This window comes from Balaenoptera musculus, chromosome 13, assembly GCF_009873245.2.
Source record: "Balaenoptera musculus isolate JJ_BM4_2016_0621 chromosome 13, mBalMus1.pri.v3, whole genome shotgun sequence".
Classification (NCBI taxonomy): Eukaryota; Metazoa; Chordata; class Mammalia; order Artiodactyla; family Balaenopteridae; genus Balaenoptera; species Balaenoptera musculus.
In genome coordinates this window covers 57353855-57930570 of record NC_045797.1, presented here as the reverse complement: position 1 = coordinate 57930570, position 576716 = coordinate 57353855, and the positions used below count along the sequence as shown (strand labels likewise).

General features: G+C 39.5%; 2 protein-coding genes across 10 annotated transcripts; one reads left to right on the top strand and one right to left on the bottom strand.

The window, feature by feature from the left end:
• The first annotated feature begins 127312 nt into the window (after window positions 1-127312).
• On the top strand, window positions 127313-127969 carry LOC118906266 (receptor-binding cancer antigen expressed on SiSo cells-like). Its single transcript, XM_036873730.1, is given in 2 exon segments — window positions 127313-127650; window positions 127652-127969. Coding segments are annotated over 2 exon segments (636 nt in total). The 5' UTR covers window positions 127313-127332.
• Window positions 127970-164327: 36358 nt separating this feature from the next.
• Window positions 164328-571345, bottom strand: SLC8A1 (solute carrier family 8 member A1). 9 transcript variants are annotated; one of them, XM_036873087.1, is made up of 11 exons: window positions 571254-571343; window positions 493109-494940; window positions 253757-253863; window positions 250499-250519; window positions 250038-250055; window positions 249923-249937; window positions 245973-246041; window positions 240675-240805; window positions 236552-236651; window positions 213963-214238; window positions 164328-167777 (listed from the first exon to the last, which is right to left on the bottom strand). In XM_036873087.1, the coding sequence occupies exons 1-11, from the start codon at window positions 571281-571283 to the stop codon at window positions 167401-167403; spliced, it is 2976 nt and encodes a 991-aa protein (XP_036728982.1). In that variant the 5' UTR covers window positions 571284-571343; the 3' UTR covers window positions 164328-167400. The 9 variants fall into 9 exon arrangements, with proteins under 9 accessions (XP_036728982.1, XP_036728984.1, XP_036728985.1 ...); XM_036873089.1 differs by having other exon boundaries at window positions 493109-494943; window positions 571254-571329; XM_036873090.1 differs by lacking the exon at window positions 571254-571343 and adding an exon at window positions 514091-514268 and having other exon boundaries at window positions 493109-494943.
• Window positions 571346-576716: the final 5371 nt, after the last annotated feature.

Genomic DNA, 576716 nt, shown 5'->3' with positions numbered 1-576716 from the left:
ACTGTATAACAAAGTGAATCAGCTATATGTATACATATATCCCCATATCACCTCCCTCTTGCGTCTCCCTCCCACCCTCCCTATCCCACCCCTCTAGGTGGTCACAAAGCACCGAGCTGATCTCCCTGTGCTATGTAGCTGATTCCCACGAGCAATCTATTTTACGTTTGGTAGTGTATATATGTCAATGCTACTCTCTCACTTCATCCCAGCTTACCCTTCCCCCTCCCTGTGTCCTCAAGTCCATTCTCTATGTCTGCATCTTTTTTTTTTTTAACATCGTTATTGGAGTATAATTGCTTTACAATGGTGTGTTGGTTTCTGCTTTATAATAAAGTGAATCAGCTATACATATACATATATCCCCATATCTCCTCCCTCTTGCATCTCCCTCCCACCCTCCCTATCCCACCCCTCTAGGTGGTCACAAAGCACTGAGCTGATCTCCCTGTGCTATGCGGCTGCTTCCCACTAGCTATCTATTTTACATTTGGTAGTGTATATATGTCCATTGCCACTCTCTCACTTCATCCCAGCTTACCCTTCCCCCTCCCCATGTCCTCAAGTCCATTCTCTATGTCTGCATCTTTATTCCTGTCCTGACCCTAGGTTCTTTAGAACCATTTTTTATTTTTTTAGATTCCATATTTATGTGTTAGCATATGGTATTTGTTTTTCTCTTTCTGACTTACTTCACTCTGTATGACAGTCTCTAGGTCCATCCACCTCACTACAAATAACTCAATTTCGTTTCTTTTTATGGCTGAGTAATATTCCATTGTATATATGTGCCACATCTTCTTTATCCATTCATCTGTCGATGGACACCTAGGTTGCTTCCATGTCCTTGCTATTGTAAATAGTGCTGCAATGAACATTGTGGTACATGACTCTTTTTGAATTATGGTTTTCTCAGGGTATATGCCCAGTAGTGGGATTGCTGGGTCGTATGGTAGTTCTATTTTTAGTTTTTTAAGGAACCTCCATATTGTTCTCCATAGTGGCTGTATCAATTTACATTCCCACCACCAGTGCAAGAGGGTTCCCTTTTCTCGACACCCTCACCAGCATTTACTGTTTGTAGATTTTTTGATGATGGCCATTCTGACTGGTGTGAGGTGATACCTCATTGTAGTTTTGATTTGCATTTCTCTAATGATTCGTGATGTTGAGCATCCTTTCATGTGTTTGTTGGCAATCGGTATATCTTCTTTGGAGAAGTATCTTTAGGTCTTCTGCCCATTTTTGGATTGGATTGTTTGTTTTTTTGATATTGAGCTGGATGAGCTGCTTGTATATTTTGGGGATCAGTCCTTTGTCAGTTGCTTTGTTTGCAAATATTTTATCCATTCTGATGGTTGCCTTTCGTCTTGTTTATGGTTTTCTTTGCTGTGCAAAAGCTTTGAAGTTTCATTAGGTCCCATTTGCTTATTTTTGTTTTTATTTCCATTTCTCTAGGAGATGGGTCAAAAAGGATTTTGCTGTGATTTACATCACAGAGTGTTCTACCTATGTTATCCTCTAAGAGTTTTATAGTGTCTGGCCTTACATTTAGGTCTTTAATCCATTTTGAGTTTATTTTTGTGTATGGTGTTAGGGAGTGTTCTAATTTCATTCTTTTTCATGTAGCTGTCCAGTTTTCCCAGCACCACTTATTGAAAAGGCTGTCTTTTCTCCACTGTATATTCTTGCCTCCTTTATCAAAGATAAGGTGACCATATGTGCATGGGTTTATCTCTGGGCTTTCTATCCTGTTCCATTGATCTATATTTCTATTTTTGTGCCAGTACCATACTGTCTTGATTACTGTAGCTTTGTAGTATAGTCTGAAGTCCGAGAGCCTGATTCCTCCAGCTCCGTTTTCCTTTCTCAAGATTGCTTTGGCTATTCAGGGTCTTTTGTGTTTCCATACAAATTGTGAAATTTTTTTTTTTTTTTTGGAAGTCAGACTATTACCTTTTAGCTCTTACATTTAGGTCTTTGATCCATTTGAGTTAATTTTTGTATATGGTGTAAGGTAGGGGTCCAACTTCATTCTTTTTTTTTTTTTTTTCTTTTTTTAGAAAGCTGCGTTTTATAGCTACTTTATTTATTTATTTATTTATTTTTGGCTGTGTTGGGTCTTCAGTTCGTGCGAGGGCTTTCTCCAGTTGCGGCAAGCGGGGGCCACTCTTCATCGCGGTGCGGGGACCGCTCTTCATCGCGGTGCGCGGGCCTTTCACTATTGCGGCCCCTCCTGTTGCGGGGCACAGGCTCCAGACGCGCAGGCTCAGCAGTTGTGGCTCACGGGCCCAGCCACTCCGCGGCATGTGGGATCTTCCCAGACCAGGGCTCGAACCCGTGTCCCCTGCATTAGCAGGCAGATTCTCAACCACTGCGCCACCAGGGAAGCCCCCACAAATTGTGAAATTTTTTGTTCTGGTTCTGTGAAAAATGCCATTGGTAGCTTGATAGGGATTGCATTGAATCTGTAGATTGCTTTGGGTGATATAGTCATTTTCATAGTGTTGATTCTTCCAATTCAAGAACATGGTATATCTCTCCATCTGTTGGTATCATCTTTAATTTTTTTCGTCAGTGTCTTATAGTTTTCTGCATACAGTTCTTTTGTCTCCTTAGGTAGGTTTATTCCTAGGTATTTGATTCGTTTTGTTGCAATGGTGATTGGAAGTGTTTCCTTAATTTTTCTTTCAGATTTTTCATCATTAATGTATAGGAATACAAGAGATTTCTGTGCATTAATTCTGTATCCTGCTACTTTACCAAATTCATTGATTAGCTCTAGTAGTTTTCTGGTAGCATCTTTAGGATTCTCTGTGTATAGTATCATGCCATCTGCACACAGTGACAGCTTTACTTCTTCTTTTCCGATTTGGATTCCTTTTATTTCTTTTTCTTCTCTGATTGCTGTGGCTAAAACTTCCAAAACTATGTTGAGTAATAATGGTGAGACTGGACAACCCTGTCTTGTTCCTGATCTTAGAGGAAATGCTTTCAGTTCTTCACCACTGAGAATGATGTTGGCTGTGGATTTGTCATATATGGCCTTTACTATGTTGAGGTAAGTTCCCTCTATGCCTACTTTCTGGAGAGTTTTTATCATAAATGGGTGTTAAATTTTGTCAAAAGCTTTTTCTGCATCTATTGAGATTATCGTACGGTTTTTATCCTTCAGTTTGTTAATATGGCGTATCATATTGATTGATTTGCGTATATTGAAGAATCCTTGCATTCCTGGGATAAACCCCATTGATCATGATGTATGATCTTTTTAATATGCTGTTGGATTCTGTTTGCTAGTATTTTGTTGAGGATTTTTGCATCTATGTTCATCAGCATTTTTGGTCTGTAGTTTTCTTTTTTTGTGACATTTTTTCTGGTTTTGGTATCAGGGTGATGGTGGTATCGTAGAATGAGTTTGGGAGTGTTCCTCCATCTGCTATATTTTGGAAGAGTTTGAGAAGGATAGGTGTTATCTCTTCTCTAAATGTTTGATAGAATTCACCTGTGAAGCCATTTGATCCTGGGCTTTTGTTTGTTGGAAGGATTTTAATCACAATTTCAATTTCAGTGGTTGTGATTGGTCTGTTTATATTTTCTATTTCATCCTTGTTCAGTCTCGGAAGGTTGTGCTTTTCTAAGAATTTGTCCATTTCTTCCAGGTTGTCCATTTTATTGGCATATAGTTGCTTGTAGCAATCCCTCATGATTCTTTGTATTTCTGAGGGTCAGTTCTTACCTCTCTGTTTTCATTTCTAATTCTGTTGATTTGAGTCTTCTCCTTTTTCTTCTTGCTGAGTCTGGCTAATGGTTTATCAATTTTGTTTATCATCTCAAAGAAGTAGCTTTTAGTTTTATTGGTCTTTGCTATTGTTTCCTTCATTTCTTTTTCATTTATTTCTGATCTTATCTTTATGATTTCTTTCCTTCTGCTAACTTTGGGGTTTTTTTTTCTCTAATTGCTTTAGGTGTAAGGCTAGGTTGTTTATTTGAGATGTTTCTTGAGGTAGGATTGTATTGCTATAGACATCCCTCTTACAACTGCTTTTGCTGCATCCCATAGGTTTTGGGTCATCGTGTTTTCATTGTCATTTGTTTCTAGGTATTTTTTGATTTCCTCTTTGATTTCTTCAGTGATCTCTTGGTTATTTAGAAGCGTATTGTTTAGCCTCCATGTGTTTGTATTTTTTACAGATTTTTTCCTGTAATTGATATCTACTCTCATAGCGTTGTGGTCGGTAAAGATACTTGATACAATTTCAATTTTCTTAAATTTACCAAGGCTTGATTTGTGACTCAAGATATGATCTATCCTGGAGAATGTTCCATGAGCAGTTGAGAAGAAAGTGTGTTCTGTTGTTTTTGGATGGAATGTCCTATAAATACCAGTTAAGTCCACCTTGTTTAATGTGTCATTTAAAGCTTGTGTTTCCTTATTTATTTTCATCTTGGATGATCTGTCCATTGGTGAAAGTGAGGTGTTAAAGTCCCCTGCTATGACTGTGTTACTGTCGATTTCCCCTTTTATGGCTGTTAACATTTGCCTTATGTATTGAGGTGCTCCTATGTTGAGTGCATAAATATTTACAGTTGTTATATAGTCTTCTTGGATTGATCCCTTGATCATTATGGAGTGTCCTTCTTTGTCTCTTGTAATCGTCTTTATTTTAAAGTCTATTTTTTCTGATATGAGAATTGCTACGCCACCTTTCTTTTGATTTCCTTTTGCATGGAATATCTTTTTCCATCCCCTCACTTTCAGTCTGTATGTGTCCCTAGGTCTGAAGTGGGTCTCTTGTAGACAGCAATATACGGGTCTTGTTTTTGTATCCATTCAGCCAGTCTATGTCTTTTTGTTGGGGAATTTAATCCATTTACATTTAAGGTAATTATTGATATGTATGTTCTTATTACCATTTTCTTAATTGTTTTGGGTTTGTTTTTGTAGGTCTTTCCCTTCTCCTTTTTCTAGGCCATGGTCTGCTCTTACTTCCTTAAAATTACCTCTCACTATCTATTTTCCTTTTCTGGAACTCCTTCTAGACGTAAATTAGAACTACTCATTTCTCTTTCATGCCTCCTAACTTTCTTTTTATATTTTCTAACTTTTTATTTCTCTGTGTTTTATTTTAGATTTCCTCAGATCTGTCTTCCAAGTCATTAAGTCTCTTAAAGTATGATTAACTTGATTTTTTTTTGAGGTATAGTTGGTTTACAATATTATTATAAGTTTCAGGTATACAATATAGTGATTCAAAATTTTTTAAGGTTATACCCTACAGTTATTATAAAATACTAGCTATATTCCCTGTGCTGTACAATATATCCTTGTAGCTTATTTATTTTGTATATAGTGGTTTGTACACTTACCCCTATCCTGCCCCTCCCCCATTCCTTCTCCTCACTGGTAACCACTAGTTTGTCCTCTATATCTGTGAGTCTGTTTCTTTTTCTTATATTCACTGGTTTGTTTTATTTTTCAGATTCCACCTATAGGTGATATCATACATTATTTGTCTTTCTGTGTCTAATGTACTTCACTTAGCATAATACCCTCCAAGTGAATCCATGTTGTTGCAAATGGCAAAATTCATACTTTTTTATGACTGATTAGTATTCCATTGTGTATGTATACCACGTCTTCTTCATCCATTCATCTGTTGATGGACACTTAGGTTGCTTCCATATCTTGGCAACTGTAAATAATGCTGCTATGAACATTGGAGTTCATATATTTTTTTGAATTAGTGTTTGCATTTTCTTCACCTATTTATCCAGGAGTGGAATTGCTGGATCATATGGTAGTTCTGTTTTTACTATTTTGAAAAAACTTTATACTGTTTCCGTAGTGGTTGCACCAGTTTACATTCCCACCAACAGTGTACTTGGGTTCCCTTTTCTCCACATCCTTGTCAACATTTATTTGTGGTCTTTTTGATGATAGCCATTCTGACGTGTGTGAGGTGATATTTCAGTGTGGTTTTGATTTGCATTTCTCTGGTGATTAACGATTTTGAGCATTTTTTCATGTGTCTTTTGGCCATCTGTATGTCTTCTTTGGAAAAATGTCTATTCAGGTTTTCTTCCTGTCTTTTAACTATGCTGTGTTTTTGTTTGTTTGTTTGTTTGTTTTGATGTTAGTTGTATGAGCTGTTTATATATTTTGGATATTAACCCCTTATAGGTCATATTATTTGCAAATATTTTCTTCCATTCAGTAGGTTGTCTTTGCATCTTGTCAATGGTTTCCTTTGCTGTGCAAAAGCTTTTAAGTTTAATTAGGTCCTATTTGTTTGTTTTTGCTTTTGTTTCCTTTGCCATAGGAGATAGGTCCAAACAAATATTGCTATGATTTTTATCAGAGATTTCTGCCTATGTTTTTGTTTAGCAGTTTCATGGTTTCTGATCTTATATTTGGGCCTTTAATCCATTTTGAGTTTATTTTTGTATATGGTGTTAGAAAATGTTCAAATTTCACTCTTCTACATGTAGCTGTCCAGTTTTCCTAGCATCACTCATTGAAGAGACTGTCTTTTCTCCATTGTATATTCTTGCCTCCTTTGTCATAGGATAATTGATCATAAGTTCATGGGTTTATTTCTGGGATCTCCATTCTGTTCCATTAATCTATAAGTATGTTTTTGTGCCAGTGCCACACTGTTTTAACTACTGTAGCTTTGTAGTATAGTCTAAAGCCAGGGAGCATGATACCACCAGCTCTGTTCTTATTCTGAAGATTGTTCCTGACTATTTGGGGTCTTTTGTGTTCCCATAAAAAATTTTAAATTGTTTGTTCTAGTTCTGTAAAAAGTACCATAGGTATTTTGATAGGGGTAATCTATTTAAAATTTCAATGCCTACATATTTGTTATGAGACATTATATTGGTGATTTGTTTAAGTTTTCCCTCATTTTTTACATAATGTCTCAGTCTCTTCTTAAGCTTCTTTCCTGTTTATTTCTTTGATAACAATTATATTTTCTTTAAGATTGTGTAATATTTGTTGAAGTTCTACTACTGAATTTAATTGTAGCCCGACTCTTGAATTTTACTACCCATTATTTTTTATGGTGTCTTATTCTTTCCTTAGGACTTTGATTCTTCCATTAGTGTATTTAATACTTTTAAGTATACTTTAAAAATATTTTCTTTCAGGTTGACATTCTAGCACAATGTTTTTTGAATACTTATGCTGTTTCTAGCTCACAGTGGATTGTTATGTACTTTGTTGTATTAGATCACAGTGTGCATATGTAGATGAAAAGCTATAACTCAGGTTGAGACCAGAACCCTCCAGAACAGTTTTTGTGTGTATGTTTTTGCATGTATTCTTGACAAGAATTGCAGGAAAATCTTGAGTCTGAACTTAATTTCTGGTAGTTTGTTCATTTGGAAATTCCAGGCCAATGCATATTTGAATTAGAAACCCAAAGGAAGTGAAGGCCTGGGTTTTAAACTTTTATAGAGAATTTTTATTTGTTTTATCTAGAGTCTTGAGAGAGAGAGAGAAATTTTCCTGTCATCTCCTAGAGTGTTGGTGGGAATTTCTTTTCTGGTCAAACCTTTCAGTAAAATTTGTAACACTTCAAGGATCCAAACTCAATTCCCCCTCCTCCCTTCACACTGGCCCAAGGCCTCAATTTCCTATTTCTGCATGAACACTGGAACCCCATCTCCTACTTTACCAAGATTGCTACCCTCCACCTCTCACCAAACTCTCCTAGGGAAGCTATAGCGTTAGCAGAACATACTTGTCTGGTTTTCAGGGCTGCCTTCATTTCTAACATTTGGGAATTTCCCTTCTTCATCGTCAGCTTAGCTGTGCATCTGAAATAATGTTTCCTATGTTTCGTCTAGCATTTGTATGTATTTGTAGTAGGAGTATTTTCAAGTTATCTTATTCTACTCTCATTCCAAAATCAGAAGCCCTTCCATATCATGCATTTGTTGAACTCTAGGTAATACCAGGCACTGAGCTTAGTACTGGGGATACAAAGACAAATAAGACATAGTCCCTGCTCACAAGATAGTACTCTAGTGGGGTAAATAGCTGTGTAATTTTTGGACAATATAGTGTAATTGGTACAAAAGGGATACATATATAATCCTTTCGAAACAAAACAGGACCACCAAAGCTATGGATGAGCTCAGGTCAGAGAAGTTTTACTAGAAGAAGAGATACATAATTTGATCCTGAAGTGCAAACAGGAGCAAACCAGGTAAAGGTAGGGGAAGAGGGAGAAAAGTTCATGGTGAATTTGAGAGAACTGCAATCATGTCAGAACTATTGGAAGATAGAGTTCAAGGAAACAGTCACGTTTCATTGCTAGACTCAACAGATTTCTGATTACTGCCTGTTCTTCTGGTACCTTGATAACAAGGGCAATGTCATGTAGATACAACATTCTAGTTACAGGAAAGAGTTGGTTACTCTGGACAGTCAAGTCCTCCGGGAAGTGGATGCCAGGAAAGAGAAGTAAAAGAGATTTATTGGGAGTGATGTCTGTAAGAGACAAAGGGAAGAGAAACGGGAAGGCAGGCGTAGACTTCAGTCTGCTATGTGGGTCTCAGGCGGAAAGAAGGAAGATTGGGTATGAAGAGCCTTAGACTATGGTGCAAAGCTGAGAAAATATTTGTCAAATGAAGCGAAGCTCTAGTGCATTGCCCATTAAAGAGTCTGCACTGGGCAGTAATAGCCAAGCCATTGTGTCCCTGCTCAGTACTGGGCTCAGTATTTGGCAGGGGCTGCCAGGTAAGAGCTATGCTTATCTCTTTTAGCCTTGGCTCAAATGTTGAGGCAGACCCCAAAGGTCTAACCATTCCTTGTCACAGGTTCTCTCTTGAACCTCTATGACTACCACACCCCCACTGGGAATTTCATAAACTAGCTTTCTGGTTTATATATGAGTCTCAGTGTGAATTTCATTATCGTGACCCTATCAGTAAGAGTATGTTCATGTCTGAGTCTCTGGTGCGTAGGCCTGTAAAGTTGATGGTAAGAATCACATCATGACAGATTTATCTAGGTGTTATGTCTAGGGAGCCCTAGGCCTCTAGATGTCTTTCAACCTGTTTGTTTTTGGCAAAAAACCTCTGTCTCACTGTGTATCATGTGCCTGACTGTTTTGTCCTAAATTCAGTCCTTTCCACTACATTGTGCCTCTTTCCCTGGTGAGTCAGGCATCATTTTCACTCTAGGTACACTTACTGGACTTCCTTTGGCTAGACTAGAGAAGGCTAAAAATCATACTATTTGAAAACTTTGAGAATAATTATCCATAAAGAGATTTGAGCTATTTTAGAAAATGGTACATCAGTATCAAAAAGATACTAGCAGATTACTATCCTAATGTTCCTCCCAGGAAATTTTTAATTGCTGAGGGATTTCTTAACACATGTCGTGGAAAAATTGGTCACATAATTTGAACCTTTGAAATTACATGCTGTTTTAAAATTTTTTTTAAGGAGGGAATGAGAGTGAATCATTGAGAATGAGTCATTTATGTTCCCTTTGTGCACTAACCACCTCATCAAGACTTAAGTTCACACACACACCTGTCCTTGAAATTCTTGAGGTATAAAAGCAAGGGATGTGCTCTGCCTTTAAGGTTTTCATTTCCTTATTTTAGAGCACATAGAGTGAATGGATTAACAATGAACCTGCGTGGATGACACACATCTTGGTTTCTGATGTCTCTGTACAGAATATCATGTTCTGACACATTCTGTCCCTGAGGCTATTTATCTAGTCCCTTTCATTGTAGAATGACAGTCTGTAGTGGCCAGAATTTTTTCCTTTCTCCCATAGAGAATTTGGTTCTACCAAGCTTCATGAAATATTCCTTGCCTTCACTTGGACTCAAGTGGTATATTCTTGAGAAACGTGATATTTTAAAGCAAGTGATTTAGGCACAGATGAATCAAAACCACATCTTCCTTGAGAGCTGAGTCAAGCTGTCAAGTACCTAAGCAAGTGGGTTCGAGAAAGAGATATTTATAGTTGCTGTGTGAGGGGATGGTGAGGAGGAAAAGGAAGGATGCAAAAGGCTACTGAGAAAATAAGTGCAGAGAAATTGCTCCTTCTTAAAGGTTTCCCTTCAGGCTAATGAAATGGACCCAGAGCTGCAAAAAGGTCTTCTAAAATTACATGACATTTTCATTTACAGTTAAATGCTAGGGGTTTTCCTGATGAGCTTATGTGCATGTTGAAGGCCCACTTAGGAATTTAATTGTAGACCTTGTGCCTACCATGGGCACCAAAGGTCTAACTCCAGCCAAACTCCCCTGTTTATTTCTTCCCTGTTGATGTTCCAGTGTCCTGTAATTATACTCCACCTATGTTTCCAAGGTTCCTGGGCATCTCTGAGTTGGAATTTGTGTATATGCATATATGACCATTGACACCTAAGTGAGGAAAACATTCTATACAATCTAATTAAAGAAAATTAATAAACAAACATGCAGAAACCAAAGAACAACATAATGAAACAGATAGTAAAGGCCACGGGTGCCTGCTCCTCAGGATATATGCATATGCAGATTAGCTCTCTAACCTGGCTGAATGCTAACGCTCTTGCTTTATAACTGTTCTGCTCCAAGTGTTTATATAATTACTCCATTCTTTTTCTTGGGATGTTTTGGTTAGATGATTCAACTAAATGTTAAAACATCAAATGAATAAATAGAACTGCAATTGACTGGGAATGATGCCAGCACTGAACATCATTATTAAGGTTATACGTTTTAGCAGAGATTGAATTAATTGGTGGTTATATCTAAATGTTCCAGTGGGAATGTTATTAAAAGTTCTTTGGAAAGACTTTTTTTTTGATGTGTGGTATGTTTTTGTTACTTTTAATGACAATATTTCCAAATGGGTCACTCAATGTGAAAGAGACATTACTATGGACTTAAGATTTTTTTTTCCTAGCAGAGGAGGGTAGGAAGGAGAGACAGAGTTGTTATTTTGCCACTAATTTAGTTTAAGGAAAAGAAAATAGTAACAGCATAGTTTGTTTGTTTTTTTAAAATTTATTTATTTATTTTTGGGTGTGTTGGGTCTTTGTTGCTGTGCACGGGCTTTCTCTAGTTGTGGTGAGCGGGGGCTACTCTTCCTTGTGGCGTGCGGGCTTCTTATTGCGGTGTCTTTTCTTGCTGTGGAGCACGGGCTTTAGGCGCGCAGGCTTCAGTAGGTGCAGCATGTGGGCTCAGTAGTTGTGGTACATGGGCTTAGTTGCTCCACGACATGTGGGATCTTCGGGACCAGGGCTCGAACCCATGTCCCCTGCATTGGCAGGTGGATTCTTAACCACTATGCCACCAGGGAAGTCCCAACAGCATAGTTTTAGAATAACATTTATATAGCAAAATAAGTTGAAGATGTGTTTATTATTGGATTAATTTTGTCAGTTATAGAGGATAAAATTTATCCCCCCCAAGAAATGACAGAGAGAATTTCAACCAAAGGATTCTGCTGAAAATCCTAAACCTCAGGTGAAATTTTTCAGTATGTAAATGACAGATATAAGAATAAAAATAGGTGGGGATGAGGGTAGAAGTCTAAAGTACAAATGTTGTGACAAAATAGAAATAATGTGACTGAAAAGTGAGAGGGAAAGGGAAAGGGAAGAAGAAAATAGAATAAGCTTATTGATAGTTGTATAAGCAGGAGATGGGCGGTAAAGTATGGTAACAAAAACTGATAAACCAGATCACAAAAGGTAAAATCCAACCAACCTAGCAAACAACCAACCAACCCCAGGAGATTAGAAGCATTACAAACGTATAAGCACAACTGTAATCACCAGTACAAAAATACAAATATTTCCAAATACCAAAAATTGTTTTAAATTAAAGAGCAAAGAATACATATCATAGGAAAAGAAACATAGCAAATATAACAAAATACATATGAAAAATTTTGCCACGGTTGAGACTAATCATATCAGTTATATCAATAAATGTGAATAAGTTTAACTCATGTACTAAAAGAAAAAGGTATTTAATTTGGCTCACAAAACATGAACTAACTGTATATATACTGTATATAGAAGCTATACCCGAAACTAAGTAGTTTTGAAAGGCTAAAAATAAATGGATAAACTAAGGCATAGCAGGCAAATGGAAAAATAAGGAAGGTAGGTGTAGTAATCTTGATATTAGACAAAATAGAATTCAAGCCAAAAAGCATAAACATGTCAAAGAGGGGCATTTTTTTTTTTTTAGAATTTTTTCTTTTAATTAATTAATTAATTTATTTTTATTTTTATTTTGGCTGTGTTGGGTCTTCATTTCTGTGCGAGGGCTTTCTCTAGTTGCAGCAAGTGGGGACCACTCTTCATCGCGGTGCGCGGGCCTCTCAGTGTCGTGACCTCTCTTGTTGCGGAGCACAAGCTCCAGACGCGCAGGCTCAGTAGTTGTGGCTCACGGTCCTATTTGCTCCGCGGCATGTGGGATCTTCCCAGACCAGGGCTCGAACCCATGTCCCCTGCATTGGCAGGCAGACTCTCAACCACTGCGCCACCAGAGAAGCCCCCCATTTTTTTTTTAACTGCAGTAAAATACATAAAATTTACCATCTTAACCATATTTAAGTGTACAGATCAGTGGTACCTTGATTTTGTTGTGCAACCATCACTACCTCCTATCTCGGGAAGTTTTTCATTTAGCAAAACAAACTCTATACTCATTAACTCTATACTCCCCATCCCCCTGCCCTTCCCAGCCCCTGGCAACCATTACCCTGCTTTCTGTCTCTATGAGTTTCACTACTCTACATACCTCATATAAGTTGAACCATACAATATTTGTTTTTTTTGTGTTAGGCTTATTTCACTTAGCATAAAAACCTCAACTCATGTTACGAAATATGTCAGAATTTCCTTTTATTTATTTATTTATTTTTGAATTTAATTTTATTTATTTTTTTATACAGCAGGTCCTTATTAGTCATCAGTTTTATACACATCAGTGTATACACGTCAATCCCAATTGCCCAATTCATCACACCACCATCCCCACCCCCATCCCCCGCCACTTTCCCCCCTTGGTGTCCATATGTTTGTTCTCTACATCTGTGTCTCAATTTCTGTCCTGCAAACCAGTTCACCTGTACCATTTTTCTAGGTTCCACATATATGTGTTAATATACGATATTTGTTTTTCTCTTTCTGACTTACTTCACTCTGTATGATAGTCTCTAGATCCATCCATGTCTCTACAAATGACCCAATTTCGTTCCTTTTTATGGCTGAGTAATATTCCATTGTATATATGTACGACAACTTCTTTATCCATTCGTCTGTTGATGGGCATTTAGGTTGCTTCCATGACCTGGCTATTGTAAACAGTGCTACAGTGAACATTGGGGTGCATGTGTCTTTTTGAATTATGGTTTTCACTGGGTATATGCCCAGTAGTGGGATTGCTGGGTCATATGGTAACTCTATTTTTAGTTTTTGAAGGAACGTCCAAACTGTTCTCCATAGTGGCTGTATCAACTTACATTCCCAGCAACAGTGCAAGAGGGTTCCCTTTTCTCCACACCCTCTCCAGCATTTGTTGTCTGTAGATTTTCTGATGATGCCCATTCTACCTGGTGTGAGGTGATACCTCATTGTAGTTTTGATTTGCATTTCTCTAATAATTAGTGATGTTGAGCATCTTTTCATGTGTTTATTGGCCATCTGTATGTCTTCTTTGGAGAAATGTCTAGTTAGGTCTTCTGCCCATTTTTGGATTGGGTTGTTTGTTTCTTTAATATTGAGCTGCATGAGCTGTTTATATGTTTTGGAGATTAATCCTTTGTCCATTGAGTCGTTTGCAAATATTTTCTCCCATTTTGAGGGTTGTCTTTTCATCTTGTTTATGGTTTCCTTTGCTGTGCAAAAGCTTTGAAGTTTCATTAGGTCCCATTTGTTTATTTTAGTTTTTATTTCCATTACTCTAGGAGGTGGATCAAAAGAGATCTTGCTGTGATTTATGTCAAAGAGTGTTCTTCCTATGTTTTTCTCTAAGAGTTTAACAGTGTCTGGTCTTACTTTTAGGTCTCTAATCCATTTTGAGTTTATTTTTGTGTATGGTGTTAGGGAGTGTTCTAATTTCATTCTTTTACATGCAGCTGTCCAGTTTTGCCAGCACCACTTATTGAAGAGACACCCTTTTCTCCATTGTATATCCTTGCCTCCTTTGTCATAGATTAGTTGACCATAGGTGCGTGGGTTTATCTCTGGGCTTTCTATCCTGTTCCATTGATCTTTGTTTCTGTTTTTGTGCCAGTACCGTAATTTCTTGATTACAGTAGCTTTGTAGTATAGTCTGAAGTCAGGGAGTCTGATTCTTCCAGCTCCGTTTTTTTCCCTCAAGAGTGCTTTGGCTATTCGGGGTCTTTTGTGTCTCCATACAAAGTTTAAGACATTTTGTTCTAGTTCTGTAAAAAAATTCCATTGGTAATTTGATAGGGATTGCAATGAATCTGTAGATTGCTTTGGGTAGTATAGTCATTTTCACAATGTTGATTCTTCCAATCCAAGAACATGGTATATCTCTCCATCTGTTGGTATCCTCCTTAATTTCTTTCATCAGTGTCTTATAGTTTTCTGCATACAGGACTTTTGTCTCCCTAGGTAGGTTTATTCCTAGGTATTCTATTCTTTTTGTTGCAGTGGTAAATGAGAGTGTTTCCTTAATTTCTCTTTCAGATTTTTCATCATTAGTATATAGGAATGCAAGAGATTTCTGTGCATTAATTTTGTATCCTGCAACTTTACCAAATTCATTGATTAGCTCTAGTAGTTTTCTGGTGGCATCTTTAGGATTCTCTACGTATAGTATCATGTCATCTGCAAACAGTGACAGTTTTACTTCTTTTTTTCCAATTTGGATTCCTTGTATTTCTTTTTCTTCTCTGATTGCCATGGCTAGGACTTCCAAAACTATGTTGAATAATAGTGGTGAGAGTGGACATCCTTGTCTTGTTCCTGATCTTAGAGGAAATGCTTTCAGTTTTTCACCATTGAGAATGATGTTTGCTGTGGGTTTGTCGTATATGACCTTTATTATGTTGAGGTAGGTTCCCTCTATGCCCACTTTCTGGAGAGTTTTTATCATAAATGGGTGTTGAATTTCTCAAAAGCTTTTTCTGCATCTATTGAGATGATCATATGGTTTTTATTCTTCAATTTGTTAATATGGTGTATCACATTGATTGATTTGCATATATTGAAGAATCCTTGCATCCCTGGGATAAATCCCACTTGATTGTGGTGTATGATCCTTTTAATGTGTTGTTGGATTCTGTTTGCTAGTATTTTGTTGAGGATTTTTGCATCTATATTCATCAGTGATATTGGTCTGTAATTTTCTTTTTTTGTAGTATCTTTTTCTGGTTTTGGTGTCAGGGTGATGGTGGCCTCATAGAATGAGTTTGGGAGTGTTCCTTCCTCCGCAATTTTTTGGAAGAGTCTGAGAAGGAAGGGTGTTAGCTCTTCTGTAAATGTTTGATAGAATTCACCTGTGAAGCCATCTGGTCCTGGACTTTTGTTTGTTGGAAGATTTTTAACCACAGTCTCAATTTCATGACTTGTGATTGGTCTGTTCATATTTTCTATTTCTTCCTGGTTCAGTCTTGGGAAGTTATACCTTTCTAAGAATTTGTCCATTTCTTCCAGGTTGTCCATTTTATTGGCATAGAGTTGCTTGTAGTAGGCTCTTAGGATGCTTTGTATTTCTGTGGTGTCAGTTGTAACTTCTCCTTTTTCATTTCTAATTATATTGATTTGAGTCCTCTCCCTCTTTTTCTTGATGAGTCTGGCTAATGGTTTATTAATTTTGTTTATCTTCTCAAAGAACCAGCTTTTAGTTTTATTGATCTTTGCTATTGTTTTCTTTGTTTCCATTTCACTTATTTCTGCTCTGATATTTATGATTTCTTTCCTTCTGCTAACTGTGGGTTTTGTTTGTTCTTCTTTCTCTAGTTCCTTTAGGTGTAAGGTTAGATTGTTTATTTGAGATTTTTCTTGTTTCTTGAGGTAGGCTTGTATAGCTATAAACTTCCCTCTTAGAACTGCTTTTGCTGCATCCCATAGGTTTGGGATCGTTGTGTTTTCATTATCATTTGTCTCTAGGTATTTTTTGATTTCCTCTTTGATTTCTTCAGTGATCTCTTGGTTATTTAGTAACGTATTGTTTAGCCTCCATGTGTTTGTGTTTTTTACGTTTTTTTCCCTGTAATTGATTTCTAATCTCATAATGTTGTGGTCAGAAAAGATGCTTGATATGATTTCAATTTTCTAAAATTTACTGAGGCTTGATTTGTGACCCAAGATGTGATCTATCCTGGAGAATGTTCCATGTGCACTTGAGAAGAAAGTGTAATCTGCTGTTTTTGATGGAATGTCCTATAAATATCAATTAAATCTATCTGGTCTATTGTGTCATTTAAAGCTTCTGTTTCCTTATTTATTTTCATTTTGGATGATCTGTCCGTTGGTGTAAGTGAGGTGTTACAATCCCCCAGTATTATTGTGTTACTGTTGATTTCCTCTTTTATAGCTGTTAGCAGTTGCCTTATGTATTGAGGTGCTCCTATGTTGGGTGCATATATATTTATAATTGTTATATCTTCTTCTTGGATTGATCCCGTGATCGTTAGGTAGTGTCCTTCCTTGTCTCTTGTAACTTTCTTTATTTTAAAGTCTATTTTATCTGATATGAGTATTGCTACTCCAGCTTTCTTTTGATTTCCATTTGCATGGAATATCTTTTTCCATCCCGTCACTTTCAGTCAGTATGTGTCCCTAGGTCTGAAGTGGGTCTCTTGTAGACAGTATATAAATGGGTCTTGTTTTTGTATCCATTCAGCAAGCCTGTGTCTTTTGTTTGGTGCATTTAATCCATTCATGTTTAAGGTAATTATTGATATGTATCTTCTTATGACCATTTTCTTAATTGTTTTGGGTTTGTTTTTGTAGGTCATTTTCTTCTCTTGTGCTTCCCACTTAGAGAAGCTCCTTTAGCATTTGTTGTAGAACTGGTTTGGTGGTGCTGAATTCTCTTAGCTTTTGTTTGTCTGTAAAGCTTTTGATTTCTCCATTGAATCTGAACAAGATCCTTGCCGGGTGGAGTAATCATGGTTGTAGCTTCTTCCCTTTCATCACTTTAAGTATATTATGCCACTCCCTTCTGGCTTGTAGAGTTTCTGATGAGAAATCAGCTTTTAACCTTATGGGAGTTCCCTTGTATGTTATTTGTCATTTTTGCCTTGCTGCTTTCAATAATTTTTCTCTGTCTTTAATTTTTGCCAGTTTGATTACTATGTGTCTCGGCATGTTTCTCCTTGGGTTTATCCTGTTTGGGACTCTCTGCATTTCCTGGACTTGGATGGCTATTTCCTTTCCCATGTTAGGGAAGTTTTCGACTATAATCTCTTCAAATATTTTCTCTGGTCCTTTCTCTCTCTCTTCTCCTTCTGGGACCCCTATAATGCGAATGTTGTTGCCTTTAATGTTGTCCCAGAGGTCTCTTAGGCTGTCTTCTTTTATTTTCATTCTTTTTTCTTTATTCTGTTCTGCAGCAGTGAATTCCACCATTCTATCTTCCAGGTTACTTATCCGTTCTTCTGCCTCAGTTATTCTGCTATTGATTCCTTCTGGTGTATTTTTCATTTCAGTTATTGTGTTGTTCTTCTCTGTTTGTTTGTTCTTTAATTCTTCTAGGTCTTTGTTCAACATTTCTTGCATCTTCTCGGTCTTTGCCTCCATTCTTTTTCCAAGGTCTTGGATCATCTTCACTATCATTATTCTGAATTCTTTTTCTGCGAGGTTGCCTATGTCCACTTCATTTAGTTGTTTTTCTGGGGTTTTATTTTGTTCCTTCATCTGGTACATAGCCCTCTGCCTTTTCATCTTTTCTATCTTTCTGTGAATGTGGTTTTTGTTCCCCAGGCTGCAGGACTGTAGTTCTTCTTGCTTCTGCTCTCTGCCCTCTGGTGGATGAGGCTATCTAAGAGTCTTGTGCAAGTTTCCTGATGGGGGGGACTGGTGGTGGGTAGAGCTGGTGCTTGCTCTGGTGGGCAGAGCTCAGTCCCTTTCTTTTTAAGGCTGAATAGTATTCTGTTATATGTACATGTCACATTTTGTGTATCCTTTCATCCTTTGGTGGACAATTGGTTGCTTCTACCTTTTATCTATTGTGAATAATGCTGTTATAAACATCAGTGTACGAATTATCTCTTTGAGACCTAAGAAGGGTACTTTCTGATGGGAAAGTCACAATTCAAAATGTAGATGTATCCTTATGAATATTTATGCATCAAATAACATAGCAACCACCTTTATAAAAATAAACTATAGGAGATGCAAGGAGACAGAGGTAACTACAGTAATAGTAGGAGACATTCATACAGCTCTGTTAATACAGGAAAGACGAAGTAGACAAAAAACATAGGAGATGAAAGACCTAAAAACATAATAGATGTGGAAGATCTTGTGAATATGTATCACTCTATACCCTGACAATGGAGAAGACATTTTTTTTCTCGAGTTCATGCACCAGTCACACAATTTGATTATATTTTACTACACATACACACACACAGTAAATTCAGTGGTATGATGATAAATATTTAACAAGTATGTCTCTATGAGAAAAAAGCTCTGTTGCAGCATTTGCTAATTTCTCTGATGTAAATCCTCATACAGCCAATTTGAAGTTACCAATGTAATGTCATTGAACAAGGAACTGGGGAGAGATAAAGGCAATTGGTTTTCATAAGCCAGTACAAGTCAGCTCTAACACATTACTAGGTTTCATAAAGTAGAAATATTACAAGTGGAACTCCATGATCACAAAGCAATAAAACTAGAGATTACTAACAAAAAAAGAAATGCTCTTCTTTGAAATTTAAAAATTCTTTATTAAATAACTCAGTGAAAGAGGAAATACAAAATGAAATTATAGAATGAAAAATTAAGACAAAACTCTCCCTGTATTACAATCTGTGGGACACGTTTTAAGCAGTTGTCAAAGCAAAATTCATAGGAGTAAACACTCTTACCAGTAAAAATGAAATTCTGAAAATAATGTTTTAGCTCCAAAAACTAGTAAAAGAACAACAAAGTAAATACAACACAAGGAAGGCAATCATAAGGGTAAAGCAGAAATCAGTGTGGTAAAGAATTGCAAATCAGTAGACCTAATCAATAAATCCAAAATTGTATTTTTTAAAAGTCAGCAAAACTAGCTAACTTGCTCATGAACAAAGGGAGAAAGCACATAAGTACAAAAATAAGAACTGACAAAGGGGAAAAAACCATTGAAACAGAGGAAAATTTAAAAGTACTAATAGACTGTAGACCTCGATGCAAATCTGAAAATTTAGATGAACTGGATAAATTTTTAGGAAAATAAAGATTACCAAAATTGACCCAATTGGAGTTAGAAAGTATAAACAGATCAATTTTCATAGTAGAAATAATGAGAGGTAAGGAATTATCCCACAAATAAAAGAGCAGGCTCAGATGATTTCACAGAGGAATTCTAGTAAGCCTTCAAAAAGCAATAGTCTTAATGCTCCATAAATTGTTCCAGAGCATTGAAAACAAAAATGAAAAATGTCCTAACTTCTTTTATGAAGCAAATATAATATTGATACTTAATCCTGCTAAATATACTGTAAAATTATAATAACCATATTAGTTATGAATATTGATGCAAAAATAATAGCAAAGAGAGTTCAACAGCACATTAAGAAAAAAATACACTATGACCAAGTGAGATTTATTTCATGGTTGGTTTGCTATTAGTAAATTCATTAATATCACATACCATATTAATAGCTCTAAGGGGAAAAATCATGTGATTATCTCCATAGATACTGATAAAGCCATTGATGAAATTCAAAATTAACTGTTGATAAAAGCATTCAAGAAAAAATGAATTGAGGGCTACTTTCTTAACATGATTAAATATATATTAATCTCAAAGCCAGTGTCTTAATGGGGAAACACTAGAGGAATTTCTAAGGTCAGGAATGGATGGCATAGATGCCAATATATTCACTAAATTTCAGTGTTTTGTTAGAGAGATTAGCCGATGCATTAGATGCAAGAAATCAAAGTATAAGAATAGATAAAGAAGTAAAACTATATCCATCTGCACATGATACATTACATTTGACAAACTGAACAGAATCAAAGATACAAATAATTCAAACACATCATTACAAATATGTCAGTTCTTCCTGTTAATTTCTAAATTTACCACAGTAATAAAGTATAAATAAGCTTTTTATGGAATTTTACAAATTAATGCTGAAATTTTTATAGAAAACCAAATGTAGAAGAATAACCAGAGAAACACTGAAAAAGGAAAATTATGAGTGTAAACTAAACCTATCAGTTATTAACAGACTCTACAGCCTCTGTAATTAGAACAAGGAGGTATTGAAGCATAAATAGACAAATACACCAGTGGAATAGAAGAGAAAACACAGTAATAGACCAATGGTCATATGGAAATTTAGTATAAGATAAAAGGCAAAGATAGACTTTTTAATAAAGGAAGCTTGGACAACCCTGTTACTGCTTGGAAAAAGAAAAAAATTAGATTCGTACTTTATACTATACAGCAAATGCATTATTAACTTAAAATGCATCAAAGATCTAACTGTAAAACCAAAACCGTTTAGTACTATAAGAAAACATGAGCGAATTCCTCTTTACTTGGTGTAGAAAAATTCTAATTATGCTTCAAAATCTATAGGCAGTAAAGTGCTGATAACTCTTGACTACATAAAATAAAACGTTTTTGCATGTTAGAAGAAAACACCGTAACTGAAAAACTGGGAGAAAATATTTGAAGCATATTCTACAGACTAAAACTGAATATCCCTTAATATACAAAAAGAAACCTTGAACATCAAGGAGCCAAGGGCCAAAATCCAACAGAAAAGTGGGAAAGAGACATGATCAGATAATTCACAGATTAACATGTAAAATGGCCCTTAGACCTATGAAAAAGTTTCCATTCATAATCAAATAAATGCAAATTAATAAAACCACTGAGATACCATTTTTCACCTATAAGGTGGGTGAAAATTAAAAAGTATCGACAACATACTCCATTGGCAAGGCTGTGGGGAACAGTTACTCTCATACCTGCAACTTGAAATGCAAGCGGATACAACCCTTCTTAAGGGTTATTTGGCAATGCCTACAAAACTGTGCTCACCTTTTGACCCTGCAATCTCACTTCTCGGAATCTGCCCTGAAGATACATCCCCCCAAATATGAAAATTATAAATGCACCAGGTTTATCATTGGTAATTGGAAAATACACATGGGGAAAATCTAAGAGTCCATCCATAGCAGAGTGACTGAGTCAGCTACAGTACCTCCGTCCAGTGGAGTCCTCTGCAGTTGTCAAAAGAATGAGGAAGGTCTCTGTGAACTAATACGAAGTGATTTTTCCAGTATACATTGGTTAAGTGAAAAAGTGCAGAAAGTGTCCATAATATAGTGCTCTTCAATATAGGTAAGAAGGAAATAGGAAAAGATATCTGTATCTCCTCATTTGTGTAAATAAATACAGAAAAGTTAAATCAGAAGCTTATGACAGGCTCAGTGTAAAATTGGTGTCCTGAACCCTGGCTGAGATTTTTTTTTTTGAGAAGTATAGTTGACTACAGTATTAGTTTCAGGTGTGCAACATAGTGATTTGACATCTAAATAACTTTACCAGATGGCCACCATGATAAGTCTAGCAACCATCTGTTACCATATGAAATTATTATAGTATTGTTGACCATATTCCTTATGTTGTATATTACATACCCATGACTTATTTATTTTATAACTGGAAGTTTGTACCTCTTAATCCCCTTCACCTATTTCACCTCCCACCACCCCACCTCCCTTTGCTCTGGTAACCACCAGTGAAATTTCTTTTTTTTTTTCTCCCTATCCCCCTCCACAATATAAGTCCTCTCTCCCTACCCTTCCCTCCCTAGCAGTAAGAACACCTAACATGAGATCTACCCTCTTAACAAAGTTTATTTATTTATTTATTTATTTATTTATTTATTTATTTATTTATTTATTTATTTATTTATTTATTTATTTATTTATTTATTTATTTATGGCTGTGTTGAGTCTTCGTTTTTTTTTGTGTGCGAGGGCTTTCTCTAGTTGCGGCAAGTGGGGACCACTCTTCATCGCGGTGCGCGGGCCTCTCACCATCGCGGCTTCTCTTGTTGCGGAGCACAGGCTCCAGACGCGCAGGCTCAGTAATTGTGGCTCACGGACCCAGTTGCTCCGTGGCATGTGGGATCTTCCCAGACCAGGGCTCGAACCCGTGTCCCCTGCATTGGCAGGCAGATTCTCAACCACTGCGCCACCAGGGAAGCCCTTAACAAAGTTTTAAGTTCACAGTATAGTATTATTATCTGCAGCTACTCTGTTGTAGAGCAGATCTCTAGAACTTATACTTTATACCTGTTGAATAACAACTCCTCATTTTTCCTTCCCCCCAACCCCTGGAAACCACCATTCTATTCTCTGTTTCTATGACTTTATTGTTGTATTTGGCCAAGGTTAGGTTTAGCTTTTAATCAGACACTAAGGTCTCAAGGGCAGGGGTTAGAATAATTCATTCAAATGCCTTTTAAGGGGCTGGTTCTACTTGTTACTCTGTTAAACATTTGATAGACAGATCTTCCAACTCTTAAAATCAGTGCACATGAGGAAAACGTGATTCTAGATTGATGCAAAACGCTGATGACTTCCCCCTGGAACTGATGGAGTGTGTAACTTGAGTTGCCTGTGAACAAGGTTTCCTGTTCTTTCTGGGGCCCTCAGTCCTGCCGTTCCCACATTAGAGCCTCAAGATGCTTCTTCTGAGACGCCTATGGTTAAAGGTTAGCAGCTCTGCCTGTTCCTTGATAGAAAGGAGTATCTTCAGTGTCCAGTGGATTATGATCAAACATCTGTGGAAAAGCAAATAAAGCCAGTCCCATTATTACAATCTGGGGCATATGTTACCTGGGACAAAGGCAGAACTAATAAGACCTAAGAGGTGGGAATTCTAATGCCTTATAGCTGTCTCTATGTTTATATATCCTATCAACTGGAATAGGAAAAAAGTAACGTTTTAGACAGGCAGTCACATGTGGGGAAAAGAGGGGGCTTTGCATCAGACAGACCCAAATTTAAATCCTGATTCAGATACTTATTAGATGTAACCTTTGCAAACTGCTTAACTTCTCTGAGCCTCAGTTTCCTTATCTGTAGGACAGAAGATCACCCTTTTGTTGAGGTGTCATGAGAACTGGATAAGGCACTGTGTATACTTAGGGGATGTACTAAATTTACAGTCGATGTTGGGTCGTTCCTTCCAATTATTATCTCATAATTTTATATCTTTTCATTCATTTCTGTATTTTGTTCTGTTTTATTTCAGTTCCCATTCACCTTCTCAGCTGCTTAATAACAGGGATTCCCCACGGTTGACTCTGCCTTTCCTCCTTCCTTTGTGGTCCATAGAGGTCTTCCCTCTATCTTTGGTTTTAATTATGATTTTCTTTCCCTGAGAGGAAACAGTATCAGTGTAAGAACTGTTTATATTGATTAGTACCAGGGAAGAATATTGCAAAACTACATTGATATCTAACTTATAGATCATTCAATCTCACTATCTATTGAAGACCTCCTTCGCATAAGGTATGGAGATCAAGTCATAAATAAGACCTAGACTTTTGAAGGAGTCTGGTTATAAACCTATAAAAAATGTAAGCAAAATAATAATAAAGAATATAAAATTTTTATTATGAGATTTAAGTAATTTTTAAACAAAAAAATAATTTTAAATAATAAAAGCAGAATGATACAGTTGAAATAGAGATGCAGAGACTGTGCTATGGGGCATTAGAAGTCATTAATTATGACCAGAGAAATCTTTGCAAAGAAGATGCATTTAGAGTGGGTCTTGAAGGAGGAGAATTTCAAGAGGAAAACCATTTGAAAAATTGATTATTTGGTGATTTAGCTTAATTTTATTCAAAGCATATGAAAGAGGGAGAGGTGGGATCAAAGAGATCTAAGCAAACAAATAATATAATGTTCCTCTTTTTAACTTTTCCATTGGGTAGAAAATTGTTATAGGGCAAAGAGCTGTGAGATAAAGCATTCCCCCCCCCCCACTGAGTCATTTATAAGAAGTCATAAAAAGAGCCGGTATCAGGAAATTACCTCCTCTCTATTGAGACTAGCTAGGGACTTGGTTTAATAGAAACCACTCATTAGAGAAATAAGGGTAATAATCTCAATTATGATCCTCTCTCATCTTGTTATGTGGAAACAACAGAGCACTGAAACCTAGCTGCAGACGGGGGCAGATGCCTAGAACCTTGATGTGACACTGATGGAAATAGTCCCTCAACCTGGGGACACTCTTGGAGGGAGACCCAAGTCCACGTTGCACTGTGTTTTGGGTGAAGCTTGTATTGAGCAGTAGCAGGAACTGACTTGTAAGAATATTTTGTCTGTAGTTTATCAATTTGTTTGGTGCTTTGAACAAAACAGTTATGCAAGTTTACTTGTGAAGAGCGCGACCTCCCAAATAAGGAAATCTGGACTCACTCACAGCTGTGTGACTTGGGAACCACAGTTTCTTCACAAATCAAATGAACCAATGTGACTTCTTACCAGGCATGGTGATGGATCAAGGCCCAAATCCAGATGAACACAGTTTAAAACTTTTAAAAGCTTTTATTCATGTCAGTTATTGTTCAAGGGCACATTAAATCAACCAATAAATTACCAGACACATGGCATTACCTTGTCTCGGGAAACCAGGGATTGTTCTCATTTTGTGGAGAAAGCTGGAAGGTCATTATTGAATTCTTCTTGTGGATGGTTTAGATAATAGCTATAAATTATGACTCTATTTCCTCCAAAATAGTGTCTTTCAAACTGTAGGTTGTCGGCATTACTGGGCCCTGGAATCAATTTAGAGTTGTCACCGGCATTTTTTTTTCCTTACTGAAACAGAGAGAGTAGAATAGACCAGAATGCAATGGAAAATACACAACTGTATCATGGTATAAGGGCACAAACTTTTAAATGAAGAATTTGTTACATGCCTGTACACATGTGCACATGCACAAACGCATATACACTTTGTAACTACTAGTTATAAAGGTCAAATGTATTTCTTAAAATGGCTTGCAGTCAACATTTGAAAAACTTCCCTCTAGAGTGTTAACGATGCATGACACTCTTAAATTTTTTTTTTTCTTTCCCCCAAGCTGCTGCCTTTCTCTCTGCAACCTGCCTCTGCTGATGGGATCTTCGCTCATGTTGCATTTCCCTTATTAGCACTCACTGGCCTTTTTTTTTTTTAACATCTTTATTGGAGTATAATTGCTTTACAATGGTGTGTTAGTTTCTGCTTTATAACAAAGTGAATCAGTTATACATATACATATATCCCCATATCTCCTCCCTCTTGCGTCTCCCTCCCACCCTCCCTATCCCACCCCTCTAGGTGGACACAAAGCACCGAGCTGATCTCCCTGTGCTATGCGGCTGCTTCCCACTAGCTATCTATTTTACATTTGGTAGTGTATATATGTCCATGCCACTCTCTCACTTCATCCCAGCTTACACTTCCCCCTCCCTGTGTCCTCAAGTCCATTCTCTACATCTGCGTCTTTATTCCTGTCCTGCCCCTAGGTTCTTCAGAACCTTTTTTTTTTTTTTTTTTTAGATTCCATATATATGTGTTAGCATACGGTATTTGTTTTTCTCTTTCTGACTTACTTCACTCTGTATGACAGTCTCTAGGTCCATCCACCTCACTACAAATAACTCAATTTCATTTCTTTTTATGGCTGAGTAATATTCCACTGTATATATGTGCCACATCTTCTTTATCCATTCATCTGTCGATGGACACTTAGGTTGCTTCCATGTCCTGTCCTACATGTACATTGTGGTACATGTGTCTTTTTGAATTATGGTTTTCTCAGGGTATATGACCAGTAGTGGGATTGCTGGGTCGTATGGTAGTTCTATTTTTAGTGTTTTGAGGAACCTCCATACTGTTCTCCATAGTGGCTGTATCAATTTACATTCCCACCAACAGTGCAAGAGGGTTCCCTTTTCTTGACACCCTTTCCAGCATTTATTGTTTGTAGATTTTTTGATGATGGCCATTCTGACCAGTGTGAGGTGATACCTCATTGTAGTTTTGATTTGCATTTCTCTAATGATTAGTGATGTTGAGCATTCTTTCATGTGTCTGTTGGCCATCTGTATATCTTCTTTGGAGAAATGTCTATTTAGGTCTTCTGCCCATTTTTGGATTGGGTTGTTTGTTTTTTGATATTGAGCTGCATGAGCTGCTTGTAAATTTTGGAGATTAATCCTTTGTCAGTTGCTTCATTTGCAAATATTTTCTCCCATTCTGAGGGTTGTCTTTTTGTCTTGTTTATGTTTTCCTTTGCTGTGTCAAAGCTTTTAAGTTTCATTAGGTCCCATTTGTTTATTTTTGTTTTTATTTCCATTTCTCTAGGAGATGGGTCAAAAAGGATTTTGCTGTGATTTATGTCATAGAGTATTCTGCCTATGTTATCCTCTAAGGGTTTTATAGTGTCTGGCCTTACGTTTAGGTCTTTAATCCATTTTGGACACTTAAATTTTTTATCTCCTCTTACATTTCTCATAAGTCTTACTTTCTACATTCTCAACTGCCTACTGGACATTTTTTCTAGGTTGTTTAGCTTTCATCTCAAACTGATATTTCTAGAACTAAACTCTCTCTACCTTCAAATCGTTTTATTTTACTAAATTTCCTTGTCTATTTTATTCACTATACTGCTGGTTATTCTTGGTTAAGCCCTTTGTAATTTTCAACTCTTGTCTGTCTCTTTCCCTCTCTTCCTCATCTTGAATCATGGGGGTAAAGAGGGTGTGGAACTAACATTAACTAAGTACTTGAAATTATCAGCACCTTGCCACTGTTTTGTATGTTACTTCATGTAATTCTCATGATACCTTTATAGGCAATGAGCCTCAGAGAGGTTGAGGGGCCGGCCCCAAGTCAGGCAAATTATATTTATGTAGAGCAGCTCTTTTCCTTCTGTCAGCTTAGGTATCTGACTCCAAAATACACATGCTTTCTGTTACATTCTGCCATCTTCCCAAATGTACTCTCTTTACATTTATTTCTACAGAAGCTTAGTGCAGTTACAATCCAGAATAATAATTGCGACAAGATCTTGGGTTACCATCAGGGCTCATATTGCTGGAAAGGACTTCAGAGCTCTGAACTGTTATTTTACAAAAGACATAATTAAGACACAGAAAGGTTAAGTGATTTGACTTCAGCCATAGGCTACCTGTGGCAGATCCTTGGTCAGAATTCAGGTCTGATTTTCGTATAATGTTCGTTTCATCTCTCTTACTAGCCTGAGGAAGTAGGTGAAAAGACAAAAGAAACCCAGGATATCTACAGGGCAAAGCGCTTTGGAACCCCCTAAGGTGTCAGAGTCTTTAGATGAAATGGGCTCCTTATCAAATCCTTAGGATCAGAAATCCTTTGAGATTTTTTGTCTGAATCATCATGGCTCAATATACTTCTAAAAGCCCTTTATTGGCCAATCCTGTGTGCACAGTTGGAAGTCCTGTTAATGGGCCCTCTGATGAGTTAAGGATTCTAAATATTAGAGAAATAACTCACTGAGCCTTTTGCCTTCCCTTTGGGGCTCCAGCTGACCAAGCAAGGGTGGGGTTTTAAGTCAAGCTCAAGATTGTTGAAGCACAGTAAGTGGGGTATATATGCATGCTCCGCATCCTTCCATTCATCTCTTGATATACTCAGTTACCCCAACCTTGGTTCCCTGACTCATTTATTCATTTCAACTTTTGGTGGATCCGTTATGATTTTTATTATGTTTTGAATTTGCCTCGGTTCAACTTAAGGTTTCCTTCATCTCCATTTCTCTCCCCCTCCAAAAAAAACCACTTCTATATTTCTAAAAAAAAGTACTTTTCATTTACTTTCTTCACTGGGGTTAGGAGGGTTCTTAGTTCAGGTTTCTGGCAGCTTTGCAGGCAATACTTGGTAAGGATGGCACAGTGGTTACAAAATCTTTAATATTAGGCTTCCAGCCTTCCTGAAATAGGCAGAAGGGGTGTATCAAAGTAGAACCTTTATTTGAACACATTCTCTTTATGATAGGAATCACTTTTAAAATGCAGAAGAGTTCTGGATTATTGATTGCACTCACCTGAGTGTTTAAAGGCACACATTGAAGAGAGATTATTTTAGTAAACTGTCCTACATGCAGATAGGCCTAAGGTAAAAGTATAGGTCTTTCGTTCATTGTGGTTTAAAATCATTGATGACTTCAGAAGATGAGACCCCTAGTTGTGAGACCGTGAATACTTTTATTTACTAAGTGAGAGGACCCATTAATATCCTGAATTCAGCATTTATTTGTTTTTGTTTAGAAGGAAAACAACATTCCAGAATAAATGGAGAAACTAAATATTGCTCCATATCTTGTATGCGTAGTCTTTTCTACCTTTGTACTTTATTCTTATGCTAATACCTTCCACCTCCCATCTGGAATTCCATCCAGCCCTCTCCTCTGCTCTAAGTTTCTACTCAGTTAAACAACTAGTGTCTTAAGCTGCCAGAGTCTTTGTCAAATCCTTAGGACCAGAAGTCCTAGGAGGTGGTTTTTCTAAATCATCCTGGATTGGTATGCCTCTAAAAACCCCTTCTTTATTGGTTCAAATGCTGTGTGAGTTTGTTTGAATGTAATTCCACCAAGAAAAGGGAATAAAATTCCCAGCTGCACCATGAAAATTAATTTACTGCGCTAGCCCACACATATAGCTCAGCATTCTCGGAACGGTTACCCTTAAGCCCACACAGTTAGTATTTTAAATTTTCTTTAATTGTTTTGAAGTATTTTTTTGTATCACTCTAGGTACAAATCTCTATACATTTATTAAGTGTCCACTATGAAAGGTGCTGCTTGGCACTGGGGAAGATTTTTTTTTTTTTTTTTAAATAGTATATTAGTTTGTGACCTATATTATTTTATTTATTTATTTATTTTTGGCTGTGTTGGGTCTTCGTTTCTGTGTGAGGGTTTTCTCAAGTTGCGGCAAGTGGGGGCCACTCTTCATCGCGGTGCGCGGGCCTCTCACTATCGTGGCCTCTCCTGTTGCAGAGCACAGGCTCCAGGCGCGCAGGCTCAGTGGTTGTGGCTCACGGGCCTAGTTGCTCTGCGGCATGTGGGATCCTCCCAGACCAGGGCTCGAATCCGTGGCCCCTGCATTAGCAGGCAGATTCCCAACCACTGCACCACCAGGGAAGCCCGAAGATTTTTTTTAATGGAGATATTGCCAGTGACCTCAAATTATTGACCCATCCATTCCTTGGACACCCATTTATTGAGCATTTTCTGTAGGATAGGTCCTGTGTTAGATATTGGGGATATGACCTTCATCAAAAAGTCACTTGGCTGTATGTACTCAATAGGAACAGTGACCAACAGGTGCTGAAATCAGGGGTCAACAAACTTTCTGTAAAGGGCCAGATAGTAAATATTTAAGGCTTTTCCATGTGGTCTTTATTGCACCTACTCAATTCAGCCATTGTAAGAGCAGCCATGGACAATACGAAAGTAAATGGGCATGGTTATATTCCGATAAACCTTTATTTACAAAAACAGGAGGTGGGCCAGGTTTGGCCCTGGGCCACAGTTTGCTGGTTTAAAAAGATAGGTCTTTATTATTCGCAGGTAATAAGATGCCCATAGGTAGCTACTGCTGGCTTTAGAATCTCAGTCATAGTAGTGCCACTGTCTCTGAAATTTTCTTGGTTTTTTTTCCTTATGGTGACAGGACGACCACTGTCCTCCAGCTATTATGATGCCACTCAAGGTAGGAATAACAGGGAAAGGAAAAGGGCTAGGACACTGAAGAATATTGCTTTTTTTTTTTTTTTTTTTAATAAAAATCCTCACAGCAGACTTTCTCTCATGTCTCATGGACCTTAACTCCTTGCTATCAGGAAGGCTGGCAACACAAGCATTTGACTTTTTAATCTTCATTGTGAGATGTGGCAAGGGAGAGGGGATTGCAGATGGCTTTGGAGGAAGCCAGTGTCTACTACAAACACAGTGGTCAAGACAATTCCTGTTTTCAGGGGACTAATAAATGGGTGGGGTTTATTGTTCAGACGAACAATCGACAGATAATTCTAATATGATGTGCGAAACAGGAGTCAGCATAGAGTCGCATAGGAGCCGACTGAAAGGACAGCATAGATTGGGTGGGTTAGGTATGGGGGGACGCCAGGGAAGCCACATCTAATCTGAGTTGTTGAGGAGAAGAAGAGGAATGGCATGTAGATAAAAGGATTAAGTACCATAATTATGGTGGAAGGAAACAAGGAGCTAGAAGCATTCAGAGGGAAAGAGCTCAGCTGGGGTCTCGGATAATTTTGTCAGTCTGCTCAGTTTTCAAGTAAAATATCAGTGGGTGAGGATGTTGGGGGAAGAGTGTTTTCAGGTGGTGAGGACAGAGTGAGCTGAGGTATAGAAGGGGAGAGAAATGTGGACCGATAGGCCCAGTTCTTTCTGGTACACCAAGGGTCAGTCCTCCATTTGGAGAGCATGACCAGTAATTACTAACGGGGAGGAGCAATGCTCGGCTATTATTTGACATGTCATTCTAGCCCACCATAGCGCTGGCTTCAGCTCCATCTGAGCTCCCAGCTGGCCCCAATTTAGCAGCCATAGACGCGGACCTTCTTGCTCCACGTATTCTGGCTGCTGCTGCATGGGTCAGAGATGAGCCTTCCTTGCAGAGCCCTGCCACATTCATACATTTGTGAGCTAAATATGGGTTGCTGTTTTTAAGCAACTAAATTTTGGAAGATCTGTTACACAGTGATAAATAACCAGAAAAATTTCTGATCGTCTTCTTGGAATAGATTCCTAGAAAAGGAAAGGCTGTGTAAGAGTATAAATATTTTAAAGGTTCTTCATACATAGTGCCTTACAGACTTCTAGAAGCGTTGTCAATTGCACCCCTCTCATCAGTGTATGGGAGTGTCTGTTTCACTGTACACTTGCCAGCATTGAAGATTATGTTAAAAATAACTTGTTTTAAATTCTTGAATGTTAACTTTTTAGTTATTTAATGAATTTCTGTTAGTTTACTTTTGTGCAACTGCCTATTTTTCTTTTTGATTTGTCCTTTAATAAAAGGACTATCCTCTTATACTTCTGGCACATATTTCCCCAGCTTATTTGCTTTTAAAACTTTTGTCCTTTTAATTTTGCTTTCAATTTTTATGTAAATGAATTTAATATTATATAATCTAGTTTCTTACTTCTTTCCATGAAAAAGACAAGCAAAGAGTGATAACGCATACAGAATGACCAGAAATAATACCTGAGGCTCCAATAGAGACAGCCAGATGCACAAAGCAAAGCAATCTGTAGATGTCACATGTACAGCACAGGCAGCTATAAACTCCTTTCCAGAGGTGACTGCTTGTGGCTCTGATTGCATCACCAGGGAAGGGCAGTTTCTTTGGGGATTATCAACAAATAAAACTCTTCTGGAAACACAGATGAAAGAGTACAACATTGCCCAAGTCTATGGATTGATTATACCTATAATAGCAAATGATCCCTTCTATAACACACTTCCGATATAACAGGGTATCTCTAGGAAGCAAACACTATCCTCATACTTAGGAATCTACATGTTAATGGACTTCTGTGATAATACAGAGAATGAGACTTAAACTCAAGGATTTAAGTTTTTATGTTTCTTAAACTCAAGGATTTAAGTTTTATATATTTCTTAAAAATTATAAACTTAGAGTATAAGTTTAAATTCTTCAAAGAAAATTATGCATTTCTATCACCCAGACACACTGCTATTAACATTTTAGTAAATGTCTTTTTTTATAAGCAGTTTTAACATTTGAATTCTTTTTGTGTGAACAACTGTGTATCCTGCACTTCTCACTTACTAGTAAATGAGGGCACTTGGCTTTGTTATTCAAAACTATTCCTAAACATTTTAATAGCTATGTCATGTAATGTATACTCAGTTATTCTTTTTGTAACATATTTAGTTTTTTTCCATTTGTGTCACTGTTATGGGTAATTCTATGATGAACATCTTTGTGCTTTTTCCACATTTATTATTATTTTTTAGGTTACTTCCAAGAGGTGAATTATGGAGTCAAAGAATATGAACTTCGTTAATTTTCACAATGTATATGGACAAATACAAATACTTACTTTTTCATAAAGAAAACTTTGCTGTTTTCCATATGTTTAATTTTGTCTGGCTGGTTTAGCCTTAAAGCCTTTAGGCTGATGTCATTGCTAGCCCCAGACCTTATTGGAAGGAAGGCAGGAAGAGGGGTAAACGTGGCAGCGCCCAGAGGATGGGTTTCGGATGAACAGTGTAAGTATAGAAAAGTGGAGGTTTTGAGACAGAGATTAAATTGCGCTCCAAATATTTTGCTGCTCAGGGTGTGTGGAGTTGGGAGTTTATTTAATGACCTCCCAAAGCTTCCTTATACAAGGTAGTGATTTAGCTGGGTTGTACTATTAACATATGGACTCTTCAGAAACGACAAGGATTCTCTGGAAGATAGACACAAATGAGCCCGTAGACTGTCGGCACAATGAATCAGCGTTTGTAGCACCAGGCCTGCCAGGCTCGAGATGATGTATTGGAAGCCCTGTGTCCCTCTTGGGAATCTGTGGGCAGACATACAGGATGGATGGCCGGCCACAGAAAACACATCCATGCCCCCAGAGGAAAATCCTCTTACAGGAGCCACCTAGGGGGCTGGAGGAAATTTATTTTAGGCAAGAATTTACTTTGTCAGTTACATTGAACATGGTGGGATGAGTAGCAGAATTTAGGAATTCTCTTTGTCAAGTTCCTACTTGTTTGGCAACAACCTTTTTTGTTTTGTTTTTAATTCTCTTACATATAGCTATTCTCAGTCTTCACTGTGAACCAGATTCACTTGTGGAGCTCATTAAAATGCACACTCTCAGGCCTTACCCCTAGAGACTCTGATTCAGTAGGTTGGAGTTGGGGCCCAGGAATCTGCCCCTTTTTAGGCGAAGCTGATGCAGGTGCTTCTTTGACTACAGGTAGAGAAACACTGACCTGGGGGCTGTGAGGACCAGCCAGGTGCTTCTCCCAAATCCCCCTTCTAGGAGGGATTGTCGCCCCCGCTGCTGGCGGTGCTGTCAGCCCCCTCAGGGATTGCTTCAGCCACAGAAAGCCTCTTCGCCCCCATCCCCAAAACAGTGACTGATCCAGGCAGGAGTACAGGCGCACTTGGCTCATCATAGATCAATCTCATGGCCATGGTAGCTCCAAAGCCCCTCATGGTGTCGGCTGAGGCCCCAGGTCTTGCTTCACAGTACAGCTTCTCCCCTCTCCCAGTCCTGCTTCCTTTTCCCACCTTCTGCCAGGCTTGATCCTGAGGACACTTTCTAGTGAATTTTCTGCACAGTAAATTCCATTTCAGACCGGGCTTCCCCCAGAACTTGACTATAAATTGGGGCTCACACAGATTCTGCCATCATGTAAATCAAAAGAGGACAGAAAAGTAGAGGGCTAAATGGGATGCCCTCCACTCCACTCGTAACCCCACCTCCCCACTGGCCCCCCCTCCAGCCACCATCAGCTTGCCCTCTGGCAAGTTCCACATCTTCTCCATTACCTTCTGCCTTTTCATTACCCAAGGTTTATCCTTGGTTCATTCAGTTGTTCAGTAAACCTTTGTTAAATAGATTTTAATCAGATTTTCCCTGATTGAAAATATTATGGTCTGGAAGAAATAGAGTATAGAGTGAGATTTGTTCCAAGATGCTCTCCTGTCTAGAGTAGATCATGGTTTATAAGTGTCTCTCTTGTGATATGTAAGTTTGTGATATGAGTCACAAAGTGAGCTCTTACAAGGTTTATTGGAGTCTCTTTGTTAATGCTTTCCTTTGCTCTATCTTCCATCCATCCACCTTCCTCACACACCCCACCTGCAGAAGGCAGAATAGAACAATGATTAGGGTCAGAGACTTCAGTGTCAAACTAAGTTGAGATACATAGTAAGAACTCAATAATAATTGAGCTAATATTTATAGAGCCCTTATTCTGTACCATGCACTGTTGATTTAATCCTTGCCCAGTTCTATGAGGTAGATACTATTAACCTCATACTCCAGGTGAGTAAACTGAGGTAAAGAGAGATTAAACAACTTATTGGTCACATAGCTATAAGTAAGTGATGGAGTTGAGATTCAAACCCAATTATTTATAATTATAAGCTATCAAATAAAGTACCAATAATGATATTTGTTATTAATATCATGGAATCACCATCATTATTATTAATATGTAGAAAGCAATTACCTTTTTCTCTTGTCAAACATTCCCCAGTGCTCTCAGAAACATTCTTAATTTGTAAAGCCGATGACTGAGGTCCAATATTGCGATATTCATTTGTCATTGAGCGGTGTGCTTAGCTTATTGCCAGGGTTATTGACCATGGGGTGATGCTTCAACAGTCTTAATTCACATTACCCAAATTATTAAGGTCATCATTCTGAGAAACATACACAATTATTTTTTTATGGAACTGTGTCTCCAAAACTCCATCCTTTTAGACACAGGTTGCTTTCTGCTTTTCTGTAATTGGTCTCCCATCTAACATCTAAACATTCCTGGGAAATTGGTGATGGATTGGAGTCCCAGCGTTGCTTAGAGGAAAACAGACTTTCAAATCCTTAGATGGTTGGTCTCAGTTTATGCTTTTATTCTCCGCTTATGTCCTTATTTACACCAGGCCTGGGAAAAAAAGGGGGAAAGCCAAGTTCTGAAGCAAAACTTTGGAAATAAGATAAATTCCAGCTGCTTCAACAAAAGGAAGCAGCTGTATTCAGCAAAGCAAATGATAAAAACTGGATTACCCTCTCCTGCTGGAGACCAAAAGAGTTTCAAGAAGTTGGGACAAAAATGGAATTATTTCTTTGAGTTTAATTTCAGTTTAGTGTAAGGCATCCTCTGAAATGTGGACATTTTCACTTAAATTATTCTCCCACAGAGCCAGGACAAAATGGTCTTTTTAGAGAGTGACCTTTAAAAGTACGTGGAGAGAAAAGAAGATGAAGGAAGGTGCTGGACAATTGTCACCTTTTCATCAGAAATGAAAAAACGTTTTTATGTACCCTCATCCCTAAATGCTGGGCATTCATCATCGTCATCATCATTACAATTACCAGTTACTGAGGTTGACTATGGGGCAGTCACTGGGGTACACAGATGATCTCTTTCTACAATACGTCCTTGACTATGTATAGATCAACACCTCTAACATCCCACCCCACATTCCTCGGTATGACTCTTTGCTCTCCATCTGTTGAATCTGTCATAATCACCTGTTAACTTTCAATTAGTCAGTTCATTCATGCATCAATTTCTTCATTTATTAAAGAGTTGTTGAACATCGAATACAAAGTAGGCACTGTGCAAGGTGCTTACAGCTCATTGGGGGAGATAAACTTATTCACAAAAAAAATTACAGTGAAGTGAGATACATGTTTAATGTGGGTGCTCTCGGAAAGGAGGAAGTGGTCATTGCTGCTTAGGAAAAGATTTCGTGGGAGTCAGGGATGCCTCATGGGAGAGGAGGAGGAGGAAGTGAAGGAGATGCTGAGTGGGTCTTGAAAGAAGCAGAAGTTTTCTAGCTTTTGCTCAGAGCTGGATTCTCCTACTGTGCTCCATGGACCTTAAACACTGTTCAGACATGTTTTGGAGTATCTGTCCAGCCCATTCCCATAATGGTAAATCATATTTTATGGCATGGATCTACCTCCTTCCCATATTTAATTGAACTAAGGATAAATCTCGAAACTTAGCTGCACCAGTAAGATCCTCTTTTTTTTTTTTTCGTTCTTAATTAATAGACATAGAGGCTGTGACTGGGGAGTCGAGGACACTGGAGCCAAAAGATCAGGATTAAAAATTTCAGACTAACTTTCCTCTCTGCTTGCATAACTTGTTATTGTTAAGATGGGCCCTGAGATATTGCAGCTGGACCCAAATAAATCAACAAATGAATTGATCACACGGTGCTAAGATAATAAATATGGGATTTGGCACGGCAAATGGAAGAAATTGGGAGCCACTTTCGATGGTGTGGTTGGGCAAGTCTCTCTGAGGAAGCAATATTTCAGCTGGGATCTGAAAGGTGAGAAAAAACAGGCCATCAGAGAATGAGGGTAAATGCCGCCCAGGCAGGAGCAGCGGCTGGGGCATATCCTAACGGCAGAGCAGTGTGGCTAGAGAAGTGAGTAAGGCGGAGAGGAAATCTGGACCAGTTGGGACCAGGACCTATAGGCATTTGGTATTTTACTCTTGATATAGAATAAAACCAGTAGCCATTAATGAGTTTTAAGCAGAGCATTGACAGTATCTGATTTAAGTATAGTCGTCCCTCCCTATCCGAGGGAGATGCTTCCAGGACCCCACAGATACCAAAATCCATGGATGCTCAAGTTCCTTATATAAAGTGGCCTAGTACAGTCGACCCTTCATATCTGTGGATGTGGAACCTGAGGATATGGAAGGCCAACTGTGGTATCAATTCATTTCAAGCTCTCAGTGAGTGACCTAGCAGTAGGGATTTTTTTTTTTTTTTAGTTTTATTGAAATATAGTTGATTTACAATGTTGTATTAGTTTCAGGTGTATAGCAACATGATTCAGTTATACATACATATAAAATACATCCTTTTTTTTACATTCTCTTCCATTATAGGTTATTACAAGATATTGAATATAGTTCCCTATGTTATACAGTAGGTCCTTGTTGGTTATCTATTTTATATATAGTAGTGTATGTATTTTAATCCCAACCTCCTGATTTATCTTCCCTCTCCCTGCTATCAACTTTGGTAACCATAAGTTTGTTTTCTATATGTGGAAGCAGTAGGCATTTCTAACACGTGGTGTAGGCTAGCACGATCAAACTATTCTACGTGTGTCTGTGGACTTCATATGGCCCAATCTGGCCCTTTTTGGGGGCGCAATCTGTTACCTAGATACCCAGAACTCAGTGGCATAGGAAACTAATGATCATCAAAATAGCAACATTTATAGATCCAGACTGTAAATATTTTTAATATAACTAACTGTATTTAAGCCTCATGTATTAGGTCAACTACCTATTCATGGATAATTGGGGATGATTATTATTATCCCAAAGTCAAGAGAAGTTCCATAATTGATCCAAGCATGCAGGCAGTGAGTGGTGGAGCTGGGATTCATGTTTAGGTTGTTCTGACTCTAAAGCCAGAATATTTAACTACTCTTTTGTCTCTTGTTATGTTAAAGCTGACTGAGATTTCTGAGCAGAATCAATTCCTACCCTCTCATTTTAGAAAGTGAGGCAGTCATGGCCGAATGTTAAGTGGTCTGGGTGAGGTCACACAGCAGCTAGTTGGTGGCCTAGCCTTGTTCAAGATTGTACTTACTAGTTCTCACAGACAGTTTTGAACTATGTGTGCCCTAGTATTGCATGTACTGGTGCTAGTTACCTACATCTTGTCTTAAGAATCTTTGGTTTTGTGACTCTTACAAGCAAGACGACAACACACTTTTGTATTAATGACAAAGTGAGATTACTTCATTAAAGAATTAAGAAGGAAAACTATCTATCTGTGGGAGGAAGGTCAGATAACATGCTATGCAAATGTAGCTCAAAATCATGTGGTCCGTCACATGTCCAGAGCAACAGCCAAAAAATGAAAGGCTTCCTATGGTGATAAACATCTCAATGCTTTTTGGTTAATCTGCGTCTTATTCCACCTGGTGAACTTAAACCCGCCTCCCCCAACTTGCCTTTCATCTGTGAACACCAATCTGGGTTATTTTATTTTTAAGGCTCTATAGCTCCTAGGCTTCATCTTCCTATGACAGAGGAGAGGTTAATTATGAATCCGAACAATGTTGTGTCAGTCATTCCCAATGTGTGTTTCTGGAATACTAGCTCTAGTAGGCATTATGTGAAAAAAGGGTTCTGTAGCCAAATGGGTTTGGGCAAGGCTGAGCTTACTGAGTTAGATAATTTTTTTTCCTACAAGAAACTTATGGTCTTTAATATGTATTGTGACTATCAAAGACAGGGGTATAGAACATGGCATTTCCCAAATAGATTTGACAGTGGAAAACTTCTCTCAGGGTTTCCACTAAAACTCTCAAAACTGTAAGTGCTGGCCAATTCTCTGACCTAATTCTCAGGCACTTAATCGGCTACAGCCAGGCTTGCTCTATATAAATAAAGTCTGCTCCAAGTATAACAGTGAGATTCTCCATCCCTAGGACTCTTAATTGGTTTTTTACCCTTTCTTTATCTCCCAGCCTTTCTCTCCTTTTTTTTTTTTTTTCCATTTTCGTATCGGTACATGGCAAAACATTCTTAAAATTGAAAAATGCAACTTGATGTACACGTGGAGAAATATGTAGTCTGTGTAGTATAATCTCAGAGGCACAGAAAAGGTACCTTTGCTCAAAACTATCTGTATTTCTCTTTAGCCCCATTTCGTGATATGAATGATATACTTAACAACTCGTTTATATAGCTTTATTCGTATTGCCTTAGAAAGAGTATCTTCTAGCTATTGATAACATCTTATGAATTAGATGCTCTAATTCTCTAATTATTTTCCCTTGAAAGGTTATAGGGAGAGGGCTTTGCAAGGGTAGGAATTTTGATGAGGACTGTTACAGGCTGTTGTGCTTTGGGGCCAGAATCATCTACCTGTTTCCTACTTGCCAGCACTACCCTTCCTTGACTGGGACACTCCTGATTCCCCAATCCACATTACTTTGATTCTGGAAACTCCCATAGGGAGTTTCAGAGTTCCATAGTAGAGGTCTGTACACTCTGGGACTTGATGAGTGTTGAACAAGGCAGATAAATCTGCATGTAAATTCACACAGCATTTTGGTCTTTTAGGTCAAACAGTAACAGTAAATCTTAAAACAGTAATACCAGTTACTAAACAGTAAAAACAGTTTATTTTGATACCACTTGATTTTACATGATACTTAAAAGTGGCTGGAATCATGGTTAAAAAGATGCATTTGAACATTGTGCCTCCTTCTGACTGTTTCTGGAATGCTGTTGGGTAGCTAACAGCTACCTAGGCAGTAGATGGACAGCTGACTCAGCGTGGACTTCCTGGCTTCTGGCTCACTATGCCCAGATCAAGAAGGAGAAGGGAAGGGGAGGAGGTAAAGAAGGGAGCAACTAAGTGTGCAGTGGGGTAGGAGATTGAGGAATTAAGTCTCCTGTCTCATGGAGACATTGAATCTTGTCACTAGAAGGGACATTTACACTGAGTTTAATTGCTGTCTTTTAGAGGTGAATCAAGCTGACCAGAGAGGGTAAATGACCTGCCTACAGACATTCAGTAGAGCTTGAATCAGAGCTCAAGCCTAGTGTTCTGCTTTGTTAGACCACGCTGCCAAAGACCTGCAGGCTGGGTGACATCAAAAGGATGATGGGGGCTTCCTTGGTGGTGCAGTGGTTGAGAATCCGCCTGCCAATGCAGGGGACACGGGTTCGAGCCCTGGTCTGGGAAGATCCCACATGCCATGGAGCAACTGGGCCCGTGAGCCACAACTACTGAGCCTGCGCTTCTGCAGCCTGTGCTCCGCAGCAAGAGAGGCCGCGATAGTGAGAGGCCTGCGCACCGCGATGAAGAGTGGTCCCCACTTGCCGCAACTAGAGAAAGCCCTCGCACAGAAACAAAGACCTAACACAGCCAAAAATAAAAATAAATAAATTAAAAAAAAAAGGATGATGGAGCCAGGAGAAAATGTGGGCAGAGCGACCTCTCTTCTCTGTCACCTCCATCTTCCCACTGCCCACTTCAGTGCTCCCTTCTTTCACATTTTTCCTTCCTTTTCTTGCCATTTGTCCTAAAACCAGCCCCCTCTTCTTCTTTTGCTACTCCTTTTGTTTCTCATTCTTTCTCACCTTATTTCGTCACTCTTTTTTTTACATTCTTTTCTCTTCCCACAATTTTAGTTGCTAACTCATTTCTTTCCTATGTCTCAGATGTTTCTCTCCAAGGTGTCAATTCCTACAACTTCAACTGATTTTCTACTTGGTTCTGTTCAAGGTGACTGCAAATGGCTATGCATCTGAGTGCACAACTCTAAGGGGTACACAAACTTCAGTATGACCATCCCCTGTCCTCTGGTCCAATCCCCAACCAAGAACTTGATTTATATGCAACAAAATGGGAAAAAAAATTGACAAGCTTCCATTAGCTATGACAACTGCTCTCTAAGAAGGGCAGAGCTTGTATGGTCCTGCTGAGGAGCTTGCTGGGTTTGGTGAATGAAGGTAAGCTAAGACAGACTTTTGCTATCTTGTCTTGGGAGAGGTGAATGGCTTTCCATAGCCAAAAGAGAGGAATTTGGAGTTGCATGAAGAAGAGAGATGAAACAGTTTGGATAAGAAGAAAGAAGCCAGAAAGATGGGGTGAAGCTGGTCTCAGGAGCAGCCAGTGGAAATTCCCCATGATGAAGTGACCTAAAGACATCTTAAGAACAGGGATGCATAAAAGTTGTGATGGCAGCAGCCTCTTCTGTCTCCCTCCAGATCCTAAGTTCATTGAATTGCAGTCGTACATGCTTTGGGGTTATGTCTGATTGATGGATTTGGAAATTGCTTACAAGGCTAAGTTTGACATTTGGGGACATTCAGTGCTGAGTGGAGAAAACAAGCCTATGAGAAATAGGAGCCTGGAGCAGAGGTGGCCATGAGCGTGAGGTTGCCCAGGAATCTGAAAGAAAGTTTGGAGGGAGGGCAGCTGTTTTGGACTTGCACTGAGCATGGAACAAGGGTTGGAGCTGATTTTCTCTACATTTCAAGGGGCCAGGATTCCTTGGCCGACATCTGGTTTACACGTATATGATTAGAACACGGATGGGTTTCCCCAGGCCCAAATTATAACCACATAGCATCAGCTTCTCATAAACTGCTAAGAGAGAAGGTCACAGAGGCTCTTATCCAAGGGCAATGGCATGTTTACTTTTCATTTAGAAAGAAGGTCTTGGAAAAGATCAAATGGGTAAACTTGTTAATACAGCCAATGTGCAAAACCTGAGAAGAGTCTCTTCATTGCTTATTGCCAGCTGGCACATGGCAGTTGCCTAAAGACTTAGAGCGAGGGGGCCTGGAAGGATGATTAGAAACCATTTCCACTCATAACTGAGCAGGGATGCCAGGTAGGAGACGTGTTGGCTTCCATAATGGGAAGACACTTTTCCTAATGAAATAGGATTTTTTTCTTTTGGAATTGACCGAAACACCATAGACCATAAACCATCATCACCCCTCTCTGGTTAAAACAAAACAAGTATTGGAAAGCTGACTTGGGCTAGGGTGCTGGTAAGCAGGACTCAGTGGTCCTCAGTTTCTTCCATTTCAGAGCAATGAGAGAATTTCCAGCAAAGAGGATGTCTTTAAATAAAAATGCTTACCAGTAGGAAGCATTGATGTAACAGGCACTGTGCTAAGTAAATGCATCACTTGCATCACTTAATTAAATTTAATTCTCACCACAGATATTATCTGTGGCCAATGGAAGTCCTGTGGTTGCCCCACTTGAGCAAATACTGACTTTTTAGGTCTTTAGAAATGTCTGAAAGCAATCTGTCATTATCACTGTTGATTGATTAAATATCAATTAATTTTTACTACCATGCCCCAGCTCAAAGAACAAATCAAATACAGCAGCTTTTATAGCTGGTGAGCAGCAAGGGTTTGTTTTTTAAAAAAATATGGACTACTTTGTTGATTACTCCTGAGGTCTTTGAGACAGATCTGCTGAAGTAGGAAAAAAGAAAACCCATTACAGGGGCAAAGCCAGGCACCTTGGGCTATAATCTTGGATAAACTGATAGTATTTCTTAGTCTCAGATTTCTTATCGGTAAATGAAGGGATTTGAAATGAAAATTCTTTTCTGGCCCCTCCAGCTAAAAAATCTGCTTCTATGTTTTTAAGCTCTGGAGCTATTACTGTCTCTTCTATCCTGATTTGCCTGTTTTCCTGACACTGTCATTTATAAATAAGAGATCATGTGTGGATTGAATCATTCAACTGAGGACCAGGACACCTAATGTCCCTGAAACCAGCCCAGCAGTTTTGTCTTTCTGTTCCTCTCTCCTCTCAATTGGAAATAGAAACTGTCCTCACTTTTTCTAAGTAGTAATATAATAAGATACACTCAATCCCATCAAGTTCCATAGAATAGAGTCTATGTAAACAGGACATCAGTTAACATGGATAGAAGTCCAGACATACTGTTGCAGAAAAGCAAGTTACAGAATTTGTACAGTGTAACACCATTTATGTAACACATATAACAATTTTATGTATGTGTATGTGTGTGTGTGTCTATGCCAATAAATGCATAAAAATAATTAGGGGTACTGGGTAAAGAGAATTTAAGTCTTATATATATATTTTTAACAAGAGCAAGGCATTATTTTTATTTGAATAATTCAAAGCAATAAAACTATACTGTAATTTTTGTTGGCTATACAATGATTTGCCATCTTTAGATGGAAACTACATTATTAAGTCTCCAAGAATGGATCGAAAGAAAACAGTCACCCACTTGAAGAGATCTGGTTGGCGTTTGCGTGATAGGAAGGGAAGTGGGTGTTGGAAGCATGATGCAATATGGGCGGTGTGATATAGGGAAATGGAATGTATGTATATGTATTGCTGTATTCTGGAGAAGCCTCTTTTTTGGTCTGTTTCTTGTTTTGATATTGCTTTGAGGAAAGAGTCCAAGAATATGGTTTTCTTAAAAAAAAAAAAAAAAAGGGAAGATGATACGGTGCCTGTGAAATTGAGGACAGGCGTGTGTGTGTGTGTGTGTGCGTGTGTGTGTGTGTGTTGGATGCTGGAGGAATCCTATACCCCTTGTTACTGTTTATTTAGGTTTTATAGGAATTAGTAGCTGAACACTTTCCAAGAACTTTCTATATTCATTACTTTGTTTTATCATTAATGAGGATAAAGGAGAGGAATCTGGAGCTCAGATAAATGAAATGATTTGCCCAAAGGGTATACCACAACTGGACTCCATCCCAACTCACACCAACACCAGCCTGCTAATACCCAGCCCTGCTGTGGGCAGAAGGTTCAGAGGGCATGGCCTGATGACACAGAAGCCTGCATTGGGTTGTGATGGTTAAAGAAGTAGGATACAAATAGCAGTTTCCTGCTGGCCATATGATTAGTCCACAAGAAATGTCAGATATTATGTGTTGTTCCAATTATTCGAATTTCCAGAAACAATGAAGGACAAGCCTCCAGACTTTGAGATTCTCTGACATGATTCTGCAAAGATTCCCCCTCCTTTGCACTACCTCCACACCTCCTTCCCTTTGCTTTTAGGTACTTTTTTTTTTTTTAATGTATTCATTTATTTATTTTTGGCTGCGTTGGGTCTTCGTTGCTGCGCGCAGGCTTTCTCTAGTTGTGGTGAGCGGGGGCTACTCTTCATTGCGGTGCACGGGCTTCTCATTGCGGTGGCTTCTCTTGTTGCAGAGCACGGGCTCTAGGCGCGTGGGCTTCAGTCGTTGCAGCATGTGGGCTCAGTAGTTGTGGCGCACGGGCTTATTTGCTCCGCGGCATGTGGGATCTTCCCTGACCAGGGCGTGAACCCGTGTTCCCTGCATTGACAGGCGGATTCTTAACCACTGCGCCACCAAGGAAGCCCCCGCTTTTAGGTACCTTGATGAGCACGATTTACATTTTAAGCGCTGGTTGCTACCACCAGAGACCCGTTGTTGAGTTGCCCAAGTAGTTTGCAGTCCCTGACAAAGATCGAAGGCTTTGGCTTTAGCTGTTTCAGGAGGCAGTGTTGTGCATCTGAATAAACTTAGCTTGATCATGGTTGGTGCAGTTTATCAGGGACATAACATCAAATAAATAACTGACTCCTGGAAAACAGCTCATTCTAAAGCCAGCCACTTTTATTGCCGAGCTCTGATTTCACTATGATTAATGAGGATGTGCTTCCTCATCTTTGGAGATCAGAAGAACAGCTTCTCAAAGCCCTTCCCCTCCCAGCACTGTCTTGCCGTTTAATCTGTAAGACTCAAGATGGTTCCATTTCGTGAATACTCCGTGGCTGAGAAACAATTGTCCTGCACAAATAAATAGGACGGTTATGATCACTGCGCCGTCCTAAGACTCTTGTCTCCTTCTGTTCAGAGAGTGTAGCTGCAGGATAACAGTGGTAGTGATTTCCACCCCCGTAGTGCCTCGTATGCTTTAGCACTTCTGAGGCGCTCATAAAGGAATTCACTGGTACTGAAGAGGGGGAGACATTTCCCTCAAGAAAGTTTCTCGCTTTTCTACATAGCGAGAAACTATGTTCTTTGGGGTTTGCCTCTGAGTGTTGCTCTGGGCTTAATTCTTTGTGTTTTGTGTTTATTATGACTCAAGTAGAACATTCTCAAAGATTCAAACAACACAGAGGCATACAGAGCAAAACATGGAAGTTCTCTCTGCTTCCTTCCCCTTTTCATTTCTTATTCCAGAGGTAACCACAGTCAGCAGTCTGTCTGCATCTTCCTTCATGAATGCATTGACATACATGTATAAAGCCATTTCCTTCCTGCTTATTTTATTTATTTTAAAGGAATGTGATTCTGAATGCAATATTCAACAATATACTCAATGATACACAGATTTTTTTTAAAATTATGAAATATTTCAGGCACGTAGAAAGTTTTGACAATAATAAAATATCCACTTACCTATTACCTAAGCTTTGTGAATGGTTACATTTTGCTTAATTTGCTTCATATATTTTAGTGAAGTTGCACAGTAGAAATACTTGTTGATGCTTCCTCAATATCTTTCCTTTATCCCTTCCCTCCAAATGTAATCTCTATTCTAAATTTGGTGCTTATTCATCCCTAATATGTTTTTATACTTTTATTAAATGTTTTAAGGTAGAATTGATATATAAAATGTTAGTCTCAGGTGCATAGTATAATGATTTGGTATTTGCATATATTGCAAAATGATCACCACAATAAGCCTAATTAACATCCATCACCACACATAGTTAAAATTTTTTTTTTCTTGTGATGAGAACTTTTAAGAGTTACCCTTAGCAATGTTCAAATATGCAGTACTACATTATTATTAACTATAGTCACCATGCTGTCTATTACATCCCCATGATTTGTTTATTTCACAGCTAGAAGTTTGTACCTTTTGACCTCCTTCATCCATTTTGCCCACCTTCCCCCCTCCAATCTGTTCTTTGTCTCTATGAGTTTGGTTTGTGTTGGGGTTTTGTTGTTGTTGTTCTATTGTTGTTGGTTTTTTTTTAGATTCCACATATAAGTGAGATCATATGGTGTTTGCCTTTCTCTGCCTGACTTATTTCACTTAGCATAATGCCCTTAAGGTCCATCCATGTTGTCCGAAATGGCAAGATTTCATTCTTTTTATGCCTGAATAATACTCCACTGCTCCACTTTGTGTGTGTGTGTGTGTGTGTGTGTGTGTGTGTGTGTGTGTGTGTGTGATAGCTTCTTTATCCATTTGTCCATCGATGGACACTTAGGTTGTTTTCATATCTTGACTATTATAAATATGCTGCAATAAACATGAGGGTGCGTATGTCTTTTTGAGTTAATCTTTTTGTTTTCTTTAGATAAATATCCAGAAGTGGAATTGCTGGATCATGTGATAGGAATATTTTTAATTTTTGAGGAAACCCCATACTGTTTTTTATAGTGGCTGCACTGATGTACATTCTCATCAACAACACACAAGGATTCCCTGTTCTCCACATCCTCGTGGACACTTGTTAATTATCTTTTTCATGATAGCCATTCTAACAGGTGCGTGGTGATATCTCATTGTGAATTTGATTTTTATTTCCCTGATCAGTGATATTGAGCAATTTTTTATGTACCTGAAGGCTATCTGTATGTCTTCTTTGGAAAAATGTCTATTTAGTTCTGCCCATTTAAAAAATGGGATCTTTGGAGTTTTTTGTTATTGAGTTGTATGAATTTTTAATATATTTTGGATATTAACCTTTTATCAGATATATAATTTACAAAGGTTTTCTCACATTCAGTAGGTTGCCTTTTCCTTTTGTCGGTGGATTCCTTTGCTGTATGGAAGCTTTTTAGTTTGATGTACCCCTACTTATTTATTTTTGTTTTTGTTGCCTTGGGTTTTGGTGTCAGATTCAAAAAGTCATTGCCAAGAGTGATGTCAGGAGCTTACCACATACGTTTGCTTCTAGGAGTTTTATGCTTTCAAATCTTACATTCAAGGCTTTAATCAAGTTTCTGTCCAGTTTTCCCAACATCATTTATTGAAGAGACTGTCCTTTCCCCATTGCATATTCTTGGATCCTTTGTTGTAAATCAATTGACCATATATCTGTGGATTTATTTCTGGGCTCTCTATTTTGTTCCATTGACCTATGTGTTGGTTCTTATGCCAAAACTATACTGTTTTGATTACCTTAGCTTTGTATTATAGTTTGAAATCAAGGAGCATGATGCTTCTAGTTTTGTTCCTCTTTGCCAAGATTGTTTTGGCTATTTGGGGTCTTTTGTGGTTCCATACAAATTTTAGGGTTGTTTTATTTCTGTGAAAAATGTCATTGGAATTTTGATAGGGATTGCTTTGGTAGTATGAGCATTTTAACAATATTCTTCCAATCCATGAGCATAGAATATCTTTCCAGTTATTTGTGTCTTCTTCAGTTTCTTTCATTAATGTCTTGTAGTTTTCAGTGTACAGATCTTTCACCTCCTTGGTTAAATTTATCCCTGCGTATTTATTCTTTTTGATGCAATTTAAATAGGATTGTCTTCTTAATTTCTCTTTCTGCTAGTTTGTTTAGAAAGGCAACGGATTTCTGTATATTGATTTTGTATCTTGCCACTTTACTGAATTTATTAATTCTAACAGTTCTTAGGTAGAGTCTTTAGAGTTTTCTATATATAATATCATGTCACCTGTAAATAGTGACAGTTTTACTTCTTCCTTTCCAATAGACATGGCTTCTATTTCTTTTTCTTATCTAATTGTTCTGACTTGGACTTCCAATACTATGTTGAATAAAATGGTGAGAGTAGGCATTCTTTTCTTGGATCTGATCTTAGAAGAAAAGCTTTTAGCTTTTCACCATTGAGTAAGATGTTAGCTGTGGCCTTTATTATGTTGAGGTACATTCCCTCTGTACTCACTTTGTTGAGGATTTTTATCATAAGTGGATGTTAAATTTTTTCAAATGCTTTTTCTGCATCTATTGAGATAATCATATGATTTTTATCCTTCCTTTTGTTAATATGGTGAATCCCATAAATTGATTTGTGAATATTGAACCATCTTTGCATCCCTGGAATAAATCCCAATTGATCATGGTGTATGATTCTTTTAAATATTTTGTTGGTTTGGATTTGCTAATATTTTATTGAGGGTTTTTTCAGCTATATCTATCAAAGATATTGGCCTATAATTTTCTTTTTTTGCATTGTCTTTGTATGGTTTTGATCAGGGTAATGGTGGCCTTGTAGAATGAATTTGGAGTGTTCCATCCTCTTCAACCTTTTATTAAAAACTGAAGTATAGTTGATTTACAATATTGTGTTAGTTTCAGGTGTACAGCATAGTGATTCAGTATTTTTTGCAAATTATACTCCATTATAGGGTATTACAAGACAATGGGTATAATGCCCTGTGCTATAAAGTATATCCTTGTTGCTTATTGATTTTACATATATTATTGTATCTGTTAATCCCATACCCCTAATTTGTCCCTCCCCACTTACCTCTCTCCTTTGGCAACCACAAGTTTGTTTTCTGTATCTGTGAGTCTGTTTCTGTTTGCATATGCATTCAGTTGTATTATTATTTAGATTCCACATATAAGTGATATCATACAGTATTTGTTTTTCTCTGTCTTATTTCACTAAGCATAATATTCTCTAGGTCCATCCACGTTGATAAAAATGGCAGTATTTCATTCTTTTTTTTTAATGACTGAGCAATATTCCATGGTGTATACATGTGTATAAACACACACAGCACATCTTATTGATTAATACAATCATCTGTTGATGGGCACTTGAGTTGCTTCCATGTCTTGGCTATTGTAAATAGTGCTTCTGTGAACATTGAGGTGCATGTATCTTTTCAAATTAGCATTTTCAATTTTTTTGAATATATACCCAGCAGTGAAATTGCTGGATCATATGGTAGTTCTATTTCTGGTTTATTAAGGACCCTCTATATTGTTTTCTATAGTGGCTGCACCAATTCACATTCCCACCAACAATGAACAAGGGTTCCCTTTTCTTAACATCCTAGTCAACGTTTGTTATTTGAGTTCTTTTTGATGATAGCCATTCTGATTTGTATGAGCTGATACCTCATGTGGTTTTGATTTGAAATTCTCTGATAATTAGTAATGTTGACCATCTTTTCATGTGCCTGTTAACCATCTGTTTGCTTTATTTGATTTTGAGTTGTATGAGTTGTCTATATATTTTAGATATTAACCCTTTGTCTGTCATATCACTTGCAAATATTTTCTTCATTTCTGTAGGTTGTCTTTTGATTTTATTGATGGTTTCCTTTGCTGTGAAAAAACTTTTAAGTTTAATTAGGTCCCATTTGTTTAATTTTGCTTTTATTTCTTTTGCCTTAGAAGAGTGATCCAAGAAAATATGGCTATGGTTTGTGTCAAAAAGTGTTCTGCCTATGTTCTCTTCTAGGATTTTTATGGTTTCAGGTCTTACACTTAGGTCTTTAAACGATTTTGAGTTTACTTTTGTATATGGTATGGGAAAATGTTCTAATTTCATGGTTTCACAGGCAACTATCCAGATTTCCCAACACCACTTGTTGAAGAGACTTTCTATTCTCTATTGCATATTCTTGCCTCCTTTGTCATAGATTAATTGACTGTAGGTGCATACTTTTATTTCTGGGCTCTCCATTCTGGTCCATTGATCTATATTTCTCTTTTTGTGCCAATACCATGCTGTTTGGATTACTGTAGCTTTCTAGTATAGTCTGAAGTCTGGAAGGGTTATAACTCTGGCTTTGTTCTTTATTCTCAGGATTGCTTTGGCAATTCATGGTCTTTTGTTGTTCCATGTAAATTTTAGGATTCTTTGCTCTAGTTCTGTGAAAAATGTCATGGATATTTTGTTAGGGATTGCATTAAATCTGTAGATTGCTTTGGGTAGTATGGCCATTTTAATAATATTGGTTCTTCCAATTCAAGAGCATGAGTTATTTTTCCATTTCTTTGAATCATCTTCAGTTTCTTTCATCAATGTTTTATAGTTTTCAGAGTATAAGTCTTTCACTTCCTTGGTTAAGTTTATCCCTAGGATTTTTTTTTTTTTTTGATGCAACTTTAAACAGGATTTTTTTTTTTTTTGCTTTCTCTTTCTAATATTTCATTATTAAGGTATAGAAAAGCAACAGATCTCTGTATATTCATCTTGTATCCTGTAACCTTACTGAATTCATTTATTCTAATAGCTTTTGGGTGGAGACTTTAGGGTTCTCTACATAGAATATCATGTCATCTGCAAATAGTGACAAGTTTTACTTCTTACCTTAAAATTTGGATACATTTTTTTTTCTTGTTTGATTGTTGTGGCTAGGACTTTCAATGCTATGTTAAATAGAAGCAGTGTGAGTGGGCATCCTTGTCTTATTCCTAAATCTAGCAGGAAGGCTTTCAGCTTTTCACTGTTGAGTATGATGTTGACTGTAGGTTTGTCATAAATGGCCTTTATTAAGTTGAGGTATGTTCCCTCTATAGCCACTTTGATGAGAGTTTTTATCATGATTGGATGTTGAATTTTGTCAAATGCTTTTTCTGCATCTATTGAGTTGATGATATGGGTTTTGTCTTTCCTTTTGTTAATGGGGTGTATCACATTGATTTTGTGCATGTTGAACCACCCTTGTGACCCTGGAATAAACCCCTCTTGATCATGGTGTATGATTCTTTTTATGTGTTGTTGGATTTGGTTTGCTAATATTTTATTGAGGATTTTTGCATCTATATTCATCAAAGATATTGGCTTGTAAATTTCTTTTTTGTAGTGTTTTTCTCTGGTTTTGATATAAGGTAATGGTGGTCTCACTGAATGCATTTGGGAGTGTTCTGTCCTCTTCAATTTTTTGCAGTAGAAAAGAATAGGTATTAGTTCTTCTTTATATATTTGGTAAAATTCCCCTGTGAAGCCATCCAGTTCTGTACTTTTGTTTGCTGGGAATTTGTCTATTACAAATTCAATTTCACTTCTAGTGATCAATCTCTTCAAATTGTCTGTTTCTTCCTGATTCAGTCTTGTATGTTTCTAGAAATTTGTCCATTTCTTCTAGGTTGTCTGTTTTGTTGGCATATAACTCTTTGTAGTAATCATTTATGATTTTTTTTTGTATCTCTGAGGTATTATTATTTCTCCTCTTTCATTTCTTATTTTGTTTATTTGGGTCCATTCTCTTTTATTCTTGGTGAACCTGGCTAAAAGTTTATCAATTTTGTTTATCTTTTCCAAAAAACCCAGCTCTTTGTTTCATTGATATTTTCTTTTTTTTTTGGTCTTTATTTTATATATTTCCTCTCTGATCTTTATTTTCTTCCTTCTGCTAACGTTGGGCTTTGTTTATTTTTTTTCTAATTCCTTAAGGTGGTAGGTAAAGTTGTTAGAGATTTTTCTTGCTTCTTGAGGAAGACCTGTAACACTATAAACTTCTTTCTTAGAACTGCTTTTCCTCCATTCCATAAACTTTGGAGTGTTGTTTGTGCTTCCATTTGTCTCTAGGTATTTTCTAATTTCTCCATTGACCCACTGGTTTTTTAATTTATTTTTTTTAATTTGAATTTTATTTTTTTTTATACAGCAGGTTCTTATTTGTTACCTATTTTATACATATTAGTGTATATATGTCAATCCCAATCTCCCAGTTCATCCCCCCCCCCCCCCCCACCTCCCAGTCTTTTTAATAGCATGTTGTTTAGTCTCCACATAGTTGTTCTTCTTCCAATTTTTTAAATTGTTGATTTCTAGTTTTATAGTGTTGGGGTTGAAAAAAATGCTTAATATAATTTCTATTCTCTTAAATTTGTTGAGACTTGTTTTATGGCCTGGCATGTGATCTGTCCTGTAGAACGTTCCATGTATACCTGAAAAGAATGTGTATTCTGCTGTTTGGGGATGGAAGTCCCGCTGGTCTATTGTGTCATTTAAGACCACTGTTGCTTTATTGATTTTTCTGTCTGGATGATCTGTTCATTGATGTAAGTGGGGTGTTAAGGTCCCCTACTCTTATTGTATTATTGTCAGTTTTTCCCATTATGTCTGTTAATATTTGCTTTATATATTTAGGTGCTCCTCTATTGGGTGCATATATGTTAATGTGTGTAATATCCCCTTCTTGTCTTGATCCCTTTATCATTATATAATGCCCTTATTTGTCTTTTGCTATAGGCTTTGTTTTAAAGTCTATTTTGTCTGATAGGAATATTGCTGCCTCCACTTTCTTGTCATTTCTGTTTGCATGAAATATCTTTTTCCATCCTCTCATTTTCAGTCCGTATGTGTCTTTAGTTCTGAAGTGAGTCTCTTACAGGCAGCATATAGATGAGTATCTTTTTCTTTTAAATCCAATCAGCTAGCCTATGTCTTTTGATTGGAGCATTTAGTCCATTGACTTTTAGAGTAATTACTGATAGGTATGTGGTCATTGCCATTTTATTACCTGTTTTCTGTTTTTTTGTGTAGTCCTTCTCTGTTTGTTTCTTCCCTCATGGTTTGCTAATTTTCTTTACAAGTGCTTGGGTTCTTTTCTGTTTAGTTTTTGTGTATCTACTCTAGGTTTTTTATTTATGGTTACCATGGGGTTCATATATGTTGACCTCTAACTATATTTACTTGTTTTAAATTGGTAGCCATTTAAGTTCAAACACATTCTAAAAGAGTTACATTTTTTACTCTCCTCTCCCACATTTTGTGTTTTTGATGTCATATTTTATATCTTGTTTATCTGTTAGCTATTTATTAAATACCATATTTTTGCCTTTCCTAGTGGGATTTTCCTTTTCCTATAGACTCTTACTTCTTTTCTACTTAGAGAAGACCTTTTAACATTTCTTTTAGGGTAGGTTTAGTATTGATGAACTTTTTAGTTTTTGCTTGTCTGAGAAGTTCTTTATCTCTCCTATTCTAAATGATAATCTTGCTGAATAGAGTATCCTGGGTTACAGGTTTTTCTTTTTCAGCCCTTTGAATATATCATGGCACTTCCTTCTGGCCTGCAAAGTTTCTGCAGAAAAATCAGCTGATAGTCTTATGGGGGTTCTTGTGTATAGGACTCTGTTTTTCTTTTGCTGCCTTTAGAATTCTATCTTTATCTTTTGCCATTTTAATTATGATATGTCTTGGTGTGGGTCTACTTGGGTTCATCTTGTTTGGGACTCTCTGTGCTTCCTGTACCTGAATATCTATTTCATTCTTCAGGTTTGTGAAGTTTTCAGCCATAATTTCATCACATACATTTTCTTTTAAAAAAAATGTATATCTAGGTAAAACTTTATTTTTATTTTTATTTTTTTAAATTTTATTGAAGTATAGTTGATTTACAGTCTTGCGTTAATTTCTGCTGTACAGAAAAGTGACTCAGTTGTAGCTATATATTCTTTTCCATACTCTTTTCCATTATAGTTTATCACAGCATATTGAATATTGTTCTCTGGGCTGTAGAGTAGGACCTGGCTGTTTATCCATCCTATATATACTAGCTTGCACCTGCAAATCCCAAACTCCCAATCCTTCCTTCCCCCACACTTCCTCCTCCTTGGCAACCACAAGTCTGTTTTCTTTGTCTGTGAGTCTGTTTCTGTTTCATAGATATCTTCATCTGTCTCATATTTTAGATTCCATATATAAGTGATATCATATGGTATTTGTCTTTCTCTTTCTGACTTACTTCACTTAGTATGATAATCTCTAGGTCCATCCATGTTGCAGCAAATGGCCTTATTTCATTCTTTTTTATGGCTTAGTAATATTCCATTGTATATATGTACTACATCTTCTTTATCCATTCATCTGTCAATGGACATTTAGGTTGTTTTTGTGTCTTGGCTATTGAAAATAGTGCTGCTATGAACATAGGGGTGCATGTATCTTTTCGAATTATAGTTTTGTCTACGTATACGCCCAGGAGTGGGATTGCTGGATCATATGGCAACTCTATTTTTAGTTTTTTGAGGAACCTCCATACTGTTTTCCATAATGGCTGCACCAGTTTACATTCCCACCAACAGTGTAAGAGGGAATGTTTTCTCCATACCCTCTCCAACATTTATTGTAGACTTTTTAATGATGGCCATTCTGACTAGCATGAGATGGTACCTCACTGTAGTTTTGATTTGCATTTCTCTAATAATTAGTGATGATGAACATCACTAATTATTAGAGAAATGTAAATCTTTTTAGGTGCCTATTGGTCATCTCTATGTCTTCTTTGGAGAAATGTCTATTTAGGTCTTCTTTTTGTTACTGAGTTGTATGAGCTGTTTGTATATTTTGGAAATTAAGTCCTTGTCTGTCTCATCATATGCAAATATTTTCTCCCAGTCCATAGGTTTCCTTTGCTGTACAGAAGCTTCTAAGTTTGATTAGGTCCCATTTGTTTATTTTTGCTTTTATTTCCATTGCTTGGGAGACTGACCTAAGAAAACATTGGTATGATTTATGTCAGAGAAAGTTTTGCCTATGTTCTCTTCTAGGAGTTTTATGGTGTCATGTCTTATATTTAAGTCTTTAAGCCATTTTCAGTTTATTTTTGTGTATGGTGTGAGGGTGTGTTCTAACACCCGTTATTTACATGTGGCTGTCCAACTTTTCCAACACCACTTGCTGAACAGACTGTCTTTTCCCTAATGTAGAGTCTTGCCTCCTTTGTCGAAGATTAATTGTCCATAGGTGTGTGGGTTCATTGAATACATTTTCAATCCTCCTCTCTCTCTTCTCCTTCTGGGACCCCTATAATATGAATGTTGGTACGCTTGGTATCATCCCAAAGATTTCTTAAGCTATTTTCATTTTTTTCCAATTTGTTTTTATTTTTCTCTTCTAATTGGGTGATTTCCATTATTATATTTTACAGATTACTTATGCATTATTCTGTATCATTTACTATGCTATTCATCCTTTCCAGTGTGTTTTTTATTTTCCTTATGAAATTCTTCATTTATGATTGTTTTTTTCATATTTTCTAGTTCCTTGTTAAATTTTTCACTGGGTTCATCTACTTTTTTTCCCTAATTCAGTGAGTATTCATATTACTAATGTTTTGAATTCTTTATCTGGTAAATTGTTTATTTCTATTTCATTATTTCTTCAGGGGTTTTCTCTTGTTCTTTCAACTGAGAGCAGTTCCTCTGCCTTTTCATTTTGTTTAATTATCTCTATCTCTATGAATTTAGGTCCAACAATTATCAGTTGAGGTCTTGAAGTGGTGCCCTTATGTAGGAGTGTGGGTTATAGACTGCTTATGCCCAGTGCCTTTGATTGGAGAGCTAGATTTGACGTGAACACAAGTCATGTCTTTCTTCAGGATATGCTGGCAGCTATCACCTTGGTAGGAGGTGAGGCTGGAGATGGAGGAGCTAGATCTAGAGCCAGGTGTGAGGCAGAGCTCTGAGATTCAGGTCTGAGCTGGCTCTGTTTTCTTTATGTGTATGTTTTCCTCTCTCCCAGCACTGGGACCCTTGCCCCAGAGGGGAGCAGTCCTAAAATAAGGGAGGGCCTGTGTAGGTTCTTAGATATGATGGGGCATGGGCTGCAGCAGATCAGCTGCAGACAAAGGTCTGAGCTGCCTCTGATGCACTGTTTGTGCAGATACCAGCAATTTTTGCCCTTGCCCTGCTCAGCACTGGTCTTGGGTCCAAGTCCTCTTTGTCCCTCATAGCCAGTAACTCCCCCCACCCTGTTGTGGAGCTGTACTGCAGGGTAGATGGGACCCATGTTGCCTCTTTGCATGTACTGGGGCATGGGCTGTGGTGGACTGGCCACCATCAGAGTTCCAGGCTGCTTCTGATGTGCTTCTGAGTACACACCAACAATGACTGCCCCCACCCCACCCAGATGCCACCCTGTGTCTGAATTGCCTCTGTGCCCCATGGCCAACCTGTCTTCTCAGTCGTGGCAGCTCTTGATCCAATGCAGAGCTGTAACATGGAGTAAGTGGGGCTGGAGTGTTTGCTCAGCTCAGGCTGGGGCATGTGCTGGCTCTGTCATAGGAAACTGGACAGAGAAGTCTTAAATCTGCCTTCTCCATTCTGCCTTTGGGGGCAAGGAAGCATGCACACACTCCTTATGAGTGGAGCCCAGGCTTTCCACAGCCCTCCTGTTAGTTCCAGCAGCCCTCCAACCAGCCAAGGGTCTTGTCTTCCCTATATAAGAGTCAGAGATGGAGTGCCCAATAAGTGGCTTGAACTGCTCACTCCCAGGGTGAATTTCTGCCCATGTAATCTCACTTTTCCTCTGAGTCTCCTCCCAGGGCCATAGGTCCTGACCTGATTGCCTCTCTTCCTTTCCTACCCAATTCCATGTATATCCTTCTTATAGCTTTGATTGTACAGGAGTCTTTCTGCCAGTTTCTAGTGAGGATTTTTCCATATGCAGATGTATTTTTGATGTGTTTGTGGGAGGACAGTGAGTTCCATGTCCTCCTACTCCAACATCTTGATCTATTTGTGTCAAAACTGTAATGATTGATACTCTGCAAGTCATGTTCTACAAGACTTCAGAGAGTTTTCTAGAGTACTCACCATGAGTAAAATTGTTGGATTGTAGTTTATGTGTTATTCAGCTTTAATAAATATTGCCAGATTGTTTATTGAAGATGTTGTAGTTTAAAAAAATTATTTTTTTCTTCACAACTTCCTTAATACTTGGTATTGTCAGACATTTAAATTTTTTCTGATTTTTTTTTTTTTTGCTCTAACTTGCATTTCCCTAGGTGTTAGTGAGGTTGACACAATTTTCCATGTTTATTGGATATTAAAGTTTCTACTTTAGTGAATTGTCTAGTTATGTCTTTTGCTAATTTAGTATTTCCATAGTAATATCTAACACTTACAAAACACTTATTACATGTCAGGCAAATTGGAAGGGTTTTATGTATGAAGTCATTTTATCTAAACAAGAATCATGTGAAAAAACTCAACCAAGCTCACATAGGCAGTAAATTGCAGAACAGAGATTCAAATTCATGAATTCCGGCTCCAGAGTTTGTGCGATTAACCACTGTGCTGAAAGTACCCCCTCACCCACCCCCACTCCTGTTATCTGCAGTTTCACTTTCTACAGTTTTAGCTACCCACAGTCAATCATGGTCTGAAAATATTAAATGGAAAATTCTAGAAATAAACAATTCATAGGTCATGGCTTGATGATCCTCCTTCTGACTCGTCAGAAAGTCAGTAGTAGCCTAAGGTTATGTCACAATGCCTACTTCATTCACCTCACTTTATCTTATCATCTAGGCATTGTGTCATCTTACATCATCACAAGAAACGTGAGTACAGTACAACGAGATATTTTGAGAGAGAGAGAGAGACCACATTCACATAATTTTATCACCGTATATTATAATTCTATTTTATTATTGTTGTTGTTAAGCTGTTACTGTGCCTAATTTATAAATTAAACTTTATCATAGGTAGGCATGGGACAAAAACATCGTATATTTAGGGTTGGGTACTATCCATGGTTTCAGGCATCCACTAGGGGTCTTGGAATGAATCCCCTGCAGATAAGGAGGGGGGGGGGGTGCTGTAGTATCTGGCCAGACAACAATCCTACCTTGTTCTTGTTAATATTCTTCTTCTTTATAATTCGTGCCTATTCTGGGCCCTTGGCTCTTCCATATGCATTTCAGGATTACATGCTTTTCAGATTCCTCCAAATCCTGTTGGAATTTTTAATTACATGGAAATTATAGTTTAATTTGGAAATACTTAACGCTTTCACACTGTTGGGTTTTTCTCCCATGAGTGAATATGTTATATCTTTCCACATATTTATCTCCTTTATTTGTCTCCTTAATGACCTTTAATGATTTTTAAAATGATTTTGTCCATGAAGGGTGGCATATCTCTCATTCTCTCTCTTTAAATTTATTCCGAGAAATGTATTGTTTTTGCTGCTGCTTTAAATGACATCTTTTTACCAATTTATTTTTACTTAAAAAATTTCTATATAAAAGCATAATTATTGTATACTTAGTTTTCATCTGGGAAATTTCCTATGTTTCTCATTAGTTTTAATATTTTGAATAGAAATCTTTTAAATTTTCTAAAATCGACAATTTTAATTTCAGTGAAGGGAGGTTTTCTTTTCTAAATCTTATACCTTTATTTAATTTTCTTATCTTATAATTTCTTATGGTTTTCTTATGGTCCTTGTCTGTTATTGGAATCCAGGATTTACTTGCCTTCTAAAAAGAGTTAGAGAGAATTTCCTTTTTATCCACCCATTTTTATCTTGAATACTTGCATAATATTGGGATTATCTCTTCCTTGAATATTAGGTAAAACTTGTTTGTAAAATCATCTGGGCCCACCCCCCCCCCCAGGTAGATATTAAATTACTACTTCATTTCTTAAACAGTCTTCAGTCTATTTTTTTAAATTATCACATTTTGAAAAATGACTTGTTCTTTAGAAAATTATTCATTTGTTCTGTGTTCATGTTAACCAACATAAATTTTCTCATGATATTATATAACTTTTACTCTAAAATTTGGAACATTTAAAAGCTGTTGAAAAATATTTACATAGAAAATGATGTAACAGAATCATATAAAATCTCAAGTTAAGTTTTAACTATTTGTCATATTTGCTTCAGATCTCTCTCTCCATCTCTCTCCCTTCCTTTCTCTCTCTCTCTTTCTCTTTCTCTTTCTCTCTCTCTCTCCCTCCCTTTCTCTCTCCATCTATCTCACTTTCTCTCTCTCTCTCTCAAAGAGAAAGGAAGGAAGGTGAAGGGAGAGAAGGAGGAAGGAAGGAAGAATATAATTAAGGAAGGAAAGAAGAAAATATTAAAGATACAGTTAATGATACCCCTTCACATTTCATCTCGGTCTTCTCTCTTGAGATAACTGTTAACCTGAAGCAGTTGTACATCACATTTCTGTTTATTTTCTTACCTTCACTATATATTTATATATGTATATTTAAATGATATAGTCCACTGTTTTGTGTGGTAAGCCAGATTTACATATGTGACAGCTACAGGCAAGTACTGTTCAGGGATTTCCTTTAACTATCCCTTAAAAAAATTATATATATATATATATATATATATATATATATATATATGTATGTATATATATATATATATATATATATGGTTTTTATCACCTATGAATGTATTCCTAACAATATACTGTTTTGTTTTTCTTATAATTGGGCTTTGGTATTATGCTGTGTATTATAGTTTTCTGCAACTTACTATTCACTCAAATTATATTTCTAGGAACCATGTATCAATATGTTTTTCACATAGTTACCTTCATTTTTCACTACTAAATAGTATTTTTTGTGTGTCATACAGCAATTTATTTATCCACTTATCTGTTGACAGTTATTTTTTCCAGCTTTTTGCTACTATGGACAGTACTACCTTCAAAAGACTTCCTTCTTTCCTTTTCTTTATCAAAACAGTTTTTAAAAAATATCTTTATTGGAGTATAGTTGCTTTACAATGTTGTGTTAGTTTCTGTTGTACAACAAAGTGAATCAGCTATACATATACATATATCCCCATATCTCCTCCCTCTTGCGTCTCCCTCCCACCCTCCCTATCCCACCCCTCTAGGTGGACACAAAAAACGGAGCTGATCTCCCTGTGCTATGCGGCTGCTTTAATGAGTACTAATATGCTAGGCACAACTCTAAAAACTCGGGTCATAGCAGTGGACAAACCAATCAAAATCTGTGTATTGGCAACTTAGATTCTAGAGGGCAAAACAGCTAAGCAACAAGACAAATAAGTAAAATCTATAATCTGTTATATGGTAATAAATACTAAAGTAAAAATTAATATAGCAGAGAAGGGAGAAAGGAGGTCTTGGGAACAGAGGAGTGATCATTTTGGAAAGGACGCCAAGGACGCACGTACTGAGAAGGTGCTCTTTGAGCAGAGACCCACAGGAGTGAGGCAATAAGCCACGCACGTGTCCAGGGAAGGAGAATTTCAGGCAAAGGGAGCAGCAGGTTCAAAGGTCCTAAGGCAGGAGCGTGCCTGGTGCACTCCAGAGCCTACAGGGAGGCCAGTGTGGCCGCCACACTGTTCAAGACAGAGGGTGACCAGAGATAAGGACAGAGAACTAAGGGGTGAGGGGGCGGGGGGAGGGTGCAGATCCTGGAGGGCCTTATGACACAGAAAAGTATTTGGCTTTTACTGTGAGTGAGATAGCAAGTTCTTTCACTTCTGTTTTTATCCAAATCCCTTTAGCGGCTGAGCTGAGAAAAGTCTATGCGGGCTGGGATAAAAGCAGAGAGACCGGTTAGGAGGCTGTTTCCAGAATCCAAGAATGATATTAGCCAAGGTCTCACTTCATATTGCCCCACAACAACCCTTTAAGGTAGATATTATTATGCCCATTTGCCAGTAAGGAGTTGAGGCTCAGAGGAGGTGAGTCAGCTCTCTACCTAACCCTCTGTCACACGGCCTGTTCATGGCAGAACAGGACTTGCACCTGAGTGTGACGTCAACTACTTTGCTACATTCCCAGAAATAGTTCCCAGTTACAACAAAACCATTTTGCCTAATTTAAAATCCCAAATACCAACAGGGGATCTTACAATGGACTGAATTATTCGAACCTGGAATTTTGCAAAGAACTTCAGCTACAGTGCTTCAGCTCTCAAGATATTCATATCTACATATGGAAGAGGTATTACTGGAAGGCAAACTTAGCCCAAAGCACATGAAAGACACTGTTGGAACTGTGGCAGCTACAGTTGCCTGCAGGCCCAGCCCTCAAAGATCACCCCATAATAATTACATGACTATAGTTAGATTCACTGAGGGGCATACATTTGTTTGTTTGTTTTCTGTTGACCACAATCAAACTTTTAGGAAGGACCATGACCATTTGTTGCCCTCCATGTTCAGTTTTGGAAACTGCCTATTGAAGGTAACTGCTCGCAGAGTGTTTAACCTATAGATTATAAACAAGATTTTGTGCTTTAGAATTTCAAAGGCTTCTACAAATCCTAGGGAAATGTCACTGCGTTGTGTGTTGGGCAGTATGGTCTTTAATTGTGGAATTCACATGGTGTCGTAAGATTTAAAGCAACAAGGAAACTCAGAATTACTTAGTGTACTACCTTTATTTTATAGAGGAAAAAAACTGAGGCAAAGAGAGGCTGATTGTTTAAAGTTAGTCATTGATCCTGAACTGAGCAAGGGTGTTCTGAGAAGCGCTCCAGTGCATTTCAAGGAGAAGTCTTGAGACATCAGATGGACTTGTCTCTCCGGCTGTCTGGCTGTGTGACCTTGGGAATGTTATTTAACATTCTTATCTCTCAGGTTGTCCATTAGTAAAAGCTGGAATAATAACTATCTTGCAAAGTCATTGGGGAGAATTAGAAACATGTCAAAAGCTCCCAGGTAGTGTCTGGCACAAGGCAAGTGCCAGCTATAATTTATACTCTTTTTTGAGTTCAGCAGTCTTTTCAAGACTACCCTGTAAATTACTGACCTCAACGCCTAAGGCCAAGCCAAATTTTAAGCCTCATCTACACCAACAAATAATGCAGCTTTGACCCATCTAGACACTCATTGAGAGATGTATTTTAGGTACATCGTTGGGAAATGATGTATTTCATGAAGGGCCTAGGGCTCTCAGGGAAAGAGGAAAAGGTAGCTAGTCTTCAGAGCATTCCAGTGAAGTAAATAAAGAGATAATGACTTTTTTTTTTTTTTTTGTAGAGAAATTATGTGATTTCCCATTTCCAGGGGGCTGCAATCTCCCATGTGCACCCAACCCTGGTGCTGCAAGTGTTTGGATTAGCTTGTTCTTTCTAAATGGGTTTTCAGTGTGCTGGAGGGCAGTTGATCGCAATGAGCTAGACTAGACACATTTCCTTTGGGTGCTAGAATGAGAGGTTATTGCATTCACAAGTTTGAATTACACATCAAGTCTTCACAATAAAAATGACTCCCGGTTGTTCTGACATCTGCATTAACTACTGTTCTCCAGAACAAAATACCATCGTGATGGTGGGGGGTACATTTGAATGATCTGTTGAGAGCACACAGTGCTATTGGAGGAGGACTGAACAGTCCCCAGGCAGGGGAAACACTGTGTCTTTTCTGCTTTAAAAAAAAAAAAAAAAAAAAAGATGCTGCCGAACGAAGCTGGCGATCGCTCAATTAAAGCCTCACTAGATATTCCTTGGTGGAGATTCTGCGGTTTAATGACAAAGAGACAGCTTTCTGGATTCAATTTTCCCAGAGTTCCTGAGGCTCTTAGGTGTTGACACACAGTAAACCCCTAAGAAATACATGATAAACCAGGAAGTTGATATAGTGATTTACAGTGGAGTGAATATTTTTCCAGGAATTGGAGTACTGTATTCAGTATCTGGGGCATCTTCTTCTTGCGGTCACGCTATTTGGCACACCAAATAAATGATCACAAAATTGCTTTGAAATCATGGAGTCAGAACCAAGGCAAGCACATTGTCCTTAAAAATATTATATCCAACTTTAGAGCAATAGATAAGGCATTGCTATTGACTGAAAACTGTCTCCCAAAGGGATACATTGAAAAACTCTCTGTGCAGATCACTTGACTTCTTTAACACTATCTTTCTTCAGATGGGTTACTGGACCAAGGATTCCTTTAAAACTTTCTTTCATTACTGGCAGGCTATGCCGACCTTGACTGTTGCCCAGTTCTTCATCAGCAGTGTGTTTGCAAACCACTTCTGAATCATGTGTTGAATCTTAGTAGTTTCCTTCTCCAGGGATGACTTCACCTCTAAATTTTTGGAACCAGTATTTACTGTAGACTGCCACCCTGTCTGCTTGACCATAAATATGCAAGTCCTACATGTGGATATCATCACGATGTCATTGGGGCTCTCAGGTTACACTCTTGGAGATCTCAACACCCATAGTAGTAGAAAGGACACAGCGAGGACACACGGGCTTTAAGTGAAATAAACGGAAGGAATTATTATTTTATTGACTAACCGGCCATGTTTAAAAACAACAAATATTCGGCATGTCTTCTCTTTGGGGACTACGGTCCCATGCGAGCTTCAAAAGTTGGTGGAGGGAAGTCAAAAGAGACTTACAAAAAGCAAAGCAAACTATATCTCTGAATCTTTTTAGCTTATAAACCCCACTTGTGAAGGGTATTTGCCCCCCTTTCATCTAAAGTAAGGTTATGACCATATTAGAAAAGCAAAACCATTTTGAGGGTTCGATGTGCCATGTTTTATTTTACAACACAATAATAATTTGTATTTTGTTTAAAATATCTTGCAAAGAATCAGACATCAGGAATATTTGCGCAATAGCTGATTTACTGGCACTACCTGGACCTCATTCCAGGATGGTCTGACAGTCATAAATTGCCTGTATCACCTAGTATCGCATGTTGTGACCCATCTTTCCACAGTGAAAAGTAGAACAGCCAATAAGATGCAGCGGAGGAGGCTTTCTGGTCCACATGTGGGAACTTTTCCCTTTCCCCTCCAGTTGATTATACAGTAATTCTGTTGGCTAATGTCGGTGATACCTGGCAATGGGTAGAGTATTTAGGTGTTTAAATAGATCTTTTTCTACCACTGGATGAACCTCATCTTTCTCTCCTTTCCTGGGATTAACCTTTCTGTTATTCTATTCCTTCCCTCTTCTCATTTGCCTTTATCTTGGGCTGTGAATTAAGGGGAGGAGGAGAAAGAGACAAATCCCTGAACACTGTGGCATCTATTTCCCCTCAGTCCTAGTACTTAAGAGTCTTGCTACTGGTTTATCAGAATTGGTAACAGACAAGTTGGGTACTTTTAGGCTTGTCTGGACACAGGGGCAGCCATGGTGCTAGGGGAATATGACCACTTAATCCCCCTTTTTTCTGAGCTCAAATGCTAAATTATATAGCGTTATTAACATCTGTTGCATTTAATTTTTTTAAGCCGAATGTATTTTCTTAGATATGGGTAAATCTGCCTGAAGAATTGTGTTTTATTAAAGAATGATAATTCAATAAAAGATCTCGGCTGCTCAATTCTGCAAAAGGGCCAGTAATGAGTATTTAAACTGTTAGTAATCAAGCAACTTGAAGACACAATAAGAGGACTTCTGAGTTCACTTCCTTCTTTTTGTTCTTGTGAGCATTTTCCTTTCACAGGGCTTGAAAGGGATTTGTCCTTTGATGTAAATTTAATATGTTGAGACCTATTGGAAATGAGAAAGTGAACATTGTTTTCTTACTGAGCTCTGTCCTGTGTATGCTTTGGGGGGAATATGTATTGACGAAGACAGTTTGAAAGCTGATGCGCCGGAATAAATCCTACATCTTTTACCCTTTGTTTGAAAGAAGCCACTCAAATCCTAGGAATAAATTTTCTCACCCTGCACCAGTGTTTTTGCCTCAGAATTCGTGGTTTCATGTAAAATGTGGTGAAGCAGCGGCTCTCTGTACACTGTCAAATAAACAACAAACAGCTTTGTTGTGGCTCCTCCCTGAAGCAGCCATGAAGAAGGTATCAGCTGGGATTGCAAAAAAAGAACGTTTGTTTTAGAGTCTCTCTTGCACCCGCTGTGTTCTCTGCTGCCAGTTTCATGCCTGTTCTGTGTGGGCCCTTCCACCCTTAGCCTGCTCCTATCCTGAGCTCCTTGGATGGGTACCACATTGCCATCCCCTGTATATCACCCGATCTGTCCTCCAGATGGCCATTGGCCTATTTCTCATTGCCCTTCTCTCCACGTTCCTTCACTCACTGTTTCTGTCCATGTTCAACCTGGGTCTCTCTGCATTGCTCACCTAGCTGGGGGTTTGTTCTGTTCATCTTGGTCTGGGCTGACATGTCTTTGCTAGAAAGGCACAACCTATACTAGTACAGCTGAGTAGATTTCCCAGTGTTTCAAGAAATCCTTCGATTTTTTTCCCCCTTAACAGAGAGGCCAGGAGAAGCAGGAAGCCCCCCTTTTTTTTCTTTCAATATTGAGTGTCCATTTTGTTTTCTTAAAATTAATTATTTATTTTATTTTTGACTGCGTTGGGTCTTCGTTGGTGTGCGTGGGCTTTCTCTAGTTGCGGCGAGCGGGGGCTACTCTTCGTTGCGGTGCGCGGGCTTCTCACTGCGGTGGCTTCTCTTGTTGCGGAGCACAGGCTCTAGGCGCGTGGGCTTCAGTAGTTGTGGCACGTGGGCTCAGTAGTTGTGGCTCGCAGGCTCTAGAGCGCAGGCTCAGTAGTTGTGGCGCACGGGCTTAGTTGCTCCGCAGCATGTGAGATCTTCCGGACCAGGGCTCGAACCTGTGTCCCCTGCATTGGCAGGAGGATTCTTAACCATTGTGCCACCAGGGAAGTCCCAGGAAGCCCTTTTAATATCAGGTATTCTGAGTCCTCAGAAGCTGAGGTCACCAAGTTTCCCTCCATTCTGTGGTGAGCAAGCTTCAGCTTCCTGGTTGATGGAGACTTTCTGTAACTGGGCAGCTGTGCACCTTGGAGGTGAGGTGAAGAATCTGCATTATTGAAGACAGGGTAGGGCCTCGCGTGAGGCACCTTCAGCCGTTCCTTCATGAGATGGAACTGGGAAGGCCTCTCCCCTGTGTGCTGGAAATCAGGGATCCTAGTGTGATATTTACAAAGAACGTCCTTGATTTCTTTGAGTAACCTGATTGGTTAGTTGTGGTTAGGCAAGGGTGATTTGTGTAGCAGTAAATTCCCTCTCAGAAATTTCCCCTGAAACACATATGGTGTCCTCTGGTTGGAGATGGGCTATTATTTTGGTACTTAAAGTCCTGAAGGCCAGTGGTAACTTCATGTCCCCTCTCCACAGGGCTTCTGCTATTCAGTTATGCACTGGAATTGACAGGCTCTTTTCCTTGTTACCCTCTTTCCCTTAAACTAGGAGGCAGTAGGGGAGTGAACACCTGATAGAATTTGTATATGTTTGTTATATTCTCTCAGTGTAATGAAAGCAGTTCTCTTTGGATTCCGACATAGCAGCCTTCACACCTTTCAACTGGCTGTCGTGATGGCATGTTTTTTCCAAGGAATCTCTCTAATCATACTGATCACAGGGCCCACCTGTGGTCCCATGTCCCAGGGCAGCTTTTTATTCTCACGTATCTATTTGAAGTTTTCGTTAGAACTGCCCCCACCCCCGCCATCCCCATGAGTTCTGTTTTTCCTCCCCTCAGCCTACTTTCACGTGGTTATTGGCTTTCTCCCAGGAGTGACTTCCCACCCTGGCTTTTTAAAGATTTCTATTTTTCTTAACCTATTTCTTCTCCCCACATGCCACTAGTCCCTTTCTTTCTGTCCAGGCAGCGCTGCTTCTGTCTCCCTTCTTTCTTCACCTTGTTTTTCAGTCGATCCCACAGCCTTTCCAGATCAATCAACCAACACAGTGATCATAGTAAAAATAACAACAGCAGCAACACCACTACTATGACCACCCTTACTGACTACCTACAAGTGCCGGTCCCTGCCCTTGCAAAACTCACTGTGAAGACGTCTCTTATAAAGCAAGGTGGAGGTATCATTATCCCCATTTTACGGATGGGGAAAATAAAGCCTCGAGATGTTAGCTACTGTTCCTAAGTAACATGGCACTAGTTAGCAGACTTGAGATTCAAACCCGTAACTCTCCAACTCTGAGCCTGTGCTCACCGTACTGTGCTATCTGACAAGAAAGGCCGTGTACAGTTTCATGAAGTGTTGATAGCTTATCTTTATCTCATCTTTTCTTCAGATCTTGGCCATAGTTCTGTCAAGAAGAAACTGGCTCAGAGAGGTTCATGAACTGGTTCATAACCAGAAGGCTTGTAAGTGGCAGAAAATCCAGGATTGACCTGGAGCTGTGTTCTGTATCCTGCCGCACATGGTATAGGGAAAGCTTTGGTGCTCTTTAGGTATAGCTGCTAACAGCTGGGTGGGGACAACTCAGTTGCTGGCTTATAATTAGATGCTACCTAAGTAAAAATTATTAGAAGTATTACTAAAAGTTTATTCCATATATTGTAATATGTGGTATTTTTCCTGCTGGCTTGATGCAATGGACATCAATTTCGCTGTTCTACCTCCTCTTTTTTTTTTTTAAACATCTTTATTGGAGTATAATTGCTTTACCATGTTGTGTTAGTTTCTGCTGTATAACAAAGTGAATCAGCTATATGTATACATATATCCCCACATCCCCTCCTTCTTGCATCTCCCTCCCACCCTCCATATTCCACGCCTCTAGGTGGTCACAAAACACTGAGCTGATCTCCCTGTGCTACGTGGCTGCTTCCCACTAGCTATCTATTTTACATTTGGTAGTGTATATAGGTTTGTCATATATGGCCTTTATCATGTTGAGGTAAGTTCCCTCTATGCCTACTTTCTGGAGGGTTTTTGTCATAAAAGGGTGTTGAATTTTGTCGAAAGCTTTTTCTGCATCTACTGAGATGATCATATGGTTTTTCTCCTTCAATTTGTTAATATGGTGTATCACATTGATTGATTTGCATATATTGAAGAATCCCTGCATTCCTGGGATAAACCCCACTTGATCATGGTGTATGATCCTTTTAATGCGCAGTTGGATTCTGTTTGCTAGTATTTTGTTGAGGATTTTTGCATCTATGTTCATCAGTGCTATTGGCCTGTAGTTTTCTTTCTTTGTGACATCTTTGTCTGGTTTTGGTATCAGGGTGATGGTGGCCTTGTAGAGTGAGTTTTTGGGAGTGTTCCTCCCTCTGCTATATTTTGGAAGAGTTTGAGAAGGATAGGTGTTAGCTCTTCTCTAAATGTGATAGAATTCGCCTGTGAAGCCATCTGGTCCTGGGCTTTTGTTTGTTGGAAGATTTTTAATCACAGTTTCAATTTCAGTGCTTGTGATTGGTCTGTTTATATTTTCTATTTCTTCCTGGTTCAGTCTCGGAAGATTGTGCTTTTCTTAGAATTTGTCCGTTTCTCGCAGGTTGTCCATTTTATTGGCGTATAGTTTCTTGTAGTAATCTATCATGATTCTTTGTATTTCTGAGGGTCAGTTCTTACCTCTCTGTTTTCATTTCTAATTCTGTTGATTTGAGTCTTCTCCCTTTTTTTCTTGCTGAGTCTGGCTAGTGGTTTATCAATTTTGTTTATCTTCTCAAAGAACCAGCTTTTAGTTTTATTGATCTTTGCTATTGTTTCCTTCATTTCTTTTTCATTTATTTCTGATCTGATCTTTATGATTTCTTTCCTTCTGCTAACTTCGGGGTTTTTTTGTTGTTGTTCTTCTTTCTCTAATTGCTTTAGGTGTAAGGATAAGTTGTTTATTTGAGATTTTTCTTGTTTCTTGAGGTAGGATTGTATTGCTATAAACTTCCCTCTTAGAACTGTTTTTGCTGCATCCCATAGGTTTTGGGTCATCGTGTTTTCATTGTCATTTGTTTCTAGGTATTTTTTGATTTCCTCTTTGATTTCTGCAGTGATCTCTTGGTTATTTAGTAGTGTATTGTTTAGGCTCCATGTGTTTGTATTTTTTACATTTTTTTCCCTGTAATTGATATCTAGTCTCATAGTGTTGTGAGGAAAAGATACTTGATATGATTTCAATTTTCTTAAACTTACCAAGGCTTGATTTCTGACCCAAGATATGATCTATCCTGGAGAATTTTCCATGAGCAGTTGAGAAGAAAGTGTATTCTGTTGTTTTCTGATGTAATGTCCTATAAATATCATTTAAGTCCATCTTGTTTAATGTATCATTTAAAGCTGTATTTCCTTGTTTATTTTCATTTTGGATGATCTGTCCATTGGTGAAAGTGGGGTGTTAAAGTCCCCTACTATGATTGTGTTACTGTCGATTTCCCCTTTTATGGCTGTTAGCATTTGCCTTATGTATTGAGGTGCTCCTATGTTGGGTGCGTAAATATTTACAATTGTTATATATTCTTCTTGGATTGACCCCTTGATCATTATGGAGTGTCCTTCTTTGTCTCTTGTAATAGTCTTTAATTTAAAATCTCTTTTGTCTGATATGAGAATTGCTACTCCAGCTTTCTTTTGATTTCCATTTGCATGGAATATCTTTTTCCATCCCCTCACTTTCAGTCTGTATATGTCCCTAGGTCTGAAGTGGGTCTCTTGTAGACAGCATATATGTGGGTCTTGTTTTTGTATCCATTCAGCCAGTCTATGTCTTTTGGTTGGAACATTTAATCCATTTACATTTAAGGTAATTATCGATATGTATGTTCCTGTTACCATTTTCTTAATTGTTTTGGGTTCGTTTTTGTAGGTCTTTTCCTTCTCTTGTGTTTCCTGCCTAGCGAAGTTCCTTTAGCATTTGCTGTAAAGCTGGTTTGGTGGTACTGAATTCTCTTAACTTTTGCTTGTTTGTAAAGGTTTTAATTCCTCCACTGAATCTGAATGAGATAGCTGCTGGGTAGAGTAATCTTGGTTGTAGGGTTTTCCCTTTTATCACTTTAAATATGTCCTGCCACTCCCTTCTGGCTTGCAGAGTTTCTGCTGAAAGATCAGCTGTTAAGCTTATGGGGATTCCCTTGTATGTAAATTGTTGCTTTTCCCTTGCTGCTTTTAATATTTTTCTTTGTATGTAATTTTTTTTTTAACTTTGGGTTTGTTTGTTTATTTATTTATTTATTTATTTATTTATGGCTGTGTTGGGTCTTTGTTTCTGTGCGAGGGCTTTCTCTAGTTGCAGCAAGTGGGGACCGCTCTTTATCGCAGTGCGCAGGCCTCTCACTATCGCGGCCTCTCTTGTTGCGGAGCACAAGCTCCAGATGTGCAGGCTCAGTAATTGTGGCTCACGGGCCTAGTTGCTCCGCGGCATGTGGGAACTTCCCAGACCAGGGCTCGAACCCATGTCCCCTGCATTGGCAGGCAGATTCTCAACCACTGCGCCACCAGGGAAGCCCTGTATGTAATTTTTGATAGTTTGATTAATATGTGTCTTGACGTGTTTCTCCCTGGATTTTTCCTGTATGGGACTCTCTGTGCTTCCTGGACTTGACTGACTATTTCCTTCCCCATATTAGGGAAGTTTTCAACTATAATCTCTTCAAATATTTTCTCAGTCCCTTTTTTTTTCTCTTCTTCTTCTGGGACCCCTATCATTCGAATGTTAGTGGGTTTAGTGTTGTCCCAGAGGTCTCTGAGATTGTCCTCAATTCTTTTCATTCTTTTTTCTTTATTCTGCTCTGTGGTAGTCATTTCCACTGTTTTATCTTCCAGGTCACTTATCCGTTCTTCTGCCTCAGTTATTCTGCTATTGATTCCTTCTAGAGTGTTTTTAATTTCATTTATTGTGCTGTTCATCATTGTTTGTTTGCTCTATATTTCTTCTAGGTTCTTGTTAAACGTTTCTTATATTTTCTCCATTCTATTTCCAAGATTTTGGATCATCTTTACTATCATTACTCTGAATTCTTTTTCAGGTAGACTGCCTATTTCCTCTTCATTTGTTTGGTCTGGTGGGTTTTTACCTTTCTCCTTCATCTGCTCTGTATTTCTCTGTCTTCTCATTTTGCTTCACTTACTGTGTTTGGGGTCTCCTTTTCGCAGGCTGCAGGTTCGTAGTTCCCGTTGTTTTTGGTATCTACTTCCAGTGGCTAAGGTTGGTTCAGTGGGTTGTGTAGGCTTCCTGTTGGAGGGGACTGGTGCCTGTGTTCTGGTGGATGAGGCTGGACCTTGTCTTTCCAGTGGGCAGGGCCACATCTGGTGGTGTGTTTTGGCGTGTCTGTGAACTTAGTATGATTTTAGGCAGCCTCTCTGCTAATGGGTGGGGTTGTGTTCCTGTCTTGCTAGTTGTTTGGCATGGGGCGTCCAGCACTGGAGCTTGCTGGCTGTTGGGTGGAGCTGGGTCTTAGCATTGAGAAGGAGATCTCTGGGAGAGCTCTTGCTGATTGATATTATGTGTGGCCGGGAGGTCTCTGGTGGTCCAATGTCCTGAACTCGGCTCTCCCACCTCAGAGGCACAGGCCTGACACCAGGCTGGAGCACCAAGACCCTGTCAGCCACATGGCTCAGAAGAAAAGGGAGAAAAAAAGAAAGAAGAAAAAAATTTTTTTACTTATTAAAATAAACAATAATAATAATAATTTAAAATAAGGAAGAGAGCAACCAAACCAATAAATCCACCAACGATAATAAGCACTAAGCTAAGGTAAACATAAAAATCAGAAACTAGTCATTCGCAGACAGGAAACCCCCCAAGTCTACAGTTGCTCCCAAAGTCCACCACCTCATTTTTGGGATGATTCATTGTCTATTCAGGTATTCCACAGATGCAGGGTACATCAAGTTGATTGTGGGGATTTAATCCGCTGCTCCTGAGGCTGCTGGGAGAGATTTCCCTTTCTCTTCTTTGCTTGCACAGCTCCTGGGGTTCAGCTTTGGACTTGGCCCCGCCTTTCGTGTAGGTCGCCCTCAGGCATCTGTTCCCAGACAGGACGGGGTTAAAGGAGCAGCTGCTTCGGGGGCTCTGGCTCGCTCAGGCCGGGGGGAGGGAGGGTACAGATGCGGGTTGAGCCTGCGGCGGCAGAGGCTGGCGTGACATTGCAGCAGCCTGAGGCGCGCTGTTCGTTCTCCCGGGGAAGTTGTCCCTGGATCACGGGATGCTGGCGGTGGCGGGCTGCACAGGCTCCCGGGAGGGGCGGTGTGGAGAGTGACCTGTGCTCGCACACAGGCTCCTTGCTGGCGGCAGCAGCAGACTTAGCGTCTCATGCCCGTCTCTGGGGTCCGCGCTGATAACCGTGGCTCGCGCCCGTCTCTGGGGTCCGCGCTGACAGCCGCGGCTCGCGCCCATCTCTGGAGCTCATTTAGGCGGTGCTCTGAATCCCCTCTCCTCGCGCACCAGGAAACAAAGAGGGAAGAAAAAGTCTCTTGCCTCTTCGGCAGCTCCAGACTTTTTCCCGGACTCCCTCCCGGCTAGCTGTGGCGCACTAACCCCTTCAGGCTGTGTTCACGCAGCCAACCCCAGTCCTCTCCCTGCGATCCGACCTCCGAAGCCCGAGCCTCAACTCCAGCCCCCGCCCGCCCCGGCGAGGGGAGCAGACAAGCCTCTCGGGCTGGTGAGTGCTGGTCGCCCCGATCCTCTGTGCGGGAATCTCTCCGCTTTGCCCTCCGCACCCCTGTGGCTGCGCTCTCCTCCGTGGCTCCGAAGCTTCCCCCCTCTGCCACCCACAGTCTCCGCCTGCAAAGGGGCTTCTAGTGTGTGGAAACCTTTCCTCCTTCACAGCTCCCTCCCACTGGTGCAGGTCCCATCCCTATTCTTTGTCTCTGTTTTTTCTTTTGCCCTACCCAGGTACGTGGGGAGTTTCTTGCCTTTTGGGAGGTCTGAGGTCTTCTGCCAGCGTTCAGTAGGTGTTCTGTAGGAGTTGCTCCACATGTAGATGTATTTCTGATGTATTTGTGGGAGGAAGGTGATCTCCACGTCTTACTCCTCCGCCGTCTTCTCTACCTCCTCTTTTACAAGCACTGCACAAGGCACGGGCAATCTTTGAAGCTACTTTGGTCTTCACCTCCCCACCTCCCGACACTTGTAGTGGCCTGGCTCTCAGCATCTGGCATGAGGACAGCCACCGGACCCCTGTCATCTAAGGCCAATGCATGAGCTCACATTCTGGCCTTGAAGTTAGAAGGGAGAGCTCCTCCAGTGATGAAATGATGCATTTTTCCTCAAGCACAAATCCATCGTAAACCTTTGGATTTTTGTGTCAAAGAATTTTGGTTTACATTTGCTCAGGTTTTATTCAGTTCAGGAGGGAATTATTGCAAGATTGATCTTTCACATCAGCCAAAACTTATAATTGCTCTAACTTCCTTGCTAAGAATTTCTTTGGCATTTCTCAAAGTATTGAGATGGCTTTAAAATCAATAGATGATGGGCCTACTAAAAATGATCCAAGTGGATCCCAGTTCTCTTTTATGGGTTTTGAGATTAAATAAAATCCATAAATAGTTAATGACTAGGAATTATGGGAAAGCTGTTATACTGGTTTTCATGGGGAGGGGCTAGGTAAAGCTGGAGTATACTTGGCATTCATATGATAGCTTCAGTGTTTTTGCTATTAATAGAAATTTTGACCATATCAATGGTTAGTTTCTAAATAATTGCTTGATTCAGACATTCTAATGTCCTGGTAAAATGTTCAGTGATAGTTTGGTTATTTTGACTAAAGTCAATTTAAGCACCATTGTGAGACTTGTGCTAAAAAAACATTATTTAATTTTCTTCAGCTCACACATTCTGATATTATAAACTGTTAGCAAAAATGTCATAGAGGACTAAAGTCATTTGAGTTCTCTTTTTCTCAGTGTGTATATTGTTTATTTCCTTGTCTATATCTTCATCAATTCAGATTATGAGTTAATATACAAATTTTAGAATTGAGAGCCTTGCTGGTGAACTACTGTATAACAGCTTTCTTGAAGACATGCACCTCTTTCATGAGATAGTAATATTTTAATTAACCTTTAAATGCATGTAGGTACAGATAGGATTCAGTAGATCTGGTTTGGACTATTTGCATATAGAAAGAACCCCCTTGGATTTTATGGCACTAAGCTCAACTCTTACATGCACATTGCTCAGTGCCCTTATGAGGTTTGCTTTGGGGACCAGGGCTTAATCAGATCAGTTTTTTAAGAATAAGAAAGACTAATAGACAAGCAAGGACTAAAAGGGGACCGAGAGCAGAGATTCACACTTCTACTTAGAAGCCCACTGAGTGTAAGATAGACCTCTGAGAAAGCTAAGCTTGGTTAAGGTCAAGCAGGACATGCCCTCTGGCTGAGAATGACGGGGACCCTTGTGACTCTGCAAAGAGGCACACATGCGGGTGACCTTCTGGAAAACAAATGTCATCAACAAGCCTCCAGAACTGTGTGAGAAAGAGGAAGCCCAGGCTTGACAACTGGCATATTCTGTTCTCCCTGACAGCTTTATTTCTTGTTGTGAAGTAATATACTGGCTTTCTGACGTATAAGTTCATTTTTCCTACCATGGCCTGGATGAAGCAGGATTTGGTGGTTCCTTGAAGAAGATCTTGATTTGTAGCCATGATAGAATACCCCCTGGGAACCAGCTGGCCCTCCTGTCAGCACGGTGGTACAGGGCTCTAGCTGATAAGGTTAAAGCTCATTGATGATACATTTAGCCTCAGGTATGAAAATGTCAAGATAATTAGTATTCAAAGGTGGCAAGGTTTCCTTTTTTACTAATGAGACTGAAAGAACACGAAAAAAAAGGATGCTTATAATGGAAACATTAGAAAGGATTAGGAGAGCTTACATAAAAAGACAACAGGTCAGCAATCTTGATCATTTAAAGCCTGACATTGTGTTAATGTTGCACTTCTTTTGGTCCCAGTCATCTTCACCACCGTTGTCAGATTTTTCAAGAAATATTCATTGTGAACTTGTTTTATGCAGAGCATATGCTGAACCCTGGGATATAGAGAAGTAGAAACATACCCCCTGCCTTCATGGGGCTTTCACTTCAGGGGGACAGTGACCTATGAACTGGACTATAGCATACTGGGAATGCTTTTTGAGTGGCTTGGGGACTCAGTCTCTTTTATACCCATCCTATCATACCTCTTCAAAGATGACTCCCATTTTTCTAGGATCAAGCATGATGAATTCATCTTATCTATTGCTTCCTACCATAAGGTATTTTGGTGTCTACATATTTCTCTGTCTTAGAGGGATGGTGGCATTAGAAAGAATAGAAGGGTGTGGGATGGTGGGGTGGTATTTACGAAAGGAGAAATGATGTCTGAAATATATAAAGAGAAATAATCTTTTTTTTTTCACTTGTTTGAAGAATGTTGATACTAGCTCATTATAGGTGGACCCAGTAACAACGTTGGTGGGGTCTTGGAATGATTTGCCATCATCACTTGGTATCCATGGGGGCACTGTTTCTAGGACTGCCCCCCACTTCGCCCCGTGGATACCAAAATCTGTGGATGCTCAAAGCCCTATTGTAAAATGGTGTAGAATTTTCATGAAACCTATGCACATGCTCCCATATACTTTAAATTATGTCTAGGTTACTAATAATACCGAATACAATGTCAGTGCTATGTAAACAGTTGCCAGTGTGTGGCAAATTCAAGTTTTGCTTTTTGGAACTTTATGGAATTTGTTTTTTTTTCACATACTTTCAATCCATGGTTGGTTGAATCTGGGGATGTGGAAACTGTGGGTATAAAGGGCCGACTGTATTTCAGTTATTATTTATCTACCTGATTTGTCTCAAGACTATGATGGTCTAAGTCAAAACAAGAGGAAAAATCTTATCATTCCTCTGCTCAGAAATCTTAAATCTGGAAAACATAATGTCGAGAGAGGAAAAAAAATACAAGGTGCAGAAGTGGTATTTACAGTAGGGTGCTACTTACATAACTTTAAAACCATTAAAATACTGTATATTGGGCTTCCCTGGTGGCGCAGTGGTTGAGAATCTGCCTGCCAATGCAGGGGACATGGGTTCGAGCCCTGATCTGGGAAGATCCCACATGCCGCGGAGCAACTAGGCCCATGAGCCACAATTACTGAGCCTGCGCGTCTGGAGCCTGTGCTCCGCAACAAGAGAGGCCGCGATAGTGAGAGGCCCGCGCACCGCGATGAAGAGTGGCCCCCGCTTGCCACAACTAGAGAAAGCCCTCGCACAGAAACGAAGACCCAACACAGCCATAAATAAATAAATAAACCCAAAGTTAAAAAAAAAAAATACTGTATATTGTTTATGGATTACAGATATATGGTAGAAAGTTTCATGCATGAGAATGATAAACAGAAAATCCAGGAGAGTATTTTCGCTGTGGGTGAGAGGAAGGGAGGGTCATGCGAAGGAGAAAGTCTTCAAATGTGTTTATAATATTTCATTTCTCAAGTTAGTTGGGGAGTGCACAGATGGCCCGTTATATTATTCTCCTAATTTGGGGTGTAAAGTTTTCATTTTAAAAGTGTCATTTCAAAAGAAGAGTGGGAATTAAAGAATGTGCTATTCGAATGCATATATTAAATCTTAGCTTACGTCGGTGTTATTTCCTTCCTTCATCTCTACTAGAGGTTCATGTGAGAAAATACCAAATGTATCTGGTGTGACTCTGAGAGCTCTTAGTTCTGCTAGCTTCCAGTCAGCCTCAGACCGAGGATGGTTGGCCACGCAAATATTATTTCTGAACATTTTCTGGCCAGCAGTTCCCTGTGTGCATGTCAGCTGCTCCCTTCGGTATCGATTTTGCACCTGCCCTCCCAGGGGGATTTACTTTGGCTGGGAAGCTGCAGTGGGGCTCAGAAGTACTTTTCCTCATTAGAACTTCGAGCTGCTAAACACATCCCTGGGCTCAGCGACTCTTTCCTTTGGTGAATCGAATGTGAGGAGGGCCCGAGCTGGTGCTTCATAAATTGAAGAGTGCAGCTGACATCTTTTCAACTGAGCCTTTTCATTTTGAGCAGTTTCTGAGTATTACTATTCATGGAGATGAGACCAAGGTATTTAAAACTGATGGGTTTAATTTGATTTTTCCCCCATTTGCCCTGAAGCACAATTCAAGTCATTTCTATTCTCTCTAGGCTTTGGCTAGTGATGAGAAGCAGGTACAATGCTGAGATACAAGTAAAATCTTGAAGGAACTGTTTCTACATTACAATAAATAATTAATAAGCGGATAAATTGTTATCTGTGGATGGTATAGTTGGATGTACAAAGGGAAAATCCGTGAAAAATGAGCTAGGAAAGGAAAGGAGTGATGAAGCAAGCAAACTTCATAGGTCATCACTCGTCATGTGCACAGATAATCTGACTCCATCAGAGTTTTCTTTAATAAAAATGTTAGTCTCCAGTAAGTAAATTTTTGTTTTAACTGAGAAAAGTTTGGTTTCCTTATCACACAATAACATACATATATATGTACATGTATATGTGTGTATGTAGCCCTGTCTATCTATCATGTCTTTTTAAAAATCTAAACCAACTTGTTTTACATGTTACAAAGATTGGAATACAAACCAGGTGAAAAAGAAGTGCTCCTCTGTTGAACAAAGCTTCTGCCCCTGTTGCAGTGCAGGAGCTGTCCCCCTTTCCTCCAGTTTTCATAGAGAGGAAGAAACTAGTACCCTACTGCCCCAACATGGAAAAAAAATGGAAGGAATACATGTGGCCTCTCATAAACTCTCATTGTATTTCTCAGGGGAGATGGGATTAGGGAGTGTGGAAAATGAAGGGATTGAGCATGGAAGGCTCAGCCTTGCCCAGGTGTCTCTTGGAAAGACCTGTTCTCAGCAGTACTTCTTTGCTCATAACTGTGATGCACTTTCTAGGTAGATCCTGTCCCTACAGGGGGAGGGGGAAGGCTTCAACTGTGGGGCAACATACAACTTGAGAGAGAGAGATTAGGAAGCTCAACTCTGGCCATAGGTCAAGCCCAACTCTTTAGTTTGGCCTTATCAGGAATGATGCTGTCATTTTTATCGTGATTTGTCCAATTTCTGCATCTCATCAAATGGGGCCGAAATCACTAAGAGGAGAAGGATGTGACTAATGATTATCTCCCACCCCCGGTGACTTCCGTGTGGTTCCTGCATGTGTGAATATGTGTAGAGTAAGGTAGGCAAGGGATGTGGCAATGTCCTTAGTTCTCTTCCTGGACCAAACATGGGAAAACGTCTACATTCTCTATATCTAAAAATCTTCTCTCTATATTTGTATTGCAGGTTTCTCAACCTCAGCACTATTGATGTTTTGGGCCCTTTATTCTTTGTTATGAGGACTGTGCTGTGCATTCTAGGAAATCAGCAGCATTTCTAGTCTCTGTCTACTACACGCCAGGAGCACCTACCCAGTTACAATGACCAGATGTCTCCAGGCATTGACAAATGTCCTCTGGGTCGAGGGCGGCAAACTCACTTTCTGCTGAGAGCCACACTTCCCTATGACACTCAATGCCTGTTTCTTATTTTTGCAAGGCAGTCAAATGGAGAATAGTTTTTCTTAATATCTAAGAAACTTGTAGTAACGTAAATTGGCTTTCCACAGACATCTCACTATGCAATATACCAGAATAGGATTTAAGAGGCCTTGTTTCTAGTCCTGGCTCTGCCACAAAAAAGCTGTGTGACCTTAGGTAATTTACCCTCAAACCCCCTAGGTTAAATTTTTGTTATACATAAATTAGCATAAATGTTATGCAATAGATTCCTCCTGGTTCTTATATTCTATTATTCCACATTTGGAATACACTTACACTTTCAAAAAGGGCTGCTTTTATGATCCTTGAGTCATTAATTCCACTTCATGTAATTTGTTCTAAAGAAATACATGTGTATGCAAAGATTTCCGTACAAGTATCCTCATTGCATTGTTGTTTGTAATGGCAAATAATTGGAAATAACCCCAAGGTTCATCTTTACATAGTTAGATAAATAAATTGTAGAACATCCATGCAATATAATACCACTTAGCCATTGTAAAGAATAGGGTTGGGAGTTATCTATATGTATATATAAAATATGGAAATAAATATATATTTATAAATATGAAAAGATGCACTATATACATTGATATGCAGGAATTGAACAAATAGAACATACTTTACAATCCTATTTATATTTACAAAATTATCTCTGTATATGTAAACACGTGAATAGAAAATATCAAGGCTTATACACTACATTGTTAATTGTTAATATTTGAGGGGGGTGGATTATGAATGAGTTTCTCTTTTACATTACATGTTTCTGTACCACTCAAAATGTTAATTTTTTTTTAAATGAAAGCTTATTTATTTATTTATTTATTTATTTATTTATTTTTGGCTGTGTTGGGTCTTCGTTTCTGTGCGAGGGCTTTCTCTAGTTGTGGCGAGCGGGGGCCACTCTTCATCGCGGTGCGCGGGCCTCTCACTATCGCGGCCTCTCTTGTTGCGGGGCACAAGCTCCAGATGCGCAGGCTCAGTAGTTGTGGCTCACGGGCCTAGTTGCTCCGCGGCATTTGGGATCTTCCCAGACCAGGGCTCGAACCCGTGTCCCCTGCATTGGCAGGCAGATTCTCAACCACTGCGCCACCAGGAAAGCCCAAAATGTTAATTTTTTAAAGAAGAAAATAAGCAAGGTGTATTTTTAAAAGGAATGCATATTTGCCTTCATATTGGACTGAGGTGGTTAAAAAAGTTATTTTATCGAGGTCATTGTTATCAACTTGAGGCAGTCCCTCACCCCCCTCCAGGGATACTTATCAATGTCTGGAGGCATTTTTAGCTGCCACAACCAAGGGTTAGGGGGCACTACTTGGCATCTAGCAGGTAGGAGCCAGGGATGCTGATAAGCACTCTTCAGAGGCCAGGCCTCCCACAGCAAAGAATGATCAGGTCCACATGTCAATAGGGTCGAGGTTGGGAAACCTTGATCTTGGACATCTGATCGAGAACAGCTGATAGAAATGTACTGATTGTGATGAAGTACTCATTTGAAGAAATTGCCTTTAAAACCTTCAGGGAGTGTTACAGTGGAGCCTGATAGATATATCCGTCAGACAGCATGTCCCTCATCCTACCACCTTTTCCTTGGAATATTAAAGGACATTATAAAAAACACTCTACCCAGTTTACCAAAAAGTGTTTTTCTCTCATATTTTTTTTTAACTCTTATTCTTTATATTCTCTCCTTCTTGAAAATCATGTCTACAATGAATTACTTACACGTTCAGCCCCCCTGGCTTAACGATGTTATCTAAGTGCCACGTTCTTGCCCTCTCTAGTCTGCCATTCTCCATGTTGGCTTCATCCTCAGCCTTGGTGCAAGAGGGCGAGCACAGCTCTAGGTGCCATTATTAATCACAGAGACAGCTGGAGGGAGAAGAGAGCGTGCCTCTTTCTGTGGCTTTGTCCTAGGAGTGGCTTGACTTGCTCTCACATCTCAAGAACCAGCACTGGGTCATGTACCTACCACTGCCCTAATTACTGGCTGTGGAAGAGGATTAATCTAGATCAACCACACCCACCTCTGGAGATGCTGGGGAGGGAAGGGTGGTCAGCTTCCCCTTTCCTGACTATGGGTGGGGAGGATAAGTACGAGAACAATACTGGGGTTCTGTTAAGAAGAAGAGGGGGAGCACTGGTTGTTGGGCAGGTAACTCACAGTGTCCACATCACAGGAACATCCCTGTGTGCTCTGGTGTTGCTTAATGACCTTCCATGAAAGGGCAAACCCATCCTAATTAACTCCACGGTAAGCTGAGTTAGTTCTGGATCATAAACTCCTTGAGAGCAGGGATAGAGATTTGTTCATAGACTTATTAATTATTTATGCGTTGACTGCTTTCAAAATGGACTTGAAATGACTTACAATAAAGATGGATACAATAAAACTCTTAAAACCATAGTTACATAATGAGTCGTTTTATGAAAGGATGGGATTGAGATTCATCTTTTTTACCTTTCATATCACCTACCTTAGTGCTTTGTGCCTTTAAAAAAACGGTTCAGAATAAATAAATGGCCATGCCCACCATTGGCTGGGAGCATAAACTTTATGAAATACCAAGAGAATCATTTCACAAGTAGCAGCCCATGCTTCCCTGAGGGGAGGCATCAGAGTTGCTTATCAGGCTAAGGTTGAGCAGATTTTTCGTGCTAAGGGCAAACAGTACAAGTGATGATTGACCTTGCCATTGGCAGGCACAGATGGATGGATTGTTGTCCTTACACTGATCTTTTCAGTGTGGCACTTGAGTGGCAAAGAACCATCTAAACAGCACCTATAAAACTCCGGGATCAAAAATATGTGTGTGTAGATTAATGTGTCTATCAGTTTATTCCTGTTATCTGTATATCCAAGACTTTCTGGAAATCCTTCCCACCAGCTAAACTATAACTTAAGGCACCCAACATTTCCTTCTGTGTTTTTTATCCCCAATCCCATCACCTAGGAAATAATAAATGTATTTATTTCCTTGAAAATGTAAATGAGTGAAGAGACTTGATGTGCTCTTATTTGACATTTAGATTTTAAGTAGAAGCAAAACCTTCAGCCAAAGACAACTCTCCAATGGTTAGATTCTAGGCCCTGGGAGTTCTACTTCTGGTAATGGTGAACTTAGATGGTTCAGGTTAATCTTCCAGCTGGGAATAATGGAAAAGCTGGATCAAATATAAAAAACATCTATTCTAAGGCTTAAGAAAGTAGCAATACAGTGACAAACTTTTATGTATCAAAGTTCTGGGGGAAGAAATCCAAAGAGATGAGGCTGGCCTTTGGAGCTGCTTTCCTGTAGAAGGAGATTCAAAGGCTAAGATTAAACAGAGCTTTAACAGCCTTACAGGGCTGGTGAGACAAACACCAGAGTTAAGGGTTCATCAAGGAGGGAGCTCTGCTAAACCCCTCAGGTTTTTGTGTTGGAATCCCAAAGGCAAACCCTAGGAGTAAGAGTAAATTGGAAACAGTTATTTTTCTTTTTAATTTTTATTGGAGTATAGTTGATTTACAATGTTCTGTTTCAGGTATACAGCAATGTGAATCAGATATATATATATTATATAATATATGTATATATATATAAATATCCATTCTTTTTCAGATTCTTTTCCCACATAGGTTATTACAGAATATTGAGTAGAGTTCCCTGTGCTATACAGTAGGTCCTTGTTAGTTATCTATTTTATATATAGTAGTGTGTACATGTTAATCCCAAACTCCTAATTTATCACTCCCCCCCACCACATTTCCCCTTTGGTAGCCATAAGTTTGATTTCTGTGTCTGTGAGTCTGTTTCTGTTTTGTAAATAAGTTCATTTGTATCATTTTAAAATTAATTTCCACATATAAGTGATATCATATGATATTTGTCTTTCTCTGTCTGACTTACTTCACTTAGTATGATAATCTCTAGGTCCATCGATGTTGCTGCAAATGGCATTATCTCCTTTTTTATGGCTGAGTAATATTCCATTGCATATATATACTACATCTTCTTTATCCATTCCTCTGTTGATGGACATTTAGGATGCTTCCATGTCTTGGCTATTGTAAATAGTGCTGCAATGAACATTGGGGTGCACATAAATTTTCAAATTATGGTTTTCTTCAAATATATGCCCAGGAATGGGATTTCTGGATCATATGGTAGTTCTATACTTAGTTTTTTAAGGAACCTCCATACTGTTCTCAATAGTGGTTGTACCAATTTACATTTTCACCAACAGCGTAGGAAGGTTCCCTTTTCTCCACACCCTCTCCTGGAAATAGGTTTTGAATCATGTCAAACCCTGACTAAATTGTGGTGATCTGGGATTGTGAGTGTCCCTTGTCTAGATCTAGAAGCATATTTAAAACTCCTTAGAAGGAAGATACCATATTGTAGAGCCTTAAATTTTATCTATGTTTTTCGTATGAGGAAACACAAATTTGTCACCACAGACCAAAAGAAACAAGAGACAAAGGAACCAGATCCATAGGGGATCCAGATAATGGAATTAATTAGACCTGAACTTTAAAATAACTAAGCTTAATATTTTCAAGAAAATAAAAGGTGAGACTGAGAGAGACTAGAACAGAAACAATATTTGAAGAGAAACAGGACAGAATTTTCCAGCAGTGACGAAAAAACCTTCAAACCAGAGATACATGCCATAAGCAGGACTAGTACCAAGAAAACAAGATAATCACGAGGAAAATAGGTTAAAAAATAATAAATTCAATAAATCTGAATAAAGCCAAGGTAGAGGGAGAAACGAGAGAGAGAGAAAAACACAGAACAGATGGGACCAACAGAAAGCAAATGGTAATGTGGTAGTTTAAACTCAAATACATGAGTCATTACATTTGAAATAAACATGCTAAAATATTCCAATTTAAAGATTGTCAGACTGGATTTAAAAAAAAAAAAAAGACAACTCAAAGCCCAACTATATGCTGCTTATGAGATATACACCTTAAATATAGGGGTACAGAATTTTCCAGACACTAGAGAACTAAGTAGGACAGGGTTTAGCATGGGACACATTCTTCCACGTGCCTAAAGTAACTGCAGTGCAGAGCTGTCTTGTTGGGCTGGGTCTGCAGCTAGAAGGTGACTTATTAGGACACTGAGTAACTGCTGACTGACTTATCAGGCACGTTTACCCAAGACTGTAATGTATTATGGGGTCTAGCAGAAAGTATAGATTAAGGATTCCTAATCTTTTCACGATGAGGTATAATGTTTTGGTTTCTCCGAAGCCTTATGTCATTGGATGATATGCACGAATGGAGGTGGTGGAGGGAAGGTGACAGGTGAATTTTTCTCTTTCCTTCTTGAAATCTCTTAAATCAGTGGGGTGAGACTTGAGCAGTTAGGCAGATGTGGAATTAGCCAGGGGAGTTGGCTATGCTTTTTCAGATTGTAAGAAACAGTGACCTGCTTGGGCACATTTTGGTGATGAGTGTTTACGGGAAGGGTAGACGGGGAAGTGAGAAAACACAGGAAATCATCTCAATAGCCTGGTATTGGGGAGAAAGTGGATCCATAATCAGTACCACTGGGGTACAAAAGGGGTTGCCTTATCTTCTCCTCAGAAGTCTTACTCCAGACTTCTAAATATGTGTCCTCTTAATCCCTGCCATTGAGAGAATGTCTAATTGTCAGAGGACGGGGGAAGCAATCTCAATTGTATTATGATCACTGTTCATAATTAAAACTAGTCTTTAAGATTTACTTCGGTAGTCATTACTGTGGTATCATCAGCACTACAGTTCGATATAATGAATGCTTTAGAATCTTATAATAATTGTTCAGGGTGTTGGTACTAGCACGATTATTTTTACCCTAATAGGGCACTGATATCCCCTCTGTACTCTGCTGCTCATTCTGTGTGCCTGGGGATAGAGGGCACGAGAGGAAAGACAGCTTTGGTTTTAATGGCACTTCCTCTCTCTTCAGTTCCAGCTCATCTACGCTTCAGTTTTAATTAAGTTTTGCTTTCATGTCAGTGAATGCTCCATGTAGTTTATTAAAAAATAAGGTTAATTCATCTGGGGCTTCTATTAAATTGCGGTTGCTGGCCTGAGGATCCAAGACCATTTGGAACAGAGGGAAATTATGTATTTTTGTGTCCCTGGGAGGTGAGGCGACACACGGGTCCTGCACCATCTTCCCACGCCTCCAATATTTACCAGAGCTGAACGCTCCTTGTAAATTTGTTGAATTGAATCCAAAGGTCGAGTCTCTGAAGGAAGGAGCCTTGGGACACTATATTAATTTCATCCGTGTCATAAATTCCTAACCCATATTTTCAATGCATTAATGCACCATTTAAAGTAAGCCTCCTGAGAATCTTGTGAAATAGAACGGATTATTGTAGTAATTTAAATAAACCCTCCATTCCTTCCTTCGATCCATAATTTATATACAGATTTTGGGTTGAAATCTTAGAATTTCATAAATGGGATTTCCCTAAATTGAGGAGTACTTAATTTGAAACGTTGCCCAAGAGATGATTCTATCCTTCGGGTCATTAACTTATTACATTTATCAATATTTTGGCAAAGGACCAAACATTTGGAAGTTGGATGGAAAATGGAAGGTGTATAGCTAGTTTGGTTTTTTTTTTTAGCACGCCAGATACTGTGATCCAGTAAAGCGAAGAGAACATTTTTCTTGATAATCAGTGAGTGTAAACTAGTCAACATATGCTATTTGCATTGAACCCAGCATGATTTTCTAATTTTTCTGATCTAATCACCCATAGGGGACCTGAAGTTTCATGTATATGTGGGTCACTGAGAAACATCATCCATTTTCCCCAAAACAACTGTAAATGAGAGGAAAGAAAAACCACACTATATTTAATTCTAGTCTCTCCTAGCCTGCTCTGATGGTCTTCCAGGTCTTGGCATTGTAGGTCACTGTCCACTAAGGTGCCATGTCATGGACTAGGTAGAACCATATACTTTTGTATAATTCCACTCATTTCCACTATTTACTTGCCATCAAGTCTGATTAGGCCTATTCCTGAAGTCTTCATTGTCATCTTCAAACTGGATCTTCCTTTCTCCCTAGAATAGATGATCTGTTAAAAAGCCAGTTAGATTCACTAAACATTTATGAGATTTCTATTATGCAAATAATTATGCCTAGAGATGGGAAAGTACAGCATAAATATGATTGACTTGGCACTTTCCTTTATTGAACCATTAAGAAAAAAACAAATTATGAGTTTTAAAGGATACTTTAACCAAAGGACCCCTTCTTTCATACTCTATGGCTTTCTGGTGAGAAAAGAGTGATATTCTCAAGCTGGCTCTAGCCTGCAAGTTAAAAAATGGATGATTTCAGCCCTCTACCATAGGGTATTCTTCCCAGGACTGTCTCATTTACTCTTTGGCTAGAGCAGCCAGAGCTGTCAGAACAGGACTCTGTAGGAAACTAATACATCACAGAAAGAAACATCTTCTTTGCAAAAAACAAGCCGTATCTAATGGCCACCAGTAGGGTCAAACCAAGTCAGATGGAGAGGCAAAACTGTGTGCTGAGAAATCTAAGATGGTGAATTTGGGGAGGACATCTGCTAGGTAAAAAAAAAAAAAAAAAATTGTGGTCCTGAGCCAGTCTTGGGGGAGGAAGTGCAGTATACTTGGATCAGGGTTGAGTTTGATTTCTGGCTCTACTGCTTTACTCAGGAAGCCTTAGTCTCGTCAGCTGTAAAATGGAGGTAATCACACCTAAGCAGGTTATTGGTGATTAGGAATAATATATGTAACATGCCTAGCACAGAAATAGCTGCAAATAATAATGATGATGATGATGACAGTGACTATTGACAACATCAGCATGAAAACAGCTGAAGAAGCTGGCATCAGCACATCTGATTCCCATGGATTTGTGGCTGTGCTTTCCTGGAAGTTTGAATTGGACTTTCCCACAGGCACAATTCACTGCTTATCACAAATAATCTCATTCTGCTTCCCTTTCCCCAGTTCCTCGTAACTTATTCACACCAGCTTTGTCCATCATAACATTGTGTTTGGAATATAACCAAGTCCACAATCCTAAATGTTGAAAGTTCATTCAATTAGCAGATATTTATGGAGGTCCTACTATGTGCTAGGTGCCGGTGATTCAGTAATTAATAAAAATATGACTTGGTCTCTGCTCTCATGGCCACTTATAACTTGGGGGAGGGAAAAGAGGCCAATCAAATAATTATCCAAGTCAATATAAAAATATAATCTAAAAATAATAATTGCTGTAAAGGGATTATTGCTTTCATTGTTATGAAAGTTAATACAGTCTGGGGATAGGAGCTGGGAGCTAGAGAAGCTAGCTGGGAGCTAGAGGGGAGTTATAAATTATTGGATATTTTCAAATTATTTGGTTACAGTAGAATTTCTGACATCAGTTACTATTTTGTGTAGTAATAAATAGGAAGAAAGGTGACTCATATTCATTAAATACCATGCTCTTGACAACTGCTTATAAGGTCATTTGATCTTTCAATTCCTAAGTAGTCTTTTCTGCATGAAGCTTCTGGATGTTAAGAATTAGTCCAGATAGGGCCCTGAACCAAGATGGCAGAGTAGGACATGCTCTCACTCCCTCTTGGAGAACACCAGAATCACAACTAACTGCTGAACAATCATCAACAGGAAGACACTGGAACTCAACAAAAAAGATACCCCACATCCAAAGACAAAGGAGAAGCCACATTGAGATGGTAGGAGGGGCGCAATCGCAATAAAATCAAATCCCATAACTCCTGGGTGGGTGACTCACAAACTGGAGAACACTTATACCACCGAAGTCCACTCACTGGAGTGAAGGTTCTGAGACCCACGTCAGGCTTCCAAACCTGGCGGTCCGGCAATGGGAGGAGGAATTCCTAGAGAATCAGACTTTGAAGGCTAGCAGGATTTGATTGCAGAACTTCGACAGGACTGAGGGAAACAGAGACTCCACTCTTGGAGGGCACACACAAAGTAGTGTGTGCATCGGGACCCAGGGGAAGGAGCAGTGACCCCAGGGAAGACTGAACCAGACCTACCTACTAGTGTTGGAGGGTTTCCTTCAGAGGTGGGGGATGGCTGTGGCTCACCATGAGGACAAGGACACTGGCAGCAGAAGTTCTGGGAAGTACACCTTGGCGTGAGCCCTCCCAGAGTCCACCATTAGCCCCACCAAAGAGCCCAGGTAGGCTTCACTGTTGGGTTGCCTCAGGCCAAACAACCAACAGGGAGGGAACCCAGCCCCACCCATCAGCAGTCAACCAGATTAAAGTTTTACTGAGTTCTGCCCACCAGAGCAACAGCCAGCTCTACCCACCACCAGTCCCTCCCATCAGGAAACTGGCACAAGCCTCTTAGATAGCCTCATCCACCAGAGGGCAGACAGCAGAAGCAAGAAGAATGACAATCCTGCAGCCTGTGGAATGAAAACCACATTCACAGAAAGATAGAAAAGATGAAAAGGCAGAGGGCTATGTACCAGATGAAGGAACAAGATAAAACTCCAGAAAAACAACTAAATGAAGAGGAGATAGGCAACCTTCCAGAAAAAGAATTCAGAATAATGATAGTGAAGATGATCCAGAACCTCGGAAAAACAATGGAGGCAAAGATCGAGAAGATGCAAGAAATTTTTAACAAAGATCTAGAAGAATTAAAGAACAAACAAACAGAGATGAACAGCACAATAACTGAAATGAAAACTACACTAGAAGGAATCAATAGCAGAATAACTGAGGCAGAAGAATGGATAAGTGACCTGGAAGACAGAATGGTGGAATTCACTGCTGCAGAACAGAATAAAGAAAAAAGAATGAAAAGAAATGAAGACAGCCTAAGAGACCTCTGGGACAACATTAAACGCAACAACATTCGCATTATAGGGGTCCCAGAAGGAGAAGAGAGAGAGAAAGGACCTGAGAAAATATTTGAAGAGATTATAGTCGAAAACTTCCCTAACATGGGAAAGGAAATAGCCACCTAAGTCCAGGAAGCGCAGAGAGTCCCATACAAGATAAACCCAAGGAGAAACACGCCGAGACACATAGTAATCAAAGTGGCAAAAATTAAAGACAAAGAAAAATTACTGAAAGCAGCAAGGGAAAAATGACAAATAACATACAAGGGAACTCCCATAAGGTTAAAAGTTGATTTCTCATCAGAAACTCTACAAGCCAGAAGGGAGTGGCATGATATACTTAAAGTGATGAAAGGGAAGAAGCTACAACCAAGATTACTCCACCCGGCAAGGATGTCATTCAGATTCAATGGCGAAATCAAAAGCTTTACAGACAAACAAAAGCTAAGAGAATTCAGCACCACCAAACCAGTTCTACAACAAATGCTAAAGGAACTTCTGTAAGTGGGAAGCACAAGAGAAGAAAAGGACCTACAAAAACAAACCCAAAACAATTAAGAAAATGGTCATAAGAAGATACATATCGATACTTACCTTAAATGTGAATGGATTAAATGCACCAACCAAAAGACAAAGGCTTGCTGAATGGATACAAAAAGAAGACCCATCTATATGCTGTCTACAAGAGACCCACTTCAGAAATAGGGACACATACAGACTGAAAGTGAGGGGTTGGAAAAAGATATTCCATGCAAATGGAAATCAAAAGAAAGCTGGAGTAGCAATACTCATATCAGATAAAATAGACTTTAAAATAAAGAATGTTCCAAGAGACAAAAAAGGACACTATGTAATGATCAAGGGATCAATCCAAGAAGAAGATATAACAATTATAAATATATATGCACCCAACATAGGAGCACCTCAATACATAAGGCAGCTGCTAACAGCTATAAAAGAGGAAATTGACAGTAACACAATAATAGTGGGGGACTTTAACACCTCACTTACACCAATGGACAGATCATCCAAAATGAAAATAAATAAGGAAACAGAAGCTTTAAATGACACAATAGACCAGATAGATTTAATTGATATTTATAGGACATTCCATCCAAAAACAGCAGATTACACTTTCTTCTCAAGTGCGCATGGAACATTCTCCAGGATAGATCACATCTTGGGTCACAAATCAAGCCTCAGTAAATTTAAGAAAATTGAAATCATATCAAGCATCTTTTCTGACCACAACGCTATGAGATTAGAAATGAATTACAGGGAAAAAAACGTAAAAAACACAAACACATGGAGGCTAAACAATACGTTACTAAATAACCAAGAGATAACTGAAGAAATCAAAGAGGAAATCAAAAAATACCTAGATACAGATGACAATGAAAACACGACGACCCAAAACCTATGGGATGCAGCAAAAGCAGTTCTAAGAGGGAAGTTTATAGCTATACAAGCCTACCTAAAGAAACAAGAAAAATCTCAAGTAAACAATCTAACCTTACACCTAAAGAAACTAGAGAAAGAAGAACAAACAAAACCCAAAGTTAGCAGAAGGAAAGAAATCATAAAGATTAGAGCAGAAATAAATGAAATAGAAACAAAGAGAAAAATAGCAAAGATCAATAAAACTAAAAGCTGGTTCTTTGAGAAGATAAACAAAATTGGTAAACCATTAGCCAGACTCAGGAAGAAAAAGGGGGAGAGGACTCAAATCAATAAAATTAGAAATGAAAAGGGAGAAGTTACAACAGACACCACAGAAATACAAAGCATCCTAAGAGACTACTACAAGCAACCCTATGCCAATAAAATGGACCACCTGGAAGAAATGGACAAATTCTTAGAAAGGTATAACCTTCCAAGACTGAACCAGGAAGAAATAGAAAATATGAACAGACCAATCACAAGTAATGAAATTGAAACTGTGATTAAAAATCTTCCAACAAACAAAAGTCCAGGACCAGACGGTTTCACAGGTGAATTCTATCAAACATTTAGAGAAGAGCTAACACCCATCCTTCTCAAACTCTTCCAAAAAATTGCAGAGGAAGGAACACTCCAAAACTCATTCTACGAGGCCACCATCACCCTGATACCAAAACCAGACAAAGATACTACACAAAAAGAAAATTACAGACCAATATCACTGCTGAATATAGATGCAAAAATCCTCAACAAAATACTGGCAAACAGAATCCAACAACACATTAAAAGGATCATACACCACGATCAAGTGGGATTTATCCCAGGGATGCAAGGATTCTTCAATATATGCAAATCAATCAATGTGATACACCATATTAACAAATTGAAGAATAAAAACCATATGATCATCTCAATAGATGCAGAAAGAGCTTTTGACAAAATTCAACACCCATTTATGATAAAAATTCTCCAGAAAGTGGGCATAGAGGGAACCTACCTCAACATAACAAAGGCCATCTACTACAAACCCACAACAAACATCATTCTCAATGGTGAGAAATTGAAAACATTTCCTCTAAGATCAAGAACAAGACAAGGATGTCCACTCTCGCCACTCTTATTCAACATAGTTTTGGAAGTCCTAGCCATGGCAATCAGAGAAGAAAAAGAAATAAAAGGAATCAAAATTGGAAGAGAAGAAGTAAAACTGTCACTGTTTGGAGATGACATGATACTATACATAGAGAATCCTAAAGATGCCACCAGAAACCTACTAGAGCTAATCAATGAATTTGATAAAATAGTAGGGTACAAAAGTAATGCGCAGAAATCTCTTGCATCCCTATACACTAATGATGCAAAATCTGAAAGAGAAATTAAGGAAACACTCCCATTTACCATTGCAACAAAAAGAATCTAATACCTAGGAATAAACCTACCTAGGGACACAAAAGACCTGTATACAGAAAACTATAAGACACTGATGAAAGAAATTAAAGAGGATACCAACAGATGGAGAGATATACCATGTTCTTGGATTGGAAAAATCAATATTGTGAAAATGACTATACTACCCAAAGCAATCTACAGATTCAATACAATCCCTATCAAACTACCAATGGCATTTTTCACAGAACTAGAACAAAAAATCTTAAAATTTGTATGGAGACACAAAGACCCCGAATAGCCAAAGCAGTCTTGAGGGAAAAAACGGAGCTGGAGCAATCAGACTCCCTGACTTCAGACTATACTACAAAGTTACAGTAATCAAGACACTATGGTACTGGCACAAAAACAGAAAAATAGATCAATGGAACAAGATAGAAAGCCCAGAGATATACCCATGCACATATGGTCACCTTATCTTTGATAAAGGAGACAAGAATATACAGTGGAGAAAAGACAGTCTCTTCAATAAGTGGTGCTGGGAAAACTGGACAGCTACATGTAAAAGAATGAAATTAGAACACTCCCTAACACCATACACAAAAATAAACTCAAAGTGGATTAGAGACCTAAATGTAAGACCGGACACTGTAAAACTCTTAGAGGAAAACATAGGAAGAACACTCTATGACATAAATCACAGCAAAATCCTTTTACACCCACCTCCTAGAGAAATGTAAATAAAAACGAAAATAAACAACTGGGACCTAATGAAACTTCAAAGCTTTTGCACAGCAAAGGGAACCATAAACAAGATGAAAAGACAACCCTCAGAATGGGAAAAAAATATTTGCAAACGAATGAACAGACAAAGGATTAATCTCCGAAGTGTATAAACAGCTCATGCAGCTCAATATTAAAAAAACAAACAACCTAATCCAAAAATGGGTAGAAGACCTAACTAGACATTTCTCCAAAGAAGACATACAGATGGCCAAGAAGCACATGAAAAGCTGCTCAACATCACTAATTATTAGAGAAATGCAAATCAAAACTACAACTCTCCACCTCACACCAGTTAGAATGGGCATCATCAGAAAATCTACAAACAACAAATGCTGGAGAGGGTGTGGAGAAAAGGGAACCCTCTTGCACTGTTGGTGGGAATGTAAATTGATACAGCCACTATGGAGAAGAGTATGGAGGTTCCTTTAAAAACTAAAAATAGAATTACCATATGATCCAGCAATCCCACTACTGGGCATATACCCAGAGAAAACCATAATTCAAAAAGACACATGCACCCCAGTGTTCATTGCAGCACTATTTACAATAGCCAGGTCATTGAAGCAACCTAAATGCCCATCAACAGACGAATGGATAAAGAAGATGTGGTACATATATACAATGGAATATTACTCAGCCATAAAAGGAATGAAATTGGGTCATTTGTTGAGATGTGGTTGGATCTAGAGACTGTCATACAGAGTGAAGTAAGTCAGAAAGAGAAAAACAAATATCGTATATTAAAGCATATATGCGGAACCTAGAAAAATGGTACAGATGAACCAGTTTGCAGGGCAGAAATTGAGACACAGATGTAGAGCACAAACGTATGGACACCAAGGGGGGGGAAAGCAGCGGGGGGTGGTGCTGGTGGTGTGATGAATTGGGCGATTGAGTTTGACATGTATACACTGATGTGTATAAAATTGATGACTAATAAGAACCTTCTGTATAAAAAAATAAAATTAAAAAATTAAAAAAAAAAAGAATTAGTCCACTGTCAGACCTCCCTGGTGGCGCAGTGGTTAAGAATCCACCTGCCAATGCAGGGGACATGGGTTTGATCCCTGGTCTGGGAAGATTCCACATGCCACAGAGCAACTAAGCCTGCACACCACAACTACTGAGTCCACGCACCGCAACTGCTGAAGCCCGTGTCCTCTAGGGCCTGAGTGCTGCAACTACTGAAGCCTGCATACCTAGAGCCTGTGCTCTGCAACAAGAGAAGCCACTGCAGTGAGAAGCCCACGCACCACAACAAAGAGTAGCCCCTGCTCACCATGACTAGAGAAAACCCTTGGGCAGCAATGAAGACCGAACACAGCCAAAATAAATAAATTAATTTAAAAAAAAGAATTAGTCCACTGTCGACATGTAACTTTCTCCTCAATTCAGTGGAGAATCAGAGGACAGACTTGTATTACTCTTGTTTCTACGTTCTAATATAAAGTTTCTGACCTGTGGACCAAGGGCTGCTGCTTTCATTAAGGGAAATTCTAACAGTTGTGCCACATTGACACCAGGAGGCTTACTGGCTTTTAACTGAGTTAGCTTAGGAAAAGTGCTAAATTAACCTTAGGTTCTTCAGCTTTAGTAACCCCAACACTGATGTTTAACATTGGAAATGGTTTCCAAGGGCTTAGCTCTCTGATTCCTTCACTTAATATCATCAATACATGTTCTGGTTTTGATGGGCTTGCATTCGTGGGCCTTCTAGGTTTTTTTAAGTCCTTTTTCTCACCTCTCTACATGTTTCCTTCTCTAGCTCTTCTAACTTCTTTTTCTCACAACTGTGGCTCCTTCAAGAGCCTCTTGCTAAAAAAAAAAAAAAATCAACAAAGGAGAAGTGAAAGTCCTTTGACTTCTTTTAAACCCATGACATTCTCAGACCCACAGGACTGGAAGAGAAAAGCGAGGTTGGTCAAATGCTAGCAAGCAGCCCACTTCACATCTCTGCTGGTATAGATTTTTGGGTTCTGTTCAGCCTTATATCACAGCATCTCAAAGAGAGCCTGTTACGTAGTTGGTACTTCAATAAATATTCAAATGGATGATGAACAAACTCCAAATTTGACTTCGTCATATGCTCATTGGCAAGTTTCACTTCTTTCCTTTGGGATTGTGAAGATAGTTCTAAAAGTACAGCCCAACACAGAAAATTGCTCTCCTTCTCTGTCTTGGCTACGTTCTGTTTCTTCTACTCACCTTCTTCATTGATCTTTATGGGTGAATCATGTCAGACTTTCCATCGTCCTTGGTTGTTTTACCAACTCACTCCTTATTTCATTACCCTCTAATTTCTCAAATTGAGCTGGAGCTGGGCAGCATTTCAGGCTGGCTTAGCTGAGCAGGGAAGCTAGAGGGTATTGGCTCATAACCACCATATTGAGCAAGTGAGGCAGGAAGGTGTATAATCAATATGCCACTGACTGGAGAAAACTAGTCAGTCAGTGCCTTTGAAGACAGCTCTAGTTAAATTTCAAGAGTGGCCACTGACATTAGTGTAATTACTATCAATGAAAGTGGCAACTCCCATGGTGAATTAGACCATGTTTCCCAGAATAGCTGAGATTCTAATTGATGACACACAGAGAACACAAGCAAATCAGGAAGGAAAGAAGGCTATTAATTCTAAATAGAAACTACACTAAGTGAAAATTGAGAAGGGAAAATGAGCTTTAAAGAAAGGAAATAACTCTGTGCTCAGAATAAACTTCTTTTATGGGTAGTTTATTATGTCTTAGAATTGTGCTAAGTGTTTTACATGTATTATCTCATGTAATCTTTTACCAGTGCTGAGGCTTAGAATTATTGTGTAATTGGTAAGAAAATGGAGACTTAGAAAGTTTAAGTAGTGGACAATGGAACCAGGTAACCTAACTAAAACCCCCCAAATTTTAGCCATTCTCTCATTCTGGGTAACTTATCTGGGTACCAATCACAACTATAATCGTACAATTGTCTCTCTGTATTCATGAGGTATTGGTTCTAGAACCCGCTGTGGATACCAAAATCTGTGGATGCTTAAGTCCCATAGTCAGCCCTGTGGTTCTGTGTTTCTGCATCTGTGGTTCTGCATCTGTGGCTTAAACCAACCTCAGATCGTGTAGTTCCGTACGTATTTATTGAAAAACATTTGTGTGTAAGTTCAAACCTGCATTGTTCAAGGGTCAACTGTTCTTTTCTCTCAACCATTTCTTGTTGCTCATTGAAGATGATGTACTGTATACATTTTGGACTCACTTGAATTCATAGTCGCCTTTGGGTTTTACCTAAAACTGGGTACTTGGGCAAAAGAAGTACAAGGGCATTTTTACTAGTTTACTTTGACTACCTTTCTCTGAATAATTTTGGGTAGAGAAAATAACACAACATTTAGAGGAAAGAGAACTGGGTTTGAATGTAAACAGAGGCACTAAGGTATTATATAAGAAAATGTCGTAAATGGCACATGGCACATAATAAATAGGTTCATCCTTAAATGTAAATACAAAACAGAAAATACCTCACATCTCCTTTCTTCCACATTTATCTTTTGGAAGGAGTAGAGATAGAGAAAGTAAGACTAGGAGAATGTGGAGGTAATGTTAGGAGCAGGAAGGAAGAGAAGAGAGACCAGGAGAACATATGTCCAAAGATGCATGACTCCATCAGGTGAGAGCCCACCAACCTTCTTTGTCACTCCTTCACCTACTACCCCACCCCCCAATCTTGTCTCCAGTCCAAACATAAACACGAATGAAACATGAATCTCTGTCTTCATCTAAAAAAGACTCACAGCAAGATTCAATTTTGAAATACACTGCAGATGAGGGAGAGGTCTGTGGTTCCAAGTCCCACGTTTGTACTTTGCCGTTTGATGGGGTCCTGCACACTCAAGAGGAAGAATGAAAAGAGGGCTGAGTGGGGGAACTGAGGGCACCAGACGACAAGAGAAACTTTGCTGACTTTTCCTTTGGCAAGATCAGTCCTAAATTAATCCTAGGCTTCAAATGCAGTGAGGGATGAGGAGCATCTTCTGGAAGTTTTAAATGCCACCAAGTACTTGAGACTCTTTTCTGGGTATTTTAAAAGGTCATGAACATCATGCTCACCTTTATTTGTCAGATATCTATGAGGTCATCATGAGTTAGGTTAAAAGTGGAAACAAAGATTACAGGCTTGTATCTGATTCCAAAGTCCAAGTTATTATGGACTCCTCTCTCCTCTGCTCAGCCTCTGTCCTTGCTTTCAGGATGCCAAGGTAAAAGACTTGAGCTACATGCTTGTCAAGGGACAGAGGGACAGGACTATCAACAGCACCAGATGTAGCAGTCGATGCCTTTGGTGATGTAGGTGATGAATTCCTGTGGGCCTCACCTACTGCCCCCTGCCCCCCAATCTTGTCTCCAGTACAAACATAAACACAAATGAAACATGAATCTCTGTCTTCATCTAAGAAAGACTCACAGCAAGATTCAATTTTGAACTACACTCCAGATGAGGGAGAAGTCTGTGATTCCAAGTCCCATGTTTGTCCTTTGTCGTTTGATGGGGTCCTGCACACTCCTGAATTCCTGTGGGCTCAGCACATGTGGAACCTTGCTATTAATAAACTGTTCTGGTTAACTGAGAGGTACTAGTTGCCTACAGATGGACTGCCCATTTTTGAAGAATAATAAAATTAAACTTAATTCAATTTTTCTGTGATGATAGCCTTTGAGGATCATGCAATTAGTGCTTCTGTCTCATTATCATGAATAGAAATTCTCATCGTGCCAGCAAATTGTGGACACAATGGCTTGTGGAGAGCTCAAATAGAGAGAATGTCAGCAAGCCAGTATTTACTCTCTGAGGGAAACTAACCATTGTGGAGATACTGCTGGCGGCAAAGGATGTGACTATTCTAGAAGGGACGGGTAGGGGAAGTGACATTCCTTTTGATGTACACTATTGACCATCATTGAAATAGCGCCCACTTGAACCGATTTGCAAGCTCACATCATTGACTTCAGACATTTGTGCTCCTGGGCACTGTGACAAGTTATAAAGAAGACCTGTTAACAGCACACAGTGCCCTTTAAGGAGCACCCTTTGGTTGTGCTGCAAATAGAGATTCAGAACTCTGGTTTTGAATCCATGCTGGTGTTGGCTCATTGAAAGGAGCATTCAGGTTTCCATCAGAGCTGTGGTAAATGAAAATCTATTGAATTCCACAAGCATTTAATAGAGTGTTTAATGTAGGCAAAGCTCTATGTTAGGTGATGTAGAGGTACAGGGATAAAGATGAAGGCTGGTGCCTGGTAATCCTTGGGTTCCTGGTTGTAGGAATCCTCTTCACCTGGTTCAGCAAAGCTCTCAGTAGAGACCACTGCATTATAGACAGATGTGAACAAGCGTGACACTGTGAAATACTGACTTTTCCTCTGTCTTAGTTCACATTCCTCCCTAAAGAAGACTATGTCAGGAGTAGTTTACTTGGGAAGTGATCCCAGGAAGCACAGCTGAGGAACTGGGGAAGGTGAAACAGGGAAGGGAGAAAAGCCAGTGTAAAGTGTGTTGACAAGCACATCCCACTCTGGGTCACTGGGACTCTCTGAGGTACTTTGTAGGACATGTGCCAGATGTCCTACTGGAGGATGGGGAGTTGAGACATTTATTGACTCCCAGCCCCCATCAGTTGGGGATTGGCCTTGCTGTCATAAATTCCTCAGAAGTTCCTGGTGCAGACAAGGCTAAGCAGGCTTGAGAGGCTGAGAGGAAATCAGGAGCTCCAGGTGGGAACTGTCAACAGGTTGGAAACAATTTGTCCTAGAAGTCACCTCAGACTAGGGGATTTCTGTTGATTTATTATAACAGTTGCATGTATTCACCACAGAAAGTTTGGAAAATAGAGAAAATAAAATTCTATAATCTCACTTTTCAGAGATAACCACTGTCAGCATTCTGGTGTATTTCCTACCCAAAATTGGTTTTTCATTGTGTGTGTATGTGTGTGTATTCTATGCATGTATATTGGTGGGGTTTTGCTTTGTTTTGTTTGAAATTTGACTTTTTCTTGCTTTTTCTCCACCATTCAAAGCAGCTCTATCCTTAGTATTTACTTGTCTCAGGGAGTTTTGAAGAACTGAAAGTAGACAGTACATGAAGTTAGTGCATCCTCCTGTCTTTTGTAAGAATGCTGCAGAGATTATTCTGGGTGTTCTGGAGGAAGAGGGGAAATGAGGGAACACTGGTGGCTTAGTCAGTCTGGGCTGCTATAATGAAATACCATAGACTGGGTAGCTTATAAGCAACAGAAAATTATTTATCACAGTTCTGGAGGCTGGAAGTCCCAGATCAGGGTGCTAGCATGGTTGGGTTCTGGTGAGGTCCCTTTTCTGGGTTGCAGACTACCAACTTGTTGTATGCTTACATGGCAGAGAGCAGAGAGTTCTCTTGCTTAGGGCCTTTTATAAGGGCACTAACCCCATTCATGAGGGCTCCCTCCCCATGACCTAATTGCCTCCCAAAGGCCCCTCCTCCTAATACCATCCCATTAGGGGTTAGGATTTAACATATGAATTCTGAGTGGGCACAAACATTCAGTCTATAGCATCTTGACAGTAGCAAGAGAGAAGAGATTCAATCCAAGATTGGAGGGTTGCTAGAAAAGCAACTCCTTGGTATCCCAGAAAGACTGGACCTTAGGCACAGGGTTTCTAAGGCTTGCCAATGCTTCCAGAGCTCCACATGAGGCACAGAAGAAAACAGATTTGCCCTGCAGAAAGCCTCGAGCCTGCTGGGCAGTGGCATCTGGGGATGGAGTGACTGACCAGTGCAGACTGACAATGATTACCGATGACCTAAGGGAGCTCCCTGCTGCTTGGCTCTGCATAATATTCTGGGACTTTTCCAAAATTCTAAGGAGGGGGAGACCTGCAGAAATGACTGTGAATTATTCCATCACCACTGTGGATGTGGGCGCATAATTAGCAGAAGGAAGGAAGGAAGGAAGATGAGGATTTAAATTCCAGATTTCTGTTGATTCCCAGGGGATTACTTTCCCATGGCCTCCTTGACTTTGGGTTCCTGAGTCAAATCTACTGCCTCTGATGCAGCTCACATCAACTCAGATATGCTCTTTTGCTCTTTCATCATTTTCCACAAAAAGTAAAAATCACTTATTATAAATATTTCATCTGTTCAATTTTACTAAAGACTGGGGTCCCAGGGAGAGATCACATTACCCTTCAGCCTCATGCCATCTCGCTGACTATCTTTCCTTTTCCTGTGTCTCCCTTTTCCACCTGCAGCAAAAATGGGCTCCACTGGCTGCTCTGTCTCTTTAGGCTGGGGTTTACTCTGATTCCTTGTTAAATATATTCTCTGTTCTTGATCATTCTTCTAAGAAGAAAAACAACTTTCTCTCCTTTTCATTTCATTACAAGTTGCTAATGACCTTTCTGAACTGGATCATGACCTTGGGAGTCTTACGTTCTCCCAAAATTTCCGTAAGGAAATTGTCCTTCTAGATACAGACAGTGTCCTTCCTAAAAGGCATTCTGTTGAATAAAGTTACATATGGTATATAAAACAGCCTCTTCAAGAATTTTCAAGCTGTGGGTCGAGAGCATTATGGCAGAGACACCAAATCCCATTTCATTTTTCTCTTCTCAGGAACTCTGGAAGATGTTCTCTAGCCTCCCTTGTAGTTAGGACATGACTATGTGATGAGTATGAGCTATGAGCCGTGGGCAAAAATGACAGATGTCACTTCCAGGCTGAAGGATGTCCAAGCCGGCAGGCAGCTCTCCAGCTCTCTGTCTGTCACAGCAGCTGCAGAAGTGATGTGGTCAGATGGCAGAGCTGCAAAGTGTAAGCAACCTGAACCACAGGGTCACCTCCTGGAGCAACTGCCCTGAAGAGTTGCTCAACTGCTTGGACTTTGTGGTCTACTTGAGAAAGAAAGAAACTATTGTTATTTTAGGCCACTAAGATTTGTAGGTTATTTTGTAACTATAGCATATCCTAAATTAATGGTTAAGCAGTGATCTAAGTAACGTGACTAACTCTGGTATCAGACTTACTAGGTTCCATTCCATGCCCTACCACTTTCTTGCTGTTTGACCTTAAAATTAAAAAAAAAAAAAACTTAATCTTATTAAGCTTCAGTTTCTTCATATCTATAACAGTACCTTACTTGTACAAGGAGACAACCAATATGAGGTACTTAGAATACTGTCTGGCACAAAAGAAGTGTTCAAAAAGCAATAGCTTTTTTTTTTTTTTTTAAACATCTTTATTGGAGTATAATTGCTTTACAATGGTGTGTTAGTTTCTGCTTTATAACAAAGTGAATCAGTTATACATATACATATATTCCCATATCTCTTCCCTCTTGCATCTCCCTCCCTCCCACCCTCCCTATCCCACCCCTCTAGGTGGTCACAAAGCACCGAGCTGATCTCCCTGTGCTATGCGGCTGCTTCCCACTAGCTATCTATTTTACATTTGGTAGTGTATATATGTCTATGCCACTCTCTCACTTTGTTCCAGCTTACACTTCCCCCTCCCCGTATCCCCAAGCCCATTCTCTAGTAGGTCTGTGTCTTTATTCCCGTCTTGCCACTAGGTTCTTCATGACCTTTATTTTCCCTTAGATTCCATATATTTGTGTTAGCATACTGTATTTGTTTTTCTCTTTCTGACTTACTTCACTCTGTATGACAGACTCTAACTCCATCCACCTCACTACAAATACCAGAAGACCTAAATAGACATTTCTCCAAAGAAGATATACAGATTGCCAACAGACACATGAAAGAATGCTCAACATCATTAATCGTTAGAGAAATGCAAATCAAAACTACAATGAGGTATCACCTCACACCAGTCAGAATGGCCATCATCAAAAAATCTAGAAACAATAAATGCTGGAGAGGGTGTGGAGAAAAGGGAACACTCTTGCACTGTTGGTGGGAATGTAAATTGATACAGCCACTATGGAGAACAGTATGGAGGTTCCTTAAAAAACTAAAAATAGAACTACCATATGACCCAGCAATCCCACTACTGGGCATATACCCTGAGAAAACCATAATTGAAAAAGAGTCATGTACCAAAATGTTCATTGCAGCTCTATTTACAATAGCCGGGACATGGAAGCAACCTAAGTGTCCATCATCGGATGAATGGATAAAGAAGATGTGGCACATATATACAATGGAAAAGCAATAGCTTTTTGATGACAAGTATGATGCCTGATGATGTTTAAAAGCTAAAACAGGGCTTCCCTGGTGGCACAGTGGTTGAGAATCTGCCTGCCAATGCAGGGGACACGGGTTCGTGCCCTGGTCTGGGAAGATCCCACATGCCGCAGAGCAACTGGGCCCGTGAGCCACAATTACTGAGCCTGCGCGTCTGGAGCCTGTGCTCCGCAACAAGAGAGGCCGCGATAGTGAGAGGCCCACGCACCGCAATGAAGAGTGGCCCCAGCTCGCCGCAACTAGAGAAAGCCCTCACACAGAAACGAAGACCCAACACAGCTAAAAATAAATACATAAATAAATAAATTTAAAAGCTAAAACAAAATTATTAATTGAAGCATATAAGTACTCCCAAGCAATTTCAATGTCTGTGTTCTTTGTTTATATTCAGAATCAATTATTCATCTAAAATAATAGCATTGGGAAAGCTATTTGTTGAGTCAATATATGTTTATTTACTAAGGGCAGTAATCAAATGCATGAGCCTTTGTTGCCACAAAGTTGCATGTAGCACTGTTTTATAAATATTTTAATCTTTTGTAACCATGATTATGTCTACTATTTCTAAGCTAGCCTATTTTTGCTCCTTTTGTCCTCCCTAAATTTGTTTTTCCACCAACTTGTCTTTCTATTATAAACAGAGGCCTGCCTTACCTCTTTCAGGTGAGTACACATGGCAGTACGTTCTTGATTCTGTCCCTCTCCCTTTGTGCTGGTTGTCAGGGTGATGGGGAGGGGAGGCTAGAGATTGGTGAGGGATGAGACAAAATGCTTTCGCAGTTTAATGCCTGGGTAGCTGGCAGTTTGGCGGGGACCTTAGTAAAGTGAAGGACACAATGAGCTAGTTTGCTCTCTGTAGTATGTGAGTACACTGTGGAGAGTGGGATTTCAGGCCGGTCAGCACAGAGCAGTTTTGTCCTGTAAGTTTGTGGTACCAGCAGACTGTTAAGGTGGAAACATCCTGTAGCTTTTGAGAAATACAGAATTCCAATTTTGGAAAGAGTTTGCTCCTATATTTAGGAATCACTTACTTGAGAACTTAAAATTGAAGAGATTGAGAGTAGAACAAAAAAAGATTCCTCAAGTTAAGCAGAAGGGATAGGGACCAATTAAGAGAACAGAGAGGAGGACCATCCTAAGAGGACATTGCTCTGAAAGCTAAAGAGGAGAGTTCCATGGAGTGTCTGGTACATAGACACTAAATAATTAATTATTAGAATGAGTGGATGGAAGGGCATTCAGCCATGCTAAATGGTCCAGGCTCTTTAAGGAGAATGCAATCGAATCAGCCTCACTCCTGGCTCTAGGTTACAACCTTTGTATTCATTTTTAATTTTACTTGTTTTGTTCGTTTGGTGTTTTTCCAGCACTTAGTTCTCATTTATTTTACCTTGCTGCCTTAACTCATTTCAGAGCAAAGGAAGATACTTAGAAATTAAAGCATTTTTTCCCTAAGCAATTCTAAATTAGCAGGATTTGAAACAAATCAAGAAAATATTTACTATTCAACCTCACCAGGCGATTTCTACCCAATAGAACATTATTATAAAACTTGGAATAAGCACACTGTCATGAGGACTGAACCCCAGATGCATCTGGATAGCAGTCATCATTATAAAAATAAGAGATTGCATTCATAAAATATTTCCACGTAATTTCTGTTCCAATGAATGATATAATTACATAAGGGTCCGTATATAAAGCCATGTTGAGATGAGTCTGGCTAACCAGTGATAATATTGGTGACTTCTATAAATCTGTAGTTATCAATCTCCATACAGAGCATTTCTGGGGGAATCAAGATGTGACTGCTTATTAAGAGCTTGGCAATTTTCCTTCCTACATATTGAAGAAACCGGGATTTTGGTTTTGGCGGCTGCCAGTCTCAAATCTTTCCTAACTCTTCACCCAACAAGCTGCCTCTCCTGTCTTTCCTTTGACTTAAAATCAAGGACCTACCTTGCCTCCAGCCAAGGCTGCGGGCTCAACCATTTCCATCAGCTGGGGCACACAGGTGGCAGCTCCAGCGGGGAGGCGGCTGAAAGCTACATCACATGCTGCCCCATCCACCGCGTCTACCTGCAGCTTGGTGCGCCGTGCCTTTTTCTGCCAGAGGCCAGTTTCTCCTTCTGAAGGCTTTCTGCTCCTTTGGCAGCAGGAGCCCCAGAAGCAGAGTGAATTGGTAGTGGCCATGGGATTGGGGAGGAGGGAATGGGACTCTTTGGTGAGTCTCAGCGACATCCACAGGAGGCTATTCTCATGAATGTGGCTATTCCCATTTATCTCTGACATAAACAGCAGAAGGATGGGCTGCAGAGATCAGACAAGGCAGCGCGTTTTCCTTTGACAGAAGATACTGCATCTCTATTCCATTTTATGTTTCTAGAGTATTGTGACAGACAGCAGCTTAAATAGATTAATGCTTCTAATTCAAAATATAAGTCAATTCTACTGCACACAGATATGGCTGAGTAGGTGCAGGAGGTAGGGTGAAATTAAGAGTCTTTTACTGGTTCTCAAGATATGTATGCTTTCATTTTCCCCCCATTTGGGGGAGGAGAGGTAAAGACAGATAACATATAGGAAAAACACTCAAAATGAAAAACTTGCTTGAATTACTGCTAGTGCTAACCTGTTCCAATGTCATAAACTTGGATTCCTTAGGGCTTGCTTTTTATGATCTTCCTGTGTTTTAGAATTCTTTTATAGCAGACACTTGATGCACCACTCATACAATTTCATTCACATTTGACACTGGATAAGAATTTTCTTTTTAAAACCAAAAATACAAGTGAATGTTGTACAAGTAAATGATTCAAGCTCTATGTTCCCAGAATTCTGTGGGAATGGGGCTTTGAATAGGATAACTGAGCAGTCCCTGTTGCTATTTAATTTACAAAAATTCCTTAGCGTTGGCAGTCATTTACATGTTCATTTCATCTTTTTGCACTTAGTAAAGAGCTGTTTAGCTTTCATGTCGTACTTTTAGAACTAATAAATCAATGTCATTACCTTGATGGATGTGCCATTTCACTTTTAATCTGTGTGGCGGTTGCTTGCGGTGGCTTAATTGAAAAACTATAATTGCCATGTTATTTAATTTGGCAAATGGCTTATTTATTTATTTATTTATTTATGGCTGCCTTGGGTCTTTGTTGCTGCACGCGCGCTTTCTCTAGTTGCAGCGAACGGGGGCTACTCTTCATTGCGGTGCGCGGGCTTCTCATTGCAGTGGCTTCTCCTGTTGCGGAGCATGGGCTCTAGGTGCACGGGCTTCAGTAGTTGTGGCACACAGGCTCAGTAGTTGTGGCTCATGGGCTCTAGAGCGCAGGCTCAGTAGTTGTGGCATACAGGCTTAGTTGTTCCGCAGCATGTGGGATCTTCCAGGACCAGGGATCGAACCCGTGTCCCCTGCATTGGCAGGCAGATTCTTAACCACTGCACCACCAGGGAAGTCCCCAGCAAATAGCTCTTCTATTACCACTTCTAGGAAGTGTGTCTTCTCTAGAATATTTCAGCTGAATTTGTTTCCTGACCTCTTCTCTGTGGACCTTTTGTTAGCTGATATCATACCTGTCACTTTAAGTTGGGTATACATTTTTTTTTTAAGCTTTTAGAGTACTTTTCTTTAAATAAAAGGTATCAACTAAATGTTACATTTTATGAGTAAATAGAGCCCTACTTATCAGTGTGAAAGAAGAGGAGACAGATTGACTGGACTCTCTCTGTGGTGCCTAGGATGGCCTTAGAGTCCCAAAGAATTTGAGTGTAAATATCTGTTCCTTTAGGTTGTCTCTTCCAGGTTTTTTGGGTTTTTTTTTTCCATTTCACTTTTCAAGTATTCTGTACCACTGTTAATCCCTAGGAATTCTGATACCAAATGGCTGATTGTGTATGATTATCTGAGATAATCCAAGTGGTTAGTATGATAGAAAGAATATATTTCGCATTGGAATGTAATTCTGTGATTAAGTTTAGGGATTTCTGTGTGTGGAGTTCTGGGAATTCTCAGTATTTCCTCATACATAATGATGTCACTGACATAGAAGAATGCTAGGAAGCAGCCTCGTTCTCCTATCTCATCATTCCTCCGCAGTACAGCCATTCGTTCTCATCCGTGCTCAGAGTAGATTGTACTATTCACAGAAACAATGCATAGAACCAGTCCAAATTCTAAGTGATCTGTACTCATCTTCCTTCTGTCCCCATCCCCATCCCAACTCAACTTTTTACTGGCATAAGGGGGAATATTAAATGTTGTTTCTTAACTATCTTGACTGATGGGCTCAAAGCTCTATAAAAAATACAATAGTCGGGTTCCTGATTGCAAGCAAACTGTCTTAACAAAAAGGACACTGGCCAGCAGGATACTGGGAGGGATCCCCGCAGTTATAGGAGACTCGAGATCCAAGAGTGGCAATTTGACAGGAAACCAAGGGAGGCTTGGGGCAGAGCAGCCAGATGCCCAGCCGGGGTCATGCTGTAAAGCCACTTTGGTCCAAATGCCACTGCTCTTCCACAACTTCTAATCAATTTGAACCTTCAGTTTCCTCCTGCCTTGGTTACAGTCGCTCAAGATTCTGAGTCCCAGGAGCAAGCATCCAATGGACTGGCCACAGGTCCTATGAGCTTCCAAAGGAGGATCCTACTGGGGAAGGTGGTGTTAGAAATCACCCATCCACAGGGCTCCACGGAATGGGGTGATTCTCCCCAAGGAAAGATGGAATGCTAATTGGAAGGGATAGAGATAGGATGCTAGACAGCCACGAACAAGTCAATAAGTATCTTTAAATGACTGCTGAATCAGCTAAGAATAATGACAGAGTTATCTTCAGGAACAAAAGTCTGGAATACAGTACTTGAGGGAAGAAATCTGAACTGTGCGCTGAGTCTTGCAGCCAGCAGCCCAGCAAAGAGATTCCATCTGCAGTGCTGACCTCAGGGCTGAGCCTGAACTGCATGCAGTCAAGGAAAGCAGAGAGGAATCTTACCACACACACATGCAGGGTATCAAGGTTTCTGCTTGTGCCTTTGAACCGCCCACCCGCCGCTTCTTTATTGAACCAAGAAGCAAAGGAGTTTCTTGCTCCATTTCAAAGCCCTGGGTCCTCCGCAGCGAGCCCTGGGTGGATTCAGTGAGGTCTGGTTCCCACCCTCCTAGCCGCCTCGCTTCATGTCACTGCTTATCTCAGGCATCCTCCAGAAGACTGTCCTTTCTGGACTTCTGTGCTTTCCACGTGTCAGAAGCGGCAGGTCAGAATTCTTAGAAATGTTGGAAATGTGGGGCTAGTTAACTCGGATTTCCTTACTGGAAATGTAAACTTGCCCCGCTTTAGCCAGGGCCCCCAGTGTCTTCAGTGAAGACATTAAAATATATATATATATATTTTTTCATTTCTACCAATCTCATCTCTGTGTCTACACCTTATATCTATCTACCTTAGGATCAGCCAGCTGGCACGTTGTGTCTCATTTGACTAGAAAAACTGAACAATGCTGGGCATTGTTCCATGTACTGAAAATGAGTGATTCATTATTTAAAATCTAAATAATTTAGTATGCTCTCCAAGAAATTATCTGGTTTAGAAAGTCGAAAGGGAAAACTGACGAAGGAGGAGGAAGGGGTTGGGGGAGAAGGAAACCATGGACAAAAATGGAAACTTTTCTGAAATGAAGGAAGGAAGATAAAAGTCGTACTTATTTTGAGCAAGTCTCTCCAGTGATGCAGAAAATCAGAGAAGGCCCTTGATCTCACTGTTCAAGGCACCATGGCATCTGGTGGTTCTCTGGCCCCGTACATTCCCATGCGGAAGGGAGATCTTTGCTCGGTCTGGGAACCCTGGTGCTGAGGTCCTGCCTCCAAGGGCATACCTGACCACCGCTTGTTCCATATTCACAGGTGGGGGAAAGATTCCCAGCTGACTCCATGACCTTCCTTTCCCCTCTCCAAGCTCCCCAAACCTCCTGTTAATTTGGAGGGAATCCCTCTATCTTCATGTTTCCCTTCAAGTTCACTTTAAATTTCCAAGCCAGCTAGCAAAATCTCTACAATGGCTATAGGCTTTTGGAAACAAAATCTGGGAAGGCTTGGGTAGCGCAGCTAAGACTACTTCCTGCTCTGCCCCATCTCTCTCAAAGTAGGAAGCACTGAGCCTGCAAATGGCGTATCAGGCAGCCTGTAACCTGTGGCCTCTGAAGATGTCCACGTTCTCATCCCCAGACCCTGGGAACTACAGAACTGTCAAATGATAAACTGATAGTGTTTTAAGTCACCAAGTTTGTGGTAATTTGTTATAATAGCAATAGGAAAATAAGACGCAACCTATGTATGTTCATCCTGAGTTTGGAGTCACCTGAGAAATGAGACACAAGAGACAGAAGGATGGAGATTTAGAATGTTAGCTTTACTACTGTGGAAGGGGATTTGAGAAAGTGGCTTTTTCTTTGCGTGTTTTGTGGGCTTGTTAATCCTTTACCCCTGAGTGAGAAAAGCTTATGTATTCAGACCCTGGCAGAGCTCTGCTAACTCTTTCTCCAGGGAGCGCTCACCTTGGCGGAGAGCAGAGAATGTGCACATCCTGAGGGCAGGACGAAGCAGGGGGAGGAGACTTGGAAACCGCTAAGTCAAGCACACGCTGAGCTCACCAATTAGACACGTCACTGTCCCTTGGGCAGGAGAGGGTAAAGGAGCCAGAAAGGCAGTAAATGTTCTAGCAGGAGTTCGTCAATCAGGATTATAAGGTCAGGGGGATAGAGGTCCCTCCTTTAATGTCTGCTGCCTGCCTTAATTGGCGAGGAGAAGAAGAAAACAGAAACTTCATATCTTGGAAATTGTCCTTCCATGTGCTTAATGCAAGTAATACTTCCCATATTTTGAACTTAAAACACAGATACTTTTTAATCCCAAACTCCTCATTTATAAACATATACACACTACTATATATAAAATAGGACAACAACAGGACCTACTGTATAGTGCAGGGGACTATACTCAATATTTTGTAATAACCTATAATGGAAAAGAATCTGAAAAAATATATGTATAACCGAATCACTTTGCTGTATACTTGAAACTAACACAACATTGCAAAATCACTATACTTCATTTTTAAAAAGCCGAAAAAAATCCAGATTTTTTTATCAATAGAAAATCAGATTCCCCCCTAATCTCTTTAAGTAAACATTAAACAGATACTTAGAGAAATAGGATTGAAAGGGCATCACATCATTACTCTTGCTCCATCCCGTGTGTCTCTGTGTGTCCCTGCCTTTGTAGCTTCCCTTTCCTGTAGTTTTTTGGGGGCTTCCTCTCCCCTGATGTCACCCTCCACTCTAGTTTCTCTCCTTGCCCCCTTCCATTCGCCACTCAGAATTCCTGTTCACTGCCGAACAAACTCCCTTCTATCTTTGTGCTATTTATTTGATTCTCCCTGCACCTCCTGGTTGTAGCAGAAACCAGGGTCCCACCTGAGCATACTCCTTCCCCTGGGGCTCATTCTGCTCCATCCCGCCGCTGATCCTAGGCTCCGAGATGGCCTGGTGTGATTTTCATTCCCTAAGGCTACCAGATCATGATCCTGCCATCTTGCTTCTTGGAGGCTCATGAGTTTCGGTCCATCATCCTCTCATGTCCCCTTTTTGCTATTATCTGCTGACCACCCAGTGACTCCTTCTCACTGAGTATTCATCCTGATGGTGGTTTGCCTCTTCTTCCAAGGTCCAGTCACCATCCAGGGGGATTTTCATGCTCTATAAACAACCCATCCTATACCTTGGCCTCTCACTTTCTTTCCCTTCAAGGGCCTCTTCCTCCATTCAGTTTCACCCTCACACAGCCATAGTCTGGAGCCTGTCATCAGCCAAAACCGTTCCAGAATCATAATTCAGACTCATTGCTTGGAGACTGCTGACTTGATTATCCTCGTGACCCCTCTTATTCCACACATCGGGACTTCTCGTTCATTGATTCCTCTACCTCCTGCCTTTCTCACTTTTATCTAGCCTATATGCAGTATTCTATCATTTCAAACTTCTCTTCTAATAACCTAACTTCCCACACTAATTACACCCACCTGGAAAAACCCCACATCCTGGATGAATCCAACTACCCACTTTCTCCTGTGCCTGTGTCTGATTTATTGGGTGGTTTTTGACACTGTCTTAAATTCGTGGTCATCATCTCAATCTGAGTGCATGATACTACCCAGCAATCTCTCAGTCCACTCTCCCATTTCAAACTGTCCCACTATCCTCAAACTTCCAAACCAAATATATTCTCCTTCAATTAAGCTGATAGATCTGGCTCCTCTTTTGTACAGAAAATAGACATGATCAGACAGGAACTTGCTCAAATTAGTGCTACCAAATTCACAAATCCAGCTATTTCAATCATATTTTCCTCCTTATCTGCTGCTGTAATTTAAGCTACTCATAAAATTCTGATTCCTACACTCTGTTTTAAATTGCACACCTTCCTTATTTTCCAGGAGCTTATCTTTTTCTTAAATCCCTTCTAATTCCAGGAGCTTTAATTTCTCCAAGTCTATTGACTCATTCCAGTCAGCTTTTAAATATTCTTAGATTTCCCCCATTTGAAAAAACAAAAAGCACGTAGATGGGGTAGAGATGAGAGTGAGAAGCCAGTACAGTTTACCAAATCTTTGGGGTGTCGGGGCATGATGAGCTCTGGAAGGGTGCCTGAGCACACCCCTCACTGGGCATCTTTCATATTGCAGTTTTTGGCTGGGCCTTCCTTTCTGGGAGAAGAGTCCCCAATTTTTTTTTACCTGGACCAAATCACATTTTGATTGCCTGCTTTACTTTTTGTCCTTTTCCAGCTACTTCATAAGGGAGTTGTTCTCACTGACCATCTCTATCTTCCAATCTCACACTCACTCCTCTACCCATTATAACGTGGTTCTACCTCCTCCAGTGCTCTGTAACTGCTTTCATCAAGGTTGCCAATGACCTTCATATTGTTAAATATAATGGACAATTTGAAGTCCTTATTTAACCTCATGGAAACATTTGTCACCGTTGACCACTCTTCCTCCTCAAAACTCCACTTGCCATGGTTTCTCTGGTTATTCCTTTTCAGATTCCTTTATTAGCTCTTCTTCTAAGTAACCTGTAAATGTCAGAATTCTACAGGGCTCTATTTTTCACTTGCTATACTCTTCCCAGCCCATCTCATCTACTGCCATGGTTTCACTGACTACCCAGATCCATCTCTGACCCTAGACAAGCCTCACCTACTTGTAGAAAGCTTCTTATTTGATTTCTCCACTTGGATGTTCCAACACACCTTAAGATCTTTTGGAAACGTGTCCAAGACTGAATTTATCGACACCTTCCGCAAACTTGCGTGTCCCTCAGGGTTTTTTTCCTATTGCATTTTATAAATAGTGCAAGACAAAGACTTGGCACTCCGTGACTCCTCTTTCTCACTTCTGGTCCTGCATTATCACTAAATCATACGGAAGGTCTCTCATAAATCTTTCAGATCGTCTTACAGTCAGCGTCCTAGCCCATGCACCCTCACTTCCCATCTGGACTACCTTATTAATCTCCTTTTTTGATGTTCCTATGTTTATCTTTTTTTTCATTTGCTGCCATATCCTTAGCACCTAGGCAAATATTGTCATCAGTAGTTGTACAACATGTATTTAGTGAATGAATTAAGTTATTCATTCTTGTCTTTCTCAAGTCTAGCCTCTAGTCTACATACAACATACTCTTTGAAAACTGTAAGTCTAATTATATTACCCTTCCTGTTGTTATAGCTTAAATGCCTTCAATGGCATGTATTTGCTCCTAAAATTAAATTCAAACCTTGTTTAAGTAACACTTTGGCTCTGCTCACCTTTCCAAACCCATTGCACCCTGCTTCCCAAACCCATTGCCCCTTGGCTGCCTGATGGGCATCTTTCATTTCCTCTCTCTCCAGACGTGTAAACATGCTCTTTCCTACAGCATTCTTCACCACGCTCTTCTACTTTGCTAACTCTTGTTCATTCTTCATATTCAGTACTAGTTGTCCCTTCCTCACACAAGCCTAATCTGACCTCCAGATTATTTTACCCATTATGTGCTTCTGCAGCTTCCTCTGCTGCACTTTTCATAGTACTTTTCACACCTTTAAAAACATCTGCCGTGCCTGTATTCCACACTAGCATTAAAGTTGAGACCCTCATTCATCATGGTTTCCCCAGCACATGTAGCAGAAATCTTTGCTGAGTGAAAAGATGAATTTAACAAGTATTCATCAGTATGAATAATTCACACCCTCCACCCAATTAATATATGTCCTAAGGACTGTGTATCCCTTTTGTTGTTTCTCCCTCTCTATATTTGATTTCTGAATTCATTTTGCTAGTTTGCAGAGTACGAGATAAGCTGAGATGGACACAGGGGTTGGAGATGTGATATCTGTTTGTGTTAGTAACAAAGATTGTTTGATTCCTTGTAAGTCCTCTGCTGGTACTGACTATTCTGACCTTGGACACAATCAGATCTGGAAGAACCTTGAGTTTGTCCAGTAATTCCTAACGTAAAGTACCTTCCATCCCTTTGTATGTGGCTGGAAAACTGTTAGTTTTTTAAAAAGCATACTTGATAAGTCTATCCATTTTGAATGTGGTTTAGATTAAAGCATTTCCCGAGGGTTTCATTTTTACTGCTGGTTTCATTGGCAGTTGGCAAATTTGTCCTTTTGTTAAACTATGTGAAAACAGCTCTAAAGAAATTGGCTCCAAAGGCCATTTTAATATTTTTCTTATGGGAGGAAATTAGTGGCCACATTTAACAAATCAACATCTCTACTTAATGTCCATCTCCACTGTTACCTTTGGAGCATTTTAACGAATAGAAACCAGAAAAATCTCCTGAGTACGATATATAGAGCTTCTTTTAGCCTCTTGGAAATGATAGGGTTTGGGAGTGGGGAGGGAGGGAGATTGGAAAGAGAGAAATAGGGAAAAAAAAAAGTGAGGGATGATAGGATTATTTTTCTTTATATTTTTATTAGTTTGCCAAATATCTTAACCTGACATTCTAAATCCTTTTTTAAAATATCATGGAACTTTACCAGCAGATGAGTTTTCAGAAAAATTTCAGTATGAGAGCATGGGAGGGATTGAGTCTTTTCTTGAGGCTTCAGGCTAAACATAGGGGCTGTTGCCAGGGCTAGGGATCAATGATGAGATGTGACTTCAGGGAAATCATCTATGAGCAGATTTCCCCCCCTCCTCCCCAAAAGCTCCATCATGAACCTATCATGGTGCCAGGAATTTTGCTGTTAATTATTCATTCCTCTAGGCTTAAGGGATTGTATACTTAGGAGTCTTCTATGAAAATGCAGTTTTCCCCTCTGAGGTCTCCGGCACACACATAGATATACCACTTACCAGTTATGAACACTAATTAATTAAATGTCTTTCCTTAAGGTAAAAAAAAAAACACAGGGAAGGACATTCTGATGGGTGAGACCAGCATATGATGGTTCTTTGGATGCAAGCAAAATAAAGTTATCTTTACTAATAATAACTTATTGGCAGGACACTGTTGGTGCCCAGCATCAGAGGAGGAGGCAGCCAATCAGGCCTTAAGACAGACAGTAACCAGGGCAGGACTGTGAACTTAGACAAGATGATTACCTTCTCATGCCTCTGTTTCCTCATTTGGAGACTTGGAGATAAATACAGTGCCGACTTCATGAAGTTGTTATGAGGATCAAATGAATTCCTATTCTTGAAATGCTTCGAGCAGTGGCTAGCACTTAATAGAAGCTCAATAAAAGTTATCTCTTAGCCTGAATGCAGGTAACTCTCAGAGGGTGCCAACAGAAAGACTCTGGTTCTTGGAGAGATGATGGTGGCTTGAGCCAGGGAGACAGAGGGGGAGGTGATGAGAAATCATTATACTCTGGACTTCTATAGAAGGTAGAATGCCAACTGTATTTGCTAATTGATTAAATGTGAAGTGTGAGAGAAAGAGGAATAAAGAATGATGTCATGGTTTTGGATCAGAGCAAATGGAAAGTTAGAAGCTGCCATTTATTGAGATGGAGGAATTGGGGCAGATAAAGAGTCTGTTTTTAGACACCTTAAGTTGAAGATGCCCATAAGACTTCTAAGGGCAGATGTAAAGGTCAGCTGAATAAAAGAGTCTAGTGTTAAGTGCAGGGGCCCAGGCTTGAGTGGTGAATGGAAAACAGCAAGAAGAATACACAGAGGAGCTAAAATAATTATTTCCTAACTACTTGCAAGGGTGTAGCTGATATTAATGAATTTCCTCTGATATTACCCATTCTATATTCTCTTTCCTTCTTGCCCAAGCTTCAACTGATTCAGTTTGTTTGTCTAATGAAGTGATCTAAATTTTTATTCCAGAGGTTTCCGGGCTTTTGGTGGAACTGTCTGTCATACATTTGCTGCAGTCCTCCATTAACACTTCCTGTTGGACGTGGTAGATCAAGGTGGTACCCAGAGATCCCCCTGGTTGGACAGGCCTCGTGCAATTCTCCAGTGGGGAGCTTGGTAAAACAGGGCTACATGAAAATATTTTGAGGGAAGAAGTGCCAGGAGTGAGGAAAGGGTGAAGAAAATGAGAAGGGAATGTTCTAAGACAAGTTTATTTGCTCTACTGATGATTACTCAGTGTCTTTCTCCAGGGAATTGAAAAAGGCTCAGCTCACACCTGGCCTCCTTTCCTCACCCCACCCCTTTCACCCAGCGGGAGATACGGCGGAGGGAATCTCAGGTAGACGCCCCTCAGCCCTCCTCCATTTTAGCACACAAGGTCAAAGCAGGCTGTGCTTGGATTCTTCTGCTATTAATTTTCATTACCCAAACAGTCATTAAATGAAACTCAGCCCAGGTTTGTTTTCTTTTCTTTTTTTTTCAGTCCAGTTTTTATTACCACCACCTGACTAGTTATTAAAAAGCAAGCAAGCATCAATTAGCTGCAGACACATACATGACAATTACATTGGGGAGACACGACACATCCCCTGGAGTGCGGAATAATCTGGCAGAGACCAGAGCTCCATGGATAAGCAAAAAATGTGTCTAATTGACTTCCTGGGAAATGAGGTCCTCATGTCAAAACATCTGGGCTCAATTTTCTGGGCATTTAAACAACTCTCTGGCTCTGCAGAGGCATAGAGTAGGCCCCGGGCTGCATCTTGACTGGATTTAAACAGTCCCTTTGTACTTTATCCTTACCCCCTTCCACTCCTTGCCACATATGCCCTTGTCTTTAGCTCTTGGACAGACCCACCTGTTATGGTTTGAAGAGATGGGCTTTTCTCCCTACATGTCATCACCCTGTCCTCTGCCACACTGAACTTCTGGCCATTCCATGGACAGGCCTGAAGGGTCAGATTAGGTATTTTTTGCGTTTTCTTTGCCCCCAGTGTTACTGAAAATGTGTACTTATCCTTCAACTGCTAGCCTAAATGTCACTGATTCAATGCAGCTTTTACGGAGTGCCCTCTAGCCGTTAGCTGTTTTGTACGCCATTCTCCCACCTCCTACCTCAGGAATAGTACTTATCAGATTTACACTGTCATTTAACTGCTCACACATCTGTCTTTTTGACTAGCACATAAGCTGCTTGAGTTTAGGAAATGTGTGGTTCTGCTTTTGTAGTCTAAGATCCCAGCTCATGAGCCATTTGGTGAAATTCTGTAGCATTTATAAATTGATTTTTGCTTGGCCAACTAAAATAATGAGGTTCGAAAATATGACTGAACTAAATTTCTATTCAACAGTTGGTATTATTTTCCTGTAGCTATTGCCCACTGATAAGAAGTATGGGCAGGTTTTATATCCTCCCCAGGCTTGTGGATGAGCCCTGGACAGCACCTGTGATATATGAAAGAGCCACGGTTCTCTGTGTGGTCAGAGGACCATTAGAATCACATGAAGAGCTTGATGGGCTGTGGATTTCTGAGCCCTTCTTCAGATCACAGAATCAGACCTTTAGGAGGTGGGGACTGCGAGTCTGGATGTTCAAAAAGTTCCCTGAGTGAGTCTTAGAGACTCGTAAATTTGAAAGCCACCACGGTAGAGAGAAGGGAGATAAAATGTTCCTTCATAAATGCAACCAGGATGCACTACACTATAAAATAAAACTAGAGACCAGAAAATACTGTGAGAGGCAAAACTGTAATCCATCCTATTATGCAACAGGGATACCCTTTTATTTCTAACGTCTATTACCTGCATTCTTATCCTCCCTTCAACCATTATGTGATGCATATATCCTCATGCCTATGTGTGTCACAAAATTTTCACAAGTGCCCCTAATAGAAGAAAGTGAAGTTATACTTCTGGGATTCTGAGAGAATAACCCAGTGCAGCCTCCTGGAGAAAAACAACATTCCTCTAAAGTCTTTAAATCTTAACTATTCACGTTGACTATGAATTCTACTCCATATATAGGTTACACACACACACGTATATATATTTGTTACATATAAATACATATCAATATAATATATATTTGTTTTAAAATAAAAGTGATGTTTTAAAACACTTACTATTAAATAAAATTTAAGCTCCAGGAAATTTAACCTGTTAGTCCTTTGAGATAACTGTAGGGTTGTGGTTGTCTCCATTTAAGAAGGTATCATCTTAAAATATCAGCGGATAAGGATTCTGGAAGGAGGAAAAATAGAAATGATAAAGCCAGTGTAGCTGTATAAATAAAAAAGGAATGATCTACCAATTGCTTCAAATATTCTTTGGAATCAGAACTCATTTATTGGCTATACAATCTTGGGTAAATGACAGTACCTCTTAGAACCTCTGATCTTTTGTCCATAAAATGAAAATAAACTACCAACCTTTCAGCAACGGTTGTAAAGAATAGAGATAATGTATGTAAAACCCATGGTCCATAATAGAATCTCAAAAATTGCAGCTTTTTTTTCTTTTAATCAACTTTTGACCTTCTGGCCATGACAGGATAACTGGTACCTGAATAGTCTTCTCACTATAAAATAAATCTGAAAACAACTGTTCCCATAGACATAGACAGCAGAGGACTGTGGAGGTGGAGAAAAGAAAAACAAGGTGAACAATATGATCATCCCAGCTTCCTACCTACAGGCAACTTCTAGACTCTGCACAGGAAGAAAAAAGCCAGATAGAGAAAAGTGGTCTTGCTGAGCTGAGTAGTTTCAGAGATCAGAGTTTGAGGGACTAAGGTGGCTATAATTTGTGGCACAGAATACTAGAGAAAGAAGATATCCAGAGAAAAGCATAGAAATCTGCATAGGGATTTCTTCAGTTCCTTGGATAGTTACTAATCTGCGCACGTTTCAGTGAAAACTCCACAAGCCCAGGCAAAGAAGAGCTGCTGGGAAAATGATGAATTACTAGGGAGCTAGAAGCTGAATAATTCCCAGAGTCTACTTAAAAACCCATTCTTACTAAGTTTTATAAGAAGCCTCAAAATAATTTGATGATCCACAGGTAAACTAAGACTAGCAATTTTTAAAGAAAGGAACAAAATCCAAGCACTAACAATTCACTATGTCCAGCATCCAGTCATAAATTATTAGGTGAAGAAATAGGAAAATGTGACCCATAAACAAGAGAGAAATCAGTCAAGACAAAAAGGTAAAGAGGTGATAAAATTACCAAAAAAGGATTTTAAAGAGCTGTTGTAAATGTGAACAGTGTCAGTGACCTGTGGAATAATTCCCAGCGGTCAAACACACATAAAATTGTAATCTTAGAAGAAGGAGGCAGCAAACTAATTGCAGCAATTGGCTGAAAAAATTCAAGTATGATGAAAAATATCAACGCAGATCATGTCAAAGTGAGGAGAGCAATTACATTAAAAAGAGCAAAAAAGGAGTGCTAGGCAGATAATGTTTGGGGTGACCACTAAAATAATTATGTCTTAGTTGCTGTTAATAGTCATGTCATCAGTGGATGACCACTTTTTGTGTAGAAGCAGAATTTTGTCTGGAATGCTTTAACTTACATCAAACAAATGAAGGTAATTTTAGATTCATTTTTGGAATATTTCATTCAACTCACAGAATAGGAAAGCAGAAATTTCAGAGACAAAACCTGTCTAGTTCCAAAATGCGTGCAAGCTTGTTTGGACTTTCTCTGGTGGAAAAAAAAAGGGGGGGGGGGGGAAAGCAGGGGAACAAAGTAAGAAATCCAAGAGTATTTTAATGAAAATTGGAGATGATCTTTCTAATTCTTACTGCTGCTTTAGTTCAGGAGTAGGCAGTTTTGTAATAGAAGACAATAGCTACTAAGCTCAATTGAATCATTGTACCATGATGTCATTGTTATGGGTTCAAAACTCAGCTGGGCTAATTAGGTCTTCATATTTTATGATGAGCTGCTCCTTACATCTTTACCCTGGCCTATTGGTCATAAAGGGGTTTTACTGGTTACAAGAAGAACAGGAAATGTGTGTGGATAGAATAGTGAAATTCATGAAATATAAATGACAAGGCATACTGATCTTTGCTTAAAAACAAAAATATCAAGAAAACAAAGAAAGCCAATACTTAAAGAATCAGGGTTGTTCAAATACAGTTGACCCTTGAACATGCAGGAGTTGGGGGCGCTGACCCTCTGCACAGTTGAAAATCTATGTGTAATTTATAGTCAGCCATCTTTATCTGTGGTTTCATGTCTGCAGATTCAATCAACCACAGATTGTGTAGTACTGTAGTATTAACTATTGAAAAAAATCTGTGTGTAAGTGGACCCTCCCAGTTCAAACCTGTGTTGTTCAAGGGTTAACTGTATACTATTCACTTAGCACTATTCACAATAGCCAAGAGATAGAAACAAACCAAATATCCATCAGTGGATGAATGGATAACCAAATGTGTTTTATACATACAATAGAATATTATTCAACCCTAAAAAGGAAGGAAATCCTGTCACATGCTACAATACAGATGACCTTGAGAACATTACGCTAAGTGAAATAAGTCTATTACAAGATGTTATATACTGTATGATTCCACTTACATGAGGAAACTAGTCAAATCCATAGAAACAAAGCAGAATATTAGTTCCCAGGGACTGGGGGTGGGGAATTGTTTAATGGATATAGTTTCAGTTTTGCCAGATAAAGTTCTGGAGATCTGTTTCACAACAACGTGAATAATACTTAACACTACTGAACTGTACACTTAAAATGGTTAAGATGGTAAATTTTATTTTACCACAATAAAAAAAGTGTGTGTGTGTATAAAATTTACGTAAAACTTACAGCAACCCTGTGAGGATAGACATTATGGAACCACTTTAAAGGTGTGGAAATTAGGTTCAGAGAAATAAAGTGATTTGTCCGCAGTCATGCAGCTCTGTTCATAGCGTAATGAGTTAAACTCAGCCATCTGACTTTGAAGCCAATGCTCCTCCTACTCATCTTGTTCCGTGAAAGTGGACAAGCTCATTACTCCTGGGTGTTAAGGCCGCTTGGAAGTCCATACACCATGAGGAATTGCCCCTTCCGTGAGTTCCTTTGTATTTATCCGGTTTTCTGCCTCTCCTTTGAAGACATCTTTGTTCACCTCATCTGGGAGTGATTTTCCAGGCTTATAGATTTTTAGACTTGATATTACCTTCAAGCATCTAGTCCAGAGGTTTCCACCTCTGTTTTGTCTGATTTGGATGACATGGTAAGAGGGGGCTCTACCCAGGGTCTCCTGGAAAAGCTCTGCTTTGACTTATTTAATATACTGGAATTCTGTGTTAAGATTTCATTTACAAAAAATGAAAAGGGTGCTAATGCTAGGAAATTAATCTATTCCAACCCCCCCCATAGGTGGGGAGACTGAGGCCCAGAGTGACTTGCCAGGCAGAAACAGCTAGTGAGTGGTAAGGCCAAGCTGCGAATTCAGATCTCTTTCATAGTTTCTACTTAAATTTGCTGCTCTCTGGACTCTGCTTGCTAAACTCCTGTAATCTCTTTTTTTGGCTACAAATTGATACTATCTTTCTTTTCATCTGGGGGTGTGTGTGTGTGTGTGTGAGTTTTACTTCCCTTTCTAAAGTATAATGTCTTTGAGGGATGTCACTCATCCTGGTGTCTGACTGTCTGAGTTAGGACACAATACTTGCATATTCATTCATTCATTTATTCCACATTGCAGTTGCCTGTTATATACCTGCCAATTACATGAATAAATACATCAATAGTGGATTTCAAACCCATATAGTCATTCACCTTGATCTGTTTCTGTGCTTTTCAGTGGCAAAAATTATAAGACTTGAAGGCCAGTTTCAAAAGCAGAGAATTTTTAGAGCAGTTTCATTGTTAAAAGAATAGGAATAATTGGAATATGTTCTCATGATGAAAATGAAAGTTTACTGCTTGTCTGTATGGCTCTTGGTGAAAGCAGAGTGAGATGAATGGCAGGTGGGGACTCTGGGAGACCAGTGACAGAGGGCTTGGGGTCTGGAGAGCTGCAGCTGCATTTTGGGGGTTGTTTCACCTGGCAAATACCTTTTCAAGTGTTTCAGGTTCAGTGAACTCAGAATGGGATTTTTGCTAATTGCCTTTTCCATTTGCTTCTCAACCCTCTGTGTACTTAAGTGGCAATTTAATCCATCTGCTTCATTTTCATTTACACTTAACTCACCTAAATATTATTTGGAGGGAAAGAAATCTGAGAACTTTCTGATTTAGTTAATGTGGATTGATCGTCAATTCCAGAAAGGAAAAGCATAAACAAATAAATACCAGGATTGTTTAGTCAATTCATAAATAAGAGGAGTTCTCTCTTCCAGCTATAGGCATATTGTGCAACATTGTGACATCAGAGTCTAACATTTAGCATGTCTCCTGCATCAGCCCCCATCATTTACCTTCCTCTGGTGTCCTCCTCCTGTGTGCTCCTTGAATGCTCTGCTCTCTTAAAGTAGTACTCTAACCTCACGATGCCGTAAGACAATGCTCCGTATTTTTGTAACTCTTGCTTTACTCATTGGCAGATGATTTATCTGATAAAGGATAAATAAATAAGTTGCAGAGTGGAAACTGAAGCTCAGGATGTCTGACTCCAAGGCCTGCACCCTTAACCTCCATGCTCACTGCCTCTTATAGGCTTACTACCTACTCAACATGTTTGCATTTAAGTGGCACTTCCTAGGGTACCAGACTCTTATTAAAGAATGATGCTAGATGGAAGAGAAACAGGCATTAGGAGCAAAACAATCCCTCAGGACTCCGGAACTATAAAAGTTGTGAGTGTGTGAGAGAATTACTCCACTTTCATGTGAGGTTGACTCAGAAGATGCGAAATAGTTCCCTTTGTGAGGGTACAGGTGTAAACCTACTTGTTTCAAGAATCTGTCCTGGTACTTATTTATTTATTTATTTTTGGCTGTGTTGGGTCTTCGTTTCTGTGCGAGGGCTTTCTCTAGTTGCGGCGAGCAGGGGCCACTCTTCATCACGGTGCATGGGCCTCTCACTGTCGCAGCCTCTCTTGATGTGGAGCACAGGCTCCAGATGCGCAGGCTCAGCAGTTGTGGCTCACGGGCCTAGTCGCTCCGCGGCATGTGGGATCTTCCCAGACCAGGGCTCGAACCCGTGTCCCCTGCATTGGCAGGCAGATTCTCAACCACTGCACCACCAGGGAAGCCCCTGTCCTGGTACTTTTAATGTAGACAACAAACACACATTAATTTACAATGTGCAGAGAGCCTCCCATCAAGCCTCTTAGATAGCCTCAACCACCAGAGGGCAGAGAGCAGAAGCAAGAAAAACTACAATCCTGCAGCCTGTGGAATAAAAACCACATTCACAGAAAGACAGACAAGATGAAAAGGCAGAGGGCTACATACCAGATGAAGGAACAAGATAAAACCCCAGAAAAACAACTAAATGAAGTGGAGATAGGCAACCTTCTAGAAAAAGAATTCAGAATAATAATGATAGTGAAGATGATCCAGGACCTCAGAATAAGAATGGAGGCAAAGATCAAGAAGATGCAAGAAATGTTTAACAAAGACCTAGAAGAATTAAAGAACAAACAAACAGAGATGAACAGCACAATAACTGAAATGAAAAACACACTAGAAGGAATCAATAGCAGAATAACTGAGGCAGAAGAACGGATAAGTGACCTGGAAGACAGAATGGTGGAATTCACTGCTGCGGAACAGACTAAAGAAAAAAGAATGAAAAGAAATGAAGACAGCCTAAGAGACCTCTGGGACAACATTAAATGCAACAACATTCGCATTATAGGGGTCCCAGAAGGAGAAGAGAGAGAGAAAGCACCAGAGAAAATATTTGAAGAGATTATAATTGAAAACTTCCCTAACATGGGAAAGGAAATAGCCACCCAAGTCCAGGAAGCACAGCGAGTCCCATACAGGATAAACCCAAGGAGAAACACGCCGAGACACATAGTAATCAAATTGGCAAAAATTAAAGACAAAGAAAAATTATTGAAAGCAGCAAGGGAAAAACGACAAATAACATACAAGGGAACTCCCATAAGGTTAACAGCTGATTTCTCAGCAGAAACTCTACAAGCCAGAAGGGAGTGGCATGATATACTTAAAGTGATGAAAGGGAAGAACCTACAACCAAGGTTACTCTACCCAGCAAGGATCTCATTCAGATTTGATGGAGAAATCAAAAGCTTTACAGACAAGCAAAAGCTAAGAGAATTCAGCACCACCAAACCAGTTCTACAACAAATGCTAAAGGAACTTCTCTAAGTGGGAAACACAAGAGAAGAAAAGGACCTACAAAAACAAACCCAAAACAATTCAGAAAATGGTCATACGAACATACATATCGATAATTACCTTAAACATGAATGGATTAAATGCTCCAACCAAAAGACACAGGCTTGCTGAATGGATGCAAAGACAAGACCCATATATATGCTGTCTACAAGAGACCACTTCAGACCTAGGGACACATACAGACTGAAAGTAAGGGGATGGGAAAAGATATTCCATGCAAATGGAAATCAAAAGAAAGCTGGAGTAGCTATACTCATATCAGATAAAATAGACTTTAAAATAAAGACTGTTACAAGAGACAAGGAAGGGCACTACATAATGATCAAGCGCTCAATCCAAGAAGAAGATATAACAATTATAAATATATATGCACCCAACATAGGAGCACCTCAATACATAAGGCAACTGCTAACAGCTATAAAGGAGGAAATCGACAGTAACACAATAATAGTGGGGGACTTTAACACCTCACTTACACCAATGGACAGATCATCCAAAATGAAAATAAATAAGGAAACAGAAGCTTTAAATGACACAATAGACCAGATAGATTTAATTGATATTTATAGGACATTCCATCCAAAAACAGCAGATTACACTTTCTTCTCAAGTGCGCACGGAACATTCTCCAGGATAGATCACATCTTGGGTCACAAATCAAGCCTCAGTAAATTTAAGAAAATCGAAATCATATCAAGCATCTTTTCTGACCACAATGCTATGAGATTAGAAATCAATTACAGGGGAAAAAACGTAAAAATCACAAACACATGGAGGCTAAACAATACATTACTAAATAACCAAGAGATCACTGAAGAAATCAAAGAGGAAATCAAAAAATACCTAGAGACAAATGACAATGAACACACGATGATCCAAAACCTATGGGATGCAGCAAAAGCAGTTCTAAGAAGGAAGTTTATAGCTATACAAGCCTACCTAAAGAAACGAGAAAAATCTCAAGTAAACAATCTAACCTTACACCTAAAGGAACTAGAGAAAGTAGAACAAACAAAACCCAAAGTTAGCAGAAGGAAAGAAATCATAAAGATCAGAGCAGAAATAAATGAAACAGAAACAAAGAAAACAATAGCAAAGATCAATAAAACTAAAAGCTGGTTCTTTGAGAAGATAAACAAAATTGATAAGCCATTAGCCAGACTCATCAAGAAAAAGAGGGAGAGGACTCAAATCAATAAAATCAGAAATGAAAAAGGAGAAGTTACAACAGACACCGCAGAAATACAAAGCATCCTAAGAGACTACTACAAGCAACTCTATGCCAATACAATGGACAACCTGGAAGAAATGGACAAATTCTTAGAAAGGTACAACCTTCCAAGAGTGAACCAGGAAGAAACAGAAAATATGAACAGACCACTCACAAGTAATGAAATTGAAACTGTGATTAAAAATCTTCCAACAAACAAAAGTCCAGGACCAGATGGCTTCACAGGTGAATTCTATCAAACATTTAGAGAAGAGCTAACACCCATCCTTCTCAAACTCTTCCAAAAAATTGCAGAGGAAGGAACACTCCCAAACTCATTCTATGAGGCCACCATCACCCTGATACAAAAACAAGACAAAGATACTACAAAAAAAAGAGAATTACAGACCAATATCACTGATGAATATAGATGCAAAAATCCTCAACAAAATACTGGCAAACAGAACCCAACAACACATTAAAAGGATCATACACCACGATCAAGTGGGATTTATCCCAGGGATGCAAGGATTCTTCAATATACGCAAATCAATCAATGTGATACACCATATTAACAAATTGAAGAATAAAAACCATATGATCATCTCAATAGATGCAGAAAAAGCTTTTGACAAAATTCAACACGCATTTATGATAAAAACTCTCCACAAAGTGGGCATAGAGGGAACTTTCCTCAACATAATAAAGGCCATATATGACAAACCCACAGCAAACATCATTCTCAATGGTGAAAAACTGGAAGCATTCCCTCTAAGATCAGGAAAGAGACAAGGATGTCCACTCTCACCACTATTATTCAACATAGTTTTGGAAGTTTTAGCCACGGCAGTCAGAGAAGAAAAAGAAATAAAAGGAATCCAAATTGGAAAAGAAGAAGTAAAACTGTCACTGTGTGCAGATGACATGATACTATACATAGAGAATCCTAAAACTGCCACTAGAAAACTACTAGAGCTAATCAATGAATTTGGTAAAGTTGCAGTATACAAAATTAATGCACAGAAATCTCTTGCATTCCTATACACCAATGATGAAAAATCTGAAAGAGAAATTATGGAAACGCTCCCATTTACCATTGCAAGGAAAAGAATAACATATCTAGGAATAAACCTACAAAAAAAAAAAATTTACAATATGCATTGGATTTCCCCAACAGTTTGAGGCTCTGCAGCCTGAATTTTTGCCTTCCCTCCAGCCTCTCCAGGACATCACTAACCCCTCTGTCTCCCCCCACGACCCCAGCATGATTATCTGAGTGTTATGGTTCTCAAAGTGTGGTCTCCAGACCAGCAACACCAGGAACTTGTTAAAAGGGAAAATTCTTGGGCCCTGCTCCAGACCTGCTGAATCAGGAACTGTAGGGTTAGCGCCAACAATCTATGCTTTAATGAGTCAGTCCTTCAAGTGATTCTGACCTACACTCAAGTTTGCACACCATTGTCTCTATGAAAGGAGTCAATAAAATGCAATATGGATCCTTAACACACTATACTAAGAAGTGTGGATCAACCAGAATAAGGCCAGGTCTGGCTCAAGTTACGGATACTGACTACAGACCCTTGGGGTCCTGCATGGCAAGGGTGAGGGTATAGCTGGTTTTTAACGGGAGACACAGCAGGGGGAGTAGCATTGACGTTGGAGTCCTGAGTTTGAATCCTAACTCTGCTATCTGATAGCTGTGTGACTTTAAGGAAGTTACTCAACCTCTCTGATCTGAAATTCCTAATCCATAAAATAAATAGTATCTACTCCATGGAGTTATTGTGATGGTTAAGAGAGAGAATGTAAAGGTAAAATGTACACGTAAAACCACTCACATGGTGTCCCATACTAAGTGGGTGATATCTATTTGAAGACAGCTTTGGCCACATCTGGTGCAATCATCTCAGCTGTTAAAGTCTGGTCCTTCCCTTGTTATTTACAACAGGCCTTATCATTATTCCATAGCTAAGACCTCAGATGCTGGAAAGGCTCTTATCTGTGGCCCTGGCCAACCAAAGCAAAGGCTCAGACTGCTGTTTTACTTGAGAGAAGTCACTAACCCTTCCAACTCTAACCTGTCTCTTTCTTTGTGAGGGTCTTCAAACAACCCCCGGGCTGTGTGGTCACTGGCCAGTTCTAGTCATTGACTCCTTGTTTACAACCCCGCTCTAGGAGGGCCCTGATCCCCAGGACGAGGACAAGAGGCCAACGCAGGGTGAGCATCTGCATTCCCTCAGGGCTGATTTCTAGCCATGAGGTGGTCGGAGGCTGCATGAAGCTAGCCAGGATGCAGGAACAGGACTTATTACTACCATGACCTCTACCAAAGCAGCAGAAACAACAGGTCTCTGGTACTGACGGTCTGCCTCTCTTCCGGAGAGCAAGTTAACCCCTTGATATAACCTTGGTTTTCATTGCAAACTTCTCCAAGGACTGCTTTCCCAGAACAGTCTCCAAGATGCAGCATGTGCCACTTTGCTCCTTCATGCCTGTTTCTTTTATTCACATGTAATTTTTCTCATTGAAATCCGATCAGAATAGGTGAATGTGTGATGGCCAGTGCAGCCTTAACTGGGCCTTACCCCTCCACGGTCTGATTCACTCAGCGTCCTTGGTTATCCTCACTCTTGTGGTTAAACTGCTTTATAATTCTGCCTTTTTCTCTTCTTTGTTTCTTCTCAAGATCTGCTGTGCGGTTTCTTCCACCTTTATATAGCTAACTCAGTTTGCACCAGCTAAATTTGATCTCTTCTTCCTCCTCTGTATCATAGATTACCCTTCAGGTCAATCTTCCCCCTGATATTGGTGTGTAACGCACTTTCTTCATTCACCTCCAGCAAGTGAGAAGAAGAGCAGTACGCTTTGCTTCAGGCAGCCGGGACCGCCTGGGCTCAGCCACTGCCATCACAGCCTCGCTGAGTATCACCAGGGGACTGGGAGAGGGTAGGGAATTAAGATTACCTGTGCCAACCGAGGACTTGCAAGGCAGGGAAACGTTATTATCTTGTGCTAGAAAACCTCCCCATTACCTCTTGAAGGCTAAAAACCAGGCCCTTTTCCTAGTTCTGGAGGGATATGTATTACTACCCAGGGCAGGGTTGATATGGCATCCTGAGAATTCCAAAGGCAAGATATCAAGCTTCTGTGTTTGTGTGTGTATGGGTGTGTGCACACGTATGTAGTAGGGGCTGGGGAGTCAGGGGATGATGATAAGAATTCAAAACCAAATTTTTGCTTTACTTCAGTCATAAAGAATGGCTTTCACGGGGCCACACTGCCGACTGGTATCTTAATGTACCTCCCCACCTCACAGCTAATAGAGCCAAGCCTACACTGGGCTGTGAATAGCCAGCCATCTCCAGAGGATGCCATCGCTACTATCTTCCTCTTTTTCCTCTTGGCCATCCATTTGGCATTTTGACAAAATTCCTGCTGTCCCTCCTCTGCCTAGAGCTGCTCAGCTCAGACAAGTAGCTTTGTCTTTAAGTCTCCCAGGAGAAGAACTTGAAGAGTGGCCCCCAGGATAGTGTGTCATAGGTCAGAAGGATCCACCAGCACCTAGAAGCTCAAATGAGGCTCCCCAATTCCCTGCTCCTCTTCCACCTCCATCTCGACTTATCCCATCTCTCGCAACAGACCTTGAGCAAAAGATTGTCAACACGTACTTGAGAACGAACTGTGAATCATCAGCTGTGACAGATCTAATCTGTGAGAAAAAAAAAACCACAGTTCTTTTTTCTCTGTTCTCCTGTTTCCTCTAGGGATTGCTCTGAAAGGTTCTGGTCTCATCTGGGAAGAGTCAGAGCTGAGGGCTTTAATTGTAGCTCTTTCATGTCCCACATGACATGGTGATGTGCAAGAGGAAAGTGACTTCTCTGAGATTTGGTTTATTTGTAAAAAAAAGTGATAATATTTACAGACTCTATGGTTATAATGATGAAGTAAGATAGTGAACATAAATGCCAAGCAGAGTGCCTGGGCCCTTAGAGGGCGCTCACAATACGGGTTCTCTTCTTACCTTCCCTAAGTGGGAGCCACTGAGTGTTGAAGAGCACGGGACATCTGGGTGTCGACCTGCAGACCAGCACTAAGAAATCATGTTTAGAAGCCGCTAGTCTAAGGATGATGATGGGATGTCATTGAAGAGACTGGAACATTAGAGGTTAACCCAAATGCAACCACTTTTGTTAGGAAACGTGGCCTGTGACAAAGTAAAACCACGCCACACAGATAGGGAAGAGACCGTGGCAGAGGGACACGGGGACTCATTTGTTTATGGACTCCAGTTCTCTGTCAGAATTGCTCTTCTCGGATTGTATATTGTACATGATGGCATCCACCGATTCCAGGAAAGGCTGTTAGAAATCACATCCCTAAAGGAATTTACCGTAAGAAGGCGCAAATGCCACACGCCAGATAAAGGGGTTTAGTCATCTCCCCACAGGGAGATCTTTTATCCTGAAGAGTCCCTTCTTGGGAGAATCCCTTCTTGGGTTTCTAAGATTCCCAAGGGTGAAAAAGGCCCATAACCTTCTTTGCCCTTTACTCTGGGATTGCTCTGTGGCTGAAACGAAGAGGAATCAAATTTAGAAACATCTGAAAGGAAATCCAGATCCAGGATATTATTAGATGCGAGGCAAGCCAAGGGTGTATCAGCTGGTGAGGTACCGCCAACGGGATTTAGGAGGAGCATCTTCAATAAGAGCCCTAAGTCCACGGAAGCAGGAGGAGTCATGGATTTTCATATCTCCCACTCTTCAGAAGCCGAGGCTACAACTTCTTATATGTGGCTTGTATATAACAAGGCTCATTTCATATAATAAGAAAAACAAATGTATTATTTTCAGGAAATGACAGGAAGATAGGAAGAAAATAAAGTTGTGTTTGGGGGACTATCTTAAAATTTCAAACTGTGCTATAAGAACTAAAAATAAAAATTAAAAAAAAGGATATAAAATAATGGAGTTGAACTACCGAGAGCCGCCTTCGAGGGCGAAGGAGGGGAGGCAGGAGGTGGGACTGGGGGAGGGGAGGGTTTCCCGACGAGGGGGCGGCTATGGCAGCTGCGTGGCAGCAGCGGCGACTGAGACGGAGCGCGCGCCCAGCTTTGAACGAGCGGGGCTGGGACTGACGCGGCGGAGCGCAGGCTCGAGGAAGCGACCAGCAGCGCGCGTGCGCGTGCCTTGTGTGCGCGCGCAGCCAGCATCAGCTGGGAGCCTCCGCCGGGCGGGCGGGGAGGGGGAGGGGCAGGTTTTGATTCCCACCATGGGTATCACACAGTTTCAGTTATTTAAAGTTTGTACCTGCCTAGCAACAGTATTCTCATTCCTAAAGAGATTAATACGCAGACCTGGCAGAGGACGGAAATTAAGTGGAGACCAAAGAACTTTGCCAACTACAGTTGATTATTCATCAGTTCCTAAGCAGATAGATGTTGAAGAGTGGACTTCCTGGGATGAAGATGCACCCACAAGTGTAAAGATTGAAGGAGGGAATGGCAATGTGGCAACAGAGCAAAATGCTTTAGAACAACTGGAACCTGACTATTTTAAGGACATAACACCAACTATAAAGAAAACCCAGAAAAATCATTATTAAGAAGAGAGAACCATTAAATTTTGGCATCCCAGATGGTAGCACGGGTGTCTCTAGTAGACTAGCAGTTACACAAGATATGCCTTTTATTCATCAGTCTCCTGAATTAGGTGACTTGGATACCTGGCAGGAAAATACCAATGCATGGGAAGAAGACGAAGATGCGGCCTGGCAAGCCAAAGAAGTTCTGAGGCAGCAGAAGAGAGAGAAAAGAGAGCCAGCAGAACAACAAAGGAAGAAAATGGAAAAGGAAGCACAGGGGCTAATGAAGAAAGAACAAAACAAAATTGGTGTGAAACTTTCATGACAAAATGTTCTTCAGTTGTCGTAGTGCCAGTACGAGAAACGTGAGCTCCACAACCCAAATAACATTTGTATGGAGCTAAGAGTAGTTTCAGAATACAAATACACTGCTTGATTTTAATGCATTCATCAGGCCATGCAGGACACCAGGATTCTCTCAAAGTCCCTTGAACTCTTGGTGATTGAGACTCAAAGAACAAAAAAAGACTTGTGAGATAATATTTTCTTCAACATGTTCCAACTATAAGACGATTGTTTGCTGTAGAGAAATTATTACAAATGGAACAGATCAGTACCTCTTCAAGCTAGTGTTTCTAGCTAATTAAATGGCTGTAAATTTTATGGTGGGAAAGAACTCTGCTGTCTATAATGCTTTCCTTCAATGTGCATAATGATAAAATAAATAATTTTAAATATTAAAAAAAAAATAATGGAGTTGCGAAGGTCTGTGGCTTAGGAGCCCGCCGTAGTTCACTGCTGCCCAAACTGCTCTACCTGGTATTTAAAATATTTCATCCAACGGTCTCACTTACCTATCCAACCTTGCTGGATTTTAGCAGTCTACTTCCAGATTCTTCCCTTGACAGGTGCAAAAACTGATAACCAGAGATTTTAAGAGATGGCTCATTCTTACGCAGCTGGTTAGTATTAGAGTTGACAAAAACAGTGAAGTCTCCTATGAAAATATATTTGCAATATATTGTTAGTAAAAAAAAAATCTTTTATTAAACAGTGTATTTCTACATGTGAGTGTGTGTGTGAGTTTTCATTCTGGGTAATGACTGTGGTTGATTTCTATTTTCTTCTTCCTCTCTTTTAAAAAATGTTATTGAAGTATAGTTGATTTACAATGTTGTGTTAATTTCTGCTATATAGCACTGGATCAGTTATACATATATGTATTCTATTTCATATTCTTTCCCATTATGGTTTATCACAGGATATTGAATATCGTTCCCTGTGCTGTACAGTAGGACCTTGTCGTTTATCCATCCTATATATAATAGTTTGCATCTGCTCATCCCAGACTCCCACTACCTCCCACCCCCACACCCCTTGGCAACCACAAGTCTGTTCTCTGTGTCTGTGAGTCTGCTTCTGTTTCATAGATATGTTCATTTGTATCATATTTCAGATTCCACATGTAAGTGATATCATATATATAGTATTTGCTTTTCTCTTTCTGACTTACTTCATTTAATATGATAATCTCTAAGTCCATCCATGTTGCTGCAAATGGCAGTATTTCAATCTCTTTAATGGCTGGGTAATATTCCATTGTGTGTGTATATATATATATATATATATACATACACACACACACCACATTTTCTTTATCCATTCATCTGTCGATGGACACTTAGGTTGTTTCCATGTCTTGGCTATTGTAAATAGTGCTTCTATGAACATAGGGGTGCATATATCTTTTCGAATTGTAGTTTTGTCTGGGTATATGCCCAGGAGTGGGACTGCTGGATCATATGGCGACTCTATTTTTAGTTTTTTAAAGAACCTCCATACTGTTTTCCATAGTGGCTGAACCAATTTACATTCCCACCAATAGTGTAAAGAGGGTTCTCTTTCTCCACACCCTCTCCAGCATTTATTATTTGTAGACTTTTTAATGATGGCCATTCTGGCCGGTGTGAAGTGGTACCTCATTGCAGTTTGGATTTGGATTTCTCTAATAATTAGCTATGATGAGCATCTTTTCATGTGCCTATTGACTATCTGTATGTCTTCTTTGGAGAAATGTCTATTTAGGTCTTCTGCCCATTTTTCGATTGGGTTGTTTGTTTTTTTGTTACTGAGTTGTATGAGCTGTTTTTATATTTTGGAAATTAAGCCCTTGTCAGTCACATCATTTGCAAATATTTTCTCCCAGTTCGTTTGTTGTCTTTTTGTTTTGTTGATGGTTTCCTTTGCTGTGCAAAAGCTTATAAGCTTGGGGCTTCCCTGGTGGTGCAGTGGTTGAGAGTCTGCCTGCCAATGCAGGGGACACGGGTTCGAGCCCTGGTCTGGGAAGATCCCACATGCCGCGGAGCAAATGGGCCCGTGAGCCACAGTTGCTGAGCCTGCATGTCTGGAGCCTGTGCTCCATAGCAAGAGAGGCCAGCGCACCGTGATGAAGAGTGGCCCCCGCTTGCCACAGCTAGAGAAAGCCCTCGTACAGAAACGAGGACCCAACACAGCCATAAATAAATAAATTTTAAAAGTATTTATAAAAAAAAAAAAAAAAGCTTATACGCTTGACTAGGTCCCATTTGTTTATTTTTGCTTTTATTTCTATTGTCTTGGGAGACTGACCTAAGAAAACATTAGTACGATTTATGTCAGAGAATGTTTTGCCTATGTTCTCTTCTAGAAGTTTTATGTTGTCTTATGTTTAAGTCTTTAAGCCATTTTGAGTTTATTTTTGTGCATGGTGTGAGGGTGTGTTCTAACTTCATTGATTTGCATGCGGCTGTCCAGCTTTCCCAACACCACTTGCTAAAGAGACTGTCTTTTCCCCATTGTATATTTTTGCCTCCTTTGTCAAAGACAAAGACAATTATGTCCATGGGTGTGTGGGTCTATTTTCTTCTTTTGATTGTCTGTTTTTTCCTTGATATACTTGTAAGACTGTTGGTTGATTTGGAATAAAAAGGGAAATTTAGTGGCTTATATGACTGGGAAGTCTAGGGACACTATTTCCACAACAACCAGAACATGTGAATCAAAGCAGGATGTTGTCCTTCATTAGATTTCTTGACCCTGTTTCGCTCTGAGTTTGGCCTCCTTCCCACCCACTGAAGATGATCTTCTTCCATGTGGCCAGGAGACGTGGCCAATGGCAACACTACTCTTTGTTATTTCCACTCCATAACTCCAGGAGAAAGAGTTTCTCCAGATGATTCTGACTGGCCCTGTTACCAAGTCCAAGCTTGTACTGCTTGCCACATGACAGGCAAATAAATCGAGAGCTGAGTTGTTGGGGCAAAGAATAGCGACGTTATTTGGAAAGCCAGCAGACCGAGAAGATGGTGGAGTAGTATCCCAGAAAACTATCTTGCCGGGATTTGGAGGCTAGTTTCTTTTACAGAACAAAGAGAGAGAGGTGAAGAGTGAAAAAAGGCAATAAGTTGCTGCAAATATTTCCTGGTTCCAGCCAGACTCCAGAAGGGATGTGTTAACTTCTTCTTTCCTGCCGCCATTCACAGGTGGGCCTGGTCAGGATGTTTTCTGTGATCTAAACAAAGGTATTTTAGCTTAACACTCACACATGGGAGGCAGGGTTCCCAGAGATGGGCCATTATTTATACTTTAAGCTATAGGCAACATCCCTTTAGTTATTAACTTGTAGCGAAAGTGATAGAATACAAAGGTTGAAGTAAAAGAAACAGATCCAATATGGAGTCAGACTTGTTCTTCCCTGTTATAGCCCCCCTGGTCACATGACTCAGGTAGATTTGTAACTACGTTCAGGAGAGGAGGAGTCTCTCATGGATCCAACCAAGTCAGGTGCCTCTCCTGTCACAGGGCACAATTCCATGGTAGAGATCCCTGACAATACTTCATGGAGTGGGAAGAATTAGTCCTCAGAAGAAAGGCAACCAAACCACATGTTTACCATAATATGCATTACTCTTTCAGTTAAAAAAAAAAAAAGAATATAGTTATTTTAGGGAAAAAGAAAGTCTTGTAACTTTTCTAGTCTCTTCCTGTCATCCTATAGAGCTTCTCCATTTACCGCCCTCACTACTTTCCACTCCCAGCATACTTGGTCCTACCTCTGTGATGTTGCTGGGCTTTCCCTCTCTGACTGAAATGAGCATGGGACCTACGTAGAAACCTGGGGTCTAGCCCAACATGTGCCATTAACCACTCTTTGTGAGTCTTGAATGTAACACCATCTCCTGGAGCCTCAGTTTTCTTAACCCTGTGAATACATGAGTGGGGAGGGATCCAAATGACTAATAAACAAGCACAAGTATGAGGAGACTCCACATAGGGGTCTCCCATTTTCCCAGTGGGAAGTATGGCAGGCACACAAAACAAGTTCAATTATAATAAGTAAACTTTTCAGAATGCAAATGAATATCAAATTGTATTTATTTTTAATTTCTTTATACAGACTTATGAAGATAGCATACTTTATAAAGCATTAATTAGTCACACAGTGTTTTCTACCCTCATGTTCTGTAAGTAATTTTATTTAGAACACATAAAATATTTAACCTGAGTATCATCCTCAATAGAACCACTTTTGAATCACCTAACAGTTTTCCAGAGTATGCCATCTTTATTTCTATTTAAGTTTTTTGAAACTTAGTCCCTTTTGAATCTGTGTAGGATGTTTTCACTGGCATTCATTATCCCTTGTCACAAATACTCATTCAAAAGACAGTACCCTTGATCTTCATTTCTTTTGCGTGTGTCTGTGATACCTACAACATGTCATTATGTTGATTTTTCAAATGATCTTTAAGAGGCTTGTTTACAATGGCATCCAGCACTCGCAATTATGAGCTCATACCCCAGGAATAATCCCTACATCTTTATTCGATTTATTGTTTCCTTATTGTCTCCAACCTAATCCATCATATGACTTCTATACACATCAAACTAACATTAATAGTGGGTATTTCAGGTGAACATATTTCATTTTCTTCATTATTCCAAGTAGAGTTAATAGATGTGCGCAGTTTGTTAAGAATGTGGATAATATGACCCCCTCTTTACTGAGGGATAATTTGGAGAGAAACCCTCACCATAATATTTGTGATGGCAAGGGGAGGCAAGAAGAACAGTTGATGAAAGTTGGCTTTTAAAACTGTACACACCGTAGAGGAGAGACTGGGATGACGCTGTATGAGAACTCAGTCATGTAGGGAATTAACCTGGGGTGACCTGCCTGTGGCACTAGGACAAAGGCAGGTATGGGCTGTGTTGAGCCAGCAGAAGCCGAGGAGGGACCACTGGCACCTGGAAAGATAGTTCTTGGTGTGAGTTAAAGGAAAAGGAAGAGAGGGTAAGTTTTAGAAGGATCTCTCTGCCTGGAGTGAGAGCAGGAAGATAAACAGGTCATTTCTTGCACCTCCATTTACTTCAATATTAACATGTCACAAGTCCTTTCTCCAGGGCACTTGCTAGTCACAAATGTCACATTTCAAATCTGAAACAGCCTGAAAACTGTTGATAACTGTCGCTGGGAAAAACTGAGAGGTAGATGAAGAGTGAATACAAGGAATAGGATGAATCATCTGCCTCATTTTCTGAGAGGCTGTATGAAATTTCTCACTGGGTGTGAGGGGGGAGACACGATCATCCTCAAAGACCTACCCCATCTGAAAGTTAAGAATGTTACGACTCAGGTTGGATTTAACAGAAGATGGGAGGATAATAAGCTGTACTTGTCTTGGTTTATTTGCACTAGCAAGGAAAGCGCTTCTGTGACACTTCTGTCAGATAACATGTCAGTTGTACAAGTAAGCTCATGTTTTTGAAAACTATTTCAGACACTTAAATGAATAAAATACATGATAATATTTGTTAATGAAGCATTTTCATGAACATGATTTCATCTGATCATGCACACCTGTGAAGTAGGCCTGTTACTGAACGCAAGTTTGTGTGCCTGACGCAGAGTGAGGCCAAAAAACAGAAACATTTGAGTTTGGAGCAGAGAAAGGTTTATTGCAGGGTCATGCAGGGAGATGGGTGGCTCATGCCCCCAAACCCCCGAACTCCTCGAAGGGTTTCAGCAAGGCACTTTTAAAGGCAAGGTGGGGCTTCTCTGGTGGCGCAGTGGTTGAGAATCTGCCTGCCAATGCAGGGAACACGGGTTCGAGCCCTGGTCTGGGAAGATCCCACATGCCGCGGAGCAGCTGGGCCCGTGAGCCACAACTACTGAGCCTGCGCGTCTGGAGCCTGTGCTCCGCAACGAGAGAGGCCGCGATAGTGAGAGGCCCACGCGCCGCGATGAAGGGTGGCCCCCGCTTGCCGCAACTAGAGAAAGCCCTCGCACAGAAACGAAGACCCAACACAGCCATAAAAATAAAATAAATAACTATTTTTAAAAAATAAATAAATAAAGGCAAGGTGAGGGAGGCGGGTGGTTAGTTGTTGCAAACTTCTTGATGTTGGATCCTTTGTTCTCGTAGCTGTCCACGTAGGTCAGGTCACTATGTTCCTGTAAATCTCCAAAAAGACAAATGTTATTCTCTGTTTTACTTTTTATCTCTATATGAATGGACTCTTAAAGGTCAGAGCCCTAAGAATAGGCTATCCTGTATATTTCAGGCTATAGGCAACATTCTTTTACAAAAGGTGCAAAGCCAGCATGACAAAGCACAGGCAACAGAGCACAAAGGTTAAAGTAAAACAGATCTAATATGGAGTCAGATTTGTTCTTCCCTATTATAGGCAGGCATTATCAAAATTCCTAATTTGCAGATGAACACAAAACAGAAGTATGGAGTGGTTAATTGCTCAAATCTACTTCAGTGAGGTGAGCTCAAAGACTATTGGACTTGCCTAGTAATGTCCCCTCTCATGCTGAGAGTTCTGAAACCATTTTACAGCATGGCACCCAGCACAAGGCTACAATGATGTTTACCCTCATCTTCTTCTTTGAGAAAAGTCAGGCATTCCAGGTGCTAGGAGGAATCCCTCTTCTGCAGGAGGGAAAAATGCTCTGATGTAAGACTCACAAAGACAAGAGAGTTATTTTGTTTCAGGGTGTCTTTGTTTTGCTGCCATTGGTTTAGAGTTGGTTTAGTAAGACATGGATGTGGCAACTTTCAAACAGTACAAAAGTTTACATTGAAACATATGTTTTGGTCTTATGTGCTCATGACCCTTAATATTCCAGTCCTGATCCTAAAAGGTAACTCTCAAACCACTGTCTTGTGAACGCTTCCAGAGAAATTCTCGGTATATCTAAGCACATTATTGTTTATCCCCTGTCAGTATTTTTTTTTTTAACACAAATAGTAGTGTTGAGTGCTGTACCTTCTAATGTATCTTGGAGGCTATTCGTGATCATTATACAAAAATCAAGCTTATTCTTTGTAGGAGCTACTTAGGATTCCATTAAGTAGATATGACATGATTTATTTATCAATATTTAGGTTCCACAAACAATGCTGAGCCAAATATATTTTATAAGTTTGTGTATATACAAATATATCCTTGCAGAAAAAAAATAGCTACAAATGTAAATTCTGCATCAAAATGTCTATGCATTTAAAATTTGGAAGACATTGCCAAATTGTCATTCAAAGTAAACTAAGTTGCATTCCTATCAGTTATGAATGAGAGTAACTGTTTCCCTCATCAATGTTGTATGTTACCAAACTTTTGATCATGACCAATTTACTGGTGAAAACTTAGTTTTAATTTGTATTTCATATATGGAGTCAGTATTTCTGAAGATTTGTTTCACAAATATGTGAATGTATTTTAAACTAGTTAACTGTACACTTAAAATGGTTAATATGGTAAAAAACATAAATTCATATATTCATGAATTATATATTTATGAATTCATACATATATTTTAATTTTTATTGAAATATAGTTGATATATAATGTTATGTTAGTTCCGGTATACAGCTAAGTGATTCAGTTATACATACATATATGTACCTAGATTATTTTCCATTATAGGTTATTACAAGTTATTGAGTTTATTTCCTTGTGCTATAGGAAGGAAGAGTAGGTCATTGTTTATTTTATATGTAGTAGTGTGTATCTGTTAAACTCCTAATTTGTCCCTCCTCCCCCCCTTTCCCTTTGGTAACCAAAATGTTGTTTTCTATGTCTATGAGTCTAGTTCTGTTTTGTAAATAAATTCATTTATATACTTATTTTAGATTCCACATTAAGTGATATCATATGATATTTGCCTTTCTCTGTCTGGCTTACTTCACTTAGTATGATAATCTCTAGGTCCATCCATGTTGCTGCAAATGGCAGTATTTCATTCTTTTTTATGGCTGAGTAATATTCCATTGTGTGTGTGTATATGTGTGTGTGTGTGTGTATATATATGTATATATATATTTCTCACATCTTCTGTATCCATTCATCTGTCAATGAACACAGGTTGCTTCCCTGCCTTGACTATTGCAAATAGTGCTGCTATGAACACTGGGATGCATGTACCTTTTTGAATTATGGTTTTCTCCAAATATATGCTCAAGAGTGGGATTGCTGGATCATATGGTAGCTCTATTCTTAGTTTTTTCAGGAACCTCCATACTGTTCTCCATAGTGGCTGCACCAATTTACATTCCCACCAGCAATGTAGGAGGGTTCCTTTTTCTCCACACCCTCTCCAGCATATATTATTTGTAGACTTTTTTGATGATGGCCATTCTGGCCACTGTGAAGTGGTAACTTATTGTAGTTTTGATGTGCATTTCTCTAATAATTAGCCATGTTGAGCATCTTTTCATGTGCCTTTTGGCCATCTGCATGTCTTCTTTGGAGAAATGTCTATTTAGATCTTCTGCCCATTTTTGCTTTTCTGATATTGAGCTGCATTAGCACTTTGTAATTTTGGAGATTAATCTCTTGTCGGTCGCATCGTTTGCCAATATTTTCTCCCATTCTGTAGGTTGTCTTTTCATTTTGTTTATAGTTTCCTTTGCTGTGCAAAACTTTGAAGTTTAATTAGGTTTCATTTGTTTATTTTTGTTTTTATTTCCATTACTCTAGGAGACAGATCCAAAAAGATATTTCTGCAATTTATGTCAAAGTGTGTTCTGCATATGTTTTCCTCTAGGAGTTTTATAGTATCCAGTCTTACATTTACATCTTTAATCCATTTTGAGTTTTTTTTTTGTATATGGTGTTAGAGGATGTTCTAATTTCATTCTTTTACATGTAGCTGTCCAGTTTTCTAAACACCACTTATTGAAGAGTCTGTCTTTTCTCCATTGTATAGTCTTGCCTCCTTTGTCATAAATTAATTGACCATAGGTGTGTGGGTTTATTTCTGGTCTTTCTATCCTGTTCCTTTGATCTATATGTCTGTTTTTGTGCCAGTACCGTACAAATCAATATAGTTTTATAGCCCTATATGCATTGTTTGTTCTTGTCTCTGTCCATTTTTTTCTACTGGCTTGACGCTCTTTTCCTTATTGGTTTTTTTTTTTTTTTGGAAGTAAATCATCCATTTATTGTCAAATTGCACTATGGTATGTAATCTTTTTTTTAAAAAATTATGGAATTAGAGAACTAAGATTTCCTTTCAAACAATAATATAACAGGAGACAAATACTTCAAACAGGAAATGAATATGGAATGATTTAATACACTCAACTATGTAAAATGTATTTATCTGAAATAAGAATTAATATCTAGCTTTTAGTTGTATTTCCTGTATTTGTTGGTTAACTTGTCTAAGGTAACAAGATAGTGTCTTTTTTTTTTTTTTAACATCTTAATTGGAGTATAATTGCTTTACAATGGTGTGTTAGTTTCTGCTTTATAACAAAGTGAATCAGTTATACATACACATATGTTCCCATATCTCTTCCCTCTTGCATCTCTCTCCCTCCCACCCTCCCTATCCCACCCCTCTAGGTGGTCACAAAGCACAGAGCTGATCTCCCTGTGCTATGCGGTTGCTTCCCACTAGCTATCTATTTTACGTTTGGTAGTGTATATATGTCCATGCCATTCTCTCACTTTATCACATCTTACCCTTCCCCCTCCCCATATCCTCAAGTCCATTCTCTAGTAGGCCTGTGTCTTTATTCCTGTCTTGCCACTAGGTTCTTCATGACCTTTTTTTTTTTTTTTTTCCCTTAGATTCCATATATATGTGTTAGCATACTGTATTTGTTTTTCTCTTTCTGACTTACTTCACTCTGTATAACAGACTCTAGGTCCATCCACCTCACTACAAAAAACTCCATTTCGTTTCTTTTTATGGCTGAGTAATATTCCATTGTATATATGTGCCACATCTTCTTTATCCATTCATCCAATGATGGACATTTAGGTAGCTTCCATGTCCTGGCTATTGTAAATAGAGCTGCAATGAACATTTTGGTACATGACTCTTTTTGAATTATGGTTTTCTCAGGGTATATGCCCAGTAGTGGGATTGCTGGGTCGTATGGTAGTTCTATTTTTAGTTTTTTAAGGAACCCCCATACTGTTCTCCATAGTGGCTGTATCAATTTACATTCCCACCAACAGTGCAAGAGTGTTCCCTTTTCTCCACACCCTCTCCAGCATTTATTGTTTCTAGATTTTTTGATGATGGCCATTCTGACCGGTGTGAGATGATATCTCATTGTAGTTTTGATTTGCATTTCTCTAATGACTAATGATGTTGAGCATTCTTTCATGTGTTTGTTGGCAATCTGTATATCTTCTTTGGAGAAATGTCTATTTAAGTCTTCTGCCCATTTTTGGATTGGGTTGTTTGTTTTTTTGTTATTGAGCTGCATGAGCTGCTTGTAAATTTTGGAGATTAATCCTTTGTCAGTTGCTTCATTTGCAAATATTTTCTCCCATTCTGAGGGTTGTCTTTTGGTCTTGTTTATGGTTTCCTTTGCTGTGCAAAAGCTTTGAAGTTTCATTAGGTCCCATTTGTTTATTTTTGTTTTTATTTCCATTTCTCTAGGAGCTGGGTCAAAAAGGATCTTGCTGTGATTTATGTCATAGAGTGTTCTGCCTATGTTTCCCTCTAAGAGTTTGATAGTGTCTGGCCTTACATTTAGGTCTTTAATCCATTTTGAGTTTATTTTTGTGTATGGTGTTAGGGAGTGTTCTAATTTCATACTTTTACATGTAGCTGTCCAGTTTTCCCAGCACCACTTATTGAAGAGGCTGTCTTTTCTCCACTGTATATGCTTGCCTCCTTTATCAAAGATAAGGTGACCATATGTGCGTGGGTTTATCTCTGGGCTTTCTATCCTGTTCCATTGATCTATATTTCTGTTTTTGTGCCAGTACCAAACTGTCTTGATTACTGTAGCTTTGTAGTATAATCTGAAGTCAGGGAGCCTGATTCCTCCAGCTCCATTTTTCGTTCTCAAGATTGCTTTGGCTATTCAGGGTCTTTTGTGTTTCCATGCAAATTGTGAAATTTTTTGTTCTAGTTCTGTGAAAAATGCCAGTGGTAGTTTGATAGGGATTGCATTGAATCTGTAGATTGCTTTGGGTAGTATAGTCATTTTCACAATGTTGATTCTTCCAATCCAAGAACATGGTATATCTCTCCATCTATTTCCTTACTGGTTTTTAAGAGCTCTTTTTATTTTAAGGAATATAGTCCTTTGCCATCTGCTGCAAATATTCTTCCCAGTTTTTAATTTTTATGAAGTTTATGGTATTTTTCCACACAAATTAAAAAATGTTCATGTGTAATTCAAAATACCAATTTATTACTCAAATTTGATGTTTCTTAGAAAATATTTCTTTTGTGATTTTTTTATAGGTTTTCTTTAAGGCTTTAATATTATTTTCATTTAAATTCTTAATGTATCTGAAATATATTTTGTTGCAGGGAGCGAGGCAAGAATCTTATATTTTTCTGAAATGAATGTACAGTTGTTCTAATATGTTCTATTAAATAATCTAGTTTTTCCTCCACTGAGTTAGAATGCTACCAAATTTCCACATGTAGTTGAGTCTACTTCTGGACTCTCAATTCTGTTCAATTTATTAATCTCTATATTCATTTACAAGTCCCAAACTGTTTATATTACTGTGATTTTATAATGCATCTAATATACTTAGAAATTTAATATTTATTTTTATATTTTACTATTAAGTTGTCAAATGTTTTACTACTGATTAAAAACAAAACAAACAAAACAAAACAAAAACAACAGAGGCTACAATTTGAGAACACCCCTAAGCCAACCACCCATAGCCTTCTAACCAAAAATGAAACTGTCCTGATTTCACTAAAATGATGACTCTGACCTTAAAACTTAAGCATTCTTCACGTCAGCATGACCTTGCAACTTCCTAGCCAGTCGTCTACAAGCAAGTAACATCGTGCAGTGCTACTACTCTAAAAGGAATATAAGTTTCTAGTGACCAGTCACAACAGAAAACAATGTCCTTCTTCATTCATGCTTTATAAACTGAGCTGTAACTGCTGAGAGCCTAGCTTCTTACCACTTTGGGTTTTAAAGTCTCCCTGTTCACCAGTTTGTTTCTCAGTCAATAAAGTAGTCATATCAAGTGAGGCTTTCTGCATTTTCTTTTGACACTATTACCTGCGAAGAGCTATCATCTCATCACTATTCTTAACTTTTAAAATATCTTGAACTACTCTGTTCTCTACCTTTCATGTGAATTTAAATATCATCTACTGACCCTCCCCTTACCCTAAAAAGCTGTTGGTATTTTATTGGGATTATATTATAGTTAGGGATTATTTGAGAAGAATTGACATTGTTTTTGTGTTTTCCTACATAGAAATAGGGCATTTATATTTATGCAAATCTTTTAGATCCCTTCATAAGTCTTTAATTTTTAAAACCTTTATTAAAATATAGCAAACATAGAGAAAAGTAAAATGACCAGAAAATTATCACAAAGTTAATATTCCCACATAACTACCACCAGGTCAATAAATAGAACAGTACCAGCATCTCAAATGTTTCTGTCATGTAACCGAGCAGGACCCTATACGGACTTCCTGGAGACAGACCACTCCCCCCTATACTCTGCTGTAGCTCCTCTCTGAAGTACCCAGATGAGAGTATTTCGTGCATATTTCCTGAGTTTTTCAGATGCTAAACACCACCACCAAATGGAAGAAATTAACTACTTGATGATCGTGAGCACGTAGCCCCCAGACCTTTTGGTGCCTAAGGATTGATCATCATCAACCAATCATAGAATTGTTCTATGTGTTTGTTCTACTCTTGTCCATTTTTCTGTTAATGTCTCTTTTTTTCATATTTATACATAGAAGTTATTGGAGTTTTTAAAGATATTATACATATTTCTTGTTACAATTATGTCTATACAGATGACCCTTGAACAACATGGGGGTTGGGGCACTGATACTCACACAGTCGAAAATCTGCGTGTAACTTATAGTCAGCCCTTCGTTTCCATACATAGTTCCTCTGCATCCACAGATTCATCCAACCATGGATCGCGTAGTACTGTGGTATTTACTATTGAAAAAAATCCTCATATAAGTGGACCCGTTCAGTCCAAACCTGTGTTGTTCAAGGGTCAACTGTATTTTAAAATTGGTATTCCAAATGAGATATATTCTACTGTTACATTTTCTTTTCTTTTTCTTTTTTTTTTCTTTTTTTTTTTTTTGAATTTTTTTTAAAAGTTCCCCAGGTGATTTTAACATGCAACCAGGGCTGAGAACTTCTATTTTTTTTTTTTTAGAAGTTTTATTTATTTATTTATTTATTTATTTATTTATTTATATTTGGCTGTGTTGGGTCTTCATTTCTGTGCGAGGGCTTTCTCTAGTTGCGGCAAGTGGGGGCCACTCTTCATCGCGGTGCGCGGGCCTCTCACTGTCGTGGCCTCTCTTGTTGCGGAGCACAGGCTCCAGACGCGCAGGCTCAGTAGTTGTGGCTCACGGGCCTAGTTGCTCCGTGGCATGTGGGATCCTCCCAGACCAGGGCTCGAACCTGTGTCCCCTGCACTGGCAGGCAGACTCCCAACCACTGCGCCACCAGGGAAGCCCTCTTTTCTTTTTCTTTTTCTTTTTTTTTCCAGAGTATCTTTGGATTTTTCTAAGGCGGAGCAAGACTCCTTAAACCTTTTTTCTTGGGTAGTCCCATTAATGTCAAAATCTACTTTCATTTTGCCATCTTCAGCTCACAAAAAGGAAACTCTTATAGGTAGTGACTGACATTTATCTTTCTCAAGGCTTATCTTCTTAACACTGTTCTCGTCTGGCCTTTGCTTTCACATGAATACTGGTCAATAGAGACACATTTAAGAGTTGTTGATGTGAGTGCTGGCTTATTTGCTGATTCTGCTGTAATGAAATGTCCAGCCCTCAACCCAAAAGGCCTCCAGTCACATTAATAAGGTCACTTCAGAACTCTCTTAAACTTACACGCTCTAGGCTCTGAGATGAATTCATTCTTTAGCAGAGAAAACACCAGGTGTCCTGGACCCACAATTTGGTGCTGCTGTGAAGGATCTTGCTTTTTGTAAATTCTCTTCTCATTTTCTCTGTTTCCACAACAGTGTTCTCACCATGAAAACGCCATAGTATATCATACTAAATAGCTGGGTCCTTGTCTTGTTCATTTAAACTTACTTAAGTTTCTGCCTAGGCTTCTTACCTGATACCCCAGTTTCTCTGAAACTGAGGATTTACTTTGACTTCCATTAGTCTTTCCAGAATAGAGCACTGCTTCTGGGTCTGTGTCCCTGCTGTTGGCTGCCAAATGCTGGGTGTTCTGGACAGCCTAGTTTGCTGTTATTGTATTTACTTGATGTCACACTACCTACTTCACTTAATGGAACTCAGTGGTTCTCAAAACGGTACATTAGAATACCTTGAGGGATAAGATTGCCAGATTTAATAAGGACTCCTAGTTAAATCTGAATTTCTGAAAAACAATAAATAATTTTTTAGTATAAGTATATCCCAACTGTTGCCTGGGACATACTTATACTAAAAAATTACTTGTTTTTTAATCTGAAATTCAGCTTGAACTGAGCATCCTGTCTTTTTATTTGTAGAACCTGATAACTCTACTTGGTAAATTTTTGAAAAATACCTATACTATACTCTACCACTTACCCCCACATGTAAAGATTTTGATTTCATTGGCCTATGGGGGTTCCTGAGCCAAGTGTTTATCTGAAGTGTTCCTCTGGTGCTTGTCAATGTCTGGCCAGGGTGAAAACCACTGCTTTAATTGCCTGGAACTGAAATCTTCCCCAGGAACCTGATTTACCACAGTGGTCCCATCCAGTCTTTAGACTCTATTCCTGGCCTTTCCATTTATTCATCCATCCATCCATCCATCCATCCATATAATATGTGAGTGCCAAGTCCAAGCCGAGCATATGGCTATTGAGGCTTTGCGTTAATTTCCCAAACCTCTCCTGCATGAATAAATATGGCAATTTAGTAAAATTAACCCCCAGAAGAAGTCAAGAAAGATTTCTATATTCCGGCATATGAGGGGAAAAAAGTAAATTATGTCTTCTATGGGTTCTAAAACCTTCTCACTCATTTTTAATTCCATTTAATCACTGACATAAAGACAATAGTTTATTAACTGTTTCTAATTATAAGTAGATCAAAAGGAAGTACCCTTTCCCAGTCATAGTGGATTTAGTCCTAAATTCTTATAGGCAGTCTTTGAAGCAAAGTAATTACCGTTAAAGCACTTTGCCAATTAAACACATGTTATTCCCAAGAGATTCTCATATGCAGTGTGTAAGTTCTCATTTGTCATCTTGCCAGTGGGAGGAAATTAATCTCAACTTTGAACAGTGTATTGCTGTCTCATGCCTCCCATGGTTACAGTGCTACAGTGTCATTACAATGGAATGAAGAGGACAACGTACAGGTTTCCTTGGATGATTAGTGACTCTGCATCTTTCTCAGGGGTTCGTCAAAGATTTCTGTAAAATTTTCCCCAAAAACATACCGCGTAAAGTTTTTGATCACAACAAACAGGTTCTTTCACTTTCTGACTTGTTGCTCTAAAAATATTAAAGGAACTATGAAAGAATTCAGAAGAAAATTTTCAAGGATGCTAGGACGCAGTGTCAACTTCAGCATGATTTTCTGCAATTAAATAGTTGGTTTCCCTGTGAAAAAGATTTGTATGCATTTTAGAAAACTTTATGCATCTCAGCTTAGAAAACTTGATGCAGTTCAGTCTTCTGGAATGCAGTAGTTTATCAAGCATAAGCGTTTGTGGTTATGAAACCAGTCACACCGTTTTTCACATTTTTCCCCACGTGGGAATCTTAGGCTCGATTTTTAATATTTTGATGTGTGGGACTTAAAAAAAAAAAAAAAAAGACCCATCATGTAAGAATTACTTTTATTTTGCCCATAGCAGAAGCCTAGTTCTGCAATATGCATATGTACAATGACAACAATAATAGATCCATAGATTCACGAAGACTATGAAGGAGTAAGAGGTTATTTTGCTACTGGAGGAATTACACAGCATAAAACTATCAAGATCATAAAAAATCGTCAAGGAGTACCGAAGAGAAAATTTCACAAGTAGGTTTCTTTATAGCTGTTACCATTTTCATCCAGTTCTACATATGGCTTTTTCCAGAATTGAGCCCCGTGTCCTGTCACTTACGTGGGAGTGAGTGCAGCTCCGTGGATGAGTGTACAAACTCTGCAGTCAGGCCCGTCCTCAGGCTGCTTTTGCATTGACTAGCCACGTAAGCCTCACACATTAGGGACCCCTTTAATTCTCAAGTTTTTGTTAGAAATATGGTGATAATAATACCTGACTGATTTTTATTTTTATTTTTGGGTGAGGGTTACTAAGTGCCTAACAGCGGCTGGTACTTAATAAAGGTGAACTATTGATATTATTTCTTTTTTTTATAAAACAGTAATAAAGCAGAAGTTCTAGAGTACAGTTGACCTTTGAACAACACACGTTTGAACTGCACGGGGCCACATATACATGGATTTTTTTTCAGTGGTAAGCACTATAGTACTACACGATCCATGGTTGGTTGAATCGGTGGATGTGGAGAAACTGCTGAAATGGAGGGCCGACTCTACATTATACTCGGATTTTTGATTGCATGGAGGGTGGGCGCCCCTGCCCCCTGCCTCTTTAGCAGGCATCACTCAGTGTATCAGTACTTGAACCCATCAATCTTCCTTCCTTATTCCACCCTCCTTTTCTTATTGTACATTAAAATGCTTCCTTTCAGTGTCCATTTTCCCGTCACCACTTTCTTTTCCTTTTGTATTTTTCCTTTTGTCTCCTCCCCATTGTGTCTCAGTTGCTTCTGTTCTTTTTTGTTTCTCTCCCTTTTTTTAAACATACAGTAGAACTAAGTCATACTTCACTATGGGTAGATAGCAAGCAACCAATCACAGCTCTCTATCTACCAGCTACACTGATAGTATATAACATTTACCTGGCACCCCTTCTGTGGCAGGCACTCTCTAGGACTTTGTGTGTATTAACTCATTTCATCTTTACAATAACTCCACGAGACAGGTGCTATTATTCTCCCTATTTTACTTCTGAGGAAACTGAGGCATAAAGTAAATAATTGGCCCATGATCACCTAGCTTGGCAGAGTCAGGATTTGAACTCAAGCAGTTCAGGTCCAGAATTTACGCTCTTTACTCTCCAGTGCCCCTCTGGAGGAATATTGGGAGTTAGGCAATTGAAATACAGTGACACTTAGACTCATAAGATTCACCCTGCATAGTGAGAACAGAGGCAGAGCAATTTTTCAAAAGTCATAGCAGGTCAAGCTCTAGTGCCTCCCATGACTAAAAAACATGATGTTCTATCTCAAGTTTCCTCTGACTCAAGTAAAAATGAAGTGCTCTTGCTGACTGAGCTGAAAGGGTCTGGCATTTGCCTAGGATTTTTTCTATTTCATTCTTCAATTCTAAAAGGCTCTAATAATTGTCTTTGCTCTTCTTGTAGCCATTGTGAGTGTGTGCGTGAATCCTTTTTTGACAACTGGATGTTTTTGGACATCTGGGCCATGCTTCACATTATCTTCAGAAAGACATAGGCACTCTGATCATTTGTTTCTATTGAATTGAAAAGCCTTTGGGGAAGGATGTTTAAAAAAAATCTCTATGTTTGATTTCTCAACAGAAGGAGATTAGATAGGAATTTTGAGTTAATCTTTCCCTTGGAATTTATGGAACTGTGTCGTAGTAGAAACCCTCACAAATATGTGAAGGATGAGGCATCATGGCACCTTCATTCAAGAAAATACAGATTTTCTGTAATCAATAATAGAACCATAATTTTTGCCTCATTTCTTATTGCACTATGGCCAAACATGAGTTGCCCTCAGATTAATCAAGGACAAAATTTTATCATTTGCAGCTTTAGGTCCTGGCTTCTTTAGGGCTGGGACTTACACACACTTGGAATTTGCTGGCTAGAATTTTGAAACAGATGGCCACTCCCTTTAGGAAATTTGCTTGGTTGTTTGTGCTCTAGTTCTCATGGTAACCAAAGAAGGTTGTTAACATTTTTTTTTTCTCACAAAGTAAAACCAGCAGAGCTGTCAGAACAGGTACAGCTGTTTGATGAGGGCTTGACTTTTGTCGAATTTCCTAGTTTGTGTTACTAGATTATTATTACACTTGTACCTTGTTTTTAGTGATATAGTAGGAACAAGAACCCAGAATGAATCCTTTGTTGCATACAGCCTATTTAATAATTTTCCATTGTTATAAAAACTAAAAAATTTCCTTGCAATATCAGATCTTTGGTAATAAAGGCCAGCGTTATCGCTCACATGAAATGAATTCCTTTCAATAAATGGGATATGCCTGGGACCATTGTAGATTACCTTCATATGTTACAGATTTATCATCTCAGAATTTCTGAAAATATTTCATGGCATTCCACTTTCAACCAGTGGATGAGATATGGAAGCAGAGGCACTTAAAAAGGATCTGGCTAAGGTGCCAACAAAGGATTGAATGTGACTTTTTGCTAATTGTATATTTGTGTCCATTGTTATTCCTTGAAATGTGGTGAAGTTTCACCTGCCACTGAATGGGTGAGCACAGATCCTAGGAAGAGCTACTAATAGTTCTGCCTATGTAAGCATGTAAATGGTAGGATCCTGGGAATCTGCACTTAAACATGTTTAATGATTGGGTTCTAAATGAAAAGAAAAATCAAGAGTTTACCGGCCTATCTCTGGATCTGTTTATATTGTCTTTCCCTGTATGTGACTACATGGTATGCAGCCAATAAGCACAGAGACTAGGTACAATTGGAGAATCACAGCTGTTCACAGATGATGAAAATAGTGTTGCAACATAGCTAGTGCTATGGACAGTCTTAGAACAAAACGGTCATTTGGAATAAGAGAATTCCTGGTATAATCAAGCCCATTTTTGGACTGGTAGTTGTTCCCATTCGTGGATTATCTACCACAGACGTGTCATTTTTGTTGTTGTTCTGGATTATCTTGTAACTTGCTTTGTTGAAAGAGCTGCGTTGTAAGTTTGTGAGTGAAATCAGGTTTATTTTTGTTCCCAAATCAGATGTGTACAGATAAGGCAGACCAAAACAGCAAGAAAGAAATATGTCTGTTTTCCATGGTTGTCTAAAATATTGAAGGCGGTGTTGGATGAGATGTTTCCAATGTGACTTTGATGAGGCATGAAAAACTTAGTGTGCTTTTCTTGCATCTGGGGGACATTAGCTAAAGTCTCTTTAGTGATAAGACATTCTATATAATCTCATATCACAAATTATAAGATCTGTGATAGTAATGCTATAGGATTGTTACCATGGAGTTGTATATCAAGTTTTGATGAAATTTTTGGACTCACCTAGTGATCATGGTGATTGCATGGGTAGTTTATATTGATAGACATTGTTATCATTTTATGTCATCTTGGGAGCTTGCTCAGTCCAAGTAGATACTTTCAAGATTGTGTTATTCTGCCTCTCTCTATCAACGATCATAAGCTTAAGCTTTGGAGTCGGGCAGACTGGATTTCAATTTCTGATTCTGCCACTTAGGTGTGTGATTTGGGGCAAGTATTTCTCTAAGATTCAAGTTCTCATGTGTAAAAAGTGAAAGAAATTATGCTCCTTTCAGAAGGTTTTTGTGAGGATTTGGGATATAATCCAAGTCAAGTGTTTAGTACATTACCTGGTTGATAGCAAGCACTTGATATATCTTGGCTAAAGCTGCTATGGTGAAGAGAGTTAGCTCATTTGGTCTTTTCATCCTTCATCACGGAAGATGTTGCTGGCGTTAAAGAGAAACTTGTTCAGACACTTGTTAAAGATGGTAAGGAAGACTTTATTCAAAAAAGGGGACTACTGCAAGTAGGGGAGAGAGACTGAGCTCAACTCTGTATAGAATGAAGACAAATGGGGATTTAAAGCCAAGGAGCAGAGTCAGCGGTTAATGGATGGAAAATTACTAAAAGCAAACATCAAAGCTAGGTGGATTTTTGCTAGTCTGACTCAACAGGAATCTTGTTGAAGGCAGGACAGGGTGATAAGGGTGGGGGATGGGAAACGCGATCAAGTATCAGAGGTTGGGGGGATTTTCACTCAACTGACCCAGCAGGATTTTTTGCCAAAACTGAACTAAATGGGCCAAGGACAGAGCCCAAGGTCAGGGTCTAGTCAAGACGAGGTCTCCAAGGAGCCTTACTCAAGTTTGGTCAAGGAGAACGCTTTGTCACTGGTATAAGGGACGTAAGTAATATTTAGGACATCAATACCAACAACAATTTATTCACGGCCTTATGAGCATCAGGCACTCCACAAATGGTGATTGTTTCATTTAACCTTTATGACAACCCTGAAGAACAGATACAATTAGTCTCATTTTACACAGAAAGAAATTGAGGTTCAGAATGATGAACGGATTTCAACAAGGTTACCCAGGTCAACTGACAAAGCTAGACTCTAAATCCAGAGTTTTCTGACTCTACCAGCCAGTACTGGGGGACACTGTTCCATCTCAGGCATGTGTGGCTGTATGGAAAGATCTAGTCTCATCTCCAGCGCTTAGCAAATATTCACAGCGAATGAATGAATGAATCTCTGTGCAAATGGCAAGTTGCAGTTGTTTCCAGCAGCTTCAGAGGAATGACAAGTGCTGCAAAAATTAGTGATAGTAAAGTCAAGACATAAAACACTCATCAACCTCATTACCCTAAGTGCTGTGATGGCAGGAACCACAAGGTTTTATTGGGGCATCTCCTTGAATAAGAACAATGAGAATGTGGTGGGAGAGATGAATCTGGCTGTGAGTGTGTACAAGCACTTTTGAAAAGTGGTAAATGGATATGGTACATGTAAGGAAATCTGTCATTGAGAAAACATCTGGGTGTATTCCCTTCTGTGCTATTCTGTAGATAAATATTTATCCTTTCACAGACATTTTCTTCCTCTTTTACAGAATTTGTTGATACCCCACAGGGGTACGGTTTTAGGAAATGTGATCTGATGCTACATTTTATGTGTAGCAAAGAACCTTAAGGATAATGCTTTAAAACAGACCTAGTATATAAATTTCAAGAGAAGACCTTTTAAGTGTTTCTTTTGGAGTTAGGGTCAAATCTCTTAAATTGAGTTTTAGTTTAATTCATTTTTAAATTTGACCTTAAGACAATACTTCTGTGAGTGATAGTTGCATTTTCCTGGGCCAAAGGTACTGCATTTTAATCCAAGACTCTTCAGTGGATAATTTCTATCTTTGATATAACACAGAAACAAAGTAGTTTCTTAATTCCGTGAAAGTCACTGAAGAATGGTTTAGGGAAAGTTCAGAAGTCCTCACGGGGTGTGATGTAGGTTTGTGATTACTTTAGTCCTCAAAAATTCTCCCAATATTTGGTATAGAGCCTGATTCACAGCAGATACTCAATAAATATTTGTCAGACGAATGAATGAACTTTTGCCATCGCTAAAATGTCCTTGAGCCTGGACTTAACTATGACAGGGGAACATTTTGTTTCTCCTTTGTTTGGGTTAGTTAATGGAGTCACACTGAAGATACACAAAAAGTCAATTAAAAAATGAATGACTAATTTACAAACATTTATATTTAAGTGTTAGGAAATATGGTAAGATTCGGAAAACAGTTAAGACAATGATTTGTACAGAATTGACTAGTTCAGGCAATGAACACTTCACTGATTACAGTTTAACAAGTTAAATGTCACATGTAACATACATGTATGACAGTGCTTCTGATTTTGACATTAACATACCATTAGTTATAAACATGAGAAATATTGCCAGTTCAATTTTGGGTTATGAAATATATAATTTGTTGGATAAGACATTTCAAATTACAGTATATCTCAGGCAGCATGCAGGAAAAGTCATTTATTGTACATTTGTTAGGACACATCTTGCAACAAGCTTCCAGTTTTGGGTAGTTAGATCAACCATACAGGAACCATTGAAATGATGGTATGGTTGGAATCAGCAGTTGTATTTACTGACTGACAGAGAGAGCATTTCTGGTAAAAATAAAACTCTCTGAATTCATTCATCAGGAAAATGCACAGTGATGATAAACTCAATTCTTTAAAAATTGTTTTCACAATTAATTCTCATTTATTGGTGATACAGCAGCTGCAGGAAATCTGAATTCTGAGAGCTGGTTGTACATTAACAGCAGGAATTTATTCTTCTGTGGATTCACATGATTACAACAAAGATGCTTACCATTTGAAAGCACATATTATAACAATGGTGCTATGCAAACATCACAAATATTTGGTGTTTCAGAGTCTAAACAAATATTATGCTGTGGTTATTTCACAAAGAGACTAGATTAACAGGCAGTGTAAATCACATATATCTTAAGATTTTAAAAATACATTTTATACAATAGGTTTCTAATTTCTTCACTAGCATTTAATTTTGGTGGTTTTTTTCTTTGTTTGTTTTTTGTTTTTCATCTCATATTTAGAGTCCTTAAATAATCTACGAAGATTTGGCTTATGCCAAGAAAGTAAGATTGATGTTTCCCCACAGGAATATGGCTGAGTGTACATTGAATCACAGAGTCAATAAAGCAACATCTAACTTATAATAGATTATTTTTAAAATTCAAATAATATCTAATTATTTTAAAAGATAGTAGTTTGAACAAAACTATAGGAATCAAAAATTTTATTTACAAAACATTTGAATATATTTTTAAATGGCTAGTTCTTACTAACTGCACAAATTAAATATCCTCAGTGTACATAGTCTGTTAACCTTCTATGCAACATTGTTAGACCTCTGAGTTAACGTACGTGAGATGGTAGGTGGGAAAATTAGGGGGTAATTTCCATCCGTTCAAGGTGCTTGAAAGGGAGTACTTTAATGCCTTCCATGTTGATGAGATCCACCATTAATGTTGGTGCCTTTAATTTGAAGAGATTAGCTGAATTTCCCAAATGTAATTTAGTGCAGTATAAGAATTATAGGAAAGACTGATAAATTTACCATCGGATGTCAGACTTCTAATCTAACATTACATGGTTGATCTGAGTCATTGTATCAATACCTCTCATTTCCAAGGGGTCTGTGTATTACATTGGCTTAAAAAATATTTTCCTTGGTCCTTAGAAATACAAAATATTAATTTTCAAACGACAGAGGATGAGAGGGTGAGCATTTCTTACAATCACATTCATGATGAAAGAAGTTAATCTACGTTTTACAGATCATTAAATGGTCTTTGGCAGAACACTTTATAAATAACTTCCTCTACTTTTAACGTCTTGTGTAGGCCATTTTCCTTTGTGATATCAGTTGTAAGCTCACTTGTTTACAACTATAGGTTAATAGGAAAACACCACAGATATAAAAATATTTAAGTTTAGCACATATTCTTTTTGAAAGTTAAATTTAAAGTGTATTGACTCACTGATAGTAGAGAAGCTATTTCACACAGGCATTTCTAACAGCGCTGCTTAAGTTCGTAATTTTGACCATATGGTCAGGAAAGAGAGGGTCTGAATACCTTTATTTCATACAAAATATTATCACTGAAACACACTGAAAGAATCCACTGGAATCTTTTTGATTATAGTACATTGTGTTTCCCACAAAATGAGTAATATATAATGCATTTACCTTTGTGTGTGTGTACTTAAAAATGGCAAGTCTTAGAGATTACATTCATTGGCATGGAAGAATAAAACCTGAAAAGTTCAGTTAAGTAGCCAAATGTATTACTGACATACCACTACTCAGGAATTTCAAAGTGCGGTGAAATTATTTAAAAATCAGCTTTAGACAGGTGACTATCTTCAGGATCAACTAGAGGAACATTAGGATTGCTCACTTCATTTTTCGAGACACGAACTCCTTCTCTCCACTTTGGCCTCTCTTCTTTCCACTCCGCCCCCCCCCCCACCCACCGCAGCCTGTGTTTGGAGGCTATTTTTGGTGGGTCCTTTAAACTGTGCATACAGGATGTGAATCGGCTGGTCTTTCCTTTTCTGTCCTGTGTGGGGAATTCATGATCGCCTCTTTGGAAGAGAGGGTTTCTGGCACAGTGATCTTGCCTCCCTTTTCTTTATGGATTGCCTATGAGTTCAGTTTACTATCAAAAGTATCTACCAAGCTTCTTCGGTAGGAATGAATTGCCATCCTAACCATCAAAGGTGAGAGAGACATTCTAAATTTGTTTCCTACCTGAATTCTTCCATCTCGCCTGCCCCGCGGGGAACACTCCCAGTGGGACCGAGCAGTGTTTTGTGCAGATAAATAGTGTGTACAAGATGCTAGTTCCTTCTCTTGCCCTCCTCTAGGAAGCTCAGAATGTCTCCTCAGTGTGACCTTCCTACTGTCTACAAAAATTAACAGGTGAAATCCAGGAAAGCCCCTGTTGGAATAACAGTTGTGCCAACAGTTATTTTTATGGCTTATTAGAATAATATCAAATTGCACCCCTGGCCTACGAAAATCACCAAGAATGGCACTGAAAGGCAGAAACTGTTGGGAGATTAAAGCAACTATCTGTTACCTTGTAATGTCAAGGCCTTTTTAACGTGTCGCATAAGTTAATGGGCTTTAGAACATGTAACTTTTTCTCTTAAACTTTCCAAGGGAAATGTTTAATCCAGGTTTGTTTCAAGATTTCAAGACTTGAGTCCATAACATAAACCATGGATTGCCGACAAAGCCAAGCCAGCACTGTAATTTTGCCTTGTGGACTACAAAGGTCCGAAGGGAGGTCAAGGCTCTGGATCTGAGTGAGTCCCAGTCTGATCCAGCCCCTCCCCTGCAAAGGTGCATGTTCCATCGCCAAGCACCTTGACATTTGGTGATTATTCTAAGAAGTATCTTCTTAGTGAGGCTTTAACTTTGAGTAAAAGACAGAATATGCAGATGGAGATGGACACAATGGTGGAGACAGAGGAAGGGGGGGCGGTGCTTTAGCTGGAGTTGTGTGGTGATCAGGTCACAGCTGGGGAAAGAGCCAATGAGAAAATGCTGTCAGAGACAGAAAACGGGACACCCAAATGCAACACAGATTTTAGAGAAGAAGGTAGAACATTATGATACATCAGTTATTCTTTTTCAGTAATTCCTGAAAAAGAGCAGTCATTCCAAGATATCTGACAAGTTTGGCTCCTTCAAAGGAAGGCCTGGGGGGATAGTTTAGCATTTTCCTTCAGAATATCATTGTTGAGGTTCCATTTTAGGCCTCCTTTCGCCTACTCTGAATTTACTTTTCTGCATCAAAAAGAGGGGTCAACCCCTAGAGGGGTGGGATAGGGAGGGTGGGAGGGAGACGCAAGAGGGAGGAGATATGTATACATATAGCTGATTCACTCTGTTATAAAGCAGAAACTAACACACCATTGTAAAGCAATTATACTCCAATAAAGATGTTTAAAAAAAAAAAAAGAGGGGTCAAAATACATATGGATGTTTTAAGTAGCTGTAAATGTGTTATTTTCAGGTTAGATTTAAGGAAGCATACACACATGCACGCACACACATAGCCCACAATCTTAAATTCCCTTTCCTAAGCCATTTTTATAAGCCAAGTTACTTGCTGGTCTTCCACTCTGGTTCTGCACCAATTCAAATGAGCCTAGAAAAAAGCTCCCAGGGGTCTTGGGATTGATGTCTACATTGTCTGTGGTTTCCAGGTTTTATGAGCTATGTGAGCCTTTGACACTATCTTCGAAAACCCAAACACACTTAGAACCACTAGTCATTTTAGCTCAGTCCACACCCATTCTTCAAACCAATAGACCATGTCATTAAATATAACTCAGTTCTGTTACATGGCGGCTTAGCATTAAGGTAAATGGGCCAGAGCTGATCAATTAAGAGAAAGGTGTCCAAGGTCATTCTCTAGGCCCTGGGCAGTCAGGCAAAGCGGATTAGCTGTTGGCTTTTTAAAAGAACTAGAAGAGCTGATGAGAAATCTTTCTGATTGGAGATCCTGCCTGAAGCTCAGTTATACCAGTGAAGAATGTTTGTAAGGATTAATTTTCCTTCAGATTATATTTTATGTCTGAATGGTGGACATTTCTGTCCATATATCAGAATGTATTGGGCCTAGATGGAATCTATCACTTAAGCTTTTAAGCTTTTTCCTGTGAGGAAGCAGAGTTAAACAGTGGGTGACATGAACTTTTCTTGACCACTCAGAGCACTGTTTGTAGTTCTCAAACTTGAACGTACATCAGAATCATCCCAAGGGCTTGTTAAAACCCACATTGCTGGGCCCGCTCCCAGAATTTCTGATTCATAGGTCTGGGCTGGGGTCTCAGGTGGGAACAGGGAATTTATATACCCAACAGACTGCAAAGTTGCTTCTGATGCTGGCTTGTTGCGGACCAAATGTTACGAACCACTATAGTAGCTTATCCTCAAACACACTAATTATTCAGTCACCTTAACTGCACTCCCAGGACAAAGCTTTTCCATTTGGAATGTGAAGGTCAGTGTTGGATTTTTTTTCCGAGGCATTCTTATAATGTAGGCAAGGGACAGATTCAATTGGTGCTAGTTTAATTCTTGAGAAACTAGAGGTGCAGAAGTTTAAGTCCTATATTAGCATATACAGCAAACCCAAAAGTAAAATATGACTCAAACTCGTGCTCTAACCTATGACCTCCCTCTGAAGAGAATATGCTTTTTATACATCATTAAATTTGAGTCCCCAAAGGCTATTTGCGGAAGACTCTACGGCCTTTCTTCAGGGAGTATTATTTTAGGAATAGCATTAAGAGTCTCTCTCGCCACACAGGTGATATTCTCCCTGAGACCTCAGGAGGATTAACATGATAACAGCTAAATTTGTTCGTAGTTTCTTCACTGAACACGAAGGTCTGTTGACTTTTTCTAGTAAAATCCTTTGTACAGCCTACCAAATGTAAGGACCTACGTAAAAGAGTAAAGAGTAAGCAGGAACAGCAAGGGCCACTCCATGAAATCCCGTTGATGAGGAAGTCGGTTCGACAAGCTGTCAGCACGTGTAATTAGAGTTGGCGGTTCTTTTGACTGACAGGTGGACCTGGGTCAATCAAGAGGCTGGACTGGCACAGAAGTTGAGGACAAACAGACGTGAGTTTGTGTGAAGGGGCCACTCCCGGTGCAGAAGGAAAGCTCCATTTATTTACGGGTTCTCTGCCTTAAACCAAGCACCTACTGAAGATTGACAGAGCTACCAGGATGGCTTAAGGCAGTCACCTCTAGAAAATGCTTATGGCACAGATTTGTTTTAAAAAAGGCAGAAAAATCTACCTTTCCAATTTAGGATTTCCTAATCAAGTGTGAAATGAGGGTCACATTCAACATGAGGGACTTAACGGGAATATAAAAATATGATGCCTGCCGTAACTGAATAGCAGCTCTACATAAAGACATATAATGAGAGAAGGAAAAGTAATTTTTTCCCTAGATGGAAGTTAGACAGTACTATAGTTAGAACAAAAATACTATCTTTTAATTTTTCTCTCTCAACAACTAGGCTCGCAAGATCTCTTCATCTGTTGCAATGCCAGGAATTTTTGTTTACCTTTCCCCCCCTGACAGATTTGGCTTTTTGCCTCAGTGCTAAAAAAACTGGAATATCTTACTGCTGTGATGTTGCCATGGTTTTGCCATTTCTGATGACATTCTAACTGGGATTCCTTCAAGAGAAAGCTTACATTTATTCCACTAAAACATTCCTTGTTTACATAAGCAGAGTTTGTCATGGTTGCTTTTTCTTTTTTTCTTTCTTTTCCCCACGGCAATGTCTACATCCTCTTGCTATATTTTCTCCAACCATGTGCAATTTCAGATTGCTAATGAGACATTTGGGCTGTGGCAAACCAGATGATTGCTAGGGATGGGATTTATGTCTTTCTGTAAAATCTTTTTGAGGAGTCATTTTCTCCATAACAAGGGAGGCGTTTGAAAAGACAGTTGAATCTGCAGCAAATGCAATCCTTTTTTCATCTTCTTTTAGAATACTTATATCTTTTAATATCTTTCTCCTGGTCAGTGTGCATCCTGCCTGTATTCACACACTTTAGTAGAAAATCACTGCTGGCTGTCTCTTTCTCCTAAAAGGCTGTCACTAAGTATAAAAATTAAAAAATAAAAGTGGAATTGTTGTAGGAAACGGTGTGAACTCAAAATTTACATTTAGAAGAATAGCAGATTCAACCTTAGGAAGTCACTGAGGTGGAATGCATTCCTATCTCATTAAATTTTCTATTGTTGGGCATCCCACAAAGGGAGAAACTTTTCACTCCAGTTAGGGAAGGGAAATTTTTTCACCAGTGCATAAAGAATTGTTTCAAAATAAATCTTTAAATTCCTGTCAGACTTAATGTGGTTTTATTGGCTTGAGGCTTACATTGGTAATCAAGTATTATGAGGAGTGTTATGAGGACCAACTGGTTCCCAACATAAAACACCTTCAACCCATACCCACTGGGTTGATACCAGGATCATGCCGGGGCTTCATGTGTTCTGGAAGACCAAGTTAAAAGTGAAGCCCCTCCATTTAATGATGAGGGAATTCAAGTCCAGAGAGAGCTCAAGATTCACAATCCTCTGAAACAATTAAATTCTAATTTTCAAAAGAAGAAAGCCTCTGAGGTCTCCTCTTTGGTGACTTTTTGATGTTGAAATGAAGAGAACATTGTGTACTCAGCCATGGGGATTGAGGTCTTCTCTATTTGGCTGTTAAAATGTGACAGCTGGAGTTGTAACTCACTGAAATACAGCCAGATGCCTCAAAGTCGAAAGAACAATAGGCAGAGTTAAGAAAATTCAGTGATGAACTAATATCCACACCCAATAGAAAAAAATTCAGTAATGGAAAGGCAAATTATTTTTGGAACAAGTTTATCCCAACTTGAAACGCTGAAACAAAACACTGTATGTCAGTCTCACACAGGCTTTGTTGCATTGTAGACTCTGGAGATGTTGGTTGAGTTTGTATCCATTTATCTCGTTGGTGAAAGATAGAATGTGAAGTTAAGAAAATTAGCAGTTCTATTTCTATTAAAGGAAGCTTCCTGGATAGGTTTCAGAATGGCTTCATTTAGCAGTCTCAAATTGATAAGATGTCTCCAGACCAAAATGGAAGGTTAGTTTAATTAGAGTGCCATAGCTGGACTCTTCCTGACTAAATTCAGGGCTAGTGCTAATTTTCTTGAAATTAACTTGTCTTGAATTCTTCATACTTTCTTAGGGTGCCTAGTATAATACTCTGCACAAAAGAAATGCTTGAGGTTTATGGAATTGTATGATTGAAAAAATGAAATAGACTCTGATATTTGATTTAAAAATTGTTCCACTGCCTTGGCTCTATAGATGACTTTTTAAAAGTTTTAACTGAGTATAAAGTAAGTCGATGATCTTGGAGGACAGACTTGCTAAATTTTGGCCCTCTATGGTTTCTTTCTGATTCTCTTTCTTGGGTAATTTTTCAGTTGATACTTATCAAGCTCCAGTTTCCAGATCTGAATTTGAACTTGTGAGTACTGTCCAAACACTTTCTGCATTTTTCAATCCTTACTGATGTGCGAGGACTAGGCAGGAAGATAAAGTGACATTTGATATTCTGTCATCAAAGTGATTTCTGACTTTTGATTAAGGGTTGGAAATATTTCCTCAACCTTTTCTTTTTGGTGTGGTTGCAGTCACTGAAAACAAAGCCACTTACTAAGTACAGTGTTAGTTAGTATGGAGACAATCAGAATGGTCTGTGTTTTTGTACAAAACTTCTGGATCAGCCAATGAGGCACCTGTCATTTTTTTTTCTTTTATATCACAAGCTCTGGAATGGCTGTTTCTCCAGGGAGAATTAGGAAATAAAAGGCAGAGTCTGGAGCTGTGTCAGTATCTTCCCACTGAATAAGTGTGGGGAAATATTCCACTGGGAACCATGACGGCTAAAACCTTAGGTGGAAAAGCAGTACATTAAGAGAGGCTGTCAGAAGCCCAGCCTTCCTCTAACCCAGCAGCCTGTGCTGAATCTTCGTCATTGTGTTCAAATGTTATTAAATATCTTGTCTGTTGCTTTAAAGGGACCCAAATCAATTCTGGTCTCTTCACAAAACAAACCTAGTCTTTGGGTAGAGTCAAAATAATACTACCCATGGATCTCATTTTGGTTAGTGGAAGCTTCAAGCTCTGAAGAGGTATCAATTAATTGTGAACAATGACAAAGCAACTATTATTTTCATTTTACTAATGAAATGATTTTTGGAGTTGGAGTGTCAGTGCATTGGCTGGAAAGAAAAAATGCAAGTTTAGACTCCTCACCACTACGTCCAATACTTAGTGTTTGTTGCTTTCTCAGTGTTTTAAAGAATTCGTTCCATGGCAACCAGTTTGGAAAGAGGGATTCACTCTCCAAGCAGGCAACAAGTACGTGATGGAGCTGCATGACTCTGTTTGGAAAGGTTTGAGTCAAACACAACAACATGCTGGCTCAGAGCAGAAAGGAATCTCTGCAGGTAATATTCACATCAAGTGAAAAAAATCCTTCTTGCATTGTTCTAATGTTCACAGACCATATCCATCACGGGGGTGAGCAAGGTGGTGATCTGGCTAGGATTGGTCCCATCTATTTTGCCTGCTTCCTGATGCCATCTAGTAACTAAATGGTGGTGTGATTATGATATTAATAGTGATCCGTCTCCCCTGCCTGCCTGCTTGTTTGCCTCTAGATACTGTATGAATGGGATGGGGGAGGGCAGTGGTTGGGTACTGATGTTAGTAAATCCCATGTCTCAATGATCAACATCAATTCTCCTGATAGCTTTGCAAAAATGCAATCTTTGCTTCAGAGCTGGGGTTTAAAAGCATCTCTCTCGGTTTTGTGTTTAATATTAAACATTTGAAACAGTCACAGTTTTAAAGAGAAGAGGCAGGTTTAGTTCCTTTTGAAAGGGAGGACAACTCTTTTTTTTTTTTTTGGCTTTCTCTCACTGTCCGCAGTTGTTTCTGAAAGATGTGCACAGGGATTAAGGGTCAGAAGTAGGAAAAGGGGGCACTGAAGTAGAGCCACTGATGTAACCTAATGCTCACAGGTTCTTTGGGTGCTTATTGGGAAAATTTCCGATCCATTTTGATGAGGAAGAGACTCATTTGTTTTAGAAAAGTAAATCTATGTAGAGTCTGTGAGAACAACCTGAGAATATCAAGAATATTTTAAGCCTCACATATACATTTACCACAGCATTCTCTGTCTCAAAGAAGATTCAGTGTCAAATTTCCTATCAGATTACTGATGGCAGCAAAAACCTGTGCTTAGAGTTTTAGACGGAAATATCAGACATTATTTTCTTGCAAATTGTAACAATAACGTAGCTAACAAAAATAACTTTACGTTTTGGCATGATGCCATCCTTTGCTTAGATCCAATACCACAAAAGTTTAGTTGAGGAAATATCAATAAAATAAAGTCCTTGCAATATTTCCGATAGTAAGTGTCCCAAACAGAGTCCAATATGTAATGAAGCATTTGACCAAATAGGCTCCAGTGACTTGGCATGAACATCACACCCCACTCTGTACCCATGCCGCATCCTTCCCCTTGGAGAAATCTCATGTACCAACTGGTTGAAAGGGCTAGTTTGCCTGTTAGTAAGATCTTGGCAGCAAAACGCTAAGGGTAAGACAACCAGTGTATATGAGAGTTGAGGGTGGGTTTAGTTGAGAATATCTAAGCTAAACTACAGCTAGTGGAGAATCTACATGTCAGTAGATGATTAGGTATTTGTGGCAAAATTAGGTGGGAGTCCCATTCCTTTTGTCCCAACACGCCAAAACGCATTTCTAGAAAATATCTACTAATGTATGGGGGCTGATCTGCTCAGTGATATGTTTCCAGGAAAATATAGCACTCAAATCCCCCAGGATTTGACCTAGATGAGGATTTTTTTTCACGAGCTGTATTCAAAACCCCCCAAAAGACAGAGGGTAATTGGAAAAGTCAGAAAGGAGCCCTAATTGATCCAAAAAACTTTCTATCAGAAATGCTTGCCAAATGAGGAAAGAAAAAAATGAATTTCTTTCTTTTAAAAATCTACGTATGTTTTTAGAAGGATAGATATAATTAACAGTATTCTAAGCAGTTTTCAAACAACTTTGAATTTACATCTTTAACTAAAAAGGAAAAAAAAATTCAGGAATATGTTTCCTTCCACATCTCTCCCCCCCTTCTCCCATTTATAAGAGATCTGATAAAAAGGAACACCACCCTGACATGGGCTTTTAGGGCAATCCTAGACATCTGAAAATGCCATTTGAGTTCTTTGACATACATCATCTATTTTTGTATTTATGTATCTCTATGCTCTAGGAAGAGATGGGATAGAGATTTACTTCTGAAACCGTATCTGATTCTCACAGAAATAATCTTCAAATTAGCATTTCAAATCTTTTTGCTTGTTTGTTTTTACACTGGTTGAAATGGCAACTTTCCATAAAAAGAAGGTTGAAAACAGCATTTCTATTTGCTGTTCATGAAAAGGTCAGTGTTTCACAAGCCTTTTAACTATTGATAGGTCTGTCTGAGCTTTATCGTTTATTTGGGCTAGATTCAAGCTCAGTATCCCATCTGATGTGTTATTATTTTAAATATTCAAATTATTTCTGAAATGTAAATAACATCAAAATAGAATCAGCCTTTTATAAATGAAATTATCAAGTTATTATGTTGTGAAATTTAGAAACTTCATGGCTTAAAAAAAGAGGATGGAAATTATTGGAGGCATTTTTATGACACACCTGTATAAGTCCAGTGCATTACACAAAGTAACTCAGCAGTATAGAAAAGTGTGCCAAAAGCATACGTTTTTTTTTTTTGGTTGCCAGAGCCAAAGGTTATGCATGCTCAGCTTTGATTTTCATATAAAAACTGAGAATGAGAGTGTTAATTGTACTGTTGTTTCTAAAAACTGGGAATCTATCTTCTGTAAGGATAATGGCTTTCAAATATCTTAGACAAGGGTAGCCTGGGATGAGATCTTAACAATTTTCTTTTGGCTAATTCTCTCATTTTTAAATATGTTCTTGTCAAGCACATAGATAATTCTCACCCACATCATTATTTTAGCCATGTTCTTTAATTATATGAGTATCATGAGAATGGAAAATCTTTTAAGATGTCTTCCTTGGGAAGAAATTACAAATTTTAACGTTGAGTATAAGAAGGTAGAGAATTATTTTTCTCACAACTAGACACATGGGCCATATCAGCTTTATCTTAAATATTTATATAATTTAGTCTTTTTAGGTGAAATATTTTGAAAAGTGGTTATACATTTGGTATATATTTAAGAGAAACTGTTCCTTCCACTTGGAAAGAACGGAAGCTTCACACTGGAGGATGGGTCACTGCAAACCTAGGATCATGTTTTTAGGAAAGATCTCCCTGGAGAATTTATCTATTGCTCTACCATGTGGCTTTAAGAGGTCTAAATAACAAATGCTGTAAATTAAATGTGGGTTATTTCAACTTGGGAATGTAGGGGAAATGTCTTTGAAAATCTCTAGGCCATATCCTTCCAGGCAAATAAACAATTTCCAGTACAGAGGGCTGTATAACCATTCTAGTAAATTAATTCCCTTCTACACTCCTGGATTTGGGTAGGTAGATCTCTTTGCAGTCAACAAATTAGGAGGGCTGGGCTCTGCATTAACTGTCAAAATTGACTCAGTAACATTGAAGTTAGCTAATTTCTCTCTTGGTGTGTTTGGTTACTAATGTGAATTTCCCTACCATTTGCATATCATGAATGTAATAACTACAGAGAAGCGTTTGATCCACTCATATTTCTTGGAGGCATGGAAGCTATATATGATGTGTTTCGATGGTTACACACTTCACGTTTGGAGATGTACGTGGGGGTCTTTATCCTCGACCCATACCTACATATATTTATAGAATAAAAGGCTAGGTAGGTGGGCACTAAAACATGAAGCATGTGATCCAGAGAGGAACAAAATGAACAGTGCTGCTGCAGGGTGTAGCTGTAGGGTCTAGTCCTGTCCTAAACATTTATAGAGATACCACTGTCTGATGACTGTTTTCCAGGTGGAACGTCATTATAGTTGACTTTCCAATAACAAATTCACTTTCAATAAAACATGACCAGAGTATTTTTAGTATGAACCTTTTGCGCATTGCTGAGAGGTAATAGTAAACACTACTAAGGGTAATGAATATGATGGGAATAGCCATGGAAGAACTACAAAAGTTGGAAATCGGGGGAAAAAAAGGCTAAGATTGCATATTCCCAAGGGGACACCTCTCTGGATCTCTGAGAAAAGGTTAGACTGCATGATTCTAAAGAATGTGAGCAGGTTAAGCATCTGTAAAACACTGCATTGATTACCAGGCAATTCTGGGCAAGCAATTCTTCCTGTAAAGACACGGGTCATCATTCTAACTACAAAGTTATGTTGCTTTTTTGAAGTTATAATGTTCTGTTCTACAAATCAATCAGTCAATGAAAATAATTTATACAATGACCACTGATTTAAAAGTCCCATAGGAGATTCAATCAGAGGACCTTTGACAAAATGGAAATTGGGAGAGCCTCTGAATGCATCTTTTTGGATATCTTGGCAGGGAAAAAGTCACAGCTAGATACTCACCCATTTCTCATTGGCTGGAATGCTGAAGCACTCTCTCCCTTGGGAGTCCCACCACTTAGTGGTTGCTCCTTCTATAGGTAAGACATTCTCTGCTTTGGGAGATGATTAACCATGGCCGGATTAAGCTCTAAAAATTAAATGTCTCTTACAATTGTTTCCCCTTCCTATGCTATCTTTACAGGTGAAATACCATCAGGACCGACCAACACTTGACATATGTTGGGTGGAAGACAATGAATGTGGCTAGAGGTGATAAGAACACAATGGTTGGAAAGAAGAGCAGAAATGCAATCCATTACCAGAATCTGTAAGTAGAGCTGAATGAAAGTTAATGAATCCACTCATCACAGCACCTTTCTTTCTTTGTAAGACAAATATGATTTTTGTATGTCTCTTCTATGAGATATGCTTGTTTATCAATTGAAAGGCTCAATTTTACCAACAGCTGGGATGTCTTGGCCAAGTGCAGTGATTACTACAACAAGAGCCAAGTGCCATTTTTAGGTCACTGTAAGATCCAGTGTCGTACATGGTTGATCATGAAATGGCCAAATACTCTTGAAGTTATGAAACTATACTCATGACTTGCTCTGGATATAACTGCCCACAATCAGACACAGACAGAAAACCATAATCAAAAGAGAAACTACACATCTTGAGCCAGGAAACACTGAAAGAAGTCTTAAAGGAGTTGATTTACATTCTTGAGAAAGTGAAGTTTTGTCACCATTAGAGAATGTAGGGCTTCATCATCTACCAGAGGAAATTTGTTATTTTTCTGATTGCTCCCACAGTGTTCTCAGATGTAAGCAGCCAAACTGGTGAATCTCACTTTGACAGATTAGGAGCAGGGGCCCTGGGCTGTGGAATCAACAATGAATCTAGCCCCCTGTGGACAAGACCATGTGTACAATGATCTTTTATTAATCGTGAGACCACTGTGTGGGGGGGAAGGTATTGCATTAGGAAGTCTCATTGTGGATGAGAGCCACCTATCAGAATAGCTGCAGAGTTGAAGACAGCATGCTTTATAAGAAAAAATTATAAGAAGAAAAAACTTAGTGTGTTTATGCTATAAGCCACCAGAGCAAAGCTCTATAAAACCTTCACTGGTGGAAGGCTTGAATCGGAATCTTTGAAAGAATAAAATTAGCTTATAAGAGGTTAGAATCATTGGGCCACGGCATTTTGCTGAAGAGTTGCTAAACAGTCAAGGCTACTCTGGTCACTGAATTATTCCTTTTGCCGTAAAGAAGTAGATGTTGGCTGCTCATTCTGTGTTAAACCAAAGATTGGGTCCCAAGAGATACATTAATTGTTGATCCAAGAAAATTACCTTCCCCTAGGAAAGTGTTCTGTGTATGACCATATATGGATATAATATGGGAATTCTAAAGAATAATATGAGGAATTCTAAAGAAAAATTTAAAGACAATGAGATGCATAAAGTATCATTTATCTCAATATTCTGACCCTGTGCTCCTTTGGGACATTAAAAGGAAACAATGCACGACCAAAGGGTTGACATTTGCCAAGTCGAATACTCGGCATCTGTTTTCTTTCTTTTGGATGAGGATACCAATTGCACAATAATACCTTTTTGGTCTTTATTTCTTCAAAACATGAAAACAAAAGATGAAGCAGATGACAATGAGAAGAGAGAAAACATTCCATACAGAATATGCTGTATCACTAGTGATTAAATCAGAAACAATTAGAAACTTTATTTGTCTGTGTCAATAGTGTGTACCATTTATAAGGAACAGCACAATTAGTGCACTTCCCCCCCCCCAAGCTGTGCATAATACACACAAAATAATCAAACAAAATAATTTTACACGACTATAATTACTAATACAACCCTGAACAACCAGAATCATATTTTCTCTAAAACATGAAAATTTAAAAAGCAAACAAACCAAAAAGCTTTGAAATTGAAGTTGACCAACGCCAAGGATTTCTTAAAGTCCTTTGTGAAAATTTGCTATGGGATTATTAACATTCCAAATATGGCTAGAAAGGAGGGCAAAGTCATTCTAATGTTTCAACAACTCATATCCCTTGACAATTTACTTGGTGTTTCTAGGCTAGCTTTCTATTTAATAAATCTTCAAAAAAAAAAAAAGGGGGTTAGAGTTTGCCCTCAAAGGAGTTAGGCCACCAGTGTGTTGGGCCATGACAGGTAGGGGTGAGGCTCCAAGAGAGAGGAGAAATTGTAGATCTGTGGGGGGCATAGAAAAGTACTGCTGTCCAACAAAGATAAAAATTGGGGTTAATTGGGCCTTCTCAGTGATCTGGATCACCAACACAATTGCTTTACTTGGTTTAAAATGGGAAGATGTGCAGATCTGCAAGATTGGCTAAGGATACATAGAATGCTTTTCGTACCCTATGCCTTATACTGTCTCAGTTAAAGAAAATCTTAGATATTTAGACAAGAGGGTTTCAGAATTGTGTTTTTCTCCTAAGATCAAACTGTTTCCATGTGGCTGTGTTAACCCCCTCTGGTCAGGGATCTGGGCTGTCTTGTCCATGGTTTCGTCCCCAAGAGGTAGCACAGTACCTGGCATATTGAGTGGGTAACCAGCATTTAATTATTCATTCGGTCACCCAATGTTTATTAAATGATGAATGAGCGTGATTATTAAGTGGAAGAAGATACAAATTAAAATTGTTGAGAGTTAAGTACCTTTGAATCAATACAGAGGGCTTAGGGGTGTCTCCGGCCTGGGATTCTTTATGGATAGAGAAGTGTCTGAGAGGGGACCTAAGTCATTCCATTTATACCTCATTCATGGACTCATGGCTTTGGAATGTTGCGTTTATCCACACTCTCTGATACTGTGAAACAGAAAGAGCCATTCCTTTTCCAGGGTTAAAAATCTCCCAGGGCAATGCTCCTGGGAGGCACTAATCATCCCATTTAATTGCTTCCTCCTTAGTCCTAAGTAGAGAAGATACACTTTTAAAGGCCTGTTGCTCACCATGGCTTCTTTCCTCCTCAGGAACTGCAGATACAATCAGAGGGGTCTGGACGGTGAAAGAAACAGGGCTCCAAATTGCCTTTTACATACAAAAATAAAATGAACAAACCAGCACTATCTACCATCTGTGCCAGACAGAGCAGATGTGAAATAAATACTTTGGGGGCAGGGGTGTTGTGGGAACGGAGGCTTTCAAAGCTCAGGCACATCTAACACATCCCCTTCTCTACATGCCGTTCTCCTTGGCCTTCCTGAACCAACAGGTGAGTTTTTGAGGCTCTGATGTGTACCAAGTGGCTAATTTTCCATGAAGATACTTTGTAGTTTGCCTACTGTCCTCTCAATAGCTTTAACTTCCCATGTAACATTTATTGCTTCTTAGAAATGAACATGCAGATCCACGAATAAGCCATTTCCTCCTTTTATCCCTAATCAAACTCAATAATAACACAAAAGTTACAACTCAGGTGAAAAGAAAACTCACTTATGTCTTCAATGTCCAATCAATCAACGTTGCCCAATGGGAGAACAGTATATGCTATACTCTACTATATACAGATACGCTTTGTTTTGTTGTATTTGTGTTTCATCCATGCACTGTGTAACAGGTATCACAACAACATTCCCAAACAGGCACATGAAGGAGGAGCAAATGTTCGGTCATGGCTGGAACAGGAGTATGCAGGCCATGGATGCTTTTGAAAACAAAACTGATGGATGACCCCAGGCAAGAGCAGCATGGGACTGGGACACGTACTGATGCAAATGGAAAAGGATGATGTGCTTTTGGAATGGGGTTATTCTTCCTGTTTGTATGAGGGGTGGTGAGCAGGAGGGGAGGCGGGTTGGGATGGGGGGGCCTGGGGGGTTAGCAGGGCTGGAACACCAGAATATAAGGGCCTTGCTAATCACAGTCTGGCGCTAAAGAGATAAGAAAGGATTTTGCCTGTTCCTGGGAATCCAGGCACGATGTTCCTGTACCTGGTGAACAAGAGTGCCCGGCCTCCTATCTTTCACTATCAGACTCTATCTATCTAGGACCATGACTTTTCTGGGCTCCATTCCAGCTGCCAGGTTTCTTCTTGGAGGCAGCTTCACACCTCTGCTCCCATCCCAGAGATGAGCATGAAATTTAGTTATATGGTGAAGACATGCTTCTTTCTTCTTCCATGCCCATTTCCTCTCTTAATCCAAAATAATTTTTTAAATGTTTGGGGGAAGGGAGAGTAATCTTAATGATTTCCACTTTTACCCAAAACCCATTTGCATTTAGATGGGTCATCACCTCCCACAAGAGAAGCCAAAACCCTGAACCTCCCCAAAAAAACAAAACAAAAGCCTAACATCAACTACCTCCCCAAACCCCTGCCCAAAACAAGCAAAAACAAACAGAAAACAAATCAAAGACTTAACGATTTATGAAGCCGGGGAGAACACATAGCCCTCAGAGGCTGAGCTGCAAAGATGGCCCTGCCTCCACGCCTGGTTCAACGTGACGAGGCCCCTGGGAACAGGAGGTGATGCCTTCTCACTCCGGCCCTAGTACAGAGTCTGCTCGTGAAGCTGGATTCCATCAGCAGGTAAGTGGACATGACAAATGTCAGTTTCTTCTGTTCGTTATACATAATTTTTTATGTATATATATGTATATATATATAAATTTACTACATCTGATTGTTCCTTTAGAAGCCTTTTATGTGGCAGTAGGCCTCCAGGGAGGAGAAGAAAATGTACAAGAGCCACAGGAGCACAAAGAGGCAGGATGTGAGGAGCTTGGCAGTCCGGGGCCCACCCAGCTCACCTCCGATTTCTGGCCTCCGCCGATACAGCAGCACCCCGACATTGATGAAAGCAAAGATGGTGAAGAGAGTGACGGAGAAAGCTAGCGTGCCAGGGGACACTTTGAACTGTTCCCCGTTGGCCGCGTGGTAGATGGCAGCGATGGACCAGGCCACGCCAATTCCCAGGAAGACATTCACTGCGTTGCTGCCTGTGACGTTACCTATGGATGCATCTGCGTACTGGTCCTGGGTGGCGGCCACTTTGCTTGCAAATGTGTCTGTGGAGGAAGAAGAAAAAGCCGATGACACTTAGCCACTTAAAGAGGTCTGTGGAGTGCTGGCAGCTTCAGCTGTGTCCTCTGGACTGAAACCCCGTGACCAGGACCGAGCTTCGATGTTCCCTCGAGTCCCAGTCGTGGGGGCAGAACGACAGGATCCAGGTATCAGGACTTGCTGACTTACAGGTGACCTTGGTCAAGTTCTTTACCCACAGATACCACGGTTCTTGGTAACACTGAGTTTGCAGGGAGGCATTTTTCAGAGCGTTATCACGGCCTATCTACATCAGAATCAGATGGGGTCCTTTTTTTTTTTTTTTAAATTTTATTTATTTATTTATTTATGGCTGTGTTGGGTCTTCGTTTCTGTGCGAGGGCTTTCTCTAGTTGCGGCAAGTGGGGGCTACTCTTCATCGCGGTGCACGGGCCTCTCACTATCGCGGCCTCTCTTGTGGCGGAGCACAGGCTCAGCAATTGTGGCTCACGGGCCTAGTCGCTCTGCGGCATGTGGGATCTTCCCAGACCAGGGCTCGAACCCGTGTCCCCTGCATTGGCAGGCAGATTCTCAACCACTGCGCCACCAGGGAAGCCCAGAGATGGGGTCCTTCTTAAGAATGAATATTACCAGGCTCCGGCCAGCCGTGCTAGATCATAGCTGCCAGGACTCAGGAACATGTTTTTACAACATGCCAAAAGATTCTAGGTCAGTGAAGTTTGAGAATGGCTGCTGAAGGGTATTACTGAAGGCTGCCATAGCATCAGCTCTAGTTTATAGATGAGAAGGTCAGGAACTATTTCCAAAGATTCAAGAGCAAGTCAGTGGTGGAAGTGAAAGTAACTGACCCATGATAACAATGGACATTTGCCTAGAGCCTTACAGATAGGAAAGCAGATTCACCTATGTTATTGTGTTGATGGTGACAACAATTCTATGAGGAGAGGAAACGTTATAGGTGAGGATACTGGGCTCAGAGAGGTGCAACATCACACAGCAAGGAAGAAGCCATGTTAAGCCTTGAGCTCAGGCCTCCTGCCTTCATGCAAATGCTGTTCATCGTTCCATCTCACCCTTCCCTGGCCTGGCATGTTAATGGCCATCCTCACAGCTCTCTGTTCACCAAGAATCCTGTATGCATCTTTTCTCTGAAGCTGGGAAAATCATCCATTTCCTTTCTCTACAGGGAGTAGGACAAGATTGACTTACACTGGGTGAGTAGAGCACAGGGGCTTAGTGCAAACTTGAATCAGAGGGTGTCGAATTCTGCCTGCACAACTGCATGTGTGACCCCAGGCAGATTACTTAATTTTTCTGAGACTCAATTTCCTAATCTGTGAAATGAGGATAGTAATGCCCACTTCAGAGTGCTTTTGTTAAACTGAGCTATTATATGTAAAATGCCAACGTTTCTTTGTACAAAGCAAGAGTAGCTCTTTTTGTTGCTTTGGGAAGACAATGTGAATGGAGCTGCCTAGACCCATTTATTAAAAGTTGACGCTGGATCTGAAATAGCTCCCTTTATTAAGAATGTGAACAGGACTTGTAAGATATTCAACTTCCTTTCTATATGCTCACCTAGTTACTGGTATCAAAGTCCTTTCAGTTACCTCTGCAAAATACGTTGCACAGTCGGTTTAGAGTAGATATTAGTAACTGTCAAATTGCACTCAAGTTTGCAAAGCCAGCAATGGCAGGTATGCTGTTACTACAAGGCATTATGCTCTGAGCGTGCGTGTAGTTGTGTGATATCTGGATTACTCTCTCCCCTCTGTTGCTATTCGTGGCCACTTCCAATGAGGATGCTACATAAAGCACGTACGTTTCTATCAGCCTGTAGATTCTTGTGCTTTTACCATGGGTGCTGAGAGGCTACTGGCTCTGTGGTGTCACATTCTTTCTGAAAGGGAAGTGGTTAACCTTGAGTGCCCACCTCACTGATTCTGACCTGTCTGTGACGGAAAGCAGATTTTAGTTACTGTTTTATAAAGAGGCGGACTGCTTACTCTGTGCTACACATGTTACACGGATATTTTCATTCAACCCTCTTATCAACCTTAGAGAGTAGATGCTATTATTCCGCTTTTACAATGTGGGAAACAGTGATGTTGTGATAGTATGCCTCTTGGACAGGGTGTCTGTCAACAAAGCAAGGATTTTTGAAACCAAATCTGTTTGATTTCAGAGCCCCTTCTCACCCTAGACCTCACCGCCCCTCCTAGGAAGGCTAAAGGTTTCCTTCCCTCTCAGTCCATTTCAGGTTGCCCTGTTCCTTCCACTCAGAAACCTTGAAGCAGCTCCTTCCTGTATCAGTGAGAGCAAAGACTGAAGGAGGTATAGGCAGCTTGCTAACCTGCCCTGCTGGATGGGGTGCTGCCTTTTTGCATTCGTGATCGATCACACACTGCAGCCCTCTCAGGACTATCACAACAGAGGCCGGTGAGTAAAAGCCCAGTGAGACGATCTTCACGGTCTCTTGCTGTTCATTATTAAGAGTTGTTAGGACCTGACACAGCAGCAGCCTCAAAAACAATGAAGTCATTTTGCTTTGACTTTTCGAGCAAAGTCAGGTCGGCGAGGAAAGTAAAGGAACAGAGTGTAAAGCACGAGAAAGCCACTTACAGCTCAGCTGCTGCTGAGGACCCCCTGAGATGTTATTCTGTGCTGACATGGCCACTGGCGGCGCCTAGTGACTGGGGGGTGCCTTCCCCCCCCCCCCATGCTGCAGGGGCGGGGACCTGGCATGTTCCACAGCACACGCATGCATACCTCCCCCGGCATGCTGTATGTGGCACACCAGACTTCCTGGGTGCCCCATCCCCACTCAGAAACCCTGGACTTTCTGGATGGCATCTCTGCTGCCGCCCCAGAAGGGAATGAGGCACAAATTCAAAGATTCACTGGGCCCTCCTGGGTCTGCAGGGACTTCTCCCTTAAGCCATTTTTCAAGAGCCTATTAATGTGAATAGCACATGAGAATTCTTGTAATAATAGGTTCCTGTTTACAAATGCCTTTCTTTGGATGCTCTGAAAATTAGTTGCCAAAGTGATTAGCTTCTCACATAAATGAAACATGTTTGGGCCTCTGAATCAGGGAGGTTTTTTTTTTTACCTGGGTTACACAGCAGACCTTTGCTTTTCAATTCAAAAGCTGCGTAAGAAAAATTGTAGAAACACAAGTACATCCAAACCATCAGCCTTAACCGCAACAGAGACAACTCTGTTTTCCAAATGAATTGTGATGGAATCTCCCCAAACTACCTTCTCTCACCGCTGCTTAGTGCACAGACCAGCAGACCACAGACTGCAGGCGAGGCCCTGCCAAGCCCGACCCTGAACGCCAAGCCCGACCCTGAATGCCAAGCCCGCAACCTGCTTATGGCTGAACAATGCAAAAGCCACTCAAATGCCATTCCCCAGAGTGAAGTCCAAACACGGACTATTGAACATGGCGTAAGCATATTCAGAACTTGGCCCATTACATACAAACATACATGAATCAGATTTCCACTGTGATTGGTACAAACTAAGTTATGTTGATAATCATGTACATATGTGTGTATATCTATACCTACATATATACTTCAGGTTAGTATTCTAATAGTAATTTTTGCTTCTGACTCCCACCTTGAATTCTAATGAATTTTATTTTTATATTTTTCCTTTCTTATAAACATCTTTATTCTCAAACTTCAGTTCTAGTCATTGCTCAGCCATATTATAATTTGTTTGCAATGTCTTTTATTATCTAATAAGATTCACAATAGGAATACTCTAGGCACATGAACTAGTCACTATTCTGAGCCCTTTGATCAGCCCCTGTAAACTTCTTGACGGAAATGCAAGCGCTAAAATTATACTCCTTTTTTTTTTTTTTTTTTTTTGGCCGCACTGCAAGGCATGCAGGACCTTAGTTCCCTGGCCGGGGATCAAACCCGCGCCCCCTGAATTCTAATAAATTAGTCGTAGAGTTTTAGACTTTTGGTCCTGCCTCCTTGGTTCCCACTAACAGGGAAGATTTGTTTGGGAGGCAGTGTGGCTGGAATTAAGCCACATGTTACAGAGTCAGGACATAATTGTTCTCTGCGTCTAACCTTGGCGGCTAAGTCAGCTAGTCAATATGCAGGAATATTGACTAGATATCAGCACACTCCCCTTTCCTCCAGAAATGATTTTTTAACTGAACTTCTCAAACTTTATCGCTACATACAGACTAAGCCTCAAACATCTCTTCTGTAAAAAGGAGAGTTCTTACAGCCCTGCAGGTCACAGGAAGGGTTTACGTATTACCTAGAGTACCAGCCCACGTGGTTTATCTTCGTCTAGACTCTTAGCACGTGCTGGGGGCCAGCTGTGCAACTCTCAAGCGCTTCGCGCTCAGGAGCAGATTTTGACTGGAGCCCAGCCTGCTACGGAGGCATGGTAGCTGCCTCCCATCACCTGTGAATTACTGATGACGCAGGGGACAGGCCAGGTGGTTCAGAGCTTCCTGCTGCGCTAGTGGGAGAAGTCTCATCAAGGGGACCCTCTGTGCTCTTCTGTCAGTCAGTGTGTTCTTGGGCAAGACACTCACTCTCTGGGGGGGGTTCTGGTTTCCTAACTTTACTGTTTGGGTGGTACACAGAATACATCAAGAGACTAAATTCATATATATGGTTTTGGTGGGATTTTTCTTTTTTGCAGGCGTTTGTACATGACCACCCACCTTCCTTCAAATTGACGAATGATGACGATATCTCATTTTAAAGAATAAATGACCTAGATGAAATAGTCAAAGTGATCTCTAGACCTGAAGATCTTGCCAGTGATGAAACTGTGGCAATATTTATGGAGTTGAACCACACAGCACAGGGTCATTTGACCTCTTAAAAATAGGTAAGAAATGTTGGCAATGTTACTTACTTCAAATCACATGACCCTTTATATGAGTGTAGCCATGCAATAACTGGTGGCAGTGATGACTGCTTCAGATACTGTGTATCATGTCAATCAAGTGTGCATATCACTGGCATTGGAAATACTGGGAGAGCCTAGTTAAAAAAAAAATGAAGATTTGGGGCTCCACCCTTCACCCACTTAATCAGACTCTCTGAGAAAAAGACACAGGAATACGCATTTTAGTAAGTGCCTGAGGTGGCTAGCTTTTACACCAAGGTTCAAGAACCACAGCTCTCAGGCATGGAAATGGAAGCTACCACTCCCAGTGCCCACAGTTTGGGGGGGCCTTGCTGGCAGGAAGAGATGTTTGAGTTTCAGGGAAGCAGCTAATTGAGGAGAGACAGTGATGCCCTCTGATAGAGTGGTCATTTGCTCATAAAACAGCTTGGTGGAGGGGCTGGGACTGCTTGACCATGAAGTCTTCCACTCTCAAGTTGTGCTATACTCTCAATTAATTTTTTTTGAAAAAAAAAAAAAAAAACCCATTCCAGCATGGCAACTATAAAAGGCCAAGGAAAGAGTGAAATTTACTTAAATTAGTTGAATTCTGGCTCTTTCACTTGCCAGGTAAGAAGCTTACCTACTTTAATATGGTTTTGAGGGAAATGAGTTAACATGAACAGCGCTCAGAATAGGGCCTGGCACTGAATGAGTGCTCAATATTAGTAATTATTTTTATAAGACAACAGAGCCAGATCCCAAGGGAATCCATAAGTGGTCTGGAACTGTGAATTCCTGTAATGATTCTAAACTTCTGGGGAGTTATAACACCCTTTAAAGACATATTAACTTTATGGTCCCAGGTATTTAAAAATGTGGTAGAAAATACAATTATTCTTAAAATCAAAGAGATTTTTAGTTTGAAAATTCCATATAACCTAAGTCATAAAAAAGACATTAGAGATCTGGTTTATGGCCCGAATTTTACTAGTGACTGAAAGGCAGACCTCTTTGCTTAAACAACGTATGTATTCCTCTCTATTCTTTCCTCTCTTCTATGCACTTTTTGTTTCCCTCTTTGAGGATTCAAATGGAAATTTTATTTATGTACTAATTCCTCTGTCACTAAGAACCTTAAACAAGTTTTTGCTTTTGGTTGTGATATTTATTTACCCTAGTAAATATGAAACCCACACTTTCTTACTTACATACACATATTCCCTTCACTGGTTCAAACGAAAAGAAACCTTGTTTGGCATCCAAGTGAAGTTTAAGAGGTCAGGGAATTACTGATGTTTGACTGAATAATGACCAGTTAGGAGAGAAGTTGTAAAAACTGAAAAAGGGAAAAACACTTAAAATTTCTGCCCATAAAAACTGTCCCTGAAAAAGAAATGGAGACAATGACACCTATTTTTAGAAGAGAAGAAAAGAGGTAAATGAAAAGCTCAAGAGGACTCATGTTGGCAGGTCAGAACACCTGTTTCTACTCATTTTTATCACCAGGGTAACTTTTAAAAAATACCAAATTGTGAGGTCCACTCTGAGTTTCTGCTTCCTTGGTCTGGAATGCGGTCTGAGCACTGGCATCTTTTAAAGCTCCCCAAGCGGACTGAGGTCCACTAACCAACTACTCAGAGCCCTTGCTTCACCCTCTGTGTAAGGACAACGGCACCTTCCCTGGATTAGCTGAGATAATGCATGGAATAGCTCTGACATGTAGGTCAACAAAATCAGTATTTTGGGAACAACAGGGTGGACACAAGATAGCAGAGTAGAAGGACGTGAGCTCACCTCTTCTTATGAAAACACCAAAATCACAACTAACTGCTGAAAAACCATCAACAAAAAAAACACTGGAACTTACCAAAAAAGTTATCCTAAATCCAAAGCCAAAGAAGCCACAATGAGCTGGTAGGAGGGGCTCAATTGTGATAAAATCAAATCCCATACCCACTGGGTGGGCAACCCACAAACTGGAAAATAATTATGTCACAGAAGTCCTCACAAGAGTGAAAGCTCTGAGCCCCATGTCAGGCTCCCAGCCTGGGGGGTCTGGTAACAGGAGGTGGAACCCCCAGAGAATCTGGCTTTGAAGGCCAGCAGGGTTTCATCACAGGAATTCCACAGGACTGGGGGAAACAGAAACTCCACTCTCTTGGAGGGAACACACACACAAGGTCTTGTGCACACCAGGACCCAGTGAAAAAAGCAGTGGCCTCATAAGGGCCTGGGCCAGACCTACCTGCTGGTGGTGGAGGGTCTCCTGCGGAGGCAGGGGTGGCTGTGGCTCACTGTGGGGACAAGGACACTGGCAGGGGTAGTTCTGGGGAGTACTCATTGGTGTGAGTCCTTGGGGAGGCCACCATTTTCTCACCAAGACCTGGCCCCACCCAACAGGCTGTAGGCTCCAGTGCTGGGACTCCTCAGTCCAGACACCCAACAAGGCAGGAACACAGCCCCACCCATCAGCAGCCAGGCTGCTTAAAGTCTTCCTGAGCATATAGCTGCCCACTAAACTCACCCCTTGACATGGCCCTGGCCACCAGAGGGACATACCCAGTTCCACCCACCAGTGGGCAGGAACCAGTCTCTCCCACCAGGAAACTTGCATAAGCCTCTGAGACAACCTCATCCACCAGGGGCCAGACAGCAGGAACAAGAACTACAATCCTGCAGCCTGTGGAACAGAAACTGCAATCACAGAAAGTGAGACAAAATGAGACAGGAGAGGAAATGTCCCAGATGAAGGAACGAGACAGAACCCCAGAAGAACAACTAAGTGAAGGGGCAATAGGCAATCTACCCAAAAAAGAATTCAGAGTAATGATAGTGATCCAAGATCTTGGAAAAAGAATGGAGGGACGGAGCAAGAAGATACAAGAAATGTTTAACAAAGGCCTAGAAGAACTAACAAACAGAGAGGAACAATACAATAACTGAAATGAAAAATAAACTAGAAGGAATCAAGAGCAGAATAAGTGAGGCAGAACAACAGATAAGTGACCTGGAAAACAGAATGGTAAAAATTACTGCCATGGAACAGAATAAAGAATGAAAAGAAATGAGGACAGTCTAGGGGACAACATTGCACACACCAACATACACATTAAAGGGGTCCCAGAAGGAGAAGAGAGAGAGAAACAACCTGAGAAAATACTTGAAGAGATAACAGCTGAAAAATTCCCTAACCTGGGAAAGGAACCAATCACCCAAGTCCAGGAAGCACAGAAAGAGAGTCCCATACAGGATAAACCCAAGGAGGAACACACCGAGACACAGAGTACTCAAATTGACAAAAATTAAAGACAAAGAAAAAATATTAAAGGCAACAAGGGGAAAACAACAAATAACATACAAGGGAACTCCCATAAGGTTATCAACTGATTTCTCAGCAGAAACTCTGTAGGCCAGAAGGGAGTGGCACAATATATTTAAAATTATGAAAGGGAAGAACCTGCAACCAAGAAGACTCTATCCAACACGGCTCTCATTCAGATTCAACGGAGAAATCAAAAGCTTTACAGACAAGCAAAAGCTAAGAGAATTCAGCACCACCAAACCAGCTCTATAACAAATGCTAAAGGAATTTCTCTAGGTGGAAAAGAAAAGGTCACAACTAGAAACAAGAAAATTATGAATGGAAAAGCTCACCTGTAAAGGCAAACATATAGTAAAGGTAGGAAATTACCCATACACAAATATGATATCAAAACCAGCAATCATGAGAAGAGGAGAGCAAAACTGCAGGATATTGGAAATGCATTGGAAATTAAAAGACCAGCAACTTAAAACAATCTTGTTTATATACAGATTGCTATATCAAAACCTCATGGTAACCAAACTGAAAATCTACAATAGATATACACACAAAAAAGTAAAAGGAATCGAAACACAACACTAAAGTTAGTCATCAAATCACAAGAGAAGAGAACAAAAGAGGAGGGAAGAAAAAAGGCCTACAAAAACGAACCAAAAACAATTAAGAAAATGGCAATAAGAGATACATATTGATAATTACCTTAAACGGATTAAATGCTCCAACCAAAAGACACAGACTGGCTTGAATGGATACAAAAACAAGACCCATATACAGGCTGTCTACAAGAGACCCACTTCAGATCTAGAGACACATACAGACTGAAAACAAGGGGATGGAAAAAGCTATTCCACGCAAATGGAAACCAAAAGAAAGCTGGAGTAGCAATACTCATATCAGACAAAATAGACTTTAAAATAAAGAATGTTACAAGAGACAAGGAAGGACACTCCATAATGATCAAGGGATCAATCCAAGAAGAAGATATAACAATTGTAAATATACATGCACCCAACATAGGAGCACCTCAGTACATAAGGCAAATCCTAACAGCCGTAAAAGGGGAAATCAACAGTAACACAATAATAGTAGGGGACTTTAACACCCCACTTTCACCAACAGACAGATCATCCAAAATGAAAATAAATAAGGAAACACAGGACTTAAACAACACATTAGACCATATGGATTTAACTAATATTTATAGAGCATTCCATCTAAAAGCACCAGAATGCACATTCTTCTCAACTGCACATGGAACATTCTCCAGGACTGATCACATGTTGGGCCAAAAAGCAAGCTTCAGTAAATTTAAGAAAATTGAAATCATATCAAGCATCTTTTCTGACCACAACACTTTGAGGTTAGAAATCAACTACAAGAAAAAAAAAAAGCTGTAAAAAACACAAACCCATGGAGACTAAACAATATGCTAGTAAACAACCAATGGATCACTAACAAAAAAATCAAAGAGGAAATAAAAAAATACCTAGAGACAAATGAAAAGGAAAGCACAACAATCTCAAGCCTATGGGATGCAGCAAAAGCACTTCTAAGAGGGAAGTTTATAGCAATACAATCTTACCTCAGGAAACAAGAAAAACCTCAAACAACCTAACCTTATACCTAAAGAAACTAGAGAAAGAACAAACAAAACCCAAAGTTTTGTTTGTAGAAGGAAAGAAAGTTAGTAGAAGGAAAGAAATCATAAAGATCAGAAATAAATGAAATATAGATGAAGGAAACAATAGAAAAGATAAATGAAGCTAAAAGCTGGTTCTTTGAGATTAACAAAATTGCTAAACCTTTAGACAGACCCATCAAAAAAAAAGAGGGAGAGGGCTCAAATCAATCAAATTAGATATGAAAAAGAAGAAGTTACAATGGAAGCCACAGAAATACAAAGGATCATAAGAGACTACTACAAGCAACTATACGCCAATAAAATGGACAACCTAGAAGAAATGGACAAATTCTTAGAAAGGTACAGTCTCCCAAGACTGAACCAGGAAGAAATAGTAAACATGAACAGATCAATCACATGTACTGAAATTGAAACTGTGATTTAAAAACTCCCAACAAACAAAAGTCCAGGACCAGATGGCTTCACAGGCAAATTTTATCAAACATTTAGAGAAGAGTTAACACATATCCTTCTGAAACTCTTCCAAAAAATTGCAGAGGAAGGAACTCTCCTAAACTCGTTCTATGAGGCCACCATCACCCTGATACCAAAACCAAACAAAGATACCATAAAAAAAAGAAAATTACAGGCCAGTATCACTGATGAACATAGATGCAAAAATCCTAAACAAAATACTAGCAAACTGAATCCAAAAATACATTAAAAGGATCATATACCATAATCATGTGGGATTTATCCTGGGGATGCAAGGATTTTTCAATATCCACAAGTTAATCAGTGTGATACACCACATCAACAAGTTGAAGAATAAAAACCATATGGTTATCTCAATAGATGCAGAAAAAGCTTTTGACAAAATTCAACACTGATTTATTATAAAAACACTCCAGAAAGTGGGCATAGGGGGAACCTACCTCAACATAATAAAGGCCATATATGACAAACCTACAGCTAACATCATTCTCAATGGTGAAAAGCTGAGAGCATTTCCTCTAAGATCAGGAACAAGACAAGGATGTCCACTCTCACCTCTTTTTTCAACTTAGTTTTGGATGTCTTAGCCATGGCAATCAGAGAAGAAAAATAAAAGTAATCCAAATTGGAAAAGAAGAAGTAAAACTGTCACTGTTGGCAGATGACACGATACTATACATAGAAAATCTTAAAGATGCCACCAGAAAACTACTAGAGCTCATCAATGAATTGGTAAAGTTGCAGGATACAAAATTAATACACAGAATCTGTTGCATTTCTATACACTGACAACAAAAGATCAGAAGGGGAAGTTAAACAATCCCATTTACCATCACATCAAAAAGAATAAAATACCTAGGAATTAACCTACCTAAGGATGCAAAAGACCAGTACTCTGAAAACTGTAAGATGCTGATGAAGGAAATCAAAGATGACACAAACACATGGAAAGAGCTAGTGTGTTCTTGGATTGGAGGAATCAATATTGTGAAAATGACTGTATTACCCAAGGCAATCTGCAGATTCAATGCAATCCCTATTAAATTACCAATGGCATTTTTCACAGAACTAGAGCAAAAAATCCTAAAATTTGTATTGAGACACAAAAAATCCCGAATAAGCAAAGCAAACTTGAGAAAGAAAAATGAAGCTGGAGGAATCAGGCTCCCTGATTTCAGGCTATACTACAAAGCTACAGTCATCAAAAGAGTATGGTACTGGCACAAAAAAAGAAATATATATCAATGGAACAGGATAGAAAGCCCAGAAATAAACCCACGCACCTATGGTCAATTAATCTATGTCAAAGGAGGTAAGACTATACAATGGAGAAAGATAGTCTCATCAATAAATGGTGCTTGGAAAACTGGACAGCTACATGTAACAGAATGAAATTAGAACATTCTTTAACACCATATACAAAAATAAACTCAAAATGGATTAAAGACCTAAATGTAAGACCTGATACTATAAAACTCCTAGAGGAAAACATAGGCAGAACACTCTGACATAAATCACAGCAATATCTTTTTCGACTGTCTCCTAGGGTAATAGAAATAAAAATAAACAAATGGGACCTAATTAAACTCAGAAGCTTTTGCACAGCAATGGAAATCATAAACAAAATGAAAAGACAACCCACAGAATGGGAAAAAATATTTGCAAATGATGCAACCGACTAATTAATAAGGAATTAATCTCCAAAATTTACAAACAGCTCATGCATCTCAGTATCAAAAAAACAAACAACCCAATCAAAAAATAGGCAGAAGACCTAAATAGACATTTCTCCAAGGAAGACATACAGATAGCCAAGAGGCACATGTAAAGATGCTCAACATCACTAATTATTAGAGAAATGCAAATCAAAACTACAATGAGATATCACCTCACACCAGTCAGAATGGTCATCATCAAAAAGTCTACAAATAATAAATGCTGGAGAGGGTGTGGAGAAAAGGGAACCCTCCTACACTGTTGGTGGGAATGTAAATTGGTACAACCACTATGGAGAACAGTATGGGGGGGTTCCTTAAAAAACTAAAAATAGAACTACCCTATGATCCAGCAATCCCACTCCTGGGCATATATCCAGAGAAAACCATGGTTTGAAAGGATACATGCATCCCAATGTTCATTGCAGCATGGTTTACAATAGCCAAGACATGGAGGCAAACTAAGTGTTCATCAACAGAGGAATGGATAAAGAAGATGTGGTATATATATACAATGGGATATTACTCAGCCATAAAAATAATGAAATAATGCCATTTGCAGCAACATGAATGGACCTAGAGATTATCATACTAAGTGAAGTAAGTCAGACAGAGAAAGACAAATATCATATGATATCACTTCTATTTGGAATCTAAAAAAATGATACAATCGAACTTATTTGCAAAACAGAAACAGATGGACAGAAAACAAACTTATGGTCACCAAAGAGGAAAGGTGGTGGGGGGGAGGGATAAACTGGAAGTACGGGATTGACACATACACACTGCTAGATAACCAACAAGGACCTACTGTATAGCACAGGGAACTCTGCTCAATATTCTGTAATAATCTAAATGGGAAAATAATTTGAAAAAGAATAGATACATGTATATGTAAAACTGAATCACTTTGCTGTACTCCTGAAACTAACACAACATTGTTAATCAACTATATTCCAATATAAAATAAAAAGTTAAAAAAAAAATCAACATTTTGTTATCAAATAATTTTTCATTTTGATATGTTAACTTGAATGTTTGCACTTTGCAGGGTTACCGCTGGGACTTAATTTCCCTATGATGTATCTGAAATCCTGGTATATTTCAAGTTCAAAGAAAGATTAATTCCAATTAAAATAGAAAAATAATAGGGGTTTATTTATCAGGGAACACAAGGCAGAGAAGAGAATGAGTGATAACCAGCAGTGCTATTTGACCTGCCTTCCAAACTAATTTGATACATGTTCTCAAAAACAGTAAACACTCCACTCCTAAACATACCCATAACATATAGTCCCATAACAGGATTGTTTTTCAGAACAACGTTCATGAATGTCCAAGAGTGGATCCAAGGTTCCCCTTCCTTGTTCAAGCTCTTAGCTTCATGGCGTTTGCTAAAATTTTCTAAAGTCCGTGATTCTAAGTCTTTGATGTTAGTATAAACACTCTGAGCCTTCCAAAGAACTCTGATGGTTTATCTGAGATGGGGCTCTTCAATTTCTCAGTCATCTGTTCCCCCCTCTCACTCTCGATCCTGAAAAGAACCTTAAATCAACTAGCTGGGTGTAGAGGAAAGAAGCTGTGTTCTGACCTGCTGTCTCTTGAGACCTGGATTAACACGGTTCTGGAGTGGATCAGATTATGTATGCGTGGTACCCTGGGAGTCCTGCTTGTTTACTTCCCCAAATAAAAATGTTGATGCAGATTATAGTGGTGGACATTCCAATGTGTGCCTGATCAAGTAAGGGGTACAAGGCTGACTGACTTTAAAGAAGTCTCCTTGCTCTGGTAAACCAGCAGCTGGATGACGACCATGGTGTCCGACAGTTCCCAGTTGGTCCATGTGAGGTAATGGTTCTGCTTAGCATGGAGATATTGGGTTGGCCAAACAGTTCATTCCATTAGTGAATACACTGTTCAATAATATTCTTGGTGAAAATGAAAAATGTCTTTTATTTTTACTTAAAACCGAATGAACTGTTTGGCCAACCCAATATTTAGTAAGCTGAGGCCAACTGTGAGTGGCCAGTTTGGTCACCTGAGTCTATGTTGCTCTGGATAACGATTACTGTTACTGAAGAATGCCAGTCCTAATAACTCTGGCCAGCATAATATATCTTGTTATGGTAGTAAGGAGCCTAAGCTTAAGTAAGACCTGGTTCTACTCACATTTGTCATGCACTGGCCGTGTGACCTCAGTATAACCTCCCTAAGCCTCTGAAACCTCATCTGTAAAAGAGGTGAAATACAAGTCCTCATGTGTATGGCTGTTAAGATAATTAAAAGAAGTGATGCAAAAAGGCTTAGTGTGGTGTCTGGAAATTAGTAGGTGCACAACAAATGCTACCTATTATATTTCAGAAATCTTTGTTCTGGTGATAACAAAGGAAATGATGATATTAAGATCTTTTATTATGGTTTCCTTCAGCCAGGTGATTTAGGGTTAATAGGCCTTATGCAGGATTATGGGAAAATGTGGTTCTGTGTTTGATGTCCAGAAATGATAGAGGAGATAAGGACAACAATAGTTAACATTTATACGGCTTCCTATGTGAAGCACTATACGTACATAGATTCTCATTTAATCCACAAACAGTCCTTTAATGTGGCTACTATTATCATCCCTATTTAACAGATGAGACAACTGAAGCCCAGAGTATAAGAAATTTGACCAAAGTTACATAGTCAATAAGAGGTGAAGCTAGGATTCAGACCAAAGGAGTGTGACCCTAGCTGGAGTGCACGTTCTTAACCACAAGTCCATGGGGTGTTGGTAAGGACTAGATAACTGACATACTTTAAACTTGAAAATGGACAAAGGGTTCAAAGAAAATGTACAGAAACTACATCACATTCAACTATGATTTTAAGTACATGGTGTTAAAACTGCTGATCATTTTGAGAGATCAATGACTGATAAAGTAATTGTTTTGACTCCTTATGTTTCTGGCTCCTCCCAGAATTACATTTACCCTGTCTTTAACCCATAAAAATGGGTTTGAATGCATCTACATTAAAAAAATAAAGTCTTTGATATTTTGAATTTTTAGCCATTAATTCTCTTACTCTTATAATGAAGCTTTAATAATACCAAATCCATGAGGGTAAAAAAATCAGTAAGATGTAGTCAAGCAACATTTTCAGAAGGAAAAAAGGAAGGGCAGAATTGGGACCAAAACAAAGAGCTGAATTAATTGTCACTTTCCTAAGCCATGTTGGTTTGTTATTAGAAAGATACAACTGAAACTCCCTTCTTGCCTCAAAAACAGTCCAGAGCTGCCCTGCACAAAAAATTGTCCCCCATTTTGCTTCTCCCTCCTTCTCTCTCTTAACCTTCCTTGCATTTGAAGCCTGGTTCTTTCTTCTATGCTTTGTTCTATTTTTGGGAACATCCATCTCTCATCTGAATCTTCTCAAGTCCTCTCCCTCCTCTTTTGTAGTCCTACTTTAGACATGGTAAAGCGAAAGGTCCCCCAAGTCTCACTGGAGCTAAATATAGCTGAGAAGGATCTGAAAGAAAAATCTGGAGAAAAATGAAAACAGAAACCCTTGCTCTCACCTCCAGGTAGCCTTAATGAGTCACAATGGAAACTCCCCGTCTGGTGGCTATATGGTGTGATTCTAAGTCTATGGATCTAGACAATACACTGAAGACACTCAACCTTTGCTTTTACCCTGTGGGTGTCTATGCAGCTTTTTATTCTACACAGAGATTCTCTTTTTGAAGAGGTTGCTTTGTGTATTATAAGCTCAGGAGAACATAAAAATTATTAAAAGTAGGCAAATGGAGGCAACTCAATAAACATAAAAGGCCAGTGCATACGACTTCAACCCAGCACTGGAGGCAGCAGGTGAGACTTGAGGGGGTTCTGGAAAGTTCTGACAATTCTCCCATTTCTGGTTCCTCCTTTCCTTGACTTGGTGTAACATTTCTCCCATTAATTCATTCCTATGAATTATATGGTGCAAAAAGATATATGTCCATCAGAAGTCTTAAAAACCCACAAAATCTTTGGTCAAGCAATTCTACTTCTGGGAATTTAGAAGTAATTTTACAAGTGCGAAAGTTTTATGTATGGGGATGGTCAGAGCACAGTTTTTATGTCAGAGAAAAATTAGCAACAACTGAATTGTCCATAATTTTGGTAAAATAAATTGCAATTTCATATAACATAATATTGTGTAATTGTTAAAATAATGACATAATGGTACACTAACTAGCAAAGAAAAATGTTCATGATGCATTGCTAAGAGAAAAAGCAGGTTATATAACTATGTCTAGTATGAGTCCATTAAAAAGTGGGGGTAAATATTTGACATGTCTCTGTATACACATTTTTGTGCAATTTATTTATGTATCCCAGGATTTTAAAATCTGAAAGATGGGAAATCAAGATGGAGTAAGAGGACATGGAACTCCCATCCCCCCATAAATAATTCTCACTTAAAACTAACTGGAAACTGGTAGAAGGACTCCTATAAAACCAAGGCTGTAAGAAAGATACACACATAGGTAGGAAGGAAGAAAAGTGATTAGTTCAGGACCTGGGCCCCTAGAAGGGGACTCAAGAGGAAAAGGGAGATTACGAGAGTGGACCTGTGGAGTGAGCAGGTCAAGCTACAGACTGGGCATCCCAGTTCTGGGGTCCTACTCAGAGGAGAGAGGCCCCCTTGCCTGGCGGGAGGAACACTGGGTCAGATGGAAAGGCTGGAGAAGCCTGGATACTGCTCATGAGGAGCGTGCATGTGTTGACCAGCTCCCAAGGCAGGGCAGAGAGAGGTCTACCCTAGTGGCTGCCAGGTTGCCAGTGACTGCCTCGGTCCACTTCCCAGCCTGACCTGAACAAACGCTCTGGCCCTGCTTACTCCACACCACAGTGCAGTACTGGATCTGGGGCAGCCAGGACCAGGGAAAAGACTAGACCATGGGACACAAAGGTGGCCCATCCTGGGGAGGAGCCCAGGTGGGCAGCGGTAGCCAGTGTTGTCGCTTACTCAGGCAGCACACCAGGAGCCACCCAGATCACTGAGAGAGGCCCCTCTACCGTGACTAATCTGCCAGTACCTGCTGAGAGTCCATGCAGGTCCTTGCCAGACTTGCAGAGTAGTTCTACAATAGCGTGAGAGTGGCGGAGGCAGGGCTCAGTGATTGGCTTTGAGAGACAAAGGGGATTCACACCCAAGGCTGCATCTGAGTGGAGTAGCAGATGCCTATACAGGCCGTGCATCGAACCTCTGTCTACATACAGGCCCCACATGCTTCAGCACACCCCTCTGGGGCAAAGGCCCTGGTGCAGGGAGAGGGAAAAACAGACTCTTTAAGGGAAGAGAGTCAGCTTGAGCCTGGCCCTCAGGGTTTCTGCTTCAGCAACTTGGGATCAGACCACGACCCTGACAAGGCAGTGATGGCCACTAAGCAGAGAGGAAGTCCCACTTCACACCTGGCATCAGCTCTAGCCCTCCATCTCCAGCCCTACCCCCTCCCAAGGTGATAGCTGCCAACACACCCTGAGGAAAGACGTGACGAGCATCTACATCAAATCCAGCCCTCCCACCAAAGGCACTGGGCACATTTAGTCTGTATAGGGACACTCCCACATAAGAATGCCACTTCAAGGCCGGAATAACTGTTTCACCTAAATTCAGAGAGGCAGAGAAAGTTAAGCAAAATGAAAAGGCAGAGGAACTACTCAAAATTGAAAGAGCAAGAGAAAAACCTCTGAAAAAATAATAAAACAGAAATAATTCTTCAGATAAAGAGTTCAAAACATTGGCAATAAAAATGTTAACTGAGCTACAACACCTTTGAAAAAGAAGGATAAGATAGGAGGAATCATTTTATCCAGTGTTAAGACCTACTAGATAGCTACAGTAATGAAAACAGTGTGGTATCGACAGAGAGATAGAGATATATAGATCAATGGAACAGGTTAGAGAAACCAGAATTAGACGCACACGAGTATGCCCAACTGATTTTTGACAAAGGTTAAAAAATTCAATGGAGGAGAGATTGCTTTTTCAATAAATGGTGCTGGAGCAAGTGGACAGGCATAGGGAAAAAAAGAACCTCAACCTAATTTTGTACTTTATACAAAAATTAACTCAAAATGGATTACAGACTTAGATAGAAAACTAAAACTTCTAGGAAAAAAATTAGGATAAAATCTTAGAGGTCTATGGCTAGTCAGTGTTCTTAGACTTTACACAAAAAGCATGATGCATAAAAGGAAAATGTGATAAATTGGATCTCATTAAATTAAAAACGTTTGCAAATTTTGTAATAACTACAAATGGAGTATAACCTTTAAAAATTGTGAATCACTGTATTGCACACCTATAACTTATATAATATTGTACATCAACTATACTTCAATAAAAAAAGAAAAAAATTGAAACTTTTGCTCTGTGAAAGACCCTGTATGAAGATGAAAAGACAAGCAATCAACTGGGAAAAAATATTTGCAAACCACATATCTGACAAAGGACTTACATCTAGAATATATAAAGAATTTTCAAAACTCAACAGTAAGAAAACAAACAATCCAATCAGAAAACAGGCAAAATACATGAACAGACATTTCACCAAAGAGGATGTACAGATGGCAAATCAGTGCATGAAAAGATGTTCAACATCATTAGCCGTTAGAGAAATGGAAATTAAAATCACAATGAAAGCTCAATACATACCCACCAGGACAGCTAAAATAAAAAAATAATGGTAACACCAAATGATGATGAGAATGTGGAGAAACTCAAACATTTCTGGTGGGAATGTAAAATGGTGTAGCCCCCTGAAACAGTTTGTCAGTTTTTTACATAACTAACCAAGTCATACCACATGGCACTCTTGGCCATTTATTCCAGAGAAATGAAGACTTATGTTCATGCAGAAACCTGTACACAACTGTTCAGAGCACCTTGATTCATAATAGCCAAAAACTAGAATCAACCAAAATTTCCTTCAGGAGTGGTTAAACAAACCATGGCCCATGCACACAATGGGATACTGCTCAGTAATAAAAAGGAAGGAACTATTGGTATACACAACAACCTGGATGAATCACCAAAGAGTTATGCGGAGTGGAAAAAAAGCCCGTCTCAAAGATTCCTAGCTTAAATTATACAAAATTATAGATAAGGGGAATAGATTAGCAATTGTCAGGGATGGGGGAGGGAATGAAGTGGCTAAGGCTCTAAAAGGGTAGCTCAGGGCATCCTTGTGATGGAAATGGTCTCTATCTGGACTGTGGTGGTGGTCACATAATCTGCACATGTGATAACATTTCATAGTGAGTGCATGTAAAAATGGTGAAATCTGAATAAGGTGGATGGATTGTATCACCGTCAGTTTCCTGGTTGTGCTATTATACTACAGTTGTGCAAGATGTTATATTGAGGGAAATTGGGTAAAGGGTATGTGGGATCTCTATGTGTTAACTGCTTTCAACTGAATGTGAATCTACAATTATTTCAAAATGAAAATTTAAAAGAAGATCTAGAGAAAGATGAAAGAAAAAAATGATAACTGAATTAAGGAAAATAATTGATCTAATCATTGACCATTTTAGCAAGGAACTAGAAAATATGAAAGAGACCCAATCAGAAATGAATAATAGCTGAAACAAATACACCAGAAGGTATGCCTAGCAGACTAAGTGATACAGAAGAACACATAAGTGATCTGGAAGATAGAATTATGGAAATCACACAACCAGGACAGCAGAAAGAAAAACAAATTTTTAAAAATAAAAGCAATTTGAGATATCTGGCATAATGTGTTCTAACATTTGCATTATAGGGGTTCATGAGGGAGAAGAGAGAAGGTGATCAAAAATGTATTTGAGGAAAATATGGCTGAAAACCTCCCAAACCTAAAGAAGGAAACAGATACAGGAAGCAAAGAGGGTCCCAAACAGGATGAACCCAAACAGCTCCACACTAAGACATATCATAATTAAAATGGCAAAAGTTAAAGAGAGAATTTTAAAGACAGCAAGAGAAAAACAAAGAGTCATATACAAAGGAATTCCCCGTAAGGCCATCAGCTGATTTTTCTGCAGAAACTTTACAGGCCAGAAGAGAGTGGCATGATATATTCAAAGTGCTGAAAGGGAAAAACCTGCAACCTAGGATACTCTATCCAGCAAGATTTTCATTTAGAATAGAAGGAGAGATAAAGAACTTCTCAGACAAGCAAGAACTAGAATAATTCATCAATACTAAACCTACCATAAAAGAAATGCTGAAGGGTCTTCTCTAAATAGAAAAGAAGTAAGACTCTATAGGAAAGGGAAAATCCCACTAGGAAAGGGAAATATATAATAAGGGCTGAGGATCAACCATTTAAATAAACCAGTACCTAGATTAAAAGACAAAAAATTGTAAAAGCAACTATAACTAAAATAAACAGTTAAGCGATAAGCATGAAGATGTAAAATATGACATCAAAAACACAAAATATGGGAGGAGGGGAGTGTAGATCTCTTAGAATGTTTTTGGGTTTAAATGACTACAAGCTTAAAACAAGTAGATATAATTACAGGTCAACATATATGAATCACATGGTAACCACAAGTCAAAAACCTACAATAGATATAACAAAAACCAAAAAGAAAGGAATACAAACATAATAAAAAAAAATCAACCACAAGAAAACAAAAAGAAATGAACAGCTAAGAACTACAAAAGCAACCAGAAAACAAGTAATAAAAGGGTAATAAGTACATACCTATAAATAATTACTTTGAAAGTCAATGAACTAAATTCTCCAATCAAAAGACATAGGGTGGCTGACTGGATATAAAAAAGAGACTCACTTTAGCGCTAAAGACACACAGACTGAAAGTGAGGGGATGGAAAAAGATATTTCATGCAAACAGAAACAACAACAAAGTGGGGGTAGCAATACTCTTATCAGACAAAATAGACTTTAAAAGAAAGGCTATAACAAAGCAAAGAAAGGCATTATATAATGATAAAAGGATCAACACAAAAATAGAATGTTATACTTGTTAACATATATGCACCAGATACAGGAACACCTAAATATATAAAGCAAATACTAAAAAACATAAAGGGAGACATTGATAACAATACAATAATAGCAGGGGATTTTAACACCCCACTTAATGGAGAGATCACCCAGACAAAAAAAATCAATAAGGCAGAAGTAGTCATAAGTGACGCAACAGACCAGTTGGACTTAGCAGATATATACAGTACACAACATCCAAAAAAGTAGAATACACATTCTTTTCAAGTGCACGTGGATTTTTCTCCAGGATAGATCACATGCTAGGCCACAAAACAAGTCTCAAGAAGTTTAAGAGAATAGAAATTATCTCAAGCTTTTTTTTTCCTTGCCTCAATGGAATGAAACTAGAAATCAACTACAGAAAGAAAAAAATGGGAAAATAGCAAACACATGGAGACTAAACAACATGCTACTAAAAACCAATGGATCAATGAAGAAATCAAAGAGGAAACTGGAATTATAATATTCCATAATCTATGGGAATGCAGCAAAAGCAGTTCCAAGAAGGTAGTTTATAGCAATACAGGCCTTACTTAAGAAATAAGAAAAATCTCAACCTAACTGACCACCTTAAGGAATTAGAAAAAGAAGAACAATAAAAGCCCAAAGTCAGCAGGGGAAGGAAACAATAAATATCAGAGAAAAAATAAAATAGAGATAAAAAAATAGAAAATATCAATAAAACCAAGAGCTGGTTTTTTGAAATGATAAAATTGATAAACCTTTAGACAGGCTCACCAGGAAGAAAAGAGAGAGGAGCCAAATAAACAAAACAAGAAAGGAAAGAGGAGAAATAACAACTGATACCACATAAGGGGGGGAGGGATAAATTGGGAGATTGGGATTGACATATACACACTACTATATACAAAATAGATAATAAAGACCTATTGTACAGCACAGGGAACTCTACTCAATACTCTGTAATGGCCTATATGGGAAAATAATCTAAAAAAGAGTGGATATATGTATAACTGATTCACTTTGCTGTACACCTGAAACTAACACAACATTGTAAATCAACTATACTCCAATAAAAATTGTAAAAAACTGATACCACAGAGATACAAAAAAATCATAAGAGAATACTATGAAAAATTATATGCCAACAAACTGAACAACCTAGAAGAAATGGACAAATTTCTAGACATATACAACTTGCCAAGACTGAATCAAGAAGAAACACACAATTTGAACAGACTGATTACTACTAGTGAAATTGAATTTTTAATAAAGAAAACTCCCAGGAAACAAAAGTCCAGGACCAGATGGCTTCACTGGGGAATTCTACCAAACATATAAAAAAGCACTAATACTTCTCAAATTATTCCCAAAAATTGAAGAGGAAAAACACTCCCAAATCCATTCTATGAGCCCACCATTACCCTGATATCAAAACCAGACAAAGACACTACAAAAAAGAAAATTACAGGACAATATCTTTGATGAATATAGATGAAAAAATCAACAAAATATTAGCAAGCTGAATCCAACAGTACATAAAAAGAATCATACATCATGATCAAGTTGGATTTATTCCAGTAAAACAAGGATGGTTCACCATTTGCAGATATACATTAACAAAAGGAAGGATAAATATCACATGATCATCTCAATAGATGCCAAAAGCCCATTTGACAAAATGTAACATCCATTTATGATAAAAACTCTCATCAAAGTTGGTCTACACTCATCTCTCAACATAATAAGGGCCATTTATGACAAACCCACATCAAACATCATACTCACAGTGAAAACCTGAAAGCCTTCCCTCTAAATTAAGGAATAAGACAAGGATGCCCACTCTCATCACTTCTGTTTAACACAGTATTTAAAGTCCTAGCCACAGCAATCAGACAAAAAGGAATAAAAGGCACCCAAATTGGAAGAAAAGAAGTAAAACTGTCACTATTTGCAGATGACATGATTCTTTATATAGAAAACCCTGAAGTCTCCACCCCAAACCTATTAGATTTAGTAAATGAATTCAGCAAAGTTGCAGAATTCAAAATTAATATATAGAAATTTGTTGCTTTTCTATACACTAATAATGAACTATCAGAAAGAGAAAGTAAAAAAAAATCCTGTTTAAAATTACATCAAAAAGAATAAAATACCTAGGATAAACTTCACCAAAGAGGTGAAAGACCTATGCTCTGAAAACTATAAAACACTGATGAAGGAAACTGAAGATGATACAAAGAAATGGAAAGATCTCCCGTGTTCTTGGATTGGAAGAATTAACATTGTTAAAATGCCATAATTACCCAAAGCAATCTACAGATTTAATGTAATCCCCATCAAAATACCCATGACATTTTTCACAGAACTAGAACATATAATCCTAAAATTCACATGGATCCACTAAGACCCTGAATTGTCAAAGCAATCTTGAGAAAAGAGAACAAAGCTGGAGCTATCATGCTCACAGACCCCAGACTATATTACAAAGCTAGAGTAATCAAAACAGCATGGTACTGGCACCAAAACATACACATAGATCAATGGAACAGAGAGCCCAGAAATAAACCCATGCACCTATGGTCAATTAATCTATGAAAAAGGAGGCAAGAATGTACAATGGAAAAAAGATAGTCTCTTCAACAAGTGGTGCTGGGATAACTGGACAGCTACATGTAAAAGAATGAGATTAGCACATTTCCTTACACCATGCACAAAAATAAACTCAAATGGATTAAAGACCTAAATGTAAGACCTGAAAACATAAAACTCCTAGAATAAAACATAGGCAGAACACTATTTTGATGTTAATCGTAGCAACGTTTTTTTGGATCTGTCTCCCAAGGCAAAGGAAATAAAGGCAAAAGTACACAAATGGGACCTAATTAAACTTAAAACCTTTTGCACAGCAAAGGAAACAATCAACAACATGAAAAGACAACCTATGGAATTAGCTGGAGAAAATATTTGCCAATGATATGACCAACAAGGGGTCAATATCCAAAATATAGATAGCACATACACTCAATATAAAAAAAACAATCAAAAAATGGGCAGAAGAACTGAACAGACATTTTTTCCAAAGAAGACACACAGGTGGCTAACAGACACATGAAAAGATGCTCAACATCACTAATTAATAGAGAAAGGCAAATCAAAACAACAATGAGCTATCACCTCAAACCTAGCAGAATGGCTACCATTAAAAAGTCTACAAATTACAAAAAGTTGGAGAGGATATGGAGAAAAGGGAACCCTCATACACTGTTGGTGGGAATGTAAATGGATGCAGCTGCTATGGGAAACAGTATGGAGGTTCCTTAAAAAACTAAAAATAGAACTATCACATGATCCATCAATTCTACTCCTGGGTATATATCCAAAGAAAACAAAAGAATTAATTCAAAAACATACATGTACCCCAATGTTCATAGCAGCACTATTTACAGTAGCCAAGACATAGAAGCAACCCAAGTGCCCATCAACAGATGATTGGATTAAGAAAATGGTATATATATATATATATATATAATATATATACATGTATATTATATGTGTATATATATATATTATATGTATGTATGTATATATATATACACACACACACACAATGGGATATTAGCCATAGAAAACAATGAGTTTTTTCTTGAACCAAGATGGCGGAGTAGAAGGACGTGCTCTCACTCCCTCTTGCGAGAACACCAAAGTCACAACTAGCTGCTGGACAATCATCGACAGGAAGACACTGGAACTCACCAAAAAAGATACCCCACATCCAAAGACAAAGATAAGCCACAATGAGACAGTAGGAGGGGCACAATCAGAGTAAAATCAAATCCCATAACTGGTGGGTGGGTGACTCACAGACTGGTGAACACTTATACCACAGAAGTCCACCCACAGGAGTGAAGGTTCTGAGCCCCATGTCAGGCTTCCCAACCTGGGGGTCTGGCAATGGGAGGAGTAATTCACAGAGAATCAGACTTTGAAGCCTAGTGGGAATTGATTGCAGGACTTCGACAGGACTGGGGGAAACAGAGACCACACTCTTGGAAGGTGCACACAAAATAGTGTGCACATCGGGACCCAGGGGAAGAAGCAGTTACCCTGGGGGAGACTGAACCAGACCTACCTGCTGTGTTGGAAGGTCTCCTGCAGAGGCGGGGGGTGGCTCTGTTTCACCGTGGGGACAAGGACATTGGCAGCAGAAGTCCTGGGAAGTACTCCTTGGCATGAGCCCTCCCAGAGTCTGCCATTAGCCCCACCAAAGAGCCCAGGTAGGCTCCAGTGTTGGGTTGCCTCAGGCAAAACAACCAACAGGGAGGGAACCCAGCCCCACCCATCAACAGTCAAGTGGATTAAAGTTTTATGGAGCTCTGACCGCCACAGCAACAATCAGCTCTACCCACCACCAGAGCCTCCCATCAAGCCTCTTAGATAGCCTCAACCACCAGAGGGCAGACAGCAGAAGCAAGAAAAACTACAATCCTGCAGCCTGTGGAACAAAAACCACATTTACAGAAAGATAGACAACATGAAAAGGCAGAGGGCTATATACCAGATGAAGGAACAAGAAAAACCCCCAGAAAAACAACTAAATGAAGTGGACATAGGCAACGTTCCAGAAAAAGAATTCAGAATAATGATAGTGAAGATGATCCAGGACCTCGGAATAAGACTGGAGGCAAAGATTGAGAAGATGCAAGAAATGATTAACAAAGACCTAGAAGAATTAAAGAACAAACAAACAGGGATGACCAATACAATAACTGAAATGAAAACTACACTAGAGGGAATCAATAGCAGAATAACTGAGGCAGAAGAACGGATAAGTGACCTGGAAGACAGAATGGTGGAATTCACTGCTGCAGAACAGACTAAAGAAAAAAGAATGAAAAGAAATGAAGACAGCCTAAGAGACCTCTGGGACAACATTAAACGCAACAACATTCGCATTATAGGGGTCCCAGAAGGAGAAGAGAGAGAGAAAGGGCCAGAGAAAATATTTGAAGAGATTATAGTCGAAAACTTCCCTAACATGGGAAAGGAAATAGCCACCCAAGTCCAGGAAGCGCAGAGAGTCCCATACAGGATAAACCCAAGGAGAAACACGCCAAGACACATAGTAATCAAAGTGGCAAAAATTAAAGACAAAGACAAATTATTGAAAGCAGCAAGGGAAAAACGACAAATAACATACAAGGGAACTCCCATAAGGTTAACAGCTGATTTCTCAGCAGAAACTCTACAAGCCAGAAGGGAGTGGCATGATATACTTAAAGTGATGAAAGGGAAGAACCTACAACCAAGATTACTCCACCCGGCAAGGATGTCACTCAGATTCAATGGAGAAATCAAAAGCTTTACAGACAAACAAAAGCTAAGAGAATTCAGCACCACCAAACCAGTTCTACAACAAATGCTAAAGGAACTTCTCTAAGTGGGAAGCACAAGAGAAGAAAAGCACCTACAAAAACAAACCCAAAACTATTAAGAAAATGGTCATAAGAAGATACATATCAGTAATTACCTTAAACGTGAAAGAATTAAATGCACCAAACAAAAGACACAGGCTTGCTGAATGGATACAAAAAGAAGACCCATCTATATGCTGTCTACAAGAGACCCACTTCAGACATAGGGACACATACAGACTGAAAGTGAGGGGATGGAAAAAGATATTCCATGCAAATGGAAATCAAAAGGAAGCTGGAGAAGCAATACTCATATCAGATAAGATAGACTTTAAAATAAAGAATGTTACAAGAGACAAGGAAGGACACTATGTAATGATCAAGGGATCAATCCAAGAAGAGGATATAACAATTATAAACATATATGCACCCAACATTGGAGCACCTCAATACATAAGGCAACTGCTAACAGCTATAAAAGAGGAAATTGACAGTAACACAATAATAGTGGGGGACTTTAACATCTCACTTACACCAATGCACAGATCATCCAAAATGAAAATAAATAAGGAAACAGAAGCTTTAAATGACACAATAGACCAGATAGATTTAATTGATATTTATAGGACATTCCATGCAAAAACAGCAGATTACACTTTCTTCTCAAGTGTGCACAGAACATTCTCCAGGATAGATCACATCTTGGGTCACAAATCAAGCCTTGGTAAATTTAAGAAAATTGAAATCATATCAAGCATCTTTTCTGACCACAACACTATGAGATTAGAAATCAAGTACAGAGAAAAAAACGTAAAAAACACAAACACATGGAGGCTAAACAATACGTTACTAAATAACCAAGCAATCACTGAAGAAATCAAAGAGGAAATCAAAAAATACCTAGAGACAAATGACAATGAAAACACGACGATCCAAAACCTATAGGATGCAGCAAAAGCAGTTCTAAGAGGGAAGTTTATAGCTATACAAGCCACCTAAAGAAACAAGAAAAATCTCAAGTAAACAATCTAACCTTACACCTAAAAGAACTAGAGAAAGAAGAACAAACAAACCCAAAGTTAGCAGAAGGAAAGAAAACACAAAGATCAGAGTGAAAATAAATGAAATAGAAACAAAGAAAACAATAGCAAAGATCAAGAAAACTAAAAGCTGGTTCTTTGAGAAGATAAACAAAATTGATAAGCCATTAGCCAGACTCATCAAGAAAAAGAGGGAGAGGACTCAAATCAGTAAAATTAGAAATGAAAAAGGAGAAGTTACAACAGACACCACAGAAATACAAAGCATCCTAAGAGACTACTACAAGCAACTCTATGACAATAAAATGGACAACCTGGAAGAAATGGACAAATTCTTAGAAAGGTATAACCTTCCAAGACTGAACCAGGAAGAAACAGAAAGTATGAACAGACCAATCACAAGTAATGAAATTGAAACTGTGATTAAAAATCTTCCAACAAACAAAAGTCCAGGACCAGATGGCTTCACAGGTGAATTCTATCAAACATTTAGAGAAGAGCTAACACCCATCCTTCTCAAACTCTTCCAAAAAATTGCAGAGGAAGTAACACTCCCAGACTCATTCTATGAGGCCACCATCACCCTGATACCAAAACCAGACAAAGATACTACAAAAAAAGAAAATTACAGACCAATATCACTGATGAATATAGATGCAAAAATCCTCAATAAAATACTAGCAAACAGAATCCAACAACACATTAAAAGGATCATACACCACGATCAAGTGGGATTTATCCCAGGGATGCAAGGATTCTTCAATATACGCAAATCAATCAATGTGATACACCGTATTAACAAATTGAAGAATAAAAACCATATGATCATCTCAATAGATGCAGAAAAAGCTTTTGACAAAATTCAACACGCATTTATGATAAATACTCTCCAGAAAGTGGGCATAGAGGGAACCTACCTCAACATAATAAAGGCCATCTACAACAAACCCACAGCAAACATCATTCTCAATGGTGAAAAACTGAAAGCATTTCCTCTAACATCAGGAAAGAGACAAGCATGTCCACTCTCACCACTATAATTCAACATAGTTTTGGAAGTCCTAGCCACAGCAATCAGAGAAGAAAAAGAAATAAAAGGAATCCAAATTGGAAAAGAAGAAGTAAAACTGTCACTGTTTGCAGATGACATGATACTATACATAAAGAATCCTAAAAATGCCACCAGAAAACTACTAGAGCTAATCAATGAATTTGGTAAAGTTGCAGGATACAAAATTAATGCACAGAAATCTCTTGCATTCCTATACACTAATGATGAAAAATCTGAAACAGAAATTAAGGAAACACTCCCATTTACCACTGCAACAAAAAGAATAAAATACCTAGGAATAAACCTACCTAGGGAGACAAAAGACCTATATGCAGAAAACTATAAGACACTGATGAAAGAAATTAAAGATGATACCAACAGATGGAGAGATATACCATGTTCTTGGATTGGAAGAGTCAATACTGTGAAAATGACTATACTACCCAAAGCAATCTACAGATTCAATGCAATCCCTATCAAATTACCAATGGCATTTTTTACAGAGCTAGAACAAATCATCTTAAAATTTGTATGGAGACACAAAAGACCCCGAATAGCCAAAGCAGCCTTGAGGGAAAAAAACGGAGCTGGAGGAATCAGACTCCCTGACTTCAGACTATACTACAAAGTTACAGTAATCAAGACACTATGGTACTGGCACAAAAACAGAAACATAGATCAATGGAACAAGATAGAAAGCCCAGAGATATACCCATGCACATATGGTCACCTTATCTTTGATAAAGGAGACAAGAATATACAGTGGAGAAAAGACAGTCTCTTCAATAAGTGGTGCTGGGAAAACTGGACAGCTACATGTAAAAGAATGAAATTAGAACACTCCCTAACACCATACACAAAAATAAACTCAAAATGGATTAGAGACCTAAATGTAAGACCGGACACTGTAAAACTCTTAGAGGAAAACATAGGAAGAACACTCTATGACATAAATCACAGCAAAATCCTTTTACACCCACCTCCTAGAGAAATGTAAATAAAAACGAAAATAAACAACTGGGACCTAATGAAACTTCAAAGCTTTTGCACAGCAAAGGAAACCACAAAGAAGACGAAAAGACAACCCTTAGAATGGGAGAAAGTATTTGCAAACGAATCAACAGACAAAGGATTAATCTCCAAAGTATATAAACAGCTCTTTCAGCTCAATATTAAAGAAACAAACACCCCAATCCAAAAATGGGCAGAAGACCTAAATAGACATTTCTCCAAAGAACACATACAGATGGCCAGGACGCACATGAAAAGATGCTCAACATCACTAATTATTAGAGAAATGCAAATCAAAACTACAATGAGGTATCACCCCACACCAGTTAGAATGGGCATCATCAGAAAATCTACAAACAACAAATGCTGGAGAGGGTGTGGAGAAAAGGGAACCCTCTTGCACTGTTGGTGGGAATGTAAATTGATACAGCCACTATGGAGAACAGTATGGAGGTTCCTTAAAAAACTAACAATAGAATTACCATATGATCCAGCAATCCCACTACTGGGCATATACCCAGAGAAAACCGTAATTCAAAAAGACACATGCACCCCAATGTTCATTGCAGCACTATTTACAATAGCCAGGTCATGGAAGCAACCTAAATGCCCATCGACAGACGAATGGATAAAGAAGATGTGGTACATATATACAATGGAATATTACTCAGCCATAAAAAGGAATGAAATCGAGTCATTTGTTGAGACGTGGATGGATCTAGAGAGTGTCATACAGAGTGAAGTAAGTCAGAAAGAGAAAAACAAATATCGTATATTAACGCATGTATGTGGAACCTAGAAAAATGGTACAGATGAACTGGTTTGCAGGGCAGAAGTTGAGACACAGATGTAGAGAACAAACGTATGGACATCAAGGGGGGAAAACCGCGGTGGGTGGTGATGGTGGTGTGCTGAATTGGGCGATTGGGATTGACATGTATACAATGATGTGTATAAAATTGATGACTGATTTAAGACAAAAAAAAAGAAAAAAAAGAAAGAAAAGAATGAAATTCTGCCAAGTGCAGTAATGTGGATGAACCTAGAGGATATTATGCTTAGTGAAGTAAGTTAGAGAAAGACAAATACTGTATGACATTATTTCTATGTGGACTCTAAAAAATAATACAAATAAATGTATATGCAAAACAGAAACAGACTCACAGATATAGAAAACAAACCAGTGGTCACCAATCGGGAGAGGAAAAGAGGAAGGGGCAAATTAGGGATATGGTATTAAGAGACACAAACTACTATGTATAAAATAAACAAAAAAATAGATCATATAGCACAGGGAATTATAGCCATTATCTTGTAATAACTTTTAACAGAATATAATCTGTAAAAATACTGAATAACTATGCTGTATACCTGAAATTAATATAATATTGTAAATAAGTTATACATCAATGAAGAATAAAACAATTGGATAAGATTAAAAGAAACTGAAATAAGATTACCAAAAAATGATGGAAACAAACTTATACACATTTGTGTTCTTAATCTTCCATGAACTCTCTGTCTAAACACACCAAACCATTTAGTGCTCCCTTTCACCCCATACTCTCTGCTTCAATAATTTACATTTCATTCACTTTCTCATACCCAATCCCACATGTCCAAGTTCTACTCATCCTTCAGGGCCTAAGTCAAAGTCCAGCTCTCCACAGACCTTCCCAGACACCCAATGGAAACAAGAGCTACCTTTTCTGAGCTACCGCAGCATATATCCTATGCTATGGCATTTCCTACTTTGTGGTACACCTTTATTTACCTCACCGAAGTGCAAGTTCATTAGAGCAGAGGCTGCTTTTATTCTCCATATGTTCAGTACTTGGTATAATATCTGGCACATGGTTGATTTTTAACAAATGACTGGGTAAAAAGGCCTTAAGCGTGAAATCATTTAATCAATAGATATTATAACCCATAACACAATATGGCATCCTGTCAAATATTTGTGAGGAGATGTTTATCCTAATCATTGGCCATATGGAGACCTAGAGACGAAGGTCCAAACTGGCTTTAGAGACTTTCTCTCATGCCTAACATATAATATTTCAATTAAATATATCAGTTATGCTTATAACAGCTTATAAGAGGTATTCAATAAAAAAATTAAATGACATAAAATAATCTATTGTCATGAGAAAAAACATAAAACAATGTAAAGTTCAGTGCATACAGTTGATATGTATAAATACTCATTACAATGTTAACAGTGTTTATCTCTAGGGGGCAAGGTTATGAATGGTTTACATTTTCTTCCGTTTGGTCACTATCCTTACCAAATTTGGCAAACATGCACCCCGTTTTGTGATATAAAGAAAAAAACTGACATGGCCTTGAAAGGAAGCTTCTGACAACTGAGAGATCAACTTCATTCAATACAGTTATTTAACTGAGAAAGGAATAGAGAAACCTCAGTCAAGATGGTCTTTGGTCCCACTCTTACCACATACACCCCTGGCGCCTTCAAGAGGGGAACAGTATGTAAGGTAAAATAATTTCCCTGTGTGCAGAAATCTAATTTCAGATTCTCTGGTTGTTTGGATACTCTAAAATGACAAATGAAAAATAAATGTAATATACTATATAAAATAAAGAATGCAAATGAATGTTGGGATTGTATTTCTTTTGTATTCTTTGCTTATTCATATTTCCTATTATACTTACAAAGAATGTATTTAGTCTCATCTAAATAATGGGGTCTGTCTGGGAAGGGATGGAGGGTTGATTTTTAGCCTTTTCTCGTTCTTTCAGTAGTCATGGATACGGCAGTCAAATCTTTAGATGGAAGGAAGGCATCATACATACTATACACAAAGCAGGTACATTTCACAGGGTGAGGAGGGGGAGTGGAAGAGATGAAGAGGATATTTCCTGGCCATTAGGTGCTGGCCTAGAGCCCAGAGACATGAAGGTACCCAGGACAGGCCATAAAGTGGAACAAAAATTCTAAAAAACAAATTTCACCCACTATAAAATATTCCCAGGGCCGGCTGTGAAGGGAAGAGATATGTCTCTCTTGGTTTCCTTCCAACCCCTCCTGTCAAGCACTGAAGGACCGTAGAGCGAGGCCAAAGTCCTCTTTTAATTTTGTATTTTGTGTTACAGCAACATATTTTATTTACTAACAAACAGTTGATTTTATTGAGTTCAACTCACAAAATTGCTTTGCATATTCACTGGACCTGACAAATACTTTTTACAAGCTTGATAAGGGACTTGTGCCCTTGACATGTCTGGGAAGGGATGTCACGCCCAAGTCTTTTATCATTTGTACTTGGGCTCTTACTAGAGATGTCATTTGTTATGCAAAGACCAGAGAATAAGGAGTAGGGCTCTTTCTAAGCTGCTGCAAATATGTGATGAGGCTGAGCTCTCCTGTCATGTTTTGTCCTTGTCTCTCTCCCAGGTACCAACACAGCTTAGTATTTCGTAAATGTCTTTTGATAAATAGCTCTTAGTTTTACAACATCTTACAGTTTTTAAAGCACTTCCACAGATGTTATACTATTTGTTCTTCCTGACAGTTCTGAGGTGGGGGGTGGCTGGGAACAGTACTATCAGCCCCATTTTTTCAGGGGGGGGAAATTGAAGCTCCCTAGGGTGGATGGGCTGTGAGTGCAGAAGGTGAGCTTAGAACCCACATTCAGTGATGCCTGTTGCCCAGGTCTTCACGCTGCAGTCTCGTTTCTAGGATCCTTCATCATATCCTGTTCTCACCACATATTACCCCATGCTCTGAACCTAACACATCTAGACTGCCTAACTCCCAAGGCTGCTGCGGATATCAAAGAGATAATTACACAAATGTACTTTTTGAACAATGAGGCTATGCAAGTGTAGTTACTGTTCTGTGTTCAATGCAAACGCTCTGCCCTCATGAAATCATTAATACCTTGGTGTGGATCATTTGTTGCATATTCTGAAGCTATAATGAGGCAGGCTGGGACACTTTACTGGAGTGCTTGCACCTGGACAAACGTCTCCTCAAGCAACAAAATACAAAGAAACTAGAAGGGATTAAAAAAAACTGCATGCATGTGCAGTTGATGCAAATTATGGACAAAAAGATACAAAAAGACCAAGAAAACTCAACTGCCACTTCTGAAGAGCCCGGAGCAAAAGCAGGGTTTTTCTGCCCCCTGCACACAGAACCCCCAAAGGGGTGGGCACAACACCTAAGCCACCCCTCCGGCCCGACCCCTGGACCCGCCCCTACCCTCACCCCGTATGAGGAGCAAACTTGCCCTCCCTTGGCGAGTGAGCAAGCAAGGGAACCTGTTGCTTGCTTTTGCTCCCCACTGCTGCAGCAGGGGCCCGAACAAAGCCTTGCCTGAATTTCTTTTCTGGTCTCTGATCGATTTCTATTGATTAAGGGGGCCAAGAATCCTGGTTGGTAACAATAACCCAGAATATTTAGATGGGAGGAGAAAGGGTGTTGGGAAGAAACACTCAAGGCACTGAGGTCCTATCTGGTCAGAACAGGTGGCGTGAGAGTGACAAGAAGAGTACTAGGTACCAGAGAGAGAAGGAAAACACCAGGTAACTCAAAGGCATTATTTGAAGTGGGGGTCCAAGGAATGCAATACTTTTTCATAGTTTCTAAGACTAGAGCTGTCTGGGTAAGTCTGCAAAGGGAACACCAAAGGCTTCAGTGATTAGGTGACTTGCCAACCATCAGTGGTATAAGGAGTCATACCACCCTATTAAAATACCATCCCCACACACACTCGATTCCACGATCCTGTTTTGTTTTCTTAACAATATTCATCCTCATTGCTATCTGAATTTTATCATATTTTTGTTAAGTATCTGGCTTCATGGGATTAAACATCTGTCTTCTATTTCCCTCTAACTCCACCGTGTAGAACAGGGCTTAGCACTTAGTGTGCTCTCACTAAATATTTGTAAAATAAATAAATGAAAACGAAGGCAGAATGGCTCGGAAGCCTGTGCTTTGCCACTGTATCATATTGCTCCCTTTGTTTTAATTTTTAAAAAATTTTCACGCCTAGTGACTGGTGAAGAGGGAAGACTGCTTGAGTATTTGAGGATCAAAGATGCCACGTTGCCTCAGGGAGTCAGTTTGGGGGTTCCTCATTAGCTGTCGGTATCACCTGCCAGAATAGTTTTTTAATTTTGAATATTACTAGTCATTAATATCCCCCCATAGACTCAGCTCAGGTGTAGAAGTTGTAGAAGATCAGGTTTAATTCTTACTCTCAGGACAAGAACACTTGGTATGGCAGAAGTTACTGACGTCAGGTTCTTGTATGTGGTTTGCCCCCTTTCTCCCGAAATGTGAAACTCCAGAAGCTCAGAAGAAAGGTCAGGCAGTGCCTGGAACCACTTCTAATGCAGCCTCACACTGAGAGCCGACGCCCTCTGAATAGCCATGGGTTAGTTTAGGGACTTTGGTTTGCCATATTTCAACCATCTGAGGCATCACCATACCTAGAATCCTTCAGAGCAGGACATTTTCACAATCCTGGTGCACATTTATGATTATTTTTCTTTTGCACCTGTAACTCAGGAATGAAAAGGTGTAATTAGTCCTCTGCTGGGCCCATTTGTGGACCCCAGTGGGGATCATTTTAGTTTGGAACTACAGCAAGCCCTGCTTGTTATCTCAACACGTGTTTTTTTTTTGTTTTTTTGTTTCTTTTTACAGGGGTAACCTAATAATAGCTTGAAATTTATGGAGGACCATGTCAAAAAGCCCCCTGGGCTCCAGAGGGCAGGGGAGGGGAGAGGGGAGAGAAAACACCACACAATTTCCTGATTGTAAATATAAGCTCTTTTCTCCTGGTACACAAAATACTGGATTTATAGGTGCTGAGCTAAACAAAGGTTATCAAAAATGGTCACGAATAGAATTGGCATTTCTGGATCATGTGCCAGAAAATGTGGCTGAACCATATAAAGCATTTTATAGATTTAAATCCTTTTCTGGAATAAAGCAGGGTATAAACAGTCATACATAGCTCATGTTTCCTTCCTGGGGAGAGGCAGGATGCGAAGTCTGTGTGCTAAGGAACAACAATGGCGTTCCAGCTGGCATCGTGCATAAATGCCAAGCACCATGACTTCATAGCCAGAATACACACTATCCCCAACAGATATTACCATTCTTCTATAGTCACATGTAAGATTCGCCTTGTAAATAGAGTCAGCATGTCATTTGCCTTTTCTAAAAATACCAATGGGCCTTACATTTGTTTTGTTGCTCATGCGGTACCCATGACATGGAAATTAAATTATACTTTTTTATAGCCCACAGTTTTTTTTAAGTTTAGAAACAATGTGTCGTTCTTTGGGAGGAGGTCCTGGCACATGCCTCTGTTCTATAGGCCTTGGTCTCTGTTCCTAATGGTTTCCATGGATTTGTACTGATCCAAGGGCCGACACGGTGATACACAGGGGCCATGGATGAGAATAAGCATCTGAAGCTTGCCTCCTTAGTACTGTGTTATGATAAACTAACTAAAGGACTGTTAAAGTTTTTATTTTTTATTATTAAACGAGGTGTTACCCCAAGATTCATAGTGCTAATTATAAGTACCACTGTGTGATATTTTCTCCCAGCAGTCCCTAATATATGAGCCAAGGTTACTGCTGGCGGGAGGGTAACGGGACTGTTTTAAAAGGTGAGCAAATCCATATATGCACAAAGCAGTGAAGATGAAAAACATCTCACACACGTAGACTGTAAACGTCTGTAGAGATTTTGTGATGAAATAAAAATTTTTAAATCTTACAGAATCCATGGTAAATCCCTAACATCATGTATAACAAGTAATAATTACTATCACATAGAGAATCCATGACATTTTTGCATTAAAATTGGTCCTGTTAAATATTGAGAAAAGACGAATCTGTCAAGTCAAAAAGTATATTAGCGGTTATCTGGGGCTGGAGATAGAAACGGCGATTACCTATGTATGGCCATGAGGGGTCTTCCTGGGGTTATGAAACATTCTAAACCTGGATCAGGTTGTAATGGTTGCACAACACAGTAAATTTACTAAAAAAAAAATCACTGAATTGTATACTTCAAATGGGTAAATTTTATGGTATGTAAATTATGCCTCAATAAAGTTGCTTAAAAATGCAGGCTGGGGCTTGAATTTAAAAGAAAAAATAAAAAAACAGTGGCCCTTGAAAACTGTCATTTTCATTATCTTATTTTCAAATGTGCAAAGGGAGAAATGAAAGTCATCACCTGTGCATTGTTTACTGGTCACTCAGTAAAGGCCCACACTTGCTAATCCCCAGGAAGGAAAACACCTAACATGCTCTCCCTACACTTGACGCTTGCTCCCTTTGGAATACACCTTGAGATAGAAAAGAGGAAGCTTACATTTGTTTACAACCCACGTCCATAATACCAAGTCTCTAAACACAACACACACACACACACACACGCACACACGCCCCTGAACAGCATGATGTTTCTGCCAGGTTGTCCTTGCTTTGGCTGACCTAGAGTTTATAAAAAGGCCCAGTTAAGAGTAGGAGGACATATTTTTAACTCCCCTTCCCTTACGCTGTGACTGTTACGGGACTGAGTGAAGGGGGCCGGCGTGCGGTTGGGACACTAATCCTAAACCTGCAAAGCTTCAGATGATGCGTGACACACGCCGAGCACCCCTGCTCCCCGGACCACCTCCCGCTAGATGACATCCTCGTTATCACCCTGCTTCCTCCCCAGTCTTGTGCTGAAGGCCAGGTGCCCGTGCAGTGCTGCCCTTTGAGAAAAATAGAGGGGTTGTAATTGACAATGAAAAACCTTAAAAGGATTGAATACAAACTCTTCTTTTGTAGAGTTTAAGTTTTGCAGAAGGAATAAAGGATGCAAATAAAATTTTGAAATGGGTCTTTTCCAGGCTGGCTTTTACTAAATGCTTTTGGGCTTGCTGCATACAGTCTATTTTTAGTTTAGGATAATAGGCATTTCTGGTGCCATTTATGGAGCACATCTTGTGAAATCTGGTGTCTGGCTTTCCTTCATTTCGCTCTGTCCTTGTAAAGTTTTGCTTACGTAGGGTCCCTTCAATTTTAATGACATCACCCATTCGTGGGAAAGTGCGCTGGAAAGTACAGAGCGTTTTACCCCCCACGGTGCCTCACTGGTGTGAGGTTAAGTTTCCACGGAAAGACATTTGAGGGATTGGGGCTGCCCAGGGCTGCTCCTCTGGCTGTGTCCCTGGGTGGCTTTGCCTCCTGGCCTGACTACAGATCAGAGGGCCCATCTGCAGCAGTTCTGACCTTTCCTGGTGGCAAAGAAACTGTGTATTACAGCATTTGAAAACAAAATATACCTGCGCTTTAGGGTCCTCTTGGGAGAACCGACACCATAGCCAGTGGGAAATCTTGGCTCAGAGTAAAGTAACTCTGTTTTCATTCCCATTTAAGATGATGTGAAATGTTAATCATCCAATTTAACACGTATACACACTGGAGGAGCGGCACTTCCTCTTCAACTTGCGCTGAGTTGAAATGCCAGCGCTCAGGGGTTAAAGCTCACAGAGAGTCAGTGGCACGGCAGGAGAGAGGAACACATTTGGGGATGTTCACCTCATCAGAATTCTTAACATAGGAAAATAATAAAAATAGCCTGAGAATTTTCTTGACTTTCTGTTTCTTCAATGGCTGCAATATAGCAGAGCTAAAAATACCGTGGGAAGCCTAAACCCATTTATCAGTACGTTCAAGGAGAAGGGGAAAGAGATCTAACATTTTTTATCAGGTCCACTGTATGTAGGGCCTTGCACTGGATACTTTATAAAGGCATTCTCATATAGTCCTCAACTCTGAGGTGGATTTTCATGTGCCCATTATTCAGGTGAAGAAACTAAGGCTGAGAGAAATTAAGCAATTTGCCTCTAGTAAGTGGGGGAGGGTGGGTTTGAACTCAGGTCTATCCGAATCTAGAATTCATGTTCTTTTATACTCTGTTGGTGCATGTTCACTAACATGGCACTAAGAGAAGATTTTGCATAATTTTCCTGAGATTGAGACTGTTAACCAGGTAACCTGTGAGCTCAGCAATGAGAACACCACATCTGTTTGAAGCAGAATGGAGAGGAAGTGATTCAATCAGTCTGATTCCTGCTGTCTCCAAGGTAGCTCAGACGGCTGGGGGAATTCAGAATGACTGGGTACAATATCCCCTGAGAAGAGTTTTGTTTTGGGTGGGGTGCTGCTGTGTTGCCTTCTGACCCCATCTCTTTGGTTAGGTCAGGGGCAGACTGAGTGTGTATGTGGCTAGATGCTTTGGACGGTAACCTCTAGTGATCCTGCCCCCTGGGCTTCTACTTCTGCTAGAACACTGGAACTTGATTTCCTAAGTTGCCCTTAAGTCTCTGCAGAACGTGACTGCTGAGAGAGCATCCCCAATATACCCTTCCTGGGCCCCGCTGACCCCAGTGCCTGGGCAGCCACATATCACAGGCAGCTTTGGTCTAGACCCGGAATGACCTAACCTCCCTTGTGGTTTCGCTTAGCAGCCCATGGCTGTGCTGATGAAGATTATCTTGGCATGCTATTTTTCACCAGCTAGGTCAGAGTTGAACATGTTGAAGAGTTTCCAGTCATCTTAGTATTTCCTACATGTAAAAATTGAAACACTAAGAATCTATGGGTAGATATTAGGTCTTTATTCATTTCTGAAGTTTTCTGAAGCATAGACTCTATGAGGTGTTTGATGCCAAAGGGAATAAAGATAGTGTCGGACCTCAAGGAGCTTGAGTATAATCCACTGTTGCATGCTTTAAAAATGGAAAATACTAAAATTAAGGCAAAAAGGGAAATGAGGAACTTCCTCCAAATTGTAAGCTATATGGGAAAGAGTATATGCAATGCTTACTTTGAAACTAAATCCCAGGTGGAATGATAGAGTGGTTAAATACCAGATTATAAGGAAGAGATAATATGGATTGCACCATTTACCACTGATATAAACTTGGACTAAATATGGTCAAATCATTTCTCTATAAGCCTTAGTTTTCTCATGTAACAGTATACTGGTGCTTACTCTCCTATATGCTGTTAAGTAGCCTTTCCACAGGGCCACCACTATATACATCCATGGATGTGGTACCCCGTACACCTCCAGGGCATCATTTAGATGATGCTGAGCTCTTGAGATTGCAGCCTACAACCTGTGCAACCATGCGAATCACTTCAGGATCCACTTAGAGGTGAAGCAGCAGGACATAAGTTGTAAGTAAATGTTACTTAAGCATACTCTAGAAATGCATACTCTAGAAAACGAAGAAATATCTTCGTTTTCAGAGGTGTTAGAAGTCAGGAAATTGAAAACTAAAAAAAGAAATCAATTGCTAATTTTTTGTTACAAAAACAAATATACTTTCTAGCACAGTGCCAAACAGATAGAAAAATCTCATTTTCAGGAGATGGGTCTAAGGGACCAAAAAACCTTGGGAGGAGGGAAAGTCACTTCAAATAACTTAATGATATAACCTGAACAAGATAACAGATAATGTATAATGTATAAACGGTATTTATGCCTAGCACACAGTTGGAGCTACGTAATAAATTTAAAAAATTTCCTTCTCTGGTCATAAAACTTTTCATTCTCATTTTCTGATGGTTTCTATTCCTTCTGGCACTTTGAGAGTTGATCTCAGTGTAAATAATGATAATTATTTCTTGCATTTTATACCAACTTACAGTTTACAAAGTGCTCTGAAACCTGTATTACTTAATCTCATCAACTCTTTAAATTGCCATGGGTTATTATGGCTATTTTGCAGGCAAGAAAAGCAAGGCTGAGTCAAGAAGTTAATTCCAGCAACACAGTGAATAATGGCTAGAAGTTCTCTTTCCTGAATTCAGTTCTAAAGTTCGTTTCTATACCCTCTTGGTGCATATTCACCAACACTGCAATCAGAGAGCAAAGTGAACAGCTCGTATGGCTGTTTTATATCATGCATTTCTTATGGTATTTAGAAGTCTGGATGTGGTAACTTAAAAATGACATACAATTTCTCTAAAGTAAGATTTTTAAGAAAGATTCCATATACAAAATAGGGAAAAACCCCTAAAATTGTCTATTTCCTTCTCTTCCATGCCTTAAAATCTCTAGGGCGAAATAATTCCTACTTGACAGAACTCAAAGCATATTCAAAACACTGGAAGCAAACAGAAGTCTGACAATGCCAATGGTTAAGGGACAGCCTAGAATACCCAATTTTTAAACTGTTCTGGTCCCAAGAGTAAACAACCAGTAAAGGGAAGATAAAGTGGGCAGTAGGCAAGCTTCAGGCACAAGCCCAACCAAGATGTACGGAGAAAGACCAAGGCAGGACTTAGGTCAAACTATTCCCAACTCATCAACATCTCAGAGTTTTCTCTGTAATTCAAGAGGAATGCTTACTTCTATTTGACTTGATTGAAAAGGAGCAAGAGATGAAAGGAAAAAAATCCATATTTGGAGTATGACGTAGAAGCTTGACTTAATACACGCAAGTTTTGCTCGAGTAAATGACTATATGCTAAAACAATGTCAATTACAGGTGGTCCCTACTACAGAAAAGGCTGGGCTACAAATGTTCCTTCTTACACTTTTTTTTCTCTTGAATTTTGAGCCTGTTTTTCCAGAGAAGCGATGTGATATAACATGGTTATGACCCTATGCCGGGCTACTGCAAAATACTATCTTGCTTCTCACAGTTCCCACCACAGACACAATTACGAATGAGAAAAAAATGTTTCTGCTCTGAGACTCTTAGTGCTCTGAAGTTTAGTTTTGACCCTTCTTACTACAGTAACCTACTCAGGTATACTCTACTCGTCAAAAATAAGCTACACTATAGAAATAGCTGTTCATCTCCCTTGATTCTAACTTTAATTCTTAGCTGAATCTACAAGGTGTTAGGAAGAAAGCAATCTGACAAACCAATTCATACTCATGTGTAATGATTGTCCATTAACTTATATATACAACATACACATACACAAACACATGCACAAACATAATTGCATTACTTATGTGTTAGCTAGGCATCACTCTGGGGGCCAGGGATATAACAGTGGAAAAGGGCAAGGTTTCTGCTCCCAGGAAGCTTACATTTCAGTGAGGAGGGTTGGCCAATAATAACGCTCCAAAACAAATAAACCAAAAAATCCACAAAGTTATAAATACATAAAATAGGGTGAGATAATACAGGAAAACTGGGTGACCACTTTTTTGCATTGTGTGGTTAGGGAAGGTCTCTTTAAAGAGGTGACATTTAAGATGAGATATAATTGAAGACACAGAGCCAGTCTTGTGCAAATGAAGGGGAAGAGCACTTTGGGCAGCTAGCACAACCCTGAGGAAGGAATGAACTTGGTGCATGAAGGACAATAAAAAGGCCAGTGGGGCTGAAGAGCAGTGGGCAAGGAGGTATACAGAACAGACAGACGGGAAGGGGCCAAATCACATCAGTCTTTGTAAGCCAGAGTTATGCTTTTGAAGTTTATCCTAAGTGAAAGAGGAAGCCTTGGAAAATTGTAAGGAGAAACGTGGTCTCAGTTACATCTTAAAACTATCTCTAGCAGAAGCATAGAGACAGATGGGAGGCTACTGCAGGGGTCAGAGTGAGAGAGAACGGCTGCCTAGACCAGCATGGCTGTGGTAGAGACAGCTAAGTGGGTCTGATCAAGATATACTGTAGAGGAGAGATCTGCAGGAGTTATGAATGGATTCACTGGGGATGAGGAAAAAGGAATCAGGAACACCTGGGTAGATAATACTGTTTTCCTGAGAAAGGCAAGGTATGGGAAGAATAGGTTTGGTTGAAGGATAAGGCAGCTGGGCAGTAGAAGTCAACAGTTCTATTTGGATATGGTAATTTTGAGCTGTGAATTACACATCCAGCACTGATATAGGAAGGCGGTTGGTATATGAATCTAGAACGCAGGGAAAAGTTGAGGCTGGGGATCTACATTCGGTACTCACTGGCATATCGATGGCGTTTAAGCCTTGGAGACTGGGACGATGGCCCAGGGAGTGGGCACGGATCAAGAAGAGGGCTGGGGACCAGGCTCTGGCTATCTCCAACATTGAGCGGTGGGAAGAGACTGTCCCCCTCTTCTCCAGACAGGCGGCTCTGTAGAAGGGCCATTCAGGCAGAGAGGCTGTTCCTCTATTAACAGGTGTGGGTCTTTAAGCTCTTATAGGCACACCTGAGGGTGGTCAGGATTCCTTTTCTGCCAGTAGATTATAATGAACATTTCACTACCAGTTGGTATGAAGAAGCTCTGTCTCACCTGCAAAGTCATAAGCTCTTTTTTTCCAAGATTTTGAATATGGTAAAAAAAAAATACTATTAATGAGATACATAGATATTTAATCCAGACTTGAGGCAGGAGGACTAATAGGGAAGGTTTTCAATGCCCATAAGGCCATCACAATCTAAGAATCTAAGTCTCACCTCGGAGGAGGCAGCAGTTTACCAAACACTAGCCAGGAGCCCTTCTGCCTTAGGAAAACTGTCAAGACGTCAGCCTAAACAAAGAGCTGGGCCCCAGGACCAATACAGATGAATGGTAGGGGTAAGTGAAGAGAATTAGTTCTCTTTTTTCTTCTGCCTATAGCAACTGGGCTTTGTCACTTGGGAACAATAGCATCTTTTTTTCCCCCTGATAAGTCAGGAGATATAATAAAGCAATGCTCTGAAGCATCAGGGTTGAAGGATAAAGTCAGAAATATTGAACAAGATGCTGAATGAACAATTTGCCGTTTTTTTGTGGGGGGAGGTCTGCTTATATAGATATGATCATCTGAGATTACCTGTGAATATATTGTTTCGGGAGTATGCTACACAGTTAATACTGCAGCAAATTATAGGAATTCTCCCACTAACAGAGCAAAGCAATCTGTTTCCCAATGGGAAGAATTTACGGCAGTGTAGGGAAACCATTTTGACAACTAACGACTCGCTGTATTAGCCCTCAGGCTTTCTTACCTCTTGATACCCCTACCTGGGTTCTGAGCCGCTTTTTAAATGGCAGAACAAATGACTCCAAGCACTAGGGTCACTATAATCCACATTTCATGTTACAGAAAAAATTTTAATCATACGGCTTCCATACTGTTCAAAAGAGTTCATTAATACACGAGATACAGAGCCATTTTGGCAGATTGGTATACAGAGAAAGGAGCCAGTTTTGAGATATTGGCATGACGAGTTGAGAAAAAAAGAAAAACACCCCAAGACATTTTCAGGCCCAAGGATTTCATGTAGGGAAAACATTTTTAAAATCCCTTTTAAAGCAAGAGATGCATTCGGTAGGATCAACTGCTGACTTTTCAGAAAGGCAGGCTAATTTTGGATAACTGTCATGAGACCTAAGTTTGCCTTCATTACCATAATTTGCACATATTCTCCTCAAGGGTTAAACCCATGGCCGAGAGTGTGTACTAACTTGGGCACCGCTTGATAGTGATTTAAGCCTTAAGGAAAGAAGGACTCCCCCAGACATTTTCCTATAGTAACCTCTGACAGAGCCATGGCTATCGATGATGCTTAGCTCCTGTGGTTGTATATATGTTCCCTAAACAAAGCAACTTAATATGGATATTTTAAGGTTTTCCTCTTGCTTGCTACATTTCTGGTCATGTTTGGAAAAAATTAAAACTAAAGACCAGGGCTTCCCCGGTGGCACAGTGGTTGAGAATCTGCCTGCCGATGCAGGGGACGCGGGTTCGAGCCCTGGCCTGGGAAGATCCCACATGCCGCGGAGCAACTAGGCCCGTGAGGCACAACTACTGAGCCTGCGCGTCTGGAGCCTGTGCCCCGCAATAGGAGAGACCGCGGCAGTGAGAGGCCCGCGCACCGCGATGAAGAGTGGCCCCCGCTTGCCGTCACTAGAGAAAGCCCTCGCATAGAAGCGAAGACCCAACACAGCCAAAAAAATAAAATAAATAAGTCAGGAGCTCTTAAAAAAAAAATTAAAAAAAAAAAAAAAAAAAAATAAAGACTGAATATAGACCTGTTGGAACACAGCTGGGGTTGAGGGGGAAGAATCTGCTCTCCTTGGAGGATGAGCAGTGAACCAGAAGACTTCGCACAGCCCTGCTCACTAAGGCGGGGAGGAAGAACACTCTCGAAATCCCTCGACTCCTCCATTAACTCAGCTGGACCCCAAAACCACGCTGGGCCCAGCATGACCAGGACTCCTAAACAGTCGATCAGTTGTAATACACCATGCGCCATGGCTGACCAGTACAAATCTGGACCTTTCATCCATCCTTCGTTTCTCAAGGGTGAGGCGTCCAAGTTCATACTTGTCAGATCCTCCCCAGCCATTCAACACCATAATCACAAAAGCTGCACTTTTCCTGAATTCCACGTCCCAGATGCTTTACTAGCTGTATCATTTATAGGCGTTTTCTCCACTCCTTACCCTGATTCTGCAAGTTCATATGGTTGTCCCTATTTCATAAATGAAGAAACCGAGGCTCAGAGAAGTAATCTATCCATAGTCACTGAGATAATGAACATCTGAGAAGAACAGCCAGTGATTTCAGGCAAGAGACACATGGTTTAAACGGTGCTTGTTTTCAGACTCAAAAGCCAGGTTGCCAACTATGGTAAGTGTTAGTAGAAGTTAGAGCATTTTCATTAAGGCTGTGGCAAAGTCGGAAAGTGGGAAAGGAACGGCACCATCCGCAGGGCTGTATTTCCCCTCAATTCCTGCCTTTTCCCAAGCCCACTGCAACCCTTGTCATTGACCTTCTGCTGGTAGAGATGCAAGTCTTGTTGCTCTAAGTTGAGAGTACACATCTGTCAGGATGTCAACTAGTGATGGGAAGTAGGTCCAGAAATTTAGTTACAATAAGCTCTGATGTGTATCAGAATCACCTGTGAGCTTAACACACATTTCTGGGCCCTTCTTTAGACCTTCTGATTCCGTAGGTTGGTCATGGGTCTCAGGCATTTGCATTTTTAAAATCAAACTCCCAGGTAATTTTGATGCCCATCAAAGTTTGAAAATTATTGCTCTCAATGTTATGTTCAGGAGGAGATCTTACTCAGAAGAGCGAGTACACATAATGAGCTACAGTTGCAGGCTGGAAGAAAAATTCAGCTTAGCGGGAATGCATGAAGGGATGTCCACCTGGTCTGCTCATTTTGCTCAGGATAACTTTTTCCTGTTCTGATCCATGTCTATTTTTTATTTACTCCCATTAATATTTGGGTCAAGAGAATCATCAGGTCTTAAGTATTTATCTTAGTTACCCAACAAATACAGCACTTCATCCAAACTTGACTAAATACATAGAAGACAGAAATTTTGTTCTTGAAGATAATTCTGTACTTGTGTTTTTGAAAGTTCTAACTGTAATGGGAAGCTGACCTATCAATCTATCCATCAAATCAATCTGCTCTCTCCGTGCAGGCAGGCCCTCTGGGAACGCTATCCTCTCATGATGATACCGACCAGCTTTCTAACCTTGAGAAATGCCATGACAATGTTCTGGCAGCGACATTATGCACAGCTCTGGGCTTTTGTCTTTCATAGGCCTGGTTTGTTAGCACAGCACTTGAAATTGTAGGAACAAAAGGGTCAAGAAGGCAAATGGGCTTCCACTCCTGGGGGAATCACACAGGGATGTATTCATTACCTGGCACTGAGGTTCCAAGCGCGACGAACACTACTGCGGTCACGGAATCCTTCAGGCCGATGGTGCAGCCAAAGTGGGAAGCCAGGTCTCCGATGAAAGCCGTCAGTACGCCAATCATGAGGATGGAGACGATGAAACACGCCCAGCCATTCCAGTATTCTGTAGGGGGGACGAAGGCGAAGAGAACCTTCCAGAACACAGTCAGAAAGTGCATCACATAATCGAAGCAGGAGGGCAGCTTCTCCTCCCCACATTCATCGTCGTCGTCATCTTCCCCTAGAGAGAAAGGAATGAAGAACATTTCATCTAAACCTGTGCTATCAGGGTTTTCCTCTCTCCCACTTTCTCCTTCCTAGGCCTGTTGGCCCTCCCTTGAGAGGTGGGTGAAGCTTTGGGTTTTCCAAGAGTCAATCATAATCAACCAAATCATTATTAAGGTACTGACATGCCCCCTCGCTGTGGTTCACGGAACAATAGCAAAACCTTAAGCCCCAACCAGTTTCGGTTATATGCAATCAACACATACTTTCTACTCCCACGTCACCTTCCGTGAGCATTGTCATTTCATAGAAATGAAAAGGATTTCTCCCCAAAGGCAGGAAAGTTGTGTACCAGGCTTGGAAAGAAGCCTCTTTTAATGAAAGATGACTGACAGTTCTTCTACCAGGATTCTTTCCTTCCAGCTTGGAGTCTAGCTCTGGGGATTCATGGCCATATGATCCTGTATAGGACCATGTTCTAACAGGGGCCTCTGGGCCCTGCACACTCCTCCAGCTTCACCTCCTGCAACTGCTTCAAACTCAAACTTCAGCCCAGCCAAATGGAATTATTTGCATTTTTTAAAAAACTCTATGTAATGTACTTTCTCCTACTTTTGTCCTTTATAACTAAACGTGCTTGGCATATCCTGATCCCTCCCTCTTTATCCTTTAAAAAAAAAACACGGGAATTTTTTAGAAATGCAAATTCCTGGCCCCGCTGCATCAGAAACTAGGGGAGTGGGGGTGGGGTGGGAGGTGTTTGAACAAGGCTTCCAGGTGATTCTCATGCACGCTCAATTTGAGAACCAGTCTCTAGATTGTGCCTGTGCACTTTCCTTCTCCATTTGACTATGAGCCTGTCAAGGGCAGGAATTTGTTCATTTTTGTGTCCTCAGTGTTTGGTCTAATAGCCGGCATGTGCATGCATGCATGAATTTCCACTGACTTTATGTAACTACTTAATTACATAATACACACATGTAACTACTTAATTATATAACAACACACACATATAACAATGTTGCCAAGTAAATTCACAAAGCTTACTACTTAAAGGAGCCAGGAAATTAATAGTATTCTTAAAACGGAAACTTCATTTACAATGATATAATCCCCATTCACATATTTTAAAATTGAGCCACTGAATGTCACCTCTTCTTGAAGTGGTGGCTAGTATATATTTACGTGTTTTGTAGCCATTTTGGAAAGAACTTCTCCTTGAGACTTTGTTTCACCACTACCACCTCCCCGAACCTTGTCACCAGGGATCCACTTCCTCCAACCAATGCAGCTGGCAGCAGGTGAGGCTGTCACACTTCCCAGCTGTCTGCGCAATGTTAGATTGCCAGCATGGGGCAAACGTGCATACTCTTCATGAGACACTCCTTGGTGAGGCCATCTGGAGCAGCACATAACTGGGAAAACCCTCTTAAACCCGAGGAGCTTTGAGGGAAAAGTGCCTCTTACAAAACACGAGTGTCTGGATTTGTAACCTGTCATCTTACAGGACGAAGGAAGAGGCAATGGTTCGCTCTTCAGTGAGTGCACAGTCAGAATTATTATGCACATAAACTTTGGGGATCTGCAGAGAAAGTAGCCTCGTCTTTGACGCTCTGGAAGGTCTCCAATAAGCTCTCGGGAAGCAGCCCTCAGCAGATGGATGGAATCACTTTTGGAAACGAACTAGGTAGAGGACTTGACTCAGGTCAGCCGATGGAAAAGTGTGTCTCACTAGAGTGAAAGAGCCTGGTTGACCATGTTAAAGTAATTGACCAAGGAGGCCATTAGACTGGAGTGGCTCTAACACCTTAGTAACCAATGTAAGCAAGCCGAAACCTCAGCCAGAGTCAATTCCTATAAATACATTTGTATCTGAGAAAATGAAACCGAGGAACCATCATTCACAAACAGCCCACCTAGGCTCTCCTAAGTAAGGCAACTGCTTAAGCTACAGCCACTCAGTTTCCTTGCTTCACTTCTGAGTCTGCTCTATAAGAGACTGTTCCCAGCTCCTATCGGCAGAGTGCCCCTAACCACTTTCGGTTTGGTTCTGCCTGATGTGAATCCATGTTTGCTCAAATAAACTCTTAAAAACTTTTAGTGTGCCTCAGTTTATCATCAACCATTTCCTACAGTGCTCACGCTGTATGGTTATTACATATTTCTAATATCATCCGTGCCTGAAAGTAAAAGATGCTTTTAAGTAAAAGCCCATGTTATGGACTGAATTGTATCTCCTCCAAATTCACATGTTGAAGCCTGACCCCCAGTCAAAGAATGTGACTGTATTTGGAGATAGGGCCTTCAGAGAGATGCTTAAATGAAAACGGGGCTGTTAGGGTGGCCCCTTATCCAATCTGACTGGTGTCCTTATAAGGGGGAATTGGGACACAGAGAGATAGCAGGGACACATGCACGTGGAGGAAAGACCACGTGAGGACACAGCAAGAAGGTGCCCCTTCCTTCCCCCAAGTCAAGGGAAGAGGCCTCGGGAGAAGCCGAACCTGCCAAAACCATGATCTTGGACTTTTATCCTCCAGAACTGAGAAAACGCATTTCTATTGTTTAAGCTACCCAGTCTGGGGTATTTTGTTATGGCAACCCTAGCAAATTAGTACAGCCCCTTGGGAAGCATCCTATGTCATAGCACGAACACATAGGAGCAGCCACTCAGTGTCTCTATTACTTACTCCTTTCTTGTTTCCTTATCCATTTCTTCTTTTTTCCTTCTGTTACTGAACCAGGTTCGTTTTGCCCCAAGCACAGCAAGCCAAAACGCTGAGGGTTTTTCCCCAAGGCAGCCAAGCGAGGAGACAGGAGAACAAATCTCAAAGCTCCCTCTATGAAAGCAGAGGGTTCAGGGTATTTATGGGATGACGAATAAAGAAGCAGGGTGGTCTGGGGTGGGGGGAGCATGGGGAAAGGTGATTGGAAGAAGGTGCGGTAATCTTGGTTCTGCGCAGGCGTAACTAAGCACGTTCAAAATGTCACTGAGCGGGCACCCACGCATGCCCAGTTGGAGGGCCAGCGGTCCCACCCAAACTTAACCAGCTCAGTTCCAACTAGACACAGCTGACTCCAAGTTCCTAAAACAACTTGGGCCAACCTCTTATTGTTTAAGCTACTTGGAGGACCTGCAAGTCTCAAAATGGCCTTGATTAGTGAAGGCAGGTGAAATGGATTTGACTCTCAGTTTCACTTCTTTCAGCTTTCTTCCCATTTCCCTTTTACCCTCCACTTGAGCTCCAGGTGGAACTCACTGTGAGAGCTGCAATTGTCAGTCCTTATTTGAGGGGGGTAGGAAGAAGCGGACCATGCTAATTATTTCTCTACCTCCTTTTCTCCCTATTTCCCAATCCAAAGGGGGGACTGCATGTACCCCAGGAAAGCTCAGAAAAAGCACTAGACTTTCTAGTTATATTTATTTTGTATCTGATCCTTCAAAATATCTATATTTGTAAATATTTTACAATTTTATAGGGGGTATGATTAAAACAGTTTGGAAAACACTAGATTTTAATCAATCATTCATAGAAACACAGATTATTCTGCCTCTAACTCTAGAAAATTACTTAATTTGGGGTGGCTAAGTCTCATACTGTGGAGACGAACAAGAAAACAAATAATGAAGCTTCTGAGAAGAAATGACACTTATAAATTGAGAGTAGATGTTGTATTTGTCTTCAAGATGGAAATAATAACACCTTTCCCATGAGGGATGTGCAGGGGAATAAATAGATCATCTCTGCAAAGTGTCTGAGGATATTTCAAGGTAATGATTATCATGGTAGTTATCATTATTTTCCTCCACTTAGGATTGTTACTGTGTTTCCCCATCATTATTTAATTACTTAGTCAAGATGCTGGGTCCTAAGGTGACATTCTAGGCTTTTAAAAACAAAATCTAATATTGCCCTCTGGAATTAACTTTATGACTTGTAAGTGTACAATGCAAAATGTGTGTGTGTGTGTGTGTGTGTGTGCATGCAAGAGAGAGAGAGAGAGGGAGAATTTCCTTCTGTAGGCTTCCAACATTATAAGGAATATTAAACATCTTAATGCTTAAGTCTGGACCGGGAGGCCCATCTGTTTTATTGCATTTGAAAGTAGAAGTGGCTTCCCATCTTTTTCCTGGGATCTCACTGCTCTTTATAAATTTTAATCTCCCACTCAGATGTTATTTAAATATTAAAAATGACCCCTGACTGCCATGTATGATGCACAATTACCTTGTCTTGGAGACGGACAAAGAAATATTATGTTCATTCATCACCATCTGGACTATACTTAAAAGTGTGCTCCTTGCAAAGAGCAGTGGAGCATTAAAACACACACACACACACACACACACACACACCTGGAGCATCTTTTATGTGATGGTAGAGATGACAGTAATTTGCTAGTATGTTTGCCAGCTCGGGGTTACTGGACGCTATGTAATTCTTTCAAGTCTCTCTTCTGTATTAGCAAAGAAACAGGCAGGTTGGTGGGTTTCCTTTTATAGGATCCCAAACAAAGGATCCTCTTATCCCAGAATCCTTCCTTTCAGCTTTATGGATTTCACTAATGGGAAGATAACAAACAAGCTGTATTTGATTAATCCCTCCCATGGCTTTCAAAATGGTTTCCTTGATTCATACTGGACTTCCTAAATATAACTACAGAAGTAGTCTAATCATTAAAACCACAGAGAGTGGACAGAGCCTCCCTTCAACTACTGATATAATAGTACTTGCCCTGGCTCTGCTCTGGAGCATGAGAACAAGGGCATCGTCAGCACAATTAATTGATCAAGAAAGGCAATCCCTGGGCTTGGCACCTGCAGGGTACACAGCAGCTAAAGTAAACCAGGTGTTAATTTGTATTCTTCCATGAGATGCTCAGGGTTTGGCCTCAGGGAGAACTTTAAGAACTAGAAATAGAGGCTGCTGGGGTGTAATGGACATTTGGGTCTGAGGACTTAAGTCAATTTCTGGTTCTGATAGCTTGTTTGGGGGCAAGACACTTGACCTTCCTGGGCCTCAATTCCTCAACAGAAGAGTTTCCTAAATCCCACATCACAGAGCTATTGTGAGGACCAGGAGAGGAAATGTCCAAGTCCTTTGTCAAACTGCAAACCCCTTTACAGACAGATGTGCCATATTGCATCATTGTTATTTGTCGGAAGAAAGGCAGTAAATCAATATGATCTGAGTATCTTGATTGCACAGAATCTATATTCTGTTTGAATGAGCCGTTATCACTACAGCTTCCCTGAGCTGCTTGGTTTTAAGAAGAAAAAAGGAAGAAAGGAACAGAGGGAGAGAACATGATGGCGTGTCTACTAAATGTCAGACACTGAGCTAACTTTTTTCACATACCTGATCTTATTTAGTCCCTACAATAACCGCATCATTAATCCCATCGTACAGATGAAGTTCAGAGATGTTAAGTGACTTTCTAAAATAATGACACAGTCAGTAAGTGGCTGAGTTGGGATTTGATCTAACAGCCCAGCGAACATTTTACTTCCCATGATGTCTTGCTGAAGCAAGTGGAGGACTACAGCATCGATCGTCACACACTGATTCAAAGTTTGAACCTGAGAATTCTTCTGATGCCCCATGCTATAGAAATGCAATGTTGCCTTTTTGTAGGACTGTAAAAATGATGTTGCATCATCAGTAATGTTTGTATTCTAATTTATTTTCTAGATATGATATGTTTTTGGCAGTCACCCATATGCTCTTTCTCGAGCTCCTGGGGACCACCTAAACCCAGGAGACAAGACAATACAGTAAGGGAGAGCATCATGGTTAAGGCTAATTTTGAATCTCTAGAGTGTGGCAAGTTATTTTCATTTCCAATTGTCAAAGGCCAACCATTTGAATCAAACATCCTGGTTTGCATCTAGCTCTTCACTCTAGAATTTGGGAAACTGGCCTAAATTATCACAACTCTGTAATGGAAAGCAGTTTAGAGAATCTTGTTAATCTGAGAAACTGACTATCAATTCCTTCTAGATATTCATTTATTTATAATTAGTCCATTTTTATTTTGCAAGACTATCCTACAACTATGAGAATAATGAGAATGATTAGAATGCTTTCCAGGAGTATGACACGATGGATTTAGGATGATATTTGTGGGCAACCACACTGCCTTCCATGTGATCTTCTAAGCCCAGTAAGCGTTACTCAGCAGCCTCATGTAATATACAAATCAATAACCATGAAGGTAGATCACTATAGTGGTTTTCCTCATTCTGTAGACATTGTGTTGGGCATAATTTCTTTCTGAAATTTTATTCCTTTTTTCCCGTGTGGTTGATTTGATTTTGTGTCTCTTTGGTTTCTGAGCACAAAGATTTGTTCTCTTCAAACAGATTAACAAGCTAATTTATTACTGAATGGGCTTTCTCTTCCATAGCTATCACTTTTTTTTTTTTTGCAACCCGATATACAATAATTATAAATCAAGTTCTACTCTTCTGTTGTATATTTCCATTTCTCTTATTCAAAGGTTCTTACAAAGTTACTAAATATTTTAAGTGAAAGAAACTTTAGCAATCAGCTAATTTACCCCTTCTAATTTTAAGAGAACAAACTGAGAACTGATACAACTGATGAATTTTTGTTCACCTTACAGAAAAACCCGAGCAAACTTTTTGGCCAAATACTTATTCTCTGATGCAAAGTAGATGTCAGCAACTTTTCTTCCAAGTATATTGCAAGATAATTCCTTATCAACAGAGATCTCAAAACACAATTCACTCAAATTTCTAGATCTATGAGTTGCCAAAGCACAGGGAAAGAATACAGACATTTGCTTCTATCAAATGAAACGTGTGGGGATTAGAAAAATACCTTAACTTAAAGCACTGGAAGGGTTTTGGAGCTTGCCAATGTCAGCTCCCTGTTTAATGTGAATTTCTTTAAAATCTCTTTGCCAAATAGTCACCCATGCCACACTTGAGAGTCTCAGCTACTAGGGAGTTCATAGTCTCACAATGCACATTTTAACAGCTCTGTCTGTCAGCTTGGGCTGGTAGGTCCATTCATTTGTCCGGGTCCCATTCCTTAAGCCACATGGAGTAAGTTTAATCGTGTTCCACATGACATTCCTTCAGGTACTTGAAGCTGGCTCCTATCATTTCACCCTCAGTCCTCGCTCCAAGTTCAGTCTGGCCATGCTCCTCTGAGCAGTCTTCTTCTTCTTCTTTTTTTACTTTTTATTTTCTATTGGAGTATAGTTGATTAACAATGTTGTGTGAGTTCCAGGTGTACAGCAAAGTGATTCAGTTATACACATACATGTATCTATTCTTTTTCAAATTCTTTTCCCTTTTAGCTTGTTACAGAATACTGAGCAGTGTTCCCTGTGTTATGCAGTAGGTCCTTGTTGGTTACCTATTTTAAATAGAGCAGCGTGTACATGGAAGGGTAGGGGGAAGGGATAGATTGGGAGTTTGGGACTGACATGTACACAGCCTTCTTTTTTAGAATGCAGTGCGTGGAGCTGAATGCAACTCCAAGAGGCGCTTATTTGCCTGCATTGGGGAAGGTCTTTCGCCATCCTCATTCTGGGCACTTTTGTTAATGAACACGTTGGACTGACATCACACATTGTCATACAAGTAAACCAACACCAACAATCCACTGTTCCAAAGCCATTTCTAGGTCATGTCTTCCATTTTCCACACTAGCGTAATTGATTTTGGGGGACGCAATTGTACAATCTTTCACCTACCCTTATAGGAAGTGATTAAAAGAAGTGATTACTTAACTGTCTTTTCAGTCCATGTAAAACTTTGTCATGAGAACACTCGAACCTTGATAGCATACCAGCTCTTTCTAAGAAGTGTCATTCTTGAAGCCTTCTTTAAAATGTATTTGGATTATGACAAAGTCTCTTGGTGTGGCTAGTTGTCCTTGGGGGTGGCGGGCTGTGGGCCCTTCTGATGGTCTCTAGTCTCACTGCCCTCATCCCCTGCAGCCAAAGGCCTGAGAGCAAGCCTGGTCATATATCAAGAGGCCCGTCTTTACTAAGTCGTGGGGATCAGAATTAGTGTGGAGACCCCACGCCTAAAATCCACTGTGCCTAGACACCCACAGCTAGGAGTATGTCCTTTATTCTAGAGACTTGACTGATCTCTAGTTTTCATTCTATTTCCTTGGAGAGATGCATTGGATATCAACATCATGTTGTAAGAAATATGAGTTCAAGACTGCTGCAGCTTTGTGACTTGAACTTCTGGCCTGTTCTTAGATGGAGAGAACACCTATATAGGCCCTGTTAATCATCCCCACCATCTACTTCCAAGCCAGAGATAGCTATGGGCCATTCTGCCCCACAGGACCTCCGCTAGTTTCAGCCCATACTTGGGCGGCTAGGGACAGGTGATGTGTGACAATCCTGAAAGGGACACTTGAAGGCAGCTCACTCTCTGCGCATAACTTTCAACCCTGTTGGAAACAAACGAACCCCTGGGTGAAATTTTCCACAAAGAACAGAATGCTTAATAGTTTAGGTCATTATGGACCTTGTTAGGATGGTTAACACAGCACAAGAAATATCTAACGTGACAGAAATATTTCTCAGCAAATGTGGCCACTGTCAAAATGAAAAACGGATCCACTAAGGAGTTCTAGCTCCATGCAAGTTTGATTATTAGCCAAATGAATCAGTTTAAAGCTGAAACTCGATTGCTTAGCCTCTTTCTTTTTAAAGAATTCCTCTATGTGAGCTGAGGGCTCCTAAATGACTGTGGGCTGACATAATTAGTCACATGTGGTTTTTGCCCCAAGCTTTATTTTTGCAAAATCACTCCAAGTCAGGTTGAGTCTTGAAATTCAGAGTGTCCTCTTACCCTTTACTGATTGTAGGATTAACAGAACTTCAGGCTCTTGCAATAGAGGAGCATCTTGCCTGCAGACTGGAGCACCTAAGAAATAAAACTTCCAAAAAGTAGAAGTGATACTCAGCAAGTGTAGATGCCTCCTGCTAGTTTAGATAAAGTGGGTAGTATGTGGGCACACTAGATTCCAAGACTGGACCGAGGGCTCTGATAACTCTTTGTAAATACCAGCAGCTGTGTCTGAATTAGCCTCCTGGAGTGTGGGAAGCTGAGCGTTGGAGGAACTGTTTGGGCAGCAATAACCCTGTAATTGTCAACAACAACAACAAAAATCAACATTATGTCCTAGGAAAATGTTGACATTTATATAAAGGGTAGATGTGTATCAAAGGTTGCCCCACATGCAGAGGAGCACAAAGACGATCTAGATTCTCTTAAGATGCTGCTGTGATTCAACTATAAATTCAGATTCACTTACTAAGTGCCTACCTTCACGCATATGGGTCAATACACACATTCCACTCAATCTCCCAGCAACCTGGTAATGCAGGTATTATTTTCTCCATTTTAAAGATGAAGAAACGAAGGCTCACAGTTTAAGTGACTTGCTGATGAGATTTATACTCTTTCCATCACTTTACTGCAATTACTTGACCCATTTTTCCCAGAGAAAAAAAATCTCTGTGGTTTGTCCAGCAACAATCCAATCTGATAAAAATCTAAGCTCATCTGGCATTACTTTATGAAAAGTGTAATTAGGAAATAACCTACCTCCTTAAAATAAACCCCTGCATATGCTACCATGTATAAAATATTGAATGCTCTTTCAGGGAATGAATGGATGGTCCTACTTCCTTTCTTCTTCCTAAAGAGTCTGGTTTTCTTTTACTCTTTGGGAAAATCCTCTACTAGTGGTTTATATCAGCCCTGGGGGGAAGTAGGATTTTCTTCATACTGTGGCAAACATCAATCTCTCTGCATAGAGAATGGAATGGACTCTAGATAGCTCTTGGGCAAAGACAACTCCCCTGCTTTGTGATTGCTTTCCTGGTCTCAGGACCACTTGAAGGGACTTTCTTCTGATCCTGGGGTTTGTGAGTTGATCTGCCGGCAAAGTGGTGATGAAAGTGGGGTATCTAGAAATCTCATCATGGCCTCGGTTTGCACAATACAAAGTGACTGCAATCATTCAGGGTGCCCCTCATCTGCTCGTCCCTGCTCCCTTCTCTCTGTTGTGATTTTCATTGAGATGCCAGTAAACAGGGCTCTGCACTGACAGCAAAGAGGCTTTGATGATTTCCATGTTCTTGGGCAACTCACAGATTCATCTCCTGGAAACAAAGTCTAGCCTCAGCTAAATTTCTCTTTGGTGCTGTCGAAAAGATAAATGAGACTTTTTTAAAAAGAAGTGAGAATCTTATATGTAGTGAAATCGGTTTTGGACAAGAGGATTAGCTCCTTAGTGGAATTCAGATGGAGCGTCCTGTTCCCTGACTGCACATGAACACTTCCTTTAAAGGGTAGGCTGCCTAAGGTGGGTGTTGACAATCAGATTTGTCTGTTCGTCAGTGGATTTTTTCATCTCTCATAAAAAAAAAATCCTGTAATGGAGCTGTTTGATGCTTTTCTTTAATATAAAGCATCTTTAAAATATCCCTTCCCCTCTCATTATCAATGTCTGTGGCCTAGTTTCCTTATTTGGTTAAGGCATGGAGAAAATGCTGTTACGTCTATAGGTCTGATCTCTAAAAGTATTTCAGGTCACTGTTTTGTTCCATAAGCCTAGGCTGAACCTCTAACCTGAACCAATATCCCTAGTAAAATAACCAATAAACCTCTTCTTCAAAGGGAATGCAGTGGTTAAAAGAGTAACTTTATTTGTACCATTCGTATCTGCAGTGAATATTTAGTCATCATTTACGTGTCAGGTACAGTTCTAGGCATTGAAAATGCAGACAAATAAGACCCCATAAAATGTCCATTCTGGTAAGGAGAGATTGATAGTAATCAAGTAAAACGAATGAACAAACATCATTTTTCATCAGATCTGGGCTCTGAAGACACTGAAGTCAGATAGTTTAATAAAGAGTAACTGGGTTGTACAGAAACTCCTCTGCGGTGGTGACCCGTGAGCGGAGACCTTAATGCTGAGAACATCCAGACATGGAGGGAAAGCCTTCCATGCAGCGGAAAAAACTAACGCACAAGCCCTGATGCAAGAGCAAAGTACGAGGAATAAAAGTAATAAGCTTGTGGCCTACGGGCATTAGATTCTGGGATGCACAAGTGTGACAAGATGGAAAGAGTACCAACCTTGGAACCAGAACCTATGGGTCCAAGTGTGAATCCCAACTTCTGTTTCCCCGTCTTGTAAACAGGTTCATGAATACCTACTGCACAGGGTTGCCGTGTGAGGCTGGTGTGAACACAAAACAACTATTCATCAAGAGCAGGGCCATTCACTTCTTTGTTTTTGTTTTTTTTTAACATCTTTATTGGAGTATAATTGCTTTACAATGGTGTGTTAGTTTCTGCTTTATAACAAAGTGAATCAGTTATACATACACAAATGTTCCCATATCTCTTCCCTCTTGCATCTCCCTCCCTCCCACCCTCCCTCTCCCACCCCTCTAGGTGGTCACAAAGCACCGAGCTGATCTCCCTGTGCTATGCGGCTGCTTCCCACTAGCTATCTATTTTACGTTTGGTAGTGTATATATGTCCATGCCACTCTCTCACTTTGTCCCAGCTTACCCTTCCCCCTCCCCATATCCTCAAGTCCATTCTCTAGTAGGTCTGTGTCTTTATTCCCGTCTTACCACTAGGTTCTTCATGACTTTTTTTTTTTTCCTTAGATTCCGTATATATGTGTTAGCATACTGTATTTGTTTTTCTCTTTCTGACTTACTTCACTCTGTATGACAGACTCTAACTCCATCCACCTCACTACAAATAACTCCATTTCGTTTCTTTTTATGGCTGAGTAATATTCCATTGTATATATGTGCCACATCTTCTTTATCCATTCATCCGATGATGGACACTTAGGTTGCTTCCATGTCCTGGCTATTGTAAATAGAGCTGCAATGAACATTGTGGTACATGACTCTTTTTGAATTATGGTTTTCTCAGGGTATATGCCCAGTAGTGGGATTGCTGGGTCGTATGGTAGTTCTATTTTTAGTTTTTTAAGGAACCTCCATACTGTTCTCCATAGTGGCTGTATCAATTTACATTCCCACCAATAGTGCAGGAGTGTTCCCTTTTCTCCACACCCTCTCCAGCATTTATTGTTTCTAGATTTTTTGATGATGGCCATTCTGACCGGTGTGAGATGATATCTCATTGTAGTTTTGATTTGCATTTCTCTAATGATTAATGATGTTGAGCATTCTCTCATGTGTTTGCTGGCAACCTGTATATCTTCTTTGGAGAAATGTCTATTTAGGTCTTCTGCTCATTTTTGGATTGGGTTGTTTGTTTTTTTGTTATTGAGCTGCATGAGCTGCTTGTAAATCTTGGAGATGAATCCTTTGTCAGTTGCTTCATTTGCAAATATTTTCTCCCATTCTGAGGGTTGTCTTTTGGTCTTGTTTATGGTTTCCTTTGTTGTGCAAAAGCTTTGAAGTTTCATTAGGTCCCATTTGTTTATTTTTGTTTTTATTTCCATTTCTCTAGGAGCTGGGTCAAAAAGGATCTTGCTGTGATTTATGTCATAGAGTGTTCTGCCTATGTTTTCCTCTAAGAGTTTGATAGTGTTTGGCCTTACATTTAGGTCTTTAATCCAGTTTGAGTTTATTTTTGTGTATGGTGTTAGGGAGTGTTCTAATTTCATACTTCTTTGAATGCTGCTAAACTGTTGGCCCAAGAAAGTTGTGGTCTTTGCTTCACTTAATCCTGAAGCATCACGTCATCAAGAAACCCAGAGGTCCTTAGGTGACATCAGGGGACAGGCATGGAATAAGGGCAAAGGTGCTGGTTCCATAAATGCCAACTTGGAAAGAAGAATGAGAGCGGTGCTGTGTAGTGTAGCAAGTACCCTGGATTCTGAAACAGCCTCTGTGTGACCTTGGAGGGAATTCTTTCCCTCTCTGGTCTCAGCTTCTTATTTATTAAAAAAAGCAAGGTTGGACTAGCTAATCAGTAAGCTCCTTTTCAGGTCTGCACCAGGATTCTGGTCTAAGATGCTTTCTCAGGACAGAAGAGACAACACCCAGCCAGATGTGAACAGGCACAGGCAAGGCAGGAGAGAGGCAAGGGCTGTTGGGTGGTGTCAAAGCCTGTTGGTTCATGCAAGTGGCTTTTCACTGCAGGAGTCAGAATGACAAGGTTTTTATCAAGACAGCAGGCTGTTAACAGCAAGAATTAATGCTGCAAGGCACTTTCACAAGGCTCCTCCGCCTGTGTGTGTGTGTGTGTGTGTGTGTGTGTGTGTGTGTTTTGGGGGGGGGATTGGTTATGTTTTCTCCTCCTTCTACCTCGCTGGATTATGCTGAAATGTTTCCCCCACTGGAAACAGTGTACAATGGCTCCCGCCTTGGGATGAAACCCCCCCTCAATACCTCGTGCATTGATTTGGAAGCAACAACTAAAACTGTATTCACATCGCAGCAGCCGAAGCCAACAAAAGAGCTACTGGATCCAGTGATGGCGCATTGTTTGCAGAGCTGAGCTGCTGCCTCTCCTCTAAACCACATTAGAGACGTGACTCCAGGCTTACAAATAAGAACGCTGAATCATTCCCAAGCCTTTGGTACAGTGTTTTCCTCAAGATTTTGTAGTAAGCAATTTAAGAGAAAAACAGCCCAACAAGCCAGTATTCTTTTCAGAAATATTAGCTAAAGCATATCCAGGGGCCAGAAAATAATTGCTTGCTTCTCCCGCCTTCTTGTTCTCTCACCGCCGTGTGGCTGGCCTGCCTCTTTCTGAAACTAAGAGTTGAAGCTACCTTATTCAACATTTTATTTTGCTACCACTGACATTTTAAAGTTGATAGATATCCTAGATTTGCTTTATCTACCTACCAATATGGCCCTAGAATATCTGCCATAAATAGTTTCTTTATGGAACTTACCGTCATCCTCTTTGTTACTCATGCCCTCTGCTTTTCCTCTTTCTCATTTTGGATCATAATAACCAGCCAAAAAACACTAAAATTCCACTAAGGAAATTGACAGAAAATGCAATTTTCAATATGGATTTGCATATCCAATTTGCATATGCAAAAATAAATGTATTATATGGGTACAATTACATGCATTTGTATATCTGTACGTTCTGTGTATATTATATATGAATTAAATGTGTCTGAAACGCTTTGAAACATGGCATATGTGTGGATGAGGGTATGTATGTGTTTATATAGATTTTTTCTAGATCAGACATGGCAGTACGATATAGGGAAAACAGGCTTTTAATCCAGTTACATGTAGATTGGAAAACATTGATTCCCACCTAAATTCATTCACTCTTTATTCAACAAATTCTTATCACTGTCAAACATTGTCCTGGGTACTAGCGAAATAGTGGTAAATAGGACAGATTTGCTGTTGTTAAAAAAAGTATTTTAGGGCTTCCCTGGTGGAGCAGTGGTTGAGAATCTGCCTGCCAATGCAGGGGACACGGGTTCGAGCCCTGGTCTGGGAGGATCCCGCATGCCGCAGAACAGCTGGGCCCGTGAGCCACGATTACTGAGCCTGTGCGTCTGGAGCCTGTGCTCCGCAACAAGAGAGGCCGCGATAATGAGAGGCCCATGCACCGCGATGAAGAGTGGCCCCCACTTGCCGCAACTAGAGAAAGCCCTCGCACAGAAACGAAGACCCAACACAGCCATAAATAAATAAATAAATAAATAAATAAATAAATAAATAAATAAACCCAAAGTTAAAAAAAAAAGTATTTTAATTTAGACTCTTTCTACTTCCAAGAGGACTTGAGCAGATCTGTACCTATTAATAAAGTTAAACTATTTTAAGATAAAACAGGACCAAAAAATATCTGAAGAAGGCAGAAATAAAGGACACTTTCAGACATGTAAGTTGAGTGAATATTGAATACTTGGACAAAAAAAATTGACTAAGCTTTCTGATGGTCAAAGCAAATAAGAAAACACTGAAAAAAAATTAATTTGCTGAAAAAAAACAAAACCTAAAGTAGGAATTTATCATGTTTTCTTTAAATATACTAAGTGACATCTTGAATAATAACTCTAACTCTAAGGAAAGATAAAAATACTTTTCAAATATTATACTTTAAAGGTAAAAATTAAAATTATGATTAATTTATAATCCAGTGAAAGCAGTTTTGATAGGGGCTCTGATAAAAAGTTAAAGAAGCTTTACTTTCCTGATATCTAATTCAAAGCAAGGAAGAGCAGCTACTGAATTTAACGTGACCATTAGACAGTGTGTCTTAAGCATTAGATCTCTTAAATGAGCTTTGGCCAAGTTGGTGTAATTACCCAGTTTATCTAACATGTACTCTAAGGCAGATATTTCATTTGATTAAAGCCAGAGCTCTAAATTTCAAATAGCAGTGCCACTGAGAATAAGTTGACATTTATTGCTGAAAATGAAAGGTCCTTCAGAGGACCCTTTAGTAGTTCCATGTTCCCAAAACAGAGGTCATCCATTCCAATGGCCTAACCTGTTTGTGGCCCATCAAACACACATTGTATATCTGATTTAATTATTAAAGAAAAGGGCACATTGGACCAGAAGGAGCAGAAGTAAAGAATGTCCATGTTAAAAATAAAACTTAAATGCCTCCCTTCCTGGAACTCCAATGCTGGTCCTCCTTGCATGATAAGACTCTCTTCCCTGGTGCCAAGGCCATATGGACTTGCTGTGTACATGCTGGTCTGTTTTGTTTTGTTTTTTTTCTTGAAACCTTGAAGAAATGTATCCCTGACTTGTATAATGTTCTTTGTTCTGACGAGATATAAAGCTGTGCTGAAAAACATGCTTCTCAGGAGGAGTTTCTCAGAGTAATCTGGGAAGCTGTCTTGCAGGCTATAGTCTTCAGTTTGGCTCAGATAAAACTCTTTTCTCTTCTTATTATAGATTGTTTATTGATTATTTTCATTGACATAGTAGACAAGCAATAAATGGTAATATTATTTAAGCAGAAAGTGGGCCGAAATTTTTTTTTTTAATGTTTTGCTTTTTTTTTTTAAACAGATTATTTTAAAAATTTATTTATTTATTTATTTTTGGCTGTGTTGGGTCTTCGTTTCTGTGCGAGGGCTTTCTCCAGTTGTGGCGAGCAGGGGCCACTCTTCATCGCGGTGCGCAGGCCTCTCACTATCGCCTCTCTTGTTGCGGAGCACAGGCTCCAGATGCGCAGGCTCAGTAATCGTGGCTCACGGGCCCAGCTGTTCCGCGGCATGTGGGATCATTCCCAGACCAGGGCTCGAACCCGTGTCCCCTGCATTGGCAGGCAGATTCTCAACCACTGCGCCACCAGGGAAGCCCCGGGCCGAAATTTTATACGTAGGTTTTTGACCAACTTCCTTAAAGGTAACTGTACTTGCCATTTCTCATGAAACCTCATCTTTCTTCATGAACCTCAGTCAATTTCTATTTTTACATAAAGGATACTTAAGAATCTTTATAGTCACACAAGAAACAGGACAAAATCAAAACTCCCAATCCCTAGCACCCTCTTCCCTCTTTGTTTTTCTGATTTTCTCAAAGTCACACGAAGGCTGTGTCAATCCTGACCTAGCAGGATTATTTTTTTTCAACTGTTTAAATGGGATTTTCATATGACCCAGGGGTTTACACATTAAGTAATGAGAGTGTCTCCATAGTAATGATGTTCGATAATAGATCCTAGAAAGATTCCTGCTTAGACCAGATGGCACGGCAACCCCTTGAAACTCATTTGAGGTACCATTTTTATGATTTATTATTTAGGACTTAGGCAGTGGATCAGCCTTCGGGTTGACAGGATTGTCAAGTGAATTATTGTTCAGGGGCACCACTGAGGTGACAGTTTTTGCTATTAAATAATTCAGTTTATCTGAGAGCACTTATTACTCTACATAACATGCATGGGTGAAAGACCGATGACAGAAGCATCCCCCAAACTGAGCTAGTCTCCGTACTGGAATGGTAGACTCAGGAGACCACACCCACTCCACCTGTTTATTTAGCTGGTGTCGGTGTCTCTGATTTTAATCTATTGTGAAGTGTAGTGAGGGTGGACAGGCCAGTCACGTCTAAGATCCTGGCCTCCTGTTGAATGTCTGCCCTTCTTCTGTCAAGGATTCCACAGGGATTTCTGGGCTCCAATTACCAAGCGGGAAGAAAATTAGAAATATTCGAATCATCCTCTCACTCCGTTTCTTTTTTTTACAATGGAAGACTATCTTCTCATCCCTTTCCTTCTAGGAGAATAGATGTGAATTGCATGCTGCCATTGTGCTGAATATTTAATATAAGCGAGCCAGGAAGGTGGGCAGAGTGTATTTTTTTTTTTCCATTGCTCAGAATCAGGTGGTCCATGAAACATGATGCCATCGGGGCTGCTGTACAACTACAGCAGACATCCACAGAGCTCCCAAAGTTCTATACTGGCTGGTTTCTTAGAACTCGCCTAGTCCAACCCTCTCATTTTACTGATGGTGACACTCAAATTCGAAAAGATTAAATACTTTGTCAAGTTATGCAGTTGACAAGAGACAGAATCAAGACTACAAAAAGGTTTTTTTTTTTGGCCCCTTTTGAGTGTTCCTTCATTATGAGAAGTCCAACAGATACTATATCAGATATGCAAAATTGATGTCAAAAGTAAAAGAATTTGAGAAAAAGCCTTAATGCGGGAGACTTAAAATGATCAGGTAAAAGAGAGGGCAGTGTGATGGTGTTCTTGAAAGAATGTCACCAATTACTAGGCAGGAGAAGCCTATAGATGCACCTAGGGAAACAAACACTTCCCTCTGTTCTTTAGAGAATTGACTGGCACCTTCCCTGAAGGAAACATGAGCTGGGCTTAAGGAGATTTAACAAATATTAAGGGAAAAAAAAACCCTTCATATTTCAATCTGCAGCTCAGTTATGCAAACGAATAAAGATACAGGCCATATAAGGCGCCTGTCTCTGTGCCTGTGTTTTGTGTATCTGCATGTATGCACACATATGTTTACGTATGTGTGTCTCTGTGTGTTCATGTGTTTGCACACACGCATACATGTTTGTGTGCATCTGCGTATGTATGTATACAGGTGTTCCATGTGTGTGTGTACTCAGGACTCAGGCACAGCGAGCGAGTGCACTTTTCACACAGAAGAGAATCCCAGGCTGATATGTACCCCAGCGTTGACATTTACCAGCTTTGGCATCTTGAGCAAGTCACATTGTTCTTCTGAATCTCAGTTTCCTTATCTATCAAATGGCATGTGTAATACTACAAAACAAACAGGTCAACCAGTGTTTTTAGTCACTTAGCCTTTTTAGTAATTAAACTGAATTGACTGCCTTTCCACAAAATTTGGTTAGATTTTATCGTAGAATATTCAAGAAGTTTGCCTCTCAAATAACCAACTGTGCTATCCCAATGCACAGACAGTCCTTGTGAAAATACGTGTTGCCTTGATCAATCCTTATAGCAACTCCGTGAGTGAGGAACAGTTTTCTCCACTTTACACACGAGGGGACTGAGATTTAGAGGGGAAGTAATCTGCCTAGAGTCACCCAGGGAGTTTTTGGAGGTCTGGGACACAAATCCACATCTTACTCCAAAGCCAGGCTTGCCATCGCTCTGTCCTTCACCTCACCACCGCCCAAGGCTGCTGGGAAGAACAACAATGCGCTGGCTGTGGAACTGGCACTGGCATCCTGGTTCTCTTTACCCAGCTAACCTTTGCCCTCTTCCCTGAAACATCTGTTTCTTCCTCGTAGCCCAGCTGGTCCACAATTTCTTAAAGCCAACCCTCCATTCTGCCCTAGCCGAGACACTACAAAGATGGCGGCACTGGGGGAAATTCAAACCAGACACACAGTGAGTGCTGGCTTCCCTTGGAAATACAGTGGCTGGCACATCTTAAAGCACCTGATGGTACTAGACTTGCCTTGTAAATTTCTGACAGGCATTTCACTGTTGCAGGCTACCGCTCCTGGTATTCTACCCAGGGAAAGATAGAAGGAGAACTGCCAGGACACGACTATATAATCCCTTCCTAATCCCTTGAGTCTCATAAATCCTTTAACTCTTCAAATATTGAACTATAAGAACTTGGTTTACAGAAACATTATGGTCATAGGAGGCCCAGGGACTGAGCTATGAAATTCAGAGAAGACAGGAGAACCAAAAGACAGCCAGGGGGTTACCCTGAAATTAGCTTAAATATAATCAGTGGGAAAGAGAAGCAAAATCCTATTTATAAAAGTATTACTTTTGTTTAGCAAGATAGATCGTCTCAATTTTGCACAGAAAATTGCACAGGAAAAAGCCTCTCAGTAGAGCCATTTAAAAGCAATTTAACATTTTTAATAAGGCAACTCTTTCTGATTCTCAACTATTTAGCCATGAAATCTTAAAATCTAATGAAAGTCTGTTTTCAAGAAATACTGCTTTACAAACTGTATTGTCTATTTAACAACCCAAGAATACTAACATTCTTTAGAGACTTAAATTTAATCGTAATGACAACAACTGAGCTTCCTAACTGCCCTTCATGTAATTTAATGGCTATAAGCTATGGGTTAGCTTTTCTGATATTTTGTCTCAAAATTGTAAAGAAGATCAGTTTTACCCAGCAGCCTGTAAATTTCTGAGGAATTTTGTCTTGTTCCCAAGCAGTCACTTAGAAACATAAAACAGAATATATTGCACGATAAATAAGAACCTTTGAGAGGTTTGGCATTTCGTTCATTAACAGTTCTTCAAAGGATCTGAGTGGGAGTTATTCCCATCATGTAAGTGCTGAAACCATGGCATCAGGAGAGGTGACAAGGCCAGCGTCACTCCATGAGCCAGACGGGAGGATCAATTTTCCTCACTTGGAAATTTCTCTCTCTTAAGGGCAGTGGACAGCACATCGGGCTAGTATTTGGTAGATCAGGGCTCTGGGCTACCTTCCAAAGGCAAGTTGCCTTGCTGAGGCTCAGATTCTTCCTCCAGAAGGTCGGGATGATCATAATACTGACCTCATGAGATTTCGAGAGGATTTGATTCAACATAAGAAAGTGCTGGCCAACCAAAATCTTCCCCTTTAAAGTAAGAAAGTCTTAGCATCTTTAGAGTTGTTTCTCTGTATACCTATTCTAACCAGGAGCAAATACACAACTTTGTTTGCAGCATAATCACTCTTGCCGTTTAAAACCACCCTTTTCCATTGCCATAGACTGGCCATAAAATGTTTACCTGGGTCCCTGAAAGTTACAAAAATGTGTGAATGAACCAGCACAAACCACTCCATGGCTAGAAAAGCAAATTCAGCATCGACGTGTCTATGGATGGCGTCTTTTTGGCTACCATCCAATGCAGCCTCTATGCACACTTCCTGTCTCCCTCCATGGCTTTGTTGTTCCCCATGACTAGCTCACCATCGTACAGACACCTTATTTGACTTCTTGCTTATTTTACTTATTTGCTGTCTCCTGCAATTAGATGGTAAGCTTCATGCAGGCTTATTTGTCTTTTTCATTCACTGTCATATCCTTCTCAGCAAGAACAATGAATGATTGACATACAGAAAAATGAATGAATGAGGTCCAGCTCGTGACCATCATACAAATACTCATATATCTGCAGCCAAAGGAAACCTGGAAACTATTAGAAATGGTCTGTTAAGGCTTATGCTGCTTTTAACGTTTCAATTCTAGTATGTCAAGGCCCATAAAATAATTTGGTTATTTTTTAATATTTTCTACCACTGGCCTTGTCAACAGTTTCTTATTCAAGTTATCTTTGTCCCTTTAGTTTTTATTCTCTCTATGAAGAAGGAATATAGCTCACGCCTCAGGTATTAATCTTAGATTTATAGAAAAAATACAAGCCATAATGAGGGAATAATAGACTGAATATTTGTGTCCCTCCCAAATTCATATGTTGAAACCTAATTCTCAATATGATGGTATATAGAGGTGGGGCCTTTGGAAGATGATTAGATCATGAGGGCCAAGTCCTCATCAGTGGGATTAATGCCCTTATAAAAGAGACCCTGGAGAGCTCCCTCATCCCTTCCCCTATGTGGGGACAGAGTGAGATTATGAACCAGGAAGCAGGCTCTCACCAGGCGCCAAATCTACCAGGGCCTTCATCTTGGACTTCCAGCCTCTAGAACTGCCAGAAATAAGTTTCTGTAGTTTACAAGTCACCCAGTCTATGGTATTTTGTCATAGCAGTCTAAAAGGGCTAAGACAGGGAGTCCCCACCTCCATTAGAACTTATGTGTAAATTTCAAATCTACTCCCCTAAGCAATTACTCATCATTTACTGTTCATGAATTTCCACTGTATACTCTATTGCAAGAAACCAAAGTGTGATTATTAACAGCACTAATAATAAACAGGCACAAATGTTTTTTATCACCCTCTGTTCCCACAGTACTTGGGAGATCTGTCAAATTATTCTGTGGCAGATTGGAAAGAGGGGGTTGTGTTAGAAGTCATGACCCAACCGCTAGTGACGCTGTTTCCATATTTTACAGTCTGGGAATCACTAGTTAGAAAATTCTAGTTTTATTCACTAGCTGCAAGAGTAGAAAATGAGCCTGCGGGGATCTTTAAAGAGAAAGAACCAGTGGAAATGAAACAGAAGAACTGAAAACCAGAAAAATCCCACGAGAGTGTTGCTTTCCTGAATCGTTGAAAGGGGCTTTTCTCCGCCTTTTTACAATCACACAGAGAGTGGACAAGGTTTGGTGACACAGAAAAGGGATACTTCTTTCTGAATTTAATTTCCTCAGGTGTCTGGCTCCTTGAGTTTGCAGCACTCTTCATTTTATAGGATCTTCCTACATAAAACTCCGCACTTTGCTTGTATAGGAAGAAGCAGAATGTGATTCTATTTTCACTTCCAGAGCCAGTGCAAACACTTATTTGTTAGATGTTGTTGAAGAGAGTGAAAAATGATGCAGATGATGGTGGTGAAGTGTCTTAACGTCACCCTGTCCCACCTACGATTTTGATGGTTCCATTCTGACCTGCACTTGGTCACTTCTCCTGCTCTCAGGGAATTTTCCAGATAAAACCCTGTGATTGGCTATCCATAAGTAAGAGACACAGTAGGGTTTAAATTTATCTTGTCTATTTCCAGAGAGAAAGATGCAATGTAGACAGAGAAGGATGTCCTGTTTGAAGACATTTGCTTCATCTTAGAATGTCTAAATTCGTCCCCAAAATGTGCATATACATTACAAATACATTTATTTCTCTTTTAATTTTATCATGGGGAGTCTTTGGTGCTTTGACCTAGACCAAGTGGTGACGGCAGGAAAAGTAAGCTTGGGACATTATCATTTATAATATGCAGAGAAAAGTACTCACCAGCACTGACAGTGATCGCTTCGATAAACTGCTCTCTCCAGCTGTTTGTCCCAACCACGAGGGCTAGGTTTGTCTTCTTAATAAGTTTGTCCACGGTACTCTAGAGAGGTTGAAAAGAATCAGAAAATAATTGCCGGGTTGGTTAAGGCCTCGGGAAATCTCAGACCTTGATGATTTTGAAACCCCAGAGTTATCTAAAGGGTAGCAGATGTTAGGCTCAGAGCAACAGTATTGACATCAAACACTGTTACGAGTATGCAAACAAGCATAGTCCTTTCTTGGAAACATCCTGAAATGGAAACTTCTTCATAGCAAATACAAGCCTCCTTCACTGCCTAATAACCAAGGAAGAATAGCCTCACCGGTTACAACTGAGGATGATGCAAAAGCCCATCCCTTCCCCTCGGATGCTTCATGAACTTGCTTCTCTCCTGGCTTCATCTAGAGTGTGTGTCTGCAACTGAATTAACCCCCTGCTCAGCACTACCTATCGGTGGATAACTGGAAATGGCAGAGAGATTACGAAACTAAAACCTGTTCTTATTATACTTTTGTTGATCAATGAAATGCAGCCAGACAGCAAAGCCTCAAGACTGCTGCTGTATGATCATTAATAAATGGATTTTTCTTTGGCTACTGGTTTTGTCAGCCTGGTGGCTGATAGAGAATTCATCTCACCTGACTCCTGCTGCAAACAAGAAAAGACAAGAAAAGGTCAATTTGTATGGTGCAGGGCAAACTGCAATGACCTTGCACTGAATTTCCCCCTGCTTTACGAGCTCTGAGCCTCTTATTTTTCTGTTTCTTTAAGACCTGTTTTAGGCACTTGCTTCTGTACGATCAGCACGCTTAGCTTTCTAAATGAATGTCAGTTCATGAAACAGCAGGAGCAGCCAAGGGTTCACAAGAAAACTAAGTAAGCAGATGTGCCCAAAGCGCTACCACAAATCGCAGCAACTACAGGGAGAAGGGTCACTTCCGGGACGTGAAGCTGCTCTTCCCAGAGAGACTACCACACCGAGTAGCCCACGACACGCCCCGCCCTTACTGTCACAGCATCCTCGAATTCCCACTTATTGCAAAGAGTCAGAAAACACGTATTATTTGTCTTGGGTCAAAATCTGTACATGTTTAGTGCGGTGTCCCTGAATTGACTAAGGTTTGAGAGAGAGAGCGTGTTATTAGCTAACCGGGAGGAAGGAAAATGTGATCCCGGGGGCCCGTGCAGAAGGCCAAAGCTACATCAGAATGTCAAGTGTGTTAGTTCAACCGTCATTGCAACTGACTTGAAACATTGAGACGATAATAAACATGAAAGGGCCCATCTCCAACTGGCCCACTCTGTATTTTCAACATCGTCCTTTGCTAGATTGTTTGTCCTTATGGTGGTGACCTTTCGGCCTCTAGCTTTGTGTCTAGAACTGCTAGTGCCACTGATAATAGCTGTAACCGTCAGGGCTCTTGGCCACCATAGCCAGAGGCACATGACAAGCATCTGACTTTTCTCTGGACTTGGCCAATCTCATCAAGCACTCTGAGTGTCTCGGTTGATGCCAATTCAAAGTTCTGTGTAGAATGTAACAAGAAATAACCTTGACTTTTCCTAAATGTGATGGAAACTTGGGGCAGGTCTCTCCAAAGAAGCCCTCTTTACTCTAAAGCCAAGGCAGAGAATCCCATTAACTGGGGGATAAATAATTGAAGAGAGAAACTGCTCTAACAGTTAAACACAGACTCGCCTCAAAAAATATCTCTGAAGAACAAAGTTTTAAGATAAACTAAACTTAAAATGTATATGCATAAAATGTATATATGTATATATAATGTATATATATAAAACCTCGGGTAGATTGTAAACTTTAGTTCATGTTAACCCTGGCGGACTATGAGATAGCCTGGGCTCTTCCCTGGACTTAATTTACATATGTGTCCTCTCTTGACCTATAGGAGGAGAGGAGTGAATAGGAGAGGACCAATAGGAGGAGAGGAGGAATTTGAAATTTGATTCCTGAACATGGCCATGGACACTGACCTGGAGGTTTCCTATATGTCAGTCATTAGCTCTTCACGGTGCTAGTCTGCAGCAATAGTTTTAACCTCACTCTCAGCCATGGGTGTTAGAAAAGTCCAGCCCTTGGTCACAATATAGTAAACAAGAAGCCAGTGGGCAAAGCAGACTCGGACATTGTGAGGTATCAGCCAGATTTGGGTCTTTAATGCAGTTCTGAGGGCTTTGAACAATTTCTTTAAAACAGCTATGGTCTAGAAAAAATTTCTTAAACAAATAATGATATCAACATTGATGCTCGAGGGCACTTCAGAAACATGCCCCAAGGTACCCTTCAGTGTTAACAGTAACTGTCCTGATGAACTTTGAGGAGGTGGGAGGAAACAGTCTATGGCAGATATTCTAGGAAGATAAGTACCCCAAACAACTGGACTTATGGAGAGAGACTTGGTTGACTTTCAAATGCTCGGATCATTGGAGTGGTTACCAGAGAGAGCTTTGGACACAAGAAAACTTTTATGCCTAGAAGACTGTGCCCTGCCATACCCTTCCTACAGGAAGTGACCGTGATTGCTCTTCCTGGTCACGGGTGCATGGAAGGGGAGTGCTCGGGGTGGTCCCGTAAGGAAGAGGGCATACGATCATTCCCCATGAGAGTCCTGGGAGGGGTGGGGGACAAGCGTTTATAGAAATGCCAAGCTGTAGAATCTCTGTTGTCGCAAGTGGCACCACGCCCTCTGGTTCCAGGTGAAAAGGGGGTGCGTGACGAAGAGTGAAGATGGAGACGGGAACAGATTGGTCCACAGAAATGGACAGTCTCAGATATCCGTGCCTCAGGAATCTCAGGGAACTTGTGCATATACCAGTCAAGTGTGTGCAGCGAGCCAGGTTCTGGATGAAACGCCAGGTGGGCTCTGATGGTCGGGGTCTGCCTAGAAAGCACTAGTCCCAGCGTTTGCCCTGCTCTTTCTTTCTATGGGAGTGAGTGAGAGGAGTTAACACATCCATCCACAGTGGCCTGAAGGGGAAAGTTTAATTGCGATTTTATCTTTTAAATGCCACTTTAATTTGCAAAGACATTTTTCTTTCCACCTGTCGCCTCTCAGGCACCTTCATTTGTGAACTAAATTAGAAAAATACTGAACGGGCCCAGCAAAAGGCAAAGAAGCCACTACTGTGAAAACTCCAGGTATGATCTGAGGCTTTTAGGTTGGTGACTTGATTCTCCCTTTTGGAATTTTTATTCTGGTTTTCCAAACAGGAGCAGAATCTGCTTAAAAAAAAAATAAGTGGGGAAAATGCTGCTGTGCTCTGGCTTGTAGTTCTGGAAAACCAGAGAGAGGCTGCTCCTTTTCATGTCCCACTACAGAACGCAGGTGCGGCTCTCCCGGGGGCTTCTAGGTGTGAGGACCACGTGAGTGAAAAGGGATGGGAACTGGGGCAGGGGCCGAGGGAGCAGCTAAGAATGGTCGAAAAGGTTCATTTCAAAGTCCTAAACTCACCCTAAGGCGCATCTGCTTAACTTCTGAAAAATGACTTTCCTCGTCTAGAGAACTGGAAATCCAATTTCATCAGCCCAGTTCTAAGCTCTCCAGTTGCAGGCACTCTGCCTTCAGTTTGATTGTGTTCAAGTGTCCTAGGATCTTAAGAAGGTGACTGCATAATATACGAGAGCTTGTCAATGGCATGTTCCACAGGGAAAGCTTACCATCCTTCCTCCAAAACAAAAGCCTCATTTTCAGCAGTGTCAAGGCTTTGCTTCTACTAGATTGATTAGCTTTTTCAAACAAAGCATGGTTTCTTCCACACATAGCAGTCTCTTGGAATCCATCCTTGCCTCTTCCTTGCTATCCAAAGCCCTCCCTTTAGGGCACCTCTGACCTTGCACAGTGATGAGTGCCACCCACCAGACCCTGGTTCTGACACTGTTTAGTTTACAGGATCTCTTGGTTCCCTACCAATTCGCGAATCCCATTTCTGCTCTACAGGCCTCTCCATCAACGAGCCAGTTCCTGAAATTACATCTGCCTCTCGTACAGCATAGACCGACGCTATGAACCGTCTTGGTGCAGAGATGGGCCTGGCCTCCCTGGTGGGCAATGCCGGTGAGCGTACCTTGAACTCATAGGATTCTTCAATGATCACTTCCAGCCTGGTGTGCTCTCCCAGAATGGGCCGCCCCATCTCTGCAATGCGCCTCTCCTCCTCCTCTTTGCTGGTCAGCGGTTGCTTGTCATCACATTCCTCTGCGAAAGGGAAGGGCGAGAGAGTGAGAATGGATTCAAATTTATTTGGAAATCCCTGGATCCTGCTACAAGAAAACCAAGAAGGAAGGAAGCCCTCATGACCTACTGAAAGTCCCTGGGGTGGTGCCGTAAGGCTGGAGGGGAGAATTGGACAGACCCTTGCTGTGTGGGGCAGTGATCACTGTGACAGCAAGTGATCATAACATCCCACAACCTAAGCACCTGCCAAAGGGCAGATCAGGAAAAGCAACTTATAGGGCCATATCACTGGTAAAGACTCTGCCCACACGTTGTCTGCGTTGAGGGAATCACCCAGCTTTCCCCTGGGACACTGGCTCACCTGGCTGTCTGTACACATCCTTTTAGCACATGACCAAGAGGAAACACAATTAAAGTTCCAGAGCGACTCAAGGAATGTAAGACTCTGGCCTCCTCCTCTCCACTTTCTAGAGGCAAAGAAAATGCCCCAGGGCCAAAGAGATGATAGATGGGAAATTCTGATCTTAGCCTCTCACTTGCCAAGAGCCCCTGCTGCAAGTTAAGAAGCAGAACATCCACGAATTCCACGGTTCAGTAAGATGCCTGCGCTCCAGAGCTGCCTCTCTCTGGTGCAAATCTGAGATGGGTTGGGAGGTCCTTGACCATGTTAACGTTAAAGAAAACAGGGAGAGCGAGGGTGAGGCCTTTGGGAAGTTAATACTTACTCACCATGGGGGCGTGATTGGTTCCGGAACCACCATGTAGCTTACAATCCAGGAGAGGCTAGTGGGTGCTCAGAAAATGCTAATGGACTTGAGAGTCCATTAATGAGGGGAAGCTCACAGATGGCTCCTCTCTGCGTGAAGGTCATTAGGATAAATCCCAGACTGAAAAGGCCACGCACATGTGAAGGACAAACAGTACTCCTGTCACCACTCAGCCTCCTGTCCTTCAGGCTCAGGATGCTGGAACAGGACAGGCCACTTCCCCTCACAGTCAAGCTGAACGGACCTCACCTCCAAGGAAGTAGTCTTGGTGGTATAGAAAGACCGCAGCCCTGACGCCCTTGCTTCTAGAACCTTCCAGGCAAACTGCCTGCAACAGGAGTCTGTTGACTGAGGAGAGATGAGGAAGGGAGGGACTTCTAGCCCAGACTCTTTGCCTTTTGCATTTAGGCATCAGCTATTGCAGGAGTCCACATCTCCCATCCCATCCCACCCATACATGGCTTCCCTCTGCTGAGGGACCCTGCCTTGGTGGCTTCATTTGATGCTCTAGCAAATGATGCAGAAGACTAGCTCCTAGGCCAGTTGTTGACTACTGGGCCACGGAGCAGTTGGGCCAGAGGCACTGCTAGCATTTTATATACCAAGTGTCAAAACCAAGCAACAGGCAAAAGCAGAAGGTAGCGTATCAAAGAATTCTTTATTATGTATTCAATAGTGTCTTCCTAAAAGTATATTTCAGAATCTGCTTGCCTATCCCCAGTAATTACAGGGCCCCAAAGAAATTAGAAGAAGACTAAAAATAAGCGATTTTGGACTAGCCAAAATCTGCTAAGTGTTAGCAGATGCAAAAGAGAGGTGCAAGTAGATTAATTTTAATGGCAAAAGTTATAACATTTCTTATAGTAGGCTTGGGAAGTTATGACCCAAGGGAAGGCAAAGGTTTTTGAGTGGTGTCCCCATGATTTGCCCTTGAATTTAAGTGAGTAGAGTCAAGGGGGTGAGCTGAGGTACGTGAAGTCCCATTTATCCAATGCTCAAATCAATCATATTTTGATTCCCACTGCTTTCCGACCTTGAGCCCAGGAAAATGTTATTAGAGTTTTCATAGGAGCAGGTTATATTAGTGTCTTTGTTCATAACCTTGGCTGAACATGGATATTTTGGAGCCTTACGTCAAATAACAATTATTTTTCCAGAAGAAAAACTATTACAACTTAGATTTTAATTTGAATTACAAAGCCATTTGGGGGAGAATATTTATTATGTCCCCCTTTTAATAGTTTACTTATAAATGGGAAGTTGCTTTTAATGGGATTCAAGTCAATTCAGGTAAAAAAAAATAGAGAAATTATGAAAGAAAGGTGATGCGGTGACATTGTTGAAAACCGCATTTCACAAAATGAAATGATTTGGAACATGGTATTAAATGAATGGACATGGTAGTAAATGAAATCAAATCACATAGCGAGTGAAAAGGTTATTCCCTTTTTAATCACCCTTTAGTCCTTCTGATGAAGAAGTTTGGTGCTGTCAGGTCTGTAACTAGTTCTTGACATTAGGGTTTCTACCATTTAGGAAAGAGAAAATAGTTCTCAGGCATACAGCATTTGACTGCACTGAGCTAGAAGTTAATAACTTTTTTCATTCTAAAAATTTTAACCTTACTTTCTATATATGACAAATACCAGCTTTCTATTACTGTTAGTGACTTAAAGTTTTTTTAAAAAAAACAAATATAGTGAAGTAAAAACATGAGGCAAAAAATTGCATGACGTAAATAATAGCATAGTTGGTATGCAGCCAAAGGAAATATTGTAAAAGAGGTATGAGAAAGAGCAAAATTTTAGGAATTCATGTCTTAACAGATTTCATACTAACCTAAAGAAAAACAGGACACCTTGTTTCTATCACTTTCTACATTCTTGCTCCAAACTAGACTTGAATTTAATGCCACACTTTATTCCATTGTCTACCCATCTGGAAAACCTTCCCCATTTTCATCTAGCTAAATCCTACTTACCTTTCAAACCCCTACCTCTTCTCGCATGAAATATCCCTCAGTTGACCTATTTAGGAATGACCACTCTAACTTTAAATTAATTCTGAATATTTGTTGTGTGTACATATTAAACATGGACACTTCTAATATACTACTTTTTAATAAACTACCTTTACATACAAATATCCAGCATGTAAACTTACCAAGATAGAACAATATGTCTCATTGCTCTTCGAATTGTCCTCATATCCCTCAGAGCCTATTACTATGTATGGAAAGTAGTAGGTGCCCAATAAGTATTTGTCATGTGACTGTCCAACTCACTGTTAGACAAGCCTCTTCTTTGCTCTATGCATATAGTAAAGACCATTTGTTCATTTCACACATGTCATTGCACTCCTACACTATGTCAGCACACTGAGGCCCCTCCCACCCTGCCTCTTTTTCCAGGAACTCATGGTCTAGTGGGAAGTGAGGCATATAGATGGGACAACTTCTAGTACAGCAAGGTAGGGGCTGAAGGTCCAGGGTTGGGGAGCAGCTCCCTCTGACCAAAGGAGTGAGGGAAGGCTTCAGGAAAGAAGAGATATTTGAAATTGGCCTTGAAGCATGTATAGGAGCTTGCCAGGTGAAGGTGGTGGGAAGGCTGGCTAGGAGGTAATAGAGGAAGGAGGGGCATTCCAGGTAGAAAGAAGTCAAAGCACAAAGGCATAGTGTCATGGTAGGGTCAGGGCTATTTTCACTTAATAAACATCGTGAACATTTAAGAGATAATTATACTTATATGTAACTGAGAGAAGACAGCTGGATAAATCCTTTTATTGCTCTATAATGATACAGATAAATTAGCATTTGTGATCCAGATTTTTAAAACTGGCAAAGAAGAGAGCTAAGCTTATTTTTTTAAAGCGTCTTCTCTTTAGGTATCTTTTATTGAATAGGGAAATCGTTTAACAGCATATTTTTTGATCACCTATTTTTTTTTCACTTTGAGTGCTGGATCAAATGCAGTTCATTTTACTGTGGCCAAGTCAGTTTCATTTCCTTATTTATGCATATGCTGTGCTTTTAGTTCTGCTTCTCAGGTAGAGGAAATTCTCTATGTAATCCTGTTTATCTGTATATGTACATATATATGTACATATTTTTAAACTCATCATATTTTATTGAGGAGCTGATAATAAATTATATAACATCATGGTCTTAATCAACCAACCCAACTTAAAGATCAAATGCATAATTAACGGCCATGGTTAAAATCAGTATTGACAGGACAGAAAACAACCCTGTGATGAAATCATCGGTAGGGGTCCTCCCCTCTCCTGAGTAATTGATTTTGCAAATGACACATCACAATAGCTAATAGGTACCTGGGATCTGGGAAAAGCAGAATTATGAAAAAGCTGCTGTTAATGCTTTCTGGATCAGGCTGCATTTTGAAGCCGCATCACTGTAAGAGGTGAAGGGCTGAGAACACGAATTTCTCTTAGAAAACAATACAACCCACGTGGAGATCTGCACCCGAGGAGCTACTGTGGATATTCTTGAATGCACTTGCAATTTTTTGTCTCGACAAACAATGTAAAATTTGGAAAGGGGTACAAGGCCAGCGGTGGGACAACTTGCTTGTGGTTATTTTAATCCTTCACTCAGATCTGTGCTGACAAGTCTGAGAGCGGAGATCTCTTGACGTTTTTCAGCACCTGGCTGGCCTCTTTGATTAGAACCTAAAGAGACTGGTACTTTATTTCCATGAGGAATATTCTGGAACAACTCTGCAGTCAGGGCTGCATGATTATTGAATGGGGGTGTGGGATGCGAGAATGAGCAAAGTCTTACTGAGGCAGGCAGAAGTGTTTCTGCAGCCACGACCAGTGATGGGCGATGGTGACAGCTGAAGAGTGAGTATCCGTGTCCTTATCCAGACACTTGGTAACTTAGGGCAAGGGGCTCACACCCAGGCTCTAATCCTACAGTCGATCTGGGATAGCTTTGTCATCCTTTAGTCACCCTGTCAATGTTCCCCTCTGGAGAAACCCCACAGATGTACTGTCATCTGTGCATATTTGGCTAACATCATGTTGCCTGGAGGAAGGAAAGGCAGACTCTGGGAAGAAAGACAGCTTGCTTTTAAAGACATTTCATGACATTTGCAATGAAAGGCCCATGTTTAAGAAGCGAGATTTGCAAGAAATCTGGAGTATACTGAAACTTGAGAGGCTATTGGACTCAATCTTCTCTGTAGGTCCATGCTTCCCCCTCCACCATGCGTCCCGTCCTGGGCCGATGTGGTGTCTTGTTGCTGACTCCTCATACCCACAACTGCAGAGAAGCCACGGCATTGTGTAGCAATGCTTTAGAGGCAATGGGGGTGAACTGTGTCACTTTAATGTCCAAAGACCGAAAGAACCCTTGAAGGCAATTAAACTGTGGTTTTCAAGGACCGTGATGAAATGAGTACCTGCGATGGTGATTATAGTAGAGGGGATCGGATGTTCTCTAGCATGAACTTTCCTGAAGACAGGTTGGCCTAGCAAAAGGACAGGCAGAAAATCAGCAGACTGGATTGCACTGGTTTGCCAGAAGAGCTCTGTGGAATTAGTAAGCTGAATGTCATGCCCAGATGCACACAGCGCAAGCAATGTTAGTTTGGGGACTGAGTGGTCAGAGGTCACCGTTACGTAGGTTGAAGAAGTGAGCGAGTAAATAAACGGGGCAGGTGTTCTAGGAGTCCAATCAGATTGTGTGAATAAAGCACACACCCCACAGTAGGAGTGCAGCCAGATTCCTGCAGGTGTCTGAGATGGAGTACCCATCCCCGTCAAGTTCCTGCTTCCAGAGGCATCACGAAACAATGCAAAGCACTCGGTGTGATGATAGGTAGCCTCCATTTACAGCCTTTTGGTGCCAACAACACGGCCTTAAGTAGGGCCATTTCTCCAGTTACCCCGTGTGTGAAATGGAGATAATAGTGCCTGCTCTGTCCATATCACAGGTCTGTGCGAGGGTCAAGCAACGTAACATCAGGGAACATGCGTATTTGTTTCCTGGGCAGTCTGAATGGGAGAAGGTTGTATACACCGGCAGGTTTCACAAGGGTTTACCATTGTCACAGTGACTGGCTGGATTACCTAGTTTAGGGTTTGCATGAAACTCCTGGTTCAACTGACTGCCTGCTTTTCGCTTCTACCGAGAGATCCCAGAACTGACCTGGAATCATGAGATTGGGACTCTGCAAATTCTGCCATGTGCTTTCCGTCTAAACTTGGGCAAGGTGTTTCTTTTCTCTGGGATTCAGTTTTCTCAATTGTACAATGAAGGCAAACTTGAAGGGGATTTGTTTCTCTAACCTATGTACTGGAGTGACTAAAGTGTGTTTAACTGTCGGAATTTTCATAGCTTGGCTTCCTGAAAAAGCCATGTGCGTTATGAAGACTATCACATGATAAGCGTAATATGATTGGAAGAGTAACTTTTAAAAAGGTATACTGACCGTTACATACTTTTAATTTATTAGGGAACTTTTTAGCTGCCTGTTTGGGGACAGAAACATGCCTCTATCTTTCCAAATTGAGCCAGAATACTTAATTTTATTAAAAATATCCAAATTAATGTACTCTAGTTGCCCCCTTTTGGGGTCCTCCTCATTTTTCATTTGACTGGAATTCATACTGATGGTATTTCAGAGACATAGCGAGGCTTTGGATGGAAAAGGGATTAAGATGCAGGTAGGAATGTACAAGTTGGGAGAAAGGAACTAAAAGTGCTGGGTTAAAATAGTCATCACATGGCCTTGGACTTAAAGTTAGAGGGCCAGGCTCTGAGCCCTGGATGGGTGACTGGAGTAGATTGATTAATATCTTTGAACCTTCATTTCTTCTCCTATAAGTGAGAACAAAAGATCTTATTCCATAAGGTTGAGGATTAAATGATATAATGAATAAGAAATGCTTTCCAAATTCTAATGAGCTATAATGTATAGGGGGTTATCATGTTATGTGCCTGGAGGGTCAAGGGGGAATTACATCACAGGTCCCAACAAGGGCCTTTCAATGAGGCAAAGTCTGAGAGCAACAGGTGAAGATTTGCAAATTCCAAAAGCACCTCCAGCATTTAATGTCCATCACTAATGACATCTCTGAAATAGAGGTACTGGGTTGTGGACCAAACGACTTTTTCAATTTCCATATATCCTGCTTCAAATTTAGATTTTCACACTTAGCTGCACAAGACTGCATAAAAGCTGCAGGCAAAGTCCAAGAGTTAGATTAATTTTCCTTTACTGCCCCTGCATCTCAAAGCCTTGACTTCAAAGCCTCAAACTGACTTCAAAGAAAAGCTCTCCAGGGCTTACAGCTGGTTTTCACTGTGTAGACCTAAATTTTAGAACTTTCCCCAGAGGCATCTATAGAGAGTGGATCCCAGCCATTCTGGCCTGGTTCCGGAGAGGAAGGATCATGTAAAGTGAGAGGAACAGGCCAATGTGGAAATTCCCAGAGGGTTCTGCAACTTTCTCTCATTTTAACTGCATCAATTTTGGGTTTTGGGAAGAGGTGGTAAAACAGAAAAATTGCTATTGAAGATTAAAGTTCAACCTATAAGAAAGAGCTTAACGAAGTACATGAAATAATAGAAAACCTTTGAAAGAAGTGATTCTGTCCTCTTGGATGCATGATGTGTCCGAGACAGAAAATGTTGGACGTTACTGGTGGGGTATTCTAGAACTTGATATGAACAATTTCTGAGAAAAGAAAATTAGGGTCCCATTACCTAGTTACTAAAAAGGAAGATGTTTCAACGGAAGGAAGGCCCTAAAAGCAAAATCCTGACATATTCAATGATAAAACAGGAAGCTATCCAAACACATAAGTGCGTTTTAACAAGGCATTCTACCACTAAAGGTTTTTAGTTAAGGTCTCATTATCAGGCTGCACAGGGCCGAGGGAGCTGTAGATACTATACTATTCCTCAAATGGTTGACTTTTTTTTTTTTTAATTACTTCAAGGAAGCCATGAAGACTGGCTTGCCAAATTTCTACCTTCCTCAAAGCTCACGAGGATCATTAACTTACTGGGTGATAGAATCAGAATATCTCCAAAAAGATTTCAGTAAGTTAAAATGATGGGATGAAAAAAGGAAGATTAAAGTTTTAAAAGTAAATGTAAATTCCTGCACTCGGATTCAAAAATAGCATATTCGGCAGTGCAGAATTTGAAAGACTTGACCTAGGAGAGTGTCAGGTGAATCAGGTTTAAGAAATCCTCTCTGAGCACTTGTTCTATTTAACATTTTTATCCTTTTCAATTTCTATGTCTCCGAGAGTCTATGAATCATTTTGTCATTAAATGCTGTGTCTGGAGAGAAGAAGTGGAGGGCAATAGACCATGTGAAATTGGACGCGTTCAGAAAGTTCCACTTTGGACAGAATCATGTTTAAACTTCTTGATCATGAGTTTACACTGATGGTGGTTTAAGTTAACGCCACCCCGCACCATAACATTTTCAAACTTAGAATGTTTGAAAATATTTCCTTTCTAAATATTTTGTTTAGCTATCTGGTTTCAGAAAAAAATAATTAGAATATTGATATCTGCATAATTATATTGGAAAATGCCACGGCCATTAGGATGGCCTTTAGAGACATCTTCAACCTGCAGCTTCAGACAAATCAGGCCTACCATTTGATATGTATCTCCCTCTCTAAATCTACATAGATGATTCTGAAAGGGTAAGAAAATATTTAGGGTCAAAAGAGAGGATGCTGTAAGGAAATATCTTTCTTCTCTATGTAAGGAAATAGCTTTAGAGTTGTGCTGGCTAAAAAATGCAATCAACAGCGGCTGGGTACCATTATGATATTAAGGGTTTTAAACTTTTTGACCGACGTTTTGAGTTTCTACAGAGCACTCTGTAATCCACTGCAAGTGGCAGACATAGTACTCATTACCATGTTAAGAATGCTAAAACTTCTCAGATTGGTGTGGTGGGATGAGGGGAAGGCATACTTTACCTTCTCCCAATAGGGCATTATCTATGATTAGGACCCTGAGCTTGGGCCATGGAGTGGGCTTGCATGTCAACTCCTATGTTTCCTTGAGACTAGCAATCGTTTTATTTATTCTGGTACTCTCTGGAGCATCTAGCAAGGTACACTCACATCACCAGTGCTATGTGAACATCTGTAAATTGATCAGTGTCAAAATATGACCAATTACAGGTTCTCCACACAAATTTGCTTATAAGTAAACACAGCACACACCTTGTTAATGTGTAAAATGTTAAATGTGTAAAATCAGCAAAAGCATACCATGTGCCATAGCTAAATGTTAATGCAGGGTACATAAGATGTGGTTTTTGTTTGATATTTAAGGGTATTTGGGGGAAAATGAAGAACATTAAAAAACTCTTACCATACAGGTATTTTCCTTCATTAAAAGGAAATAAAAATGAGAAATAACTTTTTAAAATGTAAACAACTCACGGTACAAAATAAAATTTGGTTCATTAGACTTAAAAAATTCATACCTGTTATTGTGAAGCCACCTAAAAAAGAAAAAAAGAAAGGAAATGTTACAATTTATTTAATTTACACTCTAAATAACAAATACCAGTGACATCAGACTGCCTGACAACCCATCCAAAGTACAAAAACTTGCCAAATTGTACATACAATTAAGAAAAATATGAAAACATCCATTCATGACTTAATCGCTAATCATTCTTTTAAGATTATGAGCTTTAGTGCACAAATTTAATTCTTGTGCATACCTAAGAAAGCACTGATTTTTTAAAAGGTTATACTGAAACCAAAGTGGAATGTAAACTATCCAACCTTCACAAAATTATGAGGCCAATGGCTCTAAACAACAATCTTGCTAATGAATCAATAGAAATAAAAGATAAGTCAGAAAGCTACTGTAGCACCTGATAGAAATGGAAAATAACCTAGAAAAATGGAAAGGAAATGCAAGAAATGAAATGCTTACCAAGCTCATTCAATAACAGGGCTGTGAAGGAAACAGACAAAGACAAACACAGAATAAGAGACCAGATGAATAATGAAAGTAAGAGGAATATCAGCAGAAAGAAATCCAGGCAGATCTGATTACAGTGGTAGGGAGCTGCTACTAAAAAATTGGTGCACGCCAAGTAAATGTGGCATTGGGAGTATTTCCAAATGATCCCAGCACTAATTTCTGCAAACGTGTGTGACTGATTCTATATATATAAACAATTCACTTCATATATTATTTCTTGACATTTAAGAAAACATTTCTACCATATGTTTACACACAATACATATATCTAGTTTGCCAAATATAGTAGAAATATTTTATGAAGTTAATCCTAAACCTTATTTGAGTGAGCCTTCCTCATGAAATAATTGCCTGGCAGTTAGTGAATTCAACATATGGAAGTCTTAAAGCATCCAGGATCTCAGGGATTGTACCTTTCAATGAAAACAGAGAAAACATCTTAGGAAATTCCATTTTGGCCGCCCCGCCCATAAGGAGACTTTGGCCCAAGGTGAAGTTCTCTCGCTGGAGGTTCTATTTGCCTGATATTTTGGTCATCAGGGAATGCTAATGTTTTTTAAGTCCTCAAAATCTGCGTCCCAGGAATCAGTGCTTATTTGTGTGTCCTTATCTATGACTTCTGCACGGTATAATCGGACAACCAGATAGCTTCTCATGGACACATAATTCCACAGAAACTGACAAGACAGGGAGGGAAGGTCTGGGGCAGCAGAGTGGGGTGTAGGGCGACATACATAATTTGTCTTTCAGGTTTTGTGCTTTAAACCCAGCCTATAGCTGTAGCACTCTATTCTGGTGAAAGCTACCAGCCTAAATGTATCAAATAAATTACTTCCAGAGTTGTAGATGGGAAAGTTACAATTACCTTTTCAGGACCAGTTTTCTCTCTACGGGTAGTGGCATTAGAGAATACTTTATAAAACAAGTTAGTAATTTTATTTATGGTGACACAGATCCACTTGGTGGGTGTCAAAAGCAAATAGTGCTATCAAGGAATTTTAATTTGCTTTTATATGAAGGCATACTTTACCAAAATGACAATTGAAAGAGCTGTATCCAAGATGCTCTTCCTTGAGATAAAAGGCAGTCCTTTGGAGGAATGCATTCAGAAGTAAGTGCTTTTTCCTGTATGTTAATGAGGCATTTTTGATCCCATCTTTGTAAGAAATCTGCACAGTTTTCTATAGTGTCTTTTTCTTCCGCCTGCTGTCTGTGGAGCATATTAAATAGGCTGCATTAAAATGGGTCCCCAGTGCTCCTTTCTCCATTATTCCAAAGGCTCCTGTTACCTTTTTGAACATGATTAAGTCAGGACAGCTTTGTTTTTGTTTGTTTTCTGATGGACTCTGAGGCCAGTGAGTTCTTACAAAAGTGGGATTAGTTAAATTCCCCCAAATGTTGGGTCTGTATAGGAATTAGTCCTTTGTATTTGATTTTTTTCTTTACATGTAAAAGTTTACATTTCTTGCAAAGTGGTCACCTAATCATCTATACTGCTCTCATCAATGGTTTAAATGCAATTAATCAGAGCTATTAATAGGTACTATGCTCATTTTGTATATCTATAATTAAATGTATACCATTGCTTTTAAAATGACCACTATTAGAGGGTAATTATGGGACGCCCTTGGAATAATTCAGAATAAAAAACCTATTTTTAAAGCTGATATAAAATTCCTGTCCTTCCTTCTCAAATATAGGCCATATAAAATAGATATAAAATCAAAGACAGCAAAAAAACTGGCTTCTTTCTTCAAATAGTTTCTAAAAATATGAACACAAATCAACACAAAAATCTAATTATAAGGATACTGCTGTTTATTTTTTATTTTTAGAAAAAAATTCTATATGTTAGAAATGTGTCAATTCTACAAGAATCAAAAGATTTTGAAGCATAAGGCAGGATCGGCCTTAAGTAAGGGCTAAGTTCTTACTGAACTACCATATCCTTCCTACTAAAGAAAATTGATATGACCATGGTTTCATACATATGGTCTCTTTTAAATATCATATCTGATGATATGAAAAATATTTTGCCAAAATGAATACTAGGATATTGATACCACTACTCTTTAAGGATCTTTGTTCTAAGTTGTTTTTTTTTTTTGAAAACTGGCTTCTCTAAAGAAGACTAATTATTGAATTCTTCTGAAATTTCCTATTAGTTGCCATTAGACCCATCTACCATGACTAATAGGTATTAAGTAGTTTCCGTCACTAACATTTTAGGGGATATTTAATAGCTGGAACCAAATTTTAGAATGATTCCTAAATAGTGAAAAACTAAACCCAGAAATCATTCTTTTATGTCATCCCTTCTGAATTACAGAAATCTCTTCCAGTATTTCTGAAATCTGGTATCAATCAAGGTGAGCTGGCATCTGCTGAAGAAAAGGGGCATTGTTTGGTGCATTTGTGAATATGGGCAGGGAAATGAAATTGCTAAAGCTTCAAAGGAGAGGAAGTATAGTACTTGGAAGCCGAGGAAGAGGAGAGAGTTAAGTGTGAGAGTAGGAGACACGGAGAGAAGAGTATAATTTCTCGCTGGTATGTCTTTGTATACTCTCACACCTTTCATTCCTCTTCTTATCCATTTTGGTTCCTCAAGCACAAGGGAGAAACTGCACTCTTTCTCATATTCCTCACGGTCAAATATTCTAATGGTAATGATCTTCCTGTGGGAACACAAGACAAAGGCAAAACAAATGGTTGGAGTCACACGCTCATGCTAGGTGTTCACCAAGCAGCATGTTACTGTGATGTTATGGAAGGAGAACTGGCCACACATGGACCTCCAGGAGTATGTAAAAGGGCATCCAGGTACTCTCAGCTGGCCCCGTTAAGTTTCCTCTGCCCATCCATCATTTTCACAAATTCTTCCTGCTTCAATTAGCAGTCAGGAGGTATCCCAAATTAGGAAGAGAAATCAGAAAGTCGGCTTTATGTGGGTGCAGCAAGCATCAGCACCAACCTTCCCAGGCTCGACTGCACTGACAATGAGTAGCTCAGACTGCAATGTGCAGAGTGGCCCAAACTGGCTGATGGAGCTCCAGGCTGGGCTCCCTGTGGCCCCAGAGGAGATCTATGCCCCGTTACATAGGTGGAGGGATGTGTGCATTGTAAGTCACGTTCTGAAGAGTGCAGGCATCCAGGGGTGGCACAGGCCAGCAGAAGCTGTTGGGCTCAGCCCTGGAGCAGTTCCCCCACCTTTCTTCTCACTCATCTCCACCAGGCGGGGCTCGCCAATCTCAAGGAGGAAGGTCTTGTTTTTCTCATACTCCTCATCATCAATTACCTTGACTGATATTGTTTTGCTGAAACAGAGAAGAATAGAAATTGACGAACAAGGGGAATAGGAAATAGGAGAGAAGGAACATAGAGAAGAGGAAAGCAAGGTTAAGGAGTGGCACTTCCAGACAAATGGCAACTGAGAAACTTCTGGACCATGAGACTGTCCTTCCAGAATGGGTGTGGGATGGGTCTGAGAGAGTGGAAAGGTCACCCAGTGCAGAGCTCCTCTGCCCAGGACCACAGAATTGTTTCAGCCAAAATACAGCACTCATACTACTAGGTTTATCATCATCATGGGAAGCAGAAAAACATAGATCACAATAATAAGAAAAGAAAAATATATTTATTTAGTAAATGCCTTAGCCACGGGATTGTCTGAGCTGTGCTCTGGAATTCAACCCTTTGAAACAAATCAGTAAACCACATCAAAATATGAACAGAGGTTATATCTGAGTAACAGGCATAAGGGTCATTTTTGGGGGCCTTCATTCTGCTTTACTGTATTTCCAAACATAACATTTTTACCATAAAATTTTATTAAAATAATAAATGCATAAGAGCATCACAAAATAAAAGTCTTTTATCTTACCCCACCCAATGTCCTAGACTCAAACTCTTTTTCAGATGAGTCAGATTTTCCACCTAGATCACAAGGGGAAGTTGTTCATGTTTTGTTTGTCTTTCTAAAGATGGAAGCCTCCTAAGGTGGGGGTGGGGAGTCATGATATTCTAGTTATTTTCTTCCCTCCCAAAGCTGACCTTCAACTTTGACAAAATACACTCTACCCTACTTTCAAACTCCACCGATACACCAAGGCATTTCATTAAGAATTCTTCCTGTAATCCATCCTTTAGCGCTTCTTGCCTTATCGTCCTGTGGTTGTGATTGACAGGCAGGTAGGACAAATGCAAATATTATGCAAATCTCAACTCCCCATAAGCCTTGATGACTCTGAAAAGAAATTTAATGTTACCTTCTAATTAATAAGGGCTTAATCACTTCATGGATTACAACTTATTCAGAGCCCCCAAACACTTGTTTGTCCTTGAAAATATTTTCTTTTCTTCAGTACCATTGGCCAAGAACATTTCTGACTAAAGGTTGTAAAACAATGAGTTTATAAAGACACACAGTTTTAATGTCATGGACATTACTTAGTTTTGGTGGAATTTTCTAGGTCTTCTGGAAGGAAATTAGTCTATAACTTTTTTTTTTTTCAATATTGATCAAAGCCCTCAAGTTTCATTTAGACCTATGCAAGCCAAAGAGCACCAGTCTTCTTTTCTCGTATGAAGGAGAATAAAGGTAGAAGTTGCTTTGAATTCTCTGAATTTCCCAGCCCCTAATGCTAAGTGAGATCAAATGATTGCTTCCGATTCTTGGGAGCCTCATAACCTCCTCACTGCTCCTCAGCTAAAGAACACCCCCCAGAGCGCTCACATCCCCATTTCTCACTACTAAGGAGTTGGAGCACATGACGGCGCCTTTCTATCTCAGCTCTGTCCTCAAAGGCTAGATGAGCAGCTGTCAGTGACTAAAGCAATAATCATTTTTTAAGAGCAATTAGATATTTACAAAACTACCAACAGTCTGACAAAAGTCCAACCACATGTGTATAGTGAACAGTTCCTGTCTAACTTCTAGAACTATTTTTCTGGAATTCACCCATTTACTTTATATATATATATATATATTATATATATATATATATATATATATATATATATATATATAATATATATATATATATATACACACACACACACACACACACACATATATGCAGCCTGCTCTGACTACATCAGGGTATCTGATCATTCCTCAATATCCAAAAAACACAAAATGTTAGAGAAAGCACAAGAAGATGTAAGAAATGATGATACGTGTGTTTTCAACTTCAGAACTGAATTTGATGTTATAAGTGAGATCAAATTTACTCTTCAAAAACCTGCCAAATGTCTACCCTCTTTGTCATCCAACTTATGTGTTTTAGGCATTAATTTCCATCTTACTGCCTTATAATCATAAATTATACTTGTACATCTCTGCTAAAGTCACCAGCATAGTATGACCATGGGTGGGAAAATATTGGTGGGCATTAGAAGGGCCCTGCTATCATCTTCTGGCCCCAGTGGCCCCAAATCCATTATCAAGGCACTTCATGGTAGGGTACATGTTGCAATGCTCTTGCATATATTACTTAAAAACATTTGACTTATCTTTTTCCATCTTGTACTTCCAATCTATCTCACATCTCGTATTTTATTAGATTGTAGAAATGAAGAAAGCACAGTGGAGATGGTTGTAGTAGTCTTGCTAATAGGGCGAGCATTTGTTTAGGAAAGGCTTCCAGTTTCATTCCCAAAGGGCAACATGACCACTTATTCACAGATAAATAGAAAAACCCAAATAACATAGTGTTTCTTATCCTTGGTGAATTTAATCTGCTATTGCTATGATAGGTTTATTTTCTACACTCTGAGTAGCTGATGAATGTGAGAAATACAGGGTCCCACCCAATTTGTTTGTATAATAAAATAAGCACATAAAATTTATCAGTAGAGTATCACTATTCACTGGGATCATAATCCTTAGAAAACGTTTCAGTACTGGATAACTATGACACTGGAAATTCAACTTATGAAGAGAAAGAAAACAGTACCTCCGTAGGTACTTGGCAAAGATGCCTAAAATGAATGGGATTTGCATAATGGCATATTATTTCAAAATCATTAGTAATACAATCAGTAGTGCCCTTGACAAGAGGAGCCATTAAATTATATATTGATTTTGCTTCTCTTGCACAGTAAAGCTACTAATAGGAAACATGATTATTAAAGGACAATTCAGTCAATTTAAAGAGGCAAGATAAAGTCAATCATTATGAATTAGCCCTCTGAATCAAGAGGCAAAAATCAGAAGGGACTGGTAATGTTCACTTTTTGCTTCAGAACAGAACTATTTCTCCCCTTAGCAAAGGTAGAGAAGGTGAAATTAACCCATATAAATTTTAAAGAATCATATCCTTGAGATGTCTTTTGCTCACTTTCCAGAGCCTAACTAATACAGGAAAGGGACTGCCATTGCTTCTTCCATCACTGGGGATGTTACAGGAGATGGGCGTTTATCTGGTGAAGAACCCAGTTCCACTAGCTTGCTAATCAGCAGAAGTATACCTCTCTGTTCCCCACAGTTCTGCAGTGGAAATTATATCTCAAGGACTGAAGGGATCTTAAAGGTCCTCCAGTTTGCCCCCATTGCCACACCGATTCCCACATTCACAGGGCTTTTGCACTGTCACAAAGACTCCCTCTCTCTGAGAACACAGATTCATGTTGTGTTGTACTTTGGTTCCATTTACCGATGGGAAGCAGTCAGATAGCTGTTGTTCTTTCTTTTTTTTTTAATTGAAGTATAGTTAATTTACAGTGTTGTATTAGTTTCAAGTGTACAGTAAAGTGATTCAGTTATACATATATACATATATATATTCTTTTTCAGATCCTTATATATATGTGTGTGTATATATACATATATATAAACATGTTCTTTTTCAGATTCTTTTCCATTATAGGTTATTACAAGATATTGAGTATAGTTCCCTGTGCAATACAGTAGTGTTGTTATTTCTTTAAATTAACAGGTTAACTAAAACAAGATTGGAATAGTCAGGTAGACCCAGCCCTTCATCTAACAACAACCCCTGCACTATTATTACACTGATAAGGAACAGATAGAAAACTGTGTCATGCAATTTTCAGCTACCATAATTATGATGAAGAAGGTAAGGAGAATTTCTCACTTGATCTGTTTTACATCACTTTAAAGTTGAAGAGTGTACTATAACAATTATGTTTTCTAGAAACTAGCAACGAATTACAAATCTCATGATAACATTAAAACATTAAATAATTTCTCAGGATGGCCAAAATTTTTATGGATATACATTTTGGATCCATTTCTAGGAAAAAAAAAAAAAGCATTTGGTTAAGAAAGATCAATTTATTTCGTGGAAAAATACAGGTTTTTCCTTTTGATTTTTGCAGTGCCTTTCCTTTGATGATACTAAGCCCACATCTATACTTTATTTCCAAGTCTTTCTCTTATCTGATGGGTCTCAAAGGACCAAACATCTTCAAACATTCTAGTAAGGAGTTCTTATATCAGGTGGTGACTCAGGTAAACTGTGAGAAAGAAGAGAAAGAGATGGTGTTACCAGTGGGAGCTAAAAAAGAAAATCTCTTTGAAATACATTCTAATCTCTCATTATTAAGCCAAAGTCGTATCAGTCTCTTCAAATTTCAGCCTCAATTAGTCCTTCTGTGGTTTCTTTTCCCTAAGGCTGCTCTTGATATTGGGAGACGTGAGGAAAAGAGTTGGAGGATGAAAAAGAAGAGACTCTTTCTAAATCCTCATAAAATAAAAAAGATTTTAGTGAGGATTTCACACATGTAGATGCTACAATGTCTCTTTTAAAATTTATTTTATTTTTAAGATTTAGCCTCTTTTTAGGCGTACTCAGGGGTCAATGGACTGATGGGCATTTTGCATCTTAGTTCACCGATTCACCGATCGATCTTCATAGCAGCCCTGGAAGTGACTTCTACAACTTGTACAATTCGGAGGAAACAATGACTCAGAGAAGTTAAGTAACTTCCAAGGTCACAGAGTGAGACTCCTGTAACTGGCTCCAAAGACCAACATCTTTCAATCATGTGACCCACGCCGTCCTTATTCATTCAGCTGTGCAGCAGTTTTATGACCACTTTAAAAGATCTGAATCATTATTTTGAAGTAATATACAGGTTTATTGTCTAATCTTTATGTTAACAAAGACTACCTGGATGAGCAACGATAGATTTTCAATTCTATTTTTAAAAGGAGTGCAGCACATATTATATATTCGATGATGGCTGTCTTAAAAAGGTAAATCCTTGAGGCGATAAAGGTCCTGTTAGGATTAACGGAAAAGCACCACGAACACACGAGGGCTCCCCAACTCTGAGGAATATGAGCAGCCGACCAGCAGCCTTGGCTTCACCTGGAGGCTTGTCAGAAATGTGGAATCTCAGGGCCCACCCCAGACCCACCAAATTGGATCTGCATTTTATCAAGATCCCCAGATGATGCTGATGCAAGCAAAAGTTTGAGAAGCGCTGATCTAGACAGGATAAAGGGTTCTTGTATTACAGATAATAAATGAAGAGGCTGGTGGTAATTGGGCTTATGTTTTGGAACTGTCTGCCTATTTGATTCATGTGTGGAGCTTTGAAAACTCTAAATGCCTGGGCTCAGCCCACTCCAGATCAGTGAGCTGAAGCTCTCTGGTTTGGGGCCTCGGCACGAATACAGTTCTAAAAAGCTTTTCAAGGGATCCTAGTAATGTGGCCGGGAGCTGGCTAATGGAGAATCAGCACGTCTGGCCTGATGTTTAAAAGAAATGTATTAAATAAGGAATAGGTAGCATTGTGAGGAAGTCAGGGTCACAACTAAATTTTAGATCTAATTAGCAATCTAGGCTGAAGCATGGGAGAGACATTTAACTTTGTCCTTCACTGGTATTCTTTTTTTTTTTTTTTAATAAATTTATTTATTTTATTTTTGGCTGCATTGGGTCTTCGTTGCTGCACACGGGCTTTCTCTAGTTGCGGCGAGCGGGGGCTACTCTTCATTGTGGTACACAGGTTTCTCATTGCAGTGGTTTCTCTTGTTGTGGAGCACGGGCTCTAGGCGCGCGGGCTTCAGTAGTTGTGGCACTCGGGCTCAGTAGTTGTGGCTCACAGGCTCCAGAGCGCAGGCTCAGTAGTTGTGGCACACGGGCTTAGTTGCTCCGTGGCATGTGGGATCTTCCCGGACCAGGGCCTGAACCCATGTCCCCTGCATTGGCAGGTGGATTCTTAACCACTGCGCCACCAGGGAAGCCCCCTTCACTGGTATTCTTTTCTGGATTATAGAGAGCACATAAAGTTGTCGTTTTCTCCTCTCAGGAAATGCTGGTCTCCAGAAGCAAACTTAATAGTTATAGATGAGAAAACACCTTTAGCCTCTGGGCAGCAGAGTGATTTCCTTCTCAGAGAGATAAGAATTCTGGTGCTAGGTTTTTAGACAACAGAGGTTCTATTTGGAGAATAGAATAACTAAGGGTTTCATTTGCCACGGAAGACAGTAATTAATGTCTTCTGTTCTTTCTCTCAGAGAGCCTCTGAGCCATGTCAGTCAAAGGCCATGTCTGTGGAACTGGAGACTTTCCACCTGGAAGCCACCACATTCAGACTCAAGAAAGAAGCGACCCAGGACCGATCTCATCTCAAGGGAAAAGATCTGGCAATTTCTCTGATCATAGAGTGATGTCATCAGGTAAGGCAAGTTTGAAATTGAATCCCCAGTACACCTGATGTTAAAAGCTTCAGGATAAACTCCTCTTCCTCAAAAAGACAAATATACCAACTTAAAATGGGCAAAGGATCTGAACAGACTTTTCTCCAAAGAAAGTAAATCAACGGCCAATAAGTACATGAGAAGATGCTCAGCATCTTGTGTCATCAGGGAAACGCAAATCAAAACCACAATGAGATGCCACTTCACCCCCACCAAGATGGCTATAATCAGAAAAACGGATAATAATATGTGTTGCATGGAGAATGTAGAGGAACTGGAACTCTCTTACGCTGCTGGTGGAAATGTTAAATGGTATAGAGGCTTTGGAAAAGTCTGGCAGTTCCTCGGAAGTTTAAAAATCAAGTTACCACATGACCCAGGAACTCGAGATTTAAAAACATACGTCTACACAAAAACTTATACATGAATGTTTATAGCAGCATTATTAATAATAGCCAAAAGTTGGAAACAACCTGAATGTCTGTCAGCTGATGAATGGATAATCAAAATGTGATATATCCACATAATGGAATATTATTCAGCAATAAAAAGGAATGAAATTCTGATACAGGCTACTAAAAAGTAGCGTAATATGCCACCCCAAAACATACTGCTTTGGTACATTGATTATTTTGAGCTGAGGGTACGTAAAAATAGCAAATGCAGGGAGACGCTGTCTCTGAACCTCTCCCATCTGCCTAAAGACAGATGTTCCAAAAGGAACTCAAATGTCATAAATTCCCTCCCTGAGAATTTCATCAACCAGGGAAAGTGACTCTTATCACAGGAGAGGAGACTAGAAGTGGACACCAGGCAAACGTTGTCACAAACTGTCATATCTCCCATCTTTTCTTCTAAGGGTCCATTCATCTTTCCTAAAAATCATGTACTCTCCCCTAAGAAGCCAATATCCCCTCTCCCCGAGCCCTATTAAGACAGTATTCAAGCTTACATTTAAGCCACCTCAGAGAATGACTCATTTTTCCCTGGGTATCTCCCATGTACACATGTTAATAAACTTGTTTGTTTTTCTCTTGTTAATCTGTCTTTTATTACATGGTCTCAGCCAAGAACTCTAAAGAGTAGAGGGAAAATTATTTTTCCTCCCCTGCACTTTGACATGGATGAACCTTGAAAACATTATGCTAAAGTGAAAGAAGCCAGACACCAATGTTCAGACATTGTATGATTCTATTTATATGACAAGTCCAGAATAGGCAAATCCGTAGAGACAGTAAGTAAATTAGTGGTTGCCTAGGGCTGGGGATTGGGGAATAAATGGGAGTGACTGCTAATGGGCATGGGATTTCATTTGGGGGTGATGAAAATATTCTAAAATCGATTATAGCAATGGTTGCACAATTCTGAGAACATAATAAAACCCACTGAATTGCATATTTTAAATGGGTGAATTCTCTGGTATGTGAATTATATCTCAATAAAGCTGTTATTACAAAACACAACAGCAATGACAAGCAAACTTCAGGATAAAATCGTAGTCTAGAAAAAGCTGTTTCCTTGGGTAAGAAAAGGTTGTGAGAATGTTTGGGGTGAATTTTCAGTTAGAAGTTTCAAATTTTGTTAGTACTGCCAAACAGAAAACTTGGGGTGCTGCATGGCCCTGAGACAGTGAAAACCATTTGCATCAAAGCTAAGTGCCCTTGCTGTGATGGGAAGCTCCGCCACCCCTCAATCCGTCCCTCTCCCCAGGCAGAACACTCACTGCCTCCTTCAGGGTCAAGGGCTATGGATGTCGTGCTTTGACAGGCTAAGCATTCCTGGTGGATGTTACCTCAGGCCTGGCTTCCTTGGCAGGTTTCTTTTTCCCAGAGTATAAAGTCTTATGAAAAAATCAGAAGCAGCATTTCCTTCACGGCATTCATTTAAAAGGAAAGGAAAGAACTCTAATGGTGGGTTATGCCTGCTGCCCTTGCAAAGCAAACAGCTCTCTTCACATCACCTAGGGCATTATCCAGTGCTCTTTTCGGCATTGATTTCTCTCTACCAACAAGGAAAGATATGCTTGCTACGTGTTGCCTTTGTATCACTTGGCTTAAATTCCTGGCCCATTTTAAGCTTTTTTTTTTTCCCTTCAAAAATTGACTTTGTGAGTTGCTTGGTGATTAGGGAAAGAAAGGGGCAGTCAGAGAAGACCGACACATATATTCTCAACATTTTCCATTAAGTGACCCAAATCAATTCCCCCCCAGTTAACATTTCAAATAGCATAAGAACAGACTGCTTTTCATATTATTTCTAATAATACTTTTACATCCTTTTCAGATTGTTGGTGAGGAACTCTTGGCATGACTTCACTTGGGAGTTTGTTCAAGGTTCCATTCTAAGATGGTCATAGAAGAGGGACTAGATCATGACTTAAATCTACTGTTTCCTCCATTGAACTGTCCAGGGTACCAAACTAGGACTCAAATTACCCTGGATTTGTATCTTGACTCTGCCACTTTCTAGCTGAGATATGTGGGCCAGTTCTGGCATCTTTCTAGACCTTAGTGTTATCATCTATCAAATGCGGATAAAGGGGCTTCCCTGGTGGCGCAGTGGTTGAGAATCTGCCTGCCAATGCGGGGGACACGGGTTCGAGCCCTGGTCTGGGAAGATCCCACATGCCGCGGAGCAACTAGGCCTGTGAGCCACAATTACTGAGCCTGCGCATCTGGAGCCTGTGCTCTGCAACAAGAGAGGCCACGATGGTGAGAGGCCCACGCACCGCGATGAAGAGTGGCCCCCACTTGCCGCAACTAGAGAAAGCCCTCGCACAGAAACGAAGACCCAACACAGCCATAAATAAATAAAAAATAATAATAATTTAAAAAAAATGCAGATAAGGAAACTCACTTCGCAGTGACTATAATATTCACAGTGTCATGATGATCAGATAATGGGTGTCATCATTCATCAACTGTGGATAATAAAACTTCACACGTGATTGCAAAGATCAAATAATATAATGCATGCAAAATCATTCTGCAAAGGACTGTAAGATGTTAGGAAGAGTTGTTATTAGTTGAAAAGGAGTGGTTTACTTTATAGTGTTTACTCGCTCTTTCACCCAGTCACCCAAAGGGGCAGTGGGCAGGTGAGAGGTGGAGGTCAGAAAATACTCAATGGAGTGATGGGCAATACCCTCCAATTCACTCTCAGATGTAGCTTGGGACCACGTCTCACATAATGGGCTTTCCAGGTGCAGAACTCTAAACTTAAAGATGCAAAACACGTAAGAAGTACTGGCATATATCCGGAGAAAATTCTATCTTGAAAAGATACATGCACCCCAATATTTATAGCAGCACTATTTACAATAGCCAAGACATGGTAGCAACCTAAATGTCCATTGACAGATGAATGGATAAGGAAGATGTATATACAGTGGAATATTACTCAGCCATAAAAAAGAATGAAACGTTGCCATTGGCAACAACATGGGTGGACCTGGAGAACATCATACTAAGTGAAGTAAGTCAGACAGAGACAAACATCATGTGATATCACTTATATGTGGAATGTAAGATATGATACAAATGAACTTATTTATAAAACAGAAACAGACTCACAGATATAGAAAACAAAAGTTTATGGTTACCAAAGGGGAAAAGGGGGGAGGTATAAATTAGGAGTTCGGGATTAGAAGATTCAAACTACTATATATAAAATAAACAACAAGGTTCTACTGTGTAGCACATGGAACTATATTCAATATCTTGTAATACACTATAACAGAAAAGAATCTGGAAAAGAATACATATATATATATATATAACTGAATCACTTTGCTATATACCAGAAATGAACACAACTTTCTAAATCAACTACAATTAAATAAAGAGAAATACTGGTTAGCTTCCCAGTCCCAGCCCTGACAGGTGTCCACTCACCACGTTAGCTGGATACACAAAGGGGACACAAGTTGTACTTTTCCTGGAGCTCCTGGTATGAAGCAGAGCCTGACAAATCCGGAGGGTACTATTCTTTAATTTAAATAGACTCCGAAGATGAGAGTTGCTAAAGTAGCTGAACCAAAGTAATTCTCCAGGAGGACTTGTCATCCGTGCACTGATCTCTTTGCATTATCAAGTGGTCATTGAAATCATAGCTTCAAGCAGAGCAAGGAGCAGGGGCAGCTAAAATTCTGCTGTTCTCTGGGGGATACCAGAGGGCAGTTTCACAGAGCACTGGAGCAGGGGTTTTCCAGCAGAACCTTGCTCTATTTTATTTTCCTCTGCTTGCTTTTGAATCTGAATGGCAACCAGTTTATTTGTTCAAATGCAAAATAGGAACAAGTGTAATTCTTTTTTGATCTCTTTTTAGCAATCAATTGTCAGCTTTAGAGCTACCTTCCCATCCCTAGAAGACATGCTGGTTGACCACCTGAAAGAGATTCTAGAGTTACTGTTCCAATAAGTAATATGCTGGGAACTCTGGAAGCCAACACCCTCCCCAAAAGGTTCTATCCTATGATGGTATGCTAATATGGAAATCACAAGAGTAAAGTTTGCTAAGAGAAAATGATATGGATGTATTTTAAAATGTCCATAATTTTGTGATGTATAAAATTTATACCTTACCATTGCTTTATTTCCCTGCAGCTAATACACTTCAGTCTTAAGAAGGCTAAATTAATAAGGATCCTGGGTTTGTTACCTACACGTGCACGCTGAGACGATTTGTCAATTTAGTGAAAAACAAAGTGGACCAAGCATTGGGCACCATGTTGAAATACATCAAAATGGATCTTAGTCTTATTGTTTAATAATACTGACATTGTGCAAGTTCCATGAGAGAGGCACTTTTAACAAAATGATGGAGGATTCTCACCAACTTTTAAACTGATTCCTTAATTTGTTAGGACTGTTTGTAATCTGAGATCGTCACCGTGTTCCTTAAAGGGAACAAAAAAGGTCAAATTCTCTAGAAAAAGTTGTTTTAACAAATTCCTCAAAGTTGAGGATAATGTTAGGAGTACATTGGGGCATTGAGTATCTTTTCTACAAACTGAACACATAAACATTTTAGTTCAGTTTTAGAAACTTCTGTTAAGTCCTCAATTTGCCACTGCCCTTTATAAGAATTTGAAATTAGATGAAATTGCTGCTGTTGAATTTCAAAGAAACAGTTGGTTTTCCATTCTTTTCAAAAGCTCTCTTCATCTTGAACATTTTCAACATTCCTGGGTTGTCATTAGACTCTCTCCAGAGATTACTTATACCTTTGGTCCTTCCTCCTTTGTCAAGATTCTTTGTTCAAAGTAAAGAGTTTCCCTGGAAAGCAATGGAAAGATTTCACTCTTAGAACATTATAGGACAGCAGCTAGAATATGCTGAAAGCATCTCTATCCAAAAGAGGCCAGCTTTAAAAATAGAACACCAAGAAATAAAGCTGGGCTTTCTTAAGGTTTTTAATTCATATCCTCTTTCTCTTTTCCTTCCTTCCCTCCCTTTCTCCAAAGCCACAAAATATTCAATGGCAAATCAATCTCTCTCTGCATGCATTTGTATAAAATATTCTGAAAGACAGGATGCCAGGAATTTTCTTGAACATAGCTAAAATAAATCGATAATTAATGAATTGATGCTGATTTTTATATCTCACATTTCTATTCCATGTCTAATATTTTATTGGTATTTTACATTTGATTAAGCAATCAATTCTTATGTCTTCATACTATTATAGGGGTTCAGAATGAGCCTCCCCACTGTTGCATGAGGATTATTTTGAGCTAAAGGCAATCAAGACCCTGTGGATTCAAGAGAAACTACTGTCCCTCCATTAACCACCTAGAAGAAATTAAATTGGCTATTTTTCCCAGAAAAAGAGTTATTACCAGAGATAAATTTTATCTAAGTGGCGTTATGTGTATGGCAGGGCAAACATCTAATTACCAAACATCTGTTCTTCTCCTAACAGTCCTACGAACGACCCTCCTGACCTTGGAAGCCCCAGGTCCCGCTCCCATTCCTTAGTTCAGGATGGCACTTATCTCATTTAACCTTTCTGCTTCTGAACCTCTCATGTATACGGGATCTCTGACCCTCTCATGCATGTTGGGTTCCTGTATGTATGAAATTAAATTTGATTTTCTCCTGTTAATGTCTCATGTCAATTTAATTCTTAGATGAGCCAGAAGAACCTAGAAGGGTAGAGGAAAAGTTTCATTCCCCCTGACACTATCTATTCTATAAATATGTTTGGATTTTAGTTTTGTATTTCACAGTGGAGGCCTATGGTTTACAGAAAAAAAAAAAAAATTTACTTACCCAGTGGGTATAAGGTTGGAAAGACAGATTGGGTTCAGGTTTCTTTATCCTGAAGGTGTTATGAAGGAAGCTCTCCAGGAAGTCTATTAAGCTATTCCAATGTTAACTTATTTCCATAAATAACAGAATTATTAAGACTAATCAGGTCCCTGTAACCATGACCATGGCTCTGAGTGGTTCCACAATACTGGTGGGGAAAAACGACCTCCTAAAATGCTGTCTTAGGAAAGGGACTCAGGTTGCAAAATTCTTATTCTGTCATTTACTATATGAACCTGTGTGAGTTACTTCCTCTTCCTAAGGCTCCTGCTCTGTAAACGGGTTATAAAAATGGTATTTATCTCTGACTGCTGCAAATAAATCGTGATAACACTTTTAAGGTGCTTAACACAGAGCCTGGCATATATTAAGTGCTAAATGAATATTAACTAGGTCTACTATGACCACGAGCAATATTGTGTTAAGAACTGAGACTCTTGGGATTGAACTGCCTGTAACTCGTGCAAGTGAATTAATCTATGCCTTAAGTTTCCTCATCAGTAAAAATAAAATAATCACATCTATCTCATGAGGTTGTTCAGGGGATTATATGGGAAAACAGCACAGGACATGGCACATAGGAAGCACTCAATCAGTAGTGGTTATCATAATTACTGTCACAGAACGCAAGGAAGAAAGGGACTAGGAACTAAAGCATTTCAGTAAAGCTAATATCAAGGGGTAGGTTAGTAGAAATCAATACCACAGATTTTTTTAAAATCAAATTTTCAGTGTATATCTTTGGCATTTGCTTTCCCTGATAACCTAGGCAAAACTCGATTCTGACCCTATTCATGTGAAACATCATAAATTGGCAGAATGAACAAGTTAGTATTAGTCAGTCTGTACTTCAGGGGCTCTTTTTCACTAAACACAATTCAAATAATATAAATTGCTTTCAGATCATTTTTGCGTTATTTTTCTAAAAGTGTTCTTCCTGCTTGTTAACATCATACTTATTCACTGTTGAGAATCTGACAAATGCAGAAACGAAGGAAAAGAAATAATAATCACCCATAAGCCTGCCACTAGAGATTACCATTTAACATTTAAAAATGTTTGCTTTTAGCTTTAAAAATACACAATTGCATAATTTGGACCACATTATGTGTGTACGTATGTGTGGGTGTGTATAAATGAAATCTGGTGTCATGATTTTTCACTTCATGTTATATTTTGGACATTTCCCATGACATAAAAAAATATAAAAACTCTCCTTTAAAATGGCACAAGATGTTCTATGAAATGTCTTCACAATAATGTAATTAACTATATTTTTTACAGTTATATGTGATAATGAATTATAATAATAATGGACTGTGGGCCATTCATTTTTTTTCTCTCTACTGTCCCTATCTAAACAGACTGATCTATATTTGAGTAAGGGGGGGTGGGGAATAACTAAAACACGCCAAAAATATTATGAACTTTTGGTGCTTTCTTATGGATGAGCTACCTGGGATTAGGTCTCTTAGAGCTGAATGTTTATTTTCCCTACAATCCTCTTTACATGCTTGGGCCCTATCCTGGACTCCTAACCTAGATGGTAACCGCCTTCTTCTAGTTCTTCTATTGGTCTTTATAGAAGTTCTTATCTGAATTCTGCCCTATGGAAAATGTATATATCCATTTTTAAAAGGAGAAATTCTCTCCTTGGTCATTCCTAACCTTTTAGCCAGTTTTGTTGAAAAAATTTTCAAGTATCATCTGCCAATGTTGTTTCCCTAGAAGGCCATTCTGGCTACCTTGCTAAGCTTCCATTGATTATGTAACACATAGTTCCTCATGCTTAAATCACTCACAAAAACCAATGATTAGTGTCCTTCTACTAATCACCCATTCCCAAGTTTGTCATCAAAATAGCATCAGTCATTTTCCATTCAAATTCAGCCCCTGCCTTCCCAAACGCTCTACTCTCCAGTCTAGAAGAGTCTCTCAACCCCTGGTCATAGAAATCTGCTGGTTCATATCTCATTATACAGATGAGCAAACCGAAACTCACTGAAATTAGTCCACACCTCAAAGCTGGTGGATGCCAGAATCAGGATGAAAACTCATCTTCAGACTCTAAATCCACGTCTGGTATTTGTTTCCTCTGCAATTACCCTAGTGTTTTTCTTCTTGGGTGTTGCTGAAATCCAATTCACCACTCTTCGTAGAAAACCTTTCCTTTCCCATCTCTTTTTAATGAAGTAAAAACTGATGCTGATAACAGAAGGAGATGCATGATTTTCTTTGTTAACTCACTGCCTTTTCATCCTTGTCCATCTTGCTGACGGATGCTTTATAAATTAAACAGCCCATACGATGGAAACACAGACTTCCTTTAGTGAGGATGGCCAAACAGAGCCATGACCTGGTGAGTCTTTGACATGAAAACAATCTACAACATCCACAGAAACACTAAATAAAGAATAAATAAAAACTAACCCATAGTCTTATTTGTATCCCAAGTCTTCTGGGCACCATGTTTAGCAGTTATCCATCTTTGCATTTTTCTCTCTTTCCTTCCTTCTTCAACCAGAGCCATGGTGTGTCCCTATCAACCACTAGATAAGGAACCTGACGATCTATTTGTCCTGAGATGAGAATGGTCGATAATTGTGTGTATTTTTTTCATTTAAAATATACTTCTAATTTTAAAGAGACCCCGTTTGCTTAATTCAAAGCGAGTAATTATGGAAGGAAATAGCTTTGCAGCCATGTGGCAAGCCTATAATTGCTCTGACTAGTGTGCCTCTATGTGGTGAAATATTTCCTGAGTGTCTAATCACAAACAGGTAAAAATTAAAACTGATGTAAACTATGAATCAAAAGTTATTATGAGCAAAATATCAAGGGCCTCAATAGGCCCCCTGCTTTCTGCTTATGCTTTTCACTGTCTGCAGGACACAATGATTCCCTGACTGTGGACTCACACTGAACTTTTCAGGGCAGCACTTATTTGGATGTTTAAATCTTTTCCAGGTATTCTATTTAGTTTAAAACCGCGCAGACAGTTATATTTGGAGCTCATATTCTCAACAGAAGGGACCCAAGGCATTTTATAGGTAATCATCACAGAGAAAATCAGCAAGAAGACAATTAAGCTTCTTATGGATACAAGCAATTTAAAACTTAAAATCAAAATTAACCAAAAACAGAATGGAGTTTATTGGTGTTGAACTGAAAATGTGTTTTGCCTTTTTTTTTCCCTTTTATGTTTCCTGTTTGTAACGGAAGTTTTCCCCGGTTAGACTTTATAGAACCAGAGCAGGTTTACAGAATGCATATAATGACATTGTTTAACAAAATTGAACCACTAGACCAAACACAGTGAGAAAGTACTTGGTGGGCAATTCTGGGATTGACTACAGGGATCCCAGTGAGCTGCATTTAAAGCGCACATTGATTTTAGGGGAAAATCTGCAAGTCGGATTGACAATATTTTTTGATTTTTGATTTTGTTATGGATTGTATGTAGTTCACAGTTAGTGCTCAAAAAGCAAATCCTTGCCATTATATCAGCTTTTGACGCAGACATAATCTTCTTATAGGGAAAGGTTATTGTTTTTAGGATTTGTGCTATTTCATAAATTCTCTAGAAAGTCTGTACTTTCGTTCAGAGAATCTTGTAGGTGGCGGGGACATAAGAGATCTAGGTTTGCATTTGCAACACAGATTTATAGCTTCTGGCTGTTAATATAGTTATAAATATATAAGGATATAAGTATATTCATAGAAGCATATAAATATGTTTATATTTATATAACATATACATATTTATATATGTTTTAGCAGCATGACCTTGGTCATGTCACTTTCTCTCTCCAAATTTCAATCTCATCGAATGTAAAATGAGAACTGACATGAAAAACAAATGAAATAATGTATATGAAAAAAGTTTGTACACTTTGAGCATTTTCAAGTGCAAGGTGCTAACTTAATCTCCTCATTTGGCAACTGAGGGAACTTAGGTCACTTGATTATAACAATCTTTCTATTTTAGCTTCCTCAGTTCCACTCTGAAATATGTATAGAATATGTATAGTATACTAATAATAATATTCCAATATTCATTTTTGGAAAATAGGAGTTTATTGTGTGAACAGAACAGCAATAATATCTGACACCTTTCCATGGATCTCCTTTCAGAGTTACATTTTATGTTTTTATAACTGAAACTTAGAATTTATAGCCACTATACTGTTGACTGCCAGAACATGAAATAATACTTTAGTAAATATTTATTAAGATATGTCCTATTGGATTTTAACACTTCTATTAACTTTAATCATGGAGAATTGGATTTGACTTATATTAATCATAATATATGGTTCATTTAATAATATGAAGAAATAGAGAGAAATAAGAGTGCATCTCAAGGATAGGTCTATGTATCCCGAATAAATCCTACTAATTCAGTAGAAATGAGAATTTTCTATCTATCTATCTATCTATCTATCTATCTATCTATCTATCTATCTATCTGTCTACCTATCTATCTATCTATCTATTTTTACTATTTAGACCAGAAAACCCTTAAAAGGTTATTTATGGATTCTTCCCTCTGTATTCACTTACTGTCTTGGTGTAATATTCGTTAAGTCCTGAATACTTTTTCTACTGAGTTATCTTTGAGTTTCTGGCATAATCAAAATTCACTTTATAGTTCTAACGACATGTCTTTCATGACGTAAGACTTCCTGATACAGATATTCAAAGATTCGTGAAACTGATGGTGGAAATGAAAAGAACCCATAAAAACACAGTTCTGGGTCTTCAGAGCCCCAATAATGTAAAGTCTTTTGTCAAAGCCATCTACACTCAACAGCACCCATGTCACCAAGGGCCAGGACACCCATGTCACCAAGGGCCAGGACACCCATGTCACCAAGGGCCAGGACACCCATGTCACCAAGGGCCAGGGCACCCATGTCACCAAGGGCCAGGACACCCATGTCACCAAGGGCCAGGACACCCATGTCACCAAGGGCCAGGACACCCCTGGCTACTCTGTGCGCATTCCCCATGGCAATGAGCACTGTGCCAGGACATGGTGTTTGCTTAATAGACGTTTGTAATCAACACAGATATTCTCACTGTACATATTTGTACTTGAGTTTGTGCCAATCCATCAAGGTCTTTAGATTTCTCGGTAAAAAACAGCCCACATATTTTTTAGATGAAAAGATAGGCTTCTTAGCACAGATTTGGCCATGAGAGTGCACAAAATGAGTGTCGCGTACATGATTCAAGCACATGACTTGCACTTTCCTAGGAAGGGCCAAGTGAACTTATCAGGCACACGTCAGATCCCTACGGCATGTTGTTCTGCCCAGCCATTCCACGAACCTTTATCTGGTATCAAACCGTGTGTCAGGCCCACGTTAGGTGACAGGGATAAAAAGAGGAATATGAATTCACAGCTTAGAGGACTGACAGGCATGTAAGCCAAAGATTGCCTACCTCTCTATGTGCTAAATATAAGCATGGGCTCTGTGCTGTGGGAGCTCAGAGGTGGGGGGCAACTTCACAAATGGCAGGAATAATTGGACTGGGTCTTGAAGAAAGGATAGAGTTTTGCCAGGCAGAAATGCAATGAAGGCTCAAAGACAAAAAGAGAAAAACAAATGATGCAAATCACAGAGAAATGAAAAAGCACATCAAGAAGGGTGAGGTGCTGTCTCGTTCCTGTTTCCCATGTACATGTACCTGAAGGAGGGCTGATGGAAGGTGTATCAAGGAAGGGAGATTGGGGTCAGGAGAAATACTGTCATGTGGGCACCATTTGCTAATAAAGGGCCAATGGGCCTTCTTGATTATGGGCTGCCATGATCAATTTTGACCTTTAGGGTAATCAATCTAACTCTGGGATAAAGCTTGTGTTGTAGAAGAATAGAAAAAAGTGAAGGAGAAGGCCGGGGAAGCGGCCATGGAGAAAATGCTCTCCCCTGGATTGGCAGAGCCTAAAGTCCCTGCCGGAATATCCAGCCAGGGACCGTCCCCCCGCCCCCCGCCCCCAGCAGCATGTTTTGAGAAAGTGTTTGGCTCCCAGCCTCCAGTCTAGCTCTGTCAAAGCTGAAGAAATAGAGAGAAATTGCTTTAATTTCTCTTCTGCAACTACATCTTCCTGAAAACTTGTCTGGGGGGTTAGAGAAAACAAACTGAAATTCCATGAAAGGGTCACCCTGAGCTCCTCCTTTTGCCTGCAATGATCAATTTCTTATAACAAGATGGAGCTTGTAAAATACAAGTTCTGCTGGAGAAAACATCATCAGATTATGAAACTGACCTAGTTTTCATGAACAGAAAATCTAATTATCTACCATCAATTCAGGTTTGAGCACATATTTCATTTTATTTTTATCAACTGTGAGTGGTTTTGGCAAGCTTTACGACAAAACGATAACTAGATGTATACATTAAGTTTTTAAAAGAAAGTATCAAAAACTGAAGCCCAGGTTAATGAATTACATGGAAAATTGCTATCACATTACATTATCATATACAGTATTGGCAGGAGGTTTGGGGAGAGAACACAACCAAAATGATGTAATGAAATGGAAATTTACAGGCTGGGGTGTGGGAAAGGGTAAAAAGAATATCATTCTCCTGATACAGTGAGAGGTCACTGAGAAAAAGTGATTCTTAGGCTACTTAGCAGGCAGTGTGCGTGTCTGTGTGTGTGTGTGTGTGTAGAGTGAAAGAGAGAGAGAAAATAGAAAGAACAAAGTGTCTTGAGATCTATGGTGAGAAATAATAATTTACTATGGGAGGCAAATGAGATGTAAAAAGATTGCAGACATGAATACAATGACATCTGTTCCCGGCACTTCTTTGTGTTAGGCAGATAGGAACCGTGAGGGGTTGAAAGCAAAAGAGATAACAAGGGTTCAGCTGCAACATTTCGTGTTAGGTCCCAGGGCCAGGCCTGATTCATCACAGTGGGATGAAACAGACTGGGAAGAGGATGAGACTGGAACACGATCTGCCCACCGGACTAGAGCAGGGGTTTGGGAATGAGGGAGGCTGAACAAAAAGCCACCAAAGGTGGAGGAGGTCCGTTCCAAAGCAGCAAAAAGCAGCACCTGGAAAGTATAGAAATATAGGATAGATGGAAGTCAGGTAAACCACTGAATCAGATGGGCAAGAAAACATGAAGCTGAGTATTGTGGACTTGAGGATACAGCAACATCAAGAGTTCCAAGGACAAAGGGCTGCATACAGCATCGTGTATCAGAACTCTGTCCTCACCTGGGAGAGGCATCAGTCCTACAAGGGAACTGATTATAGGAAGGATGTGCCTTCATTTAGGATAAACTGAAGTCATGAAATCAAGACAGGAAGGCAGAAACCAGATAGGAAATCAAACCTGACTTTCGGATCGATTTCAGAAACCTAGCAGTTTACTGCTTTTATCCTGAGTGCCCGGAAGAATACATAGGGTGCATAGCAATTCCACAGTGTTTGGTAAATGACAGCCTGGACCATTGGAACTGGAGGACAGGTCAGAATCTGATGGTCAACGAGCTTATTGTGACGCTGAGGCTCAGAAGCCTAAGCCAGTGCTTCTGAAATCCCTCCTACTTAAGATCAGGGTGGAGTGGGGATGAGAAAGCTGGCCGGGATCAGTCTTGGCTTGTGGAGAGTAGGAGGAAAGGGATAAGGCTGAAAAAGTATTTGGAGAAAAACTTGCAGGCACCATCATGCCTTTTCCTTGGACTCTTTCTACCTGTTTCTTCCCAAATATCTTCTGTATGGTTATATATATATATTTTTTTTTTGGTTATATATTTCTTTATGATGATCTATAACTATTAGATATTTAAGTAAATGGTGTTTCCAAGGGTCTAAGCATGGGAGATGGTTGACATCATGATGGGGAAGGTTAAGAAATTTTGTGGGGAGAAGATAAGAAACTTTGGTCTAGATATATTTAATCTAAGCTGTGATGCGAAATGTCTGAAAGAATGTATGGAATATGGGTCTTCAGTGAAGATTAAGTGTCTAGATGAGGAGTCTCTATATATCTGTCATGCATATTGACATGGAAATTGAGGCCATTCATATGAGCTGCTAGACTTTCTCCAAAGGAGGGACTTTAGAAAAAAAAAAGGCAAGGAATGTAGAACCCTATAATGCAGTATCTCTGGTAATAGTGTAAAGAAGGGGAGAGAGATGAGAGGGGAGAGAAAGAGAGAGAGAGAGAGAGAGAGAGAGAGAGAGCCACAGCCAGAGCCAGAGACAGCAAGGCACCAGTGACCACAGGAAGGCTGAGAAATTGCAGGGTCCTTGAAGCTTAGGGTAGGATATCCTTTAACTTAAAGAAGGAGGCTTTAACATGCAAAATCAGAAGACCTGCAATTATAGGAAAAAAAAAAAAAAGAGTTCACGGTTTGGGTCAAGAGGATACTCTTGGAAATGAGGGCAAAGGGCCAATTTATGTAGTAATCTGAAGGGAGATAAGGCAAGAGTTTGAGGTAGCAATGTTGTTGGTGCACTCAAAGAGAAAGCGAATGAGATGGCATATGGCAGGAGCAGTCGTGATGAATGGTGGCTTTCCTAGGAAGTGGCCTGAGAAAAATTAAGCGTGGATTAAAACTTAAGAAATGGGTTCTGAGTGAAAACAAGACTCATGGCATTATTTGAAATCAGATTCTGAACTCGTGAGTCCTGAGGTTTATGGAAGGAACATAATATGAGACTGGCGGTTCCTCCGATCCAGCGGACCACCAAACTTTCCTGCCGAGCTTTAAAAATAAACATACAGATTCCTTGTTCTCACCATAGACTCAGAACCTAGGATGTATCATAGGGTGAAGGCTCACTGGGGGAATTTATAGTGAGGAAAAGCTCCCTTAATAATTCTAAGACCATGATCCATCAATTGGCCTTAGGAAAATATTTTACTAGTCTCAACAGCAAATATCATTAAGAACAGCGCCTTAAAAAAATCTGTCTTCCATATATGTCTCACTTCCCACACTGAAACAGTTTATGAAATGTATCTTTTTCCAAAACACTTTCCCAGATTGATCAGATATCATATTGCCTATTATTCAGGGTAAAAGCAAAAGGTGGTTCTTTGGGGCCCTTGCAGATTCTGCCCACTGTAATGTAGCAGGTACATTTTCCATCAAGTCTATTCTCAGTACATTGATTAGTGGTAAAAATTCATAAATTAGCTCTTAGAATGACTAAGTCTATGACATTCTGCAGAGGGGGTATTCTTTATGGTAGACTGATTTGTTCTGCAGCCTGTATAATTGTCCGTTAGAATATCTCATGGAAATGTTCTTGTATATATCACATACATCAGGGGCTGCAAAGAAAATGGAGCTTGGCATTTATTACTGTGGAATTGGACCAAGTTCGTCTGGCACTACTCCAGGCAAAGGCATTTGCCCCAGTTCCTATTTGGGGGTCAAATAAAGTAATTGTCAGGGTGTTTCAAAAGTGACATCCTTCCTGATAAATTTAGCATTTACTGAGGGATCCACTTTCCATGCATGTGGGTAACTGTGCTATTTTCTCTGAGCCCGGAGATTATTGGCAGAAGTGACAGCTGGTGCCTCAGGATGGAGCTGTAATTTTATGGTGCAGAGTCTAAGGCTGGAAATGGAACTAGTAAACCACAAATGCCAAAGACATCATAAAGAAAAATGTTCCTTAGGAAGTACTTGCCAATTTCTGAGCAATCAATTATTCCCTTACCTACACGCTGACTTTTATGAATAAAACAGCCCAGGAAATGCATTTTTTAATTAAGCAGACAGCTATGATAAAATGAGGTACTTTCCATCTTTAGCAAGAGACCTCTCTTTCATACCCTCCTCTGGAGTGCTTTCTGATGGATGTATTCTTGGGTTCACTTCCGTTTTCCAAACTCTTTTATAGATAAGGTCTGTCAAGCAAAATTGAGTGTTCTTAGGATGGCAGAGAACTGACTAGTCAGAGTGAAACTGACTGTCTCCAAGACTCTTTCCTGTTTGGAAATTTTCTCATCTTGCTACATCTTTTGTCCCCCAACTCCGTGGAACCGAGAGAGTGGTTTTATCTCTGAGATTCAAGGCCAGATCTATGACCAAAGTTCCAGGAGAGAAGGACTGCCCAAGAATGCTCCTTGGGGATGGCTTCTGGGGAGAAAAAGCAGTGCCCCTCTCCTGCATTTTAGTTCTCTCAGTTGCCTTTAGTGCCAAACTGACCACAGGTCATAAGGACCCCCATGAATGCCCGTCAGAATTGGCCAGATGGGGAGAAGCTGAGGACCACACAATTTAGGTCAGCTCCAGACTTCTAGAAAGACTTGTCAACTCTAGTCAGGTCATTGGGCAGAAGCAAATATAGGGGATCTCTGAGTCTATTTCTCTGTGAAAATATAAGATGAAATTATATCACTAAAATTTATTCTACCTTAATTTTAAAAGTTGGGTATATATTAACTTCTCAAATGAATTTGTGATAGTTTAAATGAAAGATACAAGTACAAAGGAATTACGTAAACATGGGTAAAACACAGGAGTTAGAAATAAAGGAGGAGTTAGTGGTAGGGAAGACAATGGTAGCAAAAAATCCTCTTCACTTGGGAAACAACTGTTTTTGAAATGGAGCATTAGTCCCGTGCATGCCAGGTTAATTGGCTGGACGATCTTTCAGGGAATGCTACTAACCAGAGTTCTTATTTGCATTTCCTTAGCCTAGAAAGATGATATATAAATATCAACATGAGATATTTATGAGCTGTCTGAAATGCCCCAACACTTGGTATCATATCTCACTAACTCATCTAAGTTCTATAAAATAATTCAAATATTATTAATTTCATTTGCTATGAGAAAATTATTTATTGATTTTTTAAAAAGACTGTATTGTAAATCCTACCCAGAGTGTAAATACAGAATGTAACCCACAGTAAAAAACAAAACAAAACAAAACAAAAACATCCACAGTGGTATGAAAAATAAGGAGAATAAAACCCAAAGTCAGAGACCTTGGTATTTGATCTACTCTGCAGTTGTACCCAAAGCATGTTTGGAAGCATGTTAATGAGGACACTGGCTGGATACTGTGGAGGTTTCCTCTTTAAGGCACTAACTACCCCCAAGACTGACTCTGAATTGTAGTTCCCAGGCCTTTATTATGGACAAAATTCACATCAACTCAACCGTCACTCCTTTTTACTATGGAGATGAAGTTGAAGGGATTTTTCTGTGCTCAAAGATTTGAGCTTCCGTAGGAATTGCAGTTTTATAGGGAGTCAATTGAAGGAAAAAAAAAATCACAGGAGTTGAACTAGGATCTGTTCTAGGGCCCATAACATGATTCTGAATTGTAAGTTTCCAGATGGAAAGCATTATATTTGAAAATTCTTTGGTAGTGCACTTAATAAGTACAGACATTGGCTGCTAACATAATGGAAAGTTGTTCAATTTTAAAACCCCCCCAAATTAACGTGATCCCATTTGAAAGTGGAGCTAAAAATATTTCCCTATATTTAGTCATCAGATTTAGGGTATTTGATGGGGCTTACTCGGAATCCTAGAAAACAGAGGAATTAAATAATATAATTTGCATTATACAGCTCCACTGCAGTGATGGAACTTTGGGAACCTTGACTGAGTTACCAGTGGTTCCCTGGCTTGCTTAGGAGAGAGCGTGGAGTGCAGGGGTTGTGTGTTCTCCTGAAGCAGCATGCCTCTAGGCTAATACATGATATTCTTAATCCATCATGGTCAGCCTACAGAGAATAGACCTCCGTAAGTATAGTCTCTTATACTGTATCACAGGTGATCAAAACGCAGGCAGCCAGTAGGACTTATTTTCTAAGGGATGGATACTACTCTAGAATAATGATTAGACAACAAAGGAAGGCTGTAATAATTATGCAAAATTGTTCGAGGTGCATATCCTTCTTTGTATATCACAGGCCCTCAGAATTAGGATTCTGGAAGGAAGCAGAGCAAATTCTCCTATACCTCTCTTGCCAGGAAATTACATTCTCAAAATTCCTCTCCTCATTTAGAAAAACACAGCTATAAAAATTCAGCCCCAGAGTTCCTGCATGTTGACACACATTGCTGATTCTACAGGGTAACTGATCACCTGGAAATTGACAGGACTTAGCATGAGGCTCTTGTTCTTAGTTCCAGTCTTCACAGGGGAAGTAGGAGAGGAATAAAGCATTACTCATCAGTGACCGTATTTGGCAAAGGCAAGTCTCTCTCCCCCACTATTATCATTCATCCTGATAGAGCTGTGGCACAGACCAGATGTCATTCCAGTGTTAAAATTACATGGTTTTCATAACAAAGTCAGCTTACATCACTCTTAAATAGATCACACAAATGTTCCTCTGTATACTGTCATGGAGAGGATGAGCTAGATTTTTCCAGAGCACTTGCCAAGCACACACTATAGGAGGAGTTAAGATTTTCTCAGAACATTCCATAGCTGGCTCCCAACCTACAAATCTCCACATCCCTCTGCAGCATAAGTCATTGCAATATAAAACACCCTTTCTAGTGATTTCTTTGATTCCTAGAGGAAAGTACAGGTACTTGTTCTTGTGGTAGGTAGAAGGCCAAAGATTTCACTGGCTGGAGCTCTTTTCTTGCCTGTTTTCTTTGCCTTTCCTTCTTGGGCCCTGATGAACTTGAGTTCATTTATGGTCCAGTGCTTAAGAATAACATGTGCACTGTCTGTCCCATTGAACCTTTGAAACTTGGAAGACAACAATTCCAAATTCAGGAGCAGAATTCATATGGACTTAGCACATGGACACCATAATTCTGGAAGCTTAGTTCCTCCTTCCTCCCTTATGTCTCCTGCACTCCCACTTGCTTTATAACCTCTGTGGCCTTGAGGATAGGATTGGGACCAAGAACTGAAGGCACTAACAAAAGTCATCCTCAGGTAAATCGACCTCATGGTCAAATGCCAAATAAGGACATCCCTTGTTGATCGCGTCACTAAAACTCTCCAAACTATTGCAATGAGCCTAAAGAAAGACAGGTTTGGAGATTTTTGCCCTTAATTGACCTCAGGATTCTAACTGTCCATAATATAATTCTTTAATGAAACATTCATATTGGAAAAATCAACCCACTTAGATATTTACCTATGATTAAACCAATGATTATGAACAGGATTAGTAAAGCCAGCTAATATATTTAGTATTATAAGGAATGCTAGCATTTCTTTTCTCACAACACTCCCTCTCATTTCATTCTCTCTTTTTTGCCTTTTAAGCAAATAAAAGAAAAGACTCAAGGTAGGGTATATTTCTAAAACCAAAATATCAGACCTATTATTCTATTCTTGAATGGAGACCACATTCCCTTAAAAAAAGCAAAAAATTATCCATAAATAATACGTTTCTCCTTCAAGATTACTATGACATGTAAGACAAATGCTGCCATTGTTCCTCATGGGTCTGATTTTTGGTTTCTTGTGACTTAGTCAAGGTCTGATAAGTCGGGGTATAATCAGTGTTTCCTACTCATTCAATGCTCTTTGGCTCTATAACCAAAAAAAAAATGAATTTATAGATATTTTGTGTGGTAAATTTGAGATGATCTATTCCTCCAAACCAGAGATTTTAAGGCAGGTATCAATATTTTATTTTGGGAAGAAATGGAAATAAAGCTTGATCCATTATCAACCTCAGCAAAATTATCTCCAGTGGAGAACCACGGATCCAGATTGAAAGTACAGGCATGTTTCCACTTTCCCTGAATGACTGCATGATATTTTACTGAGCTTTGGCTCTGGAAATGTAAACTTAGAGGTTCCAGAATATTCTGGTTTGAAGAAGCTTATGCTTATATGGATCATGTAAAGCAAAGGGTTATACAGTCTGGAACATGGAAAGCTGTTTGGTCGTAGGAAGTGATGAACATTTTATATATAAGTGCATATGTGTGTGTGTGTGTGTGTGTGTGTGTGTGTGTGTGTGTATGCTCCAGACCTTCTGCTGCTGTATTATCCTTCAGAGGATGAGTTTTTAGAGGTTATATCAGCACCATGCAACGAGCAAGGGATGGACATGAATCCAATACTGTCAACTCAGTGTAGTCAGGCGAACAGGTGTTTAAAGTTCTCATTGGGATCTGACTGTATTCACTTTTTGATGCAATTTTCCCCACCTCAAATGTCATTCCTCACATCTTTGCATGCCCAAAGCCCACTCAATCCTTTAAGGCCACCTCCTCCACAAAACCATCTATGATTTATCATTCAGAATTACTTCTTTCTTTTCTGAATTTACTATCACACTTTTCTTGTAAATTCACATGGCATATACCACTTTCTGATTTGCATGGTGATTTTGTTCCTGTCTGATCACCAGTACTGGGCTATAAATGCTTTGAGAACAAAATCTCTATCTGCTTCAACTTTGCATTTCTAAAGAGAAGGGAAAGCAATCAAGAAGTAATTATTGAATCAGAATATATAATGATGGCTATATATATATACACACACAGACATACACACACATATATGTATATATTGAATACATATATGTATATATACACACATATTCTTTTCTTCTGGGCCAACACCATTCCCCCTACTCTAAAAAAGCATTTGCAGAAAGCACTGAGACTGACAACATTCCCTAGGTTTAGAAGTACACCGGAGCTAAACTGGACACCCACGCAAGCAGGGAGAGGTTTATCTCCAGGAGTCAAAGGAATCGTGGCTCTGGACAGTCAACATGTCACTTCATTAAAAAGTCACTGTTCATGAATTGCAATTACCCTTTGGTTTGAAAGCATGTATTCATGACTAAGGAACTGTCATGAATAACATGCCCAGGTAGAGTCCCCTGCTGGTCCTGGAGGAAGCCGATGCCAACCAGAATGGCATCTATGTAAGCAACTTGAGGCGTGCTTTAAGAAGTGCTCCCGTGATGAGCCAGGAGAGCTGGCATGCTATATTAAGGAACGCAGTGACTCCACAGCCGTGCTCCGCTTGGAGCCACTCAGACAATCACACAGGATAGTTGTGTTTCTGCCAAGTGCTCACATTCTGTAAAGCAAAGGGGTCACTTCTGGTCACCTTCTCTCATTCTCACCAATTGCCTTATGTTAGTGCCGCTTTGCTCAGGACCCCTTAAGCATGTTTACTTGCAATTCCTTCCAAATGTCACTTATTAGAAACTCTGCATTCCTGACCCTGGAGGTAATAAACCTGGAGACACAACTTTCATTAGCAAATGGAAAGAGGCTCAAAGTATATCCAGAGACAAACAAATTAAAGGGCATAAAAGATTGGGGTGGTTCACAGCTAAAGAACTTCATTGTCATGTACTTAGAAATGAGGCATTCTGTTCTCCCCATAACACTGCACTGCCATTGGCTCTTTCCATTCACTCGGTTTGACGGCTAGCAAAACCTAAACAGAAAATGGTCTACATTATGAGCTATTCCCAAATCACTGGACTGAAAAAATGCCGTCCGTAGTATGCCTACTACTAAAACTTCCATTAGTTGCCCTAGAGAGCTGTAAGAATAGCTCAGAGGAGTCTTAGCCAAAAATACATAATTACAACACATGGAGAAAACCAACAGAATAATAAATGGAAAAAGATGAACAAACTCAGTGCTGCTAATGGGGGAGTTTCCTTTCATCTAAGTTCCTACATTCTAACAAGGTGAGGGTTAAAAACAATTTTACAAACCAAGTTTAAGAGAGGAAGGACAAATAATGCAGAAAGAGCCGTGTGTTCTTTAGATGACATTTGAAACACGCTTGCATCCTTTTAAAAGCCATTTGTTGCTGTCTCTATTCAGGCAGTATGCTTGAAGGTCTGTTCAGAAAACATCTTAAACTTGGGATACATTGTTCTCTTTTACAATTGGTTTAGACCACTTACTTAATAAGAACTGTGGTATTATTCCAGGTGCGACATTTATAGAAAATTCCAAGATCTGGAAATTCCTAAAAGCCTATAAGGGCAGTTAAAATTGATCATTTCCCCCCCATGATCCCTTAAGAAAATCAACTACAGGTTTTCAGATTATTTTTCCATCCCAATTAAGGGTAACCACAATAACAACTACATACCTCAGTTTTCAGCACAAGTGACTACACATTTTTGCCCTTAACTGAAGGGAAAACAACCATATGGACCTTGGTCTTAGCCAGCACTCCATTAGCTAATTAAATTTGCAAAGCCCAACCAGTGACAGACCATGGATTAGCCCCGTTTTAATGACTCCATCCGTTTGGCAGAGCTAATGGTGTCTTGTTTCAGAGCAGACTAGATAAGTTGCCTCATTCTGAATAGGTTAGACAGATTTGTGCAATGGAAATAGACTGTAAGCCACATATATGCATTTTTTAAAAGGTAAAAAGAAAAAGCAAAATGAATTTTAATAATATATTTTATATATCCAATATATCCAAAATATTATCTTAACATATAATCAATATACAATTTATTAATGAGATATTTTATATTCTTTTTTCATACTAAACCTTTGAAAGCTGGGATGTCTTTTACAGTTATGACATCTCTTAATGTAGATTAGCCACATTTCAATGACTTAATAGCCACAGACAGCTTGTGGCTAGCGTATTGGCCAGTGCAGGATTGCATGGTGGCGTTTGCTACTCCATTTCTTTCCATTGTTCACACTCATGATCTTTTTCAAGAGTTTAGTACTTCACTTTTCACACCTGGACATTAGCTGAACATACAATCCTTTGTAATGGTGAATGAACCTAAAGATAAAAGAGTAACAGCCAGCCTACTCCCTATGAAAGAAAACAATTTGTATCAAAAAACACATAAATTTTTTAGGTCTAAAAAGTGCTAGAGGCAGAAGAAGGCCCAAATGTTTAGCCTGTTGGCCCATTTTGAGGTAAGTGATTACAGAATGTATCAAGCACCTTAAGGCATGATGTGAAAGTCTTGAGTTTGACTAAATCTCCAAAATTTTGTTAACTTTCTGCTTCATTTGTGTTGTGTACAACTGCCTCACAGGTACAGTGATCATTTTCTCCTCCCTAGAGATAGGGAAACATGATTTGGCAAAGGAATGGATTGTATTTGTATGATTTGTTGACATAAACATTCTCATTGAGACATGGAAATTAAGTAGGTTTAATGAAAAGGTTTCAATGGAGAAAATAAAATTATGGAAAATCAGGTTGTTTTCAGAGAGTTCACTAAATGTATGGGGGATAAATAACTAAGGTTACGCTTTACAACGATAACGGGACCAACAAAAGGATTGAGGCTATGAAGAACCAACAAGAGCCAATTAGACTGTGTTCTCCCCTGATTTCTGCAACGTGAGTGTAAATAAGCCTGTGTTATTACAAATACCAGAGTTGTGGAAAATGATTGAATTTTAGTCATAAAATTAGGGTATCTGCCACTTTGCTCAACATCTATCTACTTCTAGAATCAAAAGATGTCACTTCATCACCTTGAGACATTTATTTTAATCTGTCCTAGATGTAATTATTCGATCAAGCTATTGTCACAAAATCCTATTAACTCAAAGAGTGATTGCATTATTCACTTCTTACTCATGCCTTGATTTCAATGCTTATTAAATGCAAGTTTTAGTCAGCCAAAATGAAGGCTAAGCCTTAAGGGTTCTTACATCTTTTTAATTTTAGGAATTGTTTCCTATCTGATCTCATGAATATCAGTCTCAAAGTGAGAATAAGCTAATGGTAGAGGTCATCTTAATGTTATATCTAGGCATCAGAAATTCAGAGAAGGCCTAAAGGTTGTAATAAAAATTAAGAATAAAACTCATCAAATACTTCCTTTGATTATCCTGAAAGGCAATCATCGAACGCATGAGCATTAGAACCAGTGGAATAAGTATTAGGGCTTGAAATAAAATGTCAGAAGCAAAAGTTGTAGAACATCCTTTTCACCCGTAGAAACCAAATGGTTGAGGCAGATTTGAAGGAAGTGGAGAATCAAGTATGTTCCTGAAACAGAACTCACAAGGAGGTGAGCACTATGTCTGACTAACTACAGTCTTCTGAAGAGCCCAGCATCAATGGTTTTTTGTTTTTTCATAGATTCCTTTAAGAGGCACTACATCACTGATGCTCTTGATGGCACAAAACGTGAATTCATGTGGAAAAACATGAGCCTGAATGATTCTGAATTGCCAAGTGGTGCAGAAGAGCTGAACTCTGAAGGGAAGACGTTTTAACATAGCCATTTTTTTCAAATGTATTTTTCTTATTATGTATGAAAAAGAATAAGAAAAAAATCTAATTAAGACTAAAAGAGTCTCTTTCTCTAAGCATAAAATAAAAATTTTAGGTGATAAGAAAGCACTGTGTTTTAGTTACTTGTGGGCATTGTTCATTTGTTGCTGGTACATAAAATGTTGATAATAAGACGTACAATCAATGACGTTTGAAATTCGTGTAAAAATGATATTGACTCCTACACCCCCTTAATTTCCTAGGGCTTTTATTCCCCCAAGTGACATGTTCCATCCAATGGGAGCCATCTTCAGATGGCCGGCCACTTTCCAATCACCCCTCAGAAGTGTGTGATTTCATCCTTTTATGGGAAGAATGGCCTTGGAGAGAGAGGGGGGGATGTTGGTTCCCTGTATGATAAGACCCTGGATGATTTGGTCTGCAACTGTCTCATTTTTCCTACAAATGACAGTATTCTCCTTTAATAAGCTCTGCAGAAACCACGATTACAGCTTCTTAAACTAAAAAAGTGATCCAAGGTAAGACAAAAGATCTCTTTTTCTTGGTTTTCTAATTTCGTTACTTGGAATGACTTTCCATGCTAAACAAACTAAATTATACACTTAACAAATCCACTTTACTGAAAAGATGAACATAACATGAGATGATTGCTTGAGAAAAGATGAAGCATGAAGTCCCCATATCATAGATGCCGATCCAAGTTTCTAAATCAGAATATGGGACTCATGCCAGCTGGAATGTTTGGTTTAATCATCTGTAAGGCCAGCTCCAGAGAACGTGTTAAGTTGATAAAACATAACCTCTCCCCGCATCTTTTGTTCAGCATCGTTAGGGCGCTGCTCTTTGGAGTTCCCACTAGTTGCCACTTATTTTATTTAGAGGGTTTCTTGGGACGTGGCCTTGGAATACGTGCTAGGTCTCTTTTCAAAGTACGCTGCAGCTCTTTGAGATTGGCCAGATGGAAGTAACCTTGAAGCTTATGAACCAGACCTCCTTCATAGTCACATTCCTGGAGGGACTGCCTCTCTCCCTGTAATCCAAGCTATCCAAGAGAACTGTTATAAATATGTGTATCCACCTCCAGCCAAGGAAAGAGATGGGAGCATGAAGGAAGAAGGGAGGATCAGGAACAACAAAGGAGAGTGGTTGTAGAAAGAACCCATTTAGGCCCCAAGACAGTGAGTATTAAAGCAAATTCATCAAGTTTTTCCTCCGTGTCTCTCACTTTCTCATTATATATGTCTTTCCCTAGTCAAGGTTCCAAAGGCTCACCTCTTCTCCCCTTTATAAAATCTTTTTGGCAAGAATAGATCTAAATCTCATGTACAGTCTCTCCTAGAAATCACTAGGCACTCATATGTCAATGGGAGTGCACTTGAAGTCAAGTGAATATTCCTGGAATGTTAATCTTTCAGGTACCACTGGGCAAGAAAGGGAGGGAACAGAGAGAGATCCTTGGCCCTTTGTGTCTGAGACTGGCAGCTTGTCTGGGAATGCAACAGAACACCCTTTTTTCTGGGCATCATTCTGGGGTTTTGGTTACTATACTTGGAAGTGAAATTATACAGAGGGCAACAGTTTTCCCTTTGGTACATCAATCAGTCAACTCTGTCTGGAAGGTCGTATAAACAGGAAAGAGTGGACTAATTTGGGCACCAGAGGAATCCTTGGGGCCTTCAGCCTCCTCTTCCCCAGTGGAAAGCAAAGAATGGTTGAAATGAGAAACCAGAGGGCAACGAGGGCCCCTTCTCCTCTCCTATATCCACTGAGACTTAAATGTTTCTTAAAGAATTCAGAGCTCTGAGCACTTAATGCATGCTTATTTTTGAGGGGAAACGAATCAGAGAATGTCAAATTTGGGAGCCCTTTGATGTTGTTCATTCCGGAGATGAATGCTTCCATGTTTCCCTCCCACACCCAAGCCACATACCATTCATTTATTCATTCATTTACCAATTCTTTACAAATACCAATTATGTGCCAGAGACTGTTCTTGAGGCTGGATTTTGATGAATGAAACAAAAGAGGAAAAAAAATCTTTGCCCTCTCCTTGAGGTGAGACAAATGTATAAAATACATATAATAAATAATTAAAATATATAACGCTAGAAATGCTATGGAACAAATAAAGGAGAGCTCGGGAGATAAGGAGTACTGCGGAAGGGGTGGCAGTTGTCATTTTAAATCAGATGGTGGAGGTAGGCCTTATTGAGAATGTGGCATTTAAGAAAAGGCTTCAAGAACAGGGAACTATACTCAATAGTTTGTAATAACCTATAAGGGAAAAGAATCTGAAAAAGAATATATATATATATAAACTGAATCACCATGCTGTACACCTGATATTAACACGAGATTGTAAATCGACTATAAGGTGGCAAAAAAAGAAAAGGTTAGCATTTAAGGGTTTAAAACATGTATCACGATATACAATATTTGCTAAATGCCTCTGATAAAAAAGGCATCCAATAAGCTATAGAAATAATGTTTGTCACTGCTGACTAGTTGTATGACTTTGAGAAACAAGAAACAAAGTTATATTTTCTGTTTCAATTTTCCTAACTATTCAATAAAAGTTGAAACATCAACAAAAAAAGAAAGGAAAAGAAAAGGCTTCAAGAGGTGAGGGAGTTCGGCATCCATATTTTGGGGGGAGGCAGAGGTGACAGTCGGTCCGGCCAGTACACAGGAGCATACCAGTCTTGTTTATGGTTTAAGGAAGTTACTGTGGATGAAGAAAAAATGATCCAGGAGGAAAGGTGAGGGGTGAAAGCAGGGTGGAGGGGAGAAGGGTCATGCATGTGGGCCACAGAGACTCTCAAAAGGACTTTGCTTCGAGCAAAATGGGGAGAAACGTTTTAATTTTGTTTGTTTGTTCTCTGGCCTCACGGCTCAGCATGTGGGATCCTAGTTCCCTGACCAGGGATCGAACCCCCGCCCCCTGCAGTGGAAGCCCAGAGTCTTAACCACTGGACCACCAGGTAAGTCCTGGGGAGAAATGTTTTGAACAGAGAAGGGATATAATTTGACTTAAGCTTTAGAGGATCACTCTGGCTACTCTGCTGAGAATAGGTTGTAGAGATAAGGGTGGTAGCCAGGAGGCTACTGTAGCTCCACGCAAAAGATGAGGGTGCTTCAGAACAGAATAGTAACATTTAGGAAGGCAGAGCGTATACTATAGATGCTGGCAGATGGGTGGATGTGGTGGTGGGAATCTCTGGAAAGTCTATTCTGATTGCTTCTCTTTTCTCAGGGAGCTGGGAAGCAAGATCACCAGCTGAGAGTGGGGGCAGAAGAAGGGAGGTACTGGACGTTTGAGTGGAGAAAAGGCTTGACTGAAATAGCTTAGGATGGTGGGAGTTGGAATGACTAGGGAGATACAGATTGACTGATGGCGTCATCAAGCGCTTACTACTCAATATTGTCTTCTTTCCCACAGGTATCAAGATCTTTCTCTACCCAGAGCTCCAGGCAGCCCTATTGATGGATCTGAGTTGGCAGATGCGAGAACGTGTTTTTGCTAGCTCTGATCTAATCTCACCTACTCCTTTGGTAAACTGAGGTCAAGAACATTTCTTTTAAACTTCCATCTTTGAGGACAGTTTACCAATTACAGATTAGCTAGCACTCTAGTAAGGAAAACAATTTAGGATGCCTATCTAAATATCATGCACCGAGAGGATGTGATGACTAAGGCTCTTGGGAATTCATGCTATAGGATAAGGGTATCAAACTGCAGCTGAGTGTCTGAAACATGAGCTCTGTTAATGCAGCAGGAAGAAGACACCTTCTCACTCGATTTCCACTTAACTTTTACTTCTTTGCATTCCGACTCAAGGCTATATCTTTTTCACCTACTGGCTTCACTTTTCAAAAGGTTCCAGGGAGATGCGCAGGGTTTTTCTTTTGAATAAACTGGCATAACTTTTCAACTGTACCCAAAAGAATCACAACTAATTTCAAGAAGCTGAGGAGATAATGAAGAATCTTGGTCACTACTGAATGTGGTGTGTATGCCTGCTTTTGCAATTTAAAGGGAAAAAAAGAAAAATGTCCATGAAGTCGTCTTAAAAGGGTTCTTGCCATAAAATGAAAGTTGGAGAAGGGGTAAATCTGAAATGCAAATGCCTTTTCTGTTTCACCAGCAATTTAGTACTACTTAATGAATGCTGAGTAATCAAAGCATTTATTGCCATTTCTGCACCCACATTGGGAATCGGTTTCTAACTTTTAGAACACCCTACTCTTCTGAATTGCTTCTCATGAGTTCTCTCTCCACTCTCCTTCCCACTCAGTTTATTTCTTGGAAGGCTTGTTGACCTTTATCATCCTTCCTCTCTCTTACCTGATCTTAGTCTTCTCATCATTCTGTCCTTTATTCAATTACAGTTTCTGAGCATGCATAAGTTTAGAAGGACCATTAACACTGTGAAGTCACACACGATTATAAACAGATGACCAGGGTTAGCTCACATATGACAGAGCTCTTGTTAGATTTTATCAAGACTTTCGTTTTTCAAGTGGTCTATCACCTTTGGAAAAATCAGGCCACTCTTAAGTAGATCTTTCCTTTGTCTTTCCAGTCTAGAAATAATTACTATGTCAAGTGCAATGATAAAATGAATGGCTGCCACTGACTGAGGACTTACTCTGAATCATGGCACCAGTGGGAGTCTCTCTAATCATCTCACAACAACCATCCCAGCCTTGGCCCTTTTCATTTGTTTATTGTGTATACTCATTAGATCTTCAATTCATGTAGATTGGCGCCTCTAAAATAACTACAGGTTCTTCCTATAAAAAGTTGTAATGACTTTGGGACTTTTAAACTCAGTTTTTGATATTTGTTTGTCATTGTGAAGAGCCAGTGGGACTTATAGTTGGGCTTTTCCATAAGACAGCTAATCATGTGTACCTAAAGTTTACAACAAAGATCGGGGCCAAAGAGATAGATGGGAAAATGATCAATGCTGAGATGAAAGTTGTAGGTTTTGCAGAAGAAAAAAGAAAAAAAAAAAGAAAAAAGAGATCCTTGGAGGCACAAGCAGTGGCTGATAGCAGCAAGCAGCACCTTGGGAGATTTTCGTATTTAGGTAGTGGGAAGAGAAAGGGAGGTCATAAAAAGATCCATTAGGGGGAATGGAAAGAGATAAGCAGCAGACTTCTGAAAGTGGTATGGAAGTCAAAGGACTAGATCTTCAAGGGACTTCAAATGGTCAGGGCTATAGGGATCAAAAAAGAACTGCAGATATGGAACTTGGAAAAAAAATCAGTCATCCTCAAAGGGTGGATTCAGCAAAGCTGTGGGTGAAAAAACCAGGTTCCAAGGGACGAAAACCCTGTTATTTCAATGGGAGTAGAGAGAATCCTGGAGATGAGGAGGAGCATTAGTCTTAGAAAGAAGGAGAGATGATTTTTCTGAAAGAGTGAAGGATGGAGCAATATATGACTAAAACATGAAAAACATAAAAAAGTGACACATGAATAAAATATGGAACAGTATATAGTACCATGATTCTATACTTAGTCAAAATTTGAGGAACAGAGTATAAAGCAGAAATAAAAGGAATTCTGAATGAATTCTTAATATATTCTTCAGTATATGCATTTGTCTTATTTTTAAAAATCTATAAGTATTTTATATAATTTAAATAAGCAATGAAGAGGAGGAGGAGGAGGAGGAAAGATCATTTCAATATGGTCCAGAGAGAGGATAGAAGAGAGGACATAATTACTAGGCAACCTAAGGGAAGACACCAAGAGATAGTTAGTTCATTTTTCTGGTGACTATCTTATACTTCTCACCAAGTGCTAGTCAGAAGAGATGTAGTATCTTGAACACATCATGAGTACCTCAAAGAAGCAAGGAGGGCGTACTAAAGAGTGAAGACTTTCTGGCTTTTTCTTTCCTCCAGGAAACATTATTTTCAAATTCTTGGGCAGAGTGGCTTGGACTCAGAGCTCCTCTTTATGCAACAGTGCTGTCTTCTTCCAGCAGCTACATGGAGAACTTAGTTGGAAAGTCCTCTGGATGGACCCATACATTGGGGACCACAAAGCGTATGTATGGAGGTGGGACTGGGAGTGGGCAAGAGGGGTAAAGCTAAGTCAGGACCAAGCAGCTGACTACAGGCTACCAAATAGAACACTCAGGTCTGATTTGGGGAAGTGACATCAATGGCTGCAGATCCCTACAGGCCAGAATTTAAGACCTCAACTGCGGTGTGCCAACTTTAAATCTCTATAATCTCAAGTAGATGACCAAGTTCACTCTTCCCTGTAGGCCACCCCCTTGAACTTCAGAAAGGATGGGACATTTTTATTTCAGATATTCAGCCTCAAATTCCAGTTCTTGGTGATATCAGCAACCATAGATAATTTGCTGGGAAGATCACCATGTGACTCAGGAATAAAATCTACCATTAAAGGTCAAAGATAGATACTTAGAACTGCATTCCTGGCTTCCAAGCCCATCCCCTTACACACAGAGTCCACAGCCCAGGAAAATAGCCTTTCCCGGGCAGAATGGTTTTCATCAGCAGATGGAGTAAGCGTTTCCCAGAACTTTGTACCCGCTAGTTAGTGCTGCGGTCTTCCAAAAAGGGACAAAGCCATCCCCAACAACTCAATATTGAGCTTCATGTGCAATTTCAGCTGGTGAATGTCATGAGTGACATGGATGGCTCTTACCTGAAGTGCTTTGTAAGAGACAAGGCAGTTGTTCACGGATAAATGAATAACTGAGTAGGGAATAGTAGCAGTAGGGAAGCAGAGGGACACAGAGGAAACGGGGTGCTCGAAGTCCCCTCATTTCTTCACAGTTTTGCTTAACACCAGCCCAGCCTCTGGGAAACAATCCCCACCGCAATTTTCCCCCCTCCATCTTAAATGCTTTTCAAAAGTGATCCTTTTATTCTGTGGTTTGGGAGGAGCGCAGGATGGGGGAAAGTCCACTTTGCAGCTTTGTGAGAAGAGAAGAGAAAAGAGAAGAGAAGAGAGCTGTGTCAACGCTCACAGGCCACCAAGCCTTTTTTTTTTGGCAGAAGTGCTGGGGATATTTCACCTGGGATAATTTATCATGCTTGCTTTGGGTGTTCCAAATCTGCAAGCTGTGGTTAATTTCCAGAGACGGCAGGGCAATAAACTCCACTCTCTTAAAAGAAAAACAATAACCGCATCACCTTTCAATTAAATGGGCCATGAAAAAACGAACAGGCACAGATGATCATAGATATTCAGAAATCCTCAGAAAGCCTGAGCGTGGCCACCAGCGGCGGGAATAACGACGGTGTGGCTCGAGAAGCCTGGATCGAGGGTCTTAGGAATGGGCCCATGCATCTGCTTCTACATCTGCCTCTCTGTACTTTTTCATGTATGAATAGGCACACACATGCACATGTGAACCCTCACATGTTCAAGACCAAAACACACAACTGTTGGATGGTGACAGAGGAATTATGGCCTCTTTCACTATGAATCCAGGGAAGTCTTTCTCGCAGTCCCTGAAGTCTGCTTTTCCCAACTCCTTCCTCACTCTCCAGGTGCCCTCACAGTGCCTCCTCGATCATCCAAGGCCCAGTGGAGCAGGAACCAAGCGGCACCTCCCTCCAGATCAGTGAGCCGTGTTAGGAATATGTCCTCACCCCCTCAGCTCTCCCTAAATATAACTGCTCTCCTTTATACTTTCCAGGCGAGGAGGGGTCCAGAAGTCACTTAGCAGATCATCTATTTGTATATTATGTTAACTCATATCACAGATCAGTATTTTACAGGGAATTTCCAGGCCAACATTCAAAGGAATAACAGATGGTGGGCATTTTGAGCGGGCAGTTAGTGCATAAAAGGAGGGGCGTGTGGGGCTGAAAATCTCATCCCAAGTAGGACGCCACCTTCAGAAGCTCCTACTACTTTGGTGGTCCAGGATCACACCATCTGCTTCTATGGACATCCCAAGTACCTGCTCATTACAGAACCTAGCCCAGGACCACACAATGTGCCTCTAACGTTAGGGTAAGAGCCCCAGCGATGTGAGTTTTGCAGGACGGGAGAACTCAGAGGTCAGCGAGGCATGCATTGTTTCTCTTTCCTCTCCAATTAACACAGCGCAGGCTGCTAGCTTAGTTTTGACCTTCTGACTTTTGTTTGTATGCATTTGTTCATGATTTGACAGGCTCAATACCTGTGGAGCACAGAACCAGCTTGGGCCAGTCTCCACTTTCAAATTCAGGAACGCTGTAAAGTAAGACAGGGTCTAATGAGTTTTGTAATGCACTAGACATATCTTCCTAATTTTGGGGGGGGATGGTAATCCATATGATTATGTCAATAGCTGCCCTCTCTTGCCCGGCTAAAGTGTTTATAAGGGTATAGCACACAGAACTCAGTATATGTTAGCTTTTATCCTCAAGACCTATTCCAATCATATTTCACAGCTCCCAGTTCCAAACCCAAACTGAGCTCCCCTCCTATTTTTCATAATCCTACCAAACTCCTCTGTTCTGGTCTGACACCTGACAAAGTAACCTGCATTTAGGTGGTAATGGGTGACTGTGGGTTGACAGATAAGCCTTCCTAGTGTATGTTACTTGTTGACCTGAACCTCTCCTTTGGGCTTCAGTTTCTATCAGGCTTTGCCTCTGTCCTGTATGATTTTTCAGATGCTTCTCTTCCCTGCCCTCAAGTTCCTTCTGTTTAGGTAATGAGAGGTCATCTTTCGGGAAGCCATCTAACGCTGCTCTTGGTGTTCTTCTGAGCTCAGGCTTCTTCCTACTTTAGAGTGAACTGGGATCCCGACCTCTATCCCAGACTACGTGCAGAAGCCAATGAAACAGAATTACAAGGTAAGGTTTTGCTAAAATGATTCCACCTGTCGGTCCATGAAATGACAAGTTTGAAGATTTTAATCACAACATTGACACACACGGTGCTAAGTTCTTACAGTTTTGTAACGTAACAAATAAGCCCATCTAAGTTTTACCTGCATGGCAACAGAACTGGGGTTAAAAAGTGAAAAATATTAAGTAACCATATACTTAATTTGTATTTTACCTCATAGCGACCAATGCTGTATTCTGAAATACATCAACATGTGGTAGATAGGTTGCATGAAGGCATGCTTCACATCCAGGCCTACAGGCCCAATATTAAGAGGAAGGGAACAACTAATTTGTCTCAGTGGTGTAGCAAAGGGATGCAGTCTTCAGAATGTCATGGGAGATTCTATTTCAACTACTTACAGTTAACTTGAAAATCTATTTAACTCTGACATTGTTGTTAATGAAAATTGCAATTCATAACCACTCTGGTTCTAAATTTCACTTTATCAGTATTTCTCCCTTCTGCTACCTATTAGTATGCCTGGACTACTAGGCTTACATTTAAAAAATGCCCTTTTTCCCACTGCTAGCTGTGTTTTGTTTTGGTAAACTCATTGCAAATTGTGTGTAATTACTGCATTGTGAAAAAGGGAATGGCAATAAATTAGGCAGAACATTTTTGAATAAAATATCAGCAGCTAGAAAGACTGTTTCTGAATCTCAACAAATTTGGTATGACCAAGTAGGTTAAAATTACCATGATACATTTGTATTGACTGAATTTTATGTATACCGAGCAAAAGGGGGAAAAGAAGAAGCATACTGTAGGCCTTAGCCTATGTATTTTTCTGATTTTACGGATGATCACATTTATCTAGGGCCACTAATGCTTTATAAAAGATGAACACATTCTTCCGGGAGGAAAAGCCGATTAATTTCCTTGTGTGCAGAGATTGGTAACCCTGTTTCTTCTATCTTAGGTTTCAGCGGAACACCCCTCATCTTTGGATGAAAAATGCTGACCGGTGAGTTCCGGGAATCTTGGCTCACCCCGAGGCTAAGAGCGCAGTGTGTTGGCCACATGCCCAGCTTTTGTAGCAGGGAGTTACCCCTGAGTGCTTTTTTTAACTTACACTAAAGTTGTGACTTAGAAAGCAAGATCTGCCAGTGCATCAGAGGAAACTGGGCTTTCCCTTTATAACTATCAAAATCAAGTCTTATTTCTACTTGCAATCCTCAACTGGTCTCCATGGTCTGATATAATCACCGTATTCATAAAAATCTTGGTGGGAGAAGTTAAGGAGAGAAGAGGGCATGTAGGCCTCCCTAGTTTTGGGGGACTCAATCTATGTGCCCCTGTCAATGGGGATGCAGGAGAGGGGCTGGGTAGTGAAGGTAAACCCTGATGTGTGTGTATCCACAGAGGAGCAATGGCAGAGAACAAGGAGAAAGGGAAAGTGAAGGGCAGCTGTCATTGACCTTGTAGGCTTGCTGCGTGGGATTAAAATTTAGAAACTGGCTGAGGCCTCCAAGGACTGATCATGGCAATTGCCTCATCCCTTACTGTCAGCACATGGCAAAGTTTGCTGGGGAGAGGATAGCAGGCAATTCTTGCCAAACAATGCAGAATATTGGTAATGTTTTCTTCAATTTCTCATCAACCCATAAGAGATCATGAGAGACATTAGAAATTCTCTGTCCAATTCAATGTTGGTAAAGTATTCCAAAGCAGAAGAAATAGAAACGGAATTGAAATAATACGCCCTTGGAGGCTCCTTCAGTGATGCTTTCAGATATATAACAAAACTTGTCAACATTTTTAAATAGGCCTCAAACGCCACAATTACAAGGTATTTTCCCCCCTTCAACCTTACATTCTAATAAGCCGTTAGCCTACCTAACAAGTAAAGGTCTTCTAAAATCACTTCAGCTTATAGCAGTGATGCTTTCATTTTAAGTTTTAGAAATAGCCATAAAGGAGTCAAATCAGTGTCTTAATTGGCATTATAACGTCCATAAGAGAGATGTGATTATGATTCAGTTTCCCATCCATGAGATGGTTTGCAAATTGTGATTTAGCCCTCGTAGAGCTTCCTTACAATAGGATGATTTTTAACAAATCAATGTCTTTCTGTCAGAGTTTGGTTAGGCAGAATTTGACTGAAATTGCACCTAGTAAATAAGATTATTTTTATCTTGTTTGAGAGACATAGATCACCATTTCTTATGTTTCATTTTTTTCATCTCAGGCAAATGAGGCCAACCTTTCTTGGCTCTTCTTGTATCTCTGAGTCTCCAGCCTTACAGCTGGCTGGCAACGATATTGAGAAAGAATGATTGTGGCTATGACTTAATAGGTTTTCCTCTGAAGAAAAAGGAGAAATAGAGACAAAGGAAGAGGAAAAAGACAAGGGAGGAGGAGGAAGGAGGGAAACAGTGGAGGGAAGAAGAAGATGGAAGGGAAAGGGAGGTAAGAGAGAAGGGGGTTGGGAAGAAGGAGAAAAGAATTTAAGTTGTCAGAGCTTCCATGGGAGTGCCAACTCAGACAGCTGAGACACCTCTAACTTGGCTTCTTCACCTCCTTGCGAGGGAAGAACAGCACTATTTCCGAAGGAGGTCATGAGGGAGTCTGACTTAAGCTTGATGCTTTGCCATCACCGCTTGGGTGCTTGTTGGAAGGTCCCAAGCCAGGCAGCCCTTTGGACGCAGGTCTTCATGCATTTGGTTTGCCATAGGCTGGCCAGCTAGCCAGCTAGTCTGGGGACTGGTTTAGCCTCACAGCTCTTCTATTTTCTTTTCCTGACAAAGCAGTACTTCCATTAAGAAAAAGGCACTCAGGTATTAATTTCTGCTAACTCTGAACCTGGCCAATGAAACAGAAGCACGTGCAATTTCGTGTCTATTTTAGGGCATGGATATGGGGGTGATGAAAACTCTCTGCTTGGCTTAGAGCTCTGTGCATTCATCTCACTCTTCCCAGCTCTGTCTTCTTCGTTCATCCTTTTCCTGACAGGTTGCCTGATGGTTACAAGAACTGTGCAGGATTGTAACGGGCTCAGACTGGATGGAGGAGGGAAAGACCACGGGAATGGCTCCCTTTCTTCTTAATAGTTTTAAAAAATAACATTTTCTTAAGAGAATGCCTTAGTGATCTTACGTACGAGTCATTGCTATAATGCTTTATTTTCTGAGGGGGGGGAATTAAAACCCTATATACTATATACTTGTACCCCTATATTCTTTCTGTCTCTCCCGAGGTTTTGGAAATTACTGGAGAAAAAAAAAAAAAAGACCCATTTAGACCTAGTCTCTGGTGCTTCACTGATAACTACATCACAATATTTAATGGACTAAATGTTGGCCCAGAGAGCAAGCAGCAAACAATGGGTTATAGATACAAATGATTAAATACCTGTTTGATTCATTTCAATGAAGTAAATATTTTTATCACAAGAACAGCTTTTTTCCCTAATCTGTTGGATTGTCAGTGTATTAGAAGTGAGTATATTCTAATTTATAATAGGAGAAGTGGGGAAGGATGAGTAAGAGGTTTGCCCCGTCTCCATAATCATCAGAGACAAAACAGGAACGAGCCTTCACGAATCAGAATGGGTCTTGCCCAGAAATTACGCAGGTAACCACCTAAGCGGTATGGGCCCAGCATAGTTTGGCCACAAATACATCCACCACAAAGATATTAAAGTGCCTAGAATTTCCACTATGTAGGGACTCAGACATGATATGATTTGGTAGGTAAATGATAGCTAATTGTCTAGTGAGATGGAGTCACTTTAAATGATCATGTTGCTCCTTACTCTTTTTTTTCTTAAATGTTTATTGCATCTCTGAGTTTGTGTACTGAGAATCATACCCTGCCCATTTGTATTCTTTTTTTTTTGGCTGCATTTGGTCTTCGTTGCTGCGCGCAGGCTTGCTCTAGTTGCGGCGCACGGGCTTCTCATTGTGGTGGCTTCTCTTGCTGCAGAGCACGGGCTCTAGGCGCACAGGCTTCAGTAGTTGTGGCACGCAGGCTCAGCAGTTGTGGCTGGCGGGCACTAGAGCACAGGCTCAGTAGTTGTGGCACATGGGCTTAGTTGCTCCGCGGCATGTGGGATCTTCCCAGACCAGGGCTCGAACCCGTGTCCCCTGCATTGGCAGGCAGATTCTTAACCACTGCGCCACTAGGGAAGTCCGCTCCATACTCTTTTTAACTGAACAACAAAGGTATAGGCTTAGCGGAAGACGAGGCTGTCTCTCAGAGGCTGATCGGGGTCCTTGGGGGAGGTTTGAAAGGATTGAGACTCTATTAATGAAAAAGCTTTAAGAAACAGTTAGAGAAGCCAAAGGGTTACCTTGCCTCTCCCAGATTTGCTGGGATTCAGGTCTTCCTAAAAGCCCCTGATTAACTTTACTGTTTAGAACAGGAAGATACCGAGAGCTACAACTCAATTACTTTATGAGAAAAGAAGCAGTATCCCATGAAGGTGACGAAGAAGTCATAGCTGGAGAATAAGACTATTTTAGTATGTGTTTGGCACTGTGCTAGGTGGTAGGAGGTTCACATACCTCGTCCAATCCAATGACTACCAGCCATGGCCATGCATCTCAATCACCCGTGCAAGTGAAAAATACATAGTCTGCCTACATGTTCCAGCCCACCACCCACGAGAGAATCCACTTGCTTAGGCTTTGGGTTAGTGCTAGGCAAGTGTAGTTTTTTAAAAACTACACAGTGATTCTGAGTCACTGCAGGGTTAAGAACTATTTATTGAATTCTCACAATTCTGTAAGGCAGGGATATTATCCCATCTTCTCCAGAAGATGAAAGTGAAGTTCATATTTGACCAATTTCAGGGGACTAGAACTCGGGTCTATAATTTCCAGTTCCTTAGTTTTCCCATTTAATACAACAGCTTCCCTGGGATGCTGAAGTCTTAGGTTTTGAGTAGATAACCATGGGACTTCCAACTGTACTCCACTATGGTTTTGAGTAGATAACCATGGGACTTCCAACTGTTTTCCACTATGTCCTCAGTGATTGTTCCAAGAGACACCAAGGAATACATTTGCTGACAGCAGGGTATACAGAAAAGAGACCAGAAACTGGCATTGCAGTAGTTTTAACCGTGGTTAGTTGTGTGACTATGGGCATGCCACCATGCTAAGCCTCAGTTTCCTCATTTGTCTAACAGGGCTGATAAACAATATCTCAAATTGCATTTTAACATTAAATGAGAAAAACATATAAGGGAGTTAAAATAGTGTCTGGCACTTAATAGGCACTCCACAAGTAGTAGTTCTTTTTGGCTCCTAATAATCTTCCCTTGGCCAGATACTGGCATTTGTCCCACTCTTCTCTGCTTTCCCTTTTTCTTTAAACAAAAGAATGTGGTGATGGGGTAGAAGGCACTAGACATGGCATACATTCAAAGATTAAAATGAATCGTGAAGAATCTCTCTTATACCCAGTGGAACATACATAATTTCTATATAAGGCGCTCGATATAAGAGTCAGGTTGGTACAGGGGACTTATCTCCAAGCCGTGTTCGCCTTTGGCTATCAAATCCTTTATTTTTTTCTTAGGAGGTGTTCTGGTGGGGGGGTGGCTGACGGAGACAGGGGTGGGGAGGTGAAAGCCCCTCCCGAAGACGCCTCTTGGTGATACCACTCCTCAAGCATCATACTTTACCTTGGCTTGGTTTGGATAAACAGATTCTTCTGGTGTAATCTTATGACCTGCCAGACGTAGACAAGTACGGTTACCACTTGAATGGTGAGCCTCAGTGTTAGAATTGCTCTGCTTATACTCTTCTCTGCAGGCAATCCTGATGCTTTTACATAATCGGTGAGCTCCAGTCGCTCAGCAAACAAATAAATAAGACAACAAACAATGCTCTCTTGACACAGTTTTATGATGAATTCACAAGCCAGCTTCACTTCCAATTATTCTGGCTAACTTAACCCATTTTAAATTACCTGAGATGACAGCTGGTTTTATAGTTTTCCCTCGAAAAGTCAGCCCTTGATATGACAGTTACTTTACAAGCACAGGGAGCCTGCTGGGTGATAGGCAGGGCAAGGGATGGCAAATTGGGCTGGTTCAACACAATTACTCAAATTTAGCCTTGCTGGGTCTCTGCAGCTCTTCTGTAGTTACACAACGTTCGCAGGATCCAGAGAGGATGGAAGTTTGGAGGCATTATATACCAACTGGATTCTCTGTACTACAAATTTCTGTGATTTCAAGCGTCAGTTTTGTGGTCCATAAGAAATTGAAATGGAGGTTTGGGGAAATCACAGACTATAGGTGGGAACCACACACCTGCTCAGGCACAGGGAAGGCCTAGAACGCCAAGGCACTTGAGAATAATGTGGTTTCTGTACACAGGCCTTGCCTCTGGATCCTTCCTCCATAGAGGAGTCAGTTATAGACACTTAGCGTTCTAGAAAGGGCCTGGCTTCTCCCACCTTACCCCCCTCCACTCTGAGGACAGAGAAGAACCAACACTGTAGGCATTAGACTGACTTGCCTTTTGTTTCCTTCTGAGATGAAGTGGAAGTATCATTGGCTAATGTGTCTACACTTGAATGTCCGTAAGAGTAGCAAATGCAGGTGTCCAACTGTTCACGAATGATCTAAAAGATTAGCTTGTAGCTTTTAGCATAATCCTGAAATTAGTTAACGGAACTACCACTAATGAGCATTTATTAATAGAGGCAACTGAAGTAATCCTGCTAACGTAATGGCCAGGAGGGATAATAAAACAAGTGGACAAAACAAACCTAATTCTGTTCGGTATCACAGTAGCTCTCTTGAAAAATTTAGAGCTGGAAAACACACTAGCTGTTAGTGTGATTAGAACACAACTAAAACAGTTTAGCAACAGGGGCACTGCTTGGTGGGGCTCACCATCAAGTTTTAAATGGGGTGGTGGATAGTTGTGCTTCAAGACCCTCTTTTTCCATAGGACCTGTCTTGATTATTTTTACTGGGTGTCAAAGCTTTGATTGTTTCTCTGAACTCTTCCTACATAACAAGGTGCCCATGCTTTTTAAGTCAACATTTAATGTTGCATGGCTTTTTGTTTTATGGGTGTCAGTACAGTCTCCACAGCGAAATTATTAGCAACAGAAAACAGGGACCCTATTTATAATAGGATGCCTTCCCTAACTCTCTTCCTTCTCTCCAACTGTACCTCGGGGTTGAATGACTCCCATATTCCGTGATCTCATCTAGTGTCTTGTTACCTATTTTACACCCTAATCATACCATATTCAAATAACAACTAACTCCTTGATGAGGCTTTTAAAAGATTTTTTTTTTAATTTCTAATTAATTAATTAATTTATTTATTTATTTATTTATGGCTGTGTTGGGTCTTCGTTTCTGTGCGAGCGCTTTCTCTAGCTGCGGCAAGTGGGGGCCACTCTTCATCGCGGTGCGCGGGCCTCTCACTATCGCGGCCTCTCTTGTTGCGGAGCACAGGCTCCAGACGCGCAGGCTCAGTAGTTGTGGCTCACGGGCCTAGTTGCTCCGTGGCATGTGGGATCTTCCCAGACCAGGGCTTGAACCCGTGGTCCCCTGCATTGGCAGGCAGACTCTCAACCACTGCACCACCAGGGAAGCCCCTCAGTGACTGTCTTTCATCTCTCATTTCCTATACCTAGCATCAGGCTCTGCACAATGCCTGGGCAGTGCTGAGTATCTGTGACCAATGAAATAGTCGTGTTGTGTACACTCCGTTTGTTCTTCTGTCTTAGCGTCTAGAAATGGTTATTATTCACATTTTACATATACAGAATTCAAGTCTTGCTGGTGAATAAATACCCCCAAGAGGAAATGCAATCAGCATATGTGTTTAAAATTACTTTTCTCTTTCCACATGCAATCATTTATCTAATTTATAAAACCAATTTGCTGGCTGGAGAGAGAGGATTCAAGATGGTGGCACAGGAAGATCCTGAACTCACCTCCTTCCACAGACACAAGTTTACAACTACATATGGAACAATTCTCTTGGAGACAGACCTGAAAACTAGATGAACTGAGCCTCCACAGCAAAGGGTTAAAGGACAGCACGGAGACACGTAGGAGAAGCAGAGAGATAGTCTCCCCAAGGGAAAAACCACCACCTAGTTGCAGCGATCCACAATTGGGAGGGATCACAAAGGTATGCATCTTTTCCCTGAGGAGTGAGAGAGTCAAGCTCCACGTTAGGCACGCCAACCCCTAGATCCTGGACAAGAGAGATGAGTCCCTAAAACACTTGGCTTTAAAAACCAGCAGGGAATACATCTAAGCAAACCTTAGAATCGCAGGAAATAGAAAACCCACTTAGAGGGCCCTTATGGAGATTCACTTGACCTGCAAATCAGCACAAAAACAACAGGTTGAAAAACACATGGACCATAGGTGAAGGGGACCCACTTATTCTTCTAGCCTGTTAGCACCAGTGGACATGCCCCACTGAGCACCCTGCCCAATCCTGAGCATGGGCTGGGCCTCAAAGCCAGCAGAGCAAGAGCCCTTCCCACCAGCACCCCGCAGCAGCCCTGCCCACGAGCGTGTTGCAGTAGCAGCCACGGCCCCGCGGCAAAAAGACTGTGCACGCATCCCTCATAGGAGATACTCCTTGAGCACTTGGGCTGTGCTACCAGGAAGGATTGTGCCCCTGAGCCTCACAGGACATCTCTCTCTCTCAATGAAGGCCTCTCTTTAAGACTGGAAGAGATAGCTGACTTACCTAATACAGAAAGCAAACAAAAGAGAATTAGTCAAAATGAGGAGATAGAAGAATATGTTCCAATCAAAAGAACAAGATAAAACCTAAGAAAAAGGACTAAACAAAATGGACATAAACAATCTACCCAATAGAGTGTTAAAAGTAATAGTAATAAAAGATGCTTGCTGAACTCAGAAGAATGGATGAACATAGTGACAACTTCAACAAAGAAAGGGAAAATATAAGAAAGTACCAAACAGAAGTTATAACTGAACTGAAAAACTCAAAAAATTAAGAATATGGTTCCCATATGACCTACCTATTCTTCTTATGAGTCTTTATCCAAAGAACATAAAAACACTTGTTTTAAAAGGTATATGCACCCCTATGTTCACTGCAGCATTATTTACAATAGCCAAGATATGGAAACAACCTAAGCATCCATCAATAGATGAATGGATAAGAAGATGTAGTATATATACATAATAGAATACTACTCAGCCATAAAAAACAATGAAATCCTGCCATTTGTGACATGGATGGACCTTAAAGGTATTATGCTAAAGTGAAATAGTCAGATAAAGAAAGACAAATACTGTATCATTTCACTCATATGTGGAATCTAAAAAAACAGAACAAACAAAAGAAAACAAAAACAAACTCATAGATACAAAGATTAGATTAGCTGTTACCAGAGGGGAGGGGGGGTGCCAGGTGAGCAAAATGGGTAAAAGGGGCCAACTATATGGTGATGGGTGGAAACTAGACTTACATTGGTGATCACTTTGCAGTGTCTACAGATGTTGAATTATAATACTATATACCTGAAATTTATATAATTTAAGAAAATAAAAAGAAAACAACAAGAAAAACCCCAATTTGCCTTGATGACTGCCCTTAGCAAACAAAGTTGTTGACAAAGCCCTGTTCCCTGCTGTGAAATACAGAACTTCACATAATTGTTATTCTTCACATAATTTCTCAGTGTAAAGGATACCCAAGCACTGGCATTATATATGTAATATCTTTCTTCCTTCCTGCAGTTGCTATTAGCTTTAACTTTGCTGATGCACAGACCATGTATACACCAAACAAGAACCAAATATGCCTACATGAGAATTCACAGACCTAAAGCAGCAAGCTGGAGTTCACTTTAACTTTTAGGCGTACATGACGATGTGGAAAAGGCTGCGGAAAATGCTGCCATCTACATTGGAACGACACTGGAATGACAGCCAATTGGAGGCAGCTGCAGCTGTCTGAGAAACAAAGTTGAGGAATCTGATACCAGAAGCAAAGGCTGCAGCCCAAATCCCAGGCTGTCAAAAGCCCTGCTGTGAGGCCTGGCACAGGCAGTAGTGGGCTGGCATCACTGAGCTTCACTTAATGAAAAGACCCCTAGGTCTTCCTTGTGGGCCCACTCCATTACTGCCATATTCTAGTCCTTGTTAAAGGTTTGTGCAGCAGGAGCTTCTCACATACAGATATCTGCTGCCATCTGTATGGAAAGCACAGAGGGTGGTTAGAAGTGGTTTAAAACAAACCTGTTTTGAGGCACAAATAGTCAAGTACCTAGATTTTATCTGCAAACCATTGGGGGAGGAGTGTGTGGAATCAAGCTACACCTACGGTTATGGACATTATATGCTAAATATTTTGGTTATGTGACAGGTGCTCAGTTTTCAGTTCTTGCAAATAATGTATTTTGCTAAATTGTTTCCCTTTTTATTAAGCATAAGGAAGGGAAATCATTTGTTCTTTTCATGTATTCAAGCCATCATTTATTGAAAGGCTACTATGTGCCAGTCATGGTTAATTTCATAATGGTTATGCGTTAAAATGTTCAGGTGCTAAAAAATTGTGTTTATTTTTATACATAACCTAATAACCATAACCATAAAGCTGAACTTTATTATTACCTTTCATTTAGACTCTGTCCCCAAAAGCTATTCACTTGGCTGTTGTTCACAAATACATTGGATTTGTTCCATGTGCAATTAACAGGGATAAAACTTGAGTAGAAAAGGTGCCAGAGATAGCAAATGACCTCTGACCCCACCACGTTGCATGAATACTATTTTAATAATTATAAAAAATAGAAAAATAAAAATGCCACTTCAATAGGAATTTATTTTCTCGTACATGAAGAAATTTGTATTTAAGAACACAAATCACACAACTTAGGAATTAATAAAACAGAAACCACGTCAAAAAATCAATTGTCAAAGAAACCCCTTAATTCGTTTCAAAGCTGAATGAATGTGTCCTCGCATTAATCTCTCTTGTTTTTTCTATGCAGCTCGCAAAACTTCATTCGTTTAATCAATCAAGAGTTGAGATTATTTGCAAGACTCTCTATTGACAAATGTCCCCCCAAAATACTTAGAGCTCTCCCTATTTCCACAGCACTGCCCACTGTTGTTAATGTGCTTCATCTCCGTGTCCTTTCCTGGAAAGGTTCACTCTGATCCTCTGATGACTGTACTTCTCTAAAAATGCTCTGGAAACAGCCTGGCAAGATCTGTGTTGTATGTCATACACATTATCTTTTGCTCCATTGAATTCTGTGTTTGGTTTGTGTGTGTGTGTGTGTGTGCGCGCATTTGCTTATTGAAGGAGCAGTTATTCATGTGCAAAAGAAAGAGTATTAGGAAAAAGTGTGTTGGTTGAAGCTATAAATAATGTACATCTTAGAGAGCTTAGTTACTAATGACCATGACATCAGTCCCGAAAGCTAGATAAGTTCCTGTCTTATTTGATGGACTTGTTGTTGTTGATCTGGGAAAGATCCTAGAATCAACTAAACCAAAACTCTTATCATTTAGATTTGGAACTGAGGTCTAGAAGGATGAATTGATTCCTTACAAGTTCCAGAGCTGGCACCTGAGCTGCGGCTACAATATTTCTATAGATCCCCAGTTTGGAACTTTTCCCTGGACTCCCGGCTCAAAGGCAAGCCTTTTCGTCATATTATGAGAAGGGTACTGGCTTCTCGTGAGCTCCAGCCAGTTCAGAAACATTGTGGGTTCCTTTAAAGCCTCAGCTTTTGCTAGGTTGGCTTTGTCTGCCCCTGTTCTTCTATATATAAATCTTCAGCTCCAAACAAATCCCGGACACGTCTGCCTTTTTGCTGTTCTGACTTTGTACCTTTCCCACTTCTTAGAACGCTCTGACCCTCATCACTTCATTCTAGTTCCATTAGTACACATTCCAGAGGCTGGCTTCTATCCTAAGAGCTCACACATTACATCTTCGGTCAACTGAGAAGCACTGTTTAGATCCACAAGGTAAAACAAAATAAACACTTGCCTTCACCTGTTTTATAATCTTAGTTCAACAAGGGAGACATTTATAACTTTATGTCTCAACTTTTACTTGATCACTCAAAGGATGTACATGATAGACAGAAACATGATAGATGGAATGGCTCAGTGAATGGAAAATGTTTATGTGCTGTTCAATTTTCCATTAAAATTATAATTGAATTCTGCTTAGAATGAATGATCATATATAGATACTTAATATAAAACTGACTGCAAATTTTGTATGTAAACCACGTCCAGCTCTTTATCATATTTACTGTACTTTCATAAACAAATTAAAAGGATGGCTCTGCTTGCTCTCCATTTAGAAGAGCCCCTCTGTCTTATTTTTCAAACCTTAATTCACATGGGAGGGAGTTCTCCACAGGCACATACCTGCTGCCATTTATGTGGGAAGCAGAAATAGGGAGTGTGCCTAGGAGCAGTTTGAAACAAATCTGTTTTGATGCATAAGTTGTCAAATGCTCACACTATATCACCAAACCAAGGGGGTGTGTGGAAATCAAGCTTGACCACCTCTCTCAAGCCTTGCTTGATTTTCTCAACCGGACCCACTGCTTCTCCGAACTGGACTCACTGCTGCTTGCTAAAATCTTCCTGGCCTGCTTCGTCTTAGGATACAATATAAGGAATACTCAGTGTTTCTAGAAGAGTGATAAATGCCCCTTATGCAAGAGAAGTTGGGGTTCTTGGCACAATTTTTTCCTGAACTGAAAAAAGGTGGCATGAAAGATATAAAGCAAAACTGGAGTTACATTTTGATGAGTCTAATAAATGTACACATATAAGAAATGGAAAATATACATTACCCTTTTGTCATTAACATCTAACTTGGGAGCATGTACCTAATATACATCTGTAGATCTTTATAGTTGCTCAGGATTCCAAATTTTCCCATTTTATCTCCGTAGGTGATACTTTGCAAGGATGGCTATCTATTTCTTTCAAAATGGCTGTATCAGCCCTGTATTTTCACCTCCTCTTTTTTTTTTTCCCTCCTCAATTCAAGGTCAAACTACTTATTCATTTCTTCCAGGACTCTCTTCGAGTTTTCCCATCCATATCATGAATCTGGCGTTCTCACTGTTCTCTTAAAAGTAATTCTTCTCCAGGGCTCCTTCCACTGATCTCCTCCCCTGAGTTTTGGGCAATTATTCACGTAAATCTCACTTGAAAGACAAGCTCCTCCGGTTAAGCTGCTGTGAGGTGTGTGCATTTCTCATCAAGAGACAGCAACACCTACATCAATAGCAGCCACCTTCACTACCACCTGTGAAAGCAACTTACTTTGGGAAACAATCTTCTTTTTTCAGCATTCCTGTTTGAATGTGAATCCAGCCCAGGACAGGGACACCAGAGCCAGGTCTGGCTGTCCCTGGGCTCTGGCCTGGGATGCTTATAATGTGGGGGGCACTGGACTAGGGACTGGAGGGGTGGAAAACAGGAGTAAGATAAAGTTCCTGAGATGAAGAAACTTACCATCTAATAGAATAAAGCTGTGCCCTAAGATAGAGCAGGCCAGGAAGGGGTTAGCAAGAAATGGGTCCAGTTCAAAGAGTAAAGCAAAGTTTAAGAGATGTGGTAGATCATTAAAGGTCAAGGTAGACAAAGGGTCAGAATCTAATTAGGGGTTTGTGGAAGCAGAAACCAACCCTGAGGAGACCTTGGCCATGACCAAATGACTATTTTCACCTGTCTTCTTCTGAGCCCTCAATTCTGTTTAGGCTCCCATGTTGTAGGAATATAACAGAAGGAAATCAGGGGCATCTAGGTAGGTGTGTCCTCTTTTGGTTGGCACATAGATGCTCTGATTACAGAGTGTGCTATTTTCAGAGAGATGGAGCATGTAAATACAGCATAGGTTACTATTTTGGGAGCTTCCAACTTTTTTTTAAGGAATGACAAGGGTTACACATTCAGGGTGATGTGCTATTTAGACGGCATCTATCTATGCAAAGAGATTGGAGATTAGGAGGTTCCGATTAAGAGAAGGAGATTTAATCCATATCCTCAAATAGAATGGACTTGTAGAAGCAATCCTAATAACTTTCTGTTACTGTCCAACATTTTTTCTTACGTGGCAATATCTTCCAAGTAAGAGCTATGGAGTAAGTCTTCGAAATTCCTTAAGTCTGTACATTCTATGAAGTTAAGTATGAGATTCTATTATATAAAATAACTCAAGTATTGTTCAAAGGTTTGCTTTTATGAATAATTCTTTTATGAAAATTTTTTCCTTCTGGAGGAAATTAACATATGTCATTATGTATAGAAGCCATTCTCTCCTAAGAGTAACAATGTAGGTGCTTAGATGTTATTTGCAATTAATTTACCTTTACAGTGATAATTGCAGTAACCTTTTAAATGAACATACACACACACACCAGAACTCGCATCTGTCACTGCTGCCATGGAAACGGTTCCAAAACATAAGATACGATTCTGTTATTGAGGCCGTATAGTTTCCCAAATGAATTTTAATGAAACTGTGGCAGGTAAAAAAAATAATAATAATAATTTTCTGGAGGTTTCTAAATTATTTAGTGAAATTTGCAACTAAAATCTGACTAAAACCACATGGTGGTAACATTCATCTGAAAGGAAAACTACAGTCAGTAAATGTCAAGCATCCAAAAAGGAACATAAATGAGCTTTATTTAAAGATAAGTGAGGCACCCAAATGCTAGCTCTTTAAGGTTTATCTTTTTTTTTTAATTAATTTCTATTGGAGTATAGTTTTTTTTTTAACATCTTTATTGGAGTATAATTGCTTCACAATGGTGTGTTAGTTTCTGCTGTATAACAAAGTGAATCAGCTATATGTATACCTATATCCCCATATCCCCTCCCTCTTGCGTCTCCCTCCCACCCTCCCTATCCCACCCCTCTAGGTGGACACAAAGCACCGAGCTGATCTCCCTGTGCTATGCGGCTGCTTCCCACTAGCTATCTATTTTACATTTGGTAGTGTATATATGTCCATGCCACTCTCTCACTTCGTCCCAGCTTACCTTTCCCCCTAAGGTTTATCTTTAACACTGCCCATTTTCAATCAATATTCTTATCGTTGGTTGAAACATATTTGAGTATTAGCTGCTTGGGTGGTGCCTACTGAAATCAGTGAGTTATTGGAAGACTTTTCCTAGTTTCAGTCATCTTTGGGCTTTCTACTGTTATGAGATAAACAGATTTAGAGCAACAATGTTTTCAGAGCTTGTCTCTCTGGACATCTGTCTCTAAAGGACATCTATTCCAGCCACTTACTTTATAGATGAGGGAACTGAGGCCTAAAAAAGGTGAGTGACTTATCCAAGGTAATAAAAGTTCACGTGGCTGGTCTACAACTCAGGTCCCTGTCTTTCCTCCCCACACGTAATCACTATGCTGCCTTGTGAATTGCAGCCCTCCTTAGTACCGGTTAAAACTTCCACGCAGGCAGGACGTCAAGTTCTGAATTTCAATATCTGAATATTTGAGTATTTTTATTGCCCATTTTTACCTTCAAATGAGTTACTCCGATTTGCTAAATGAAATAAATTTTTCACTTCTCCCTTAAAGTATGTATGTCCTCAATGATTCTATCGATTGCATGGGAATTACTACTTTGTACCTTGAAAACCGAACTAATACCTTCATGTACTAAAAGAAGGGAAAGTTTTCTTGATTTGTAATCATTGCTGCACCTCTTCTGTACTCTGAAGTCGTGCTCATCAAATGTCCCAGGCTCATAATAAAGCCAACTGTGAAAACACTGCTCACCTCCAAGTCAAGAGCCTGGGAAACACATCCATGAGGCTTAACTTAAAGCTATCTAATGATGGCTGGGGCTCCAGTATATTATTTGGAGCACAAAGTTATGGTAGTATACTTGGGGAAAGAAAGCCCTCATGGTCATAAATTATGACTGGGAAATGGGTACTCCCCAAGACAGAGAAGTACTTATTATGTAACTGTCGTTAAGGGTTGCCGGTGTGCCAGGCTCTGAGCCGAGTCTCCAGCAGGGCCAAGGGCTCTCCAGGCTCTAGGAGGCCCCTGAGACAGTGTGTCATACAGTGATGATGGGTGGAAAATACTCTCACTGTTCAAGATGTGATTGTTTTGGCCTCCTCTGCGTTAAGCTTTTGGCACTTGAATGGGACCCAGTGTAACACCACAGCTGGGAAATGACATTATTTGGATTGGGTAAGAGGAGTTTTTGAATTGAACTCCACTGTAGTATTAGAGAAGGGAAAAATTCCTGCCATATTCAACAAATCCCAGAGGAGCTATGTCTCTGTCGTTCATATGTTTGCACATGAATGTGCAATATAAACACTTTTTTGTATAAATATACAGATACGTTAGATAGGTGAAGTTGTATAAATCTCTATTACTAGAATAATTCATTCCATAAATATTTACTGAGCACTTACTAAGTACCAGGCATGCTGTTCCAGTATGTATATGTGTATACACACATGTCACTTCTAAAACAGAGATAATGAATTCCTTCCTCACAGGTATTAAAGAACACAGCATGAGAAAAACAAACGGGGTGTAGGAGTCTGTCATAAATATTAGTTCCCCTTACATCTCTTCTCACTATCCCCCAGCTTTGAGATACGAACAACTTCTCGGTCCTTCCAAATTCTGCAAAACACCCTCAACATGGTAGAGGAGGAAGGGTGTGAATGTGGTCCACTGAGGCCCAATTCAGAGCCTGTGACACCCGTGCTAAAACCTCTACTTCTAAAGATGGACCCCCCCAGATTCTGAGAGTGACTTGTCACCTTTCAGATCCAGTAAGGACTGAGAGCTTTTCCATCATAAACATCTGCAAATCTGTTCAAATCTTGTGAGACTAGACAGATAGACTTAGGTACTTTTATTCTGATTATAAAATTAAGATATTTATGTTGTTGAATATTTGAGATAAAACATATAAAAAAATAAAGTGGAAAAGAATAATAATGTAAAATTCTACAATTCAAGCAATGGTTATATATGGCAGCAATGTCTTATGACTCCCCTAAGCAGTGAAGAAGATGTTTTGTGTAGTGTGTGTGTGTGTGTGTGTGTGTGTGTGTGTGTGTGAGAGAGAGAGAGAGAGAGAGAGAGAGCAAGAGAGAGAGAGAGAGAGGAAGAATGCATATGAGATTGTTTAGGAGAAATGAATCCACTGGAATTTCACTGCGATCCAGAAATGAAAACGTCAAATATGTTTAAGTAGGCCTGCCTAGTTCTTTGTAAATATCATTTTAGAAAATAAACTAAAACATAAGGGTAAAAAGCCTACATTTCGCTTTGCATTTGCAAATAAAGCTTATTTCATCAATGGTGAAATTGCTTTGCGTAATTCGTAATCTCATTATCATCCTGGACCCCCCCTGACATGCTGCCTCTGTTTATGTAGCTTCCCCCTGTGGCATGTGCTCTAAGCAGAAAAGGGTATAATTACAAATCTCCATCCACTAACAAGAACAATGGTTGCACCCGGCAATTCGACTCTCCCTTTGTGAAGCTCTACATAGGAAGCAGAATGGTGCAGATACCATTTTGAATGTGGAAGGCCTAAAACTATTAGGGAAACAGCTGCCACTGGGCACCTCTTTCAACATTTACTCATGGTATCATTTTATCCATCCTGTCAGGAGCCAACCAAGGACCAGAGTTTTGAAGATACTGTGCCTACAATTACTCGATAATTCCAGGGAACAGAGCGATACAACCAAAACTTGTGTTTGAAGACTTTCCAGGCTTGCTTAGAAAAGAGAGACTAAATTTGTGCCTCTGAGCAAAGTTAGCCAGACTGAAAAGAGAAATTTGAAATGCAGAGTGTACTTTGTGCTATCCCCATTTTTATAAAAGCAAAGCTAATGAGGCTCTGCTCTTCTTTTAACCATTTTTTAAATTGAAGTAGAGTTAATTTACAATGTTGTGTTAGTTTCAGGTGTACAGCAAAGTGATTCAGTTATACATATATATAGGTATACACATATGTATATTTATATTTTTTCAGGTTCTGTTCCATTATATGTTATTACAAGGTATTGAATAGAATTCCCTGTCTTTGTTGTTTATCTAGAGGCTCTGCTCTTTATTCCATGATTATTAAGAATATTTTTCTAAATCTGGGATCTTGGAGGAGATAAATAATGTAATTATGACAAATCACTCATTCTTTTCTTCACCAAACATGTATACAAGTGCCTACTGAATGTCAGTAAGAGCCAGACTAGTGACATCAAAGGCTCATTTCAAAGCCCTTAACTTCTACATAAAGTAGCTGGGATGCTTTGGATATTAAAGAAGCCCCTAAATCTTTAGACTAAGTCAATTCACTACTTACTGGAGTTAAGAAGGTAGAAAAATTTCTCAAGTCTAAATTCAACATTGAAAAAAGTAGTGACATCATGGCTTTAGGGTCGGTTTAGCTGTTTTAGGCTAAGAAATCCATTCAAAAGGGGCCTGTAGCTCATAACCTCACACTAGGAAAATGAATAAAGGAAGGCAATGTTACATCAGCACCATATATTTTTTGAAAGGTATTGCATTTTTCCTTTGTGATGGATTGACCCATGTACCTGAAAATACATTCACAGTGGAAGGCACAAATTCTGCTGCACATTTATAGTAGAATCTATTTTTTTTCCTTACAGATAAAAAACATTCAAGTGGGGGAAGAATTCCACGTGAATGCTGTAGTGCCTCCCTCTGATGCGTCTAAGTGCTGAATAAACAAACTTCATTTCTAAAACCTCAAGAGGAACACCTGAATCAGGAGAAGTAGAAGAAGAAAGCAGGTAGAACGGGGACAGCTTTCAGGCAGATTATGACATTTCTGAGTATTGACTGAGTGCAGAGGGTTCTAGAGTTGGAGGGCCAACTCTCCATCAGCAGCCCCCCTTCTCTGATATGAAAAATGAACATTTGAGTAATTTAATGGAAAGTTGTGAAAATGTAGCTGCCAGCGTTACATTCCAAGTAGATTGCTTCCTCTAAGCTTTCCTATGTAGAAATGTTGAAGCCTTCCAGACCTCCTCACCAGGGGGTTAGAAAGTAAGCAGAAGGTCTGGGCTCTTGGATTTAGTGATGGGAGGTGGACCAGAAAAGAGTCAATGGAAATGAAAGGGGCCACAGGCGAACTGCTGTCATTTACTGAACACCTACTATGGGAGAGTCTTATTCTGAGCGTTTCACGTCTATCACCTCCTTAAATTTCCCAACAACGGCTAAGGTAATGACAGCCTTTCCTGCCAACCTATGAAGCCCAGGCTGGGAGTTGCCCAGTGATTTTTTCCTGTATAATCTCGCCCTAAGGGAAGACGTTACTCTGATTTTTCCACCTCATGTTTTTCTCTGGCAATTGCTGTGAGAGAATGTTGTTTTTGGAGCTGAGTAGGCAAGTGTTGTGCATGATATGAAAAACCAAAAAAAAAAAAAAAAAACCCCACCCAAAAAACTGACACAAAGTACTAGTCAATTTCAGTCTTCCTATGAATGACTGAGGTCTTTTCCTACTGCTGGGTATTTTTAAATGAACAGATTCTACCTCAATTTTCAGCTGGGCTTTTGCTTTTTGGGCAGTGCCACCCCAGGCAGCCAGTCACAAATCAGTAAAGGATCGGTTACACTGTACAGCTGTCGCAGGGGGTCACTCCTGAATCCAGAGGTTTCTAGCCACCAAGGAAAGAGTTGCTGGAGTCCCAGCAAAGCCTGTGGGTTTGCTTAACAAAGGGAAGGAATGTCTGGAGGATAAGACTCCCTGTAATCATCCTCTGGAAAACGTCTGCTGTATATATTTGCCAAGCGATAAGGGATCTAGTAAATCCAAGACCATTTGACAATGTACTTCAAAGGTAGCTTCCTGGCTCTTGAAAGAGTTCCATAAATGGCCATGTTAAAAATAGGCAACCAGGGACTTCCCTGGTGGCGCAGTGGTTGAGAATCTGCCTGCCAATGCTGAGGACACGGGTTCGAGCCCTGGTCTGGGAGGATCCCACATGCCGCGGAGCAACTGGGCCCGTGAGCCACAACTACTGAGCCTGCGCGTCTGGAGCCTGTGCTCCGTAACAAGAGAGGCCGCGATAGTGAGAGGTCCGCGCACCGCGATGAAGAGTGGCCCCCGCTTGCCGCAACTAGAGAAAGTCCTCGCATAGAAACGAAGACCCAACACAGCCAAAAATAAATAAAAAAAAAAAAAAAAAAAAAGGCAACCAATATAATCGAGCGAGCTGAAATGGACTATGATACATACCATATGTTACGGGGCTGTGACAAAATCAAAAGAGGAATTCGGTATAAATTGAGAATCATTCCCACTCAGACTGACACAGTCTTATGGAAATGACACATAGAAGGGGGTCAGAATTCTACCCTTTGTGCTGTTCTGTGTACATATCTCTCTCCCTGATAGGACACCCTTCTCTCTATTTGGCGGGTCTATACCTGATCCTTCTGATACTCCTTTCCAACTCCCAACACATATTAGGTAGTTACATTAAGTGTCTGTAAAGTAAGAAATACGTTCGAAACATTTTCTCCTTGTTACAATGTTTACAATAAAAGGCCCAATGTCCACCTGGAAGAACAATGTGCAAATCTAGAGTAGATTAATAGAATTTTCTGAGGACAGAGTGTGGGAGGACAATTCAGCAAGCATGGAAGCTGACAAGGTAAGAATTTTGCACACTCTGATTTTATGCTCTATGTACCTGTTTGCTTCTGCCTGAAAAAGAACCATTCATGTACAGAACCTACTTGAACCACCTAATTTAACAGAAGAAACCAAACCAAACCAGTCCTGTAACTGCATTAATGTTTTTATTTGGTTTCATCTTACTTATAAAGCTGACTCTTTAAAAAAAAAAAAAATCACTCCTTCCCTGCACTATTTGCTGCTATCTTGAGATGTATACTGTGATAAATGCAAACAAAAGGTTTTAAAATCATGCCAAATATCCCCAATTAGACATTATGTCCAGTTTCTAAGCTACAGTGATATATATTATTATATAATATGTAATATAATTATATATATATAATTATATATTATGAATGCTTTATATATATTACCTTATTTTATTCCACAAAATCTATTTTATGGATGAGGAAATTGATGTTTACAGAGGTCAAGTAACTTGTCCAAGGTTACACAATTAGTAAGTTGCTCAGCTGGGATCTCTAGGTCTGTCTCAGCAGCCTATAATTTTAATCATTATGGTATATGACCTATCTTAGACTAGTTTATAAAATAACTATTCAATCAACCTCTTTTAAGAGTTTTTGCAGATTTTAAGTGCTTCTTTTCTTGGTTTGGCAATGACTTACTTTTTAAGTCACACACAAGTTCAAATGAAAACAAAACAAAACAAAACAAACAAACAAAAAAAAAACACATTCTCCAGATAGAGACTTTATAGTTGCACTCATTGGTTATGGGTGGTCACACCCACGCTACAAGCACATGACATCCATCCATCCAGACCTAGCTTTAGAAACATATTCTGAAGAGGGGAAACTTGAAATATGCAGACTGTGGTCCTGACTCCACCTAAGAATGCCTGCTTGTATTGGGTTTACCCTGTAATCATGCAAATTTTGGCCAGAGTCAAATAGGGCAACAGTTTTTCCGCTTGGACTTTACTCAGTATGGTTCGTTATAAATGCTTCCAGCCAGTCCCCAAGACAGACTTGTTCACTGCAGTTGTTCCTTGAGTTTCACTCAGCAGAACCTCATATAACAGCAGCATGGCCCAGACATTGGACTGGTCAATTGGCTCAAGAGTCCATCCCTCTGCACATCCCACCTTTAAGATCTGCCAGTTGAGTCTGTTATGTTTCAATACTGTCCTCCAAATAGACCTTTTATAAAAAAAAAAAAAAAGTTGCTGCTTCTAGGGCTGTGCAAACACAGTCTAGTTCCCAGTGCCTGGCAAAGCTTCTACCTAACAGTTTTGCTGTTTAAAACAAACAAACAAACAAAATGAGCATTTTTCCATATTGCCTCAGATTCTTCCATTTTTCCTACATTTCCTGAAATGTAATACCTGAATGGTGGAAAATAGTCATTTTAGTGTGAAAACATGCTGGAGTGGAAAGGCCAAACATACTTTCTATAGACTAGTGCTAGAGAAGAAGTTGGCCGTCTTCCTGGGCAGACGTGGGAGTTGGTAGCTTAGAATCAACTATTAACTACATTAAAGCTTTGAGCCTTGGTCAATTTCCAGACATGGGGCATTGGCGTTCTGCAGCCTGGAATGGAGAGGCCCACTGTCCCCAGAAAGCATGGCAGGTACAGGAAGGGAACACTGCTGAGCTGAGGCCCACTGTGGTCCTAACCAGTCAGACTCCAGATTAGAACAAATCCAGAGAAGCCTAGTTTCACTTCACTTGCCCAGTGATTGAAAATGCTTAATCTCAGACTATGGAAGGAGCCTGACCAAAGCAACTTTAAAACACATTGAAGGTGTGTATGTGTGTATGTGTATATATGTATTTTTTGCTCTGTGTGTGTGTGTGTGTAGAGATGGGTCTGAGGCATGGATTTTACTAATGTGATCATTTAAATAAACTCTCCCATAAGCTAGAGCACCAGATGGTGCTACAAAAATGAGGGGAAAAAGGCTCAGAGCATATATGTCACATTAGCTGTACTGGCCTGCATTCAAATGGTAAACATTTTGATCACTCCAGTTTATAGCTCTGCTTAAAAATTTTGTTAATATGTTAGTAGAAAATGTAAATTTACACATAGGATTCTAATAAAAATGCATAAATAATTGGATTTTCTAAGAGAAATGGACTTTAGGGATAACCTCCTCCAGCCCTCATTTAAAGGTGAGGTCAAGAATTAAACCAAAATGCAGAAAAGTTGAGTGACTTGCTCAAGGTCTTATAGCAAATTAACGGTAGAACTGTGATTAGAATATGGGTTCTCTGACTCCATGTCAGTGCTATTTCCACTATCACCTGTAATAGATTTAGAAGCAAAAATAAACTTATGTCAGCTATGCTCAATTCTCAATACAATTTTGCAACAATATTTTAATAAGTATGTGTTCTCTGACCTCAAACTTGATGGAAGGTAGTGATTCTGAGTCCGTTAAAACAGACTGCTTGATTTTTAAAAAATCTTAGCTATTATACCAGAAACATTTATAGATTTTTTTTAGAAAAATCACATTCCAGGGGATAAATAAACAAAAATTTCAGTTTTGGGGGACATTAAGGCATATTAAGAGAACTGAATGTTCCAGATTGTAGATTAAAAATAAAGTACCAACTATAGGGTGCATTTGTCCATGGTCATTTGAAATTTATTTTAGGGTTTCCCTACTGAGGTCTTATTGGGGATAATAATAAAATATGTCAGTTTTTTTCTAGGTTTAATAAATCTCCTTTGATGTTTAGTCTGGGCATAAATGGATTGGTGTTTGTAACCAAATTAAGCTGATGGCAGCCAGGAAGAAGATGGAACATGGGACTACTGGCTATCTAGAGAGAACTAGTTCTAATCTTTAGAACCTTAGGCCATTTCTGCTTTGGAAGGGGTTGTGTTACTAGTCTATTCATTGTAAAGTAACGTTTTGGTCATAAGCAGCTTCAAAACAAACAAAAAATCTACACCCAATGATATCTTTTACTTTGATTCCACATCACCAGGGGGAAAAGGGATTTTGTTTTTAGGACCTTTCAGGGAGAACAGGTTGACTAGCAGAGCTGAAGATGTGATCATCCTGTCAACTGCTGCAGGATTGTGTCCTTGGGTTCTGTGTCCTGCTGGGACACCTTCTAGGAAGTGAACAAAGATGAATAACAGCTTCCACAAAACTCCATTGCTCTGGAGATGGAATTAGGGCTCCTTCAAGTTTTCTTCATGATGTTATAAGCAGATGAATTTTTAAAAATGACTGTTGAAGGAGACGAAGCTAGAGCTGCTCTCCCATGCTAAAAACATAAGCAGGGCAATTAATTTGCTATTGAACCTCTCAGAGCTGCCATTAGCTCATTAGAAATGCCTCTATTATGATATCTATCAAGTGGAAAATAAGCTTATTGATCTAATAAATGTCCATTCATTTTGAGAGTAGATTCTCAAAACCTTTTGAAATAAGTAGAACACTGGTTGTAAAAATTCGGGGTAGCTTTACTTGGGATAAATGCTAAAAAATAAAGCAATATGTCCCATTACATCAGTGGTTTTCAAAATTCAGTCTACTAATTTGCATAATTCACCATGTTCCGTAATATTTTCATAACCCTTTGTGTTTCTCAAATGGGTGGAGGCCTGGGCCTTACCCCGCCATAGTCTCCAACAAGGCGATGAGAGAGTGAGTAAGTGTTTCTCTTCCCTCTATTCCTACCCTATTGAGAAGCACTATTCTAGATGATTCCTCCAAAAATATTCAAGCTTTTTAAAACCTGGCTTAAAAATTTTTTTTTACTTAAAGTCACTGTGAATATTACCATTGTTCTGAATACTGGCAATGTGTTCCTCACGTTGTAGGTAATAACAATTGCCAAAGGACTATTTAAATAGTAAGAGTATTGACAAACTATAATGTATTACGTGGCTCAAAATGCTTCCTGGTCTGATTACCTACCCAGACCTGCTGAAGACAAGGAAGGGTGGAGACTTCACTGGCAATGACTCACTGATGTTCAATTAGTAGATTCTGGTTGAAAAAAATGTATTTTGATAAGTAGCAATAGTTGTTTCAAAGAAAGGTATGGAGGCTATATTAAGAAATAAACATCCAAATCTACTGATCTAGTTATCTATTCTCAAAATCTTTGTGTGTGTGTATGTGTGTGTGTGTGAGATATGTTTTAAGTAATTCATACTAAGCCATTGTTCTACACCCTGACTTAACAACCTACAAAACAATTACTTAACTAAACTTGTTAAAGGCATATTGTGATAGACATTAAAAATGTCAACAGAATAAAAATTGCCTGGAAATACAGTGAACTGTTTCTTAAGTATTACTTTATTATTTAAGGGGAAGAAATTTAAAAATGTGTAAGGAGACTGGGATTTTGGAATTAGGCTGAGTTAAAATTTTTGCTTTATCACTATGTGACATTAGACAATTCTTTGAGGTTCAGTTTCTTAATCAAGAAAATGGGAATAGTATATGCATTACAAAGAGATTATAAATACTAACCAGAGAAAACAATCCAAGGCTTTGGCAAATAATAGGTGCTCAACATTGCCAGTGCCATCAAAATCAATGATTATTAATTGGCACTTGGCAACAAAAATGACCTAGACAAATTTTCAATATACACATGCCCTGGTCCCATGACAGGAGAATCTAAGTCCAGAGTGGGGCTTGTGTGTTTGGAGAAAGCCCTCCAGATAATTCTGATGCACACCTCTGGTTAAGAACGAATGGTCTAATTAATTTTAATCTTTTCATTGGATGTACTTATGGGGTATGATTGGTTCATCACTGCAGTGGTCTGCTACTAAAGAAACTTTCTCCTAGCCAAGAGTACCAATATGGTTTAAGTCTCTTCAAGCCTCACATTTAACTTGGGGTTTGGGGAAAGACAAATGGGATGTTTTCCCAGAGTACTTCAGCACAATATAGTATAACTTAAGTATACTTAAGTGTATCTGTATGCAAAAAAAGTGCCTATCCCTGTTTAGTAAGTAGTTCCACTACTTGGATCACAGAAGTAAGGGATTAAAAGTTTGATGCTCACTCAGGCTTTTTAGTTTTCTCTGCTTCATGGTCCCTGGCCCCTTAAGCCATCATCACAAGAAGGCATCGGGCAGGAGAGTGTGTACAGATCTACAGAACCTACTGAAATTACTAGGAAGAGTTAAATATTAGCAAGAAATGGTTTTATTCAGTATTCAATTTGAAGGTTTTTTAAAAAGAACCTCTTAAAATATTGGATATCTGAATGGGATATTCCTAAGATACTAGGGTGTGAAAATGATTCCCTTTTTAAAATTAAAAAAAAAAAAAAACCTCAGTAGAAAAAAAACTCAGTGTGTTAGGTGGATAAGCTTCAGACAAAGGGAAAACCAAACCTGCTAGTCAGAGATACAAAAAATGTCCACAGCTACCTCATGTTGCCAAGGAGACTGTGTAAACAGACTAAAACAAAGAGAAGTGGCTGGCAATAAGGCTAATGTGGAAAACCTCTTCATTGTTCTGTGGCACGCTTCTTTTCAGAAGAGCAGGAAGAGGCGGCAGGCAGAGAGGGAGAAAAACAAGAATCGAAGAGTCTTTCTTCCAAAGAGGGCCATCAGAGTCCCTGAGGGATGAACCTAGCTGACCCAGGTCAAACTGTAGTAAATCACTTGGAAATAAAGCTTGGAAGCCCTGTGCATTGTGTCAGGATTCCCTTAATACTTTACCCCTTGAACTCTGATAAGCTGTGTGAGGAGGTAGACTTGGGATCTTTTCATTCAGACATTCAACCTCTTTATTTCGTGCTTCCCAGGCAGGAGGGAATGCCTGGAAGTTCACCAAGAGAGTAAGCAACCGAGTCTGCATGACAGGGGTCACATGAAATACCCACACAGGAGGCCTCATATGACTTACATCTCTTTACCCTTTTAGAAGAATATCTAATCCAACCGTATGTCCAAATGCAATTATTTCCCCTTCATTAGCTTCATTCAATCAGCACATACAGGGTATTATAGATAAATGCAGTATAGTTACACGTAATCCATCCCTCAAAATGTTTATAGTGCATGGTATAGAAAAATGCTCTCATTATAAGTTTTAGTGAGGAAAATTTTGTGTTTTTGCACCACTAAATAAATATACAGTATGATTACAGATCTGTAAAACTCTTTAGCAAACAATAAATAAGTAAATAGTTAATGGCCAATAATAATGGATGTGAAAATTATGGACTTATTTTTTTCCGTCTTTTTTCATGTCCAAATTTTCTATCATGTGTCTATATGACTTTATTCATACAAAGAGAATTTATAGTTTATGAATGTGAATCTGGTTTCAGTTGTTGAACTTTGCAATTTATTCTTTTACAGAGTCTGAGACGAGCATGGGTAAGTTTGACAAAACCAAGATATAAAAACAGTTCTTTCTACAGCTATAAGTTTGTTGGCAAGATTTTTTTAAAAAGCAAATGTCTTTTTCACTGTGTCTCTTCAAACCTGTCATCATAGAAGTTGCTTGTTTTGAAGCGAGATAAAGTAAGACTGCAAACCAGCCCTTATTACATTGGAAAGTTTCCGCTCAATCAGAAGGCAAATGTTAGCATTGGTAGTTACACATTAAAAGAAAAAAATTTTTCCAACTGCTAAGTCATCAACAGATTAAAAATAGAAACAAGATTGGGGTCTTAAGTCATTTCTTTACACTGTAAGGGTTAAAGCGAACACCACTTTGTAAGAAGGCAGCCCAGCGTCAGTGTTCAGAGTTGGCATATTGATTTAATAACTTTTTTTTTCTATCAAACTGCTCCTAACTTGAGTTGTTAAACATGCGTTTTTTGTTTGGTTTTTTTTTTGCAGGCTGTTGTTATGCTGCATCAAGCAGCCTCTTCAGAAAGGTCGCCAGAAAACATGAAACTAAATGCAGCCTAGAGTTACTGTCTTGAACTCTCAAAAACATCATTTTCTTTATAGAAATGGGTTAAAAATTTGTTTTTTTTTTTTAAATTTCACCCCCAGAAAATTGTGAGTTTTAACCTACAGGAGACATGCTTCAAGGTAATGCCATCCTAATACGGTCTAGTTGGTCCCTAGAGTAGGTAAATTTATCAGATCCCCCAAATTCTCAGGAGACTGTGAACGTCTGTCAGCATATTTGTTTCTGTTCATTTTCACAAGATTGACAGGCTCATTATGGTAATATTGACATCTCCACTTGAGAGCTCATATTGTGCGATTGTAAATTTGCATATGTTAATGAGGAGACAATTATATCAAAGAGTGAACATTTGGACTGATGTGCAAGGCACCATTTAATTATAAGAACAGTAGGCGATTGAGCCCTGTCATTGATTCTTCCATTTTGTCTCCTTCCAACTTGTATTTCTTCCTAGATTTCCCTCCTCCTTTGCTTTTTTTCTCCTCTTTCCTTCCTTCCCTCCCTCTCGATAAATGACAGATCTTTTTTTTTTTTTTTTTATGCCATCTCTCTATGGCTGCACTTGAAACAAGAATTCTTTCCTCCTAGTTGTTGGCTGACATCCGCAAATGTGAGAGAATTTGAACACGACAAACAACATGGAATTTGAAATAAACTGTAATGGAACAGGGTCTCTTCTCTCCCCCCCTTCCATGGTGGAAACGATGATATCCTCACCATCTGCACCCTCGCAGGCTGTGAGTGGGCAGAAAACCAGCTGGAGATGCAGCCCATGGCAGGGACCCAGATCCTCAGCTTCTGGGAGGTCCTAGAAGCTCATGATACCTCCCTGCTATTGGCCTATCTCTTGCCATGTGCATTCAAAGGTAAAATGTAAAATATTTCTCTAAGCTATTTTGTATAGAGAGGATTTTCCACTACAAAAGGAGGCTGACGTGGTGTAGGGGATAGTGTTCTGGTCTGAGTGTCAGAGAACCTCAGCCCTTAGGGTCCTCCTTTTCCAAGTAGGAAATACTGGGTCTATTGCTTTACCTCTCTGGGGTTTGGTTTTCTCATTTCTAAAGTGAGAGCTTTCAGCTTTAAAGTTCCATGATTCTGTTGGAAAATATGTGCAGAAATAAAAGAAGAATGAAAATAGTTTGAGGATGTATGTCTCCTATAATTTGGTTGACAGTATATGTTAGTAGGGAAATATCTCTGCACTACCAAAACATGTCTATACCATACTCTTCCCTTCAATTAGCAGAGGAAACATGATCACTCTGAGTCTGAGAGCCTGCTGCTAAAAAAACAGAGGCAATAATTCTATTGACATTTGGTGCCCTCACTGGCACCACCCTTGTGTCCATGTATCAGAACTGAAATTAGGGCCATGGTACAGTCATCCCGGTTTGCAATCTGGAAAAGCAGGGCTGACTGGCCTTGGGAACTATTCCTGGCGCTACACTGCAACTTTGAAATCCAACAGAAGCCACAGGATGGGGAATCTACATGGCAATATCTGTATGAAAAGCTACCTTGTGGCCTTGTGAGAGACTTCTAAAACCACAAGATACACAACATTTTTGATTCCTAACATGAACATCCAAGTATATTGATTCCTCCTCCTCCTAGTAAGTGTCTTGTCATAACAGTCTTAAGGACACTTCAAAATTCTATGGAAGAAGACAGGAGAGATAAAGGAATATAAAATCACTTTTGGGGATGGCTGCTTGGACTCTAATGGGGTTACCCTAATACATTTGAAAACCAAGGCTCATTGGCCAAGATACACTTTCATGAATCTGAGAATGTATATTAGTTATGACATAGCCCTAAATATGTGTATATATTTATATTCTAAAAATGCCAAAATGAATGTAAAAGACAATCCTGTTTTTCAAATGCTTCATAATGGAAGTGATTGCCTTTACCATCTAAAGTGTTCTGTTGGATATATTTAGTATTCTTCAATCCTCTCTATTAAATTATATGTTCCCTCTGGAGCACATGTTTGCTTTATAAATGGGCTTGGTAGCTTTTTGTTTGTTTGTTTTGTTTTTGACATTACTCAACACTTTTGGATGCTGAGGCCAGGCACTCAGGGAAAAGCAAAACATCTGTAGAGAAGCCCAAAGGCCTATCCTCAGTTCTGAGCTGGGCTTTCCCAGGATGTTTCCCCAGAGCACCCCCTAGGCCTACTGGAGACAGGAGGTCAAAGGCACTTCCTACATCCACAGGGTTTGGCATGCTGGGTCTATCCCTCCAACCTGCCGCCTGCTTGTTACACCACCCTCTGGCACCTTTCCCTCTCTGCAGCTGGCACAGGCGGGGGGGGGGGGGGGGCGGGTAATGGTGTTAGGGAGGTGGGGAGGGAATGCTTCTGCAACTGAGGACAGAGATGAGCCCATCCCAAGTCCAGAACCTCTGCAGCTCCACCTGCCAAAATATGGAGTTGAGTTCAGAAAAAAAATTATATATATATAATATACATACACTATATATGTGGATATATTAGACAGGTATATATACAAATACATGTATATACTCATAATTCACAGCCTGAATCTTACAGTTTGCTATATATATAAACTATACATGTGTATATATATTACGTATGTATGTATATAAATACATGTATATATTCATAATTCTCAGCCTACATCTTATAGTTTGCTATAATCTTTTTAGCTATGTTTTAGCCAAAAGCACGGGGAAAATTATTTGCAGATGTCATTAGCTCATTTTAAACGAACTCCAGTGTACTTTGGAGGCTTCTTAACACACCAGCGAGCTTCCACGTATTTCAGAAAACCTTTTTAGATATACCATCGGGGAGTATCTCTTAAACAAGTTCTCAACACACAGCTCCTAAACAGATGATGACATTTGACTCACTGTATTCACTTGCTATCAGCTACTGATGGAGAATCAGATTGGCCCAAATCAGGGGAAACCTAAGAAAGATAATGAAACTCCTGTAAAAAAGCAATGACAGGGCTTCCCTGGTGGCACAGTGGTTGGGAATCTGACTGCTAATGCAGGGGACACGGGTTCAAGCCCTGGTCTGGGAAGATCCCACATGCCGTGGAGCGACTAGGCCCGTGAGCCACAACTACTGAGCCTGCGCGTCTGGAGCCTGTGCTCCGCAACAAGAGAGGCCGCGATAGTGAGAGGCCCGCGCATCGCGATGAAGAGTGGCACCCGCTTGCCACAACTAGAGAAAGCCCTCGCACAGAAACGAAGACCCAACACAGTCAAAAATTAATTAATTAATTAATTAATTAAAATATATATATATATTAAAAAAAAAAGCAATGACAATTGTGAAAACGAGCTTTTTACTACCCTTTCTGTGACCTTTTCACTACCCTTTCTGTGACCTTTTCTTCTTGTTTTTGACCCTCCTCACAGGCAGCCTAATTATGGCAGGAACATCACCAGTGAGGTCTCAGAGAAAGGAAACTGATTATAGAGATAGCCACTATTTTCAAGAGCATATCAGATCGCGGCAAAGCACATTATGCCAACACTCCCCCTGTAACAATCTAGTCTTCACTGTAGTTAATTAAAGCAATTAATTACCTTGCCTTTCAAAGTAGAATGATTACACAAATAGATAATTTTCCAATCCATGCCCATAAGGCAAGTGATCTCTCGGCACTTCTCTCAGTATGCCAAAGAACCTAACTGAACTAAATTATCCTTGCTCTTTATATGACCTTTCAGAAATTCTCCATCAACTTTGTCTGCTTTGTTGTCCTATCTGGTCAGAGAGCAGAGCCACATCTCTGCGTGGACACAAGACTCCAAGCTTAACTAAGCCTTTGGCACAGCAAAGATGGGCGATGCCCCACCTGTGACCACAGTGACAGGAGTCCAGAGGATGGCAGAAGAATGGCAGGTGCACATTCTGACAGTCACTGCCGAGCTTTCTTCAACAACAATTTCCCCATGTGGGTGATGCTGACAATAATTAGACAAACAGAATGCCAGACAATTGTAAGAAAAGCTGTCAAACATTTTGTGTTATTATCCCCTGCAGAGGCCTGTGATTTATCACCACAGAAAAAGCACATTTAAAAAAAATCTCGAAACAGTGACATTTTGTTCAAATTACAACCCCAGCTTCCCTGACTGCCTGCAGACTGACATCTCCAGCGTCAGAGGTAATGTTCGGCAATTTGTTCCCATCAATTGAGCAGTTCTTTGGGGTGGGCTCTAGCCACCGTTAGAAAGAGCTGACGTACAAATAGCAGGAGCAAAGGACCTCTCAATGCATGGGATGCCAATTGCCTTCAGACCTCAGAATAAATAAAATAACCAACATCCGTATTTCCTTCTTAGATTCTTAGGGTCACACTGGTTCTAAAACTTGAAAAATGGTCTTCTGCACCAAATACGGTCTTCCTACACATCATCTCTTTGTCCCTCTTCACCCAAGACCCTGTTTGGGCTCCTGGACTTGGTCAAACTATGTTTTGAGGGGTTTGATCTTTTCAATAGAAAATCAAATTTCCTAATGATGTCTCCAATGTCTATAATGGAACCAGAAAGAAAAAGAAATGGAAACAGTTTTAATCCTTTTATAATCCAGTTTCTTTAGAGTTTGGCGTAGTTCTATGGACAAATTCTTATACATTGAGAGAAATACTGCAAGGAGCCGTCCTTTCAGAGGTGTGGAGCCAATGAAACAGATGTAAGGTGCTAATATTACTTTGTAAAAAGTCTACAGGCAGTCTCTAAATTAGGTATCTGGGTTGCTAAGCATTGAAATGGACCCTAGAGGTCATTTAATCTACCTTTTCAGCTAATGAGGGAAACCTCGTCTATGAGATTTCTTGCGGATATTCTAAACTGGAATGCTTCCAAGGATGGGGATGAGGAGCCCTCCCATTACAAACATGTGGCTGTTAAAAGACCTAAGGCTTAGATCTCCACTGTCTTCAACAGCTCATCCCACTCCTTCCTCAACATTGAGATCCACTTAACAGGGAGAGCCCCTATCTTCTAAATATTGCCTTACCCTTTAAATCAGCAGTCCCCTACCTTTTTGGCACCAGGGACTGGTTTCGTGGAAGACAATTTTTCCATGGACTGGGGTGGGTGGTTCTGGGATAATTCAAGCACATTACATTTATTGTGCACTTTATTTCAACTATTATATTGTAATATATAATGAAATAATTATACAACTCATCATAATGCAGAATCAGTGGGAGCCCTGACTTGTTTTCACTTGCCACTCACTGACAGGGTTTTGATATGAGTCTGCAAGCAGTTGATTTATTATGGTCTCTGTGTAGTCAAACCTCTCTGCTAATGATAATCTGTATTTGCAGCCGCTCCCCAGCGCTAGCATCACGGCCTCGGCTCCACCTCAGGTCATCAGGCATTAGATTCTCATAAGGAGCACCCAACCTAGATCCCTTGCATGCACAGTTCACAGCAGGGTGTTTGCACTCCTATGAGAATCTAATGCCGCCGCTGATCTGACAGGAGGCGGAGCTCAGGCTGTAAGGCAAGTGATGGGGAGCGGCTATAAATACAGATGAAGCTTCCCTCCCTGGCCCTGCTGCTCACCTCCTCCTGTGCAGCCCGGTTCCTAACAGGCCATGGACCGCTACTGGTCCGTGGCCTGGGGGTTGGGAACCCCTACTCTAAATAATGCCTTGCTTGAATAGCCATTTCTTTCCATTGTATTGGAAGAATTCCTTCCCACTTCTTTTTTCACCTTTTTTTTTTTTTTCAATCTTTACACCCACAAGAGTACCTTTTCTTCTCGTGATCCTCTTTTGTTAGAGTTTGGACAGTCACTGAGTATCATCGTATCTTCATTTTATTTAGGTAGATTTCAATTTTTAGAAACGGCCAATAGTCATTTTACTCGAAATATGGCAAATCATGTAGGTTAGCACACAGAGTAAATGAGCTCTAATTTCCTCTTGCCCATGTATCTTCTTTTATTAATTTTTTCACAAGGCATTCAATACCTCCATGATGATTGGTGGCTGCCAAGGGACCCTCTTACACTAGATTAATCCCAATTGGATGGCACTTAGGACCTTTTCCAACCATATTTCCCACCAAAATGTGTCATGTCTCATACCTAAGAAAGCTGATAGAGAACTCAATGGACTAATTTAAACCAGGGTATTCACAGCTTATATTTGAATACTTTACTGAAATCCAAGGAACCATTTATATGTCAACAATGACTCATTTCCTTAGCTCAAGAAAGTGAACAAAGGTTTGATTCTCTCTCTTTCTCTCTCTCACTCTTCTTTGTATACAAATGTGAATTATCCCCACCACCTGCTCATCTAACTCTGAAAGTTATTTCTCAAAGGCAAACCATAAAGTTGGATCAGGTAAGAGATGTACAGAGCTCACTGAAAACCCACCTCAGCTACAGAATGAACAACTCAAAGGTCTACAGCCTGCGGAAGGCAAGTCCATGGTGTCAACTTTGAAGATAAAGAACAGCTTCTTAACCAACCTCACCAAATCAATTTTTAACACTTCTGTCCCATGAGCTTCCAACCTACTTTGATAGACCTAGGCTGATCAAAAACAAGAGCATTAGCCGTAAAGACCAAAATAAATGAACTTCCTTTTAGAATTCTTCTCTCTTGCCAAAGTTGATGGCTGAATAAATTCAGGGACAGTCAAATTTATATCAATTATACCAATAGTCACGAGAGGTAAGGTAATATGAATTCACACTTCCAGTAAAGCAGATGTTGAAATGATAACTTTGGGATCCTTTTAACCCCAATTGTAACATGGTCTACCATGATATTTTTCATTTCTGAGATAAGAAGTTTTGTGTTTTTTTTTTTTAATTTATATTTCCCACATGTAAGCACAATCTCTGAAACACAGTGGCTCATTTTACACATCTGGATCTGTTCAGGCAAGAAAGAGAGTCATACCGTTTTCTCTCCCTCATAGTCAGACCTGAGAGTGTGTGGCAAACATTTCAGAAATCAAAGTTTTTTCAAGAACTTTTCATCTTGTTTCCATCCACAAAATAAAAGGGGGGGGGGGTGGATATCTTAACGTAGCCACAGCTGGGAATACAGTTTGTTGAAGAGACAGGAAGGAAGAGAGATGAAGGACTCCTATAAACTTTTCTTTACCGTCTAAATGTGTAGAGTATATAAAGATTACAACAGAAACAGGTCAAAATGGCTCTTGCTGTACTTTGGGAAATCTTGACTGTGAGGACCTTCTGCCGTAGAACGGCAGGCTGTTCTATCACACTAACTGGAAGGCCAGTCTGGGATGTGCTCCCTGCATGTATCAAGATCAATTACCCAAAAATCTCTGTGGAGCCTCTCTTCTTTAGGAAACAGGGGAAGCCCAAGCCATCAGTATTCTGCACGTGCACTAACAGCTTGTGCTTGCAGAGGCAATAATTTTTCAGCTCCCTTCAGATTCTATTTATTGGTTATTTTCCCCTTTGGCTGAAAAGGTTTCTCCTTGGTACTAAGCAGGGGCACCAATCTAACAGAATGTATTAGAAACTGATCTGTTGGTATTTCACTGGGGTTCTACTGGGGTTGAAGTGCTCAAACAAAATGTGATAAAAGTTTTAGAGTGTTTTGGGTGACTTGAATCCCAAGGTCCCACTTGGTTGACTTGATTTCCTGCTCTCAGAGATGTAGGCAATGCTAGTTTGGGATGGGAGGTCTGGTAGACCCTGAATATGAGGCAGTTTTTACATCAGCCATTTGAGGAAGATCCCATGCTATCCTGGATGACAAGATACTATGCCTTCATTTGTGTGCATGAATAAATTCATGTGAATGAATTATTTAAAGAGGAAAATGTGGGAGTGAGCATTGCATAGTAATTCAGCTCAGTCTTTGCACTGGGTTTTTCAATAAGTACGAACATTTTCCTCTCATGTCTTCCTGCCTAAGACGAAGAGAAAATGACGATGGGGAAGGGATACCATTGATACCAAGGGAAGTTTTGAGATAGATAAGAGAACAGTCCTTTATGACTCTTATCAAAGTTTACAGTTTCAAATTCCTTTGTGTAGTGTCTGTTTAGTGCTTTCTCCACAAATAAATCGTAAGCTCCATGAATACAGGGAATGCGGCTGCTCTGTTCCTTACTATATTGCCAATACCTACTACAGTTCTTGGCACACAGCAAGAAAGGACAAATAAATACTTTGTCTCCTTTAAACCAATGGTTCGCATTCTTCTCCAAGTGAGAAGTTGGTTAGGATTTTCTTGAGGCTTGATAATGACCAAAGCCAGTGGTGGAATGGAGATTACCTGGTAAAGGTGGTCTTTTGATCTATTGGGAATTCCAGTAATATCTGACTTTGATATCCAATGAGTATAATTCTATTATGTCCTAGACCATTTTGGTGTAACTGATTTATAAACCATTTTAAGCTGTAAATAGAAGAACTGTCTTATTTTAAAGAAAAATATAATAGCATCCATTTGTTCATTCAAGAAATATTTTCGGAGCCCCTACACTGTGCCGGGAACGGTTCTGGATTCATGGTGAATATGGCAGATGGGTTGCTCATGGAGCTTTCACTGTAGTGATGCAGCTGTGAATGGAACTGGTGGGCATAGAGGCCAAAATAGCAGTTTTAGGCCAAACTGCTCTAAACAAATGATATGAGACCAGAGAGGCCAGCTAAAATTTTGTTCATATTTAGTTTTCCTGTCACCTCGCTCACCAACTAAGGTGGGGATGAGGTGAATCTAGAAGCACAGAATGAAGTGGGGAAAGAGGTACCCAGGGATCATGCAGTAACCTTGTTCTTAGCAAATGGCCCTCCTATAATTCCCAAGAAGGTAAGATATTTAAGCATTGAAATGGCTTCATGATATGGTAATGCCAAATCCAAAGCGGTTCTACCATGTGAATATCCCTTCAACGAATGATCTGGAGTTTGAACAACCTACAGAACAGGCTCAAAGCATAGGCTGGGGAGTTGGATGACAAGGATAATTTAAGTCACGGCTTTACTATTTGCTGGTTGATTCATGAGAAAGTTCCTTAACCTTTCTAAGCATCAGTTTCATCTGTAGGGTGGCGATAACAATGTCTAGGTTATAAGGTTGTTGTGAATACAAAATAAAATAATACAGTGCATCGTTAGCATGGTAAGTGACACATATAAGCAGCTGAATTAGTGTTAGTTGTTATTACCTAACAGAGATAGAACACACATTTCATTAATGATCATTAATCACAACACTCAGAGAAGAGCCATATATATAATTCGTAGCTAAGAAAACTGAGGCTTAAAGGGGTAGAACATTAATACTTTCAGTGCTTCTAGGCTTCGGGGAGAATTACACTTCACCTTCTCCTTGAAGTTTGATGTGGCCGCGTGACTTGCTTTGGCTAATGAAATGTACGTGAGAGAAGCATGTGTTGCTTTTGGGTGGAAGTCTTTAAAAGCCACCTTCCCTTCCATGTGCCACCACAAACAGTGATTTCCAGAAGGAGGATCGTCCAGTATCTTGTGTCCTGAAGTAAGGACAAGGGAGAGCAGAGCCCTCTGCTAATGATGCTGGGTGTACAACATGTACAACAAAGAAATCTTTGTTGTTTTAAGCCCCTGACATTTTTGGAGTTGTCTGTTTTTGCAGCAAAATCTGGTTTATCCTATCTTGCCCAAGATTAAAAACTATTCAGAGGTCCAGGATTCAAACTCAGGTCTTCTGATATTAAGGCCAATCCTTATTGTACTACCTTATAGATATCCTCACTGCTTCTTAGAAATAAAACACCCAGTGGATGTAAGGTCTTCAGGAGAAAACTGACTTTCCCGGTGCTCTTATCCTTGATTTGGAAGAAAATTAATTTTTTTCTATGGACATAGAAAGAAAATTCTCTGAGCGAAGGTTAATGGAAGATAACTAAAAAGTTGGAGAGAGGTGGGCAGGTAATAAAACTGGTTGAAAAGTTCTACTATTTTTGCAGAACACTTTATTTCCCGTAGGTTCATGACCTGAAGATTACATGGGATGAAGGGAGGCCCTTATCAAAAGCCTGCAACTTGGTAGCTATAAAATCAATTTTTAAATGATTTATGTGATGTTCTTTAGGACCAAAGGCAGTAACTCATTCTCCCTGTGGCACTCAGCTGCCACTTAGATGTTGAAAAAGGATTAATTTTTATTTACAGTGTGCTTCCCCTCATATATCACTGGAAACAAGATTTGAGAGCATGGCATTTCTATAGCATTAAATTATTAACTGAGGGAAGTCCCAGGCAAAGAGAAAAAAATCTACTAAAAACCCAAGATCTCAGCATGCACTGAAATAATCATTCTGAAAATTTTTCAAGGCCAAATCTTCCCATCTATTTGGTTTAACCCATTTAACATAAACAGCCCAAATTAGCTTCCCAAGAAGAGTCATTCTTGTATCAAATCATATCATCACTAAACTTTAACAATGAGAGGATAAAGAATTTAGAATTCCTATGGTTTTTGCTCCTCCAGAAGACTGAATTCAAAAAGTTTCTAGAATTTGGTGCATGAAGCTTATTCCAACTTCATTTGAAATAAGTGTGCATTTGAAAAAATTGCTATAAGGATGCCTCTTCTGGGCCACCACACGCAGGTATTTCTTTCTTTCAAAACTGCAGAAGAGCTGTATTTCCAGGCTACCTACTCTTCAGCTTGCCAGACTGAACCCAATATTACTATTACTCAGTCTATTAGTACCTGAGGACCAACTCTACCGAGAACAAGGTTCACATTTTTCTCATCAACCATATCACCCTAAAACTCCTAGCCCAGGGCTCACAATAATCTGATAATAAGGGGCTACTTAGTATGTCCTTTGCACCTTGTGATCTTTAGGTTTGGGGTAAAGACCCTGAATAGCATGGAGGGAGATTAGGAACTACTCTGAGACCAGTGGAAAGAAGTCTGCCCATTGCTTCTCGACACTAGAAAGTTAGAAGGCTGTGGAGAATGGAACCTGCCATTTTATCTTCTACCATTTTCTAGGACAAAATTTCCCAAGGGAAGAGTTAGGAGAACTCAGCTTGGTCAATTACCAGCTCCATATCGCAGACCATTCATAGATTTGTGTACATTTTGTACCACATCCGTCTCCTCAGTTCATTGCACACTTTCTCCTCGTTGGGCTAATGATATTGGTTAAGCTGCAGGTCGGTGCCTATGGATTACCATTTCCTGCGTCATTAAGTATGGCCATATCCCCCCAGTGCGTTGTGAATGAAATTAGTACTCTGTTTCTCTCTCACTAACTTGGATGGTTTAAAAGCATGCTAGCTCATCAGTCAACGGCTTGAACTGGTATGACTAAGGATAAAACATCCTGTCAGTACAAGTTATTTATTAAGCCCTCTAGAAGTAAAAGATGTACAACCAAAGGGCAGAGGCTGAGGGCTTTCCTTCCTGTTTTTAGTTTGTTTTGTGTATCGGATTCATCATTCATTAGCAAACTTTGGGAAGCCCAGTTCATTAGGTTTGCAGGGTAAAAAAGTGGGCAAAACTATCTAAAATTGAGTAAAAAAAAAAAAAAAGAGGATTCTTCTACCACCATCAAATGTTGAAACAGTTACACTTATTAACTGGAATATAAGACAAGAAAACAAAAGAGTAAGGGCTTTGCTGATGTATTAACAAGATCCTGGATCCTTCCCTTGCAAGGAGGAGACTCGTGAATGAAAGCTCACCTTTCCCACTGAGCGCTTATCTCTTGGTCAATGGGATGGGAGGGAGAAGGAAAACGAAATTAGGGAATTGTTGTGGGTGTTTCACATATTTTATCACATTGAATCCTGCAAAAGAACTCATCATGCTGACATTACCAGTTTTACAATCAAACGAGTAATCAAAAGTTAGGAGATATATAATATCACTTGTATGTGGATCTAAAATATGATACAAATGACCTTATTTACAAAACAGAAACAGACTCACAGACATAGAAAACAAACTTATGGTTACCGAAGGGGGAAGGGGGTGGGGAGGGATAAGTTAGGAGTTTGGAGTTAGCAGATACAAACTACTATATATTAAATAGATAAACAACAAGGTCCTAGGTATAGCACAGGGAACTATATTCAATATCTTGTAATAATCTATAATGGAAAAGAATATGAAAAAGAATTTATATATATATGTGTATAACTGAATCACTTTGCTGTACACCAGAAACTAACGTAACATTGTAAATTAACTATACTTCAACTAAAAAAATTTAGGAGAGAGAAATGACTTTCTCCAAACTCCAGGCCATGGTGCATATGGTGTAGGTACAAAAGATGAAGTTTCCTGGGCCCTGCCCCAGACTCACTAAGGTGGCATTCCTGTAAAATGGGCCCAGGAATCTGGAATCTCCATTTTTGTAATTCAATAAATAGTCCTTAATACAAACTAAACTTTGAGAAGTGCTGTACTATGTCCATCTGCCTCTAAATGCACATTCTTGGGGCAAGAAATTTTTCATGCATTTGCACAATACTAGCAGCCAGATGGTCTATAAATAGAACCGCCCCTTTAGCAAACATTAGGGTTGCATTTGCAGTTCAGAATACAGGGAATGCCTTGGTAGCCCCCATTAATGTTAATGGGAATCATGTGGCTAATTCTCTATACTCCATGCTGAAAAGCGTTCCCTTTAGATCCAGGAGAGGCTATATTTAATCAAACCATCTGGATTCCTATGCACATGTATAAGGGCAAAAAATAGGTCACAGTTGGTAAGCTACTTTCTGGAAACTATTCCATTGTATCAACAAGCTCCAAAGTCCTGAGAGGGTTCCTGCTCTCCTGCCTGCCTCAGTGGGTGACATGCCCCAGAGCCAAGAAAGGTCAGAGAGAGTGCAAACTTTAAGAAAGAAGAGTTTCAATAGCAAGAAAACAAAAGCAAATCATCCCCTAAAGATAAAAGTATGGAATAAACTTGTTACAAACTATTAACCTCTCCAAATAACACATTTCTACTCCAAAATAACCTCACTTGCTGCTTAAGGAGAAGCATGAGATTAAGAAACACAATTTAGAGAGCATATGAACTCCAAATATGAAACTCAGGTTGTCCACGAAGCTTACAGACACTCAAGTTCCTGGGAAAACCACGATGATGATGGGTCTATGACCGGGAAGAGAGTCAGGGAGCCTTCACAAGCCTTTGAGAACTCAATTCTATTATTGACTATTTCTATTATAGGAGAGATGTTATAGAACTGTGTGAAGAAGTTTAAAGGAAGAAGAGGATTTATTGAGCTCAGTCTGGATATGAACTTGAGCTCTGTCAAGTCTTGGAGCAGGAAGCTATTGATTACAAGGGCCAGGAGGGCCAGTGGGTCCTGGGCTCTTATAGTTCAGTAGATCAGAAGTCCTATACTGCTCTCTCACCAAAATCATGTCCGCAGGGCTGTGTTCCTTTCCGAAGCAGCCGAGAAGGGAGAATCTGTTCTGTTGCCTTCTCCACCTTCTAGTGTCCACCCACATTCCTTGGCTCACAGCCCCTTCCTCTATCTTCAAACCCAGCAATGTTGTATCTCTCTGACTATATTCTTCCATAGTTACATCTGCCTCTGACTCCAGATAGCAAAGGTTCTCTGCTTCTAAGGAGCCACGTGATTAGACTGGACCCACTGGGAAATCTAGGATTATTTTCCCATCTCAAGGTCCTTAACTTAATCACATCTTCCAAATCCACTTTGCCAAGTAAGGTAACATATTCAGAGGTTCTGAGAATTGGGACATGGATATCTTTGTGTGTGTGGGGGTGTGTGTGTGTGTGTGGTGGGCATTATTCTGCCGACCACACAGGGTAAGAGGTGGTAAAGAGGGAGATTCCCAGAGGGTCAAAGGAGCCCAGATAGGAAGCTGGGAGGAGGCTATCTTTATGGGCCTTCAGGTTGGTGCTATCTTTCCAGGACCTTTTAAGTAGTTCAGGCTGGTTTTCTTTTCTTCTTGTTTTATTTATTTATTTATTTTTTGGCTGCACAGGATCTTAGTTCCCCGACCAGGGACTGAACCCGCACCCTCGGCAGGGAAAGCACAGAGTCCTAACCACTGGACCGCCAGGCTGGTTTTCTAAAGATCCCCTTTTCTTTATCACCCTCACTGCTACCACCATCGTTCTGGCCCATCCCCTCTCACCTGGATTATATACTCATCGTTCCTCACTGGTCCCCCTGAGCCCTACGTCCAAACCTGCCCTGCCCCAGGCTAATTCTCCATATAGCAGTCAGAGTAATTTTTAAAAACACAGTCATATTATGCCACTCCCATGTTCAAAACCCTTTAATGTCTTTCTCTTACACTTAGGACAAGACTCCCAAGCCCCTCACCATGGCTGACAGAACCCTACCTGGCCTGGCCCAGGACTCTTCTTTGACCTGCTCTCACCCTCCTTCCCGTGGTCACTGGGCTCCAGCAACACTGCCTCTCTGCTGTTCCTCAATCTCCCCAGGCCAGCTGTCTCCTTGGCCTCTGCTGCACCTGGAATGTTGACTCCAGATCTTTGCATGATGTGTTCCCTCCCCTCTTTCCGGAACCAGATGAGATGTCATCTCTTCAAAGAACTTCTCTGACCAACCTCATTAAAATACCAAGCCCTTCCTTCACTCTCTATCTCCCTAACTGATGTATATATTTATTTTTCAAGTTCCTTATCACTACTTGACGTTGTATTTGTTTTGTTGTTTTCTTTGTTGATTATTTGTTTCTGCCACCAGAATGCAGAAGTTACCTGAGGGCAGGGGATTCCCAATGAGCCAAGAACAGTGCCTTACACATTAAATATCTGTGTATTACATAAAGATTTAATTCAACACATATTTGTTGAGCACCAATATGTAAAAGACACTGTGATACAGCAGTGAAAAAGACAGATACAGTCTGCCCTTTTCCCTCAAGTGTCCCACTGATTGATTGGTTTTCCTATCCAGAGTCAACTTTTACTGATGCCCGAAGTTTACTTTTTAATTCACATTTCCTTCTCATGGCTCTCCCCCGTTCTCATTCAATCAACATATATTTATTGAGCACCTAACCTAGATCCATAATAGGTCCCTCTCCCTGAAATAAGAACATCATGTTTGGGAGGTTTCTTTTGCTGGTGGCCATGATGAGAAGCAGATAAGGCGTAGGAAGTTTCTATGAAGAATCCCGCCTCTAACCCTACACACCTCTTCTTTTTCTCATCTGAATTCATTTGCAAAGATGAAAGCATCTGCACATAATAACAGAAGCTCCCTAAAGTAATCAAAGGATTTCAGTAATGGGGAAGTCAGGAGACATGGTCCCAGCACCAACAATGCAGAGATTGTGCCATATGGACCGGGTGAGGCCCCTGCAGACCTTGCCACATGGGTCTAGAGGTCACACTAGCTGACCCCCCAGCCAAATTAGAATCGGCATGCAATCCGAATTCCCAGCCCAGCCTAGGTGGTAGTATACCAGGCAATGCCATTTTAACATTTTCCACTTCTTGTTCACCATTGTGCTTGCAATTCCATGTTTTACTTAGAGAACATATGCTAAACAAATGTTTCTAAATTAGCCTGAGCTAATTTCACCTTTGAGTTCACCCTGCTACCACAGCCTATAGCAAATCAGATAGAGCACTGACACATGCCCTGCATGTACTACAAGATGCGTGGTACAGAGTTAGCTTGGGCTCTCTGTGGGAAGATGCACACGCTCTAAATACTCTTAGTAATTAGGAAGTATAAAGAGATACTTCCTGTGAATGGATAAGCCAAGAAGAAGCTCCATAAGGTGTACAAATCCTGGTCCTGCTCACCGATTTGTGGGGAAAAAGCTTGATGTCAGAAATTTTATTTAAAGTATAAGCCATATGGAAAGCCCCAAAGTACTCTATAGGGTGTCCAAAATTAGATGTTATTTATTCACTCTAATAAGGGCTAATAAGGTCTAAGCATAACTCTATACTTTGAAAGCGAGGCCCAGTAACCAGTAATTCACTAAATAAGGTTGTTAAATGATACCACAGCATTTATAGGTCAGTCTGAACTTTTCCTCTCTCTGGTTTAATGCCTCAGGATGGGGTGAAATTCCTGACAAGTGATTCACTAAAGGGCACTTGCCCAGCAAAGAGGAGAAGGAAGAAGAAATAGTTAATATGCCATGTTCCTCTCTCCATTTTAGCTCGGTTGGGCTGTCAGTCACCTGGCCAGAGCACGATGAGGTGGTCCTACTTCTCCGGGGGCCTCTGGGACTCCCAGGACCGCTGGGTGTTGGTATGCAGGCAGGGGGCTGTACACTTCTCTGACGGCCCTGCCCTTTAGCTCTCTGCCCCCATAGAAAGAAAGTATCACATGGCTCCTTTTAGGTCATTTAGTCCCAGTTGCTCATTTCCTTCACTGACTAGTTGGGGGTCAGGCGGCCACAGGGAGATGTGGATCAGTCCTTCTGAATGAAATGCACAGGGTGCTGAAGCTTTCCCAGCTGTTTGCCTCCTGGGGTGACAGTCACATAATTGTCTTCAACTAAGGAAACCTGGGGCACCACATCTCACCATGTTGTTAGCTCTGCCTCTGTGTATTGATTTATCCACATTTGCTCATTGTGGAAATAAACACATAATTTCTAGGATTAAAAATAAACTACTAACAGCAAAGCTTGGCTGTCCAGCATAATCCAAAGGGCAAAGGAAATTGTGTCCCAAGACTTTTCAACCACAGCCAGGTCAAAAGTCATGGAGTGGGGAAGTCCTGAAAATGAGACTGGCGGAGAGACCATTCGACTCTATGTGGGGGGATACGAACAAGAGATGTGAAACTCTCTTGATCATTTGACATCAATGCTCAGGAACAGAAACTTTGCAAAAGATTAGGTAATGATATGTGCATACCAACAGCTTCTATTTGTGCCGTAGGAAATCCAGATATAGAAATTCTTGCTTTTTTCACTGGAAAACTAATTTCATTGCTGACAGTAAATCAAAATGCTCTATGGCCACCTAAATCATTATAAATGACTAAAAGTTATATATCCCCAGAGAAAAGAACAAATGCTTATAAAACTCAAAGTGCTTCTACTTAGAATCTGGTTGTTACAAATGGAGACTGGCTCCCAGAAGATTCTGTAAATGGACAAGGGTTGAAGCTGTGTTGTGCGTCACTCACTTGGTTCTTCCCTTATATTAAATTGAGGCCATGTAGAAATATGAAATTATAATGGCACAAAATGCCTATTTTCCACAAGCAGTAGGTAGACTACAAATACATGAATTAATTCCTTTCTCTAATGCAAAAGTGCATCAGAGTTGAAGCATTTTTATTTAATATAAGATTTTAAGATTAATCGAATTAGAATCAAAATATTTGACAAATGGTTAAATTTTCCAATTCTCCCTTATTTTAAATGAATGGAATAAGGAGTACATACTTGTGTTTTATAATTAAAACCCTTTGAAATTGAACTGAAACTATTGTATTATAGTTCTTGTTATCCTGGAACAAGCAGTAGTGGTACAGAGAGAAGACTGAAGAATCTGTATACAGCATCGCAGTTAAGTCACTAATTCTCACCACGAGGCACCTACAGGACAGCGGGCCCATGAGACTCAAATCAATTCTATCTGAACGAAGGAGGAAATTGTCTTAAGTGAAGGATCCACAGAGTTAGCTTGGATACAAATGTCACTCGAACCTTGAACAAGTGTACTATTTTTTGCAAATGAACCACTCTACCTATGGAGAAAATTAAGGTTAATCTGCAAAAGCAACGTATTCTCTGTGGCTTGGGGTAGAACCCGCTTTCATCCACAGTAGCAGGTTGCCTGGAAGGAGAATTGGACTTAAAGCCAGAAGGCCCACGTTTGAGGCCTTTCTCTTTTACTTGGCCCTTATGTAAGCTTGAGTAAGCCATGGTCCTCTGTCACCTGGTTTCCCCTGGCTTGAAAATGAAGATAAGGATCCTAGCCCTGTCTACCTCAAAGGTGGGAGGTCACATGGGATAATTATGTGCAAGGTGCTTGTAAACTCAGAAATACTCTAATAAGGCAGGGCCTTGGGCCTGTCCATTGATTTGCAAGGCTCTGCTGGGAGGTCAGCCTGGCAGGTGCTGTGGGTAGGGTGGTGCAGGGAGGGACTCAGTAACTTCTCTCTGCAGGATGGTGACCTCATTCAAGGGATGGGGGCCGAGACCGCCCAGGGGGATCTCTACACACACCGCAGTACAAGTGGACTCTTTGAAAGTTTCATTGCCCCAGCTCTTTCTTTTTTTTTAACATCTTTATTGGAGTATAATTGCTTTATAATGGTTAGTTTCTGCTGTATAACAAAGTGAATCAGCTATACATACACATATATCCCCATACCTCCTCCCTCTTGCGTCTCCCTCCCACCCTCCCTATCCCACCCCTCTAGGTGGTCACAAAGCACCGAGCTGATCTCCCTGTGCTATGCGGCTGCTTCCCACTAGCTATTTTACATTTGGTAGTGTATATATGTCCGTGCCACTCTCTCACTTCGTCCCAGCTTACCCTTGCCCCTCCCCATGTCCTCAAGTCCTTTCTCTAGTAGGTCTGCGTCTTTATTCCCGTCTTGCCACTAGGTTCTTCATGACTTTTTTTTAGATTCCATACATATGTGTTAGCACACGGTATTTTTTTTCCTCTTTCTGACTTACTTCACTCTGTGTGACAGACTCTAGGTCCATCCACCTCACTACAAATAACTGCCACAGCTCTTGTAATCCGTCCTGAGAGCTGACTGAGCCCAAGACGTTTACACTCTAACTTGTGAACAGATCTATACGGCGAGCTGTAAAAATCCAACACAGGAAATCTTCTGGTCTGAGTATTGCCAGTTTGATGCCTTTATGTTGGCAAATTAGGGAACTGTTTGGAAAGTTTGAGTTTTGGAGCTAATGAAGAGCTGCTTTCCCTTCCCTTTCTGTCCCCCACCTGTTAGAGAAAGCAGAGGTCATCAGACTCCCTGCCTCTCTTTGTAACTGTATGTTCCTTAAATGGATGCCTTTATAAAAAAAAGTTGGTTAAATTGTTTCAGTGTGTGGCAAAGACTGAGGAAAGAAGCCCTGAGATTATGTTTCCATTTGAATCTCTCAGGCTTAATGAGAACAATGGCTGAAAACAAAAGAGCCTTGAACAGATTTGATGTGTTTTCCTCATTTCAGAGAATGTCTATTTGTACGCATTATTCTCTAGCCAGCAAAAGCAAGGTGCCCAGCTCATTCTTTCTTCATGGACTATGGTTTTAAAGGACAGACACTCTCAGCTATCAAAGCAATCTAGTGATTTCTAATCATATCAAGGCCAGCAAAGTGGATAATATAAAATATTCAGGAAGGGGGTGCAGTGAAGGACAGTACTTTTCTTCCTTTGTCTTATTCAGCGTGTTGATGTTTCCAGGAAACTACTACTTCTTTAATCTTTCCAAATGCACTTGAAACAGGCCATCGTTTTTATTGGACATCTTTATTCCATATCGGAAGAATTTTTTATTCCTCTGCTTTGTTGACACCTATACTAGGCTTTCTCAGGGTTGAAACGATTCACATCAGAGGATTTATTCTGGACATTGGCAATGTCCAATTTACACTGGGAATTATGGGGAAAACAATTTTTTGTGGTGGTTCAGCTTAGAAAGGTTACTTGCAGTTAAATGATGTAGGTTAGAAAAGTCTGAATAGGACAATGAGATTCTACCTAGCAGAATTATTCAACTAAAAATAATGTCACAGGTAAATTAAAAACCAATGACCAAATCCTGCTACATGAACATCACAGTATGATGGGCAAGGATAAAGGAAGAGGAAGTTAACATAACAAAAATATATATGGTTTATGCTGATAGTAACAATAACACATATTGACATATTCTGGTTCTACCGCTGGCTAGCTTTATTACTCTGACAAGTTACTTACACTGTTTGTGCCTCAGTTTTCTCATCTTTAAAATAGGGGTAGTAATAGTAGCCTCCTCATAAGGTTGTCATAAAAATTAAATGAAATAATCATTGCAAAGTGTTTAGCACAGTGTCTGAAATATTGTAAACACCCAACAAACATTAGCTGTTACAAAATCAACAATATTTATTATTTGACTGAAAAAAACAAAGAATAAGAACAACAATAAATAGGTATATAGTTGCTTGCTATGTGCTGGGCATTGCCCTAAATACATATCATCATTATATTTATTAACATATTTAATTCTAATACCAATTTCATAAGGTAGCTATGCTATTATCCCCATTGTACAGACAGGGAAATCAAGGCACAGAAAAGCAAAGTAACTTACCTGTCTACATGATGAAGCTAGAATTTGGCCAGGCAATCTGCAGGTATCTCAGTGTTTTCTGAGGTAATTTAACAAATTCTTGGTTTTTATAACTTGTTTATAACATCACTGGTTTCTGTCTTTTTAAAATATGCAATGGTTATTTTATAGGAGGCATTAACTCTATAATTTATTCACTTGGATCTCTGAAAATAAAGGCATCACAAAGTGATCACATGGGGAAATTAGAGTGACTTTGTGTATTATTCACTCATATGTGCAAAAAAATAGTACCTAATGTGAAATGTGGACAAAACAATATACTTAAGTGTTAGAGAGTGAGATCTGGAGATTAGGGGCACTTTGACCTCTCTTTCATTTTTTTCTTACAAGGCACACACTGATAGGATGTCTGGACTCATGACCAGGAGACCCTTTATCTCTCTTCTATTTCTGCACATCTAGCTCTGATTCTGTAACTAATGCCTGTACAAGAAAACAAAACGCCCCACTTGTCATCTGAGCTCTTAAAAATCTTGTACAATTTAATCAATATTCACTTTTTATAGCTTTTTTTCCCATTCTTATTTTGTAATGATTTCCTCTACATTTTTTGATTTGTCCTCAAAGCCCAGATGCTTAAATATTGGTTGCGCTAGGTCTTAATGGTTACTCCAGAGACATGGAATTTTAAATTTGATCTCAGACTTTTAAGACGTGACAGCTTGATTATCTTACAAGGCCCAAACCCTGAATCAAGCCTGTAATTTTAAGACTCAAAACTGTTTTCCCATTGATGCAGACATTTTGAAATGTGTGGTCCATAGCTATTTACGAGTAGTTTACAGCTGTTGTCTCTTTGTGCCCAAGATCACGGAGAGTCCAAGAGGTGACCTTCCAGGGAATGCTATTAATTTCACTCTCATTTTAGACAGCGTTTCCTTCAACTAGCAATTTTCTGGCTCCCTTATACTACACTGTAGCCTCACGGCATTCAGGCATTCACAGGGCGCTTGGACAATTTAGCAATAATACAGGTTTTTAAAACAGGCAACTTTTTCAAATGATGGTGAAACAGAAAATGACTCCTGAATAAAAAAGCAAGTGCCAGAAACTGAGGGGAAAAAATTACTTAAACTAAGACCAGGGCTAGGTAACTTCTTTAGTATAAGAAGAAGGGATTATTATAATATCAATTTGGGGCACTGTGATATCTGAAACACAATGGAACAATTCCTAATGTTGTAAGGAACCAAGCAATACTCTTTAGGGTAAACTAACCAACTTTTAGTGCACGTGAACATGATTTTGGAAGTGCTGTATCTGATTCCATGTTTGATAGGGTCTGACACCTCTCTTCCCAAGTGTGCATTGGAAATCCTATTCTGGTTCTTCTTTTAAGGGAAGAAGTCAATATATCAGCCTTGAAAATCCGATAAACTTAAAGTACACTGGCACACAAAATAAAATCTATTACCAGGATGAAAAATTGAAATTCTCCCTGAAAATCTCTAGCCCTTGTCCTCCTATTGTTTATTTAGTCTTTGATTGCTTATTCTTCAAGTTGCCTACATTAACATTTTATTCCTTAGTTTCCTTATCTATAAGATAGGCGTAATAACAATATCATAGGATTGTTTTAAATGTTAAGCTCATTCGTATTTGTGACCGGTTAGAATTACCTAAGGCAAAGAGAAAACACTATATAAATGTTTGATTAAAAAAAAACTCTTCCCTGCCTCTTTTCCATTCTGATAAAATAAATTCTTAATATACAAGTGCATATGTATGTGATAGACCATATGGTATTTAAAATCACGGGACCCACTTTCTTTTTTTGTAAGAAGAAAGCATTTTGGAATTGCAAGATATGAAAAGCAGTGAGTGCCACATTGAAAAGTTAGATAAGGGCAGTAAAGAATGGAAAATCCCAGCGTCTTAGATACTGATTGCAGCTTTTTAGGATTATCTCTGGCCCATGTAAATTGCAAAAGCAGACATGAACTCTGACACTGTAAACCCGACTAAAATATGACTCTGAAATATGAATGTCGGCTACTACAAAAGAATCTAATGATGATAAAACCTGAGGAAATAAACATCAGAAAATAGCAGGTTATCTTCTCTTCCTTAAAAGTCCTGAAATTTAATTTCACCATTCACAGTCACAGGATAAAACATCTGTTCTAATGGAAAAACAACAAAAATCCATTTTTGAAAAGCTCCACAGAGAATTTTTCACATGAGTAGATGGAAATATGGATTCCATTTTTAGATAACTACTCTTTCTTGATGCAAAAAAGCCAGTGGTCAAAAACCACAAATAGCACATTTGTTTCAATCCTGAAACTCTGATAAGCACAAAAGTTGCAACACCACGCTTAATTAACTTGACGTTGATTTATGCATCCTCTCCTTTTGTAAACAGAGTGACATCCAGACACTGGGAAACGCTGAAAGAGAACATTTCATCCCTGCCTACCGGAGTTCACACTTGAGCCAGGAAGTCAAACACCAAACCATTAAAATAGGATGTGATTAGCTCTGTGATAGAGAGAAATACAGGAGCAAGTCGAGGAGAAGCAACGAATGAGCAGTATGAGGAAAGCCTCCTTAGAAGAGGTGACATCTGAATGATGTCTTTGAGGCCCTGTAAGGATAGCCAGGGAAAGGGAGGAGGAATGGTTTGTGCAAAAGCAGAGATGGGTAAAAAAGGATCTGTAATATCTCAGAGAATTAATCTCATATATAGCACCGTATCATGTCATCTGTATTTCTGTTAGCATGGATATTATGCCTATTTTTATGGATCTGATGGCTCTCTCGGCGGACAACCACCTCCTAGAAGCAGGCCGGTTCATCTTTGCATGTCCCATTTTGTCTTGCACTTACACTTTCCCACGTAAGTTTGACAGAATAAATTAATAAATTACAGTGAGATTTCGCAAGAGTCACCTGTGAAATATATTCTTCACCAAAACACTCACTGAAACTCTCATTCACAAGAGGAGCCCTTTGGTTTTTGCAAACATGGCCCCATTCCCAGGGACGGGGCAGGGGAAAATCTTCTCATCTTTTCAAAGCATCTGATCCCCAAGACATTTTTGTGGTCATGTGGAAAAGGGTCTGGGAAATGTGCTCTCGGATGGCATGGCTGGAATGAGGAATGGGAACTATTTTGCCTTCTACACAGTTTCTGGAAAAGGCAGTGAGAACAGAAAAAGCATCTGTGTTGGTCAGCATTCTCAGTGCCAGAGTTGAAAGGTACTATAATGCAGAAACGTCCCATACCCATTCCTACCCAGGCCCTTGCCGAGAACAGCTATGAGCAAGCAGCAAGGCAAATCCACCAGGGCTTGTGGGCTGTGTCTCAGGACCCTGTGGAGTCCCATCCAGCATTCGTGAAGGTCGCTCTGAAGACAGAGCCCCCTTCCTTGGTTCAGCCCCGGCCCTAGCCAGATCCAAAGAAAAAGAGTTTCATTTCAGAGCCTGAGGGGTCTCTGCTCCCTTTCAGCAACTTACAAAGGAAAGCTTTAAGTATATGGAGGCAGGAAGTTCTGGAAAGGGAAAGGCCCATCTTCTAAAATGGATTTCTTTCTTAAATCCATTTTAAGAGCAGAGAGCGGCGATTATTTCACCAGCAGTTTTCAGGGTAATATCTATAAGCCGGAATCAGCTAATGACGGTTATTAAAGGTAAACGTTCCCTGATCCTCAGGAAGTGACTCTTCATCCTGGTGCTTTTGAGGCTTTGTCTTCACTTGAATCTTGGGTGGAAGAAATCCGTCCTGGATTCTTCCTAATCGAAGACTCAAAACTGGTGATTCACAGGAGTCTGTTTATTCTTCTAAATAAGTGTGATAACAATGGATTAGCTCTGTCTTCTAATTCCTCCATTCAGCCCCACCAGTAGAAGAGCACAGCTTTAGGACAAGAGCTGCTGCATCAGTTGCAGCCTTCTCTCCTCCTTTTAACAGCAAAATAATAAAATGCAGGGAAATACCACTTTTCCTGTTTTTCTTCTTTTCCCTTCTTCTACAGCATTTATTTTCCTCACCTAATTCAGCGGTGTGCTGGGAAACTTAACTAAATCTTAAAGGAAAACATTCTATAAAGCCTTAAGATTGGAGTTGTAGTAGGGGATAATTTCTGATCCAGGATAAGCTCCCCTAATCAGCTTTCTCATCCCAGGTACAACACAATAAAACTAACCAACATTTGGGAGAAAAAAGAACGGATGTTACAGTTACCCAATAAAGTATCTTTAAACACCCAGCAGAGGGTAAAGACTTCTGTATCTTTACAGTAGCCAGAATATTGAGTATCATACTGAGGGCATGCATAATGCTTACTGAAATGCCAAGGCTGTCTAGTTTTGAAGTTTGCATACGTACATTCATTATTGCACTCAGGCACATACAGACTGTTGGCTTATTATTATTATCCAAGATTATAAATGCAAGCTAAAAGACTTTGCTTTCAAAAGCCCTTCGTTGCTCGATTTGGTCAAGTACCAAAAGGAAAACATGCCATAGCTTTTAAAGGAAGGGTGAGACCCTGTTCTTGCTGGAATTCATTGCTAGCAGTTTTTACTTTTTAAATTTTTTTTCTTTAGATTTATTTATTTATTTATTTATGGCTGCGTTGGGTCTTTGTTGCTGCGCGAGGGCTTTCTCTAGTTGCGGTGAGCGGGGGCTACTCTTCATTACAGTGTGCGGGCCTCTCACTACGGTGGCTTCTCTTGTTGCGGAGCACGGGCTCTAGGCGCGCAGGCTTCAGTAGTTGTGGCACGCGGGCTCAGTAATTGTGGCTTGCGGGCTCCAGAGCGCAGGCTCAGTAGTTGTGACGCACGGGCTTAGTTGCTCCGCGGCATGTGGGATCTTCAGGGATTGAACCCGTGTTCCCTGCATTGGCAGGTGGATTCTTAACCACTGAGCCACCAGGGAAGTCCCACTAGTGGTTTTCAAAAGGATCATCATTGCCCCTGTGTACAGTCCTGCCCAGGAAAAGAGAACAGCTATTAAAAGTATCCAAACACTGGCTGCAAGGGGAACTTGACCTCTGATACAGTGTATGTCCAACAGACGCAGACACACTTCCCGTCAGCCCTTCCACATCCCTGACACTCCCCCCCCACCCCACCCCGGCCCCAACCACCACCAGGAATCTTGAAAACCCTAGAAGTAGCCCTATTCTTTTGTCAGTACAGTGATGACCTATGCTTATACCCAGTTGGTCCTGCCTGATTAAATGTTCTTACTGGATGGATCTGATTTTCATTAGCTTTTTCTCTCATTCACTTATTCTCAAAAAAGCCTTGATTCTTTATCAACTCACTAGTTTTACTTTATCAAGCTGACTATTCTACCAGATCTCAAGAGAATCTAGGAGCTACCGAGTTTGCAACATGATGTCAGAACAACTGGCCCACTCAGTGAAAACAAAACAAAATAAAATCCAAACAATTTAAACTCTTTTTCCTTTCTTCCCCCCACAATGGGAGGAGCAGGATGTGAAAGTGAATATATAATGAAGTTAGTATCTCGACTGATTTCATGACTTCTCATCCAGTTACACTGGTGTCATAGTACCAGTGAGATGCTATTATTATCTTTGATTTTTTGATAAACCTGAAACACAAGTTAAACAAATGGTAAAACATGTGGATCTCTGGCAGGCAATGACTTGTAAAAGAGAATAGCAAACAGTTATTTGGAGAGTGTTAAGTTATCTGGAGAGTGTTATATGGTTCATCAGGGACCATTTTAAAGGTGTTTGTTCAGAACCTCCCTCTCAGAGACACCTACACAAGAGCCATCAGCTGCCAATGATTCCGAGGAAGATTACATCTTCCCAACACACACCTCTGTGACAGCCCTTTCCAAAATCAGAAAAGAAAACAAAGGCAAAGCGCAAAGAGCAAAATTGGATGTCGCTTCATTTTCTCTTGCCCCCAGTCCTTGAAAACATCAAAGCACAGCTCTTTATGTGGGCTTCACTTCAGCTGTCCTTTCTGCCATACACACAGAAGAATCTGGATGCCCCAGTATATCCTTAACAGTCTTCCCAACAACAGACACTGAAGATGCGATAGAGCTAGACTTTCACTGACAAGGAAGGCTTTGAAAACAGAGATCTGTGATCAGGCAGAAAGAAAATAATAGGAAAAGTCAGTGGTTTGGCATATTTATCCCCCCCGCCCCCACTTCTTTTTCTGAAAAGCAAAGATGTATGGATGTTCACCCAGGGATTTTGGTAGAGTTGAGGAAAATCAGGTTTGTAATTATGTACTTCTAGTGGTTTAAGAGAAGCAGTGATCTTGGCCATAATATAGAACATCTGCAAATATGAATCCCAGACCTTTGGGAGGTTAAGCTGGAAAACAAATTTCTCATCTGTATCAAGTCTTGCATGTGAATCTTGTTTCCATTTTTCCCAAAAGATTTCAATGAAAAAAATATATATGTATTTTTTTTGGTTAAAAATATACTTTTCGGGGCTTCCCTGGTGGCGCAGTGGTTGAGAATCTGCCTGCCAATGCAGGGGACACGGGTTTGAGCCCTGGTCTGGGAAGATCCCAAGTGCCATGGAGCAACTGGGCCCGTGAGCCACAATTACTGAGCCTGCGCGTCTGGAGCCCGTGCTCCGCAACAAGAGAGGCCCTCGCACCGCGATGAAGAGTGGCCCCCGCTTGCCACAACTAGAGAAAGCCCTCGCACAGAAACGAAGACCCAACACAGCCATAAATTAATTAATTAATTAATTAAAAAAAAAAAACTTTTCTACATTTTCTTGGGTTGTTGCTTAGTCTTATACTGAATGGTTAATGAAGTTTGCTCCCTCAATCTCCTTTTCCATGAAGTTTTGCTAGTTCACGTCAGCCCTGCTGACAATTGCTCACCAACGATGTGCTGCTCGCAGCTGAGCAGGAGAGGATGCGACCAGCAATTCTTCAGGGGCTAAAAGGGGCAGATTCCTGTACCCCTGGGAAGGAGCAAGCTTCATGTTCATATGGGTGGTTATATGGGCAGGCTCTGGGCCTTCCTCAGTTCTCACTTTCATGCATTTTGATAGTCTAGTTTTATAACCAGAGAATGTCAGAGGTAGAAACATGATTATAAGCCTTCTAAGCCATAGAGTACAACGTTGCACAAAATGGTCAACCAGACCCTAGGAACAGAGAGATGGCAGAATCTTTTCCTTCAAGAGATATTTATTAAGGCTTTATCAACAACTCTGTGAATTGGGTCTTATTATCTTCATTTTACAAATGAGGAAATGGAAACAAGATGTTCACAACTGGTAAGAGATGAAATGAGATCTTGAACCCAGGTCTGATCCCAAAGCCTGCATTTTTTAAAACTAATTTTTATTGGAGTATAGTTGATTTACAATATTGTGTTAGTTTCAGTTGTACAACAAAGTGAATCAGTTATACATATACATATATCCACTCTTTTTTAGATTCTTTTCCTATTTAGGTCATTACAGAGTATTGAGTAGAGTTCCCTGTGCTATACAGTAGGTTCTTATTAGTTATCTATTTTATATATAGTAATATGTATTTGTCAATCTCAATCTCCCAACTTATCCCTCCCCGCAAAGCCTGTATTTTTGATCCACTATAATATACATCTCTGACGGCCATTCTCTTTAACTTTTTTACAACCATAGGAGGAAGGTTCTATATAATGACAGATTCGTGCTTTCAGTAATACTGTGTAAAAGAATAGCTTCATCAACTGTGAGCTTGGGTTCGGGAGTCAATTTCTAGTTTTTTAAAAAAGGTCACCTAATAATTCATACCCTCTGTCTCAAATAAAATATAATAACAATTGGTTTAAGAATTGAGCTTTGCTTTATGTCATCCCATCAGTGTTGAGTGTGATTCATCTAAACCTAGGGAATGACAACAGTAGAGAAGCCCAGTGTCACAAACAGAAAGAGGGCGATCACAGTGTTTGCACATGATGTAATTTGGCTTTTCTTCTGAGCCTGTATGCCAACTTAAATAATCACTCTCAGTTAAACAATGTATAATTATTTTGCTCATACAAGGTAAGGGCACTGGCAGTGCTTTTGATTTTGCTCATTTCTCTTCACCAGATATTCACAATGTAGTTTTCACAACAAAATAACTTGTTAATCCAATCAATTGAGATAGAAAGGAAAATCAGTCCCATTGGCCCCCAGGCATCAAAAAAGGATGGAATTCTTTACTTTTCCTTTGGCTTTTCTTCATGGTTTTTAATAATGGAATATTTTGCCTGAAGTCTTTTACATAATCTTCTGACTGGAGATTAAATGCCAAAACAATGTTTGAGACACTAGAAATATTGCAGAAAATCTCTAAGAGAAAAATGTGAGAACCAGAAATGCTGTCTAAGAAGCAGAGATTGGAAGTCTGAGCTAGTTCTCTTTGCTGTTTACTGATCAGTACCCAGTGCCTAGAACAGTGTTTAGGCACGTACTAGACAATGGTAGCTAATAGATGTCTCTTCAACGAATGAACGGAATCTCTACTATGGTGCCTCCTGCAGCTTCTAGAGGAGGACTCTTTCATTCCATTTTTTAAACTCCATTTTATCTTCCAAGAGAAGAGACTTCATTATAGGAATAATCCTAGGTTCACAGGGGGCATCTTCTTTTTGTTTCTGATCCAAGCTTCTACGCGGTAATCTCAGCAGCAAACTCAGAGCAGGACACGAAAGATAGGTGACACCTCCTGTAGTTTGCCATTACCTCAAGTGTGTTTATTCTGAGAGGTAACCATGCTGGAAACATGCTTATGTTAAAACTAATATATGAGCTTTCTTTAAAATGCAGTCATTGATTATAGAAGAGGGTTTTGTGACCAATAAACTCCTTGGGGATACCTTTGATGGCCAAAAGAGTAAAGACTTGGCTACCCCTTAATTACCAGTCTATAAGATGGGAAGTTTACCTTCTAAGGCAGCTGGGCTAAGGTACCAGTCTAATGAGCTTTGTGCTAGGCAACTTATACTGGTGTCTCTGTTCCACTTATGACTGTCTTCAGAGTCCTGAGCTAAGATGGACAATTATGTTCAAACGGTGTCCATTCAGAACCATTCTTAAAATAGCTTTCAGTTGAAACTAAACAACCATGGACCTACCGTGTGGAACTTGGAGCAACTGATGATTCCATGTGCAATGGATCATGTTATCTTCTAAGTCACATGTGTTTAATTGGTCTGACCAAAGTCATGATTGAACCAGCTCTGTACATGCATTCTTCCTTGCACTTTCAACTTAGACCCAGTGAAGTGGAAGGTGGATGTGATGGTGGGCAGGATGGAATCATACCATCAGGCCATTATGGAGTCAGACTTCAAAAAAGTAACCTCCTAGGGTCCTTAAGTAATGTCTACCCTCTTCCAGAGGAGTAACAGATCATCAACTCCCCACCCCCTCCAAAACACACACACACACACACCATACACACACCACACACTTCCTAAAAAAAGCATTTTAAGCAATTTGGAGCTCAATAAGTGATGCTTTACTGAGCTTCCAAATAAGGTGGTCTGTCAGTAAATATTTATTAATACCACCCTGAGACAAATGTAAAGTATAACATGCAGTATTGTGGTGTCTAGTTGACTAGAAAAGACAAACACAAATGTAATAATTAAGGGGCAATACAATTCTATAGGTGCAGAATTAAGTGGTTGCTTGAGATATCAGTGATCAAGGGTCTATAAAACACCTGCATTCCCAAAACATGTTTGTAAGTTGGCAGCAGTCTATGTATGTTCTCAGAAAAATAATGGGAGCGAGCCACTCACAAAAGCTTACGTGATCGATAATGCCCCTGAACCAGAGACTTAGGGATATAAACTCAGGATGCTCTATTGTTCCAAGAGGAACAGTATCTGGGATGCTGGGAATATAATTGCCCAGAAGCTCCCTGCAAAGGGTAATCCTATTCCTGAGTCTCTCAGCCAACCAAGCCGAGAAAGGTTGTAAATATATGTGTGTGTGGGCATATGGGCAAGGACAAGGGGGGTCTTAGCTCCAACTCACTATAGCAAGATGACGGGGTCATGAAGGCTGGAGGAAGGGACAGGGGAGGATAACAGATGGAGACTTGAAGGATGGGAAACTGGAATGGGGGCTCTGCAGGGACTGATAATGAAGAACCACCCTGGCAAGTGGGAGGATGCAAGCTTGTCTCTTCTCCCCCCACCTGCTCTTCATGAACTCACCGTGGGAGTCTAAGTCAGGCACTTTCATCCTCTGTATCAAGACAGAATAGTGTATGGAGGTTCCTTAAAAAGCTAAAAGAATACAGCTACCATATGATCCAGCGATCCCACTCCTGGGCATACATCTGGACAAAACTATAATTCAAAAAGACACATGCACCCTTATGTTCATAGCAGCGCTATTTACAATAGCCAAGACATGGAAACAACCTAAACACCATCGACAGATGAATGGATAAAGAAGATGTGGTATATACAATGGAATACTACTCAGCCATAAAAAAGAACGAAATAATGCCATTTACAGCAACATGGATGGACCTAGAGATTATCATATTAAGTGAAGTAAGCCAGACAGAGAAGGATAAATATGATATAATATCGCTTATGTGTGGAATCTAAAACAAAAAGAGATACAAATGAACTTATTTCCAAAACAGAAAAAGATTCACAGACGTAGAAAAAAAACTTCTGGTTGCCAATGGGGAAACGGTGGTAGGGGAGGGACAAATTGGGAGGCTGGGATTAACATATACACACTACTATATATAAAATAGGTAACCAACAAGGACCTACTGTATAGTGCAGGGAACTATACTCAATATTTTGTAATAACCTATAAGGGAAAAGAACCTGAAAAAGAATAGATACATAACTGTATCGCTATGCTATACACCTGAAACTAACATGATATTGTAAATCAACTATACTTCAAAAAATTTTTTTTAAAAAGACAGGATGGTGTAGTGGTAAAGAGTAAACTGCTGTTTTCTTCTTTCACTCCTGGCTAGCTCTACAGGGCAGAGAGGAAGGATGGAAACAGAAGGCCCTTGCTCATCACGGATACCACTACGGCCTCGCCAAGCCCCAATCGATCATGGTTCCTGCAGGGATTCAGGAAAGGAGAAGAGCACACAAGAGGTTATGAAACTTTAATGGGCAGTGGTCTGAAGAAACAAGGAAAAGAAAAAGAAGTGGATTTTTATGTGAAAGCACTTCCTTTTGGCTTAGAAACCACTTCTGCTTTCCCCTTCCGCTGTCCTTATCCACACTGTTCCCTGCAGACGCTCTGGGAACCATATGCAGTGCTTAAGGCAAGGTGGTCTGATCTGGAAATAAACCTACCCTGGGGCCTGGATTCATGACAGTGTTTTCATGAATTTTCATCTGAAAAACAAATCCATGCACTCATGGAGAACTGTTCCTAGGGCTTCACACACGAAATGAACTTCTCATCTGCTTTGCTTTTGTTTAACAGAATCACATTTTCAGAAAGTTAATCATCTGTCATTAAAGAATCTGAAACAAAGATAAGGATTTTTAAAAAATGGGATTCAAAGGGAATGTACATTCTGCTGAAGAAAAAGAGAAACTGCAGAAGTTCTACCAGGGAAGTTCTGGCTTCAGTGAGGCTCTGGAGAATGAGATGAGCTGGTCTTTCTGATTTTGCTGGCCATGACTTGGCCAAAATTCCTCCCATCTCCTGCCCCCTGACTTTCACCTCTACCTCAGCTAAAACACTCAAGCTAAGGGTAACTTCAAAGTGAGCAGAGGCATATTCTCATTTTATCGCACTTCACTTTATTGTGCTTTGCAGATACTGTGGTTTTTTTTCTTTTTTTTTACAAATTAAAGGTTTGTAGTAACCCAGTGTTGAGCAAGTCCTTCAGCTCCATTTTTCCAACAGCACTTGCTCACTTCCTGTCTCTGTGTCACGTTTTGGTAATTCTCACGATATTTCAAACTTTTTCATTATTATATTTGTCATGGTGATCCATGATCGACGATCTTTGATGTTACTATTGTAACTATTTTGGGATGTCATCAATTGTGCCCATATAAGACGGCAAACTTAATTCATGAAATTGTGTGTTTTGACTGCTCCAATGACCAGCTGTGCCCCCATCTCTCTCCCACTCCTTAGGCCTCCCTATTCCCTGAGCCACAACAATGTTGAAATTAGACCAATTAATAACCCTACAATGGCTTCTGGGTGCTCAAGTGAAAGGAAGAGTCAATCAATGAGGCCGACTTCATTGTCTTATTTTATGAAATTGCCACAGCCAACCCAGACTTCAGCAACCACCACTCTGTTCGTCTGCAGCCATCCACATCAAGGTAAGACCCTCCACTAACAAAAAAAGATGACAAGATTACAGCTTGCTGAATGGTTGGCTCTTTTTAGCAATAAAGTATTTTTTAATTAAAGTGTGTACATTGTGCTTTTTAGACATAAGGCTATTGCACACATAACAGACTACAGTATAGTGTAGACATAACTTTTACATGCACTGGGAAACCAAAGAATTTGTGACTAGCTTTATTGTGACATTCGCTTTATTGCGGTGGCCTGGAACCAAACTGACAATATCTCTGAGGTGTGCCTGCGTAGCCCATGTGCTGTGTTGCAGCCAGTTTATCCTGGCTGTTGGGAATCAAGTGTGCATATCTCTTCCCAACTCTATGTTCAGTGAACTCATGTTAGTAGCTTGCAATCATCCACGGTGGAAATATTAGCATCATGGGAATATGCAAATGCTACAAATCAGGACTTTTCTTTGAGGAGGGCCAGTTTAGCAGCAAAGAGTTTTTTCAGAGAAGCTCAGAAAGTACTTGACTGTTAAGATGTTTCTATTAAATGACTAGAGAATATTAACATATGCACATTACTATATATATAAAACAGACAATCAACAAGGACCTACTGCAGAGCACAGGGAACTCTACTCAATATTCTGTAACAAACTATATGGGAAAAGAATCTGAAAAAGAATGGATGTATGTATATATAACTGAATCACTTTGCTGTACACCTGAAACAAACACGATATTGTAAATCAACTATACTTCAATATAAAATTAAAAAATCAAATTAAAAAAAGTAAAAAAAAATGAAACATTTTTTGAAAACATATTATAGTTTAAGAGCTAAATTTAATGCTAAAATGCAATGATTCTTTTTTTTTCCACTCACATGTGCTATAAAATCATAAATACCTCAGAAATAACTAAATTTTCCTTGTCAATTGCATTATTATGAACTTTCATCAAATCTTTAACCGTGGTCATTTTTAAGTCTTTTGTCACTTACAGGCAGTTCTGGGTGTACTCTGATGCTTTTGCAAAAATGTTCCTATAAAAGGGTTTCATCTTCAAGGAATTCATGGAAAAAACTCTGACAAGTAAAGGTTTCTGGTAACTGACTGTACTGCTGAACTGAATGAATAAGCATTTTCAGAACTCTAATGGAAAACTGATGAACTCATAAAAGTGCTAACAAAAGATCAAGATAAAAAAAAATTAATTACATGGGACTGAGTGAACTGATGAGGATGAGTATAATTTTTGTGACTTTCTGTTTGAATTTAAAAAAAATTCATAAATAATAGCATTTTTTCCTTTGGGGAAAATATGAGGATGTAAGCTATGAAAGAATAAAAAAGTAGATAGATTAACCAAATCTTTATTTTCAAAGAATAATTTGCTTTGATAGAATCTGAAAGAAATGTTAAATTATTTGTAATAATGTTTCTACTTAGAACATATATTAGTATGGTTTATGTTACAGTACAAAGAGCAAAATTTCCCCTTTTCCAGTTACAAACATAATTTCACATTTGGGGGTGATGAGGGAGTCCCAAATGGCCTCTAATAACTTTCTCACCAGCTTGCTTCAGAGCCCTAAATGCCTGATTTGTAGTCTATCTTTGGCACTGAGCTACTATCTTCAGACAATCTTCTTAAGATACAAATTGATTCCCTGGAAAGGTAACATGGAAATGAAAGATTATCATATATAGATACAGATATAGATATAGATATAATCAGATTAGTAAACAGGATTTGAAGGAGTGGAGTGAAGGACAAACCTATTTTGGTAGGTAGTTGAACCTAGAAGAAGTCTTGAGCAAGGGTTCTATTGGAGGAATAAGAGGTCTGGAATAGTGAATTTGGGGAAATATAAGGACACTTGCGGGATACAGAATTTTTGCCCATGATTTGGTCTCAAGTTGGTGAGCAGGACAGTTGGCTCCACTAAATCAAGGCCTCCATCTTCCTCACTGCTGTGCCTTGATGGTACCTGTATCATTTTAAGTTCAATAAATAGCTGTTGACATAATGAAGAATGTAGTATAAAAGGCAAAAATTTACTGTTTTTTCAAAAGTTTTTCCGTGCTTTTCTCTTAGTTTAGAATGTAAGTGAGATAGCATAGTTTGGGCCAATTCTACATCTTCTATTTAATCCACATATAGCATCAATTCTCACAAAGTGTGGAGATAACATCAGATATTAAACTTATGTTCCTTTCACAACAATTACTTCATCTCCTCCTATAGATGGGAAATCCAAGCTGATCAATTTTCAAAGAAAAAGACTGTGGCAGAATCAGGGCCAGATTTACAGTAATGAATTTCCTGCGATAACTTGCTGCTTTCTCATCCAGCTTAACTGTCCTATGAGTCTTTGTTAGATGCTCAAAAATAAAAGAATTACAGCAAAGGGAAATTGTGTCTCTAAAAAACAACAATGCATTTGTTGAAACCAGAAAACAAAGAATATTATAGCTGCTGCAGGTAGTTTTATGTTTCAGGCATCAGGATTCAAAGGACCATAAAGATTCCATTACATCTAATAATGAATAATTACTTTTCTCTTTTTTCACAGGTACTTTAAAGCAGTCCAACAAAACCAAAAATGTTTCAGGCAACTTGGTTAAACTCTAAGCAACTCCTCTGGCAACTCTGACATTTTCCCCATGGTTTGTGCCCATGACAGAAATGTATAAGCAATGGGCATATTTTCTAGGCGCAAAAACTCAATGCAACACACAGCAGGCAAAGTTTATGCCAACTGAACATCTGCGTTCTTGATTATTAGAAGTGTTTTCTCAAACACACTTGCCAGCCTCCAATGTAAAGCCACAGCTGAAACAAAGGGAAGACATGTCCAAAGTATTAATCCTTGGCTTTAAGAATTTATGATTCCATGACTTTATGTCTGAGTTCCTTACTCCATTCAACAAAATCTAAAAAATGAAAACAAAGTCTGCATATTATCAGTGGGGTGGATAAGTTTTGCTGCTGAAATTCTAGAATTTACCTGGATCTCACACTGGGAGTCTCTTGATAAAACCCAGGGCTCCACTGTTACAACCTGGCCCACCCCCATTTGGAAATGAGCCACTGGGGTATTTTTTTCTCAAAGAAACAGGCAAGTGGGAGAGACGTCTATCAATGGCATAATGGGGCTTTGCATTTTGAAAAGGCCTCGTGGTTACTCTCTCCCCTGTCACTCCAGAGCCCCACTGCCTCTATAGTCTCTGAAAGGACCACATGACCTCAAATAAAGAATAACTTCCCATGTCCCTCAAAAAGCCCTTTGTTATTTTTATTAATGTATTTGACCCACTGGATTTTTCAGTTAATGTAAAGTTTCTATCATATTTTCGTAAAACAAGCTAAAATGGATTCACTCTCAACTTCTACTGGGAGGTTGATGTCATACTCAGTCACAAGGGCACAGCGATTACTGGAAAGACACCTTTGTCTATTTCACCACCCACCAGATCACTTTGAAATTCTTGTAAGTTACAAATCATTAAAAACACCTGTACAGGAATAAAGACGCAGATGTACAGAATGGACTTGAGGACACGGGGAGGGGGAAGGGTAAGCTGGGACGAAGTGAGAGAGGGGAATGGACTAATATACACTACCAAATGTAAAATAGCTAGCTAGTGGGAAGCAGCTGCATAGCACAGGGAGATCAATTTGGTGCTTTGCGTCCACCTAGAGGGGTGGGATAGGGAGGGTGGGAGGGAGACGCAAGAGGGAGATGGTATGGGGATATATGTATATGTATAGCTGATTCACTTTGCTATACAGCAGAAACTAACACACCATTGTAAAGCAATTATACTCCAATAAAGATGATAAAACAAACAAACAAAAAAACACTTGTACATCCAACGCACGTCAGAGATCTAATATCACATTAACTTGTAGTACCACATACTTAGCCATGTAATTATTTTAATTTTAGTCTCTACATGTATGTGGTGAGTTAAATATAAACTATATAAAGAATTTTTACATGTGATACAGTGGAAGGAAGGCAAGAAAAGAAGGAGGAAAAATTAAGCGATGAGATCAACATACAGGGTTTTTTCTTTCTAGGACATTTGTGTCCTCATCGGGGCAATGACAAAAGAAAATAGTTTTTTTTTTCCAAAACTTTTCTACCTATGATGTTAACACATACCAGAGGAGTCTCCAAGTGCTTACTTACTGCTGACAAGTCAGACTATTGATCTGTCCTTTCTCTCATTTTTATTTCCCCTGCCTCATGATGTGATAGCCTTTTTTTGAGGATTTGGCAATAAAACTGCCAAACAGCCAGGGAATCTCATGTGGGGCTTTGGGCTTTTTCTCCAGTGTCTGAGCTGGACTTGGGGCCATGCTGCTGTGGAACAGCTGCTTCCAGAGACCCCGCCACCCCGCCCTTTGGAGATATCCCTTGTCACTTGCCACGATTTACATGATTATCCATCATGAGGACAAATCTATCCCAGGAAAACTCATTTCAGAATATAATATGGTGTGGATTCAAGACCTAATAGAGAGAAATACACCCAGAGGAGTGATTGTGATCTTTTAAATCAATATACTCTTGGAAGCCTTCTGTAAACTGACTTCAGAAAATAACAGTTCCCTTCTCAACATACCACTGTACTTTTTGACTTGTCTTTTGTTAAGTCATTCTGAGGAAAGGGCTGAACCTGGGGATTTTAGACCTTGAAAAGTGCCAACAGGGGATAAAAGAATGTTCTGTTACCCTGTCTATTATCTCTCCAAACTCAGTAAGAAGGGCATCTATTCCTTCATCCATCTAGTGGAATTTCAGGAAGGGCAGAGAGAATAGGCATTTAGAAATTCATCCTCAACTGACTTTGAAAGACCACAGATCATGTTAGAGGAGGGCCTGTGGACTTTTCCACCTTCATCCTGGGTTACTTCCCCCCTCGGTTTGTTCAGTGCCTTCTTTCCCTTCTTTGAGTAGGTCACATTTTTTTTTTCCCTGCCACTCTTTGCACATGCTGTTTCTTCTGTCTTGAATTCCTTTTTCTAAATCTTACTTGTACTTCAGGTTTCTATCCAAACACTACTTCCTTAGCAAAGAATTTGCCGACCACCTAATCTAAATCAGGTACCCTCTTTCAGTCTTTTATTGAACCCTTTCATTTTTACGTTATTTTTTTTCACAATCTGCACTTACACTTTGGTTTGTCTCCTTTCTTATTTCTGTGATTCCTACCAGCATGAGAGCCTCACAAAGGCAGGGAACATATATGTAACACGCAGTAGGAACTAAACAAATATCTGCTGTATCAAGGAATTTTTTTAAATGGTGACTGAATGGAGTCTCTGAAAAAAAAAAACAAAACCTGACAGCCGTATTGAATTTTAAATAAAGTTGTACTGACGTTATTGTGTTCAATTAAATAAACTTTAAACTTGGAGTTTTTGAGTTTTACACAAATCAGTGAGAGTTTCAATCATTCATATTTTAAAATCACATTTTGCTCAATAGGAGCATGTCCTCCAGGTGAAATTTAAACACTTCATGCTTCCCATAATATCAGAATCTTTTTAATATCTAGCATTATTGGGCTTTGTAAGTTCAAGAAAAATCACTGTATTGATCCTAAGTGAAAGGCAGAGAAAGCAATTCTACTAAGCTTTTGGCCTAGTTTCTCTCTGGTTTCTTCAAGGCAATTGAAAAGTTCTCAACTGGGTACAATTTTTGGGTGCCTATTCCACTGCTATCCAGAGGCATACACAGATGGCGTATGTTCTACAGTCTTATCTATGGTATATTCATTTATATAATTTTTTGTCATAAAAAAGGTCAAAATCTTGATGTCATTTAATCAAGTTGTAAAATAAGGTATCCAGATGTTACTTTAGAAACAGTGTTGACTGGTACAGAGTTCAAGGCATTTCGATTATTATATGAAGGTTTATGTGGCAGGTTTAGTAAGTTTTGTGTATATAAAGTGTGGGGATCAATAGAATCCATGACAATCTATTTAATATTTTCAATAAAGTGCTGAATGGCAAGTGGGAAATCAACTAGAATCTGCTGCTTACACCTCAAACTGCAACCAGATATCTTTATGGTCAAAATTAACAAGATTATTTATACAAGAAGATTATTTGTGCATTCCCTTTAATCCAGCAATTTTACTTCAAAGAGCTTATTTTACAGATTTGCTTTCAAGTGCATAAAAATTCTTAATGTAGCATTTTGGTTAAAAAAAAAACAAACCTAGAAACAACTTAAATGTCCATCAGTATGGGATATTTTTTTTAACTGACATACATTGTTTGCTATCCGCTAGAAATTGTTCTAAGCATTTTCACACAATTACTCAGTTAATTTTCATAACAACAGCAATCTTCAGTCCTTAAAGATGAGGTAAAGTAGCTTACAGGAGGCCACAGATATTAAGAGGCCAAGCTATGGTTTGAATCCAAGCAAGAATTTTTAAAAATGAGGTAGACCTAAATTTCCTGATAAAATATCCAGGAAATATTTTTAGGTTAAGAGAAGAAGCAAGTTGCATAATTACAAATACACTTCTAATTAAACAGCACTATTTATGTATATCTACATATGCATATAAATGCCTAGAAAAGGTCTAGAAGTTTCTGTCCGAACCAATCAGTAATTATGTCTTATTTGTAAGCAGAGGTTTAAAGTGGACTTTCATCTTTACTTTTTTAAAACTTCTGAATAATTTTATGTTTTAAATGGCAAAGAAAAGATATATTTCTTGGGTTATTAAAATAAAATTAAATGTAATTTAATTCCCATCCCCAGCCCTGCCCTAAAAGCAACAAGTGAAAAGGTATAACGCTTAATGGTCATATTTTTGTTTCCTAATAATGAAAAGATGTAATTAAAGAATCTAATTTTATATAGCCTAAATTCACATGTACATATACTCTGTATGTAGCAAATCTACCATTCTGAAGAGATGACTCCCATTGAGGAAAAAAAAGAACAGAAGTCATGCCAGACTATTAAGTCCAGACCTTCCCCAAATTTCTTTAGACACACAGTATTTCCTAGAAAAATGGTGACTACAGTGAATTCATAAAGATAACAAAATTACTTAACAAGGAGTGAACTGAAAAGGAATATACTGAATATAAAAATCATAATGGAATTTGTGACGATTCGGTGTTTAATGCAGTCATTCTAAAAGGATTCACGTATTTTTCCAAAAATAGCTGTCTATAAATATGACTAAAGAAATGAGAAAATTCTTTGTCCTGATAATCATTTTATTTATTTAGTGTTAGGCTATGAAATTCTTCTATGTGATGAATGATGAACGGCAGGATGAGAGTCCATCAGATTTTGATCACAAGATGGAAATGTGGTGCAAGAAAGGCCTGTGAGTCATGACATTATTGACAACGAATTTTGGTAAATCCTCTATAGTGAGAATGTGATCAAAGATTATTAATCCTGTAAGTTAAATTCAATTTAATAAGCTCCTATGAACACAAGCACTTTACTCTTAATCCCTCCACGAACAATCGACTTTTGGAATATACTACATCTGGAGACACAGCTATCATTAAGGCTTTAAGGCAACGTTCCTCTTTCCTGCTCCTTCTCCAACAGCTCACTCCTGACAGTAGGAGAAGGAGGGTAGGGGGAAGAGTGAGGGTGTGCCTGAGGAAAGGAGGCTGTGGGTGGTGGAGACAGAAAGACAGTCCCAGCATCCAAGCGCCATATTGAAAGCTGAGAGTTGCCCTTACTGCTAGAAAACGTGTCACCGCTCTTGGGCTTTGGCGAGATAACCTAATTTACTCAGTTTTGCAAAGAAATGAGGAACAAGCCTCAATCCACTTTCCTTAATCCATTTAGTCAGATCTGATTTGCATTGTACATTAGTACTCCCTTGGTGGCAGCTGAAGAATATTAAAAGTGATTCTCATGCTAGAAAGTGCTTCAGGTATTTTTTTCTTAACTAGGAGAACCCAAGAATGACTAGGTCCCCAAATTTCTAGGAATGACATCTCCTTGTTGAGAGCCACCTAAAATATGCAGATGCTGCAGCCCAACTCCTAAGAACTTTTAGTTGTTTAACGAGACAGAGTGAAGATACCAGCCAGGCGATAGCAGTAAACTGATTTCTTTTTCAAGAGGATGTTATGCCTCATTTAGGAGATGTATTAAACTTGCAGTTAAAACGAGATTTTGCTACCTTCTATGACTTTTTGAAACATTTTCCTATTTTCTGCCATTAACTATATGGGTGGGATAAACTAGCTGGTGATCTCTTCAAACTCTCCATTAACTAAGGGACTTCTGGTAAGTGGACATTTAAAATTGCAACTGAATGCCAAATTACGTGTTTTCTATGCATGCTAATGAAAAGGCACACGAGGAGTGAGACAGGCTGGGACCTGGGACCCTTTGCTGCAGGGCTGCAACGCTTGTACCTGGACACACCTCTCCTCCAGCAACAAAATACAAAGAAACTACATGGGACTAAAAATAACTGACTGTGGGCATGCGCAGCTGGGGCAAATTCTGGACCAAAAGATACAAAGATACCAAAAACACCCGACTGCCACATCCGAAGAGCCGGCAGCAAAAACCGGGTGTCGGGAGCAAAAGCTGCGTACTGCGCATGCCCCCTGCACACAACACCACAAAGGGGTGGGCAGAACACCTAAGCCACCTAAGCTCTGTCCCGACCACTGGACACACCCCTACCCTCACCCTATATAAGCAACCAGCTCACCGCCCCCTTGGGGAGCAATCAAGGGAACCTGTTACTTGTTTTTGCTCCCTTCTGCAGCACAGGGGCCCCAATAAACAAACACTTGCTTGAATTTCTTGTCCGGTCTCTAGTCAATTTCTATTGATTGGGGAAGGCCAAGAACCCTAGTCAGTATCAGAAGTAGCTACTACGTACTTAAACATCCATCATTTCTCCTGCAAATGTGTTGAAACAAAATACTGAATATAAAAGACTTGTTATCTAATGTACAAAATTCAAACTACCGCTTTAAGGCAAGCAGAAAAAAGTGAAGATTTGCCTCTCTATAAAATACTTTTAAGGAATAAGGTAAGTCACGGAGAACTGGACAAAACTGAAGTCATTTAAAGCCAAAATTTTCATTTTTTTCGTTTGTAATAAATCCACCCCTTAATATGCCTTCATAGTACAGTTTCCTAAATTCTACTTTGGATTCCTTTTTATTTCTCTTTTTACCAAATAAAACAAAATTAAAGACAAAACTCTGTTAAAAGTATTCAATGGAAAAAGAAAAAACAGCTAAGTCATTTTAATTAATCGTGTTTGTTGTCAAGCTGGTTAGCTCCAGGCAGTGTTTTATATTTATTCCTATTAATTGTCCTTATTTTATTTTTGACACATTTTACATCCTTTGAGAACTGTTTGTTGATACTGAAACTGTCACATAGTGCCTTTGCTCCTTCCTTTATGTCATCATCAGGTTCATTAATTATCCTGTATTTTCACCCAAATAGTTGACAAAGTGTCAGACTGATCCAAGGACAATTCTATACCACTCAACTAGAGACTCCCTTTGACCAAGCTGACTTTGAGCACCACACTTTGGTGGTTATTACTTATTAGGTGCATAAATCCAGCAACCATTATGCATTCATATAAACTTTTATGGTTTGCAGCATGCTTTCTTGTGCCCTCGCTCACATCATCCTTACAATAGTGCTGTATGTAAGTTACTACCTTTTTATGAGCTATTTATGCAACTATTATGCAACTCTGATCTCATATTTCTCTGTCTTGGTCACATGACTATCATGAAAGCTTTTCATCAAAGTCTTGTTGAGGTGAAGACACATGATACTTGTGGTATTTTTCTGGTCTTATCACTAGGAACTATGTCAAAAGACAGAGAGACAGAAAGTGAGTTCCTTGAGGGGCAGGCATTGTATCCTATCCATCCCCGAGTTTCCAGGTTCAGACCCAGTAACTGCATGACATGTCAATATATGCTCAATAATTGTTTATTGGGAGAGTCTCATATGTTTGAAGAAGTTGCTTAGTGGTCCTAGAGATGCTGCTTTCTTATCGTGTGACTCAGTCTCTAAGAATCTGGGTTCTAGATCTGAAACAAAAAAGTGCTAAAATGTTCTAATATCTCTTTCAGGTATAAAATTCTACCTCGAGTGACCACTGCTTACCTTGTAACAAAATGGGATGATGACCATCTCCCCTAACTCTATCTAGTTTTCTGAAAGAAGTTAAAAATACATATATTTTTGTATGTCAGTACAACCTGATGGGCTTCCCTGGTGGCGCAGTGGTTAAGAATCCGCCTGCCAATGCAGGGGACACGGGTTCGAGCCCTGGTCCAGGAAGATCCCACATGCCACGGAGCAACTAAGCCCGTGAGCCACAACTACTGAGCCTGCGCTCTAGAGCCCGCAAGCCACGACTACTGAAGCCCATGCGCCTCGAGCCCGTGCTCCACAACAAGAGAAGCCACCACAATGAGAAGCCCGCGCACCACAACGAAGAGTAGCCCCCGCTTGCCACAACTAGAGAAAGCCTGTGTGCAGCAAAAAAGGCCCAATGCAGCCAAAAATAAATAAAATACATCCTGAGACAAAATCGGTGTGTTGTCTCCACATTGTGTAAATCAAATATATAATCATATTTAATTAAATGATTACATTAATCATATTTAATTTAATGTTGACTCTGAAGACTCAATGTGATGCCCATCATTTGGAAGCTTGGAAAAAATAATACAGACTGGATTTTTCATCCAGCTGTTTAACATCTGTAAATATGAACTCAGAAACCCTAAAGTGCTTTATTGGAAGAGTGGTGATCTTAGCATTAGGAGATGGACAATTCCAGGGAATGAGTGAACCTTTACTGACTCATCTGCAATGGGTTCTTCCAAGAGGAGGGGCTACTATTTTAATATGGTAAACTGTAGAATTCTGTCGCAAACTAAGAGAAAAATGCATGGCTTAAGTGTGACCTTCATACAGACGAAGAGAATTAGGAAATACCTATTCTAAAAAACCCTAGTGTCTCTGTTTACTGTGGCTAATTAGTGTGTAGGTCATAGAAATGGGGCACACACATCAAACACAAATTGGCTACTTTGTCCTGCAAATTGCTTCCACCTGCCTCCTACTGGGAATCATACTGACTTCTTGGCCATTTTCTTCCCATAAATAGATTAGGTTATAGGATAGGAAAACAGGGTATACTGTGTTTTTAGCAGCTTTAGTTTCACAGGATTTATGAATGAAATCTGCTGTTTTTATTAAAAAGAACAATTTACTAAGACATTTTTGGGGGGAATGAGAAATGGGGAATAGTGGAGGTGATAATTTTAGGGGAAAAACATACATAGACAATATTCACCAACTTTTGCTGCCCCACAAGGTGATGAATGAGTTTAATCTTTTTAGATGAGTTCCAGATAAGTCCTACCACATTTCCTCTATTTTGAAAGAATTTAAAAGGCTAAGGTTTCAACATTGTGGTCAACGTTTAGCTCATAAAGTGGTAGTAAATTACATACTCTAGCGCATTATTGTAAGGATGATGTGAGAAAGGGCACAAGAAAGCATGCTGAAAACCTTAAAAGCTTATATGAATGCTAAATATAATTGCAGAGTACTATTATTGATGTTGAAATCAAATAGATGACTGTTTATTTAGAATTTAGAAATGTTTTTCAAGAACATTCAGAATGAACGATTTATATGTCTGCAGCAACTAGTCAGTCCATACTCTGCCCTGGACTTCATCCCTCCTGCACTCCCCACCCCTGGCCACATATAGTGAATAAGGAGGGTGGCAGTGTATCTGGATCCACTGGGGGCAGAGGTGTAAGCTACTCAAAGAGTAAGAAAAAAACCAAAGTTCCAGACTCTTAATTCTCCAGCATGATAATTACTGGAGGCATCTCTCACCAAGTGACCAGGATTCAAGGCTGGCGGGCATTGCACGACCCACCTCTCTGGGCATCAAAACCAAGTGAGATTGTTGTGCTGCCCCTACCAGCTGAGGTTTCTGTGGCTCTGTGTCACAATTTGTTTCTACATCTTCTGCCATCAGGATCCTGGGAAAGATATCCATACTCATTATCCAGGAAAGGAGTTGATTGCCTAAGTCATTTGCCTGCTCTCCACAGGGTGGGGAAAACCTATTAAAGACACTTTAAGCCACAAGATTGCACCGTCAGCAGTCAGGCTCTCCTCCTTTCTTCCTCTCTCTTTCCCTCATTCTCTAATGGAAACTGCAGATAAACTCATTCCCTGCTTGGATTGTTCATCTCGAATTCAAGAGCCCTGGAACATCAGGCAAGCCTGTTTTGAAGATGGGAGAAGGGAAGGGAGATGTAGGAAAGTTACAAGTTGCTGGCTCACTTCTCAGGAAGGGGCACTGCAGAACTGGTTTGGAAACATTTGGACTCACAAGCGTGATGATCCAGGGGATTGGGGAACCGGCTTCTGACTGCATCCTCCCTCACCTTCAGTTCCATCACTCTCCACTGCACCTGAAAGAGCTTCCCATCTGCCTCTGCCCAAACATCCTCCCAAAGGAAATGCAGTTGGGTGGAAGTGTAAGCCCTGGGCCATATTCTATGCTCCTGAGAAAAATGAACTGAGTAACTTGCCAAGGAGTAGTCCTTTCTTCATAGTAATCAGTCTAGGGCAGTGGTGACAGAGTAGTGGCAAAATCCCCGGAAGAATCTCCCTGTGAGCATCCCTGAGCCTTCCTGAACCCCTGCACCCCATGCTCACGTAGATACCCCCACCGCAGTCCTGGCCCTTGGGAAAGGAAGTGAGTGCACAGCACCAATACCTCCAAAGGGGAAAGGCGTAATACCTTCTACTTGCTTCGGTGACAAACGAGGAAAACAAGTGTGGTTTTTAATTTTCCATGCACCAATTAGCCTCTCAATAAGATCTAGGTCACTTAAGTTCCTCTAATACATACCAGGCATGCATTAGGTACTACCTCATTTTATCCTCCAAGCAATCCTATAAAGTCACTATTGGTATTACCTCCATTTTACACATGAGAAAACAGGCTTGGAGAGGTCACATAGCTAACAGAAGGTCACACAACTAGTAAACCGTGGAGCCAGGATTTCCATCCAGCTCTGGATGATTCCAAAGCCTTTATGTCCCACTTCTTTAGAAAGCTGAGCGCATGAAATCTAGAATGTTCTATCCCACAGAGAAGACATTGTAGATTTCCTATTTATTTCCTTGGCTGAGTCATGATAAAGCATTGCTTCAGCTTCTCAGAATAAAACTGGAACAAGATGTGTGTAATAGACCAGAATCCTCCTGAGTCCCACTGTGCCCCTGTGAGCCCAGGAATTCTCTGCGGTTCAAACCTCAGACACAAGCTCTGAGCTGCAGGCCCCTGAGCTTTGAGTTTTGTCAGAGCCCAACAAGTAGACCCAAGAACTAGGAAGGAGTAACCAACACGTGTCTTACACTGGTAGGTTAAGGCAACTCAGTTCCTATTCAGGAAGAATCAATATTTAATCATCCTGTCTGAGGATAGGAATTTTTCAAGGTGAAGAGAAAGAGGAAAGTGTGATTGGGCCCTACAGTCTTGTAGGAACAGAGTGGGGGAAGGAGGTTAAGGAATTTCATCTGGTGGAGAGTCAGATAGTCTAGCTTTCCATCCTGCCTCTTGTACCAACTAGCTCCACGACCTCAGACAATAACAACAACAAAAATAGCGATAACAATCTTTGTTCACCTTATGCTACGTTTGGAGAATTCGGCTAAGTGCTTTATATGTATTATTTCATTTAAGATTTAGAACAACCCTCTAAACTAGGTGTTATAAGGCCCCTTCTTAGAGTTAAAGAAACTAAGGCTGGAGGAGTCGATGTAACTTGCCCAAGGCCATAAAGTTAGTTGGTGGCCAAGCTACTAGTAGAACAGAAATATGAATCCAACACTCAAATTTAGGCTACTCTGCCCTTCAGAGTCTGTTTCCTTATCCATAAGATTCTGACCGTGGGCCACAGGACCTGAAAAGCACTTGCATGCCTAGCTCTGGGATCCACAGAGATCTCAACATCTAAAAAAGGCAAAAACCAATACGGCATTCTCACATTCTCCCTCTCTTGTGGGCTGTAAACACTAGCAAAATGAATTGACTCTGTATACTGTGTCTACACCCTGCCAGAATCTGATTTATTTTGGACAGGTGACTGTTTGCAGAAGTATAATTCTCAGCTGACCCTATGATGCTATGTTCCTTCAGTTTAAAAACTTTATACTATTCCAGGTTTCCCCCATCCTCTCAAGAGCAGGAAAGAACCTTTCCCAAAGAGGAGGAAATTTTACTTCAAGTATCATTTCCTGCTTAACTGCAAACATATGCATCACATTCTAAGTCTAATCAGTGGCCCGAGTTCTCATGGGGCCAACACTGCGGGGTGGGGGGTGGAGAGTGGTAGGAGGAGATACTGTCTAGGTACCCACTGGTATCTTCACTACAAAATGGATACATGGGCAGAGTACAGGGAGTTCTGGCAAGTGTAACCCATGCCAAGGACAAGACGCTGTACTAACTCACTTTGCTTTTCTTGGACCATCTTGAGTTTGGGGGACCTCTAGAAGTCTGGTTGCCTACATTCCTCTGTGCTCCTGAAGTACCAGAGGAAAAGAAAAGCACAGATGGCAAGGACTTGATGTCAAGGCCTACTCATAATCTGAAATCAAATTAGGGACACAATTCAGAAGTACAATTTGCTATAAAAACATACTCAGAGGAATCATTGGTGGGTCCCCAGAAGATTAAGCAACTTGTCCTTCTGACAACAGGACGGCGATTCTGGGTTTTCCAGACCTCTTGTTGTTCAAGTCTGAGCTAAGTATGAGACACAGACAATTGCTGAAGCTAATCTGGGGAAGAGAGAGGAAGACTGGTTCCTCTACTAAGGGATGTGGCTCTTCACCCAGCCAAATCTGGGCAGTGGACACCTCTCGCTCATTCCCAGAGCAAGTGAAACGTTCCAGGTCATGGTTAGGCTGTCACAGGAACCTGGGACAAGAAGATGTCGTTTACCAAGACAGCTTGGTTAAGTCAACAGCTCCTTAAAAAGGGTTCTGGTAGCTTTTGAACAAACACATGAAACAAAGACCTTTAACAGCGCTCATAAACTTGAATAATGCCACATGTTCAAACACCGTGGTAGCATTTTGACCACAGGCGAAATACAGAAGAGCCGCCGGGACACGGACCCCTCAGAGATTTCCTTCCTCTAGTTCCTATTTGCCCCTTTGCTCCGATTTGTAGTCCGCTTGATCCTTTGTGAAGGAAATAAGGAGGATGTTGGAATAGCAACTTTCAGTATCCAGATTCCAGACATATCAGCCTGCTACAGACAGAACTCAAATCCAAGGCATTCCTGGAATCCCCATGTTAATTACCACATTATCAAGTCCTGGAAAGACTATGAGCTATTGTAGAAGGATTATGAGTAACTCGATTCCCCTAATGAACTCCAGCCACCCAGACAATGGAATGACAGCCTGTAGCCAGCCTGGGCTGCAGCCTCTCACCCCTGCAGTCTCAGAGCCTTGGCCTCTCCCGGGTTTGGCACGTCGCCTGTCCTTTCCCACTGTCAGCCCCCTTGGCACTGCCGGGCAGCCTTCCTCTTCCATGCGGACTGCCCGGAGTCTTGTCCCACCCCTTTCCTTGACCCAGCCGCTGCCACTTATGCTACAGCGTCTGCTGGTTCATCACCACCACTGCCTTCTATTCTGCGTGTTCTGCGTTGTTTCGCCTGGGTTACCAGCTACGGTTCTGGGGTCCCCAACTCCAGCTGTTTTCTGGGCTACAGCCCTGCTCGCCTAGACTGTGTGCTCCAGAGATGAGCCCAGGCGGTGCTGCTGTGCTCTTGCTGCCAGGTAAACTTGGACCGTTGCTTTGGAGCATCTTCAGCCTATCCGCTCCACCCATTTAATTCTAAAGACCTTGGGGTCAGTGCTTCTCAACTTTCATGCGTGTATGAATCACCAGAGGGTTTTGTTAGGGATAGGGAGGATGGGAGGGAGACGCCAGAGGGAGAGGATATGGGGATATATGGATATGTATAGCTGATTCACTTTGTTATACAGCAGAAACTAACACACCATTGTAAAGCAATTATACTCCAATAAAGATGTTAAAAAAAATAAAATAAATAAAATAAGCCTTGGCAAATGCCAAAAAAAAAAAAAAGAAATGCAGATTCTGCTTCAGTAGATCTGGAGTTGGGCTTGAGATTCTGCCTTTCTAACAACTTTCTAGGTGGTTGCAACTCTGCTGGTCCAGAATCACATAGGAGTAGCAAGGCTCAAAGAAAGGGGCTTTGTTCTATTCATCCTTGCATTCCTGAAATATCAACCTTATTATCACTGTCACCACTTGGTGAGGCCCTTCTACATATGCCACAGTGGACATACAAAGGTGATCAAGACCTAGTCCCTGCCCTCAAGGCATATAGTCTGGGGAAGGGTTTCTTAACCCTTTCTTAGTCACATTTCGGGCTGATAATTTTTTGTTGTGGTAGGGCTGTCCTGTGAATTATAAGATGTCTATCCCTGGCATCCCTGGCCTCTACCCACTAAATATCAGTAGCACCTCCCCAGTTGTGGCAATAAAAATGTCTCCAGGCATTGCCAAATGTCCCCTGGGGGTCAAAACTGCCCCTTGTTGAGAATCACTGGTCTATAAGAATTGAAATAGGGATCAAATTACAGAGCTGGGTGTACACTGTTCAGGGAAAAAGTATCACTAACATCAGAGCGTGTGATGAGCATTTGGCACATAGTAAGTGCTCAAGAAAATGTGTTAGATAAATGAATGTACTGCCAATGTCCTCACATTCCCTGGTGACTAAAACAATTTACCCTTCTGACCTCACCTAGTGGAAATGATCCTTGTACATTCCAAAGATAAACATCTAACTACTTCACTGACATAATGAATTTCCATGGATATATTTACCAGGTGCATGACAGGGGAAGAAAGCAAGCTTATCTTTCAGAATAATACAGATGGAATACAGATTTCTAAGAAAATGAGACTCTTACAATAATAAATAACAGTTTTTTTAAATAGGAAGTTTGTACTGCTTTTTTTTGGCATTATATGAACCCTCATATTAGAAAATGACAGAAAAGAGTGTGTGGACATGTAACTCTGTAAATGAATTCAAGCAGAATGGTGCATTTTGTAGCTTGGCTCACCTTAATGTACACTCTTAAGCAGCTGCGTCTTTTCCCCTCCAAGTTTTGTGAGTACGAATCCATTTCCAAGGCCCTGTCTATTCTGAGATGCTTATGCTTCTACACAACTGCATCTGACATCTGACCACGCATAAACAGGATGGCAAGCCAGCAAGCAGATAAGCTTGGGGAAGCCAAGTAAGAGGGAAGCCAGGGAGAGTCCACATTCCTGGGGTGGAGGAGATGAGGAGGAGAGCTGTAGCTCTTGTAGCTGTAGCTCCAGGAGAGCTGGTAGCATTCTTGGTGTCCGATGGTAGAGCGAAGACAAATACTGTCAGCATTTGGGCTCACGTAACAAGGTCACAATTGAAGGAGTTTAGATTATATTCTGATATGGAGGCAGGAATAGAGAAGAGTATGAGTGTGAAGTGGAATAATAAATCTGTGGCAGGAGAATCCAGAGGTGCAAGGGCATTTGAGGACATGTAAAAAGAAGAATGGAGGAGAAGGGAGTGTGTAGCATGGAACATTTCTGTGCAAACTTTTAGACATCAACTTGGTAGATGTTATTATCCCTTAACATTGTGCAAATGGAAGCCAAAAAGAGGCCCACGGGGAAAGTTCTTGGAAATATATACCGATTGGACTGGAATACCCACAGTTGCCAAAGGAAAGTGTGACACTCAGTCCCATTGCCAAAGTCTATAAGCCTTTGCCCAAATAATGGCAAACCTTTCCTTTCAGAATACCGTTTCTTAATTTAAGTCTCAATGTCCTTTCCTGAACAGAAGTGGAAATCAGCAGATCTGAAGTCGAAGCCAGGCTCCATGGCTGGTTGGCTACGAGAAACAACATTTTGGATCCAATTTTCCTATCCAGAGAATGGGGAAGCTAATACTTTCCACCAAACTATGCTGAAGGAATATTGTGATGAGTCAGAAGACAAATCTCTGAATTTTTTTAAATAAAGACTGTTCCCACATTTACTGTAGTAAAGGCTCATTTAGTCCATAAATTGAAACAATCATGAGACAAATAATTCAACCAGAGAAAACCAAAACCCCTTTAATAATACTCCCTTGCTGGTTTTAATATTAGAAATTGCCTAGAGGGGTACAGTCTCTGGTTAGATTTCTTTGCATGGGAAGCCAAGACCCCTGGTTACCAGAGTTGTCTGGTTAATAACACACTTTGTTCACATAAAGGAAACAAATCTACAAATGTCAATTTAGGTGTATCGGCCCATGTTCTATTGAGTTGGTGCCTTTCAGTGGCATGGGATAACAGCAAAGGCTCTGGAACCATCCAGAAGGGAAAATGGACAGTTTGTACTGCAGTCTGGGTTGTGATAATGTAACATCCTAAGCAACCAACTCTAAAGACAGTAGTCAGTCCTGGGTCATTAAACCAAAGAACAAAAACAAATACAAAAACAAAAACAAAAAAACAATAAGAGATTCAGTAAAAGAAATAATACAAATTAAACAAGCACTATTCAACACTATTCAAGAGAGTTTCTTTTCTCCAGCCTAAGAAACCCATCTGGGTCCAATAATATGAACTACTAAAGCATGGAGTTGCTCTTTTGTGGGCACCTGCCTTTTGCTAGTTTCTGAGTAGAAGCTGCTTCATGATTTGCTGTAGTAACAATAATTTTTAATAATTATTCATTATTAATCATTCTCCCTGTGGTGAAAGGAGCAAGAATCTAAGTGGAATGAAAGGACTCCAACAATACGGCAGCAAGGCCATTGTACAGAATCACCGAACTGGAGCCTCGGTATCTGGATTCTCAATCAATCACTACCTTCCTGGATCATCCTGGACGAGTCTAGACCTCACCTGGTTTCTTCTTCTGCAAAGTGACAAGACTAAGCTAGACATCTTTCAGATCTGCCATGGAGACACAGAGAGGGTAGGGTGGAAGAGTCACAGGATACTTTTGATGCCACATGTGATGGAAAGGAACCAGTGACTCCTTGGTTGGAGGGAACCTGGATCATTCCCGCTGAGCAGCAAATAGGAAGAACCTGGGAAGTGACGCTGTAAGGCTCTGAGCCACCAGGACTTCTGGGAATCATGGCTAATATTTTAGTGCTGAACTTCACTCAGGAAGCGGAAGGAATTTCTCTGCTGGAAAAAAAAAAAAATCAAAACGGAATAAAAACAAACCCCCAAAGGGGTGCTGGGTTCACAATTATTTCCGATAATTTCTGATAGCGGTTCAGTCCTGCTGGGGAGGAGGGAGCCAGGTAGATGCCACGGAGATCAGACACCTGGCTGATTAGCTCCACTGGGAATGCTGCACAGGGCAAAGCTCTGTCATCCCATCTCTTTGAAGATGCATCTTCCCTGGAGGCCTTTAAAAATAGGACAGGCTCTCAGCAGGTAAGTTGATGGGGTATAAACCTGCCTGGGGAAGTGGATAGGAAAATATATTTCTCCCAGTATTTAGGGCACTGGGTCCTGTGGACAGCTGGGCTCCAAAGCTAACTGGAGATATTGAGATGATGTTTTTTCAACCTAAAACTCCTACTAAGCGCGGTGAAATATCAAGTTGAATCACTATTTTGGAGGAAAAAAAACCCCTCTGATTGTGAAATCCAACTTGCTTTTGTTATTGTTGATTTTTCATTTTTTTAAAAGCTCAGTTTAGGGCTTCCCTGGAGGCGCAGTGGTTGAGAGTCTGCCTGCTAACGCAGGGGACACGGGTTCGAGCCCTGGTCTGGGAGGATCCCACATGCCGCGGAGCAATTGGGCCCGTGAGCCACAACTACTGAGCCTGTGCGTCTGGAGCCTGTGCTCCGCAACAAGAGAGGCCACGATGGTGAGAGGCCCGCGCACCGCGATGAAGAGTGGCCCCCGCTTGCCGCAACTAGAGAAAGCCCTCGCACAGAAACGAAGACCTAACATAGCAATCAATCAATTAATCAATCAATAAATCTTAAAAAAAAAAAAAAGCTCAGTTTAGCTTTTGAGGAAACAGATACCAAAGTGGCAGTGCTTCAGGCAAAAATCTCACTTCTTCCCTATTTACCTTCTTAGTCAAGGTGTGTTTTTAATGTGTTTTAATGACAAGAACTCCATTTTCAACACAGGAATAAAGTCTGCAGATATTTCCTCCTGCTGCTGTCTGCAGTGATCAAGGGAAACTCCTCCCTAGGGAGGACTTCCGGCTCTGGGAGCACACAGATAAAAAGCACCTGTGTTTTTGGCTGTACATACATGGTCCCGACCCTTTCCATGAAATCGGTTATTGAAATATTCCCAAATGTCTAAGCAATTCATATTGTGTAAATAAATGATTACCTGAATGTGTTACTTAGTAAACAAATTTTTTTGAGATGCAATTTACATACCATAAAATCCACCCTATTGAAGTATATAATTCAGTGGCTTTCAGTATATTCACAAGGTTGTGCAACCATCATCACTCTCTAATTCCAGAATATTTTAATCACCTAAAGAAGAAACCTTGTACCAATTACCAGTCACTCCTATTTTCCCCTTCCTCCAGCCCCTGACCATCACTAACCTACTTTCAGTCTCTACGTAATGGCCTATTCTGGATATTTCATACACATGGAATCATACAATATGTGGTCTTTTGTGGCTGGCTTGTTTCACTTAGCATAATGTTTTCAAGTTCATATCATGGCATGTGTCAGCACTAATATTTTTTAAGCAATTACAAGGCAGCTAGATATTAAAGTTCTCCTTTTCTTTCAGCTGTAGGGAGTTGGAGCAGACTCAACTCACCCTCATTACCAACTCTAGATGTCATGGTCCCAGGCAGCATGGTTATAGGGCAGGCCAAGGGTAACCAGGACCAAATAAGAGTTGGGCTAACCCAATGGGACATGGCAGATTTCACAGAACATAAGCAAGAGGCAGGACATAACTGGGGAATGAGGAAAGAAAGTACAAGATAAAGGAGGCCAAGGGGCACGGTTAAGATCTGAGTACAGAGTGAGAGGCCAAATAAGAGAGAAAGAGCAGTGCGTGAGATGAGGTCAGTGGCCAAGGATGTAGGCCAAGCAGCCAGGGATCTTAGTATCTGGGTCTGTAGCAGCAGCCCTGACTTAGGGCTTGGGCTCCAGAGTTCTCTGTCACAGAACCACAGAATACTTGCACTGGAGGAAAACTTAGAGCTGTCTTCTCCAACTCCATCATTTTAAAATTAAACAACCTGAATCCCAGAGAGGCTAAGAGACCTCCCCAAGTTCACAAACCATAAAGACTATCTCCTTAGTTTCCTTCCTCTCAGTAGGATATATTTTCTATGATAGCTCGCTGCCACTGTCCCAGCAGTTGGATTTAGTCATATGCTGGTGTCAAAATACAGCCTAGCAGGCCCATATGCACACAATGTCATGCTATGTAAGAGCCGGCTGAAGGTCTTCAGATATTTTTACATTAGCTTCAAAAAAAGTTTGGTGTCTTTTGACCTCAACCTTACTGGTTGTCTAAACATAGGGGGTTCCTTTATATTTTAAATAAATTTCACAAATTAGGTTAATCTGTAGGTTTAGAAACTGAAAGAAATGAATGAGGTTCCCTAAGAAGTCAGCCAGTGGAAAAGGCCTAATTCTGTACGGTGATTAATACAGTGATGTCCAGAATACACACATAAATATCATGTAAGGACCACTAAAGAGTGCTCAGTGTTCAACAGTATCATAAAATTAACAGTTCAAAAGCTATGACTCCAAAAGCACTTTGCCATTTAAAATCCAGAACTACAGCTTTTTAATCAATTTCTGCTAGAATCATGCTACAGAGGAAGTCTTTGTTCCTTCAGAAAAACAGAAAGGAAATTAAAAATAAATAGACCTTAACAGTTTTGAGATTGGTCAAAATAATTTTGGTGCATTCACAGAATGAAGCAACTGAAGGCAATAAGATGGTGGTATAGATGTATCCTTACTGACAAAAAGAGTTTGATAACTTGTTGTTAATAGAAAAATGGTTACATAAGAATATTTAAAGTTTGATCTCTGTATATCATACACACACACACACACACACACACACACACACACACACACAGACAAAGAAGACATCTGGAAGGACATCCATAAAGTATTGAGAATTACATCCCCAAATAGTGGAATTATGAGAGGATTTGAATTTTTGTTTTGTTTTGTTTTTGTTCTCTTATCTTTACCTTCTATTTTTTCTAAAATGAACACAGATTACTTATATAATTAAAATGCTAAAAATAGACCTTATTTTGAATATTGTGATTGCAAAACAGGTTCCTTATTATTTTTCCTACAAAAATATCTTTTAGAATCTATAACAAAAATAAAACCAAAGTGCTTTTACCATCTTCAGAAACTCAGAAAGTGCTCAAATCTTCTGCATCAAATATGAATCAATACAAAAGGAAGCTTGTGAAAAGAAACAAATGCATGGGGTCATGACCTATCTCCTCTCTTCCCCTCTTGCTTCTAGGCCCTTCTCTCTCAAAGAGGTGTGGCTCCTTTTCACTCCTTTTGATTTCTTAAATCAGGATCTTCTGTCTAGGTTAAGCATAGAATTCATGGTTTAGAATTTACCTTCAGGCTTTAGGTAATCTACTTGATATCTAAAACATACAAATTACCTCTGCCTTGTTGCAAAGTTTACAGAAGCATCACTTCAAGGGGCATATTTGATGAGTTTGTTTCTACCCACCTTCATCTCATAGGAAAGTCCTATTAATAGGGCACTTTGAATCACTCCATTTGCTTATTCATGAGGTTGAAAGCTACAAGAATAGATCATGTTCACTTTACAAGGGATCAAACTACCAGGGTCGTCATAATGAACATTAGTGACAGGCACCATTTTCACCAAAGAGAGACAGATTCTCCTTATGTCTCCTGTAAATTTCACAAGTACTTTTAAGAATGGACTTCTAGTTCCAAAACCAGTGGACCACATTCATTGAAAAATACAAGATAGTACTGGATACCCAGCTGATACCATGAACAGAATCGAAGCTCTTACTTTTAGATTTGGAATAATGGTTTGTTAGATATAGTGTTAGACTTTATCACTTGTAGCAAATATACGTTAGTTTTATATCTAATAACTATTCACAATTATTCCCATATCCTCAAGGTCTATTGTTCCAGTTTTTGAGGTACCATTAACATATAATAAACTGAACATTTTAAAGTGCATTTTATATTTTTGATGATATTTTTGATGGTATTGATTTTTGAATGTCAATTTGTATTTACTGCTAGTATATAGAAATACAATTAATTTTTGCATATTGATCTTGTACTCTGCAAACTTTTAAAATTCCTTTACTAGTTTTAGGGATTTTACTTTTGTCGGTTCCATTGGATTTTCAACATAGACAATCATGTTGTCTGCGAATACAGGGTTTTCCTTCTGCCTTTCTAATCTGGATGCCTTTCTTTTCCTTCCTTTATTGCCCTGGCTAGAATTTCCAGGATAACCATTAAATAAAATTAGTGAAATCAGATATTCTTGCCTTGTTCCTGATCTTAGGGAAAAAGCATTCAGTCTTTCACTGTTAAGTATGATGTTAGTTTTAAGTTTCTCATGAATTTCCTTTACTAGGTTGAAGACCTTTCCTTTAATTCCTAGTTTTTCTGAGAGTTTTTATTAGGAACGGATGTTGGATTTAGTCATTGTTTTTTCCACACCTATTGGGATGATCATACGATTTTTCCTTTTTGAGTTTGTTAATATGATGCTCATCAGTTTAATAATATGATTAACACTTCATTATTTTTGCTAATGTTAAATTCCAAAACAAAGCAATTTCTGAAAAAGCAGAAGGTTGGTCAAGGTTGCTGCCTCCATGCCATTGGCTTGGCCTGAGTGAGATAAACAAATAACTGTCTCCTTTCCTAAGAACGCTCCTTTGAATTTCAATTGTCTAAATCTGTTTCAACTGCCTTTCCGTCTACATTTGTGAGATGCAATTGTGTTAGTTCTGAACTAGCTTTAGAAAAGGGAAAGAGTGAGTTTTAACGTAGATGTGTAGCTTTAAATGTGGCCCCAAATCATGATCTCTGACTGAAGAATTGGTCAAAATAGATAAAGACAAATAAAAATGGATTGTGTGTCTTTAATAATACCCTCCTATTCAAAATAAACCTTTTGGAACATTTATCTTTGCACGAAGCTACAGTACTAGTCATATTAGAAAACTATTTTCCAGTAACGGGGTCCCAGAGATATGAATTTATCTAAATTTCACCTTAGTTCTATGTAGCCTTTGGCACATGGTTATACTTCATTAGGAAACAAAAGTGGGGAAATACTCAAAAGCTTTTTGAAATTGAGAATGTTTGTATCAAGAAATGAACCTGGCATACAACCAAGACAAGTAATTGCACTGGTCTCAGGCCAATTTAAATTGTATATTAGAAACCTTCTATGTAGAAAAAGGTTTATAGGTTTCGTATTCAAAAGTTTCATGGAAAAAACATCATATGAAAGTCTTTTGTTCTCTAAGCAGGATCTGAGTCTCCGTTGTCAAGACAACCTCTCTGAGTATCTAGAATATTCCTTGACATGGTACGCATGATGAAAAGAAAAGTGTTGGTTTGTGCTCATCATGGTCAAATAAAAACATATTTGGTCTGTGAGCCACGATCCATTCAGACTGGCGTGATTCTGCACTAGACTGCACTTTCTTTTGCAGTCTAAAGAGCGTTAGGAGACTGAGAAGTAAGTAGACTTGCCATTTGGGTGTTGGGGAAAAAAAAAAGTAATTTACTAAAAGGAACACCACTTGAATAAGTTTAGATACTTCTGCAAAGCAACGCGTTCACTTCATTGGAAAAAACCTAGAGACATTCAAAGAGCTTAAGGGATTAAGAATAATTTTTTCCTATTTGAGGGCTGTGTATGAACACAGAATTTGGTTAAACATTAATAAATAAGTCTTGTATAAAAAGTCTGCCTAGTTCATTATAGAAATTAAAAATAGGAGCATATTTTCTTTGTATAAGCATGATAAAAATTTAGCTGAAATCATGAACTTTCACACCACAACAATTTTTCCATTCTCAAAGTTTGCTTCTCTTTTAAAATAGCTGTAAGCATGAATTCAAGAACATCAGCTTGTAGAAAAAATTTCTCCACCATTTTTAATGACTAAATAGCATTTTTAAGTTGACCTATAACAAAAAGTCTGAACATAGGTCATATGGGAATTACAAAAAATAATATAATAGTAATACCCATAATAATATAAACTAAAAGTTCCAGGGCTACATATATCCATTTAAATGTTCATTGATATTCAACTGCTTAATAAAAATGAAATATCTATTGATCTCAGACTGTACTTTTATAGAATTATAGAGGCCAACAGTTTACCCAAGTGATTATTAATTCAGAAAAAACTGCTTTTGATAAAATTACCAATTGCACTGATATTTCCATAGACTGACTGGTTATTGGTGATGTAGAAGCCAAGGTTAACTAAGTGATTACATAGATGTCAATGACATATACGGCAATCAAGAATGCTAATAATGAAATCATTACAAAGGCCAAATAAAATGATTGTGAAATCAACATACAATTACAGATTAACATGAAGAGGAGATGTAGTTCATTAAGTCAACTTATTTCACTCAGTTTTTTTTTTGAGGGGGAAGTATGTTTTCCTTTTAATTTGGCACAGAATCTTTAGAACCTGAATACTTCCATATACCATTCCTAAATCACTTGTGAACTTCAATGAGTTTAGTCAATCTGAACAAAAACTCAGAGTCAAGGAAAAAGTGGATGTTCCATAAACACTTTTATGCACAAACATAAAATAAATTTAGAAAACAAAAAACTAGACTACCTTGTCAGGAATATCAAAAAGGATGAAGCTGGTGGATGTGGTCAGTATGGTCTTCTAGGGACTGGATTACAGTTTTCTCAGAATCTGCTCCCAGCATCTTCAAATATATTTATGAATGAAATGCGCTGGGTTGAGCAGGTGCATTTGTAATTCCAAGGCTAGTGTCTCTTGAGGGCCTTGGGGACTTCCATTACCAGCTGAGATTTCAAAAATTACCAAATTTGAGATTATTGACTTCTGATTCCATCCTGCCCCCTCACCAGTCATGATTTGGGTATGTGAATGCAGTCTTCAGATGTTTGTAATAACATATGGGTTGGTTGGTTTTCATACCCTAATTCAACGAAAAACCCAGATAACTCTGCTTAAAGATAGTTAAGTGAAATATGAAACATAAAGATAACCACTGTGCAGAAGGGTAACATAATTGGAGTGTGAAAAATGATGCTGTAATCCCAGTGACAACAACGAATTCTCAGAATACCATTTGTTGACATTTTGGAAAGTCTTTCACAAAGCGCCGATGAGATTTTCTGCTAAATGGTTCCATCTGTTGCACACACAAGGCCTGTGTGTCAAGTCATAGTCTGATGGGTTGTTTGCACCTTAAAATATAACCCTCAGTGATATGCACCAACACGAAGACGTGGCAATAGGAAAGAAGGGAACATGTGCCAGAGCTAGAAATAGACACGTAAATAAAGCCATCCCTATGCTTCAGGATCTCTCATTTTAGTGGTCAGAGAGAGGCACATAATTGGTGCAAGTATGTGACGTCGAACTCTCAAGGGAAAGTCAGGAGAAGGCCTCACAGAGAGGGTAGCGCTGAAGTGGTAACCGGAAAAATGAAAAGGGGGTTGCCAGGCAGATAATTCAGAAGTCATTGATATTTGACTTTAAGATGTGTTTGTACTACCTTTGAATAATGGTGGATCTAAAATTAGAATTTGAACACTATAACATTAATGTGTAATAGTAGTTAAGCCAGACTGCCTGGTTCTGTATACCAGTTCTTCCACTAAATTCACAGTATGCTTTGGGGCATGTTATTCAATTTTCCTGGGCCTCAGTTCTCTCATCTGCAAAATGGGGATAATAATAGTACCTAACTTATAGTGATGTTGGGAGGATGAAATGGCACATACATTTAAAGTGCTTAGTATAGTGCCTGGTACCTGGTAAGCACTGAATGAACGTTAACTATTATTATTAACATTATCCTCATCTTACAGATGATAAAATAGAGCCATAGTGACCCCATTTCCTAACCTGTAAAATATAGTGGATAAAAGTATTGACTTTCAAGTGCTGCTGTCAAATTAGGATTTCAACCCAGGCAATTTGAGGCTGGAGCTGGAGGGCAGGACAGCCACACTCTTTAACATATTCTCAACACATCTGGCTGCTTGGCATCATATGATGTGCCTGAGAGCCAAGGAGCCCTGTGAACTTCAACCCAGCTTCGCCTCCCTACACAGGTGTTTTCCATGTTAGATCACTGGATTGTGAGCCAGTTTTTAAATCTTTATTTATTAAATTCTAGGCTGCCCTTAATGGAATCACGTAATTTTATTATCATTTGAGTAGGTTTTGTGATGCTGTGGGGGTGGAGAACAAGAAATGGTGTACCCAGGCTCCACGCAAGAGAGACTTTTCTGTGCAAATCAAAACTACAGTGAGGTCCCACCTCACACCAGTCAGAATGGCCATGATTCAAAAGTCTACAAATAACAAATGCGCCAGAGGGTGTGGAGAAAAGGGAACCCTCTTACACTGTTGATGGGAATGTAAATTGGTACAGCCACTATGGAGAACAGTATGGAGGTTCCTTAAAAAACGAAAAATAGAATTGCCATATGATCTAGCAATCCCACTCCTGGGCATATATCCGGACAAAACTATAAAACAAAAAGATACATGCACCCCGGTGTTCATAGCAGCACTATTTACAATAGCCAAGACATGGAAACAACCTAAATGTCCATCGACAGAGGAATGGATAAAGACGATGTGGTGTAGATATACAATGGAATACTACTCAGCCATAAAAAAGAATGAAATAATGCCATTTACAGCAACATGGATGGACCTAGAGATGATCATACTAAGTGAAGTAAGTCAGAGAGAGAAAGACAAATACAATATGATATCACTTGTATGTGGAATCTAAAATATGACACAAATGAACTTATCTACAAAACAGAAACAGACTCACAGACATAGAAAACAAACTTATGTTTACCAAAGGGGGAAGGGAGTGGGGGAGGGATGGATTGGGAGTTTGGGATTAGCAAATGCAAACAACACTATATATATTTAAACTGAATCATTTTGCTGTACACCAGAAACTAACAGAACATTGTAAATCAACTATACTCCAATAAAATAAAGTTTAAAAAAAAGAGAGATGTTTCTGTCCCATCAGATCAGAGATCCTACAGATAACTTCAAGAGCTCCCCTACCTTAATAGGCGGTCCTTGGGAGCTGGCCAACAGCCCTGTTGAATGAAATTGTTCCTAGCGAAGAAGTGGGAAGACAGAATCAAGTTCCTTCACAGAGTGGGAGCCTCATCAAAAACAAGGCTCCAGAATGACCTGGTGGTCATATTAGACACAAATTGCAGGGCCCCAGTTCCTGATTCAATAGGTCTGGGATGGGGTCTGGGATTCGCCTTTCTAATGAGTTCCCCTGATAAGAATATAAGTCACAAGAGGAAGCTACTACAAAATGAGCACAACGATACATTAGGCCAATGCCAATTCCCTCCTGCAGATTTTGCCTGATAGAATTCTTACGCAACCCTCCTCACCTCTGCTTCTTCTCACATCTTTCCTGAGCATAGTTTCAAGTGGAAACCTTATTTGCATGCAGGGGGTCCTACACAGCTGCCATCCAAAACACCTTCCAGCCCTACTTTGTGGTTTCTCTTCATATATTACCTGGTAGTAGTCCAGCATCTCAGAATGGCCAACATCTAATTTGTCTCATCAGGATAAGAAAAAACAACCAGGTTTCAGAGCATTTGCTATCCCTAAAGCTCTCTCTGTCTCTCTTATCCTGTCTTATGTTGTTACTCCCTAATTTATTTATTGATTTATGCTTTCTTCTACTCAAATATAAGCTCCATGAGGGCAGAGAATTTGCTTATTTTGTTTACTGGCTTGCAGTAAATGTTCACAATTTTTCTTAAACTGATAACACTTATTTTAGTAGTATCAGTAACATTGAACATAAATTCTTCCAGTATTAAGTTTTTCAGTTATTTAGAAGTTCAGCTTCTCTGAAGATATTTTTGGCAGAGGCTAGGTTAATTCTCCCTGACTCAAGTAGACACCATTTTCTAACTTCTCTTGTTCAATTTCTCTCTGATATTTACTCCAGGCTGGAAATAGACAGTATCCATCACTTCTCAGATTGAGAGAAGGCAGTGGTAGTAATAAAATAAGCTACCTATACCATATTATCGTATTGGTTTTATGATTCATATTTTTCTGAGTTAGGGAAAATAGCTGTTTGGGTTGAGGCAGGAGTAGAATTCTAACTCATATCAACAAATCACTGACAAACTAGACACTGATAAAAATAAAAGACTGAAAACAACTTTTATTAGTGAAAACTTACAACGACTCTACACAACTATTGGTTAATTATGGGTTGACTTAATGTCCTTTAAAACAAAAATACACACAGCTATATGCCAACAAAAAAAACCAGAATAATTAGAAAGATAGGATACTTATCAAAAATGTTATTCTGCATTGTGCTTTTTATAAAGATAGAAACTATTGAAAAAATGAATCACGCTCCATTTGTAATTGAATATAGAATTCCTCAAACCTTGTAAGTCTATTACTTTAAGTGGTTTTTAAATAAGAGAACTATTTATTTTTTTGGCTGCGCTGTGCGGCATGCAGGATCTTAATTCCCAACAAGGGATGGAACCTGCACCCCCTGCAGTGGAAGCACAAAGTCTTAACCACTGGACCACCAGGGAAGTCCCCTAAGAGAACTATTTTTAATCTGAAAATCATGGCAACATGTAAATAAGACAATCAATTGTGGTGTTTCCTCAATGTTTAAAAGTTGTGTTTTATCTTCATTACACTGGAAAACTGATGCTGGCATTTGTTTCACTCCTCACCATGGTTTCTGAAGTTTTTTGATGTCACTGCTCTGGATATTCAAAGCGTACTGACAACATGGATTTCCTGGTGTGGTCAGGGCTGAGAAAAGCATGAGAGCAACAACGGGCCAGAAGAGAGTTTGGTTGAAAAAGAGGGGCTAAATATGTATCCATAGTAACGAGTGCTTTCACATGGAAAACCTAATTTCCTTTTCCTTTCTTTATATCTTAAGCAGGCCAAGTAAACTTGCTGGAACAGGGCTAGGTTCGGAAGGAGGAAAAATTCAAAATCATCAACCAGTGATGTTCAAATTCTGGGATGCATCAGAATTTCCTGGAGAAATGATTGAAAATATGATTATCTGAGCCTCATCTCCAGACTACCTAATTAAAGACGCTCATGGAGAGGTCTGTATTTTTAGAAACCCATTTCAGGTGATTCTGAAACTCAGCACCATCTGAGAGTTTCTGGCTTAGACTTCACGCTAACTATGCACCAAGGACTGTCCTAAACCATTCCCACGTACCATCTTAGATAATTTAATCATCTTCACTACAATTCTACAAGGCAAGTATTATTATTATCACCATTTTGCAGAGAAGGAAACCCACACTTGGCAACTTTGCCAAGATCACATGACCCATAAGTGAAGACGCAAGAATTATCTGGCTCTGAATCTCACACCCTTAACTGATGTACAAATGGCCTCCAACCCTGTTAGGTAAATGTAGACCATTGCTGTCTAAGTAAAACCTAAAGATATTTATGAGTCTGTCCAAAAATAACACTAATATTTTTATAAACTGAGTATAACCAATGAGGAATATATATATACAACATATATAAATTTAGACATGAGCCTAACTGCTGTATTAAGTGAGTTCTGTGTTCAGCATTTGGGGAGGTTATTTTTTGGAAGCTGTTCTTTTTTATCCTCAACCTTTTATTGAGATGTTTGAATGAAAAATTGGTGCTCAGGGTAAAAATCTTCTATGGATATTACAGTTACCAGAATTTGAACAATGAATTGATAGATTTGTGACTGTTACAAAAAACACCTACTGGAAAGCTCTCAGCTTCCAGGACACTGGATTTGAAAGGGTAAGACCTGAATGCCCAGCTGAATACGTAATATAGGTAGACACAACGAGAAGGGCCTTAATTCCTGGCATACTCCTGTTTACAGGAGGGTATAAGAATGGCTTTATTTCACAACAGAGAGAAATCAAAGTGACAAATTATTTTACAAGATGCACGTAATTACAACAAGAATTTCCCATTTCCTAGGTGGAACAATTAGCAGGTGTTCATGAAGCCTCTGGTAGGTCATACCGTTTGGAATAAGACACAAATTCCTCAACATTAACTCTATTTAATTTTGCTTTGCTTCACTCTGTTCCGAAGCAGCGGGAGTAAGGGACTCACTATGCCTCACTTCACATCATCAGGATTTTATTCTTTAGTTCTCTGCAGCACAGACCTTTCCAGTTGCTATTCAATTAATTCTTGGAGCTTCCTTTGTTACCTGGTTGAGCCAGCTTTGGCCATATCGATCACTCTCCAGGCCATATGTTCTTTATTGGAGAGGTTCAGTACGTGTTTCCTAAGGAAACAATTAAACGAATGAAAGAAGGCATGCCTCACTAAGCAGCCCATGCCATCGCCCCGTGTGTGAGCAGTTCTGCCTGCCATAAAGCTCCCCATGTTAGGCAGAAATCTCCTTCATTCAGCTTTCCTCCAGTAGTCCTCATTCTGCCTTTCTGGATCTAGAAGCAACTCCTCCCAAGGGCTACGCCTTTAATATCTGAAAGGAGTGACTGCGGACACCTGAATCCTAAATCTTCTACATTCTTGCCAATTGTTTCTTTTAGAACATGACTTCCAGATATTTCACCATTTTGATCATCCTTCTCGGGAGAGTTCGTCCATGTCCCGCTTAAAAAGTGGCACTAAGAACTGTACACAGTATTCCTGATGTGAGCTCAACACTGCAGTTTCCTGTGAACCTTTAACTTTCTTCTCCACACTCCTGCCCCCTCCAAAAATAGTGTGTTTTATCGGCAGAGATTTCAAGAGTTTATGTGGTATTTTAGGTGAGCAATGGTTTTTGAATTTATTTAAAATGCCTTATTATTTCCCTATATGCTGCACTTACAAAACATGGGAATTAAATATTATTATTTGAACACCCAGCATGGGCCATGTACTACGAGGTACATTTAACATCCATGAAGGGCTTCCCTGGTGGCGCAGTGGATAAGAATCCGCCTGCCAATGCAGGGGACACAGGTTCGATCCCTGGTCCGGGAAGATCCCACATGCCGCAGAGCAACTAAGTCCGTGTGCCACAACTACTGAGCCTGTGCTCTAGAGCCCGTGAGCCACAACTACTGAGTCCGCATGCCACAACTACTGAAGCCCATGTGCCTAGAGCCTGTGCTCCACAACAAGAGAAGCCACCGCAATGAGAAGCCCGTGCACTGCAACAAAGAGTAGCCCCCGCTCACCACAACTAGAGAAAGCCCGCATAGCAATGAAGACCAAACACAGCGAAAAATAAATAAATGGGAAAAAAAAATTTTTTTAAAAAACTGCTGTCATCGTCATCATCATCATATTCTCTAAGCCACAGCCTGTATAGTTGCAGGTGTTTTTTATTTTTAACTTAAATCTCCCATCATACATTTATAGATATACACATATATATTCAGTTTTCACCAGAAAAAAAATTTTGAAAAATTATTCTGTAATTCAATGCAAACTTAATAAACATCCAATGTCTTTGCCAAAATACTGATTCAAATATTGGCCAGATGAAGAGGGGTCAATCTTATCCTCCAACATTACATGATTCCCCAAACCATTATGTCCCACAGCACTTCTGTAGAGAGTTGGCTGGTCCGCTTTACCTGGGATTAGGGGATAGCTTTCTGAATACATAGCCTGCTTTCTTGCCATTTCATGTGTGTTTCAAGCTATGGATAACCCTAAACAAATCCACATGAAACTACAATTGGATGTTAAAAATGAAAAAGAATGGGATCTGCCCAAACTCAGAAATTTATTAAATAATAAGAAAATCACTTTTGGCTGAGCAATGTTACGTCTCTTTAAACTTTTTTTTTTAATTAATTAATTTATTTATTTATTTTTGGCTGTGTTGGGTCTTCATTTCTGTGTGAGGGCTTTCTCTAGTTGCGGCAAATGGGGGCCACTCTTCATCGCGGTGCGCGGGCCTCTCGCTATCGCGGCCTCTCTTGTTGGGAGCACAGGCTCCCGACGCGCAGGCTCAGTAGTTGTGGCTCACGGGCCTAGTTGCTCCGCGGCACGTGGGATCTTCCCAGACCAGGGCTCGAACCCGTGTCCCCTGCATTGGCAGGCAGATTCTCAACCACTACGCCACCAGGGAAGCCCACGTCTCTTTAAACTCTTAACACTTCCTCTTTGAATCACTTTGATGTGTATCTCATGGTTACGAGTGAGGAATGGCTTCATCTTAAATGGATCATGTAACATAGGAGATCATACTTACAAGAGACATTTTCTTCCATTTTCAATATATTAAAAACTTGATCTTTTAAGAGTCTCCTCAAAAGAGCATTTGATGAAATGAAAATGCATTAAAATCATGACCTCTCTTCTCCCTGTGCTCTCAGAACATTCTATCAGTCACTGCTCAGAACAAAATTAGCCTATTTGGCTGTGAGTCATCAACATCTTTTATTCCTTCATCCTAATAGCCCGTCCCCCTGCACTTTCCATTGTAATCATGCAGGTGGAGGGATTGGCAGTGAGAAACAGGCATGCAAACAAAAGGTGAATGGCTATAAAATCCCTGCTTTGACAGTTGGAAACCCTGAGTTATATTTGTCTCAGTCTGTTTTTCAAGGTCATACACCTACTTATGGTTCCACTGCCTCAATTTCCTCATCTACAAATTAAAGGGAATATGAAACTTTTCTTTTCCAAAAAAACAGTATATACCTCTTTCTGTCGTAGAAATCCAACAGCTGGATTTTTGCCTTTCAAATAATTACTTTAACATTGCATAGAAAACATCTGTTAAGGAATGTAATAGATTTTTCTGCTCTTCTGGTGTATGGTTTGCACAAGTCAATTATCTAAGACATTCATGACCACTTACATCGTTCTGATTGGGATTCTGTCCATCAGAAAAGAAAGTGAGCCTCAAGTTTGACATACTCAGACAGGCAGTGATCTGAAAACAGACCAGAAGACTCTCATTAAGAAGTGGGGTCTATGGGTTGTTACCTTCCAAGGTATGAATCACCTGAGACACTGGTATATAAAGTATTTCCTACTCATCAATTCACAAGCATTTATTAAGCTTCTACTGTCTGCTGCAACTGAGTAATCTTGTCACTAATTTGTCACCTTAGGATCTGCTGCTGAATCGCTATGAAAATGGAAAGGCTCACGCATGACGACTGCTGCTAGAGTTGATATAATATTTATTCATAAGATTCATATATTCTTTTTTTTAACATCTTTATTGGAGTATAATTGTTTTACAACGGTGTGTTAGTTTCTGCTTTATAACAAAGTGAATCAGCTGTACATATACATATATCCCCATATCGCCTCCCTCTTGTGTCTCCCTCCCACCCTCCCTATCCCACCCCTCTAGGTGGTCACAAAGCACCGAGCTGATCTCCCTGTGCTCTGCAGCTTCCCACTAGCTATCGGTTTTACATTCGGTAGTGTATATATGTCCATGCCACTCTCTCACTTTGTCCCAGCTTACCCTTCCCCCTCCCCGTGTGATTCATATATTCTTAAGCAGTCAATCAATTTCTTTGACTCTTCTTTCTCCTGTTACACTTCACTGAGTGAGTTTAGGAAAAGACTGCATTAGTAATGATTTCAGAAGGCTGCTCTGTGGCTTTGTAGAATATAAGAGCAGAGTTTTCAAGGTACTCCTTTGTTTACTAGCTAAGCTTCTTGAATGTAAGAACTATTTTATTCTTTTTTTTTTAAAAACTTTTAAGGAACTACCCCATAGTAGGTATAAGCAATCCATAAATGTTTGTTGAAGGAAAAAGAAGCCATAATTTTCACCCATTTAAGGCCGTGACAGGTTGCCATTAAGCCAAGTTTGAACAATATTGAATTAATCAATTTAGTATGAAATAAGTAACAATGATGATTGTATAAATGCCACTTATGTATCCTAAATGGCATTACATAATGCCTTCCATGTATCAGGCATTGTGTAATATATATATAATTGCATTACATTAATTTATACTGTATAAATATATATAATTTAGTCCTTAGAACAACACTTTATGCCTTTAGTTTCTATAATCCATATTTAAAGATTAAACATTAAGACATTTAGCAGTGTTCAGGAACGAAGAGTCACATTCCATTTCATTGCTACTGAGACTTTAGTCCAAGAGCTTTTATAATTTAAAATTCATTTGATTAAGTAACAGTTAAAATGAACTAATGATCGATAGATTCAAAGGTTACTGACTTAAGAGAAGAATATTTACAGAAATAATCTTAATTCTTTGTAAAGCAACATCACATAGACAACTATAATGCTTTCTTTTCCAATAGTTTCTAGTGTCTTTTTCATAGACAAATTACAAAGCTGATGATCATTTCTATTGAAAAGCTATAAAGATTGACATCCATAGCATAGTATCTACTTGATAATTAATTACCCTGATTTTTATCAATATTTCTTTTTCAGGATTTGAAATACAAACAGGAGGAACTTAAGACTTTAGTAGACTCATATAAGAAATTGCTGCCCTCAAAAAGCCCAAAGGTCTTACAAATAGAATAATCATTTATTTCTTCAATTATTTGAGTCGCAAATTACTTCTTTACCTGTTTTTTTTTTTTTTTTAAAGGTCAATTTCCTTGGCTAAAAACAATTCTGAATGATTAATCTATTTGATGTAAAACAAATCTGGGTTTCTGGCTTACTTGCCTGTCAAAATCTTCTTTTTAAAATCCTGAAATTAAAATTCTGTTAACACTCATTCCACAATATTTGTAAGGCAAAATTTAAGTACCAGAAAGCAGCATAATGTAAAATTAACAGAGTGGCATTATAAGGGACCATATGACCAAAACATCTGCAACCTGACGATTATTTGCCTTCCTGCCCAGGTTTTGGGGAGGAAAATACAACAAAGATAAACTCTCCTACCCAAGCAACTTCCAGGAGTGTTTAACTAAACTTTACGTGCATTGCAGGGATTTAGAAACATTCCAAAATGTTTAAGTGATCTGAAACAATATTAGAAAGTTAGGTCTCAACTTTTTTTTGGTGCTTATTTTGTTTTTGAATGGGTACGAGAAAATTATGAGAGGTGAGTCTAATTTCACAAGGTTAATTTTTTGAAAGATTAGAATAGAAAGAAGTTTGTAAAAATATTTTGCTCATTTCCATGCATACTTAACTTATAAGTAGAGTCACCATACAATTTATACTCCAAATTGGGACACTTGGTGAATAAAAGGGGCACTATGATTAATTATAGTACATGTAAACTAAGATTGCCTTATGAAAACTGGGACATACAATCACCCTATTTATAAATTAGCATATAAAGAAGAGACGGAGATATCTAAACAGAAATCTATAGGACTGAAATAGGACGGGTTTAAAAGAATTAGTATTCTACATCTGTGACTCTATTTCTGTTTTGTAAATATGTTCATTTGTACCATGTTTTTAGATTCCACATAAAAGCGATATCATATGATATCTTTCTCTGTCTGACTTACTTCACTCAATCTCTAGGTCCTATGACAATCTCTAGGTCCATCCATGTTGCTGCAATGGTTACCAGGGGGGGAAAGGGGCAGGGGGAGGGATAAACTGGGAGATTGGGATTGACATATACACACTACTAATATAAAATGGATAACTAATAAGGACCTACTGTATAGCACAGGGAACTCTACTCAATACTCTGTAATTACCTATATGGGAAAAGAATCTAAAAAACAGTAGATATATGTATATGTATAACTGCTTCACTTTGCTGTACACCTGAAACTAACACAACATTGTAAATCCAACTATATTTCAATAAAATTTTTTTAAAAATAAAGAATTAGTAAAGAGCGTTTAACTTTTAAACAGACTCTGGATTTAAAGGAAAGAGGTGGTCTGAATTGATACTACAAGTGAGAAGGAGGAAAGTGCTTACAATTTTAAAAAGGGGGAAATGTTCAGAAAAATCAAGGAATGGGAGTTACATCTGGTTTTGAACAGACAGTGATAAAATGGGATCAAAAGTTAAGACGAGGCTATTTCAGAGGCTCTTCCTAAATCTACATAGCAGGATTACTTAAATGTCCTGTTTAAATATTACACTTGAAAAGGATCAAACCGTCAAGTTTTTTTTCCCTTCTAACTCTGGAGAAGTGTTCTTTCTCTTTGTCGTCACTGTAAGGGGAAACATCATAAATTCTTGTTCTAAATATGATTCAAAGGGAAGCAGTTCATTCATTTATTAAGAATATAAGGTTTTAGTCTCCACAAAGTAGCCATTCTCTTCACCGCCATCCCTCCCTCCCTCCTTCCTTTCCTTCTTACTTTCCGCCCTTCTTTCCTTCCTCCCTCCCTTCCTTCCTTCCCCGACTCACACCCCCTGTCCCTCTCCTTCTTTTAAGTATAAACATAAACATCTCAGGTCTAAAGGTTATCAAAAACACACTACTTTGGATAACCCACAAAGGCAGTATCTTGCCAAGTTCTTGGTTTTACTGGAAATGTCACAGCGCCATGTCTTGTTATAGAAGCACAATCCACAGCACCTTCTGACAGTACAGTTGTTTTCAGGCGACAGTGTTGACGCCACCTCGCCTGCTGCTGTGTGAGGCCAGGATGGCTATACAGATGACATGGGAAACATGCGGCCCACAGTTTGTGCCACGATCTTTAGTCCCTGCTTGTTTCCTTCCCAGGATTCTCTGCAGGTCCTGACAGTGTGCTCAGCACACTCTCCTGCTCTCAACACCCCTTCTTTATTCCCAGGAAAACCCCGCCACGTCCCTTCCCACTCTTTCCTTAATAAATAATGACCCAGGCTTCCCTGGTGGCGCAGTGGTTGAGAATCTGCCTGCCAATGCAGGCGACACGGGTTCGAGCCCTGGTCTGGGAAGATCCCACATGCCGCGGAGCAACTGGGCCCGTGAGCCACAATTACTGAGCCTGCGCGTCTGGAGCCTGTGCTCCGCAACAAGAGAGGCCGCGACAGTGAGAGGCCCGCGCACCGCGATGAAGAGTGGACCCCGCTCGCCACAACTAGAGAAACGAAGACCCAACACAGCCAAAAATAAATAAATAAATAAATAAATAAATAAATAAATAAATTTATTTAAAAAATTAAAAATAAATAATGACCCAATTTATTTATTTAAAGGCCTGCTTTCTCCCTCCAGACTCTGCAGAGAATAACTACAATTAATTCTTTTATAGAGAAAATGATGTACGTGTTCTGTTTGATGACCAGATAAAAAGCAGACAGTTTTACTTGTGAGGCTTTAGGTGCGACGCTCAGAGATTTCAGGAGAACACAACTCTGCCCCCTTCTGCTAAGTGCAATGGAAAAACTTGACCTTGAGAGGCAGGCCAGAGAAAATGTTTTTCAAGAGGACTGTCATAGAGCCTGGAGCCAGGGAGGAGCCCTAGTCTATCCCAGGGATGCTGCTTTTCCCTTTCAAACCAGCTGTGCAGATCAATCATTTGGCTAATGATATGCCTGAAAAACGCATTTTTCTCTAGAAACCCATTAATCAATTTACCAGCAACGCAAGCACATAAGAAGGTTGTACCTATTTACTATTTCATTATTGTATGTTGTAATATATAATATATATTATACTCTAAGAATGCCATATTAAAAAATCTTGGCTCAGCCCAGGGAACTATACTTAATATTTTGTAATAACCTAAAAGGGAAAAGAATCTGAAAAAAAAGAGATATATATGTATGTATGACTGAATCACTGTGCTGAACACCTGAAATGAACACAACATTGTAAATCAACTATACTTCAATTTAAAAAAATAAAAAATAAAATTATCCATGTTAGACCACTGACAACTTCATGTGATTCAACCTAATAGGTTCTTAATAAAGATGTATTGAATACATAAAAAAATAATAAAAAAGTAGAAAATCTTGGCTCAATGCCTTTCAGATCCAGTCTTAAAACCTGAATCAAGAGGTTTTTGATTTGCTGTCATAAAAAATAAGCACCTCTTCACATTGATATCTCTTTAAGTTTCATTGTCCTTTATAGAAGACTTAAAATGAGTGAAAAGGTATTGGGTTGGCCAAAAGGTTTGTTAGTTTTTTACCATAAGATGGCTCTAGTAGCACTTAGTTGTCTTTAACTTCATTCAAAACAATTTTGTTAGACTGTGTGTGACAGCTGTCATATCAGCGTGCATTTAAGAAAAGACTTACCAAAATTGGTGAATTTTTGTGTAGCCATTTTAATATTCAAGATGGAAGAAAAAAAGCAACATTTTCAGCATATTATGCTTTATTATTTCGAGAAAGGTAAAACGCAACTGAAACGCAAAAAAAGATTTGTGCAGTGTATGGAGAAGGTGCTGTGACCGATCGAATGTGTCAAAAGTGGTTTGCGAAGTTTCATGCTGGAGATTTCTCATTGGACGATGCTCCACGGTCGTGTAGACCAGTTGAAGTTGATAGCAATCAAATCGAGACATTCATTGAGAACAATCAACGTTATACCACTCGGGAGATAGCCGACATACTCAAAATATCCAAATCAAGTGTTGAAAATCATTTGCACCAGCTTGGTTATGTTAATCGCTTTGATATTTGGGTTCCAGGTAAGTAAAGCGAAAAAACCTTCTTGACAGTCTTTCTGCATGCGATTCTCTACTTAAACGTAATGAAAATGTTCCGTGTTTAAAACAAATTGTGACAGGTGATGAAAAGTGGATACTGTACAATAATGTGGAACGGAAGAGATCGTGGGGCAAGTGAAATGAACAACCACCAACCACACCAAAGGTCGGTCTTCATCCAAAGAAGGTGATGCTGTATATATGGTGGGATTGGAAGGGAGTCCTCTATTATGAGCTCCTTCTGGAAAAACAAACAATTAATTCCAACAAGTACTGCTCCCAATTAGACCAACTGCAAGCAGCACTCGACAAAAAGCGTCCAAAATTGGTCAACAGAAAATGCAGAGTCTTCCATCAGGATAACGTAAGACTTCCTGTTTCTTTGATGACCAGACAAAAACTGTTACAGCTTGGCTGGGAAGTTCTGATTCATCTTCCATATTCACCAGACATTGCACCTTCAGATTTCTGTTTATTTAGGTCTTTACAAAATTTTCTTAGTGGAAAAAATTTCAATTCCCTGGAAGATTGTAAAAGACACCTGGGACAGTTCTTTGCTCAAAAAGATAAAAAGTTTTGGGAAGATGGAATTATGAAGTTACCTGAAAAATGGCAGAAAGTAGTGGAACAAAAGGGTGAATACGTTGTTTAATAAAGTTCTTGGTGAAAATGAAAAATGTGTCTTTTATTTTTATTTAAAAGCCAAAGGCACTTTTTGGCCAACCCAATAAAATGCACATTAATGTCTGTGCTAGGGCACCCTACTGGGCCTGCCTAATGTCAAGAAACATGGGTTGCCTTCTTCAATAGCCCAAAGGAGAAAGTCTGCAACTCTGAACCATCCAGGACCTATTCATAAGCAGATGTAACACACCCTCTGGAAGCAGTTGTCCGATGTGTGTGGTTTTGCAATCAAGAATCATTTGTTCTATACCTTCTCCCCCAGTATTAGAAATTACCAAATCTTTGTCTATAACCAAACCCTTTAAATAACTTTCAAGCTCTGTACACACATGGTCTCATTTAATCAACCAACCAGCTGAAATAATTACTATTATTATCCCCACTCTAGAGATGAGAAAACAGCCTCAGAGGTCTTGAACTTCTAACTGGTTTCATCAGAGACTTAATGATTTTATTTTTTTAAAAATTTTCACACAGGGAACAATACTCAATATCTTATAATAATCTATAAGGGAAAAGAATCTGAAAAAGAATATGTATGTGTATATAATATATATATATATACATATAACTGAATCACTTTGCTGTACACTTGAAACTAACACAACATTGTAAACCAACTATATTTCAATTTAAAAAATAAATTTAAAAAAATTTGCAAAGCTTATTTATCTAGTTTTCCTTTTTATGCCTCAACTCAATGATCATGCAGATGGAAACTACTACCATGGGCAGATGTAAATACTTAATTTGACTTTACAAATACATATAAATATGATCTTGCTATCCAATCTAAACTTGGAATATCTGCTAGTACTGAGGATGATTGACGAATTGAAGAATTGCAACTCTGAATTTTTGTTTCAAATACTGTCTTTTCTACCCTTAGAAAATGAAAGCTGCTTAAATTTCTCATACCCTTGGGGGAAAAAAAAAAAAGAATCATTTGTTCTGGAATTTGTAGGCAGGTCTAGGTAGCAGAGATATAGTACCATCTCACCTTCACCAGCCTTTTCAAACTCAGAGCTAAAAGGTGCCCGGAAAAGGCATCCTATAGTTTCTTGACGAGTCTACACTCTCACTTTTCCTTCTACTACCAGTATTCTATTTACCCCATTATTTTGTACTTGTCTTTGCCTGTGATGCTGAACCTCCCATTTGTGATTCCAGAGAGTAGGTCTCTTTCTTGCCAAGACCAGCTCAGAATATTGGCAAGATCAAAAATAGTAATGGCCTTTGAAAATACAGTGCTTCTGTTTGAAAGGCTCCACTGAGCACCAGGTAAGAGAAAAAAAGGGTGAAGGAAAAGACCATCAGAGAGAGGCAGGCACACAGCTAAAAATCTTTCTTCTCTGTCCTTGGTCTTTTCTTGTCTCTTCTTATTTCTTTCACAGCCCACTCATTTGCTCCCTCCCCTCTTCCTGGATTTTCACACTCTTAACTCTCCTCTCACTTTTCCTTTCTCTTTTAACCTTAGCACTGCCAACAGTTAAAGGACAAGATGGCCCCCTTATGAGCCGAAACAAATTCATCAATGGTGATGGTCACTACCAGGAGCTGTATGAATGGATTCTGACAGCCTGGTAGTGACTTGTATATTTAAAGAGGACACCTTCCAAGTTCTCTGCACAGTATTAGGTCCTTCATAGGAAACAAAACATTGCTTTTATGTAAGATGATTTCTAACAATAATACAATATGAAGGCAACTTTTAAAAGTGAAGAAACCACTTGCAGCTCTACCACTCAGTCTTAAAACTTACCATTTTAATCTATTCTCTTCTAATATTTTCCAGACGTACATTTTATACATTTGAAACCATAGTGCACAACTACTTTTGCACCCTGCTTTTTTTAAAAAATAATAATCACATTTCTAAGTTGGTAAATAGTCTTCATAGTTTTTGAAAATTGTGTGATTCCATTGAATGAAATATTTATACAGTTCACACAAACATTCTATTGTTACAACACTAAACCTCTGAACTGTTTTGAATAGAACACTGGCAAGCATGTTTGTGCATATGACATTTTCACATTTCAGATTGTTTTTATAGAATATCATCCCAGAAGAGGTATTAATGTGTCACAGGAGGTAACCATTTTATGACACCTAACACATATTACCAAATTTCACATCATAGCTTTTCCTTAAAAAAAAAGTTTTGAGTACCTTCCTCGTGCAAAGCATTTTGCTAGATTTTGAGGCAGAAATGAATGTACTTAAAATACAGTCTTTGCCCTGAAAAATCATGCAATCCATTTAGGGAAATAATACATACACACGTGAAAAGAGAACTATATCGACTATGGGGTTTCAGAGAAAAAAGAACAAGATCCTATTCAGCAGCAGTGGCTGAAGAGTTAGACTCTTAACTGAGTCTTAGGACAGTCATAGGTTTGGATGAGTTGAGATGGAAGAATATCCAGCCAGTAAATAGTGTGATAAGGAAGGAAATTAAGCAATCCGAGGAATTCCCTGTGACTCAAAAGCACCATGTGAATAAATTTAACTCAGCCTGATCCACGTAGATTGTAAACTCCCCAAGGGTAGTTCCATCGCTAGTAATAGTTATTCACCCTTGTCCTTGAAACTTTCTCTTCCCTTGTTACATCTGATGTGATGCTATAGAGGCTTACCTCCTCTGCCTCTAACCAGTCCTCTTCTTTCTTTCAAGTTCTTCTTCTAACAACCCCTTTAATTTATTTTATTATTTATTTTTGGCTGTGTTGGGTCTCCGTTTCTGTGCGAGGGCTTTCTCTAGCGGCGAGTGGGGGCCACTCTTCATCGCGGTGCGTGGGCCTCTCACTATCGCGGCCTCTCTTGTTGTGGAGCACAGGCTCCAGACGCGCAGGCTCAGCAATTGTGGCTCACGGGCCTAGTCGCTCCGCGGCATGTGGGATCTTCCCAGACCAGGGCTCGAACCCGTGTCGCCTGCATTGGCAGGCAGATTCTCAACCACTGCGCCACCAGGGAGGCCCTAACAACCCCTTTAAATAAGGCATTTCTCCACATTCTCTTCCAGTCCTTCCACATTTTCTGCAGGTAATGTCACTTGATCTGTCATCTCTAGCCATTACTTCTTGCTACTAACTCCCCAATCTCTATTCCCAGCTCTCAATTCTCCTTTTTGGTCTGATACATTTCCACCTGCAGCTGACAGCATTTGAAATCCAACAAGCCCAAAATTGAACCCCTTTTGTGTTCTCCAGATCATCTGAAAGCCTCACAGCTCAGAAGCACCATCATCTTTGATGCCTCTTTCATCCTCATGGTTCAGTTCAATCAAGTTTCCAAATTTGGTCCCAGCTTCACAGTGAATCCTAATTTCCTCCTATTGTAGGCCGTCGAAATCTCTCACCTCGAATACTGTGAGAATTCCTATCTGATCTGCTTGCCTCTAACCTCATCCCCTTCAATCTACGCTCCACACCATTACCAGGTACCTTCCTAAAGCACAGAGTAGATTGTATGACTTGTCTACGCGAGGACTTCCAATAGATCTAGTCAGAGGCAGAGTCAAATCCAAATACGTTAATGCATCTCCACTAATCCTTTATGACTTGGACCCATTATACTTCTCTAATTTCATCTCCTCACACTACACCTGACTACAGACAGACAGAGAGACAGACAGACAGACAGACAGACAGACACACACACACAACCTTGGACCATTTAAAATTTACTGAAAATAAACATGGACTTTAACCCAGCTGAACCTTTTCTTCTGCAGTTTCCTTTGAATTGAATACTCTCGAATGCTCTGGTCTACTGAAATCTAATACAACCTTTAGGTCCAACCAAATGTCATCACTTCCAAAAAGCCTTCCCAGACCTCTGTCTCCTTAACTTGAACTCCTATGTTCTAACTTCCTATATTCTGCAGCACAGAGTAGTTCATTTACATTTCTGTCTGCATGACTAGAATGTTCCTTGTCTGAAGGTCAAGTTAAGAAATTTCATAAATTGAAGTGTGACTAATTTTTTAATCTCTTTGGCCAAAGGCTGAGCTTCCCCCTGCTACTTGATAAATGGCTATTAGAGGATTGCCAGCTAAACCTAAAAGCCTTCAAGAAGGTGTTCAATAGAATTCTTATCCAATAGGTATGGAGAGAGGAGGGGAAGGAAGGAAAAAAGAGTCTGAGAAGTTACCAAGGATTTTCCTCTCCAATCAGCCCTACGATATATCTTTAATGATACACAATATATCAGGAACTCTAATCACTTGTCATGATGGGTTCTTAAGCAAAAATGTGGCATCGCAAATTCAAGTTCTTGTGCTAGGCTCTTTTGTCCCCAGTTCAAGGCCCTTGCTTAGGTTTAAAGTGAGAGCTTTAAGTTCAGAAGACTCCCAGGCTCTAAGTGTTCCCCAGTCCCTTGTTCCATGTGATGCTGACTGGTGTCCTAGCACATTGTGGGATGCCCTGATCCCCAGATAAATCTGAGGTAGGACAGAGGCGAGAGAGAGGAAGGGAATTTGCAACCAACACTCCCGCTTTATTTATCACTTACCCTGGGAAAGTACTGAGCTAACAAAAAAGGAAAAAAGAAAGCCAAGTTATTTAAAGAGTGGGAGCTAAAACATCAGAAACATTAACGTTTCTAAATAAAAAAGGGTGCAGAGCCTGAGTCTTTTTTAAAAGTAGATTTCATATCTTAAGAAAACTGGATTTTAAATGATATTTTTGAATGGACCATACAGCCCTGTTTATTAGGACTCAGGGTTATTCCCAAGACCTATTTCTGACTTCCTGAGTTCATGACATTAGGTGGCACTGTATTTTTTTCCATTTGCGTAGCAGAGGCAAGTTAATGATAGTATCTGCTCTTGCCTGAAGTGAGGCTGGTAAAAGAAACACATTAAAATGATGAGGATAAATGGTCGTGTCTCATCAAGACCAGTTCTCCATTACTCTTCAGGCTAAATTCCCACAGTATTTTACTTGTTCAAAAACTATACATGTTGTTGGATTACATGTATGAAAAGAATAAAACAACCAGTGAACAATAAAGGCAATCTCTAAGTCTGACTATATTTGATAAACTAAAATGAAATAGAAATCTAGAAGACACAGAGAGGCACCTGATGCTTATTCCAACCTGGGATATGCACACCGATAGCTTACAATCTGAGAGAGAGAAGATTGTCTGTACACAGAATGCCTCATACTCTTAGTCTGTCGATTCTATTTGCAAAGGTGAATGCATCAATTACTCGCTCAGGAAAGAAAAAAAAATGAAAACATATTCCCTTTTTTTGCACTGACTGCTAAATAATTGACTATGATTCAGTAAACTAAGGCATTTTGAACAAATAGCAGAATGCACTAATTTAGCATCTAATGGATACATGTGCTAAATAACTATAAACATATAACTATAGCTAAATATCTGATCCAGCATTATAAATTTATCTGCAAATAAGAACCACATACAAAATAGAATGAAAAGAACTGTCTCAAGATAATCATAAATTATTTCTTTGTCCAAGTGTTATAGAGTGCTTATTATGTAGTGTGGAGCAGTACATGTGCAGAGTAGGAGCCCTGGCTTCCTAGGTCCACAGACAAGGGTTCAAATCCTGACTCTGCCAAAGCACTTAGCAGCCCTGGGATTTCAGGATATTTACTTAACCGTTTCACACCCATTTCCTCTCTCAGAAAATGAGGGTGATAATATCTATGTTATGGGATTGTTGTAAGAATTAACTGAGGGGATGCCATGTATCATGCTAAGCTTAGTGTCTGATACAACATACATTCTCAATAAATGTGCCTTCTATTATTATTAATGAGGCTAAAAGGTTGAACAGTCAAGACAGCGCTTCTAACTTCGTATCCTACAAGAAATTCATAGAATAATCTAGTTCAAACACACACACAAAATGAAAATATTTCCCCCAATGCCCAACTGTGCTTGGTATTTCTCCGATTTGCTTCCATGGCCCATTTTGACACATATAGTGAAGACCTCCCAGGAGAATCAGAAAACGTCCTATACATTCGTGGAATTTCCATTGAATGGAACAGACTTTGGATAGAACCTTATTGATTATTTTCCTTGATGACGGTTTTTCTAATAGAGATTTACCAAAAGATTTCTGTAGTGACTTGGCAATACTCTAAGCATTTTATTTCTAAATCTTCTTATGCTTTTCTGAAGGTCATGGGCTGGGTCTATGTAATTCTCTTTGCAGCAACACATGCAATCGGTTGCTTAGGAAATCCTTTCTGAGATGGTGAAGAGCTCTGTTTCTCATTAAGTGGCTTTGAACTTTGGCACTGCCAAGTCCTGACTCTGGATGTACCCTTCACATTACTACATAATTCAATTCAAACAGCAAAATGATTATCTTCTCTCCTCAAGACTTGAGGAATGTGTGTTTCCCCTTGTGCTTTCTATGTATCTTTATCAAGCCAGTCCATTCTAACGAAAGGATTCCACTATTCCCTAAATTCCTTATTCTGACCCTTCTCTTAACTTGATGTCTCAGTGCTGTGTTGTGACACTAGGGGGGAAAAAAAGCTAGGGAGTCAAAAATGGGGTAGGAACATAATTCTCTACCACGCTGCAGAAAAGAAGGACAGGGTTGGCTTAAATCCAAAGGTCAAATATATACAGGCTTTCTTCTGGGAAAAGAATGTCAAACGTGTTTAAAAGTCTTTTGAAGTGAGTTTACACTCCCAGACTTCCAAAATTAACCATCCAGCTGAATCATTCTGATATTTCTGTGAGCAAAGTTAGATTGATTAGCTTTCCAGGGTTATGTGTTATCAGATAAACAAAGCAATATATTTTACATAAATACTTTCGACCAAAATGGCATGGGGCAGCACAAGAAGCTGAAAAGATGCCCTCTGGGACTGCCCAAGGTTTTTCATAGACAGAGAGAGCAAATCCGCCATGTGAATGTAATTTTCAACACAATACTATGCAAGCCGGAACAAATGTACAGCCTCCTTTCCTAACTCTTCTTTTATTAATGCTTCTAAATTATGTGAGAATTTTAGGGCTTCAAATTGGATTAAAGGTTGGCTGAGTAGGATGCTAAATTGCGGGGGAAAAAACCTTCACAAAAATTCTTGTTGTGCCCCGTAAAAAGTCTCTTTCATTTCACAATTACTTTCGTCGGAATGTCAAGGAGAAGAATCTCAAGTCTGTTTATTTTATTCAAGACCCAGGCCTCCCACTGAGCTTTTTCTGCTTTGTGATGGGAAACATATATTTTTCTATCACCATTATTTTCTCAATAGCGCAAAGAAGAATGAATAAAACAGTTTTGATTTTTAGGGCCTCCTTAACTTAGTATTATTTTACTGTATAATCAGTTGTCTCCTATTAGCTTGGAGTCAATAAACATCATATTATAAATACATCTATATGCAAAATCACGGATATCCCATTTTCTTGTGCCAACGTCAGCACATACAGGGAAACACAGAATGTTAGATAGAGTGAGTTAAAAGGAGCCTTAGAGGTTATCCAGCTGCCTTATTTCAGAAGTTAATAAAATGAGCCTCAGAGAGGTTAGTCATTTCTCCCAAAAAAGCTTGTATCTGCTCCTCCCCACACACCCCCCCCAAGTCCCAGTCCAGTGTGACACTGTGGGTGGAGGAAAGTAAAACTACCATGTACTGAATACCATATGAGGCTTTCATGTCTTTTTCCCCATTCAGACACACTCAACAATTTAATATCATGCGTATCGTCATTTCTGTTTTATCCATAGATGTCCTAAGTGTAGTTTAAGGTCACATATCTGGGCAATGACAATATTTTTTTATAGTCATTGTGCATATTTTTGAAAGAATACTAGAAAATAAAATTTATGAATATAATTTAGGTTATAGCAAACAACACATATGCATAAACATTCTTAGACGCTCATTTGATAGGTACCAGTAACAAAAGCATTATATGTGGTTCTACTAGGAGAAGAAAGGGTAACTTCTGCAATGCACTCAAAGGGCAAGAATCACTCTAAAAAAGGATGCCCTTAAAATGTCCCCCAAAACATTTTTATTCAGCCATAAATATGAGTAACTGAAGTTGAGGGTTATAATGACAAAATTCTCAAACCATGGATCAAATGATGTCATCTTTTCAGGCAGATAACACCATATCAGCAAAGAGGAAAGATATCTAATTTGTGTCTGGGATATTTAAAATAAATATAATGAGAACGAACTGCCTTCAGTCCTACCGCTGTCTCATTCTGATCCTAAAACCAACCCCTTAACCTGTCGGGGTTGGGGTAGGGAGTGGAAAGACACTTCATGCCATCCTGCGTTATCCTTTTCTGCCCCTGACCTCTACCAGGGCCTGCAGTAAAAATTACTCATCTATCCTATAGCCAAAAAGCCAAAATCCCTATTCATATTAACTCATAGATCTCAACCTCCTGGGAGGGACCAGCGCTCCAGTTTTGTATACAGCCATATTCTAAATCTCAAACAAGTTTCCAGCTAAGATAGGTAGGTAGGTAGATAGGTAGATAGATAGACTGAGATGTGATATAGATATATACAATATCTATATATTCATCCTCCTGCACAGGTGGCTTTCATTCCTATTATCTTAGAAATTTAAATGTTGTAAAGACAAAATAAACAGACATATGTCCAGAAAGTTTAGCAGCATGTTCGTATATTTTTCTAATTTCCTAAAATATCAAAGTATAAATAACCACTGAAAGAACAAATGACGACTGTATTTTTGATGTCTTTCAAATGGTTTCATCTGGAAAACTTACTCTCTCTGACTAAGCAAAAGTGGTTGGTCTATAACTGTATTTAAATACACATTATGTTGTCAAGTTAAATTTGCAAATAATACTGTCTATGAATAGGAAAATAAGATAGGAGTGCCTGACAACAAACTAACTTCTTTTTTTTTTTTTTTTTTTTTAATTTTTTTTTTTTTTTTTTTTTTTTTTTATTTTGTTTATTTATTTATGGCTGTGTTGGGTCTTCGTTTCTGTGCGAGGGCTTTCTCTAGTTGCGGCAAGCGGGGACCACTCTTCATCGCGGTGCGCGGGCCTCTCACTATCACGGCCTCTCTTGTTGCGGAGCCCAGGCTCCAGACGCGCAGGCTCAGTAATTGTGGCTCACGGGCCTAGTTGCTCCGCGGCATGTGGGATCTTCCCAGGCCAGGGCTCGAACCCGTGTCCCCCGCATTGGCAGGCAGATTCTCAACCACTGCGCCACCAGGGAAGCCCCAAACTAACTTCTTTTAAGAAATATGATAAGCATAGCTTCTTTCCCTAATTTGTATTTTTTAAAAAATCATGTGAATCATACCAAAGTATCTTTTCTCCAAACTTAGAACTGTGACAGCCCTAAAAGAACAGGAATGTCTATTTTCCATGGACCCCAGGGGCAACCCAGGAATAGCCTTTTAGCACAAACTGCACGGCTCACAGAATTTTAAGTAATCTTAAATAAGGTGATCCTCTTCTCAATGGGAAATGAATGTGTTTTGAGGCTCTGTCTTTTTCATGATTAGCTGGCTCTGTGTGAATCTGGGTCTTTAGGAATCTGACCTTATCGGTATAAGTGGAATGGGCCTATGGGAAAAAGTCAAGAAAGATAAATGAATGAAGTTTGGAAAACACAACTAGCTGGTATATCAATCAAGGGCTTGAGAATGAGTGGGAAGAAAGGAAATGTTCCACAGAGAGGGTAATGTGAGAGTTATATCTCAAAAAAACTGGGATTTACAAGTCAGAGAACATAGGGCACTGCATTTCCTATGATGTCATGTCATGGTTACAAACCAAATTTCTGCCTATGGTTAAGGGCCAATGGCTGGTCTCTGAGATTCTACACTTCACTCCAATAATAAGGCTGACTTTGGTTTTCCTAGGACCAGTTTGGCTGGAACTTTAAAGACATAGGAGCATCTCAAGTACAGCAATGATCACACTGCATTGTAATTATCTGATTGCCATGTCTCCTCTACTTGAAGGCAGGGGACATATTTATATCACACTGTACCAGTGTCTGACAAATTTATACACTCAAATGACTAAACAAATCAATGAATGAGCAAGGATTTAACCACGACAGCAAAGGCCTTGCAGGGGCCACTCTTGCCCCTTGCAGCTTGTAATGATGTTCACTAAAAAAAGCTCAGAATGCCCCATGTTACACTGAGTCAGTTCTGAGTACCCCTGAGAGGTCTAAACCAGTCCAGAGGACTCCTCGGAGTTCCAGATAAATCTTAGTTAAAACTTCTCTGCAAAATAACTTCACATCCCTTAGGGAGGTTATCTAAACTGACCCTTTCCACTGCGACTCCTCCAGCTACTGGTCTAGGCTCCACTTCTGGAGATGCTATCATAGCTACGGGTTGTTAGGTTCACTTTGGTTCACCACCAAAACAGGCACAAACCTCTGCGTCCTGCCAGCATGTTTCATTTCAGGGTACCTTAGTATTTTTGTTCCTGCTTCCTTTGTAAATGAAAAAATTTTTTTAAAAAGAATATGAAATCCATGGAAAGATCATAGAATTTGGTGACAGAGATCTGAGTTTGAATCTTGGCTTTGCCACTTTCTGTTGGACCATGAGTGCATTAACTCCCTGAGTCTCAGTTTGCTTACCTGAAGAAACAGGGATAATAGTACTTACTTCCTAGGAGGCAGTGAGCATCAAATATGACATACCTGAGACAGCGCATCGAACAGGTATTCAGTAAATAGTGGCTTTAAAGATGCCTAAGAAAATAAGAACATTTTTGTAACGCACAAAAGCTAACCGCTTTTTCTCAAGATGGCTGGAAACAAGGCGAATGCTGCTTCTATTTAAATACAAACATGGTGATTGCGTTAGCTACTTAATTAATATACTGGGCACATTTTGCAGCTGCTGTGTAGCTTTAAAAATGCAAAGTAAATTCCTTTTACTTGAAGAATAGGGGGAAAAGGAAATAAATTCACTGCGACAGAATGGTATGTTGAGATTTATACCTGAACTGCAATATTTTGCTAGGAATGGTTTTCCAGGAAAGGTTGCATCCTAATAAATAATGATATTGTTTTATAAATAGTATAATGCTGTCATGGTCAGCTGATTTATACAGAATAGTTTTTTTTTTTGACGTATAGTTGATTTACAATGCTTCAGGTGTATAGCAAAGTGATTCAGTTGTGTGTGTATATATAAATATGTGCATACATATACATATATACATATATCTGTACATACATAATATATATGTATGTATGTACGTACGTATGCACGTATGTATGTGTGTACATATACATATATATGTATGCACGTACATATACGTATGCATACATATTTGTACATACATGTGTGTGTACATACACACACACACATATATATACACACATATATATATTCTTTTTCAGATTCTTTTCCATTACAGGTTATCACAAGATGTTGAATATAGTTCCCTGTGCTATACAGTAGGTCCTTGTTGTATATCTATTTTATATATAGTAGTGTGTATGTGTTAATCCCAAACTCCTAATTTATCCCTCCCCCCCACATTTCCCCTTTGGTAATCGTAAGTTGGTTTTCTATATCTGTGAGTCCATTTCTGTTTTCTAACTAAGTTCATTTGTATCATTTTTTTTTAGATCCCACATATAAGTGATATCATATGATATTTGTCTTTCTTTGACTTACTTCACTTAGTATGATAAGCTCTAGGTCCATCCTATTTTCTTGCCTTATGACTCTGAATTTTCTAAGCTTTAAGAAAGTACCTGACTCAAAAGAGCCTATCAAGGAAGTCAGGTAAAAAAGCAAGAAATACAGCAAATTATTCATCTCCATCAGCCCTTCCTCAATAATGCAACAGTAGTTATTTGATCCAAATAATGGGCACTCAGTGATAATATTCAGTATGGACTAATCTCTTACTTTTCTCTTTCCCTAGATACTTTCCCCATGGTCTCCTAGACTTCTTACCCTTGGTTTCCTCAATTTATTTTTCTTGTTAGGTATATTCCTATATTCCTATTTATGCTTCTAGGAAAATATAAAATCAATCTTTCTGTGTGTGGAGAAATATACCATCCTGATGATTCCAGGAAATCTCCCTATTCAATTATTATAAGTTTTCCAAAGTACTGCATGACCATTAAATGCCTTGATTCTTTTACACCTGTCAGTTCTATCATTTAATAATCCTACATCACCTAAATTAGATCTGTCTTACTGGTATTTGGGTCAAAAAGTAACGTTTTAGGATGAGTTACAGCTGTAAAGGAAGAACCCCTAAGGCTCAGAGAGGTAAAGTGATGTAGACAGCCTCACCCAGCTCATATGAACTCAGGAAACATGCGGGTCCAGAAGCTGTGCTCTGTCTCAACTCTCTCTCTCTCTCTCTCCTTCTTCAATGAGGCTAAAACCCAGACAATGGATAATCTTAGTGGGCAGCATCTGGTAACTTTCCCGAAGACAGAGACTTGTGAGTATTTGCAATAGAGAGGCATGGCCATTCTGCCTGTAAGGCAAATACTGACACACATAAAAGTAAATGTGGCACATACTAACCTGTAAAAACAAACAAACAAACAAACAATAGCGTGTGTGTGTGTGTGTGTGTGTGTGTGTGTATGTGAAGGCCAGTGTTCTACAAACTGGATGATATGAAAGGAACACCAGCTATTCTGAGAACACTGAACCTGCTGATGGCAGTTTACCCTGGGATGGGATGCAACACAAGTCAAGGTTCCTGGCCCACAAAACATGGTCCTTGATTCTATTCCCTGCTGTGTAAATGTCCTCATCTGGCATCAGACCCTACTGAAAGTACCCAATAAATATATGTGAATGATTATAGAGAAGTGTATCTAACAAGACTTCAGGTGTGTTCCCAGCATAAGTCACAATAACACAAGTTTCTATCACAAAAACTAGTGATGATTCTTACTTTGAAATTAGATGGTGAATGTCTTCAGTAATTAGATTTTCTGCTTGTTAAAATCTCCTAATAGGTACTGAAAATTGTACCATACACACTAGAGGAATCCAATAAAATGCTAGATTAACTACACATAGCTGTGACTTGAAATATTTGAAAACAATATATTACACATTAGAAGTATAAGGAAACATAAATATAAACATAATTGAAATGATAAATGAATTAGAATTTAAGTTACCGATGAATACATGATCTTCTGATAGAACTACCTGTTAAGCCACAGATGATGAGCTTTCCTGGAAACCAGACTGTTGGCCTCAGTTAATGGGCTGCTCTTGTACACTCAAGGCAAAGAAAATTAAATACCCCCAACACAGATCACACAAGCACAGAATCTGTCTGAAGTTCAAGAACCAAGATGATTTATATTAGTAAACAAATGCCCACTATTTGCCTCCAGCATCTTCTTTCAGGTTTCTTTGTTTAGTTCTTAACAAGCATGCAAATAATAGGTTCCTCATTCCCAAGATGCCATTATCTGCAGCAACTGCTGTCTTGTAGGCTGTGATGCTCGTGGCAGATCAGAGTATCCTGTTTAAAGATGATCAGTGATTAGATAAAGGTAATGTGCATTCTCTTGTTCCATTTCATCTACAGGCAGAGGCAGCTGTGCTTTGAGCTTCTCGCAAGAGCTGTGGGCATCCAGTTACAGAGAAGCTGAGGGTCCTCTAAAGTCAGGCGGAGCCAAAACTCACTCCGTCATTTTTATATATACTTGGTCTTGGTATTTGTTTTAGAACCATGTCCTTTACCTTTTTCACAATACCAGATCAAAAGAGAAAATAATTGAAGTACAAGGTAAATAAGTTATGCACAGGTATGAAAAACTGTCCAGTATATACTCTTAAGTGAATAATGTAGGTTATGGAATAGAATGCAATCTATGATCCCCTTTAGCCACTTTGTATGTAACCAGTGAATGTTTGGCATGTGCATAGGGATATTTCGAAAGCACTTGATATATTAACAATGAACTGGGTAAGGAAGTATGAGTTAGGTATTGTGGAATACTTTCAATTTCTAAGGTATATCCAAACAGAGAGGTGGTTGTATAGATAGACAGACAGATAGATAGACAGACAGATAGATACTACTGTGTAATTTGAAAAATCATGAACATACATCATGCAAAAAATAATCAAAATACAATATATCCTATTTATACCTATTCTGCATACCTTCACAAATTCAGTTAAAAATTCTAGGCCAATAAAGCGGAATACATTTCATCACTTCATGATTTTTTCGAGCTTTTAATATGCACTGTGGATACCTATTGAGAATAAATAGTCATATGAAGCAGAATAAAAATGTTCATATACAGAGAACAGAAGCTCCCAGCGCTCACTGTAGCCTGTACCCCTGTTAAATTTTGGCCAATTTGTTTTAAACTCAAGATATTTTAGGTACTCTTTAGACATCAGAAGTGGTGGTCTATGATTTTGATCAACATATACTTTTGATATCCATAAGGACCATGTCCGGTTCAAATGCCCTGTCCTCACTCTGCAAATTGACTGGGCAAATCGGTCAAAAGGGCAATTGGGAGACTGGGCTTGTCACACACAGCTCTCCATTTCCTCCTTGAGAATCCAAGTTTAGGGTTAGGATTTTTGCTGTGTGATCCTCTACCCAGCAGAAGGACCCCACGGTGCTCAAGGTTTTCAGAGTTTAATACCTAAGTCTGACCCAGGCTAACCCATTTCTTGCTAAATTGCAAGCTCAGTGTGAGAGCAAGGAAAATGCAATTTCTTCATGCAAGTCAGCCCCACAGGTGTGGAGGGCAGGAGGTCTGGAGGGCAGGAGGGCAGGAGGGCAGGAGGAAAAGTCTGAGGGAGTTATTTCAGAGACAATGAGAGGGCAAAGCACCCTCTCCCTGCCCAAAACACACCAGAGAGCTAGGCTTGAGTTTTTGTTCCTTTTTGCTTAAGGCTTTGATTCCTGCACAAATACAAATTCTCCTGAAAAAGTTCACCGTTTGGGCTATCGTCAGCCATTTTATAACCTACTATGGGTCATAACTATGGGTATAACCTACTATGGGAGAAAGCTCTTGAAGGAGCTGATACCCAAGAGTAGAAAGGAGTGGAGTCTACAGAGGGGGGGAAGTAACCTGGGCTACTTCCTTGTTTGATATAGGACTAGCTTTGCTTTGTGTGCTCTCTGGTCTTTCATGCCTTTTTTTTTTCACATGTGAAAAAGTGAGATCAGCTATCCATTGCCTTCCCCCAAACAGGTTAATTCATCTTCAGGAAGGAACTCAAAGAGCGCTAGCAAGCGCTTTTCCCTAGGGTTAGCTTGATTTTCAAATGCATGTCCCAAATTTGGATGGACAAAGAAAAGCAAACGGTAGGGGTAAACAGTTGCCCTCTCACCTGGCCTTAACTATCCTTCTAACTAGAACCACAGCACCACGAAAACACGTTTAGATTATTCTGGAGTCTAAATCAAGTAACTGAGATGGAAGCTCTGGGCATTTTTGTAGGTGACCTTATAAAACGAAAGAGAGTTCCTTCCATGGCTTTGCTGATCCTTAGCCTACCTCCTATGAATTAAGTCCTTCCTTGGCTTACCTCCTATGAATTAAGAAATTGTTTTTAATAACAAAAATGCTGTAGTGTTTTCAAAATACAGAACAAATCAAATTATTGCGTCTTAGAGGTCTGATGAGATTCCAGCAAATATCAACAACCAGTTAAAACATCATGGTTTTGGACCTGGATTCTAGTCCTAGGTTTCAGCACATACTAACATCATGTCTTTAGGAAAGTTTCCTAACTTCTCTGAGCTTCTCCTTCTTATGTGCAGAAAAAAAAAGCTTCTCTTTCTTATGTGTACAATTAGTATCACCTAGTTCTCAAGATTGTTTGTAAGACTATATAAGTGTGTGTGAATGGACCCTTTTAAACCGTAAGGTTATTTAAAAAACATTATTATTCATATTGGTTTTATGCATGACTTCCATTTCTGCCACCCACAGGGCAACAGTGATAATGGGTCAAATCTCACTGCATGGACCACCGAGGAGAAGCATAATTCTCACACTTGAGGCAGATTTAGCAAATCCTTCTAAAATGATGCACCCTATCTGCCTAGTGTATGGACATTGTTTATGATATTAAGGAAAAACATTTTCAACCTTAGAAAAAGGCAAAAAGGTGGATAGCATGTCCTTTCAGTATCATATGAGGGCACAGACCTAACCAAGGGTTATTTAATTATTTAGGGAAAGTATGTTTTGCTGGTTCAGTTTGTTTGTTATTGATTCAAGGTCCAAGACTTAGTGAAGTTTCATGTTAACATGGAGAATTTTGTCTGGTAGAGATATAAATAATTTATGTCTGATAGAAAGGATAACCCCAAAGGTTGCAATGTATTGCTCAGTAGATATGTACTAACCACTTCTGTATCTCAAACAGCAATCTTAGTCTAGCATTTATTAAATGGCCTACACATACTCGGCTCTTTAAACTGGCCTTGTGATCTTACTGAATCCCTAACTAATAAATAAGTTGAATAAATTTTTGACATGTTCTTTATATGGATGTAAGTCATGTTTTTAAGTTTTTTTAAACTATGCTTTAACTGTGATAAAGAAATTTAGTTGTTGTGGAGGTCCCAACATTTTTCCAGTATCCTGATATTGGAAAAGAGAGTAATAGAACATCAATGGGAAGAGAAATGGATGAATGGCTAGATGGAAACAAAGAGTTTCTGGAAAATTTAAGTTAAAAATACTGTATGATATCACTTACACGTGGAATCTAAAAAATAATACAAATGAATGTCTACGCAAAACAGGAGCACATTCACACATATAGAAAACAAACTTGTGGTTACCAAAAGGGAGAGGAAGGGGGGGAGGGGAAAATTAGGGGAATGGAATTAACAGATACAAACTACCACGTATAAAATAGATAAGCAACAAGGATACACTGTATAGCACAGGGAATTATAGCCATTATCTTGTAACAAACTATAATGGAGCAGAATCCGCAAAAATACTAATCACTATGCTGTACACCTGAAACTAACACAATATTGTAAATCAACTATATTTCAATTTAACAAATGTTAAAACTTGCTTTCTCTATGTATTTCTCCTGGGGGTCAACGTGCTGTTATATGGTTTATGGTAACAAGTAAGTTGGGGAACTTACTTAAAAAGTGGCTCCTTCTAATAACTGGAATGTACACTATTAAAGTTACACTTGATGATTCTAAATTCTCATAGAATAAACTTCAACGTGCATTACTATCCGCTTATACTTTATATCTGAGCTGATGGAAACCCATAGAGTTTAGGGGGTAACTAAAAAGATCAGTCACTTAAAATATGAACAGTATTCCGTATCCCTGACACTGTGCTAAATGTTCTCACCACGTTAAGATTTATACCTGGATGAAACATATCCACACGTTGGTCCTCACCACATACATTAAAAGATAGCAAGCCCGATTCCAGCTGTATCCTGAAATTTCTGCATAAGCTTGGACTTTCAGGACTTAAGCCTTCAAGACCTCATCTAATTATGAAGATATTGGACTAAATCAAGACTCTCTTTCTCTGTGAAATATTCAACACAAAAAAGGGAAGGCAAAAGATATATGATTCAACGTAAAACTTGGGAAACGCCTACTTAAAAAGAGTCAGAGTAATATATAATAGACTCTCTAAAGAGTTCAGCTGCAAATAAACCTTTTAAATTCTGTTCAGTTATGCATTTCCTCAATCTGTTTGGCCATAGGATAACTCCCTTCTGCCCTACCTTTTCTTATCCATCACCTATGAACATGCCTATAAACAGCACCGATGAACTTTAAACTCAAGTTTTAAGTAACAGTTTAGGAAATTCTGGAACAATCATCTCTAAGGTCACTTGAGATTCAAACTAGTATAACAACTTCATTAAAATTTATATAGCATTTATTACTCTCCAGAAACTCTTCTATTCACTTAAGAAATATCAACCCATTCAGATGAGGTGAAAACACTGGTGCCTGTGACTGTCAACCTCGTATGTACTAGGGCCCATAGGATTGCATACCTACATATGCAAAATTGTTCAGGTAATTATGCAGAGCTGGCTAGAGTTTAAAACAAAGGCACCGATTTCTATAAGTGAAACACAAACATACCATTAAGTTCTATAGTTGTGCTTATTACTGATTAAGGGTAAAGATGTTCACAACAGATTGAAGAAATATGTGAATGAAAAATATAGTTTGAAAACTGCTTCAGGAGTTTCCAGACCACTCTACTTGTCATTTGGAATCAAAAAAAAAAACTCTTAAGCTTCTGCTAATGATTGGGTGAAGCTCAGAAATATTCCTTTCCATTTTTATTATGGAAATGTTGGTGACCCAAACATACAAAGCCATTCAATAATCAATTGAGGGTCAACTACATGCCAGCACCTGGGTCAGGTACAGGGATGGAGGTCCCAGGAAGTTCACAACCTTATGAGGAAGATGGGGTATATGTACAATGTCAACCTAGTGGATCAGCCACAAGAGGGGAGAAAAGGTCCAGGGAAACTAACTGACCTAAGCCTTGGAGAAGTCATTTTGTAAGAAAGAAGGGGACAGCGAGGGCATGATGTGAAAAACATACTCTGCTAGAGTTATTTAAAATATCGAGTTGTTAGCAGCAGATGATCAAAATCAACTGCCTTTTCCTGGGACAATTCAAAGAGACAGGCTCTGCTCCTTTCACAAGCTGTCTGTCTGGGACTTACTGCAATATCATTTTAAGGGGTCAAGGTGTGAGTCTATGCCAATGTAGGTGAGGGAAGATGCAATGGAGAGAGAGATTCAGTGCAAACTTGTAAAGAATTTCTAACCAACCCCTCCCCTGTCCCTTAATGACAGAAGACAAAAGGGACAAGAAAGAGGGTCACCACCCCAGGTATGCACTACGAACATGCAGTAGTGGTTTTGTCTCTGAGAAAGTTCATCTTTGAGTAGACACCCAGACCCACTGTTTATTTTAATGTAAACTATTACAGAGAAAAACAACTATGAGAAATGCGCTCAGAAAGATCTGTGGAGAGTAAACCATCTTATGAAGCAATATTTAAATGCTGTGAGAAAAAAAAAATCACAAACTTTAAGTCTCCTAGTGGCCTTGGTCTTGGCCAATCTAGCCCAACGTATATAAGTTTAAAATTCTGAGGTTGAGCCTGCCGGGAAGCTCTTGTTCAGGACTGGTCTCAGGTCATGTACCTAGCAGGACCTAGATTCCCGGACTGATGCCAAGACTTCTTGAACCTGATACTCAAAACTGAACATTCAACGTGGTAAAAAGCATATGAGATCTGACAGCACATATACATGCTTCCCCAACCAATCTCTCTTGCCCCGACCAATCACCTTATGAACCAATCAGCACTGGTTAGGACGAACAAACTGTGGAAAGCTTTGGGAGTTACCTGCAGTGCTTTGTTTGTTTGTCTGTTTTCGAAAAGGGGCAAGATGGTATATAATCCATGGATTTGCAAATTCGGTGACAGGTTCAGTTTGAGTAGTCCAAGATTGGAATACAAGGCTTTTCTAATCCTATTGGCTCCTCCAGGGTCAAGACACTCTCTTCATTGTGTGATGGATGCTCACGTTTCAGGGTGATAAGAGCGAAAAGTAGACATTTGAACACTCCACCTCCTTTGGTCACAATCAAAGCAGAGCAAAAAGCTTTCATTTTGAGTACTGTTACTCTTCACAGATCCCATACCTCTTACCACATACTTTAAAAGGAATGACTACATCCCTGCCTCATCAATACAACATACATATTTAAAAATAAACATGTTGGAAAACCATTAGAGGTGCATCATGACTAAATTTCCATTTACCTGCAAAGGAAATTGCAGTGTGATCGGGAAGAAAACATATTTGTATCTGAGCTATGTAGGAAGGCATCCAAAAGATTCCTGGGAGCCCAAGGAGAATGTCAGAGAAAGAACTCCACAGCCAAAAACATGACAGATGATACCTTTCAGCTCTTAGATGGACAGGGCCACTGATTTATTCCCAGAGCCGTTAGGCAATGAATAGAAGAAAGAAATGAAGCAAAGTTGTGTCTGAGTATCCCTAACTCTGAGCCATTATGCTTTACAATGACCAGAAAATCCGCATTTTGAAAACCTCTAATTTTCCTGAAGGATCCTGATTGTACTCTTCAGAACTAACAAGCTGGCTTTAAGACTCAGGAAGCCTGGCTGTGCATCTCTACATTTGGAGTTGTTTTAGTTTTCCTGTGTTGCAAACACTAAGTAATTGATGGCATGAGTAACAAGATTCCCTTTCCCAAGTTGTTCTTTTGCTAGAGTTGTGACGGGCAGTTTCTTTCTTTATCACTGTACTCTGTGTTCAAGTGGATGGGCATCGCCAGGAATTTGTTAGAAATATAAGTTCAAGGGCTCTGCCCCAGATGAATTAGAATATCTGGGGGTGAGGCCCAGCACTCCGTGTTGTAACAGTCTCTGCCTTGAAATGACAGCACCATTCCTCCCAGGACCACCGCCTGCCATCAGAGTTATCGTGACCCTTTCTGGGAAAAAGAACAAGCCTCAGTCAATGTTTCATTCTCTTCCACCAGAGCTCTTGCTATAATGGAAGTGACAAGTCTGGCCTTTGGAGTACAGTCCCCCAAATGGAATGCAGGACACAGGAAGGCTGAGAGGGAAAAAAGTCTGAGTGCCAAACAGAGAAGAATGACCTGTGGGGCTAAGTTGTTTTGTCTGCATCCTGTCTAAAGGCACCAACATTTACAGAGGATAAACTAAGGGAAGAAAAAAAAAAAATCTTGGAACTCCATGATCATTCAAGTTTGGAGTAATTGTAAATTGAGCAATAATCTGTGCATATTTTCAACCAGCATCTGTGTTCCACTAAGTTTCAGTCTGGCTTTTATTTCCCTGAGTAATCAGCCCACATACAAGCAGGTTAAGAGATGGAAAAAACACTTATTCCATTTTCTATTTCCCATGTCTCCTTTTGTACACATATCAAGGTACAGCATATGACATGAACACTTCCACAGAATCAAGGCAGTAGACAGAATTTTGGATAGACTTTGGGTAGTTTTCTGCGCCTGAGCTCAAATTCTGGCTCTGCCACTTACAGGCTCTTTGAAATGTGGCAATTAGCTTACCCTCTGTAGGACTTCCTTGTTCATTGATTTATCCATTCAACAATTATGGGTTTTTTTAGTAAATTTATTTATTTTATTTTATTTATTTTTGGCTGCGTTGGGTCTTCGTTGCTGCACGTGGGCTTTTCTCTAGTTGAGGCGAGCGGGGGCTACTCTTCATTGTGGTGCGCAGGCTTCTCATTGCGGTAGCTTCTCTTGTTGCAGAGCACAGGCTCTAGGCGTGCAGGCTTTAGTAGCTGTGGCATGTGGGCTCAGTAGCTGTGGCTCGTGGGCTCTAGAGAGCAGGCTCAGTAGTTGTGGCGCACAGGCTTAGTTGCTCCCCAGCATGTGGGATCTCCCCGGACCAGGGCTTGAACCCGTGTCCCCTGCATTGGCAGGCAGATTCTTAACCACTGCAACACCAGGGAAGTCCCAACAACTATGTTTTGAGTGCCTATTATGTACCAAAAATTGTTTAAAATATCGCTTACACAGTGAACAAGAATGATACTATGATCTCATAGAACAAACTTTCCAGAGGAAGATTTAAAAATCAAATAATAAATACATATATATATAAAGTAATGTCAATCTTGTGAAGAAAAATAAAGCAGGGTAGTAGGAATATAAAATGGGTGATGGTGAAGGGGATATTTAAACACAATAGGTAGTAAAGGCCTTTTTGATATTTGAGCAGAGAGCTGAGAGGAATGAAGACGTGAGGCTACTTAGGGAAAAAGCTTTCCAGAGGGAATAGCAAGTGCAAAAGTCCTGAGGTAGAAATGAGTGTGGAGCGCTTGGAATACCAACAAGGCCAATATGGCCAAGATGCATAAGAGAAAAAGAGGATAGAGCTGGATCATGTGGGGTCTGTAGCCAATAGTATGGATTTGTGTGTGATAAGAACCCTTAACATAAGGTCCACCATCTTAGCAAATCTTTAAGCACACAATACAGTATTGTTAACTATAGGTACTATGTTGCACGTAGATAACTAGGACTTAGTCACCTTGTAAAATTGAAACTTAGTAACCTTTTACTAAGGTTATTCCTCTTTCCTCCTCCCCCTCCCCATCCCCCCACTGCCAGCCTCTGGCAACCACCATTCTACTCTCTGCTTCTATTAGCTTTACTATATTGGATTCCTCGTATATGCGGTACCATGTAGGGCTTGTCCTGTGTGTTTTTTTTTTTTTTAAGCGTGATAGGAACACACTGGAGGTGGTTACGCAGGAGAATGCTAGGATCTGACTTAGACTTTAAAGGATCATTCCAGCTGCTATGTAAGAATTCACTGTGTAGCTGAGAGGATGGAGTGGATCACGGGTAAGAAAGGAATCAGGTATCTGAAGAGAGATGGTGGTAGCTTGGACAAACTGCAGAGGTGACGCGAGATGGATAGCCAGGACATTTTTTAGAAGGAGGAGAGAATCAATTAGTAATGAAAGAATCAAGGATGACTGCTAGGTTTTTGCTCTGAGCAACTGGGTAAATGATAATGATATTTACTGAAATCAGGAACCCAGAGGGAGGTGAGGGCTTGGGTGAGGAAAGGAATGTAAACCAAGAGTTGCTTCGGATGGGCTAAATTTAAGATATCTATTTCCAATCTTCAGATTTGTAGTAGACACCTCATAGAGTGGATAGAGCATGAAATGGATAAAATGGTGTGAAGCACTTAGCACAGTGTAAGGCATATAAGAAATACACAATAAATTAATGGTAAGGATAGACATAGATCTCAGTCCTTCAGGGGAAACTGAGTGTTATTTCCCCTCAGGCTGGAATAAGATGATTTAAGAATGATGCGGCCAGGAGTTGAGTTTGCAGTAAATAGAAAGCCAGTGCTACCTCAGCACTTCCTAGAGTAAAGAAAGCTACACCTAGCTTCTTCTCACCTATACTTTTAACCACATAAAAGGCAGAAGCTTTCTGAGGATCTCATACACCACACTTCCTTTCACCACAGGGCCTTTGCATGTACTATCGAAGAAGTCAGCAAGGAACAATGAGGAGAACCCAGGGTTCTGAGCCAGACAACTTCAGTTCAATGCCTAGCTTCACCTCTTGCTATAAACGTGACATCAAAGAAGTTACATAGTTAACCTCTCTGACCCTTAGTTTCCTTATCTGTAAATGGGAATAACACTCATATTGCAGAATTCTTGGGAAGATTCAGTGAGAAAATATATGATTTTTCTTTAATGATACCAAGATTTTTTTAACTATGTATAACATCTATTGGCTTTAATGAAACGCTCTATTAATGATTTTTAAATCAAGGAAACTAAATACTTTCAAAATACTGTTCATTGCTTTAACTTATAACTCTTGAGAAAAAGGTGAAACATTATTGGCCAAAACGAGGGATCTTCATTTAGTCACCATTTATTTATCTCTTTGGCTATTTCCTTCTTTATATTAGAAGATATAATGGAATAAATGCAGTAATTCATTGCTTATGATGTCCTTTTGATTTCAGGCAAGCACAGTAGTCTAGTTAAAACAAAAAGTCAGTAGTGAAATCTGAGATAAGAAAAAACGTCTCATGTTAGTGACAAAGGGAAAGATTTAAGAGTCAGTAGTATAGGATATTGAAAAGGAAAAATATACAGTTAAGGAATTTTGTCTTTTTTAAATCACATTTAGGGATTTTTTTTTTTTATAAATTTATTTATTTATTTATGGCTGTGTTGGGTCTTCGTTTCTGTGCGAGGGCTTTCTCTAGTTGCGGCGAGCAGGGGCCACTCTTCATCGCGGTGCGCGGGCCTCTCACTATCGTGGCCTCTCTTGTTGCGGAGCACAGGCTCCAGACGCGCAGGCTCAGCAACTGTGGCTCATGGACCCAGCTGCTCCGCGGCATGTGGGATCTTCCCAGACCAGGGCTCGAACCCGTGTCCCCTGCATTGGCAGGCAGATTCTCAACCACTGCGCCACCAGGGAAGCCCAGGGATTTGTTAGTAAAGAGATTTTGGCATGTCCCTCGTCCATTATTCTTAGGGAACTAAAAGTTGCTAAGTATCTTCTATAAGGCAGAGTGCTAGACTCTTTAATATATCACCTTCCTTTATTGCTCAGAGCGCAACTGTTTCTTACTATCATCTCCATTATACAGATTTGAAAACACGTTTAGAATTATCAAATGTGAATTCCAACACAGGTATAAGTGTTTAATCCTGAATTTAAAGGAAGATTTTCTAATTCTAAAGCCCATGTATTTGCTAGATTTTCACCTTCAAATCAACCACATCACTAGTAATAAAACACAGAAATGAAATAAAATGACAGCTCACAACTCATATGTTTTTGTTTTTGTTTTCTGTCTAGGAATCCACATTCAAATTTACAAGCAATTTAAATTAGAATTTTTTAAATGTTTAAAAAAAATTAGCTGTGCTTGCTCCAGTGCTTATTTATTTACCAAAAGAAGAACATCAGTAATTTGGGAGTTACAGAGAAGTTGAGAAGATGTTTTCCTCTTAATTTTCTCACAGGACTGAAACATTTTCAAGAACTGGAAGACAGTATGAAGGGCAAAAATGATACTGAACATGCATGAGATTCTGGTTCAAACTGCGGTTTCCATCCGCTGGCATCTGAGGAAGAAGTCATTTAATGTCTCTGAAGGCAGGCATAACACCTCCTGTAAAAACAAGGGCTGGCTTAGCTAACTGTGCAGCTTCCTTCCAGTTTTGTATTTTGATCGTCCTGAGAACTGTTAGGGAAGATCCATCCCTCTGATCCTAAAAGGAAAATATCAGATCTCCCATCACATCAAAGAACCTATCTATTCTTTCAGACATTTAAAGTATCAAATCAGTGCATCTAATAAAAACTTTTTTTTCCACTTGTAAAAACTTCTAACGTCAAGAAAAAAAAATGAATCCGCCCAAGAAACACATCACACAGATAGGAGGCATTTTATGAGCATCTGCTCCATCCCGAGTGGACACTTTTACTGGAGGCATTAGGCTGAGCCACAGGCTGAGCCATAGTGGGGCTGTTCTCAGAGGTATGGAGATGACTCTTTCAGATGCTCTGCCCTTTGGGGGTCTCAGGATCAGCTACTCCTGAAATGTGACCAGAAAGAGAGGGCGTGGATGGTGCCATATTCTGTTCTGAGTGACTCTCAGTGGTTTCACCAGAAAGGCAAACACAAGTGGTATCCAGTTTGTAGGAGGGCACTGGGTACAATCTCCCCAGCAGTCACCAATAAATGCATCGCACTAGTGTGTGCTTTTATCTGTCAAGAACAGGCCTTTACGTTGTTTTTACCCATTGATTTAATGGAGACTAAAATGACTCAGAATGAGTGACTCCCCCCCCCTTGATAAGTGACTTCTCTATGGGCCATGGACTTTTTGAGAAGCTGATGAAAGCTACAGATCGTCTTTCCGCACGGAAAGCACAAAAGTTAAAAAAAAAAAAAAATTGCAAACAATTTCAAGGTCTTCCTAGACTCTTTCAAGCCTATTCTAGTTCTTCATGGACTATCAGGATAAAAATCCATCAACTAAATGAAGGAGAGTTAAATGTTTATGACAATGGACAGAACCCAGGCAAAATACAAATGTGGGATACACCTATTTCACTATCAAATGGGTCCAGTCTAAAAGACTGAGGCCATGTCGTCATCATAATTACAGTCTCAGCATTGTGTCCTGTCCATTCCCTGCTCCCATCAACTTTCAATCATGACAGCTGATGGGGGCAGGGAAAGAGAGAGACAGAGAGACATGCGGGAGGTGGGGGTGAATATGAATGAATGATTTGGGAATTTCTGTTGAGAATGCTTTTTAGGAAAAAAAAGAGGAAGACGAAAGATTTTATGCTCACCATTGAAGTCAGAGAGACACAAAAATGAATCCCATTCCTTCCCCATACTAGCTAACTGATCTCACTTAAGTTCCTTTCTGAACCTCAAATGTCTCCTCCGTGAAAGGGGATAATGGGAGTGTCTAGCTCACAGACTTACTGTGAAGATTAAAGAGCTAACAGATGAAAAGCACATGGCACGGTGCCTGGCATGTAAGAAGTAATCATTAAGCGAGGTATCTATCAACAACAAAAAGGTATGGCCTATTTTAAGGTGGCACTTTCTGCAAATGTGGCAGCCTTCAAAAGTAATTTTGAAAACAAACCAAACTAGAAAAGAAAAATGTATCATCTTTTTAACATTAGACTTATATATGATAACTCCAAAAAGGATGAGATTAATGTACGAGTCAAAAAAAGTTTGAAGCAAAGCAGAAAAAGAAATATGACATTTTCCCAGTAACACACAATTGTTTCTATTTCCTCAAGAGGGGAATATTAATGGTAATATTAATATTAAAACAGAGCACCAAAGTAAGGAGAAATACTCGCATCCAGAGACCATTAAATATCAGAGACTAAAAGTCTGGGCTTTTGTCTTAGACCATGCATTCTTCTAAATTCATAGCTTAGCCATCTTTTTTTACTAGTTAATTTTACGGTTTTTTCCTCACTAGAATGTTTGTGCTTATATATTACTTATATCATATTTGTATGAGTGTTTTAAATCCATTTCACCCAAGCAAGCCAAAATTTGTTTAAAGCTATATTATCAATAATGCTATATATCTGTTCTCGATAAATATTTATGTGTTACAATTGCACCCACCAAGCACTACTTCCACCCAAACAAACAAAAAGCATTTCTGGGTATGGCTGAACTATTACTCTATATTTAAATTTGGCATACCATTCATTTTACGTAGATAATATTATTTTAAGCATAATATATCTTACTGTACAAAACCAAAAGATGTTACAAAATATAAAGGCACAAAAACTACTCTTTGGATTAGCATAAATTACCACTTTTTGAGTACCTGTAAATGAGCCAGACACTCTGGTAGGAACTTGGTATAAATTATCTTTAATCCTAAAAATTTGCCTGTCAAGAAGATATTATTACTGTTGCCATTGTACAGATGATGAAATCAGGGCTTCAAGGAGCATGGGACCTGTCACAGGGCCTGCGCTATTATGTGACAGAGCTGAAAGGCAAATGCAGGTCCACCTAAACTTCACAGCTCCGTCCTTATCCTACTGCCTGTAATGCAAAGGACTGAATATTCTTCTAAGGAATATTTAATACACTAAGAAAATTTGGACAATCTCAGATAAAGCATTATAACTGGATTTTGGCTAAGAATGGGACCTCCCACTATACTTTGTATCATATTTTACAACATTTGTATATTAGCAATTTATAATTGGGGCCACATCTTACCTACTTTATAAGGTAGAGACTGAGTCTGAATTTTATTTTCATACAGAAGAGACATCTAAACAGGCAACGAGTGAATGAGTACATATTACAGATTTGAAACATACCATGGAAATAATGTAGAGATGAGGCATTTCCCCTGACCCTCTTATCTCTGGCTTCTCACCCATGTTCCCATCACCCTGGTTAAGAGGCAGTGCAAGTGATGGAGAATAGGAAGACAGTGGTTGCAATGAGAAGTTCTAAAGGAGAGAAAGATGCCATGAGTCAACAGAGGCTTCTTTACAGCACTTCCCTTCCACAGTGATTCCTGGGATGCCCATGACTTATCTTCTGAGATGTCTTCAGTGCCCTTATCTCCAATTCTGGTGTCTGTTCTTAGTGATGTATTATATCTGAGTAGACTGGCCTACTGAATAGTGCATTCAGCAGAGAGCCAGAATACCTATATTTCAGCCCACTTCCCATCCAGGACAGAGCAAGCACTCCCAAACAACTTTCTGCATACGCTAAAATCTGCCCCTTTCTCATTAACTTGAAGAAAGATGGGCGGGGTGGGAGGAAGCTTTGATGGAGACAGTGAGGAACTCTGTGTACTACAGTTAACGGGTTAGCTTGCCTGTGTGTTGGAGGTTGTGGGGATTATCCTAATTAAAGATTCAAACCGACAAATCCAAGGGACTCCCCTGGGATCATAAGGTGATGTAGAGCAAACACAAATCAAAGGGTTTTCAGATCAGATCTCTCCCACACAATGCAAAATAGGTATATTTGTCGTTATAAAGGCTCAAAAGAAGCCAACCTAAGAAAAACAGAAAAGGTTTTTAAAATAAGCTTTGCTTATGTCCATCTAACTAAGGACTATACTCAACAATTGTGACAAGTTATTCTTTTAGAGATAAACAGATAAGTGGTTTGCATTCACCTAGTTGTTTGTTTTTGTTGTTGTTGTTTTTTAATTTAGTCACAAAAATTCAGGGAAGAAACTTGCACTTGCATTGGAGTTTGGAGCCAATGTATCCTGAAAACAATTCAATTTAAGAACACATTCAATTAGGGAATTAAAGTGGCAGAGGCTAAATTTAGCCCAGAAAATTAAGATTATTATTTCTGAAATAATATTCTCCAAAGCTAAGAATAAACCAGGATGTTCACTGTGGAGTGTAAGATTTCAGTGAATGTCTCAAATGCCGACCTTATGCTTTCCCATGCTGTTCCTTCCATTGGGGAATGGACATTTCTATTCGTTATACAAAGGCTGGTGAGTTATCTTTCTATAATCTTTGGGAACTCAAAGAAACTTATGAGTCATCAGAACTCAGTATCAAAAACAGGCATAGAATTTAATTTCATTATGAAGACTATAACATACAACTTTGTTCTTTAAAAATCTGGGAGCAATTTTGGCTATAGGTAAAGAGTGGCTAAAGTGACCCTTTAAGGTGACTTCTATGTGTACATAGGATTTAAGTCTCTAAGATTTGACTTAGTTCCTTTTGAAAATATGACTGATGTGGTCACACTTTAGCTCAAAAAAAATTTTTTTCCATACAATTTGACTGCTTTAAGAAGGAGAGTGTTGCTTTAAATTAACATCAGGATTCTAAGTTATTTAAAATAGGCATTGATGTTTGTCTGTGGATCCAGTTGAGTTAGTCCCCATTCTCCAGTCATGTCTATACCAAGTACCAAGTAAGAGCCTTCCAAGTCTTTGTGGCTTATCTGGTACATCTATGAGAAACTAGGGAGGGTATTAAAAGCTGGCAGGGTGTAAAGCGCATTTACGGAAGGTCCACACCCCACCTTATTTTTAAGTTCTTATCTCTGGATTCCTGAAAGGGTGGAGATCTCATAGTCATGCTTCTGTGTTCACCTTCTGACTTACTCCTGCTTCAGCCATAACTTTCTATCATCAATTACAAAGTTATTAAGGAGGAGAGGGGGACAAATGTTTTTCAGTAAAATGTTTTGGTGAGAACATTTTTAGAAAACATTCTCCTAAAAGCTCAAATCCTCCCTTCCTCAAATGTATGCTTGCTGTCATATAGCTTTGTCTCTGTGTCTCCTTGGGGGCCAACCCTTGACAGCTAAAAAAGAGATGAAGCAAAAAAGGCAATGCTTTTCCTGGAGCCCTTCCTTGTGGCCCCATCCTTCTCTTGGTCACTCAGCCATGAACACTTGACATCCTCTGTGATTCTCCCCTGTTTCTCATAGCCTATCCAAGTCCTGTGGATTTCTCATTAAGGAAAATGGCCATTATTAAACAATTTCCACCCTAACCTCCCTCCTTTCATGTCCCGTTTTAAATCACTAACACATGGAGTCCAACATTCTAATATCATGAGTAAAAAAACATTCTCCAGGGCTTCTCTGGTGGCGCAGTGGTTGAGAATCTGCCTGCCAATGCAGGGGACACGGGTTCGAGCCCTGGTCTGGGAAGATCCCACATGCCGCGGAGCAACTAGGCCCGTGAGCCACAATTACTGAGCCTGCGCGTCTGGAGCCTGTGCTCCGCGACAAGAGAGGCCGCGATAGTGAGAGGCCCGCGCACCGCGATGAAGAGTGGCCCCCGCTCGCCGCAACTAGAGAAAGCCCTAGCACAGAAACGAAGACCCAACACAGCCATATATAAATAAATAAATAAATAAAGTTATTAAAAAAAAAAAAAAGATTAAAAAAAAAAAAAACATTCTCCGGAGCTGAGAACAGTGAGAAGAATCCCCAACTATAGTAAACTTTGGGCATGTTATCATTCTTGGCCTGAGAACTAAGAGAGAACTAAAGGAGTATAGCCCACAGATGTACCCTTCTCCCTTAAAACTGCCCACATGCCCTCTACCTCCTCTCCCAAAGTCCCCTTCTACTTCTCCCTTTAGAAACTTTTGTCCCAATTTCATCTCCCCAGTTGGTCCCTGATGGTGGTAAATGATACTGTCACAGTTGCCATCTTGATGCCTGGACAGCCTTTAATACAGGGAAAGCCCTTTGAAGGGAGGGAGACATCAAAGTAGGAGCCACTTCCTCCTGGACCCAGAGCCTCTTTCTGACTTGGAGATGGGAAAATGAGTTAGACATTTAATAAGCATATCATTTTACTAACGTGGCATGCAGATAGTAAGTGTTCGAACCATTAAAAATAAGGCCAAATTGAAAACCATATACCTAGGTCATGTCATTCTTGTGCAGGTGTTTTCATAGGACAGAGTCCCAGAAATGGGGTTGTTAGGTCAAAGGACATATACGTCTCTAGTTCTGTTCATTATTTCCAGATCTCCCTCCATAAGGGTTATGCCACTTTGCACTCCCTCTAGGAATGTATGGGAGTGCTTCTTTTCTCCCAGCTTTGCAACCGAGTGCGATGTCAAACTGCTGAATTCTACTAGTCTAATGAATGAGAAATAGTTTTTTGGTTCAGTTTGAATTGACATTATTATGAGTGAGGTTATCTATGTTTAAGGGCCCTTTGTATTCTCCCTTAAATTTCTGTATTTGGCAGAAGGCATTTTGTAATCCAAAGCACTGTTTCTTTACCTTCAAGTCACACCCCGTGGGCAGCTCGCCCATCTTACACATGTTCTAGAATTGAGTGAGGATGGACGTGACTTGTCTGTCAAAGGAGCCAAGGGATCTAGAAGACTTCCTTCTTCTCAGAGTCAGTCTTTAGTTACTGGTTTGGCAGAAGCTGAATGAAGCGTGCGAAGGTGACTCTCCAGAGCATAGTAAGGAAGATTACTTATTCCATAAATTTACATTCCGTGCTATTTTGGAATCTTGCCTGCATGATTAGTCTTCTCCTTTTTCTGAAATGTAGTATTCACAGTTTGGTAAGTTGTGTGAATTTTAAGAAAGAGAGGAAGGAAGGAAGGATGAAAGGAAAGGAGGGAGGGAGGAAATATCATGTGACCCAGGTCTGATGTGGGGTACTGCACAAGGTCACCTTCAGTTCTTATCTCCTTTGACTTTATTAGGTAGGGCACGCCACAGAAGACATCTTGGTGGCAGGCAGAGACTCCCTTGGTCCATCTCACGGGCACTGTCAGAAGGGTATGAGGGTCACCACTTCCATAATGCCATGAGAAATAGCCTAAGAAAGATGGTGGCTTTTCTTTCAAATGGTATCAGAGATGCTGACAGTAATCATCATTCTTTCTCAGACGTAGAGCCACTCTGTTTTTATTGCTTGTCATGGACTTAACGCGTCTAGATAACAGTTTACCCTGAGGTCAGGTCACCAAGTCCATCAGAATCGAGCTTCACTTTAATTTGTGGTGCACACACACATAACACACACCTGTCCCTGATCCAGATCAGTATTTAAATGTCAGTATAAACTCCCCAGTGGTCCCAATTATTCTGTTTCTTTGGCATTTGCTTTGCCTGGTATTTTATGCCATTTTGTTACAACAGAGATTCTGATCTGCCAATGTCACTAAATTACTAAAATTTCATCAGGTTCCACAAACCCGTGAAGTGGGATTTGCTGGAAAAGCCTGATGTTCTGCTTGGCCCCTTCATTCCTTCAGTCATAAACATGTGCTGAGTTGCAATACAGCAGGCGTTCCGCTGAGGGCTGAAGGTCAAAGTCATTCATGGTTGTGCACGAGCTGTTTTTTCTGAATGTTCTGCCACACTCCCCACAGATGCACTTCAGATGCCCCCTCCTCCAGGAAGCCTTACTGAGCTTCACCTCAGTCTGGATTATGTGTGCCACTGCCACCCCAAACCCCAGCTCCCAAATAGCTCCTTCTACTGTTATATACAACATTACACCTAGACCACTGCATGCCTGTCACCACCTTTGATCTCTATCCCCTCAGCATCTATGACTGCCACACAAGAAGTACTCAGATTTATGACTAACTGATCGAATCAAGGGATGAAGAAACAATTCTTGTTCTCAAAGATCACAAAAAATCTAGTTGAGCTTTCCTAAGTTATTGGTAAAACCCAGTAGCACGTTTACGATGTCTTAAATACAAATTGTAATATTTTTGAATTATGAAATGTTGTCCAATGTACCTCTCAAAGATAACCTGGGTAGTATTAGAATAAGTTGATGTTGGTCTCAACCTCAGTCAAGGTCCCGCACAGAGAAGGGTCAAGCCAGACAAAACCACGGCTGAGAGAGACACATCACACTTTGGTCCGTTTGAACCCACCTGCTCTTTCAGGCTGTCAACTCTCCCGGCTCTCTGCCTTCCACATACCTTGTAAATGTGGTGACAAATCAATGTGAGAGAACAGCAGTCGTATTTCTAGCTTAATTACAGAAACCTTCTGTCTCCTTAAGCCTCAATTATTTTAAAAAATGACAAAAGGTATATGCCATGTCTTCTCTGTTTCTCGTCATCAACTATCGTGTCCTGCTGTAAACAAGGACACGCCACAAGTATTCAGAGTTCAATTACAACACACCAGTCAGGCAGGCAGCTCATATGACAAAGAGTTCCTGCTTTATCCCAGCCAACAACCTGGAGAGTGTATTTTTATGATAATCACCTACCCTTGAAATGACATTCTAAAAGATATTTAAAGAAAGGATGTAAACAGCAATATTTCTGTGCTAAGTGTAGAAGCAACCTCTTCCTCACATTGATAACCAGCCTATAGAATACCAGCTACCTCACTGAACGCTAATCAAATAGATTCAAACCCACTGCCTTATGTGACAGTCCTTTGGCGTGTATCATTCTTCTTAAGGAAAGTCCAGTGGCTGCCTTCTTGCTCTCCCTTTCTCTCTCTCCTCCATCCCCTGACTTTAAGGGGACTCAAGCTGCTAGGAAGACAAATCTTTGTTTTTGAGTTGCATGGTATCTCTGTGCTGCCAGATATGTTATCCTGAAGTGTTTATGTAAACGAGAATAAAAGGGAATTCATCACAAAATTATTTTTGCTCAGTGAATGCCAAAAAATAGATGCAGTGGAAGCAAAAAAGTTGGAGGGGGTGGTTCTGGTAATGACTTAGCCTTCATCCCTGTTATGAATGAGGAAACTGGAGGGAGGCTGAGGAAAACATCCATCCATGCACTCATCCCCCCATTAATTCATGATTCATTCAGGCAAAATCCAGTAACTAGCTGAGGTTTTTACGTCATTCCTCAAATGCATATGTTTCTAAAAATTAAAATCTAAGCAGAGGATGAAAAAAAAAAAGCCTACCACATGGTGCCTATATTTAAATACGTCCTAAAAAAATGTGGTTGCAGAAATACCTGTAGTCCCCGTGAAGCCTATTTCCATAGACATCCTGATAGCTAAAGAATAGAAGTATAGTTTCAGGTACTTGGGAATATCAAAGGCAACGCATATATCAGAAATCTCCCCAAATTTGTTTTTTTTTCCTTCATTGCAGCATCAAGAAAAGAACAAGGAATTGGGAGTAAGAAAATCCTGAGTTTGAGAACTGGCCCATCTTATTCTACTTATTCTCTTTAATTTATGGGGCTGAACTGAGGATCAAATAAATTAACTCATGCAATAACCATGTGGTTCACACGTTTATTCGTATATTCATTCATTCATTCAACACCCAAGTGCTGTCCTAGGTGTAGCAGGAGTACACGGGTGAGAAAAACAGACAAGGCACCTACTATCATGGGGTTCTTGGTGTAGCAGGCAGCCAAATGCTGATAAAATAATCACACTAATGAATTTATAATGACAAATTAAAGTGTGTATTCCAATGGAGGAGTATGCTTCTCCAAGTGGGCAAAGAAGCCACCATTGACAGGGACACTGGGGCAAAATTCACTGAGGGAGACACTTTGAAGTTAAGAGATAAATGAGAGAGTACTGGGTAATGGGGTAGAGATGGATGGGATGGAAGAGCATGTGTAAAAGCCTCAGAACAGAAGAGAGCACAGTGGTGGAAAAGAACCCTGAGAAAGTCAATGTGATTGTAAGCTGGGAATGGGCAGGAGAAAAGTGGGAGTGTAGCTCAAGATGGGGAGGGGGTGTCCAGCACACACATAGCTCCTTCAAAATGAAACATGCTGTCAATGCAAAGTTCACACTGAATTTCGAAGACTTAGCATGAAAGTAAATGCAAAATATCTCAATAATTATGTATATTGGTTGCATGTTGAAATGATAATATTTGGATATATTGAGTTAAATAAAATATATCATTACAATTAATTTCAGCTGCTTTTATTTATTTTTTTTAATTTTTTAAGATGATTACTAGAAGTTACGTACGTGGCTCACGTTATATGGTTATTGGAAGGTGTTGGTTGTACATGCAGAGCTTTTTAATTCCACACAAGGGTTTTTATCCTGAGCACAATGGGAAGCCTTGGACAGCTTGAAGCAGAGGAATGAGAGGCTCATTCCAGCTTCTGGGTGGAGAACAGATCAAAAGCCAGCTAGAGGGGATGTGGAAAATCGCCTATGGACTGCAACAGACTAGGCAAGATGCTTCACAGCAGCTTGGTTTAGGGTCAAGAAGTACAGAGATGAGAAGGGGAGAGGATGGAGGGATATTCAGGAGGAAAACATCAACAGGCCCCAGCACTGAACTGCATATGGTGTTGAGACCCTCCACGGGGCAGAAATCCAGCTGGGAATACAAGATATATATGGAAATATGTGCTATAACATCCTAAGTCCCACCTTAGAGGTATGAATTCAGCGTCGTGGGAGCACAAAGTGAAAAACAAGACATGCTTGATGTACCATACAATGCTGCTGCTGTTTTTGTTTTACGATGGGTTTCATTAAAAATCGGGTTCCAGGGCTTCCCTGGTGGCGCAGTGGTTAAGAATCCGCCTGCCAATGCAGGGCACACGGGTTCGAGCCCTGGTCCCGGAAGATTCCACATGCCGCGGAGCAGCTGGGCCCGTGAGCCACAATTACTGAGCCTGCGTGTCTGGAGCCTGTGCTCCGCAACAAGAGAGGCCGTGATAGTGAGAGGCCCGTGCACCGCGATGAAGAGTGGCCCCCACTTGCCACAACTGGAGAAAGCCCTCGCACAGAAACGAAGACCCAACACAGCCATAAATAAATTAATTAATTAATTAATTTTAAAAAAAAATCGGGTTCCAACATCACGCCAAGAAATTACATTCTGGTTAGAGCATTAAATATCTTTTACCCAGAGCTGAACTTAAATCAACAGATACATAAAGAGTATCGACCATGTGCAAGAGACTGAAAGACTGTCTCTTGAGGAGAAAAGAGAACTCATATTTATTTAGTGCTCACCACCATGTACCTGAAGCTTTGTATGTGTAACTCATTCAATCCTTTTGAGACTCTTATGAGGTCATATTATTACCCCATTTTAGAGATAAGTAAAATGAGGTACAAAGAGGTTAAAAAATTGATTGAAGCTCCATGAAGATGGGGGCCATTTTGATTTTTCTCCCCACTCTATCCCTACAGCCCAACTTTCTGCCTAGCATATACTGAAATGCTCATTAAACATGGGCAGAATGAAAGAATAAACGTTATACAGTTCATAAGCAGTAGAACCAAGTTTCAACCCTGTTGCATCTTGACTCAACCACATGGTATCAAAGTTGGGGCTTTTTTAAAAAACATAGAATTGGAGATAGCTTACTTATTTATATGTGGTTAACAGGTGTTTATGTAAGAGCTCTTTGTCTATGATAGATGGTCATCCCACACTTCACTGAATAAGAACATTTAACATTTCCTGAAAACATGGTATGCCAGATACTGTTCTAAGCATTTTACTCGCATTATCTTACTTATGCCTCATTCTTAGCATAAATACCTGTGGGGTAGGTATGATTATTTTTCTCATTTTATAGGTTGGGAAACTGAGGCACAGTGAGGTTGTCACTTGCCCTGAGTCACACAGCTGTAAAGGCATTAACCCCAAGGAACCTAACTCAAGGGTCCATAACTCACTTTGAACCACTCTGAGTCTGAACCCCACTATTCCATGGGACCCTGGTTCTTACAAAGATCTGCCTAGGATTAGTGTGCCATTGGTCCAGCACCCTCCCCCAGGGCCACACAGTGTGATGGTTTATCAGGGCACCCGCCCTGTGAATCTAGGAAATCAGTCAAGGCTAAATGGTGATCAGACAACTGGACAGTCAGAGCAAAATGAGTACAGAAAGAACCTGTGGAACTCTTTCAATGCAAAGAGCACATTTATCCTGGCTCTAGAAATGTCCACTGGCAGGAATCCATCATCTGTCTCAGATGACATTGCATAGAGCAGGGAAAAGAGGTAAAACAAGGGGCTTAGTAAGCTGAAAATTTCCCAACAGCAGAGACCGTCTAAGTAGGGTGTTAACAGTGAATTCAAGAGACCCTTGTTTACTAGTGGAGCTTAAGAGTTAAGATACTCTCTAAGCACACAGGGCATGAAGGGCTTGCTAGCAGTTCAGATAACGAACTGGATGGTTGTGACCAGCCATCCAGGCATTTTATATGTGCCGTTTACTTCAAGTGTCAAGTGACAAATTGATTCTGTGATGTCTAAGAGGGCTTAGTATTCTGATCTGAAAAATCTGTTGGGCAAATATGGGCCTTACGTGATCATTTCATTTCTTTCAATGCTTTAAAATTGTCACAGACATCAGTAGAATCCCTAAAGGAATCACATTTTTAAAATAGTCTTATTATTACTTACTAACAATTTTAGAACAATATTCAGTACCCGGCAGTTTGATATAAAAGGTTCCCATCTGGTGTCCATCAAGATGGTCTGAAGTACAAACAAGACCTCATTACACGGTGGTCTAACCTATAAGGTGCCTCATTGCCTGTAGACTGGGAAAAGCATGATGCTTTTCTACTCAATGGTGTCCCTCTGCAGTCACTGGGAATTAGGAAAGTCAACTGAATGCCCTGTGTGCTAAGTGGTCATACGTAATACGTAGGGAGAACTGCCCCTGCCCACCTGGCAACCATGAGAAGAAACCTTGCCAAGACTCCCAGCACTTGCTCTGTCAGAGAACTTATCAGACCTGACTACAATTGCTTATCTCTAACTCCAGGAAGGCAAACCCTGCCCCCCTTTTGTATTAATTTTAGTTAATTTTCATTCTTTATTACGGCATCCCTAGCATCTAGTACAATGCCTGGCATTACACATAGTGAATGAATGAGTAAAACTACTTTTATATGTCTCATTAAATGTTGTCAGTAAGTTAACAGTTTTAGAAGACATTATGAAAATAGTGTTCTAGAAGAGTATTCTTCACAAGGTCTTCTGGTGGCCTTTATAAATGTCCTAACATTCAGACAAAAATTCTTAAGACCAGAAAATGAAGGCTGGTAATAAGGACTGAAGTGAAAGACGGAGTCCGTAAAAAAAAAAAAAAAAAAAGGTAACAGTATTTATTTGCAAATGTAATAAATTAAGAAATAAAAAAGGCATTCAACAATATGTGGTCAGACATATTTCTTTTGGAGGGAAAAGATTAGGAATTGATACCCTAGGGGGTGGGGAGAGTTATTCATTCATCTGTGTTTTGATTTTTGGGTGTTTTTCACACAAAGCAAAGAGGAAGAGTACATTACTTTTTACCTTGAAATTCACCTAAGATTCTTTGAAACATAGCTTTTTCTTTGAAAATTGCTTCCTTCTTTTAAACACTATATAGTTTTTTATGTTAGCAAATACATTCAGCTTGATTTCATTCAAATTTAATGCAGCAGTAACTTTACACTACTATAAGGCATCTTCACTATCTATCTTTCTATCTTTCATCTAATAGGGAAGGAGTTGAACACCTTTGTATGGGTGTCCCACGGGTATCTGAAACGAAACACCAAGTTAATCTAAGAGGTCCCGACAGACCTCCTCACCACCCCGTACTTTCTATCTGGATGAATGGACATTTACTTAAGGTGAACACTTTGGAATCATGTTTGCTTCTAGGTCTTTCTCCCACTCCCTTCTTTCATCTGCCCATATTTTGTCAGACACCAGGTTTAATCAATTTTCTTTCCCAAATATCCTTTAAATCTATGTCTACCTTTCCATTCCCATTACCACTCTCTGTAAAATTTCCATAATTTTCTAAACTGGTTTCTTTTCTCCCAGCTAGCCCCTAACCCCAAAAAAGCCTCCACATTATGTCATAAATAAATGCCTGACCATGTCACTTCCCTCTCTGTTGCTGAAGTAACAACTGCATAGAACAGCACTGTCCCAAGTTCTCCCCAGCCTGGACCCACCCACCTTTCCAGGCGCATCTCCTCTCCATCTTGCGATTTACCTTGAACAGGTTTCTCTCCAGACCACACCAGTCTATAAGTAAAAACAGGTCCACACCAGCAGGAACCAACCATATTTCAGTGGCTCTATTTCTATCTAATCTGAAGGAATGGCAACATCTCTCAAATTCCTCATAGCCGGGTCTTAGAGATCCCAAAGGGAAATTATTTTCTCCCCAAATGAACTATAATCCAATTTGATAACCTTTTCATCACATTCAACACCAGTTACCCCATGAAAATCATTACCTAGAAAAAAAATAACGATGAATGAATGTTTAAAGGACTGGTTCTAAATCAGCAGCAGTTCCGTAGTTTTGTTTACAATGGCAGCTATCGATCCTATCAGATCCAATTCCTCTTTATAACAATATTTTATAACACTTTTCTTCATTATCCATTATCTTAGATAATTAAACTTACTTATATCCCTAAAGGCAAATATACACACATAATGCACAGATTATAATATAAATTTAAAATGTAAGATATTAATTTACAATAAAATGTTATTGATTTAAATATGTAATTGTTCAATAATAATTACACTAGGCTACATCCTCCAATAATGAATAAGCTTGGATGTAAAAGAAAAATGAGAAGCGATTCCTGTCTAAAGGATACTGGAAAATGAAAAACAGATATACAGTATAAAGATGGGTCCCAGAAAAAAAAAGGAAAAACAAAAACCAGTATTAGGATAAGATGTAAATAATCTTAATTTAAAGTAGGAATAATTTATCCAAGACAAATTACCAACCATCAAAGTGAAGAAAGAAAGGATTTATCATTGTGCTGCCAATTTTTTTAATATATAGGGTAGCAAAAAACAAAATAGTTTTTAATGCTTTGCTTAATATTTAATTATTAATAATATACTATGTTAATAAAATTACATATTTGCATATGACAGTTATAACTGCAGATCAATATGGATATGGTGTCTTGCTGACTCAAACAAGACAACTACCGTTGCCTTGGGATGCAATTTTCCAAAACTGTGAGCAATTCTTGGTAAAGTTCTAAACCAGGTGAAGTACAATCTTCCCTTTATTTTCAGGCCAGCTGCATCCCTCAAACATGATCAGATAATTATGAACTGAATTTTCACTCATGTGGATTTCTGGGAGACACTCAGAGTGACACGGAACACGAGGAGATTTTTTGTCATTTGAGATTCTTCCATGCAGTGCAGTTTATCCAGCACCCTAGTCCCCCACGTTCACTAAGTTCTAGTTCTGTTGCCTCCTCGTCACCAGGACAGCAATAACAAAGCCCCACCAATTATCCCAAAGCATCCCCAGAACCTCAACTCCCAGGAGGTACTGCTTTCATTCAGGATTACTGGCTTAGGACTTTTCTGTGTTAATCTGTACACCTGATCTAGGGGAATGAAAGAGTTTTTACTGGTAAAGGTTGGTACTAGATGAATGTGACAATCATTCTCCACTTAAATAAAACTCAGAGACACAAAACCATACTTTCAGTCAATGAGATAAGCCATACGTTCAACATGCTTTCTTTTTTGAATTTCAAGTTAAAGCTTATTGCCAAAAGAATAATAAACAACTGATAATATAAGCTGTCTCCTTGCCCTTTTGCTGCCCAACTTTAGACCCACTGAAATAATAACAATGAAGATGATGATGATGAAGATAGCACCTAACATTCACTTAAGCGTTTATTTTGTGCCACCACTAAACTGAGTGCTTTCAAAGCACATAACCTACATAACAGCCCTCCAAGCTCCTCTTTGTGGTCCTTGTGAAGATTAGCAATGATCCACGAGAAATAACCTGACAATCATCTGACATGTGGTAAATGATTGCAAAACAAAAGTTATTACCATTAAATCCCAAACCACCCTGAGGCAATTACTCAAAAAAGCTTGTTTTACCATCGTGTCAGTTGTTCAGTAGTTATTTAGTTATACCATGAACAATACATTTCTTAAATACACATGGAAACAAGCCCGTCAGATCAAGAGACCTCCTTTAGATCTGCACCTCTTCGGAAGGTAATAATACATGTGCTTGGCTTCATTATTGATAACCGGTTGGGTTGAGGATTATGCCTAGTTAGGCAAATGACGCTTTGGGCTTGGGCCCTGAGTTGTAACATTCATTTCTTTAAGGCTGATTGATTCTGGACAGCCACGTTATTTGCCTGTTCAGTAGGACAAGAATTTTCCTAGGGAGATTTGCTCTGGTAGCACTTATATGTGTGCCTGTGAGTTTGGGGGGAAAATGTAAGCACAATATAAGTGGTTTAAAAAATAACTAATTAAAACTACCCTGGAGTTTCTCACCTTGTTACCTCTATAGCACTAAAGATAGTTTTTATAAAAGCAACGGATGAGGATAAGGAGGTATAACAGGTGGAATTTTTTATCCTTTTAAATTTTCTTTTATTGAGAGAAGAAAGGGAACAGGTTCAGGGTGTGTATAGATAACAGATGGGAGAAGAAAAGGGAGATTTTAAGTTTATGGCTGGAGTACATGTCTCTTTAATCAAGAGATCAAGTAAGGGTCTTGAGTTATTTATTGCATTGCATGCATGTATTCTTTTAGCCCTAAAACCACTCTGGGATTGATCCATACTAAGCCATGTTCTCAGTGAGTTATTTATGGTACTTTACCATTTTTTGAGTGGATTTAACTGCTTTACCTTATTTGAACCTCAGAAAACCACAGCATAGGCAGGGAAGGTATTAAACTCAAATTTACATGTGACTAAACCAAAACCATGAAAATGGGACAAGAATTCAGACTTTCTACTACCCAAGTTGGTGGCTCTTTTATCTGCTATATATTGTTGTATCATATTTTGATACTTAGCTTAATATCAGTTTGCTTCAGGGTTATGCTGTTATAAATTCAAACATCTAAACAACCCGCAGAAAATAAAATCAATAATGTATGTGTTCACAGTTATCCAAATACTTGGCATCCACACATAATGAGAAATGATTAACTGCCCATTTCACTTTTCACCTAGATATAGATGGCCAAATAATATTTTTCTACTCTTGGACTCAATCACACCATTCAAGAACCCCTACGGTAGGGAGACTCGGAGTCCCCTTTGGAAGATATCTTCGGGAATACTCCTTCATACGCAGAGAGCGTAAGTCAGGTTTCCTGTTTATCCAATGACCTGTCCATACCTACATTTATACACATAAACATGTCACTCATTTGCCTTGCATTTGAGAGTCTAAAAATTGCTCTACAATATTTAAAAAAAATAGATTTGGGAGCCAGAAAACCAGGGCCTCATTCTTTCGCAGTACATTACAAGCTCCCTGAAAACTGGTAATGGATATGCCTCTTTTATCTCTGTATTCTCAATTTGTCAAATGAAGGTAATAAGAGTACCTGCCCCATAAGGACACTGTTAAACGGACTAATACACGTACATACTTAGAGCAACTTATAGTAAGCGCTTAATAAATGTTAGCTTTTAGTTTTATTATTATTACAGTTGCCAGTGCTTCTTAAAATAGGTCTGGAGGGCTTCCCTGGTGGCACAGTGGTTGGGAATCTGCCTGCCAATGCAGGGGACACGGGTTCGAGCCCTGGTCTGGGAAGATCCCACATGCCGCGGAGCAACTAGGCCTGTGAGCCACAATTACTGAGCCTGCGCGTCTGGAGCCTGTGCTCCGCAACAAGAGAGGCCGCGATAATGAGAGGCCCGCGCACCGGCCCCCGCTTGCCGCAACTAGAGAAAGCCCTCGCACAGAAACGAAGACCAGCCATAAATAAATAAATAATAAATAAATAAATAAATAAAATAAAAATTAAAAAAATAGCTTAAAATAGGTCTGGCACACAGTAGTCATAAAATAAATGTTTATGTGGTGCATGTAAAATGAGTCGCAGTTTTGCCAATATGTGATCTGGGGGGAAGTTACTTCATCAGAAAAATAAGAATATAAAACCCACAATAATGAAAACGGCCTCACAAGGCTGTTATGAAGATCAAGTGGAATAATACACATCAGAAAGGCTTTATAAAGTGCGGAATAAATGTTAATTGTCGTGTTTATTCTCTAATTTCATCCTCACAATGACACTGTTCTGCAGATGTGATTATCTTCATTTTATAGATGAGGCGGCAGGCTTAAAGAGGATTACGTAACTTGCTCAAGGTCATTTAGATGGCATGTAGGAACACTCAAACCAAAAAATTAGGTCTTTTTTGGTCCCTCCAATTCCAGTACCCTTTTCACTATTCATAACTGCTCCATACAGAACTATGATCTCTCTAGAACATTACTTCTGTGTATTGCTATGCTTGTTTTTTTATAAGTGGCATTTGACAATGTTGATGAAAATGTAGTTTATATTTTAGAGAGATTTTGTCATTACAAAGGAATTAAAAAAAAATAGTGCATGGCAGCAATCCAATGACAATAATTAACAAGTTTAATCAATCTAAAGTCCTCTTAAAAGGACTTCGTCTGTCAGTTTTAGGTTACAAACATTAAAATTAAACATCTTAAAATTACACCAGAGATTTGGCATCTGATTTTCAAGGGTTTGAAGGTGGTCAAAAGAGAGAGATGAATTACTGTAGTTCTAGGTGATTTCATAGGAATTTTTCACAAAACCAAACTGGTAGAATTCTTAAGTCCTTGCCAGAGAGCCCAGCCCCTGCCAGTGTGCTGGTCCCCAAAGACAAGCTTTCACATATAAAAGCTCATACCAACTCTTGCTGAATCAAGCAGATGATGCCACATAGAATGAACAGTCCCAGCTCTGTCACCTGTGCTGGCCTCTGAGGTGCCACTTCTGGCTTCCTTGTTCCTCCTCCTAGTCTCTACCTCCAGTTATTTCCTGGACATCAAATGTTGAGTCTAATGTTCAGAATCTCCTTCTGCCTTTGTCTCCCAGCCAACCTGGAGTTTCCTGACATTGACCTTGGCTTACCTTCTCTGACACTACACTATAACTTCTCTAACATCCAACTCTGATCTTTGCTTTGCCCTCTGCATTCATGGTACCCATGTGTCCCCTTTTCCCTTACTGACTTACCTCCAAACTATGGCTTCTGGCCATAGCAGTCCGGCCCCATTTCTGCCCCTGCTCTGCTGATTTCTGATAAATGTTGGTAAATTGCTTCTTCCAATGGAAACACAATTTACCAAACTGTGCAGTAAGTCTTCTCCTTATCCTGTTGAAAACCACCCACCCAGTCTCAAGTAACGCAAATGGACATGTGTGATCCGTCTGTGCCATTCTGCCATAATTATTCACCATCTCATCTAGATGCCTCTAGACTTTCCATGATATCCAAACATGCAGGTCCGAACTGGAATCGAATACTTGAGCTGTGATCTACCCAATACTGAGTGTAGGAAGACGATGAAATCTAAAAGATCTGGACGCATTGCTTCTGCTAAGATGCAGTCTAGGGTTACACCAGCTTTGTTCACAGACACATTACACCACTGACTCACATGAAGCTTGAAGGCAACAAAAGCCTCCATATCTTGTTCACGGGAACTAGTGCCAGGCCAGGTCTCCCACTTCCTTATTATGCAGTTGGTACTTTTTCAAAACCAAAATTCAGATAGTTGTATTTATCCCAATTTCTTCCTATAATCTAATATTAAATATTACTTAATTATTAATATACTAGACATTATATGAATATAACCTAATTAATATTAATGTTCTGACATTGAATTTTATTGGGAAGAAGTGGGATTTGCTAGTTCCAGGATAATCCTCTTCCGTTTTTACTAAAATTAGAACCATTTTCTGTTATTACTGTTCTTACCACCCTCACGTTGTCGTCGTCTAAGATGGGTTGTTATGGCTGTGTCTGCAACTCCACGATGCTCAGGGAACAAGCACCTACGTGACAACCATCAGCTGAGGACATAAAGCATTAAGTGGGGAGCAAAAGCACCTGCACAGAATCTCTTGATTATTAATGTGCATGAGCTTCAACAGCTCCACTTTAAGAAAAACCGGATAGTTTGAACAATGCTAATTTTAGAGCTTTGTCTTGTTTTCAGCCATCAGTTGTCTTGGGATGTTTCGTTCTATTCCAGTCAAATCTCAGTTGTTAAAGTAATGCTTATTGGGTCATGGATTAGCCAGCCCATAGCCCCTGTCCTTCTATCTATGGCTTATCAGCCATTTCAGTACATGTCAACACCAATACCACAGAATATGCTGGAAACAAAATTCTGGCAAGTCTATCTGGATTCTCTTTAGCAGCTTTTATAAATGTCTTTCCAGTTAAACTGTTGAGCCAATGGCTGAGCCAATTTGGGGAATCAGCTGTGGGTTAAACCTGGCAGCTGAACATCATGAGAAGGGATTTTACTTTACCACTACTGGGGTAGAAAAGAAATGAGGCAAAACACTGATTAGAAACATCGAAGAAATAATTCAAAATTTCCCCTTTGGTTTGTATCTTTGCAATATTTACATCTTTAAGGATAAAGATCTATGAAATAAAGACCACAGAGAGGTAAAGAAGTTGAGATAACCATTAAACTTTGTGGGATGCCTGGTGGTCTTAGAAAACATGTCATGGAGAGATATGATATTTTAATAACTACACATTTATAAATTCTGGATGTAAATTCTGGGCAACAGATTCAACAGAAATATAATACACTTTAAAATTAAGAAGAAGGATTTCTTTCCTCTGTGCTTGTCACTGAGTCACTGCATGAAGAGGAGTGATAAGTCTTTCAGAGTTTCTTCTAGAATCGTAGCAGGTTGGTGAGTTCTTAGGGCTTAGACATTTTTCTATAAGTTAAACAGAGGACGGGACATCAGGTCCCTAGGAAATCAATTTGCATTTCCAACCTTCCCTCCAGGACACCCTCTCCCCTAGCTTCTTCTATGGAAAAGCCTCTCAAAGGTCTCTTTTCTCTCCTCCCCCTCATTTCACCTCAAACTTGTGTGTAGGCTTCACTGGCCTCCTGTTGTTTTTAAAGTGACTTTGCTTTTTCCTGTGTACTTAACAGTCTAAATTATTCCTGAGTCGACCACGATCTCCTGGAGAAAATTTTAATTCTTAGGTATCTTATTCTTATCAGACTGACTTGAGCTTCTTGCTCAAAGTGTGTTTAACTCTAATAATGAATTACAAAATATGCTAAATTTACAAAGTACACTAAACCTATAAATATATTACAATGGGAGCAAAGAAAGTCTTTACTATATTCTTGGGTCAGTATCTCAAGAAATTAATACCAACTTTAGTGTTTTACAATTTACAAAGCACTTTCACACCTGTCTTTTTATTTTAATTATGACAACCTCATTATTAACAGTATTATTAAGACTGTACCACTATTATCATCTCCGCTTTGCAAATAAAGAAACTGAAGGTCCAAGAAGTTAAGAAACTTGGGAGATTGAGGAATGTAACCCCAATGCTCATGATTCTAAATTCAGTGCATTAGTGTTTTTCTTTACTTAGTCATCTGGAACCACCCCCTTAGATTTCCATAGCAATAAGGACCACCTAAATATCATTTTCTGACTTGGGAGAGCTAAGACTCTCTGTCTTGCCTTTGCTCCCTCCAAGTTTCAGAAAAGTTTGTTTTAAGGGGGTAATAACTAGAAAGGATCTCTTTTTTGCAAAATTGTGCCTAAGGTTCAAGGATTTCTAAGTATGATACTAGTGGCCTCCAGCCCCACTTCTGGAATGGTTCCAGTTTACATCATTTCAGGTTCTTGACCCAAGAACTTGGATTTCAAGCACAGACCGTGTCTCCTTTCCAAGGGATCAGCTTTTGATAAAGTGGATGAAAACTTCTCAAACTAAATTTCTACACTGTTGTCTTTCATACTAGCATCATCACGACAGAAATAAGAAGGGATTTGGGGAGGAAAAATAAGAGAAGAAAGGGCAAAGTCCCAGGGCAGCCCTGTCAACTATCATAGACCTGACTGGGAAAGTCATGGATAGTATTCGATGATTCTAAACATGAGTCTGATGTCTGGCAAACACTGACTTCAATTTTAACAAGCCTCAGTTTCTCAATTCTTAAAGAAAAAAAAAAAAGAGAATAATATATTTTACCTCTTAGGATTTTCTTGAGAACTGACTGAGATCGTGAAACTAAAGCATAATGCGAACTTGCACATAGTAAATGCTCAATAAATCCTAGTTCTTTTTAATATTATGAGATTTTATCTGTTTCTGAAGATAGAACAAACAGAGACAAATATATTTCAAGAGGGAACATAAAAGAATTAAAGGTTAAATTGTATTTCTTTGGGATGGGGTGTGTAAAATTGTCTCCATGCAGAGTTGACCCTGTTCTGTGGAAATGCTGTCTCTGGCATGCAGTTTCTGAGCATGTGACATCCTTGGTTCCTCTGTTGCCATAGCAGCAGCCCTGCAGCCAGACAACATAGTTTGACAACAGAATAAGGTCCAGAGTCGGTCTCCCAGGCAAGCACTGAGAACCAAAAGCAGGGTTATATTCGTACATGAAATCGGGATGCAATGTCTTAGCCATTTCTTAATTTATAAGCATTGTTTATTCTCTTCGGAGCAAATTCAATGCTTTTCCAAGCCATGGATGGCTGCAAAAGCCAAGTAATTTTTTAAAAAGAAGAAAATTACGATAAGCCCCTCCTAATGCAGGAAGGATTAGAGAGCTTGCTACCAGCAATCAAGAAATATTTACTTTAATCACATTCACTCCAGACTGTCATCTATGAATCTAAACAGAAAACTTTAATCCTACAGACTGTAAGCTGATGCCATGGCTATATATGGTCACAGAACTCCTAAGGGAAGAAAAAGGAAAAGAAGGAGGAAAAAACCGCAGATGCCATGTCTTTTATAATTTGTGTATATGTTCTACCACCACGATCTGTTAACCTTTGCAAAATTTACAAGTAAGATTCATTAATCAGCTTTATTCAAGTACATGTAACACATTCCATTTTAAGAAGCCACAAACTCCCCTCCCTTTGGGAAATCTCACTGTTTACCACGCTGCATTTTCTTCACAGATAAGACTGCTAGGACAAAGATCAAAGACAGCTGGATTCTGGATTCTGTGGGCTTGACTGCCCCAGAGAGGGGAAGACATATTAATTTTTCTTGGGGCCAACTTTTAAGACATTTCTTTCTTTTTTTTTTTCCCCTCCTTTCTCTCTACCTCTTTTTGCCTTTAGGTTAGAAAAAATACTTCGTGAAAGCATTCAAATATTCTCAGAAATGGCAAATTTTCCCACATTCTTTCTGGGTTGAAGACACTTCCACAAAGAGTTTGGGTTCTAGGGACTGTTGCTGAAGATACTTCCTCTCTTGCAGTTAACAAGCCATTGTGTATAGGGTATTTCGTTGTTTCATCATTTCCCCAGTTTAACAATGGAAAGTCATTATCTCTGGCTTTGATCTTAATATAGGAAGGGAAAGCAAATTGCCTCACCTACTAGTGAATGGAAGAGAAATCCCAGGTGGTTTACAGGGAGAGGTGTCCAGGGAATACAAAGGAGAAAGGATGCTAAAGGGAAAAAAGGAATTCTTACACAATACCAGCATCAGCCTTATGGTTTCCACTGAAACTTACCCAACCAACTTGGAAAAAAATTAAACTTTGTCATCAACTTTAAACTGAAGAAGGAATCCCAGAAATGTCGAAATGTTCATCATCATCATCATTATTACATTTTCTGGTTTGAAGGATGTCTCTTTAAAAAGCTGTTACTATTAGATTTGTGTTGTTACAATATTAAGAGTGGGTTTAAAAAAGGGTGACTGTCAATTGAGAAATTACAGTGCATGTGACTCTGTACCCTTACTAATATACAAAGCCCACAGATCTTCTTTTTGGGTCAATCTCAGCAAAAGCGTGACTCTCCAAAAATAGATAATCACAATTGTGATTAAATCTCCCAGGCTCAAAATTCACTGTCAATTTGAATAACACCCTAAATAACCAATAATAAAGTTATAGTCAACCTGCTTTTCCTCCCACTAAAATGACCCCAAGACTGATTTACAGTTTCAGGAGAAAACTAAGATCTCTTGAGTGCCTATTTTAAGCTAATCATTTTGCAGGTTGTTTTACACCTGCTACACTATTCAGCTCGCCCAACAACTCACTGGAATAGGCATTAATATATCTAATTTACAGATAAGTAAACAAATGCTCAGAGAACTTGAGTCACAACCAAAATTGCACAGTAAGAGCTGGAACCCAGCATTCTTACTTTTTCTGCCTACAAACAAACAAACAAACCAGTAGGTAAACAAAACAGGGTGAGGATCAATGGGAAGTGGCTTGGGTATTGGATTTTATTGTATGTATCCCCACCCTCCATTCCCCCATTCTTTGCTATCTGTGCACTACAGCTTTTAAGAGCACCCCTCAAGCAGTAGGTTTAGGTATTCTTCAAACATCTTCAAATGAGTATGGATGAGATGAATAGGAAGGCAGTTTGACAGAGTAACCAAGAAATCTCAGAGAGAGGTATTGGTCTGTTTACAGATATGCTCCTTGCCTGATCCAGTGTGAAATACAAGGTGCAATGAAGTAAAAGTCTGGACTTCTCTACTGTTGGGGCACCCACGAATTCATGGAGGATTCCAAAGAAACATCCAGAAATAATATTAAGCTACAGAAAGAGCTCTATTAAATGCCCCAAATCATATAGGCAATGAGGAGAGGGAAGTTACTTTGGATTCAGGTGGATAAGAAAACTCTAAAGAACAGAATGAATGAATGAATGAAGAGAATTTAGATGCGGAAAAGGTTTAAGGCTATTTTGCAGTGTGTCTGTGTGTATGTGAATAATTTAGAATTATAAACTGTAAATTTTGCACAAGGGAGACTAGATCACAGCCAGGGAGATTATTTGGACCATGAATAGGCTTGTAGAAGGCGTGTAGAGGGGAGAACTGGGCAAAGAAATCATGTAGAAAGTTATTACCCAAATCCAGCCTTGCTGGTGATAAGGTGTACCAATACGTTAGTAGAAAGAACAAGGACAATCAGCTTACCAGCCTGACGCTCACACGGGATCCTTGCAGATACCCACTACTTCACATAGTGATAATAAAGCAGTACCAAGTGGTTTGTGAATGACCAAAGATGACATACATTTAAAGAGGTACTTTGTTTTTTGGAGTTGAGGCACTGAAAATATAGACTATCCATTATCTTTTAAAAAAGAGCCCCCTGCATTCTCATCTTTCTTATTTACCAGATCAAGCTTCATCAGTACAAGGGAGAAAGGTAATTCCAGAGCAATAAATCTTCCATGGAAAGCACTCTACCTCTGGCTGTTTGATAATGAATTTAATCATTCCGGAGAACAGCCCTGTCATTACGGATTAATCACCAAACACTCTGTTTTGGTAAGTTAATTGATGCTATGTTTGCAGCTGATGGTGGTCACAAGACACACTTGATATTTTAAAGAAATGCGGAGATCGAAGGAATGCTCAATCAGTTGATTAGCAACCACAAAACACAGCACACAAACAAACAGAAAAGAAATGCTAAGGGAGTTACAGAACAGCAGATACTACTCAGGTATCAGTGCTTTTGGTTTTGATGACTTCAAGACAGCACTGACCCAAAATATTGGTAATATTTCTCTTCTTGTTGGTCTGTTTGGTTTCTTTTTCAACTCAAGAAGGGAATTTTAAGACAATGGAGTCTAGAGCAGGGGGGATTTTTCTAACTAATAGACTTCCAATATATCCATTTTGCAAAGTGCAGCTTAGTTTTAAAAGATATCTTAATTGGATAGCTTTATAACCAATTAAGAAGAATTTTTATATGTTCCACTTTCAACATGGCATCAAATACTATAGCATCTTCATTAAACTTTCATGTATAACATATGACTCCAGGATCATTACCACAGATAGAATTAAACAAAATTGGTTAAGAGATTTCTAGTCAATTATTCTCTCAAAAGGTGTTAGAGATTTTATTTAGATAAGGAGATTACCACAGATAGAATTAAACAAAATTGGTTAAGAGATTTCTAGTCAATTATTCTCTCAAAAGGTGTTAGAGATTTTATTTAGATAAGGAGAGATTCGTTCCTCAAGAAACTGAAGCAACTGAAAGATTCAGCAACTCTATGAAGCCAAGCGTTAAGGTTTGTAGTTGATTCCTTCAGCAAGATATTTAGAACTCGGAATAAAGCGGCAGACTTTCCAACTTAAAAGTGTCTCCAGAGTACATTTTTCCCGACATCATTATCATGCTATTTTCTTTATAAATTTATTTATTATTTGTTTTTATTTTTAGCTGTGTTGGGTCTTCATTGCTGTGCACGGGCTTTCTCTAGTTGCGGCAAGTGGGGGCTACTCTTCGTTGCAGTGCGCAGGCTCTAGGAGCACGGGCTTCAGTAGTTGTGGCTCGCGGGCTCTAGAGCGCAGGCTCAGCAGTTGTGGCGCACGGGCCTAGTTGCTCCATGGCACGTGGGATCCTCCCGGGCCAGGGCTCGAACCCATGTCCCCGGCATTGGCAGGTGGATTCTTAACAACTGTGCCACCAGGGAAGACCCCTATCATGCTATTTTTAAGTTTCACTAATTGCTACACAAATTTGTGATTTAACTGTTAACCTAGCCTTCGAGTATTCCCTGGCAACCTCAACTGTGTAGCAATGTACGGTGTAGGCACCCTAATGATTTCTTTCTTATGTGATCTGACCTAAGCCAATTTGCTTCTCAGTATTTTGGTAAATGTTCATGGTCACCTGGGATTAGAGGTAGATGGTAGCTATGGTCTCTTCTCTTACAATTTCACTATTAAGTGGCCTTTTCTATGAAAGCAAACCTAGGCTAAACTCTGCTAAAACTTCCACATTTATTTATAAGCAAGCACAAAATAGGCATCATAAACCAGGGAAGTCCCATCCTGTTGACACTCTCACACGTGCCGTATAAGAAACGTTCATGCTGAGGCAGATGAAAGCATCTGAGAACAGGACCAGGCAACCATTCAGTTGAATTGGCAGCAGAGCCCCCATGAAACAGTTGCCATCAGACCAATGGTGCTCTGACCCCGAGTACTAACTGCTTCAAGGTGTTGGACATCTGGGCTAACAGTTTCTATACATCCTTAATGCAGGCACAGCGGGACCCACAGAATCTCTCTAGGCAGCCAAAAAGTCTGAACACTTCTCATTTCCAAAATGGAAACTTATCTCTTATATCTCATAATTACCAAACTCTCTATTATGGTATGATCAGCAGATTTCTAAAATGACCCCCAGTGACCCATGACCATGTATAATCCCCTTCTCTTGAGCATGGGAAGTACCTGTAACTTTCTTCTAACCAATAGAATATGGCAACGGTGATGGGACAGCACTTCCAAGATTAGATTGTATTATATACCAAAAGTGTAGAGTGTGTGCAAATGTATTTAAAGTCCCTAATCATTTGACTTTGAGTTAATGAAAAGAGAGTTTTTCCTGGGTGATCCTCATCTAATTAGGTCAGCCTTTTAGAAGAGGGTCCAGGTCATCACTGAAAAAAGATACTCAAAGGGATTCTCCTGTGGGCTTCAACAAGCAAGCCACCATGAAGTCTATGGACGAAAGGAAAGGAATTCTGCCAACAACCACGTGAACTTTGACAAGGCCCCCATGCGTCAGAAAAGACCCCTGCCTTAACCAACACCTTGGCTGCAGGCTTGTGAGACCCAGAGCCGAAGGCCCAGTTAAACTCTGCGTGGGCTTCTAACCCGTGGAAAGTGCAAGGTGTAAAATGCATATTGTTTGAAGCCACTATGTTTCTGGTAATTTGTTATGTAATAGAAACTAATACATATGGATCATGATAAAGGTATTTGTAGTGCTTTAAGCACCACCTCTGGAATAAGTGTTTCAGATGCTAACAGCCCTGGAGGACAGCTCAGAATGAATCAACGCACACATGCATCACATTGTTTATTCATAGGCATATCTGAATAAATTTCCATGTAGACAATAAAATACTCTGTTCCATATATTTGGTAGACTCTGGGCTACAGGTACCGCATTATAGTGTAAGAGCTGGAGGTATCCCAGATAGGTTTGGTCCTCTCCCAGCCTTTCTAAATAGCTCTACTACTGTTCTCTCCCTTATTACAGAAAAACAGAGGAGAGCCCCAGAAATCTGCAGCCACTTTCTCAAGGCCGCTTGCTTGAAGACCAAGACTGAAGCTTCAAGACTTGAAAATCTCACAGCCAGTGAAACCTTTTTTATCCCACCCAGCTGAAACCCTTCTCATGCCTTATAATTCCCAGCTTAACCTCGCCTTCAATTCACAGGCTTTATAGAAAATTATCCTGTATTCCTTGGCATCACTTATTCGTTCATCAAACATTTATTTAAGCACTTCCTCTGTGTCAGGCATTGTTCAAGGAGCTGGTGATAAAGGAGTGAACAGAGCAAACAAATGTCCCTGTCTTCCCAGGGCTTAAATTCTGGTGAAAGGGCAATAGCAAATAAACACAACAATCAAATATATAATATAGTATATTTGATGTTGATAAGTGCAAAGGGGAAAAGTAGCACAGAGACAGATGAGGGAGATGGAATTTTCTATAGAGTCTCAGGGAAGACCTCTTGGAGAAAGGGACATTTGAGTAATGGCGGAGAGGATATTTAGAAGAATAGCACTCCAGGCACAAGGAAGCATGCAAAGGCTCTGTTTGAGTGGAGACCTTGAAGTAGAAGACCTAGAAAAACTGCAGGAGGCCTGGGTGGCCGAAGCAGGGTAAGCCATGGGAGAACGAGCCTGAGAGGCCACGGGAGAGCAGGTTTGGAGGGAGCTTTTACATCTGAATGAGGTAGGAAGCTAGGAGAGGGTTTTGAGCAGAAGATTGTCAGGGAGGACGCCTTTCTTGGGACTTTTCAATTGGAACCAAGTCAAAGTGTTCGTATGTCTGGAAGTGGCTTCTGCCCATCCTGTGGAAGAAGAGGCAGAGTCTTGTTGGCAGAGAAAGAGGAATGAATCAAATACGTGGAGAAAAGCGGAAGTCAGAGGGTAGGAAAGAACTCGTCTGGCGTCCCTTTCATGCTCCTGTACTTGTTAAACCCTTCTGCTGGCCCAGCTCCCTCACTGCCCTCTTTAAAGTGGCCTTGCCTCTCACTTCACTGAGAGGAGCTCAAATGTCACCTCCTTGGAGAAGCCTTCCCTGACCACGTTTCTAAAACAGCAGTCTCCACGCTCAACCCCCTCATCCATAGCTGTATCACCACTTTACATTACATCATTTATTTGCTTGTTTAGTCTGTCCCCTGGATCAGCAAGTACCCTCCATGAGGGCAGGCTCTCTGCCCATCTTTTTTCACTGTTCTACCTCTACTAGTTTCTAGAATGGCATCTGCTTCAGAATAGAAGCTGTTTAATATTCTTGGAGTGAGTAAATGAAGAAATGCAAAAACTTAAATTCCCCATGTTATTTACTCCCATATAGTGGTTCCTCTGCTAGGGGGGCTTGTTAAAACATGGGTGGCTGGACCCTCTCTCCAGAATTTCTGATTCAGGTTTGAGTGCCAGGACAGAGAGAACTGTTCTAGATCTAGTTAGCTTCTGTGAGTAGCAACAAGTTTCAGCTTGTAGAGATGACTTGAATTCTATCTTTAAAACTCGATCGGAGTTCTCAGGCTACATTTAAGGTAAACCCATAACCACCGTAAAAGTGGGACAGCTCACTCAAATTATTTTGCCAATACGGAGCTATTAAGATAGAGCGCTAGTAGATCTAATACTGTTGAAGATGGGCATGTGACTAAAGCATCTACAAAATAAATAAGTAATAAAGCACTTCCAATCTAGTTTGCGTGACTTTGATACACACACCAGCACTTGCGAAAGTATAATTGCATCATGATATCCACAAGTGAGTGTCATGCAAAATTGCATCTTAATACTTTTAACTTGTTGTTGCATCTCAACAGCAATACTAAGAGGAAAGCCAGACAGATATTCTTGTACTCATTTTCACATAACAGAGCTGAGGCTTGGAGAGGTTAACAGCCCCAGACCATGCTGAGAGGCAGTAGGATTAGACTCAATTATACGTCAAGGATGCCAGGTCCTTGCCTCCACAGTCTAGTGACCAAAACAACTTAAAAAAGAATAAATCAATCACAGGCATTGCCATGAAATGCCCTGAAAGTGGGCATTATTCAATTTCTTCATGATATTTGCCATCTTCACAAAGAAAACTCACAGGGAAAAAAAAAAAAAAAAGATCTGTGTCATCCCACTTTTTTTAATTTTAACCAAACACTATACCACAGATGTTTAGATAATCTTTGATTTTTTCGTCGAAGTTTGACTGAAATCATCACTAATTCCTCTGCACAAGTGGCTTTCTGCCAGCTGCTCTCGAAGCATGCTTCATTTGTCCTAATAAAGCAAAAGAAAGTAACTCTTGGCAAGTGATGAGTGCCTTAATTATTTATTGCTACAGTTTTTAGGATTTCAGTGATTGTGCTTAAAGGAATTTCCTGAGTAATGAGGGTCCACACTGGATCTGAGTAGGTTTTTCACAACTTTAGGAAAGCAGGAATTACTGACTACTCTGGCAATGGCCAGATTTGGCCTTTCTACTAAAATAAGGGTTACCAGGTGTCCTACTTCTTTAGGGAATGTGCTACTTTTTAACAAATCACCCTGCGTATCTGACCCAAAGTAGGGCAGTAAAAATGTCTCTTTTTCTGTGACATGCCAGATTCTTTTCCTCCCTCAGCGCCGACTCACCGAGTTGCCACACCTTTCAGTGGCTGAGTTTGAAGCTTTTCCCAGGTTGAAGAAACCCAGACTCTGTGGGTCCCATACTCTCTATGTTTCCTATAAGAGAACATGACCACAGAGAGAAAATTTTCCACCAAGCAGGCTAGCCAAGTTCTCTAGGTTGTAGATCCCCATCAATGTCTGTGGTTGCCCCAGACATCAGAATCAGGGCTTGGCTGTGCTCGGCAACACACCAGCTCTGCCTGAAATGGTTCACTGTATGATGAATGCTCAAATGTCACCTCCTCCAGGGAGCCCTTCCCAATCCATCACATCCTCCACCCACCACACACACACCTGGCTGGAACTCTCCTTTCCATTTCTCCGTCCTTCCATAACACTCCTCTTATACTTCTCTTCAAATGATTATAACAGGCTGCCTAGTATTTTAGAGGCTCCAGTGGGACAAATTTCATGGCTGCTTCCCATATCTCCACAAACTTGTGAACCCTCAACCGATATTTCTAGAATAGATTTCTCCCTCTTCAGTTTAGCAAAATCCAATGCACTTTATAATATTCAGGTCAAATGTGCTCTACTGCACCCCATTCTTCCCGTCTCCATACAGTGAGTCTAACCTTCCTTCCCAATCTCAGATACTCACACATTCGTCTATGTAACACTGTATTGTAATTATTTATTTACATATCTGTCTTCTTCACTAGAGTGAATCCATTAAGATAAGCTAACTCCAATGGCCTTCCACAGAGCCTAGCGCATCGCAGGGACTCAGCAAGACTTGACAGGAGAACCTCTCCTGACCAATCTCTACCTAATGATGAACTTAGAATGAACTTGATGGATGAACTTCTGCTCTCCATGGCACGTGAAGTACCTGCCCCTAGTAGATTATTCTCAGGTATACTTGGACGGTGGAAGTGCAGTTACCAAGGGTCAGTTTGTTTATTCCCATACCTGTTTATGCCACTTTTGTTACTGTAATTACATAATCTTACATAATGATTAAATATTATATGAACTAATGAAATATGGCTGTTAAAGAGACAGTTATTCCTATGAAAAATCAAGTAGAATGCTCTGCAAATACTCAACTAAGACTAGTGGTTGTTGCTTGCTGCTGTGATTTTAATTGTTTAATTTGATGTGGGCAAGACAGCTGTAAAAGATTGGGCAAAAATCTGGATGAACTCTGCAATTAGACTGCCTTGTAACTATTAACTGAAACTGAAAATTGTACATTATGGGTGTGGTTTAAGCAAATAAGAAAACACAGAATTATAAGCAGCGGATTTTTACTTAAAGAAAAACTACTAATTCTGTTAAAATATTAGTGAGTGAAGGTACATTTATATGTTTTAGTTGAAATATCATGTCTATTCATTTTAAGTTTATTTATCATTCCTGCTTTAATTTACATTGTGATTAACTACCAGGCAGAGACTTAGAGGGATTCTGTTGTAATTATTTTATGTCCTTCTTGATTGACTCATTCATTTGTTCATTTGAATATTTGATGAATACTATACTTTATTTGCTTTTATATTATCTAATGCACCATCTATCTGTATTATGGCTATAAGCTTGTTGACATATGAGTGTGGGATACAGTGTTTGGCAAATTAGAAGTACCTAATAGTTGCATAATTAATTAATGGAGACGTGTTATTCCTCACTTGGACTCTATTTTTTTAAATGTGCCTCTTTTGACACATCTTCTTACTCAAAAAAAAAAAAAAAATGGAGTTGATAAATTGCATAGGCATAAAAGTAGGAAGAAACAAGTTTTTCATGTACTGGCTGGTATTTAAAATTAAATCTGTTTTTTTCCACATTTTTGCAAAGCTAATTGAAACCAGATACACAACTTTGTAGCCAATCTACCTAAGAGGAGTTGATTGTTCCTCTTTGGTTGTACCTGACTTTCACTGCTATTTATCTGCATAAAGGGACACCATAGAATGTAGAGCTATATTTTCATAGTACAATTGGTTGGGCTGATTATGCTGAACTCAACTGTACCAGCAGGAGATTAGCTTAGGGTACTTAAGAATTAGTTGAGACTGATGGGCCACTAACTAGCGGAGTCTCTCCCACTTATTAATCAATTCAGCCACATTGATGTATATGTACAGATGAAAGCACAAACCTGGTAAGCATCTCAGATTGACATCTTTAAATTGTGACTGAAAACCACATGACCCCTTTTCAAAAAAATTGCTGTGAAATATGTTCCCTTTTAGGCCAGATAAATAAACATTTATGTTATTGATGAGTAGAGCCACTTGGAAATAATGGTTACTATTATGGACATTGATTAGAATGTTACATTTGAGAGTGTAATTAAATTCATAAAAGTGCTTCAACATGAATTGCTATAAAATAGTCATTTGGAGATGTTTCACGGATCATTTTAATATATGTATGTGTCCCTAGTAGACATAACATACATTTGTTACATAATGTTCTTCGGCTGTACACTTCATAGACGATGATTTTTGTCTCAGCGGTATCTTAACTCTCATTCCACAGTACTCATACATAATTGGTGATAGAGAAAATGCTGAAAAACATCTCTTTCAATACTGACTTCAAGTTTCTAGACAACAAGAAGGGTCTATTTAAAACTTTTAGGCTCACTTACCAATGAGAGTGGGCAAAACAAAACAACCTGTACATCTAAGCAACATTCTATAGTATCAGTAGTTCATGTTGCCTTGGCAAATGTTTTTGTTAAACCCACGGCTTTCTGACAATCTTTGTTGAACATTTTCCATTTTAAAATTTCTTGTTTTATTCAGAAGCTAGGGCCAAATCAAATGAAAACTCAAAGTGAGTTTTCCTATATATATACTAGGTACTTTGCTAAATAGATGTGTGTGTGTGTGTGTGTGTGTGTGTGTGTGTGTGTATGTAAATAATGCTTCCAATGATGGCCTGAAGCTTTACCTAAAATATTCCTATTTCATATTTGATCCTGTTGACTGGCTTATTCAACAGAGACCATATTGACAATTTGTGGAGATCAATAATTGGCTAGCATAGTGAGCATTTTTTTCCCCTTTATGTCTTAGCTGCCCAAGAGAGTGATCTGACTTCCCTATCCCCAATCCCCTGGTGAATGCCCTGTGTACTAAGAGGGTGAGCTGAACACCCAATTCTTAAACCCTTTGGTGGCAATCTTAAGCCACGAATTCACAATACTTCCTGCTTACAATCTAACCTATGCTTCCAGGGTTTTCTCATAATATAATGATAATACAAAAATCTTTATCATTAAGTGTAAGTTTTAGCAAATGAAATTGCTATAGTATGGTTTGGACTAAATGTGGTTACAACAATCTCTGTGTTAGTTACCAAAAATCCTAAGCCTACCACTTAGACTATTTTTATGTCTCACCAAAAAAAACTTACTGCCCCATGCCATCCAACTGAAGCACCAGCCCAAACTCTCCCAGTGTTATTCCTTTCCTAACCCCAGTGTTATTTGGTGGGTCTCATAACTAGCTGTAGGGCAGCAAAGAAGAGGAGTTTAAATTACGAGAAATATTTTCACATAAATTTGTATTATAGAAACTTAAAGAGCTTATACATATAGAAAAGTATAATGAAGAAAATTACTATTATAATAATCCAGCACAGCTGATAACGCTTATTTTCTTCCAGTTTATAGACACATACACACAATTTGGTATTCTACCATTTAACGTGTCATGAACATTTTCCCCTCATCATTCAAAATTCCTCAAAATTACCCTTTTCAATGGCAACATAACTATGCAGATATACCATAATTTATTGTTGTACATTAGAATGAAAGAAACATCTCCCTGGAAGATCTGGATTACATGGCCTAGTTATTATAGTAAAGTTAAAGTACTAATAGAAAGTAGAATATTTTTAGATGCTTTTTAAGTGACAGATTCAGCTTTCTTTTCCTGTCCTCTTCACTGGCATTCCTTAAAGGGAAGGTTCTGTTCAGCGTGCAACTATCTCTTGGTTTAGAATCATATAATTATTCACCACTTTTTTTTTAAGTTTTCAGTTGTGAACAAGGTGTTATCTTAAGTGGGGTTGATTCACCTCAGCTCTAAAACTGATGGCAATTTCTCACATACTTCCTGCTAATTATTCTAAATAGTTATAGGAGCATAATTATGATCCCAGTAGTTCTCTGAGTGTGGTCTCTGAACCAGCTATCTCAGAGTTACCTAAGAATTTGCTAGAACGCCAACTCTTGGGTACCATTCCAGATTTACTAAATCATAAACCCTGGGGATTAGACTCAGCAATTGTGTTTGAATAAACCTCCAGGTGACCTTGATGCTTACTCAAGCATGATCCTATAGCTAGACCATGCTGTTGAGTAAGCCATTGCATATAAGCATAAACCACCTAGGCAAACACCAGTTCTTTCAAAAATCTGATGCATAATACCCATCCCAGCAACATTTTAATGTCACTGGCCTGCATCTATCTTAATCTGAACACTTTGGTGTGATCACTCCAAATGAGCTTCATAAGAGAATGAGAAGTAAAGTTCATCAAAGATCTCTAACCAATTTGGTGGAAGTTCTATCTTACCCTAGCACGTCTATTTTCTGATAGGAAGCAGCCTGAAGGGGCAAACAGTAAATACGGAAGCCACCAAATGGCTCTTTGTGGATTTATCCTGAGGCAGCTCTAGCATGCTGTGGAGTTACTTCTGGACATTATCACTGACAAGACAGACCATTTTTTTGGAGGCTGTTTATATTTGCTTTTGATTTTTTCTAACTTGAAAAATGTGACTCTCAAAAAGTGCTCCTCTGCTAATCCTTCCTGCCGTATGTTCTATTCTCCTCTAAAATATACGTACATGTATTATATATTTAAAATATAATCCATATAGAATTTTACATTTAAATGACTCCATTTTAGGGGAAAGGCTAAGGTTGCTTTGAGAAAAGTATTTATTATTCAGAATAGGAAGGACATGCTAGTGTGATATCAAGGATTTGAATAAATAGGGAGATGAATCCTTTCGAAAAAAGCAGAGTATAAAACTAGAAATATCTTCTGTAAGCTCTGACGTCCTATTTTAAGAAAATCCAATTGTTCTGGCTAATGGGAAACCAGAAGCTTACAGCCTAATTTCTCTCTCCCTGTTCAGTGTGGGGTCGTCATAGAGCCAGAAGGAATTTGACACTAACCATAAAACTTCTCCTGTAAATCTCCAAGATTCATGAGAGCATTAGGTCTTTCATGCTCTTCGTTCTCAGACCCTTTACTTCAAAGTCTTCTGGTACTAGAAGAGCCTTAGCAATCATCCAGTCTCCATAGTGTAGAACTCTCAGTTCCAGACCCTAGAATTACTGAACCTTACAGGAAAGCTAGGGGGGCACTGAAACCAAATGTTCTCACTTGTCAGCTGATACAATGAAGTCAGGTAGACAGAAAGGTTTATCCATATCACACAGTGATAAAGAGCCAAGGATCCACTTTTTCAGGCAGAGCCCTCAGCCTCCAACACTACCAATATCACCCTAGTGACGAAATGACCTTTACCACTGGGATGTTTTTAAACAGAACTAAACTTGATCCAAGATCAAGTTCAACATCATTTCTTCTCATTCAGTCCTCAAGTGGAGATGCTGATGATCAAAAAGTATTAGAGGGGAAGATAAGAGAATGAACGAAGAGGACAAGGGAATATCATGGTTATGATTAACGGATCAAAGAACGGCTTCTGGCATTAATGTTACAAATATTGGGACAGGTTATACTATTTGTCTCTGGGTTCACTTACTTTACCCTACATGGAGTTAAATACTTACTGTTTGTGCCTTTTGAGAACCCTAAGATTATCGTGTACTAGTAAATGCGTACACTTTTGGTGGCATGAGTCAGTAGATAAAACAAGGGTAGGAAAAATGCATTGTCAGATCAGTGCCAGTACTGACTGAATTTTATTGGTCTTTCATCTTTATCCCAGATATATAAACTCACTCAGATTTTTAAAAAAATGTAAACTCTTTCATAGAATAAAATGTCAAGAACAAAGTCACGACATCCAAAACATAAATGTTAGCATTACCTCTAGTCTTTCTGAAAATTCAAGAAGTGTGATAATGAGGACACACGTCTCACCTCACAGCTCTGTATTATTTCGTTAAGGAAAAAAACCCAACAACCATCCAAATATATTCTACTGCGCTTTGGGGCCATTTTTATCAAACGATGTACACAAGAAACCTACCAATCTTTGCTTGTGGTCACTTAATCTGGCATTATAACACAAAAAGATCTCACAAACAAAGTTTATGAGATGACATTTACAGGATCAAAGGAAGGATTTCTATGCTCCAAATGTTTATCTGTCCTCTTACAGCTCAGTAGTTTTTTCGGGTACCTAAAAATAATTTGTACTCCCAATTGCTGTAAAATATTATTACATTCTTTTCCTATTTCCATTGTGAAGACTTAATTCTGAAAAAAATATATATATACATACATACTCTAATTTATATAAGCTCTTTCCAATTCCACATAAACCCATATGAAGATGCTCACAGCAAACACAATGAGGGGATAACTGTGTAATGTAAAGGGATAAAAAGTTGGAATATTATCCTTGTGTTCTTTGATTTGTCAAAATTCACCTTGTAACATAATTGGATACCACAGCTGGAAGAATCCGTGATTTTAGTTATATAAGACTCTCTGTCACCAGACAAAGAACTAATGTAACCCAAGTGGGCTAAATTACCCAATCAACCAAAAAACTGAAAAGGACAGCATTCGTACCTATGCATATTACCTTTAGCGTGGCAGTGGGTTACTCAGATATCACAAGCCCTGAGAACACAACTACGTTACTTTAAACTAGTGGTTCTAAACCAGTGGTCATTTGCCCTCTGCGTGACATGTGGCAATGTCTAGAGACATTTTTAGTTGTCAAAATTTGGGGGATGTTACTGGCATCTAGTGAGAAGGGCCCAGGGCTGTTGCTGAATATTCCAGAATGCACAGGACAGCTCCCACAACAAAGAATTATCTGGACCAAAACGTCAACAGTGCTCAGCTGAGAAACCCTGCCATGCCCTAAACATTAAGAACTAGACACCCAATACAGTTGCAATGTCATGCAAATCCCTACTTTCTAAGGGGGTGGAGACAGGGTGGGTGAGGACTGCTATTCTAGGGAGAGTAATTTGTTCCAGTTTAGGTGTTTATGCCCACTAAACTAGTAAGATGTTTGCCTTCTCTAATGTGGATTTATCAGGGAAGTGAAATTTAACTCTTACATTTAAAATCTGGTGTTTGCTCTTGGTGCTTTTTGCGATTTTCTGCCAGAGATAATTTTAACAAAGCAAATGACAGATTTAATTTTATCATCAAGTTTCTGCTACACTCTTTGATAAGATTATACAGAGCATATTATGAAGGTCTAATACATATTTATCAGTTGTGAAAAAAATAAAAGTCCGTGAACCAATTTCTGCTCTCTTCCTTTCTAGAGAACTGTGATTGCATTTTTCCTCTTTCTCTAACATGTATAGGGTACCTGTTGCCATAGCAATCACTGATTTAGCACAACATGTTTTTTCCTCCTTCTTTTAAAATATTAGTTTCCATTCCTGCCAAGAAGGAACATATTAATCTACCCATTATGCTAGCTTAGGGAAGTTGAAAGCCATACAAGTTGCCATTTACACAAAGATTCCCAGAAAGTCAATTGTTGGTATCTTTTGTGCCAAGAACTCTATCCCAGTCCCAGAGAGGAAATGGGACCCTGAAATAAAAGATTCTGGAGCTAAGGAGGTAGGGTCTCTCTTCTTTCCACAAAGTTTCCCAGCAGGGTGTGAAACCTCAAACTCCCAAATATCATGTCTACCTAAACTAAGTAACTCTGTTACTGGATATAGCTTTAAAAGACCACTGATATCCAGAGAAACAGGCACTAACTAGTCAAAGCTTTTTAAAACAAAAATTTACCTTAATCTACTTACCTCTAAGGATAGGACCAAAAACAATAACAACAATAAAAACAAAAAAGAAAATTCTTTGAGGGGACTAATACAAAAAGTAGGAAAGTCTTGTGAAGAAAACAAAATCAACTGTTCAATTCTTGATAAAATAAAAAGTCCTGCTTGAGACTTCTGACTGACTAAATTCTGTCTAGGATTAGGTAACTCAGATCTTGAATCTGATCTAGCCTTGCTATTCAGACCTCGAAATGCCTATAACATACCTCTCCAGAACTGTGTCCAGGCCTGTCTTAGGACAAGGGTCTGTGTTAACCTGGATTTTTGTAACTGACATTCCAAGCTGGAAGACCAGATTCTTCCCAATTTCTCAAATCAAATCCACTGGCTTTCCTGCCTGTGGTATTCCATAAATCTGTCCAACCACTAATGGGAAATGCCACATACTTGGGTGACTTTAGGCTCCCTAAAATTTCTGACCTACTTACTGCTTTAAGAGAAGAAAGGCAGTGGTGGGAAGAAAAACAAAAGGAGAGCTGAAGGATTTTCAATTTTTAGAAATATCTGCTTATTATCAGAGTGATGGAAACTCAAAATTAAGACATGGGAAAGAAAAGATTAGAGATGTGAAGTTAAAGCTGTTCCTTATCCAAAGCTTTACAGAATTGTCTCACAGCTACATAGGAGCCTCAAAGCACGAAAGGCCTGCTGTAAGGAGAAGAGAGGACATTTGTTTTCACCAACAGCATCATGGAGAATGAACACACATCGTCTTTTAAACAGACCCTTAAATCTATCCTTGAAACTAACTCTTAAAAACTTAAAATTCAGCATATTTACTATTATTTTCACTAGAAAAAAAAAAAAGACCTGGCCATGCATTTCCTTTAAACATCATGGAAGTGGGCAAGGGTTTAAACAGAAGAAAGATATTACTTCCTGAAACCTCGGATGTTTTGCTAAAAACACTCAAAGGAATGCATCTCTGTTAGAAAAACAAAAACATTGATAAAATGTTTTAAAGCTATTGGTCTCTAAAGGAAAACGTGAGAAATATGTAATTGGGAGCAAATATGCATTCGATTGCACTAAGTAAGACCATTCTTCTGCTTTAGATCCTCAGTTCACTGACAGAAAAGTGTTTGTTAATTAGGCAGCAATTTAAAAGGTATCACCTTTCCTCTAGATGTCAATTGTTCACTCAGTCATGAATTGCGAAGGTTACATGAATCTATGGACGGTTTGTAAACCACTTAGAGCCCAGATTTCAATTCTGTTGCCAGTAATAATAATAATACCACCATTTTATTCTAGTATCTAATGCAAACTTAAGATCATTAGAAAACCATGATAGAAATCTGAAAGTAATAGATTTCACAACAAGACTGCATCAAAGGATAACACAGAATGCAATACCTTTTCAATTACCTACACAACCTGGAAAAAATAGTTGACAACGAAAAAGTGTGATGAGAAATATCTGATTAACTCATTAATATTTTCTGGAACCTGATGTTTCACTAAGAAGAGAAAAAAGTTACTGGTGTAAAAAGATTTGATCTCTGTTAAGCGTATGCTTTTAGCCACCATCGTCTCTAGAAACTAGGTAGAACACAAGAAGAGAAATAAAAGAAACAAGCCAGAGAAACAGTAGGTGGTTGTGTTGATGACAATGAATCCAGTGACGATGACTTGACTTTCTAGGTCAGTCCTCCATCTACTGTACAGAGACTTAACTCTCAGGATGGTGCTGAGAAGGTGTACTTTCTCAGCCTGAATAAGATTTGACAGGTTCTAAGCAGGGAGATCAGCATTTGCATCTGCGATTTCTACGGCCCTGGGGAAGTAATGTCTTAGTGCTGCTTCCGTAACTGAAACATGGTGATGAGCATCTCTTAGGACTCCCTTGTAGGGACTAGACCAGTGACTTTTATTAAACAGAAAAGAACAGAACTGTTGTTTTACAGATTAAATAAAAATAAGTATGTCATGCTTAAAGCAATTCCTAGTACAGAGTAGGTATCCAATAATGTGTCTGATCTTTTTTCCCTTTGTCTCTTTCAGAGCTATACTTCCATGTTCAGTATTCGTGGTGTAAACAGCTTATAAGCTAATGTGCCCATTTGATGGTCTAGTTTACGACTGCCAGGCCAGTTCTCTCAGTTGATACAAATGAGTATTATGGACAATAAAGTTCAGGATCGGTTCCAACAAGAATTAATTGCCTTGTCTTATTCCATAGTCAAAGGTCACCTCAATCGAGTTTTCCATTGCTTTCAGTGAAGACAAGGAAACGAACTGTTACAAATCTGCTCTCACTGGTGGAAAATCAATGCAAAATCACCCACAGATTGTAGGCATGAGCACCCCCTGTGCACACGAAAGTTTCCTTGTTGTCATTATTATATATCTGGATACATTTGCAGAGCCTGGCTATTCGAGATGGGCCTTCTCCACACTGGCTGCCCATTAGAATCATTTCTATAGCTTCATAAAAATGTCAGTGTTCAGGCCTCACCCTGAGAAAAGTGGAACAAATCTTTCTGAAATGGAAAGGGTTCTCACCGGGAAGACCACCCTGTGAATCCGTAGAAATAGAGATCAAGGGTCAAAGGAAAATATTCTCTTTCTCCCCTGAGAATCACCAGCATTTGCATGGATCTCTAAGGCTGGCTACATGACCCAGAGCACTTTCTTAAAGTGGGACACAGTGTGCTCTGAATCCAGACCTGGCACTGAATTTATCATGGTCGGGTAGCTGCTGCCTTATGGAGAATGGCCCATGGGACACTAAACTTACACATTCAACAGCTGAGCCAATGGATGCTTCAACTGCCAGGGACATAACAGAATGGGGAGACCCTCCGTTCATCTTCCATGGGTGCCAGCTTGGCAAAACGGCATTTTTTCCCTGCAGTCATTCAAAGAAAATAATCTAGCAACTCCCATAGCCTGTTAGCTCTTAAAATACGGAGGCATTTTTTCTTTACCAGCTTATTTTCAATGCAAACCAGATTCCAGGCTCCAGAAAAGCACAAAGCATGCCTCCTTCTAGCCTTATCTGCTTTTTCAATTCTTCTGACTGATCTGGCCTCCAACTTGCTGGCTTTCCAGAGAAGTCTATCAGCACTACTACGCTCTCATGATTGACTGTTGATGACTCACTGTCCTAGGCCTAGCAAGAAGCAATGGATTTCAATGTTTTCAAAGACTGTCACTGCAGCTTATCAAGAAACAGGCCAATATATATTACTGTCATATCCAAATGCCTTGAAAGAAAGAATCATTGCTGTTCACTGAAATTTTATATATATACTATATGATATACATATAATCCTATTTATATAGTATCCTATATTATATATATATATCCTATATATGTATTTCCTATTTGTTCACTATTTTGGGGGAAGAGAAAATGAGCTAGAAGAAGCCCAGTCTTAGCTTCTTGACCTGTTACCATTTAAAACTGACATTTAATTTTTCAAATTACTGTTCCTAATCACTTAAGCTACCTATTTAATTCTGTTTTCTTTTTGAAAATGTTTGTAACACACATTTATCCACGGTGCAGGTCGGGGGTGAGGTGGGAATGTGTTCAAATGGGTCCTGCTTTAGTTGTGGTGACACAGGGTGCAGGGCTGGAAGCTTGGCAGGTCGTTTTTTTACTGTGGTGTTGAAGCAGGACAATAAAGTCCCCTAGAAGTGCAATATATATATATATATATATATAGTTATATAAATACATAAAACAAACATATAGACAGATACATACACACAGTACATATTGGCAAAATACACTATACACAAAAATACTGTTTATATTTGGCAAAAGATTTTAAAAACTGACTTTTGAAAATGAAACAAGGCATGTGGAGGGTATGACAGCTGGGAAAGCCCCAGCGGACAGGAGCACCGCTCAGAGATTCGTCCATTGGATCAAGCTTACTCTTTAGAAAGTCCACTTATATCTGCTAATATGTCCAATGCATACAAAAGAGGAAAGAAACAGGCAAGGCAGCTGCAGTGTTACTTCACTCCCTTTCACTGGGTTAGGCCAGAACTGCAGAAGGGCTGAAGGTCCCCTACCAGCTTGAGCTCCCAACACTGGAAGGCAAGCTGTAAACCAGCAAGACGCCTTGGGGAAACCAAAGGTGAGATCGGCTGACATGACTTTGTGAGGCCCGGTCTGCCCACATTTCCTACACACACACACTCAACACACCCGCCCCCGGGGTCAATGCCACCGGGGGACAATGTGAGCAGCACATGCCAGGCAGGCTGTGGTCACTGGACCCTGCCCAGGTCAAGGCCACACTAGCATGATTTCTGCAGAACCTCTGGAGGGAAGTCGGCTGAAGGAATTTTACTCAGGTCTGAAACGGCCCAGTCTCTAGAGGTCTGGATCCAAAAAGACTCCAATTTTTGTCTGATTCTCACCAGAATGAAAAACCATTTAAAATGCTCCCTAAGGGCCTTAAATTGTTGTTTCCAAAAATGCATGCTGTGGAAACAATACTATAAATAAATAGCCCCTCTCTCTTTACAATGACATTTGAAAAGAAAAAAAAAAAAAAAATCACCGATGAAGAATTGGGATGCTGTTTTAAGTTGCTGAAAGTGACAAAATGAAAACCACCAGTTTTCTAAATTCCATAGCCAGTTAACAAACCTTTCTCACTAGTCACTACATTCAATTCCCTTTAACACACAGGTACCTTCAGCTGAAGGAGAACACAGTCCGAGGCTGAGGCAGATCCTAGAACTGAAAGATGAGGGTGGATAATTGAGGGGCAGGCCCATCCAGCGAGACAAAGAAAAGCCATCAGGCTGGGCTACCTGAGAACTCACCAAGGGAGCTAGAAGCCAGGCAAAACGTCCTTGGCAAGATAGCAAATTTGTCCTTGAAAACCGAACCATACATTTACTGGGTTCTTTTTTTCTTTTGTTTTCTCTTCGCCTCTGAGTAACAGTTGTTTGTGAAACTTTCATGGGTCAGATGGGGCGGAAAGGGGAGAAGGAGAGGCAGGCAGCGGGGAGGGAAGGGGACGGCGTTCCTGCCGGCAAACAGCGGGGGCTGAATCACCTCCTCCAGGGTGAGGGTGAAGCGGGAGGGCCGGGGCAGCCTGGGAGAGAGACGTGCCAGTTCTCTTGCAACAAGGGGGCAGGGGAGGGCCCTTCTCAGAAAACTGGGAGAGATTCCGATGGTGATGTCAGAAACAGACCACCTGCCTTCTAAGGACTTTGCCAACTGGCAGAGCGGGCACGGTCCACAGTGCCAATTCTCTCTGTAAGAAGGAAAGGCAGGAAATGGGCAGGGATCATTCAACTCAGTGGGAAAAGCCACCTTTGAATGACACGAGAGAGCGGAGAGCAGGGGCAGACCATGGCCTCGCGGTCCCCTTGGTGAGGGAGACATCCATATCTTATATCTACGTGGCGTTTTACAGTTTACAAAACACAGCCTCTATCACGCTGAAGCCTCACAGTGATTTGCGAGGCGGGCACAATTATCGCTATTTTCCAGATGAAGAAATTATCACCCAGAAATAAGTGATATACTTGATCGCCAGCTTTCTAATGTTCTTTCTACGACATCTAAGCAGCTTCTCTGGGGCAACGTCTGCACGGAATGAGTAGAGTTAGAAGGGCTTTGTAAACAGTCATGTATTCATATGATGCTATTATTATTATTAGCATTGTTACTAGGCCGGTTCATACCTAGAGACAGTTGTTTCTTTCCGTGGGTAGAAGGAAAGAAGACAAACTCTGAGCTTAGAAGGAAAAATAAGGTATCTTCCCAAATACTATGACATCAAAGGCCTAACTCATCCACTGGCCACTGGGAGAGCCTCCTTTAACCTCTAAACCAATGACCTCACTGCCCCCCCCCAAAACAAAGCTACATCTTGACCTGTCCTAACTTCTAAATCATCTTGATTTGTTATCTCCTCAAATTTGACTTCCATGTATTGTCAGCCCTCTTTATGAACGCCACAGATAAATGAAAACTCTGCAGCAACAGGAAATATATGGGGATACAGTACCAAATCTGAGTTTCTTCGGTGAATCCAAATAAAGTATTGATTTTGGTATGTGTTGGAATATCTGTTTCAATAAAGAACTATTTCATTGGTTTTTGGGTCCTCATTTAACTTCATACTGCCCCAGAGCACTCTGAGTTTGCTGTTGAATCAGGCCCTCGTTGGGCTTCTGGGTTCAGGCAGATTTTGCCACTTTGCAGTGACTGCAGGCAATATGGCATCACCCACAGGCTGCTAGACAAGAAGGACAGAGACGAAAATCTCAAGTCTGTTTCAGTCTCCATCTCCTAATGACACGTTAGAAAACCTTAATAGGGGCTATTTTTGAGTGCCTTTCATGTGCTTTGATCTTTATACAGGGTATCTTTAACCCTCACAGTAACAGGCAAGGTAGATCCATTTTTTTGTACAGATGAGAAACTAAAGCCAAACAAAGTTAGGTAACTTGACCGAGGTCACTAAATCAGCACTCAAGGAAGCCATCCTTCCCTGTATCTAGAACTGCAAAACTTTCAACTTTTTCCACTCTACCAAAAAGGCATTTTTCCCTCATTTACTTTACAAACTTCAAAGATGATGAATGGTATCTTTGAAGGTTGCTTTTAATATAAGTTTGTGTTATTAGAGTTCTACACACATACCCACCTGCTAATTTGCTTCTTTCCCTATGAGCCCCATGGCTTGGTCCTAAAGGCTCAATTCCACATATAGCCCTCCAGCTGGGAAGGGAAGTCCACATTCCACCCACCAAAGAAACACACTTTGTAACAACAAATTCCTCATCACTCCAAAAACCAAAACGATAGCTTAAAACTATCCTACTTTAAACTACATATAGCTGATGACTAATAATTATATTAACCCTAGTCTATATTTCTTAATGAAATTTAGCAATAAAAATCCTGTTCGTAATTGTATTCAATGCATGTAGTTGTACTTAATGCAGAATTTCAGGTTAGGATTCTTACAAATTTGAATGTAATCACAAAATAAGACGTCTAATTTTGGTATTTTTCTGGTTTTAAATGTGTATTTCCAATTGTGGAATCAATCACCTTCCGGTCGCCTGGCTTTGAATTGGCTTGCCCTCCATTCCAGTGGTCCTCCCTCTAGTCTATTCTATTGCAGGCACAAACATCCTTCAGGAACTGCTTGGAATCCAAGGTCTTAATCCTAAAATCCCCCTTTCAAACTTCAGTCTCCTTTCTGGCCATTCTTTATCTATCTTTCTTACTGACTTCCAGTTGCCAATCTATAGATTCTTAGCTCACAAAGTCTCCCAGGCATATTCCTTCTTTCCACTCCGCCTTCCTTTGATGTCCAAGTCCGTTTTGTTTTGTTTTGTTTTTTAATTTTACTCAAGTACAGTTGATTTCCACTGTTGTGTTAATTTCTTCTGTACAGCAAGTGACTCAGTTATACATACATATATATAATATATACACATATTATATGTATTCTTTTTCATATTCTTTTCCATTATGATTGGTCATAGAATATTGAATTTAGTTCCCTGTGCCATACAGTATGACCTTGTCATTTATCCATCCTGTATATCATAGTTTGCCTCTGCTAATCTCAAACTCCCATGTTCAAGTTCTTATCTAGTTTTCACCCAACTCAACTAACAAACCTATGCTCAGGTTCCATCAGACTAACTTTCATAGAACATGAATACAATTTTAAACTACTCAAAGAGCTCAGCCACTTGCCCTCTGAATATTAAAATGTCTACTTAACTTGGCATTCAAGGCCTTTGAAAAGTTTAACCCAACTAACCTTTTCAAGTGTTATCTTCTAAACACCACTTATTTTCAGGATCCTATACCTTAAAGTACAGTGGTGTTATTCTTTAGTTTTCCTGTCTCTATGTCTTTGCTCGTGCTATTTCTGGCTCCTGAACAGCTTTGCCCAACCTAGATTGTTAGAATGTTACCCATGTCTGTCAAGGTCTAAGTCTCCATATTACCTGCTTTTCTTCTATGGTATCTTCATCATGATTCTTTGTATTACAGATGTTTATATACATTTCTTCTCCCATACTAAATTTAACATTGTATTCATTTTAATGTTACTAAAACTTCTTGCACAGTATAAAAATTTAGTTTTGAATGAATGGGCTAGTAAAAAAAAAATTGAGTTCTTAATACCTATATCCTTGTATGTTAAATGAAAAAATATTCCCTAAAGCCAAAGCAGATTCTACTTAGAATTAGTGTTACATTTTTACTAACTGAATTCTATATCCCGCTTTTATGGAAAACTAACCTTTATCTATTTCTATATATCAATATAACACTTTGTGTGTGTGATTGTGGGGCTATTTAATTCATTAAAATGAGTGAAATTTTTCAATTTTTCTTTGTTGAGTTTATGAGTCATCTTTAAAAACTAGTCAGTGCTTATTGAAAAATGGTATGCAGTCAGGTTTAATTAACTCTGAATTTAAACTACCTAAACTAACTTAACCTATAGACTTTTATTGATTAAAACATAGGTGCTAAACAGAACCTCAAATTTCACTCTGACTTTCATCACAACCCAGATTAGTATTCATTTTTCCCTTAGTTATGGCCGCCATCTATCCAGTGCTCAAGATAAACTGTCTTCACCACATCACACAGCAGAACTTCCATCCCGTCTTTTCCACCACAGGAAAGTGGGGAGAAAAAGCTTGCAAGTATTGTTCTGGAGTCACTGTTCAGCTAGTCACCTTGACTCTACCATCATTACTTGTTCCTTTAACTTTGTGCTCAAGTATATTGCCTCTCTCAGATGAAAGCCTTTTCTATTAGCTGCTGACACAACTGCACCATTTGATTTTTATTTGTGACTTATTGCTCCGGATCTGGGTCACAGTTCACAGAATTAAAGCCATGAATTTCTCCTCTAATTGGGCATTTGTGCCTTTCATAAATGGCCCTCCAATGTATAAGGTACAGCTTCTATCCACAAGACACATGAATAGCACCATATGAAATCATTTTGGAACTTAAAGTTAGATTTAAATTGGTGTTTCAAGTTAATCTTCACTGAATAGGAAATATTAAAAATGAGGCAGGCGTGAAAAATACCGAGCAACTGGCATTATTCAGTACAGCATGCTAATTCCCTTTATTCAAAAGTAAACATTTTGCAAAGCAAAAAATTCTCCTATTAAACTCAAGCATTAAGAAGAAAGTAGACTCTTAATTACTCAAGGAGGAAATGCATTTGCTCCAGGATTGGCAGGTAAGCAGTGTAAACAGCCGAGGGAGCTTTCTCAATGGCTCCCCTTCCAAACAGCCCCAGCGGCCGCCACTGCCTCATTCCCCTCAAGCCGCAGAAGCCAACACCTGTGTCCATTAGCTGCAGTTTTCCATACTGAGAAAGACATTATAGTTCACCAAGGGAGTGCTTGGGGTTTTGTCCTCACTTTCCCTGCAGGAGGAAATTCAGTAGAACCCTCTAAATGGTCTGAAACAGTCAGGGCATTGACCATCTGACTCCTAGGTTTTCTAGGCAATCTTCTCAGGAATCTGGAAAACCTTCCTCTCTCTGTTATTCCTCTGTTCATACAGTTAGCTCGCAGTTCGACATTAGCTTCAGACTAGTAAGAGAACATTGTGCAAGATTCAAAAAGCACAGATCCTATTCCTAGAAAGCACTCTGACATCCAAAACAAATGTGTAACTAATAATGAATAATAACAGCATTGTCTTTAAAGGCAAGAGCACGAAAATACATCGATGAAGTAAAAATAAACCCCTAAAAAAATAAACAAACTCCTGACAGGGCCATATGTGCCCTGAAGAAAATAAGTAGAAAGCATTTGTTGCTTTTGATTATTAAGTGGCACTATTTCATTTGATTATTTTAAAAATGTAACTTTTCATAAATTTAAGATGATCATGGATTTACAGATCCATTGGTATCTAATAGAGCATATTAACCTGAGACAAACAAGATAAAGGAAATCCATGAATTTTCACATATTTCTCTACAGCCCCCTCAGCTGTCAATCATCAGTGGAAGAAATGCTTCTCTCTATACATATCTGACAAAAATCCTTTTTCTCTGTTTTTTGTCCTTATGGGTGTACACCTAGGACCACCAAACTTGCACCATTTTTAGTCCTTTGCAACACCAAGATCACTTCTACACTCCATCTGTAATGTATTGCTTTTGCTGATGTCTTCGAGAATACATTTTTTTTTGCAACAGATACAGTGATATGAAAAGACCATATTAAAGTATGTAATTTTATGCAACAGCTATCAAGTTTGTAAATTTCAACATCCCAGGAGTTTGTGCGTGTTGAGGAAACAAATCCAAGAAAGACGTAACTAAATTAATGAATCATCATTCCTTCACTGGTCATCAATGCCCCAGATTCATTAAAAGATAGAATATGGACTCTAAGGACCATTGGTCTGACTTAGGGTGATGTTTGCATTTTCATGATCAGGAAGCAGAACTAAAGCATTTCAGCAGTTCAAGCTGGCATGGGTACACTGCTTCCTAGTTTGAAATGCATAATTAACCAGAAAGCTAGTTGTTGAACAGCTAAACAGATTGTCCCAAAATGACCTCACTGCTGTTCAAATGGACACTGAAAGGTAAGGTGCCATGGTGGCTTTTTGTTTTATAGACAAGCTACAACCAAGCAATTGACAAAGACTGATTTTTTCTTTTTTTCAAAGCCTATGAAAGCTTATGAGTAACAGCAATTATTTCTGTCAAATACTTGTATCCAGAAGTGGATTTATAATCCCTTGAAAATTCTGTAATTTACTGAACCACTGAGCAAGCCCATGCAACTCCCCCTCCCCAGACCCACAGAATGTAACTAATTTCAATGGAGAATTGGAGTCAATGATGTAAAGGAGGGAGTCCTGATAGGCAGAAGAGGGAAAATGCTAGGAAAGCATGCTTCCCAATTTCCATAAGAAATACCCTTGTTTCTTAAATAAGCAAATACCAATTATTGGACAGAATAGCCACATTTCAGAGCATAAATGCATCCCATTTTTGTTGCTGAGTGAAGATGTCACAGCAGAATTAGTGGCTTAGCATTAGGATGGGCTGTATACCTACATTTGCTGAAGCAATTACTGCAAGAAAAAAATAAATATGGGAAACATTTGTGGATCAAAGCCAAGGAATGTCTTAAATATAGATTGCTTAAGAAAAGTACATAGATGTTTCCATATCTTGTAAATGATAGTTTTCAAGAGGTTGTCTTTAAGATAAAATGGATGGGGACACTTGGCCCCTTTTCCAGCATATCCTACAAACAAGAATTCTTGGGAGACATGCCCCAATTCATCTTCCAATTTCCAACAAAGAGAAGGGATTTCACTGTTTTACATTTGCACTACAGTGCTCGCATGATGGTTTCTGGTTAGTTTGGTCATGTTTCATTTTCAGAAATGTTAGAGTGGGAAGGATGAAATAATTCTTCAACCCTTAATCTTTGACAATTTTAACAAAATACAGTGTTTGTACTTGTGCTAACAGGTGTTTTATTTTTTCCTTGTCCATTTTTTTTCTACTCTGGTCAATCCATATAACACACTAACTGTGAATTATTTTGACTGCATTAATAAGTTTTGACCTGAAATCTAATTTAAATTGCCATAAGTTCGCCTTGTTCCATGAAAATGATTAGCATGAGTTTGACAAATCTGTTAGCTGAGTCCTCAATGACTATGAGAATCTTGACAAAATCATCTCATGCAATACATCATACATCGCTGTATGCTACATATTTATCGTCCTCTTTCTATAGTGCAGAGCTTCTCAATGTTTTCCTCTCATGGGAAAAAGCAAATAATATTAGATTCATTTGTTACCAGTCATCTCTACAAAATATGCACGAACACAAATACACATACACACAGAAGCTCATTTCTTCAAAAAATTTATACAAATAAGCCAGAGTGTGCTAAATATGATCTCAGGAAACATTTAAAGCATGCTCCCTTTGATATGCAAGATGAAAAAAACAGAAGATATATCTGTTCTTGGAGTTTTGTGCATTCCTGGACTTTCTAATTCTTTGTGAATGCACAGTGATTTTGGCAAGATGTCAGAATGTTCCCCAGCAATTTTCAATATAACATTCAATATATAAATGCCAAACCGGGAATTTCAGAAATTCTAACTGGGTCGTAGGGCTATCGATGTCTGCAGCTTTTCACTACCAGACAGGCGGGGTGGGAAAGGATGTCGACACCTGAGCTGGGATGAGGGCTGAGTGTGGAGGGAATGGTAGGAAGCCAGAGGTGAAATCAGCGTGGTGGAGCCGAGGGAAAGCCAAGGGCCTTTCCTGCCCAGCACGGCTGCGTGTGCGGTGCTAAGGGCCTGGCCACGAAGACAGGGCCGGTGTGGTTATACGTTTCCATCAAGCCTACAATCTAACCACTGCAGCCGATCCCGTTAGTTCCAAGCCAAGGCATTTTGTGGGTCACTTCTCTGATGCTCAAAGACATCCACAGAAGGACCTCATGTCCCACATTCACACCGCTTGGGGCTTAAACTTAGGTAAGTTACCGTATGCTATGTATTCCCCATCTCTATGCCACATGCTGACTGTATAGACACGAACAGGAACAAAACAATCCGTCTCTGGGTTGTGTTCTCCCATTTCTCCCCACAGTTTTCTTCCTTCATGATTGCAGTGCCAACAGCGGACCGAGGATTAAGCTAAGCAGGTTCTGGGCCCAGTTCTGCCCCTTCCGAACTGCACAAGCTTAGTAAGTCACTTACTAGCTTGCTCCTGGACTGTTTCCTTATCTATGAAAGGAGCCGCTTAACTAGATGCTATCTAGGGTTCCTTTCACTTCTAAATGTCATGGTTTCTTCTTTCTTGGTAGTTTGCTCCCTCCCTGCCTTTGGCCTGTGTCCATTTCTCCATTTCCATTTCCCGAGTTTTGAATCCTTCACCTCAGTGAAGCTCTCTCCTCCCACCCTCATGGGTCCCCTGCCTGGGAAAACATCATCCGTCTGGAAATGGAGCTCCCACAGCTCTCAGCATATAGGGTTCCATTGCTCTACCTGCATAAACCGTCAGCCTCTGTCAACAAAGACCTTTTCTCTCTTATTTATCCTATCTTCCCAACTTTGTGACACTTAACACTGCATTTGGCAAGTATCTTTTGAATAACTGACTTTTCTGACTTTCTTGGAAGGTCTCCTTAGACAAAGAGAATGGCCAGGGGGAGTCGCTCTTTGCTTTTCTGGCCAACTCGCTTCACAGAGAGCCGGCCTGGTGTTCTGTCTCTTCTGAGATGACTTTTCTGAGCTGTGGGTCTTCACTGGTGCTTATAATTACTGGCCCATTTGCATTTATTTACTCACAAGTACAGGCAAATAACTGTATTGGGGCACCAAGGACTATATTCCATAAGTAACAAAGTCAGAGATATATTCTCTCCATAAGAGTTTAATCATCTTCTATCATACTAGTCTGTGAGTTTGGCCATGGAAAGGGACATGTTTTCTTTGTCCCTCTCAACTTCCTTCTTTATCTCTTTCCTCCCCACCATCCAACAACTTCTGACACAGCTGGAGGCATCAAACATCCTTTAGTACATTTTGACTGAAAGTTTGGGGTTGAACCACATCATGTCCAATCTACACTCATTCCCTCAAGTCTTCATTTTATGTTGTTCTCTGTAAGATAGGCAAGTATTCAGATGCCCCTCCCGGCCTCACTTTATCCGTATTTTCTTTTAGACAGTGGATATCTTCATTGCTGTGGCACACCTCTGCTAAGTCACACAAACAGAGGCCCATTTGGAAATACAAAGTGGAGAGACTGTCTCTTGTTTCATTTTCTATATGTCCCTCCTGAAAGCACGTGGAGTTTGGGCACTTTGGACTTTCCCTTCATGCAAAGGACACAATAAAACATAATTCAACTGCCTGAATCTGGGCTAAAAGAGACAGCACTTAGCATTGGGAAATATGGTAGTGACAAGTAGGTGGCCCATCTGGGAACAGAAAGGGCAGTGACAGAGCTGCTAATTAACAAACCGCTGCACACTGAAGCATGCCTTCGTGCTCACAAGAGTGGTAAGACACAGCACTAAAGGCCCATATTTTGGAGAGGCTCTAAACTTCATGAGCTTGATCAGGGTTTAGCAATATAAATTATTTGTCTCTTGGGCTTGACCAATTCTGCTATGCTGAAAGATACAGCATTGGAGAAAATCGGAACTACGGTATTCAGTTAAAAGACATTAATATAGGAAAATAATTTATAGCCTTAGGAAGCCTTAAAAAAACCCAAATTTTCCTTGGTCACTTAACTGCAACTCACAGGAATGAAATATGTTATAATTATATAACATGCTCTAAATCAGAGTAAGTGATTATACTTAAACATAACTTTTGATATGATTGCAAAATACCAATTCAAGAAAGGCCTGCAAAATTCTTCCTATTTTTGAGACCACGAGCCAAGAATGCAAGGTACTTTCCTCAGACAGAACAAATCTTCCTGAAATAGTCACACTGGTTCAGCTTCTGGATCTCATTTGAAATGGCCTATTAGTTGAATGAAATACCACCTATAAGCGCTCAATCATATTTTTTTAACAGGGGTATATTCTGTTTTTTTTTTTCTTTTGGGAAAATAATTCTGCAGATTCAGGCTTCAGAAATACACTTGGAGACAACAGAGAAATCAGGGTTTTTGACCTGCTTCGTAGCCAAAAGATAATGGAGTCTTAGGCTCTTTGTCAAGAACTCCTGCTTCAAAATTGTCCAAAGCAAGCTGCTGGCCAGAAATGAATGCGAACCCCTGCAAAGAGTTTTAAATTCACAAACCTTCAGAAACATACACATACACAATACCACATCAGAGCTTCAGTTTCTCAAGAGTGGGTATGTGGTCATCAATTTAGAATACACTAATTCTTACAGTACAAACTCCAACCATCATCTAGCTTGCTGAATAGAAAAGAGTTTGAGGCGTGGCAAATAATGAGGCTGGAGAGTGGAAAGAGGAGAAATAAAATACTCAGGTTTTTGGAAGTAATTACAATTGAATCATCTTGCACAGAACACAGTGGAAATTATGCATCCCGGTGCCATATTGTCCAAAGGTTGGCATTCTCATTCTAAAGGGCAGGAGTGGTAGTGAGAATGTAGTCATATGCATATGGACCCCTTGTTCCTACTTTGCCTATCAACCAACCAATGAAGCTGCTAATTTTTTTCATTAGCTGTTAGGCCCTATTCCCATCCCTTCACCACCAAAAATGGGGTGCTGTGAGCAATGTAAAAATAGCCCCGTGAGTAGAAGCAACCATGGACTAAGAGTGAGAAGAATAAAAAGGAGGACAAAGAAAGAAAAGAAAAAGAAGAGAGGGGGCAACCTCCAGGAGCAAATACTAGAGGAAACCTATAAAATACAAACTTTCTGGTTTAACTTTTCAGTACATCATGGGGCTTTCCCATGCATGCCTCTTTTCACTAAAGCTTCAGGCAATAAATCTTAGATATGGTTTGTTAGATCATTACAGTACCCCTCTAAGGGCACTGAAATGATGTAATGAGAAATCAGAACATCAGAACACTAAATTATCCCATTTTTCAGGAATTCCAACAAAACCTTTCAATTTGACTTGTTACTGGCCAAATAAGGATGAAACCAACATAGCATACTAGGGATAACACTGAAAGTAATTTTACTTGGTTTGATTTAAAAGCTATCTACATGGCGACTAATAAAAGAGGCTTATATAGTCTATCAATAGTTGAAGATTTATGAGCATTACAGGAAGGATTAAAACTTAGCAGATATCTATTTGCAGAAATAGTGGTGAAAAAATAGAATTGTGAGATTTTCCTACCCTATAATATAGTCATCATCATAATTCTAACATGCCATTTTTACATGTCCTCTCACTCTTTGAAATCACCTATAAATTATCTTTAATATTTGACAACAACAATATTATCAATACCATTTTATTAACAAAGCATTTTTACATATCTCATGATACTGATCACAGCACTTTAAGAAATATTTTCTTGTAGAAAAAGAAACTGAGTCTTAAGAACATATAACTAAACTAGTTATGCCCACAAAGGCAGCAAATGAGATTCAAACTGAGGTTTCTGACCCCAAGAACGGTGGCCATTCTGTAATACTGCAATACAGCTGCAAGCTTAATAAATTATTTTGAAAAATAATTATTTTTTTAGATTGTGTTGGATTTTGGAACCAGACTAAAGTTATCTGGCACTAAGACTTTTAAATAATGTGAATGATCAGAAAGATAATGCCATATGAAACTTTTTTATTTTTTTAATTTTTTTTTAACATCTTTATTGGAGTATAATTGCTTTACAATGGTGTGTTAGTTTCTGCTTTATAACAAAGTGAATCAGTTATACATATACATATGTTCCCATATCTCTTCCCTCTTGCGTCTCCCTCCCACCCTCCCTATTCCGCCCCTCTAGGTGGTCACAAAGCACTGAGCTGATCTCCCTGTGCTATGCGGCTGCTTCCCACTAGCTATCTATTTTACGTTTGGTAGTATATATATGTACTTTTTAAAACAGATGTTATCTATGGCTCTGAAGATAACTTCAAAAGAGGAATACAGGAAGGATTTTGAAGAATAATGGTATTTTGGAATCCAGGAACACTTCAAAGGTAACAAATTTAATGTATGAGAATGGCTGGCACAGTATTTTGCACATAGTAGACAATAAATATTAGCAAAAAATTTTTAAGGGAAGCACTTCTATATATAAGTACAGATAAGATTTTCTAATAAATAATCAATCTCATCAGAAAATTATGCACAGATATTAGATATGTAAATTGGTACAGATTCTCCTAAAATAACTTGGTAAAAGTTACTAAGAGCCTTCATATGACTATATATTTTGGTCTATTTCTTCTAATTTAAGGATTTAACTTAAAGAACTAAGTGTCCACCAAGATTTTCTTTCCAAAATGTTCACTATGGCATTCATTGTTTATATGTAAACACTTGTAAAAAAAAAACAAAACAATATCAAAACAAAATCCAATAATAGGGGCCTCACTAAGTAAACTGTATTTATATAATAGAATATTATTCCGCTATTAAGATTTTATTTTAAAGAATTTTATTTATATAAGGAATATTTTAAACACATATCTACAAAGCAAAAGAGAGAGCAACACAAAGATTATATATACTAAAAGGTAAAGGGTAATTATCTCTGGTTTGCGAGGTTACTTACAATTTTCTCCTTATCTTTTGAAAATATTTTATATTGGGTACATGATTTTTTTACAGACACCTAAGCTATTTTAAAGTCAGTATCTTAGTAATGGTCAACATGGATTGAGTTTTTACCACGTGGCAGACATGGTTCTCACCTTTTTACATATATTATCTCATTTACTTCTCATAAAAATCTTTGATGTGGAGCTATTTATCCTGTTTAATAGGTGAGAAAACTGGGGCAGGGAGACATTAAACAACCAGCCCAACATTACCTTCCAAATAAACATCTGAGCTAGGATATGAAACAAATCATCTGACTCCAGACACATGTTCTTCAGGACCATGCTCTACTATTCATACTATATAGGTGGCTTAGGGATGTGTCAGAACATATTAATGTCATGGAGAAAGCAATCTCCTACAACTGTGACTCTCATCTATGAAGCTGAATAACCCTGTGGGTCAGATGGCTTGTGATTCTGGTGGTATACGAAGTGTATTCAATTTACCCTATATAACTAGTTTTCACGAATGTGTTACTTCTGAAAATGCAAAGCCTGTTTAACATAGAGGGGCAGTACATTATTTACATCCATTTACAGTACATAAGGCACTGGACTAAAGTCTGAGAAAAATTATCTAGTTATAGCGCTCATTGCTATAAATTTAACACTGCCTTGGAGGGGGTGGGCACCCTTAATTGAAGCTGTTTCTTGACCATAGGAAGGGAGCACTCCTTTAACAGCAAGGATATTCAGACTGTTTCCTTGCTAAAAATATGCTTCTTAGGCGCTATTGCCTGCATAGATCAAAGACAGCACAGGTAATCTTACTGATTTCAAAAACTCCTGTTAAATTCACTGACAAATATAATGTCCACAAAACCAAAGCTGCTAAAACTGCAAAGATGTAAGGCAGTCACAATAATAAAAATATAGAGTATTATCATGATAATATCAACTAGAAAGACATAAACACAATTTTACTATAGATGAAAACTATTGAAAACTTCTGCTGTTACTGATTCCATTTAAGTACCCCCTGAAAAGTTAGAGTCTAATTTAGAGGGTTTTTTTTTTTTTGGCTATCATTTTTGATCTTTAAAATTATCTATTTTAAGAATCTTTACAAACAGATCCCTTTTTTTTTTTTCTTAATAAAGAAAAAGTCTGGAAGAATTCAGATGTTACTAGCATTGATTTACTTTACACCTTCTCTCTAAATACCATGTGAGTTTCATATCACATGAAAACACTCATGTCATAGCTTTTTTGAGGCTTTATTACATATAATATTACTGCACAGCATGATAAACCTAAATCAACATCCTTTAAGTAGGAACTCAAAGGTATACAAAGGTGTAATGTGTGTCAAGAAGTTTTATTCCAATTTTCTTTGCTTATAAGGCAGGTATTTACTAATCCCTGGGTACGTAGGTAAAAGTGTAATAGATGTAAATAAAAGAAGATGCCTATGTTCTCATGAACGATAAGCTGACCCGTTGCAGGCACCTGGTGAAGTGTTTCACTAGGTAGTACCTGAATTATACAGATTGATTTACTGCCTAACAGCTGCTCAGAAAATTCCTTTCTTGAGTCTCATATTTTATACCAATTGAAAAAGGAAATGTATAAGAATTATGCAAGAGAAATAACCTAATGTTTAAATTGCACCTTAATTGTAAGAACGATTTAGAAACAGAAAACTAAAACCTTGATTTCCCTAATGTAAAAACATTGCTCATGCCCGCCGAGTAGTTTATAAAATGAAACACAAATCAAAGTGATTACAGAGCTACTAATGACTGAAACTGCATTCTTTGCTGCCTTTTATTTTAGGTGTTGATTTTGTTAAAAAACAATATCCAATATTGAGACCAAAACTCTGGGAACTGTTGAGGTTCTAGCCACTGAGACAGGTAGACTGTGGGGAAGTAAACATCTGTACATGTCTGCATCTATATATGGAGTTCTACATGAGATGTAGCAACCAGGTGTGTTTTAATGTGATGGTGTGACTGATGTGTGCCTAGCACACTGGGACCACTGAATAATGTTACCTGTATATTCTGCTGAGTAACATGAGTGTGGTGAATTAAAACTCTCAGATTTATTTTTTACTAAAGGATATTTCCAGGTCTAATAATTCTGATTCTGTATTTGCCTGATTGATTTTTCCTTGGGCTAAATTCTCTATTGTTCTTGCCTTGACTGAGCTAAAATTACCCATCACTTCATTAATTTAAATACTGAATTCTTCAAATATTTTTCTCTTCCATCCACTCTTACACTTAAATAAGGACTTGTTTTAGTCTCTTGGAAGTTTATTCACCGTTCAGGTAATTTTGCAATACCTTTTCCCTTTTTTATAAATCAATAAATAAGCCTCGTTTGTCACAACTTTATGATGAGTCAACATACGTACTACAGAAAACAGAGAGTTAACTTGATTGGAATGAACTGGCTTATGCCTAGAGATCAATATATTTTTCTTTCTACTCCTACATGGCCATCCTGAAAGGAACACTACAGGTTAAAAAAAGAAGAAAATGATTTATAATAAGACAGCAGGAATCAATGCAAGAAAGCCCTTTGCAGATGGGAACATTGGGGAAGAAAGACACAGATGGATCTGTGTCATCTAGATACCAAAGAGCTTGGACCATCTGGCTCAGATAGTTGTTGTAGGAGGGAATGGAAGAGTATGTAAGGACAGGGCCCAGAGGAGTATCCATGGAATGCATGAAGAATGATGGGGATAGCCTAAAGAAGCTCACCAAGCATTTCTCTAGGCTTGGCCAATCAGGTCGAAGGACATATAAGGTAAGACATGGTCACAGAGTCTCAGGAGAGTGTAATGCTGCTGAATAATTACATTTTAAAGCTGGAAGGGACTTCAGAGATTCTCTTTTTTTTTTTCTTAAATAAAGACGTAATTGGTAACTTCTTGAGCGCTCCAGACAACACTATACTTACAATCCCACAGATCTGCTTCTACAATTTCCCTGAAGATGGAGAAGAAAAAATCAATTGTTTAATCCATACAAAAAATAAAAAGGAAACCTGTCAATGTGGTTTGACTAGCAAACCACCGGAGTTGTGGTTTGGGCATAATGGATTCCCTCTTCCATTGCCTCTAATCTAATTAATCCCTCATATCTGTCTGCATTCCAGCAGATGTGTTTACCAGCCAAGTTGCATTAGATGATTTTTGAATAGCTTCCTTGGAAAAAAATGGATAGGATGTGGGTAAGTGAAGCAGACAGAAACATCAAATACAAAGTCTTTCCGTTCTGATGACTATTGCTCTCATTACAATTGTCTTTAGTAGAAACGCAATCTCTACTTTTCTGAAATGGCACGCACATAGAGAGTGGTTAAAATTAGGGTAACTATGCCATAGTTCCTAATTATTACAACTGCATAATTATTAATAGTGCCCCCCTTTACTAGAAAAAGTGCTCCGATAGGGACAATAAATTACACGGTTACCCTAATACGCAGTGACAGGAAGGTCGATTTAAATGAGACATTGTACCATTTTAACAGATCAATCCAGTGGATGTATATGATTTTGCAAATTCAGAACTTATCAAGACTCCCTAAGAAAGGATTTAAGCTTCTTATTTGGTATTTATGTTACTTGTTGTCTTTCAATGTGTTTCTTTTTTGTAAATGACTACACCAAGAAAACTAAGGCACAGAGTGATTAAAAATCAAAAAGAACTACAAATCAAGTTTCCTCATACTTGACTGTAAATCTTATTCAGTGTTACGTGACTTTTTAAAATGTCTTCTCTCAAAGGACAGCAACCATTTCTTTTGAAATGGAAGAAAATGTATATATCATTTACTGTAACTCTGATTTTACAGAAAACTGAGTTTACAAAAAACTGAAGCTCAGAGAAATGAAATGACTTGCCCAAAGCTGCTGGTCTGGTTAGTGGTAGAGCTGGGTCTGAGGACTCAGATTCACACATGTGAACATGGGTTTCCTTCTGCATTCCATTTTGTCTCCTGAATTTTACTCTTTATTTATTTTATGACTTAGATCCTCCTAGCAGGGAGAAAAGTCATCAAAATCTAGCTTTCCCCTAAGCATTACATTTTCCAGTAGAGAAAGGTATCAATAGATCAAAAAGATGAAGGACCCAGAATACAAATTTTAGTTTACCAACTTTTCTCTCAGTGGGCAAAGTGAGGTTGTTTCCATAAATCAGCATTTTAAACTGTCTTAGACTATTGATATTTGACAACTTCTTAAAATAATGCAAAGAAGATTCTCCCAGTTCTGCATCTTGTCACTGACTTCAATGCGACAGACTTTAACAGGAAAGAAGAATAGGAACTTTGGGGGGACTATCCAAAGAGACATCACTGGGGATTGGGAGCTAAACTAAGAAAAACATAATCGAGTTTTATTTCTTAATATTCAGTCTAATACAAAGTCTAACTGGCTTTAAAGCAAGTGTTAGGATTAGTTCTGCCAAAAATTTGGAGATAAAAGTTTTAAAAAACGTATTTAGAGTAATGTATTTAAAACAAAAATAGTGAAAAAGCCATCCATAAAGTGCTTTTATTTCCTTCCTGACACAGATTTAAATACTGTGTTAGATACTGAGTTGAATTAGAATGTGCATTTGAATTCAGAGTAATATGTTTGCTCACTGAATTTATCATACCAATAAATTCTTCTTGTATGAAGATTTAGTATATATATTACAATAAATTCTTCTTGCATATATTTGATGCCCCCATCTGTCTAACACATATACAAATTTAGACAAATCATGCTTATTTAGGGATTATATTCCATCCTGGAACCAGTCAATATGCCGTGAATATCCTGTATGGTCGTAATTGTGAAAAAACTGATTATCATTTTCAGAGAGTTCAGATGAGATTTCACCATATTTTTCTCAATTACCAAGAGGATTCAACTCTTTGTAACAAATACGTTTGGGGATTATTATTTTAAAAAGAAGAAGAAAAAGACAGGAAAGAAGAAAAATTAATCTAGTACAACCGCAGCCCAAGCGTTACTGAACTCCCAAGGCACTTTGTCTCTATCATCATGATTATATCACTATGTTGGTATTATTGTTATAATTATTGTGTTATCATTGTTGTTCTTTTTTCTACTAAAATTTAAGCTTGGAAAAAAAGGGACTCTCAATCGTCTTCAAGTCTCTAGATTAAGCACAAAAGCCACAGTTAAGAAGTTAATACATTTCTGCTGAATTAACTGGTTGATTAATACACGGATGGATACAAGAAACAGAACTGGTAAGGAATAAAGATAAGTTTAGACAACGTGGACAAAAGCAGCATGCCAGGCGTGATGAGGCTCCACGGGTAAGTTGCTAATGTGACCAGTTTCTTTTAAGGCAGCATTATTACCATTGACGTAAAAGGAATCACCCGAGTCCAAGGACCTGTGTATTCTGGGGTAAGACTAAGAATACTATCCTGGCATTGTCACGTGAGGAATTTCATTTCACAGCAATCATAATAGAAGTGGACATTCCACTACTTCAATACAGCATATTATTATGCTTATTATTTCGATCATCATCCGCCACCCAACTCTAACTCTTAGTAACTCGACTGATCTCACAAAAACTTCTCGGGCATATTTACATCATCGTCCTAGATACTCCTGAGGCAAGGAGATGCAGAGCACAAAGAATCAAAATGCAACACTTTTCCCCTCCTTGGCCAAACAATTTAAGCGAAGTGGAATCTTGCTAAAATACTCTTCAGAAGGATAATAAAAGAAATAATTGCCATGAAAACTTAGTGGGAATGACAGTGGGTACCCAGCTAGGCAGCTTCTCCAGAGTTTGACTTGATGATAGCATATGAAAGAGATGTAGGGTAAGTACTAGACCCAACAACCAACCACTTGGTGTAAGGTCAAGAACACCAAGTGAGGTGTCAATATACTACTTGGTTTCCAGTTTCGGCTCTGCTATTTATTACAATTCATCTCATTCTCTGAACTTACATTTTCTCATGTGTAAAAGTTTTGTTGCTTCCCCCTTTCTTTCTACTATCTTTTCAAAATGATTTGTTGAGCTCCTACCATGTATCCCTCACTGTGGAACTCTCTCTGCCCTAAAATAAATGCACTAATGCCTCAAAGGATTGGTGTGAAGATGAAATAGACACATAGGAACCTTGTAAATAGCATAGTGTTATGTAAAAGGAAAAAGTCTGATCTCTGACCCCTCCTGTGTTCTCTACTAGCCCTAGTTCTCTGGTCTCCATATCTTATCTTGCTTCCCTCCTGCCCTCCACCAAAATTATGATTTTGCTGACAGGGTATACTCTGGGCTGCATCTTATACTTTTGATCATTTTCTGTAGCTATCATTTTTACTAGGCTAGTAGAGACAACTAACTGCCTTGAGTTCCCCTCCCCTAAACACAAGCACATGTGCACACACACAAGGTACACACACATGCACCACACACACAGTCACAAAACTCCGTAGTGTGTGTGTCTTAAGAAAAGGAAGAGAAGAAATCCCTCTCCTAATTTCCAGCAAGCCTATCTTAGAATTCCATAAATAACCAGCTGGAAAGTAACTAAAGGCTACAAGGATAGCACCTAACATTTACTGAGTCCTTATTATACTGCAGGTATGGGCCAACTGGATTTAATCCTTCGAAATAGGTTCTATTATCCTCATTCTATAGATGATGAAACTGAAACACAGAGAGGTTGAAAATGTATGAATCTATGCAGTTGATGAGTGACAGAGCAAGGATTTAAGCCCCGGCTAGTGTGGCCCACAATCACTGTTCTCAATCATTATACTACCACAGATGATGGCTCTGGGTAGCTGCGACAACTGTCACAAAGACCATCCACTAAGGAAAGTGCTAAGACCTTCACTTCTGAAGACTGTCATTTTGTGTCCATAATGAATACCTACCATTCACTCTCATTCTGTGTGCAAGTTAGGGAAGCAACAAATTTTAAATGAACATAGCAGAGTTAGGCACAGTGACAGCCTAACTGTAAAAAAGGGAATATATATACGTGTGTGTGTGTGTGTGTGTGTGTGTGTGTATGTGTGTGTGTGTATGTATATATATATATATATATATATATTACAAGGACTCAAAACTCAGTAGACTTAAAGACTGGAAAACTTTACTGTAAGACCAAAGACCCAGATCCACCTCAAAATATCCCAAGGATTTCCTATGTGAGAACTGATTATTAACAACCAAATAAAAACACATCCATTTAAGAGAATATAGTTCACAATGGCTATGGAAGTCATGGGCTATTAAGAAAGATGTTCCTTTCCTAAAAGAATTCAAACTATACAATATGCTTCAGTTATTCAAACAACTAATTTGTGCAGGATATTTTAACCCTAGATATTGTCAGGTAAATGAAGACTTAATATTATAATTTTATTATATCTACTTTTATATTTATAGCTATACTTGTGTTTATATTTATTGTATTAGTATTATATTATATTAATACTCTTAATATTCTACCATCCTATTAGACTTTGTGTAGGTCAGATGAATCACTTCCTATAACACATCGACTTAAACCATGGCAGATCTCACCCTTATAGAGTTCTTCTTCCATATTAACAACTCAAAAAGGACCCCTGCAGTTTACTTTCTTGCCTTGGTAATCTGTCCATCCTCCTTCAACGCCGTGTCCAGATATTCTGCCATGCTGAGCTACCTGAGTCTGGGACCCTGAAGGCATTAAGCCCCAGCTGATTGAATTCCTGGCTAGGTGGCTCCAATGTCTGTATTCGCCTTGTTGTTTATGCTCAATAAATTCATACCATTTAGAGGAAAGACTCAAGACATGAGTAACATCCGCTTCCCCTTGCAATGCACAGGATTAGGAAACAAAGTTGACGACAGGCAGCTGCTCAGGTTCAAAGCCAATGCTGCCACCTTTCCCTACTTCACATCCCTCTGAGTTCACGATGGCTATGAACAATGAACCAGATCTGAATTGTTCCCCGTCTCTACTCTTCTGGTCTCCATCTGAGAGGGCAGCCAAATGGTGACGGGAGCCACCTGGGGGAGCGGGACGGGGAGGGGGAGGCGGCATCTTGGCTCTCTTCTGGGGAAGCGCAGGCGCACCGTGGGGTTGCTTCCGCCAGCAGCCTTGCTGACAGCTCAGCGACATTCCTTCTCAGCCTAAACAGCAGCGGCAAAAGCCCCATCAAAAGGCACTGTGAGGATGGAGCCAAGAAAGGCAGGATGGCACGGAGAGGTGTCGGGCTGTGCTACAGCCAAGTCGCTGTAGGACTGGTTATCTGTACAGCTACCGCCTCAAGCAGAGCGTGAGGTTCTCCACGGCAGGGGCCATGTCCTAGTCACCACTCTTGTCCCAGCATCTTACAAGGGACTTGACACAGGAAGGTATTCATAAAACAGCTGCTGAAGGCACGCATCAGTGGAGTGGGTACCAGCCCTACTGGATCCCACCAGCTTCCTCTGGCTCCTCAAGCATACACTCAGGCAACTAACTGTATGTACATTTGACTCCAAGGACAAAGTCGCTGTCTATTTCTAATAAAGCAGCAGTTTGAGCGAATCCCACGTCTCTTTTCTTACTCTTAGACTGCCTTTCGTTTGTTTGCTTGAGCAAGGATCTGAACTAATTCCAGGCTTCGCTTCATTTTAGTAACAGCCGAAATCTAATCAGGGCTGTATACTCTCTGCCTCTGTCTCTGTCCCTCTGCCTGCCTTCCTCCTTCCCTCTTCCCTCTTTCTCTGTCTACTCCCACCCTTTTCCTACTCTCCCTGCCTCCACCTCTCTCTCTCTCTCTCTCCTCCTTCTCCCTCGCCTCTCTATCCTCTCCCCTTCTCTTTCTATAAATTAAACAGAATAGCTCGTTTTAAACATGGTGTCAAGTTAAGATTGCAACGTTTAACGTGCTAGAATGAAAGCTGTCCTTTGGGAATTGTTTTTGTTTTATTGTGCCCTAAAAATTAAACTCTATGTTAATAGGACTTAATCTTGCTTTCCCACCCTTACCTTGGTAAATAATAAATGTGTGTGTGTGAGAGAGGAAAGTTCTCTGTTGAAAGGGAAGAGTTGGGGGCTTCTGTTAAATGTTATAATTAGTTACATTTATAAACATATCGGCAGTGAATTTACTCCAAACAGACCAATAATTCACCTGCAAAAGTTTAAAAAATAAAATAAAACTTTACTTGAAAGCAAATGAGTTACAGACACACCTGAATACTTAGTTTGTATAAAGTGTATACAGGCTGTCTTTGGACAGTCATCTGACTTTAGTTCGAAGTGGTTTTGTTGTTGTTGTTATTCTTGTGCCCTAGAAAGAATGCAGGTCAAAAGCAAGAGTGACTTGGAATTGGACTTTTGAAAAAGCTGCTGAAAATTCCATTTGCTGTGGGTAGGTTTGTATCTGTTGAACTCCCATGTGGGTCCCTTCCTCTAGGAAAACCTCCTAACCAAGAATTCTTACTGTTGATGACCTCCAGGGTCACAGATTAAGCTTCTTAAACTTAGTGGCAGTGCTGACACAAGGCAACAAGCATCCTCTGGTGCGCTGGGTCATCACTACGTTACACTGTCTTGTAATATACAAAAAGGAAAGACCAAGAAACTACTATTTTAAGAATGGAGAAAAGCTGCATTCACTGTTCAGCCATATAAAGAAGTTAAACATTACAGAGCCAGTGCAGGCAATGACAGAAAGCTATTAATAGAGTTTCTTTACTCTTTAGGAAAAGAGGAAATAAACACTGTGAGAGAGAAGAGAATAGACAATAATTTGGGCAGGTCAGGTACATGGAGGGATTTAGAGTTTTTCTTGCTTCTCAAACTCAGTTCATCATGGCTCTTCTAGGTTGATGAAGTGTTGGGGGCAATGCTGTTCAAGAAATCCAGAAAAGATACATGACTGTTCTAGTTTCTCATCTTCGGAGCTGCATGACCACATGTAGTCAGGGTCACAGCACCATGACCTGCTTGCTTGTCCCCATCTCACCTATGAAAGCCACTTGAGGGGAGGGGAGAACAGCCCAGAGGAGGCAATGTAGCCTTTACAGTCAGGCGGTCCTACTGCTAAATTCTAGATCTTCCCCTATTAGCTGTGTGACCCAAAGAAAGTTAGTTACTCTCTAAGCCTCAATTGCTTCATCTGCAAAATAGCACCTAACTAACACAGTTGTGAGGATTAAATTAAATGAATATTGTAAGGAAACAGCATGAAACCTGGCTGTCAATACGTCTTAGTACCATCTCCGCCACCACTGTCGCTTCACACATTACCATCACATCCAAAACCACCACCTCCAACACCACCATTATCACCACCACCACCATCATCACCACCTGCACCACTACCACCACCATCACCACCACCATATCCAAAACCACAGCCTCTAATACCACCACCACCACAACCATCAGTATCGTTACCATCACCACCATCACCTTCACCACCTCCACCACCATCCGCACCACTACCACCACCATCACCACCATCCAAAACCACAACCTCCAATACCACCACGACCACAACCACCAGTATCATTATCATCACCACCACCACCACCATCACCACCAGCTCCAGTATCACTGCCATTATCACCACTACCACCATCACCACAATTACCAATACCATCACCACCTTTACCACCATCATCCTCATTTTACAGGTGAGGAGACTGACTCAGAGCTTAAGTAATTTGCTGAAAGTTACAAAGCTAGTAGGGGACAAAGGTAGAGCTCCAATCCTGGGTATGGAAGCCAAGTTGAGAGCTCCTCCTAAGTCCACCTTTTATCTCAGAAAGTCTAACATGGAAAAGGCGGGTGGTCTTGGTTTCAAGGGTCACCCCAGGGCTTCAAGGGTACCCAGCACTCAGGATCTCTCTTACCTAAGCTTAAAAAATGGTATCTAGAAATAAAATATTCCAGGTTTGTCATTAGTATCTGAATTACCAGGCAGAGTGAAATTTCCCTGATTTCTGCTTCTGGCTGTTTTTGTCCCTTGCCTGCATATCTTCAACTGTCACAGAGAACACAATGCCTATTCCTCTATCTGACCCTGTAGAGACACTGTAAGAGGGAAAGAAAATGTCATGTAGAGCACGAGTCCTGGGGAGAAAGGCAGGAAATGAAAAGGCATTGTTTATTTCGCCTGGCTTTACAACAAGACGGCTGTATAGGCCCGTAAAAAGAATGAGCTCTGGATGTCTCAACCTTTGGCAAACAGATCTGGTATTACGTAGGCAGTCTGTCAAGCCAGGAGAGGAAGCAAAGGAGGAGATTTCCTTTAATTCTGCCCATATTGTTTACCACTTGTTTTCCCTTCCAGGACTTTCTGGACTTCCCCACTCCCAGGACAGAAAGTGCAAGGCATTGTGGGAAGCTGGCAGCAAAACCCCACTAGCTGCTGGTTGGTTCCATTGACACCTTCCACAGGAGTCCCCTCAGCTTGCTCACCCAAGCCAGTGATGAAGATCTCTAGTGCCACGGACCCACCTTGCATTTGGCTGTCCTTTCCTTCTTTCCTGCCTCCTGGCCCAGAGCCACTTCTATTCTACTGTTGCAAGGATAACCCTTAAGAGTTGCATGGCATTTACAATGTAACAGGGGCCTAACAGCTTTCCTATCCCAAAGAATGAATCTCCAGTGAGCAGATTTCAGTAACCATGACAGAACATGACCAAGATACTTTATAGGAAAACCTCTATGGTTCTCAAGATATTGTAACCCATTGGCAATTTTCTACACCTCAGCTAACAAGGACAGAGCAGCGTAACAACAAATAAAACCCCATTATAGGTGTTATACCCTCAAGGTGGCTCCATTGAAAAGAATTAAGCACGCTTAAATCTCCTTCCATGGGTTACCAGTGTCCTCAGGAAGGAAAACCAAAGAAAATCTCTTCCCACTTCACAGTTTGATGTGACATCTGCTTGGGTTCTACCAAGATGATGGTTGTACACTGGTAACGCCGAGAAGATGGAGGGAGTGGGGAGGCAAAGTGGGTTAAGGGCTACTCCAGTGGCTATAGGATTAAAGGAAGTCAAAAGCATTTCTAGAGACCAAGGACTAATTCACTAAGTGCAAAAGAAAATACTGGCAACATTTTACTAGAAATCTTGTAAAGTTTGCTTAGAAACTCTAAGACGCAATGAGATTTGGAGGGGCAGCACATAAGCTTTTTTTTTAAAGTAGAACAGGTATTTTTTCATTTAACAATTTTTAGTTTTTACGTTACTGTAGTAAAAAACATTTGACGAGATCTACCTTCTTAACAGATTTTTAAGAGTACAGCACAATATTGTTAACTACAGGTACAATGCTGTACGGCAGACTTCTAGAACTTACTCGTTTTGCATTTCTGAAACTTTATACCAGTTGGTTAACAACTCCCCGTTTTCCCTTCCCTTTCCGCCGGCAACCACAATTCTGCTCTTTGCTTCTCTGAGTGATATCTCCTATCTATTTTAGATATCTCATATAAGTAGAATCATGCAGTATTGGTCTTCTGTGATTGGCTTAAAGGGGTAATATACTCAGATTAAGTTAAATGCCCTCATAATGACTTAAAATCCCATTAAATGAAATAATGCCATTTGCAGCAACATGGATGGACCTAGAGATTATCATACTAAATGAAGTAAGTCAGAGAAAGACAAATACCATATAATATCACTTACATGTGCAATCTAAAATATGACACAAATGAACTTATCTACAAAACAGAAACAGATTCACAGACATAGCTAACAGACTGATGGTTGCCAAGGGGGAGGGAGTTGTTGGGGAGGGATGGAGGAGGAGTTTGGGGTTAGCAGAAGCAAACCAGTATATACAGAATGGATAAGCAACAAGGTCCTACTGTGTAGCACAGGGGATTATATTCAATATCCTGGGATAAACCATAATGGAAAAGAATATAAACAAGAATATATATATATATATATATATATATATATATATATATATATATATATATATATGTGTATAACTGAATCACTTTGCTATACAGCAGAAATCAACACAACATTGTAAATCAACTATACTTCAATTAAAAAAATAAAATCCCACTAAAGAAAATGAATGGTCACTGAGTCTTTCATTAATATTGAGAACCATCTTATTTATTGAAAATGTCCACACACTCAGGTTTACCAAGTTATGATTCCATCTTAAAATGCACATCACATTTTTCTATCCAATTATGCTTCCAGCAAATGCAAATATTTTGCCCTAAATTAAGGCTTCTCCTACAACTTATACCTTATCTTTGTAATGATGTTTGTACTTAACAAAATATGTTATCTCATTATCTCCCATTTTAGGGTATTTGGAGGATATTTCTTCTGTTTCCTTCATAATGATTAGCCCAGCGCTGAATGCAAATCAGGAGCTTAATAAGTATGTGCAGACTGATTGTTATATAAATTCTTCTCTAGCCCGGAACCAGAGAAACAAACAGCCCCCTACGTGATAGCCTTGAATGATGACTCAGAAAAGGATCCATACTTTAAACACTTCAGTGTGTCTAAACTATGACATCTCCTCATTTGCTAAGATAAAACTTCTTTACATAACTATATCATAACCCCAAACTCTAATCAGCAGTGGGAAAATGAGATTACAACAGCAAACATAGCAATCTGATTGACATGGTAAACAACCCTTCGGCACATAATCAATTTAGGCTCCCGGCAGAAGTGAATTAGAACTTGTAATTTTTTTTGGTTCTTACCCTGTCTTATTTTTTATAATAGTTATGCATTCATGAAAACATATACATTTATAAAAACATTTCTTGTAGTTATAATTTAGATTTTCGGATGATACTACATGTGGTTTGCTTCTAAGAAGAGAGAAATATTCCAGACTGAAAAGATAATCCACCAAAGCAGAAGTCCATTAAAACCCTAAAATTATTCCATCTAAATTTCTTACATTACACAGGAAAACTTTATGTCAATGTAAAATATCATGCTTCCATCATTTTAATAGGCTAAACGATGCAGATAAAATTCTTCTGCCACAAAGTAAATCTTGAATATGTTGGATTCTAGGTAATATGTGCTAACAGTCTGTCTTGTCTAATACTACATTCTCTAGTTTTTTTCATCATTTCGGATTCCCCCAAACACACATTATTATTCTTGTTCTGATCATTTCAAATTTTCGTAATTTTTTTTCATTTTTTTATAGCTGATTGCCTTCTCGTATTACATATCTGTTCTACTCTCAGAATTGAATTGCTATCTCATATAGCTAGGTCTTTATTCCTTGGGATTCTATAGAGCAAGAAAAGAATACTAGTAATATAAATAGCAAAAACAAAGTACTTATTTTCCATAGAATATAATAATAATGATTCCATAAAACCTATATAATACTAAAAATTTCTTTCCCATGTATTTTTCCAAAAAAGTGATGTAAATATTTTGCATCCAAAAGCTGTATTTGTTGAGATGTCTTGCATATTGTATGTGCTAGAGTTAATGAAGTTACAGTCAAACTTGAAAATGTAATAGTCTTTAAAGCTAAATTAATTCTGGACAGATCCATTGCTTAACAAATTATGGCTAGAAACTCCCAGTAAAATGATTTGCTAAGCAAGATGTTATGTAAATTTTCCAACCTACATTCTTTGTTTTCCAACTTTGAATTTTAAATGTATAACAGTAAATGCTCATGATATTTTGAGTAATCTTCCCAAAATGACATTATTGCTGGGCTATAACTAAGTAATTAAATTTGATTTGTATCTACACTAGTTAATTAACCTTAACATTTTCCAGAACAGTCAAGCTAACGTTAGACCTTGAAAAACCAAACAACATTTTGTAATAATTATTACCACTAAACTAGCATCATTAAAGAACAAACATTAGTAGCACTTCAAATCTGTGGATGTCACCTACCAAACCACAAATCAAATTCGCATATTCTTCATTTGTTTTGTATTAGCTGTTAACATTAGACAGAATTCCCCGTTGAATGAAAGTCAAGATCAGCTGGCATGGGTTTAGTATTTGTCACTGATTGAGTTTATACAAAAGCATGTGCTAACTGTTAATTATATCTATTTAATGAGTTTTTGCATTGTAATTTTCAAATGTTTTGCCGAGAATACATTTTATTAGAGACTACAAACACCACTTTCCACTTACAGGTATTTTCCTCAAATATGGATTTTGATCTTAAAAAAGGTCATGTTGAAATAACTCAACTCATTTACCTAAAAATATGAATGAATAGGTACAGACATGTTTATTTTATATACTTAAGAGACTTCTTCTACACTAAATATGAGGTCAAAGATTAGGAATCTATCTTGTTCTTAAAACCTATGAATCAGTAAACCTGACTGCCTCTTGATCTCCATCCCTGATCAGATTGGACCCTATTTCTACCTTGGTTAATGGCTTCTTAAAATTAGATATACTTTAAATCCAGGCTTTTCCAGGAATCTCTTTATGATGCTCTGGAAAGAATCATAAATTCTGGGTTCATGCACATCATTAAACAAACAAAAAAAATTTTTTTTAAGTATCTAATAAAGTTCAGTGGCGTCAATAGTCCCATTTATGTATTTTAGATTTTTGAGAAAGTCATCTCTCAAGAGTAACAAATTGGATGAAATATAAATTCATTTTTAAAGATGAATTGAGTTGTGTCTACATAGTTCAACTAGACTGCATGATGACAAACTCTCTTTCACTTGGATCTGACTGTGTGGACCTGGCACTGGAAACTACCAAAGGAAAAATGATCCACAACAAGAAAGAGTAAGGGATCTTGATAATATTATGTTTTTCTAAAAGCATTCTGTCTGAATCCTTGGTGCCTAGCCTAAGGCTAAGTCCCAGGCACTGCAATAAATTTATTCAAGCAACAGACTGATTAACCATCTACAAACCTCGTCAGTAGTAAAACTCTATAACATTAAGATGAAAACTCCTTAAAATTAAAATTCTAGAAAGAAGAGAAAAATGTAGGGCTGTAATTTCATTTCACTTATAAATAAAATGTTTTGCCATTGCTAAAATTTCATATTTCAACTTAGCAAATAAAAATATAGGAAGAATTTTATAAAACTAGGAACTGGCCGTTGATCTAGAATATGCCTAAGAACACATATACAGAGATGCTGATAATTCCACCAATTCTTACCAGCTTTCACAAGGTATCTAAAATTCTAAAGCTGAAATTTGGCAATATTCCTTCCTTAGCAAGAATTAAATCAATTAAATGGCACAGGCTGAATGTTTGAAATGGAGCTTGACAGAATAAATTATACCATCAAATCACTGTCTCTTTTTTTCCTTCTTCATCTTCTACTACACTGTGCCCAAAAGAAAGTTATTTATTTATGCTTTGGTAGAAGTCCTGGATGGGAAAGTCTGCCTCTCGAACAAGTAGAGAGCCAGTATTCTCAGGAGAAAGCAAGATCACATTTTCTTGAGAAAACACCCTAAGTAAAATGAGTAAATAAAACAAAACACTAATTTGGTCATATTTAAGAGCTACCCTTGTGAGTTCATTTAATAACATGCAATATTCCTTTAACAACATGCAATATCACTTGTAACCCATGTAAAAGTGTATCAAATACAAGAGGGTTCAATAATTGAAATGATTATAAAATGGAATGAGCAAGAATTCCTAGCAAAGAAATAAAGTTTATGTGCTAATGTGGGCAGGATCACATTCAACACAGGCCTTTGGGAAAATCCTTCCTTGGGTGTGCAGTATATTCATTTGCTATTATATTACTATATTTCAGTAAAATATTTGTCCCAACAAAACACATCTCGCTAAGTGGAACATTAACAACATAAGAACCAATGTAAAATAGATATTCAACAAAAGCTCTCCCCACATACACATCCGAAGATGGCTATTATCTCTCTTTGCTTGATTTCATTGTGATATCACGCTAACTGTCCATCTCTATACAACAACGTCAAAGAGGTGAAAGATATTGGAAAGCTCTTTCAGAAAAATCTGTTTCCTCTGCCCATCCACTCCCTTTGTTTTTGTTTTCCCTTCACTTCTTGTAGAAGAAATTTCATCTTGGAGAGAATGCACCGATCATTTGATATATCACATGCCATTTACACAAGAGTTAACTATTTTGAGAACAAACTATATTTTATATTGTTTCTCCTGAAATTCCTAAGTTGCCAATGATTCCACCAACATAATTATTCATTGGAATGTCCTTTTTTTGCACTGCAGATATTATAAATAGTTTCCTTTCGTCCTTCCCGTTTGGATACTGCTCATCGAGTCACATTTTCTGGTTTGCTTTTGGTGAATGCAATGCCCCTGGCCCTCGGCAAGGAAGGAGGAAAAGCTCTGTAAACAGCAGCTGTCTTTGGAATAATTATCGCACAACCAGTCATTCTGTGTTACAGTGTTGGCAAATGTCACTGTAAAGTGCCAATAGGAAAAGTAAATTGCTCCCCACTTTTTTTCTCTGACCTGCTCCCTGTCAACTCGGACGCTTGGACAGAATCTTACTTCTCTCCCCATCCCTATACCAGTAGGGTAAAAGGGTTTGTTTAATCATGTAAAGTAAAATCAGACTGGAACTAAATAAGAGCTAAATGACTTTCCCCATTGGCATAAAACTGAAAAGGCAGGATTGGTCATTAAGTCATAATTAAGCATTAGCATTTAAGCAGAAACATTATATAATCACAAAAACAGTGTCAGATAAAAGCAGCAGAAATCATTTCAGCCAGCCCTGGTAGCCAGGCAATTCTTTTCAGGGATGTTTCTTTTTTGGGCTTTCCCAATTTGTACTCAGTAATGAAGTTAGGACATAATGTGATGTTTTCAATGTTCCCTTTCTGTGTGTATATTACGTGATCAAGATAGAATACAAATTTTTCAACCCATCATAAGTGCTTGGATACATTCTGTCAGAAGACTCATTCTATAAATCTACTTAAGAACTATAAATGCACTTAAAAACTGTAAAAGTACAAAAGTAAAAATAAAATCAAATTAGGATCTCTGGGTATACAGTATATTGATCAGTGGTACAGGAGATAGAAGCTAGGATATTTCGATATTTTGAAAGTCGTCTTGTTAGTAACTATTCCATTCTTCGCCACTTAGTTTTTAAAAAACACGCACACATTCGCGCATCCACAAACACACTCAACCACACACATAGGTATAAAAAAAGGACTTACACAATTTCGTCGTTCTGGAACTCGAGCTCTCCGCACGTGTCCTCAAAGTCCTCCCCTCCGCCTCTGGCGGTCCCTTCAATGGTTTTATAGGGAACGATAACATTTCCGCGTGCTCCAGATGTTCTCAATACTTTCACCTCCATGATGCCAATGCTCTCACTCACGTGAGTCACAGGTTCCTCAAAAGTAAAGATGCCTGCGTGGTCATCATCAAAAATAGTCACGGTGGCAGTGGAGGGAGATCCCAGGCAAGCAAGTGTAGAGACATGATTGACTTCCAGGATGCCATCTTCTGAGGCTTCACAAGATACTTTGACATTGCTGAGATGCACAAGGAAATTCTCATCTTCCTCAAAGATGTCATCATCGATGATGCCAACTCTGATTTCCTTCTGGGTCTCACCAGGCTTAAAGACCACAGTTCCTTCAGTAAATTCATAATCAGACCCGGCATTGGCTGTGCCATCCTCTGTTCTGAAGTCAACAAACACAGTGTTGGTCAAATCACCACCTCTGCGGATAATGGTCAGGGCTACCGTACCACAGTTCTCCAGACACTGATATGTTCCTTGTTCAAAGAAGATCTTACTGACAGGGTCATTTTCAGCCACTTCCGTGTTGACCTCGTGCATGCTGACGGCCTTCCTGGCTTGGTCAGCTGCATGCCTCTTTAAAATGTTGCCCGCCCCGGTCATCAGGCGGGTAGCTTGAATTCGGTAGAATGCTCGACTTTTTTGCTGCTGACTTAAGACTTGGTAGTTGGCCAATTCTATTAATTGCTCTATTTCCTTCTCCGGATGCTTCTGCTTGAGTTCCTTCAGAATCCTAGCCATTTCTCGCCTGGCTTCTTCATCATCTTGGTCCCTCTCATCGACTTCCAGAACTAGAGCACCATCTAAGAAACTGTCAACGTGGGAATTGACCACTTTCCCATCCATCTCAATTTCTGTCTTGGAAGATGGCCTGTCTCCTTCATGTTCAATAATCATTCCCCTCTGCTTGCCAGCCCGGTACCTCTTGTAGACATACTTGTAAAACAGAAGCCTCCTATCTGCCACCCAAGCGAACACAACACAGATGGGAAAGAAGAAGAAAGTAAGCAAACCTTCCCAGACCTCCACGACCCCAGGAGAGATGACAGACAAAATGATGTAAAGCCAGGTATAGGCAAAGATGCTCCAGGCTGCTGTCACAAAGAACACACGCAAATGCTTAATCTTCCTTGTCTCCCCATCTGGGACGACGTAAACACAAAGTGCAATAATGATGAACATATTGAATGCGGCACTCCCCACAATGGTGCTAGGACCGAGGTCTCCTGCATTGAAGTTATGGCCACACACCTCAATTACTGAAAGGAGAATCTCTGGCGCTGAAGATCCCAGGGCCATCAAGGTCAGGTTGGACACCGTCTCATTCCAGATCCTCACAGTGGCCTTGGTGGTCTCTCCATTGGGTTTCTTTATGGTGATTTCTTTTTCTTGAGACGTGATGACTTCTATAGAGGACATGAATCGGTCGGCAATGATAGAGACTCCGAGAAACATGTAGACCATGGCCACGAAATACACAGTTGCTCTAGCAATTTTGTCCCCAAAGGAAGGGTCTTGGGGCTCCCAAATGGGTAAAATCACCCCTTTCTTACAGTAATAGGAGCCAGTACACTCGCTGGTTTCATTGCCTTCTCCTTTCATTTCTGTCTCAGCGCTTATATGGTCCACGTGGGAAAACAAGAGAGCCACCATGGCTAACACATGAAATCCCATCGAAAAGGTGGGTGAGAGACCGAATCGCAGCATGTTGGACAATGGCAGAGTTCCAACTGTCCCAACCTACTGGGAAAAATAAGATAGGGGGAGGGTGGGGGGAAAAAAATCACATCATTAGATCCAGATCCAAAGCATGACTAATTACTTATTTTTATTACTTTTACTAATGATTTGTTTATATTTGACTATCACAACATCTATGGAGAATCATGATTCTAAGAACCCATCTGTGATTAAGCAATCCTTGGTAACGTTTACAGCCCAATCTCTCCACTTGAGAATTTTCTACATGTAGTCCCCATTCACTGAGCAATGTACACAGCTGACTTACTGGAATGAAATGTTCAATTATATCCTTGCCTTGTTGAATACACATGCATGCATGCTAACAGCCAATGAGAAAAAACAAAAAATTTTGACACATTGCATAATTTTCTCCTTGTTGCTAAGGGAGATTTCCTTTTAAACTGTGGTTAGTACAATCACCTTCCAGAAACTGTTTCATCACCAAAATCACCTCGTTAAGAGTGATGCTATGAAATTTAGACTCTAAAAATCCTACCAACGCAAGGCTTGGTGATGATCTTAAATTCTAGAGCACAACTTTTCACTGCATTTCATGAAATCATGTCCTATGGCTCTTGGAAGCACAGAGAAATCTTCAAGCTTGCTTGCAATCAAAGCTCAATGGTATTTGTACTTGAGGGGAAAAAAAATCTGCTATAAGGCAATATTTCCACACATTAAGTACAGTTTTTAAAAGCATGTTTTGACGAGAGCACATTTCCTCCTAATTTTCAGCAAGCCCAGGTCTCCTGATGCATTAGCAGCCAGGCATCTGGTTCTTCAAGCACTGCTCTTCATATCTGTGTACAGATCTCGCTCTAGAATCTGCAGGCTGCCCACAACAGGAAAGGGAGATAAGCAGGTCCAGGTCTAGGAGTGTGTAAGTAAGACTCTTGCCTGGCAGGCTGTGAAATCAGCGTTACCAGCCATAAAACGTTCCTTCTCTGTGTCAATGTCAGACTTGCCATTCTAAAATACACATTAGTTCTATAGAGGATTCAAGCGACCCAAAAATGCAAGGGCAATAATTCCACCTAAATTAGCTCATGTGACAAAATGACAGCGACCACAACGTATACATGTGATGAAGGGCGGTAGGCAATGAGGGATATGGCAACGGCATCCCTGGTGGGGGAATTCAGGTTCATGTCGGCTCCATCCACCACTCTGCCTTGCTTACCAAGCTGTGTGCCTCTCAGTGACCTTGCATCACCTCTGATTCCAGGGCTCTGGTGAAGGTGGTAGGGGCAGGCGCTGAAGCAAAGAAGGGTCTGCTCCAAGTCAGGGTAGGTCTGGTCTGGAAAGCCAGTTATGACATCGGATAACACGGGGATAAGAAGGGTCCTGAGTCAGAGCTTAGCCCTGTGGCCTGACACAGAGTTAAAAGTGGGGCTGAGTTAGACCCCCTCATAGCCTCAGGCTGTCTGAGAGTCACGCCCACATTCACCTAGGCTCTCTGGCTTATGTTTGAGGCTGATGGCTTATACTGAAAAGTGCACCAGGGCCCCGGAGAACCTCCACCCTGGTCCAGCCCATTCTGGCACACCCTCCGCAAGCCCACCATCACCTAAAGTCCTTGTTTTTAGCTCATTAATGTTGGGAGATAAGCTTTGACCTTTTTCCCATGCTAAAGAAGACACAGCAGAGGGCTGCGATGGCGGAATTCCATTCTAGGTAAAAGGTCGAAAAATAGAAGCATATTTTCAAAATATGCAAAAGTTCATGGTCAGTGTGTCTAACTGTTGAGTCATTACTGGGCTTGGGTGGGTTATAGGATTTCTCCTTAAAACAAGGTAACATTGAACCATCCTGTAAGAGCAGTGGCAGATCCAGTTCTAACTCCCTTATGCCGCAATTTATTCCGCATATTTATAAGAGACACCTAGACAAATTTTAGAAGGATATGCTAGGCTCTCTTCTAGGTCCTGAGAATTCATCAACGGATTTTTTTTTAAGCCTCCATCTTTGTGGACCTTATATTCTAATGGGGAGGAAACAAACAAATAAATGTAAATGTCAGACGGTAAAAAGTGCTATAGTGGTGGGGGGTAGGGAGCAATTTCAATAGGACAGGAAGTCTGTGAGTGTCAGTGTGTCAGTGTGTGTGTGTGTCAGTGTGTGCACACACATGGCATGCATGATTTTATAATGGATGGTTTAAAGAAGGCCTCTCTGATAAGGTGACATTTGAGCAAAGTCCTGAAGGAAGAAAGGGGCCAAGCCTTGTGGATAGTTGCAGGAAGAGAATTCCAAGATAAGCTCAAAGACCCAGAAGAGAACTGTGCTTTGCACAGTCTGGGAACCACGAAGAAACCAACGTGCTGAGAAGGCAGTGAGTGAAGGGAGCAGGGCTCAGGAGCTGGGAACACAGTGGGGATGGATAACGAAGGGCACTGAGGACATTATAAGATGCTGGCTTTGACTGTGAGGGAGATGGGAATCATAGGGAGGTTCTGCTCAGAAGTGTGATGTGAGCTGATTTTCCTTTTAAAATGATCTCTCTGCTCGTTCAGTGAAGAACAGACTATAGGGGTAAGAGTAGAAACAAGGAAGCCAGTATTTGCCTATTATAAAAAAAAAAAATCTGATTTATAAATGACCCCCCGATGCCTGGTAGGTATATAAAACGATACAGTAAAGATCTAAAGTTTAAAAAGGAGAAAGAAACATTTGCGGTGACCCTTTTGGAAGATTTGCAACTTAAAACGTCTTGGTAACCTGTCAGGATCAGAAAGGTTAAGTATTTGCTCAGAGGGAGTAGGACAGAACACAGAGAGCCAACACTGGACACAGACTCGAAGCTAAGCCTGTCTCCAGAACTGATAGAATTAACCACTCCCTTCAAATCACTGCCAAGTCTCATCATTCCATTCCTCAAGTTTCAGCCAAAACAAACTTCCTAAAGTGCAGATCAGACTCTCTCACTCCCCTTAAAACTCTTCATGGGCTGCCTATTGCCCTGAAGACAAACCCAAACCCCCTCAACAGGCTGTTTACACCTTTTAGGATCTGGCCTCTGAGCTCCAGAATATGGGAATTCTCTCCACTCCCTGAACACGACAACACTTTCTTACCTCCAGGTCTTTGCACACTGTGTTTTCTGTACCCTGAACTATTTTCCTTCTTAGAAGCAAGTTTCAAAATGGCACAACAGCAAATCACAGTTGATTGCCTGAGACCGAAATACCAGGCTCCATTCTTAAACACTGTCCCAGACACCATGCTAAATTCTTTACAGGGGTCATTATATCTAATACTTCTAAGAACCAGCATTGCCCTGTTACACAACTCCTATTGTTACCATTTCCACTAGAGTCTGTGTGAATAGCACCCCTGGACTTGTGCAGTGCACAGTGCCCTAACAATAGCCCTATATGATAGATATTATAAGCCCATTTTGTAGGTGGGAAGACTGAGGCTCAGACAGGTTAAGTTCTTGCTGAAAGTCAGACAGACAGTAACTAAAATTCAAAGCCTGGTCTGTCTCTGAGATGATATAATTCACTGCTCCATTCTACCATCCCTGAGAGTATGTAAAATAATCCTTGAGAATGACTGGATTCGGGCTTGGACTAACCCACTGGAAAACCTCCTGGCTCCCAAGAGGAGGACCTAGGTAGCAAAAGTCCCATGGAAGGATTACAACAAGCCTGGTTTTATGTTATGGATTAGAGGCTTAGACAAGCATCCATAGCTCTGAGGTAACCTGTGGCTGGGATGTTCCTAGAGACAGCTGACCCCCACTTTCCCGCCTTTTAGCAATTACCTGGCGACCTCTCCTACAAGTACTCTCAGGGCAATCTCTTAGGTCTGCCGAGAAGAAGACCTGCCCCACCCACATCTCCCAATATGTTCTCAACCAAAAGGGTAACAATGTCTAAGGGTGGATTAAGCAGTAAAAATCCATCATCACTATCAGAGAAAAAGGAAGGGGGCCTCTGAGGTTAATTCAAAAATATCATAATTATATTCAAAAGATGGCAGTGGTCTAATTTGTGAAGTCAGTGGACAAAAAACACTGCTATAACTTATTAGCCATGAAGCAACTGGAAAGAACTCTCTGGACTTCGGTTTCTTTCTTTATTAAATTAACGCCAAATCTAAATGCTTGTGAGGATATGGGGTAGGTGTCATCTAAATGAGACTTCTTTCATTTTTTGTCTCCATTCTTTTAGGGTCTTGCCTCTGTCATCAGATTCAAAGAGATCTCTACCTGACTCTCCCCACTGTCTCCTCAAATATATATTTTCATGAAAATTAAGCAGGAAATAGAGGCCACTGATATGTTGGTCTGCTGCCTGGCCTTCTTATCTTCTGCCCTGATCTACTGAACTCTGTAACAAGGGGTAGGCTGATCTTCATGGTGGTTTCAGATCAACTCTTAACATCCACAGCTAGTTCTTACTTAGGAATATCCATTACATCACCCAAATGAGCCTTCAGCACCGTAGCAAGAATATTCACATTATCTTCTGCTCACTATTTATTTTATTTATTTATTTGTAAATTTATTTATTTATTTGTCTTTATTTTTGGCTGTATTGGGTCTTCATTGCTGTGCACAGGCTTTCTCTATCTGCGGTGAGTGGGGGCTACTCTTTGTTGCAGTGCGCGGGCTTCTCATTGTCGTGGCTTCTCTTGTTGCGGAGCACGGGCTCTAGAGCGCAGGCTCAGTAGTTGTGGCACACGGGCTTAGGTGCTCCACAGCATGTGGGATCTTCCCAGACCAGGGATCGAACCTGTGTCCCCTGCATTGGCAGGCGGATTCTTAACCACTGCACCACCAGGGAAGCCCTCACTATTTATTTTAAAACAAACCAAACAGCCCCAGAACCTACAGATGGCAGACCTGAATGGAACTGACAAAGGATGGTGAACAGGTATCAAACTGAGTGAGCTCAGCCACCTATGTTGAAGGGAGAGGTCACAAAAATGGATGTATGTACTTGCAAGACAGATCTTTATCAAACTGCCACAGTGGAGGTCCAACGAGTAGTTAGGCCGTACAGCAGTGAGGAGCTATGGCGGCTCTGACTACAAGGAGAACTGACTCAGACAGAAGCAATACCTCTGGCATTCTCACCAGTCCTGTGCTTGAGGCAGCCTAATGTCATTCTGCTGACTGGCAGCTGGGGTTATTCCAAGGAACTCCCTGACTCTCCATCGGGACCTGGAATCCCCTTCTATGTGATTCTTGCTGACTGAAAGCCTCTAAAGCTAAGCAATGAATCTGTTTCTAAGGCAACAGTAAAGCAACCATAAATTCTTATCCACTATGGATGCAAGCACTTCCTAATGCTTCTAGACAAAGAGATGATGACAGAGGATGACTTTTCTTATCTGATCATCCATTTGAGGGTGCCAATTACTGTTCTGGCCCCCAACCTCAGGCCATCAGGCCGTGACCACACTTCAGAAAGGAGCTCGTTCAGTTTCCACAGCGACTCTCTGCTATTACTTTTTTTTTTTTTTTTTTTCCAAAGAGAGTTTCTTCTTTGCTGCCTGATAAATGAGGACAGGTCCTCTAGGAGACAAGCCGTGAGATGTCACATAAGGGGCTCAAGCCCTCTTGCCTAAGCTTATAAGACTGGAGTCAGAACCCTGTCCCATCTCAGAAAGCACCCGCCTCATTCATCAAAGGTAGCAACTGGGGTGACAGGCAACGTGGCCAAAAAAAGAAAGATGGATTTAGGATTTAGGATAATGAAGATGTTATTGAAAAGTCATGAGACCCTTTTTCTGTACTTTGTCTTTCGATATAGAACTTATTATTTTTTTTATGGAAGTATAGTTGATTTACAATGTTGTGTTAATTTCTGCTGTACAGTGAAGTGACTCAGTTATTCACAGATATGCACTCTTTTTTATATTCTTTTCCATTGTGGTTTACCCCAGGATATTGAATACAGTTTCCTGTGCTATACCTTAGGACCCTGTTGTTTATGCATTCTATATGTAATAGTTTGCATCTACTAACCCCAAACTCCCAGTCTATCCCACCCCCACCCTCCAACCCCTTGGCAACCACAAGCCTGTTCTCTATGCCTGTGAGTCTTAGAACTTATTACTTTTTATACACTATATAATTTATTTAATGGTTCTGCTTATTGTCTCTCTCTCTCTCTCTGTTTCTCTCTTTCTCTCTAACAGATGTCAACTCTGTAAGGGTAGGGCTTTCTGTCTCTTTTGTTCGCCCAGTTCCTAGAGCAGAGCCTGCTATACTGAAGACACACAGCACCTGCTTTTATTAAATGAATAAAATATTTCTCAGTGGCTCATGTGCTGCTTCACCAAATCTCTGATGTGGAATCAGAATCCGAGGGCTGAACCCAGGCATATGCATTTAGAAATGTTCCCTGTGTAAAATGGATGCCCCTAAAATAAGCAGAGGCCGGTATCAGACTGAAAAGCCAATGTCAGTGTTGGGTAGAGGAGAGGGATTGTGATTCAGTCATGCACAGAGAACCTCAGGCTAGAAAACCTGATCTCCAGCATCAAGAGAGGGGCTGGGACCCTGACATTTTCCCCAGCACCTGGTAGTTGGTCCTCCTATACCAGCCCTGGCTTGCTGATTTCTTCTGGAATGCCAAGATCATCTGCTCTGTTGAGAGGGTCCTAATATTTTGGACATCCTCAAGGGAGCATATCTTCATATCCTTTTAGGACACTAAAAAGACATCTAGTCAAACACCAACCCCAAATCACCTCTATTACAGAGGCCCCATAAAAGGGAAAGAGCACTAAGAATTCAAATATATTACCTCTGCGTTCTGACATGGAAATATGGGTAGAAGGAAGAAAGCTGGAGAATAGAGTCTTCCAATGGTAAGTAAGTAAGGAAGAATTTGAAGGGAAGATACTCTGCTAATCTTGGTCTCCATGAAGAGTCAGCCAGGACTATCCTCAGATTTGTTCTGCCAGGACCAAGGGCAGTGGAAGGGTCCCACTCAGGGGCCTTTATGACAACCATGACTGCCACCATTGACTGAGCACTTGCTTTGTCCCAGGTGCTATATTGACTACTCTGCATTCACTATCTTTTCTGACGATATTGCAAGGAGGTATTATCATTCCCATTTTACAAACGAGAAAAAGAAATGGTTCATCAAAGTAAACCGGGCTGAAATCACACAAGTATACATGACAGATAGGATTTAAATCCAGGCATTTTGCATGATAACCAGAATGCTTTCCAAAATGGCAGGACCTTTTCGTTTATTTGTTTGTTTTCACTACACAGGTTGACAATACTGTTCTGTCTTAGCAACTTACTTAGGTACTTAGTGTGGAATAACCTTCCCATGCTGCCCCTCCTTCCCACCTGAATAAATGTGTGCTGTTTGTATCATCTCATTCACGTTTCCCTCTCCTGTCTCATGCCTGCCCACCCCCCAGGAAAGGCTTTTGTAAGCACTCCTATTCATCACATAGCAGGGAAAGATGATCCGTTTGGGGGATCATCAGCTAAAATCTGAGGTCTGAAATCCCTCCAAAGTCATGTAATAATCTCAAGGTTTTTCCATTCAGTCAGGAGAAAAGAAAATAGAGAATGAAATCCTAGCCCTGAACAAGCAAAACTAAAATAAAAGAGGGCAATGCAGAAAGCTGGGGAGAATGATACTGAATTTTAGCCTAACAAGTAACTTAATACTTGGCCCTAAAAACAATAAATCAATATTTTTTCGAGAATCTCAACGCAGCCCACAAATTTACTGTCTTGGGGTCAAGACATTAATTTTTAACTGGTAAGTAATCCAAATAAAAGGGAAAACAACACATTCATTCATGGGTTTGTCTGCCAAGTTTTTCTTAGCCACTCGTATGTGCCAGATACCGTGATACAAAGATGAATAAGATAATATCCCCAAAGAAGCTCACATTCTAGTGGGGCCTTACAAGAGTCAAGGAGTGAGTCCCCTTTCTGGAAGACATAACTCTTTCATTACTAGAGAATCACAGAAGAGGAGAGACTTTCCAGGGATTCAGACAGTGAGACCATGACTACACCTGGATGCTCTCAAAGTGGACCACCTAGTTCCCAGGTTAACATATCTGGGGTCTTGGGGTCATACAACCGGGCTTCTAGAAATCTCCAACTGCTCAGCATACAGTCCTGCAATCAAAAGATTTCAAATGTAGTGAATTCCCGGAGGAGGGCCTTGGATCATCTTTTCGGTACTCTGAATCTTTCAGGGGCCTTGTGTTGGACAATAGTTACTATTTCAGGTAATAATTTGGTCACCATCCACCCTGTAGAGAAAGAGCAGCCTTTCTTTGATGTTCAACCTTACACACTGAAAAAAAAAAAAAAAAAAAATGAGGTCAGATGCATGCATTTATTTCTGGGTCACCAAAAAAGATTTCCTACCTAAAAATATTTTCCACACTAGCCTGTTGACATTTCGCCTTCAGACCTTTGTTTCAGTGAAGTATAGCCCTCCTGGTATTTCTAGTTCTAAGAGAGTGGATCATTCATTTGTTCCTCAAGCACTTATTGAGGGCTTCTATGTGCAAAGCACCAGACCAAACACCGTGGGAAGTACAAAGATGATTGACTCATGGTCCCTGTTCCTGATGAATTTACAGTCTTCCAGTAATAGTTACTCAAATGACCATAAATCGGAGAAACAATATGGAAGATTCCATAAAAGGAGGGGACTAGAATGATGACAGAAGTCAGACAAAGTGAGGACATTCCAGAAGGAAGCAATGATATGACAAAAGGCATAGAACAATGCTTTTTCAACTTCAGGTCACCTAAGGATCATCTGGAAAATTCACTGAAGTGCAGATAGCTGGGCCCTATCATCAGATACACAGTAGCTCTAAGGAGGAACCCCCAAATTTGAATTTTCCCAAGCACCCTAGGTGATTCTGATATGGATGGTCTTGGCATTGGCATGAAGGGTAGAAAGGCAGAACTGGGTAGGAGGAAAAAACTGGCATAAAGGGCATCAGGCATGTTTAGCAAACAAAGACTGGAGAGCAGAGGACTTAAATAAGGTCCTTGATGGAAGGCAGTACCTAAAAATTAGAAGACAGCGTTTGTTGTAATATCAGTAAGTTGTTGATATGAAATAGTGTATCAGATGGGCTCTCATTGTCACAGATTGGGACTCCAGACAGCATCAAAATATGAAGACTCTTGGTGACTGTGTGTGTGAGGTAAGAGAGAAGAGGGTAGAGAAAAATGGACCCTAACAGGAGATCAACAGGGCCCCACAAAGAGGAGATTAAATCATTGGGAGTAACTTACACGTACTTCGTAGTTTTGCCAAGGGTTTGTTCTGCTTTCCTTAAGGAGAAACAGCTAAGAATGGCTAGGAATCTACATAGACACAGGACAAAGAACCAGATCCACGGAAGTCTTCAGAGACCTTCTAATCAGGTTCCATCCACAAGCCCTGAACAACAGAGGTCAACAATACACAGCAACAAAAACCCCAAACTGGAAGGCTCAGGGGGTGAGGAAAGCTGTGCCCTTTAAATGAGAGGCTCTGTGTGGAGCCTTACCAACTCCCCTGTTCCTTCAAGTCAAGGGTAAATCTCTGCAGTCCCTCTTCTGGCTTTCTTGTCTGCCTCTTGGGACTGGGGATGTTTAATACAGACTCCAATTTCAAGCTATGCGATAGGAACATGCAGATGCCTTTTTTAAAAAAAATCTTTTTTAATAAGGAAAATACTGGTTATGTGAGCAGAGGCTGGTGAATTTCATCAGCTTTCTCCCTGAGTCATTAAGCTTCATCTTCGAGTAGATTGCTGTTCGGGGGATAGGACCCTATCAACTCGAAGTTTGTAGGTCTTTTAAATTTTCCTGCATAGTCACAAAGCATAATCCTTTAAAGAATAAGATGCTCTTGAGGAGAACAGAAGTAGGAAGTAAAAAGAAATTAAAAAAAAACAAACTCAAGTTGATAGATGCTCACGTAATGGTGACCCTTCATCAGTATTCTAAAGTTCCTGACAATATACACAGTGACACGGGTCTAAAACTAGGTGTGTATGTATATACAAAAAATCCATTTTCTAAATGGAAGCAGCTTAAAAAGGAACTAACCAAATTTTTGTTTAGAGAAATAAATTGAGTAGCTTTTTGGGAGGGAAAATATGAACTTTTTACACAAAACCCTGAACACAGTTTATGAAACATATAGTTTCTCTACTAGGTAAGGCATCTAGTGAACATGTCCTTTAAACCAATCCCATACACCTGTATTTGAAGAATTGTTTAAATATTGGCTTATGGCTTATGGTTTTAATGTTGGTAACTATGCCACAACTATTATGTTATTGTCTTTTTGTGATAGGTGAGGATGAGATAGGAGCTTTTGAAAAAGAGAAAAAATTTAGTGGAGAAAGAAATACTCATCATTTAATCATTTCATTAACAAGTGAAGATAGTAACCTGCCTATTAAGTCCTTGCTTAAGCAAGGACTGTTTTCACCAGTATCAATGACTAATGAGAGAACATGCATTCCTTCCTTCATTCAGCAAACACTGAATGTCTATTATGCATCTGGCAAGGTATGGGAGGCTAGAACCATGAACTAAACAAGACACAATCTCTCTCTTCCCTGAATTTATTATCTAGCTGGGAAGACAGATGATAGATGTTAATTTAAATTGTTCCAGAAAGAAGCATTTATTTAAATTGTTCCAGAAAGAAGCATTTATTAATTGATAAATGCTATGAAGGAAATACACAGTCCTACAAGAGTCAGTAATGGAGGACCTGACCTACCAGGGTATTAGGGAAGACTTTGCTGATGAAATAACACCTGAGTCAAAACTTTTTAAAAGACACTCAGCAGGAAGCCAGGCTAAAGGTTGCTGGAGTGCAAGGCCTTAGGTTAACACTTATGCAATTACCCTTCTCTGTAATGGGATTACTCACAGACCTACCTTCTTAGATATGCTGGGTGTTGAGATCATGTTTAGAAAATACTAAAAACAGCTTCTGTAATTTACATGAGAATTTTCCCCTCTGAGGTCATAGTCATACAGCTGAAATTAATTGCATTCTACCACGCTGCTGGGGGCAATATAGTAGATGGAAGGGTCGTTGGTCTAGAGGCAAAAGAAATGAGTGCTGGTCTTGGCTCTCACTGGCCAGTCATGTGGCCTTGGACAAGTCATTTTCCCTTTCTCAGCCTGATCTGTAAAATTGAGGAATTTGGCTAACAACCCAAAGCTATGATATTCTAATCCCCCTCTTTGGCATTCAAGGTCATCATCCATAATATGTTGCCTGTCTACCTCCCCAGGTTTACTGTTCCTGGTAGACAACTGAGCCACTAAATAAAAATTACCCAAATATGCACCCTGTTTTTCTTTCTCATGTTTTTCTACCCGTCCTCCATGACCCATCTCGAATGTCCAATTCCCCTTCATTAAAATGCTTTTAGTGCTAGGAAGGCCCCTAAAAGTCATCTAACGTTGCCCCTTCCCCTTTTTCCCCACATGAAAACTCAGGCCATCATAACTTAAAAGACTTTTTCAAAGCCATGCATCTCAGAAGTGACAGAACCAGGCTCTAAAATAAGGTGTCTGAGTTTCTAGGCCAGATCTCTTCCCACGACACCAACCCCTATTGCTGGGTTTCCTGCAGCCCCCTAAGATGGCCTGTGTATATCTCTTACAATCTGTGTCTCAAGGTAGGCTCAAGAGGGAGGGGATATGGGGACATGTGTATGCATATGGCTGATTCGCTTTGTTGTGCAACAGAAACTAACACGGTATTGTGAAGCACTTACACTCCAATAAAGATCTATTAAAAAAAAAAAAAAAAAGAGTTGGCAAACTATGGCCAACAGGTCATATTTAGCCCACCACCTGTTTTTATAATGCCTATTTAATTTTTTTTTACATTTTGAAATGATTGAAAAAAATTTTAAAAAGCAATATTTCATGACGTGAAAATTATATGATGTTCAAATTTCAGTGTAAGTAAACAATGTCTTACAGAACACAGCATGTTCACGCATTTAAGTATCGTCAATGGCTTTCATGCTACAACAGCAGTGTTGAGTAGCTGTGACAGGCTCTGTGGTCCACAAAGCCAAAAATATTTACTATGTAGCCTTCAAAAAACAGCTCTGTGACATTTGGTGTAGTCATTATGTATGCCCTTATCTTCGAGCTCTCCATGGCGACCTTCGCAATTAGCACGTGCACATAAAGGCACACAGGTAGAAACAGTGCTCTCTCACTGGTCATCTCTCAAGAAGTAAGGACCAATCCTCACTGAGCACTCATATGCCAGAAGCAGTTCCAAATGCTTTACAAGTATTAATGCATTATTCCTCACAAAAACCCCATAAGGCTCTTTACTACTATTACTCCCATTTCATAGATGAAGCAAATGAGGCACAGAAAAGTTAAGGATCTTGCACAATGTTAAATATGCCATTTGCTGAATTCAAACAAATATTAAAACCAACATGATATGCCTGCTGACCTCAGAGAACTTTGGTCTGAGTACCATAGGGCACTTCACTGCATTTGTCAATATCCTTGATATAGAAGCAAAGTCATAGTTTTCTTTCCACCTGAGGAAATCATTGCTAGACATCCACGGACTCCTGAGGCCAGAAAACACAGGCACATTTCTAGAGGGCTTCTATATTATCAAAGAAAAAAGGGAGATGTAACTTTGGTGAAATGACTTCAGAGTCATAGATCTAGATTCAATTATGTCCCATTTCACTCTTATTGAGTCATTTAATTTCACATGGCCTCCATTTGCTTATTTGTTGATACAAAAACTAGATGATCTCTGATGTGTCTTCCAGTGCTAGCTATGGGTCTAAGCAGCACGAGCACTGATAAGGAGAAGTTCTGAAAAAGGGCCAGGGGCAGCTGCATGGCCAGGAGAAGAGAGTGAGGAGTTAAGGGGGGGAGGGGGGAAAGAGTCACCAACTGTGCCCAACATCAACTCACAAATTTCAGCTCCAGGGGGCTCACATCCCCCACCATTTGAAAGGCAGATGGTTTTGGAAGAGTGACGACCTGCACCTTCTGAGGGACATGTGACAGACGACTGAGCCCCTCCCCAAGCTCTATCCTTTTGCCCCTGGCTGATGCCACTCACTTTGGGGGCACTACCATGGTACAGAGAGGAAGTGGAGGTTGGCGTGTAGAGTAAGCAGACCGATTCTCTAAACCTGCTGCAACTGGGTGCTATACATTGAACAGAGCAGAGCCAAAGGGCGCTCTGGGTCCTGTGCGTTAAGGGGAAGCAGAAGTGAGGAACTGGAGAAGCTTAAGGGAGAAAGTATCAGAGCCATTTGGTGCTCAAGAAAGAAAGAAAAACCACCTGTGATGGCCCAGAAAATACAACCGTCAAATAGAAGGTCTGTTCCTTGCTTCACCCCTCAGACCGATACAGCTTCTCTCCTCCAAGGCATGCTGGAAATTCATCATCAATTTTGGGTTCCCGTGTAAAATACACGTGAGCAATGATTTATGCTAGCATCTGTTCCAGATCCACAGTTCCCATGGCATGGTCCTAACTGGGACATGCAGCTAGCTTGAAGTCTGGAAATGGCCCTAACCTTGCTCCGGGGTGGTCCTTGTCATAAATTAGCTGGGGCTGGTTTACATGTTTTAAAAATAGTGAGGCTTTATTTATTTGCAAAGTCCTTTCACTCTTTGAGAACCAACTAAAATGCCTCCTCCTCCTCCATGAAGCCTCTTCCAGTGTTCTCTTCTTCCTCTCAACTCTAAAGCACTGGGCTCATTAGACAGCTGCAGCCATCTACCTCGCTCAGCCCAGTGTTTAGGTGCTCTAGACCGTACATCCCTAAGAACAGGGAACACAGAGCAGAGAGCACGTTTTGCGCATGGCTTTGAAACAGCCTCAAAAACGGGTACCATCACCTATTCACTCCTGGACAAGTTATTTAACTGAGCCATAGTCTTCATCTTTAAGTCAAGATCAGGATGCTTTCCTGCAACGGTGTTAAGTGAGAAAACATGTACAAAGTGCTTAGACTGATGTCTGGAACATAATAGGTGTTCAATAAACATCACATAACTCTTCAGCATCTGCCTTCTCTGAAAAGCCCAGCGCAGTGCCTTGCATACACTGAGTGCTCAATAAATATCACAGTTGGGTTGAAGAAAATTGCTGAATCACTCTCTTGTCTGTTTGACTTCATTTCACATTAGATTCAACCAGGAAATTATTAAATTATTCTGACTTCACATGCAATGACATCTACAGAGTGATGACTTTTTCTGTCTTTTCTAAAAAATTAAGATGGACTCTAACATTTACATTCATGTTTCTACGGCTATTACATACGCCAGAAAACATTTGTCCGAACGAGTATCACACTAGTGTTCTAGGTTACCGGTATGAATATTCCAAAATGATACAGTAGAAGCCATTCAAGACTTTAAGCATATGATTTCACACTACAGGACATATTTCACCCATTTCTCAGAAGAGTAAATTTTCAAGAAAGATCAAATTTTTGTTACCTTTGCTGACCCAGAAGTAAAATTTCAGGGTGACAGTTTATCTTTGCCTCTGTCTGGCTACTCTCTACACCACCCCCCACCCCACTTCAGCAGCCCGGTTCCCGGGTACCTCCCCATCAGAATGGCCCTCTGGGGGCACTAAGTGCACAGCAACCCATTTCAAACTTCTTTCACTTCCTCTGCATCATCCCGTGTTCCAGCCCGCAGGACTTTTCTGCCAGCTGATCTGATAAACCGATCCAAGTTAGTAAATGAACAGATGCGAACGGTTTGTGAGAATGAACGGTAGCTCTTTCCTAGGTAATCTCATCGCATTCTATTAGGGATCTGCTAGATAGAATTACTTTATTCAAATGAATGTCTCTAATAGTGAGAATTTCTGATCCTACATTGGTGGAAGGATAAATGCTTTGAATCCAGGGATGTTTTGTGCTTCTCACGTCACTTTCTAGACAGCTGCCTATGACATACTTGCCACTGATCAAAAACACACTTCCATCACTTCAGCTGCTTTCCATCACTTCAGGACTTTTCTCCTTCCCTGCATTCTCCTCCTCCTCCTGAAATTGGCTAGAAAGTTTCAGGTAGAGAGAAAATGGGACTCTCGTGAACCTTGGTCTATCCTGTTACTTACTATGTACTCTTGGCTGCGCCGATCAAAGGACAATCACAAATGTAGACATAAAACACTTAGGGCTCAAAACATAGTTGACAACAAAGAGAGCCTACAACAAACACTTGAGGCCTCAAGGGCTGCAAGCAACTGTCTTCCAAGTTGAGTCAACACACTAGAAAAAGACGCCTAGTCTCATTTGTATTCTCAACTGCTTGTGAGGAAATCATGCCAGTAAGAGTAGTTCACCCTAGGAGTCTCCAGTTCAGAAAATGAGCTGCTTGATTTACAAACCCTATTGAGAACCTAATCATTGATTAGTTGTTTTCAAAATATGTGTTGTATATCTTTTGCGAAGTGTCTGTGGCGTGCGTGCGTGTGTGCGCGCACGCGTACGCATGTGCCCTTTGGCCTGCATGGGCCTGTGTGTGTGTGTGTGTGTGTGCGTGCGTGTGAGAGGCTGAGGAGGGAGGGAGGCAGGAAGAGAGAGAAAGAGAGAGAGGACAGATGCAGACACATTCACGCACAGGTATCTTTTGGAAGAGAAAAAAAGAAAACTGAAAATAATCCCACTGCACTTAATGAGGCCCCACCGGACTAGCCCTGAGTCTAAATCAGAATCTCAGAGGCAAGACTCTGAAAGCTCACTTTCCCAGAACCCAGTCAGGCCATCTCAGTGGGTCAGAGAACACCTGACATTTACTTCCACTAAATCTCGAGGACATCTCCAGGGGATAGACCTCCCTTTGTTCAGAGAGAAAATTGGAAGCAGCAAGTTCAGCAACCTACTGCCTTTGTTAGCACCAATTACCACTGAAAATTAGAACCTAAGTGCTATATAGGCAGCTGAGGGAATGGATTCTGAAATCTAGGGAAAGTCAGGGAGAACATCTGCCACAAGAGGGAGCAGGAGAATTTGATCAGATGGGAGACTGTTTGGTAGAGGTTATGATGAGAGGTCTGACCATGAGGTATGGATGATATTGGAAGACGTTTTGACAAGACATTTACCCCTTAGAGGGAAAAAAAAAAAAAAAAAAGAGGATGGAAGGATCTGGAAGAAGTGAGATCTCAGCACCCTGATTCCTAAGTTGTTAGCAAATGTAAAGCAACAATTTAATTTTTAGAGAAAAGCAACATACATACATACAGCAAAAATATCAAGCATGCAAGATATGTGCTCTACCATCCTCTTTTAATCGTGTATTTCTTTTTCCAGATTTAATTTCTATTTCAATTTAGATCTTGTTTATTTCCATGCTGATGGGGCAGACTGCTTGCTCCTTACCTACATGCTTTTCTTCCTCTACCTGAAGTCATCACGGAGAAAGGGCCTCTGTTACTGAATTGCAACATGAAAATCAGATGGTACAGTCCTAAAATGCACTTACTTTGAGAAAAACCCATCCATGAGCTAAATGCATGCTTTGTACTTGCTTTAAAGGGGGAATGCAACTTCGTTGGATCTACAGAGCTTTTCTCACCATTTATTTTGTCAAAGAAACAGATTAAGTACGTACAGGGAAGGAACTATGCGTTTACTTTGCAAGATAAATAAAAGTCTATTTTTGTCTGATAAAAAACATGTTAAATATAGCTTGCTAACAAAATGCTGAAGCTCTCTTGGAATATTTTACTTTCAAAACATAGTAAGTTTGAAAGAGCAATTAATGTAATTCCTGCAAATAGTCCTATAGGTGTTACTGACTATACACTTCACCTTCTTTTTGCAATTTCACCTTCCTTTTGTAATTTCATTTGGAGTTAAAGCACTGCTAGGGCTATGCATTTTTCTTTCCTTTCATGGTCAACAAAAGGGTTATCTAGTACTTAATCCAAAAGGATACAGTAGAAACCATTAAATAGTAATGATAAAGTAAATAGAAAGATAGACAGTAGGTAGGTAGGTAGACAGATACACAGATAGACAGATATAAAGCACAGCCTTCATATTCTTTTAATTTGTTACACTCCTCTTCCAGCCCTGCTAAGCTTTTAAGACAGAGTAAAGGAAGTCTGATTGTCATGGACACTTACATTCTTTGCTGTCCCTGCACAGCTCAATAGTGAATAACAGTTTACCTCTGTCCAGTTTTTTTTTTTCTTTTTCCCTAGGAATTAATCATGCCATATTTAATAAAAGAGCCAGTTTAGGGGGAAAAAATTAAGGCTCCTTTTTTAGTAGGTGGGAGAAATCATAGCTAAAGAGCCCTCAGATCCAAATGGAATCCTTCAAGGCAGAGTCCCTAAAATGAAAAACATTTAAGACAACACATACTGCTTCTGATGAAATAAGTGGATCTATCCCCACCTTCTCACTCTCAAGGCCCCAAAGATGGAGCGAGCTAGCTCTCTCTTCCTTCCTCCTTTTTTTCACGAGAGACTAACCTCACAATCAAGCAAGTTTAGCAAACCCATAGAGGTAAATTCAAGTAACACAGGATTTGAAAGAGCAGCCTCAAAGCAGTCATTCCTATTCCGGCTTTGTTTTCTTTTCTGAAATGAATGAAACATCTAAATACATTTTCCTCCCTCTTTTCCTGACTTGCTGCACAAGTAGCTCTGAGAAAGAGAAAACGTGTGAGTGAGTGAGTGTGTGCGAGTGAGTGTGTGTGTGTGTGTGTGTGTGTATGTTGGGGAGTGTGGGTGGGAGCTATGCTTTCAGAATCCCCTCCTGGTTGCTCCCCATTTCCCTTAGGAAATCTTCACACAGATGCTAGACTCTGGATGTTCAGTTGCTCCTATTTGGAGAGACCCAAGCTATGCCTTTAATCAGATCTGATCAGACTCTCCACCTACTCTACTAGCTCCTCCATGATGGGGATGCCTGTACTGTCTTTACATCCGTCATTTTTAAAAAGCTTCTTCCACTTCACCTCCTACTGATTTTTTTTTCTTCTTTTTTTAGTCTTTACACCTCCAGCAGGACAAAGTTTGTATTGTTATATTCACAACCACTAGCGGCTGACTACCAGTAGACAGCGCCAGCAAGGGAACCAGGCAAAGAGGGGTTAAACAAATACCTAGTGCAAAGCAGGACTTTCTTTCCAGCGGCCGCGGACACCACGCACATTGCTTTCTTCACAGAATTCTTTGTTAAATTTGATCACTCTGCTCCCAACCCAACCATTGCCACTTTGTCTGGAGAGGGAAATACGAATTGCCAGCCCAAGCCATTCATCAGTCAACAGAATCCATAAGGGAAGGGGGATTTGAAAAACCAAGGAGGCGCACATACTATATTTTTAAAAGCATCGCCTGGGTGGATTTGGTTTCTGTAGCCTACTGTCCACCCGTAAGACCTCCCTCTTCTTCATTAAGGAGGAGCCAAGAAGGATATCCTCACGTCTCAGAACACAGACCATTTCCCCAAGAGCCAGCGAAGCTCCAGAGGCAGATAATGCAGCGACAAAGTTCCCTTCGAATCTCCTGGGGAAATATGCCTCTGCGCGCAGGATCCCCAACGCACTCGGGCTGGGTGCCCAGAGACTGGGACCCCGCAGCCCACTCCCCCGCCGCCTCTCTCCCTTGTCTGTCCCCCCGCCCCGGCCACACCTCCCTCCTCTCCGCAGTCGATGCTGAAGGAGCACCCAGGGCTGGCCGGAAAAGAGGAGACTCGCGAGTGTGGCCTTGGGGAAGACCCCAGGGATTACCGGCAGGACGGGTGACCGCGGAGCAGAGCCCAGTGGGTGGGCACGCCTGGATCCCCAGCAGCGCTGCATTCCGGGTGGACTTCGCTCTTCGCGCCCTGAATCCTTAAGCCCAGCGCGGTGCAGGGCGCAGCATCTCTCCTCAGCAGCCCTTTCTTGCTCCGGCAGCCGGCACTGGCAGGCGGGCACCCTCAACGCCCAGACGCACCAGCCAGAGCAATTTCACTCCCCGAGAAGCGCGGACACCCCCAGAAAATGGGTGGGGACACACACACATACACACACAATTTAGGAGCTGGTCCTTTGCCAAAGCGGAGGGAAGTGTAGCCTTCTGAACAAATGGAAAACAGTTGGCGGTATCTGACCAAATCCTTTCTGCTGCCCTTCCGAAGATCCTACCTGGTTTGGGGGAGTGCGGCTGGATCCTTCCCCCGTTCCTCCACGCTAGTAGGAAAGACGGCGCACTCCCTCCTTTTAAATAGCTCCCGAGCTGGGAAAGGTCGCTCCCATCTTCGGGGGGAAGCACAAAGCGGGCGGCGGCGGGCAAGCTCCCGTGCAGCGCCGGCGCGAGCAGGAGCGTCGGCGGCGGCAGGCAGCCGGTGCGCGCGGGCGGGAGGCAGCGCGGAGGCCGGGAGGCTGGGAGGGCCGGGGCCCGGGCGGCGCGCGCGCTCCGCTCCCCTCCCTCCCTTCCTCCCGCGCACACTCGCCCGCCCGCCCGCCGCCCGCCGCCCGCAGCCTCGCACTCGCTCTCACGCGCGCTCCGCCCCGCCGCCGCCGCCGCCGGCGCCCCGGCCCCCCGCGCGCCCCCACCCCGGCGGCCTCGGCCACCGCGGGCGAGCGGAGCCGGCGCGTTTCTGGAGCTCGGGGCGGGCGGGGAGCAATTCCAGCGTCCCAGCCTCGGCCGCGGAGAAGGTTTCTCGACGTCCTCCCGGCTCTCGGCCCCGCAGTGCGTCCCGGCCGCACGCTAGCGCTTTCCCCGGCGCCCAGCCCATGGAGTACACGCGCAGACCGACGCTGCAACTTTTCTTTGCCACCTTCCTCCCCTCACCCACAGACAGAACCGCCACCCCGGCTCGCCCACCCGTTTCTCACCTCTGAAATTGTTCAGCCAGATATATCTTTCTTCCTCCACTTTCTATCCCCCCGCTAAAGGAAGCTTTCTTTTAGCAGAGGGATCCGGGGATGTATCGATGATTTTCTCTGAAATCCTCACTCCGTGTTTTTCCTACTTATCAGACCTGCACAGCAATACGCTGGCTAGGAGCTGCTGACACAAGCAGATAAGGATTGCGGTGGGGGGGTTGGGGGGGAGGGGGGGAGGGGGTGTGGGGGGGTTGTTAATTCCCCAGCCAAGAACTCCAAAAGATTCTCCCTTTTGGTATTTCCCTCAAAGATTGCAGCTCACTTGGGAATAAAGACCAAGAGGCTGCTTAATGTGAAAGCCCTGCAGCTTTTAAAACTACAGAGAGGAGTAAAAGCTGAGCATTAAGGTTAAGTTGGGAGAGATCTAATGCAGCAATCGACGAACCATTCATTGCCCTTTCCAAGAGAAGCATTATCATTGCCAATACATCACTTCGCCATAATTAATAAAGGAGCATTGCACCAGGCCCTTGCTCTCTTGACAGCTCATTCATCCTTACAAATCCTTAATGACTTGGCAGGATGAAAGGCTAGACCCGCTGTGGAGTTCACAGACCTGACTGCACATCAGACACACCTGGGAAGCGAGTTAAAAATGCAGATTGTAGCGTCCTATCTTGAGACTCTGATGTAGCTCTCAAGGTGGGCTCCAAGTTTGTATTTTTAAAGCACGAGTTGATGTTCGCCCCTGGTGTGGTTTGCTAAAGTGTGGGGCATCAGGGGCAGCTATGTGGAGGGTGAGCGTGGGAGGGAGACCAAAGTACTAGACAGAAAGTTAAGTTTCTTAATAGAGTTTTCCCCCCGTACTTACAGCGCAGCTCTGGGCAGCCAGGCCACAGAAAAAGAGAGATTCGGACTCCAGGAATCCCGCTGTTTGACTATGAGGCAAAGAGCAGGGGGATGGGAAAAGTAGCCCTCCTCTGCCTCTTTGCCGGTGGCTCTCAACCTCTGACTGCACCTCAAAATCTCCTGGGGAGCTTTTAAAAATCCCAGCGCTTAGGCCACACCCCAGACAGAGTAGCTTGGAATCTCTGGGGGTGGGACCTGGGCATCAGGAATTATTTTGAAGTTTCCCTGGTTGGTGCCTGTGTGTAACCAAGGCTGAGAACCATGTTCTTGGCCAATGCTCCTCAAACATGAATGCATATATGAATCACCTGGAGATTGCAGTTTCTTATGCAGTAGATCTGAAACAGGCCTGTTATCTGCATTTCTAGCAAACTCACAAGTGATGGTGATGCTTTCTGAATGAGATGGCTTTTTAATGAGCAGGGGTTTGGTACATCATCCTAGTGGTTGTGGACACTCAGCTTGACGGAGGAAACTCCGAGCTTCTTCTTGTCTTGTATATTCCCAGGAATCATTCTTCCCTAAGAACATTTTCCTTTCCTCTGCAATGAATTAAACTTTCTTGCAAGCCACTCTCCACGCAAACTTTTTGTTACACTGCACTGACTAATGGGTGTGAACAGAATGACATGTGGGGAGACGCAGGTCACCACCTCTCCGTTAGCGTTATGTCCTCAGCCAAAAATTACGTAGGGTCCTGACTTCAAGAGAGTGTGAGAGGCAGACATTTGGCTCACACTCAAGGAAAGGGGCTTGGAGAGACAAGTGGCTGCTTTGTAAATGACATTGAGAAAAGCATATAACTAAAGACTCCACCCATAGGAAATAGGACAAAGCTAACTGAAGGGATTGAATGGAAGAGCTAAATGAAAATGTGAGTGGACTACATCTCATTGGAACGGATTTAGTAGAAAGGGTGAGGCCTGTTATTGCTATTATGGACCACTTAGTGAAAGCACAGATTTTCTTGAAAGTGTAAGCATGCTTGTGACATGGAGTGATAAAAGCCCTGTTCTTAAATGTCTATATTCCAGTGGTGCCCAAAATCCATCTTGTCAGCAGCTGAGAAGGCATTAAGGTGACATCTTGGTTCTCTTTATTCCTCATTCTTTTTTTCTTTTTTTCCAATTTAGACTGATATTTAGGTTAATTTCGATATTTGAGGAAAACAAACTACATGAAGTAGTTTTCTCTATTACCTAGAACCGTTAAAAGGTAGCCTAGTACCTAGTGATCTGGCACCATTTTTGATTTGGCTCAATTTCTGACCCCCTAATTTTTTTTTCCTTTCATTTCTCATTAAAGGCATTTTTATAAGGGTTCCAGGGCCCTGAGGGAAATCAAACCCTTTGCTCCCTCCTAAATGTCATACATGACTGGATTCTTATTACAAGAATTATCAAAGGCTACATCACTGGCACAAAGCTCTAGGTAAGGTAATAGGCTGCTACAGGCTCTGACTTCGGAAAGAAAAAATATTGTATGTAGGAAGGTGGTGATTTACATTCCAACGGCAACACTATTTCCTAATTTATTCTTGCATATTGATGGCCATTCTTTCCTTTGGACTTAAGAATCAGTTATGGGCCTCCACTGTTATCTAGCCAAAGCAGTTGGCATGACCATTTTGCAGACTACACAGGGATATCACTAAGAGTTGATCTATTCTAAAGGTGCTTCACATTTTCATGAACTATTTCCCTGGAAACCTTCAGGGGATCTTTTAGCAAACTCATTTTCAAACCAAATGAAAATATTGTGAATTAGGCCAGTCTACAGAAAAATTAGACATGTGATCGGGGGTACCCCAAATTTTACTTTTAATATTTAATATTGTATTAAAACAGTCAACACTTTTTCATCATGGGGAAAACAAGTACTTCGTTGTAATTCCGTTCACTTTTACAGTACTTTGAATTACTTAGGTCAGAGGTACCATCGTTGTTTTGTTTTTTCACTTCTTGGAGCTCCTTCAGTGTGTTAATATAGCTCTAGTTTATTCCCACCTCATTTCCTACTCTGCCCGTCTTCACCACTCACCTATCTGTTCCTTCATGGGTTCAGTCTGATACTGATTTCTACATAAGAAAAAAGCATTATAGCGTCTGCAGCCTGGCCAGCAAGAGAGTGGAGCTTAGCATTAGCTATTTTCCCATACCCAGGAACCTCAGGGGAACCGTTGGACCAGGTTTTGTTTGCTGCTGATTGGATCCTGGGTTTGCTTCAAGGGTAACTGTGGGGATTCTTGGTGACTTCTAAGTGCTACCGTTCCTCCTCCCTGGGGTCTTGTTCCTGAAATTAAATTTTTGCTTCTCTGTTTTGTTTTGACCAGTTGAACCCCATGTAGTCCGTGGCCCTGCTGGTGGGTGGAATCAGCCTTCCCGGTAGACTCAAAGTTATAACCCATCCTTCCTCAGTGCTCCATCACTGTAAAGTCACCCACTTCCTCTGAATTTGTCACAGTCTTTGGACACCAGAGGTCTTCACTTCTGCATTTCAGGAACTTATAGTGAACAGTTGGGTTTGTGCAAAATCCTGACACTTTCATTTTCCATTTCTGCCCCTTAGAACATTGAGGACATTAGTTTGTACCCCAAGACCTTATCAGTGATGAGGTTACCAGTCAGTAACTCAATGGCAGAATCATTATCTAGATCAACTAGTGGGTCAGAAAAGAACAGAGACTGGCTAAGAATTAAGGCTTTGGAGTCATACTATCTGGGTTTGGATCTCACCTCTGGCTATATGACCTTGGGAAGTTTTTTAACCTTTGTGTGTCACAATACCTTTGTCTGGAAAACCTAGATCACAAATCGCTTTCAAGAAATTATGAAAAGTATAAAATGTATATAATGTGCTTGACATAGTTCCTGATCATAGTAATTACTCAATGTTGTTGTTATTATTGGTAAATTTTCATAAAAATGATACCCATAAAGTAAAAAATATTCTATATAATTGGGTTCAACATAATCAGGCCATCTCATTACTAATAACGATTATGCTAAGGTTTTTGTTATGCAGAATCCTATACAATGAGTAATCCAGGAAAGTAGATGCCCCTACAGTACGAGAGTACTTTCCCTCTCTGTAATGAAAGAAGCTGCTTGTGCACTTTCTGATTTTGTGAGTACAGAGTGTGGTTACGTGATCAATAAAGGGGGTACCGCATTCTTGCTGCATCACAGTATTTCTTTTCCTATATGTTCCTCTTTTCCTATGATCCCCTCTCTATTATAACCTGAGGGTTTAATTTCCAATAGAGCCATTTTAAACAAATACCACTCCGAGGAAGATTTTGTTTGTCACATTAGTTTTCTTAACAGGGGACCTTATCTAGAGGACAGAAACTTTTTTACTAAGTTTGCACAAACTCAACATTGATTCGAGGACCCCATCGATAGGGATTCAAGACGAAATCCCTGGGGTCCTCTGTACCAGGAAGTTGTTCCCTGCAATCCAGTTCTGAAGCAACGTCCCTGAGAGATTGTACTTTAGGTTTTTCAGTAAATCTCTTTTCTTTGGCATTGTCTATGATATATAGCTCTCTCACTGCATCTTCAGTTGCTGGTCACTGATTAGAATCTTCTGAGAACTGCCAGTGTTTTAGTGGTGACCACAGTGCCCGGACAGTTGCCCTTGAAAATGGTCATAACCAAGATACCTAAGGGGAAAATGGACTGAATTTATGGATGTCTTAATCCATGGTTTTAATGCTGTTGACTCTGCTACCACTGGAAGTGTCTGGAAGTAATGAAACTATATGCTCTTGTTTCTTTAAAAATTCAGAATCTTACATAGCGTGACCTAAAGAGTCCGTAGCAATTACGAGTAAGAAAAGTTCAGAAACTACATACTATTTTCCCTTTCTTTTAAAATGTTATCCTGTCACACAAAGATGTTAGCCATCTTTGGATTTGTTTAAGAATTTCTGAGTGGAGACCAAAATAAATGCTAGTTGTGTAGATATTAAAATTATTTGTTAAAATTGTTTGACATCTGCAACCTAAATTTTAGATAAGAAATCCTTATGAGCTAAGGAGGGAATATGATTACCCTCATTTTACAAGCTGAGAAAGTACAAAGAGATTTGCCCAATACTGGCTGCACATAAGTATCAGTTGTGTTGTTTCAAAATAATACTGAAGCCCAGGTCCACCCTTGGAGATTTTGTTCCCACTGGTCTGAAGTGGAGTATGGGTACTGGCATTTTTTTAAGTGCCCTGGTTGGTTCTAGGTTCAGCCAGAGCTGAGAACCATGGGCCTAGGATCAAATAGCTAATTAGTGGTAAAGACAAGTGAAAGAAGTCCCCTTACATCTGCCATAATGCTGTTTCTATTCTGCTGCTGCATCGAACATTGGTATTTAACAGAATATAAAAATGGGGACGCTTCTTGGAAATTTAAGGGAACTTAGAAATGTTTAAGGGCCTTTTATGAGTCTCTAAGAGACACAGGTGGGTACTGTAATTGACCTGACAAAGATAGATGAGCAGATTGGAACAGATGATCAAGAAAGCCAAGTCCAAGAGTGCAGGGCCTCTGTTTCTCTTTTTGAACTGTCAGACGCCAGCATCTAGAGCAGTTTTTGGTTCATAGTAGATGAATTAATAAAACACATACTGTCCCCTGTAGGGGGACTGGCGTATGTGGACAAAAGATGCGCTTGGGTTATAGGGTAAACACTTTGGCCCCTGTCCAGTGCAAATTGCAACTTAATAGCTATCATCTCCTCCTAGCTGCAGTGCAGGCTGTAGTCAGCAACTGACATGGTCACCATATCCACACCCACAGTCCTGCCTGGCCACCTGCTCTGTGATGACAGACAGATTGTCTGTGACATTGCAGGAGACCAGACTACAAGAGATGGCAATCTGACCGAGTCTCAGGCTTGCGCCGGTAAGCTGACCCCTTGTCAGTTATCTCAGCAATTAATTACTTATAAGCTCTTGTTTGACCCAGTTTGTAAGCATGTCAGAGAATCTCTTATTTCCTGTTATCTTTAGGCATGTATTGTGTAGATATTGACTTACATTTTCTTTTTTTCTTTTCCAAAAATCAGGGAATCAGTGAAGTTGCTGAGAGGTTCAAAATCAGTCATTAAGCAACTCTAATTAAAAGCAAAAAGCTGGGGAGAGCAGAGACAAAACACAGTTGAAAAGAGTCATATTAATTCATTTTTTTGGTTCATTCCTTCATGGATTCATTCAAAAAATATTTATGAGGATCTACTCTGGGCCAGGCACTGTCCCAGATACTTAAGATACAACAGTGAAAACAGCAGTAAAAGTTCCCACCCTCCTAGGACTTACATTCCATTAGAAAAGCAGGCAGTAAGCAAAATAAACAAATTAACCCATAGGGTTATCAGATGGAGACACTGCCATGAAAGAAATGAAGCAGGGAAAGCAAGATAGAGACCGCGTGGGGGAAAGCACTAGTTTAGGTGGTCAGTTTTGCAGAGATCTGAGTTAAGATTGCTCATTAACAATACAATCCCTTTTTTGAGAGTCCCAGACTGATGAAATGATAGAGCACAGTGCTTTGTTTGATCATTTGTTCCTGCCCTGAGTTGAGGTTCCTTTAGGAATTCCCACCTCAGAGCCCCCAGACTTTGTCAGGGCTAGCTGCAAAGACCTAGTCACACAGCTTGCACCTCTGCAGTCACGAGCATGTATATGTGATATAGACCCAAGAGTTGTTCCAAAAGGCACGACTGCTCCCAGAAGCTGCACATACAATGGTTGCATTCCTTCCAAGGCAGAGTTGCTGCAAGAATTCTGAGTTCCCCTTTGGTTTAATTTAAAGAATAGCATATAATGACTGCATCTGGATGGCAAACATTACACAAGTGAGATCTCATGGGTAAACCTCTTGCCACAAAATTAACAGATCTGGTGAGGAGGGAGGGACATCACTTATGTGTAACTTAATGATGGTTCCGGTGCTTCTTTCCATGAGTTTGTCACATCTCCTTTTTCCTTCTTCCTACATTCTTACCTGACATTACACAATACACATAGCATGCACACACACACCACTCATACACACACTCTTACACAAACACACACTCACATTCATGAATCTTAACTGTGGCCAAATATCTAATCATTGGAAAAATCACCATTTGCAAATTTGCAAATAACACACGGAAATAATAGCCAACCTCTCGTTTTTTCTACTTTTATTTAGCATGAATGGTCTTTTATCTGCCAGATCTTATATACTTGGTTTCAAGTCTACTTGAAAACTCACAGGCTAAAGCAGATTATGACCCATGCATTGCTCTCTTTTGAGATGAACAATGATAGATGTGAAGCCTAAAATTGATACTTGAAATAGGCATTTTTTGTCTTTCTGTTTCTTCTGTCAAAAAAAAAATTTCTAAATGTACATATTGCTCAAGGAAAGGCAGATTTTAGACAGAAAATTATTCAACACAGCAAATGCCTACCTAACTCATACTAAATGATCAATAAGTATGTGTTGAATAAATGATGCAAATTCGTGGAACATGCCTTATTATAGGGCAGTCATTTAAAGAAAATTTCATAGCAGATTTACTGGCTGAATTTTTAAATAATTCAGGCAAAATTTAGCAAGTGACTACTCCATTCACCGCCATGAACCAAGTCCTGCAGTGACTAAAAATGGCTTAGACACCACCCATGACCTCTAGGAATCTAGTAGGTAGAATTCAACTCTGGAGATTTTTGAGCACGTGAGCCCTATAGCCAGACACGCGCTTTATGAAGAGGCATCTTGAGTGTATGACATGTAAGAGTGGGCGTGGTCAGGAATAAAGAGACCAGCAAGGAGTTGGTCACGGTCACCCCACAGAAGGCCAGGTGACAGGACACTAAACAACGACTGGAGAAGAAAGGCAAGAAAATAGTAATTTTTGTTTTGGCTCAATTCTTGGCAGAGTCTTTTTTTTTTTCATGTATGATCTCAATTTTGTTTCACTGATGTCTTAAATATTAATACACTGCACACAGGAAAAAAAAGCTCAGAAAGGCATATATCAAAATGTTAACAATAATTATCACTAGGTACTGTGCTTCCAGGAGAATTTTATTTCCTTCGTGTGTCTGTGTGCTTTTGTGTGCTTCCCAATTTTTCAACAATTACTTTTGTAATTGAAAGCAAAAGTATGCCAAGTGGACAAATGAAAAAGGAGAGAAAAGGACACTCATGTCAGTGGCTGATCCTAACGTGAGAATGCCCACAAGTCTCTTTCCAAATGACATAGTAAATATAATCCTCCTTGAGAATCAAATTATAAAAGGCAGGCTAGCATTTGGGAAAATAAAGACCAACTCAGAAGACAGAGCAGCGGGGTGTTCCCTGCAGAATTAGAATAGAGGCAGATCCTCATTTCAGACCATTCCCGAGTCCAGAGTGGGTTCACCGCATCAGTGTGTGCCCAGGAGAAAGGAAAAGACCGGGGGAGCCTCACACACCACTCAAGAGGCCCATCAGACAGGACAGGCTCAGAAAGGAAAGACTCTTGAATCAAGCAGCACTCTCCCTGGCACTCAGGGCTCCCCACCCCCATATCTCTCTTAAGCTGAATTCTCACCCACCCAGCCCAGTATTTAAAAAAAAAAAAAAAATACACTGGGTTTTCATTTTCAGAGGACTCATCATGGATGGTTTCCATTGGAACACATCTGACTTCTATAAGGCTGTGAGTCTTCTGGGAAGACACGCTCCTTAAAAAGTCGCCTGCTCGGGCTTCCCTGGTGGCGCAGTGGTTAAGAATCTGCCTGCCAATGCAGGGGACACGGGTTCGAGCCCTGGTCTGGGAAGATCCCACATGCCGCGGAGCAACTGGGCCCGTGAGCCACAATTACTGAGCCTGCGTGTCTGGAGTCTGTGCTCCGCAACAAGAGAGGCCGTGATAGTGGGAGGCCCGCGCACCGCGATGAAGAGTGGCCCCCGCTTGCCGCAACTAGAGAAAGCCCTCGCACAGAAAGGAAGACCCAACACAGCCATAAATAAATAAATAAATAAATACTTTAAAAAATAATGACTCCCTTCTTTAAAAAAAAAAATACCACCCTGAGCCTTCCTTCCCTTGCAAATGGAGGGTGCTAAGAACTTTTCCGTTCTTTCAATATTACTGTGAGAATAATTTGGTACAATAAGTATAAAATGTTCTGTAATAAAAAGAAATACGATTCTGTACCTTCTTGCATTCCATGGGGCTGAGACCCATGCGGTGCATGTAGGACTATCTAGTAGTTCATGCTAGTGGGTTGCATGCAAACTCCTTGTCACCCTTCCCGCCCCACCCCAAGGAGCACAGATGCTGAAAACTTTGGCTTGGTCTCCGTATCTCCAACGGTTTATGCTTAATTTCTCCATTCACATGTATTATGTACCTGAAAAAAAAACCTATTTATGATTACTTAACATCATTAACTTATTTCTAAATGGCCCAAGAGAGCATTAAATATAATAGTGTGTAGGTATTGAGATTAATCATAGATTTTATAGGAATTGGTGGCCGAAAAACAAAATATGCAGAGAAAGAAAGAAGCAGGATAAGTGTTTTAAAAGGTGAATTCATTTGAGAGTGAAATCCCACCTGGTGCACACCAGGAGGGAAGCTAATTAAATCCTCTGAAACGAGCAGAGTGGATCCCCAAAGGCTGGCTGGAGGCTGAGCTGATTAGAACACAATGTTTATCCTGTCCCTTAAGGTATCTATCTGACCCTCAGGAGGATCACTTTCAATTTTTCAGCTTTTTCAATTGTTCATCTTCAATTTTCACCTGTCCAAAGACTCCCCTCTTAACCCCAAGCTGCCCATCTTGAAAAAGTCTCCTTCTGTATAAGCTGAGATTGTGGTGGGGATTGATGCAAACTCAGTCTCACTGCTAAAGGAACAACTCAGTACGAAAGGGTTTGCCCTATAGAGCGTCACCCTATAGATCACACACGGTAGCACTGCCCTCCTAAACAAGGGGGTGATGGTGCTATTAAGTACTATTACGTATGGCCAGAGGGAGGACAAATGTCTAAATTGTTTCATTCACTTTTCTAAAATACCTTTCTCCTCTTAATTAAAAACATTGCTGGCTGCTGTCTTTGTCTCTATTTTCTCCTACAGAATGATGATTCGCTACCCTTTTGCTCTTTTGAGGCAATTTCTGCCTTAACTAAAAAAAGAGACATATAGTATCTCTTTGCATTTGACATTCACATAAATAACTTCTGTCCTTGTTATTCCCTTCAGAATGCTGTCCACTTTAATTAAATCCTGATTAATTTTCATTTTTTTTCTCCAGAGAAAACAACAGTGGTTTTCTGTGGATTCACTAGTATCTATGTTCACTATCTTTATCTGTTACACTAAATGATATTGAATTTTTATGGCTCTTACCTTTGTAATCTTCACAAAGTAATTTTGGTAACAAAATTTGAATACTTTTTCATATGTGACCTTATGATTGTGCAAAAATTAATTACTCTTAAGTATGGGTATAACTATAAGCAAATTGCTTCAGCTTCCTCCATCTCAGGGTGATTATCTGTAAAATGGGGGTGTGGAACAGATTTCTGTCTCTTCCTCCAATTAAAACATTGAGATTCCATGATATAAAGTCTCAGTACTTAGTCATGGTTTCAAAGTTCACTTCCCATTATTTGATCTACATTGTATCTAAGAGAGGTGATATGTAATTATTAACTTTCCCCTCCATGATTGGGAATTCTCTTAATTGTGTTCAAAATATAGTCATTCATTTTCCTTGGAAAGATAACTTTGAGATAACACTAACTTTAGTGGCACTTACTTTTTAAAAAATAAGTGGTATTTATGTATTTTTTTTTTGCTATTTACTATTATTGCTTTTTATAGAAATAGGCTCTTTCCTATTCATCTAAACAGTTACTTTTAAAATCAACAAGCACCCAATTATTTTGATTATGAAGACTTTTCATGTCTTTCCACACGGTTCTTAGCACCTTCTGAAACAGAAAGGGCTTTTAGATGATCATAATTTTCTATTTTTAATTTCTTCTTAATTAAGAGTAGCTCTACTGTATTTTGTGTATTCCCAGTGTGCATAAATCTTTTGTATGCAATAATCTATGTTTAAATACTGTCTTCACTTTTTATTGTAGTAAATCTCTAATATACATAAAAGTACACGGAGAAATAGAACCAGTTCCCATGTATCCATCTTTAGCTTCACTGGTTAATGACAAATAGTCAATTTTGTGGTATACAGATCTCTCCTCCACCTTACAGCTTTGATTATTTTAAAGCCACTCCTGGATATCATAACATTTTTCTTTTGTCTTCAGCTGGAGACGGTATTTAAGGTGGTGGCTTGGGCCATTTCAGAGGGTTGCTTCCTTTTCCTAGGATTCTCCCATGTACACAGATGGTATACATGTTATTAAACTTCTGTTTGTTTTTCACCTTTTAATCTATCTTTTATCACAGGCATCTCAGCCAAGAGCCTAGAAAGGTGGAGGAAAGTTTATTTTTCCTCCCCTACATTCTCATCAATTCTTTGGTTACCCTGAATTTAGATTTGAACAGTGTTTTAATACTTTCACTAAATTCTCCCTGTGTACCTTCCCTATTTTCTCTTATTTGAAATAATCCATAAATCTATATATTTCCTTTGGAAAACAGGATGTAAGTAAAAATTTGAAATTGTATTAATTTAATTAAAGCTCCATACTTTATAGAAACTTAAAAAATTTCCATTTATGTTTAAATCTAAACAGTTTTTCTAGAAGGCAATCTGGCAAACTTTTTATTTTTATTGTGCATCCCCTTAAATCTACTTCGAGTAACTTATCCTAAGAATATAATTGAAAAGTATGTAAAAATATAAACGCACAGAAATTCAACACAGCATTGTTTATAGTAGGAAAAACTTATTGCACACAATCTAAATGTCTAACAATAGGCTGTCTAACACATGATGATCACCATGACAGCCATTAAAAATGGAATTACAGCTCTATGTTGACATACACTGAATGATCTGTATATCAATATAGAATATAGATCTTTATTGACATGAACACATATTGTGTAAAAAGCATGTTACAAATCATTATGTATAGTTGGATGTTTTATTTGTAAAAAGAATAATTTTATATGAATAGATACAGGTATGTTGACATATACATAGAGAAATTCTGAAAGACTATCCTTTCAAATGTTACTTATATTTATTGATTTCTGGTAGCATTTGAGTAATTGAGCAATTTTCTCTCTCTGCTTTACTTACTTTCATTAATACATGAATTAGTTTCACAATTAACTATGAATAAAAATATTTATTCATATCAACAATAAACACTTCTTTAATTGAAAAAACCCAATAAATCAATTATCAATTTGTAAATAAAGAAGATTCCTGGTCATTGTCATTTAAGTCTAACAGGTACCATCGTTTCTTCTACCCTTAAATCTCATAGTGCAGATTATAAACAGATAAGTGGTTTTTATATACTATGATTTCTACTAAGCCAACTTTTGAAATTTTATATCTAGATTTGATGCTTCTTATCACCTGTGAAATTGCTGATTTTCTACTGAACCAGGTTGAAGGCAGCTTTACACTGAAGGTTCAGTTGCTCAAACAGAAACCTTTTCCACTGCTAATGTTCTGTGGTACATGGAGCCTCTATATGTACATGCTATTTCATCTTTAGAACCACTCTCTGGTACAAGCATTGATAACCTTATTTTACAGACGAGAGAGAAAATCCCATGTTCACACAGCTACTAAAATCCTAAACTGGGACTTGGACCCAGGAATTTTTACTCAAGTCCATTTTTTTGCCTGCTTAACCACTGCATTCCCATGTCAGTCTCATTCATTTCTTTCCTACCTTGAAGGTCTTATCCAACAAGTCTTAACCACACAGAGAATATCTTACTTAATTCTCTGCCACCACATTTCTGGAACAGATTACCTTATCCATCGATGTCTAAACTCTCATGGCACCAGCACAATTTCAGCTCCCGTGAAATAGGGACAGACTACTTCCCCCATCACCCTATGTACCGAGATGGTAATAAATTGTGAGTTAAGCACACTGAACTGCTATTTCTGCCTAAAAATAATGTTTCTCCATCAGTCATATAGAGGAAGCACACCCTTCATTAAAATAAAAAGTTACTGACCTCAGGCATCTCTCTGGAAATACCCTATTCATATACCCCAAGGCAATAAAGTTGACAGGAAATCCGGAATGATTGCAGCAATTGCAATGAGTTAAAACAGGTTTTTTAAAAAAATTATAAATAGAGACAATATCAGATAACTGTGGCAAGATAGGGCAAGATTCATTTTTAAACGAAACTTAAGACAAAACTTTAATATACACGTTTCTATATCATGTTGGCAAATCTTAAGAAATGAAGAAATTTTAGAAGATGTTTATCCAGCTATGATGCATCATCTAATAGATGAAAAGGGTAGAGCATCAAGTCCATAGGACAGAGCACTCTTCTGTCTTGGGAAAGGAATGGCCTGAGACTGGCTGTGAACAAACTTGACTTATATCTAAACCAGAGGGATTATAAACACAGGCACAAAAGCAAAGGAATCAAGGTGGTATGAAAAGCCAAGTGCTGTCAATGGTGACATTCTGACTTGCATATGTTAAAGACATGCCCATTTCACATGACAACCCTGCAGTAAACTTAACTTACAAGTTGTGCAATGAAAAACGTAAGACATAGGGCTTCCCTGGTGGCGCAGTGGATAAGAATCTGCCTGCCAATGCAGGACACAGTTTCGATCCCTGGTCTGGGAGGATCCCACATTCCGCGGAACAACTAAGCCCGTGCGCCACAACTACTGAGGCCACGTGCCACAACTACTGAAGCCCGCCGCCTAGAGCCCGTGCTCTGCAGCAAGAGAAGCCACTGCAATGAGAAGCCCGCGCACGGCATCAAAGAGTAGCCCTCGCTCGCCGCAGCTAGAGAGAGCCTGCATGCAGCAACGAAGACCCAACACAGCCAAAACTAAATAAATAAAATAAGAATAAAAATAAAATTTAAAAAACCATAAAATATTAAAGTGGAAGATCTGGATTCAAGCCTGACAACATGCATCACCCCAAATAATCTTTAATCTCTGTGAGCTTCATAAAATCGCTCCTTTTAGAAAATAGAAATGGAGCATTCCATCCCACCTACCCCATGGAGTTGGTGAGATTATACGAAAACACACGTGAGAAAGTATTTGGTGAAACATAAAGCACTATATTAATATAAGGCTGAGTTTTTAGAATTATTTGTCAATTACACCCAACACTTTTCTAGGCTGTTTCAAAGATGTATAGTCCTCCAAAACATATTTTTTTAAGTGCCTACTACGTACCAGTCCTATTCTAAGTGCTGCAGGTATAGCAGTAAACACCATAAAAGTTCCTGCCCTTCTGGAACATAATCAGTGGAGATTACAATTGTCGACTATTAGAATTGTGAGACATATTGACTCATTCAACTCCACAGATGTTTCTGAGCACCTGCCATTGTGTCACGCATGATGATGGAATAGAAATATACATACCTGTTGTTGTGGAGCTGGCGATTTAGAAGGCAGCCTGGAGCCTGCCAAGTTCAAGGTGAGCTTAACACAGCATAATACAGCTAAGGTAATGCATACAGGAGACCATAGCTGAGATCTGAGAGTCGGGAAGGCATTCTGAAAGAAGTACCACTCACACCAGAAGACAGAACACAGAATGGAGGTAGCAGGTAAATTTCCCATTCTATTCTGCATTTTAGAGTATAGTGGTTTGGGCTGAGTATACCCAAGGGAGAGATACGGACGAACTAGAAATCATACCACATGGCAAATGATGGAAGAACTAAAGATATTTAGCCTGGAATATTGAAGACTAAAACATAATAAATACCTAAGTGTAAATAAGTTACATTTACTTGGTATCATTCTAGTTAGCAAATTTCAATCAATGGCCAATTATAAACCTTCCCCAAATCCTCACTTCCACCTCTTCTATTTCTTCTGTGAATATCCTTCCCTCACTATTTAACTGACATCCCCTCACCTCCATTCCAACATCCCTTATCCCTCTTCCTTGCTTTATTTTTCTCCACAGCACATAACACCTTCTGACACATATATTTTTTATTTATTTTATTATGTATTAGTCTGCCTTGTCTCAAAATAATATGTCATGTGAAGGCAGGGGTTTTATATGTTTTGCTCATTGCTATAGTTCCAGTTCATAGAAGAATGTCTGGTCCACCAATACTTGTTGGATACATGAAGGAGTAATGTTCAGAATATGAAATGGGTTGCCTCACAGAGCAGTTTATTTCCATTATAGACAATCAAAGCATGATGGATGTGTTTACTAGAATATGAATGCAATGGATAAAGAGTTGAATTAGATGGTCCTATGATTTTTTTCTGATAGAAAGATATAGACTTTTCCTTTTATACATCCATTGGTGGGGAACTTATTACCTCAAACAAGATGGGTGGACATCTTTCATCTTTATATTTTCTTCTTACATTGGACCAAATTCTGCCATTCTGAAAGCTCTATTCAGTGATCCTAATTCTAATTTGAATTGATATTCAGTATAGATATACACGTAAACTGATTTAGGATTGAAAACATGCCAACATAGAACTTTCACAAATTATAATCCTAGAGCTAATATAAAAATAATTCACATTATCTAGGACTTTCCATTTAAGATTATTTCCACTGCTGTCCTTTCTTCAGTGCAAATGATGAGGCTGGCTCTCTCAATAGACTGTCTTCCTACAAGGCTGGTTTTCACGGAGTCCCATCATGCTATGTCAGGACAATTGTCCTCTAGCCATATGATTTTAAATATAGCTTCCTGGCTTGGGAAGCTGAGTTGTCAGGAGATGATATATTAAGACTAACAGTATGTCTTTTCTATAATTACTGATCTTCATAAGGTGCAGTCTCATTTCTCCTTTGGGACACGTATTTAACATGCACAATGCGGCCTTATCACACGGTTACTAGGTAGAGCACCAGAAGGGGCCATTTATCAATACTTTTAGATGAAAATGTGTATGATTGCTCAGAAAATGATACTATCTCCATGGTAAGAGTAATTTCATCTTTCAATTTCTAATTACTTTGAAATCCCAGTACTTCCTAAGTTTTTAATGTCAGCTTCCTTTTTTCCTCCACAGTTCGTGATAATATTGTATTAATCTCAGAAATGATTATAATGGTAGGTAACATTTCTATATTAACTATAATAGTAGCTAACATTTATTAAATGTGCCTAGCCCTGTTCTGGATACTCTACCAATATGAACTTATTTAATCTGCTTACCAGCCCTTTGGTTTAGGAACTAATATTATCCGTATTTTGGAGTTAAAGAAACTGAAGCATGGAAGGGTTGAATAAATCTCGGTTGTTTGGTTTGGGAATCTGAGCTCATGGCCACAATGCTAGACCTTAAAACTCTCCACAGGTTACCATTTGGATTCATGCTTGTAAAGCTTTAGTTATCTGTAAGTGCAAATAAGCTGAAACAATTGTCCGAGTATACACTAAACACATTTGTGGAAAGAGAAAGACATAATGGATGCCAAAGTGTGTGCGTGTGCGTGTGTGTGTGTGTGTGTGTGTATACACATATAAATCATGCATATATGATTTCTTGGCGACCTGAGAAATATATTTAACTAAAGTGATTGGGGCTATTTATTTTACTATATACTCATTGTCATAAATTTAATTTATAAAATACTTAGGAACCTATCTGTTGATAGTTTAGTGTCTTAGAGTGGCAGTAACTATGTAGTTCCCCATTATACTCTTAAAAATCAGTGAGGATCCAAAAGAGCTTTTGCTTATGTGGGTTCTACTTATACATATTTATTGTATTAGAAACTAAAACTAAGACTTTATTAATATTTAGTTATTCATTCAATAAAAATAACAATAACATACCCATTACATATGAACATAAATAACATTTATACCAAAATAACTACATTTTCCAAAATAAAAATATTTAACAAGAAGAATGATCTTGTTTTCCATATATGCAAATATTTCTAAAGTTTGGGTTCAGAGAGACAGCTGGATTTTCATATTTGCTTTTTATTCAATCTGTTGCAATATCACATACCCTGTAGTCTCTAGAAAACTACAGTGTACACTTATGAGAAAATGAGAATGAAAAGGCAAATACCATCTTCATATTATTATGAAAATAGCATTGACCTAATGGACCCCCTGAAATAGTCTCTGAGATGATCAGGGGTCCCTAGATCACTCTTTGAGAACTGCTGTCTTAGAATGACTGACTAGGAGAAAACCAAAAGAAACCTTAGGGCTTCCTTGAGATGATTCCATAAACCATAGGTTCTCCTAAAAGTTCTGTTTCCCCCCAAAATGTAACATTCTATGATGCATCAGAATTTTTAAAGGGTTTGGGGGGAAATTATCTTGTCTAAGTAATTTTCTATTCAAAATATAGTTAACAACTTTAACATATTCCCAGATTTGTCTTATCTCTAAGAGCTCTTGTTTTGTTTCAAAGCATGGAAACAAATAAGTAATGAGAAATTAACAACATTATTTACAAGTCAATTAAAGCATTTTGAGGTTCATTGTGGAAAATTTTGATTTTTTTATGAAAGCGTAAAATTCTCCATCAGGAATCATGACTTTTTCCTATTCACATATTCCTCATATCACCCCATTTATAACAATCTATATTCACGGGTCTTCCTCAAAGGGGACCCTATAGAGGCTCTGGAACTGAGGCCTAAAGCTGAATGCTGTCTCAGTGTCCCAGGACTACCTGGCACTTTTGCCCAAACTCCTTTGCCTGACTGCATTTGCCAAGAGGCTGAATTTTTGATAGCTACTGGAGCCAGTTCATTCATTTAGGGACAGAGAAATAAAGTCTTACCCTTATGAAGCTTGCCTTCAGCTGGGGAAGACTGAAAATAAACAAAGACGTAATCTAATGTTGGGTAGTAATAAGGCCTATTAAACAGTTATGCAAGTTATGGGCTGGAGAATGGCAAAGAAGGGGTTTAGATAAGGTGGTCAGGGAAGGGCCCCCTCAGCAGGCAATCTGAATAAAGTGACAGAGAAGGCTATTTCTAGGACAAAAGCAGTCCTGGCAGAGGTCACATCAAATGTGAATTCCCTGAGGTCAGAAGAAACTTGGCTTATTTGCATTTGAGAAAACAGCAGGAGCCACTGTGGCTGGAACCAGAAGCACAAGCCCTAGAGACAGAAAAAGTGACATGAAGGCCATGAGAAGCTGTTATAATTTATTCTAGCAGTGCCAGAAGTTACAGGAAGGTTTTGGGTAGAAGAGTCCCTCTGAGTACACCAGCGGGAATCAGCCTGGGGGCATGATGGAAGCAGGGAGACAGTGGGGAGAGGCTTGCTAGTGGCTTTCACTAGGAAGTGGGAGGGGACTGGTCCAGTTTGGGAACTATTTGGACGGTAGAGACAAGGCTGATGGATCAAAAGTGGGATGGATATATGAAAAAGAAAGGAGACAAGGGCGAGTGGAGTTTTCTACTGAGCAAGTGGGTGAACGTAGTTGCTGTTTGGGGCTAGAAATAAAAAGTTTTGTTTTGAAAGTATTGAGTTTGAGAGGCCTAGTAGATATCCAAGTAGGGATGTTGACTTCTCAGTGGAGTATATGAGTCTAGATCAGTATTGTGGCCTGAGATTGAAAAATTGAGTATTATTGGGATATTGAGTATATATGGTCATTAAATCCATGGGGCTGGGTGGAATCAAATGAGCGAGAGCAGAAAGAAGAGGAGAAGGGGGTCTGAGGACTGAGCCCAGAGCACTCCTACATTAAAAGACTGAGAAAAAGAGGAGGACCTAGGAAGGACACTACTGATAGAACAAATGGCCATTGACTTAGGACGACAACAAGGAGAATGTGATGTCCTGAGAGCCAAGAGATGCAAAAGTTTAGAAAAGCAGGCAGCGGGTACACTAGATGGTAGGTCCTCTGCCTGCTCTGGATTCTACTCCTAAGGCTTCACTTTGAGTTATTCTGCCTTTGTTTAGGTCTTATCCACTTCCTAGACTGTCCCTACCCTGTGCCACAGCAGGCCTGAGATGTCATAGACCAGGATCCTTGCCCCGTAACCACTCAAAGCTCACCCCTCCTGACAGTTCACAAAGAAATTTGCTAATGAACAAGCACCATATTTATCAACTCGAAACAAATTGGTTTGCTGTATTCAACCCCCCAAACCCACAAAAAACAGCAAGATAGTTGCCCAGTAGTTGTCTTCTGGGAACATTATATTCACTGAATATTTTTCATATTTATGGGAAAATAATTGGTGTTCATAATGATGTCCCTAAATTAATATGTGGTCCCCAAAGCCTTCTGAATCATTAACAAAAAACTAATTACACTGAGCATCTTTTAGGATTAAGCATAATACCTCATGTTCTAGTTCTTCTAGAATTAGAAATTAACGTGCGGTCACAGAGCTAAACTCTACTAGCCTTAATAATTGATTGAATAAAAAATGATATTTTCTAAGCACAGCTAATAAAAGACTTTGCTGGAAATTGAATCAGCAGAAAGGAGAGGTAGGAAATATTGGTGATGAGGGCTGTCTGTTACTGTGGATTGTCAGTGCCAGTAAAAGAGCATGGATGAGGCTTCGGACCATAGTAAATGCAGGGAAATGAAGTGAGGGTTGGTCCGGGTAATGCATGTTTTAAGGCAGGAGTTGTCAGGTGAAGAAAAGCAGACGTTAGGAGGAGGTGAGGCATAAATGATGTGGGGAGTACATTGTGGTTCAGGCCCAATTCACATGGGTCAGCCCTGAGGCCTCAGTTCCTGGTGGGAAACTAATGACGTAAAGAAAAAAATCACAGCATAAGGAATGGTTCTGAGGTTCTGATATCAGACTCAGAAAAAGTCTCTGTCACACCCTGGGAATGCTTTACCACCCCTGCTGTTGTATACTCTGGGTGTACAGAACAACCTTCGGGCAAACTGGGAAAATGGTGAGGTCCCTAAGAACTGGAACTTGCCTGAAACACTGCAGATCTAGTGGAGACCCAGGCATCCGGCTCTAAACAAGGAAGGGGAGAAGGTAAGGGTAAGTGAGTTCTCAACTTTCATGGGAATGCTGCTTTCATTCACTTTTTTAATCCAATCATGTAACCAATGAACATTTACTGCAGTCCTACTAGCTGGGTCTGTGGAGAGAAGCAGAGGTGAATAAGTAAAAATCTTTGCCTTCCAGAAGTTTCCAGCTTGACATGCGGGGAAGACAGAGGGACAAGCAAGCAAGAGGTATGATTGGGGTGTTATGCCATGTAGAGAGAAGAGGGGGCTGGCTTTGTACAGAGAGGAAGGAAATGAAGAGGAGAAGATCAAATAGGGCTTTCAAGAGAACCTGATGGCTATATTGAGTCTTAAAGGACCACTAGAGGTTTTCTAGGAAGACTTGCTGGAGGAGTGACATGCAAAACCACAGTGGCATGAGACACCAACTTGCTTCCTGTGATGTACAAAGACGTTTGGTCTGTTTAGAATACTTAATGCATATGGAAAAGTGATGAGAAATAAAGCCTGAGAAATACAGGGTTGCATAGGCCATCCCAGTCCAAATGTGAGATTTTAACTGAGGAATAAAAAAAAAAAAAAGTCAAAAGGATTTAGACTGTCACTAATTGATTGTGGCAATTTAGGTAGCTGGGACTTTGGTTCTTAGATCCCTACTATGAATTCTGATGCTTGAACATAATACCTTAACTCTTGGAGAGATTTTCATCTACACACAATTTAGCTGGTAAAAGGGTCATCCCATGACTACCATAGAAACTTTCAGAGTTCAGATGTGGAGTGAAGGAAACCTCCTTACCATCCTTATACTACATAATTCAATCATTCTTTTAATAAAGTTTATTGATTAACTCCTATAGACAAAGGACTTTAATGTCTTTTTCAAACTTATGAATGAACCTCCAAAAAGTGGGACACACACTTGGATGCTGGCACGTCCACCATGAACTTCTGTCCTGATGGTATGACCATATCAAGAAGAGTAGAGTATCTCATGGGAAATGTACGCTTCTTTACTCTCCAGGGAAGGTAACTGGGATAGAGGATATGCAATGTTCTCCTGATTTCTGAGCATCCAGGTATCGTGATCAGCCATTCCACATTTTCTAATATAATCATCTTTCCACAGTCTATCTTGTTCACTTGTTCACTCCTTTCCTTCGAGCACCAAGCCTAATGCCTACTGCATAATGAGTACACGTTAAATTTTGAAGGGGTGAGTGAACCAGTATATCAATGAATAAAGGTTATCAGACTAATTTCTCTGATATTTTGGTCTGGATAATATGGTTATAATTAATCTATGGGTACATTTTACCTATAGCCAACATAATATTGGCAATAACTGTGTCATGCATTATTTGGAACATTCAATGTTAAAAACACACATAATGTAATTCCCTGAAAATGAGAATAGGGAGCTCATTAAATAAATATGTGAATTTCTTGGGCAACGTGATCTTTTTTCATTTATTTATTTATTTTTAGTTTTTTAGTTTATTTTTCTAGGCCGAACTACAATGGAGTCTGAAGAAAATGTAAGGTTTCTATTATCGTAAAAGACAGAAGACCTTATGATATAGTCCTAGGCTGAGAGCTGAGGTTATGTAGTTTCCTAGTCTTAGAACCCTCTGAAAACATGCAAGTAAATCAATCCAATCCACTTTGCTTCAGGTTATTTATCTGTAAAATGATTCACTTGCTCCTCTCCCCCAGCCCCCTCCCTATTTCTTTGTCCCACAGTATTAAAAAGAGGATAACTTCTTGCCCCTTAAACAGTACTTTAGAAATGATCCCTCAGCTTTTTAGGCACCACCCAAATGCAAAAGATTCTTGACCTGCTGAAGGAAGAAAAGGGGTCAGGTGGCTTGGAAAGTTTTCCTTCCTCTGGCTGAAGATGAACTTTACTGCATTTTTCTCTGCTCTGTACACTTAAGCCACATGAGTAATTTGCCCTTGAGTTGAACTGCTGAATTTCAGTACAGATGTGTGTGTGTGCGCCTATGTGCATGTGTGTGTGTGTGTGTGTGTGTGTGTGTGTGTGTGTGTAGAGGGGGAGATTTGGTCAATGTGGGAACTGTTTGCAAAGACATTGGTTAATAAAATTTCAAGGGGCCCCAGAAAATGCTTAGTACTGGGTTGTCCATCCCTGAGTTAGAGTAGCTTGACATGGCATAATGATTTTCCAGAGTAGTTGTGACTCAGAACTTTTCAGGAGCTATTTGGACGGCAGCTCAGGGAAAGACCAAATGATCACAATATATTAAGAGCTTCTCAGAAAAAGATGCTATATTAATACATGGCAGTGTTATTATTCCAGTCTTCCTTCTCGACCACATATTTTGGCATCAAATTGTGAAAAGCCAGTGATACAGTTTCTGGAGAGTTGTTTCACACTTTTTCTCCTGTTTATTAATTTTGTTTGAGTGGTACTTTCTTCATTGTGCCTTTTCATATTCAGCTATGTCTTGGTTGGAGATGATAGAAACACTTTCCCCCTCCCAGTTTTTTAATCTCTACACACACACACACACACACACACACACACACACTATTACCATTTTGCTGAAAAACAAAACAGGCCACCTGTTTAAGGCAGTTCTACCTGTCACGGTGAGGACAATTGTTATTTGAGCCATAATCAGCAGGGTGCTGGGCTGAACCAAGTGTCTTTCATGCCCTGTTTACATATTGCTGAGGCCAACTAAACTCAATATGACCTTTATAGAGGCTAAACCATCCCGACAAATTGTAATAGCTAGTCATCTTTGTATCTGCAAATACAAACATTAAAAAAAAAAAAAAACTATTTAAAGCAACGTGAGTTAGTCAAATATACTATTTATTTAAAAGTCTATGGTTTTTTTTTTGGGTGGTGAAAAGCTCAGGTAGTTTGTTCTTTTCCTTGACAAATTCTCCTGTACATTTAGTGTGCATTTCTCTTTCTCACCTGAAAAAAATGAGTCTCTGATGGGTTTCAAAGTATCTCAGAGAGAGTAGAATTTCAATATGATTTTTATACTTTGATGGACTTTCTAAATGCATTTTTACTGAAGTATAGTTGATTTACAATGTTGTGTTAATTTTTGCTGTACAGCAAAGTGATTCAGCTATAATATAAAATACACTCTTTTTTAATATTTTTTTCCATTATGGTCTATCGTAGGATATTGGAATGTAGTCCCCTGTGCTATACAGTAGGACCTTGTTGTTTATCCATCCTATATGTAATAGCTTACATCTGCTAATCCCAAACCTCCAATCCATTTCTCCCCTACCCGTCCTCCCCCTTGGCAACCACAAGTCTGTTCTTTGATGGATTTTCTGAAAGGAAATTTATGCCAGTTTCCCTGGATATTGCATTTCATTATCGACCAAATAATTTTAAACCTCAGGAAAACTTTCAGTCTTCATTAATTCAGACCTCTAATTCAGAACATGCAAGCATTCAAACGTGTTATTGTTTTTGTTTTGTTTTGAATTTTTATTTTATTTTATTTATTTATGGCTGTGTTGTGTCTTCGTTTCTGTGTGAGGGCTTTCTCTAGTTGCGGCAAGTGGGGGCCACTCTTCATCGCGGTGCGCGGGCCTCTCACTATCACGGCCTCTCTTGTTGCAGAGCACAGGCTCCAGACGCGCAGGTTCAGTAATTGTGGCTTACGGGCCCAGTTGCTCCGTGGCATGTGGGATCTTCCCAGACCAGGGCTCAAACCCGTGTCCCCTGCATTGGCAGGCGGATTCTTAATCACTGTGCCACCAGGGAAGCCCCCAAACGTGTTATTGTTGAATAAACATTTCAAGTATCTTTGACTGAATTCTTAGGCTCCTTTTTGGTAGAAATTCAATTCTAAATTGTCATCTTTTAAAAATAAGTGCTCAAGAGATGCCATAATTTGTATTTTTGTATGTAATTTTAACTCATAAATTTAAAATTATTTTTCTTGTCTAATTATTTTTTGTTTACAGCCCATGGTCACAATGAATTCATTGTCCCACTAGAACCTGAACACCAAATTCTTGATATGCTATTTATCTTCCGATCACGAACTTTCTCAGGCTTAGGGAATTCATAAATGTTCTCACAAACTCATAAACTCATAAAGATGTTCCTCTTGGTCACTTGGCTGGATACCACTTTTTTCCTCAATGCAGTCTGATCTAGAGATAACAGTGGTGAGTATTTCATACGTTCTACAGATGAGGACACACAGACGTTTCTCGTCTTGGTTAGAAAGAGAAAATATTCCAGGGGTAATAAGTAGGGTTTTCATGTTATCTTTCATAACACTAGTTTTATTTGTATTTGGGGAAAATCACTGCTAAAATATTAACAATAAACGATTGCTTCCATCTCGGTTTTGATCACAGGGTGCTTTGACATCCTAACACTTCTGCTTTTGGGGAAAACATTTTAAAAATCATTGCTATTGGAAGAGAAATACAGGCCTATTACACTTCCCTTCATTGTTTATCTCCTCAGAGTGGTCCATTTCGTAGCCGTGCAACTGCTAAGCCCCGGTCCCCACCCATGTGCTGGTAATTAATGCCCTGGTCGATTTCTTCCTGACGCCACGATCTGTTGATGTAGCTATGAAAATGGACTGAGAGCCTGTGATAAGGTTTCCACAGAGACTTGATTTGACTGAGGAATGGGGGGAAAACGGGACAAGGCCAGAATACAAGAACAGAATCCTCTTCTTGTTGTTTATTCAAATTGCGATTCTGATTCTCTCTGGTGCCAGGAGAGAGACCACAAACATCTCCTCTTCAGAACCGAAGCGAAAACCTCATGAAACCTTGAAAGAGGAAGCCAAAAGTTGCTCTCTTCCCCAAATGAACGGCTTTTTGCCACCAAAGGTTAGGCTGCCCTAACCTTGCTTAGATGAAAGAGGTTGAGTGTATTAGTTGAATCCTAACCAACAACCCTTGTTAGGGCGAAGGGGTTTCAGGCACATAAATATTCAAGTTGTGTTGGTGCGCTGATCGCTCTTAAAATACCTCTTTTTCCAGATCGTATCTCATCAGGAATGAATGAACTCGGAGATGTGCTCAGAGATGAAGACCTCGATGCTGTGTGGCACCCGTGACCAGCACCCACTGTCTAATCTTACATTTTAAAGAAATCTGTCTGTGTCTAAAACTGCGCCAATGTTTAAACACAAGGGTGTAAAAATGCAAAAGATCACAACCATAACCTTTTAACTATACTGACATCCTTTAATGTGGGAGGAGGAGAGAGGAGTGCATTTTTTGCCCATAGATACAACTATGTCAAAAAAAAAAAAAAAAAAAGCAGGACATCATTCATACAGTTGTTTTCTAAAAGGAAGCAAACGTTCTCCTGTGTGTGTGTATGTGTGTTGTGTGTTTGTGTCTGTGTGTTTGCATATGTTCACAGGCACTTAGTATTTTAAAGAACATGAGTTAACATGGGGAGGAATAAGGGATATAAAAAAGAGAGCAATTAATTGGTTCTGTGGCATATCATATCATATCTTTTCAAGGTTTAAGCTCTGAATGTCACCTCACATGCAAATGAGTGCCATGTGTATGTGTAAGCACCACAGTTTTCGGGGAGGTTGTCGAAACAGGCAATGAATTCAGCCATACCTGGATTTAAATCCCTGCCACATGTTGGCTGTGTGATTTTACCCAAGATTACTTAATCTGCTTCCGCTTTAGTTTTCTCATTCATAAAATAGGAATGCCACCTCTCTTGCTGGATTGTGGTAAAAATTCAAGAAGATAACATTTGTAGAGCATCTAGCACTGTGTCTTTAAAAGAGTAGCAGTCAATAATTCTTAGATTCCTCTTGTCTGTCCATAAAAAAACAACATAGCTTAATTTGAGCTAATAAAATCTCATACTGCAGAGAATTATCATAATCTTTACCACTGGGCTCATGGGTAGGGGAGGGAATGGAATATTTATTCTTGAAAATACACAGATGGAAAACAAATGGTTCAGAAGTCTTAACCTTTTCAGACAAGTTGCTTTTGCATACTGAAAAGCAGGCTCCCAATTCTTCCTGACTCTACTGTCTGACTCTCAAAATTCAGAGAATTCCTTGACTGGGGCAAATCCTGACCAAGGGGGTCAGGTTTCTGATTCTTCCACAGCCTTTGGTTTGGCAATTTCAGAATCAGGGTTGTGTAGTTTAAAATAAGGATTTCAGAGTTGGAAAAGCTATTGCAATAGAGTGTTTCAAATTGTAAGGCACATTAGAATCACTTGAAAAATGGAGATTTGTAGGACTCATCCCCAAAGATTCTCTTTTTGGAGGTGTATGTTCCAAGTTCCTGCATTTTTTAAACAAGGTCTCAGGTGTCTCTGATTCAGTTGGCTCGCACGCACGTGGAGGGTGGGCTGAGGGCTGTGTAATCCAAGGTTTCAATCAGTGCAGGGTCATTTATGGCTCTCAATTCAATGCAAAACTGCCAGGGGATCCTTCAAGTTTTGTAGGGACAGAAACTTACACAGTTTGGCTGCCTGCTTTTAAAAAAACAAACAGAAAAGATCTTACTTTTGTAAATTTTGCCAAGGCATATAGTCATGTGAACATATTGCCAGGACTTCTCCCAGGGCCTGGGAGGGGACCCCTGGATATGAGGGCCTCTGGACATAAGCTTCCTTAGTTTCACCATCCACTTCCGTGTACCACTGTGACAATCCATCCTCGTTATTGTCTCTGTTTTACACAATCAAAAAACTGAGGAACAGCGACATTAAGTAACTTGCTGTGGTCTCACAGTAAGTGGCAGAGCTGGGATTTGAATCCAGGCAGCTTGTCTCCAGAGCCTTTGTTCTTTTTGCCATGACAACATAATGCCTCTTATAGATACTTCCTGTTTTCTGAAAGCCATAGAGGCAATGCTTCTTATTTCTGTTACAGGAGCCACAGTTACACTCCGGATGAAATAAAGTGCTGATGACAATAAATGAAAATATACAATGATTAGTCAAATATTTATGCATAATTAGTGACTATTAAGTTACTCTATTGACATATGTCTTTATATTTTAAAATCTAAATTTAAAATACACCATCAAAGTGTCATGTACCACAATTTTCATTGCAGCTCTATTTACAATAGCCAGGACATGGAAGCAACCTAAATGTCCATCGACAGATGAATGGATAAAGAAGATGTGGCACATATATACAATGGAATATTACTCAGCCATAAAAAGAAATGAAATGGAGGTATTTGTAATGAGGTGGATGGAGTTAGAGTCTGTCATACAGAGTGAAGTAAGTCAGAAAGAGAAAAACAAATACAGTATGCTAACACATATATACGGAATCTAAGGAAAAAAAAAAAAGGCCATGAAGAACCTAGTGGCAAGATGGGAATAAAAACACAGACCTACTAGAGAATGGACTTGAGGATATGGGGAGGGGGTGGGGTGAGATGTGACAGGGTAAGAGAGTGTCATGGACATATATACACTAGCAAATGTAAAATAGATAGCTAGTGGGAAGCAGCCGCATAGCACAGGGAGATCAGCTCGGTGCTTTGTGACCACCTAGAGGGGTGGGATGGGGAGGGTGGGAGGGAGGGAGATGCAAGAGGGAAGAGAAATGGGAACATATTGTATATGTATAACTGATTCACTTTGTTATAAAGCAGAAGCTAACACACCATTTTAAGGCAATTATACTTCAATAAAGATGTTTAAAAAAAAAAAAAAAGAAAGAAACTCTTCCCAGGTGAGGATGAAATAGCACCTGTCAGAATCATTCCTTTCACCAGTGCTGCTCTCTCAAGAGAATGCACTGAATATTAACTAAAAACACCTAAACCTAAAAATACAACTGCCTTCTATGGCATGCATTAGTTATATATTTGGAGGTACAGTTAGATTTCTGTTGGTGGCAAGACACATAAGCCAGTGCTCATTTTTATCCTGAATTGCAGTTTTCTATTCCTAGAGAACTTGACTAGTGAAGTATATGTTGCTTTTAAATAAAGTCTACAGCTGAGTTTGAAAAAAAATAAAATAAAATAAAAAATAAAATAAAATAAAATACACCATCACTCAAAATATATATTGAGAAATTTATATATGATAAATAATTGATGAAGACTTTGAGTGATTAAAAGTACAAGAATTTACATCTCTGACTCCCAGAAGCTTATAATTTCATAAACCAAGGGTGTGTATAAAGGGGGAGGGTGTGTAAGATAGTCTTAAGTTTATAAGGAGCATGAGAAATTATGTGGGAAGCTTCAGCATTCAGAGAGGAGAGAAAGCAGAATCCTAATCTCCACAAAAGAATAGCCACATTGACCAAAAACCAAACAAAAGAAAAAAAAAAACTGACAGAGATTGCTGATCTTCTAGCCCAATATTCTGTTAGTAACAGACCATTCAACTTTAACTGCTTTATAAAGTCTACTTTGCTGTAAAGTGTGGCCACAAGACTAAGTTCTGCCTGATGAGATGGAAACAGAAGTGTCATGTGACAACTTCCGGAAAACCTCTTAAAAGACAGCTGACATGCTCCCTTTGTTTCTTTCTCTTCCCCTTTCTCCTTCCTGCTGGTTTGAATGCAGACTGATGGCTGGAATTTGAGCAGCTATGATGATTCATGAGACAGCACCCTAGGGTTGGCAAAGCATCAAGCTAGAAGGAGTCCTAGTGATCATTATAGCAGCCCTGAACTGCTTATTTTCAGATTATGTTCATCAGAGAGAGACAGGCCACTCTCTTATGTAAGAAATGTTTACGGTTTCTGTCATTTGCAGCTGAACTTAATGGTAACTGATAGAAACTTTTGTTACGAATGCTGACCCCAGCCACTGTTCTACTAAAAAGATTTCATTGTATAAAGCAGATATAACTGTAGCTAACATTATATGACTACACTTTAAAAATGTATTATTTTTATGCATCCAAATAAAATTAGCACTCACAAACTGTCACTTTGGGAGGAAATATTATTATTCCAATTGGACTGCTACCAGTCAAATTAGTGTTAGAGATTTTCTTTTGGAATTGCATTTAAATGATTTCCATAGTCACCTTATTCTAAATTAGATCCCTGTGGTAGACATTTCTTGGGTTATTTTTGCTTCTAAGTATTTGATATTCTTACTTTCTTTTTTGAAAATTCTCTATCTTATGAATTTGGGTAACTCCCTCTGCCCTCTCCGGTCTTCTATCAGGATTTGTTTTCCCCTGCATCACTTTTTTTCTCACTAGATTACCTATTTATTATAAAGGGATATTAAAGGATACGAATCAACAACTAGATGAAGAGACACATGGAGTGAAGGAATTCTGTCTTCCTGTAGTGTGGGGTCTGGCATGGAGGAATGTGCAAGTGTTCTGGTTCCCCAACAGGGAAGCTCTCCTGAATAAAGTGCTCCTTGCATCACTTATTAACATTACCCTATATCTTCCTCTAGAAGGGAAGCTCCATGAAGGGAGGGACGATATCTTACTGTCTTGCTCGACCCCAGGGCCTAGTGCATAATTGAGCCTGTCAGATCATAGGTGTTCAGCAATTATTACTCAGTCACCGTAGATGTTGAAGAGTCTAGGTACTTGCTTCACTGGCCCCTGGGCACCTAGAATATGAGCCTATAACCTGCCATCAGCCAAAGGCACCTGGCTCTGCCTCTCAGTGGAGAGGAACAATGGAGCATCCATTCTGGAGTAGTGGGAGTAGCAACGACATCCAATTTCTAGGTACAGCAGTGATTACAGTGGCCTTTGGAAGGACTAGCATTATCCAATATGGGAGAAGGAGTGGTGATACAAGCTTGGCATCCAGGAAGATTTGTGATAAGGTAGCATGGGTTGGAGTATGGCTGCCCACAGTCCAAGCCTCCTTCTCCACTCTTCCCAGGGATGCTATGAGCTTCCCCGTATCCTTACAGTAAATTATTTTTGGGTAACCTTATCATAGAGGCCCCCCCTGATGATTCTACATAAACAGCACGCTCTAGCATTCCCTGTCCTCATCACCCAAACCTAGTGAGAAAGGCTTGAGAGTTTGAAATGTGCCTTCCGGAGTTTGGAGAACATAATGTGTGACATACGTTCAAAAAGTCAAAGGTGAGAGTCCAGTTACCATCACGTAAGTTAACAGGGCAGAGGGAGAGAGGGCTGAGGTCTGCCTTTGGGACTTAAGTGAACAACCTCAGGCAACATTCAAAGGATGTGTTAAGTGTTTCTCATGGACTAGATGTGGGCCACTAACACAAGAGAGCTGGAGTGGGGTCATGTTAGCTTCTATATATCAGGGCCACCCCACCTGGTGTGTGATGGAACCTGAGGGGAAGGACACAGGGGAAGATGGAAGGGCAAGCCCGAGAAAAACACCATGAACTGCTTGCATGTTGGGAATTATAATTCACTGTATCCCCTGCTGGGATCTCTTAAGAATCCAAGACAATTCCCGAGAGAGTCAGACCAGACTCTCAGTTCCCTGCCAGATTATGAGAAGTCATCCTATTAAAGAACTCTAACTTAACTCTGATTGGGTTAGCAAGAATAGAGGAGGAGTGGAGAAGCCAGCAGGCAAGGAGAGCACAGCCGTCTTCCTCCCCTCTCTCCCAGCCTTCACTCTGCAAGTCTTCAGCCTGCAGCCATTCTCAACAGGGCCCAGGGAAAAGGGCTCAACCTTATATCAGATGATACTGATCATTGTATGGAACCAGGCATCCTGCTTTCCCAACTGGGACTATGTTAATGTCCTGAAGTGATCGCAGAACTTCTACTAACAGTTGCTTTTTACCACTTACTGCCCAGGTTTGTATCTACCTTTAAAAGAACAGGGAGGAAAAACAAGGCTGCTTTTATGATCATTCCCTGTTAGTCTTGTTTGTTCAAATGGTCAGTTACTTTTAAATATCAGGGGATGGTAAGCAAACAATGAAGCAGGTGATAGTTCTTCCTCACCTTGGTCATCTTCCCCTCTTTATCGCAGGGATCATTGTTGCCATTCTGCTCTGATTTCTCCCATCAAATGAAAACACAAATGGGAAAAGAATTTGAAAACGAATAGATACATGTATATGTATAACCGAATGACTTTGCTGTACGCCTGAAACTAACACAACATTGTAAATCAACCATACTCCAGTATAAAATAAAAATTTTTAAAAACCACACAGTAAACAAACATTTTTAAAATTGAATACTTTTAACTGTGTTATTAGTGGCTAAAACTGTTGCTCTTTCTGGAATAATTACCACTTCAAAGAGATTCCCTGGAAAACAATATTAGTAAAAAGTAATCCATCAATGCTGAAATTTTTAGCAAAGGAGAGAAGGCATTCTATATATGGTACCTTTCCACCATACCTGGTAGAAAATTTAATATATGATCTGAGCATATCAGGCATTTAGTTATTTGTTGAATGAATAAATGATAAATAAATTGCTCGTCTACAAATGGCCCGGTTGGTAGATGCAATGCAAATGCAAACTTCTGAGATGCGAAGGAAGTTGGTGGAGAGTATGAAGCAAATCACTTTTACAGGGTAAGTGGTGTGGAAGGAAGGAGCAGATGTTTGATTCTAGGAGCAAAATCAACAAATTCATGCTTGGAGAACCAATACTAATCATGAAAAATCAGCCAGCCAACATTGTAAAACAGTTGCTTTGGGGAGATTAATAATTAAACTAACAAAGCACTATCTTTCAGAAAAGAGAAAATCTGTTTCTTCTAAATAAATTAATTCAAGTATTAGAGAAAGATCAATTGCTCAATAATTATTTATTGAAAGCCCATGAAGTGATTAATACCATGGAGAATGACATGGAATCTAAAAATCCCTCGGTACTGTATTGATTACTTGTAATTTTAATGTTAATGATTCACAAACATTTTCCATATTTCTCCTAATCAATTGCATTTTTGGTTGTCTCATAGGTATCATAGCATTAGAGGTGGAAGGGATCTTTAAGAATGTTTCACTAATACTCAGCCCAAATTTTCCAAAATGTAATTCTTTATATGCTGGACATGTATCCTTACCATAAACCACATGCTTGATAATTTCTTTATTGGAAAATAGGTTATATGTGGTGATGACCTAGTATAAATAGCAAATGACTGTTGCAAATATTATTTACATAGTTCATGTGTCTTCACATGGTATTATATACTTTTTTATTGTCTATAGTTTTGCATTTTCACTTTGTTGGTACAGAACTGTTATATTCATTCTATAAGTGCCTTAAAGTTTGGTGGCTATTTTCTCTTCACTTAGCTCAATGTCATTTCCTGAAGAAAATTTTCCCTGATCATCCAGAGGTAGGGACCCCTGCTACATACGCTATACTTCTAGAAATATACTTACTATAACTGTAATGAGTGAAAATTATAAAATTTGTGTTTAATATCTAGCTCTGCACTGCAGTGTAAGCTCATCAAGGGCAAAGAATGTTCACTCTGGTGTTCCCAGCATCAGGCATAGCAGGTACACAAAGCAGGTATACCTAGGATGTTGCCTGGCGCATATGAGATGCCCAATAAATGACCGCATGAATGATTGCAACAAATAATAATTGAGAACATATTTTGTTCTTCCCTTAACTGTGCAAATTATAAAATAGCCATAGTTCGATTTGGGGCCATTTTTCTTGCCAACCTACTCTTCTATCTCATCTGAGAGTGCCAATTTCATACTTCAAGCCCCTTAAGAATAAGTTTCCTTTATTCATTCAATAAGTATTTGTTTTCACCTATGTGTGAAGCTGAACTTATCTTCTGAATTTTATATTCCTTTGTGAACTTGCTACCTGCCATCTAATCAAATAATTCTAAATTGACTTGGAAGTGCCCTTAAAGACTATATTGTACAAAATATTTTATAATAAAGCATTTTCTTTAGTAACACATCTCAGAATTAGTTGTCTGACACTCTTTGAACACTTTTAATCACCCTAAAGAAACTCACTTCTTTGCAAGGAAGCCCAACGGTTTGCTGTACCTATTAAATTACTGGAAACTTCCTTGTGCTGTCCTGGACCCTTCCATACTATAAACTCTCCTCTGGCTGCTGGTGTTGTACTCTAAACAAAACCCTCAACTTTTGTAAGACGGACCTTTCTGTAACAGCAGAAAGCTCTTATGCCTTCTCAAATAAATTTAAACATTCACGGCTCCTTCACCAGTTCATCATTGAAGTTCTGATCAGATGTTTTGCCTTACTTATCATTTATATTTTATTAACTCTTTAAAAATGTGGTGGCCAAAGCAAGTACAGTATTCCCCAGATGGCAAATTTATTGCTTTGAAAAGTGGGAATTTTGCCATATATGAACTTCATAAGGATCCCAAGATTCAATATTAACTGACTGGCAGTTTGTCCTAAGATAACAGGGCATGATAAATGCACTATTTCCATTAGACTGTGCCCAGTGCCTCAGAAAACATGAAGAGCCCAATAATTGGCAGAGGCAGTTATATTTTATCATTTCATTTCCCTTCACAAATGTCAATGATAATGAACCAATCAAACGTTGCTTTGGTTTCATCTAATTGTCTGCTTAACCTTCTCCACCTTGACAGGCTGGCAATACAAAACAATACAGTTGTTTATGCTATGGATTCTTAAACAAATGGTCAACAAATTTATTCAAACAATGCCTTCCAGAAAAATACAATCATGATACAAGAGAAATAATATAGATGGCAAAAAAGAGTATTGATGTCTTGTACTTCAGTGTGAGTATCAAATATGGTAGAAGTTATCTCAGCATGTCCCTGGATCTGAATTCTTAATCAGATCATCTCCCATGAAACCTAATTCTACCATGAGACAATAAGATATATCTGTCTCTAACAAATAATTCTATGTTTGATTTTTTTAAATCCAAATCAGTTTTGGAAAACACAGACGATAACATATTAATGAGTAAAAAGTATAAAGAATATGTAGAAAATGGGAATTATGTCCAAGAACACCATATGAATGAGGTTTGCTGTTGGTATCATTCTAGTCTATTGTATGTAAAACCTTCAATGGAAGTTGCATAAATCATTTTTGAGAAGAAGGTGGTATAAATTTTAAAAAGTATTGTTGAAATATTCACTTTCTTTTTTCAACTATTCACTCAACAGCATATATTGTGTGTAGGAAATATACAAAGCTATTGAGTTGTCAATGGTGAAAAATCCCGTGCCGTCATGCTTCCTTGAGGAGGTGGCATTAGAGACAAAATATGTAAGACGTGGGATCCATACTACTAAATACTGATTTACACTAGTCAGGCTCTCTCCTTAATATCTGACAATTTTCAACACTTTAGATCCATGATGTACATTTTCCCTAAATATCCCAGAAATTACTTTAGTTATAGAAGATGGCTGATTGAGAGAAATTTTTCACATTTCTGTCTCCCTTTTTTTAATCCTCCCATTAAGATAGAGTCTAGTTTGGATTTCCTTTCTAACACTAATGCCTCAGAGCTCTTAATAACCTTTTATTTTGCTTGAATAAAGCAGCATATAAACCTTTACTATTCCTGCAGTTTGGGAGAAGATAACTGGATATATTGATACAGTAGACAGAGGAAAAAACAGGTAATTCCTATTCACTACTCAAAACAGAGAACCCGAATTTCAATTGAGATACTACCTTAAAAAGAAGGAAAACTGTCAACTCTCATTACTCGGGTGGGGTGTTTACTCTGAATCCGAGGGAGTGAAAGAAGCCCTTTGCAGTGCCTGCTGACTCAGACCAGTTTTCCCAGTGCTGCTAAAAAGGCAGGGCTGGGTTGCGTAATTGAGAAAGCTTAATGGTCAGCCATGGTATTGAAGCAGACACTGGTGCTTAATCACTTTTTCATGCTCCAGTAAGTAAACTTTTAATGGACAGATAACACCATCTTAATCTCTGATACTACTTCATGGAAAAACAATACAACCAGTCCCAAGGAAGGAGACATTTAAAATAACATTGATGATAAGTGAGGTTAAAAAGTTTAAAGCCAGCTGACTGCATATCTGGCTTTGAGTTTAGCATTAATTTACAGGTAGGAATGAGTCTTTGAATAAACTTTTATCCTTTCAGAAGCGAGAGCTATGAAAGAGGTGGATAGACAGACATGAAAGGTCTTTACATGTGTGAAATACACAAGATTAGACGAAATGCCAGACTTAGCCTTTGCTGTTACCACAAGGGGGACACCTTCTGTGGACAGAGACAGACTGAAAGAAAGTGAAGGCTTTTTAAATCCATATTCCTCCTCTCTCATCTCCCCCAAGCACACCGAGAAAGCTGGTGAAAGACTGTAAATGACAGGGAATTGCCATGAGACAGAACTGAGGAGATTCGGGTCATCAAAATGCTTTTAGGATTGACGCTTGCCATCTCATTTCATAAATATGCAGGCAAATTCTCTTGAAACAGAATTCACAAACTGCTTACTCTCAAGTTGTTTCCTTTTTTTTTTTCTTGAGAGCCCGCTCAGCACGTGGAAAGAATGAGCACGTCCCCTTTTAACGGTCAAAAGGGAAGTCTCATCTGACAGTGTACTTTTGAACAAAACCAACTTTTTTTTTTTTTTTTTTTTAAGTAAAGTGACCAAAGGCTGGCTGGGGGTGGGGGAGTGTGAAGGGGGAAGAGGAAAAGCAAAGCAAAGATTTTTGCACTAAGCCGTTCATTTCCTCATTCATATTTTGTCTTCCTCTCCTACCCCAAATCATCTTTACTTGTAAAGGTTACTTAAGCTCACAGGGGGTCTTTCCTGGAGTCATTTTAGTATTAGATAGCATTTGATTTCTTTACTCAAAGGAGATTTTTCAGGACTGTGCTCATGTCTTAGAATTCTTAATATCTTCACAGCGTATCTCCTCATTGTAACATTTCAGTGAAAGCGGAGAGAGGATACACGGCGCTCTGTGACTGAGCCTTCCATCTGCACGGGGGTAGATTGCAGTGCTGTGGGAGACTGTGGCTCTGCGATAGAGGAAAGAATCTTGGGTTTGAAAGGAGAAGATCCATGTTAGAATCCCACAAGATAATCATAATTATAGTAACAATAATACTCTAACGAGGATAATTGTCATTGATTGGGTGCTTACTCTGCATCAGGCACAGCATTAAGTGCTTTGCAAACATCTGTAGCTGCTGCATCAACCTAGGAGGTTATCAGGATCCCTGTTTCACAGATAGGACACTGAGGCTTAGAAAACTAAAGAGACCAGCCTATGGGGACACATTGCTGGTAATTTACAACAGACACTGAGTTAGAAATCAGGTCTAGCTGCTCAGTTTCACCATCTGTAAAACAAAAGTATAATGTACCTCAAATTTTGCTGTGCGTAAATAGGGTTACATGAGCCTTGTAAACCAAAAATAAATATATATGCAAAAGTATTTGTGTTGGGACTTCCCTGGCGGTCCAGTGGTTATGACCCCGTACTTCAAATCCAGGGGGCGTGGGATTGATCCCTGGTCGGGGACTAAGATCCCACATGCTACAGTGGCGTGGCCAAAAAAACAAAGAAAACGAAAGTATTTGTGTTAAGGTCAGCATGACATATAGACCAGGTGCCAAATGGGAAACGGAGACCTCATAAGGTGGGTTACAGGGCCGAGGAAAGTAGGGACAACTTGCCTTCCCAAGGTCATGCTTCTATGCCTTTTCATGAACCTAAAAGTCTCTTCTCACTTTTCTGACATTGTGTTACTCCTTTAAGATGCCAGAGCAGCCTTTTCTACTCTGGTGGGAAGAGGACTGTGGCATATTGTTGGAAGGGGGATTGGGGAAGAGATTCAGTTTCACTGTGGGATTAGAACACTTTGGTTGAAGAAGGAGAGGGGCTAGAAGAAAGCTTGAGGGCAGAAGAATAGACAGACTCAGTTCTCTTTCTTGAGACAGATGCAGTACTTAACTCTTAGGCTTCTGCTTTAACAAGGGTCATTAAATGCCTTCCTGACAACTTTCCATGTGGTTGGTCTCCGGTCCAGGAAAGGATCAGAACGTTGGTGGGCAAGATTCTTTCATAGGAACAATCCCCAAACTTTAGCCAACAAAACATTTTTCTAAATTACCAAGAAGCCAATACGGTATCACCTTATTAAAAAGGCGGTCCTCAGATTTTACAGCCCAATGTGAAGCTAGGAAACTCACTTTCACATGATGGCCATTTCTTTAAACATTTAAAAAAATTAATTTATAGTGGCAAAATACACATAACATAAAACTTACTATCTTAACCATTTTTGATGCATCGTTAGTTCATTAGGTATTAAGGATATTCATATTATTGTGCAAACATCACCATCATCCATCTCCAGAACTCATTTGCAACAGCCTGGATGAAACTGGAGGACATTATGCTAGGTGAAATAAGCCAGAAACAGACAGACAAATACTGTATGATCTCAGTTATGTGTAGAATCTAAAAAAAACCAAAACCAAAACCAAGCAAAACAAAAACATCAAACTCATAGAAAAAGAGATCAGACTGATGATGACCAGAAGCAGAGGGAGCCAGGAGGGGGAATTGGAGGAAGGCGGTCGAAAGGTACTACAAACTTCCAGCTTTAAGGTAAATAAGCACCAGGGATGTAATGTGTAACATGATGACTGTAGCTAACACTGATATATGATATATAGGAAAGTTACTAAGACAATAAATCCTAAGAGTTCTCATCACACAGAGAAAAATTTTTTCTTTTTTCTTTTCTTCTTTCTTTTCTTTTTGTTGTATCTATATGAGATTATGGAATTTAGCTGAACCTATTGTGATAATCATTTCACAATATGTGTACATCAAACCATCATGCTGTATGCCTTGAACTTATGTGGTCATGTATGCCAACTATTTCTCAATAAAACTGAAACAAAACAAAAAAAAGCTGAATTCATAGTAACAGGTCTGAGAGTTACCAGAGGTCTGAGAGAGGCAGAAAAATGGAGATTAAAAAAATTAATAAAGAAAAAAGAAAGTAGAATGTTGGCTACCGGGGGCTGGGGAAAGGGGGACGTGATGATATGCTTGTAACATTTTACATTGTGCCATTAAACCTGTGTTAAAAACAAACACAAAAATCTGTTTTTTCCTCTCCTTTCAAGACACATTCATGAGAGCTTTGATGACATTAAATATGTATAAGTTTTTCTTTCACCAAGAAACTAGTGAAAGTGTGTGGATATTTTACTCATATCCAAGGAAAATATGCAACGTTTTAACATCATAAATCACTTGGAATGTTTATTATGTACGAGGGCAGATGCAATGTACTTGACTTTGAAATATGTGGCTCATTGGAAAGCATGGAGAGATGGGTTTCTTGTTATTGTTTTAACCTTCAATTATTGATTTGGATTCTAAATAGAAACTTTAGTATTTCAGAAGGTAATAAACACAGAATAATTTTTGTTGTGTAGTTTTCAGATCTTCATGTACTCTTTTCATATCCTCTGTTTGTTTTTCTGAATCTTCCACTCATACATGGGTTACATAAACTGTGCTTCTTTTTATAAACACAAATATATTAATTTATTCAAGACTGATTAGAACTTCCTAGATACCTAGCATTCCAATAACTGTTGAGGAAACAAAGATGAGTATCTTTTAAGTACTTAATGAAACTTCAATAAATGAAAAATGCTGTGTATATGCTGAAAGTGTGAAATTGCATATAACATGATAATATTTTGAGCTGATTTGTGGGGAATGGGAAGAATCATGGATTCACAACTATCTATTCATATAACCAGGGATGTCCAAGAATAAAACTTGAAATGAAAGACTTGTAAGTTTAGCAAAGATATTGAACACAAGGTATTAGTAATATCAGTGAAAAGAAGCAAAAATAACTGTATAAAGCACAGTAGAGCTTTACGATGACTGACATCTAGTTGGAACATATGAACACATATGCTAATCGTATTATAGAGAAACATCTGTTATACTAGATTCAAAATAAGAATATTTACAAGTCAGGAACAATGGGGAATCGATAAGCAATCTTTTCTCATATCTGAACTTGAAAACACTGCCATTCACTATACTTCCTACCAAATTTATATTTCTTTAATATAAGAATGTGAAAATAAAAAGCTGCATGATAAAATATAGAATTTATATTCTGCATTTGTAAGGCCCAAAGACAAACTAACACAAAAGAGGTTCTCTGCATATAAAAAAGGATAATACATAACATCTGTGTTTCTCCTGTACATAAAATTCAACCGTGGTGAGGGACCTTTGGTGATCATCCAATTCAAGCTCTTATTTTATGGTAGAAGAAGCTTAGATCCAGAAAATGAAAATAAATTTACCAAGATCACAGAACTGGTGAGTTGGAGAACCTAGCCTAGACCCCAGTTCTTCCGCCATCATCATCCAGTGACTTTTCCCATATTATTTATGCCAGTGGACAGGCGTTGGGAGCTATATACTGCATCTGTAATGGGGTTTCCTTCTTTATTGTCTTTCTCCCAACTTTTTTCTTTTAATTGATACTTTTTCCCTTTTTGCAGCTTTGAGAAACGTGAGGTCAGACTCCATCTACCCAAACGTGTCTTCTCCCTTCTACAGGCCTCTGCAATCACTACAATCAAATATTTGAATCATTCGGCCCAAATTCTAATAACACAGAAACCTGACAGGTCTGGCTGCCCCACTGCCTTTTGATGATACACCCATTTTCCTTGTTATTTCTTTTAGGTACCTGGGTATTTTTTTCCTCAATCCAATAGCTCTTTTGAAAAATGTTTTTAGTGCATACAATAAAAATAAACCCCAGGTTCCAAAGAGGAAACACAAGCGTGAGAAACTGTTTTGAGATTAAAGAAATTATACATATGTAAAGCCAAATGGGACCTAGAGGTTATTTAGTTTCATCTTTCCTTTGGCTGATGTTCAAGAAAGTTCATGTCACGCATTCATGAATGTAATTTGTGTCAGCCATTGGCAGAGCTGGGATCAGCGGCAAGAATTTTTGTCTTTCTGTCTGATGAGTTTTGTTGTATTGTCTACGGAAAATGCAGAGGGTAATACACGGGGAAACAATGAAAGGGAACCATTTGTCATATATCATGGTTTTATGTTTTCTCACCCGTCATCTCATTTGGCCATCCCTCTGCCACCGAAACCAGTGAAGCCTATATTACTATTTTTCATTTACAAATGAAGAACTGAAGCTAACACTTGAGTGAGAAGTCATACTGCTGGGAGATGAAATTTGATACTAGATTTGTCTGTTTACCTTTAACATAAGCACCGTGATAAATAAAGTGAAGATAAAGTTGAAAAGCTATATATCGGTTGATACACAATTTTATGATTGTTCATAGGCACAGTTTCTTTAATGGTCATGAAATAAATAATACCATTTTGCATGGTAATTATCTGAGTCAAAAGACATGGCGGAAAAAGCATAAATTTTAGTGTCAGGCAGACATATGTTCAAATTCTGGCTTGTCTGCCTAGAATGTAGTAGCTCAACAAATGAGAGTCATAATAATAATTTTTGTAATTATTCTCTTTGTGTCTGAAAGTAAAGTGTCTTCTGAGGAACAACGCATCCTATGTTAAAAATGTAGGAGAAAAGAGAAGGGTCCAAGTCCAGGACAAATCCTTAAAGCATGTTTTTATTTCTTTTCCAATTACGCTTCCTTATTTTTCATCAGATGACAATGACCAGGACAATTGATGTAAAAATGATAAGCAATATCAAGAACAAAGAGTGGGCCTAGGAACAAATCACAGATGTATCAGCGGATAAAAAACCAACATGTACAACGAGAGCCTTGTTACAAGTCTATGACTCCATTGTTTCATGTAAATTTTGACCATGAACTTTACAGCAAGAAGGGATTCCAGTGGTTACCAAGTCCAGCTACCTCATCCCATAGAGGAAACAGAGGTCTGGAGAAGATTAGTGACTTGCTAATTATTTGCTTTGTGACAGAATTGGAACTTGGAGCCAGGACATAGAATTTGGAGTATAATAGTTTTCCTTTTCATCTCCAAGCCTTGAAACTGGTGCCTGTTTAAAGACCTACCTCCTTTGTTGATAGGGTTAACCTTTGTCATAATGGACTGTCAGGGATTCTTCAGTTGTTAGGTGTCAGAAATTACTTGGTCCTCAAAGAGTATCATTTTATCTTTTTTTTTTTTTTTTTTTTTTTTTAAATAAAGCAATCCCACTCAGGGGTACATTTGAAGAATTCTGGGGAAAACTCTTCTAACAATTATGAGGCACTCACTGCTTACTCATTATCATTTTTTCCCTCATTAGCAGGAAACACTTTAACTCTAATAAATGGAAAAAATACAAAGCCTAAGTCAAAATTTAGGTTCTATCTAAATTTTTAGGTGTTATCTAAATGGGATACCACATTGCTCTAAATAAACAGATGATGTGACTAGAAATGCTTGGTATTTCCCATGTGCACATTGGTAAACTGAGGCAAGTTTCCATATCCAAATGGAGGTACTACCCAAGCTGTGCTTGGTTTTGTCTGATTAAAACACATTTTTCAAAATATTACCCAAAAGGATTTCAGAACTGTCTGAACACAGAAGATACTGCTCATGACAAGTACTTCAAAATGTGGATGAAGATCTGGATAACACTGCTAAAAATGCTAATGGAAGTTTTCGTTACCACCATGTGTTGTTTTTGCCCTTTATAACTGGATAAACCAGTGCTTGATTTTTGAAAAGTTATTCTCAGAATATTTTTGAATATTGGAAGATAAAATAATTACAAGGAAAATATTCATCTAAAAGAGATATTTCAATCACCCTCTCTTCCGTGTAAGTCCTCTCATGTTGAGGCTGGTAAGGTTCATAGCTTTTGAGATTGGTGAGTTTGGGCAGCCTTACAATAAACAGACTGTATATTCTGGACTTAACCACTCAAGTCCACACATCATGTGAATGAGTAATGCTACAAAAATATGTTTATAAGTTAGTCAGGTGGACCTTAGAATGTAAATAACAAATAAGATTTTTAAAATTAGCTCAACAGGTTGGAGCTAAATGAGGAATACACCTCCTGCTGGGGGCGTGTGGAAGACAAGAGACAAACATAACTCCTTAGCATACATTTTCTTCTAGTTCTTCATCCAATGAGAATGATTTTGACTTATTCGTTTCATTATTCAATAAACATTTATGGACTACACCCATCGTATGTCAGATACTGTGCCTTCATATGTAAAGTCCTTCATATGTAAAGATGAGTAAGATAAGTATGTGTCCCCAAGTTGCTTAGAGTCAAATGAGGAGGCAGAAAAATACACCTTGACAATACTAAGTATTATCACGGAGACACATGCAGGGTGCAGTAGGAACACAAAGGGAGGATACAAATCAGAATCGGATAATGGGGACGGAAGCATCACAGAGAGAATGGTTCTTGTATTGAGTCTTAAAGCAAGTGCAGGGTTTGTTAAGTGAAAAGAGGGGGAAAAAAAACACTGAAGAAAGATGGCAATGGACGTGTGAGAAAATGGAGATCTGAGCCACTCTTGACTATTTCAGTGAAATGTAAGTAGTCTGGTGAAGCCGAGACAAAGAACATTTATTGGGAGATAGAGAGGGCCAAGCTTAGGAATGTAGGCAGGGCTACAATTTCAAAGGTCTTTGGTCCCAAGCTAATGAATTTGGATTTTATCCTGGAAGTTACAGGGATTCATTAAAAGATTTTACATATGTGTATGCCAGATCAAGATTGTGTTTAACAAGATCACTTTGGCAACCAGGTGGAGGATAGTTGGGAGTGGCCAGGATGAGGGAAGGGCATCTCTTAGCGTGCTGTTGCAATAACTCATGTAATAAGCTATAAAAGGCAGTAATGGATATGAGAGACTTCGGGGGGTATGAACTAAAAGATTCAGGGACTGATTTGTTGTGGTGGGGAGACAGCAAGTCAAAGAAAGGAGTCTAAGCTGACTTCTTGGTTTAAGGTTAATCAAAGTGTTATATAAACCAGAAACACCGGTGAGGTGGGTAGTAGCAAGATGACTTTAATTTGAAACATACTAGGTTTAAGTAAGGGAATCTGTGGAAATAGGTTGAATAGACAATTGAATGTATGGATGGGAGGGTGGACAGTAAATATTAGTAACGGGAAACTAGAGTCAAAGATAAAAGTGATGGTAAAATAGTAGCTGGTTCCTCTAAATTTGTTCAGATACTTTGCATAAGTAAATTACATTCCAATGTATGAAACCTTTTTATAAGAGAACGTTGAATCAGTCAGTACTCTTTGAGGAACTCTGGAGGTTGGAAGAGGAGCCATGAAAGTACAAATAAGCAAACGGAGTTTCAATGTTCAAAGTCAAGTCAGACTAACCTCATGACACTGAGGGATCTTTAACTGAAGAGAAAAATGCTGTTGGTACGTGATTTCTGACCTTCATCAGGATGTTTTGCATGACTACACAAAAGCACTTTGGACCAAATGGAAGAATATGGACTGCCTGATAATGCGATTAGGTGGAGTCCTTACTAAATAAAGGTGCTCAAAGATTGCTGACTCAGGCTGGATGGAAAGTGACTGATGTGTTGCATGGCACTGGCCTTGCCTTTGGCTAAAGACTTTGTCAGAGTATAGGATAAAGATATAAAAGCCATTCTCACTACATTTGCAGTAGATGTCGAAGTTGAAAAATGAAAACAGACTGGATGGCATTCAGGATCCACAGACATCTTAATAGATGCAATTTAAAAAGGGTGGGTCTCAACGTCCTGCACCTGGAGCCCTCAAAATCACCTGCAAGTGCTTTTTGACTGAGTTGTGGCTCTCAACCCCATCAACACATCAATTAAATAGATAAAAAAATGGAAAAACACATTCGAAGATGAGTTTTCAGGCATTAAATTAAGTAGGAATTCACACACATGTCATAAGGGGACCCACTAAGAAATTGGAGCCATAAAGTTTGAGACAAATGTAATAATTGCTGGTCTTCAGAGACTTCAAGTGATGTCAGTCGGAATAGGAATCATGTTCTATGTGATCATAAAGACTAGAACTAGATAAAAAAGTTATCTTTCTCCATTAATTTCTGTGAAGAACTTGCCCATAGTAGAGTGAATAATAGCATTGGCTCTGGAACCAGATTTGTCCAGCTCTACTATTTATTATTTGTGTGACCTTAGGCAGGTTTACTTAGTCCTTCCCTATATCATTTTCCTCACCTGAAAATGAGGATAATAAGAGGATCCAGCTTATAAGGTTATTGTCAGGATTTAATGAGTTAATGTATGTAAAAGCACTGAGGAAATTCTGCCTGATGTGTAGAAATTGCTTTATGTGTTAGCTACTATTGTTGGTAGTAGTTACAGGAGCATAGAGGGTAACCACCCCTTCACCCCACCCCGCCAAAGGAAATATTAAGTAGAAGAAGAGATTTAGAGAGGCACTCTTTGAGCACCTTTTAAGAATTTATGGATCATTTGTAAGCCAGTGTCTAGAAGTTGGTGACAGTTCCCAAGCATTCTGATTGCTGACTCACCCACATAACTCCCGTCAGAGTGTATGGGAAGCAGCTGCAAGCAATAGCCGCCATCCTGGGACCCAGGACAACTTTCTGCTTGGGTACCTGGCAAGGTTAGGTACTTCTTTCACTTCTGAACTCATCTTCTTGCCTTCATACTTTACATATTTAGTTTTCCACATGTGTTTCTGGCCTCTGTGTCAATGGCAATTCAGAATCTGTTTTTCTGGTCCACTGTCCTTGCCTCTGATCCCAAGTCCTTACTAGAGAAGGAAAGGGCACCAAGAACCTTTTTACTTTTAAAAATTCCCAGGCATAAACTTAAGTCCACAGAACCACAAGCACACAGCAAATATTAGATTTTCATGGAAAATGAAAAACAGGCTTCTTTGCATCTACTGGGGTTAAGAACAACCTTGATATTTTGGTAGCTGCTAAATCAGCGTGACACTGCTTTTGAATTGCAATTTGGAGCTCCTCACACCACTGAGTTATCTACCCAGTAATCTAACTAAAATGCCTGGGTCAGATCTTAGAATCATATCCATCCATCGTCTACTCCGTGCTATCCCTGAACCATACCTTTCTCCTGGACTGCTATTCCCCATACTGAGTTCCACGGAAGGCTGGTGTCACAAGATATTATCTTCTTGAAAAAATAAAATCTATAGACATATAACTGAGAAACACTGCATATGATCAACAGTGCTTAGGTATTCCCAAAGCAAATTAGTTTCTTAAAAGAACTCCTTTAGTAAGAACCAGTTTACCTGGGTTTAACCTAGTAGTCCCTAGTTTATTCTCTCATGGAATTAGTTTATAGCCCATTAATACTCAGTTCACTAGTATTTGGTGAAAGAGTTTGGTAGCTACTAATTTTGGCTGGTTTTCTTTGAACACCTCCGCAGTACTAATTTATTGTTGAAAACAGCCCTTTAATTAGGGCGAGCATATGTCCCAGTTTGCCTGGGACATTCCCAGTTCACTGCTGTTGATCCAGTGTGATTATAATTCTTCCCCCTTTTACTCTCAAAAATGTTCTGATTCTGATGACCAATTATATAGACACTCGACCTGTAAGGTGTCTATTATTATCATCTGCTTGCTTGCTTTATTTATTTATTTATTGCCTTTCTACAATTTATCCTCCCTACTGCAGCTGGAATTAAGTGTTAAAAATGTAAGTTAGTTCATTTCATGTCTCAGTTCATAATCCTCCCGTAGATTCCTAGCACTCTTGGAATTAAAGTCTCCTAACCGAGTCTTCCAAGTCCATGGGCTTCAAAGACCTAATGAATTAGCTGCTAGCTATATCTCTGATGTCATTTTTTTATCACTCTCCTACTTTTTATAGAGCCTCACTGGGCTCCTTATTGCTCCTAGAACAGATCACGTATGCTCCTACCTCAATGCCTTTATACTTGCTAGTTTTTCCCTCTGTCTGGAAATCTTCTCCCCAGTTATTCACCTGACTTGTTTCCTCACTGCATTTAGTTTTCTGCTCAAATTTCATTTCCTTTGACCACCCTACCTAAAAGCACTTTCCCTCCTCTTTCTCTGTCTCCTTATCCTGCTGTGCTTTTTGTTTGTGTTTATATTGTCTGAGTTATAACTCTAATACTGCAGTTACATTAGCACTCCAGTACCTCCATTGGAGTGTGTATATCCTCTTTGTATACCATTTCTATAATGTTCAGTTCTTCAACATAAATTAGCAAAACAGTTAAAAATAAATGCTCACCTTTGCTCACTTTAGAACACTGACATTTTAAAATAATTTGCCAATTTCATTAATCTCCCTCAGTTCTAGGTATTTTGACTGGCAAGTGCTCTCTTTCGACTGGCATGCAGTGTTTTGAAACATATGGATTAAATCTACCTTTCTCGTTTCCTTGTTTTTCAAAATTGATCTGTAATCGAACCAGAAACACTTAAAAGCAGAGACTTTCTAGACACCACCCAGTACAGACTCCTAGGAAGACAGGGAAACACACTAAGGAAGGGAAATGTTCCTTCAAGTCCTTCAACAGGTATAGGGACATCTGTCACCTTTTGGTTTGTTCCTCATCAAGCCCTTTGGGAGTTGCCTGTTGCCCACCTGGCAGGGATTTCAATACTGTTGCCCCATCTCATCTCCTACACAGGTGGGACCTGAGCAAAGTTTAATAAGAAGAATATATCATCCCCCTGTGGATGCAGTGAGTGGCCCAAGTTTCAGATAGTGTTATAACCTTGGGATCATAGTATCAAAGGAACTCCTTCTTTGTATCTTCTCACTCTGCTTTACTCTCCATCCTAAATCAAGCTCTTACCATGAAACAGCAAAGATTGGGTTCATGATCTCTAGACATCATCTTAATACTGGCCATTTCAGAAGAATTAAAATCCTTCCCTTTCCCAGCATACATATCAATTCCCCAATAGGATTCTGGTCGGTTCCATTTAGTTCATCCTAAGCCAATGCATATAAATATAAAGGCAAACAGACAAGGTAGATATAACCCTAGAAATGAATGCTATACTATAGTCATTTAAAAACTTTCTTTAGAGCAATTCCTACTCATCACCCCATGGTTTATCTTCCCAATGTATCCTCCCTTTCATCACAGCACACATTTGATCCACTGAAGAAGGCATAAACATCTTAGCTTGGTTTCTACCTTCCCTCCCAGCCTTATGTTGCTTTTTGACTTGTCCTGGATTAATGTTTTGTTATCAGTCTCTGGAATGGTTCTCTTCTTTAACTTTACATCCTGCACCTTTATTAATGAATTCTTTGAGAGAAAGGACTGTGTCTCAGTCATCATTTTATACACAAAAGCACAGCATTTGGAAATAGTAGATGCTCAGTAAATGCTTACTGAATGAATAACAATGATAGCTACCATTTATTGAGTAATTATTATGTGCTAGGAACTAAACATATTACATGCTTTATCTCGTCGGTTCTTACAAGAAGAATGAAGTAATCATTTAAAAATAGTTCTTTGGTATCTTCTTAGCACAGGTGTGATTTGTTAGAGTATTTGAATACTTTGACATGATTTTCAATAATAAATACATTACTTAGAGTTAAGTAAAGGATATTCATTTAGCCACTCAGTTATCCATCAGACATTAATTGTCTACTTTGTGTCAGGAGATGGTAGTGGAGATACAAAATTAAGAGGTGTCACAAATCTGGTCACAATCCTGGCTCGACCTTTCTGTACTCCCACCCCCTCACCTCCCATTCCCCTGCCACTGCCTTCAGAAGAAAGTTCCATCTTCTTAACAAGATAAGGGAATTTTTTTTTTTTCCTGCCATCGCATTTCCAGGCTCACCGCTGGCTAATCCACACCTCAAATCTCAGCAACAGCAAAACACTGATAGAGATCAGTCTATTGATTACCTTTGAGGGGAAAAATGTCTGGAAAGGGTTATCAGGGGACCTTTTGAGGTGCTGATAATGGTTCTGTGTCTTGATCTAGGTGCTGAATACATGGACACGTGAGTGAATTCTATTTATGAAAATGCATTGAACCGCACAGCCACGTGCTTCTGTGGCTATACTACACTTCAATAAAGAGTCAAAAACAAGTCAACAGGGCTTCCCTGGTGGCGCAGTGGTTGAGAATCTGCCTGCTAATGCAGGGGACACGGGTTTGAGCCCTGGTCTGGGAAGATCCCACATGCCGCAGAGCAACTAGGCCCGTGAGCCACAACTACTGAGCCTGCGCGTCTGGAGCCTGTGCTCCGCAACAAGAGAGGCCACGATAGTGAGAGGCCCGCGCACCGCGATGAAGAGTGGCCCCCACTTGCCGCAACTAGAGAAAGCCCTCGCACAGAAACGAAGACCCAACACAGCCATAAATTAAATAAATAAATAAATAAATAAATAAACAGGAGCTGTTGTTAAAAAAAAAAAAAAAACACAAGTCAACACAACCAAAAAGCCACCTCTTGCAATGCTGAACTATTTGTTGTTTCCCATCCCTAATGTGGCATATTTTCCTCTTTCCTCCAGACTTTTGCATATGCTGCCACCTCCCTGGGTCACCACTGGCCTGTGCTATTAACTTTTTCCCATAGTTCTCTATGAAACTGCTTTGTGACAGCTTGTTCCTGTGATTCTCTGCCCCACCAGACTAAGTTCTTCAGTGCTGTGTCTCCTGGTATTTAATGTAGCTCCAGGAACTCAATGAGTTTAGTATAGTGACAGAACCACATAATTTCACTGGTGCGAAATGCTGGGAGAGCTCAATTCTAAGTGCTCTGGGAACACAATAAAAAAAAGCACACAGGCATACAAATACACAAGTACACAAACATATCTTCTACAGTAGGCTGAATCAAAAGAGAACGTATGATTTGTGCCTTTATCACCTCCCTCAAACAACAAAAACAATACTCAGAAGACTTTTCTATACTTTTAGAATAGCTATGCATGTATATGGATGAAGCTATTCAAGTTGGAACTTAAATTGGCATTCTGTAAGCTAGGCACCCTTCTACTCTTTTTGCATAGGGACCCATTAAATAGCTTGTCCTTTGTGTTAAAACCATAGGTCTGGGTTTAATCAATTCTTTCAGAGTTAACTATTGATATTTCCAGGGGATTTTTCCATGATCGGATGAGAGCTATATTTCATCCTATGTATTAACTCTGGTCAGTTAGTGGTGAGTGCCTGCAACAATCCACTGAGAGTGACTCTGAGACGAATCTAGGCTGAGTCAGTGACGATGACATGACTGATGTTTGCCACGGATGCTGTGAGGTCAGGGAGGGCAGTGAATGCGCTACCCCTCCTCTGGATTCTAAATCATCATTTAGCATAACAACAAGGTCATGCCCAGATTATCTTTCTGCAGGATTTGTCAGAGCTAGTGACATGTTAGCGTGTCCTCTGAATATCTGAGATGGAGATTCATTTTATACAATGTATCACAGATGCTGTTTTTGGATAATGGAACCTTTGATTTCACCAAAGATGTTGAAGAACAATTCCTTCTCACATCCCATTTTGGAAGATGTGGTTTGGAAGGTCACAACCTTGCTGAACTTTTGGAGATCTGGTTCTCAAACTAGTCAATGAATATTTATTAGATGTTTCCTTGAAAAATAGATAAAATTATCCAGTAAATCGGGCACATTTTGTTTTAGCTAGACCCAAGTGGATTATTGAGGAAAAAAAAATGAGCTTTGGGACATATATTCTCTAAATTAGTTATTTATTTAGTCTGTGTTCCCCAAAAGATCACGGGCCTAAACTGTGGCTTTGGGACACACATACTGAACAAAAGCTAAGCATATAAGTGTTACTTCAATTTTGTTTCTTTGTAACGAAACTTTGGGTGGCTGGTATTTAGCATAGTGTGTTTTTGTTTTAGTTTTTCAGTGCTTTGAATTGCTTAGGAAATTATGTGCTTTAAGTTAATTATTATGGCTGTTTGTTGATAGTGTTGTTGATCGTTGATAGTTTAAAAAGTGTAACCTATTAGGGACTATAGATTTATGGGAACTGCAGGAACCCCATTTTTTGCTTAAGTCGCTAATCTTTTGATTTTCTTTCCCTATCCCTTACATGAATCACAGTAGATATTTATCTTTTTAAGGCAAAAGAATATTTAAATTAATAGCAGCAGAATCGTCTCTGGGGAAACAATAAAACAAATGATCTTGAATGTGTAACAGAGTAAAAATAGAGTGGTAGAAGGTGGATTTGACCTCTATTCCTCTGCACACGCCTGATAAAAAGTAAAAATAGGGGCTTCCCTGGTGGCGCAGTGGTTGAGAATCTGCCTGCCAATGCAGGGAACACGGGTTCGAGCCCTGATCTGGGAAGATCCCACATGCCACGGAGCAACTAGGCCCGTGAGCCGCAACTACTGAGCCTGCGCGTCTGGAGCCTGTGCTCCGCAACAAGAGAGGCCGCGGTAGTGAAAGGCCCGTGCACCGCGATGAAGAGTGGCCCCCGCTTGCCGCAACTAGAGAAAGCCCTCGCACAGAAACGAAGACCCAACACAGCCAAAAATAAATAATAAATAAATGATAAATAAATTTTTAAAAAATGTAAAAAGAGGTAATCTTTCATTACATTCTCTTTGCAAAAAAAAGTGAATAACTTCTTTATAATTTGTATTGCCATAGTTAAAATACATTTCATTATAATTTTCATAAAACTAATACACAACTCTACAATACTGGTGAAAATTTTATGTTGAATTCCTGAAGGTCCGATGCTCATAAGCATAATCTAAAATGTAAGTTGAATGCCAAGTAGAGCTCTTGTTCTTCATTTAAAATTTTGAATTGGAATTTAAATGCAGTTTAATATGTCTGTGAGATGGGTCCCTGAATACAATACTAACTTTCATTTAAACGATTTTTATCTCATTTTATCATTTTTATACAAATCATCTTTGCTACATAACAGTGAAGACTAGGGGAAGGATGTAAAAATTTTGACACACGTTTATCGAAAAGTAGGTAATATGATAGGGAGGGAAAGAAAATGGAGTACAGTCCATTCTCTTTAAAATAACAGTTTAACCTCTATTTCTGAAAAGTGTCCAGTCAACAATTTATAAATGTTAGTTTATAAAGAGCAATCTATACTATTTCTTATATAGCTGGTGCTCAGAAACATTGTTTCAAATGATTAGTTTACTCATTAAACAGATTAAGTGGACAATAATCTGAGAATAACATGGTGTGCTCTCACTTCTTGTCAGACACTGCTGAATACTTTTCGTACATTAATTTTTTCATACATTAATCTATTTGTTTCTATTTTTAAAAGGCCAAGAGAGAGTTGTGGGACAGGAAAACACAGAGGCTAAGAAGAGGCTTCAAATCCTGCCTCTTCTGTTTACTTGTTGTGTGACCTTGGGCATATTACCAACATTTCTGTGCATAACTATTCACAGAATGGTTGCCAATCTTGTAGGGTAATTGTTAGAATTTATGAATTAATATATGTGACTTGCTTGGAAGTGTGCTTGGAAAAGAGTGGAGTTCAACGCATGTCAGGATAGTTATTAGGTAACTTGCCCAACATGACAATAAGAAGTGTAGCTGGGATTTTATGGATTTGTCTGAATCTAGAACTCAGGGTTTTAACCAAAAAAAATAATTTTTATTTCTTAATATTTTGTCCATATGGGTAAGGCAGTGGTAAAATTAGTTAAGATTTGGAAATAGTTTTTAAAATTATATTTCTTTGAATGAAATTCAACAACAGCTTGCGATGGATAATAGCATAATAACAGCATAATAGATAATAGTATATATGTCATTTTACATATGATTGCATCTTATCTCTCAGAGGGCAAGCTGCTGGAGAAACTAAAGAACTAGAGTTATTATTACTATTATATATTATTATTAATTGGAATATAATACATTACTATGAATAGGGTAAATATTCAATGGATTCTTCTATCTCTACCTAAAACAGACCTTGTTCAGAAAAATGATTTAAGAAATGCCTTTTTAACTGGTGCCCTTCTCTTCTATTAAGATATGACTTAATTTTTGAAAGTTTTTTTTAATATTCATGAGGGAATATATATCTGTATCTATTTATTTTTGATATCTTAAATGATACTTTCCAGACTCACCATGGTATGATTTGGAGTAAGAGGGGAATTCAATTTCATAATCAATCAGTTCAAGAGTATTTAATCAATATCTGCCAAATGTTCAAAGTTAATGGTGGGTTAATTCTAGAAACTGACTTGAAAGGAATTTAAGAATTCAACTATACTCTCTTTGAGATGTGATCACTCTTCTGTTTAATATTTCTAGTGACAGGGAAGTTAGTCTCAAGAAAAATCCATTTGATTTTAACATTGCTTACAAAGATGCTACCACCATTTACAGGCCATTAAGCTAAACTCTTTATCTGAACTTTGCCAATTTATCCCTTCAGTATGGTCATTGCTGTCCATAATTTGCAGAGAAGAGAAATAGAGGCTTAAAAAGATGATGTTACCTGTCCAAAGTCACACGGCCGTTAATACACTGAAGAGCCAGACCTGAAACTCAGGCTGTCAGACTCCAATCAATCACCCTCAGCAGTCATAACTCTAATCACCCACTTTCTCGAAGAGTCCTCTTTACCCTGAGCTGAAATCTAGAGGAGTTATTTACTTTATCTCTACTTGCATTCAACACAGAATCATTTCTGCAGGCCTCAGAGAGCCCAGCCTTCAGTTCCTACTTAAATGAAAGGAGTCTTTTGTAACCCTTCATTGCCTCTTGGTATTGTGGCCAGTGTTAGTTTCTTACTCATATGTATTGATATGTGATAAATTAATATATCTTCTGAGTAAAATCACACACCCTCTCTCCAAAGTTCTTGACATTTAGAAAGGCAAAAGGCAAAAAAGAGAATGATTTGCCTAATCCTTAGAAAACTGTTGCTATCCAAACTTACTATGCCCTTTCAAGATGACTATTGGATAATTTGCTAAAACAATATGAGATTTCATTTAGCAGCTATAGTTAAGAACCATAATGTCACATATACATGTATATATTTTTACCTTTCAATAATTGTGGTCAGCATTCACATAGGTTTCAGCCCAGGGAGTATGAGAGATATCAAATAGATCTATATCAATACTTTATTGTAGAGAAAACTTTTTAAATACGTTGAAACTTTTAAATAGGAACACCCTGTCAGCAAAGATTACATCAATCAAACTTCCAGAAAAGTCATCTTTCTTGGAAAGATTACACTTTTTTATCTTCAGCTGTGGTTCTGTTAACCCCCGCCCCACCAATGAAATAAACTGGACTGGTTACCACTTTTTTACTGCAAAAAGAAAGGGCTTCTCAATGTTGGTTGCACATTAGGATTTCATGGGATAGATTAAAAAAATAAACTACCTTTGCCTGGACCCCATGAGCATATTTAGTTGATCAGGGGCGCAGCGAACATCACTCCCACCAAGTGAGTTTAAAGTGTTGAGAACCATGGATCATCTCATGGGAAGAAGTTGATGAAATAGGAAAGGCCATTTTCTCCTCAGCTAAGTGCCATGGAAATTTGTTCCCCTTTCATTACTTTATATACCTGAAAACTACTTTAACAATTCTCCATGGAGTTCTCTTCTAATATCTCACCAGGACATTTGAAATGGAAGTGTAATTTTAAGTAATTGAAAGAGGAGCAGTATGGGCAGATGGGTTCTGATCAGGTGACCTGGATCCCTTCGCCTTCCATTGACTGACCTTGGAGAAACTATACAGCCTCTCGGGCCTTCTGACTCCTCACCAGGACCATCTACTAGTCTCATGCCTAATGTCATTAAAAAAATCTTGAAATCTTCAGTGGTTTGTCTGGGACCACTCAATTTTTAATCACTGGAGAAAATTATATTTTATTTGAAGTTTGCAAGGGAATTTTTGTTTTAGAGTAACCATTGTTATCATTTCCTTGAAACTTAATGACCTTTCCTCTGGATCACAATTTTCCATGCCTTTGGAAAAGCATACAAATTCTCCCCCAACAGTTTCAGGGATATTGTTCATACAAATTCTTACTTTCATACAAATTCTCCCCCCAACATTTTCAGGGATATTGTTTGCCATCAAAGCCCCTAAAAATTCTGTTCCCCTTGCTCATTGCAGCACCATCAACCAGGCCCAGGAACTATCCAATCTGGCCCTTCACAGACAGAATCCTCATATCTGTGCCCTATGCTCTTAGGACAAATGTCAACTTTCCTGTTATCCTTGGCCACTGTAAATTTGCTTCTACATCAGCTAACTATAGCATAGAGCATTCATGTCATTTTTTTTTCCACACAAGACTGTCAACATTTCCAATTCTCTTCTCAAAATACGATCTCAAGATTTTCTAACACGTACAGTCATCACCGAATGCTTAAGAAGTCATAAGTCATTAGTAGTTGATGCTCAATTTTTTTTCCATAGATGACATACTATATATATAAAATAGCAGTAAGTCATTCTTTATTACTTATATTGCACTTCTTAAATTTGTTTGCTAAAGAAAAACAGGAACAGGAACAGACATTTCTCAGGAGAAGTGCACCCTTGAAATGTACTTGGCAATTAGCAAATGAGAAAACAATAGATGATGTCATATACGTATTGCATCTTATCACAAATACTAGTGACATAATTTAGAATAACATTTTACATATTGAAAATTGACAAAACTCCTGCTGTGCTGGTGCTGTTCCTTTTTGAAAGCCGGCTGGTATGTAGTGTTTAAGTATTTTAAAACCATCCTTTTGTAGGCCTGTTCCACTTTAGCTAAAGTTATGACAGCTTAGTTAGCTCTGTTAGTTTAAAAAAAGAAGGCATAGTTTATTTGCTCTCCCTCTCTCTCTCTCTCCTGCAGATACAGAATATTAGTATTGGCTTGGCCAAAAAGTTTGCTTGTAACAGCTTACGGAAGAACCCGAACGAACTTTTTGGCCAAGCTAATATTTTTAAATGAAGTAAAATAGCCTATTTTAGAGATGTGGAAAGGGTTAGTTTGAATGTGTTGTTAATTTAACATGCTGTCAGTTTAAATAGACTAGACATGAACAGGAGTAATTTGATGAAAATTTATAATAATAATATTTTAGTCATGATAATGTATTCTAACTGAAATAGAACCATTTTTTCTCTTTCCCTGACACTTTTTTTTGGTAATAGAGACCGTCCACAACTTGAAAGAAACCACTACATAACTAAAGTCACTTCACCTGCATCCTTTTCCCAGCTATCTAATTTATCAAAAGAACATCTCCTTGGTCAGTATTACAAGCTGTTTTATTACTTTTTTACACTTGTTTATTAATCATTTTCCATGTCATGTTTTGTCATCAGAGAAGGAAAAAATCGTATTCAATTTTTGTTTCTTTTTTTTTTATCTCACATTCTATCTTAAGATTAAAAAACTTAAGAGTTGGTTCAAATCTTCCTTGAAATATAGACACAATATTCTCAGCAAGAGAAATTTTGAATTTAAATTCCATTATCTTGTGTAAAAATTCTTTTAGTTCAATCTTGAAAACACACACACATTTTATAGATATGACCTGCAATTTTCCCCCCTGACTTTTGTGTTTTGCAGAGGTTCACAGATTTTGCTAACAATTTTAAAAGAACTGCTTAATGATCTAATGATTACAATTTGGTAATTAGCTGGAATAGCATTTCAACATGTAACTGATATGCTGTGGCTGGGTTAACAAGTATCCTGGAAACTAGACTAGAGTCATAGCGATTCTGATATTGTTCTTGTCTTCATATTCATGCTTTACTTTGGACCCTGAGACATCTAGCTTTTGTGATTCTGCCACTATCTACCGTTCCCCGAACATTACCGGTAGCAAAACTATAGTCATATAGCTTTCCCCTCAAGCTCCATAGTTTTCAGTCATTAGCCAAAAAGAAAGAAAATGTCGAAGGTACTGAGAAAAGTCTAGTGCTTAAAGCTGGTTTCAGCAATTTCAACTTGCGCAAGACCCCATGTTTGTGAAAACAACCCAAGAATCTTTGAACAGGATGTAATCAACCTCCGATCTGCTGAGAAACACTGCAAAAATGACTTCAGCTGCCAAAAATAATAACGTCGTTTACAAGCAGCTCTTCCTAGGTCTAAGGAAGAACTAGCCACACATGTTAAGTTTATGCTGGATTTGGACGCATAAGCAAGGTAAAGGGCGAATCCTCCCTCCCTCCCCTAAAATACACTGCATCAGAACCCACGAGAAGCTGGGGCCCATTTCAAAGGTGCTGGCAATATCGAGGGAGATTCCTATCCCCAGAAATCCGAACAGTAAGTGACCCCGGACAAGGGGATTCTATTTGGGAGCAATTCCATGCTGCCACTTTCCCTCTGTAACCAAGCTGCCCTGTCTTGCAAAGGGAGAGCTGTTAAATACCTCTTAGTCACCAGCCCCAACCCAAATCTTTCTTTTTCTTCCAAAATATTATCTGGCAGCTTCCCTTAAGGGACATCAAGAGCTTGGGAGGAAATATTCACGAATGATCTTTTAGATAACGTTTCATCACAAAAGCCCTGCACCTACCTCTGTGGAGCCGGGCTGATCAGTCCGCATGGGCTGGATGTGAAAAACGACCCGGGGTGATGGTTTCTCCAAATTTACCAGAAAGAAAGGACCTGGGATGCTTGTCCTTTAAGTGTCTCTAAACATGGTTTGCATAGCTGGATCTCTGCTTATCTGTGCCTTTCGGCTTTCGCTTCCATACATGGATCTGTTCCCAACAGTAACTCCAAGCTGTCGAAAAGAAGCTATCTGGCAGCACTCCGCTTCATCCAACACATGGCTGATAAAAATACACATATAGAGATCCTTCCAGCCAGGCGCATTTCCCACCCCACCATCCTGCCACTATGCCTCTTCGCAAATACACGTTCCGATTGGCATTTTTGCTCTCCAGACATTTAGAGAACAACCAGTTTTTACCTGATTCCCACATAGAGCTTTTAGGAGATGGGTTTCCTGAGCTCTGTGAAAACAGAGATATGATTACAGTTCCTTACTACGGTTTTCATCCTTAAAGATTTTAGTGATAAGATATATATGTGAGACCTGAAAAATATTAGGGAATGAATGAATGAATGGCTGAACAATGGATAACACCGTATAGGGATGAATAAATACACAAGGTATTTCTTTAACTGGGAATAGTTGTTAATACTCTGGATTGTTTGTCTTAAAGGATAAGGCAGTAGCACCTGGTCAAAGTAATCAAGATCTCTAAGAGAGGAGGAAGGGCCAGGTTCTTATTTGAACAGCTTCTCACTTAGGATAATTGGGGCAGTTCCTACTAAGCAGCCATCTAGCATATGGTTTGAGATTCAGGAAACTTTTTTTTCTTTAATGTTAAAGAATGTAAACCTGAATGGAATACTAATTACTACATTTGTTAACTGTCAGTGGTACTTTAACTGACACATAACTGTGACCTACATTTAAGTGGTGGGATGGGTGTGGAGGGGGATAAATCCTGCTCTGTCCAACAGAGAGGTGAGACGTACTCCCCTAGGAAGTCCCAGTTCTTTTGAAATCTAGCTTTTCCGGTTTTAAATTTCTCTCTCTCTCTCTTTTTTTTCAATTTGTTGTTACTTGTGTAATAAGAGGTCAGAATATGGAGAGAGAGAGAGAGAGAGAGACCTTTCAAATAACATTTTCCCATTGGTTAACTTTTTCAAAATCATGTTAAAGCTCTTGTAGAATCTCTTGTTAGAAAAAAAGAAGAAAAAAGAGATTTGAGGCATACAGGCAAAATTCATTTTGTTATATTGAAATGGAGCAAATTTGCTTAAAATATTCCAGAGGAAGAAGGGAGGGATGGACAAAACAAGATTAACAAAATGATCATTTTTGCAGGTAGTCTATAGGTACACCTATCAACCTGTGAATAGAGAGGTCATTATATTACCTTCTCTACTTTGTGTAGGTTTTAACATTTCTATAGAAGAAAAAAGAGAGAAGGATACAAAACATATATTTATGACAAGTTAGAAAACTCCTAGGTTTTAGTAATCTCTGTGCAACAGCACTAAGGCTAGAACAATAGGAGGCAACGTTGTTTCTTATTAAAAATATTCTGGGGGCTTCCCTGGTGGCACAGTGGTTGAGAATCTGCCTGCCAATGCAGGGGACACGGGTTCGAGCCCTGGTCTGGGAAGATCACACATGCCACGGAGCAGCTGGGCCCGTGAGCCGCAATTACTGAGCCTGCGCGTTTGGAGCCTGTGCTCTGCAACAAGAGAGGCCGCGATAGTGAGAGGCCCGTGCACCGCAATGAAGAGTGGCCCCCGCTCGCCACAACTAGAGAAAGCCCTCGCACAGAAACGAAGACCCAACACAGCCATAAATAAATAAATTAATTAATTAAAAAAAAAATTCTGTTATTCCAACCTCTCCCTCCCTCCCAGCAATTTATATATATGTAAATATTATATTTATGTATTTATATAAATATTTATATATTTATATATACATTTTATGTATAATATATTAGACATTATCTGCATAATAATCTATTCCCTTTATATTATTATATATTCTATATAATAATAATAATAATTTATATTTAGTGAAAATTGAGATATGATATTTAAAAAGCTGACTAAACGTAGCTCAGTGATGGGCTTGGTAGAAGGTGACCTTACCCAGGAGTCATTCAATACCTTCCCTTCCTTGCCTTTTTCTACTATAGAAGTGCAAAAGCAAAACTTTTTTCTCCTTGTCCCTTGCAGCTAGGGATGACCATATAACACCATTCTGGCCAAGTATGTGTAAACAGGAGGCCCCTGGGTGTGACTTCAGGAAAGCTTTTATTTATCTGTTAAAAAGCGACAGGTTCAGCTTTTACCTGTCTTGTCCTTTTACCCCTTCTACCTAGTTCCTTCTGAGAGAGCAAACTCAGGCCTGAAATTGCAGCTGCTGTTTGATGACCAGGAGGGGATAAGCAGGAGGACAAAGGCCTGCAAAGCAAGGAAGGTAGACCAGACAGACGAAAGAATTTCAGTTCTTGCCAGCAATCTTGAGTTGCTGTAGTGATCTTGATCTGCCCACCTCGGACTTCTTGTCAGAAGGGAAAAATAAAACCATAATGAATACAAAAGAGTGGATTCTGGATGATGAACTCAGGACGTGAATGAAAAGACCATGCTCTGGTCCTCTCTCTGTTACTTACGAGCTGCGTGACATTGGTCACATCACAGTTCTGTTTCTTTATCTGCCAGTTCCTCAAGCGAACCCTTGACCTTCTTACCCTAGAATTATCCTATGAACTAATGTGTGTGGGATAGCTTCCCACACTGGAAGGATGATATGAATGTAAGGCATTGTTTAGTTAATTTGCAAGGCGGTTGATACATTACGACCCACAGTGACTACGTGTAACCGGGTGTGGGACTTTCCTTTCTGTTCAAAGAATTTGCAGACACTTTGTCTGGCTTAACTTAAAACCTCCGGAATTCTTAGGAACATCCAAGGTATGAGAAGCTTGTATATTCCAAAATATGTTTGCCCATTTTGGGTTGGCCAAACTGAGTTGGCATGTTCTCGGTGAGGTTGGCTGCGGAAGTGGGCCAGCTTCCTGCCTTAGCTTGGATAATCAGTACTCTAGGCCGGGGAGATCTTTCTCAACTCTGGAGGATGCCTTGGGGTGTGTGTATAAGGAAAAGATCTCTTGTTAAGGAGGTTCAAGGCCTATCATGCTTCCAATGAAGGAGGCTAAATTAGCCTCCGTGAAATCTGTAAATGAGAAAGTCAGGATTTAATGTATTGACATCAATTTGTCTAACTCCATGGAGAAGGATATAGCATAGTGCATCTGGGCACACTCTTTCACTATGGGGTACTTTACACAAGATGTCCCTTTCATTGGGAAGTTCTGCACCTTCCCCCAAAAGTATGTACACATACATACACTCCACCTTTGTCTGCCAGAAGAACATACCCTCAGGCTTTTAAGATTCAGCTCAGTGTCTCTTCCTTTCTGAAGTCTTTCCAGACCTCACCACCAGGTATTCTAAAGCACATATGGCATATTGTAGGTTTTTCCAACCTCTCCACCCTTGGCTATTAGACTGTGAACTCCTGGAGGACAGGGAAATCATGTTGCTGTCATTAGGGAATGCAAATCGAAACCACAAAGAGACACCACTCCACAAACACTAGGACAGCTAGAATAAAAAAGTCAGATAGCAAAAAAGATAACATGCATGTGGAGAAATTGAACCCTCATACACTGCTGGGGAGAATATAAAATGGCGCAACTGCTTCAGAACACAATCTGACAGTTCCTCAAATGATGAAACATAGAATTACCATGTAACCCAGCAATTCCATTCCCGAGTATATACCCAAGAGGAATGAAAACAAATGTCAACACAAAACCTTGTACACAAATATTTACAGCAGCATCATTCATTATAGCCAAAAGGTGTAAACCATTGAGATATTCACTAACAGATGAATGAACAAACAGCATAGGGTATATCTATACAATGGAATATCATTCAGCCAGAAAGAGGAATGAAGTATTGATTCATGCTACAAATGGATGAACTCTGGAAACACGCTAGATGAAAGAAGCCAGTCAAAAGCAAAATGTTGCTTTTGTATTCCCAACACACAGCACAGTGTCTGTCGTATAGTAACCTTCACAAGCTTGTTGAAGAACTAAATGCATTGATAAATGAGTGAAAAATGGATAAATGCCAGTTAACTCTCAACGAGTGACCATTAGCCTGGCAGCCCTCCCTGCTGTGTAAGGTATAAAAATCTCAAATAGCCCACTGCCCATCTGGATAGAGACCGTCAACTCAAAGGAGACAGAAAAACAGAGCGTCCAAAAATATCAACATTGTTTTGATTTACCTGGGCAGATTACCTGACGCTTCCAGTTACCTAAAGCAGCAGGCCATGGTGTTAGCACAGATCATTTAGAGTGGATGTCTGACACAAATTATTAGTATTAAAGAGGGAGGTGAGGATTGTAAGTTTTAAAAAGATCACAGATACTGAATTTTTGGTGATTAAAATATTTTTTTTTGTCTAAGCATATGGAGGGAATCTTTTACTAAAGATTTTTAAGGCACACAGCAAGTTTTCAAAGGGTTTCAAGGCAAATTAATAGCAAAAAAACCCATTCTATCTTTCAAGACTAGCAATGAGAAAAAGAGATTAAATACAGTTCTCACTTACCCTTGAAGAACCAGCTCAAATGTCATTTCTTCTAAATAGATTTTCTTGACTTGTTCCCGGCATCACCACTGACATAGTAATTAAATTTTGTCTGTTAGCACAGTGTCCGAACTTCTTTAAAACACCTTTATTGAGATATAACTCACATGCCAGACCATTCACTGAGCTAAAGTGTACATACAATTCAATGGTTTTTAGTATATTCGCAGATATGTGCAACCATCACCACAATCAATATTAGAACATTTTCATCTCATTCCTATCCTTCCATCCTCCCCAGCTCTAAGGAACCAGTAATCAACTTTCTGTCTCTATGGATCTCCCTATTCTGGACTTTTATATGAATGGAATCATATAATATGTGGTCTTTTGTGACTGGCTTCTTTCATCTTCTTTCTTGAAGATATGCCTATTTAGATTTTTTGCCCATTTTTTAATTGGGTTATTTGTCCTTTTATTACTCAGTTGTAAATGTCCTTTATACATTCTAGATACAATTCACTTAGCAGATATATGATTTGCAAATACTTTCTTGCATTCTGTGTACTGTTTTTTCATTTTCTTGATGGCACTCTTTGAAGCACAGGTTTTAAATATTGATGAAATCCAATTTACTTATTTTTTCTTTTGTTGCTCATACTTTTGTTATCATAGCTAAGAATCCTTTGCCAAGTCAGAAGTCATGAAGATTTGTCCCTATGCTTTCTTCTAAGAGTTTTAAAGCTTTAGTTCTTACATTTAGGTATTCCATCTATTTTGAACTAACTTTTCTTTATGAAATGCACTTCATTCTTTTGTGTCTTG

Bases quoted from the DNA above. Each gene is read 5' to 3' on its own strand.
- SLC8A1 (XM_036873087.1), bottom strand. From the start codon at position 571,283: ATGCGGACTGATCAGCCCGGCTCCACAGAG. The intron at 253,864-493,108 runs GTAAGTCCTTTT...TCTCTGTTTCAG, and splicing joins TTCCAGAACGACGAAATTGT to CAAAACAATATCAGTCAAGG. The intron at 236,652-240,674 runs GTACGCTCACCG...CAACCTCTCTAG, and splicing joins AAGAATCCTATGAGTTCAAG to AGTACCGTGGACAAACTTAT.